The 576,716-nt window shown below is 44.6% G+C and overlaps 2 protein-coding genes and 2 long non-coding RNA genes across 8 annotated transcripts; 3 read left to right on the top strand and 1 right to left on the bottom strand.

Annotated features, from left to right (window-relative positions):
• Positions 1–80,738: 80,738 nt before the first annotated feature.
• On the top strand, positions 80,739–146,704 carry FAM120A (family with sequence similarity 120 member A). The gene is made up of 17 exons (XM_077278030.1): positions 80,739–81,377; positions 100,437–100,683; positions 116,774–116,856; positions 119,027–119,155; positions 119,435–119,528; positions 120,456–120,487; positions 122,499–122,782; positions 123,600–123,684; positions 124,510–124,731; positions 129,655–129,829; positions 131,302–131,551; positions 133,289–133,403; positions 134,508–134,717; positions 135,209–135,395; positions 137,165–137,303; positions 137,492–137,591; positions 144,590–146,704. Exons 1-17 carry the CDS (start codon positions 80,904–80,906, stop codon positions 144,899–144,901), a joined length of 3,138 nt encoding a protein of 1,045 aa, XP_077134145.1. The 5' UTR covers positions 80,739–80,903; the 3' UTR covers positions 144,902–146,704.
• Positions 146,705–242,128: 95,424 nt separating this feature from the next.
• On the top strand, positions 242,129–462,117 carry PHF2 (PHD finger protein 2). Of its 4 annotated transcripts, XM_077277996.1 has the most exons (23): positions 242,191–242,500; positions 369,597–369,682; positions 378,100–378,214; positions 390,944–391,104; positions 392,729–392,870; positions 394,763–394,949; positions 396,020–396,182; positions 397,320–397,407; positions 399,054–399,160; positions 399,740–399,831; positions 401,375–401,464; positions 402,976–403,383; positions 404,732–404,854; positions 408,292–408,410; positions 409,894–410,072; positions 411,576–411,649; positions 413,171–413,328; positions 426,170–426,438; positions 432,269–432,364; positions 441,652–441,761; positions 445,279–445,347; positions 449,051–449,315; positions 456,240–462,117. In XM_077277996.1, the coding sequence occupies exons 1-23, from the start codon at positions 242,403–242,405 to the stop codon at positions 456,326–456,328; spliced, it is 3,288 nt and encodes a 1,095-aa protein (XP_077134111.1). In that variant the 5' UTR covers positions 242,191–242,402; the 3' UTR covers positions 456,329–462,117. The 4 variants fall into 4 exon arrangements, with proteins under 4 accessions (XP_077134108.1, XP_077134110.1, XP_077134112.1 ...); XM_077277993.1 differs by lacking the exon at positions 445,279–445,347 and having other exon boundaries at positions 242,129–242,500; XM_077277995.1 differs by lacking the exons at positions 445,279–445,347; positions 449,051–449,315 and having other exon boundaries at positions 242,129–242,500.
• LOC143788362 (uncharacterized) lies at positions 407,784–483,019 on the bottom strand. Of its 2 annotated transcripts, none has more exons than XR_013218611.1 (4): positions 482,939–483,019; positions 435,204–435,329; positions 411,559–411,631; positions 407,784–407,884 (listed from the first exon to the last, which is right to left on the bottom strand). It is a non-coding gene; the product is annotated as an uncharacterized LOC143788362 (long non-coding RNA). The 2 variants fall into 2 exon arrangements; XR_013218612.1 differs by lacking the exon at positions 482,939–483,019 and adding an exon at positions 443,131–443,184.
• A 39,966-nt stretch (positions 483,020–522,985) lies between these two features.
• Positions 522,986–526,770, top strand: LOC143787713 (uncharacterized). Its single transcript, XR_013218443.1, has 3 exons — positions 522,986–523,137; positions 523,463–523,571; positions 526,631–526,770. It is a non-coding gene; the product is annotated as an uncharacterized LOC143787713 (long non-coding RNA).
• The last annotated feature ends 49,946 nt before the right edge of the window (positions 526,771–576,716 follow it).

Raw genomic sequence — 576,716 nt, 5'->3', positions numbered from 1 at the left:
CTCTTGAAGTGGGTAGGTTTATTGTATATGAAGCCCAGGGCCCACATAATTGTTAATGGCTCAATTTCTAAACCCTTCTCATTATACAGAGGGACCCGCCAGGGGTGCCCCCTCTCTCCGGCCCTCTTCGCCCTCGCAATAGAGACTCTGGCGATACGTGTAAGGTCCTCTACTGACATTAAAGGTATAAATATAGCTGGTTGTGTGGACACCATTGGTCTTTACGCTGATGACATGGTGATATTTATGGATAAGGCAGAGGAAACATTGCCGCAGATAATTGCTACCATAGATAAATTTAGTAGATACTCAGGCCTGTACATAAATTGGGATAAATCCGCGTTGATGCCTCTCTCTCATATTCCAATGCCCGGCCTTGGGCCCCTTTCCTCCCTCCCTATTGTACCCAGCTTCAAATATCTAGGCATACACATTTCTCAATATAGTGGATCTGACCTACAACTTAATATATTCCCATTGTTAATTAGCTAAATCTAAATTTGCAGCTTGGAATAAACTCCCACTATCTGTAGCCGGTCGTATCAACTTAATCAAAATTATATTGCTCCCCAAGCTCAGCTACTGTCTTTAACACAGTGCTGTGCTAATCCCTAAATCCTTCTTTGCAAATCTGAAATCTCAAATCAGAACTTTCATATGGGGCAAATTTAGGCCCAAACTTAAGCTATCTACACTACAGAGACCAAAGCAGGGGGTGGAGCGGCGTTGCCGGATTTTTATCTATATTATTTGGCTGGTCAGGCTAGAGCTCTCAGTAAATGGATGCCTAAATGGATGCCCAATAATTACCTTCCCAACTCTGAAAGCCACTTACTTCACTAGGCCCAAATTGATTGTCCACTAAACTTCCTGGAGTTGGAGAAAATTTGTATCCCCGTCTGCTAGCCCTGCTTCGTTTGGCGCGGACAGTTTGGAGGCAAATCAAGAAAACGGTCGGATTCATAGACATTATAGCAGAGATGCCCCTGTGGAAAATGGCTATTTTCCAACTTTATTGAGCCACTCATCCACTGACTTTTGGATCGGGCATGGTGTCTCCTCAATAGGTGATCTGTATGATGGGGGGTTCTTTGTGTCTTTTGAGCAATTGCAAACCAAATATGGTATACCGAGATCCCAATTTTTTCGATATCTACAACTTAGGTCAGCCGTTCAATCATATATGAGACAGACAGGTGCAGGTCGAGCTATATCCTCTCTACCCTTGATAGGAATTCTTAAATCGCAAGGCCCCCAAGGTCTTATCTCCTCTTTATATACCTATATGCTATCTTTGGGAGCTACGTCTACTGTCAATTCTGTTAAGGAGAAGTGGGGGGGATTTCTTTCTAATATGCAGGAGGAGGAGTGGGACGACATTCTTGAATCTCCAATTAAAGTATCCCCATCAGTTAACAACAGGATGACCCAGCTATATATAATACACCAATCATACTTAACCCCATTACGGCTTTTTTAAAATGGGTCGGTTCCAAACATCAGAATGTGTGCGATGCCACTCATCGGACGCAGACTTCATCCACATGATATGGAGATGTCCTATTATTCTTCATTACTGGAAAGAGGAGACGTCACTACTAGCATCATTGCTATAAATTCCTGTTCCCCTTGATCCACTGGTTTGTATATTTGGAGTATAGGAGGAGGAGACGTGGGATCATTACATTGACATTTTCTTGCGTGAGACGCTCTTTATGGCACGGAAGGTATTGGCATTGCGGTGGATGGGGAGCTCATGTCCATCTACAAGAACTTGGATTGATCTGGTTAACTCTGATATGAATGCACGCTATATCAGAACAGAGGGTGTCCGGGAAAATTTGAAAAAATTTGGGGTAGATGGAATTCCTCCCATCTTACTCTATAGATTTGTCATGGGTTGGGGATATCGCATGGAGGGACAGGCACGAGGTAATGCGGCGAATTAGTAGCTAGAGTAGATACAGTTCTAATTCAAGAGTTCCGGTTTTATAAGTTTTCTTATTTACATAATGAATATGTTACAATTGATTCAACATTTATAACAAGCACAAGATAACGCTGGTTATAGGCGAAAATTGTATTTTATTATATGCTTAACAATGCACAGTTTATATATACTGCATATTATGTTCAATAACCTTGGATGCAAAAGTGTATAACACAGTTAATTTTGTTGTTAATAAACGAATTAAAAAAATATATATATACATAGTAACATAGTTAGCAAGGCCGAAAAATGACATTTGTCCATCTAGTTCAGCTTATATTCCATCAGAATAAATCCCCAGATCTACGTCCTTCTAAAGAACCTAATAACTGTAAGATACAATATTATTGTGCTCCAGGAAGACATCCAGGCCTCTCTTGAACCCCTCGACTGAGTTCGCCATCACCACCTCCTCAGGCAAGGAATTCCAGATTCTCACTGCCCTAACAGTAAAGAATCTTCTTCTATGTTGGTGGAAAAAACCTTCTCTCCTCCACAGAGAATGCCCCTTTGTGACCATCACTTTCCTTGGTATAAACAGATCCTCGGAGAGATATTTGTATTGTCCCCTTATATACTTATACATGGTTATTAGATTGCCCCTCAGTCGTCTTTTTTCTAGAATAAATAATCCTAATTTTGCTTATCTCTCTGGGTATTGTAGTTCCCCCATCCCCTTTATTAATTTTGTTGCCCTCCTTTTACTCGCTCTAGTTCCATTAGATCCTTCCTGAGCACCGATGCCCTTTGTCATTTTTTACATTTAAAAAATTACAAAAAGGAAAATTAGCAGAAACAAAAGTTATTATTGCCTTAAAGGCAATGTTAAATTATTGTTCAGAAATTGCACTAAGTAGAATACCCGGTTGGGTAAGAGAAGTTAATTATAGTATGTTATTTAAAATATTTAACCATGTTTGTAACGTTCCAGTGTCCTCACCTCCCATAAAGGGAAGCTCTGTTCAAATTTACTTGTTCCTGCATTTCAAAAATTGTATGTCTTTTTGCTGACATGTATTGTTGTTTTCTTCCCAGTCCAGGAGTACTGGATTTAACTGGGGGGGGAGTGCTGCGCCCCAGAGTCCTGGTCATTGCAGTACTGTTGCTCCGCCACTAAGGGGGGCTATGGTGCGTCTGATGGCACTGAAGGAGTTCACCTGACCAGGTATCACAGACACCAATACACTTCACAGTCTGGCCTCCAGGGGGAGCTAAGGGTGCTATGTATTAGGCCACTCCTCACAATCTGGTAAAACTGGGGGTTAGATAGGAAGTTGGAGAGAAAGCTGACTGGGTTGGAACCAGGCAACAACCTGTGGCAGAGGGTGTTGCAGGGGAAGATTCAGGGGGGTTCCTGTCAGGGGTGGGATCCTGACAGAGGCCTAGCGAACAGAAAGAACGTTACGGGACCGCGTCTGCACTTCATTGCAGCGGTACCCCAAGAAAGGACAAGAAGCGAGGTTTATTGTGCTGAGTGAGAAACGAGATCAATGCAACAAGGAGAAACACCAGTAGGAGTCGTGCTGTAAGACGAGGCAACATCCTACTGAGGCGCGCAGCCGGTGGCCGGAAACGCCGAGGCCTTACTTCAAACCTACGGCAGGACAGTCAGTTCTAGGCGGGCTGTCTCACCCAAAATCACCTAAGCAGACACAGGGGGCAATAGTTGGAGAGGGGCGACTCTAGGGTCCCAGAAGACCTCCGAGCCTACCCGTCATACGGGTGCGTCCTAGCCATATCATCTGGGGGACGAAGAATAACATCAGAATCAGTTGTGAGGGAACTTCAGAAGCAGACACATCAGTTGTGAGGACTATCCCGTAAGCTCAGCAGGGAAGGACTACAACACACAAGCGCTAGAAGGTAGGCACAAATTTCCGCCTGCAAAGGGAACTCTGGAGGTGCCATCGGACCGGCCGGACTCAAGCAGCCCGGTTAACGGTATTCCGGACTGAGGATCCTGAAGCCTTCAGTAAAGAGGTAAAGAGACTGCAACTTGGTGTCCTCGTTATTCACCGCGACCTGCACCACACCACAACATCATCACATTCTCAACTTTCACTGGACGCCCCTCAGCAGGGTCACGGACCGGGTCTAGCCACCGTGACACTCCCAGAACCGAGACAGAGAGGCCCGGTACCGGGTACCCCTCGGCCCTGCGGCAGTGGGGGCGCTACATATGCGTAAGCCCTGAATGCATACCCCGATCTCAGGCACAACTTACTTATCTGGCATTGCTGTGGGGTCCCTTTTGGCCAGAGGCCAGGACATGAATCCTCCGTCGGAAATGGCGCATGTGTATAGCGCACTTCAGGGGCCATTTTGTAAGTTACGCTTCCGGGGATGAGGATTGTGGCCCAGGAGGGTTGTGGCGCAGGAATCGGCTCATGCGCTGTCAGTGCTTTCCAGCGCCATTTATATAATAAATCTATACATCAAATAAGTCAGCGGAGCAATCCAGCCACTTTCTACTGAATATACAGTACAGACCAGAAGTTTGGACACACCTTCTCATTTAAAGATTTTTCTGTATTTTCATGACTATGAAAATTGTAAATTCACACTGAAGGCATCAAAACTTATGAATTAACACATGTGCAATTATATACTTAACAAAAACGTGTGAAACAACTGAAAATATGTCTTATATTCTAGATTCTTCAAAGTAGCCGCCTTTTGCTTTGATGACTACTTTGCACACTCTTGGCATTCTCTTGATGAGCTTCAAGAGGTAGTGCCAAGACTGTGCAAAGCAGTCATCAAAGCAAAAGGTGGCTTGTCATGGTTCCCAATGGCAAGGGAACGTAAAAAACACATAAGTAACGAACGAGCTCTCGGGTGATGGAAACTCGAGTTGACCGTGAGCTAAATCTACCACACAACTAACAGTAGCCAGGGAGCATACCTACGGCTTCCTATATGCCACGCGCCAGCCGGAGGACTAACTACGCCTGGTAGAGGAAGAAACAGACCTGGCTTACCTCTAGGGAAATACCCCAAAAGATGATAGCAGCCCCCCACATGTAATAACGGTGAATTAAGAGGAAAAGACATACACAGTATGAAAGTAGATTTAGCAAAGAGAGGTCCACTTACTAGATAGCAGAAGGATACAAAAGAGGACTTCACGGTCAACTGAAAACCCTTTCCAAAACCATCCTGAAATTACTTTAAGACTCCTGTGTCAACTCATGACACAGGAGTGGCAATTTCAGCCCGCAAGAGCTTCCAGCTACAGAGAATTACAAAAACTGCAAACTGGACAAAAGGTACAAAACAAAAGGACAAAGTCCACTTAGCTGATCAGCAGACTAGTAGCAGGAACATGCAACCGAAGGCTCTGGTTACAATGATGACCGGCAAGGAAATGACTGGAGAGCAAGGCTAAATAGGAAACTCCCAAACACTGATGGAAGCAGGTGAACAGAAGAAGCAAAGTGCAAACAAGTCACCAGTACCACCAGCAACCACCAGGGGAGCCCAAAAAGCGGATACACAACAGTACCCTCCCCTTAAGGAGGGGGCACCGAACCCTCACAAGAACCGCCAGGGCGATCTGGATGAGCCCTATGAAAGGCACGAACCAAATCCGAGGCATGAACATCAGAGGCAGTTACCCAAGAATTATCTTCCTGACCATAGCCTTTCCATTTAACCAGATATTGAAGTCTCCATCTGGAAATACGGGAGTCCAAGATCTTCTCCACGACGTACTCCAATTCACCCTCCACCAGCACAGGAGCAGGAGGTTCAGTAGAAGGAACCACCGGTACCTGATATCTCCGCAACAACGACCGATGGAACACATTATGGATAGCGAAAGATGCCGGGAGGTCCAAACGAAAGGAAACAGGGTTAAGAATCTCCAAAATCCTATAAGGACCGATGAACCGAGGCTTAAATTTGGGAGAAGAAACCCTCATAGGGACAAAACGGGAAGACAACCACACCAAGTCCCCAACGCGAAGGTGGGGACCAACACGACGACGACGGTTAGCAAACTGCTGAGTCCTCTCCTGGGACAATTCCAAATTATCCACCACTTGTCCCCAAATCCGATTCAACCGATCCACCACCGCATCCACTCCAGGACAATCCGAAGATTCAACCTGACCAGATGAAAAACGCGGATGAAACCCTGAATTGCAAAAGAAAGGAGAAACCAAAGTGGCAGAACTAGCCCGATTATTAAGAGCAAACTCCGCCAACGGCAGAAAGGCAACCCAATCATCCTGATCCGCAGACACAAAACACCTCAAATAAGTCTCCAAAGTTTGATTAGTTCGCTCCGTCTGGCCATTGGTCTGAGGATGGAATGCAGACGAAAAGGACAAATCAATGCCCAACCTGGCACAGACTGCCCGCCAAAATCTAGACACGAACTGGGTACCCCTGTCAGAAACGATGTTTTCCGGAATACCATGCAAGCGAACCACATTTTGAAAAAACAGAGGGACCAACTCAGATGAGGAAGGCAACTTAGGCAATGGCACCAAATGAACCATTTTAGAAAAACAGTCACACACCACCCAGATGACAGACATCTTCTGAGAAACAGGGAGATCCGAGATAAAGTCCATAGAGATGTGCGTCCAAGGCCTCTTCGGAATAGGCAAGGGCAACAACAACCCACTAGCCCTAGAACAACAAGGCTTGGCCCGAGCACACACATCGCAAGACTGCACAAAAACACGCACATCTCGAGACAGGGAAGGCCACCAGAAGGATCTAGCCACCAAATCTCTGGTGCCAAAAATTCCCGGATGACCTGCCAGAGTAGAAGAATGAACTTCCAAGATGACTCTAGTGGTCCACTCGTCAGGAACAAACAGTCTACCAGACGGACAACGATCAGGTCTATCCGCCTGAAATTCTTGCAAAGCACGTCGCAAATCTGGAGAGACAGCAGACAAAACCACTCCATCCTTAAGGACACCAGCAGGTTCAGAATTCCCAGGAGAGTCAGGCTCAAAACTCCTAGAAAGAGCATCTGCTTTCACATTCCTAGAACCCGGTAAGTACGAGACCACAAAATTAAACCGGGAAAAGAACAACGACCAACGTGCCTGTCTAGGATTCAGGCGCCTGGCAGACTCCAAATAAATTAAATTCTTGTGATCAGTCAAAACTACCACCTGATGTCTGGCACCCTCAAGCCAATGACGCCACTCCTCAAATGCCCACTTAATGGCCAAAAGCTCCCGATTACCAACATCATAGTTTCGCTCGGCGGCCGAAAATTTTCGCGAAAAGAACGCACAAGGTCTCATCACTGAGCAGTCGGAACTTTTCTGCGACAAAACCGCCCCCGCTCCGATCTCGGAAGCATCGACCTCAACCTGAAAGGGAAGAGAAACATCAGGCTGGCGCAACACAGGGGCAGACAAAAAGCGGCGCTTAAGCTCCCGAAAGGCCTCCACGGCAGCAGGGGACCAATTGGCAACATCAGCACCCTTTTTAGTCAAATCCGTCAGAGGTTTAGCAACGCCAGAAAAACCAGCTATAAATCGACGATAAAAATTAGCAAAGCCCAAGAATTTCTGGAGACTCTTCAAAGAAGTAGGCTGCGTCCAGTCGTAAATAGCCCGAACCTTGACAGGGTCCATCTCAATAGAAGAAGGGGAAAAAATATACCCCAAAAATGAAATTTTTTGAACCCCAAAAACACACTTTGAACCCTTTACACACAAAGAATTCTCCCGCAAAACCTGAAAAACCCTCCTGACCTGCTGAACATGAGACTCCCAGTCATCAGAAAAAATCAAAATATCATCCAAGTACACAATCATAAATTTATCCAAATATTCCCGGAAAATATCATGCATTAAGGACTGAAAGACAGAAGGTGCATTAGCAAGGCCGAAAGGCATTACCAAATACTCAAAATGGCCCTCAGGCGTATTAAATGCGGTCTTCCACTCATCCCCCTGCTTAATTCGCACCAAATTATACGCCCCACGAAGATCAATCTTAGAGAACCACTTAGCCCCCCTTATGCGAGCAAACAAATCAGTCAGCAAAGGCAACGGATACTGATATTTGACTGTAATTTTATTCAGGAGACGATAATCAATACAAGGCCTCAGAGAGCCATCCTTTTTAGAGACAAAGAAAAAACCGGCTCCTAAAGGTGATGAAGAAGGACGAATATGTCCCTTTTCCAGGGACTCCTTAATATACTCGCGCATAGCAGCATGTTCAGGTACAGACAGGTTAAACAAACGACCCTTTGGAAATTTACTGCCAGGAATCAGATCTATGGCGCAATCACAATCCCTGTGAGGAGGGAGTGAACCAATCTTAGGCTCTTCAAAAATATCACGATAATCAGACAAAAATGCCGGAATCTCAGATGGAATAGATGATGAAATGGACACCATAGGAGTGTCCCCATGAGCCCCCCGACATCCCCAGCTTAACACAGACATAGCCTTCCAGTCAAGGACTGGGTTATGAGACTGTAACCATGGTAATCCAAGCACCAAAACATCATGTAAATTGTACAACACAAGGAAGCGAATCACCTCCTGATGGTCTGGAGTCATACGCATAGTCACTTGCGTCCAGAACTGTGGTTTATTACAAGCCAAAGGTGTAGAATCAATACCCTTCAGAGGTATAGGGACTTCCAGAGGCTCTAAATCAAACCCACAGCGCCTGGCAAAGGACCAGTCCATAAGACTCAGAGCGGCGCCCGAGTCCACATAGGCATCCACGGTAATAACTGATAATGAACAAATCAAGGTTACAGACAAAATAAATTTGGACTGTAAAGTGCCAATTGAAATGGACTTGTCAACCTTCCTAGTACGCTTAGAGCATGCCGATATAACATGAGCAGAATCACCACAATAGAAGCATAACCCATTTTTACGCCTATAATTCTGCCGCTCGCTTCTGGACATAACTCTGTCACATTGCATTTTCTCTGGCGTCTCTTCAGAAGATACCGCCAAATGGTGCACGGGTTTGCGCTCCCGCAAACGCCGATCAATCTGAATTGCCATTGTCATGGACTCATTCAGACCTGTAGGCGCAGGGAACCCGACCATAACATCTTTAACGGCATCAGAAAGGCCCTCTCTGAAATTTGCCGCTAAGGCGCACTCATTCCACTGAGTAAGCACAGACCACCTACGAAATTTTTGGCAGTATATCTCCGCTTCATCTTGCCCTTGAGATAGGGCTATCAAAGCTTTTTCAGCTTGAATCTCCAAATTAGGTTCCTCATAAAGCAACCCTAAAGCCAGGAAAAACGCATCCACATTGAGCAACGCAGGATCCCCTGGTGCCAATGAAAATGCCCAATTTTGAGGGTCACCTCGCAGCAAAGAGATTACAATCTTAACCTGCTGGACAGGATCTCCTGAGGAGTGAGGTCTGAGAGAAAGGAATAATTTACAATTATATTTGAAATTCAAAAACCGAGATCTATCTCCGGAAAACACCTCTGGTGTAGGGATTTTAGGTTCAGAAATAGGAGCATGTATAACAAAATCTTGTAAATTTTGAACCTTCGTAGCAAGATTATTTAAACCTGCAGCCAAACTCTGGACATCCATGTTAAACAGCTAAGGTCAGAGCCATTCAAGGGTTAAGAGGAGGTAAGAAGTAGCTAGACAGCAATTAAGGGCTAGGCAGCAAAACTCTGAGGGAAAGAAAAAAAAAAAAATTTCCTTTCAACACTTCTTTTTCTCCTGCTTCAGCCCAAACAATTAACACTTTGTAGGCCGGTCATACTGTCATGGTTCCCAATGGCAAGGGAACGTAAAAAACACATAAGTAACGAACGAGCTCTCGGGTGATGGAAACTCGAGTTGACCGTGAGCTAAATCTACCACACAACTAACAGTAGCCAGGGAGCATACCTACGGCTTCCTATATGCCACGCGCCAGCCGGAGGACTAACTACGCCTGGTAGAGGAAGAAACAGACCTGGCTTACCTCTAGGGAAATACCCCAAAAGATGATAGCAGCCCCCCACATGTAATAACGGTGAATTAAGAGGAAAAGACATACACAGTATGAAAGTAGATTTAGCAAAGAGAGGTCCACTTACTAGATAGCAGAAGGATACAAAAGAGGACTTCACGGTCAACTGAAAACCCTTTCCAAAACCATCCTGAAATTACTTTAAGACTCCTGTGTCAACTCATGACACAGGAGTGGCAATTTCAGCCCGCAAGAGCTTCCAGCTACAGAGAATTACAAAAACTGCAAACTGGACAAAAGGTACAAAACAAAAGGACAAAGTCCACTTAGCTGATCAGCAGACTAGTAGCAGGAACATGCAACCGAAGGCTCTGGTTACAATGATGACCGGCAAGGAAATGACTGGAGAGCAAGGCTAAATAGGAAACTCCCAAACACTGATGGAAGCAGGTGAACAGAAGAAGCAAAGTGCAAACAAGTCACCAGTACCACCAGCAACCACCAGGGGAGCCCAAAAAGCAGATACACAACAGTGGCTACTTTGAAGAACCTAGAATATAAGACATATTTTCAGTTGTTTCACACGTTTTTGTTAAGTATATAATTCCACATGTGTTAATTCATAGTTTTGATGCCTTCAGTGTGAATTTACAATTTTCATAGTCATGAAAATACAGAAAAATCTTTAAATAAGAAGGTGTGTCCAAACTTTTGGTCTGTACTGTATATAGAAAATATGTCAGCGCAGCAAGCCAGTGACTTTTTACTGCACAAGACAGAATGGGGGCGCAGGATGGGAGCAGCAAATGACAGAATGAAGGCTCAGAATGGGTGCAGCACATGACAGAATGGGGGCGCAGGATGAAGGGTGAGAGCAGCACATGACAGAATGGGGGCGCAGAATGGGTGCAGCACATGACAGAATAGGGGCACAGGATGGGGGAAACACATTACAGAATGGGGGTGCAGGATGGGAGCAGCACATGACAAGATTAGGGCGCAGGATGGAAGCAGCAAATACCAGGATGGAGACCATATACCAATATAAATGCTAGCCACCCGGGCGTAGAACAGGTTCAATAGGTAGTATAAATATAAAGCCCAGACAGAAGCCTGTCACGCGAAACGTGCATCAGGGTTAAGGTGCACGCGGTCTCTCATATCCCCTCTTTCCCATATGGGTAAGCATAATCCCTGTATTGCAGTATCAATGGCACTTTATTAAGGAAAGGCAGATGCACACTGGCTACTTTTTACAAATCATTTCTCCATATGGAATTGCTTTTTCCTTTGTGTAATACTTACAGTATGTCACTGTGATACAGATACACTGATGTATCTTGGATTTTGTGCCTCTACATGTTTACTATGAGAGGTTTTGAGTACTTGTGTTGCCTGGATCTTCCCCCTATTTCTAACTTTTCCTGTATTGTTTTGTGGGTTATGTATACCCGCACTATGTATGTGAGTGAGCTAATAAAGATTTGTACAGTTTTTTTTATATTTTTACGTCTCATCTCACCTTATTTATTAAGGGCATTTCTGCTCCATTTTTCTTTTTTGTAGGATCATATTATGTGAGAGAGCTGCTCTAATTGTTTAGTATTAGGTTCTGGCCTTGGAATCATATACATTGGCGTGTATCCGAAATGTCAGTTTTTGTTAACTATCCATACAGAGATAAAGTAATGCAACTACGTCATCCTATGGCTTCTGCAGGGTATAATATCACTGCGGACAAAACACCACTGAGTATAAAAACCACTGGAGAATGTGGAGATTTTATATACTGTTGTATGTAGAAGAAATGTCACTGTGGCCTCTACACAACACAGGGCTGTGGGACGGAGGCGGCGGGGGCACAATGTGAAATATAAGGATTTGTTCTTATTTTCATTCATGTGCATCACTGCAGATTTGAACCCATCAGCCATAACATAAAAAACACCTGTCTAATATTTTTGGTACTCTGGAGACCTGAGTCTCCGATTGTTATTTTAACATGTTTTTCTTCATATATTATTTTAATGAGATCATGTCAAGCAATTTTGTATATTGAATAAAAAAACGTATTTATTTATTTATTTATTTGGTTATTAATTTATTTGTTGCTGCATCAGTTATTGGGAATTTTCTAGGTGTTTACAGATTTTTGAATAGTTAGATGCAAAACATTTAGGGTCCTTGAGTAGGATCTTAAAAAATGCTAACTATGTTACTATGAAAAACAAAACTTTTCTTAAACAAGGTCATCTGATTATGTCAAACTTAGTCCTGCAGCAGCTGATGACATCATCGCTTACACTCTGGCTGATGATGTCACAATGGCGATGATGTCACAATACTAGGTGACTGTTAGGTTAAGGATTCCGAAGTCACTTTTCTTACTTTACCTTCAACTGTTGGAGAGTGAAGACGACTTTTGCGCACTTAACAAATTCGTTATTATTGATATTAACTTATCATGGGACGAAAAAGGAAGTGTAGTGAAAAGAATAAGAGGAGTGCTAAAAAGAGATGCATGGACGAGAGTTTTTCTCAGCGAGGAGAAACTTCTCAGGACATTGTACAGGACGTACCTGTTGAGAAAACAGAAGATCCCTGTACAACATCTTCTGGATATCCACCAGAGATAAGGACCCTTAAAAAGGGTACAAAAAGAGGGAACTCATCTCCTGCGAAGGAAGATGAAACCCCAAATAAGAGAGGAAAAATTGTGGAAACTTCTCAGGACATTGTACAGGATGTACCTGTTAAGAAAACAGATGATCCCTGTACAACATCTTCTGGATATCCACCAGAGATAAAGACCCTTAAAAAGGGGAAAAAAAGAGGGAACTCATCTCCTGAGAAGGAAGATGCACCCCCAAATAAGAGAGGAAGAATGGTGGAATCTGAGAGTGGAAAGGATGTTACCTCTGAAATAAGGTTTAGCGGATCAGCTAAAACCAGGAGCTCTCACCTACATCATGAGAGAGCTGAAAATCAAAGTTGTAGAGAACAACTTAAGAGAAAGAGGACATCTGACACTGAGACCACCACAAAGAGAAGACGTCAGACTGACAAATCCATCGATCAAGCTCCAGAAGGTAAAGTCTATAGTCATTTAGTCACAGGCCACTTCCATGTTTTATATACAGTGTTCATTTATTTTACAAAATGTAACCTAATGACATAATCTAATCCTATACATCTTACCACTTACATCAGAGCTCTCCACCTTCTATACTTGGGGCTCTCCAGCCAGAACATGGTGGTAATCAGGTTCATCAGGGTTCAAAGTTCATGATAGATTGAAAATTGCCAATTTATTGTAGCATTATATGTGAGTGTGACTGTAAGATTAATTGTTGGTTCTTATATCTGTTTACCCTTCTAGGTGTAATCGGTGCTCAGACCACCAGCCCTTCAGAGCAAGTGACTGCCTGTCTTTCCCTGGAGAGTTTCATCTTTACCAGGAAGCTTGGAGAAGGCAGTTTTGGCAGGGTGATGCTGGCAACACATCAACCCAGCGGACTTCAGCTGGCTGTCAAGATGGTCAAGAAGAGGGAATTGTTGGAGTACGCTAAACGCACCATCCGCTTAGAGAGAGAGGTCCTGGAAATCACTGAAGACAGCAGATTCTTCACACATGCCTATGGGACCTTCCAGACAGCGGTAAGACACTCCTCACTTTCTAAAAATTCCTTTCTCCCCATCATGTCCAGTTGCTTCCATTAAATTGCAAATTCAATCTTTGCCAGTGCAAATGAGTAGCCCTGCTGCATGCTCTGTGTGCCTGTATGCCCTGGGCGCCATTACTGGTGGCTATCATTAGAGGATTTTGACTTAGTTTTCACCCTGGACACCTCTCTATTGTGTGCAGACAAGGAGACATGTCTTCTGGACACACAGTAGAGGTCCCAGAACCATAGTAAATGTTATCAGGATGGATAAAATCTGCATTATTTACAATCATCTTCCCTCCTCTCGCACAGGACTACGCATTTTATGCCATGGAATATCTGACTGGTGGCGAGTTGACTGCATTTATCGATTCCAGAGGCCCCCTGGATGTCTGCACGACCAGGTAAGAGAACAGCCGCTCTGTGATTTCTGTGGCCGCTGTCTCCCCTCATAGTTATTAGTGGTTCAGTAGAACAATTAATGCTGATAGGATATTTTTTCTTCCTTATTAGGTTCCTTGCAGCAGAAATCTTGAGTGGAATAGAGTTTCTCCACAGTCGGGGGATTATTCACCGGTAATAAGCCATTTCTTCTTTTATACGTAGGGAAAGATTTACTATGGGAAATAGTTAAATGTGCCCGAATTGTGGTGTTATTTGTGCCAAAAATAAGGTGAACATGACGTGTACCACATTTATGAAGTGTTTTAGACATTTTTGGGGCTCACTCGAAGAGGGGACAAGGCTTTTATGGAAATGGGAATAGTTTGATAGGAATCCATGTGGTTTACAATGTCACAACGAGCAACTAAACTGTAACCAGATTTTTATGAAAATTATTGGCTGTAAGTAATGAAAACAATAGTGGTGTAACATCAGACAAAAGTCTCTGAAGATGCTCCTAATTTGTCAAACAGCCACTGTGATGAATTTGGCGCATTTTCAGACAGCCTGGTATTATATTTCTACACAAGATAGGATTAGTGAATCTGCCCCCAGTGTTTAGTGAGTGGTCCTGTGAAGCCCCCACAGTAACCCAAGCACTACAGCTCATCTATGTCTGATTCACAGAACTATTTTTCTTTCTTTTTAAGGGATTTAAAACCAGACAACATTCTTCTGGATGGCGATGGACACGCTAAGATTGCTGATTTCGGCCTTGCTGCTATGAATGTATTTGGCTCTCAGAAGATCAGTAAATTTTGCGGCACTCCTGGCTATATGGCTCCTGAGGTGACTATGTGACTACTAATATCTCATACTTTATTATCCACCTGCAATTCTCACTTAATGTGGAGCTTGTGGAATCACAGATCTATCACCACAGCGGCCCACATTTACTAACGCTAACTAATAGATGGACTGTGTAAGAGCCCCCATACATATTAGACTAAAGTCAGCCGAACCGGCCAATATCAGAGGGGTCAGCCAACAGTCTAATGTGTACTGGGGCCTCTAGACTCTATATCCAGGAGGAGAAGGATCTAGCACATTGGATTTCCAATGATCAATCCTTTATTTTTTGGAGTCTGGCAGAGTTTCTCTAATAGAGAACATAGAAGTTCTTGGCCGAACTGTGAGTTCCTGTTCATGGGAGAGGTAGCTATCAACCAAATGATCTTTTGGCTGACATGTATTATGTATGGGGGCTTAGGTGTGGAAAAACACTACCAGTAAACATGGACCACAATTGTTTTCTCTCTCCCAGGATGGACAATAAACTAACTTACTCTTCTAATCTTATGTTTCCACAGGTGGCTCGTCGACAGCCCTATAATTACACTGTTGACCTGTTCGCTTTTGGGGTCACAATCTACCAAATGGCCACAGGATATTCCCCGTTTTACTCTGGTTCGTGTTTACGAAGGGTTGCCTATTCAGTAACATGTGATAAACCTTGCTATCCGAACACCATGGATTCTCAGCTCAGGGATGTCATAGAGAGAGTGAGTAAATAGACAAATATACCTGGAGACATAGGAAGGATAGACCAGTCATGAGTTTTGATAATACACCGTACAGTTCATCACCACTGTGTTGAGTATTTCAGCTTCATCCAATAGAAGAATTGGGACAATGCTGGAGCCCCGGGACAGCCTCTCCTATATGTACAGCGTTCTCATCTACAGGCCAATTTATACAATAAAGAGGCTGGGCGCTCACCAAAACCTCTCCACACAGCTAATCATCAGGATTACTGGGTATCGGCCCCTGACTGATCGACTACTGATGGTCTATCCTGTCCTATCCTGTCCTCCTATCCTGTCCTATCCTGTCCTGTACCATCCTATCCTGTACCATCCTGTTCTGTACTATCCAGTCTTATCCTGTCCTATCCTATCCTGTACTATCCTGTTCTGTACTATCCAGTCTTATCCTGTCCTATCCTATCCTTTACTTTCCTATCGTATCCTGTATTATCCTATCTTATCCTGTCCTATCGCATTTGTTCCTAGCAATGGCTGTTTTAATAAATTCATCTTTCTATAAGAAAATTAGAAATCAATTCTGTAACTGCTTTTTTTCTGAGATTATTTCTATTATTACTTGTGATATAATAATGGTTCTTATTTATTTGCAGCTCTTGTGTAAAACACCAAAGAAGAGGCAGGATGTTTGCAGCAATTTAAAAGGACATCCATTCTTCTCGCCCATAAACTGGGAGGAATTAGAGATGGGAAGGTCACGTCCACCATTTACAATGACACCTGTAAGTGCACAGCGTTATTTTATTATAATGTCACCTCCTCGTCTGTGTAATGTGATAATATGTGTAAGAAATACTCAAATAATGAGTAACAATCTACATAGTGTAGGCCAGAATGTGTATATCCTCCCCTGCTGGTAAATGGGTGGAATTACAGTATGGGGCAGGATGGACAGGCTTTTACATATTTCTCAAAAGTGTAATTATTGTCCCCAATACTTCAGAAGGCCACTTAGTGAATAACTTGGATTCGTTATGCTGTGTTCACACTCTGCATTTTTTTTGCGAAAGAGCAATATTGCTCTTGCCATTTTTGGAAGAAAAACCACAACAAAAGTATTCATTTTTGTTGATACTGCGGCAAAAAAAACCAATGTGGTTGCAACGTGTGAACACGGCTTTATGGTGCAGTTGTAGCAGATGTGGATACCGCAGATTGCCAGGCAGCACCAGTAGTTGACTTGTTCTCAAGCTGCAGGTAACGATGCATCATGGCGATTAGCGGTAATCTGCGCACGGTTACGACGGCTCATCCACAATCTGTACAGGTGCCCTCAGGAGGGGACGGATATAATTAAATACCTAATGAAGTAACCAGACTGATTTGCCTTTCTTCTATAGATCCCAGTTTTGGAAACCAGCAAACAAATGGAATTGGACCAAGTGATGTCTGGCATTGAAGCTCAGGAACCACCTATAACCCCGGAGGGCCAGCGGCTGTTCTGTGGCTTCTCGTATATCAGTAACAGGTGGAAGAGCATTGAAAGCCGCAGAAGTAACAGCAATGGAAATATAACGTATTCCCCTCCCCCCAATACCTGACTACTGGGTCAGGGAGGTGCGGACCTGGGTGTGGTCTGAAGAAACAGGCGGGGTCTGTTGTTATCCCACCCTTCCATCTACTCTGTTACATATCAGAGACCATAGTGTCCTGCATTCTCTATTGCTGCCCCATAACTCACCTGGCTGGCATGCTGCTTGGAGATGTAGGACCATCAGACTACAGGACGGCACGGTGGCGCAGTGATTAGCACTGTTGGCGAGCAGCGCGGTGCTCCTGGGTGGAAATCTGGGACACCATCTGCACAGAGTTTGTTTGTTCTCCCCGTGTCTGTGTGGGTTTTCCCCGGGTACTCCGGTTTCCTCCCACAACTCAAAACATACTGCTAGGAGAAAAAAATAAAATAATTAATTATTGAACATCATCATCCTGTATCTCGTGTATTTCTGTATTTATCACCAGTATGTGACATATAGAAAGGTGGTAACACTGCACAGTGTCAGGACGTTCATATACTATTACTTATCCTCTACATTACACACCTGTAAGAAGTCACTGATGTCCACAGTGACATAAAACATGAATTTCTGAATAAGTAGATTTTGAGCCTCTAGTAGTCTGCACAGTTACGATGTAACACGTAAACTCACCGGCTCCTTCCTACAGCCCTCCCTATACGTTGTTATTGCTTCCTCCTGAGAATGAGGTTGTGTTGTTACTAGAACTCCGGGTTTTCTGTTACTACGTGCGCTATGAGGATTTTATTTAGCGGTATATGTACAGCGGATGTTGGTTGTGAGTGCATGGAGCGGGCTCAGGAGCGGAGAGCGCGTCCTACAAAGCGGCAGTGGGTTGGATACACAGCTGACTCGCATCTACAACTGACTGAGGTGGCATTGTTACTAGAACTATGGGTTTATGCATCTTCCTGCAGCCTCTAACTCTGACATTATCACTCACTTCCATCTCCCCATGAGGCCTAATGTCCATCAGTCGCTAATCTATTGTATATCTGTCCCATCAAAAGCACATATCTCAGCGTCTACAATAGGAATGTTCAGGTCCTGCCCCCGAGAATACAAGAAACTGCACAGGACGCCTACTTTTAAGTGGGTATGTAATCCACATCAGTTTTCGGGTGTGATTTGGTACATTGAAGGGAAAGTGCTAAAAATTAAAACATTTAAAAAAAACAACAAATTCTCAGTTTTATAACCTTCCCGACCTTGGATGTACGGCGTATGTCATGGCAATTATGCACGATCGCCTCCAGACGTTCAGCTAACATGAAAGCTGTAACCCAGCTCTCACTGCCAGGAGAGGCGCCCGCACTGGTCTCCGCAGTTTAACCCCCTAAATGCTGTGAATTATATCAATCGCAACATATGGAGGGCAGGGAAAGGGAGGGGGCTCTCTCTCCGCTCCGATCGGTGCCTCCGCAAGGGCCTCATCGTTGCCATGGTGACACTGGTCACGAGGCTAGCAAACTTGTTACACCATGCTCAGAGCATGTTCTAAACAAGCTAAACAAGACCTGACAGCTGTAAATCATTGCAATGCTTTATAACAGCGATTAGAGTGATAAACGTGAAAGTTACATAGAGGGACAAAGTAAAAAAGTAAAAATAAAGTAAAAAAAAAAATTGAAAAAATATCTTTAACCCCTTAACCACTAAGGGTGGTTTCCACGTTAATGACCGGGCCAATTTTTACAATTCTGACCACTGTCCCTTTATGAGGTTATAACTCTGGAACGCTTCAACAGATCCCGGTGAATCTGACATTGTTTTCTTGTGACATATTGTATTTCATGATAGTTGTAAAATTTCTTTGATATTACCTGCATTTATTTGTGAAAAAAACTGAAATTTGGTGAAAATTTCCTGACGAAGGAATCAGTGATTCCGAAACGCGATGGATTGTGGTCCGTAGGGCGCTCCATAGCCATAGCCAGTCCCGTGAGGTATCACGTGACCGTGACATTATGCAAGGTCCTGCAGCTTCCTGCACCTTGCTGGCTATTTGCCGGCTTCTGACCTGAACACCCACAGGCGGTAACTTGTTACCAACAAACAGGGGCGTCTGTCACTGGCCGGGACGGCGCCCCACCAGCAAGGAAGCCTTCTCTGTTTGGTGGAATCTGGCACGCATAAACTCGTGCATACCGCAAGGACCTTTGTTGTGGATTCTGTTTGCGGGCTCCCTCTGGTGGTTACTGCTGGTACTGGGTGACTTTGGTGGGTTGCGGCCTTTGGTTTCCATCTGTCCATCAGAGGCTGGGTGTTTCCTATTTTACCTGGCCTTTCTGTCATTTCCCTTGCCGGCTATCAATGTGTTCAGATGTGCTCTGTTTGGTTCCTGCCTACCTGCTCCCAGATCTTTCAGGATAAGCTAAGTGCTGATTTTCAGTTGTTTGGTTTTTTGTCCAGCTTGCTTAGAATGTCTCTTTGTTAGCTGGTTGCTCTAGTGGACTGAGGTTCTCCCCATGTGCCATGAGTTGGCACATGGGTTCTTGTAATCTCAGGATGGTTTTTTTGATTAGGGTTTTTTGCTGACCGCTCAGTCCCCTTTTGTGTCATTCTGCTTTCTAGTTTTCAGCGGGCCTCTATTTGCTAAAGCTATATACATCATCTCTATGTGTGTGCCTTCCTCTCATTTCACCGTCAATACTTGTGGGGGGCAACTATATCTTTGGGGTTAATTCCTCTGGAGGCAAGTGAGGTCTTTGTTTCCTCTGCAGTACTAGTTAGCTCTTAGGCTGGTGCGTGGCGTCTAGAACCAACGTAGGCACGCTCCCTGGCTATCTCTAGTTGCGTTTGTCAGGCGTAGGGCAGCGGTCAGCCCAGGTTCCATCACCCTAGAGCTCATCCGATATTTATTATACTTTGCTAATCCTGTGCTATCCCTAGCCATTGGGGATTCATGACAGTATAGCCGGCCCACAAAGTGTTAATTGTTTGGGCTGAAGCAGGAGATATAGAAGTGTTCAAGGGAAATTTTTATTTTTTTTTTTCCTTCAGAGTTTTGCTGCCTAGCCCTTAATTGCTGTCTAGCTGCTTCTTACCTCCTCTTAACCCTTGAATGGCTCTGATCTTAGCTGTTTATCATGGATGTCCAGAGTTTGGCTTCCAGCCTGAGTAATCTCGCGGCAAAGGTTCAAAACATACAGGATTTCGTTGTTCACACTCCCATGTCTGAACCTAGAATTCCTATTCCAGAGTGTTTTTCTGGAGATAGATCTACCTTCCTGAATTTCAGGAACAATTGTAAATTGTTTCTCTCTTTGAAATCTCGCTCCTCTGGAGACCCTGCTCAACAGGTCAAGATTGTTATATCGTTCCTACGGGGCGACCCTCAGAATTGGGCATTTGCATTGGCACCAGGGGATCCTGCATTGCTCAGTGTGGATGCGTTTTTTCTGGCATTGGGATTGCTCTATGAGGAACCTAACCTAGAGATTCAGGCTGAAAAGGCTTTATTAGCCCTCTCTCAGGGGCATGATGAAGCGGAAATATATTGTCAGAAATTTCGGAAATGGTCGGTGCTTACTCAGTGGAATGAGTGCGCCCTGGCTGCAAACTTCAGAAATGGTCTTTCTGAGGCCATTAAGGATATTATGGTGGGGTTCCCTGCGCCTACAGGTCTGAATGAGTCTATGGCTATGGCCATTCAGATTGATCGGCGTTTACGGGAGCGCAAACCCGTGCACCAGTTGGCGGTGTCTTCTGAACAGGCACCTGAGACTATGCAATGTGATAGAATTCAGTCCAGAAGTGAACGGCAAAATTATAGGCGAAAAAATGGTTTGTGTTTTTATTGTGGTGATTCAGCTCATGTTATATCAGCATGCTCTAAACGCACAAAAAGGGTTGATAAATCTTTTGCCATTGATACTCTGCAGTCTAAGTTCATTTTGTCTGTGACTCTGATTTTTTCACTGTCTTCCATTTCCGTCGATGCCTATGTGGATTCAGGCGCTGCCCTGAGTCTTATGGATTGGTCATTTGCTAAACGCTGCGGTTTTAGTCTAGAGCCTCTGGAAGTTCCTATTCCTCTGAAAGGAATTGATTCTACACCATTGGCTATGAATAAACCGCAGTATTGGACACAAGTGACCATGCGCATGACTCCCGTTCATCAGGAGGTGATTCGCTTCCTTGTACTGTATAATTTACATGATGTACTAGTGCTTGGTCTGCCATGGTTACAAACTCATAATCCTGTCCTGGACTGGAAAACAATGTCTGTGCTAAGCTGGGGATGTCAGGGGGTTCATGATGATGCACCTCCGATTTCTATCGCTTCATCTACTCCTTCGGAGATCCCTGCGTTTTTGTCGGATTATAGGGATGTTTTTGAGGAACCTAAGCTCAATTCGCTCCCTCCCCATAGAGAGTGTGACTGTGCTATAGAATTGATTCCTGGCAGTAAGTTCCCTAAGGGTCGTTTATTTAATCTGTCACTGCCAGAGCATACTGCTATGCGGAATTATATTAAGGAGTCCTTGGAAAAGGGACATATTCGTCCATCTTCGTCCCCTCTGGGAGCAGGTTTTTTTTTCGTGGCAAAAAAAGATGGTTCCCTGAGGCCTTGTATAGATTGTCGCCTTCTGAATAAGATTACAGTCAAATACCAGTATCCATTGCCATTATTTACTGATTTGTTTGCTCGCATTAAGGGGGCTAGGTGGTTCACTAAAATAGATCTTCGTGGTGCGTATAATCTGGTGCGGATAAAACAGGGTGATGAGTGGAAAACCGCATTTAATACGCCTGAGGGCCATTTTGAGTATTTGGTAATGCCTTTTGGACTCTCCAATGCTCCGTCAGTCTTTCAGTCCTTTATGCACAATATTTTCCGTGAATATCTGGATAAGTTTATGATTGTGTATTTGGATGATATTTTGGTGTTTTCTGATGACTGGGAGTCTCATGTTCTACAGGTCAGGAAGGTGTTTCAGGTTTTGCGGGCCAATTCTCTGTTTGTGAAGGGCTCAAAGTGTCTCTTCGGAGTCCAGAAGATTTCTTTTTTGGGGTACATTTTTTCTCCTTCTACTATTGAGATGGATCCCGTTAAGGTTCAGGCTATTTGTGACTGGACACAACCTACATCTGTTAAGAGCCTTCAAAAGTTCTTGGGGTTTGCTAATTTTTATCGTCGGTTCATTGCTAATTTTTCCAGTATTGTTAAACCTTTGACTGATTTGACTAAAAAGGGTGCTGATGTTGCTGATTGGTCTCCTACGGCCGTGGAGGCCTTTCGGGAACTTAAGCGCCGGTTTTCTTCTGCTCCTGTGTTGTGTCAACCAGATGTTTCACTTCCTTTCCAGGTGGAGGTTGATGCTTCCGAGATTGGAGCGGGGGCGGTTTTGTCACAGAGAAGTTCTAATGGCTCGGTGATGAAGCCATGTGCTTTCTTCTCTAGAAAATTCTCGCCTGCCGAGCGCAATTATGATGTGGGTAATCGGGAGCTTTTGGCCATGAAGTGGGCATTTGAGGAGTGGCGTCATTGGCTTGAGGGTGCTAAACATCGCGTGGTGGTCTTGACTGATCACAAGAATCTCATTTACCTTGAGTCTGCCAGGCGTTTGAATCCTAGACAGGCTCGTTCGTCGTTATTTTTTTTCTCGTTTCAATTTCGTGGTTTCATACCTGCCAGGTTCAAAGAATGTGAAGGCAGATGCTCTTTCCAGGAGTTTTGTGCCTGACTCTCCTGGAGACACTGGGCCTGCTGGTATCCTTAGGGATGGGGTAATATTGTCCGCCGTATCCCCAGACTTGCGACGCGCATTGCAGGAGTTTCAGGTGGATAAACCGGATCGATGTCCACCAGAAAGACTGTTTGTTCCGGATGATTGGACCAGTAGAGTCATCTCCGAGGTCCATTTTTCTGTGTTGGCTGGTCATCCTGGAATATTTGGTACAAGTGACTTGGTGGCCAGGTCTTTTTGGTGGCCTTCCTTGTCTAGGGATGTGCGTACCTTTGTGCAGTCTTGTGAAGTGTGTGCTCGAGCTAAGCCTTGCTGTTCACGGGCTAGTGGGTTGTTGTTATCCTTGCCCATCCCGAAGAGGCCTTGGACGCACATTTCCATGGATTTTATTTCTGATCTCCCGGTTTCACAGAAAATGTCCGTTATCTGGGTTGTGTGTGACCGCTTTTCTAAGATGGTTCATTTGGTGCCCTTGCCTAAGTTGCCCTCCTCCTCTGAGTTGGTTCCTTTGTTTTTTCAGAACGTGGTTCGTTTGCATGGGATTCCGGAGAATATCGTTTCTGACAGGGGATCCCAGTTTGTGTCTAGATTTTGGCGGACGTTTTGTGCCAAGATGGGCATTGATTTGTCTTTCTCGTCTGCATTCCATCCTCAGACGAATGGCCAGACGGAGCGAACTTATCAGACCTTGGAAACTTATTTGAGGTGTTTTGTTTCTGCTGATCAGGATGACTGGGTTGCTTTTTTGCCACTGGCCGAATTTGCTCTTAATAATCGGGCTAGTTCGGCCACGTTGGTCTCTCCTTTTTTTTGTAATTCGGGGTTTCATCCTCGTTTTTCCTCTGGTCAGGTGGAGTCTTCGGATTGTCCTGGAGTGGACGTGGTGGTGGACAGGCTACATCACATTTGGAATCAGGTGGTGGACAATTTGAAGTTATCTCAGGAGAAGACTCAGCAGTTTGCTAATCGCCGTCGCCGCGTGGGCCCCCGACTTTTTGTTGGGGACTTGGTGTGGTTGTCTTCTCGTTTTGTCCCTATGAAGGTCTCTTCTCCTAAGTTCAAGCCTCGGTTCATCGGTCCTTATAGGATCTCGGAGATTCTTAACCCTGTATCTTTCCGTTTGGATCTCCCAGCATCGTTCGCTATTCATAATGTGTTCCATCGGTCGTTGTTGCGGAGGTATGAGGTGCCTGTTGTTCCTTCGGTCGAGCCTCCTGCTCCGGTGCTGGTGGAGGGAGAATTGGAGTATGTTGTTGAAAAGATCTTGGATTCTCGTGTTTCCAGACGCAAACTCCAGTATTTGGTTAAGTGGAAGGGTTATGGTCAGGAGGACAATTCCTGGGTGGTCGCCTCCGATGTTCATGCGACTGATTTGGTCCGCGCCTTCCATAGAGCTCACCCTGATCGCCCTGGGGGTTCTCGTGAGGGTTCGGTGACCCCTCCTCAAGGGGGGGTACTGTTGTGGATTCTGTTTTCGGGCTCCCTCTGGTGGTTACTGCTGGTACTGGGTGACTTTGGTGGGTTGCGGCCTTTGGTTTCCATCTGTCCATCAGAGGCTGGGTGTTTCCTATTTTACCTGGCCTTTCTGTCATTTCCCTTGCCGGCTATCAATGTGTTCAGATGTGCTCTGTTTGGTTCCTGCCTACCTGCTCCCAGATCTTTCAGGATAAGCTAAGTGCTGATTTTCAGTTGTTTGTTTTTTTGTCCAGCTTGCTTAGAATGTCTCTTTGTTAGCTGGTTGCTCTAGTGGACTGAGGTTCTCCCCATGTGCCATGAGTTGGCACATGGGTTCTTGTAATCTCAGGATGGTTTTTTTGATTAGGGTTTTTTGCTGACCGCTCAGTCCCCTTTTGTGTCATTCTGCTTTCTAGTTTTCAGCGGGCCTCTATTTGCTAAAGCTATATACATCATCTCTATGTGTGTGCCTTCCTCTCATTTCACCGTCAATACTTGTGGGGGGCAACTATATCTTTGGGGTTAATTCCTCTGGAGGCAAGTGAGGTCTTTGTTTCCTCTGCAGTACTAGTTAGCTCTTAGGCTGGTGCGTGGCGTCTAGAACCAACGTAGGCACGCTCCCTGGCTATCTCTAGTTGCGTTTGTCAGGCGTAGGGCAGCGGTCAGCCCAGGTTCCATCACCCTAGAGCTCGTCCGATATTTATTATACTTTGCTAATCCTGTGCTATCCCTAGCCATTGGGGATTCATGACAGACTTTCCACATTTGGAACCACCATCCCTGCAGCATCATCCTGACAAACAGGTAAATGAATAACAGGCGGCATTGAATATATTGCGTCAACTTGTACACTCCATCCAGGTGCATATATATATATATATATATATATATATATATATATATATATATATATATATCTGGTAGGGAATTTTTCCCACTATCTGGTCTTTTTGCGCAAATATGAACTTTGCATGTATTTAATAAAAACATCAACCTTGTCCCACAAAAAAAGAAGCAATCACATGACTCTGTTTGGCAGCTTTATAGGAAAATTATAGCTCTCAAAATATGGCGAAGCAGTAATAAGTGTCTTTTAGTGTGTGACTTTTCATGGCTGTACTTTATAAACTTCTATGAAGCACCTGGGGGTTCAAGGTGCTCACCACACATTTAGGTACATTCCTTGAGGGTTCTAGTTTACAAAATGTGGTCACTTGTGGGGGTTTTCACTGTTTAGGCACATCAGGGGCTCTCCAAACGTGACATGGCGTCTGCTCTCGATTCCAGCTATTTTTGCGTTCAAAAAGTCAAACGCCGCTGCTTCTCTTCCGAGCCCTGCCATGCGCCTAAACACATATGGGGTATCGGTGTACTCAGGAGAAACTACATAACAAATTGTAATTTCCATTTTCTCCTGTTACCATTGTGAAAATACAAAATTCGGGGATAAAGTAAAAATTTTACGAAAATAAAGTAAATGGTCATTTTTCCTTTCACATTGCACTATTTTCTGTGAAGCACCAGAAAGGTTAATAAACTTCTTGAATGTGGTTGTGAGGACTTTGAGGGGTGCAGTTTTTTGAAAGGTGTCACTTTTGAGTATTTTCCCCCCAAAGTCACTTCAACTGATGTGGTCCCTAAAAAAATGGTTATTTAAATTTTGTTGGAAAAATGGAAATTGCTGATCAACTTTTAGAGGGTCATGTCAAAGTTTGGCACCTCTAGCCAAAATTACTGTTATTGTTAATAGTTAAGCAAGATGAAGATTAAATGACCTCTACAAGGACTAAAGATGACACTTTTACTTTGTATTTTAGGCAAAAAATATACATAGTGAGGGGCGTGGCTATGTAGGTGAAGAGAGAAGACGTACCCCGGGAGAGCTCCCAATATCCTAATGGTATCCTGCCACTTAGACCCCTTTAAAGTGTGGGCTGCATGTTGATTTGTAATCCCCTTGGACCCTGGAAGGTGCGTGGCTACCGCGGGAGATGCTGTGAGGTCCGGAGGAGAGCTGAGAGCCGGCGGAGCTTGCAGGAGCAACGAGACCAGTGTGAGACGGCGGCCATTTTACAAGCGCGTGCTCTAACAAGGTACAGAGCGGCGCCAGCTTCTACCAGTGCCGGGACTCCCCCCTGAGCCTTGGAAAGTCATTGGAACTTACAGTGTGTGCGGCTGGGCTGTGGTGCACCTGGAATTAGGGGAACTTGGTCGGCGGTGCCTGCGTGGGCGGCGGTCACCACATAAGCGCGCGCTCTGACAGGAGATGCAGCGCTGCCTGCAATACATTGAGGGGACAAGCGGTGAGCGCTCTGGGAAATTGGGCCCCCGTTCCCCTATCTGGAGGACACCTGCCCTACCGGTGCTTGTGATTTGAAGTATCTGCCCCCCCTCCTCCCTGCTGCCTCTGCCGCTGCTGCGGACCCCTCCCCCAAGAGCATAGAGCTTTACTATAACCTGGGTGCTATTACATCTGCTACTATAAGCACTTTACCCATTTAAGGCTGTCCCATAACATCACATAAACAATTTCTGCCGGCTCTGCTATTTCTGTGATTGGAACTTGGAACTATTTCAGATTATAACTTTGGCTACTTTGCTGCCTCTCATTCTTGTCAGCTATGCAGCACTCCAAATGATCAGGAACGGCTGATAGACTAAAAAAATATGCCAGAGAGCACCCTTCAGATGGTGTGCGGACCCTTAGGAATAACCCCTCGCAGGCTCAATATAAAAGTCGTCCTTCTGATAGTAATGAGGAGGGGGAACAAGATGAGATAACCCTCAAACAGGCCTCTGAACAATTAATGCAGGCTGTCTCCTTAACCAGATCTTCTCTTACTGAAAAAATAGATGTGCACACTGAGGTGGGCCATCTGAGACTAGATATGCAGACCTTGGGAGGACGCATCACTGAGGTGGAAACAAGAGTGTCACAAATAGAAGATACCATCACGCCCATGGAGGCTAAATTGACAAGGTTGGCTGGCTCCATAAATGCCTGGAAACAAAAGGTGGATGACCTGGAGAACAGACTGCGTCGGAATAACATTCGAATTATTGGTCTGCCAGAATGCTCGGAGGGCCAACGGCCTGAGGAATTCCTATAGGATTGGCTTAAGACTTCTCTGGGAGGCGAATTCTCCTCAACCTTCTCTGTGGAGAGGGCCCATAGGGTTCCCATGAAAACCCTTCCTCCTGGAGCTCCGCCTAGACTTTTTTTGGCAAGTCTTCTCAACTGCAAGGATAGAGACGCTATTCTATGTCTGGCACGGCAGAAGAGCCCCATCAAATTCCACAATGCCACTATTTCGATCTTTCAGAACTTCTCCATGGAGCTTCAGAAGCAGTGGGCACGGTTCATGGAAATTAAGAAACAACTTAGAGACTGGAATGTTGTATACTCCATGATTTATCCCGCCCGACTACGGGTCGTTCATGAGGGTTCCTCTATATTCTTCACTGATCCGGAGGAGGCGGCTGAGTGGCTACGGGTCCACAAGGTGTCCAATGTAAAGAAATCCTAATGTACTTGTGCGGATAATTATAAAATGGAGCTTTCTGTGTGGGTGTCTAACCTAACAACAATACTGGACGCTGAATCTAGCGAGGGTATCCCAGTTTTCACTTGATAATAGGAGCATGGGACTACGCTCCTACATTGTTTGGTTTTTGCTCTGTTTCTTTTTCTGTTTGTTTTATCTGTTCTTTAGGTAGAGATCGCCGCCAATGGATCTCTCGGCCTCTATGTGTTATCCCTAGGCTTTGCCAGGACAATACTATTTATCATGTCTTGATGAGTGAGTATGGGGTCTGAAATAATATGCATGACCTGGAATGTGCGTAACATTAAATCTCCCCGGAAAAAGATTAAGGTATTTTCGCAGATCAAGCGCTATCATCCACATATTGTAGCGTTGGTAGAGACACATTTGACTAGAGACACGGCCCGATGTGTACAGAAACCGTGGGTACATTGGTCCATACATGCGTTTCACACCAGCTACTCAAGAGGGGTCTCTGTTAATTCATAGAGATGTTAGATGGGAGATGAGGGAAGCTTAGAGGGACTCTGAAGGTCGGTTCGTCTTTGTACAGGCATTAACTAACTCTCGTGAATATGTCATATTATGTGTTTACAACCGTCCTCCAGCTAATATATCAATACTTCGGATGGCAATGAGCTTTGCCCTAAGTTTCCCGGACGCAAACGTCATATGTATGGGAGATTTTAATCTAGTCATAAATAGCCGCCTTGATAGGCTGAGACTGGGTGATGAGATAGCTGAGGAGTCATCCTCTCAGGCTCCATCCCAATTGGCTTTATTTATGGAAGGCAGTGGTTGGTTGGATCTGTGGAGAACGCGCCATCCGGGGGTAAAAGGCTATACCTGTCACTCATCTACCAGACGTTCTCTCTCTCGCCTAGACTATATATTTGGATCCGAAGGGTTGGCAGTATAGGTAGATAGTAGCAAACGAAAAAAAGAAAAGAAAATCAGCACCGCTTTAGTGCACTTACCCCTCGTGTGGGAAGTTTATCGAAATAGCTGAAACTCCATTGTCTCATATAGTCGGCCTTTTGAGGGTGCTGCGTCCGTAAAGTTCAAATGTTGTGTAGCCAAAAGAAGAAAATGTAGCGCACTCCTCGGTCCAGACAAAAAACTTTTTCTTTATTGGAACATCTTACATGAAGACAGGCGGGCGGGAGAAAACATGCGTGGGGATAGAGGACAACAGCTGTTTCGCGCAGAAAGCGCTTCTACAGGTCCCAATGCATAGGTAGATAGTGTTGAACATGGTAATAGGAGAATATCTGACCACAGTCCGGTCATTCTTAAACTTAAATATGGGCAATCAAATAGCGGCATAGTTTGGAAATTGAATCCGTTTTGGCTTAAATTAATAGACTCCAGTGATAGAACTGTCAACCAGTTGAATTGCTTTATTTCGTCCCACCAGGGGCCCCAAAACACCAATCTATTTTGTGATGCCCTTAAGGCATATCTAAGGGGGTGTCTATCTTCTACAATATCTTACATAAAAAGGGTGATGTAATAATTATAGGGGATAACTCAGGAGACTCTTTGCGTGGAACAAGACAACTACAGGACACAGTTATATAAGTGGTAAAGTCTATATTATCACACGGTGATTCAAACAGGTGCAGAGAGAAACTCAAGTCCACAACACTTGGTGCAAATATCAAATGCAGCTCAGCAGTCTATAGGAAACTTCAGAGGAAAATGCAATCACGCAAAAAGTCTATGAAGCATAATTATTCTTGAGGATCCTTGACACGAATAAGTCCTTGCTTAGTCCAAAATGCAGCACCCCAGAGTCCTGGTCGTTGCAGTAGTGTCGCTCTTCCACCAGGGGGAGTGATATTACATTTGATGGTACTAAAGGAGTTCACCTTGCCAGGTATCACAAGTCACACACCACACTTCACACTCCAGTCCACCAGGGGTAGCCTTGCTTCAATTTATTAGGGCACTCCTCACACACGGGTAAAACTGGTGGGTTGGATAGGAAGATAGGCAGAAGCTACCTGGGTTTGACCCAGAGAGGACCTGTCAGGCAGACAGGGGGAGAAGGAGGAACATCTGAGCTGCAGACAGAGGGTCCCTGTCAGAGGTGGGATCCTGACAGAGCCCTAGCATGAGATAGATAGCTACGGAGCTGCGCCTGCCCCTATGTGCGGCAGCATCCTAAGAAAGGACACGAAGCAAAGTGTATTGTGGAGAGTGAGAGGCGAGATCACGGCACAAGGAGATAATACCGGGAGGAGTTCTGCCCCAAGATCGTCAGCCTCCTTTTGAGGCGCGTAGCCGGTGGCCGGAACACTGAGGGAGTAATTGACTCTACGCATTACTTCAGAGACCAGCAGGACAGTCAATTCCAAGTTGGCTGCCCGACCTTAATACCTAAGAAGACGGTGGCAAATTGTGGGGGTCGGGGCATCTCTAGGGTCCCTATAAACAAGCCCCAGGCTATCCCAGTCATACGGGTTGTCCTATCCATACCATCTGGGGACAGAGAGAGAGAGAATATCAGAAACATCCACGAAAGTTGTGAGGACTATCCCGTGGTGCTCAGCAGGGAGGTTGAACTAGATGGACTTAAAGTCTTCCTTCAACCTTAATAACTATGTAACTATGTAACAACACACAGGCGCTAGTAGGAAGGCTACTGATTTCCACCTGGTTGAGAGAACTCTGGATTTGCCTTCGGACCGGCCAGATTTTGCCTGCCCTGTGAACGGTACTCTGGACTGTGGACCCTGAAGTCTTCAGTAAAATGTAAAGAAACTGCAACCTTTGTGTCTTTGTTATTCATTGTGCCTTACAACGTCCACCATCACCACCTACACATCCGGGAAGCCCTGGGGACATACTTCACCTGTGGAAAGGTATACCATCTAGCTGCCATTCCATCTCCCCAGTGGACCTCTAAGCAGCGTCGGTCACCCTGACCGAATACCACAGGTGGCGTCACGAACACCGTACAAACTATCCCTTTAATTGGACGCTCCTCAGAAGGGCCACGGACCGGGTCAGGCCACCGTGACATCCCCAGAACCGAGAGAGATAGACCTGGTGCCGAGTACCCCATTGCCCTTAATGTGGGGGCGCTCCAAATCACACAGATAGATATGCTATAAGGCAGTTCAAATAATATCTTAGCTCAACCAGGGAGGTCTTGGTAATAGTCTCAGGTTCTTGCAGAACAGCAATAGCTTACATGTCCAGCAAATGCAGATGGAAGCAAACACGAGCAGCAGATGAGGGAGGATTACTGGAACTGGTGTATGCAGCAGGACCTCAGAGCAGAGTAGCAGGATAACGCCACAGGTTCACAGGAGCAGGTATATAGCCAGGGAGTCACCAGAGGTCAGGAGCTGGATGCAAGGCAGAATACTCTAGCACAGACTGAAGGCTGGGGTGGAGTTTTATAGCAGGAAGACACAGTGCACATGAGACCAAAGACGCCATCTTGGAAAAGGGCAGTAATGCACAAAAAGGTAATAAAAAATGTTCAGAGTCCTGACAGGTGACCTCAAGGGAGGATGACGAGGTGGAACAACGGCTAAAAGATTCGGAGTCTGCATATATATCTGATCCAACTAATGGTAATAGGCTTGAGTGGCTGACTTCCCAGAGGCTATATGTTCAGCATACAGACACTAAATCTAAACGTAAACTATTTTTTACTCGTCAATCCTATTTTGAATTGGGAAACCAAGCTAAAAAATTCTTGGCTTTCTTGGTACGCCAACATAACGTATCCAATACTAGATTACAGATTTGAACACCAGACGGATCATTGGTGTCCTCAACTGAGGAGATACTTCACTGTTTTCACAATTATTACAAGTCGCTATATACATCTAAGTGTGACTTTGATGTTCTGGAAAACCTGGATTATTTATCGGATGTAACGTTTCCCGTACTGACCTCAGCTTAGCGAGCCTTTATGGATGCGGAGTTTACCCTAGAAGAGGTTGAACATGCTTTGACGGATATGGCCTCTGGGAAGGCCCCTGGTACAGACGGGTTTCCCATTGAATTATACAGGAAGTATCATGATACATTGGCACCACTCTTGTTAAAAGTGTTTCGGGGGATGTGGGAAGAGGGTTCTATGTTATGATCCGGTGACTTTGGAGCCGCATGAGACTTTCTCAGAAGAAGTGGAATCTGTACTGACCGCAAACCCTGAACTTAACACCGCAAAGAAGTAGCCGTGGGGTGTGCCTAACAAACCCTAGACACCTTGACACAGCCGGAGGACTAAATACCCCTATAGATAGAAATAGGAATACTAACTTGCCTCAGAGCAGAACCCCAAAGGATAGGCAGCCCCCCACAAATATTGGCTGTGAATAGGAGAGGAAAGACACACACAGGCAGAAAACAGATTCCAGCAAAAGAGGCCACTCTAGCTAAACAGGGAAAGATAGAACAGAATAGTAAGCGGTCAGTATTAAAACTCTAAAAATATCCACAGCAGAAAATACAAAAAGTTCCACAATCTAACTAAAGACATGGAATGTATATCTGCAACTCCTGAGAATCCAACAAGACTGAGAAATTACTGATACAATCTAAGCTGGACAAAAAAAAACACTGAATAGCACTAAATCATAAGCACACGGCATGTGTGCCACGAAAACCAGACACTTATCTTTGCAGATTTGGCAGCAAGGCAGAAGGAACCAGGCAAGGACAAAACCTCCAAAAACAATGGAAAACTGGCAAGGACTAATGAATCCTGCTCGCCTAAACACCCCAGTCAGAACTGCAATCAGCAGAAACACCTGACCAGGGCTGTAACCCAGAGACAACTGCATTACCACCTACAACCACCGGAGGGAGCCCAAAAGCAGAATTCACAACAGTACCCCCCCTTGAGGTGGGGTCACCGAACCCTCACCAGAGCCCCCAGGCCGATCATGACGAGCCAGATGAACAGCATGAACCAAATCAGCACCATGGACATCAGAGGCAAAAACCCAAGAATTATCCTCCTGGCCATAACCCTTCCATTTGACAAGATACTGAAGCCTCCGCCTTGAAAAACGAGAATCAAAAATCTTCTCAACCACATACTCCAACTCCCCATCAACCAACACAGTGGCCGGAGGATCAACAGAGGGAACAACAGGTACCATATATTTCCGCAATAAAGATCTATGGAAGACATTATGGATAGCAAAAGAGGCCGGAAGCGCCAATCGAAAAGACACCGGATTAATAATCTCAGAAATCCTATAAGGACCAATAAACCAAGGCTTAAAGTTAGGAGAAGAAACCTTCATAGGAACATGACGGGAAGACAACCAGACCAGATCCCCAACATGAAGCCGGGAACCAACACCCTGACGACGGTTAGCAAAACGTTGAGCCTTCTCCTGAGACAACACCAAATTGTCTACCACATGAGTCCAAATCTGCTGCAACCTGTCAACCACAGAATCCACACCAGGACAGTCAGAAGGCTCAACCTGCCCAGAAGAAAAACGAGGATGAAAACCAAAATTGCAAAAAAAAGGCGAAACCAAAGTAGCCGAACTAGCCCGATTATTAAGGGCAAACTCGGCCAACGGCAAAAAGGCCACCCAATCATCCTGATCAGCTGACACAAAGCATCACAAATAAGTCTCCAAGGTCTGATTAGTTCGCTCGGTTTGGCCATTTGTCTGAGGATGAAATGCAGAGGAAAAAGACAAATCAATGCCCAGCCTAGCACAAAAGGTTCGCCAAAACCTAGAAACAAACTGGGAACCTCTGTCAGACACAATAGTCTCCGGAATACCATGCAAACGAACCACATGCTGAAAAAACAACGAAACCAAATCTGAGGAGGAAGGCAATTTAGGCAAAGGCACCAAATGAACCATCTTAGAGAACCGGTCACAAACAACCCAGATAACCGACATCTTCTGGGAAACCGGAAGATCAGAAATAAAATCCATAGAAATATGCGTCCAAGGCCTCTCAGGGACCGGCAATGGCAAAAGCAACCCACTAGCACGGGAACAACAAGGCTTGGCCCGCGCACAAGTCCCACAGGACTGCACAAAAGAACGCACATCACGTGATAAAGAAGGCCACCAAAAGGACCTACCAACCAGGTCTCTGGTACCAAAAATACCAGGATGACCAGCCAACACAGAACAATGAACCTCAGAAATCACTCTACTAGTCCATCTGTCAGGAACAAACAATTTCCCCACTGGACAGCGGTCAGGTCTGTCAGCCTGAAATTCCTGAAGAACCCGTTGCAAATCAGGGGAAATGGCAGAAAGAACCACCCCTTCTTTCAGAATGCCGACCGGTTCCAGGACCTCAGGAGAATCAGGCAAAAAACTCCTAGAAAAGGCATCAGCCTTAATATTCTTAGAACCCGGAAGATACGAGACCACAAAATCAAAACGGGAAAAAAACAAAGACCATCGAGCCTGTCTAGGATTCAGCCGTTTGGCAGACTCGAGGTAAATCAGATTCTTATGATCGGTCAAGACTACAATACGGTGCTTAGCTCCCTCAAGCCAAAAAAAAAAAAAAAAGTGTTTAAAAATATATAAAAAAATAAGTTTAAATCACCCCCCTTTCACCCCAATCAAAATAAAATAAAAAAAATCAAACCTACACATATTTGGTATCACCGCGTTCAGAATCACCTGATCTATCAATAAAAAAGGATTAACCTGATCGCTAAACGGCGTAGTGAGAAAAAAAAATCAAAACTCCAAAATTACGTTTTTTTGTTCGCCGCGACATTGCATTAAAATGCAATAACGGGCGATCAAAACAACGTTATCTGCACTAAAATAGTATCATTAAAAATGTCAGCTCGGCAAGCAAAAAATAAGCCCTCACCCGACCCCAGATCTTGAAAAATGGAGACGTTACCGTTATCGGAAAATTGCGCAATTTCTTTTCTTTTTTTAGCAAACTTTGGAATTTTTTTTACCACCTAGACAAAAGAGAACCTAGGCATGTTTTGTGTCCATGAACTCGTAATGACCTGGAGAATCATAATATCAGGTCAGTTTTAGCATTTAGCGAACCTAGCAAAAAAGCCAAACAAAAAAAAGTGTGGGACTGCACTTTTTTTGCAATTTCATCTCACTTGGAATTTTTTTCCCGTTTTCTGTTACACAACATGGTAAAACCAATGGTATTGTTCAAAAGTACAACTCGTCCCGCAAAAAAAAGCCCTCACATGGCCATATTGACGGAAAAATAAAAAAAGTTATGGCTCTGGAAAGAAGGGGAGCGAAAAACGAAAACAAAAAAGCTCCGGGGTGAAGGGGGTGCTATCAGTTTTTCAAACAGGGCCCTGTAGGTTTGGATTTCTTTTTCCCTCAATAATAAAGACCTTTGTGTAAAAACTGCATTTTTTGTTTACTTGCGTTATCTTTGTCTAATATTTAAATTTGTCTGGTGATCTGAAACATTTAAGTGTGATGGGCATGCAAAAGAATAGGAAATCAGGAAGGGGGCAAACACTTTTTCACACAAGTCGTGCATACATTACTCCAGGCCAGCAGTCGTACATACATTACTCAAGGCCAGCAGTCGCGCATCCATTACTCTAGGCCGACAATCGTGGATACATTTTTAGTGGCAGCCGGAGTCTGCATCAAAGCGGGGGTTCTACCATCAGACATACTATTCTGTCCGATGGCATAAAAGGGATTAAACCTCCTCTTTGGGACAGGCAAAACAACAAGTTCTTCCAATTTTAGGGGTTCAGGCAGCAATAGCCAATTTCCGCACTTTGCTAATCAGAGTTACAGCATGTCCCTCTTGCAGACTATCTCTTATGGCCAGCTGCAGCGTGTGCACAACACAGCACATGTGATGAATAGGAAAGAGGTGTGAAGCAGCTTCAACAAGATCATCTAATTGTAAAGGATTGTAACAACTCTGCTGGCATCACGGCATGGCCTCGCATTTCTCACACTATCTTACCCACTGCTCCAGGTCATGATGTGGTTTCTGTTTCTTGACAGCTCCATGTTCTGTGTCTCTGCTCTCTGCATGCTTCATGGTTCTGTGTATAGGGGGCCGGCGCCTGAACTCTCTGGTTCTTATAGGAATCAGGTGCATCTGTCCAATCTGTTCCTGACCAATTGTCAAGAGGCCTCCAGTATGTAGTGCAGCTCCACCCAGTGTTCTGGGCCTGTGCAATGTGTTTGCTCAGTTAGTGTCTAGCTGCTGAGTTTGCCAGGCCTTGCTCTATGTTATTCCCTCGCTGGAGGCTCTACTCTGTATCCTTGCCTTTATCTTGTTGTCCGCCCTCCAGGAGGCAGAATATCCTGGGCCCTGTGTCTTTGTCCTTGTGTCTTGTTCCATTGCCTTGTCTGTACTTAGTCTTATCTCCGTCTCCCTGTATGTGGCTTCCTTCCCTGCTGTGTCTTTCCTTGTGTTCTCAGTATGCTTATGTTCTGCAGCTCCCCTCCGCATTCCTTGCGGTTCTGCTCCATTCATCTCTGCTCCGCTCCCGTTGCTGTAAGAATCTTTCTGCAGCTCCTCTCCGCATTCCTTGCGGTTCCGCTCCATTCGTCTCTGCTCCGCTCCCGTTGCTGTAAGAATCTTTCTGCAGCTCCTCTCCGCATTCCTTGCGGTTCCGCTCCATTCATCTCTGCTCCGCTCCCGTTGCTGTAAGAATCTTTCTGCAGCTCCTCTCCGCATTCCTTGCGGTTCTGCTCTGTTCTTCTCTGCTCTGCTTTGCTTTTATTGCTGCGCTATCTCTTGCTGCTCTACCGCTCCTATCCGCAGCCTTGCGGTTCTCTTCCAGTGTGACCAGGTCCCTACCTGTTCCTTCCATATTTCATATCTGTTCCTGCACCTTCTGTGTGAACAGCTCCCTACCAGTTCCTCCATACTACATTTCCGTACCTGCACCTCTAGTGTGAACAGGTCCCTACCTGTTTCTTCCCTGTGTTCTCTGCCGTGCCTGCCAATCCAGTGTTCCTGCCAGTCCTACCGTTCCTGCCGTGTTCCTGCCAGTCCTACCGTTCCTGCCGTGTTCCTGCCAGTCCTACCGTTCCTGCCGTGCCTGCCAGTCCTGTTTCCTGCCGTGCCTGCCAGTCCTGTTTCCTGCCGTGCCTGCCAGTCCTGTTTCCTGCCGTGCCTGCCAGTCCTGTTTCCTGCCGTGCCTGCCAGTCCTGTTTCCTGCCGTGCCTGCCAGTCCTGTTTCCTGCCGTGCCTGCCAGTCCTGTTTCCTGCCGTGCCTGCCAGTCCTGTTTCCTGCCGTGCCTGCCAGTCCTGTTTCCTGCCGTGCCTGCCAGTCCTGTTTCCTGCCGTGCCTGCCAGTCCTGTTTCCTGCCGTGCCTGCCAGTCCTGTTTCCTGCCGTGCCTGCCAGTCCTGTTTCCTGCCGTGCCTGCCAGTCCTGTTTCCTGCCGTGCCTGCCAGTCCTGTTTCCTGCCGTGCCTGCCAGTCCTGTTTCCTGCCGTGCCTGCCAGTCCTGTTTCCTGCCGTGCCTGCCAGTCCTGTTTCCTGCCGTGCCTGCCAGTCCTGTTTCCTGCCGTGCCTGCCAGTCCTGTTTCCTGCCGTGCCTGCCAGTCCTGTTTCCTGCCGTGCCTGCCAGTCCTGTTTCCTGCCGTGCCTGCCAGTCCTGTTTCCTGCCGTGCCTGCCAGTCCTGTTTCCTGCCGTGCCTGCCAGTCCTGTTTCCTGCCGTGCCTGCCAGTCCTGTTTCCTGCCGTGCCTGCCAGTCCTGTTTCCTGCCGTGCCTGCCAGTCCTGTTTCCTGCCGTGCCTGCCAGTCCTGTTTCCTGCCGTGCCTGCCAGTCCTGTTTCCTGCCGTGCCTGCCAGTCCTGTTTCCTGCCGTGCCTGCCAGTCCTGTTTCCTGCCGTGCCTGCCAGTCCTGTTTCCTGCCGTGCCTGCCAGTCCTGTTTCCTGCCGTGCCTGCCAGTCCTGTTTCCTGCCGTGCCTGCCAGTCCTGTTTCCTGCCGTGCCTGCCAGTCCTGTTTCCTGCCGTGCCTGCCAGTCCTGTTTCCTGCCGTGCCTGCCAGTCCTGTTTCCTGCCGTGCCTGCCAGTCCTGTTTCCTGCCGTGCCTGCCAGTCCTGTTTCCTGCCGTGCCTGCCAGTCCTGTTTCCTGCCGTGCCTGCCAGTCCTGTTTCCTGCCGTGCCTGCCAGTCCTGTTTCCTGCCGTGCCTGCCAGTCCTGTTTCCTGCCGTGCCTGCCAGTCCTGTTTCCTGCCGTGCCTGCCAGTCCTGTTTCCTGCCGTGCCTGCCAGTCCTGTTTCCTGCCGTGCCTGCCAGTCCTGTTTCCTGCCGTGCCTGCCAGTCCTGTTTCCTGCCGTGCCTGCCAGTCCTGTTTCCTGCCGTGCCTGCCAGTCCTGTTTCCTGCCGTGCCTGCCAGTCCTGTTTCCTGCCGTGCCTGCCAGTCCTGTTTCCTGCCGTGCCTGCCAGTCCTGTTTCCTGCCGTGCCTGCCAGTCCTGTTTCCTGCCGTGCCTGCCAGTCCTGTTTCCTGCCGTGCCTGCCAGTCCTGTTTCCTGCCGTGCCTGCCAGTCCTGTTTCCTGCCGTGCCTGCCAGTCCTGTTTCCTGCCGTGCCTGCCAGTCCTGTTTCCTGCCGTGCCTGCCAGTCCTGTTTCCTGCCGTGCCTGCCAGTCCTGTTTCCTGCCGTGCCTGCCAGTCCTGTTTCCTGCCGTGCCTGCCAGTCCTGTTTCCTGCCGTGCCTGCCAGTCCTGTTTCCTGCCGTGCCTGCCAGTCCTGTTTCCTGCCGTGCCTGCCAGTCCTGTTTCCTGCCGTGCCTGCCAGTCCTGTTTCCTGCCGTGCCTGCCAGTCCTGTTTCCTGCCGTGCCTGCCAGTCCTGTTTCCTGCCGTGCCTGCCAGTCCTGTTTCCTGCCGTGCCTGCCAGTCCTGTTTCCTGCCGTGCCTGCCAGTCCTGTTTCCTGCCGTGCCTGCCAGTCCTGTTTCCTGCCGTGCCTGCCAGTCCTGTTTCCTGCCGTGCCTGCCAGTCCTGTTTCCTGCCGTGCCTGCCAGTCCTGTTTCCTGCCGTGCCTGCCAGTCCTGTTTCCTGCCGTGCCTGCCAGTCCTGTTTCCTGCCGTGCCTGCCAGTCCTGTTTCCTGCCGTGCCTGCCAGTCCTGTTTCCTGCCGTGCCTGCCAGTCCTGTTTCCTGCCGTGCCTGCCAGTCCTGTTTCCTGCCGTGCCTGCCAGTCCTGTTTCCTGCCGTGCCTGCCAGTCCTGTTTCCTGCCGTGCCTGCCAGTCCTGTTTCCTGCCGTGCCTGCCAGTCCTGTTTCCTGCCGTGCCTGCCAGTCCTGTTTCCTGCCGTGCCTGCCAGTCCTGTTTCCTGCCGTGCCTGCCAGTCCTGTTTCCTGCCGTGCCTGCCAGTCCTGTTTCCTGCCGTGCCTGCCAGTCCTGTTTCCTGCCGTGCCTGCCAGTCCTGTTTCCTGCCGTGCCTGCCAGTCCTGTTTCCTGCCGTGCCTGCCAGTCCTGTTTCCTGCCGTGCCTGCCAGTCCTGTTTCCTGCCGTGCCTGCCAGTCCTGTTTCCTGCCGTGCCTGCCAGTCCTGTTTCCTGCCGTGCCTGCCAGTCCTGTTTCCTGCCGTGCCTGCCAGTCCTGTTTCCTGCCGTGCCTGCCAGTCCTGTTTCCTGCCGTGCCTGCCAGTCCTGTTTCCTGCCGTGCCTGCCAGTCCTGTTTCCTGCCGTGCCTGCCAGTCCTGTTTCCTGCCGTGCCTGCCAGTCCTGTTTCCTGCCGTGCCTGCCAGTCCTGTTTCCTGCCGTGCCTGCCAGTCCTGTTTCCTGCCGTGCCTGCCAGTCCTGTTTCCTGCCGTGCCTGCCAGTCCTGTTTCCTGCCGTGCCTGCCAGTCCTGTTTCCTGCCGTGCCTGCCAGTCCTGTTTCCTGCCGTGCCTGCCAGTCCTGTTTCCTGCCGTGCCTGCCAGTCCTGTTTCCTGCCGTGCCTGCCAGTCCTGTTTCCTGCCGTGCCTGCCAGTCCTGTTTCCTGCCGTGCCTGCCAGTCCTGTTTCCTGCCGTGCTAGCCAGTCCTGTTTCCTGCCGTCCTAGCCAGTCCTGTTTCCTGCCGTCCTAGCCAGTCCTGTTTCCTGCCGTCCTAGCCAGTCCTGTTTCCTGCCGTCCTAGCCAGTCCTGTTTCCTGCCGTCCCTGCCAGTCCTGTGTTCTCTGCCAGCCCTGTGTTCTCTGCTGTGTCTCTGCCAGCCCTGTCTCAGCCGTGCCAGCCTACTCGTCTGAGTTTCAGCCGTGCTCTTCTGCCAGTCCTGCCTGATGCCCGCACCAATCCTGGTGTCCCTGTCTCTCAAGTGGGATCAGCAGCCACAGCCAGACACCACCCTGGAGTAGCACCTGGCAGCTGCCTGCTGCACAAGCCTGACCTCACCATCAGAGGCTCCAGTGAAAACCCAGGCAGCTGTCATAGTCACGCCCCTTCCAGGGTAGTCTGGTTTGTGGCACAGTGGGGCCACAAACCCCCCGAGCTCACGCCCACCAGTCAGGGCGTGAGCGTGACAAGGATCTTTTTTGCAGCTCTTCTGTAGTAATGTTTGTTCCTCCGTTATGGGAACAGGACTGTGGCCTTCCATCACCAACATACTGAATGTGAAATGTTCTTCTAGCTGCTGTTCACCTTCATTATTCTCATTCATCAGTTTAATTGTACTTACCATGTTTGAAGCATTATCAGTTACAATAGCAAGAACCTGTTCTTTTTTGAGTTCATAATCTTGCAGAACATTTTTCACTAAGGTCTGGAGAAACTGGCTGCTGTGATAAGCTTTAGTAGCTTTTACTGCCAGCGTCTTAGTAACAATTTTTGTTGTTGTCACAAACATAAGCGTCTCTTGAGAGTCTTTTTAAGCTCTTCCTTTTGGTTAAGTGCTTCTTCAATTACTAATTTTCTAATATTTTTTTCTTTCCAGAGAAACACCAAGCTTGTGGGCCATTTCTCCATTAAGAGCTGTAAAAGCTGGTTGTGCAAATAATGATAATGGTACACTGTCCTTCACAACAAGCTCGATGAGCTGTCTTTTAAACACATCTGCTGTCATTGCTACAGTAACTTTATCACTTACAAAATATCTTGTAACTGATGTTTGAAACGCTCTTTCCTCCTTTGCCTGGCGGGAAGTGCTGGTCTCTGGTTTCTTGGTGCTGCTGTGATCTTTTTCAATCACAGCTTTGTAAACTTCTGGGTGGCAGTGTTGTAAATGTCTTTTTAGATTGGAAGCTCTTGAAGGAGCATTTCTATCACTGCCCGAGTATGCACTCATTTTGGCATCACAGCATTTGTTTTCATCTGGGTAACTTATATACTGACACACAAAATGTTTTTTTATCTTGAGTCACTGTGAAATACTCAATACAGCTGACTTCATAAGATGCCTCTTAGACATTTTGTATTTATGTAAATTAGCTCTCAAAATAATTTTGCCCTGTAAAAAAAATAAGGTATATTGTAATTTTTCCAAGAATAGGGAATCATGCACTGTATAATTTAGGATAGAAATAAAACAATTTTTGCATAAATCAATAGGACAAATGATAAGTATAAAGTTTGTAAAATATGTTAGCTTTATGCTGAACTTTCAATGTCAGGCTTTTCTCAGGGTTCAGCTCACTAAATGCTTCACATCATATTTCTTCACAGTCTATGAAGAGGGGAGACGGGAGGGAGCATGGTTGTGCTGAATCATATTCCAGAACACACACAAAAAAAAATATATGTCCTCATCGATCCTGTTACTGTATTTCCAAATTTGAGATGTTAGAAAACTGTTTTTCCACTTATATTCTATGTATAGTGTACATAAGTCATCAGAGCAGCTAATTTCTCCAAACATGAGCTAAGAGGAAAAACAAAGTAAAACATCAAGCATACAGAGACAGCATATACTGGACTATTGATTTATGCACAATTTATTGAAAGTTTAGATATGCTTTAAGAAGTACTTACCTTAATACTGCTTTCCTGTTCACTCCAGAAGTTCTGAGATGAATGCAAGCATTCCTTCCCTGTGTTTTTTTTTTTTTTTTTTAACCCTTATCTGTAGATGAGGAGCTTCACTACTTATCATGGACATAAACTGCCGCACAGATTCATCTCAGCTAAAAGTCTAGACCTTAGATCAGGAATAGGACAGACATTTATAGGACATTTCATAACTTTCCCAAATTCTTATGAAAAAAATATTCCCCACAAACTGCATTGAACTACTGTACCCAATTTATTATATATTTTAGGAGTCGGAGTCGATCCATTTTATACCGTCTTCGACTCCACCAAAATGGGCACCGACTCCACAACTCCGACTCCACAGCCCTGTCTGAAAGCCAGCTATGTAAGCCCCAGACCACACCCTGGGGTGGAGATAAGGTGAACAACCTCCCACCCACTCTACTGTTGTCCCTAAAAAAACAATCCATTACATAAATTAGCTGTTAACACTTAATGTGATGAAGATCTCTGGATTTTACATCACTGATGCCATTATGCGCAGTGAAATATATCTCCCCTCCAGCACTTTACCACTGACTATGTCACATATCCCCCCATCCTCTGCCCAAAGCCGGGGGTTTGGGCACCTTCACTCGCTAAACAGGAGTCAGGTGTAATCACTTGGGGTCGGTTGTATATTCTCCAGCACAGCAGTACATTACGTGAGGCCACCAAAGTATTCTCAAGGCCAGGTGTACTTTACTCAAGGCCACAGAGTGTAACTTGGTGCCGGCAGTGTATTACTCAGGCAGGGTATTGTCAAGGTCGGGTGTACGTTACTCCAGGCCAGCAGTGTATTCTTGGGGTCAGGTGTACATTCTTGGCGCAGGCAGAGTATTCTTCAGGTGGCAATGTATTTTTGGGACAGGATGAAACTCGGGGCCGGCAGCACAATACTCAAGGCCGGCAGGGTATTCTTGGGGTTGGGTGTATATTCTTGGATCAGGCAGTGTAGTCTTTGGGCCTCTAGTGTATTTTCGGGGACTAGTCTGGCAGGGTATTCTCAGGGTCAGGTATATTTTCGGGTACTTCGTCTGGCAGGGTATTCTCAGGGTCGAGTGTATTTTCAGGTACTCCATCTGGCAGGTAATTTTCAGGGCCGAGTTTATATTAATTGAGACAGGTTTATATTATCTGGCCCGTCAGTATGTCACTCAGACCTGGCAGTGTATCCTCAGGGCAAAGGGGTACAGAGCTTTGGGTGTGTATTACCCTGGATCAGATATTTATTCTCAGGACCAAGTATACAATACTGCAGCCCGCACAGTGTTCTCAGCGCCGGGTGTGTATTACTCAGGTAAGGTGTTTAGTGCTCCTGCTGGCAGGGTATTCTTAGGGCTGGGAGTATAGCACTCTGGGTGCGGGTAAGCAGCACTCTAGCTAGCCAGTGTATTCTCGAGACCTGGGGTACAGTACTCGGAGTTGGGTTTTTGATATTCAGGCTGTGTACAGTACTTCTGCTGGAAGAGTATTTTCAGGGCTGGGTGTATATTACTCAGGGTCGGGTGTTTATTTTCTGCCTTGAGTGTACATAACTCCAGTCTGGCAGAGCATTTTCCGAGCCGGGTGTGCAGTACTCTGGTGTTTATTTGCCACACTGGGGGTGTATTACACGGGTCGACTGTGTATTCTCTGGTCTGGGTGTACAGTACTCTTGTCAGGATATACATTACTCCAGGCAAGATGTACAGTAATTTGGGCCAGGTGGACTACAGTGCTCAGGTGTACATTATTCTGGGCCGGTTGTACATTATTCCGAACTGGGTGTACAGTGCTCGGGTGTACATTATTCCGAGCCAGGTGTACAGTGCTCGGGTGTACATTATTCCGAGCCAGGTGTACAGTGCTCGTGTGTACATTATTCCGGGGCGGGTATTTGCAGCACCCCCACTGCCGCAGGGCCGAGGTGTACCCGGTACCGGGCCTCTGAGTCTCTGCTCTGGGGTTGTCACGGTGGCTAGACCCGGTCCGTGACCCTGCCGAGGGGCGCCCAAGGAAAGGTGTGGATGGTTGTGGTAGTGGTGCGGTGCAGTAAATAACGAGGACACCAGGTTGCAGTCTCTTTACCTCTTTACTGAAGGCTTCTGGGTCCTCAGTCCGGAATACGGTTAACCGGGCTGCGCAAGTCCGGCCGGTCCGATGGCACCTCCAGAGTTCCCGTTGCAGGTGGAAATCTGTGCCTTCCTTCTAGCGTTTGTGTGTTGTGGTCCTCCCCTGCTGTGCTTACGGGATAGTCCCCACAACTGTTGTGTCTGTTCCTCGTGTTCCCTCACAACAACTCGATTCTGATGTTCTTCTTCTTCTCGCCCCCCAGATCTTATGGTAGGACGCACCCGTATGACGGGAAGGCTCGGAGCTCTTCCGGGACCCTAGAGTCGCCCCTCTCCAAAGGTTGCCCCCTATGTCTGCGTAGGTGATGTAGGTGAGACAGCCAGCCTATAGCTCTCTGCCCTGCCGTTGGTTTGAAGTAATGCTTAGAGCTCTGTACTTCCTCGGCGTTCCGGCCACCGGTTATTTACGCCTCAGTAGGATGTTGCCTCGGTCTCACAGCACGACTCCTACTGGTATTTCTCCCTGATGCGTTGATCTCGTTTCTCACTCAGCACAATAAATCTCGCTTCTTGTCCTTTCTTAGGGCACCGCCGCTATGAAGTGCAGGCGCGGTCCCGTAGCTTTCTCTCTGATTGCCAGGCCTCTGTCAGGATCCCACCCCTGACAGGGACCCTACCGAATCTTCCCCTACAACACCCTCTGCCACAAGGTGTTGCCTGGTTCCAACCCAGTCAGCGTTCTTTCTAACTTCCTGCCTAACCCCCAGTTTTACCAGACTGTGAGGAGTGGCCTAATAAATAGCACCCTTAGCTCCCCCCGGAGGCCCGGCTGTGAAATGTATTGGTGTATGTGATACCTGGTCAGATGAACTCCTTCAGTGCCATCAGACGTACCATAGCTCCCCTTAGTGGCGGAGCCACAGTACTGCAACGACCAGGACTCTGGGGCGCTGCATATACAGTGCTCGGGTATACATTATTCCAGGGCGGGTGTACAGTGCTCGGGTGTACATTATTTGGGGCTGGGTGTACATTATTCCGAACAAGATGTATAGTGCTCGGGTGTACATTATTCTGGGCCAGGTGTACAGTGCTCGGGTGTACATTATACCGGGCCAGGTGTACAGTCCTCGGGTGTACATTATTCCGTGCCGGGTGTACAGTCCTCAGGTGTACATTATTCCGGGCCGGCAGTGCACTAGGCTGGGTGTATAGTACTCGGGTGTACATTATTCTGGGCCGGGTGTACAGTACTCGGGTGTACATTATTCCGGGCCGGGTGTACAGTGCTCGGGTGGATTATTCCGGGCCGGGTGTAGTGCTCGAGTGTACAATATTCCGGGCCGGGTGTACACTATTCCAGGCCGGGTGTACAGTCCTCAGGTGTACATTAGTCCGGGCCGGCAGTGCACTCTCGGCTGTACATTATTCTAGGCTGGGTGTATAGTACTCGGGTGTACATTATTCCGGGCCAGTTGTACAGTGCTCGGGTGGATTATTCCTGGCATGGTGTACAGTGCTCGGGTCTACATTATTCTGGGCAGTGTGTACAGTACCCGGGTGTACATTATTCCAGGCCGGGTGTACAATGCTCGGGTGTACATTATTCCATGCAGGGTGTACAGTGCTCGGGTGTACATTATTCCTATACTATGAGAGGTTTTGAGTACTTGTGTTGCCTGGATCTTCCCCCTATTTCTAACTTTTCCTGTATTGTTTTGTGGGTTATGTATACCCGCACTATGTATGTGAGTGAGCTAATAAAGATTTGTACAGTTTTTTTTATATTTTTACGTCTCATCTCACCTTATTTATTAAGGGCATTTCTGCTCCATTTTTCTTTTTTGTAGGATCATATTATGTGAGAGAGCTGCTCTAATTGTTTAGTATTAGGTTCTGGCCTTGGAATCATATACATTGGCGTGTATCCGAAATGTCAGTTTTTGTTAACTATCCATACAGAGATAAAGTAATGCAACTACGTCATCCTATGGCTTCTGCAGGGTATAATATCACTGCGGACAAAACACCACTGAGTATAAAAACCACTGGAGAATGTGGAGATTTTATATACTGTTGTATGTAGAAGAAATGTCACTGTGGCCTCTACACAACACAGGGCTGTGGGACGGAGGCGGCGGGGGCACAATGTGAAATATAAGGATTTGTTCTTATTTTCATTCATGTGCATCACTGCAGATTTGAACCCATCAGCCATAACATAAAAAACACCTGTCTAATATTTTTGGTACTCTGGAGACCTGAGTCTCCGATTGTTATTTTAACATGTTTTTCTTCATATATTATTTTAATGAGATCATGTCAAGCAATTTTGTATATTGAATAAAAAAACGTATTTATTTATTTATTTATTTGGTTATTAATTTATTTGTTGCTGCATCAGTTATTGGGAATTTTCTAGGTGTTTACAGATTTTTGAATAGTTAGATGCAAAACATTTAGGGTCCTTGAGTAGGATCTTAAAAAATGCTAACTATGTTACTATGAAAAACAAAACTTTTCTTAAACAAGGTCATCTGATTATGTCAAACTTAGTCCTGCAGCAGCTGATGACATCATCGCTTACACTCTGGCTGATGATGTCACAATGGCGATGATGTCACAATACTAGGTGACTGTTAGGTTAAGGATTCCGAAGTCACTTTTCTTACTTTACCTTCAACTGTTGGAGAGTGAAGACGACTTTTGCGCACTTAACAAATTCGTTATTATTGATATTAACTTATCATGGGACGAAAAAGGAAGTGTAGTGAAAAGAATAAGAGGAGTGCTAAAAAGAGATGCATGGACGAGAGTTTTTCTCAGCGAGGAGAAACTTCTCAGGACATTGTACAGGACGTACCTGTTGAGAAAACAGAAGATCCCTGTACAACATCTTCTGGATATCCACCAGAGATAAGGACCCTTAAAAAGGGTACAAAAAGAGGGAACTCATCTCCTGCGAAGGAAGATGAAACCCCAAATAAGAGAGGAAAAATTGTGGAAACTTCTCAGGACATTGTACAGGATGTACCTGTTAAGAAAACAGATGATCCCTGTACAACATCTTCTGGATATCCACCAGAGATAAAGACCCTTAAAAAGGGGAAAAAAAGAGGGAACTCATCTCCTGAGAAGGAAGATGCACCCCCAAATAAGAGAGGAAGAATGGTGGAATCTGAGAGTGGAAAGGATGTTACCTCTGAAATAAGGTTTAGCGGATCAGCTAAAACCAGGAGCTCTCACCTACATCATGAGAGAGCTGAAAATCAAAGTTGTAGAGAACAACTTAAGAGAAAGAGGACATCTGACACTGAGACCACCACAAAGAGAAGACGTGAGACTGACAAATCCATCGATCAAGCTCCAGAAGGTAAAGTCTATAGTCATTTAGTCACAGGCCACTTCCATGTTTTATATACAGTGTTCATTTATTTTACAAAATGTAACCTAATGACATAATCGTATCCTGTACATCTTACCATTTACATCAGAGCTCTCCACCTTCTATACTTGGGGCTCTACAGCCAGAACATGGTGGTAATCAGGTTCATCAGGGTTCAAAGTTCATGATAGATTGAAAATTGCCAATTTATTGTAGCATTATATGTGAGTGTGACTGTAAGATTAATTGTTGGTTCTTATATCTGTTTACCCTTCTAGGTGTAATCGGTGCTCAGACCACCAGCCCTTCAGAGCAAGTGACTGCCTGTCTTTCCCTGGAGAGTTTCATCTTTACCAGGAAGCTTGGAGAAGGCAGTTTTGGCAGGGTGATGCTGGCAACACATCAACCCAGCGGACTTCAGCTGGCTGTCAAGATGGTCAAGAAGAGGGAATTGTTGGAGTACGCTAAACGCACCATCCGCTTAGAGAGAGAGGTCCTGGAAATCACTGAAGACAGCAGATTCTTCACACATGCCTATGGGACCTTCCAGACAGCGGTAAGACACTCCTCACTTTCTAAAAATTCCTTTCTCCCCATCATGTCCAGTTGCTTCCATTAAATTGCAAATTCAATCTTTGCCAGTGCAAATGAGTAGCCCTGCTGCATGCTCTGTGTGCCTGTATGCCCTGGGCGCCATTACTGGTGGCTATCATTAGAGGATTTTGACTTAGTTTTCACCCTGGACACCTCTCCAGTGTGTGCAGACAAGGAGACATGTCTTCTGGACACACAGTAGAGGTCCCAGAACCATAGTAAATGTTATCAGGACGGATAAAATCTGCATTATTTACAATCATCTTCCCTCCTCTCGCACAGGACTATGCATTTTATGCCATGGAATATCTGACTGGTGGCGAGTTGACTGCATTTATCGATTCCAGAGGCCCCCTGGATGTCTGCACGACCAGGTAAGAGAACAGCCGCTCTGTGATTTCTGTGGCCGCTGTCTCCCCTCATAGTTATTAGTGGTTCAGTAGAACAATTAATGCTGATAGGATATTTTTTCTTCCTTATTAGGTTCCTTGCAGCAGAAATCTTGAGTGGAATAGAGTTTCTCCACAGTCGGGGGATTATTCACCGGTAATAAGCCATTTCTTCTTTTATACGTAGGGAAAGATTTACTATGGGAAATAGTTAAATGTGCCCGAATTGTGGTGTTATTTGTGCCAAAAATAAGGTGAACATGACGTGTACCACATTTATGAAGTGTTTTAGACATTTTTGGGGCTCACTCGAAGAGGGGACAAGGCTTTTATGGAAATGGGAATAGTTTGATAGGAATCCATGTGGTTTACAATGTCACAACGAGCAACTAAACTGTAACCAGATTTTTATGAAAATTATTGGCTGTAAGTAATGAAAACAATAGTGGTGTAACATCAGACAAAAGTCTCTGAAGATGCTCCTAATTTGTCAAACAGTCACTGTGATGAATTTGGCGCATTTTCAGACAGCCTGGTATTATATTTCTACACAAGATAGGATTAGTGAGTCTGCCCCCAGTGTTTAGTGAGTGGTCCTGTGAAGCCCCCACAGTAACCCAAGCACTACAGCTCATCTATGTCTGATTCACAGAACTATTTTTCTTTCTTTTTAAGGGATTTAAAACCAGACAACATTCTTCTGGATGGCGATGGACACGCTAAGATTGCTGATTTCGGCCTTGCTGCTATGAATGTATTTGGCTCTCAGAAGATCAGTAAATTTTGCGGCACTCCTGGCTATATGGCTCCTGAGGTGACTATGTGACTACTAATATCTCATACTTTATTATCCACCTGCAATTCTCACTTAATGTGGAGCTTGTGGAATCACAGATCTATCACCACAGCGGCCCACATTTACTAACGCTAACTAATAGATGGACTGTGTAAGAGCCCCCATACATATTAGACTAAAGTCAGCCGAACCGGCCAATATCAGAGGGGTCAGCCAACAGTCTAATGTGTACTGGGGCCTCTAGACTCTATATCCAGGAGGAGAAGGATCTAGCACATTGGATTTCCAATGATCAATCCTTTATTTTTTGGAGTCTGGCAGAGTTTCTCTAATAGAGAACATAGAAGTTCTTGGCCGAACTGTGAGTTCCTGTTCATGGGAGAGGTAGCTATCAACCAAATGATCTTTTGGCTGACATGTATTATGTATGGGGGCTTAGGTGTGGAAAAACACTACCAGTAAACATGGACCACAATTGTTTTCTCTCTCCCAGGATGGACAATAAACTAACTTACTCTTCTAATCTTATGTTTCCACAGGTGGCTCGTCGACAGCCCTATAATTACACTGTTGACCTGTTCGCTTTTGGGGTCACAATCTACCAAATGGCCACAGGATATTCCCCGTTTTACTCTGGTTCGTGTTTACGAAGGGTTGCCTATTCAGTAACATGTGATAAACCTTGCTATCCGAACACCATGGATTCTCAGCTCAGGGATGTCATAGAGAGAGTGAGTAAATAGACAAATATACCTGGAGACATAGGAAGGATAGACCAGTCATGAGTTTTGATAATACACCGTACAGTTCATCACCACTGTGTTGAGTATTTCAGCTTCATCCAATAGAAGAATTGGGACAATGCTGGAGCCCCGGGACAGCCTCTCCTATATGTACAGCGTTCTCATCTACAGGCCAATTTATACAATAAAGAGGCTGGGCGCTCACCAAAACCTCTCCACACAGCTAATCATCAGGATTATTGGGTATCGGCCCCTGACTGATCGACTACTGATGGTCTATCCTGTCCTATCCTGTCCTCCTATCCTGTCCTATCCTGTCCTGTACCATCCTATCCTGTACCATCCTGTTCTGTACTATCCAGTCTTATCCTGTCCTATCCTATCCTGTACTATCCTGTTCTGTACTATCCAGTCTTATCCTGTCCTATCCTATCCTTTACTTTCCTATCGTATCCTGTATTATCCTATCTTATCCTGTCCTATCGCATTTGTTCCTAGCAATGGCTGTTTTAATAAATTCATCTTTCTATAAGAAAATTAGAAATCAATTCTGTAACTGCTTTTTTTCTGAGATTATTTCTATTATTACTTGTTATATAATAATGGTTCTTATTTATTTGCAGCTCTTGTGTAAAACACCAAAGAAGAGGCAGGATGTTTGCAGCAATTTAAAAGGACATCCATTCTTCTCGCCCATAAACTGGGAGGAATTAGAGATGGGAAGGTCACGTCCACCATTTACAATGACACCTGTAAGTGCACAGCGTTATTTTATTATAATGTCACCTCCTCGTCTGTGTAATGTGATAATATGTGTAAGAAATACTCAAATAATGAGTAACAATCTACATAGTGTAGGCCAGAATGTGTATATCCTCCCCTGCTGGTAAATGGGTGGAATTACAGTATGGGGCAGGATGGACAGGCTTTTACATATTTCTCAAAAGTGTAATTATTGTCCCCAATACTTCAGAAGGCCACTTAGTGAATAACTTGGATTCGTTATGCTGTGTTCACACTCTGCATTTTTTTTGCGAAAGAGCAATATTGCTCTTGCCATTTTTGGAAGAAAAACCACAACAAAAGTATTCATTTTTGTTGATACTGCGGCAAAAAAAACCAATGTGGTTGCAACGTGTGAACACGGCTTTATGGTGCAGTTGTAGCAGATGTGGATACCGCAGATTGCCAGGCAGCACCAGTAGTTGACTTGTTCTCAAGCTGCAGGTAACGATGCATCATGGCGATTAGCGGTAATCTGCGCACGGTTACGACGGCTCATCCACAATCTGTACAGGTGCCCTCAGGAGGGGACGGATATAATTAAATACCTAATGAAGTAACCAGACTGATTTGCCTTTCTTCTATAGATCCCAGTTTTGGAAACCAGCAAACAAATGGAATTGGACCAAGTGATGTCTGGCATTGAAGCTCAGGAACCACCTATAACCCCGGAGGGCCAGCGGCTGTTCTGTGGCTTCTCGTATATCAGTAACAGGTGGAAGAGCATTGAAAGCCGCAGAAGTAACAGCAATGGAAATATAACGTATTCCCCTCCCCCCAATACCTGACTACTGGGTCAGGGAGGTGCGGACCTGGGTGTGGTCTGAAGAAACAGGCGGGGTCTGTTGTTATCCCACCCTTCCATCTACTCTGTTACATATCAGAGACCATAGTGTCCTGCATTCTCTATTGCTGCCCCATAACTCACCTGGCTGGCATGCTGCTTGGAGATGTAGGACCATCAGACTACAGGACGGCACGGTGGCGCAGTGATTAGCACTGTTGGCGAGCAGCGCGGTGCTCCTGGGTGTAAATCTGGGACACCATCTGCACAGAGTTTGTTTGTTCTCCCCGTGTCTGTGTGGGTTTTCCCCGGGTACTCCGGTTTCCTCCCACAACTCAAAACATACTGCTAGGAGAAAAAAATAAAATAATTAATTATTGAACATCATCATCCTGTATCTTGTGTATTTCTGTATTTATCACCAGTATGTGACATATAGAAAGGTGGTAACACTGCACAGTGTCAGGACGTTCATATACTATTACTTATCCTCTACATTACACACCTGTAAGAATTCACTGATGTCCACAGTGGCATAAAACATGAATTTCTGAATAAGTAGGTTTTGAGCCTCTAGTAGTCTGCACAGTTACGATGTAACACGTAAACTCACCGGCTCCTTCCTACAGCCCTCCCTATACGTTGTTATTGCTTCCTCCTGAGAATGAGGTTGTGTTGTTACTAGAACTCCGGGTTTTCTGTTACTACGTGCGCTATGAGGATTTTATTTAGCGGTATATGTACAGCGGATGTTGGTTGTGAGTGCATGGAGCGGGCTCAGGAGCGGAGAGCGCGTCCTACAAAGCGGCAGTGGGTTGGATACACAGCTGACTCGCATCTATAACTGACTGAGGTGGCATTGTTACTAGAACTATGGGTTTATGCATCTTCCTGCAGCCTCTAACTCTGACATTATCACTCACTTCCATCTCCCCATGAGGCCTAATGTCCATCAGTCGCTAATCTATTGTATATCTGTCCCATCAAAAGCACATATCTCAGCGTCTACAATAGGAATGTTCAGGTCCTGCCCCCGAGAATACAAGAAACTGCACAGGACGCCTACTTTTAAGTGGGTATGTAATCCACATCAGTTTTCGGGTGTGATTTGGTACATTGAAGGGAAAGTGCTAAAAATTAAAACATTTAAAAAAAACAACAAATTCTCAGTTTTATAACCTTCCCGACCTTGGATGTACGGCGTATGTCATGGCAATTATGCACGATCGCCTCCAGACGTTCAGCTAACATGAAAGCTGTAACCCAGCTCTCACTGCCAGGAGAGGCGCCCGCACTGGTCTCCGCAGTTTAACCCCCTAAATGCTGTGAATTATATCAATCGCAACATATGGAGGGCAGGGAAAGGGAGGGGGCTCTCTCTCCGCTCCGATCGGTGCCTCCGCAAGGGCCTCATCGTTGCCATGGTGACACTGGTCACGAGGCTAGCAAACTTGTTACACCATGCTCAGAGCATGTTCTAAACAAGCTAAACAAGACCTGACAGCTGTAAATCATTGCAATGCTTTATAACAGCGATTAGAGTGATAAACGTGAAAGTTACATAGAGGGACAAAGTAAAAAAGTAAAAATAAAGTAAAAAAAAAAATTGAAAAAATATCTTTAACCCCTTAACCACTAAGGGTGGTTTCCACGTTAATGACCGGGCCAATTTTTACAATTCTGACCACTGTCCCTTTATGAGGTTATAACTCTGGAACGCTTCAACAGATCCCGGTGAATCTGACATTGTTTTCTTGTGACATATTGTATTTCATGATAGTTGTAAAATTTCTTTGATATTACCTGCATTTATTTGTGAAAAAAACTGAAATTTGGTGAAAATTTCCTGACGAAGGAATCAGTGATTCCGAAACGCGATGGATTGTGGTCCGTAGGGCGCTCCATAGCCATAGCCAGTCCCGTGAGGTATCACGTGACCGTGACATTATGCAAGGTCCTGCAGCTTCCTGCACCTTGCTGGCTATTTGCCGGCTTCTGACCTGAACACCCACAGGCGGTAACTTGTTACCAACAAACAGGGGCGTCTGTCACTGGCCGGGACGGCGCCCCACCAGCAAGGAAGCCTTCTCTGTTTGGTGGAATCTGGCACGCATAAACTCGTGCATACCGCAAGGACCTTTGTTGTGGATTCTGTTTGCGGGCTCCCTCTGGTGGTTACTGCTGGTACTGGGTGACTTTGGTGGGTTGCGGCCTTTGGTTTCCATCTGTCCATCAGAGGCTGGGTGTTTCCTATTTTACCTGGCCTTTCTGTCATTTCCCTTGCCGGCTATCAATGTGTTCAGATGTGCTCTGTTTGGTTCCTGCCTACCTGCTCCCAGATCTTTCAGGATAAGCTAAGTGCTGATTTTCAGTTGTTTGGTTTTTTGTCCAGCTTGCTTAGAATGTCTCTTTGTTAGCTGGTTGCTCTAGTGGACTGAGGTTCTCCCCATGTGCCATGAGTTGGCACATGGGTTCTTGTAATCTCAGGATGGTTTTTTTGATTAGGGTTTTTTGCTGACCGCTCAGTCCCCTTTTGTGTCATTCTGCTTTCTAGTTTTCAGCGGGCCTCTATTTGCTAAAGCTATATACATCATCTCTATGTGTGTGCCTTCCTCTCATTTCACCGTCAATACTTGTGGGGGGCAACTATATCTTTGGGGTTAATTCCTCTGGAGGCAAGTGAGGTCTTTGTTTCCTCTGCAGTACTAGTTAGCTCTTAGGCTGGTGCGTGGCGTCTAGAACCAACGTAGGCACGCTCCCTGGCTATCTCTAGTTGCGTTTGTCAGGCGTAGGGCAGCGGTCAGCCCAGGTTCCATCACCCTAGAGCTCGTCCGATATTTATTATACTTTGCTAATCCTGTGCTATCCCTAGCCATTGGGGATTCATGACAGTATAGCCGGCCCACAAAGTGTTAATTGTTTGGGCTGAAGCAGGAGATATAGAAGTGTTCAAGGGAAATTTTTATTTTTTTTTTTCCTTCAGAGTTTTGCTGCCTAGCCCTTAATTGCTGTCTAGCTGCTTCTTACCTCCTCTTAACCCTTGAATGGCTCTGATCTTAGCTGTTTATCATGGATGTCCAGAGTTTGGCTTCCAGCCTGAGTAATCTCGCGGCAAAGGTTCAAAACATACAGGATTTCGTTGTTCACACTCCCATGTCTGAACCTAGAATTCCTATTCCAGAGTGTTTTTCTGGAGATAGATCTACCTTCCTGAATTTCAGGAACAATTGTAAATTGTTTCTCTCTTTGAAATCTCGCTCCTCTGGAGACCCTGCTCAACAGGTCAAGATTGTTATATCGTTCCTACGGGGCGACCCTCAGAATTGGGCATTTGCATTGGCACCAGGGGATCCTGCATTGCTCAGTGTGGATGCGTTTTGTCTGGCATTGGGATTGCTCTATGAGGAACCTAACCTAGAGATTCAGGCTGAAAAGGCTTTATTAGCCCTCTCTCAGGGGCATGATGAAGCGGAAATATATTGTCAGAAATTTCGGAAATGGTCGGTGCTTACTCAGTGGAATGAGTGCGCCCTGGCTGCAAACTTCAGAAATGGTCTTTCTGAGGCCATTAAGGATATTATGGTGGGGTTCCCTGCGCCTACAGGTCTGAATGAGTCTATGGCTATGGCCATTCAGATTGATCGGCGTTTACGGGAGCGCAAACCCGTGCACCAGTTGGCGGTGTCTTCTGAACAGGCACCTGAGACTATGCAATGTGATAGAATTCAGTCCAGAAGTGAACGGCAAAATTATAGGCGAAAAAATGGTTTGTGTTTTTATTGTGGTGATTCAGCTCATGTTATATCAGCATGCTCTAAACGCACAAAAAGGGTTGATAAATCTTTTGCCATTGATACTCTGCAGTCTAAGTTCATTTTGTCTGTGACTCTGATTTTTTCACTGTCTTCCATTTCCGTCGATGCCTATGTGGATTCAGGCGCTGCCCTGAGTCTTATGGATTGGTCATTTGCTAAACGCTGCGGTTTTAGTCTAGAGCCTCTGGAAGTTCCTATTCCTCTGAAAGGAATTGATTCTACACCATTGGCTATGAATAAACCGCAGTATTGGACACAAGTGACCATGCGCATGACTCCCGTTCATCAGGAGGTGATTCGCTTCCTTGTACTGTATAATTTACATGATGTACTAGTGCTTGGTCTGCCATGGTTACAAACTCATAATCCTGTCCTGGACTGGAAAACAATGTCTGTGCTAAGCTGGGGATGTCAGGGGGTTCATGATGATGCACCTCCGATTTCTATCGCTTCATCTACTCCTTCGGAGATCCCTGCGTTTTTGTCGGATTATAGGGATGTTTTTGAGGAACCTAAGCTCAATTCGCTCCCTCCCCATAGAGAGTGTGACTGTGCTATAGAATTGATTCCTGGCAGTAAGTTCCCTAAGGGTCGTTTATTTAATCTGTCACTGCCAGAGCATACTGCTATGCGGAATTATATTAAGGAGTCCTTGGAAAAGGGACATATTCGTCCATCTTCGTCCCCTCTGGGAGCAGGTTTTTTTTTCGTGGCAAAAAAAGATGGTTCCCTGAGGCCTTGTATAGATTGTCGCCTTCTGAATAAGATTACAGTCAAATACCAGTATCCATTGCCATTATTTACTGATTTGTTTGCTCGCATTAAGGGGGCTAGGTGGTTCACTAAAATAGATCTTCGTGGTGCGTATAATCTGGTGCGGATAAAACAGGGTGATGAGTGGAAAACCGCATTTAATACGCCTGAGGGCCATTTTGAGTATTTGGTAATGCCTTTTGGACTCTCCAATGCTCCGTCAGTCTTTCAGTCCTTTATGCACAATATTTTCCGTGAATATCTGGATAAGTTTATGATTGTGTATTTGGATGATATTTTGGTGTTTTCTGATGACTGGGAGTCTCATGTTCTACAGGTCAGGAAGGTGTTTCAGGTTTTGCGGGCCAATTCTCTGTTTGTGAAGGGCTCAAAGTGTCTCTTCGGAGTCCAGAAGATTTCTTTTTTGGGGTACATTTTTTCTCCTTCTACTATTGAGATGGATCCCGTTAAGGTTCAGGCTATTTGTGACTGGACACAACCTACATCTGTTAAGAGCCTTCAAAAGTTCTTGGGGTTTGCTAATTTTTATCGTCGGTTCATTGCTAATTTTTCCAGTATTGTTAAACCTTTGACTGATTTGACTAAAAAGGGTGCTGATGTTGCTGATTGGTCTCCTACGGCCGTGGAGGCCTTTCGGGAACTTAAGCGCCGGTTTTCTTCTGCTCCTGTGTTGTGTCAACCAGATGTTTCACTTCCTTTCCAGGTGGAGGTTGATGCTTCCGAGATTGGAGCGGGGGCGGTTTTGTCACAGAGAAGTTCTAATGGCTCGGTGATGAAGCCATGTGCTTTCTTCTCTAGAAAATTCTCGCCTGCCGAGCGCAATTATGATGTGGGTAATCGGGAGCTTTTGGCCATGAAGTGGGCATTTGAGGAGTGGCGTCATTGGCTTGAGGGTGCTAAACATCGCGTGGTGGTCTTGACTGATCACAAGAATCTCATTTACCTTGAGTCTGCCAGGCGTTTGAATCCTAGACAGGCTCGTTCGTCGTTATTTTTTTTCTCGTTTCAATTTCGTGGTTTCATACCTGCCAGGTTCAAAGAATGTGAAGGCAGATGCTCTTTCCAGGAGTTTTGTGCCTGACTCTCCTGGAGACACTGGGCCTGCTGGTATCCTTAGGGATGGGGTAATATTGTCCGCCGTATCCCCAGACTTGCGACGCGCATTGCAGGAGTTTCAGGTGGATAAACCGGATCGATGTCCACCAGAAAGACTGTTTGTTCCGGATGATTGGACCAGTAGAGTCATCTCCGAGGTCCATTTTTCTGTGTTGGCTGGTCATCCTGGAATATTTGGTACAAGTGACTTGGTGGCCAGGTCTTTTTGGTGGCCTTCCTTGTCTAGGGATGTGCGTACCTTTGTGCAGTCTTGTGAAGTGTGTGCTCGAGCTAAGCCTTGCTGTTCACGGGCTAGTGGGTTGTTGTTATCCTTGCCCATCCCGAAGAGGCCTTGGACGCACATTTCCATGGATTTTATTTCTGATCTCCCGGTTTCACAGAAAATGTCCGTTATCTGGGTTGTGTGTGACCGCTTTTCTAAGATGGTTCATTTGGTGCCCTTGCCTAAGTTGCCCTCCTCCTCTGAGTTGGTTCCTTTGTTTTTTCAGAACGTGGTTCGTTTGCATGGGATTCCGGAGAATATCGTTTCTGACAGGGGATCCCAGTTTGTGTCTAGATTTTGGCGGACGTTTTGTGCCAAGATGGGCATTGATTTGTCTTTCTCGTCTGCATTCCATCCTCAGACGAATGGCCAGACGGAGCGAACTTATCAGACCTTGGAAACTTATTTGAGGTGTTTTGTTTCTGCTGATCAGGATGACTGGGTTGCTTTTTTGCCACTGGCCGAATTTGCTCTTAATAATCGGGCTAGTTCGGCCACGTTGGTCTCTCCTTTTTTTTGTAATTCGGGGTTTCATCCTCGTTTTTCCTCTGGTCAGGTGGAGTCTTCGGATTGTCCTGGAGTGGACGTGGTGGTGGACAGGCTACATCACATTTGGAATCAGGTGGTGGACAATTTGAAGTTATCTCAGGAGAAGACTCAGCAGTTTGCTAATCGCCGTCGCCGCGTGGGCCCCCGACTTTTTGTTGGGGACTTGGTGTGGTTGTCTTCTCGTTTTGTCCCTATGAAGGTCTCTTCTCCTAAGTTCAAGCCTCGGTTCATCGGTCCTTATAGGATCTCGGAGATTCTTAACCCTGTATCTTTCCGTTTGGATCTCCCAGCATCGTTCGCTATTCATAATGTGTTCCATCGGTCGTTGTTGCGGAGGTATGAGGTGCCTGTTGTTCCTTCGGTCGAGCCTCCTGCTCCGGTGCTGGTGGAGGGAGAATTGGAGTATGTTGTTGAAAAGATCTTGGATTCTCGTGTTTCCAGACGCAAACTCCAGTATTTGGTTAAGTGGAAGGGTTATGGTCAGGAGGACAATTCCTGGGTGGTCGCCTCCGATGTTCATGCGACTGATTTGGTCCGCGCCTTCCATAGAGCTCACCCTGATCGCCCTGGGGGTTCTCGTGAGGGTTCGGTGACCCCTCCTCAAGGGGGGGTACTGTTGTGGATTCTGTTTTCGGGCTCCCTCTGGTGGTTACTGCTGGTACTGGGTGACTTTGGTGGGTTGCGGCCTTTGGTTTCCATCTGTCCATCAGAGGCTGGGTGTTTCCTATTTTACCTGGCCTTTCTGTCATTTCCCTTGCCGGCTATCAATGTGTTCAGATGTGCTCTGTTTGGTTCCTGCCTACCTGCTCCCAGATCTTTCAGGATAAGCTAAGTGCTGATTTTCAGTTGTTTGGTTTTTTGTCCAGCTTGCTTAGAATGTCTCTTTGTTAGCTGGTTGCTCTAGTGGACTGAGGTTCTCCCCATGTGCCATGAGTTGGCACATGGGTTCTTGTAATCTCAGGATGGTTTTTTTGATTAGGGTTTTTTGCTGACCGCTCAGTCCCCTTTTGTGTCATTCTGCTTTCTAGTTTTCAGCGGGCCTCTATTTGCTAAAGCTATATACATCATCTCTATGTGTGTGCCTTCCTCTCATTTCACCGTCAATACTTGTGGGGGGCAACTATATCTTTGGGGTTAATTCCTCTGGAGGCAAGTGAGGTCTTTGTTTCCTCTGCAGTACTAGTTAGCTCTTAGGCTGGTGCGTGGCGTCTAGAACCAACGTAGGCACGCTCCCTGGCTATCTCTAGTTGCGTTTGTCAGGCGTAGGGCAGCGGTCAGCCCAGGTTCCATCACCCTAGAGCTCGTCCGATATTTATTATACTTTGCTAATCCTGTGCTATCCCTAGCCATTGGGGATTCATGACAGACTTTCCACATTTGGAACCACCATCCCTGCAGCATCATCCTGACAAACAGGTAAATGAATAACAGGCGGCATTGAATATATTGCGTCAACTTGTACACTCCATCCAGGTGCATATATATATATATATATATATATATATATATATATATATATATATATATATCTGGTAGGGAATTTTTCCCACTATCTGGTCTTTTTGCGCAAATATGAACTTTGCATGTATTTAATAAAAACATCAACCTTGTCCCACAAAAAAAGAAGCAATCACATGACTCTGTTTGGCAGCTTTATAGGAAAATTATAGCTCTCAAAATATGGCGAAGCAGTAATAAGTGTCTTTTAGTGTGTGACTTTTCATGGCTGTACTTTATAAACTTCTATGAAGCACCTGGGGGTTCAAGGTGCTCACCACACATTTAGGTACATTCCTTGAGGGTTCTAGTTTACAAAATGTGGTCACTTGTGGGGGTTTTCACTGTTTAGGCACATCAGGGGCTCTCCAAACGTGACATGGCGTCTGCTCTCGATTCCAGCTATTTTTGCGTTCAAAAAGTCAAACGCCGCTGCTTCTCTTCCGAGCCCTGCCATGCGCCTAAACACATATGGGGTATCGGTGTACTCAGGAGAAACTACATAACAAATTGTAATTTCCATTTTCTCCTGTTACCATTGTGAAAATACAAAATTCGGGGATAAAGTAAAAATTTTACGAAAATAAAGTAAATGGTCATTTTTCCTTTCACATTGCACTATTTTCTGTGAAGCACCAGAAAGGTTAATAAACTTCTTGAATGTGGTTGTGAGGACTTTGAGGGGTGCAGTTTTTTGAAAGGTGTCACTTTTGAGTATTTTCCCCCCAAAGTCACTTCAACTGATGTGGTCCCTAAAAAAATGGTTATTTAAATTTTGTTGGAAAAATGGAAATTGCTGATCAACTTTTAGAGGGTCATGTCAAAGTTTGGCACCTCTAGCCAAAATTACTGTTATTGTTAATAGTTAAGCAAGATGAAGATTAAATGACCTCTACAAGGACTAAAGATGACACTTTTACTTTGTATTTTAGGCAAAAAATATACATAGTGAGGGGCGTGGCTATGTAGGTGAAGAGAGAAGACGTACCCCGGGAGAGCTCCCAATATCCTAATGGTATCCTGCCACTTAGACCCCTTTAAAGTGTGGGCTGCATGTTGATTTGTAATCCCCTTGGACCCTGGAAGGTGCGTGGCTACCGCGGGAGATGCTGTGAGGTCCGGAGGAGAGCTGAGAGCCGGCGGAGCTTGCAGGAGCAACGAGACCAGTGTGAGACGGCGGCCATTTTACAAGCGCGTGCTCTAACAAGGTACAGAGCGGCGCCAGCTTCTACCAGTGCCGGGACTCCCCCCTGAGCCTTGGAAAGTCATTGGAACTTACAGTGTGTGCGGCTGGGCTGTGGTGCACCTGGAATTAGGGGAACTTGGTCGGCGGTGCCTGCGTGGGCGGCGGTCACCACATAAGCGCGCGCTCTGACAGGAGATGCAGCGCTGCCTGCAATACATTGAGGGGACAAGCGGTGAGCGCTCTGGGAAATTGGGCCCCCGTTCCCCTATCTGGAGGACACCTGCCCTACCGGTGCTTGTGATTTGAAGTATCTGCCCCCCCTCCTCCCTGCTGCCTCTGCCGCTGCTGCGGACCCCTCCCCCAAGAGCATAGAGCTTTACTATAACCTGGGTGCTATTACATCTGCTACTATAAGCACTTTACCCATTTAAGGCTGTCCCATAACATCACATAAACAATTTCTGCCGGCTCTGCTATTTCTGTGATTGGAACTTGGAACTATTTCAGATTATAACTTTGGCTACTTTGCTGCCTCTCATTCTTGTCAGCTATGCAGCACTCCAAATGATCAGGAACGGCTGATAGACTAAAAAAATATGCCAGAGAGCACCCTTCAGATGGTGTGCGGACCCTTAGGAATAACCCCTCGCAGGCTCAATATAAAAGTCGTCCTTCTGATAGTAATGAGGAGGGGGAACAAGATGAGATAACCCTCAAACAGGCCTCTGAACAATTAATGCAGGCTGTCTCCTTAACCAGATCTTCTCTTACTGAAAAAATAGATGTGCACACTGAGGTGGGCCATCTGAGACTAGATATGCAGACCTTGGGAGGACGCATCACTGAGGTGGAAACAAGAGTGTCACAAATAGAAGATACCATCACGCCCATGGAGGCTAAATTGACAAGGTTGGCTGGCTCCATAAATGCCTGGAAACAAAAGGTGGATGACCTGGAGAACAGACTGCGTCGGAATAACATTCGAATTATTGGTCTGCCAGAATGCTCGGAGGGCCAACGGCCTGAGGAATTCCTATAGGATTGGCTTAAGACTTCTCTGGGAGGCGAATTCTCCTCAACCTTCTCTGTGGAGAGGGCCCATAGGGTTCCCATGAAAACCCTTCCTCCTGGAGCTCCGCCTAGACTTTTTTTGGCAAGTCTTCTCAACTGCAAGGATAGAGACGCTATTCTATGTCTGGCACGGCAGAAGAGCCCCATCAAATTCCACAATGCCACTATTTCGATCTTTCAGAACTTCTCCATGGAGCTTCAGAAGCAGTGGGCACGGTTCATGGAAATTAAGAAACAACTTAGAGACTGGAATGTTGTATACTCCATGATTTATCCCGCCCGACTACGGGTCATTCATGAGGGTTCCTCTATATTCTTCACTGATCCGGAGGAGGCGGCTGAGTGGCTACGGGTCCACAAGGTGTCCAATGTAAAGAAATCCTAATGTACTTGTGCGGATAATTATAAAATGGAGCTTTCTGTGTGGGTGTCTAACCTAACAACAATACTGGACGCTGAATCTAGCGAGGGTATCCCAGTTTTCACTTGATAATAGGAGCATGGGACTACGCTCCTACATTGTTTGGTTTTTGCTCTGTTTCTTTTTCTGTTTGTTTTATCTGTTCTTTAGGTAGAGATCGCCGCCAATGGATCTCTCGGCCTCTATGTGTTATCCCTAGGCTTTGCCAGGACAATACTATTTATCATGTCTTGATGAGTGAGTATGGGGTCTGAAATAATATGCATGACCTGGAATGTGCGTAACATTAAATCTCCCCGGAAAAAGATTAAGGTATTTTCGCAGATCAAGCGCTATCATCCACATATTGTAGCGTTGGTACAGACACATTTGACTAGAGACACGGCCCGATGTGTACAGAAACCGTGGGTACATTGGTCCATACATGCGTTTCACACCAGCTACTCAAGAGGGGTCTCTGTTAATTCATAGAGATGTTAGATGGGAGATGAGGGAAGCTTAGAGGGACTCTGAAGGTCGGTTCGTCTTTGTACAGGCATTAACTAACTCTCGTGAATATGTCATATTATGTGTTTACAACCGTCCTCCAGCTAATATATCAATACTTCGGATGGCAATGAGCTTTGCCCTAAGTTTCCCGGACGCAAACGTCATATGTATGGGAGATTTTAATCTAGTCATAAATAGCCGCCTTGATAGGCTGAGACTGGGTGATGAGATAGCTGAGGAGTCATCCTCTCAGGCTCCATCCCAATTGGCTTTATTTATGGAAGGCAGTGGTTGGTTGGATCTGTGGAGAACGCGCCATCCGGGGGTAAAAGGCTATACCTGTCACTCATCTACCAGACGTTCTCTCTCTCGCCTAGACTATATATTTGGATCCGAAGGGTTGGCAGTATAGGTAGATAGTAGCAAACGAAAAAAAGAAAAGAAAATCAGCACCGCTTTAGTGCACTTACCCCTCGTGTGGGAAGTTTATCGAAATAGCTGAAACTCCATTGTCTCATATAGTCGGCCTTTTGAGGGTGCTGCGTCCGTAAAGTTCAAATGTTGTGTAGCCAAAAGAAGAAAATGTAGCGCACTCCTCGGTCCAGACAAAAAACTTTTTCTTTATTGGAACATCTTACATGAAGACAGGCGGGCGGGAGAAAACATGCGTGGGGATAGAGGACAACAGCTGTTTCGCGCAGAAAGCGCTTCTACAGGTCCCAATGCATAGGTAGATAGTGTTGAACATGGTAATAGGAGAATATCTGACCACAGTCCGGTCATTCTTAAACTTAAATATGGGCAATCAAATAGCGGCATAGTTTGGAAATTGAATCCGTTTTGGCTTAAATTAATAGACTCCAGTGATAGAACTGTCAACCAGTTGAATTGCTTTATTTCGTCCCACCAGGGGCCCCAAAACACCAATCTATTTTGTGATGCCCTTAAGGCATATCTAAGGGGGTGTCTATCTTCTACAATATCTTACATAAAAAGGGTGATGTAATAATTATAGGGGATAACTCAGGAGACTCTTTGCGTGGAACAAGACAACTACAGGACACAGTTATATAAGTGGTAAAGTCTATATTATCACACGGTGATTCAAACAGGTGCAGAGAGAAACTCAAGTCCACAACACTTGGTGCAAATATCAAATGCAGCTCAGCAGTCTATAGGAAACTTCAGAGGAAAATGCAATCACGCAAAAAGTCTATGAAGCATAATTATTCTTGAGGATCCTTGACACGAATAAGTCCTTGCTTAGTCCAAAATGCAGCACCCCAGAGTCCTGGTCGTTGCAGTAGTGTCGCTCTTCCACCAGGGGGAGTGATATTACATTTGATGGTACTAAAGGAGTTCACCTTGCCAGGTATCACAAGTCACACACCACACTTCACACTCCAGTCCACCAGGGGTAGCCTTGCTTCAATTTATTAGGGCACTCCTCACACACGGGTAAAACTGGTGGGTTGGATAGGAAGATAGGCAGAAGCTACCTGGGTTTGACCCAGAGAGGACCTGTCAGGCAGACAGGGGGAGAAGGAGGAACATCTGAGCTGCAGACAGAGGGTCCCTGTCAGAGGTGAGATCCTGACAGAGCCCTAGCATGAGATAGATAGCTACGGAGCTGCGCCTGCCCCTATGTGCGGCAGCATCCTAAGAAAGGACACGAAGCAAAGTGTATTGTGGAGAGTGAGAGGCGAGATCACGGCACAAGGAGATAATACCGGGAGGAGTTCTGCCCCAAGATCGTCAGCCTCCTTTTGAGGCGCGTAGCCGGTGGCCGGAACACTGAGGGAGTAATTGACTCTACGCATTACTTCAGAGACCAGCAGGACAGTCAATTCCAAGTTGGCTGCCCGACCTTAATACCTAAGAAGACGGTGGCAAATTGTGGGGGTCGGGGCATCTCTAGGGTCCCTATAAACAAGCCCCAGGCTATCCCAGTCATACGGGTTGTCCTATCCATACCATCTGGGGACAGAGAGAGAGAGAATATCAGAAACATCCACGAAAGTTGTGAGGACTATCCCGTGGTGCTCAGCAGGGAGGTTGAACTAGATGGACTTAAAGTCTTCCTTCAACCTTAATAACTATGTAACTATGTAACAACACACAGGCGCTAGTAGGAAGGCTACTGATTTCCACCTGGTTGAGAGAACTCTGGATTTGCCTTCGGACCGGCCAGATTTTGCCTGCCCTGTGAACGGTACTCTGGACTGTGGACCCTGAAGTCTTCAGTAAAATGTAAAGAAACTGCAACCTTTGTGTCTTTGTTATTCATTGTGCCTTACAACGTCCACCATCACCACCTACACATCCGGGAAGCCCTGGGGACATACTTCACCTGTGGAAAGGTATACCATCTAGCTGCCATTCCATCTCCCCAGTGGACCTCTAAGCAGCGTCGGTCACCCTGACCGAATACCACAGGTGGCGTCACGAACACCGTACAAACTATCCCTTTAATTGGACGCTCCTCAGAAGGGCCACGGACCGGGTCAGGCCACCGTGACATCCCCAGAACCGAGAGAGATAGACCTGGTGCCGAGTACCCCATTGCCCTTAATGTGGGGGCGCTCCAAATCACACAGATAGATATGCTATAAGGCAGTTCAAATAATATCTTAGCTCAACCAGGGAGGTCTTGGTAATAGTCTCAGGTTCTTGCAGAACAGCAATAGCTTACATGTCCAGCAAATGCAGATGGAAGCAAACACGAGCAGCAGATGAGGGAGGATTACTGGAACTGGTGTATGCAGCAGGACCTCAGAGCAGAGTAGCAGGATAACGCCACAGGTTCACAGGAGCAGGTATATAGCCAGGGAGTCACCAGAGGTCAGGAGCTGGATGCAAGGCAGAATACTCTAGCACAGACTGAAGGCTGGGGTGGAGTTTTATAGCAGGAAGACACAGTGCACATGAGACCAAAGACGCCATCTTGGAAAAGGGCAGTAATGCACAAAAAGGTAATAAAAAATGTTCAGAGTCCTGACAGGTGACCTCAAGGGAGGATGACGAGGTGGAACAACGGCTAAAAGATTCGGAGTCTGCATATATATCTGATCCAACTAATGGTAATAGGCTTGAGTGGCTGACTTCCCAGAGGCTATATGTTCAGCATACAGACACTAAATCTAAACGTAAACTATTTTTTACTCGTCAATCCTATTTTGAATTGGGAAACCAAGCTAAAAAATTCTTGGCTTTCTTGGTACGCCAACATAACGTATCCAATACTAGATTACAGATTTGAACACCAGACGGATCATTGGTGTCCTCAACTGAGGAGATACTTCACTGTTTTCACAATTATTACAAGTCGCTATATACATCTAAGTGTGACTTTGATGTTCTGGAAAACCTGGATTATTTATCGGATGTAACGTTTCCCGTACTGACCTCAGCTTAGCGAGCCTTTATGGATGCGGAGTTTACCCTAGAAGAGGTTGAACATGCTTTGACGGATATGGCCTCTGGGAAGGCCCCTGGTACAGACGGGTTTCCCATTGAATTATACAGGAAGTATCATGATACATTGGCACCACTCTTGTTAAAAGTGTTTCGGGGGATGTGGGAAGAGGGTTCTATGTTATGATCCGGTGACTTTGGAGCCGCATGAGACTTTCTCAGAAGAAGTGGAATCTGTACTGACCGCAAACCCTGAACTTAACACCGCAAAGAAGTAGCCGTGGGGTGAGCCTAACAAACCCTAGACACCTTGACACAGCCGGAGGACTAAATACCCCTATAGATAGAAATAGGAATACTAACTTGCCTCAGAGCAGAACCCCAAAGGATAGGCAGCCCCCCACAAATATTGGCTGTGAATAGGAGAGGAAAGACACACACAGGCAGAAAACAGATTCCAGCAAAAGAGGCCACTCTAGCTAAACAGGGAAAGATAGAACAGAATAGTAAGCGGTCAGTATTAAAACTCTAAAAATATCCACAGCAGAAAATACAAAAAGTTCCACAATCTAACTAAAGACATGGAATGTATATCTGCAACTCCTGAGAATCCAACAAGACTGAGAAATTACTGATACAATCTAAGCTGGACAAAAAAAAACACTGAATAGCACTAAATCATAAGCACACGGCATGTGTGCCACGAAAACCAGACACTTATCTTTGCAGATTTGGCAGCAAGGCAGAAGGAACCAGGCAAGGACAAAACCTCCAAAAACAATGGAAAACTGGCAAGGACTAATGAATCCTGCTCGCCTAAACACCCCAGTCAGAACTGCAATCAGCAGAAACACCTGACCAGGGCTGTAACCCAGAGACAACTGCATTACCACCTACAACCACCGGAGGGAGCCCAAAAGCAGAATTCACAACAGTACCCCCCCTTGAGGTGGGGTCACCGAACCCTCACCAGAGCCCCCAGGCCGATCATGACGAGCCAGATGAACAGCATGAACCAAATCAGCACCATGGACATCAGAGGCAAAAACCCAAGAATTATCCTCCTGGCCATAACCCTTCCATTTGACAAGATACTGAAGCCTCCGCCTTGAAAAACGAGAATCAAAAATCTTCTCAACCACATACTCCAACTCCCCATCAACCAACACAGTGGCCGGAGGATCAACAGAGGGAACAACAGGTACCATATATTTCCGCAATAAAGATCTATGGAAGACATTATGGATAGCAAAAGAGGCCGGAAGCGCCAATCGAAAAGACACCGGATTAATAATCTCAGAAATCCTATAAGGACCAATAAACCAAGGCTTAAAGTTAGGAGAAGAAACCTTCATAGGAACATGACGGGAAGACAACCAGACCAGATCCCCAACATGAAGCCGGGAACCAACACCCTGACGACGGTTAGCAAAACGTTGAGCCTTCTCCTGAGACAACACCAAATTGTCTACCACATGAGTCCAAATCTGCTGCAACCTGTCAACCACAGAATCCACACCAGGACAGTCAGAAGGCTCAACCTGCCCAGAAGAAAAACGAGGATGAAAACCAAAATTGCAAAAAAAAGGCGAAACCAAAGTAGCCGAACTAGCCCGATTATTAAGGGCAAACTCGGCCAACGGCAAAAAGGCCACCCAATCATCCTGATCAGCTGACACAAAGCATCACAAATAAGTCTCCAAGGTCTGATTAGTTCGCTCGGTTTGGCCATTTGTCTGAGGATGAAATGCAGAGGAAAAAGACAAATCAATGCCCAGCCTAGCACAAAAGGTTCGCCAAAACCTAGAAACAAACTGGGAACCTCTGTCAGACACAATAGTCTCCGGAATACCATGCAAACGAACCACATGCTGAAAAAACAACGAAACCAAATCTGAGGAGGAAGGCAATTTAGGCAAAGGCACCAAATGAACCATCTTAGAGAACCGGTCACAAACAACCCAGATAACCGACATCTTCTGGGAAACCGGAAGATCAGAAATAAAATCCATAGAAATATGCGTCCAAGGCCTCTCAGGGACCGGCAATGGCAAAAGCAACCCACTAGCACGGGAACAACAAGGCTTGGCCCGCGCACAAGTCCCACAGGACTGCACAAAAGAACGCACATCACGTGATAAAGAAGGCCACCAAAAGGACCTACCAACCAGGTCTCTGGTACCAAAAATACCAGGATGACCAGCCAACACAGAACAATGAACCTCAGAAATCACTCTACTAGTCCATCTGTCAGGAACAAACAATTTCCCCACTGGACAGCGGTCAGGTCTGTCAGCCTGAAATTCCTGAAGAACCCGTTGCAAATCAGGGGAAATGGCAGAAAGAACCACCCCTTCTTTCAGAATGCCGACCGGTTCCAGGACCTCAGGAGAATCAGGCAAAAAACTCCTAGAAAAGGCATCAGCCTTAATATTCTTAGAACCCGGAAGATACGAGACCACAAAATCAAAACGGGAAAAAAACAAAGACCATCGAGCCTGTCTAGGATTCAGCCGTTTGGCAGACTCGAGGTAAATCAGATTCTTATGATCGGTCAAGACTACAATACGGTGCTTAGCTCCCTCAAGCCAAAAAAAAAAAAAAAAAGTGTTTAAAAATATATAAAAAAATAAGTTTAAATCACCCCCCTTTCACCCCAATCAAAATAAAATAAAAAAAATCAAACCTACACATATTTGGTATCACCGCGTTCAGAATCACCTGATCTATCAATAAAAAAGGATTAACCTGATCGCTAAACGGCGTAGTGAGAAAAAAAAATCAAAACTCCAAAATTACGTTTTTTTGTTCGCCGCGACATTGCATTAAAATGCAATAACGGGCGATCAAAACAACGTTATCTGCACTAAAATAGTATCATTAAAAACGTCAGCTCGGCAAGCAAAAAATAAGCCCTCACCCGACCCCAGATCTTGAAAAATGGAGACGTTACCGTTATCGGAAAATTGCGCAATTTCTTTTCTTTTTTTAGCAAACTTTGGAATTTTTTTTACCACCTAGACAAAAGAGAACCTAGGCATGTTTTGTGTCCATGAACTCGTAATGACCTGGAGAATCATAATATCAGGTCAGTTTTAGCATTTAGCGAACCTAGCAAAAAAGCCAAACAAAAAAAAGTGTGGGACTGCACTTTTTTTGCAATTTCATCTCACTTGGAATTTTTTTCCCGTTTTCTGTTACACAACATGGTAAAACCAATGGTATTGTTCAAAAGTACAACTCGTCCCGCAAAAAAAAGCCCTCACATGGCCATATTGACGGAAAAATAAAAAAAGTTATGGCTCTGGAAAGAAGGGGAGCGAAAAACGAAAACAAAAAAGCTCCGGGGTGAAGGGGGTGCTATCAGTTTTTCAAACAGGGCCCTGTAGGTTTGGATTTCTTTTTCCCTCAATAATAAAGACCTTTGTGTAAAAACTGCATTTTTTGTTTACTTGCGTTATCTTTGTCTAATATTTAAATTTGTCTGGTGATCTGAAACATTTAAGTGTGATGGGCATGCAAAAGAATAGGAAATCAGGAAGGGGGCAAACACTTTTTCACACAAGTCGTGCATACATTACTCCAGGCCAGCAGTCGTACATACATTACTCAAGGCCAGCAGTCGCGCATCCATTACTCTAGGCCGACAATCGTGGATACATTTTTAGTGGCAGCCGGAGTCTGCATCAAAGCGGGGGTTCTACCATCAGACATACTATTCTGTCCGATGGCATAAAAGGGATTAAACCTCCTCTTTGGGACAGGCAAAACAACAAGTTCTTCCAATTTTAGGGGTTCAGGCAGCAATAGCCAATTTCCGCACTTTGCTAATCAGAGTTACAGCATGTCCCTCTTGCAGACTATCTCTTATGGCCAGCTGCAGCGTGTGCACAACACAGCACATGTGATGAATAGGAAAGAGGTGTGAAGCAGCTTCAACAAGATCATCTAATTGTAAAGGATTGTAACAACTCTGCTGGCATCACGGCATGGCCTCGCATTTCTCACACTATCTTACCCACTGCTCCAGGTCATGATGTGGTTTCTGTTTCTTGACAGCTCCATGTTCTGTGTCTCTGCTCTCTGCATGCTTCATGGTTCTGTGTATAGGGGGCCGGCGCCTGAACTCTCTGGTTCTTATAGGAATCAGGTGCATCTGTCCAATCTGTTCCTGACCAATTGTCAAGAGGCCTCCAGTATGTAGTGCAGCTCCACCCAGTGTTCTGGGCCTGTGCAATGTGTTTGCTCAGTTAGTGTCTAGCTGCTGAGTTTGCCAGGCCTTGCTCTATGTTATTCCCTCGCTGGAGGCTCTACTCTGTATCCTTGCCTTTATCTTGTTGTCCGCCCTCCAGGAGGCAGAATATCCTGGGCCCTGTGTCTTTGTCCTTGTGTCTTGTTCCATTGCCTTGTCTGTACTTAGTCTTATCTCCGTCTCCCTGTATGTGGCTTCCTTCCCTGCTGTGTCTTTCCTTGTGTTCTCAGTATGCTTATGTTCTGCAGCTCCCCTCCGCATTCCTTGCGGTTCTGCTCCATTCATCTCTGCTCCGCTCCCGTTGCTGTAAGAATCTTTCTGCAGCTCCTCTCCGCATTCCTTGCGGTTCCGCTCCATTCGTCTCTGCTCCGCTCCCGTTGCTGTAAGAATCTTTCTGCAGCTCCTCTCCGCATTCCTTGCGGTTCCGCTCCATTCATCTCTGCTCCGCTCCCGTTGCTGTAAGAATCTTTCTGCAGCTCCTCTCCGCATTCCTTGCGGTTCTGCTCTGTTCTTCTCTGCTCTGCTTTGCTTTTATTGCTGCGCTATCTCTTGCTGCTCTACCGCTCCTATCCGCAGCCTTGCGGTTCTCTTCCAGTGTGACCAGGTCCCTACCTGTTCCTTCCATATTTCATATCTGTTCCTGCACCTTCTGTGTGAACAGCTCCCTACCAGTTCCTCCATACTACATTTCCGTACCTGCACCTCTAGTGTGAACAGGTCCCTACCTGTTTCTTCCCTGTGTTCTCTGCCGTGCCTGCCAATCCAGTGTTCCTGCCAGTCCTACCGTTCCTGCCGTGTTCCTGCCAGTCCTACCGTTCCTGCCGTGCCTTCCAGTCCTGTTTCCTGCCGTGCCTTCCAGTCCTGTTTCCTGCCGTGCCTTCCAGTCCTGTTTCCTGCCGTGCCTTCCAGTCCTGTTTCCTGCCGTGCCTTCCAGTCCTGTTTCCTGCCGTGCCTGCCAGTCCTGTTTCCTGCCGTGCCTGCCAGTCCTGTTTCCTGCCGTGCCTGCCAGTCCTGTTTCCTGCCGTGCCTGCCAGTCCTGTTTCCTGCCGTGCCTGCCAGTCCTGTTTCCTGCCGTGCCTGCCAGTCCTGTTTCCTGCCGTGCCTGCCAGTCCTGTTTCCTGCCGTGCCTGCCAGTCCTGTTTCCTGCCGTGCCTGCCAGTCCTGTTTCCTGCCGTGCCTGCCAGTCCTGTTTCCTGCCGTGCCTGCCAGTCCTGTTTCCTGCCGTGCCTGCCAGTCCTGTTTCCTGCCGTGCCTGCCAGTCCTGTTTCCTGCCGTGCCTGCCAGTCCTGTTTCCTGCCGTGCCTGCCAGTCCTGTTTCCTGCCGTGCCTGCCAGTCCTGTTTCCTGCCGTGCCTGCCAGTCCTGTTTCCTGCCGTGCCTGCCAGTCCTGTTTCCTGCCGTGCCTGCCAGTCCTGTTTCCTGCCGTGCCTGCCAGTCCTGTTTCCTGCCGTGCCTGCCAGTCCTGTTTCCTGCCGTGCCTGCCAGTCCTGTTTCCTGCCGTGCCTGCCAGTCCTGTTTCCTGCCGTGCCTGCCAGTCCTGTTTCCTGCCGTGCCTGCCAGTCCTGTTTCCTGCCGTGCCTGCCAGTCCTGTTTCCTGCCGTGCCTGCCAGTCCTGTTTCCTGCCGTGCCTGCCAGTCCTGTTTCCTGCCGTGCCTGCCAGTCCTGTTTCCTGCCGTGCCTGCCAGTCCTGTTTCCTGCCGTGCCTGCCAGTCCTGTTTCCTGCCGTGCCTGCCAGTCCTGTTTCCTGCCGTGCCTGCCAGTCCTGTTTCCTGCCGTGCCTGCCAGTCCTGTTTCCTGCCGTGCCTGCCAGTCCTGTTTCCTGCCGTGCCTGCCAGTCCTGTTTCCTGCCGTGCCTGCCAGTCCTGTTTCCTGCCGTGCCTGCCAGTCCTGTTTCCTGCCGTGCCTGCCAGTCCTGTTTCCTGCCGTGCCTGCCAGTCCTGTTTCCTGCCGTGCCTGCCAGTCCTGTTTCCTGCCGTGCCTGCCAGTCCTGTTTCCTGCCGTGCCTGCCAGTCCTGTTTCCTGCCGTGCCTGCCAGTCCTGTTTCCTGCCGTGCCTGCCAGTCCTGTTTCCTGCCGTGCCTGCCAGTCCTGTTTCCTGCCGTGCCTGCCAGTCCTGTTTCCTGCCGTGCCTGCCAGTCCTGTTTCCTGCCGTGCCTGCCAGTCCTGTTTCCTGCCGTGCCTGCCAGTCCTGTTTCCTGCCGTGCCTGCCAGTCCTGTGTTCTCTGCCAGCCCTGTGTTCTCTGCTGTGTCTCTGCCAGCCCTGTCTCAGCCGTGCCAGCCTACTCGTCTGAGTTTCAGCCGTGCTCTTCTGCCAGTCCTGCCTGATGCCCGCACCAATCCTGGTGTCCCTGTCTCTCAAGTGGGATCAGCAGCCACAGCCAGACACCACCCTGGAGTAGCACCTGGCAGCTGCCTGCTGCACAAGCCTGACCTCACCATCAGAGGCTCCAGTGAAAACCCAGGCAGCTGTCATAGTCACGCCCCTTCCAGGGTAGTCTGGTTTGTGGCACAGTGGGGCCACAAACCCCCCGAGCTCACGCCCACCAGTCAGGGCGTGAGCGTGACAAGGATCTTTTTTGCAGCTCTTCTGTAGTAATGTTTGTTCCTCCGTTATGGGAACAGGACTGTGGCCTTCCATCACAGCCTTCTTCTAGCTGCTGTTCACCTTCATTATTCTCATTCATCAGTTTAATTGTACTTACCATGTTTGAAGCATTATCAGTTACAATAGCAAGAACCTGTTCTTTTTTGAGTTCATAATCTTGCAGAACTTTTTTCACTAAGGTCTGGAGAAACTGGCTGCTGTGATAAGCTTTAGTAGCTTTTACTGCCAGCGTCTTAGTAACAATTTTTGTTGTTGTCACAAACATAAGCGTCTCTTGAGAGTCTTTTTAAGCTCTTCCTTTTGGTTAAGTGCTTCTTCAATTACTAATTTTCTAATATTTTTTTCTTTCCAGAGAAACACCAAGCTTGTGGGCCATTTCTCCATTAAGAGCTGTAAAAGCTGGTTGTGCAAATAATGATAATGGTACACTGTCCTTCACAACAAGCTCGATGAGCTGTCTTTTAAACACATCTGCTGTCATTGCTACAGTAACTTTATCACTTACAAAATATCTTGTAACTGATGTTTGAAACGCTCTTTCCTCCTTTGCCTGGCGGGAAGTGCTGGTCTCTGGTTTCTTGGTGCTGCTGTGATCTTTTTCAATCACAGCTTTGTAAACTTCTGGGTGGCAGTGTTGTAAATGTCTTTTTAGATTGGAAGCTCTTGAAGGAGCATTTCTATCACTGCCCGAGTATGCACTCATTTTGGCATCACAGCATTTGTTTTCATCTGGGTAACTTATATACTGACACACAAAATGTTTTTTTATCTTGAGTCACTGTGAAATACTCAATACAGCTGACTTCATAAGATGCCTCTTAGACATTTTGTATTTATGTAAATTAGCTCTCAAAATAATTTTGCCCTGTAAAAAAAATAAGGTATATTGTAATTTTTCCAAGAATAGGGAATCATGCACTGTATAATTTAGGATAGAAATAAAACAATTTTTGCATAAATCAATAGGACAAATGATAAGTATAAAGTTTGTAAAATATGTTAGCTTTATGCTGAACTTTCAATGTCAGGCTTTTCTCAGGGTTCAGCTCACTAAATGCTTCACATCATATTTCTTCACAGTCTATGAAGAGGGGAGACGGGAGGGAGCATGGTTGTGCTGAATCATATTCCAGAACACACAAAAAAAAATATATGTCCTCATCGATCCTGTTACTGTATTTCCAAATTTGAGATGTTAGAAAACTGTTTTTCCACTTATATTCTATGTATAGTGTACATAAGTCATCAGAGCAGCTAATTTCTCCAAACATGAGCTAAGAGGAAAAACAAAGTAAAACATCAAGCATACAGAGACAGCATATACTGGACTATTGATTTATGCACAATTTATTGAAAGTTTAGATATGCTTTAAGAAGTACTTACCTTAATACTGCTTTCCTGTTCACTCCAGAAGTTCTGAGATGAATGCAAGCATTCCTTCCCTGTGTTTTTTTTTTTTTTTTTTAACCCTTATCTGTAGATGAGGAGCTTCACTACTTATCATGGACATAAACTGCCGCACAGATTCATCTCAGCTAAAAGTCTAGACCTTAGATCAGGAATAGGACAGACATTTATAGGACATTTCATAACTTTCCCAAATTCTTATGAAAAAAATATTCCCCACAAACTGCATTGAACTACTGTACCCAATTTATTATATATTTTAGGAGTCGGAGTCGATCCATTTTATACCGTCTTCGACTCCACCAAAATGGGCACCGACTCCACAACTCCGACTCCACAGCCCTGTCTGAAAGCCAGCTATGTAAGCCCCAGACCACACCCTGGGGTGGAGATAAGGTGAACAACCTCCCACCCACTCTACTGTTGTCCCTAAAAAAACAATCCATTACATAAATTAGCTGTTAACACTTAATGTGATGAAGATCTCTGGATTTTACATCACTGATGCCATTATGCGCAGTGAAATATATCTCCCCTCCAGCACTTTACCACTGACTATGTCACATATCCCCCCATCCTCTGCCCAAAGCCGGGGGTTTGGGCACCTTCACTCGCTAAACAGGAGTCAGGTGTAATCACTTGGGGTCGGTTGTATATTCTCCAGCACAGCAGTACATTACGTGAGGCCACCAAAGTATTCTCAAGGCCAGGTGTACTTTACTCAAGGCCACAGAGTGTAACTTGGTGCCGGCAGTGTATTACTCAGGCAGGGTATTGTCAAGGTCGGGTGTACGTTACTCCAGGCCAGCAGTGTATTCTTGGGGTCAGGTGTACATTCTTGGCGCAGGCAGAGTATTCTTCAGGTGGCAATGTATTTTTGGGACAGGATGAAACTCGGGGCCGGCAGCACAATACTCAAGGCCAGCAGGGTATTCTTGGGGTTGGGTGTATATTCTTGGATCAGGCAGTGTAGTCTTTGGGCCTCTAGTGTATTTTCGGGGACTAGTCTGGCAGGGTATTCTCAGGGTCAGGTATATTTTCGGGTACTTCGTCTGGCAGGGTATTCTCAGGGTCGAGTGTATTTTCAGGTACTCCATCTGGCAGGTAATTTTCAGGGCCGAGTTTATATTAATTGAGACAGGTTTATATTATCTGGCCCGTCAGTATGTCACTCAGACCTGGCAGTGTATCCTCAGGGCAAAGGGGTACAGAGCTTTGGGTGTGTATTACCCTGGATCAGATATTTATTCTCAGGACCAAGTATACAATACTGCAGCCCGCACAGTGTTCTCAGCGCCGGGTGTGTATTACTCAGGTAAGGTGTTTAGTGCTCCTGCTGGCAGGGTATTCTTAGGGCTGGGAGTATAGCACTCTGGGTGCGGGTAAGCAGCACTCTAGCTAGCCAGTGTATTCTCGAGACCTGGGGTACAGTACTCGGAGTTGGGTTTTTGATATTCAGGCTGTGTACAGTACTTCTGCTGGAAGAGTATTTTCAGGGCTGGGTGTATATTACTCAGGGTCGGGTGTTTATTTTCTGCCTTGAGTGTACATAACTCCAGTCTGGCAGAGCATTTTCCGAGCCGGGTGTGCAGTACTCTGGTGTTTATTTGCCACACTGGGTGTGTATTACACGGGTCAACTGTGTATTCTCTGGTCTGGGTGTACAGTACTCTTGTCAGGATATACATTACTCCAGGCAAGATGTACAGTAATTTGGGCCAGGTGGACTACAGTGCTCAGGTGTACATTATTCTGGGCCGGTTGTACATTATTCCGAACTGGGTGTACAGTGCTCGGGTGTACATTATTCCGAGCCAGGTGTACAGTGCTCGGGTGTACATTATTCCGAGCCAGGTGTACAGTGCTCGGGTGTACATTATTCCGGGGCGGGTATTTGCAGCACCCCCACTGCCGCAGGGCCGAGGTGTACCCGGTACCGGGCCTCTGAGTCTCTGCTCTGGGGTTGTCACGGTGGCTAGACCCGGTCCGTGACCCTGCCGAGGGGCGCCCAAGGAAAGGTGTGGATGGTGGTAGTGGTGCGGTGCAGTAAATAACGAGGACACCAGGTTGCAGTCTCTTTACCTCTTTACTGAAGGCTTCTGGGTCCTCAGTCCGGAACACGGTTAACCGGGCTGCGCAAGTCCGGCCGGTCCGATGGCACCTCCAGAGTTCCCGTTGCAGGTGGAAATCTGTGCCTACCTTCTAGCGTTTGTGTGTTGTGGTCCTCCCCTGCTGTGCTTACGGGATAGTCCCCACAACTGTTGTGTCTGTTCCTCGTGTTCCCTCACAACTCGATTCTGATGTTCTTCTTCTTCTCGCCCCCCAGATCTTATGGTAGGACGCACCCGTATGACGGGAAGGCTCGGAGCTCTTCCGGGACCCTAGAGTCGCCCCTCTCCAAAGGTTGCCCCCTATGTCTGCGTAGGTGAGACAGCCAGCCTATAGCTCTCTGCCCTGCCGTTGGTTTGAAGTAATGCTTAGAGCTCTGTACTTCCTCGGCGTTCCGGCCACCGGTTATTTACGCCTCAGTAGGATGTTGCCTCGGTCAAACAGCACGACTCCTACTGGTATTCTCCCTGATGCGTTGATCTCGTTTCTCACTCAGCACAATAAATCTCACTTCTTGTCCTTTCTTAGGGCACCGCCGCTATGAAGTGCAGGCGCGGTCCCGTAGCTTTCTCTCTGATTGCCAGGCCTCTGTCAGGATCCCACCCCTGACAGGGACCCTACCGAATCTTCCCCTACAACACCCTCTGCCACAAGGTGTTGCCTGGTTCCAACCCAGTCAGCGTTCTTTCTAACTTCCTGCCTGACCCCCAGTTTTACCAGACTGTGAGGAGTGGCCTAATGAATAGAACCCTTAGCTCCCCCTGGAGGCCAGACTGTGAAATGTATTGGTGTATGTGATACCTGGTCAGATGAACTCCTTCAGTGCCATCAGACGTGCCATAGCTCCCCTTAGCGGCCGAGCCACAGTACTGCAACGACCAGGACTCTGGGGCGCTGCATATACAGTGCTCGGGTATACATTATTCCAGGGCGGGTGTACAGTGCTCGGGTGTACATTATTTGGGGTCGGGTGTACATTATTCCGAACAAGATGTATAGTGCTCGGGTGTACATTATTCTGGGCCAGGTGTACAGTGCTCGGGTGTACATTATACCGGGCCGGGTGTACAGTCCTCGGGTGTACATTATTCCGTGCCGGGTGTACAGTCCTCAGGTGTACATTATTCCGTGCCGGGTGTACAGTCCTCAGGTGTACATTATTCCGGGCCGGCAGTGCACTAGGCTGGGTGTATAGTACTCGGGTGTACATTATTCCGGGCCGGGTGTTCAGTGCTCGGGTGGATTATTCCGGGCCGGGTGTAGTGCTCGAGTGTACAATATTCCGGGCCGGGTGTACACTATTCCAGGCCGGGTGTACAGTCCTCAGGTGTACATTATTCCGGGCCGGCAGTGCACTCTCGGCTGTACATTATTCTAGGCTGGGTGTATAGTACTCGGGTGTACATTATTCCGGGCCAGTTGTACAGAGCTCGGGTGGATTATTCCTGGCCTGGTGTACAGTGCTCGGGTCTACATTATTCTGGGCAGTGTGTACAGTACTCGGGTGTACATTATTCCATGCAGGGTGTACAGTGCTCGGGTCTACATTATTCTGGGCAGTGTGTACAGTACTCGGGTGTATATTATTCCGGGCAGGGTGTACAGTGCTCTGGTGTACATTATTCCGGGCAGGGTGTACAGTGCTCGGGTGTACATTATTCCGGGCCGGGTGTACAGTGCTCTGGTGTACATTATTCCGGGCAGGGTGTACAGTGCTCGGGTGTACATTATTCCATGCAGGGTGTACAGTGCTCTGGTGTACATTATTCCGGGCAGGGTGTACAGTGCTCGGGTGTACATTATTCCGGGCAGGGTGTACAGTACTCGGGTGCACATTAAATCCAGGTCGGGTGTACATTATTCTGGGCCAGGTGTAAAGTACTCGGGTGTACATTATTCCGGGCCGGCAGTGCACTCTCAGGTGTACATTATTCCGGGCCGGGCGTACAGTGCTCGGGTGTACATTATTATAGGCTGGGTGTATAGTACTCGGGTGTACATTATTCCGGGCCGGGTGTACAGAGCTCGGGTGTACATTATTCTGGGCCGGGTGTACAGTGCTCGGGTGTACATTATTCTGGGCCGGGTGTACAGTGCTCGGGTGTACATTATTCCGAGCCGGGGGTACAGTGCTCGGGTGCACATTATTCCGGGCCGGGTGTACAGTGCTCGGGTGTACATTATTCCGGGCCGGGTGTACAGTGCTCGGGTGCACATTATTCCGGGCCGGGTGTACAGTGCTCGGGTGTACATTATTCCGGGCCGGGTGTACAGTGCTCGGGTGCACATTATTCCGGGCCGGGTGTACAGTGCTCGGGTGTACATTATTCCGGGCCGGGTGTACAGTGCTCGGGTGTACATTATTCCGAGCCGGGTGTACATTATTCCGGGCCGGGTGTACAGAGCTCGGGTGTACATTATTCCGGGCCGGTGTACAGTGCTCGGGTGTACATTATTCCGGGCCGGGTGTACAGAGCTCGGGTGTACATTATTCCGGGCCGGGTGTACAGTGCTCGGGTGTACATTATTCCGGGCCAGGTGTACTGTACTCAGGTGTACATTATTCCGGGCCAGGTGTACTGTACTCAGGTGTACATTATTCCGGGCCAGGTGTACTGTACTCGGGTGTACATTATTCCGGGCCGGGTGTACAGTGCTCGGGTGCACATTATTCTGGGCCGGGTGTACAGTGCTCGGGTGTACATTATTCCGAGCCGGGGGTACAGTGCTCGGGTGTACATTATTCCGGGCCGGGTGTACAGTGCTCGGGTGCACATTATTCCGGGCCGGGTGTACAGTGCTCGGGTGTACATTATTCCGGGCCGGGTGTACAGTGCTCGGGTGTACATTATTCCGAGCCGGGTGTACATTATTCCGGGCCGGGTGTACAGAGCTCGGGTGTACATTATTCCGGGCCGGGTGTACAGAGCTCGGGTGTACATTATTCCGGGCCAGGTGTACTGTACTCAGGTGTACATTATTCCGGGCCAGGTGTACTGTACTCAGGTGTACATTATTCCGGGCCAGGTGTACTGTACTCAGGTGTACATTATTCCGGGCCAGGTGTACTGTACTCGGGTGTACATTATTCCGGGCCGGGTGTACAGTGCTCGGGTGCACATTATTCTGGGCCGGGTGTACAGTGCTCGGGTGTACATTATTCCGAGCCGGGGGTACAGTGCTCGGGTGTACATTATTCCGGGCCGGGTGTACAGTGCTCGGGTGCACATTATTCCGGGCCGGGTGTACAGTGCTCGGGTGTACATTATTCCGGGCCGGGTGTACAGTGCTCGGGTGTACATTATTCCGAGCCGGGTGTACATTATTCCGGGCCGGGTGTACAGAGCTCGGGTGTACATTATTCCGGGCCGGGTGTACAGAGCTCGGGTGTACATTATTCCGGGCCGGGTGTACAGTGCTCGGGTGTACATTATTCCGGGCCAGGTGTACTGTACTCAGGTGTACATTATTCCGGGCCAGGTGTACTGTACTCAGGTGTACATTATTCCGGGCCGGGTGTACTGTACTCGGGTGTACATTATTCCGGGCCGGGTGTACAGAGCTCGGGTGTACATTATTCCGGGCCGGGGGTACAGTGCTCGGGTGCACATTATTCCGGGCCGGGTGTACAGTGCTCGGGTGTACATTATTCTCGGCCGGGTGTACAGTGCTCGGGTGTACATTATTCCGGGCCGGGTGTACAGTGCTCGGGTGTACATTATTCCGGGCCGGGTGTACAGTGCTCGGGTGTACATTATTCCGAGCCGGGTGTACATTATTCCGGGCCGGGTGTACAGAGCTCGGGTGTACATTATTCCGGGCCGGGTGTACAGAGCTCGGGTGTACATTATTCCGGGCCGGGTGTACAGTGCTCGGGTGTACATTATTCCGGGCCAGGTGTACTGTACTCAGGTGTACATTATTCCGGGCCGGGTGTACAGTGCTCGGGTGTACATTATTCCGGGCCAGGTGTACTGTACTCAGGTGTACATTATTCCGGGCCAGGTGTACTGTACTCGGGTGTACATTATTCCGGGCCGGGTGTACTGTACTCGGGTGTACATTATTCCGGGCCGGGTGTACTGTACTCGGGTGTACATTATTCTCGGCCGGGTGTACAGTGCTCGGGTGTACATTATTCCGGGCCGGGTGTACAGTGCTCGGGTGTACATTATTCCGGGCCGGGTGTACAGTGCTCGGGTGTACATTATTCCGGGCAGGGTGTACAGTACTCGGGTGTACATTATTCCGGGCCGGGTGTACAGTGCTCGGGTGTACATTATTCCGGGCCGGGTGTACAGTGCTCGGGTGCACATTATTCCGGGCCGGGTGTACAGAGCTCGGGTGTACATTATTCCGGGCCGGGTGTACAGTGCTCGGGTGTACATTATTCCGAGCCGGGGGTACATTGCTCGGGTGCACATTCTCCTCTCGGGTGCACATTCCCCGGTTCCGGGTGTACATCCCCGGGCCGGCAGAGAGCACTCGGGGCCGGCTCCTCCCGTTCCGGTTTCCTGTCCCCCTCCTCTCTCTCCAGCACACATCCCCGGACATGGCTCTGTAGACAGCACATGGCGGCCGCGGCCATGCAGAGCCCCCCCAAACCATCCAGCACCCCCCCGCTCGTCCTCCGCCACTAGACACCCGACACTACTCCCGACACACCCGCCCATCCCACCACCACAATAAGCAGCGGCGACATCATGGGGGTGCACGGCTTCCAGGACTACATCGAGAAGCGCTGCCCGGGCGCGGTAGTCCCGGTGGAGCTGCAGAAGCTGGCCCGCGGCAGCTTAGTTGGGGGCGGCCGGCAGAGACCCCCGCAGACCCCGCTCCGCCTACTCATCGACGCCGAGAACTGCCTGCACCGGCTGTACGGCGGCTTCTACACGGACTGGGTGAGCGGGGGCCAATGGAACCACATGCTGGGCTACCTGGCGGCCCTGGCCAAGGCCTGCTACGCCGGCAACATCGAGCTCTTCGTCTTCTTCAACGGCGCCCTGGACAAGGCCCGGCTCCACGAGTGGGTGAAGCGGCAGAGCAACGAGCGGCAGACCGGCCAGCAGATCATCCACCACGTCCAGAACAAGGGCACCCCGCCCCCCAAAGTCTGGTTCCTGCCCCCCGTGTGCATGGCCCACTGCATCCGCCTGGCGCTAGTCCGCTTCCACATCAAGGTGAGACAGGTGCAAGAGGACGTGCCCCCCCCCCCCCCGTAAGATGCCGTGCCCCCCCCCGTAAGATGCCGTGCCCCCCCCGTAAGATGCCGTGCCCCCCCCCGTAAGATGCCGTGCCCCCCTCCCGTAAGATGCCGTGCCCCCCTCCCGTAAGATGCCGTGCCCCCCTCCCGTAAGATGCCGTGCCCCCCTCCCGTAAGATGCCGTGCCCCCCTCCCGTAAGATGCCGTGCCCCCCTCCCGTAAGATGCCGTGCCCCCCTCCCGTAAGATGCCGTGCCCCCCTCCCGTAAGATGCCGTGCCCCCCTCCCGTAAGATGCCGTGCCCCCCTCCCGTAAGATGCCGTGCCCCCCTCCCGTAAGATGCCGTGCCCCCCTCCCGTAAGATGCCGTGCCCCCCTCCCGTAAGATGCCGTGCCCCCCTCCCGTAAGATGCCGTGCCCCCCTCCCGTAAGATGCCGTGCCCCCCTCCCGTAAGAGGCCGTGCCCCCCTCCCGTAAGAGGCCGTGCCCCCCCCCCCCGTAAGAGGCCGTGCCCCCCCCCTGTAAGAGGCCGTGCCCCCCTCCCTGCAAGAGGATGTGCCCCCCTTTGCCATCCTGTCACTGTCAGGGGGTCTGCACCCGTATAGATGCCCACAGATGTCACTGTCGGGGGGCTGCACCCGTATAGATGCCCGTAGATGTCACTGTCAGGGGGGCTGCACCCGTATAGATGCCCGTAGATGTCACTGTCAGGGGGGCTGCACCCGTATAGATGCCTGTAGATGTCACTGTCAGGGGGGCTGCACCCGTATAGATGCCCGCAGATGTCACTGTCAGGGGGGCTGCACTCGTATAGATGCCCGCAGATGTCACTGTCAGGGGGGCTGCACTCGTATAGATGCCCGCAGATGTCACTGTCAGGGGGGGCTGCACCCGTATAGATGCCCGTAGATGTCACTGTCAGGGGGGGCTGCACCCGTATAGATTCCCGTAGATGTCACTGTCAGGGGGGCTGCACTCGTATAGATGCCCGCAGATGTCACTGTCAGGGGGGGCTGCACCCGTATAGATGCCCGTAGATGTCACTGTCAGGCGGGGGGCTGCACCCGTATAGATGCACATAGATGTCACTGTTGGGGGGGCTGCACCCGTATAGATGCCCGTAGATGTCACTGTCAGGGGGGGCTGCACCCGTATAGATGCCCGTAGATGTCACTGTCAGGCGGGGGGCTGCACCCGTATAGATGCCCGTAGATGTCACTGTCAGGGGGGCTGCACCCGTATAGATGCCCGCAGATGTCACTTTCAGGGGGGGCTGCACCCGTATAGATGCCCGCAGATGTCACTGTCAGGGGGGCTGCACTCGTATAGATGCCCGTAGATGTCACTGTCAGGGGGGGCTGCACCCGTATAGATGCCCGTAGATGTCACTGTCAGGCGGGGGGCTGCACCCGTATAGATGCCCGTAGATGTCACTGTCAGGTGGGGGGCTGCACCCGTATAGATGCCCGTAGATGTCACTGTCAGGCAGGGGGCTGCACCCGTATAGATGCACATAGATGTCACTGTTGGGGGGGCTGCACCCGTATAGATGCCCGTAGATGTCACTGTCAGGGGGGGCTGCACCCGTATAGATGCCCGTAGATGTCACTGTCAGGCGGGGGGCTGCACCCATATAGATGCCCGTAGATGTCACTGTCAGGCGGGGGGCTGCACCCGTATAGATGCCCGTAGATGTCACTGTCAGGCGGGGGGCTGCACCCGTATAGATGCCCGCAGATGTCACTGTCAGGGGGGGGGGGGGGCTGCACCCGTATAGATGCCCGTAGATGTCACTGTCAGGGGGGGCTGCACCCGTATAGATGCCCGTAGATGTCACTGTCAGGCGGGGGGCTGCACCCGTATAGATGCCCGTAGATGTCACTGTCAGGCGGGGGGCTGCACCCGTATAGATGCCCGTAGATGTCACTGTCAGGCGGGGGGCTGCACCCGTATAGATGCGCATAGATGTCACTGTTGGGGGGCTGCACCCGTATAGATGCCCGTAGATGTCACTGTCAGGCGGGGGGCTGCACCCGTATAGATGCGCATAGATGTCACTGTTGGGGGGCTGCACCCGTATAGATGCCCGTAGATGTCACTGTCAGGCGGGGGGCTGCACCCGTATAGATGCCCGTAGATGTCACTGTCAGGCGGGGGGCTGCACCCGTATAGATGCCCGTAGATGTCACTGTCAGGCGGGGGGCTGCACCCGTATAGATGCCCGTAGAAGTTATTGCATGGTTGGCACTGCCAAAAATAACTGGATGCCCCTCATTGCTTTCTGGCCTTCTCATGCCCACTGCAGTGTGTCCTCTGGTGTATGCGCCCACCGCCATGTCTGCCCTCAGCTGTGAATCGGACTAATGCCAGCAATATATGTCGGTGTTCTAAGCAGAGTAATCGTGGTGACGTTGTACCTCCCTACCTGTGCCATGGCTGCTGACTGTGCCAGTCAAAAATACGTGTGAATTATGGCAGCTTTTGCCCCACGCACTGAGCAGATGATATGCCAGCCAATATGTGGGTATGGCAGGGCATTCTGTCATTTCCATGATGTCTGTAGAGCGAGGGCGGCAGGGAGCCTGCGCCTGGGAGATGCCAACAAGGCCGACGGTAGATGGAAAGATAAAAATCCCTGGAATGCCGAGCTGTGGAGGGGGGAGTCCTAATGGAGGATGTGGCCGAGGATGGATCGGACTTGTTGGATTTCGATATGCCCCATTCTTTATTTCCATAGAACACATGATAAGGGGTCAGGGGGTCTGTCCGCCCCTTATTCCTCTCTGCCCATGACATCGCTGTGCTTGAGCTGAGAGTCTATGGGGAGAGGGTAAAGCATAGGATTTTAGATACGTTCTAAAGGGACAGAAAAGCTGCATCGGATTATCCAGCCCCCGACGCGCGGCTGAGATAGGGGCAAATGGCGTCCACGTGCCGGGAAATTCTCCTCTGTGGATGTTCCTGGATTTGTCCCCTTTGATTGTAAAGAAGTGAATCCGTCCCTAAATATTCTAGATCGTATACGTCAGGTCTGATCGCGGTACGATGTATTTGGTGGCCATCGCTGTGCCACCCCAGGAGAAATCAATGTGTCCCGTAATGTGGGGGCTAGCTGTCACAATAGAGGGGGGATTGTTGTAGCAGTCGATGACTGCTTTGGGGGGGGGGCTTCTTTTTAATAGTTTGGACTAGTGGCACTAATGCTTTACATTGTCGCATTGCTAGCCCAAACCGTGCCCTCCCAATGCTTCAGAGTAATGCTCATATTCGGCCACCACTTGTAGATAGCAGCAGTGGCCGATCACCTTGGCAACGAGCAGTAAACAAAGATTGGGAGAGGACGAAGCCTACTTTTAATAAGCTGCTGACTGACACGTCGGCTGATGGCTTATCTCGGGGAGGACGGTCCAAAATCAGCACCTCTCCTGACCATCAATCGGCCAGCGCCCCCCCTGTACATACCGTCAGTCAAACCTGTCGACATCTGCTGGTTCAGGAGACATTTGAGATGTCTTGGGGCCTTAAGGCTGCGCTCACACATCTGCGTGTGCTACCATACAAGACAACGGATTGATTTGCCTTTTTTTTTTTCTGTCCTCACCGACAAATGTTTTTTTTTCTTTTCTTCTAAAACTCTGCAGCAAGTGGATTCTTAGCAACGCATTAGTTAAAAATGGATGAAACTAGGATGCAGCACTAAAGTACAATGTCTGTCCGCATTTTATTCAGATCCCTATAGACTTTAATGACTTGAGTCTGATCCCCAAAATCGGATGTGAATGGGACGTGTTTTGAGTCGCCTACTACGCACTGTTGTATTGTGTCTGACCATGGCAACCTGCAGATTCTGGTATTGTCTCCTAAGTGGAAGAAAGAAATGGAAGCGCTTCTCCAGGCTGCCATGGCAACCACTCCAAAAAAAAAAAATCAGGTCACCGGTGTCACCTCCAGATGTCAGACTCTCTTAGCATCTCTATAAAGTGGAGTTCCTTTCATAATAAACGGAGAGACTGGAAAAGCCCAGGACTGTCCGAAAATCTCCTGTTTTCTGCAACAACGATCTAACGCTACTGTGCATGCTGGGAGATGTGCCATTGTTACACCGCCTGCTGGAGCCCGATCTCCCGTCAACCTGTAAATCGCTTACATGGGAGGAAAATTACTAGAGAGCAGCAGAACTTTGGTTCTTAAAATGGCTCTCCACCTAAAATTATTTTTAGAAAAATCTGCTTACTAAGGCAGGCTGTGCCTATGGCCAAGCTTCACTTTCAATTTTACTGCTGTCAGCACTTTGACAGGAGTACGGAGTCACTGGTTGCCATGGAGACACGGCTAAAGCCTTTTTTATATATATATGGCGTTGTTAGGCAGTGCTTCCATAGCAACTAGTCAATCTCAATTATTTGGGGATGAGCCATATCTCTTGCGGCTGCATTAATCAGATTCTTACACACTCGGATGGATAATTATTGTGTGTACGTTACACCGTTATGGTCTGTAGTTTTGCCTAGACGTTTTCGCAATGAGGCAGTAATTTGAGTTGAGCAAAAAGATTCTAACGTCCTGTCCTCCATTGTTGCCAGTCCGGGCGTTCTTCAGTTTTGTGCCCAGTATCGTGGGCGCCTCTTGTGTTTACTAGGCCTCAAACCACATCATAACGTGAGACATGGAACTGCAGGTCCTAGAAAGCGCCCAGGATGGTGGACGGAGAAGTTGAGACTGCCCTGGCGTCCAGTCCGGTCTTCTGCGGTACAGTCCAGATCTCACCTTCTCTGCCCGGCATCCTGGGCGCTTACTAGGTCCTGCAATGCCATGATGTCGCACGTCATGATGTGGTTTGAGGCCTTGTAAACGCAAGAGGCGCCCAGGATACCGGCGTTGTGGAGTCGGTAAGCCAACTCCGACTCCTCAGTTTCCATGACACCGACTCAGATTCCACCAAAATGGACTCCGACTCCACATCCCTGCAGCATGCCGGGCACATAAGTGAAGAATGTCATGGAGGACCGGACCAACATTAATACCAAGGATTCAGCTGCAGGGCTTCCTATCCTGCCCACTCTTGTATTGTGCCATTATAATCTCTGTGACCTTTGAGTCTCGCTATCCCTGTGAGTTACCGGAAACTGCAGCTCTTAGACATCAAGGTTTTCCTTTAGTAGGTTAATTACAGGCAGCGCAATGTACAGGTGTAGAGTAGAGCGGCCATGTCTCGGGGCTGGGCGGGATCTCAATTCCTGGATCCATGGCACTGAGCACCCCTCAGTAATGAGGCCTCCTCTTCCCTACTGTGGTATTGCCGCCATCTTCTCCTCTTGGCACCGGTTAGAGACTGGTTACAGGAAGCCTGGCAGAATACAATCTCCTAAGTGCACGGCCATCGGTGGCTCTTAGCCGAGTCTGGTTTCAGCAGCAGAAATTTCTGAGCCTTGCCAAAGTACTTTGTCTATAAAGTCATTTCATGATGAATATTGGTGATCGACTGAGATCACTGATCACTCAGATTCTGTTTCTCCTTTATAGAAGTATTAACAAGTCATCATGAGGGTGTTTGACCACTGAGATTCCACCCGATTTCCAGAGCCAGAGGACTTATGTCTCTAATTTGAACTTGTTCCCATCACAGACCCTTCTTAGTTTTGCGCTTTGGTTCTTTCCTCCCTTTTTTATTTTTTGTTTGGTGCATATAAGGGCTTGTTTCTGCAGAACAAGTTGTAGTTTTGAATGACACCATTATTTTTTTTTTCCCATATAATGTATTGAAAAATGGGGGAGGAAAATAATTCCAAGTGGGGAGAAATGGTAAAAAAAACCCCAAAAAACACATTTCTGCCATTGTTATTTGGGTCTCATTTTCACAACGTTCAGTGACTGGTAATGATCTGGCAGCATAAGTCTTCAGATCAGTATGATTACGGAATTACAGAAATACCAAACATGTGTAATTTATTTGAATTTTTTTTAATATAATTTAGCGGTTTAAAATACCAAATTTTATATATATATATATATATTGTTTCCATTTTCTTAGCCCTCATCCTTATTGACGGCTTTTTTTTTTGTGTGTGGAACGTTTTTTATTAATATATTGGGGTACGTGCAATGTTCTTTTGTTGCATTTTTGAAGGGGAGTAGCGGCGACCAACAAAGCAGTTTCAGACATTTCTTTTCCCCCCCTTTTTTATGGCGTTTTTGTATGGGTCAAGTAAATTTTATATTTTGGACTTTTATGGACACAAAACCAAATATGCTCAAGGGGCGCCTGAATAAATGCCTCACTTGGATTGCGCCAGGGGAACTCGTCACTAGGTCTTCTCTATATTAATATAAACTGTATCACCACCCTTTTGCGGCTAATTTTGTGCCAAGCAGTCTGATGATCATCTCCTGACTGTGCTCAGTGCCACCACGGTCCTCACAAACTCCAGCCTCTATGGCCGTGGCTGATGTCATCCATGACGTAGAAGACGTCGGTCATGGCAGGAGAGATGTCGATAGCGGGGACTGAAGAGGCCGATCTCCATATGGAGAGGGACAACCCTAATGGGCATTTTCTTAGGTATGCGGGTGTGCTGTGATCTATGAAGGGGTTGTAGTAGTGTTATTCAAGAAGACAGAAAGGTGGCGAATACAGTTTATATATGGATAATCTGGCGACGGGTTCCCCTTTTAAATGCCGCTGCCTGGTGTTCATAGGGGGAATTTGACTGGTTAAACGGCAGCGAACGGAGCTAGATCTGGTCACTGCTGTTATGACATATAGCACCCGCTACATATTGTCAGGATATTGCTCTGTTCACCCGCGGCCGGTGGATGTTGGGAAGATAAATGAGCAAACAATCACTTGCCGGCTGTTTCCATCTTTTATGGGCAGGCATCTGATCCCTGTGGGACTTTCCACTCCCCTCATCGCTCGGCTCTAGTGATTTCTCATATTTGTTGGCTAAGCTGTGATTTCTTCCACCCCCTCCGCCATGTCCGCCACAACAGGTGTCTCGGGCTTGGTACAGGTCTGCGCTTTCATTACACACATTTCTAACTCTATAGGAAATGACCTTCCAAGCGGAGAGATTAGTAACCAGAGCTTACGGCATTATCTCCCGCCCTATCTACAAGATTATACCATGGTGGTGGCTGGGAGAGATGCAGGGCGTAGAATAATCCATTAACCCTTCTCTGGCGCTTTTCTTCTGGGAGTGAGCACCAGATCTGTCAGCGTCTCCAGGACCGGTTTATATAAAACTTGTCATTAATTTGAGCTTTAATATGTGGTAATAAAGATGGTTGTATAAAAAGTACAGGTCCGAGGCCTGACAGACATCGTTTCTGCTTTCATGAGTGATGCCATGAGGACCCTAGTAAACAGCCCCTCATCTACATTTTGTAGGCTATTGCATGCTGCATCCATCATTATACTGAGGTAAATGGCTGAACGGGGCAACGAAGAGAAGAAGCGTGTCTGGCAGTGCGGCTTGGCACCCTGGGCATCACAGATCTGTGGTGTTATACAATACTATACCAAAAAAGTGGTGTATGTATAATATATATTTTGGTCAGGGTCTCGTCCAGTCCTGGCTTTGGTTGACCACTACTGCCTCCACGTTTGCTTCTTTTATGTCTTCTGTATAAGATGGCATCGGTTGGGTCAGTAGGTCCCGTGGTCACAGGTTCGTCCGCCCATGGTTGGGCGCTGGCGCTGTGTAATTATTTGCATCCTGATAAGTAACGCGTTGGTGATCTGTCAGTAGAGATTACCGCACTTCCCTCTCGAGCTGGCCGCTTGCCCCGGTGATGCAGGAAGTGTGGGTGTTGCACTGTGCGCCTCCTTTACTATAGATGGTAGAATTTTAACCCTTTTTTTTGTGACTAACGCCATGTAATGTGTTCACCTACATCTACCCGAGCCCACAAGCCTTGCTCTTCTCGGGGGAAGACGACGTGGGGCCAACGGGTCTTCACAAATGAGGAAGAACGTTGAAGAGATAAACATGTGTACTACTATAAGGGTGCACAGGTAGGTTCCCACACCGTGTGTAATAGATATAAAAAGAACCTGGCACTAAAGTGCCAGGTTCTTTTCACAGATGAGGAGGCCTTGACCTTTTTTTGACCGTTCCTTATGTAGGCATTGTCTCCTAAGACATCCGAGCCCCTATACACTTGATAGCTGTTGGACTAACGAAGGTTCCACCGACTCTGCCATACACGGGAGCGCTAGTGGAGGCTTACCTTGCCGAGAACAAAAGGATCGACAGTTGAAAATCTTACAGGCCGGGTCCTTATCTAACCTGACATGTTCCAGGGAAAGGTCTGGTGTCCCTAATGGACTATTCGCCGTACTCGTTGATATCAGCAGGTACGACCAACATCCGAAAAAAAAAAAAAATGTTTTTGAGGACCATATGTCCTTGCAAAAATCATGAAGACTTGTCAGTTTTTTTTGTTTTTTTTTCTGTCATCACGGATAAAAAAAAATAACATCACAATTCTATGGTTCCATGAAAATGACGGATGGCATCAGTTTAGTCCAGGTGATTAACATTGCAATGGATTGAATAAGCTTTGTCATCTACTTATGCCTCTGCGACAGTCACTGATGGTAAAAAGTGACACACAGACCAAATACTGATGAAATCGGGGTGCGAAACACTCATGACCTGTTTTGTTTTGTTTTTTTTAATCGTATGTGTGAATGAGGCCTAAAGGGGTTCTCCTTTGGACAATCTCTCCTTGTTTGAAGACCCCCCCCCCCCCCCCTTGACTATAAACCGATCACATTGTCCCTCTGCTTGGACCCCCTGCGATTAGCAGTAATCTATGGAACCTGACATCATCAGCAGTTTTATTACCAATTTTTCATAAAACTAATTTTGTCCACATTTTTTCAGATTCTGCCCCTCTAGGGATGAGACAGAATAGCTTCTTATGACTTAAAGGGGTCTTCCCGTCTCCAATATTCTATCTAAAAATGTAGTGGGTGTAATAATAATATTAACAAACACCTCCAAGTAGACATGTATAGTTTTTCTGATTCGCTATGTCTCTTTCCTCATGTGCAGGCATTGCAAGACCTTAGGTATCCATGGTTACGACCACTGATATACTGACAGGTATCTTGTTGCTAGTGGTAACCATGGATACCTTAGGTCCTGCAATGCCTGCACATGAGGAAAGAGACATAGCGAATCAGAAAAACTATACTACATATCAATTTGTTAATAATAATAATAATAATAATAATAATATTATTATTATTATTATTATTATTATTATTATTATTATTATTATTATTATTATTACACCTACTACATATTGAGATGGGAATACCACTTTAATTTTAAAGGCTCTTTCGCATCAGCTCATAATTGGCCAATACAAGGGCTAACTGATCAAAGGTGTCATTGATCACTTGACTGGATTGATGAATTATTTGGACCTGTGTAATACCGCTGACAGAAGCACCTCACCCTGTGTAAACTACTTGTGTGCTGCCGACAACATGTGTTCTGTGTGGGGACCTAGCAATCGTTCTATCCACTGTTCTGACTTCGTAGTGTTTGGTTTTCGGCCTAGATGTTCAACCCCTTAGTGAAATATCAGGTACATGTACATGGTTGAGGGGATAATTGTGTGTGGAGGGGGCTCAGGAACTATGTTAAATAGCCGGCATCAGTGTGTAATGGCCTCAGCCAGAGCCAAACTCCGTTTGTGGCTGTTAACCATTTAATTGCTGCTATCAATCTCTTGACAGTGGCTTTTAAATGGATCGCGCTCATAGACTCCCATCCGCCCCGTGATGTGATGAATGGGTTGCCATGAAAGCCAGGGGTTGGCGTTAGGCTTCAAAGGAGACCTCAATTTTTCACTATATACTGCAATACTATGGGATTGCAGTATATAGTGTGAGCGATCAGGTGATCTGTGGTTCAAGTCACCTAAAGAAAGTAAAAAAAAAAAAAAATTCTAAAAAAATCAAAGTATTAAAGAAAAGAAATAAGAATAAATATTTGCGATCACCGCGTTTGTACAACTCTTAATTTATCAAAATATAGAAATTAACCAGATCGGTAAATGCTATGAGGGAAACAATCCAAACACTAAAATTGCAGGTTTTTTTTTCTTGGTCACTACTCCCTAAAAACAAAAAAAAATTGCAATAAAAGCTGCTCAAACAGTTGTATCAATCATACTATGTCTCGTTATGCAATAAATAATCCCGCACACGGCTTAATGAACGGAAAAATATAACCGGTATGGGTATCGGAAAATGTCGAAGCAAACTGTGTGTGTATATATATATATATATATGTATGTGTGTATATATATATATATATATATATATATATATATATATATATATATATATATATATATATATATACTAGCTATTGAACCCGTTCTACGCCCGGGTGGCGAGCATTTATATTGGTATATGGTCTCCATCCTGTCATGTGCTGCTCCATCCTGCGCCCCCATCCTGTCATGTGCTGCTCCACCGTGTCATGTGCTGCTCCATCCTGCATCCCCATCCTGTCATGTGCTGCCCCACCGTGCCATGTGCTGCTCCATCCTGCGCCCCACCGTGCCATGTGCTGCTCCATCCTGCGCCCCATCGTGTCATGTGCTGCTCCACCGTGTCATGTGCTGCTCCACCGTGTCATGTGCTGCTCCACCGTGTCATGTGCTGCTCCACCGTGTCATGTGCTGCTCCACCGTGTCATATGCTGCTCCACCGTGTCATGTGCTGCTCCATCCTGTCATGTGCTCCCATCCTGCGCCCCCATCCTATCACGTGCTGCTCCATCCTGCGCCCCCATCATTGCGGGCGGCTGTGCTGAGTGCGGGCGGCTGTGCTGAGTGCGGGCGGCTGTGCTGAGTGCGGGCGGCTGTGCTGAGTGCGGGCGGCTGTGCTGAGTGCGGGCGGCTGTGCTGAGTGCGGGCGGCTGTGCTGAGTGCGGGCGGCTGTGCTGAGTGCGGGCGGCTGTGCTGAGTGCGGGCGGCTGTGCTGAGTGCGGGCGGCTGTGCTGAGTGCGGGCGGCTGTGCTGAGTGCGGGCGGCTGTGCTGAGTGCGGGCGGCTGTGCTGAGTGCGGGCGGCTGTGCTGAGTGCGGGCGGCTGTGCTGAGTGCGGGCGGCTGTGCTGAGTGCGGGCGGCTGTGCTGAGTGCGGGCGGCTGTGCTGAGTGCGGGCGGCTGTGCTGAGTGCGGGCGGCTGTGCTGAGTGCGGGCGGCTGTGCTGAGTGCGGGCGGCTGTGCTGAGTGCGGGCGGCTGTGCTGAGTGCGGGCGGCTGTGCTGAGTGCGGGCGGCTGTGCTGAGTGCGGGCGGCTGTGCTGAGTGCGGGCGGCTGTGCTGAGTGCGGGCGGCTGTGCTGAGTGCGGGCGGCTGTGCTGAGTGCGGGCGGCTGTGCTGAGTGCGGGCGGCTGTGCTGAGTGCGGGCGGCTGTGCTGAGTGCGGGCGGCTGTGCTGAGTGCGGGCGGCTGTGCTGAGTGCGGGCGGCTGTGCTGAGTGCGGGCGGCTGTGCTGAGTGCGGGCGGCTGTGTGTGGCTGTGGGCGGCGGCTGTGCTGGGTGCGGCGGCTGCGCTGGGTGCGGCGGCTGTGCGCGGCTGTGCTGGGTGCGGCGGCTGCGCTGGGTGCGGCGGCTGTGGGTGGCTGTGCGTGGCTGTGCTGGGTGCAGCGGCTGTGCGTGGCTCTAGGCAGCTGTTCGTGGCTGTGGGCGGCTGTGCTGGGTGCGGTGGCTGTGCGTGGCTGTGCTGGGTGCGGCGGCTGTGCTGGGTGCGGCGGCTGTGCTGGGTGCGGCGGCTGTGCGTGGCTGTAGGCGGCTGTGCGTGGCTGTAGGCGGCTGTGCTGGGTGCGGGCGGCTGTATGTGGCGCGGCTGTGCGTGGCTGTGCTGGGTGCGGGTGGCTGTGCTGGGTGCGGCGGCTGTGGACGGCTGTGCTGGGTGCGGTGGCTGTGCTAGGTGCGGCGGCTGTGCGTGGCTGTGGGTGGCTGTGGGCGGCTGCGCTGGGTGCGGCGGCTGTGCTAGGTGCGGCGGCTGTGCGTCGCTGTGCTGGGTGCGGTGGCTGTGGTGGGTGCGGCGGCTGTGCGTGGCTGTGCTGGGTGCGGCGGCTGTGCTGGGTGCGGTGGCTGTGCTGGGTGCGGCGGCTGTGCGTGGCTCTAGGCAGCTGTTCGTGGCTGTGGGCGGCTGTGCGTGGCTGTGCTGGGTGCGGCGGCTGTGCTGGGTGCGGCGGCTGTGCGTGGCTGTAGGCGGCTGTGCGTGGCTGTAGGCGGCTGTGCGTGGCTGTAGGCGGCTGTGCGTGGCTGTAGGCGGCTGTGCTGGGTGCGGTGGCTGTGCTGAGTGCGGGCGGCTGTATGTGGCGCGGCTGTGCGTGGCTGTGCTGGGTGCGGGTGGCTGTGCTGGGTGCGGCGGCTGTGGACGGCTGTGCTGGGTGCGGTGGCTGTGCTAGGTGCAGCGGCTGTGCGTGGCTGTGGGTGGCTGTGCGTGGCTGTGGGCGGCTGTGCTGGGTGCGGCGGCTGTGCTAGGTGCGGCGGCTGTGCGTCGCTGTGCTGGGTGCGGTGGCTGTGGTGGGTGCGGCGGCTGTGCGTGGCTGTGCTGGGTGCGGCGGCTGTGCGTGGCTGTGCTGGGTGCGGCGGCTGTGCTGGGTGCGGTGGCTGTGCTGGGTGCGGTGGCTGTGCTGGGTGCAGCGGCTGTGCGTGGCTCTAGGCAGCTGTTCGTGGCTGTGGGCGGCTGTGCATGGCTGTGCTGGGTGCGGCGGCTGTGCGTGGCTGTGCTGGGTGCGGCGGCTGTGCTGGGTGCGGCGGCTGTGCGTGGCTGTAGGCGGCTGTGCGTGGCTGTAGGCGGCTGTGCTGGGTGCGGTGGCTGTGCTGAGTGCGGGCGGCTGTGCGTGGCTGTGCTGGGTGCGGGTGGCTGTGCTGGGTGCGGCGGCTGTGGACGGCTGTGCTGGGTGCGGTGGCTGTGCTAGGTGCAGCGGCTGTGCGTGGCTGTGGGTGGCTGTGGGCGGCTGTGCTGGGTGCGGCGGCTGTGCTAGGTGCGGCGGCTGTGCGTCGCTGTGCTGCGTGCGGTGGCTGTGGTGGGTGCGGCGGCTGTGCGTGGCTGTGCTGGGTGCGGTGGCTGTGCTGGGTGCAGCGGCTGTAGGCGGCTGTGCGTGGCTGTGGGCGGCTGTGCGCGGCTGTGCTGGGTGCGGCGGCTGTGCTGGGTGCGGCGGCTGTGCGTGGCTGTAGGCGGCTGTGTGTGGCTGTAGGCGGCTGTGCGTGGCTGTGCTGGGTGCGGCGGCTGTGCTGGGTGCGGTGGCTGTGCTGGGTGCGGCGGCTGTGGGCGGCTGTGCGTGGCTGTGCTGGGTGCGGCGGCTGTGCTGGGTGCGGCGGCTGTGCGTGGCTCTAGGCGGCTGTGCGTGGCTGTGCTGGGTGCGGCGGCTGTGCGTGGCTGTGCTGGGTGCGGCGGCTGTGCTGGGTGCGGCGGCTGTGCTGGGTGCGGCGGCTGTGCTGGGTGCGGTGGCTGTGGGCGGCTGTGCTGGGTGCGGCGGCTGTGCTGGGTGCGGCGGCTGTGCGTGGCTGTGCTGGGTGCAGTGGCTGTGCGTGGCTGTAGGCGGCTGTGCTGGGTGCGGCGGCTGTGCGTGACTGTGCTGGGTGCGGTGGCTGTGGTGGGTGCGGCGGCTGTGGGTGGCTGTGCTGGGTGCGGCGGCTGTACTGGGTGCGGCGGCTGTGTGTGGCTGTGGACGGCTGTGCGTGGCTGTGCTGGGTGCGGCGGCTGTGCATGGCTGTGCTGGGTGCGGTGGCTATGCTGGGTGCGGTGGCTGTGGTGGGTGCGGTGGCTGTGGACGTAAGTGGCGTAAGTAACAAATAGCTGTGGCATGAAGTGCCACAGCCTCATGGCACAGCAATTTGTTACTTGCGGAGGGTGAGTATACTTACCTGTCCCGTTCCACCGACGCCATTCCGGGCCATGAATATCCCCCTGCTCCCGGAATCGGCGCCTGCGCAGTCCGCGCTTTACGGCGCCATTTTCTTGAAGGCACATTGCAGTGTGTCTTCAAGAAAATGGCGCCGGAAAGCGCGGACTGCGCAGGCGCCGATTCCGGGAGCAGGGGGATATTCATGGCCCGGAATGGCGTCGGTGGAACGGGACAGGTAAGTATACTCCCCCTCCGCCTCCTGGCTCGTCCCTGTTTCTCTGTTGGAGATCGCGGTGTGCGTTCAGCGCTTACGCATACCGCGATCTCCTGGGAGCGTCGCTCTGTGGGGTCCAGACTGCGCTTGCGCTTGCGCAGTCTATAAAGGCTTCGGACAGAGTGACGCTCCCAGCGTTATATTATAGAGATATATATATATATATATATATTTTTTTTTTTATTTAAGTAAGTGCAAAACCACAGCAAAAAAAATGTAGGTATCGGGTTGTGCTTCTTTTTTGGTGCAAAGACTTTACAGAAGATGCATCATGATTTTTTGGGGCGCACGAAGACACAATAATAACTCGGCAAAACCTGCCATTTGTAAGCAGCTTCTTTACTGCCAAGAGAGCAGGTTTTGCCTGCAGAAAAAAAAACACAATGTGTGAACATAGCCTTATCACAGTGATCTGGAGAATCATGATTGAGTAATTTTTTCCACAAAATGTACAGTGTCAAAACAAAATCCAAAAAACCCTGACAGAAATGTGTTTTTCCACAATCCACCGTACTGGAATTTTTTTTTATTTTTTACCCTTTTGAGAGTGCATTACAGGGTCGCTTTGAATGATACCAATCATTTTACACCTCGTCCCACAAACCGGAGACGGGAGAATAAAAAAGTTACGGCTCTGGAAAGAAAAAGAGGAAAAGAAAGAAAACACAAAAATTCACAGGGAGGGAAGGGGTTAGAGGAGCGCCGATCATAGAACCTGTGAAGTGGGGCTGATGGGGCAGATACCCGTCTGGAAATGTACCTTTGGTCCTCGCTTGTCATGTCCGTGGTCCATCCATGTTTTCCACAGATAGATTGCCCACCCATTGTAGTCTTTGGGGCTGCTCACACATCAATCTGATCCAGTCACTAATGAAAATTGCTGTTTTTCCTCATGTGAGTAGGTTTGTGATCCTAGAATTAAATTCTAGGCATCTTAAAGGGAAGGTTTTTGCTATTTAATCAGAGAGCAGCACAATGCAGGGGCAGAGACCCTAATTTCAATGATTCCACTCACTGGGCTGTTTGTAGTTTCAACAAAATCAATGTTTTATCAGCAGGAGATTATCACTGGAGGTGTCTTCTACCATGTAGTCCTCCTGCTATGTATAACGGCACCCCAACCACTGATTGGCAGCTTTCTGCCTATGCACATTGTACATAGAAGCTGCCAATCAGTGGTGTGGGTGGGGTTATATAGGGCTCTGCATTCAGAGCACTGCTAGATCTTTAGCAGAGAAAACTGATTTTATCAAAACTAAAGCAAGCAGCCCAGTAAGTGACATCACTGGAATCAGGGTTTCTGCCCCTACTGCACCAAACAGCCAAGTAAGGGCGCAGACAGACGGCCATATTTCTTGTGCACAGACTGGCCCTGCACCTCTCCTGATCTGAGCGTGATATATTACTATGCAGCTGTCACTCTCAGGTCAGGAGAATAACGGCCGTCTGTCTGCTCCCTAAGTGATACGTTGCTGGAATCAGGCTCTCTGTCCTTTCATCAAGCTGCTGTCAGATTGCATTCTTCTGCATAAGCCAGTGCCGAAGAGATGCAATGGTGTCCAACACTGCTTGAGACACAATTCCATAGCAGATCTGGACCAAACTGGGTGAATTTTCAAAAATGAAGGGAGTTTTACAGTATTACTTGTAGTTATTTTATTATTTTTTTTTTTTACACACCATGAAGACGCATAGGTCTGCATGATAGCTGCAGAACTAGAATGTTAGGAATTGCTAGATTTTCCATTTCAGTGTGTTTTTTCCTGCAGACAGAGCCCTTTTATCCACATTTTCACAACATTGTTTTACATGTTTTAGGGTGTGGATTATACGTGTGCTTTTGTCTACATTACATTGTTAATAAAGTTGGTTTTATTCATCAAAAATGCTGCATGTGTGCGTGAGATTTCCCTAATCTCATAGCTTTTGCATAAAAAACACTACATGTGAACATAGCCTTAGAAGTATTGGGACAATTAAAAGTGTTTGTTGTGGTGGAATGTAAAAATGTGGTTTGCCCCTCACTGACCCTGGATTCACGGTAGAAGTAATTGACATTTGATCCACACATGGTTTTTGCTGCTATGATCTTGGTGGTATTCAGCAACACCTGTTGTCCTAAATCTCTGCTCAGATTCTCCAGGATCTCTGTCTGGCTGTGAATGACTCCACCAGTGACCCCATCACTGGAGTAGGGGAGTAGGCTCCTGCTTCACTTCTTTGGCGGTAGCTTATCTCCTGAGGATCAAGCACGGATAAGTGCTTTCCTCGCCCCAAAATATTTTTTGGGGGAGATTTGAGACTGGTGCGCGTGGGCTGGTCTTGGTGCGCGTGGGCTGGTCTTGGTGCGCGTGGGCTGGTCTTGGTGCGCGTGGGCTGGTCTTGGTGCGCGTGGGCTGGTCTTGGTGCGCGTGGGCTGGTCTTGGTGCGCGTGGGCTGGTCTTGGTGCGCGTGGGCTGGTCTTGGTGCGCGTGGGCTGGTCTTGGTGCGCGTGGGCTGGTCTTGGTGCGCGTGGGCTGGTCTTGGTGCGCGTGGGCTGGTCTTGGTGCGCGTGGGCTGGTCTTGGTGCGCTGGTCTTGGTGGGCGTGGGCTAGTTCATAGATTATGCTGTCTGTCACCCATCATTTGGGGCTTCATTAACGTGTACCTGACATTTTAGGTAATGTTTCAAAATAATTTATTGTGTGAACATGAGGAGTAACACTATCTTTTGGCCATTATGTGACTGATATCTTGCATTTTTCACCACTTTCCCCTTCATGGGATTTCTCTGTAATTTTAAGTTCTCTTTGAGATACTGAGTGGAGACTAGTTGCTATGTCTCCTAATCACAGTATACAACCCCTGGCAAAAATATGGAATCGCCGGCCTTGGAGGATGTTCATTCAGTTGTTTAATTTTGTAGAAAAAAGCAGATCACAGACATGGCACAAAACTAAAGTCATTTCAAATGGCAACTTTCTGGCTTTAAGAAACACTAAAAGAAATCAAGAACAAAGAATGTGGTAGTCTGTAATAGTTACTTTTTTTTTTAACCAAGCAGATGGGAAAAATTATGGAATCACTCAATTCTGAGAAAAAAATTAAGGAATCACCCTGTAAATTTTCATACCCAAAAATAACACCTACGGTACATCAAATTAGATCTGCTCATTAGTCTGCATCTAAAAAGGAGTGATCACACCTTGGAGAGCTGTTGCACCAAGTGGACTGACATGAATCATGGCTCCAACTTGAGAGATGTCAATTGAAACAAAGAGGATTATTAAAATCTTAAGAGGTTAAATCATCATGCAATGTTGCAAAAGATGTTGGTTGTTCACAGTCTGCTGTGTCTAAAATCTGGACCAAATACAAACAACATGGGAAGGTTGTTAAAGGCAAACATACTGGTAGACCAAGGAAGACATCAAAGCAACAAGACCGGAAACTTAAAGCAATATGTCTCCAAAACAGGAAATGCACAACAAAACAAATGAGGAACGAATGGGAGGAAACTGGAGTCAACGTCTGTGACCGAACTGTAATAAAACGCCTAAAGGAAATGGGATTTACATACAGAAAAGCTAAACGAAAGCCATCATTAACACCTAAACAGAAAGAAACAAGGTTACAATGGGCTAAGGAAAAGCGATCGTGGACTGTGGATGACTGGATGAAAGTCATATTCAGTGATGAATCACAAATCTGCATTGGGCAAGGTGATGATGCAGGAACTTTTGTTTGGTGCCGTTCCAATGAGATTTATAAAGATGACTGCCTGAAGAGAACATGCAAATTTCCACAGTCATTGATGATATGGGGCTGCATGTCAGGTAAAGGCACTGGGGAGATGGCTGTCATTACATCTTCAATAAATGCACAGGTTTATGTTGATATTTTGGACACTTTTCTTATCCCATCAATTGAAAGGATGTTTGGGGATGATGAAATCATTTTACAAGATGATAATGCATCCTGCCATAGAGCAAAAACTGTGAACATTCCTTGTAAAAAGACACATAAGGTCAATGTCATGGCCTGCAAAGAGTCCGGATCTCAATCCAATTGAAAATCTTTGGTGGAAGTTGAAGAAAATGGTCCATGACAAGGCTCCAACCTACAAAGCTGATCTGGCAACAGCAATCAGAGAAAGTTGGAGCCAGATTGATGAAGAGCACTGTGTGACACTCATTAAGTCCAGGCCTCAGAGACTGCAAGCTGCTATAAAAGCCAGAGGTGGTGCAGCAAAATACTAGTGATGTGTTGGAGTGTTTTTTTGTTTGTTTTTCATGATTCCATAATTTTTCCCCTATGCTTGATTAAAAAAAAAAGTAACCATTAATGACTACTACATTTTTTGTTCTTGATGTATTTTAGTGTTTCTTAAAGCCAGAAAGTTGCCATTTGAAATTACTTTAGTATTGTGCCATGTCTGTGGTCTGATTAATTTTGTAGAAAAAAAAACAAAAAAAAAAACGACTGAATGAACGTCCTCCAAGGCCGGTGATTCCATAATTTTTGCCAAGGGTTGTATAGCGAGAATCAGCGTGGAGGACATAATACAGCGGTATTGAGCAGTGTGACTGTGGATCCAGCCCTAGGAGCTGCAGCATGATCTGCCTGTGTCTGTCTGATCTCACAGGGCGGTTTGCTCCTCATTCCTCTCCCCTATCCATAGAGTATAATAGGTGTAACCTAGTGCCTCACTGTTGCGACTAGCTGTCTTGTTTTTCGGCATGGTAGAGTTGAGCTGTTTTTTTTTTGTTTGTTTTTTTTTTCAGCCTAAAGAATTTAGGAGGGAGGAGAAAGCTGATTTCTCTGATATTTTACAAAGTTTCTTAGAACGTTCTCTTTATTTTAAGTCTTCCTGTAACCATCTTCCTTTTTCTTACAGGTCGCACAGAGCATTGAAGACCATCACCAAGAAGTTATAAGTTTCTGCCGAGAAAATGGTTTCCATGGCCTTGTTGCCTACGACTCAGACTATGCTCTGTGCAACATCCCATACTACTTCAGTGCCCATGCGCTAAAGCTGAGCCGCAATGGGAAAAGTATCACAACCAGCCAGTATCTGATGCACGAGGTGGCCAAACAACTGGACCTCAACCCCAACCGCTTTCCCATATTTGCTGCTCTTCTAGGTAACATTTTTGTTTCATGTAATATTGAAATTTTTATGCCTATTTTATGCACAGGTGAGAAGCGATTGAAATAAATTTTTGTGGAATTTCTGCTAATAGTAACTTATGTTGTAACATCCTTTATTTAGTGCTCATTTTTTATGGTCTTGACAAAGGAGACGTTACCTACAAGATCCTCTGGGGCGTGTCTTTAGACTCTTTGTATTATTCTGGGTGCCACGCCCCCTCGGAAAGAAACCATAACAATCATCACTAAATATAAAGTTCCGATTGCTCTGGAACTGTATGGTAGAGTTTGAAAAAAAAAAAAACAAACAAAAAAAACGGAGGATACAGGAGAGCAGTGGGAATAAAATAAAAGCAAAAAGAGGTCAACTTTTAAGGGGGAGGATGGTAAAAAAAGTGTAAAATTCCACCATTGTTTTTTGGTTTTATCATATTTATTCTGTGATAAAAATAACTTGGTACCATGATTTATAAATCCGGCAATATGAAACTTTCATACTTTTTATTTTATTATTATTATTAGTGTTTCTAGTTTGCAAGTCATAAGTTTATTTTATTATTATTTTTTAGATTGTTGCAACTGTGTGAGGACTTGTTTGTTTGTTTTTTTTTGCATTGTAAGCTGAAGTTTTCAATGATGCTATGACTTTTGGATATGGGACGGACCCCCACACCACCTTTTATGAAAAATCATAGCTGCAGTAAACCTATGCACTGGAATAGATAGACAAAACACAATATTTTGGTTGTCAAAATGGCCACAGCTTTATTTAAACCACAAGATTAAAACAATCACAGTAGGAGTCAGGTGAAGTGCTCGTACATTGGGATTCACAAGTCCTGTGGTCTCCCCCGCTGTCTTGACATATAGCACCAGGACAGAAGGCCAAAAAGTGGCGGCACACACTGGGGGCAATTCCAGGAGAGCCAGTAAACTTTATAGGCACCGATGACCCTATTATCCTCACTCCTGAGCTTACCCATCGTGCCGGGCCTGAGTGACGTTACATCCATCAAGCTGCCGCCAGAGCCGAGCCTGTTCACTACCATGAGGTTTACAACCTTTATCAGTTAGAGTCCACCTCTTGTCAGCGACTTCCACCGGACTCCTAAACCGCAAAGCTGTGATGGGTTATAAACTCCAAGTCACATAGGACACTTTATAGCCTTTTTTAAATTAAATATTTATTTCACTTTAGTAAACTTATAAAGTTGATGATTCTGCAAAAGTATTAAGGGGACTAAACTTGGCAAATCTGCGACTCAGTCCTCCTACAGTGCTCAGGAGAGGAAAACCTCCTGTGGAGGAAACCTCTAGGGAACCATGGCTGGAGGATTGCCTTTCCCTTGGGTTTAGGAGGTTAATGCTAATGTTAACTCTTTATATCCATGATAAAATTGGACCTGGTACAAGATATATAGTGCTTTGCGAAAGTGTTCTGCCCCCTGGAACTTTTCAACCCTTTCCCATATATCATGCTTCAAACATAAAGATACCAAATGTAAATTTTTGGGGAAGAATCAACAACAAGTGGAACACAATTGTGAAGTTGAACGAAATTTATTGGTTATTTTAAATTTTTGTGGAAATTCAAAAACTGAAAAGTGGGGGGTGCAATATTATTCAGCCCCTTTACTTTCAGTGCAGCACACTCACTCCAGAAGTTCACTGTGGATCTCTGAATGATCCAATGTTATCCTAAATGCCTAGTGATGATAAATATAATCCACCTGTGTGTAATCAAGTCTCCGTATAAATGCACCTGCTCTGTGATAGTCTCAGGGTTCTGTTTGAAGCACAGAGAGCATCATGAAGACCAAGGAACACAACAGGCAGGTCCGTGATACTGTTGTGGAGAAGTTTAAGGGTATGCGCACATGTACTTTTGAGGGCTGTGGATTTTTCCGCAGCGGATTTCATAAATCCGCAGGTAAAAGGCATTGCATTTTACCTGCGGATTTACCACGGTTTTTATGCAGAATTTGTGCGGATTCCACCTGCGGTTTTACACCTGCGGATTCCTATTATGGAGCAGGTGTAAACCGCTGCAAAATCCGCACAAAGGACTGACATGCTGCGGAATGTAAACCGCAGCGTTTCCGCGCGTTTTTTCTGCAGCATGGGCACTGCGGATTGCGTTTTCCATAGGTTTACATTGTACTGTAAACGCATGGAAAGCTGCTGCGGATCCGCAGCAAAATCCGCAGCCTGTGCACATAGCCTTAAGCCGGATTTGGATACAAATGATTTCCAAAACTTTAAACATCCCAAGGAGCACTGTGCAAGCAATCATATTGAAATGGAAGGAGTATCATACCACTGCAAATCTACCAAGACCCGGCCGTCCCACTAAACTTTCATCTCAAACAAGGAGAAGACTGATCAGAGATGCAGCCAAGAGGCCCATGATCACTCTGGATGAACTGCAGAGATCTACAGCTGAGGTGGGACAGTCTGTCCATAGGACAACAATCAGTCGTACACTGCACAAATCTGGCCTTTATGGAAGAGAGGCAAGAAGAAAGCCATTTCTCAAAGATATCCATAAAAAGTGTTGGTTAAAGTTTGCAACAAGCCACCTGGGAGACACACCAAACATGTGGAAGAAGGTGCTCTGGTCAGATGAAACCAAAATCAAACTTTTTGGCAACAATGCCAAACGATATGTTTGGTGTAAAGGCAACACAGCTCATCACCCTGAACACACCATCCCCACTGTCAAACATGGTGGTGGCAGCATCATGATTTGGACCTGCTTTTTTTCAGCAGGAATAGGGAAGGTGGTTAAAATTGATGGGAAGATGGATGGAGCCAAATACAGGACCATTCTTGAAAACCTATTGGAGTTTGCAAAAGACCTGAGATTGGGACGGAGATTTGTCTTCCAACAAGACAATGATCCCAAACATAAAGCAAAATCTACAATGGAATGGTTCACAAATAAACGTATCCAGGTGTTAGAATGGCCAAGTCAGAGTCCAGACCTCAATCCAATCGAGAATCTGTGGAAAGAGCTGAAAATTGCTGTTCACAAACGATCTCCATCAAACCTCACTAAGCTCGAGATGTTTGCCAAGGAAGAATGGGCAAGAATTTCAGTCTCTCGATGTACAAAACTGATAGAGACATGCCCCAAGCGACTTGCAGCTGTAATCACAGCAAAAGGTGGCGCAGCAAAGTATTAAGTTAAAGGGGACAAATAATATTGCACACCCCACTTTTCAGCTTTTGATTTTCCACAAAAATGTAAAATAACCAATAAATTTTGTTCTACTTCACAATTGTGTTCCACTTGTTGTTGATTCTTCACCAAAAACTTACATTTGGTATCTTTATGTTTGAAGCATGGTATGTGGGAAAAGGTTGAAAACTTCCAGGAAGCCGAATACTTTCGCAAGGCAATGTATAAAGACTTAATTCACAATAAAGCATATATAAGTAAGGATTAAATAAAGAGTGATAGGATATTGTAACAGGGCAGGAGGATGGGTGTTGTTTCCTCCAGTTCTTCTGGTCAGACGCAGAGAGTTACGTCCTCTATAGAAGCCCCACCATCCTCACAGTAAGACCCCAGGCAGAGCCATACAGTGCTCCTTCCTCTTAAAGTAGTCATTCTTGCTTAGTCTATACAGATATACAAAGCTGCAGGAGTTATAGGTCCCACCCCTCTTTTGCTTCCCCTTTTGCTTAGTGCTTCTGTGGGTTTTTTTTTGTGATACGTACAATATTTTGATTGATTTTTATTGTGCTCTTTTAGGTTGGTGTGATGACAGGAAAAAAAGCAGTTCTATTCGATTTTTTTTATTTTTATTTTTTGCGGTGTTTATCGTACGGGGTACTTCATTTTATATTTTGACAAACCAGGCTTTTCCAGATATGCGATGCTATGTTAAAAAAAAATAAATAAATAAATTGTTTTTATTGGAGGAAAAATAGGATGTTCAAAATGTTAAATTTGTATGTGTGTATATCTGGGCACCCTACATTCCCCTAGGTGAGCAATACCTTGTTTTTCATTTTACCTTTCTCCTTAAATAGGGTCAACCCTATTATGTACGCTTTCCCCCCTCATATATAAAATCCATCCATCCATCTGTGCGTGCATGCATGCATCCATCCGTCCGTCTGTGTATGTGTCTGTCCATGTATGCATCCATCCATGTATGCATCCATCCATCCGTCCGTGTATGCGTCCGTTCGTCCGTGTATGCATCCATCTGTGTATGCATATATATTTTTTTAACCAACGTAATTGCAGTGTATATTGTCAATCATTGTCTCCTATGAAGCTCAGCCTGTGATTAGGCTTCTCAGAAGTGCCAAGATGGCAGTCATGGGGGTCTTCAGCCGAAACCTGGCTGCAGTGGCAACCCATTGGTACCTCCTGATTACATCTTTTATTGCTCCTCTCGAATTGCACTGTCAAAGATAAACAGCAGCAATTGGAGCTTTGAGACAGATGTCGGCTACGTAAGAGCTGCTCATCGAACGCTTGTTGGAAGAACTCTGCTCCTGCGCTCCTTCCAAATCTGTAGAACCCATCGCGGATGTACTGGTGCAAGGGATGAGCGGAAATAAAATGTTTTTTTCATTGTCTTGAATGGGTGAACTTGACCTGTGAATCAAAATTAAACATGTCTCCGTTTTTTTTTTTTTTGTTTTTTTTTCTGCGGACACTCAGTCCATGAAACACAGACATGTGACCAACCGCATACACTGGATATTCAATTTATTTGCATTTATATAGTAATAAGAACTTTGAATACTTCTAAATACAGCGTCTAGTCAAGAAGATCCCCGGATCATCAAGCTACGGCAAGGTTCTGAGACCATGCTTCAAGCATTGTAGTGCTGGTGCATTGCAATGCATTATACCTGCCATCTGAGTACAAAAATAAAAAAAATTGGAGATAGATATAAATATACTGTATATATACACTCACCGGCCACTTTATTAGGTACACCTGTCCAACTTCTTGTTAACACTTAATTTCTAATCAGCCAATCACATGGCGGCAACTCAGTGCATTTAGGCATGTAGACACGGTCAAGACAATCTCCTGCAGTTCAAACCGAGCATCAGTATGGGGAAGAAAGGTGATTTGAGTGCCTTTGAACGTGGCATGGTTGTTGGTGCCAGAAGGGCTGGTCTGAGTATTTCAGAAACTGCTGATCTACTGGGATTTTCACGCACAACCATCTCTAGGGTTTACAGAGAATGGTCCGAAAAAGAAAAAAAATCCAGTGAGCGGCAGTTCTGTGGGCGGAAATGCCTTGTTGATGCCAGAGGTCAGAGGAGAATGGGCAGACTGGTTCGAGCTGATAGAAAGGCAACAGTGACTCAAATCGCCACCCGTTACAACCAAGGTAGGCCTAAGAGCATCTCTGAACGCACAGTGCGTCGAACTTTGAGGCAGATGGGCTACAGCAGCAGAAGACCACACCGGGTACCACTCCTTTCAGCTAAGAACAGGAAACTGAGGCTACAATTTGTACAAGCTCATCGAAATTGGACAGTAGAAGATTGGAAAAACGTTGCTTGGTCTGATGAGTCTCGATTTCTGCTGCGACATTCGGATGGTAGGGTCAGAATTTGGTGTAAACAACATGAAAGCATGGATCCATCCTGCCTTGTATGGAGCATCTTTGGGATGTGCAGCCGACAAATCTGCGGCAACTGTGTGATGCCATCATGTCAATATGGACCAAAATCTCTGAGGAATGCTTCCAGCACCTTGTTGAATCTATGTCACGAAGAATTGAGGCAGTTCTGAAGGCAAAAGGGGGTCCAACCCGTTACTAGCATGGTGTACCTAATAAAGTGGCCGGGGAGTGTAGATATGTATGTATGTTTTTGTGTGTGTATGTATATATAATTTTTTTTTTATATATATATTTATTTTTTTTTCGTATATACTCGAGTATAAGCCGAGATTTTCAGCCAGCCCACCTTTTTGGGCTGAAGGTAACCCTCGGCTTATACTCGAGTCATACCCAGGGGTCGGCAGGGGAGGTGGAGCGGAGCTGTGTAATAATACTCACCTGCTTCCTGTAGTGAGCGGTCACATGGTACCGCTCATTACAGTAATGAATATGGACCCGACTCCCATAGGGGTGGAGCCGCATATTCATTACTGTAATAAGCGGTACCATGTGACAGCTCACTACAGGAAGAAGCTGCCGGCGCCGGGGAATGGATGTGCAGGGATCGCGTCGGGAGCAGGTGAGTATGGCGGGGGCAGTGCGCTATATTCATCTGTCCCCCGTTCCACCGTCGGCGCCGCTCCATCTTCCGCTTCCTCTGCAGTGACGCTCAGGTCAGAGGGCGCGATGACGCAATTAGTGCGCGCCGCCCTCTGCTTGAACGTCAGTGCACAGGACGGGGAAGACACAGCGGCGCTCAGCGGTGGAACGGGGAGCAGGTGAATATAGCAAGTGCCGGGGGCCTGAGAGGTGATTTTTTTTTTTTAAATATTTTTAATCGCAGCAACAGCATATGGGGCAAATATCTGTATGGGGCATCTTATGGGGCCATGTGCAGAATTATATGGGGCAAATATCTGTATGGAGCATCTTATGGGGCCATGTGCGGAATTATATGGGGCAAATATCTGTATGGAGCATCTTAAGGGGCCATGTGCAGCATTATATGGGGCAAATATCTGTATGGGGCATCTTATGGGGCCATGTGCAGAATTATATGGGGCAAATATCTGTATGGAGCATATTATGGGGCCATGTGCAGCATTATATGGGGCAAATATCTGTATGGAGCATCTTAAGGGGCCATGTGCAGCGTTATATGGGGCAAATATCTGTATGGGGCATCTTATGGGGCCATGTGCCGAATTATATGGGGCAAATATCTGTATGGAGCATCTTATGGGGCCTAATCCACATTTGTGGAGCATTATACGGGGCAAATGTGTCTATGGAGCATCTTATGGGGCCATAATCAACATTTGTGCAGCATTATTTGGGGCATATTTTAATATGGAGCATCTTATGGGGCCATCATGAACAGTATGGAGCATTATATGGGGCTCCTGATTCAATATGGATATTCAAAAACACTTAAACTACTGATGTCTCAATTAATTTTACTTTAATTGGTATCTATTTTTACTGCTGCGGTTTCCATCCTAGGCTTATACTCGAGTCATTAAGTTTTCCCATTTTTTTGTGGCAATATTAGGGGGGGTCGGCTTATACTCGAGTATATACGTATGTATGTGTATTATATATGTGTGGGTGTGTGTATGTATGTGTATATATATATATATCTCTTACACTAATAAATCTACATTTTTATGTAAAAAAAATAACAAAAAAAATGCACATTTGCTATGGCTGCGTCCGGAACGGCCCAATCTGTAACTGTGTCACTTAGTTAACCCCTGCAGTAAAGATTTAGATGGAAACCTCGAAGCTCAAAGTAAGTGCTCAGCGTAGAGTGCAGGATAAATGTGATCCCAAACATTATGTAAAATGTTCCCAACAAAATCTTCAACTCAAATCAACAAAAAAAGCAAGTCCCCACTCAGGTCTGTCATCTGTTAACAAATATATAAGGGGCTTCCCTGTTAGGCTGGTTTCACACTTGCGTTTTGATCTGCAGCGTTTGTACAGAAAAAAACGCATGCGTTTTTTCCCTATGTGTAACATTAAAAACGCATGCGTTTTTTTTGTACGCGTTTGGCCGCGTTTAACGACGCATGCGTTTTTTTGCTGCATGCGTTCTGTCGCAGAAATGCAACATGTAGTAATTTCTAGAGGCTTTTTTTGCCGCAAAAAAACACATGCGTTTTTTTGCGGCAAAAAAACGTATTGTTGTCTATGTAAACGCATGCGTTTGCTTGCGTTAAAAACGCATGCGTTTTTATAGAAAAAAAACAAGAACACACCCTGATAAGCCACCCCCCACCATCAAGGTGATAAAGGGATCCTAACCCTAACCCTAGGGATCCTAACCAGGGCCGGACTGGCCATAGGGCACTTCTGGCAAATGCCAGAAGGGCCGGTGCCAGTGGTGGGCCGCTCAATCCGCCGCCCCCGCCGTCGCATTCAACTATACCGGCGTATAGACGCCGGTACAGTTGAATGCAATGATGGAGGAGAGAGCGTCCACAGACGCTCCTCTCCCATCATTCCCCGCTCTGCCTCTGACACTGCGGGTGCGCGATGACGTCATATCATCGCGCACCTGCTGTGTCCCGGGCAGACTGCAGCTGCTGAGACAGGAGCAGGAACCAGGAAGCAACGCTGGGCACGAGGAGAGGTGAGGAGAGTTTTTTTTTTTTCTGGACTGTGGGGCCATTCTCGGAGGAGGTGAGGGGAGGAAGAGAAGAGATGTGGGCTGTATATAGCTCTCTGTGGGCTGTGCTCTGTGCTGTATACTGCTGTGGGCTGTATATAGTTCTCTGTGGGCTGTGCTCTGTGCTGTATACTGCTGTGGGCTGTATATAGTTCTCTGTGGGCTGTGCTGTATACTGCTGTGGGCTGTATATAGTACTCTGTGGGCTGTGCTCTGTGCTGTATACTGCTGTGGGCTGTATATAGTTCTCTGTGGGCTGTGCTCTGTGCTGTATACTGCTGTGGGCTGTATATAGTACTCTGTGGGCTGTGCTCTGTGCTGTATACTGCTGTGGGCTGTATATAGTTCTCTGTGGGCTGTGCTCTGTGCTGTATACTGCTGTGGGCTGTATATAGCTCTCTGTGGGCTGTGCTCTGTGCTGTATACTGCTGTGGGCTGTATATAGTACTCTGTGGGCTGTGCTCTGTGCTGTATACTGCTGTGGGCTGTATATAGCTCTCTGTGGGCTGTGCTCTGTGCTGTATACTACTGTGGGCTGTATATAGTTCTCTGTGGGCTGTGCTCTGTGCTGTATACTGCTGTGGGCTGTATATAGCTCTCTGTGGGCTGTGCTCTGTGCTGTATACTACTGTGTGCTCTGTGCTATATATAGTTCTCTGTGGGCTGTGCTCTGTGCTGTATACTGCTGTGGGCTGTATATAGTTCTCTGTGGGCTGTGCTCTGTGCTGTATACTGCTGTGGGCTGTATATAGTTCTCTGTGGGCTGTGCTCTGTGCTGTATACTACTGTGGGCTATATATAGTTCTCTGTGGGCTGTGCTCTGTGCTGTATACTGCTGTGGGCTGTATATAGTTCTCTGTGGGCGGTGCTCTGTGCTATATACTGCTGTGGGCTGTATATAGCTCTCTGTGGGCTGTGCTCTGTGCTGTATACTACTGTGTGCTCTGTGCTATATATAGTTCTCTGTGGGCTGTGCTCTGTGCTGTATACTGCTGTGGGCTGTATATAGTTCTCTGTGGGCTGTGCTCTGTGCTGTATACTACTGTGGGCTGTATATAGTTCTCTGTGGGCTGTGCTCTGTGCTGTATACTGCTGTGGGCTGTATATAGTACTCTGTGGGCTGTGCTCTGTGCTGTATACTGCTGTGGGCTGTATATTGTTCTCTTGGGCTGTGCTCTGTGCTGTATACTGCTGTGGGCTGTATATAGTTCTCTGTGGGCTGTGCTCTGTGCTGTATACTACTGTGGGCTGTATATAGTTCTCTGTGGGCTGTGCTCTGTGCTGTATACTGCTGTGGGCTGTATATAGTTCTCTGTGGGCTGTGCTCTGTGCTGTATACTACTGTGGGCTGTATATAGTTCTCTGTGGGCTGTGCTCTGTGCTGTATACTACTGTGGGCTGTATATAGTTCTCTGTGGGCTGTGCTGTATACTGCTGTGGGCTGTATATAGCTCTCTGTGGGCTGTGCTCTGTGCTGTATACTGCTGTGTGCTCTGTGCTATATATAGTTCTCTGTGGGCTGTGCTCTGTGCTGTATACTGCTGTGGGCTGTATATAGTTCTCTGTGGGCTGTGCTCTGTGCTGTATACTGCTGTGGGCTGTATATAGCTCTCTGTGGGCTGTGCTCTGTGCTGTATACTACTGTGTGCTCTGTGCTATATATAGTTCTCTGTGGGCTGTGCTCTGTGCTGTATACTGCTGTGGGCTGTATATAGTTCTCTGTGGGCTGTGCTCTGTGCTGTTATACTGCTGTGGGCTGTATATAGTTCTCTGTGGGCTGTGCTCTGTGCTGTATACTACTGTGGGCTGTATATAGCTCTCTGTGGGCTGTGCTCTGTGCTGTATACTACTGTGGGCTGTATATAGTTATCTGTGGGCTGTGCTCTGTGCTGTATGCTACTGTGGGCTGTATATAGTTCTCTGTGGGCTGTGCTCTGTGCTGTATATAGTTCTCTGTGGGCTGTGCTCTGTGCTGTATACTACTGTGGGCTGTATATAGCTCTCTGTGGCTGTGCTCTGTGCTGTATACTACTGTGGGCTGTATATAGTTCTCTGTGGGCTGTGCTCTGTGCTGTATACTGCTGTGGGCTGTATATAGTTCTCTGTGGGCTGTGCTCTGTGCTGTATACTGCTGTGGGCTGTATATAGTTCTCTGTGGGCTGTGCTCTGTGCTGTATACTACTGTGGGCTGTATATAGTTCTCTGTGGGCTGTGCTCTGTGCTGTATACTACTGTGGGCTGTATATAGTTCTCTGTGGGCTGTGCTCTGTGCTGTATACTGCTGTGGGCTGTATATAGCTCTCTGTGGGCTGTGCTCTGTGCTGTATACTACTGTGTGCTCTGTGCTATATATAGTTCTCTGTGGGCTGTGCTCTGTGCTGTATACTGCTGTGGGCTGTATATAGTTCTCTGTGGGCTGTGCTCTGTGCTGTATACTGCTGTGGGCTGTATATAGCTCTCTGTGGGCTGTGCTCTGTGCTGTATACTACTGTGTGCTCTGTGCTATATATAGTTCTCTGTGGGCTGTGCTCTGTGCTGTATACTGCTGTGGGCTGTATATAGTTCTCTGTGGGCTGTGCTCTGTGCTGTTATACTGCTGTGGGCTGTATATAGTTCTCTGTGGGCTGTGCTCTGTGCTGTATACTACTGTGGGCTGTATATAGCTCTCTGTGGGCTGTGCTCTGTGCTGTATACTACTGTGGGCTGTATATAGTTATCTGTGGGCTGTGCTCTGTGCTGTATGCTACTGTGGGCTGTATATAGTTCTCTGTGGGCTGTGCTCTGTGCTGTATATAGTTCTCTGTGGGCTGTGCTCTGTGCTGTATACTACTGTGGGCTGTATATAGCTCTCTGTGGCTGTGCTCTGTGCTGTATACTACTGTGGGCTGTATATAGTTCTCTGTGGGCTGTGCTCTGTGCTGTATACTGCTGTGGGCTGTATATAGTTCTCTGTGGGCTGTGCTCTGTGCTGTATACTGCTGTGGGCTGTATATAGTTCTCTGTGGGCTGTGCTCTGTGCTGTATACTACTGTGGGCTGTATATAGTTCTCTGTGGGCTGTGCTCTGTGCTGTATATAGTTCTCTGTGGGCTGTGCTCTGCTGTATACTACTGTGGGCTGTATATAGTTCTCTGTGGGCTGTGCTCTGTGCTGTATACTACTGTGTGCTGTATATAGTTCTCTGTGGGCTGTGCTGTATATAGTACTCTGTGGGCTGTGCTGTATATAGTACTCTGTGGGCTGTGCTGTATATAGTATTCTGTGGGCTGTGCTGTATATAGTACTCTGTGGGCTGTGCTGTATATAGTACTCTGTGGGCTGTGCTGTATATAGTACTCTGTGGACTGTGCTGTGTATAGTACTCTGTGGGCTGTGCTGTATATAGTACTCTGTGGGCTGTGCTGTATATAGTACTCTGTGGGCTGTGCTGTATATAGTACTCTCTGGGCTGTGCTGTATATAGTACTCTCTGGGCTGTGCTTTATATAGTACTCTGGGCTGTGCTGTATATAGTACTCTGGGCTGTGCTTTATATAGTTCTCTGTGGGCTGTGCTGTATATAGTTCTCTGTGGGCTGTGCTGTATATAGTTCTCTGTGGGCTGTGCTGTATATATTACTTTGTGGGCTGTGCTGTATATATTACTTTGTGGGCTGTGCTGTATATATTACTCTGTGGGCTGTGCTGTATACTACTGTGTGGACTGTGCTGTATACTTCTACGTGGGCTGTGCTGTATACTACTGTGTGGTATGTGCTGTATACTACTGTGTGGTCTGTGCTGAATACTGCTGTGTGGGCTGTGTTATCTACTACGCGAGCTGTGCTATAGTATGCAGGCTGTGCTGTATACTATGCGGTTTGTGCTATATAATATGCGGGCTTTGCTATATACTATGGGGAGTATATTATATTCTATGGGGGAGGCCATGTTATGTACTATGTGGCTGTGTTATATACTATTGTGGGGGTATATTATATTCTATGGGGGAGGCTGCGTTATATACTATGGGGGGCTGCATTATATTCTATGGGGGGCTACATTATATATTATGGGGAGGTGGGCTGTATTATATTCTATGGGGGTTACATACTCTGGGGTGGCTGCATTATACTCTGTGGGGTGGCTGCATTATACTCTGGGGTGGCTGCATTATACTCTGGGGTGGCTGCATTATACTCTGGGGTGGCTGCATTATACTCTGGGGTGGCTGCATTATACTCTGGGGTGGCTGCATTATACTATATGTGGGCTGCATTATACTGTATCGAGGACTATGGGGAATACGTTATACTATATGAAGAACTATGGGGTGCATTATACTATGGGAAGTGAATTGTACTACATGGATGACTGTGGCGGTGCATTATACTATATGGAGCACTATGAGGATTGTATTATGCTATATGGAGGACTATGAGGATTGTATTATGCTATATGGAGGACTATGAGGAGTGTATTATACTATGTGGAGGACTGAGCAGTGTATTTTAATATATGGAGGACTATAGGGAGTGTATTATACTATATGGAGGACTGTGGAGCACATTATAATATATGGAGGACTATGGGGTGTATTTTACTAAACAAGTAAAATGCTGCATATTCGGATTGTTTTTGCTGGAACAAAAAGCCTTGTTGTCAGCAGCACATTGCCAGTGTAAACTGTAGATGTGCTGCTGAAAACATGGTACTGTATGGTGATCTATTAGTGATCGTTCTGTCTCATCATTATTCCTCAGCTGGTGGAAAGAGGCCGGGAAACAAGCGTTGAACAACTTCAGTATTGTCGATCAAACTCGTTTAGCGGCCTGAACTCTGCGCACGTAAATACAACAGAAAGGCTTCTGTGTGATGTGCAATATGTTAGCATTTGGGGACCCATTTTAAACTTTGCCTAGGGCTCCACTTTGCCTAAAACCGGCCCTGCCTACAAGTGTACAAAGATATTATACAGTCACCATGTGACAAGTGGGCCTGTGTAACTTCAAATGCCAGGGCTGAATTTTAGTCCCAGTCCGGCCCTGATCCTAACCCTACCCCTAACCCTAGGGATCCAAACCCTACCCCTAACCCTAACCCTAGGGATCCTAACCCTAACCCTAGGGATCCAAACCCTACCCCTAACCCTAGCTATTTCTATTTATAGTGGGTTTTCTAGTTGATTTTGATGATTGGCAGCTGTCACACACTTCTCAGCATGCGTTTCAAAAACGCAAACGCATGAAAAAACGCATGTAAACGCGTCAAAATGCCGCGTTTTTTTTTACCGCATGCAAAAACGCACGCATCTAAAAAACGCAGTGTTTGCACGCGTTTACATGCGTTTTTTCACCACCTGCGTTTTTTTCTTTAAACGCTGCGTTTTTAAACTCAAATGTGAAACCAGCCTTACTGGTAGTACAAATGCTCTGGAAAAGCACTATGGCTCTTCGCGCCCCAAAAGAAATTCAGCAAATTCCGTGCTATTAAAATGCCCCCCTTCTTCTGAGCCCCAGTGTTCCTAAGCGACATTTAGAGTCCACATGTTTGACAAAAGGTTCAATTTTTATAATGGGGTCACTTGAGCGGTAATTCTGGTTCTTTAACAATTGGGGGCTCTGTATATGGAGTCTGCAAGCTATTCTAGGGAAATCTTCGCTCCAGGAGGCAAAGAGCGTTCCATCACTCCAGAGTTTCGCCGTATGGCTAAGCACTACTGTGTAGAGCCTCATATGGGGTATTTCTACATTCGGCAGAAATTGTGGGTCAAATTTTGTTGCCATTTTTACCCATTTCCTCATGTGAAAATGTAAAATCTGGGGCTTAAAGATTTTTTTTGTGGTAAAATTGTACGGTAATAACTTTTTCTTCACTGTCCAATAGTATATATTGGGCAGTGAATATTTTTTTTTTTTTAAGTCCCCTTAGGGGACTTTTACTTGCAACCACTTCTACTATACTATACATCACAGTATTGCAGTATATAGGGAAATTGCGTTTCTTTTACAAATACTATTATTACATGCGAGTATTTTGGGGGCTACAGCCACTGTAAGCTTTACTTTTCCTATGGATTTTTTAATTTATTTTTGTTATGTGAACAGGACCGTGAAGACTTTGCTCTCCGCTAATCTTTGTGTTCTCGTAGATGTGGCCACTGTACAAATAATCCAGTCTCACGCTTCTTTTACCGCTCATATTGTCACCATGGAGAAGCTTTTGAAATGGCGCCACCACCCTCAGCCTCCGTTAATTTGACAGTAAAAAATGGTGCGAACAATGTGCTAATCCCGGCGATGGGGATTGACGGTGTCAGCGGTGAAAGTAATGGCTGAATAAATTGCCCGTTAGCATCTTCTTGTTTTTTTTTTTTCTCCAGTCAGGAGTCTGAGGTAGAAGAGCAACGTCTGTGTGTGAAATGATCATTACCGCTTTACATGGAGAGGCCTGTTCCGTCGTCAAGGTTACCAAGCCCTTCAGTGGGGTGTCAGGTGCTAATCTCCGATGGAGGCGGCCGAGCGCGTTCTCGGGGCTTCGCCAGAAGAGTCTCATTGTTTCCCGGTGCTCACTAATTTGCCCGTGATGGCGCAGTCGTGTATGAGGCATGGCTAGGAGGAAAATGCACGGCGTTTCTATATGGGAAGACCTACTGTGTATTAAATGCAAATTGTAAAATAATCTGTCCTAGAGGGGCAATCTCCATGGTCTGCTCGCAGCATACATAATACATTGTGCCTTTGTCACATTTCCACTGCTTTTTAGACATGCAGTCGCTGGTACAAGGTTTAATCAAAACTGAGCTAAAATTAAAAATTTATTTTGGCTCCTAAAGTAAAAAATTTAGGCGCCAAATCGCATTTTTGGACTCCAAATTGACATGTATAATTAAAGTGGATAATATAGGTGACTGGTCCTTCAGGATAGGTCATCGTTATTGTATCGGTGGCGGTCTGACTTCTAGGTCACTCGCGATCAGCAACGGCCATGGCACCCACAAAATGGCACCGAGCTCAGAACGGTAATGCGGTAGTGATGAGTGAACGTGCTGGAATAAGGTGTTATCTGAGCATGCTCGGGTGCGAACAGTGTCGTCGGCGTGCTGGAAAAATATGTTCGAGTCCCTGCGGCTGCATGTCTTGGTAGATGTTCTTCAGCCGCACCATATGCAAGAGTTGTCTGTTTTGTTAGGTCACGAGAATGGTCAGGTAACTATCAGAGCTCGCTCATAGCTATAATGCAGCTCTCTCGCGTTCATTTTGATCCGGTTGTCCTATCAAAATCGGCAATGAAAATCTATGCGCCTATGAAACAAATCAGACTGCACTCAGATGACATCCGAGTGAAGTCCGATTTTCACGGACTGACAGAATGGAGAAGGTGGAGAAACTTTCTTATCGGTCATTGGACCATTTTTCTCAGATGTGGAGAAAATAGTCTTATGAAACTTACCCTTAAGCTGCTTTTAATTAGTGCTGGATCCTACCTGCCCTTTACATTTTTAGTATATACTTTTAGCCAGAGAGGCATGTTTGATAGATTAAGTACCTTAATTTCACCAGCATGTTCTGTATAGCAGTAAAGCATCCCAAATGTCATGTATTCCATGTCTGCAGACATCTCAGTACACGGAGTGCTGCTGTATGCTTCTGTCTGTATATTAGCATTAAGGCTGGTAATAGGAGAGCTGCAGCTCAGCTCTACACCTAGGGGCATTGCCCCCAACTCAGCCAAGTGACTACAACTGTGAATATACTCATCACCATTGTTCTTTTTCTTTTTTGTTCCGCAGGTAACCACATCTTACCAGATGAAGATCTAGCCGCTTTCCATTGGAGCTTGCTTGGGCCAGATCATCCATTGGCTTCATTGAAAGTAGGTGAATAACCCACTTGTACTGTATACACCGGTCAGCCATAATGAAAACCACTGACGGGTGGCTAACTACTTGATATCACATACCTTAGACACATTCATGGACTACGGCAGGGCTGCGGATAGCAGCCTTCTTCCTCCATTAAGCCCTGCCCACTGTTGCGCCTCTTCCTTCAGCTCCGCATGTGTCCTGCGTACCCTATCTTTAACATTGGGTATGCAGGCCATGCGGATGTAAGCGGATGCCTCCGCATGCGTCATTTTGACGCTGCGCTGACCTGCGTCGAACGCAACATGTCATTTTGTTGCGGCCGGCGCAGCGTCAAAACGACGCATGCGGAGGCATCTGCATACATCCGCATGGCCTACGTACCCAATGTTAAAGATAGGGTACGCAGGACACATGCAGATGTAGGCGGAGCTGAAGGAAGAGGTGCGGCAGTGGGCGGGGCATAACGGAGGAAGAAGGCTGCCATCCGCAGCTCTGCCGAACGCTAGTGTGAAGCTAGCCTAAGGTTGTGTGCACACTGTCTTTTGGGGAATTTTTTTTGAGCAGAAACTCTCCAAAAAATATCTTTTCTGTTATGGCCGATTGGTGTATGTGCGTCCTTCAAGTTTTATAATTCACATGTCCGTTTTTGTAACTAGTTACAAAAAAAAACAACCCAAAACTTGTCTTTTTAAAAAAATAAATAAATAAATAAAAAAAAAAAAATTTAGTTTAATTTGTGGATGAAAAATGCCCACTCGAGTAAAAAAACAAAATATATAACACATGGATGAAGCCAGCCTTGTCATCAGTGTTTTTCAGCATCCTACTGCATAAAAAAAAATTCATGTTTTGCCGTTTGTTTTTTTTTTTTTCATGCGGTTTTCCCCATTCACCAGAATAGGTGAAAAATGCTGGAAAAAAAAAAAAAAATTTTGACATGCTGCAGATTTGAAAAAAAATAAGGAACAAGTGTGTAGAATTTCAGAAATCTAATACACTTTGCTGGGACCGTAATCTGCTGCGTGTTTTTTTTGTTTTTTTTTTGGAAGGTGGGCGTGGGTAGAACTGGACTTATGAATATACCCTAATAAGTGGAAGCTTAGAAATGTATTTGTTTTGCATGCGGATGCCATACTGAGGGTAAAAGCTGACACATGGACCAGGGATAGATGAAAATCGGATCCAGCAAAATTAAAAAAAAAAAACGTTAATTTTTTTTCCTTTTATGCATAAATCCTCCCAATCGTCCATGATCTACTTCAGAGCACACATCCGCATTAAAACACTGAGCAACCTGCACTATATATCTGTGTTCACAGAGATGGCCTACATCATAAAATTAAATTAAAAAAAACCCACATTTTGGAGCCATATGACGTCCCGTTTTCAGGGTTTTTTTTGCCCCTTATTGGCACAATAGTGTGCTCTTCTGCGCTCTACTACCCAATAGTAAAATAATAAACCTGATCAATCCTTTTAGAATGGAAAACATTATAATTCACCACGTATCCGCCGTTGATTCTTCATCATTATCACAATTTATTGCTGTCCTCGGATCTCATTAACAATGGACCATCTGAGAATTAAGCCGCTTGGACAGTCTGCAGTGAAACCGCTCACCTGCCGGCAGAACATCTTGTTGAAGGTTTCCTGTAGCCTCCATTGAGGTTGTTCTCCTGACGGCACGCATACATCCATGGCCTGGGCAGATCGTTTTTTTTTTTTTTTTTGTTTCTGCAATTGTCATTCTGTCCTAAATGATGGTGACAGATGCAATACTTGTTTCCAGGCGCAAACATCATGTACCGGATGCAATTGACTTGGAATACAAAAGGCCATGGGTCAATAAACAGTAATGGCTGCTCTTCTTCAGGACATCTTTGTGGAAATGCAGCTCGAAAACTGGGGGAGGGGTTGGTGGGTAAAGGCCGTTTTGTGGTGCTTGTGGATTACCGAGGTGTACAGAAGAGTTTACCAGCATCACTTCTTGTACCCTTTGGCTTATTCTTTTCGTTTTAATACATATATAGTGCTAATTCTATTCCATAATCTCTGTAAAGTCATAGAACAAAATCTGAAAATGTCCCATCAATGAGTTCCAAAATTCCATGTCGGTGAGAGACTGTATTAATATTCTGATGTACAAACCTCATTCTAAATGTGATTTTCCACGTTTAGGTCCGTGCCCACCAGCTGGTGTTACCCCCATGTGATGTCGTTATCAAAGCGGTTGCCGACTATGTCCGTAATATTAAGGATACAAATGATTTGGACTCGATCTCCTCTGATGTTTTCCAGCATTCACAGGTGAACATATTGGGTTCAGACGGCCATTGTAAAACTCGGGCCAATCTTTGCCGCAGATTACAGATGTGACTGACGTGGCGTTCCGCTCTGTGTTCTTTCACCCTAAGTCTATCAATGAAGAATGGTGAATTTGTATCCGTTCTTGCGTTAATGAGGTCTCTCTGCTTGGCGCCAGGACATGGCAGTGGGGTGTAATGGTTGGCAGTGGACTTATGTTGGCGTATGTTCAGATGTTTGGTGACTTTATCTCAGATATTAATGGTTAATTCTGTTTTTCAGTCAAGAACAGATGACAAAGTTTCCCGTTTCAAGAGAGCAGTCGCATATTACAGAGCCACCAACAAGCCCCTGCCGTACCCAGCTCCTTACCTTGGTCAGTCTGAGAAAATGCTTTCCTGCTTTGTAGCTAGGTCCTCACGGCCATAAATCCTGTAGGGCAGGGGTGGGACAGACTCATGGTGTGGCCCATGGGACACTGTTTTCAGCCCTATGCCTATCTTGGTCCGCAGGACGGACAGGAACAGCTAGAGGACCAGATGTGGTCCCAGGTCTACTGTAGGGTCACCACTCGGGTTATAGTAATAACTTTTTCCTGTCTTTTAGAAGTTAATGACATGCAAAAGAAAGATGTACTCCAACTTGGGAGCCGCTATTTGCTATGTCTTTTTAAGCTGACCAGTGGAGGCTAATCCCAAGCGAGTGACCTCCCCTATGGCATACTTATGCCCCGCTAAGACATTGGGTCAGCGGTTATCCTTCCGAGACATCCTCTTATGGAGTAATCCGGTCCACCTGGATCTTTTGCTTGTCAGACAATTTTATTGGACAAGTGTAGTAATAGTGACCTTCATGTATCTGTGCTCCTCAATTGCCAATTAAAATAATTATTCTCTGATTAAAGATGGGACAATCAATTTGCAAGTCCTGGTCCATTGGTCATGTCAGTAGTCTGGCTGAGAAGCTCCTCTTGCCTCCCGTCCTCAACGGCTTTTCTTTTGATTAGCCGGCCTGGCGTGATGTCACACATGCGTTAACGATGACGTCACACGAGGCTGGCTAATCAAAAGAAGAGCCAAGGATGATCCTCAGGTAAGAGACAGTTCTCTCTGGACTTGTCCAGTCACAGATTATGGACGCGTCCCCTGGACCTGGTCCTGCAAATCGATTTAGACCAGCAAATAATAATGAATGTGGCAACGTTATTGTAGACATTAAAAAAGTGAAATCTCAGCTGTAGTAGTATATATCTGAATAGTCGCTACCTTACGGGTTACTAATGGGGTGTTTTTTCTCTTTACAGGCAGACCGAATAGAGGTCCCGGTATGATGCAGGTATGTCTGTACGATGAAATGTAAATCTGTCCCGAGAACACGTGGTCATTTTTAGTTCTGGTTAGGGTTTAAAAAAAAAAATCATTATTTATACATGTATTTATGGTTTAATTCAGGTTTCAGAGTCTGTATTTAGATACCAGGAACGAATAGCCTTGTAGGCATCAGGAGGCCCCACGGTTGGTCAAGGCATTGCATTTTATACCCAGAAGTCTTAGTTCAGTCTTACTTGTGTACACTTGGTCAAATGCACCATAATCACCAGTATTTCCTGATTACACCTAGAGTCTAAGGGATAACATTTCTCCTTGTGGAGAGTGACCTGGCAGTGTAAGGAGACTTATAGGCCGTGCAGTGCTCTGCTGTGGGAAATTAAATATGCACTCTAGTGCCATCTGTTGGAAGTAGCAATCCTAAAAGTCAATATTGATCCTGCAATGTGCCTCGTCACATGACAGGATAAAAGCCAAGGCAAAATCTCCATTTGCAGACACATGTTTTAGGGTGTTACCCTTCCTCAGTGCAAAGCGTGAGATCTGAATTGGCTGTATTAGTGGCTTCTGACTGTGGTTCAAGGAGTAACGTCTCTCCTTGTGGATAGCGGCATGCCAGTGTAAGAAGACTTATAGGCCATGCAGTGAAATTGTGGATTAAAGTGGTTGTTCTATAGGAAACATATACCACCTATCCACAGGATAAGTGTGCGATCGCTGAATGGGGACCCACAGAATGTAGGGGACAGCCATTGAGTGGAGCAGCAGTGAGCATGTGTGAAAGGGGCAGTGGTTGCACATGCTCACTATAGCCCCGTTCACACAGGGGACTTTAGAGGCCCCCCTTATTATGATTTGTAAGGTTCCAATAGTTATCATGCATGTCAGGGCAGGTGATATGTCGATTTTCATACATCCCCTTATCCCCTGCCCAAATAGGCGATTTTTCTTTTTTAATGTTTTTGCACTTCCAAGAACCATTACCTTTTATTCATTTTTTTTTTTTTATACGAACAGTCGTGTGAGGGCTTTTTTTTTTTTTTTTTTTGCAGGGTGAGTTGTATATTTGAATGACACCATTTATTTTATCATGTGATGTACATGAAAACGAGAAAATAAATTCCAAGTGCGGTGAAATTGCGACAATACCAAATATGCAGATTTTTTTTTTTTTTATTACGTGGTAATAAAAATCTGAAATTAATTTAAAAAAAAAATGGTTTTGCTTATGTCGCTTTTTTTATTGAGATCTGTAACATTTTCAGTTTTCGACCATTGCAACTGTGAGAGAGCTTATTTATTGCACCCTGAGACAATGCTTTCATTGATACCATATTTGGGTAGATAAGATATTTTTATCGCCTCTTATTGCATCTTTTTTGCAGTGTTGCTGTGTGTGAATAACTACAATTCTGGCTTTTTTTTTTTTTCCCAATTATGTTTACTGATCGTAATAATTTTATATCTTGATGCAGTGGACATTTACGGACTTGTATTTTTTTTTCTTTTATTTTTAGTAAGGGGAAAAGGAGGGGGGATTCAAATTTTTTTTTTTTTTTTTTAACATATTTTTAAAAACTTTTTTTTTTCTTTAAACTTTTTAATGTACTTTGTAGTCCCCTTTAGGAACCTGAACCTGTGTTTGTCTGAAACTATACCCCTCAATACTGCAAAATCATAGTCTTTTATGAACACCTGCCACAGGCTGGCTTTCATGGGAGTACTGGGGGTTTTCAGCAGACCCTGCCAGTCATAGCAATTCATTGGTTCCCCGCCATCGTGTTGTGGGGAAGCTGATGGGTGATTAGAGCCTAACACCCCCAAGGTCGAACTCTGTAAAGGCCGCTATCACAGACTGACAGCAGCATCTCACAGGTTAGCAGCCGCAGGTGGAGCCTTGCTGTTAACGGGCAGATGATGGCTGAATCACACAGCCATCATCTGCCTGCAGAGATGCATCATTGGAGTATTTTTCTATTGCTCTTTTCCCATATATGTACCTTTTGCCATGTTTTCAGGCACCACACATGTCCATCCCTTGTGGAACTCCCCATAAAGGTCCATATCTGTACAACCTCTCCGAATCTACTGCCGCCATCAGTCCAACAAACAAAAGCGTATGTGAGCAGAACAATTACAGTAACATTCCCCATGAAGGCAAACATACCCCCCTGTATGAGCGGTCATCTCCCATCAACCCGGCCCAGAGCGGGAGCCCGAACCACGTGGACTCTGCCTACTTCCCACCATCATCTGCTTCATCCTCATCCGACAACGACGATGGCAACGGAGGAGCCACCAAGTGAGTGTCTTCACCGATACTGCCCAGCTCGCCACCATTTACCTCTTGACAGTTTCTATTGGATTATAGCAAAAATTAATGCTTTAATATCACACGAGCATAGTAAAATAATCAATCACCCGCTGCGCCATTGCTCTGGTGGTCCCCGCAAGCCCTCCAGGTAGATGCCGCATCTATCGTTCACGTGACTACTGCAGCCAATCACTGACCTCCATGGCGACTCTTGCACATGACCGCCGAGGCCAGTGATTGGCTGCACAGGCAGGACCAGCAGGTGATTAAATGATTGTTTTTTTTTGTGTGTGTTAACAGAAGTCCATGCTCTTTAGTTTTGTCTTTTTTTTATTTTTTTTTATTTTATATATATTTTCTTATTTTATTTATTTTTTTCTGCAATACCAGATCCAACCTGTGGACAGGTGTGGCGCCATTTCTGGAGAAAGCATGTTTTTATTTTTTAAAGTCATGACAACCCCTTTAAGAGAGATACTTATCCACCAGTTCGCTCTGCAGCAGTATAAGCAAAGTATGGTATGGGGCGAGGAAATGAGCAATTTGTAAAGTCAGAGCGAAGGCAAACCAATGAGATTCCGGATCTTATTTTTCAGCAGACCTTTTTAAAAAATAGAATTATTCCCCATAGATTTTTTTTTTATTTACGGTAATTTTTTTTAATTTTAAGCCATATTCAGTTTGGTTTTGTTTATTAATTGGGTGAAGCAATTTGGCGTACATATTGGTAAATAGATGAAATAAAGAATTTCATCAATGCATTTTTTTTATTATATTTTTTTATTTCCCCATTTTTGTTTTTTAGCCACATCAGCGGGACCAAATGTGACTGGGATAAAAAGGGCAAGTCACTGGGCAAAACAAAGAAGCATGCCACAGACCAAGCCAAGGTACGTTTTACCATAGTCCCAGGCCCACGTTATATGGCCGAGATATCAAAAAGCTTTATAATTCTCGGCCAATTCTACTGGAACTGGTTCATATTAAATAGCATAGATGTGTACAGAAGAACGCGGCTTTTTAGTTAGTTTTTTTTTTTTTTATCCCGATGTAGCAAAGGTTATCATGATTCAATGTGTTACACGAAAATGAACTGAGCTTTACTCACCGTCCCCGGGTCCAGGGCTGAAACTCCGCCGCTGCTACCAGCGTCTGTTATTGTTTACAGTGTTGAGGTCACATCGAGAGAACTGCAGCCGGTCAGTAAGTTTAGTTATTGGCCGCAGCGCTGTCAACATAATATTCAAAACCAGGAGCAGTGGTGGAGATTCAGTGCTGGACCTGGGGAGGGTGATTAAAACATTTTTATTTTTTAAACTGATCCTGAGGAACCGTTTTCTGAAAGCGGAAAACCATTTACCATTAGACGAACCATTGATCTATGTCAAATTACCCTTTTTTTTGTGCTTCGGTGTCCAAATGCTGTGCTAGGAGTCAAGGTAACCTTTGCTAGATCTGTAGCTTTCATTATATATGTTATAATGCTAAACACTATGCTATAAAATCAAATAATTCAATTAAACCTCCTTGAGACTAACTATATTGCATTGAAGGTGGTCTTTTAGGCATGGTCTTCTGCCAGACCACAATATATGAATATCTGGTCTGGATATAGGGGTGTACTGATTTATTACAGCAGTTACACCTACTGTGCCGAACCTCAGTAAAGGTTGAGCCGGGCGAGTACTCTTCTACGTTTCTTGTTATTTACCCAGACTGAAAATCCCTCTCCTGCCCAATCCGGATCCAAGGCTACAGACAAGAAAGGCAACCAAGGGTCTCTACAGATACCTTGTCTCCTTTCCATGCCCACCAGGAACCACATGGACATCACAACTCCTCCGCTGCCTCTGGTGGCACCTGAAGTATTGAGAGTAGCGGAACATCGTCACAAGAAAGGGTTAATGTACCCCTACATCTTTCACATCCTGACAAAGGTACGCAATGGCTTCACTGCATGCCTCAAGAATTTGGTGCTGGTAATAAGGTATCTACAATTATGGGAGAATCGATTTGCAGGACTGCGGTCCATCAGCCGGGTCAACGAGAGCCCTGCGAATCTCCTTCTCTCCCGGCATTCCCATCTCTTCTGTTGATTAGCCGGATTGGCGTCATCATCGCAGTGTGACACATGACACGCTAGACCGACCATTCAAATGAGGAGCCTTGAATGCTGGGAGGTTAGAGGAGATTTGTAGGCCTCCGACTCAGGACTGCCACCGAGAATTTCAGGGCCCCATATTGTCAACGTTTTTGGACTCCTTTGAGACTCTGCCCAGGCTCCATCTGAGCTCCGCCTCCACCCCGCGAACCTTCCACTGTCCCACCGCCCACTCTTGTGAAAAAAACGCCACTTCTGCACCACGTCCTCATCAATCACACATTAACAGTTCCCATATAACACCAGATCACATACAGGTGCTTCTTACAAAATTAGAATATCATCAAAAAGTTACTTTATTTCAGTTCTTCAATACAAAAAGTGAAACTCATATTCTATAGAGTCATTACGCACAGAGTGATCTATTTCACCTGTTTTTCTGTTAATGTTGATGATTATGGCTTACAGCCAATGAAAACACAAAAGTCATTATCTCAGTAAGTTAGAATAATTAAAAAAACACCTGCAAAGGCTCCTAAGTGTTTATAAAGGTCCCTTAGGCTGCTTTCACGCATCCGTTTTTTCGTTTCAGGCACAATCCTGCAGTTTTAGAAAAAAACGGATCCGTTTTTTTTTTTTTTACGCCGGATCCGTTTTTTCCCCATAGAGTTGTATTGGCGCCGGATTGTGCCTGAAGGACATGCGTTTCATCCGTTTTTGTGCCGGATCCGTCCCTTCAGGCTTTTTTGCCAGACACAAAAAACGTCTACTGCAACATTTTTTCTGTCCGGCGAAAAAGCCTGAAAGGACGTTTGCGGCAATAAACGCATGAAACGGATGTGTGAACGAACGGTTCCGGCTGCCGAATCCGTTTTTTGTACACTGAGCATGCCCAGAAGCTTTGTTATGCATGCTGGCCTCTCGCTCTCTCGCTCTCTCACGCGCTCTCTCACGCTCTCTCTCACGCTCTCTCTCACGCTCTCTCACGCTCTCTCGCGCTCTCTCGCGCTCTCTCACGCTCTCTCTCGCGCTCTCTCTCGCGCTCTCTCGCGCTCTCTCGCGCTCTCTCTCGCGCTCTCTCGCTCTCTCTCGCTCTCTCTCTCTCGTCCCGGTATCAACGTGAACAACGTGTCTAAAATACATGCGCAGTAAAGAAAACCGGATGCGCCGGATCCAGCTAAAAAACGGATCCGGTGCATCAGTTTTTCAAAATTCAAACCGGATCCGTTTTTTTTGTAAAGCTGCCGGATTGTGTCTGAAACAAAAAAACGGATGTGTGAAAGCAGCCTAAGTCTTTTTCAGTAGCTCCACAATCATGGGGAAGACTGCTGACTTGACAAATGTCCAGAAGGCGTCACTGACACACTCCACAAGGAGGGGAAGTCACAAAAGGTCATTGCTAAAGAAGCCGGCTGTTCACAGAGTGCTGTATCCAAGCATATTAATGGAAAGTTGAGGGGAAGGAAAAAGTGTGGTAGAAAAAGGTGCACAAGCAACCGGGATAACCGCAGCCTTGAAAGGATTAAGAAAAGGCCATTCAAGAATTTGTGGAGATTCACAAGGAGTGGACTGCTGCTGGAGTCATTGCTTCAAGAGCCACCACACATAGACATATCCAAGACATGGGCTACAAGTGTCACATTCCTTGTGTCAGCCACTCATGACCAATAGACAACGCCAGAAGCGTCTTACCTGGGCCAAGGAGGAAAATAACTGGATTGTTGCTCAGTGGTCCAAGGTGTTGTTTTCAGATGAAAGTAAATTTTGCATTTAATTTGGAAATCAAGGTCCCAGAGTCTGGAATAAGAGTGGAGAGGACACAATCCAAGCTGCTGGAGGTCTAGAGTGAAGTTTCCACAATCAGTGATGGTTTGGGGAGCCATGTCATCTGCTGGTGTAGGTCTACTGTGTTTTATCAAGACCAAAGTCAGCGCAGACAGCTACCAGGAGATTTTAGAGCACTTCATGCTTCCCTCTGCCGACAAGCTTTTTGGAGATGGAAATGTCATTCTCCAGCAGGACTTGGCACCTGTCTACACGGCCAAAAGTACCAATACCTGGTGTACAAACAACAGTATCACTGTGCTTCATTGGCAGCAAACTCGCCTGACCTTACCCCCATAGAGAATCTATGGGGTATTGGAGGAAGATGAGACACCAGACCCAACAATGCAGACGAGCTGAAGGCTGCTATCAAAGCAACCTGGGCTTCCATAACACCTCAGCAGTGCCGCAGGCTGATCGCCTCCATGCCACGCTGCATTGATGCAGTAATTGATGCAAAAGGAGCCCCGACCAAGTATTGGTGCATTTACTGAACATACATTTCAGTAGGCCAACATTTCGGATTTTAAGCTGGTGTTATAAAGTATTCTAATTTACTGGGATAATGACTTTGGGTTTTCATTTGCTGTAAGCCATAATCGTCAACATTTACAGAAATAAACACTTGAAATAGATCACTCTGTTTATAATGACTCTATATAATATGAGTTTCACTTTTTGTATTGAAGAATTGAAATAAATTAACTTTTTGATGATCGTCTAATTTTGTGAGAAGCACCAGTACATAGCCTTCAGCTTTTGTTTTGGCCAAAAGATATATATATTTTTTTTAAGTCACTACTACAACAAGGTGGACTCTTTTGGCCAGGCCCTACTCTACTCTAACCTATTAAACATTTCAATACTCTTTTTGGGTATATATTTTTCCTTAAGGGAATGTGTCACCTGGGTTATTTTAAGAAATGTATACTACCACATATAAGGGACAAATCCATAACACCATGATCAGATCACATTTTACCACCACATAGTGACTGACTACTACAATACTGATCATTAATTTAAAAAACCCACAATACTAATATTGACATAAGGCTATGTTCACACGTTGCGTTTTTTGTGTTTTTTTCCCATAGGCAAAACCTGCTCTCTTGGCAGTAAGAAACTTACTGCAAAAAAAAGCAGGTTTTGCTTTGTTTTTTTTCTGCGTTTTTGTCATGCTACAATTATCTTTTGTCCATGCTGATAGTTTAGTGCAAAAAAAAAAATCTTATTCTACTTCATTAGGTTTTGTCAGTAAAACCACAGCAAAAACTGATACCTGTGTTTTTTTTCACTACCCATTTGCTTTCAATGGGTGAAAAAAGGCTGAAAAATGCTGAAGGTGGCTTGCTCCATTCTGCAAAACCCAAGGTTTTGCACAAAATACTGAGGACAAAAAAAGCTGTGTGCATGAGATTTCTGATATCTCCTAAACTTTGCAGGTACTGTAAAATGCAGGTGAAAGTTTGCATAAAAAAAGCTGAAAAAAACAACGTGTGAACATAGCCTTAGTGCAATAATACACAGGAGTGCTGTACATAGTATACAGTGTATAGTGTCAGTGTACACGTAATAGTGACTCACCAGTGACATTATACACAGGAGCTCTGTATATAGTGTACAGGTAATACAGGGATCGCAGTGACATTATACACAGCTCTGAATATACTATATAGTGTATAGTGTACAGGTAATACAGGCATCGCCAGTGACATTATACACAGGAACTCTGTATATAGTGTACAGGTAATACAGTGATCATCGGTGACATTATACAAAGGAGCTCTGTATATAGTGTCAGTGTACAGGTAATACAGTGATCACCGGTGACATTACACACATGAGCTCTGTATATACTGTCATTATGCAGGTAATACAGTAATCACGATGACATTATACACTGGAGCTCTGTACATTGTGTATAGTGTACAGGTAATACAGTGATCAACCGTGACATTATACACAGGAGCTCTGTATATAGTGTCAGTGTACAGGTAATAAAGTGATCACAGTGACATTATATACAGGAGCTCTGTATATTGTGGACAGGTAATATGGGGATCACCTGTGACATTATACACAGGAGCTCTGTATATTGTGTCAGTGTTCAGGTAATACAAGGATCACCAGTAACATTATACACGAGCTCTGTATATAGTGGACAGGTAATATGGGGATCACCTGTGACATTATACACAGGAGCTCTGTATATAGTGGACAGGTAATATGGGGATCACCTGTGACATTATACCCAGGAGCTCTGTATATTGTGTCAATGTGAATACAGGGATTACCGGTGACATTATACACAGGAACTCTGTACACAGTATATAGTGTCAGTGTACAGGTAACACACTGACTCACCGGTGATGTCTCTAGTTGAAGTCCTTCATCTGCATCCAGCACAGACCACCATCACTTCTTCCAGCCAGGATTTGTCTCTGTAGAAAATAAGTTATCTAGAGCACATTCCCCAATTTTTCCTCAACTTCTACACTACGCCAGATGAAGGAGAAAAGTGAGTGTTGTCCTGCACAGTAACAGGACCTCTCCCCCATTGAAAAAGGTGTCCTCAAAAATAAAATGCATGAGCGCAGTAATAATGTCCTACATCCTTGCACCTTCCTGTAGTAACGTCCCCCATTTGTTCTTCCATCCTGCTCCCATATATTCTTCCATCCTGCCCCCACCCATATGTCTACATCCTCCATCCATAGGAGGCGGAGTAATGCACTTTTTTGTAAAGAAACAGCAGCCGGGGAACAGGTTTTTTTTTTTTTTTTTTTTTCAAAACCAGCAAAGTCCTTTACCCTTTCCATAAACAAATTTGTTGCTTTTGGGGAAACAGTCAGAAAGAAAATTATGGGCAATGATCTGATATAAGCCTCACTATAAGGTTTGTTAATATATATATATTTTATATATCTAAAAGGGCGAAATAAAAATTCCAGTTACAATAGAAGATGAAGCCAACAAGGACCTCCCTCCTGCCGCAATCCTTTACCGAGCAGTGCGCCAGTATGTCTACGGAGTCCTGTTCAGTCTGGCGGAAAGCAGGAAGAAAACGGAGCGCCTGGCATTCAGAAAGAACAGAATGCCCCCCGACCGTAAGTGACCCTGCGTCATATAACGGGAGGGGACTATTATGGGGTAATGATGACGGACCTTTCACATGTTCCATTGGCCAAAGCTGACGCCCAGCTGCATGCCGGTGATCTACTCTACGCAGTACAGCTACGTGCAGAAAAGATCAGCTCTCTATATGTATAAAGGAATTATGAGACTAGACACAAAAATGTCTGCTTAATCTAGTTTTACAAAGCAGAAAAGGAAATTTGGTTGGTTTGTGTACTGGGAATCTTAGTTCACGTTTGACTTAAAGGGGTATTCCCATCTCCAAGACGCTATCCCAATATGTGGTAGGTGTAATAACAGTATTAACAAATACCTTTAATTAGAAATGTAGTGTAGTTCTTCTGATTCGCTGTGTCATTTACACCATGTGCAGGGCATGGAAGTATCTTGGGTATCCATGGTCACAACCGCTCATATAGTGACAGTTAGCTGGTTACGACCACTAAGCTACTGCTTTGCCCTGTACAAAGGGTAAGTGACATAACTAGTCAGAAGAACTATACTACATTTCTAATTGGAGTTATTTTCTAATAATATTATTACACCTAGTACATATTGGAATAGGATCTTGGAGATGGGAATACCCCTTTAAGCCAACCAAACCTGGATCGGCTGATAAGTGTTTGGGGCCTCCTGACTAACAGCATCATCTTTCTGGCAAATATAAGGATCAGTTTCAATTTTAACACTCGGCCCTTTTGTCATTAAAGGGTTGTCATAATAGCATTTATTTTCAGAAAGCACAGTGAATACATACTTATTCTTAATATACAGACTAAGCCCAAGAAAAGCTTTCTTTCTTGTACTTTTATGTCTTTTTCATGTCTGTCTGCCCCTCTGTGCTTCATATAGCTGAACGGGCTGTCCTGCTCTGCTAAAACTACGTTTTCCAGCAGCTCTTGCTTCTCCTCAGTGCTGCAGACCCCTACCCATCTCCTGTGTGCTCCATCCTAGCCCCACCACTGAGTTATCATCGTGGTAATGTAAGTGTAGAATTCTCCTTATTGCTCTGTGCACCCTGCTCTTGTATAGTACCCTGCCTGATCGATGTTCTCTTCTGCCATCGCAGTGCAGGAGAGTTGAGCTCTGCTAGAAACCAGCTAGCAATATTGTAAAACAACCCAGTCAGCTGATATAGATGGCTGAAGATGAAATCGGTCAGGCAGGGTACTGTACAGGAGCAGACAGCGCACCGGGGGGGAGTAAAGTGAATTCTAAAGGTAAAACACACTTTGTCAGTGCTTGAGGCAGAGCGGCGCCGGCAGGATGACAGCTGAGACAGACTGCACTGCGCATAAACCAGGAGGACTGGAACTACATCAGGATAGAGATTGCAGCTGGAACTATCAGCGGCTTTTACAGTGCATGGCTTCGGGGGTTGCCCCTGACAGGGTGGTCCGGTTGCAGCTTTCTCCGCCCACCTGACTCACTGTGTACCTTACAGATTACCCAGTCATTATTAAGGAGTGGGCCACCTACAAGGGCAAGTCCCCACAGACACCAGAGCTTGTGGAAGCCCTTGCTTTCCGGGAATGGACTTGCCCTAATCTTAAGAAACTTTGGTTGGGAAAAGCGGTGGAAGACAAGAACCGGAGGATGAGAGCTTTCCTGGCATGCATGAGATCTGACACCCCGGCTATGCTCAATCCCGCCAACGTGCCCACTCACCTCATGGTGCTGTGCTGTGTTTTACGGTAAGTGGCTTACAACTATTTTTTTTTTTACAATTCCCAGCATGTTACAGAACAATTCCTTGTTTCCAAGGAGCAGTTTGCAACCTGTGATCCTCCTGCCGGCATGAAACTACAACTCCCAGCATGTTGTGTGAGTTGTGGTTTTGCAGCAGCTGGTTAAAGACTACTTTTTATGGTACAGATGATCCTGTCTGACTGTTCAATGGTCTTTTGGAGCAGCAGCGAATGGAGCTGGGCTCTGATCACTGCTGTTATCTATTTATATGGCACAGCCAGTATCTGACAGCGGTACCAGTGCTCGCATGCTCAGATTACCTTCAACCGCCCACAAACCGATGAGTCGGCACCAATGGGTTACCCGTCAGACGCGGCCTGCTGAAGGCTACCATCGCTGCTCCTCGCTACTCCTCTGAGGCTCTGCCATAGGCTACAGGGAGATTGCACTTGCCCCATATACTAATGTATTGCGGTATACCGTCAGAGGATCTCAGGGTCAAGTTTGTTACCAAGGAGGCTTAAAAAAAATAAAATGTAATCACACCCTTTTAATGCCATTAAAAAGAGATGTAAAAAAAAATCTAAATATTTATTATTATTGTGTTCTAAAAAGTGCATCTATGAAAAGTTTAAATTAATCAACCTACATGATTAATGCTGTAAATAAAAAAAACAAACTAGCAAAAAACGGTATTGTGGTTTTACAGTCACCAGACCTTTCTATAAGAAAAAAAATGCAATGAAAAAATGATCAAAACATTGTATGTGTACTCCAAACTGGTATCAATAAAAACATCGTGCAAAAGACAAGGCCTCACGCAGTATTAATGATGGAAAAATGCAAACATAACGGATCTCTGACAATGGTGACCCAAAACTACATTTAAAAAAAAAATTCTCTTAACTTCTGATATTTTTTTTTCACCCCTTCTATAAAAAAAAAAAAAAAAAAAATCTATGCCAGTGTGGAAGTGTGGTATCGCAATTGTACTGACCTGGAGAATGTTTGTTCATTTTTATCATACAATGAACGCTGTACAAACAAAACCCATAAAACAATGGCGTCATTGCATTTTTTTTCTCCCCCACAATTTCCTTATAGTAAAATAAATAAGTCTCGATCAAAACCAAAGCTCGTCCTGCAAAAAAGTAAAAAAAAAAAAAGTCCTTATAGGGCTATTTCCACAGAAGGTAAAAGTATGCCTCTTGGAAAAGGAGGAAAAAATGCGACATAAAAAATATTGGCTGCGAAGTAAAGGGGTAAATACCAACAACGCAAACTTGATTTTTCAAATGACCCTTTTTAAATATCCTGAAAAATGTATTTATTAGATATCTGATAAAAGTGGTTACTAAATGTATTTCTAAAACGGGACGACTAATGAAGTCAGATGTAAAGAACATAACTTATAAGAATAAAGTGATTTTTGTTGGCGGAAAATAATGTTCAAAGTAAGCACAGGCGCTCGGCGCACCTTTCAACCTGCTTGATTGTTTTTTATCTACTGTTGTCTTTATTTGGCTCCCGTAAAGCCAGAATTGTCATTTAAGGGAAGAGTGGACAAAGATAAATGCAAAACAAGTAGGTGGATGGTGATCTGAACGGTTCAACCATATCAGGTGTGCACTGAGCTTGGTTTGCATAGTCATTTTGTCCTGACAGGCTCAGTCATACAGTAAAAATTGTTCCCAATTTATACAAATCCAGTTTCGCCATACCTTTTTTTTATTCTTCCGTAGGTATATGGTACAGTGGCCCGGCATCCGAATACTTCGTCGCCAGGAACTCGATGCCTTCCTCACCCAAGCACTGTCACCAAAACTCTATGAGCCTGATCAGCTTCAAGAGCTCAAGGTAAGTGCCCTAAATTTCTTGGTCATTCTTTTCTGTCTTGATTTTAGACTTAAAGGGAATCTGTCACTAGGTTTTTGCTACCCCATGTGGTAGAAGAATAAAGTAGATGCAGAGACCCTGATTCTAGCGATGTATCACTTACCGAGCTGCTTGCTGGAATTTCGGAAAAAAAAATCACTATTTTATCTGCTCAAGGTCTATCAGTTCTATGAATGTTGAGCTCAGTATAACCCCGCCCACACCACTGATTGGCAGCTTTCTGTGTACACTGTACATGGGCAGCCAATCAGTGCTGGGGGTGGGGTTATACAGAACTCATATGCTTGACTTCCTGGCAGCAGGTTTACTAGTCCTCTAATGATCTCCTACTGATAAAAGAGTAAGTACAGTAAGCAGCCCGGTAAGTGATACATCGCTGAAATTAGGATCTCTGTCTCTACATTATGCTGCCCTCAGACTAGGTGAAAAAAAACTGACAGATTCCCTTTAACTGTGCTCCCTAGTAGTTTTTCCTTTTCTGCAGCAGTTTGGGCCGTTGTTGTGATGTTGGAGCAAATATTCCATATTGTGAAATTTTTTTTATTTTTTAAGAGCTGAGTAAAATGTTATGCAGCCACGTCAGTAGTCGATGCGGTAGTGTGTGGTTGCTGGACCAGAGCACTGCGAACCTCCCAAGTACCTGTGACCTCTTCGGTGTCTCTTCTGTTTAGTAGACCCTCGTGACATCATGCGTGTGTCGATCTGCAACGTTAAACATCTCAGGGCCTACATATGAAGAAATGCCGTGGATGACATGGGTCGTTGGAGGCTCTCGGTGCTCTGTTCCGGTGGCTATGAACTTACCCTCGTGGCTTCTGCAAATAATTCTAGTTATTGTAAAGTTGGGTCAGATCACGAGAGTAAAAACAATATGGTACTAAAAATATGACCTTTTTATGTAAAACTTGACCCATTTCTGCTATGATGCCTTCACATTAGGTCACAGTCCCAAAACTTCTAGTTTGTGTGTTGCCTTCAGAAATTTTTACAGCTGGGTTGTTTCCCCAAGTTTAACTTTTCTGCATTTAGTTGTTTGTCTATTCACCTTGGTTATTCTTGTTGCAGATTGATAATCTAGACCCCAGAGGGATCCAGCTGTCTGCCCTATTCATGAGTGGCGTGGACATGGCTCTTCTGGCCAACGACGCCTGCGGACAACCCATTCCCTGGGAGCACTGCTGTCCCTGGATGTATTTTGATGGAAAATTGTTTCAAAGCAAGCTCATAAAAGCCACCAGGGAAAAGGCCTCACTAATTGACCTCTGTGATGGTCAGGTATGTCCCCAGAGCTCTAGGTAAGTGCTTGAGCAATCGGACATCTTGGGCATGTAGTGAAATCGCGTTAGGAGCAGGTACACGAAGATGGCGTTGGGTGCGGGCAGTTGCCAATGCTTCTTCATTCAAATGGGGGACATGGGACCCCACTGGGAAGATCAGTCCAGTAGTCAAATCCCTACTATAGTAGTAGTTCTCGTCTAACCCAGGGCTATGGAGTCGAAGCACATTTTGGTGGAGTCAGTCGGTGTCATGGATGTTGAGGAGTCGGACTTTTGGCTACCGACTCCACAGCCCTGGACCTGTAGATGGCTGATGGAGATATCCCAGTAACACCAAGGCTTAAAAATGTCTTTGCCCGTGTCCGGGAATCATCCCAAGAGATCAGGTTAAAGAGCAGCAACTTTAGTCAAGACGAGACCCCAAATTCCAGATAATTCCCAATAAATGGACATGCAAAATGTAGTAAGCCGCGTTGTATTCTTTTGCAGGCTGAACAAGCTGCCAAGGTGGATAAGATGAGGCAAAGTATCCTGGAAGGGCTACACTTTTCCAGGCCGAACCACCCACTGCCATTCCCACCGCCACCTGCCATGCCTTTCTACCCTGCTGCTATGTATCCACGACCTTTTGGACCAATGCCTCCACCTCCAGGCAGAGGAAGAGGAGGATTCTCTGGTACGTGTGTGTGGCGAAATCAAATGCTAATTTGGACCTACTGATTGGTTGGGTTTTCATGAGAAGGAAATATTATAACGGGTGCGTCCTACACTTTAAGGAAGATGGAGGTTTCCAGAGCAGATTGGAGGTCACCGGGTTTGCATCAGGCTCATGTAACCCTGTTACCAAAGGAAGATTTAATTCCGATCATAGCGGCACATTTTTAATTGGGGTAAGAATGCCTGTGTCAGATTAACCCCTTCCTAATCTAAGACGCACGAATACATCCTATATTGGGAGTGGGCTCAGAAGCTGAGCCTGCACCATATAAAGCTGGTGCTGGCTGTATTATACAGCTGGCAGTGGCCTCCGATAGCAGCTATCAGAGCTGGCTTTGATCGCTGCTGTTTTGCCACTAAAATGTCAATGTCTGACAGCAGCGTATAAGCAGCACAATCACAATGGGCATCCGGCTGGGAACATATTGATCTCTGCAGTGCAATTGTGGGTTTCGATAGATGGCCAGGGCCTGCTTGAGCCCTCCACCCACCCACCTCGCTGCCATCATGGTTTTATTTTGATCCCAGGCACAGGCTTATCTTCATTGGAGACTGATTTTCGCTATATACTGTAATACTTTATTGTATTCTATAATACTCACAATCAAGTTCCCTATGAGTACTAAAAAATACAGGAAAAGTAAAAAAAAAAAAAAAAAAAACTATTAAAAAAAAAATAGCATAATAAAAAGTTGAATCATCAGTCTTCCCTTTTTAAAAAATGAAGAAGTTAAATATAATCTTTAAAAAAAAAACATAAAGATCTGTAAGCATACTCACAAAGGGAAATAAGTCAAAACGCCAAAATTGCCATTTTGGTTTCTTTCTTGCAAAGTTCCAAACTCTCTTTAACCACTTAGAAAAAGAAAACAAAACATCTTTTCTATCTCTGTAATTGTCTTGTCCTGGGGAATTTTTACCACACAATGAACGCCATAAAAACATAACACAAAGAACAATGTCGGAAAAGCATTTCTCCACACTTGAACATTTCTGACCCTAAAACTACTTCTGTAAAAAAAAAAAAAAAAAAATCCCTTATACTTCTATATTGAATGAAAAAGTTATCACTCTTGGCAGATTCCGAGCGATCCGTTAGTTATCACAAGACAAGTCCCTTTTAAAAAAAAAAAAAAAAAATCATCCTTCTCGGCAGCACATTGCCCTATGGAGAACAGTAGCAACCTATGTGCACAGACGGATCCATTACTGATGGTTCTGCGTGAGTAGGAAAATACTGCCAACTTGTCTAAGCTGCCTATTAAATGTCTGCTGATCTGCACACAAGTAGCTCATGGGCGGTCGTGTACACCCCGCCCCCAAGGAGCCCTTTTCACAGAGGAGACTGTAATTCCTGATCATTGTCCATGTAAACCCGTCAGTCGATCGAATGGTGAACAATAATTGGCTTCTTTACCGTGGATTGCATTTGTTATGGCAGAATAATCATTGTTGGTTGGCAGCATATTCACCTGTGTATACAGGGGGAGTGCTGCTGACAATATGGAGTGACTGAGGGGGGGAAAGAAAACTATACTCTGAAAATGTCAAATATTTAGATGGTGGCATCATTTCCATGTAGACGAAAGCCAGTCGGCTCGTTGGATCAGCGATCATTACGATCGAGCACGCCATCCGGGTGCAGCAATTTCACATCTGGCATGTCGGAGATATCTCACAGCCAGTCTTAAGCTACATCAAACACTTGTGATTTGTTCATGTCTTCAGGAGTCCAGCCCATTCCTTCTCAGGGAGGAAAGCTTGAAATAGCCGGGACGGTGGTCGGCCAGTGGGCAGGAACAAGACGTGGACGTGGCAGAGGACCATTTCCACTGCAGGTGGTTTCTGTTGGTGGACCAAATAGAGGGTATGTATGGCATGTCCCAATACTCTCATGGTAATAATTTTTGATAGTAACACCAACATTAACTCTCAGGTATTTGTCCAAACAGTATGTCCATATCCTAGCTCAATGATTTCTTACAGATTAATTCCTAACAAAAATATTTTTACGGAACATCAGAAATGTAATTTTTATTTTTATATTGTTTTCAGACGTCCCAGAGGAGTTATATCAACCCCAGTTATAAGAACTTTTGGAAGAGGGGGTAAATACTATGGAAGAGGAGGATACAAAAATCAAGGGCCCTTTCAGGTACATTACTGACCTGAGCTGGAAATTATCGAGGGCTTGATATTGGAGTGTAGGTGCAATCAGCTGACAGGTTCCCTTTAAAATCTAAAAACAATTAAAAGCATCAAAACACCTAACTTTTTGGTATGACTCGAGACTTAAAAATGGAAAGCCTGACTATGTATCTGTAAAGCCTACAAAGTGCCAAGTACCCACCTTAAAAATATGTGGGGGCATGACCGCAAGTATGCAATTTGCATAAGTGCAGTCACATTCCAACTAGACTTGAGCGGCTCCTCTGAATACAAGTTAATTGACAAGTCTAGTCGGAATGTGATCGAAAGTCTGCAAATTGCATTCTTGCTGTCACATGAATGCATTCTCTTTGCACTGGAGAATTCTGACCGCACGCAGTGCGCGTGATGCGAGGATGCACCTGTCTGCAGTCACAGAGTGACTGGACAATCCCTTTAAGGCTGGTTTTACACTTGCTGTGTTTTTTCATCCCATTTTTGCATTCTATGGGGCCACAAAAATTCGTAGGAGCGCCGTATGCTGTAAGGGCCGTATTAACGGCCCTGAAAAAATATCGAGCTTGCTCGATCTTCTTCACGGCTTACGGACACGGCCCCCATTGTAAATCAATGGGGCCGCAAAAACAACGGAAGGTTGCGCCGTCGCTTCCGGTTTTGCGGACTGCCGTTTTTTTTCCCCCAACACTTTTGCCATAGTATTGGAAACCTGGAAAACTTCGATCCCCAAGTTTTTTTGCGGTCCATTATTGCGGCAGACCTTGAAAATTGTGGCGATACGGCCTGCAAAAAAGACCCACAATAACGGGCCACAAAAAAACCCGGTAAGTGTAAAAGAAGCCTAATAATTAACGTATGCTACGCAAAATAGAAAAAAGTAAACTGCATACTCTCCACACCTCTGACTTCCCCACTGCATTTCCCAGCAGGCAGGTGACTGGTGCCACCAATCGGTGACCGTTGAGATGATACAGCCTTCTCTACGTTCTCACAATGTCGATTGGCACTCGTTTACATACCTCCCAACAAAGACTGACGAATACAGATGAGCGCATTCTGTCCCTATTCCGCATTGTGTGCTGCCGATAGCAATTATTTCTCCTACGCCTCATCGGGGGTCACAGGACCATGGGTATTATGCTGCTTGCCACTAGGAGGACACTAAGTAAACACAAAGAATTCACTCCTCCTCTGCAGTATACACCCCTTTACTGGCCAGTAACAACCCAGTTCTTGCTTAGTGTCTGTAGGAGGCACTTGGGTCTGTTCTCAGACCCCAACGGTTTTTATTTTATTTTTATTTTTTCTGTACATTTTTATTTTTTAATTAACGGAGTGAAGGGGGTGACGGATTCCTTTTCAGGGTCTGCTCTCCCCCGAACCATCAACAGGCGAGCACAGCGAGTATACCTCCCCATACCTCTCCTGCGACGACTGGGGCACACCTAATCTACGCTAGGGCGGCGGTTCCTATACGGTCCCGATCTCCCCCCTGTAGGATGGCGAGTTCATAGAGTATACCTCTTATGTGCATCTCCCGGGCTCCTCCACAATTAAGCCCTCACCTGTTGGCGTCATGTAGTCCCCACTGTAGCTGTAAGCCCCCTGCGGCAGGCACACATCAGGACGCTCTCCATCCCCTGGCATAGGGAGGATCGATTGGCTGGAGGCGGCTCCTCCTCGGTGAGTACTACTCTTCCTCACGCTGCCGGCGTGGGAAGGTGCAGTCCGAGTCCCTGGGGAGTGGTATCGCTGGCTAGATGCCAGCGGCGATCGTTAGGCGCGGCATCGCAGCCACCCGCCGGCTCCCCTAATTTAGTCCCCGGCTTCTTCAGCCGGACTGGGCCACAATTCAAAAATCCCGCCCACTACTCAGGCTCTTCTCGCTCTGAACGAGAAGAGCCCTGCAAATCTCGGGTGCCATCTTGGGACTCCACTGCTGCAGGGAAATACAGCCGAAAACGCTACTTCCCTCTCTTCCTCCCTGGGACACCATCACAGGACCATGGGTAAGCTGCTCCACTCCATAGGGAAAAGCTTAACCCCTTCTCTGCACCCATAGCCCTGCTATTAGCAGTTTACTGGAGAATAGACATACACTATATCTCAATCTAAGGAGGCTAAAAGGGGCAATAAAAAGCACACTGTTTTTTACTTCATGTGCCACTTGCAATTCTGCGTTGCCACGTGCCCACAATACCCCTTTGTGCCATCCTTGGTCAAGGCATTGGACTCTTTCTGGGGGTCCTCCTTAAGCCAGAACTCACCTCCATCAGCTGCGACGGAATCTGGCGACGGTGCGGGGCCGTCCGACCACAGGGGGCGTACCATACTACAGGAATATCGGGGTGCCAGAAAAAGTACCCTTCCCTCCTCTCCCGTCCATGCTCGAGCTTCAGCATCTGTTGTGAGCTCTTCTTCTTGCTCCCCCTCCCCCAACAGTCGCAGCGTACATGACTCAGAATACGATTCGGAGGAATATTTAACCCAAGATTCCTCTATCGGTCAGGAGACTCTTGACTCCCTTATTGAGGCAGTCAACAAAACACTAATGGTGGACGAGGAATCGGTATCCACTCAGGAACACGTTGTGTCTTTTAAAAAGACTAAACGCGTTCATAAGATATTTGCTAATCACCCTGAGTTTCAGGACATTGTCCAAAAACACAGGGAACACCCGGAGAAGCGATTTACGGCTCAAAAAGCCACGGAAGTTAAATATCCTTTCTCCAAGGATCTGGTGAAGGAGTTGCTTCTCTCTCCTTTGGTGGATCCTGCCGTGTCGCGACTCGCATCCAAAACAGTCTTATCTCTGTCCGACGGTTCATCAGTCAAAAATCCTTCTGACCGTCAAATTGACTACCTGGCTCGCTCAGTCTTTGAGGCCTCAGGAGCAGCTCTCCTTCCATCTTTTGCCGCTACCTGGGTGGCTAAGGCAGTGGTGGCCTGGGCAGAGGTGTTAACCTCTACCGTCCACAACAGTAGTCTTCCCCCAGAGGCGGCCAGACTAGCTAACCAGATAGCCCAGGCCGGAGATTTCATAGTTAACGCTTCCATAGATGCGGCTAATTGCGCAGCGCAAGCGGCTGCAAACGCAATCTCCATCAGGAGGGCCTTATGGCTCCGCGATTGGCAGCAGATTCTGCTTCTAAAAAGTCGCTGACTTCTTTACCTTTACCAAGCTGGCCGTTTATTTGAGGAGAAACGAGACCAAATCATTTCTGACGCTACCGGAGGGAAGAGTCAATTTTTTCCCTAACCAATACCTGCCCGGCCTTTTCGAAATAAGCAGCAGTTTTGATTCCGGTCCTTTCGTAACAACTCCAGTTGGTCCTGCTCTTCCCCTGGTTCGGGACGACGGGAAAACAGAAATCCCCACGTCTCATACAGACCAAACCGTTCCTGGAAACCCAGACCGAGACCTTCTGGCCCTAAGGCATCCGCATCCCTTAAACCTCCTATACAATGACTCGTCGATGTGTCCGGCGAACACCGGTAAAGTAGGCAGACGCCTTCTTTCGTTCCGTCAAAATTGGCTCTTGGTCGTTCACGACGAGTGGGTCAGAGAGCTCTCGTCTTCTGGATACAAAATCAAGTTTTTTCTTTCTGTCTTCTCCCCCCAAATCAAGGGCGTCACATCTTCTTCAGGCCATACAAGCGCTTCAAAGTGACGGTGTCATCGTTCCGGTCCCTCGAGACCAAAGGTTCAAAGGGTTTTACTCCAACCTATTCGTGGTCCCAAAGAAGGACGGGACTCTATGGCCTATACTGGACCTCAAACTGCTAAACAAGTTTGTTACGGGTCCGACACTTCAGGATGGACTCGCTCCATTCCGTTGTCGCGTCCCTGGAAAAATTCCTTGCATCCATAGACATCAAGGATGCTTATCTACTATTCCAATTTTTCCCTCTCATCAGCAGTTCCTGCGCTTCGCAGTCCAAGAACACTTCTAGTTTGTGGCCTTGCCCTTCGGACTCTCCACCGCCCCCAGAGTCTTCACGAATGTCATGGCAGCTGTCATGGCCATTCTTCACACTCGGGTAGTTCTTCCGTATCTGGACGACCTATTAATCAAGGGTCCGTCCCATTCTGCTTGCGAGGAGTCTGTAAGTATCACCGTGGATTCTCTTTCTCGCCTGGATTGGACAATCAACTTTGAGAAATCCTCTCCAGTGCCGGCTCAGCAAATCTGCTTCCTGGGCATGATTTTGGACTCTTTCCGCGGGTTAGTCATTCTCCCTCCAGAGAAGGTCTTGTCCTTACAACAGGGAGCGCGCAATCTCTCCCGCCCAATCCCTCACTCCATTCGCTTCGCGATGCGCATCCTCGGGAAAATGGTTGCGGCGGTGGAAGCCGTTCCATTTGCGCAGTTCCATCTCCGTCCCCTGCAACAGGCGCTGCTGTTAGCCTGAGACAGGAGTCCGTTTTCCCTCGACCGTCGTTTTCGCCCGTCCCCACAGGTCAGGCAGACCCTCAAGTGGTGGACGCTACAGTCCTCCCTGAACCAAGGGAAGTCCTTTCTCCCAGTGCGCTGGTTAGTGGTGACCACTGATGCCAGCCTTTTGGGCTGGGGCGCAGTTTTAAATCACCATACGGCACAGGGTCGTTGGTCCACAAGAGAGTCGCATCTTCCAATCAATATCTTGGAGATTCGAGCGATCACACTTGCCTTACGCAACTTTCACCACCTTCTCGCAGGCCATCCCATCAGAATCCAATCCGACAACGCCACAGCCATGGCGTATATCAACCGGCAAGGGGGAACCCGCAGCAGGGCAGCCATGCTCGAAGTCCCCCACATCCTGCGCTGGGCCGAGACCAATCACTCGTTCATCTCGGCGATCCACATACCGGGTGTGGAGAATTGGGAAGCGGACTTCCTCAGTCGCCAAGGTCTTGCCTCGGGCAAGTGGTCCCTCCATCCGGAAGTCTTCCAGCAGATTTGTCTTTGCTGGGGGACGCCGGATGTGGATCTCATGGCCTCAAGGCTCAACAACCAGGTTCCCCAGTTCATTGCTCGATCCCGCGATCCTTGCGCTATCGGGGCAGATGCTCTGGTCCTGTCGTGGCATCGGTTCCAGCTGCCATACATATTTCCGCCTCTTCCTCTGCTCCCGAGAGTCATCAAGAAGATCAGGGCAGAGGGGAGACCGGTTATCCTCGTCGCACCCGACTGGCCGCGCCGATCATGGTACGCGGAACTCGTCCAAATGGTCGCCGACGTCCCCTGGCGACTTCCAGATCGCATGGATCTTCTCTCACAGGGCCCAATTTGCCACCAGAACTCCCGGGCCCTGTCTTTGACGGTGTGGCCGTTGAATCCTGGATTTTAGCCCAAGCCGGATTCTCTCCAGGGGTTTCTTCTACCATGAGTCGCGCTAGGAAACCTGTATCCATACGCATTTATCATCGCACCTGGCGCATCTTCTTTTTATGGTGCAATGCCCATGGACGTTCTCCTCTGGTTTTTTCCATTCCGTCCATTCTGGAGTTTCTCCAATCAGGTTTAGAGTCAGGCCTTGCCCTAGGCTCGCTCAAGGGACAAGTGTCCGCATTGTCTGTTCTATTCCAACGAAAGATCGCTTCCAGACTGCCGGTTAAGACATTCATCCAAGGAGTCTCCTGGGTTTTCCCTCCCTATAGAATGCCTTTGGCTTCATGGGATCTTAACTTGGTTCTCGGAGTTCTTCAGGAGGCTCTTTTCGAACCATTGCAGGACATCTCTCAACCTCCTTTCATAGAAGGTGGTTTTTCTCGTGGCGATTACGTCAATCAGGAGAGTTGGCGGCCCTCTCTTGCTGACCCCCTCTTCTGATTTTTCACCCAGACAAGGTAGTTTTGAGAACCTCTCCCTCTTTCCTACCTAAAGTTGTCTCCTCCTTTCATCTAAATGAGGACATTGTTTTGCCGTCATTCTGTCCGGCACCAACCCATCGTATCGAGAAAGCTCTCCATACTCTGGATGTTGTTAGAGCTCTTCGGCGGTACATATCTCGCACGGCTCCCTTCCGTAAGTCGGATGTCCTGTTCGTGCTTCCGGAGGGACACAGGAAAGATCTACCCGCCTCAAAGGCCACTCTAGCCAAGTGGATTTGCTCCACTATTCAGGAATCCTACCGCGTCAGGAACACCCGTGTCCCAGCAGGGATTAAGGCGCATTCGATTTGGTCGGTCGGTGCTTCTTGGGCCATTCGGCACCAGGCTTCAACACAACAGCTTTGTGAAGCTGCGACTTGGTCCAGTCTGCATACCTTCTTGAAGCACTATCCCGTTCATACCCAGGCTTCGTCAGACGCTGCCCTTGGCAGGCGCATGCTGCAGACAGCAGTACCTCAGTAAGCCAGTGATACATGGGGTTTAGCAGTGCAATTGCTCCCCACCCAGGGACTGCTTTAGGATGTCCCATGGTCCTGTGTCCCCCAATGAGGCGTAGGAGAAAAGGAGATTTTTGTGTACTCACCGTAAAATCTTTTTCTCCAAGCCAATCATTGGGGGACACAGCACCCACCCTGTTAGCCTATTGGCTGGTTTGTTGTTGTGGTTTGTTCCTCAGTTTTTGACATGGTTTACTTGTCTTGGTTTTTCTTATACTCCTACTGCTTTACTACCGAACTGGGTCATTACTGGCCAGTCAAGGGGTGTATATTGCAGAGGAGGAGTTAATTCTTTGTGTTTACTTAGTGTCCTCCTAGTGGCAAGCAGCATAACATCCATGGTCCTGTGTCCCCCAATGATTGGCTCGGAGAAAAAGATTTTACGGTGAGTACACAAAAATCTCCTTATTTCAGCCCACAAACTATTCCGCCACCCGGCAAACCAGCGTTTTGCTCCTTCATCCGGTGATCGCTGGGATATTTGCAGCAGCCCATGATAAGGGGGTGAGCGTTCTTACGACAGCCCATTCCGATGATTGTCATCCCCTTTGAAATGCGTCTTTGCTGTAATTTCCACTAATAACTATGACTTGTGTCCATTTTTCCCGGTAGATGAAGCCGCCATATGCCACTTCTGCCGCCGAAGTGGCCAAAGAGCTTAAGACACAATCCGAAGACTCCAAATCATCCGCCGTGTCTTCAGATGGATCTCTGGCCGAGAACGGAGTGGTGAACGAGGAAAAACAAGCTTCCCAGATCAATGGGGGCTCAGGAGACGTCCGACCTTCCAATCACTCTGAAAGTGCCTTAAGCAGTGACTCTAAACAGTGCAATACAAATCCTCACTTAAATGCACTAGCTCCAGACAGCGCGCGCCATGACGAGGAGACTCTGGCGGCGGCTGTCTTAAAAAAAGAAGAGTAAACTTATTTTTCTAGAGGGTGAAGAATGTTAGACAGTTCTGGGTGAGGAATATCTGGAAAGATTGAGAGCCTACAGTTAAGTACATTTTTTCCTTTCCGTAAGTGAAAAATGAGGATTTTGGATAAATTCGGATCCCTCTTCTGATGTCAGGCTAAATAAATAAATAAAAAAATAAATAAATAAAAAAAGAAAGAAAATAATAAAAAAGGAAAAGATTTTATTTTACTTTTTAACCAGTTGTAGTCAAAATGCCGCGAGGATAAATCACAGGTTGAGAATAAGAGCATTTGACTCCCATCTTTAAAGAAACATACGCAGAGTTAAAAACTGGTTCTAACAACAAGAAAGACAAAAATAAAACCGCTTGTTCTGTTTCTTGCGATACTAGAACACAAATTTTTGGCAGTTTTTTTTTTTTCAGTATATATTTATATAAATAGCTTAAATATAATTTGTAGTATCTGGCACCATATGTATGCCATTATATTTGATTTTACATTACTGTGTCACGAGATTAAAAGAAAAAAAAAAAAATCAGAAACTTTGGTTTCCAGATTATCATAATATGGCACAAGCATTTTTTTTTTTTCATTTCTATTTCATCGCTGTTGACGTGGTTTTTTTTTTTTTCCTTTTTTTTTTTCCTACTAAGATGTGCAACTTATTGGAACACAAAAAATATAGCGTAACCTTTGCAGATTTTTGCTGATATTTTAAATGCTCATTACTCATATTATTCAAGCAAGTTAGAAATCATAGGAAGAAAAAAAAAGATCCTTTTTTTTTCCACCCCGAAATTGAGAAAAACGGGCGTTCTCAAAAAGTTTCTGTAACACTGTTCTACCATGCATCCGTGATCGATGACGTCGTGTGGTTTCTTGAATCAGACGTAGACCATTAGTGCTACTATTGACCTGCATGGTTCATCATTTTTAAGGTGTGTAGTTAATATTATGCATGTTCTCGTCCTATTTCTACCATTCTTACAAGTTCTGTGCCCATCTGCAAAACAAGAAAAAAAACAACAAAAAATAAAAAACTAATAATCAGTAATAGTTCTTTGAAAGATGTTACTTATGTTTAGTCATTGACTGATCTCTCTCTAACCTTTTTAAAAAAAACAAAAAAACTTTTGTGATTATTGACCTCTGTTGCATTTATCCTAAAAAACAAAATAATATGAATTATCTAGCCGTTTAAATATCAACGTTTCCCTGGTGTATCCATTGCTGTATTGCATTATTGTTCTTTGTTGCTGTTTTCACATTAGAAAATGAATTCTGTGATAAAAAAAAAAATCATGAAGTGCTTTGATCTTTAATCCTTTCCAAACTCTTTCTCCCACCCCAACTACTTTCGCAGGACAGCTTTGCTACTTCCTGGCATCTTCTTTTTCAGGAATGTAGTCTTTTTATTTTTTCCTTCCGCAAAGTACACCTGTATCATTTTTGATGTTTCTGTTAGTGTTTCCCAAAAAAAAAAACCTTTTAAATGTACTTTTTTGACGGAAGAAAAAAAATATCCCAAATCACTTCTCTCTTCGTTTTCATATAATTCTCCTGATGCTCTTCATCACTCATTAGTGATCAGAAATGAGGTGTAACTCCCCCATTCCTTGCCCGCAAGAGCTGAGTAGGTATTTTTTAATGTAAGTTGAAAGGAGTTTTGCCCCAACTCATGGATTGTGCAAGAATGAACTACTGTTGGCTTTGACTGGAAGTCGGTGGATTGTGGTGTGTTATGTTTGAAGGCTATTGAATGCAACTTACAATGCTTAATAAAAATCTTTATTCTTTTAGTATACATCTGGATGTCGTGTCTTTTTTTTTTTTTTTATTGCTTTTTGGTGTATTTGTCATTTTTTTTTTTTATGGTTTCATTTAAAATGTTCCGGTCGTTTCATAGAAAACCATGCAATGTTCCTCATTCCTCAAAGTTTTGGTGCACATACTATTTCCAGAAACTATCCTGAGTTTCATGCTCTGTAACTTTCCATCCACTTTTTTTTTTTTTTTAGTGGGTGGTTCCTCTTCATCATAAGTGTAGGAACCTTCTTTTCACGCTCCTGTCATCATCCAATACTTAATCTGCTCCAAGCTAAAAGCTTGCCTCTCTCTCAAGCCTCCCCCACACAGTTTAGGAAACCTTCGTCCTTTTGACCGACAGCCATCTCCTGACACTTTCTCAGATGGTTTTGCTTCTGTGTTCTTTTTGAGAGAGCCACTGCCAGATTCCTCTGGCAGTGGCTTATTTTAACACCGAACTAAAAGAATGGCTGTTGAAATTCAACAGGCCAGGTCCTTCTCTTCCTGACATTGTCTGTCAGGAAAAGTCTGGGGCCCCCCCCCCCCCCAAACACATTAGACGGTCAGCCGATCCTAGCGGGTTTGAGTTCTCTCTACTGGCAGATGCAGCAAGTTTGGAATGTTCCAGGTCAGCACGGTGGCTCAGTGGTTAGCAGCGCTGGGGTCCTGGGTTCAAATCTCACCAAGGACGACATCTCCAAGTAGCTTGTATGTTCTCCGGTGGTTTCCTCCCACACTCCAAAGACATATTGATAGGGAATTTAGATTGAGCCCCAATGGGGACAGCGATAATAATGTATGTAAAGTGCTGTGGAATTAACGGCACTATGAGTGAGTAAAATAAATAAAATGTTCTCATTTTAAGGCAACCGGTCACCCAAGTTTTCCCTATATAAAGTATATCCACCACGTTTGTCTTTACAAGCAATCCTGAAACTTTTTCACAAGAGCCCATCTCCCCTGCATAACTAAGAAAATGTATTTTATAATTATCCCACTCCCCATGCTAATTGGCATCAATGGGCGTATTTCGACTTTACTCCGCTCGTCTTCTGTTCCCACAATGCAATGGCCGTCTCTCCTGCCTTGATTGACGTAGCCAACGTCCTCCACACAGTCCATGTAGAAACAAAGGATTTTTCCGGCACAGGAGTCCTTTTCTTAAAAAAATAATTTTCTTAATTCCGACAACTTCATCAGTAAAAAAAAGTACATACGGTGGGAGCCCCAATGCCTAACTCCACACAGTCCGTTGCACCGCTCAGCTCCCGTTACCCACTGTGCAGGCGCGAGAGTTGAACAGACTTTGTGAATGGTGTCAGAGACATCAATTGCGGGAGCAGAGGAGGCACTGAGCCCCGTACAGACACACATATCGGGACTGACATTAAAGGCATTTTCTTAGGCGAGACATCTGGGTTATAGGAGTGCCTTTGAAGAGGGCTAAAAAGCATTGAGAGGTTCCCTTTAAAGGGATTCCTCCGTTCTGAAATGTTTCTTGTAAAACACCCAGAATTCTGGAAAATAATACTCATCTTACCAAATTTGTATAATTCTGGGAACTTTCCAAAAAGAGAAAAAAAGGCTGGGCAACCTCTACCATTTATTTGGATATAGAGCTCTTTAGCTGAACAAAATGGATTAGAAATATGTAAAAAAAATAAAATAAAATAAAAAATGGTTATTTACGGCGGTGGCTCCTCTTTACACCCATCTCAAAAATATGACAGTAAGTTGGCGATCAGTAGCTAAAACATGAAAGTCCAGCTACTATAAGAATGAGTGACTCCTTGCATTCTGATGACCTAAATAAAACTTGGTATCAGTGATATTACACATAAGAAAAATCTTATCATGAGGATGAACGTTTAGAGGGGAGAATATCTTTTTATCCTTGTTCTTCAACGGACTTAATAATCAAGTCTAATATATATCCTGTCTAAATATACTGGACAGTCTCAAGTGTCCCAAAATTATTTGGTGCACATTTTGCGAACATTTTCGTTCACCTTCCCACCTATTTCTTTTGCATCCATCTCTGCCCTATTTCCGATGGAAAACAAGAAGGTGCACTGAACTATGCGAATTCTAATACCGTACAGTAACCGTTTACCGGTAGATGCCAGTAGTACATAGGTGATATATCTGTTGTGACAAAGTCACTGGCAAAGTACTGTAGGGAAGATACGTTTCACTGAGGCAATTAGCTTCAGTGATGTGAAACCTAGAAGTTTGCTCCAGCACACGGTGTTAAGAGGAGTTAAACTGCCATTTTAAGGGCTGGGTTTTTGTGGACAGCCATAGAGCGGGTGGGAGGCTGTCCACCTTATCTCCACCCCAGTGTGTGGTTTGGAGGTTAAAATATTCGGCCTCATGAGACATTAGGTGTTCAGTGGGTCTGGAGCCGGCATCGCCAGAGAAGTGGTTTTGTGTTAAATTGTCCTGAACCTGGTTATGTCCTGAGGATGGTGGATCCCCCATTTTCAGAGACCGTATATATATATTTTTCCTGTTTTGCCCTAAGGGCAGTGTTTATTTTTTCTTCACATTGGTTTATCCCACATGTAAAAAAAAACGGCAGAAGATTTAAGGTGACAGTGTACAGTGTCTACCTTCGTGAGCAGCCAAGTGAACCGATCTACCACAATGTGTAAATCTGGGAACTCATAAAAGCACCATTCAGCTGTTTTTTTCCCATTTCACCACTGGAATGGTGCAACTAATCTAAGTTCTCTGACCCAATTATTATACTTACCAGCCATGGTCTTCAGCTCTTCCCCCACACCGCCATTTTTTGATCACAGCTTCTGACTGACCGGAAGTCAGAGGTAATGGTCACAAGCTCTCAATGTAAGTCTGAGGGTCTCATAGACTTACATTGAAAAGTGACTTTCTGGTCCGCCCAGAAAAAACTGAAGTGATCTGGTAAGTCACAACCTGCAAAAGACCGACCGGAGTGGCACTGATAAACGATGAAGACCGCACCTCACCCGCACGGGTCCATTCACAACCACAATCTTTATGTTCCTGAGATTGAATTTCAGCGGAAACTTCAACTGGATGTGCGTTCTTTGACACACATTCAGCTGAATTGTATTTTGGCGCAGAGACCCGCCTGGTTAAAACCTGTGGACATCTTTAATAAGGAAAAAAATATGTATATATTATAGCGGTAACTAGAGATGAGTGGAGGTTTGGGCTAGCCAGGTTCAATGAACATACAGTAAAAAGTTTGGTTCAAACTTGACCCCGAACCCAATAGAAGTCAATGAGGACTTGAACTTCAGTGCTTTAAAATGGTCATAGTGTGGGCTGCAAATGGAAGCTAAAGAGGGGTAAGAGCAGGACAATTGCCCTGCAAAAAAATATGAGCAGAGAAATTACTTAAAAGGGTTCTGTCATCGGAACAATAGGAAGTAAATGAATAACATAAATTTTAACAGCCCTCACAGAGACTGAGGGCAGCTACTCCCAATAAGGTTAAAAATTTCACCCACAGACCATGGGGCAGAGTACCCTCTAAGAAGTAGCTTACAGATTTCACCCACAGACCATGGGGCAGAGTACCCCCCAATAAGGAGCTTACAAATTCCACCCACAGACCATTGGGCAGAGTACCCCCTAAGAAGCAGCTTACAAATTCACCCACAGACCATGGGGCAGAGTACCCCTTAAGAAGCAGCTTACAGATTTCACCCACAGACCATGGGACAGACTCCCCCACAGCTCCAAAAAAGACTGCTCCGGTAGCGCATGTTCCAAATGTCACCGATGAAAAGCTTGTATGATCTGGGGGTCCGCAGCAAAGCTGGCTACCGGCAGTCCAGTTAAAAAATGCACCCACAGAGCATCTTTTCAAATTTTCGCCACAGAAGCTGATAAATTTCACACACAGACACTGACCCAGAGTACAGTGGATACGGAAAGTATTCAGACCCCTTTACATTTTTCACTCTTTGTTTCATTGCAGCCATTTGGTAAATTCAAAAAAGTTCATTTTTTTTCTCATTAATGGACACTCTGCACCCCATCTTGAAAAAAAAATAGCAATGTAGAAATTTTTGTAAATTCATGAAAGAAAAATGGAAATATCACATGGTCATAAGTATTCAGGCCCTTTGCTCAGTATTGAGTAGAAGCACCCTTTTGAGCTAGTACAGCCATGAGTTTTCTTGGGAATGATGCAACAAGTTTTTACACCTGGATTTGGGGATCCTCTGCCATTCTTCCTTGCAGATCCTCTCCAGTTCTGTCAGGTTGGATGGTGAACGTTGGCGGACAGCCATTTTCAGGTATCTCCAGAGATGCTCAGTTGGGTTTAGGTCAGGTCTCTGGCTGGGCCAGTCAAGAATGGTCACAGAGTTATTCTGAAGCCACTCCTTTGTTATTTTAGCAGTGTTCTTAGGGTAATTGTCTTTTTGGAAGGTGAACCTTCGGCCAAGTCTGAGGTCCAGAGCTCTCTGGAAGAGGTTTTCATCTAGGATATCTCTGTACTTGGCCGCATTCATGTTTCCTTCAATGACAACCAGTCGTCCTGTGTCTGCAGCTGAAAAACACCCCCATAGCATGATGCTGCCACCACCATGCTTCACTGCTGGGATTGTATTGGGCAGGCGATGAGCTGTGCCTGGTTTTCTCCACACATACTGCTTAGAATTATCACTAAAAAGGTCTATCTGCGTCTCATCAGACCAGAGAATCTTATTTCTCATACTCTGGGAGTCCTTCATGTGTTTTTGAGCAAACTCTATGCAGGCTTTCATATGTCTTGCACGGAGGAGAGGCTTCCGTCGGCCACTCTGCCATAAAGGCCCGACTGGTGGAGGGCTGCAGTGATAGTTGACTTTGTGGAACTTCTCCCATCTCCCTACTGCATCTCTGGAGCTCAGCCACAGTGATCTTGGGGTTCTTCTTTACTTCTCTCACCAAGGCTCTTCTCCCATGATTGCTAAGTTTGGCTGGACGGCCAGGTCTAGGAAGACTTCTGGTGGTCCCACACTTCTTACATTTAATGATTATGGAGGTGACTGTGCTGTTGGGAACCTTGAGTACTGCAGAAATTCTGTTGTACCCTTGGCCAAATCTGTGCATTGCCACAATTCTGTCTCTGAGCTCCTTGACCAGTTCCTTTGACCTCATGATTCTCATTTGGTCTGACATGCACTGTGAGGCCTTATATAGACAGGTGTGTGCCTTTCCAAATCAAGTCCTATCAGTATAATTAAACAGCTGGACTCCAGTGAAGGAGTAGAACCACCTCATGGAAGATCACAAGCAAATGGATAGCATGTGACAAATATGTGTCTGAGCAAAGGATCTGAATGCTTAGGACCATGTGATATTTCAGTTGTTTTGTTTTTTATTAAATTTGCAAAAATTTCTACATTTGTTTTTCCAGTCTAGATGGGGTGCAGTGTGTACCTTAATGTGAAAAAATGAACTTTTTTGAATTTACCAAATGGCTGCAATGAAACTGAGTGAAAAATGTAAAGGAGTCTGAATACTTTCCGTACCCACTGTATGTGACTGACAGCTTTATATCTATCTATTCTATGTGTATATATCTATTCTATTGTTGGGTCACGCTGTGATTTTACTGTATGCGGCAAATTAATTGCATCTTTTCAAAGGACATCGGTTTGTAAAAATTGAACGGCACCAGCATGGTCCGAGTGGCGTGTGATTTATTTCTCAAACCCATTGACTTGCATTGATGAGTTGCAGATGAGCTGTGACTCATAGCTTAACATTGGTCTGAGTGCAATCCTATTTTTTTATTTGATTGCACTCGTCTGTTTTCCTCGCAGATGAGTTTGAGCCCTTAGTGATGCTAGCAGCAGTACGAATATTGATTGTAATTAGCCCTAACAAGGGCTGTTGTTGCAGTTGAAAGAAATATTACTCTTGCTGTGTAATCCCTGCCTATACGCAGCTAAAATTCTCTCCCTAAATTACCAGCACCTCTCCTTCCTCTGCCTGTTACAGTGTGACGAGCAGGGCGGCACAGATTTATATAGACTCGATGACGCTATGCAGCCAGCCAATCACAGTCATGCCACCTTCAATTCTCTCCTCCGTCCCCCAGCACCCCCTCCCTCCCCACTTATCTCAGCTGAAGACTTTGCCTCATTTTTCAAGCAGAAGATTGATAACATCAGTGACCGTTTTAGTCGACAACCCCCAGAGCCCTTCCTCCCAACTGCCCAGCCCTCCACAACCAACTTCTCCACCATTACAGAAGATCGACTCTCCACTCTACTCTCAAGATCACATCTCACCACCTGTGCACTTGACCAGATCCCATCTCACTTTCCACAGTCTTTATCCCAACCCTAACCCATCTCTTCAACCTGTCACTAACAACTGGTGTTTTCCCCTCAAGCTTTAAACATGCCTCAATCACACCTATCCTCAAAAAGCCCTCTCTTGACCCATCCTCTGTATCTGGCTATTGCCCTATATCTTCTCCCCTATGCCTCCAAACTACTGGAACAACACGTTCATCTTGAACTGTCCTCTCATCTCTTCCCGCTCCCTCTTCGACCGCTTGCAATCTGGCTTCTGGTCATACCACTCCATTGAAACTGCCATAACTGAGGTCACCAATGACCTATTAACCGCCAAGAGCAAGCGACACTACTCTGTCCTCCTCCTGGACCTGTCCTCTGCCTTTGACACAGTGGACCATTCCCTATTACTAGAGACCCTCTCATCCCTTGGCATCACATACTTGGCCCTTTCCTGGATCTCATCATACCTAACAGGCCAGACATTCAGCGTCTTCCACTCACACGCCACCTCCTCACCTCCCCTCTATCTGTCGGAATCTCACAGTTTTCAGTATCATCTCTATGCTGACGACACGCAGATCTACATCTCTGGACCAGATATCACCACCCTACTAACCAGAATCCCTCAATGTCTGTCCTCTATTTCATCCTTCTTCTCCGCTAGTTTTTTAAAACTTAACACGGACAAAACAGAATTCATCGTCTTTCCCCATCTCACGCGACCCCCCCAACAAACCTATCAATTACAGTAAACGGCTGCCCACTCTCCCCAGTCCCACAAGCTCGCTGTCTTGGGGTAATCCTTGACACTGATCTCTCCTTCACACCACATATCCAAGCCCTTTCCACTACCTGCCGCTTCTAACTCAAAAATATTTCACGGATCCGTACATTCCCAAACCAAGAATCTGCAAAAACCCTAGTCCATGCCCTCATCATCTCCCGCCTCGACTACTGTAACCTCCTGCTCTGTGACCTCCCCTCGAACACTCTCGCACCCCTCCAATCTATTCTAAACTCTGCTGCCCGACTAATCCACCTATCCCCCCCGCTATTCCCCGGCCTCTCCCCTCTGTCAATCCCTTCACTGGCTCCCCATTACTCAGAGACTCCAGTACAAAACCCTAACCATGACATACAAAGCCATCCACAACCCGTCTCCTCCATAGATCTGTGACCTTGTCTCCCGGTACTTAACTTCACGCAACCTCTGATCCTCACAAAATCTCCTTCTCTACTCCCCTCTTATCTCCTCTTCCCACAATCGTATATAAGATTTCTCTCGCGCATCACCCCTACTCTGGAACTCTCTACCACAACACATCAGACTCTCGCCTACCATCGAAACCTTCAAAAAGAGCCTGAAGACCCACCTCTTCCGACAAGCCTACAACCTGCAGTAACCACCGATCGACCAAATCACTGCACGACCAGCTCTGCCCTCACCTACTGTATCCTCACCCATCCCTTGTAGATTGTGAGCCCTCGCAAGCAGGGTTCTCTCTCCTCCTGTACCAGTTGTGACCTGTATTGTTTAAGATTTACTTGCTTTTATTATGTATACCCCTCCTCACATGTAAAGCGCCATGGAATAAATGGCGCTATAATTACAAATAATAATGCCACAACCAAGATGGCCACGGCATTACAGTGATTGGCAGGCAATCCCTGCATGTTTATTGTATGCCTAAAAAGTGCCAAACATGTGGGGCAGGGACTTGAGGTTTTGCACAAGCATTAAAAAAAAATGTTCTCCGAGTATCGAGCATCCTGATGCTCGAGCGTGTAACAAGTAGTGACGAGCACGATCACTCATCGCTAGAAGCAACATTTACTTAGATAAAAACTCTAATCCTCAGGATGGTCTGGATTAAAGCCAGTAATGTAATACACAATATATGACTGAGATACATTGGCCGACGTGATCAAACTTCACTAAAGTCAACACATGTTTTATTCCAGGGACTTAAAATGTTGGCTCAAGCGAAACCCCTCCCTTTCCTGGAATGTGTGCCTGGCGGTCCCATTATTTCCCCTTGTTTCTTCCTTGTCTTGTGGGTCCCTCCTCTTACTTATTATGCTTCATCTTCATATCAACATACAAACTATACTTGCATTTTTGCTGCATTCTTTTTTTTCAGTGTAGATTTGCAACAAAACCTGGAGGGTTTCCTGATGCCAGAAAAATGATTGAGGTTCCCAAAATCTCATGCACACATTGCTTATTTGTGACTTGCAGATTTAACTCTGTAGGATCTTGGCTCTTTCAGCGGTTTTCCTACAGATTTTCCCCATACTAATGAGTGGTGAAAATCCCCCCCATTCCCATAACGCAGTAAAAACGTTTGCTTATGCAGTTGCGCTTTTCCTGCCAAAAGATGTAGAAATGGTGCACATACCCAAAATGTCTCCAGCAATTGAAGTGGTCCATTTTAGTAACTTTTATTATGTGGCAATTATCTTATATCCAATAGCACCAGGTGACATAAAAGTGTCATTAAAGAGTCTGTCTCCTGCGAATAACCCAAATTAAACTACCTATACCTATTAATACAGAGGATGTACAGTTGTGGCCAAAAGTATTGACACCCCTGCAATTCTGTCAGATAATACTCAGTTTCTTCCTGAAAATGATTGCAAACACAAATTCTTTGGTATTATTATCTTCATTTAATTTGTCTTAAATGAAAAAACACAAAAGAGAATGAAGCAAAAAGGAAAACATTGATAATTTCACACAAAACTCCAAAAATGGGCCAGACAAAAAAATTGGCACCCTCAGCCTAATACTTGGTTGCACAACCTTTAGCCAAAGTAACTGCGACCAACCGCTTCAAGTAACCATCAATGAGTTTCTTACAATGCTCTGCGGGAATTTTAGACCATTCTTCTTTGGCAAACTGCTCCAGGACCCTGATATTTGAAGGGCGCCCTCTCCAAACTGCCATTTTTAGATCTCTCCCCAGGTGGTCTATGGGATTCAGGTCTGGACTCATTGCTGGCCACCTTAGAAGTCTCCAGTGCTTTATCTCAAACCATTTTCTAGTGCTTTTTGAAGTGTGTTTTGGGTCATTGTCCTGCTGGAAGACCCATGACCTCTGAGGGAGACCCAGCTTTCTCACACTGGGCCCTACAGTACATTATGCTGCAAAATTTGTTGGTAGTCTTCAGACTTCATAACGCCATGCACACGGTCAAGCAGTCCAGTGCCAGAGGCAGCAAAGCAACCCCAAAACATCAGGGAACCTCCGCCATGTTTGACTGTAGGGGCCCTGTTCTTTTCTTTGAATGCCTCTTTTTCTCCTGTAAACTCTATGTTGATGCCTTTGCCCAAAAAGCTCTACTTTTGTGTCATCTAACCAGAGAACATTCTTCCAAAACGTTTTAGGCTTTTTCAGGTAAGTTTTGGCAAACTCCAGCCTGGCTTTTTTATGTCTCAGGGTAAGAAGTGGGGTCTTCCTGGGTCTCCTACCATACAGTCCCTTTTCATTCAGACGCCGACTGATAGTACGGGTTGACACTGTTGTACCCTCGGACTGCAGGGCAGCTTGAACTTATTTGGATGTTAGTCGAGGTTCTTTATCCAACATCCGCACAATCTTGCGTTGAAATCTCTTGTCAATTTTTCTTTTCCGTCCACATCTAGGGAGGTTAGCCACAGTGCCATGGGCTTTACACTTTTTGATGACACTGCGCACGGTAGACACAGGAACATTCAGGTCTTTGGAGATGGACTTGTAGCCTTGAGATTGCTCATGCTTCCTCACAATTTGGTTTCTCGTCCTCAGACAGTTCTTTGGTCTTCTTTCTTTTCTCCATGCTCAATGTGGTACACACAAGGACACAGGACAGAGGTTGGGTCGACTTTAATCCATGTCAACTGGCTGCAAGTGTGATTTAGTTATTACCAACACCTGTTAGGTGCCACAGGTAAGTTACAGATGCTGTTAATTACACAAATTAGAGAAGCATCACATGATTTTTCGAACAGTGCCAATACTTTTGTCCACCCCCTTTTTTATGTTTGGTGTGGAATTATATCCAATTTGGCTTTAGGACAATTCTTTTTGTGTTTTTTTCATTTAAGACAAATTATATGAAGATAATAATAGCAAAGAATTTATGTTTGCAATAGTTTTCAGGAAGAAACTGAGTATTATCTGACAGAATTGCAGGGGTGTCAATACTTTTGGCCACAACTGTAGCCCCTACAAACATCATCCTTGTATTAAAGATTTCATGTATATACACCAGTCGCAGTGTCTCCTATGTGGTGCACAGTGCCTTGAAAATATATTCATACCCCATGAACTTTCTCACATTTTTTCACCTTACACCCACAAACGTAAATGTATTTTATTGGGATTTTATGTAATATACCAACACAAAGTAGCAAGTATTTGTGAAGTGCAAATTAAACGACACATGATTTTCTAAATATTTCATAAATCTGAATACTTTGTAAGACCACGTACAAGTCTATCTACCATCTTTCGACATCTAGAGGCTGAAATGTTATCACATTCTTCATTGCAATCCTCCACTATCAGATGTTTGCAGCTCCGGCATAGGTCCGGATGTCAACAGTGTTGAGGAGCCAAACATCACCGCTCCGTTCACTGTTCAGTGGCTGCTTCCTGGTGCTGCGGATCAGCTCCTATTACATGATTATTAGCTGATCTGCACAACCCGGCAGCAGCCACTGAACCAAGCAATGATATTCAGCTCCGCCACTGTTTACACCCCCCACTGATGTGATATTGATTACCCATCTCCAAGAGAGATCATCATTATACTACTGGAAAACCTAATTAAAAGGTTTTCTGAGAATAATAAAATATACTCCTTCTTTTAAAAAAAAAAAAAAAAAAGAAAAGAAAACAGCCCGTGTCTGGCCAGAGGCTAAACATGGTATTGCAGGTCATTCATTTACTTTAACCCGATATCGGGCGTTCATTGACGCTGATGTCGGACTCCCTCCCTTTGATGTGGGCTCCGGCGGTGAGCCCACATCTTTCCGGGGACATGTCAGCTGTTTTGCACCCTGACATGCATTCCTGTTATATTTATGTGTATATTTGTTTATTTGGTATTTTTCATTACCCCTGTTTGTATTACCTTGTTAGTCTGGTTGGTGTACTACTGTATACTACTACTCCCCTCTTCCCTGGGTGGGGGAAGGGTACAGACAGAGGGCAGATTCAGGAGCTAAGGTAAGGTACGTGACCCCGGCATCTTCACCATCAGAAGTAATCCTGGGAACAGGGCGAGCTAGGGTACCCCTAGCGTTAGGGACAGGTAAGGAGCCCCTAGTTCTGGGACACCCAGAAACAGTCATGTCACAGAGCTGTAGGAGAGATCAGCGCAACATAGAATTTTATCCGAGGAGTATGGCAGGTAATAAAATCAAAATTACAATCATGTTTTATGAGTATTTATAAAGCATGCAATAAAGCACAACAGCTGCAGCAGATCCATGGGTCAGTAAATGTCCAAACTATATTCAGGAAAGAAAGGAGAGGTTTGTGGATGATTTCCGTGCTTGCTGATCGATGATGAGACAATCCCAGATTGTCAACGTCCCAGATTGTCAAATGGATAGTGGTTTATTCTACGCTTTTCAAATTATGAAAGACTTCTTCACCAGGAAAGACCACAAGTATACTTGAAGAAGTCTTTTGTACTTTGAAATGCGTAGAACAAACAACTATCCATTTGACATTCTGAGTTATACATCTCATCATTGATCAGCAAGCACGGAAATCATCCACAAACCTCTCCTTTCTTTCCTAGAAACAGAGTCCTGACAAAATATTTGAATTGGCTTTATGTTCCACTGCTGTCATCCAGTTGGATTGAGAAGTCTGGGCCAATCCAGGCCTTGTTCATTTTGATAAGAGTTAGCCTGTCAGAATTTTCAGTTGACAGGCGGATGCGCCTATGAGTTATTATGCCCCTGGCATTAAAAATCCACATTATTAACAAAACGCTAGCGGCAGTACATGCCAGCACCTCCAAGGTGTAGAGGGACAGTTTATTACCCGTGTCCATCTTGAATACCCAATAGTTGAATGGCACAGAGGAATCACGGAGGATGCTGGTACGATCAGCTAAGTACGCCATCCTCTTCCAAAACTTTTCCTTCTTTCTCAGACTTCCCCGCGCATCAGGGCCTTGGCCTTGGAAGGGTCTAATGAAACTGTCCCAGACCTTTGATAGTGTTCCCCTGCCTCTGTTGGACCTAGTGTGTGTCTCCCTTGTCTCTTCTATTGGACCATTTGAAGTGTTAGTACAGCGCGAAATAGCCATCGTCCTGAAGAAATACCCATCGTCCTGAAGAAATACCATCCCCGGTTCCATGTTGTATAATGTGTTGTAAGAATAAAGGTTTATACAAGATACTTACATGAGTCAGAGTGCCACCATTTCCTCTTTCTGAAGCTTCTCCTGAAGGCAAGACTTCCCTGTTCCCACCAGCAGGACTCCTCTCCATCTCCTCCTCTTCAGCCATCCACGCTGAACAGACGGGATGAAGATGGTGTGGGTAGTACCCTCTGTAGCGCAGGCAACATCTCCTGTTCCTTCTCCTCGTTATCACCCAATCCGTGCTGAGATGAGGCTAGGTAGTATCATCCTGTGTACTTTCTTCCTTCTCCACCTGGTCGACATGAAAAGCTTCCTCTTTAACTGGGCGCAGTGAGCGTTTGAGTAGACACAGAAGCAGGATGTTTATGATAACTATGGTGTCATTGCCGCTCACCTTCTTGGTTGAATCCTCAAAGTTTTCTAGATCCTGTTGTAGTTGGTAGTCAACTATTGCCCTCTATGGCTCACAAAGCATTGACAACGTGTAATATGGAGTTTCAGAGCATGGTCACATCGCACCAAATGGTGAGCTGGCACTTGCAAGCACTGCTGCATCCCTGACAGACTGGCGGCAGCTGTAGCTGACTTGTTGAAATAGGTGCACACACGGCGTACCTTCACAAGTAACTCAGGCAAATCTGGGTAGGCTTTCAGAAACCGTTGAACCATTAAGTTGAGCTAGGCATGGTACATGTACTACCTTGACAAGCTTCAGAGCCACCATCAGGTTACAGCTATTATCAGACACGACCATGCCTGGTTGTAGGTTCAGCGGCGAGAGCCACAGATCTGTAGTGCAGGAACTGGTGCAAGAGGTGGAGGAAACCCTCATGGAACTAGGGCCCACAATCATCAGCATTGGTAGCACATGTGCCGTCCTAGCTTCCAACTCGATCCCGACCTCCACAAGGTTCACCCAGTGTGCCATTGGGGAAATGCCTTCCCAGTAACTGGGATGGTCAGGGCATGGGTGATGTTATGGGACACATGCTAGTGTAAAGCGGGGACAACACACAGAAAAAAATAACGGCAGCTAGGGACCGAGCAATGGCTGCCACCATGAGGTTGTGGAAAGCCACAGTGTCAACAAGCCTAAATGGCAACATTTCCATGCCAGTCTGGAAATGTGCCTGCTTCATGTTTGGGCCTGTGGGTTCGTGGGTGACTGTGTACTTTCATTTGCGATGAAGGCCTGCTGTAGGGACAGCTGAATGGTGAGCTGGGACAAAGAACTGGACGTGGTTGCTTATGGTGCAATGACAGGTGCAGGGCAGGAGGCATCGGCGCCTGAATCCTGGACAGGGGTTTGACAAGCATTTAACACAGGGGAAGAGGCAGTGGTGTCACCAGCAGGTGGTTCTCGCTCAGAATATTGAGAAGGTAAACAGGCGGCCCTCAACCCTCGCTCAAAGTCTTTAGAGTGTAAACAACCAACCACACCAACCAGAAACATGGATAGCCAAAAAATGTACCACTAGTAGAAAATCAGTAATATAAAAAAGGCCTTTATTGGGTAGAAATGGCAATTTAATAAAATAAATAAAAGTTGTACGCGTATCAGGACAGGATTACAATATATATATATAATGTGTGTGTGTGTGTATATATATATAAATATATCAGATATAAAGTGGCAGACCCTAATGCCTAAGGCTACTTTCACACTTCCGTCTTTATAAAGATGTCGCAATGCGTCATTCTGTGCAAAAAAACGCATCCTGCAAAGTTGCCTGCAGGATGTGTTTTTTGCACATAGACTTGTATTACCGATGCATCACGATGGACACACGTTCCATACGTCATGGCACTGGATGCGTCGGTAATTGGCAGACCGTCGTCACAAAAAAAAGTTCAATGTAACGTTTTTTTGTGCGACGCCCTCCTCCCCGCTCTTCACAATAGGCAGCGGATGCGCTGTAAAACTGCATCCGCTGCCCACATTATGCTAAATTTAGCACAACATCCGTCGGTACATCGGGCCAACGGTTTTCGACGGCCCCGTACCGACGGAAGTGTGAATGTAGCCTTATTTGGCAGTTATATTCCTTGCTAGCGCATACCATTAAAAAAAATGTATGAGTGATAAAATACACAGATAACTGTGAATAATAAAATGTGAAATTAAATGTCCATAGACCAATCAATGTGGTAAAAATATAAACTGATGATTGCAAAAGTGTTCCACACAAGGTGCACGGTGCAAAACAAGGAAAACAGTGCGATGCAAGGAAATCCACAGACCACTACGGTCACAGCAAACTAATGCAAATCCTAAATGTATAAAGTGCTAAGGTGCAAAAAGGAATATCTCAGAAAACATATGTAATATACCTTTAAGGGTCGCCACGTCCCGTCAACGCGCACCTCGATGTGCGTTTTGGAATAGCTTTGTTCGTTAGGGAGTGTAAACAAGCAGACTTTGCTCAGAATATTGAGAGGGTAAAACGGCGGCCCTCGTAGAAAAATCTTGAGAGGTTAAACTGGCAGCCTTTGGCCCACAAGATCTTTAGAGGGTAAACAAGTGGCCCTTTCTGTTAATATTTTCCAGGGTGTGTATGATGCCCTGCTTCATAATATTTACAGGATATGTATGAAGCCTACCTCTATAATTCTCTTACATACAGTTGTGTGATACAGTGTTTTCCTATTTTTTTGCACGTTTTGTCACACTTAAATATTTCAGAGAAACAAATTTATATAGTAGACAAAGATAATAAAAGTAAACACAAAATGTAGTTTTGAATTATGTTCATTATAATTAAGGGAAAAAGAAATCCATACCTACAGGGCCCTGTGTGAAAAAGTGATTGCCCCCACCCCTTAAAACATTAACTAACTGTGGTTTAACACATCTTTGTGAAGCTGAGTTCAAATTCCCTAGCCACACCCAGGTCTGAATACTGCCACACCTGTTCTAAATCAAGAAATCACTTAAATAGGACCTGCCTGACAAAGTAAAGTAGACCAAAAGCTCCTCAAAAGATAGATATCATGCCGCGATTCAAAGAAATTCAGGAACAAATGAGAAACAAAGTAATTGAAAAAAAAAATAAGACTTTGGAGTGGCCTAGTCCAAATCCTCAATTTAGTCCGATTGAGATGCTGTGGCATAGCCTTAAAAAGGTGGATCATGCTCGGAAACCCTCCAATGTGTCTGAATTACAACAATTCTGCAAAGATCAGTGGGCCAAAATTCCTACAGATTATTGTAAAAAACTCATTGCCAGTTATCACAAACACCTGATTGCAGTTGTTGCTGCTAAGGGTGGCTCAACCAGTTATTAGGTTTAGGGGGTAATCACTTTTTTCACACAGGGCCCTGTAGGTTTGGATTTATTTTTCCCTTAATAATAAATACCTTCATTTAAAAACTGCATTTTGTGTCTACTTGTGTTATCTTTGACTAATATTTCAATTTGTTTGGTGATCTGAAACATTTAAGTGTGACAAACATGCCAAAGAATTGGATTCAGGAAGGGTGCAAACACTTTGTTAGGATTGGCGGAATGCACCGAGTAAATATATATTGAATAGTAGGTGCGTTCGCAACCCGAGGTCCACCGTGCAGGAGAGAAACCTGCTGCTAGCAGATGGCGGTACTATATGGCAGTATAAGGCTAGGGTCACATTGCGTTATGTGACCGCGTTTAACGGACTACGTTACACCGCGGCATAAAGCGGTGTTAACGTAGTCCGTTAACGCCGCCATAGCCTGTAATGGTGAGCGCGTCGCTAGCGCCCGCCCACATTGGGCGTGCGCTAGCGATGTCGCGTCATTTGAGTGACGGACCTCGGACGCTGCTTGCAGCGTCCGCGGCGCGCCCGAGGTCCGTTCCTCGCTAGTGCAGATCGGGGATCTGCGCTAGCGGGGACACCGAACGCGGACCCTAGGGAAGCATTGCGTTAGCGCAACCCGCTAGCGCTATGCGCTAAACGGATTGCCCTAACGCAATGTGAACCTAGCCTAAGCGAACTCTGTTTCTTCACAGAGACGCTTGAGAAAAGAGAGCGCTGTGCCCTGTTAACCTCACAGGGGAACAGCTAGCAAATAGTCAACAGTGGTCATGCCGTCAGCAAAGCTTACACACCACTCCTCACCGGAGGTGCCCGTATTCTAAGGGCTTATTTCAGCCGGGCCCTGAATCCACTCACACAAAACTCCTCACCGGAGGTGCCGGCATTCTAAGGGCTTATTACAGCCGAACCCTGAATCCACATGCATAAGACTACTGTTGTGAATTCTGTTTTTGGCTCCCTCTGGTGGCTACTGGTGGTACTGGTTGACTTTGGTCTTGTGCTTCCAGTGCACCTGTTTTCTTCAGGAAATTGGGAGTTTCCTATTTAGTCTGGCTTCTCAGTCACTCTAGTGCCGGCAATCAATGTTACCAGAGCATCTCTGTTGCTTGCTACCTGCTCCAAGTCTGCAATTCAGCTAAGTTGAAATCTTTGGCTTTTTGTGTTTGTTTTGTCCAGCATGCATTTATATTTCTTGTGCTGCTGGAAGCTCTAGTGATCTGAAATTACTACTCCGGTGTCATGAGTTGATAACGGAGTTAAGGTGGTTTCAGGATGGCTGCTTAGGGTTTGAGGTAACCGCGAAGTCCTCTTTTGTATTTTCATCTATCTAGTCAGAGGGCCTCACTTTGCTGAATCTATATTCATACTGCGTTTGTGTTTTCCTCTTACCTAACCGTTATTACATGTGGGGGGCTACTATAACTTTTGGGGTTTCCCTGGAGGCAAGCCAGGTCTGTGTATTCCTCTTATAGGGGTAGTTAGCTCTCCGGCTGGCGCGAGGTGTCTAGGGATACAACGTAGGCACACCCCCTGGCTACTTTTATTTGCGTGTTAGGTTCAGCATCGTGGTTACCTGAGATACCATCTTCCTAGAACTAGTCCGTTTTTGCCCATGTCCCTGCCATTGGGAATCATGACAGTATTGCCGGCCATAATGTATTAAAGGTATTGGCTAAAGAAGGAGAGAAAAAAGAAGTTTCTGACCCTTTTTTTATTTTTTTACTCAGAGGTTCTGTCTAGCCATAATTGCAATCTGCTGTTTTTTTTTTTTCTCTCCTCTTAACCCCTGAATGGCTCAGATCTCTGCTGTTGAGAAATGGATATCCAGAGTTTAGCTTCTAATCTTAATACTCTTGCCTCTAAGGTTCAAAATATCCAAGACTATGTGATACATGCTCCTATGTCTGAACCCAAGATCCCTATACCTGAGTTCTTTTCTGGAGATAGATCTCGCTTTTTGAATTTTAAGCACAATTGTAAATTGTATCTTTCTCTGAGATCTCGTTCCGCTGGAGACCCCGCTCAGCAGGTTAAAATTGTTATTGCCTTGTTGCGGGGTGACCCCCAGAATTGGGCATTTGCATTGGCACCAGGGGATCCTGCGCTGCTCAATGTGGATGCGTTTTTTCTGGCACTGGGGTTGCTCTATGAGGAACCTAATTTGGAGATTCAGGCTGAAAAGGCCTTGCTAGCCCTCTCTCAAGGGCATGATGAAGCTGAAGTATATTGTCAAAAATTTCGAAAATGGTCTGTGCTTACTCAGTGGAATGAGTGCGCCCTGGTGGCGAATTTCAGAGAAGGTCTCTCTGACGCCGTTAAAGATGTCATGGTGGGGTTTCCTACACCCACAGGTCTGAATGAATCCATGACTATGGCTATTCAGATTGATCGGCGTTTGCGGGAGCGCAAACCTGTGCACCATTTGGCGGTGTCTTCTGAGCAGGCACCAGAGATTATGCAATGTGATAGAATTCTGTCCAGAAGTGAACGGCAGAATTATAGGCGTAAAAATGGGTTGTGCTTCTACTGTGGTGATTCTGCTCATGTTATATCAGCATGCTCATGTTATATCAGCATGCTCTAAACGCACAAAAAAGGTTGATAAGTCTTTTGCAATTGGCACCTTACAGTCTAAGTTTATTTTGTCTGTAACTTTGATCTGTTCATTATCAACTATTACCGTGGATGCCTATGTGGATTCTGGCGCTTCCTTGAGTCTTATGGATTGGTCCTTTGCCAGACGTTGTGGGTTTAGCCTAGAGCCTTTGGAAGTTCCTATCCCTCTGAAGGGTATCGACTCCACACCTTTGGCTAGGAATAAACCACAGTTCTGGACACAAGTGACTGTGTATGACTCCTGACCATCGGGAGGTGATTCGCTTCCTTGTGTTGCATAACTTGCATGATGTCTTAGTGCTTGGATTGCCATGGTTGCAAACTCATAATCCAGTCCTTGACTGGAAAACAATGTCTGTGTTAAGCTGGGGATGTCAGGGGGCTCATGGGGAAGTACCTTTGGTTTCCATTGCTTCATCTACTCCCTCTGAAATTCCGGCATTTTTGTCTGATTATGGTGATGTTTTTGAGGAGCCTAAACTTAGTTCTCTCCCCCCTCACCGGGATTGCGATTGTGCTATAGACTTGATTCCGGGCAGCAAGTTTCCCAAGGGTCGTTTGTTCAATCTATCTGTGCCTGAGCATGCTGCTATGCGAGAGTATATTAAGGAGTCCTTGGAAAAGGGACATATCCGTCCATCCTCATCCCCTTTAGGAGCAGGTTTTTTTTTCGTGGGTAAAAAAGATGGCTCCCTGAGGCCCTGTATTGATTATCGCCTGTTGAATAAGATTACAGTCAAATACCAGTATCCTTTGCCACTACTGACTGATTTATTTGCTCGTATTAAAGGGGCAAAGTGGTTCTCTAAGGTTGATCTTCGGGGTGCGTATAATTTGGTGCGGATCAAGCAGGGAGATGAGTGGAAAACTGCATTTAATACGCCCGAGGGCCATTTTGAGTATTTGGTAATGCCTTTTGGTCTTTCTAATGCTCCTTCAGTCTTTCAGTCCTTTATGCACGATATTTTCCGTAAATACCTTGATAAATTTATGATTGTGTATTTGGATGATATTTTGATTTTTTTCGGATGACTGGGAGTCGCATGTTCAACAGGTTAGGAAGGTTTTTCAGGTTTTGCGGTCCAATTCTCTGTTTGTAAAGGGTTCAAAGTGTATCTTTGGGGTTCAGAAGATCTCCTTTTTGGGGTATATTTTTTCCCCTTCTTCTGTTGAGATGGATCCTGTCAAGGTTCGGGCTATTTGTGATTGGACGCAGCCTACTTCCCTGAAGAGTCTTCAGAAGTTCTTGGGCTTTGCTAATTTTTATCGTCGATTTATAACTGGGTTTTCAAGTGTTGCTAAACCTCTGACTGATTTGACTAAGAAGGGTGCTGATGTTGCCAATTGGTCCTCTGCGGCTGTGGAGGCCTTTCGGGAGCTTAAGCGCCGCTTTTCTTCTGCCCCTGTGTTGCGCCAGCCTGATGTTTCGCTCCCTTTTCAGGTTGAGGTTGATGCTTCCGAGATTGGAGCGGGGGCGGTTTTGTCGCAGAAAAGTCCCGATTGCTCAGTGATGAGACCATGTGCATTTTTCTCTCGAAAGTTTTCGCCCGCCGAGCGAAATTATGATGTCGGTAATCGGGAGCTCTTGGCTATGAAGTGGGCATTTGAGGAGTGGCGTCATTGGCTTGAGGGTGCTAGACATCAGGTGGTGGTCTTGACTGATCACAAGAATCTGATTTACCTTGAGTCCGCCAGGCGTCTGAATCCTAGACAGGCGCGCTGGTCATTGTTTTTCTCTCGGTTTAATTTTGTGGTTTCATACTTGCCGGGCTCGAAAAATGTGAAGGCAGATGCTCTTTCTAGGAGTTTTGAGCCTGACTCCTCTGGTGATTCTGAGCCTACGGGTATCCTTAAGGATGGAGTGATTTTGTCTGCTGTCTCCCCAGACTTGCGACGTGCTTTGCAGGAGTTTCAGACTGATAGGCCTGATCGTTGTCCGTCTGGGAGATTGTTTGTTCCAGATGAGTTGACCAGTAGAGTCATCAGAGGTTCATTCTTCTGTGTTGGCGGGCCACCCTGGAATTTTTGGTACCAGAGATTTGGTGGCCAGGTCCTTCTGGTGGCCTTCCCTGTCTCGGGATGTGCGTACCTTTGTACAGTCTTGTGATGTTTGTGCTCGGGCCAAGCCTTGCTGTTCTCGGGCTAGTGGATTGTTGTTGTCCTTGCCTATTCCGAAGAGGCCGTGGACGCACATCTCTATGGACTTTATCTCGGATCTCCCGGTTTCTCAGAAAATGTCCGTCATTTGGGTGGTGTGTGACCGTTTTTCTAAGATGGTTCATTTGGTACCCTTGCCCAAATTGCCTTCTTCATCGGAGTTGGTTCCTTTATTTTTTCAGAATGTGGTTCGCTTACATGGTATCCCGGAAAACATCGTGTCTGACAGAGGATCTCAATTTGTGTCTAGGTTCTGGCGAGCGTTCTGTGCCAGGATGGGCATTGATTTGTCTTTTTCATCTGCGTTCCATCCTCAGACTAATGGCCAGACGGAGCGAACTAATCAGACCTTGGAGACGTATTTGAGGTGTTTTGTGTCTGCTGATCAGGATGATTGGGTCGCCTTTTTGCCGTTGGCAGAGTTTGCCCTCAATAATCGGGCCAGTTCTGCTACTCTGGTTTCTCCTTTCTTTTGCAATTCAGGGTTTCACCCTCGTTTTTCGTCTGGTCAGGTGGAGTCTTCGGATTGTCCTGGAGTGGATTCTGTGGTGGATAGACTGCACCGGATTTGGAGTCATGTGGTGGACAATTTGAAGTTGTCTCAGGAGAAGACTCAGCAGTTTGCTAATCGTCATCGTCGTGTGGGTCATCATCTCCGTGTTGGAGACTTGGTGTGGTTGTCTTCTCGTTTTGTCCCTATGAAGGTCTCGTCTCCTAAGTTCAAACCTCGGTTCATAGGTCCTTATAGGATTTTGGAGATTCTTAATCCTGTATCTTTTCGTTTGGACCTTCCAGCATCTTTCGCCATTCATAATGTTTTCCATAGGTCGTTGTTGCGGAGGTACGAGGTACCGGTTGTTCCTTCTGTTGAGCCTCCTGCTCCTGTGCTGGTGGAGGGTGAATTGGAGTATGTTGTGGAGAAGATTTTGGACTCTCGTATTTCCAGACGGAGACTTCAATATCTGGTTAAATGGAAGGGATACGGTCAGGAGGATAATTCTTGGGTGACTGCCTCTGATGTTCATGCCTCTGATTTGGTTCGCGCCTTTCATAGGGCGCATCCAGATCGCCCTGGTGGTTCTCATGAGGGTTCGGTGCCCTCTCCTTAAGGGGGGGGTACTGTTGTGAATTCTGTTTTTGGCTCCCTCTGGTGGCTACTGGTGGTACTGGTTGACTTTGGTCTTGTGCTTCCAGTGCACCTGTTTTCTTCAGGAAATTGGGAGTTTCCTATTTAGTCTGGCATCTCAGTCACTCTAGTGCCGGCAATCAATGTTACCAGAGCATCTCTGTTGCTTGCTACCTGCTCCAAGTCTGCAATTCAGCTAAGTTGAAATCTTTGGCTTTTTGTGTTTGTTTTGTCCAGCATGCATTTATATTTCTCGTGCTGCTGGAAGCTCTAGTGATCTGAAATTACTACTCCGGTGTCATGAGTTGATAACGGAGTTAAGGTGGTTTCAGGATGGCTGCTTAGGGTTTGAGGTAACCGCGAAGTCCTCTTTTGTATTTTCATCTATCTAGTCAGAGGGCCTCACTTTGCTGAATCTATATTCATACTGCGTTTGTGTTTTCCTCTTACCTAACCGTTATTACATGTGGGGGGCTACTATAACTTTTGGGGTTTCCCTGGAGGCAAGCCAGGTCTGTGTATTCCTCTTATAGGGGTAGTTAGCTCTCCGGCTGGCGCGAGGTGTCTAGGGATACAACGTAGGCACACCCCCTGGCTACTTTTATTTGCGTGTTAGGTTCAGCATCGCGGTTACCTGAGATACCATCTTCCTAGAGCTAGTCTGTTTTTGCCCATGTCCCTGCCATTGGGAATCATGACAGACTACACTGGCACAGAACACATAACTTTAGTTGATACTAGCGCTTGGCCGTGCGGCCATGCAAACCTTTTATAGCTGCAGCAACTTCAGGACCTTCCTAGAGGACCAATGGGAGTTGCTACAGTACCTGAGCAACTTCATGACCTTCCTAGAGGATCAATGGTAGCTGCTGCAGTACCTGAGCATGTGACCCCTGACCTCCAATGAGAGGTCTTACCTTGGGCATGCTCAGAAGGGGAAAAGCAGGACTTAGTCCCAGAGATGTCTGCTCCCCACTGACCAGTACTTGCTACAATGGCTGAGCCTGGAAAGGCAGCATTAACCATCCGCACAGTATCAGGCTGAGCCAGACGCTGGGACTGACGTCTCCACTGAACATGCTCCACTGTGGCTGGAGAAGAATGGGAGACCGCAGCGGAGATGGTTCGAGATTCCCCCTGTGCAGAGGCGGGAACTCGACCCCTAACATTATCCCCCCTACTAGGGCCCCCCTCCTTGGGCCTTGCTATGCTCGAAGGCAGCAATGAGCAGCGGAGCTTGAATATTCTCAACAGGCTCCCAGGACCTGTCCTCTGGGCCATAACCCTTCCAGTCCACCAAATAAAATTTCTTGCCACATACCATCTTGCACCCCAAAATAGCATTCACCTCGTAATCATCCGTAGACGTACCCGATGTCCCGGCAGATGACTCAGAAAACTGGGACATGTATACGGGCTTCAAGAGGGACACATGAAAGTTGTCGGTGACACCTAGGCGTGGAGGAAAGGCCAGACGGTAGACCACAGGGTTAACCTGTTCGAGGACCTGGAAGGGACCCAAGTAGTGAGGTACAAACTTAGTGGACTCAACACACAGCCTGATGTTACGGGCGGAGAGCCACACTAAGTCGCCAGGAGCAAAGGTCAGAGCAGGGCGACTATGAGTATCGGCGGAGGACCTCATTCTCTCCTTGGAGGCCCGAATGGCATCCTGAGTGTGGTCCCAAATATCCTGTTCCGCCACAGCCCAGTCTGTGCCACCCTGGAGTTGGTGGAAGACACGGACATGGGCACAGGGACACGCGGATGCTGGCCGTAATTAAGGAGGAATGGAGTCTGACCGGTGGAATCGGCTACGGCGTTGTTAAGTGCAAACTCCATCCACAGTAGCAAGGATGCCCAGTCATCCTGCCTGGCAGAAACAAAATGATGTAGATATGTGACCAGAGTCTGGTTGGCCCTCTCTACCAACCCATTCATCTCGAGATGATATGCCGAGGAGAGATTCAACTCAATACTGAGTAGACGACAAAGCTCTCTCCAGAATCGAGATGCAAACTGGGGACCCCGATCACTAACAATTTTGTCCGGCATACCGTGTAGGCGAAAGATATGTTTGATGAACAACGCTGCCAGAGCACGTGCAGAAGTTAGCCGTCGAAGAAGCACCAAGTGCACCATCGTGGAAAAATGGCCGGTGATCACCCAGATAATGGTGCAGCTACGAGACTTGGGTAAGCCCATCACAAAATCCATCCCGACCATCTCCCAGGGCCTGTCCGCCACCGGCAGGGGGTAATGCAACCCAGCTGGCCGTTGCCGAGGAGACTTGTTCTTGGCGCAGGAGACACACGCCCAAACATAGTCTGTGACATCACGAGCCATATACGGCCACCAGTATGTCCTCGCCAGTAGCTCAGATGTCCTTTTGGACCCAAAATGTCCACCCACCCTGGACAAGTTAGCCCAAGAGAGAACCTCCGGACGCAGACTGGATGGTACAAAAGTCTTGCCCGGAGGCACAGACTCTAGCGAAATCGGGGCCACAGTTCTCAGGCTCTCGGTGGGGACAATAATAATCAGAGTGTGCGGTGTATTAACCCCTTCAAGTCACGGCCCTTTTTTGTTTTTGTGTTTTCGTTTTTCGCTCCCCTCCTTCCCAGAGCCATAACTTTTTAATTTTTTCGTCAATATGGCCATGTGAGGGCTTATTTTTTGCGGTACGAGTTGTACTTTTGAACGACATCATTGGTTTTACCATGTCGTGTACTAGAAAACGGGATGTGCAATCCCACACTTGTTTTTTGTTTGGCTTTTTTGCTAGGTTCACTAAATGCTAAAACTAACCTGCCATTATGATTCTCTAGGTCATTACGAGTTCATAGACACCTAACATGACTAGGTTATTTTTTATCCAAGTGGTGAAAAAAAATTCCAAACTTTGCTTAAAAAAAAAAAAAAAAAAAAAAGTGCCATTTTCCGATACCTGTAGCGTCTCCAATTTTCGTGATCTGGGGTCAGTTGAAGGCTTATTTTTTGCGTGCCGTGCTGATGTTTTTAATGATACCATTTCAGCGCAGATGCGTTCTTTTGATCGCCGTTATTGCATTTTAACGCAATGTCGCGGCGACCAAAAAAACGTAATTCTGGCGTTTCAGATTTTTTTTCTCGCTACGCTGTTTAGCGATCAGGCTAATGCTTTTTTTTAATTGATAGATTGGGCAATTCTGAACGCGGTGATACCAAATATGTGTAGGTTTTTTTTTTATTATTGTTTTATTTAGGATGGGGCGAAAGGGGGGTGATTTAAACTTTTATATTTTTAATATTTTTTTCACATTTTTAAAAACTTTTTTTTTTCACTTTTGCCATGCTTCAATAGCCTCCATGGGAGGCTAGAAGCAGGCACAGCCCGATCGGCTCTGCTACATAACAGCGATCATCAGATCGCTGTTATGTAGCAGAAATGCAGGTGTGCTGTGAGCGCTGACCACAGGGGGGCGCTCACAGCAGGCCGGCATCAGTAACCATAGAGGTCTCAAGGACCTCTATGGTTACCATCCTGACACATCGACGACCCCCGATCATGTGACGGGGGTCGGCGATGACGTCATTTCCGGCCACCCGGCCGCATGCGGTAGTTAAATGCCGCTGTCTGCGTTTGACAGCGGCGGGTGAATAACGATTTCACCCGCCGCTATTGCGCGCACATGTCAGCTGTACAAAACAGCTGACATGTCGCGACTTTGATGTGCGCTCACCGCCGGAGCGCACATCAAAGCAGGGGACCCGACATGCGCAGTACATGTACGGCGCATGTCGCGAAAGGGTTAAACTTATCTCTAGTATACAAGGACGACTCAGTCCTCTACACCAGCACCTCGCCATTCTAGAATTCCTAGTGCACACCATTTTTCTCCTTATTTATAAGCATATCTATCTGTGTTTGGACTAAGACAAGGATTTATTCGGGTTAAGAATCCTCAAGAATAACTGTGCTTCATAGACTTTCTGCTTGATTGCATTTTTCTCTGAAGTTTCCTATAGACTGCTAAGCTGCGTTTAATATTTACACCAAGTGTTGTGGACTTGAGTTTCTCTCTTCACCTGTTTGAATCATCGTGTGATAATATAGACTTTACCACTTATAAAACTGTGTCCTGTAGTTGTCTTGTTCCACGCAAAGAGTCTCCTGAGTTATCTCCTATAATTATTACACCATGGAGGCAGAAAATATGTAAAATGAACTTTTCTGCAAGCACCGAAACAGATGGGAGACCGGACAGTGGAGTGAAGTGAGCCATCTTGGAGGAACGATCCACAACCACCGAGATCATGGTACATCCGGTTGATACCGGAAGGTCCGTGATGAAATCCATCCCGATATGCTGCCAGGGAGCAGATGGTACAGGCAAAGGAAGTAACTGACCGGTTTGAAGCTGTTTCAGAGTCTTGTTTTGGGCATAAAAGGGACAGGCAGAGACAAAGTCTGCAATATCCTTGTGTAGGGTCGACCAGCAGTAATGTCGGAAAATGAGCAGAGCCATTTTCTTCTGTCCGGCATGGTCAGCTTAGATGAATGACCCCACAGAAGAACCCGCTAGCTGTCTGGTTTGGCAACGCAAGTTTTTCCAGATAGGAGCTGCGACAGATCCTACAGAGTGACTGTTATTATTTTGGAGGGCTCGATGATGTGTTCAGGGTCCTCCTACTGATCGGAAGACATTAAAAACCTAGATAGTGTGTCCACCTTGATGTTCTTACCAGTCGGCTGACAATGGAGAATAAAGTTCAAGTGGGTGAAGAACAGAGACCAACTGGCTTGTTGTAGATTCAGCTGCTGTGCGGATTGCAGATAGGCTAGATTCTTGTGGTCAGTGTAAATGACCACTGGGTGCATCACTCCTTCAAACAAAAACAGCCACTTCTCCAAAGCCAGTTTAATAGCCAACAGTTTTCGATCGCCTATTATATAAGATGTTAGCAAAGAAGCCACAGGTCACCATAGGGCCAGAAGGAGACTTCTGAGTAAGGAGGTCTCCAGCTCCTGAGGAAGAAGCATCGATTTCCAAGAAGAACTGCTTATTATTGTTTGGTCGATGCCGAACCAGAGCTGAGAAGGCTTGTTTCAACGACACAAAGGCGTTCTCTGCCTCAGGAGTCTATATCTTAGGCTAGGTTCACATTGCGTTAAACAGGCTGCGTTAACGCAAGTGCCGACATGTCATATAGCTAGCGCAGAGCTAGCAGATGCTTTATCTGCACTAGCGGTGATGGACCTGGAAACGCTGCAGCTTGTATCCCAGGGTCTGTCACTCAATAACGGCACATCACTAGCGTATGCCCATTTTGGGCATGCGCTAGCGATGCGCCCAAAATATAGCTTAATGGCAGCGTTAACGGACTGCGTTACACCGTGTTATGCCGCGGTGTAATGCAGTCCATCTAACGGACTGCTTAAATGTAATGTAAACCCAGCCTTAGGGTTGGCCCCCTTGCGGGTCAAGGCAGATATAGGAGCAGTCTAAAAGGAAAAATGCGCAATCAACTGGCGGTAGTAGTTTGAAAGTCTGGAAGCGCTTGAGATAGCTTTAAGACCGTCAGAACGGGGTCACTTCAAGATGGCAGACACCTTCTCGAGATCATTTTCAAGTCAATCTCAGAGATGATGTACCCAAGAAATGGAGAAGTCTGCTCGAAGGCGCACTTTTCATTCTTTGCGTACAGACAGTTCTTCCTTAATCTCTGCAGAACCTGAGGAACAGCCCTCTGGTGTGCGGGCAGATCAGGAGAAAACACCAAGATGTTATCTAGGTAAACTGAGAAATAAAGAAAACATTTTTCAGCTCCCCCTTAGAAGGATTAGGTTCCATCAGCAAAGCATTGGATTTCATCACTGCCAAACGTGGAGATATCTGGTATGAAAAAGTGGGAATCCAGCTTCAAGCACGTGTTCTTAGACTCGGTCTAACCTTTCCTGTCCTCTTTTGTAAGTGCAAGTCTAAGAACATGTGCAGTGTTTGAAACACATTCGGTTTCTCATATCTTTTTCTCCGCACCTGCCATCTCCAACTGCATCTAATTTGATGTTTTACAAAACCGCAGTCTATCATTTGAAAATGACTAAATAAATAAAGACTTCATTACTTTCATGCTGAAGCTGGATTCCCACTTTTTCATAAACTAACACACGTGTAGAGAAGGTCCTGGAAGATGTCATTAACCAGTTCTTGTAATACCGATGAGGCATTACAGAGTCCAAACGGCATAACACAGTACTCATAATGACCATCACGGGTGTTAACGGCCATATTCCATTCGTCTCCCTGGCGTATACGGATTAAGTTATATGCCCCCCGAAGGTAGAGTTCTGTAAAGATTCTGAGAGGCAGAGAATATTTGTTCTTGATCGAAATCTGGTTAAGTCCCCTATAATCAATGCAGGGTCGAAGTGAGCGGTCCTTCTTAACAAAGAAGAATCCTGCTCTGGTGGGGGAAGAAGAATTCTGGATAAATCCCCTAGCTAGATACTTTTTAATGTACGCAAACATGGCTTAGGTCTCTGCCTGAGACAGGGTTAGATTCTGCCTCGTGGAGATGAGCCAGGAAGGTGGATAGGACAGTCATACAGCTTAGGAGGTAGTAATGTCTCAGCTTCCTTCTTGCCAAAGACATCAGCATACATCCAATGTGCAGCACTCAAGTCAGGAAAACTAGATGGACAAGCCAGGAATCGTGCAAGACGGATGGGAGCTAGGCAATTCTCGTGGCACTCCTGTCCCCAACGGAGCACTTCTCTGGATCTCCAGTCCAGGACAGGCTCTTGTCTCCGCAGACACAATGCTAAAAAAAGAAACACCTAATATATACAAAACTATTAGATACAAACTAAAAAGGGGGGCTTAAAGCAGAGGTAGGTCAGAAAGTATAGGTGTGTAGAGATATTGACCCTAATTATGTGTGGCGAATCTGGTCAGTGGGTGCTCTCATCCACTGCCTGATTGTCTTTAGCAAGACTGCATGGACAAGGGCTCATACCACTGAACGGCCGCTCTATCTCCCATTGGGCAATACACTACACAGACAACACAGGGTGAAGGTAAAACAGTGTGGCAATACTTTATTGAACCACAGCACACAATAGCAAAACAGAACAATCTCAACAATTACACCAAGATGGTGCACATTACAGGACCTCAACCTTCTGCTGAGTCGCCAAGGTAATGGTAGATGTTACGACAGAGCTCCCAGGGTTGCTACTCCATCTGTGGTATGCACTCAGAGAGGAGGTAACGACAAGTGTAGTAAGATATCAGGGAGCAGTCCTCTGTTCTTTCCACCGGGTGTGATGTACCCTCAGCTGAGATCCTGAAGAGCGTTATTTAACCAGAAGAAAAGAAGTCTCTTTTATACCCAAGGCCTGAAAGCTATTTTTAGATTTACCCAGTGTTCTTCAGTCCAACATCAAGATAAGGTAAACAATGGTGATGAGATCAAGTAGCACTACTTGACCATTCAATCTATTTGCACAGTCTTTCCCTCTCTGCTTTCAAAGTCAACAAGATGGTTCCAGAATATAATGCACTATTAGCATATCAGCACACATCAGTTAACAAAGCAAAACACACACTATGTACAAGTCACTATTACAGACTTACACAGTATGTTAAATAGTATATTAGTTTTCAAGTCTGTCTTCTTGAACCTCCAGACATAAACACTTAAATCCACAAGCCAATATACAGATAAAAAGTCAGTTCTTTTTGGTTTGCAAAAACATGGTTGTCTGGGAAATTAAGATAAAATCTGGTTTGTCTAAGACATCAACATACATCCAATATGCAGCAGGCAAGTCAGGAAAATTAGATGGACAAGCCGGGAGTCGTGCAAGATGGATGGGAACTAGGCAATTCTCGTGGCACTCCTGTCCCCAACGGTGCACTTCTCTGTATCTCCAGTCCAACGCAGACTCGTGTCTCCGCAGACACAATGCTAAAAAAAGACACACCTACTATATACAAAACTTTATTAGATACAAACTACCCGTTTAGCACCCTGAAGAGTATATTATGCCATCCCTATAACCCTTAGGTTTCTATATATACAGACTGTGGCCAAAAATGTCATACTATACAGTCCCTTATGATATAAACACCCCTACTGCACATGCACAAATGGCCTTAATGAGGTAGAAATGATTTAGGCATCCAAGAGAGGTTGCTTAATAGCTCAGGTAGCCCTAATACCAGTGTCCTAGCTATGGATTGAAAATATGATAAGTGGTATTTGTAATAGTCCAAGATATGGTCAAATCGCTGTTAATTACATCAGGGAATAATCCCCACATGGGTTATACAAAAGAATGGGAACATAAGCAAAATAGCGATAGCCCAGAAAAACCCCATATCAATATATATTGTCTAAAAGGTACTCATCCTCATAGTTGCTCCACTTTTCAACTCTATGCGTTTCCCCACTCTAATAGTAGGCATTCATTAGGGGATCCATATGAGTGGAGGAAGCTATTCATACAGACTCTTCCCAATGGAAACAATGGTGTCTCCGCACCTGTGGAAGACCTAGAAGTAGAGGGTGAGACAAATCTGACAGCACGTAGAGAGGAATCTTCTCCGAATGTAAAATTCCTACCCAAAGTTCCACAGGCTTGGTAATGAGAAGGATGGTCTCAGAAAGAGGTTTTCCATCCACCTATGAAACCACCAACGGATCCTGTAGACATTGGATCGGGATTTTATACCGCTCCACAATGGCCTATTGTATGAGATTACCTGCAGAACCGGAGTCCAGGTAGGCAAACTCAAGAAAATGGATGTTGTCACCAATGGAGAGAAGTGATTCTCGCCCAGGGTGACCTCTCCCTAGGCACTGAATGTTTTTCCAGTCTCTGTCACACCAGGGTGTGGCATTTCTATAAGAAATGTACCAGGATTGGGCATTACTACAAGAAGGGGAACAGGATGTGGGACATTACTACAATATGGGGACCAGGATGGGGAGATTACTACAAGAAAGAGACAAGCATGGGGCATTACTACAAGAAGGGGACCAGGATGGGGCATTACTACGAGAAGGGGATGAGGATGGGGCAATACAACATGGAGACAGAATGAGGCACATTTCCACAAGATGGGGATCATGATGAGGAGTTACTACAAGACAGCACGGTAGCGCAGTGGTTAGCACCGCAGCCTTGCAGCGCTGGAGTCCTGGGTTCAAACCCCACCAAGGACAACATCTGCAAAGATAATATGCGGCATGTGTTTGCGTGGGTTTCTTCCGGTTTCCTCCCACATTCCAAAGACATACTGATAGGGAATTTAGATTGTAAGCCCCAACGGAGACAGCGATGACAATGTATGCAAACTGTAAAGTGCTGCGGAATATGTTAGCGCTATATAAATATTATTATTATTAAGTTCGGCACCAGTGAAAACAATATTACTAAAGCAGAAAACATAATAACACTGACCTTATTGGTCACGGGCCAAATATATTGTGAACACTTTATATATTGCAATGAAAACACCAGGAAAAAAAAGAGAACAATGGTCCATTTAAAAATTACACAACAATTTATTCAAAAATACATATATCAAAACAAATCAATGGACTAAAACATTCAATGTATATGAGGACAATTTGACAATGGGGGCTGTCATGATCTCAATGGCAAGAGATCATAGCATAAGCATATATAGGAACTAGCTCTTGGAAGATGGGAACTGAGCTGACCATGAACTAAACCTAACGCACAACTAGCAGTGGCCGGGTAGCATGCCTACGTTGGTTCTAGATGCCCAGCCCAGCCGGAGGACTAAATAAAGCTAGCAGAGGAAAATATTAGTCCTAGCTCACCTCTAGAGAAATACCCCGAAAGGAGACAGAGGCCCCCCACATGTATTGGCGGTGAGTTGAGATGAAATAACAAACATAGTATGAAAATAGGTTTAGCAAATTTGAGGTCCACTTACTACATAGCAGAAGACAGAAAGGACACTTTCATGGTCAGCTGAAAACCCTATCAAAAAACACCATCCAGAAATTACTTTAAAACTCTGGCATTAACTCATAACACCAGAGTGGCAATTCCCGTTCACAAGAGCTTTCCAGACACAGTAACGAAACTACAGCTGTGAACTGGAACAAAATGCAAAAACAAACATGGACAAGAGTCCAACTTATCTAGTAGTTGTCTAGGAGCAGGAACAAGCACAGAGAGGCTTCTGATAACATTGTTGACCGGCAAGCAACTAACAGAGCAGCAAGGTTATATAGCGACTCCCACATCTTGATGGGAACAGGTGAACAGAGAAGATGAAGACACCAGTTCAATTCCACCAGTAGCCACCGGGGGAGCCCAGAATCCAAATTCACAACAGTACCCCCCCCTCAAGGAGGGGGCACCGAACCCTCACCAGAACCACCAGGGCGATCAGGATGGGCCCTATGAAAGGCACGAACCAGATCGGAGGCATGAACATCAGATGCATTCACCCAAGAATTATCCTCCTGGCCGTATCCCTTCCACTTGACCAGATACTGGAGTCTCCGTCTGGAAACACGAGAGTCCAAAATTTTCTCCACAACGTACTCCAACTCACCCTCAACCAACACCGGAGCAGGAGGCTCAACGGAAGGCACAACCGGTACCTCATACCTGCGCAATAATGACCGATGAAAAACGTTATGAATAGAAAAGGATGCAGGGAGGTCCAAACGGAAGGAAACAGGGTTAAGAATCTCCAATATCTTATACGGGCCGATAAACCGAGGCTTAAACTTAGGAGAAGAGACCCTCATAGGGACAAAACGAGAAGACAACCACACCAAATCCCCAACAGAAAGCCGAGGACCAACACGACGGTGGCGGTTGGCAAAAAGCTGAGTCTTCTCCTGGGACAACCTCAAATTGTCCACCACCTGCCCCCAGATCTGATGCAATCTCTCCACCACAGCATCCACTCCAGGACAATCCGAAGATTCCACCTGACCAGAGGAAAATCGAGGATGAAACCCCGAATTACAGAAAAACGGGGACACCAAAGTGGCAGAGCTGGCCCGATTATTGAGAGCGAACTCCGCCAATGGCAAAAAAGCAACCCAATCATCCTGGTCAGCAGACACAAAACACCTCAGATATGTCTCCAGGGTCTGATTAATCCGCTCGGTCTGGCCATTCGTCTGAGGATGGAAAGCGGACGAAAAAGATAAATCTATGCCCATCCTAGCACAGAATGCCCGCCAAAATCTAGACACGAATTGGGTCCCTCTGTCAGAAACGATATTCTCAGGAATACCATGCAAACGAACAACATTTTGAAAAAACAGAGGAACCAACTCGGAAGAAGAAGGTAACTTGGGCAGAGGAACCAAATGGACCATCTTAGAAAAACGGTCACACACCACCCAGATGACAGACATCTTCTGAGAAACAGGCAGATCTGAAATAAAATCCATCGAGATGTGCGTCCAAGGCCTCTTAGGAATAGGCAAGGGCAACAATAATCCACTAGCCCGAGAACAACAAGGCTTGGCCCGAGCACAAACGTCACAAGACTGCACAAAGCCTCGCACATCTCGTGACAGGGAAGGCCACCAGAAGGACCTTGCCACCAAATCCCTGGTACCAAAAATGCCAGGATGACCTGCCAACGCAGAAGAATGAACCTCAGAGATGACTCTACTGGTCCAATCATCAGGAACAAACAGTTTATCAGGTGGGCAACGATCAGGTCTCTCCGCCTGAAACTCCTGCAAGGCCCGCCGCAGGTCTGGAGAAACGGCTGACAATACCACTCCATCCTTAAGGATACCTGTGGGCTCAGAGTTACCAGGCGAGTCAGGCTCAAAACTCCTAGAAAGGGCATCCGCCTTAACATTCTTAGAACCCGGTAGGTATGACACCACAAAATTAAACCGAGAGAAAAATAATGACCAGCGCGCCTGTCTAGGATTCAGGCGCCTGGCGGTCTCAAGATAAATCAAATTTTTGTGGTCAGTCAATACCACCACCTGATGTCTGGCCCCCTCAAGCCAATGGCGCCACTCCTCAAAAGCCCACTTCATGGCCAAAAGCTCCCGATTCCCAACATCATAATTCCGCTCAGCGGGCGAAAATTTACGGGAAAAGAAGGCACAAGGCCTCATCACGGAGCAGTCAGAACTTTTCTGCGACAACACTGCCCCAGCTCCGATCTCAGAAGCGTCGACCTCAACCTGAAAAGGTAGAGCAACATCAGGCTGACGCAACACAGGGGCAGAGGAAAAACGGCGCTTAAGCTCCCGAAAGGCCTCCACAGCATCAGGGGACCAATCAGCAACATCAGCACCCTTCTTAGTCAAATCGGTCAATGGCTTAGCAATATCCGAAAAACCAGCAATAAATCGACGATAAAAGTTAGCAAAGCCCAAAAATTTCTGAAGACTCTTAAGAGAAGAGGGCTGCGTCCAATCACAAATAGCTTGAACCTTGACAGGATCCATTTCAATGGAAGAGGGGGAAAAAATATATCCCAAAAAGGAAATCCTCTGTACCCCAAAAGCACACTTAGAACCCTTCACACACAAAGAATTAGACCGCAAAACCTGAAAAACCCTCCTGACTTGCTGGACATGAGAGTCCCAGTCATCCGAAAAAAATCAGAATATCATCCAGATACACAATCATAAATTTATCCAAATAATCGCGAAAAATATCATGCATAAAGGACTGGAAAACTGACGGAGCATTAGAAAGACCAAAAGGCATCACTAAATACTCAAAGTGGCCCTCGGGCGTATTAAATGCGGTTTTCCACTCATCCCCCTGCCTGATTCGCACCAAATTATACGCCCCACGAAGGTCAATCTTAGAGAACCACTTGGCCCCCTTTATGCGAGCAAACAAATCAGTCAGCAACGGCAATGGGTATTGATATTTAACAGTGATTTTATTCAAAAGCCGATAATCAATACATGGTCTCAAAGAGCCGTCTTTTTTTGACACAAAGAAAAAACCGGCTCCTAAGGGAGATGACGATGGACGAATATGTCCCTTTTCCAAGGACTCCTTTATATATTCTCGCATAGCAGCATGTTCAGGCACAGACAGATTAAATAAACGACCCTTTGGGTATTTACTACCCGGGATTAAATCTATGGCACAATCGCACTCTCGGTGCGGAGGTAACGAACCAAGCTTGGATTCTTCAAAGACGTCACGATAGTCAGACAGGAACTCAGGAATTTCAGAGGGAATGGATGATGAAATGGAAACCACAGGTACATCCCCATGAGCCCCCTTACATCCCCAGCTCAACACAGACATAGCTCTCCAGTCGAGGACTGGGTTGTGAGATTGCAGCCAAGGCAATCCTAGCACCAAATCATCATGTAGATTATACAGCACCAGAAAGCGAATAATCTCCTGGTGATCCGGATTAATACGCATAGTTACTTGTGTCCAGTATTGTGGTTTATTATTAGCCAATGGGGTGGAGTCAATCCCCTTCAGAGGAATAGGAGTCTCCAAAGGCTCTAAATCATACCCACAGCGTTTGGCAAAGGACCAATCCATAAGACTCAAAGCGGCGCCAGAGTCGACATAGGCGTCCGTGGTAATAGATGACAAAGAGCAAATCAGGGTCACAGATAGAATAAATTTAGATGGTAAGGTACAAATGGAAACAGATTTACCAAGCTTTTTAGTGCGCTTAGAGCATGCTGATATAACATGAGTAGAATCACCACAATAGAAACACAACCCATTTTTCCGTCTAAAATTCTGCCGCTCGCTTCGGGACAGAATTCTATCACACTGCATACTCTCTGGCGACTTCTCAGTGGACACCGCCAGATGGTGCACTGGTTTGCGCTCCCGCAAACGCCTATCGATCTGAATAGCCATTGTCATGGACTCATTCAGACCCGCAGGCACAGGGAACCCCACCATAACATCCTTAATGGCATCAGAGAGACCCTCTCTGAAAGTCGCCGCCAGGGCGCACTCATTCCACTGAGTAAGCACAGACCATTTACGGAATCTTTGGCAGTAAATTTCCGCTTCATCTTGCCCCTGAGATAGGGACATCAAAGTTTTTTCTGCCTGAAGCTCCAAATGAGGTTCGTCATAAAGCAACCCCAAGGCCAGAAAAAACGCATCCACATTGAGCAACGCAGGATCCCCTGGTGTCAATGAAAAAGCCCAGTCTTGAGGGTCGCCCCGGAGCAAGGAAATCACAATCCTGACCTGCTGTGCAGGGTCTCCGGCAGAGCGAAATTTCAGAGACAAAAATAATTTGCAATTATTTCGAAAATTCTGAAACCCGGATCTATTCCCCGAGAAAAATTCCGGCAAAGGAATTCTCGGCTCAGATACAGGTGCATGACAAACAAAATCTTGCAAATTTTGTACCTTCGTGGCGAGATTATTCAAACCTGCAGTTACACTCTGAAGATCCATTACAAACAGGTGGACACAGAGCCATTCAAGGGTTAAGAGGAGGTAAGAAGCAGCTAGACAGCAATTAAGGGCTAGGCAGCAAAACTCTGAGGGGAAAAAAAAAAAAAATTTCCCTTCAACACTTCTTTTTCTCCTGCTTCAGCCCAAACGATTAACACTTTGATGGCCGGTCAAACTGTCATGATCTCAATGGCAAGAGATCATAGCATAAGCATATATAGGAACTAGCTCTTGGAAGATGGGAACTGAGCTGACCATGAACTAAACCTAACGCACAACTAGCAGTGGCCGGGTAGCATGCCTACGTTGGTTCTAGATGCCCAGCCCAGCCGGAGGACTAAATAAAGCTAGCAGAGGAAAATATTAGTCCTAGCTCACCTCTAGAGAAATACCCCGAAAGGAGACAGAGGCCCCCCACATGTATTGGCGGTGAGTTGAGATGAAATAACAAACATAGTATGAAAATAGGTTTAGCAAATTTGAGGTCCACTTACTACATAGCAGAAGACAGAAAGGACACTTTCATGGTCAGCTGAAAACCCTATCAAAAAACACCATCCAGAAATTACTTTAAAACTCTGGCATTAACTCATAACACCAGAGTGGCAATTCCCGTTCACAAGAGCTTTCCAGACACAGTAACGAAACTACAGCTGTGAACTGGAACAAAATGCAAAAACAAACATGGACAAGAGTCCAACTTATCTAGTAGTTGTCTAGGAGCAGGAACAAGCACAGAGAGGCTTCTGATAACATTGTTGACCGGCAAGCAACTAACAGAGCAGCAAGGTTATATAGCGACTCCCACATCTTGATGGGAACAGGTGAACAGAGAAGATGAAGACACCAGTTCAATTCCACCAGTAGCCACCGGGGGAGCCCAGAATCCAAATTCACAACAGGGGGCATAGTGAGAACAGAAACCATCAACTCATTGTCACGATATGTATTGCGACCCAATTGGTGGTCGGTCAGCGGCGCAACACACAAACAACGGTATGGTATTGGGGAGAGGAAGGCCCTACAGATAGGGAAATGGGGGATGGTCACTCACCACCTGAGCTCAAACCTGAGCCTGTCCCTGCACTCCCCTAATGCCCTAAGCGGGTCCCTCCCGCCGCTGTCACAAACCTCAGTCCCTCACTGTCACCTAATACTGCCCTGGCTAGTGCACTGGCCGGCAAGGAGCACTTGCCTCACCACTGCAGATAATACAACGCAGGGGACAGTGACAAACACCAAAAGGACAAGGTGAAACCACAGCACTTAGCTTCCAGACACCGCTGCCAAGCTCCACATCACAGATAGCACAGCAACAGAACTCCAAACACCAGAAGTGGCCGATACCAGAGAGCTGCTCCTACTAGGCTGGTCTCCAAAGACAAACTCTATCACCAGCAGCCAGCTGATGCATCAGGAGCTCATTTAAAAGATGGTGGGAGTGGTCACCACCACATCAGCTGACCCAGCAACACTGCAGTTACACCAGATTGCCAGCAGGGGGAAAAAAAACTGACAATACCCCCGATGGACAGAAAGGAAAAAACAGGGATTTTTGTGTACTAACCGTAAAATCCTTTTCTCCGAGCCACTCATTGGGGGACACAGGACCATGGGTGTATGCTGCTGCTGCTAGGAGGGTAACACTAAGTGAATATAAAATTAGCTCCTCCTCCTCTGCAGTATACACGTACCACTGGCTCCAGCCCGAACCAGTTCAGTGACAAAGCAGTAGGAGATCAAAATCATCATATACGGATACATGTCTGTTGTGAATTCTGCTTTTGGGCTCCCTCCGGTGGTTGTAGGTGGTAATGCAGTTGTCCCTGGGTTGCAGTCCTGGTCAGGTGTATCTGCTGATTGCAGTTCTGACTGGGCTATTTAGGCGTGCAGGATTCATTAGTCCTTGCCAGTTGTCCATGGTTGTTGGGAGGTTTTGGTCCTTGTTTGGTTCCTTCTGCCTTCTGCCAAATCAGCAAAGATAAGTGTCTGGTTTTGTTTCTGTGGCACACATGCTGTGTGCTTAATAATTCTGTGCTATTCATTGTTTTTTTGTCCAGCTTAGATTGTGTCAGTATTTTCTCAGTCTTGTTGGATTCTCTGGAGTGGCAGATATACATTCCATGTCTTTAGTTAGATTGTGGAACTTTTGGTATTATCTGCTGTGGATATTTTTGGAAGGGTTTTAATACTGACCGCTTAGTATTCTGTCCTATCTTTCCCTATTTAGCTAGAGTGGCCTCTTTGCTGAATCCTGTTTTCTGCCTGCGTGTGTCTTTCCTCTCCTACTCACAGTCAATATTCGTGGGGGGCTGCCTATCCTTTGGGGTTCTGCTCTGAGGCAAGGTAGTATTCCTATTATAATCTATAGGGGTATTTAGTCCTCCGGCTGTGTCGAGGTGTCTAGGGTTTGTTAGGCACACCCCACGGCTACTTCTAGTTGCGGTGTTAGTTCAGGTTTTGCGGTCAGTACAGTTTCCACCTACTCCAGAGAAAGTTCATGCGGCTCCAAAGTCACTGGATCATAACAGTATAACTGGCCAACTATGAGTTAAATGCATCTCAGAAGAAGGGAAGAAAGGTGTTGAGTCATTTTTTTTTTCTGCAGTTTGCTTTGCCTTTTCTTCCCTCTTTTTCTCTGGGTGGCTAAGGAGTCTTGTGTTAGCATGGATGGTCAGGAATTAGCTTCTCGTGTAGACCAGCTTGCTGCTAGGGTACAGGGAATTTCTGATTATATTGTTCAGACTCCTGTTTTAGAGCCGAAGATTCCTACTCCTGATTTGTTTTTTGGTGACAGGTCCAAATGTTTGAGTTTTAAAAACAACTGTAAACTGTTTTTTGCTTTGAGACCTCGATCCTCTGGGGATTCCATTCAGCAGGTTAAAATCGTCATTTCCCTGCTGCGTGGTGATCCACAGGATTGTGCATTTTCCCTGGAATCTAGGAATCCGGCTTTGCTTAATGTAGATTCCTTTTTTCAGGCTTTAGGACTATTATATGATGAACCTAATTCTGTGGATCAAGCGGAGAAGACCTTGTTGGCCTTATCTCAGGGACAAGAGGCGGCAGAATTGTATTGTGAGAAATTTAGAAAATGGTCTGTGTTGACTAAATGGAATGATGATGCTTTGGCCGCAATTTTCAGAAAGGGTCTTTCTGAATCCGTTAAAGATGTTATGGTGGGGTTTCCCACGCCTGTCGGTCTGAGTGATTCTATGTCTTTGGCCATTCAGATTGATCGGTGCTTGCGGGAGCGCAGAACTGTACACGCTGTGGCATTGTCCTCAGAGCAGAGTCCTGAGCCAATGCAGTGTGATAGGATTCTGTCTAGGACAGAACGACAAGGACTCAGATGTCAGAATAGGTTGTGTTATTATTGTGGCGACGCTTCTCATGTCATTTCAGTCTGCCCTAAGCGGACAAAGAGGATCGCTAGTTCATTTACCATCAGTACTGTACAACCTAAATTTCTGTTATCGGTGTCCTTGATCTGCTCATTGTCATCATTTTCGGTCTTGGCATTTGTGGATTCAGGCGCCGCTTTGAACTTAATGGACCTTGAGTTTGCCAGGCGTTGTGGTTTCCCCTTGCAGCCTTTGCAGAACCTTATTCCTTTAAGGGGCATTGATGCTACACCATTGGCTAAAAATAAGCCCCAGTTTTGGACACAGGTGACCATGCGCATGGCGCCAGCCCATCAGGAAGATTGTCGATTTCTGGTATTGCATAATTTACATGATGCTATCGTGCTGGGTTTTCCGTGGTTGCAGGTACATAATCCTGTGTTGGATTGGAAGTCTATGTCTGTGACTAGTTGGGGTTGTCAGGGGGTTCATAATGATGTTCCTTTAATGTCCATCTCCTCTTCTTCCTCTTCCGAAATTCCAGAGTTTTTGTCTGATTTTCAGGATGTATTTGATGAGCCCAAGTCCAGTTCTCTTCCACCGCACAGGGACTGTGATTGTGCGATTGATTTGATTCCAGGCTGTAAGTTTCCTAAGGGCCGACACTTCAACCTGTCTGTGCCTGAACATACCGCTATGCGGAGTTATGTTAAGGAGTCTTTGGAGAAAGGGCATATTCGGCCATCTTCTTCACCGATGGGAGCGGGATTTTTTTTTGTTGCTAAGAAGGATGGCTCCTTGAGACCCTGTATTGATTATCGCCTCTTGAATTAAATCACGGTCAAGTTTCAATACCCTTTACCTTTGCTTTCCGATTTGTTTGCCAGGATTAAGGGGGCTAGTTGGTTTACGAAGATTGACCTTCGGGGGCGTATAATCTTGTTCATATTAAGCAGGGTGATGAATGGAAAACTGCGTTCAATACGCCCAAAGGCCATTTTGAATACCTTGTGATGCCGTTCGGGCTCACTAATGCTCCATCTGTTTTTCAATTTTTCATGCATGATATCTTCTGGACTTATATTGATAAATTCTTGATTGTATATTTGGACGATATTTTGATTTTTTCTGATGATTGGGAGTCTCATGTGGAACAGGTCAGGATAGTATTTCAGATCCTTCGTGACAATGCTTTGTTTGTGAAGGGGTCTAAGTGTCTCTTTGGGGTGCAGAAGGTTTCTTTTTTGGGTTTTATTTTTTCTCCTTCATCTATTGAGATGGATCCGGTTAAGGTTCAGGCCATTCATGATTGGATTCAACCCACGTCCGTAAAGAGCCTTCAGAAATTTTTGGGTTTTGCAAATTTTTATCGCCGTTTCATTGCTAACTTTTCCAGCGTGGTTAAACCCTTGACCGATTTGACGAAGAAAGGCGCTGATGTGGCGAATTGGTCCTCTGCGGCTGTTTCTGCCTTTCAGGAGCTTAAACGTCGATTTACTTCTGCTCCAGTGTTGCGCCAACCGGATGTTTCTCTTCCGTTTCAGGTTGAGTTTGACGCTTCTGAGACTGGCGCAGGGGCCGTTTTGTCCCAGAGGGATCCTGTTGGTTCCTTGATGAAACCGTGTGCATTCTTTTCCCGTAAATTTTCGCCTGCTGAACACAATTATGATGTCGGCAATCGGGAGTTGTTGGCTATGAAGTGGGCTTTTGAGGAGTGGCGACATTGGCTTGAGGGAGCTAAGCACCGTATTGTGGTCTTGACCGATCATAAGAATTTGATTTACCTCGAGTCTGCCAAACGGCTGAATCCTAGACAGGCTCGATGGTCCTTGTTTTTTTCCCGTTTTGATTTTGTGGTCTCGTATCTTCCGGGTTCTAAGAATATTAAGGCTGATGCCCTTTCTAGGAGTTTTTTGCCAGATTCTCCTGAGGTCCTTGAACCGGTCGGCATTCTGAAAGAAGGGGTGGTTCTTTCTGCTATTTCCCCTGATTTATGACGGGTTCTTCAGGAATTTCAGGCTGACAGACCTGATCGCTGTCCAGTGGGGAAACTGTTTGTTCCTGACAGATGGACTAGTAGAGTGATTTCTGAGGTTCACTGTTCTGTGTTAGCTGGTCATCCTGGTATTTTTGGTACCAGAGCCTTGGTTGGTAGGTCCTTTTGGTGGCCTTCTTTATCACGTGATGTGCTTTCTTTTGTGCAGTCCTGTGGGACTTGTGCGCGGGCCAAGCCTTGTTGTTCCCGTGCTAGTGGGTTGCTTTTGCCATTGCCGGTCCCTGAGAGGCCCGGGACGCATATTTCTATTTATTTTATTTCTGATCTTCCGGTTTCCCAGAGGATGTCGGTTATCTGGGTTGTTTGTGACCGGTTTTCTAAGATGGTTCATTTGGTGCCTTTGCCTAAATTGCCTTCCTCTTCAGATTTGTTTTCATTGTTTTTTCAGCATGTGGTTCGTTTGCATAGTATTCTGGAGAATATTGTGTCTGACAGAGGTTCCCAGTTTGTTTCTAGGTTTTGGCGGGCCTTTTGTGCTAGGCTGGGCATTGATTTATCTTTTTCCTCTGCATTTCATCCTCAGACAAACCGAGCGAACTAATCAGACCTTGGAGACTTATTTGAGATGCTTTGTGTCTGCTGATCAGGATGATTGGGTGGCCTTTTTGCCATTGGCCGAGTTTGCCCTTAATAATCGGGCTAGTTCGGCTACTTTGGTTTCGCCTTTTTTTTGTAATTTTGGTTTTCATCCTCGTTTTTCTTCAGGGCAGGTTGAGCCTTCTGACTGTCCTGGTGTGGATTCTTGTTATGACCTGGTGGTTAAGGAGCAACATGGGACGTGCTCTGGAGGAGGTGGTACCTGTACTGACCGCAGTCCCTGAGCTTAACACAACACTAGAAGTAGCCGTGGGATGTTCCTGTCACTCCCTAGACACCTCGTCACAGCCGGAGGACTAACTACCCCTAAAGATAGAAACAGGAAAGCTATCTTGCCTCAGAGAAAATCCCCAAAGGATAGGACAGCCCCCCACAAATATTGACTGTGAGTGGAGAGGGAAATGATATACACAGAATGAAACCAGGATGTAGCAAAGGAGGCCAGTCTAACTAGATAGATAGAACAGGACAGAATACTGTGCGGTCAGTATTAAAAACTAGAAAAATCCACCACAGAGTTTACAAAAATCTCCACACCTGACTAAACGTGTGGAGGGTAAATCTGCTTCCCAGAGCTTCCAGCTTAACTGAATAAATCCATACTGACAAGCTGGACTAGTAAAAACATAGAAAGTGCAGAAAGATTAAGTCCTCAACAAGTGGACTGCAAAAGAACAAAGCAAGGACTTATCTTTGCTGAACTGGTCAGAATATCAGGGAAATCCAAGCAGAGATGTGAATCCAACCAGGAACCATTGACAACTGGACCAGGCTGAAGGATAGAACCAGGCTAAATAGCCGAGCCAGAAAGACAATCAGTGGAAGCAGCTGCTGACTACTAAATCCAAGGAGCAGCAGTACCACTTAAAACCACCGGAGGGAGCCCAAGAGCAGAACTCACAAAAGTGCCACTTACAACAACCGGAGGGAGCCCAAGAGCCAAATTCACAACAGTACCCCCACTTGAGGAGGGGTCACCGAACCCTCACTAGAGCCCCCAGGCCGATAAGGATGAGCCAAGTGAAAAGCACGAACCAAATCGGCGGCATGGACATCGGAGGCAACAACCCAAGAATTATCCTCCTGGCCATAACCCTTCCACTTGACAAGATACTGAAGCCTCCGCCTCGAAAAACGAGAATCCAAAATTTTCTCCACCACATATTCCAACTCCCCATCAACCAACACCGGGGCAGGAGGATCAACAGAGGGAACAACGGGCATCACATATCTCCGCAACAAAGATCTATGGAAAACATTATGGATGGCAAAAGAGGCTGGAAGGGCCAAACGAAAAGATACCGGATTAATAATCTCAGAAATCTTATAAGGACCAATAAACCGAGGCTTGAACTTAGGGGAAGAAACCTTCATAGGAACATGACGAGAAGATAACCAGACTAAATCCCCCACCCGAAGCCGGGGACCAACACACCGACGGCGGTTAGCAAAACGTTGAGCCTTTTCCTGAGACAACGTCAAATTGTCTACCACATGAGTCCAAATCTGCTGTAACCTGTTCATTACAGAATCCACACCTGGACAATCAGAAGGCTCAACCTGCCCCGAAGAAAAACGAGGATGAAAACTAAAAGGGCAAACTCGGCCAACGGCAAGAAAGCCACCCAATCATCCTGGTCAGCAGACACAAAGCATCTCAAATAGGTTTCCAAGGTCTGATTAGTTCGCTCAGTTTGGCCATTTGTCTGAGGATGAAACGCCGAAGAAAATGACAAATCAATGCCCATCCTAGCACAAAAGGACCGCCAAAACCTAGAAACAAACTGGGAACCTCTGTCAGACACAATATTCTCCGGAATGCCATGCAAACTAACCACATGCTGAAAAAACAATGGAACCAAATCAGAGGAGGAAGGCAATTTAGGCAAAGGTACCAAATGGACCATTTTAGAGAACCGGTCACAAACCACCCAGATAACAGACATCTTCTGGGAAACAGGAAGATCCGAAATAAAATCCATGGAAATATGCGTCCAGGGCCTCTCAGGGACCGGCAAAGGCAAAAGCAACCCACTAGCGCTGGAACAGCAAGGCTTGGCCGGGGCACAAGTCCCACAGGACTGCACAAAAGAACGCACATCCCGCGACAAGGAAGGCCACCAAAAGGACCTAGCAACCAAATCTCTGGTACCAAAAATCCCAGGATGACCAGCCAACACCGAACAATGAACCTCAGAAATTACCTTACTTGTCCATCTATCAGGAACAAACAGCTTCCCCACAGGACAGCGGTCAGGTTTATCAGCCTGAAATTCCTGAAGCACCCGCCGTAAATCAGGAGAGATGGCAGAAAGAATCACCCCTTCCTTAAGAATGCCAACTGGCTCAAGGACTCCAGGAGAATCAGGCAAAAAACTCCTAGAGAGGGTATCAGCCTTAATATTCTTAGATCCCGGAAGATACGAGACCACAAAATCAAAACGGGAGAAAAACAGGGACCATCGAGCCTGTCTAGGGTTCAGCCGCTTGGCCGACTCGAGGTAAATCAGATTCTTATGATCGGTCAAGACCACAACGCGGTGCTTGGCTCCCTCAAGCCAATGTCGCCACTCCTCAAATGCCCACTTCATGGCCAACAACTCCCGATTGCCGACATCATAATTGCGCTCCGCAGGCAAAAACTTTCTGGAAAAAAAAGCACACGGTTTTTGAGATGCATTTAATTCATTTTTGGCCAGTTGTACTGTTATGACCTGGTGGTTAAGGAGCAACATGGGACGTGCTCTGGAGGAGGTGGTACCTGTACTGACCGCAGTCCCTGAGCTTAACACAACACTAGAAGTAGCCGTGGGATGTTCCTGTCACTCCCTAGACACCTCGTCATAGCCGGAGGACTAACTACCCCTAAAGATAGAAACAGGAAAGCTATCTTGCCTCAGAGAAAATCCCCAAAGGATAGGACAGCCCCCCACAAATATTGACTGTGAGTGGAGAGGGAAATGATATACGCAGAATGAAACCAGGATGTAGCAAAGGAGGCCAGTCTAACTAGATAGATAGAACAGGACAGAATACTGTGCGGTCAGTATTAAAAACTAGAAAAATCCACCACAGAGTTTACAAAAATCTCCACACCTGACTAAACGTGTGGAGGGTAAATCTGCTTCCCAGAGCTTCCAGCTTAACTGAATAAATCCATACTGACAAGCTGGACTAGTAAAAACATAGAAAGTGCAGAAAGATTAAGTCCTCAACAAGTGGACTGCAAAAGAACAAAGCAAGGACTTATCTTTGCTGAACTGGTCAGAATATCATGGAAATCCAAGCAGAGATGTGAATCCAACCAGGAACCATTGACAACTGGCACAGGCTGAAGGATAGAACCAGGCTAAATAGCCGAGCCAGAAAGACAATCAGTGGAAGCAGCTGCTGACTACTAAATCCAAGGAGCAGCAGTACCACTTAAAACCACCGGAGGGAGCCCAAGAGCAGAACTCACAAAAGTGCCACTTACAACCACCAGAGGGAGCCCAAGAGCTGAATTCACAACAGATTCTGTGGTTGACAGGTTGCAGCAGATTTGGGCTCATGTGGTGGACAATTTGGTGTTGTCTCAGGAGGAGGCTCAACGTTTTGCTAACCGTCGTCGGTGTGTTGGTTCCCGGCTTCAGGTTGGTGATCTGGTCTGGTTGTCTTCCCGTCATGTTCCTATGAAGGTTTCTTCTCCTAAGTTTAAGCCTCGGTTTATTGGTCCTTATAGGATTTCTGGGATTATTAATCCGGTGTCTTTTCGATTGGCGCTTCCGGCCTCTTTTGCTATCCATAATGTCTTCCATAGATCTTTATTGCGGAAATATGTGGTACCCGTTGTTCCCTCTGTTGATCCTCCGGCCCCTGTGTTGGTTGATGGGGAGTTGGAGTATGTGGTTAAGAAGATTTTGGATTCTCGTTTTTCGAGGCGGAGGCTTCAGTATCTTGTCAAATGGAAGGGTTATGGCCAGGAGGATAATTCTTGGGTTTTTGCCTCTGATGTCCATGCTGCTGATTTGGTTCATGCTTTTCATCTGGCTCGTCCTGATCGGCCTGGGGGCTCTGGTGAGGGTTCGGTGACCCCTCCTCAAGGGGTGGGTACTGTTGTGAATTCTGCTTTTGGGTTCCCTCCGGTGGTTATGGGTGGTAATGCAGTTGTCCCTGGGTTGCAGTCCTGGTCAGGTGTATCTGCTGATTGCAGTTCTGACTGGGGTATTTAGGCGTGCAGGATTCATTAGTCCTTGCCAGTTGTCCATGGTTGTTGGGAGGTTTTGGTCCTTGTTTGGTTCCTACTGCCTTCTGCCAAATCAGCAAAGATAAGTGTCTGGTTTTGTTTCTGTGGCACACATGCTGTGTGCTTAATAATTCTGTGCTAGTCATTGTTTTTTTGTCCAGCTTAGATTGTGTCAGTATTTTCTCAGTCTTGTTGGATTCTCTGGAGTGGCAGATATACATTCCATGTCTTTAGTTAGATTGTGGAACTTTTTGTATTATCTGCTGTGGATATTTTTGGAAGGGTTTTAACCCCTTTCTGTCATTGGACGTACTATTCCGTCCATGTGGGGTGGGCCCTACTTCCCAAGGACGGAATAGTACGTCCAGCACGATCAGCCGCGCTCACGGGGGGAGCACGGCCGATCGCGGCCGGGTGTCAGCTGACTATCGCAGCTGACATCCGGCACTATGTGCCAGGAGCGGTCACGGAGCGCCCCCGGCACATTAACCCCCGGCACACCGCGATCAAACATGATCGCGGTGTGCCGGCGGTATAGGGAAGCATCGCGCAGGGAGGTGGCTCCCTGCGTGCTTCCCTGAGACCCCCGGAGCAACGCGATGTGATCGCATTGCTTCGAGGGTCTCCTACCTCCTTCCTCGCTGCAGGTCCCGGATCCAAGATGGCCGCGGCATCCGGGTCCTGCAGGGAGGGAGGTGGCTTACCGAGTGCCTGCTCAGAGCACGTGCTGGTAAGCCTGCTGCACCCTAAGTGAGATCGGTGATCTGACAGAGTGCTGTGCACACTGTCAAATCACCGATCTGTAATGTCCCCCCCTGGGACAAAGTTAAAAAGTTTAAAAAAAAATGTCCACATGTGTAAAAAAAAAATTAAAAAAAAATTCCTAAATAAAAAAAAAAAAAAAAAAAATCATTCCCATAAATACATTTCTTTATCTAAATAAAAAAAAATCAAACAATAAAAGAACACATATTTAGTATCGCCGCGTCCGTAACGACCCCACCTATACAACTATATCACTAGTTAACCCCTTCAGTGAACACCGTAAAAAAAAAAAAAAAAACGAGGCAAAAAACAACGCTTTATTTTCATACCGCCAAACAAAAAGTGGAATAACACGCGATCAAAAAGACGGATTTAAATATCCATGGTACCGCTGAAAACGTCATCTTGTCCCGCAAAAAACGAGCTGGCATACACCATCATTAGCGAAAAAATAAAAAAGTTATAGTCCTCAGAATAAAGCGATGCCAAAATAATTATTTTTTCTATAAAATAGCTTTTATCGTATAAAAGCGCCAAAACATAAAAAAAAGATATAAATGAGATATCGCTGTAATCGTACTGACCCGACGAATAAAACTGCTTTATCAATTTTACCAAACGCGGAACGGTATAAACGCCTCCCCCAAAAGAAATTAATGAATAGCTGGTTTTTGTTCATTCTGCCTCACAAAAATCGGAATAAAAAGCGGTCAAAAAATCTCCCGTGCCCGAACATGTTACCAATAAAAACGTCAACTCGTCCCGCAAAAAACAAGACCTCACATGACTCTGTGGACTCAAATATGGAAAAATTATAGCTCTCAAAATGTGGTAACGCAAAAAATATTTTTTGCAAAAAAAAGCGTCTTTCAGTGTGTGACGGCTGCCAATCATAAAAATCTGCTAAATAACCCGCTATAAAAGTAAATGAAACCCCCCTTCATCACCCGCTTAGTTAGGGAAAAATTAAAAAAATTTAAAAAATGTATTTATTTCCATTTTCCCATTAGGGTTAGGGCTAGGGTTAAGGTTAGGGTTAGGGCTAGGGTTAGGGTTGGGGCTAGGGTTTGGGCTAGGGTTAAGGCTACATTTAGGGTTGGGGCTAAAGTTAGGGTTGGGGTTAAAGTTAGGGTTAGGATTACATTTATGGTTGGGAATAGGGTTGGGATTATGGTTAAGGGTGTGTCTGGGTTAGAGGTGTGGTTAGGATTACCGTTGGGATTAGGGTTAGGGGTGTGTTTGGATTAGGGTTTGTTATAATTGGGGGGTTTCCACTGTTTAGGCACATCATGGGCTCTCCAAACGTGACATGGCGTCCGATTTCAATTCCAGCCAATTCTGCGTTGAAAAAGTAAAACAGTGCTCCTTCCCTTCCAAGCTCTCCCGTGCGCCCAAACAGGGGTTTACCCCAACATATGGGGTATCAGCGTACTTAAGATAAATTGGACAACAACTTTTGGGGTCCAATTTCTCCTGTTACCATTGGGAAAATACAAAACTGGGGGCTAAAAAATAATTTTTATTGGGAAATATTTTTTTTTTTAATTTTCACGGCTCTGCGTTATAAACTGTAGTGAAACACTTGGGGGTTCAAAGTTCTCACAACACAACTAGATAAGTTCCTTGGGGGGTCTAGTTTCCAATATTGGGTCACTTGTGGGGGGTTTCTACTGTTTAGGTACATTAGGGGCTCTGAAAACACAATGTGACACCTGCAGACCAATCCATCTAAGTCTGCATTGCAAATGATGCTCCTTCCCTTCCGAGCTCTGCCATGCGCTCAAACGGTGGTTCCCCCCCAGATATCAGGTATCAGCGTACTCAGGACAAATTGGACAACAATATGTAGGGTCCAATTTCTCCTGTTACCCTTGGAAAAATACAAAACTGGGGGCTAAAAAATAATTTTTGTGGAAAAAAAATATTTTATATTTGCACGGCTCTGCGTTATAAACTGTAGTGAAACACTTGGGGGTTCAAAGCTCTCACAACACATCTAGATGAGTTTCTTGGGGGGTCTACTTTCCAAAATGGTGTCACTTGTGGTTTTTTTTTACTGTTTAGGTACATTAGGGGCTCTGCAATAGCAATGTGACGCCTGAAGCCATTCCATCTAAGTCTGCATTCCAAATGGCGCTCCATCCTTCCGAGCCCTCCCATGCACCCAAACGGTGGTTCCCCCCCACATATGGGGTATCAGCGTACTCAGGACAAATTGGACAACAACTTTTGGGGTCCAATTTCTCCTGTTACCCTCGAGAAAATACAAAACTGGGGGCTAAAAAATAATTTTTGTGGGAAAAAATTTTTGTTTTATTTTTACAGCTTTGCATTATAAACTTCTGTGAAGCACTTGGTGGGTCAAAGTGCTCACCACACCTCTAGATAAGTTCCTTAGGGGGTCTACTTTCCAAAATGGTGTCACTTGTGGGGGGGTTTCAATGTTTAGGCACATCAGTGGCTCTCCAAACGCAACATGGCGTCCCATCTCAATTCCTGTCAATTTTGCAGTGAAAAGTCAAACGGTGCTCCTTCCCTTCCGAGCTCTCCCATGCGCCCAAACAGTGGTTTACCCCCACATATGGGGTATTAGCGTACTCAGGACAAATTGTACAACAACTTTTGGGGTCCAATTTCTTCTCTTACCCTTTGGAAAATAAAAAATTGAGGGTGAAAAGATCATTTTTGTGAAAAAATATGATTTTTTATTTTTACGGTTCTGCATTATAAACTTCTGTGAAGCACTTGGTGGGTCAAAGTGCTCACCACACATCTAGATGAGTTCCTTAGGGGGTCTAGTTTCCAAAATGGTGTCACTTGTGGGGGGTTTCAATGTTTAGGCCCATCAGTGGCTCTCCAAACGCAACATGGCGTCCCATCTCAATTCCAGTCAATTTTGCATTGAAAAGTCAAATGGCGCTCCTTCACTTCCGAGCTCTGTCATGCGCCCAAACAGTGGTTTACCCCCATATACGGGTTATCGGCGTACTCAGGACAAATTGTATAACATCTTTTGGGGTCCATTTTCTCAAGTTACCCTTGGTAAAATAAAACAAGTTGGAGCTGAAGTAAATTTTGTGTGAAAAAAAGTTAAATGTTCATTTTTATTTAAACATTCCAAAAATTCCTGTGAAACACCTGAAGGGTTAATAAACTTTTTGAATGTAGTTTTGAGCACCTTGAGGGGTGCAGTTTTTAGAATGGTGTCACACTTGGGTATTTTCTATCATATAGACCCCTCAAAATGACTTCAAACGAGATGTGGTCCCTAAAAAAAAATGGTGTTGTAAAAATGAGAAATTGCTGGTCAACTTTTAACCCTTATAACTCCCTAACAAAAAAAAATTTTGGTTCCAAAATGGTGCTGATGTAAAGTAGACATGTGGGAAATGTTACTTATTAAGTATTTTGTGTGACATATCACTGTGATTTAATTGCATAAAAATTCAAATTTGGAAAATTGCGAAATTTTCAAAATTTTCGCCAAATTTCCATTTTTTTCACAAATAAACGCAGGTAATATCAAAGAAATTTTACCACTATCATGAAGTACAATATGTCACGAGAAAACAATGTCAGAATCACCAGGATCCGTTGAAGCGTTCCAGAGTTATAACCTCATAAAGGGACAGTGGTCAGAATTGTAAAAATTGGCCCGGTCCATAATGTGCAAACCACCCTTGGGGGTGAAGGGGTTAATACTGACCGCTTAGTATTCTGTCCTATCTTTCCCTATTTAGCTAGAGTGGCCTCTTTGCTGAATCCTGCTTTCTGCCTGCGGGTGTCTTTCCTCTCCTACTCACAGTCAATATTCGTGGGGGGCTGCCTATCCTTTGGGGTTCTGCTCTGAGGCAAGGTAGTATTCCTATTTCCATCTATAGGGGTATTTAGTCCTCCGGCTGTGTCGAGGTGTCTAGGGTTTGTTAGGCACACCCCATGGCTACTTCTAGTTGTGGTGTTAGTTCAGGTTTTGCGGTCAGTAGTTTCCACCTACTCCAGAGAAAGTTCATGCGGCTCCAAAGTCACCGGATCATAACAGCCCATTTAAGACCGCCACTGGGATCTTATTGGCACCGAACCAGCAGAGGAGAGACATCCGGGTGGATAAAGATGGCCCCCGGGAGTTGTGGCATGCAGAAATCTCACAGTGAGAGAGAAGCGCCTGTTCAGGGGCGGGGGTACGAGCGCAGCATCATCCGGTGTGCGGAATCTCGGCTTGCTGCATGTATAGGCCAAGCCGGGGCCTAAATTTCTGCGGCCGGCAGGAGCATTACCCTAGGGAGGGAAACGCCACGGGGTAGCGCGGTGTAGTCAGACACAGTCAGAAGAACTCTGAGAAAGAATCCCGCAGGCATTTGTAAGTCATGTTTGTGCTGGGGGCTGCTCTTGGGATGCGCACCACGTGTAGGGCCCAGGCACCTTGTGCACATAAATTTGCCCAGACATCGATGCTGCCCCATCCAAGGCCCATTCTTCACTCCCACGTATGACAGGTGCTCATACTGAGAATCTGCTGCAGGGGCCCACCGCCGACCTGGATTCTCTTATCAGCGGTACGCGTCCCGGCACGGTGCCGCCGCGGATGACTGGGTTTCAGCGTTGTTGCAATGTGGACGGTGTCGGGAACCCTCCATCCACCATTCCGTTGTCCGTGAGGTGGAGAGGGACCAACTGCATCCTTCCATCGCCGCTGTTCTTCAGCGGTGATGCAGTGGGGGCCGCATGGACACGATAAGTGCCTCTGGACATCCAAGGGATTGACTCCCTTAGGATGGAGCAAGGCTGTTGGTCCGGCAGAAACAAGCCTAGTTCAGAAGAGGGTACATGGAGGCGACACTCCATGTTCTTGTTCGTTGATGGTGTGGGGATAACGGAACCCTGAAGGGAGCCGTCGCCCTTAAAGAAGCTCAGGCATACCTTTTCACGGTGGAGGGGGTACGAAGAGGCGACACTCCACGTTCCCGCCTGTTGTTGGTTTGGTGAGATTGGAACCCTGAAGGGAATCGGTCGCCCCTAAAGAAGCTCGGGAATACCTTTTAACGGTGCTGGATGTAACGCTCGCGCCCAAACTGGTTGGTGCGGGCCTCCGTGGGTGTGGCCCCACTGGACCACAGACCAGACTACCCTGGAAGGGGCGTAACTAAGTAGCTTCCTAGGTGTTCGCTGGAGCCTCTGATGGTGAGGTCAGACTTGTGCGGCAGGTAGCTACCAGGTACCACTCCAGGGTGGTGTCTGGCTGTGGATGCTGATCCCAACGAGGAGACAGGACACAGACAGGCAGGCACGGCTGTGACACTGGCTGGCGGACGGGTATGGCAGAGGTCCAGACGGGCTTGACGGAGACACAGGCAGGCAGGCGCGGCTGTGACACTGGCTAGCAGATGGGTACGGCAGAGGCCTTAAAGGGCATATGGGCTTGACGGAGACACAGGCAGGCAGGCAGGCACAGCTGGCACTCTGGCAGACAGGCCTGATACTCTGGTAGGAACAGTGTTGTGAATTTGTTCTTGGGCTCTGTTGTTAATTTGTTCTTGGGCTCCCTCTGGTGGCCTTTAGCTTTATGGCTGGTCTTGGCTGGGTTCAGCTGTTTCATTTTTGCTGCTAAGCTAAGCCTATTTAAGCCAGCTGGACCTCTACTTGTTGCCTGCTGTCGGTGTATTCAGTCCTGATTCATTGCTCTCCTGAATATTCCTTGTGACCAGTCTTCTGCTAGGAGAAGCTAAGTTTGCTTGTTTATTTGCTCATGATTTCCTTGAAAACGTTTCTCAGTATATTATGAGTTCAGTCCAGCTTGCTTTTATGTGATTTTTTGCTCGCTGTTAGTTCTGGGGTGCTGAGGTGCTCCCCCCACATCGTTAGTTGGTGTGGGGGTTCTTGCATCCTCAGCGTAGATATTTTTGGATAGGGTTTTTTACTGACCGCATAGACTCTTTGCTGTCCTCTGTCTATCTAGTGATTAGCGGGCCTCCTTTGCTGAATCTGTATTCATTACTGCGTTTGTGCCTTCTCCTTTACTCACCGTTATTATTTGTGGGGGGGCTGTTCTATACTTTCGGATTATTTCTCTGAGGCAAGTGAGGCTTTGTTTCCCTTTAGGGGTAGTTAGTTTCTCAGGCTGTGAAGAGACGTCTAGGATTTCTAGGTACGTTCCACGGCTGCTTATAGTGTGTGCGGTTAGGATCAGCATTGCGGTCAGTCTAGTTACCACATCCCCAGAGCTCGTTCTATGTTCCTACTTAGCTGGTCAGATTTGTGATCCTAAGCCACAAGGATCATAACAGTACAGCAGGCCAAAAAGTGTTAAATGCAGCAGAAGAGGGAGAAGATAAATCCTAAGGTCATTTTTTTTTCCTCTGCACTGTGTTCAGCTTCTCTCCTCCCCTTAATCTCTGGGTGGTTCTGAATGCAGCTACTGATATGGACATCCAGAGTCTGTCTTCTAATGTGGATCATCTCACTGCAAGGGTACAGGGCATTCAGGATTATGTAATCCGCATTCCTATGTCAGAGCCTAAAATACCTATTCCTGAGCTGTTCTCTGGAGATAGATCTAGGTTTTTGAACTTTAAGAATAATTGTAATTTATTCCTTTCTTTGAGACCTCGCTCATCTGGTGACTCTGTTCAGCAAGTTAAAATTGTTATTTCTTTGTTACGTGGCGACCCTCAAGATTGGGCATTCTCGCTGGCGCCAGGAGATCCTGCACTGCTAAATGTTGATGCCTTTTTTCTGGCGCTTGGATTGCTTTATGAGGAACCTAATCTAGTAGACCAGGCAGAAAAGGTTTTGTTGACTCTCTCTCAAGGTCAGGATGAAGCAGAGGTTTATTGCCAGAAGTTCAGGAAGTGGTCAGTGCTCACTCAGTGGAATGAGTGCGCCCTGGCGGCGATTTTCAGAAGGGGTCTTTCTGAAGCCCTTAAAGATGTTATGGTGGGGTTCCCCACGCCTACGGGTCTGAATGGGTCAATGTCTTTGGCCATTCAGATTGATCGGCGTTTGCTGGAGCGCAAACCTGTGCCCAATCTGGCGGTATTTTCTGAGCAGAAACCTGAGCCTATGCAATGCGACAGGATTCTGACCAGAGTTGAACGGCAAAACTACAGACGTCAGAACGGGTTGTGCTTTTACTGTGGTGATTCTGCTCATGTTATCTCAGCATGCTCTAAGCGCACAAAAAACTTCGCTAAGTCTGTCACCATTGGTACTGTACAACCTAAATTCATTTTGTCTGTTACTTTGATTTGCTCTCTGTCATCCTACTCAGTTATGGCTTTTGTGGATTCAGGTGCTGCCCTGAATTTGATGGATTTGTCATTTGCCAGGCGCTGTGGTTTTATCTTGGAGCCTTTACAATTCCCTATTCCACTAAAGGGAATTGACGCTACACCATTGGCCAAGAATAAACCTCAGTACTGGACTCAATTGACCATGTGCATGGCTCCTGCACATCAGGAGGTGATTCGCTTTCTGGTACTATATAATTTGCATGATGTTGTCGTATTGGGCCTGCCATGGCTGCAGGCTCATAACCCAGTTCTGGATTGGAAAGCAATGTCTGTGTCAAGTTGGGGTTGCCAGGGAATTCATGGCGATGCTCCTTTTGTATCAATTGCTTCTTCTACTCCTTCTGAAGTCCCTGAATTTTTGTCGGACTACCAGGATGTATTTGATGAGCCCAAATCCAGTGCCCTACCTCCTCATAGGGATTGTGATTGTGCCATAAACCTGATTCCTGGTAGTAAGTTCCCTAAGGGACGACTTTTTAATTTATCTGTACCAGAACATGCCGCTATGCGGAGTTATATTAAGGAATCCTTGGAGAAGGGACATATTCGCCCGTCCTCGTCTCCTTTGGGTGCGGGGTTCTTTTTTGTGGCCAAGAAGGATGGTTCTCTGAGACCCTGTATAGATTATCGCCTTCTAAATAACATCACGGTCAAATTTCAGTACCCCTTGCCACTGTTGTCCGATCTGTTTGCCCGGATTAGGGGGGCCAGTTGGTTCACCAAGATAGATCTTCGAGGTGCGTATAATCTTGTGCGCATAAAGCAGGGCGATGAATGGAAAACAGCATTTAATACGCCCGAAGGCCATTTTGAGTACTTGGTGATGCCTTTTGGGCTTTCTAATGCCCCCTCTGTGTTTCAGTCCTTCATGTACGACATCTTCCGAGAGTATCTGGATAGATTTATGATTGTGTACCTGGATGATATTTTGGTCTTTTCTGATGATTGGGAGTCTCATGTGAAGCAGGTCAGGATGGTATTTCAGGTCCTGCGTGCCAATGCCTTGTTTGTGAAGGGCTCTAAATGTCTCTTCGGAGTCCAGAAGGTTTCCTTTTTAGGCTTTATTTTTTCTCCTTCTGCTATTGAGATGGATCCAATCAAGGTCCAGGCTATTCATGACTGGACTCAACCTACATCTGTGAAGAGTCTTCAGAAGTTCTTGGGTTTTGCTAATTTCTACCGTCACTTCATCACTAATTTTTCTATTGTGGTTAAGCCTTTGACGGATTTGACCAAGAAGGGTTCTGATGTGACGAATTGGTCCCCTGCGGCCGTGGAGGCCTTTCAGGAGCTGAAACGTCGGTTTTCTTCGGCTCCTGTCTTGTGCCAGCCCGATGTCTCTCTTCCCTTTCAGGTCGAGGTTGATGCTTCTGAGATTGGAGCTGGGGCTGTCTTGTCGCAGAAAAGCTCTGATAGCTCTGTGATGAGACCATGTGCTTTCTTTTCAAGAAAGTTTTCGCCTGCCGAGCGGAATTATGATGTTGGTAATCGAGAGTTGTTGGCAATGAAGTGGGCATTTGAGGAGTGGCGACATTGGCTTGAGGGAGCCAAGCATCGTGTGGTGGTCTTGACAGATCACAAGAATTTGACTTATCTCGAGTCTGCCAAACGGTTAAATCTGAGACAGGCTCGATGGTCGCTGTTTTTCTCTCGTTTCAATTTCGTGGTTTCATATCTTCCGGGTTCGAAAAACGTGAAGGCTGATGCCCTTTCTAGGAGTTTTGTACCTAACTCCCCGGAAGTTTCTGAACCAACTGGTGTCCTCAAAGAGGGGGTGATTTTGTCTGCCATCTCTTCTGATCTGCGACGGGTGTTGCAGGAGTTTCAGGCCAATAGACCTGACCGTTGTCCACCGGAGAGACTGTTTGTTCCGGACAGATGGACCAGTAGAGTTATTTCCAAGGTACATTCTTCGGTGTTGGTGGGTCATTCTGGAATTTTCGGTACCAGGGTTTTGGTGGCGAGGTCCTTTTGGTGGCCTTCCTTGTCGCGGGATGTGCGTTCCTTTGTGCAGTCCTGTGGTATTTGTGCTCGGGCCAAGCCTTCCTGTTCTCGTGCCAGTGGATTGCTTTTGCCTTTGCCTGTCCCAAAGAGGCCTTGGATGCATATTTCCATGGATTTTATTTCGGATCTTCCTGTCTCTCAGAAGATGTCTGTCATCTGGGTAGTTTGTGATCGTTTTTCTAAAATGGTCCATTTGGTACCCTTGCCTAAACTGCCTTCCTCTTCCGATTTGGTGCCATTGTTTTTTCAGAATGTGGTTCGTTTACATGGTATTCCGGAGAACATTGTGTCTGACAGAGGATCCCAGTTTGTGTCTAGATTTTGGCGGTCCTTTTGTGCTAAAATGGGCATTGAGTTGTCTTTTTCGTCGGCCTTCCATCCTCAGACGAATGGTCAAACCGAACGAACTAATCAGACCTTGGAGGCTTATTTGAGATGTTTTGTTTCTGCTGATCAGGATGATTGGGTGACCTTTTTGCCATTGGCTGAGTTCGCCCTCAATAATCGGGCTAGTTCTGCTACTTTGGTTTCACCTTTCTTTTGCAATTCTGGTTTTCATCCTCGTTTTTCCTCGGGTCAGGTTGAGCCTTCTGACTGCCCTGGGGTGGATTCTGTGGTGGATAGGTTGCAGCAGATTTGGAACCATGTGGTGGACAATTTGACCTTGTCCCAAGAGAAGGCTCAGCGCTTTGCTAACCGCCGTCGCTGTGTGGGTCCCCGACTTCGTGTGGGGGATTTGGTATGGTTGTCTTCTCGTTATGTCCCGATGAAGGTTTCCTCTCCTAAGTTCAAGCCTCGTTTCATCGGTCCTTATAAGATTTTGGAAATCCTCAACCCTGTGTCATTTCGTTTGGACCTTCCTACATCGTTTGCCATTCATGTGTTCCATCGGTCATTGTTGCGGAGATATGTGGTGCCTGTGGTCCCTTCTGTTGATCCTCCTGCTCCAGTCTTGGTCGAGGGGTAGTTGGAGTATGTGGTGGAGAAGATCTTGGATTCTCGCATTTCAAGACGGAAGCTTCAGTACTTGGTTAAGTGGAAGGGCTATGGTCAGGAGGATAATTCCTGGGTTGTCGCCTCCGATGTCCATGCGGCCAATTTGGTTCCTGCCTTTCATTTGGCTCGTCCTGATCGGCCTGGGAGCCCTGGTGAGGGTTCGGTGACCCCTCCTTAAGGGGGGGGGGGTACTGTTGTGAATTTGTTCTTGGGCTCTGTTGTTAATTTGTTCTTGGGCTCCCTCTGGTGGCCTTTAGCTTTATGGCTGGTCTTGGCTGGGTTCAGCTGTTTCATTTTTGCTGCTAAACTAAGCCTATTTAAGCCAGCTGGACCTTTACTTGTTGCCTGCTGTCGGTGTATTCAGTCCTGATTCATTGCTCTCCTGAATATTCCTTGTGACCAGTCTTCTGCTAGGAGAAGCTAAGTTTGCTTGTTTATTTGCTCATGATTTCCTTGAAAACGTTTCTCAGTATATTATGAGTTCAGTCCAGCTTGCTTTTATGTGATTTTTTGCTCGCTGTTAGTTCTGGGGTGCTGAGGTGCTCCCCCCACATCGTTAGTTGGTGTGGGGGTTCTTGCATCTTCAGCGTGGATATTTTTGGATAGGGTTTTTTACTGACCGCATAGACTCTTTGCTGTCCTCTGTCTATCTAGTGATTAGCGGGCCTCTGTTGTGAATTTGGATTCTGGGCTCCCCCGGTGGCTACTGGTGGAATTGAACTGGTGTCTTCATCTTCTCTGTTCACCTGTTCCCATCAAGATGTGGGAGTCGCTATATAACCTTGCTGCTCTGTTAGTTGCTTGCCGGTCAACAATGTTATCAGAAGCCTCTCTGTGCTTGTTCCTGCTCCTAGACAACTACTAGATAAGTTGGACTCTTGTCCATGTTTGTTTTTGCATTTTGTTCCAGTTCACAGCTGTAGTTTCGTTACTGTGTCTGGAAAGCTCTTGTGAACGGGAATTGCCACTCTGGTGTTATGAGTTAATGCCAGAGTTTTAAAGTAATTTCTGGATGGTGTTTTTTGATAGGGTTTTCAGCTGACCATGAAAGTGTCCTTTCTGTCTTCTGCTATGTAGTAAGTGGACCTCAAATTTGCTTAACCTATTTTCATACTACGTTTGTTATTTCATCTCAACTCACCGCCAATACATGTGGGGGGCCTCTGTCTCCTTTCGGGGTATTTCTCTAGAGGTGAGCTAGGACTAATATTTTCCTCTGCTAGCTTTATTTAGTCCTCCGGCTGGGCTGGGCATCTAGAATCAACGTAGGCATGCTACCCGGCCACTGCTAGTTGTGCGTTAGGTTTAGTTCATGGTCAGCTCAGTTCCCATCTTCCAAGAGCTAGTTCCTATATATGCTTATGCTATGTTCTCTTGCCATTGAGATCATGACAGTTTGACCGGCCCGCAAAGTGTTAATTGTTTGGGCTGAAGCAGGAGAAAAAGAAGTGTTGAAGGGAAATTTTTTTTTTTTTTTTTTTTTTTCCCCTCAGAGTTTTGCTGCCTAGCCCTTAATTGCTGTCTAGCTGCTTCTTACCTCCTCTTAACCCTTGAATGGCTCTGTGTCCACCTGTTTGTAATGGATCTTCAGAGTGTAACTGCAGGTTTGAATAATCTCGCCACGAAGGTACAAAATTTGCAAGATTTTGTTTGTCATGCACCTGTATCTGAGCCGAGAATTCCTTTGCCGGAATTTTTCTCGGGGAATAGATCCGGGTTTCAGAATTTTCGAAATAATTGCAAATTATTTTTGTCTCTGAAATCTCGCTCTGCCGGAGACCCTGCACAGCAGGTCAGGATTGTGATTTCCTTGCTCCGGGGCGACCCTCAAGACTGGGCTTTTTCATTGACACCAGGGGATCCTGCGTTGCTCAATGTGGATGCGTTTTTTCTGGCCTTGGGGTTGCTTTATGACGAACCTCATTTGGAGCTTCAGGCAGAAAAAACTTTGATGTCCCTATCTCAGGGGCAAGATGAAGCGGAAATTTACTGCCAAAGATTCCGTAAATGGTCTGTGCTTACTCAGTGGAATGAGTGCGCCCTGGCGGCGACTTTCAGAGAGGGTCTCTCTGATGCCATTAAGGATGTTATGGTGGGGTTCCCTGTGCCTGCGGGTCTGAATGAGTCCATGACAATGGCTATTCAGATCGATAGGCGTTTGCGGGAGCGCAAACCAGTGCACCATCTGGCGGTGTCCACTGAGAAGTCGCCAGAGAGTATGCAGTGTGATAGAATTCTGTCCCGAAGCGAGCGGCAGAATTTTAGACGGAAAAATGGGTTGTGTTTCTATTGTGGTGATTCTACTCATGTTATATCAGCATGCTCTAAGCGCACTAAAAAGCTTGGTAAATCTGTTTCCATTTGCACCTTACCGTCTAAATTTATTCTATCTGTGACCCTGATTTGCTCTTTGTCATCTATTACCACGGACGCCTATGTCGACTCTGGCGCCGCTTTGAGTCTTATGGATTGGTCCTTTGCCAAACGCTGTGGGTATGATTTAGAGCCTTTGGAGACTTCTATTCCTCTGAAGGGGATTGACTCCACCCCATTGGCTAATAATAAACCACAATACTGGACACAAGTAACTATGCGTATTAATCCGGATCACCAGGAGATTATTCGCTTTCTGGTGCTGTATAATCTACATGATGATTTGGTGCTAGGATTGCCTTGGCTGCAATCTCACAACCCAGTCCTCGACTGGAGAGCTATGTCTGTGTTGAGCTGGGGATGTAAGGGGGCTCATGGGGATGTACCTGTGGTTTCCATTTCATCATCCATTCCCTCTGAAATTCCTGAGTTCCTGTCTGACTATCGTGACGTCTTTGAAGAATCCAAGCTTGGTTCGTTACCTCCGCACCGAGAGTGCGATTGTGCCATAGATTTAATCCCGGGTAGTAAATACCCAAAGGGTCGTTTATTTAATCTGTCTGTGCCTGAACATGCTGCTATGCGAGAATATATAAAGGAGTCCTTGGAAAAGGGACATATTCGTCCATCGTCATCTCCCTTAGGAGCCGGTTTTTTCTTTGTGTCAAAAAAAGACGGCTCTTTGAGACCATGTATTGATTATCGGCTTTTGAATAAAATCACTGTTAAATATCAATACCCATTGCCGTTGCTGACTGATTTGTTTGCTCGCATAAAGGGGGCCAAGTGGTTCTCTAAGATTGACCTTCGTGGGGCGTATAATTTGGTGCGAATCAGGCAGGGGGATGAGTGGAAAACCGCATTTAATACGCCCGAGGGCCACTTTGAGTATTTGGTGATGCCTTTTGGTCTTTCTAATGCTCCGTCAGTTTTCCAGTCCTTTATGCATGATATTTTTCGCGATTATTTGGATAAATTTATGATTGTGTATCTGGATGATATTCTGATTTTTTCGGATGACTGGGACTCTCATGTCCAGCAAGTCAGGAGGGTTTTTCAGGTTTTGCGGTCTAATTCTTTGTGTGTGAAGGGTTCTAAGTGTGTTTTTGGGGTACAGAGGATTTCCTTTTTGGGATATATTTTTTCCCCCTCTTCCATTGAAATGGATCCTGTCAAGGTTCAAGCTATTTGTGATTGGACGCAGCCCTCTTCTCTTAAGAGTCTTCAGAAATTTTTGGGCTTTGCTAACTTTTATCGTCGATTTATTGCTGGTTTTTCGGATATTGCTAAGCCATTGACCGATTTGACTAAGAAGGGTGCTGATGTTGCTGATTGGTCCCCTGATGCTGTGGAGGCCTTTCGGGAGCTTAAGCGCCGTTTTTCCTCTGCCCCTGTGTTGCGTCAGCCTGATGTTGCTCTACCTTTTCAGGTTGAGGTCGACGCTTCTGAGATCGGAGCTGGGGCAGTCTTGTCGCAGAAAAGTTCTGACTGCTCCGTGATGAGGCCTTGTGCCTTCTTTTCCCGTAAATTTTCGCCCGCTGAGCGGAATTATGATGTTGGGAATCGGGAGCTTTTGGCCATGAAGTGGGCTTTTGAGGAGTGGCGCCATTGGCTTGAGGGGGCCAGACATCAGGTGGTGGTATTGACTGACCACAAAAATTTGATTTATCTTGAGACCGCCAGGCGCCTGAATCCTAGACAGGCGCGCTGGTCATTATTTTTCTCTCGGTTTAATTTTGTGGTGTCATACCTACCGGGTTCTAAGAATGTTAAGGCGGATGCCCTTTCTAGGAGTTTTGAGCCTGACTCGCCTGGTAACTCTGAGCCCACAGGTATCCTTAAGGATGGAGTGGTATTGTCAGCCGTTTCTCCAGACCTGCGGCGGGCCTTGCAGGAGTTTCAGGCGGAGAGACCTGATCGTTGCCCACCTGATAAACTGTTTGTTCCTGATGATTGGACCAGTAGAGTCATCTCTGAGGTTCATTCTTCTGCGTTGGCAGGTCATCCTGGCATTTTTGGTACCAGGGATTTGGTGGCAAGGTCCTTCTGGTGGCCTTCCCTGTCACGAGATGTGCGAGGCTTTGTGCAGTCTTGTGACGTTTGTGCTCGGGCCAAGCCTTGTTGTTCTCGGGCTAGTGGATTATTGTTGCCCTTGCCTATTCCTAAGAGGCCTTGGACGCACATCTCGATGGATTTTATTTCAGATCTGCCTGTTTCTCAGAAGATGTCTGTCATCTGGGTGGTGTGTGACCGTTTTTCTAAGATGGTCCATTTGGTTCCTCTGCCCAAGTTACCTTCTTCTTCCGAGTTGGTTCCTCTGTTTTTTCAAAATGTTGTTCGTTTGCATGGTATTCCTGAGAATATCGTTTCTGACAGAGGGACCCAATTCGTGTCTAGATTTTGGCGGGCATTCTGTGCTAGGATGGGCATAGATTTATCTTTTTCGTCCGCTTTCCATCCTCAGACGAATGGCCAGACCGAGCGGATTAATCAGACCCTGGAGACATATCTGAGGTGTTTTGTGTCTGCTGACCAGGATGATTGGGTTGCTTTTTTGCCATTGGCGGAGTTCGCTCTCAATAATCGGGCCAGCTCTGCCACTTTGGTATCCCCGTTTTTCTGTAATTCGGGGTTTCATCCTCGATTTTCCTCTGGTCAGGTGGAATCTTCGGATTGTCCTGGAGTGGATGCTGTGGTGGAGAGATTGCATCAGATCTGGGGGCAGGTGGTGGACAATTTGAGGTTGTCCCAGGAGAAGACTCAGCTTTTTGCCAACCGCCACCGTCGTGTTGGTCCTCGGCTTTCTGTTGGGGATTTGGTGTGGTTGTCTTCTCGTTTTGTCCCTATGAGGGTCTCTTCTCCTAAGTTTAAGCCTCGGTTTATCGGCCCGTATAAGATATTGGAGATTCTTAACCCTGTTTCCTTCCGTTTGGACCTCCCTGCATCCTTTTCTATTCATAACGTTTTTCATCGGTCATTATTGCGCAGGTATGAGGTACCGGTTGTGCCTTCCGTTGAGCCTCCTGCTCCGGTGTTGGTTGAGGGTGAGTTGGAGTACGTTGTGGAGAAAATTTTGGACTCTCGTGTTTCCAGACGGAGACTCCAGTATCTGGTCAAGTGGAAGGGATACGGCCAGGAGGATAATTCTTGGGTGAATGCATCTGATGTTCATGCCTCCGATCTGGTTCGTGCCTTTCATAGGGCCCATCCTGATCGCCCTGGTGGTTCTGGTGAGGGTTCGGTGCCCCCTCCTTGAGGGGGGGGTACTGTTGTGAATTTGGATTCTGGGCTCCCCCGGTGGCTACTGGTGGAATTGAACTGGTGTCTTCATCTTCTCTGTTCACCTGTTCCCATCAAGATGTGGGAGTCGCTATATAACCTTGCTGCTCTGTTAGTTGCTTGCCGGTCAACAATGTTATCAGAAGCCTCTCTGTGCTTGTTCCTGCTCCTAGACAACTACTAGATAAGTTGGACTCTTGTCCATGTTTGTTTTTGCATTTTGTTCCAGTTCACAGCTGTAGTTTCGTTACTGTGTCTGGAAAGCTCTTGTGAACGGGAATTGCCACTCTGGTGTTATGAGTTAATGCCAGAGTTTTAAAGTAATTTCTGGATGGTGTTTTTTGATAGGGTTTTCAGCTGACCATGAAAGTGTCCTTTCTGTCTTCTGCTATGTAGTAAGTGGACCTCAAATTTGCTTAACCTATTTTCATACTACGTTTGTTATTTCATCTCAACTCACCGCCAATACATGTGGGGGGCCTCTGTCTCCTTTCGGGGTATTTCTCTAGAGGTGAGCTAGGACTAATATTTTCCTCTGCTAGCTTTATTTAGTCCTCCGGCTGGGCTGGGCATCTAGAATCAACGTAGGCATGCTACCCGGCCACTGCTAGTTGTGCGTTAGGTTTAGTTCATGGTCAGCTCAGTTCCCATCTTCCAAGAGCTAGTTCCTATATATGCTTATGCTATGTTCTCTTGCCATTGAGATCATGACAGGCCTCCTTTGCTGAATCTGTTTTCATTACTGCGTTTGTGCCTTCTCCTTTACTCACCGTTATTATTTGTGGGGGGGCTGTTCTATACTTTCGGATTATTTCTCTGAGGCAAGTGAGGCTTTGTTTCCCTTTAGGGGTAGTTAGTTTCTCAGGCTGTGAAGAGACGTCTAGGATTTCTAGGTACGTTCCACGGCTGCTTATAGTGTGTGCGGTTAGGATCAGCATTGCGGTCAGTCTAGTTACCACATCCCCAGAGCTCGTTCTATGTTCCTACTTAGCTGGTCAGATTTGTGATCCTAAGCCACAAGGATCATAACAGAACAGGTATACAGGCGGGTGTATGGAAACAGGTAAGAACCTGTTCAGACTGGTGGATATATGGGAACAGGTAGGGACCTGTACGGACTGGTGAATATAAAGAAACAGGTAGAGACCTGTGCGGCAAGTTGCAAAACGGAGATAGAGCAAGACCGCAAGAGTGGATGCAAAGCAGAACCACGTTTGGCAGAGTTAATAGCAGGAGGTGGAGCCAAGAACAGAAATGCAGGAGGCGGAGCCAAGAGCAGGAGGCAGAGCCAAGAACAGAAACGCAGCTAAGAGCAGAGAAGGAGAAGATAGAGCTAAGAGCAGAGAAGAGGAAGGCGGAACTAAGAGCAGTGAAGGCAGAGCTAAGGACGGAGCTGCTGCAGGCGGAGCCAAGAGCAGAACCGCAGGAGGCAAAGCCAAGAGCCAGAAGGCAGAGAGCCACGGGTTGTGGCAAGCAAAGCAGAGAAGCACAGAACCACAGGTTGGGGCGAGCAAAGTAGAGAAGCACAGAACCACAGGTTGGGGCGAGCAAAGCAGAGAAGCACAGAACCACAGGTTGGGGCGAGCAAAGCAGAGAAGCACAGAACCACGGGTAGTGGCGAACAGAGCAGAGCGATAAGGTGGAGGTACACACAGCAGAGTGGGAATGGCAAACAAACAAAGAAGGAACAGGAACGGACATAGACCAGAGTTCAGACAGAAACGGACATGGATACACAAACAGAACAGGGATAAAGGTCTGCGTATTGCAGCTCTCAGAGACAGAGCCAGAACACGACCTGGCAGTTCAGTAGCAAATACTAACTGAAGGAAATAGTATGCTCAGGCGTTCTCCAATGGGTGAGGACGGTTTAAGTATCAGAGGCCTCTAGGCAATTGGCCAGGGACACCTTAGGGAGGTGCACACAGACTCAATAATAATCTGGATTTGCCAGCGCCGCCCTCCTATGCACACAGACAGGAAGTGTACACAGAGTAAGCGGCCATGAAGCACACGGCATGGAGCCGGCAACAGACAGATCTCACAGCATGGCACAGGGTGAGTGAGTTGATGTATCAGGCAGGTGGGGGATGGAAGGCCATGCAGTGATGCCGGCAGGGTTGTTACACTGGAGGGGGTACGTGAAGGCAACAGTCCACGTTCCCGTTGTTAGGACTGGCGGAACGCACCAAATAATAATTAGCGATGAAATAAGGCTGGTTTCACACTTGCGTTTTTTGCCGCTGCGTTTTAGCGCTAAAAAACGCATGCTTTTTTTAATCTATACTTAACATTAAAAACGCATGCGTTTTTTGCATGCGTTTTGACGCGTTTTTTCCAACGCATGTGTTTTTTTATGCGTGCGTTTAGTTGCAGAAATGCAACCTGTAGTAACTTTTAGCGGCTTTTTTTGCCGCAAAAAAACGCATGCGTTTATTCACGGCAAAAAAATGTATTGCTGTCTATGTAAACGCATGCGTTTTTAAGCACATGCGTTTGCATGCGTTTATAAACGCATGCGTTTCTATAGAAAAACACAAGAAAACACAAAAAAAACAAGAAAACCCTAACCCTAACCCTTGGGTTACTAGGGATCCTAACCCTAACCCTAAGGTTAGGATCCCTAGTAACCCTAGGGATCCTAACCCTAACCCTAGGGATCCTAACCCTTAGGGTTAGGATCCCTAGGGTTAGGGTTAGTTTTAGGGGTAGGGTTAGGATCCCTAGGGTTAGGGTTTGGATCCCTATGGTTAGGGGTAGGGTTAGGATCCCTAGGATTAGGGGTAGTTTTAGGGGTAGGGTTAGGATCCCTAGGGTTAGGATCCCTAGGGTTAGGGGTAGTTTTAGGGGTAGGGTTAGGGTTTGGATCCCTTTATCATCTTGATGGTGGGGGGTGGCTTATCAGTGACCTGGTGACCAGGACATTCTTCTAATAAAAAGCTACCCCTAACCCTGGGGATCCTAACCCTAACCCTAGCTAATTCTATTGATAGTGGGTTTTCTAGTTGATTTTGATGATTGGCAGCTGTCACACACTTCTCAGCATGCGTTTCAAAAACGCAAACGCAGGAAAAAACGCATGTAAAGGCGTCAAAACGCCGCGTTTTTTTCTGCATGCAAAACGCATGCGTCTAAAAAACGCAGCGTTTGAACGCATTTACTCACCACCTGCGTTTTTTTTTAAAACGCTGCAGATCAAAACGCAAGTGTGAAACCAGCCTTAGGTGCGTTCGCAGTCCGGGGTCCACCGTGCAGCTTAGACATCTGCTGCTTGGTAATGATGGACTATATGGCGGTATAATGTGAGTACACACACGGGTTAGCTTCACCCGGTATGAAGGAAGCGAACCCTGTTGCGTCACAGGGCCGCGGTACCGCACAAAGAGCGCAAGCAGAGAGTCATAGAACTCTGACACAAGACTCTGGGAAAGAGTTCCTCTAGACCACTTGCGCTCGACACCGCTACTGGGGTGTCAGAGACTAATCTGAACTTTAGAATTAACTGCACAGGAGGTGCGTGCAGTGCCACTCTGGCGGACGCCACTAACCACCCAAACTTGGGCCAGGAAAGTGCACTATATGCGCACGGCGCCGCACTGGCGGTCCCTGCTAATTAGATACAGTAACTTATGCTAAATGTGCAGGATAGCACTGTCAGGTGCTAGGTAGTTCCACTATTCGCAAACAGTCAACAACACTAGGGATGGGAATGATTCGGAGCTTTCATCCATCGACAGGCATACATCCACACACACAAGTTTATACTAGCGCATGGCTGTGCGGCCATGCGAACCTGTAGCGCTGTAGCTGTAGCTCTCCATGACCTTCCTAGTGATCCAATAGGAGCCCCTACAGGACCTGAGCATGTGACCCCCGACCTCCAATACGGTCGACCTGTGGGCATGCCCAGTAGGGGTTAAAGCAGGACATAGTCCCTGGAACGTCTGCTCGCCACTGATCAGTGCTGGCTACAAGGGCAGAGCCTGGAAAGGCAGCAGTACCCAAGCGCACAGTATCAGCTTGAGCCAGACGCTGGGATCGACATCTCTGCTGAGCAGGTTCTGCTGTGGCTGGAGGAGAATGGGTGACCGCAGCGGACATGGTTCGAGATTCCCCCTGTGCAGCTGCGGGAACTCGACACCTAACACCCGTCTGTTGTTGGTTTGGGGAGATTGGAACACTGAAGGGATCCGTTGCCCCTGTAATCCATTAAAAGGAATAAAAATTGAAAAGTAACAATTAAAAATGGTCTGAGTAGCAGACCCATGTGCCTTCTACAGACACTAAGCAAGAACTGGTTGGTCTGGAGCCAGTGGTAGGTGTATACTGCAGAGGAGGAGCTAATTTTGTTATATTCACTTAGTGTCAGCCTCCTAGCAGCAGCAGCAGCATACACCCGTGGTCCTGTGTCCCCCAATGAGGCAAAGGAGAAAGCTACATTTAAACAAAGTGCAACCAGAGCTGCCACAAATCCAAAATTGGATCGTGACACTCACCCATAAAGGAGGTAGAATGGATATGGGGAATGCACTCTGGACACGCTGTAAGTATGTTAATACAAGAAATGCGTGAAATAAGGTGGCAATTCTTGTTAAAGTAGTATAGCATGGTATTGCTGGAGGACATAAAGCATGTCAGAACAAGTGCAAATAAGCAACAAGAAATTTCTTAATCAAGTAAGTACAAAAACCACTAAGGTAAGTTCATGCAACTACTAAAAATAAACTTAAGTCAAAGAATCCAGGTTCTTACGTACTGTATATTGTCCCACTTGGATGAGCTCGTGTGCAGCCCCTACGCACGTTTCACGTGGGCTTCCTCTGGAGGCTGTTAAGATCGGGACCAGGAAGGGGAACATTATTACAAGATGGGGACCTGGATGCTGGATTACTACAAGAAGGGTACCACGATGCTGGATTACAAGAAGGGGACCAGGATGGGGCATTACTACGAGAAGGGGACCAGGATGGGAGATTACTGCAAGAAGGGGAACAGGATGCTGCATTACTACAAGAAGGGGACCAGGAAGAGGCAAATTACTAACACATGGGGACCAGGATGGAGCATTACTACGAGAAGGGTAAAAGGATGGGGCATAACTACAAGAAGGGGACCAGGATGGTGCATTACTGGCATTACTATGAGAAGGGGACCAGGATGGGGCATTACTTCAAGATGAGGACAGAATGGGGCACATTCCTACGAGATGGGGACCAAGACGAGGCGCTACAACAAGATGGGGACCAGGAAGGGGCACAATACTACAAGATGGCGACCAGGATGGGGCATTACTACAAAAAGAGGACCAGGATGCTGCATTACTACAAGAAAGGGACCAGTTTAGGGCATTACTATGAAAAGGGGACCAGTATGGAGCATTACTACAAGATGAGGACCAGCATGGGAATTAGTACAAAAAGGGGACTAGGATGGGAAACATTAGTATAAGATGGGGACCAGGATGGGGCACATTACTACAAGATGTTTGCCAGAATTACTATATGGTGTTAATTGTAAGATAATATTACTCTATGTGGCCAATTGGGGGGAAACAAAATAGTAAAAAAAAATCAAAATAAAGAACGAAAAAATATTTTGACACTAAAAATGCTGTTTTACATATAAACTAAAGTACAGAAAAAAAGTGCCTCGTTTGTTATTGCCACATCCATAGTGACCCAAGGTATAAAACTGTACCATAACCGATACGATAAATGCCATTTAAAAAAATAAACACGGAAAAATGTTAAAAAAATTGATCAAAAGGTGTATGGTAAAAAAAATGGTATCACTAAAAATGTCACTTTGTCCCCCACAAAATTAAATGTTTTTCCATGTGCGGCCCAAATACCCAGCCGCGTTTGCGACCCTTGATATACAGTGCAGTGTTATTCACAGTTTGCAACACTATACAGGGCAGTGTGTTATACACAGTATTATATAGAGTGCATTATATACAGGGTGTTATACCCAGTTTGTAGCCTTATACAGGGTATTACAGTGTCTTGCGAAAGTATTCGGCTCCCTGGAACTCTTCAACCTTTTCCCACATATCATGTTTCAAATATAAAGATACCAAATGTAAATTTGTGGTGAAGATTCAACAAGTGGTACACAATTGTGAAGTTGAACAAAATGTATTGGTTATTTAAAGTTTTTGTGGGAAATCAAAAACTGAAAAGTGGGGCGTGCAATATTATTCGGCCCCTTTAGCTTAATACTTTGTTGCCCCACCTTTTGCTGCGATTACAGCTACAGTCGCTTGGGGGATGTCTCTATCAGTTTTGTACATCAGGAGACTGAAATTCTTGCCCATTCTTTCTTGTCAAACAGCTCGAGCTCAGTGAGGTTTGATGGAGATCGTTTGTGAACAGCAGTTTTCAGCTCTTTCCACAGATTCTCGATCGGATTGAGGTCTGGACTTTGACTTGGCCATTCTAACACCTGGATATGTTTATTTGTGAACCATTCCATTGTAGATTTTGCTTTATGTTTGGGATCATTGTCTTGTTGGAAGACAAATCTCCGTCCCAGTCTCAGGTCTTTTGCAGACTCCAACAGGTTTTCTTCAAGAATGGTCCTGTATTTGGCTCCATCCATCTTCCCATCAATTTTAACCATCTTCACTGTCCCTGCTGAAGAAAAGCAGGCCCAAACCATGATGCTACCACCACCATGTTTGAGAGTGGGGATGTTGTGTTCAGGGTGATGAGCTGTGTTGCCTTTACACCAAACATATCGTTTGGCATTGTTTCCAAAAAGTTTGATTTTGGTTTCATCTGACCAGAGCACCTTCTTCCACATGTTTGGTGTCTCCCAGGTGGCTTGTTGCAAACTTTAAACAACACTTTTTATGGATATCTTTGAGAAATGGCTTTCTTCTTGCCACTCTTCCATAAAGGCCAGATTTGTGCAGTGTACGACTGATTGTTGTCCTATGGGCAGACTGTCCCACCTCAGCTGTAGATCTCTGCAGTTCATCCAGAGTGATCATGGGCCTCTTGGCTGCATCTCTGATCAGTCTTCTTCTTGTTTGAGATGAAAGTTTAGAGGGACGGCTGGGTCTTGGTAGATTTGCAGTGGTATGATACTCCTTCCATTTCAGTATGATTGCTTGCACAGTGCTCCTTGGGATGTTTAAAGTTTTTGAAATCATTTTGTATCCAAATCCGGCTTTAAACTTCTCCACAACAGTATCACGGACCTGCCTGTTGTGTTCCTTGGTCTTCATGATGCTCTCTGTACTTCAAACAAAACCCTGAGACTATCACAGAGCAGGTGCATTTATATGGAGACGTGATTACACACAGGTGAATTATATTCGTCATCATTAGGCATTTAGGACAACATTGGATCAGTCAGAGATCCACAATGAACTTCTGGAGTGAGTTTGCTGCACTGAAAGGGGCCGAAAAATATTGCACCCCCAGTTTTCAGTTTTTGATTTTCCACAAAAATTTAACCCCTTCCCGACATTTGACGTACTATCCCGTCGAGGTGGGGTGGGCCCGTATGACCGCCGACGGGATAGTACGTCATCACCGATCAGCGGCGCTCACGGGGGGAGCGCGGCCGATCGCGGCCGGGTGTCAGCTGCATATCGCAGCTGACATCCGGCACTATGTGCCAGGAGCGGTCATGGACCGCCCCCGGCACATTAACCCCCGGCACACCGCGATCAAACATGATCGCAGTGTACCGGCGGTATAGGGAAGCATCGCGCAGGGAGGGGGCTCCCTGCGGGCTTCCCTGAGACCCCCGGAGCAACGCGATGTGATCGCGTTGCTGCGAGGGTCTCCTACCTCCTTTCTGGCTGCAGGTCCCGGATCCAAGATGGCCGTGGCATCCGGGTCCTGCAGGGAAGGAGGTGGCTTACCGAGTGTCTGCTCAGAGCAGACACTTGGTAAGCCTGCAGCCCTGCACAGCAGATCGTCGATCTGGCAGAGTGCTGTGCACACTGCCAGATCAATGATCTGTGATGTCCCCCCCTGGGACAAAGTAAAAAAGTAAAAAAAAAATTTTTCCACATGTGTAAAAAAAAAATAAAAAAAAAAATTCCTAAATAAATAATAAAAATAAAATATATATTATTCCCATAAATACATTTCTTTATCTAAATAAAAAAAACAAAACAATAAAAGTACACATATTTAGTATCGCCGCGTCCGTAACGACCCAACCTATAAAACTGCCCCACTGGTTAACCCCTTCAGTAAACACCGTAAGAAAAAAAAAAAAAAACGAGGCAAAAAACAACGCTTTATTACCATACCGCCGAACAAAAAGTGGAATAACACGCGATCAAAAAGACTGATATAAATATCCATAGTACTGCTGAAAACGTCATCTTGTCCCGCAAAAAACAAGCCGCCATACAGCATCATCAGCAAAAAAATAAAAAAGTTATAGTCCTGAGAATAAAGCGATACCAAAATAATTATTTTTTCTATATTTTAGTTTTTATCGTATAAAAGCGCCAAAACATAAAAAAATGATATAAATGAGATATCGCTGTAATCGTACTGACCCGAAGAATAAAACTGCTTTATCAATTTTACCAAACGCGGAACGGTATAAACGCCTCCCCCAAAAGAAATTCATGAATAGCTGGTTTTTGGTCATTCTGCCTCACAAAAATCGGAATAAAAAGCGATCAAAAACGGTCACGTGTCCGAAAATGTTACCAATAAAAACGTCAACTCGTCCCGCAAAAAACAAGACCTCACATGACTCTGTGGAGCAAAATGTGGAAAAATTATAGGTCTCAAAATGTGGAGACGCAAAAACTTTTTTGCTATAAAAAGCGTCGCTGGTTTCACACTTGCGTTTTTGTCTGCAGCGTTTTTTGCACAAAAAACGCATGCGTTTTTTCCCTATATTTAACATTGAAAACGCATGCGGTTTTTTTGTACGCGTTTGGTCGCGTTTTCAAACGCATGCGTTTTTTTTCTGCATGTGTTCATTTTCAGAAATACAGCCTGCAGTATTTTCTTGCGTTTTTAAGCACATGCGTTTGCGTTAAAAACGCATGCATTTTTTTGAAAAAAAACAGAAAACACACTGAAAAGCCACCCACCACCATCAAGGTGATAAAGGGATCCAAACCCTAACCCTAACTCTACCCCTAACCTCACCCCTAACCGTTTAATGAACATTTTCTGACAGTCATAGTGCCACGTATTTCAGTGCCACGTATTTCAGTGCCACGTATTTCAGTGCCACGTATCACGTATTTCAGTGCCACGTGTTTCAGTGCCATGTATTTAAGTGCCACGTATCACATATTTCAGTGCCACGTATTTCAGTGCCACGTATTTCAGTGCCACGTATTTCAGTGCCATGTATTTAAGTGCCACGTATCACATATTTCAGTGCCACGTATTTAAGTGCCACGTATTTCAGTGCCACGTATTTCAGTGCCACATATTTCAGTGCCACATATTTCAGTGCCACGTATTTCAGTGCCACGTATCACGTATTTCAGTGCCACGTGTTTCAGTGCCACGTATTTAAGTGCCACGTATCACGTATTTCAGTGCCACGTATTTCAGTGCCACGTATTTCAGTGCCACGTATTTCAATCACGTTTAGGGTTAGGGGTAGGGTTAGGGTTAGGGTTGGAGGTAAAGTTAGGGTTGGGGCTAAAGTTAGGGTTGGGGCTAAAGCTAGGGTTAGGGTTTGGATTACATTTACATTTGGATTAGGGTTGGGATTAGAATTATGGGTGTGTCAGGGCTAGGGGTGTGGTTAGGGTTACCGTTGGGATTAGGGTTAGGGGTGTGTTTGGGTTAGGGTTTCAGGTAGAATTGGGGAGTTTCCACTGTCCAGGCACATCAGGGGCTCTCCAAGCGCGACATGGCGTCCAATCTCAATTCCAGCCAATTCTGCGTTGAAAAAGTAAAACAGTGCTCCTTCCCTTCCGAGCTCTCCCGTGCGCCCAAAAAGGGGTTTACCCCAACATATGTGTTATCAGCGTACTCGGGACAAATTGAACAACAACTTCTGGGGTCCAAGTTCTCTTGTTATCCTTAGGAAAATAAAAATTTGGGGGGCTAAAAATCATTTTTGTGGGAAAAAAAAGATGTTTTATTTTCACGGCTCTGCGTTATAAACTGTAGTGAAACACTTGGGGGTTCAAAGTTCTCACAACACATCTAGATAAGTTCCTTGGGAGGTCTAGTTTCCAATATGGGGTCACTTGTGGGGGGTTTGTACTGTTTGGGTACATCAGGGGCTCTGCAAATGCAACGTGACACCTGCAGACCAATCCATTTAAGGCTGCATTCCAAATGGCGCTCCTTCCCTTCCGAGCTCTGTCATGCACCCAAACAGTGGTTCCCCCCCACATATGGGGTATCAGCGTACTCAGGACAAATTGGACAACAATTTTTGGGGTCTAATTTATCCTGTTACCCTTGTGAAAATACAAAACTGGGGGCTAAAAAATCATTTTTGTGAAAAAAAAAAAGAATTTTTATTTTCACGGCTTTGCGCTATAAACTTTAGTGAAACACTTGGGGGTTCAAAGTTCTCAAAACACATCTAGATAAGTTCCTTGGGAGGTCTAGTTTCCAATATGGGGTCACTTGTGGGGGGTTTGTACTGTTTGGGTACATCAGGGGCTCTGCAAATGCAACGTGACGGCTGCTGACCAATCCATTTAAGTCTGCATTCCAAATGGCGCTCCTTCCCTTCCGAGCTCTGTCATGTGCCCAAACAGTGGTTCCCCCCCACATATGGGGTATCAGCGTACTCAGGACAAATTGGAAAACAAATTTTGGGGTCCAATTTATTCTGTTACCCTTGTAAAAATACAAAGCTGGGTGCTAAAAAATCATTTTTGAGAAAAAAAATAAAAATTATTTTCACGGCTCTGCGTTATAATCTGTAGTGAAACACTTGGGGGTTCAAAGGTCTCAAAACACATCTAGATAAGTTCCTTAGGGGGTCTACTTTCCAAAATGGTGTCACTTGTAGGGAGTTTCAATGTTTAGGCACATCAGGGGCTCTCCAAACGCAACATGGCGTCCCATCTCAATTCCAGTCAATTTTGCATTGAAAAGTCAAATGGCGCTCCTTCCCTTCCAAGCTCTGCCATGCGCCCAAACAATGGTTTACACCCACATATGGGGTATCAGCGTACTCAGGACAAATTGCACAACATTTTTTGGGGTCCAATTTCTTCTCTTACCCTTGGGAAAATAAAAAATTGGGGGCGAAAAGATCATTTTTGTGAAAAAATATGATTTTTTATTTTTACGGCTCTGCATTATAAACTTCTGTGAAGCACTTGGTGGGTCAAAGTGCTCACCACACATCAAGATAAGTTCCTTAGGGGGTCTACTTTCCAAAATGGTGTCACTTGTAGGGGGTTTCAGTGTTTAGGCACATCAGGGGCTCTCCAAACGCAACATGGCGTCCCATCTCAATTCCAGTCAATTTTGCATTGAAAAGTCAAATGGCGCTCCTTTCCTTCCGAGCTCTGCCATACGCCCAAACAGTGGTTTACCCTCACATATGGGGTATCAGCGTACTCAGGACAAATTGTACAACAACTTTGGGGGTCCATTTTCTCCTGTTACCCTTGGTAAAATAAAACAAATTGGAGCTGAAATAAATTGTGTGTGAAAAAAAGTTAAATGCTCATTTTTATTTAAACATTCCAAAAATTCCTGTGAAACACCTGAAGGGTTAATAAACTTCTTGAATGTGGTTTTGAGCACCTTGAGGGGTGCAGTTTTTAGAATGGTGTCACACTTGAGTATTTTCTATCATATAGACCCCTCAAAATGACTTCAAATGAGATGTGGTCCCTAAAAATATGGTGTTGTAAAAATGAGAAATTGCTGGTCAACTTTTAACCCTTATAACTCCGTCACAAAAAAAATTTTGGTTCCAAAATTGTACTGATGTAAAGTAGACATGTGGGAAATGTTACTTATTAAGTATTTTGCGTGACATATGTCTGTGATTTAAGGGCATAAAAATTCAAAGTTGGAAAATTGCAAAATTTTCAAAATTTTCGACAAATTTCCATTTTTTTCACAAATAAACGCAAGTTATATCGAATAAATTTTACCACTAACATGAAGTACAATATGTCACGAGAAAACAATGTCAGAATCGCCAAGATCCGTCAAAGCGTTCCAGAGTTATAGCCTCATAAAGGGACAGTGGTCAGAATTGTAAAAATTGGCCCGGTCATTAACGTGCAAACCACCCTTGGGGGTGAAGGGGTTAAAATAACCCATAAATTTCTTGCAACTTCCCGATTGTGTTCCACTTGTTGTTGATTCTTCACCCAAAAATTGCATTTGGTATCTTTAAAACATGATATGTGGGAAAAGGTTGAAAAGTTCCAGGGAGCCGAATACTTTCGCAAGGCACTGTATATGCGGTTTGCAGCCTTACATAGGGTGTTATCTGTTGTTCGCAACCTTAAACAGGGTGTTATACCCAGTTTTCAGACTTACACAGGGTGTTATACCCGCTTCACAGCCCAATATACTGTGTTGTACCCAGTTTGCAGCCTTATACAGGGTGTTATACCTGATTTGCATCCTTATACAGGGTGTTATACCCGGTTTGCAGCCTTATACATGGTGATATATGATTCACAACCTTATACAGGGTGTTATACGCGGTTTGCAGCGTTATACAGGATGTTATACACAGGGTGTTATACCTGGTTTGCAGCCTTAAGCAGGGTGTTATATACAGTGTGTTATATACAGTCTTATACAGGGTGTTTTACCCAGTGATATTGGGTGACATATACAGGGTGTTATACCCGGTTGCAGCCTCATATAGAGTGTTATACCCAGGTTTGCAACCTTCTACAGGGTGTTATACCCAGTTATATTGGGTGATATACAGTGGGGAAAAATGTATTTAGTCAGCCACCAATTGTGCAAGTTCTCCCACTTAAAAAGTTGAGAGGCCTGTAGTTGACATCATAGACTACAAATATGAGAGTCAAAATGAGAAAACAAATCCAGAAAATAACCTTGTCTGATTTGGCAAGATTTATTTTGCATATTATGGTGGAATATACAGTAAGTATTTGGTCACCTAAAAACATGCAAGATTACTGGTTCTCACAGACCTGTAACTTCTACTTTAAGAGGCTCCTCTGTCCTCCACTCATTGCCTGTAGTAATGGCACCTGCTTGACCTTGTTATCAGTATAAAAGACACCTGTCCACAGCCTCAAACAGTCACACTCCAATCTCCACTATGGTGAATACCAAAGAGCTGTCGAAGGACACCAAAAACAAAATTGTAGCCCTGCACCAGGCTGTGAAGACTGAATCTACAATAGACAAGCAGCTTGGTGTGATGAAATCAACTGTGGGAGCAATAATAAGAAAATGGACGACATAGAAGACCACTGATAATCTCCCTCAATCTGGGGCTTCATGCAAGATGTCACCCCGTGGGGTCAAAATGATCAGAAGAACAGTGAGCAAAAATCCCAGAACCACACGGGAGGACCTATGAATGACTTGCATAGAGCTGGGACTGTTGTGAATTCTGTTGTGAATTCTGCTCTTGGGCTCCCTCCGGTGGTTATAAGTGGTAGTGCTGCTGTTTGTCCTTCACAGCAGTCATCAGGTGCGTCCACTTCGGACGGGGCTATTTAGTCTGGCTTCACCCTTTAGTGAGTGCCAGTTGTTCATTGTTTCTGGAGGATTCACATCCCTTCCTGGTCGCTCCTGCTTGCTGTTCATTTCTACAAGATAAGTTCTGCTTGTTTTGCTGCCCACATGTTGTGGGCCTCATTGTTCAGTGCATTGCATGTTTTTTCTTGTCCAGCTTAATCTGTGTAAGGATTTATGCAGCCTAGCTGGAATCTCTGGAGAAGCAGAAATACCCTCCATGTCTATAGTTAGATGTGGAGTTTTTGTATTTTCTGTGGTGGACATTTTCCTAGTATTTTAATACTGACCGCATAGTTCTCTGTCCTATCTTTTCTATCTAGCTAGATTGGCCTCCTTTGCTAAATCCTGTTTTCAGCCTGTGTTTGTTTTTTCCACTCCTCTCACAGTCAATATTTGTGGGGGGCTGCCTATCCTTTGGGAATTTTCTCTGAGGCAAGATAGTTTTCCCTTTTCTATAGGGTTAATTAGTCCTCCGGCTGTGTCGAGGTGTCTAGGATTGGTAGGTACATCCCACGGCTACTTCTAGTTGCGGTGTTAAGTCCAGGGTCTGCAGTCAGTACAGTTACCACATTCTCCAGAGTACGTCTCATGCCGCTCCTAGGCCACCAGATCATAACAGTACAACTGGCCAACAATGAGTTAACCGCATCTCAAAAGAAGGGAAAGAAAGTGCTGAGCCATTTTTTTTTCTGTACTCTGTTGTGTTTTTTTTCCCCCTCTTTACCTCTGGGTGGCTCAGGAGTTAGGCGCTGACATGGATGTTCAGGGACTTGCTTCTCGTGTGGATCAACTTGCTGCTAGAGTACAGGGTATTTCTGATTATATCGTGCAGAATCCTGTTTTAGAGCCTAGAATTCCTACCCCTGATCTGTTTTTTGGGGATAGGTCCAAATTTTTGAGCTTTAAAAATAACTGTAAACTGTTTTTTCTCTGAAGCCCCGTTCCTCTGGTGATCCCACCCAGCAGGTAAAAATTGTCATATCTCTGTTGCATGGCGACCCTCAGGATTGGGCATTTTCCCTGGAATCCGGAAATCCGGCCTTGCTTAATGTAGACACCTTTTTTCAGGCGCTTGGGTTATTGTATGATGAACCTAATTCTGTGGATCATGCTGAAAAAACCTTGTTGGCCCTGTGTCAGGGTCAAGAAGCGGCAGAATCGTATTGCCAGAAATTTAGAAAATGGTCTGTGCTTACTAAATGGAATGAGGATGCTTTGGCGGCAATTTTCAGAAAGGGTCTTTCTGAATCCGTTAAAGATGTTATGGTGGGGTTCCCCACGCCTGCTGGTCTGAGTGATTCTATGTCTCTGGCCATTCAGATTGATCGGCGCTTGCATGAGCGCAGAGTTGTGCACACTATGGCGTTGTCTTTCGAGCGGAGTCCTGAGCCTATGCAGTGTGATAGGATTGTGTCTAGAGCTGAACGACAAGAATTCAGACGTCAGAATAGGTTGTGCTTTTACTGCGGCGATTCTGCTCATGTTATTTCTGATTGCCCTAAGCGTGCCAAGAGAATCGCTAATTCCGTTACCATCAGTACTGTACAACCTAAATTTCTGTTATCTGTGACCCTGATCTGCTCATTATTGTCATTTTCTGTCATGGCATTTGTGGATTCAGGCGCCGCTTTAAATTAAATGGACTTAGAATTTGCCAGACGTTGTGGTTTTCCCTTGCAGACCTTGCAGAGTCCTATCCCTTTGAGGGGCATTGATGCTACACCATTGGCTAAAAATAAACCTCAGTTTTGGACACAGTTAACCATGTGCATGGCGCCAGCCCATCAGGAAGATTGTCGTTTCCTGGTGTTGCATAATTTGCATGATGCTATTGTGCTGGGGTTTCCATGGTTACAGGTACATAATCCGGTGTTGGACTGGAAATCTATGTCTGTGACTTGTTCGGGTTGTCAGGGGGTTCATGATGACGTTTCTTTGATGTCAATTTCCTCCTCCCCCTCTTCTAAAATTCCTGAGTTTCTGTCAGATTTCCAGGATGTTTTCGATGAGCCCAAGTCCAGTTCCCTTCCACCGCATAGGGACTGTGATTGTGCTATCGACTTGATTCCAGGCTGTAAGTTCCTTAAGGGCCGACTTTTCAACCTGTCTGTGCCTGAACATGCCGCCATGTGGAGTTATATTAAGGAGTCTTTGGAGAAGGGGCATATTCAGCCATCTTCTTCTCCATTGGGAGCAGGTTTTTTTTTTGTTGCCAAGAAGGATGGCTCCTTGAGACCCTGTATTGATTATCGCCTCTTGAATAAGATCACGGTCAAATTCCAATACCCTTTGCCTTTGCTTTCTGATTTGTTTGCCAGGATTAAGGGGGCTAGTTGGTTTACTAAGATTGACCTTCGAGGGGCATATAATCTTGTTCGTATTAAGCAGGGTGACGAATGGAAAACTGCGTTTAATATGCCCGAGGGCCATTTTGAATATCTTGTGATGCCATTCGGACTCTCTAATGCCCCATCTGTGTTTCAGTCCTTCATGGATGATATATTTTGGAATTATCTTGATAAATTCATGATTGTATATTTGGATGATATTTTGATTTTTTCAGATGATTGGGAGTCTCATGTGAAACAAGTCAGGATGGTATTTCAGGTCCTTCGTGATAATGCCTTGTTTGTGAAGGGGTCTAAGTGCCTCTTTGGAGTACAGAAGGTTTCTTTTTTGGGCTTCATTTTTTCTCCATCATCTATAGAATTAGATCCGGTTAAGGTTTAGGCCATTCATGATTGGATCCAGCCCACATCCGTGAAGAGCCTTCAGAAATTTTTGGGCTTTGCTAATTTTTATCGCCGTTTCATTGCCAACTTCTCCAGTGTGGTTAAACCCCTGACCGATTTGACAAGGAAGGGCGCTGATGTAACAAATTGGTCCTCTGAGGCTGTTTCTGCCTTTCAGGAGCTTAAGCGCAGATTTACTTCTGCCCCTGTGTTGCGTCAGCCGGATGTTTCTCTTCCTTTTCAGGTTAAGGTTGACGCTTCTGAGATTGGGACAGGGGCTGTTTTGTCTCAGAGGAATTCTGATGGTTCCTTGATGAAACCGTGTGCCTTCTTTTCTCGAAAGTTTTCGCCTGCGGAACGCAATTATGATGTCGGCAATCATGAGTTGTTGGCTATGAAGTGGGCATTTGAGGAGTAGCGACATTGGCTTGAGGGGGCCAAGCACCGTATTGTGGTCTTGACCGATCATAAGAATCTGATTTACCTCGAGTCTGCCAAACGGCTGAATCCTAGACAGTCCCGATGGTCCCTGTTTTTCTCCCGTTTTGATTTTGTTGTCTCGTATCTTCCGGGTTCTAAGAATGTTAAGGCTGATGCCCTCTCTAGGAGTTTTTTGCCTGATTCCCCTGGGGTTCTTGAGCCGGTCGGCATTCTGAAGGAGGGGGTGATTCTTTCTGCCATCTCCCCTGATTTGTGACGGGTGCTTCGGGAGTTTCAGGCTGATAAACCTGACCGCTGTCCAGTGGGGAAACTGTTTGTTCCTGATAGATGGACTAGTAAGGTAATTTCTGAGGTTCATTGTTCGGTGTTGGCTGGTCATCCTGGGATTTTTGGTACCAGAGATTTGGTTGCTAGGTCCTTTTGGTGGCCTTCCTTGTCGCGGGATGTGCGTTCTTTTGTGCAGTCCTGTGGGACTTGTGCCCGGGCCAAGCCTTGCTGTTCCCGTGCTAGTGGGTTGCTTTTGCCTTTGCCGGTCCCTGAGAGGCCCTGGACGCATATTTCCATGGATTTTATTTCGGATCTTCCTGTTTCCCAGAAGATGTCTGTTATCTGGGTGGTTTGTGACCGGTTTTCTAAGATGGTCCATTTGGTACCTTTGCCTAAGTTGTCTTCCTCCTCTGATTTGGTTCCATTGTTTTTTCAGCATGTGGTTCGTTTGCATGGCATTCCAGAGAATATTGTGTCTGACAGAGGTTCCCAGTTTGTTTCTAGGTTATGGCGGTCCTTTTGTGCTAGAATAGGCATTGATTTGTCTTTTTCTTCAGCATTTCATCCTCAGACAAATGGCCAAACTGAGCAAACCAATCAGACCTTGGAAACCTATTTGAGATGTTTTGTGTCTGCTGATCAGGATGATTGGGTGACCTTCTTGCCGTTGGCCGAGTTTGCCCTTAATAATCGGGCTAGTTCGGCTACCTTGGTTTCGCCTTTTTTTTGTAATTTTGGTTTTCATCCTCGTTTTTCTTCAGGGCAGGTTGAGCCTTCTGACTGTCCTGGTGTTGATTCTGTGGTGGACAGGTTACAGCAGATTTGGACTCATGTGGTGGACAATTTGATGTTGTCTCAGGAAAAGGCTCAACGTTTTGCTAACCGTCGTCGGTGTGTTGGTCCCCGGCTTCGTGTTGGGGATTTAGTCTGGTTATCTTCTCGTCATGTTCCTATGAAGGTTTCTTCCCCTAAGTTCAAGCCTCGCTTTATTGGTCCTTATAAGATTTCTGAAATTATCAATCCAGTATCTTTTCGTTTGGCCCTTCCAGCTTCTTTTTCCATCCATAATGTTTTCCATAGATCTTTGTTGCGGAGATATGTGGTGCCCGTGGTTCCCTCTGTTGATCCTCCTGCTCCGGTGTTGGTTGAGGGGGAGTTGGAATATGTGGTGAAGATTTTGGATTCTCGTTTTTTGAGGCGGAAGCTTCAGTATCTGGTCAATTGGAAGGGTTATGGCCAGGAGGATAATTCTTGGGTTGTTGCCTCCGATGTCCATGCCGCCGATTTGGTTCGTGCTTTTCACTTGGCTCGTCCTGATCGGCCTGGGGGCTCTGGTGAGGGTTCGGTGACCCCTCCTCAAGGGGGGGTACTGTTGTGAATTCCGTTCTTGGGCTCCCTCCGGTGGTTGTAAATGGCACTTTTGTGAATTCTGCCATTGGGCTCCCTCCGGTGGTTTTGAGTGGAACTGCTGCTCCTTGGGTTTAGCATTAGCAGCTGCTTCCACTGATCGTCTCTCCTGGCTCTGCTATTTAGCCTGGCTCTGGTCTTCAGCCAGTGCCAGCTGTCAAAGTTTCTTGGTTGGATTCAGATCTCTCCTTGGATTTCTCTGATTGCCTGTCCATTTCAGTAAAGATAAGTCCTTGCTTGTTCTTTTGTTGTCCACTTGCTGTGGACTTAATCGCTGAGCTCATGTTATGTTTTTTCTTGTCCAGCTTTTCAGTATGATATATTCAGTTTAGCTGGAAGCTCTGGGGAAGCAGATTTGCCCTCCACACCGTGAGTCGGTGTGGAGATTATTTTTGTAAACTCTGTGTGGATTTTTTAGCTTTTAATACTGACCGCACAGTATCCTTTCCTGTTCTGTCTATCTAGGTAGTATTGGCCTCCTTTGCTAAATCCTGTTTTCATTCTTTGTATGTCATTTCCCTCTCCACTCACAGTCAATATTTGTGGGGGGCTATCTTTCCTTTGGGGATTTTCTCTGAGGCAAGATAGCTTTCTGTTTCCATCTTTAGGGGTAGTTAGTTCTCAGGCTGTGACGAGGTGTCTAGGGAGTGACAGGAACATCCCACTGCTACTTCTAGTGTTGGTGTTAGGATCAGGAACTGCGGTCCGTACAGATACCACCTCCTCAGAGCTTGTCCCATGTTGCTCCTTAACCACCAGGTCATAACAGTTGTTGAGAAGATCTTGGATTCTCGTTTTTCAAGACGGAGGCTTCAGTATCTTGTCAAGTGGAAGGGTTATGGCCAGGAGGATAATTCTTGGGTTGTTGCCTCCGATGTTCATGCTGACGATTTGGTTCGTGCCTTCCATTTGGCTCGTCCTGATCGGCCTGGGGGCTCTGGTGAGGGTTCGGTGACCCCTCCTCAAGGGGGGGTACTGTTGTGAATTCTGTTGTGAATTCTGCTCTTGGGCTCCCTCCGGTGGTTATAAGTGGTAGTGCTGCTGTTTGTCCTTCACAGCAGTCATCAGGTGCGTCCACTTCGGACGGGGCTATTTAGTCTGGCTTCACCCTTTAGTGAGTGCCAGTTGTTCATTGTTTCTGGAGGATTCACATCCCTTCCTGGTCGCTCCTGCTTGCTGTTCATTTCTACAAGATAAGTTCTGCTTGTTTTGCTATCCACATGTTGTGGGCCTCATTGTTCAGTGCATTGCATGTTTTTTCTTGTCCAGCTTAATCTGTGTAAGGATTTATGCAGCCTAGCTGGAATCTCTGGAGAAGCAGAAATACCCTCCATGTCTTTAGTTAGATGTGGAGTTTTTGTATTTTCTGTGGTGGACATTTTCCTAGTATTTTAATACTGACCGCATAGTTCTCTGTCCTATCTTTTCTATCTAGCTAGATTGGCCTCCTTTGCTAAATCCTGTTTTCAGCCTGTGTTTGTTTTTTCCTCTCCTCTGTCAATATTTGGGGGGGCTGCCTATCCTTTGGGAATTTTCTCTGAGGCAAGATAGTTTTCCCTTTTCTATCTATAGGGTTAATTAGTCCTCCGGCTGTGTCGAGGTGTCTAGGATTGGTAGGTACATCCCACGGCTACTTCTAGTTGCGGTGTTAAGTCCAGGGTCTGCGGTCAGTACAGTTACCACGTTCTCCAGAGTACGTCTCATGCCGCTCCTAGGCCACCAGATCATAACATGGGACCACCGTAACAAAGGCTACCATCAGTAACACACTACGCCACCAGGGACTCAGATGCTGCAGTGCCAGATGTGTCCCCCCTGCTTAAGCCAGTACATGTCCGGGCCCATCTGAAGTTTGCTAGAGCATTTGGATTATCCAGAAGACTATTGGGAGAATGTCATATAGTCTGATGAAACCAAAGTAGAACTGTTTGGTAGAAACAAAACTCGTCATGTTTGGAGGAGACAGAATGCTGAGTTGCATCCAAAGAACACCATACCTACTGTGAAGCATGGGGGTGGCAACATCATGCTTTGGGGATGTTTCTCTGCAAAGGGACCAGGACGACTGATCCATGTACATGAAAGAATGAATGGGGCCATGTATCGTGAGATTTTGAGTGCAAACATCCTTCCATCAGCAAGGGCATTGAAGATGAAACGTGGATGGGTCTATCAGCATGATAATGATCCCAAGCACACCGCTAAGGCAACGAAGGAGTGGCTTCGTAAGAAGCATATGAAGGTCCTGGAGTGGCGTAGCCAGTCTCCAGATCTCAACCCCATAGAAAACCTTTGGAGGGAGTTGAAAGTCTGTGTTGCCCAGCGACAGGCCCAAAACATTACTGCTCTAGAGGAGATCTGCATGGAGGAATGGGCCAACATACCACAAACAGTGTGGGCCAACCTTGTGAAGACTCACAGAAAACGTTTGACCTCTGTCATTGCCAACAAAGCATATATAACAAAATATTGAGATGAACTTTTGTTAGTGACAAAATACTTATTTTCCACCATAATTTGCAAAATAAATCTTGCCAAATCAGACAAGGGGATTTTATGGATTTGTTTTCTCATTTTAACTCTCATAGTTGTGTTCTACCTATAAGGTCAATTACAGGCCTCTCTCATCTTTATAAGTGGGAGAACTTGCACAATTGGTGGCTGACTAAATACTTTTTTTCCCCACTGTATACAGGGTGTTATACCCAGTTTGCAGTCTTATACAGGGTGTTAGGGCTAGCGGAACGCACCGAGTAAATATAGATGTTATTATTGGTGCGTTCGCAGCCCGGGGTCCACCGTGCAGGAGGAACCTGCTGCTAGCAAATGACGGCACTATATGGCGGTTTAAGCGAACTCTGTTACTTCACAGAGTCGCATGGAAACAAGACGCTGTGCCCTGTTAACCCCACAGGAGTACACAGCTAACTGCCGAGCTGAAGGCAGTCTGTGGTCACACACACATACAATCTCCTCACCGGAGAAGCCGGTATTCTAGGGGCTATTTCAGCCGGGGCCCTAGATCCACACACACAATCTCCTCGCCGGAGGTGCCGGCATTCTAGGGGCTTATTTCAGCTGAGTCCCTGAACACACACATAAATGTGACCACACAGGCGCATGCACAAAACTGATTCAATACTAGCGCATGGCCGTGCGGCCATGAGAGCCTTAAATAGTTGCAGCACGTACAGGACCTTCCTAGAAGGACCAATGAGAGGTTGCCACAGAGCGTGAGCACCTACAGGACCTTAGCTGCAGTGTCTGATCATGTGACCCTCGATCTCCACTGAGAGATCTCACTCTGGGCATGCTCAGAACGAGAAAAGTAGGACTTAGTCCCAGAAGCGTCTGCTCGCCGCTGCCCAGCACTGACTTCAATGGTAGAAGCAGGAAAAGCAGCAGTAACTCTCTGTACAGAGTCAGACTGAGCGAGACGTTGGGACGGACGTCTCTGCTGAGCAGGTTCCACTGCGGCAGGGGAAGAATGGGAGACCGCAGCGGAGATGGCCCGAGATTCCCCCCGTGCAAATGTGGGATCTCGACCCCTAACATTACCCCCCCTCCTTGGACCTCGCTATGTTCGAAGGCAGCAATGAGCTGCGGAGCTCGAATATGCTCAGCAGGCTCCCAGGACCTGTTCTCTCTGCCATAACCCCTCCAATCCACCAAATAATTTTTTTTGCCACGTACCACCTCGCACCCCAAGATAGCGTTCACCTCGTAATCATCCGAAGATGAACCCGATGTCCCGGCAGATGACTCGGAAAACCGGGACATGAATACGGGCTTCAAGAGGGACACATGAAAGGTGTCGTGATACCCAGGCGTGGCGGAAGGGCTAAACGGTAGACCACAGGGTTAACCTGTTCAAGGACCTTGAAAGGACCCAAGTAGCGAGGTGCAAACTTAGTGGACTCAACTCGCAGCCTGACGTTACGGGCGGAGAGCCACACTAAATCACCAGGAGCAAAGGTCGGAGCGGGGCGCCGATGTGTATCGGCGGAGGACCTCATTCTCTCCTTGGAGGCCCAAATGGCATCCTGAGTGCGGTCCCAAATGTCCCGTGCCTCCACAGCCCAGTCTGCCACCCTGGAGTCGGCGGAAGACACGGGCATGGGCACAGGTACCCGCGGATGCTGACCATAGTTAAGGAGGAATGGAGTCTGTCCAGTGGAGTCAGCTACAGCGTTGTTCAATGCAAACTCTGCCCACGATAGCAAAGATGCCCAGTCATCCTGCCTGGCAGAGACAAAATGTCGCAGATATGTGACCAAGGTCTGGTTGGCCCTCTCTACCAACCCATTCGTCTCGGGATGATACGCAGAGGAGAGATTCAACTCAATGCTGAGAAGATGACAAAGCTCTCTCCAGAACCGAGACGCAAACCGGGGACCCCGGTCACTGACAATTTTGTCCGGCATACCGTGTAGACGGAAGATGTGTTTAATAAACAACGCTGCCAAGGCCCGTGCAGAAGGTAGCCGGGGAAGCGGCACCAAGTGCACCATCTTAGAAAAATGATGGGTGATAACCCAAATGATGGTACAGCCACGAGATTTGGGCAAACCCACCACAAAGTCCATCCCGACCATCTCCCAGGGCCTGTCTGCCACCGGCAGGGGATATAATAACCCAGCTGGCCGTTGTCGAGAAGACTTATTTTTGGCGCAGGAGACACACGCCCAAATATAGTCTCCGACGTCACGGACCATATGTGGCCACCAGATCGTTCTCGCCAGCAGCTCAGATGTCCTTTTAGTCCCAAAGTGCCCACTCACTCTGGACGAATGAGCCCAAGAGAGAACCTCCGGTCGCAAATTTGCTGGCACAAAAGTCCTACCCGGGGGCACAGACTCAAGCGAAACCGGAGCCAAGGTCCTCAGACTCTCAGAAGGGACAATAAGCCGAGGTTCCTCCTCCTCCGCTGATGACACTACGGAGCGGGAGAGAGCATTGGCACGAATGTTCTTCTCCCCAGAAAGAAAATGGAGAGTGAAATGGAACCGGGAGAAGAACAGGGACCATCTGGCCTGGCGAGAATTTAGCCGCTGGGCAGTCTGAATGTAGACCAAATTCTTGTGGTCGGTGAAAACTTGGAAGGGAAAACGAGCCCCCTCCAAGAGATGTCTCCACTCCGAGAAGGCCAACTATATAGCTAGCAACTCCCTGTCCCCGATGGAATAATTCCTCTCTGCCGGTGTGAAGGTCTTAGAGAAAAAGAAGCAGGGATGCTTCCGACCTTGAGCATCCTTTTGGAATAGGACTGCACCTGCACCGACAGATGAGGCATCCACCTCCATTATGAAAGGTTTATCTACATCGGGGCGATGTAGAATGGGAGCACTAGCAAAGTGGGACTTAATAGAGAGGAAGGCCTTGGAGACCTCTTCTGACCACAATTTGGGATTTGCTCCCTTTTTGGTGAGGGCAACCAAAGGAGCTACCAAAGTTGAGAAGTGGGGAATGAACTGGCGATAGTAATTAATGAACCCCATAAAGCGCTGCACCGCTTTTAGAGAATGGGCTTCCTGCCAGTCCATCACATCCTGTAGCTTGGCAGGATCCATAGCCAATCCTTGGGCCGAGATGATATAGCCCAGGAAAGGCAAAGACTCCTGCTCAAACACACACTTCTCCAACTTGGCATAGAGGGAATTTGCCCGTAGGAGATTGAAGACTTTGCACACATCTCTCCGGTGGGAGTCTATGTCTGGAGAGTAGATGAGAATATCATCCAGGTAGACTACCACCGAGGTGGAGAGCATATCCCGGAAGATATCCTTTACAAAGTCTTGGAAAACGGCTGGGGCATTACAGAGCCCAAAGGGCAACACCAGATACTCATAGTGCCCATCCCTGGTGTTAAAAGCCGTCTTCCATTCGTCCCCCTCACGGATGCTAATCAGGTTGTAAGCACCCCGCAGATCTAGTTTGGTAAACACTCTTGCTCCCCGAAGCCTGTCAAAAAGCTCAGATATCAGGGGCAGAGGGTACTTGTTCTTAACGGTGATGGCGTTAAGACCCCTGTAATCAATGCATGGACGTAATTCTCCGTTCTTCTTCTGTACAAAGAAGCACCCAGCCCCTGCAGGTGACACAGACTTCCTAATGAATCCCCTTGCCAAATTCTCCTGGATGTACTGAGACATAGCCTCCATCTCTGGGAGAGACAATGGGTAGACTCGACCCCGGGGAGGCTCAGCACCAGGCAAGAGGTCAATAGGACAGTCATAGGGGCGGTGAGGCGGAAGAGTCTCCGCAGCCCTTTTGGAGAACACGTCCGCATAGGGCCAATATTGCTTGGGGAGAGAGGAGAGATCTGCGGGTACCTCAGTTGTAGCAACCTGAACGCATTCCCTCTGACATCTACCCCCACAAGATTTACTCCATCCCAAAATCCTGCCAGTGGACCACTCAATATGAGGAGAGTAGTACCATAGCCAAGGTATCCCTAACAGGACCTCATCAATTCCCTCTGGAATGACGAGCAGAGATATTATCTCCTGATGAGATGGCGACATGGATAGCGTAAATGGGATGGTCTGGTGTGTAATCTGTGAGGGCAGTGTCGACCCATTCACCACTCGTACGGTCACTGGTTGGGCGAGCATCACCAGAGGTATTGCGTGTCGTTGGGCGAAGGCAGAAGACATAAAATTGCCTTCCGCCCTGGAGTCTACGCAAAGCTCTACCGAATGAGTGGATGGGCCAATGGTAATTGTCCCCTTAAAGGACAATTTGGAGGCAAACGTCGTCGTGTCCAGTGAACCTCCACCCACTACCACTAGACGCTGATGTTTCCCCGACCGCTGAGGACATCTGGTGGCAAAATGTCCTGACTGCCGGCAAACATGACAGACCCTAAGTGCACGAGCAGTCCGGGACTTAGGTCCCGCTTGTGGCAACTCCATGGCCTCATGTGACTCGGTTGCCTGAACTGGAGATTCCAAAGGTTTGACGAAGGTGGGAACCAGCCGAAACCTCTGCCTACACTGGGCTCGCTCTAACCTCCGCTCGTGAAAACGGAGGTCAATACGAGTAGATACAGTTATTAACTCCTCCAGTGTGGCGGGAATCTCCCTAGTGGCCAGAGCGTCCTTAACATGATCAGCCAGCCCCCTCCAAAATATAGGGATGAGGGCTTTATCCGACCACTCCAGCTCAGATGCCAAGGTGTGGAAGTGGACGGCAAAATGGCTGACCAAGGACGAGCCCTGAGTCAATGCCAACAGTTGGAGCGCCGTATCATGGGTGACTCGAGGTCCTCAAAAGACCTGTTTCAGAGTGCTCAGAAACAGCGGAGCACTCTGCACCAAATGATTACCACGCTCCCACAGCGGCGTAGCCCACTCCAAAGCCCTGTCCGACAGGAGGGACATAATGAAGCCCACCTTTGCCCGCTCTGTAGGGAAACGTGGAGTCAGAAGCTCGAGGTGTATTGAGCACTGACTCACGAAACCCCTACAAGATTTGCCATCACCAGAGAATTTTTCTGGCAGCGGGAGGCGAGATAGGGTCGGAACAGGAGTGGCAGTGGACAAAGTTGCTGCAGCCACGCAAGCAGCCTGAACAGCTACTGCGGTAACATCCACAGCTGAGGTTGTGCGCTCGAGAGCCGCCAACCTACCCTCCAGCTGCTTGATGTACCGCAAAGATTGTTGTTTGTCCGCCATTATTAGCCAGACCCTGGCGCTAGTATTATGTTAGGGCTAGCGGAACACACCGAGTAAATATAGATGTTATTATTGGTGCGTTCGCAGCCCGGGGTCCACCGTGCAGGAGGAACCTGCTGCTAGCAAATGACGGCACTATATGGCAGTTTAAGCGAACTCTGTTACTTCACAGAGTGGCACGGAAACAAGACGCTGTGCCCTGTTAACCCCACAGGAGTTCACAGCTAACTGCCGAGCTGAAGGCAGTCTGTGGTCACACACACACACAATCTCCTCGCCGGAGGTGCCGGCATTCTAGGGGCTTATTTCAGCCGAGTCCCTGAACACACACATAAATGTGACCACACAGGCGCATGCACAAAACTGATTCAATACTAGCGCATGGCCGTGCGGTCATGAGAACCTTAAATAGTTGCAGCACGTACAGGACCTTCCTAGAAGGACCAATGAGAGGCTGCCACAGAGCGTGAGCACCTACAGGACCTTAGCTGCAGTGTCTGATCATGTGACCCTCGATCCCCACTGAGAGATCTCACTCTGGGCATGCTCAGAACGAGAAAAGCAGGACTTAGTCCCAGAAGCATCTGCTCGCCACTGCCCAGCACTGACTTCAATGGCAGAAGCAGGAAAAGCAGCAGTGAGGGTATGTGTCCACGTTCAGGATTGCATCAGGATTTGGTCAGGATTTTCCATCAGTATTTGTAAGCCAAAACCAGGAGTGGGTGATAAATGCAGAAGTGGTGCATATGTTTCTATTATACTTTTCCTCTAATTGTTCCACTCCTGGTTTTGGCTTACAAATACTGATGGAAAATCCTGACCAAATCCTGAACGTGGACACATACCCTACCTCTATGTACAGAGTCAGACTGAGCAAGACGCTGGGACCGACGTCTCCGCTGAGCAGGCTCCACTGCGGCAGGGGAAGAATGGGAGACCGCAGCGGAGATGGCTCGAGATTCCCCCCGTGCAAAGGCGGGATCTCGACCCCTAACACAGGGTGATATTTGCAGCCTTATACAGGGTGTTATCCTTGGTTTGCAGCCTTATACAGGGTGTTATACCCGATTTGCCTTATATAGGGTGTTATACCCAGTTTGCAGCCTTATACAGGGTGTTATACCTGGTTTGCAGCCTTATACAGGGTGTTATCCCCGGTTGGCAGCCTTATACAGGGTGTTATCCCCGGTTTGCAGCCCTATACAGGGTGTTATCCCCGGTTAGCAGCCTTATACAGGGTGTTATCCCCGGTTAGCAGCCTTATACAGGGTGTTATCCCCGGTTTGCAGCCTTATACAGGGTGTTCTCCCCGGTTATACAGGGTGTTATCCCCGGTTAGCAGCCTTATACAGGGTGTTATCCCCGGTTAGCAGCCTTATACAGGGTGTTATCCCCGGTTTGCAGCCTTATACAGGGTGTTCTCCCCGGTTATACAGGGTGTTATCCCCGGTTAGCAGCCTTATACAGGGTGTTATCCCCGGTTCGCAGCCTTATACAGGGTGTTATCCCCGGTTCGCAGCCTTATACAGGGTGTTCTCCCCGGTTATACAGGGTGTTATCCCCGGTTAGCAGCCTTATACAGGGTGTTATCCCCGGTTTGCAGCCTTCTACAGGGTGTTATCCCCGGTTATACAGGGTGTTATCCCCGGTTAGCAGCCTTATACAGGGTGTTATCCCCGGTTTGCAGCCTTATACAGGGTGTTATCCCCGGTTATACAGGGTGTTATCCCCGGTTAGCAGCCTTATACAGGGTGTTATCCCCGGTTAGCAGCCTTATACAGGGTGTTCTCCCCGGTTATACAGGGTGTTATCCCCGGTTCGCAGCCTTATACAGGGTGTTCTCCCTGGTTTGCAGCCTTATACAGGGTGTTCTCCCCGGTTATACAGGGTGTTATCCCCGGTTCGCAGCCTTATACAGTGTGTTATCCCCGGTTTGCAGCCTTATACAGGGTGTTATCCCCGGTTATACAAGGTGTTATCCCCGGTTAGCAGCCTTATACAGGGTGTTCTCCCCGGTTATACAGGGTGTTATCCCCGGTTAGCAGCCTTATACAGGGTGTTATCCCCGGTTAGCAGCCTTATACAGGCCAGGTGTTATACCCGGTTCGCAGCCTTATTCAGGGTGTTCTCCCCGGTTTGCAGCCTTATACAGGGTGTTCTCCCCGGTTATACAGGGTGTTATCCCCGGTTTGCAGCCTTATACAGGGTGTTATCCCCGGTTCGCAGCCTTATACAGGGTGTTCTCCCCGGTTATACAGGGTGTTATCCCCGGTTTGCAGCCTTATACAGGGTGTTATCCCCGGTTTGCAGCCTTATACAGGGTGTTCTCCCCGGTTATACAGGGTGTTATCCCCGGTTAGCAGCCTTATACAGGGTGTTATCCCCGGTTAGCAGCCTTATACAGGGTGTTATCCCCGGTTTGCAGCCTTATACAGGGTGTTCTCCCCGGTTATACAGGGTGTTATCTCCGGTTTGCAGCCTTATACAGGGTGATATCCCCGGTTTGCAGCCTTATACAGGGTGTTCTCCCCGGTTATACAGGGTGTTATCCCCGGTTTGCAGCCTTATACAGGGTGTTATCCCCGGTTCGCAGCCTTATACAGGGTGTTCTCCCCGGTTAGCAGCCTTATACAGGCCAGGTGTTATCCCCGGTTAGCAGCCTTATACAGGGTGTTATCCCCGGTTTGCAGCCTTATACAGGGTGTTATCCCCGGTTAGCAGCCTTATACAGGGTGTTATCCCCGGTTAGCAGCCTTATACAGGGTGTTATCCCCGGTTAGCAGCCTTATACAGGGTGTTATCCCCGGTTATACAGGGTGTTATCCCCGGTTAGCAGCCTTATACAGGGTGTTCTCCCCGGTTATACAGGGTGTTATCCCCGGTTTGCAGCCTTATACAGGGTGTTCTCCCCGGTTTGCAGCCTTATACAGGGTGTTCTCCCCGGTTTGCAGCCTTATACAGGGTGTTCTCCCCGGTTATACAGGGTGTTATCCCCGGTTAGCAGCCTTATACAGGGTGTTATCCCCGGTTAGCAGCCTTATACAGGGTGTTCTCCCCGGTTATACAGGGTGTTATCCCCGGTTTGCAGCCTTATACAGGGTGTTATCCCCGGTTCGCAGCCTTATACAGGGTGTTCTCCCCGGTTATACAGGGTGTTATCCCCGGTTTGCAGCCTCATACAGGGTGTTATCCCCGGTTTGCAGCCTTATACAGGGTGTTCTCCCCGGTTATACAGGGTGTTATCCCCGGTTAGCAGCCTTATACAGGGTGTTATCCCCGGTTAGCAGCCTTATACAGGGTGTTATCCCCGGTTATACAGGGTGTTATCTCCGGTTTGCAGCCTTATACAGGGTGATATCCCCGGTTAGCAGCCTTATACAGGGTGTTATCCCCGGTTAGCAGCCTATACAGGGGAGCCCTCGGTTTGCAGCCTTATACAGGGTGTTATCCCCGGTTATACAGGGTGTTATCCCCGGTTAGCAGCCTTATACAGGGTGTTATCCCCGGTTAGCAGCCTTATACAGGGTGTTCTCCCCGGTTATACAGGGTGTTATCCCCGGTTTGCAGCCTTATACAGGGTGTTATCCCCGGTTTGCAGCCTTATACAGGGTGTTATCCCCGGTTATACAGGGTGTTATCCCCGATTAGCAGCCTTATACAGGGTGTTCTCCCCGGTTTGCAGCCTTATACAGGGTGTTCTCCCCGGTTTGCAGACTTATACAGGGTGTTCTCCCCGGTTATACAGGGTGTTATCCCCGGTTAGCAGCCTTATACAGGGTGTTATCCCCGGTTATACAGGGTGTTATCCCCGGTTAGCAGCCTTATACAGGGTGTTATCCCCGGTTTGCAGCCTTATACAGGGTGTTCTCCCCGGTTATACAGGGTGTTATCCCCGGTTAGCAGCCTTATACAGGGTGTTATCCCCGGTTAGCAGCCTTATACAGGGTGTTATCCCCGGTTATACAGGGTGTTATCTCCGGTTTGCAGCCTTATACAGGGTGTTATCCCCGGTTAGCAGCCTATACAGGGGAGCCCTCGGTTTGCAGCCTTATACAGGGTGTTATCCCCGGTTATACAGGGTGTTATCCCCGGTTTGCAGCCTTATACAGGGTGTTATCCCCGGTTTGCAGCCTTATACAGGGTGTTATCCCCGGTTATACAGGGTGTTATCCCCGATTAGCAGCCTTATACAGGGTGTTCTCCCCGGTTATACAGGGTGTTATCCCCGGTTTGCAGCCTTATACAGGGTGTTATCCCCGGTTTGCAGCCTTATACAGGGTGTTATCCCCGGTTATACAGGGTGTTATCCCCGATTAGCAGCCTTATACAGGGTGTTCTCCCCGGTTTGCAGCCTTATACAGGGTGTTCTCCCCGGTTTGCAGACTTATACAGGGTGTTCTCCCCGGTTATACAGGGTGTTATCCCCGGTTAGCAGCCTTATACAGGGTGTTATCCCTGGTTAGCAGCCTTATACAGGGTGTTCTCCCCGGTTATACAGGGTGTTATCCCCGGTTTGCAGCCTTATACAGGGTGTTCTCCCCGGTTATACAGGGTGTTCTCCCCGGTTAGCAGCCGGGTGTTATCCCCGGTTATACAGGGTGTTATCCCCGGTTCGCAGCCTTATACAGGGTGTTCTCCCCGGTTATACAGGGTGTTATCCCCGGTTAGCAGCCTTATACAGGGTGTTATCCCCGGTTTGCAGCCTTATACAGGGTGTTCTCCCCGGTTATACAGGGTGTTATCCCCGGTTAGCAGCCTTATACAGGGTGTTATCCCCGGTTAGCAGCCTTATACAGGGTGTTATCCCCGGTTAGCAGCCTTATACAGCGTGTTCTCCCCGGTTATACAGGGTGTTATCCCCGGTTAGCAGCCTTATACAGGGTGTTATCCCCGGTTAGCAGCCTTATACAGGGTGTTATCCCCGGTTTGCAGCCTTATACAGGGTGTTCTCCCCGGTTATACAGGGTGTTATCCCCGGTTAGCAGCCGGGTGTTATCCCCGGTTATACAGGGTGTTATCCCCGGTTCGCAGCCTTATACAGGGTGTTCTCCCCGGTTATACAGGGTGTTATCCCCGGTTAGCAGCCTTATACAGGGTGTTATCCCCGGTTTGCAGCCTTATACAGGGTGTTCTCCCCGGTTATACAGGGTGTTATCTCCGGTTTGCAGCCTTATACAGGGTGTTCTCCCCGGTTATACAGGGTGTTATCCCCGGTTTGCAGCCTTATACAGGGTGTTCTCCCCGGTTATACAGGGTGTTATCCCCGGTTAGCAGCCTTATACAGGGTGTTATCCCCGGTTAGCAGCCTTATACAGGGTGTTATCCCCGGTTTGCAGCCTTATACAGGGTGTTCTCCCCGGTTATACAGGGTGTTATCTCCGGTTTGCAGCCTTATACAGGGTGATATCGCCGGTTAGCAGCCTTATACAGGGTGTTATCCCCGGTTATACAGGGTGTTATTCCCGGTTAGCAGCCTTATACAGGGTGTTATCCCCGGTTATACAGGGTGTTATCCCCGGTTAGCAGCCTTATACAGGGTGTTATCCCCGGTTTGCAGCCTTATACAGGGTGTTCTCCCCGGTTATACAGGGTGTTATCCCCGGTTAGCAGCCTATACAGGGTGTTATCCCCGGTTATACAGGGTGTTATCTCCGGTTAGCAGCCTATACAGGGTGTTATCCCCGGTTTGCAGCCTTATACAGGGTGTTCTCCCCGGTTATACAGGGTGTTATCCCCGGTTAGCAGCCTATACAGGGTGTTATCCCCGGTTATACAGGGTGTTATCTCCGGTTAGCAGCCTATACAGGGTGTTATCCCCGGTTTGCAGCCTTATACAGGGTGTTCTCCCCGGTTATACAGGGTGTTCTCCCCGGTTATACAGGGTGTTATCCCCGGTTTGCAGCCTTATACAGGGTGTTCTCCCCGGTTATACAGGGTGTTATCCCCGGTTTGCAGCCTTATACAGGGTGTTCTCCCCGGTTATACAGGGTGTTATCCCCGGTTATACAGGGTGTTATCCCCGGTTAGCAGCCTATACAGGGGAGCCCTCGGTGTGTGGAGCCGTCACCAGGGGGCACACAGACAAAGCCTGTCCCCGCTCCGAGCCCCGCTCAGCCGCCGCCTCCCTCGTTCTGATCCGGGAGGAGCTCGGGGAGAGACCACGGAAAGTTTCCCGCATTTTTGCCCGCATTGTGTCCGGATCCGGAGTCCCGGGGGCGGCTCGTCCTCCCGCCTCTCCGCCGTGCGCCCTCCTTCCCTCCCCGGTGTCCTGTCAGTCCCTCCCTGGGAGTGTTGTTGTGAGCGGGGATCTAACATGGCGACGGTGCCTGTGTACTGCATCTGCCGCCTGCCCTACGACGTGACCCGGTTTATGATCGAGTGCGACGCCTGCAAGGACTGGTTCCACGGCAGGTAGGAGGGCGCGGGTGTGGGGTGTGCGGCCGCCGGGTGTCTCCGGCCTGCTGCTGCTGCCGCTGCCGACTGTGGGGCTTATTGTCATGTCGTGTCTTTTGTGCGCTGCCGGACTTCTCCCGGCCGGGCGGGGGATGACAGCAGCGCCCTGGATGTCGCGATCCCCTGACATGTTCTGGCGCCCGGGCGCGATGCGCTGCTCTCTTGTCGCGACATAAGCCTTGTTTTGGCAGAGGAAGGCATTAACCGTGTCGGTGCTGGAGAATGTCGCGCTCCCGTCCTCCTCCTGACGACTATCGCCGTCTTCTGTGGTGCTGCTGCCGCCGCCTCCATCGCTCCTTCCTCCTCGCTCTGCTGCCTGTCTCTGCCCTGGCGGCTGCTCCTATTGTTACTGCTGGCTTGTTACATTGTTGCAGCTTTTTATCTGGGTTTCTCCCCTGGAGTTGTCACATAGTATCATTATTTACCATCCATGGCTGCCCCAACCCACCTCTGTGACTTTATATCTCGTCGACAGTCGCGATAGTGGCGGATTGTTGTGATATCGGATTGATCCATCAGGATATAAACCGCCGTCCTATAGATTATCCCGGGATTATAATAACGGAGGGGGTTAGAATGGATCGGATCAATATATCCTGACGGCGGTGAGAAGTTCTACGTTAGGGGGGACTAACGGGCAAGTGCCCGGGGCGCCGGCTCCCCAGCGGGAGGAGAGGAGCGCTGTGTTAGGGCAGGATGGTCGCCCGGCGCTGCGGACGGCACCATCAGGAGGAAATGTGGCCGCTGTGAATGGCTTTAGTGGCAGGGACTGGGGATCAGCTGCTCGCGCGCTGCCGCTTCATTGACAGGCGAACAATAAGGAGCCTGTGCTCCATTAACCGCTTCCTGCCTCTGCTGGTGGAGACGAGTGCCCCGACCGTACCCAGCGGCGGCCAGATGTGCCCGAAGGATGAAGGACGCCCAGGCCGAAATAGGGAGCAAATGGTGAGGTGTGAGCCGGGATGCACCATAGAGCAGCGTGGCACCTGCGGGCGCTGTTGTGGTCCCACACCGGGGAGAACAGGGGCAGCGCTGCGCTGATTTCTCCTTCACGCTTGTGTCGTCTTCGCTTTGAAAATGAAGACAGCTACTCTCATCGTCTCAGGTTTAACCCTTAGCTCGTCCACATCGCACTGTCCCATCAGCTCCTATGAATCACGACGTTTGCTGCCGGGATCGGTTTTATTGATGTTGATGTTTGGCTTGTAGATTGTGCCGGAACGTCTCCTGCCTCGGGTTACACATTTACCGCCTGGAGATGGGCCGTGGACGTTGGTGCGGGCTCACAAGACGCAGATGATGGATGGCGCTGACGTGCCGGACACCGCTAGCCCCCAACATAGTCCTATCATGTCTGCCATAGGGGCTTCGTTCATGGCGCGGCGTCCGTGTCTCAGTATACCTCTACTTTAGGGCATAGAATCGGTCCGCGTGCACCACATACAGCATACGGACCCCTTCTAGCCAGTGTGAGCCGATTTCGTGGAAAATCCCCCGCAGCATGCGCCACTTTGATCTGTTATATGGTCCGGAGTAATGCATGCAACGTAAAGGTATCTCCGGCACGTGGACGGGAACACGGTCTTTTCCGTAATTTTTGATACGACCATACGAACGTGACCACAGTCGACTACGTTAGTCCATAGAATCCGTATACTCTACTTTCTTTATACTGTAGCCGCCATATAAGGCCCCCAATGGGAGATGGCTGCGTTCACCCCTCCGTGATTCATGAAAAGTCTCCACGGCTTCCTTGGAGACCCGCCGCCGGTCCGTGCATTGCTGCCCATAACCAGGGATGTGTGAATCCGGCACAAGGCGCGTCCACATGCGCATATTACTTGTACGGAAAAAGTTATTTGCATTAGTGCAAGTCACGACTTACTTTTAGTTGTTCTTTTTTCTTGCGAGTTCTTTGTGAATTTACCATTGCCCAGTATGGGCAAACGGCGGCCTCCATATTTCTCCTCCCTGCAGCATCAATCTGTTATCCCGGCCCGGTGAGAGAGGTTTAGAAAGGATAATATTATTACAGCTCGGTTTGTACTGAAGTGAATGGGAGCAGAGCTGCAGTACCCGAGAACAGCCACTAAACAGTTTATGGCGCTGTGGTGTCTCTGCTCCATTCACTGTTCACATCTGACTTCTCCCCACCCTCTGCAGTTGATTGACAGGTCTCCCCCCATGTATGTACGTACAGCACTGGGTACACTGAAGGTCAGAGCTATATGGGAGCTAAAACAAACGATTGAGCAGTACAGCCACAGGATAGGTGAATACCCGATGCGTTAGAATCGGGCTACCATCTAGTAGGTGATAACTTCCCAATCGGTGGGGGTCCAACCACTGGGAGTCAGCATATTGGGGAACTGTTACCAAATGGAGAGACAGGTTGGACGCCACACCGGCGCTCCACGCATTCTCTATGGGGCTGCGTGAAAAAAATCAAGTGTAGCCCTATAGGGAATGAATGGAGCCAATCCAGTCTAACAGGGACGAAAGTTCCCCATTCTGCTGATCATCGGTTGGACGGACACTGATCAATAAGTTCTCGCCGGTCCTCTGTAGATCGGTGAGGACTTCATTTCCACAGACAACCCCTTTAATCGTATAATGTTAATTTACATGCTTAAAATACAATTCCAGATACATTGCCAACACTAATGGCCTATATCCGCCTATTGGCTGTATACAAGCTGGTCATATGCCCACAGTGATGAGGACGATCGCTTGTACGACCTTCGTATACAGTCACATATTAATGGCAGCACATTTGCTGATAGCGATGATTTTTAGTACGACCATTCTGCCTCCATATACAGTATCGTGTTATTAGCAGCACATCTGATAACAATGATTTTTAGTATGACCATTATACCTCCATATACAGTATCGTGTTATTGGCAACACATCTGATAACAATGAATTTAGTACGACCATTCTACCCCCATATACAGTATCTTGTTATTGGCAGCACATCTGATAACGATGATTTTTAGTACGACCATTCTACCTCCATATACAGTATTGTATTAGCAGCACATCTGATAACAATGATTTTTAGTACGACCATTCTACCCCCATATACAGTATCTTGTTATTGGCAACACATCTGATAACAATGAATTTTAGTACGACCATTCTACCCCCATATACAGTATTATGTTATTGGCAGCACATCTGATAACAATGATTTTTAGTACGACCATTCTACCCCCATATACAGTATTGTATTAGCAGCACATCTGATAACAATGATTTTTAGTACGACCATTCTACCCCCATATACAGTATTATGTTATTGGCAGTACATCTGATAACAATGATTTTTAGTACGACCATTCTACCCCCATATACAGTATCGTGTTATTGGCAGCACATCTGATAACAATGATTTTTAGTATGACCATTCTACCCCCATATACAGTATCGTGTTATTGGCAGCACATCTGATAACAATGATTTTTAGTACGACCATTCTACCCCCATATACAGTATCTTGTTATTGGCAGCACATCTGATAACGATGATTTTTAGTGCGACCATTATACCTCCATATACAGTATCGTATTAGCAGCACATCTGATAACATTGATTTTTAGTACGACCATTCTACCCCCATATACAGTATCTTGTTATTGGCAGCCCATCTGATAACGATGATTTTTAGTACGACCATTCTACCCCCATATACAGTATTGTTATTGGCAGCGCATCTGCTAATAACTGATGATTTTTCTTTTGTTCATAAAAAAAATAATTGAACTTGATCGAGTGTTTAGCTTGTACCTTGTGTGATCGCCAGCCTCCTTACACGGGCCGACAATTGCCACTTTCCCTCGTTGGCCGATTTTGTACTGGGAGATTTTCTGTCTGAATCGAGCGCCGATCGATGATCCGTCCCGTTGACCAGCACTCGCTGGGGTCCATGTACATGGTGCAGCCCTTGTGCCTCTTGTGATCGTTCCCTCGTTTAGTCATGATGGCTGTAATGTCCACATAAGGGATGCGATCAAATGTGAACAACGGCTTATGAAAAAGGGGCTTAAAAGGGCTAATTGACATTTAGGGCAGGATAGATGAGGGTCCCCTGCCCACCCCATCCTGTAGCCTCTCTCCATTTACCCACATGTGGATAAAAGTACCCCCTTTAAGCTAGTGCTTTAACCCTTGAACTCCTCACTATTCTGAAATCGGGAAGGACTTAGCAGCTCTTTGATGTCAGTGTGCTTCTCTCCCGCTCCTTTCTTCTGCTCCCATTTTCTTTGACACCGACAATTAGGCACAAAGTGACGCTGCGGCCGCTCGTTCGGCCTGCATTCATCGTGACTGCCATTGTACGGACCCATCCACGGATGACTACTATGCCTGATGATTGCTCCCTATGACATTGCAATTGCCCCCATTACGTGCAGCGCTCGACTACGGCAGTCAGATATGGTGCATTGCCCGTGCAGCGACGTGTAGGGAACAGCAGCTGCCGCGTCCTGTGGAAAAGGAGGCATCTTCCAGTGTCAAGGATTGTGTCCGTGAGCCGTGATGGGATTTTATTTACTAAGCTATGTTATTCATGGCATGGAAATCCAGAGACTAAAATCCGAGAAGCATTTTACCTTAATATATGTCGCCATTTCATATAGTTCATGGGCGTAATTAGAGATCTATTTCAGTCCTCCACAGTCCCTACTTTATATGCATCAGCGGGGTTCCCAGCGATCAGACATTAATGGAATATCTAATCGCCATGCCATCAGTGTGAATGGTCACCCCTTATTGCAACGGTGTCAGTGTGCAGGGATATTCTCCGGGGACAGTAGTAACATACATGTTGCTTATTTCCGAGCGGAATGGGACAATGCAAAGATTTGAGATAAGTGCTTAGGTAGTAAAACGGGGAAGGGGAGTCTGTAATGTAAGAAAATACCATTAGGGAAGTCAGATGGCTGTATAACTTGGATGAGGATCACAACGCAATTCAGGGACTGGCTGGCGGCTCTCCCGATCTGATAGTGACAGCATGTATAACACAGCAGGCACCTGCCGGTTATGCATGGGGCACAACTCCTTAGCCTGATTCATATACCCCCCACCCAAAGTATGTATGTTTCCACCTTTTTTCCAGCCTCAAGAAAGATTCATATGGCTTTATAACTCGGATGAGGATCACAATGCAATGCTTGGACTGGCTGGCGGCTCTCTCGACCTGAGAGTGACGGCATGTATTTCTATGTAGCTGTCATACTTGGGTCGGGAGATGTAGCTGTCATACTTGGGTCGGGAGAGCCGAAGGCCAGTCCGAGCGTTGCGTTGTGATCCTCATCTGAGTTATACGACCGTCTGATTCTTCCTTCAGGGTGGAAAAAAGGTGGAAACATACACTTTGGATGAGGCTATCAAGCTAAGGAGTTGTGACCCATGCATATCCGGCAGGTGCCTGCTATTATACAGCCATCACTTGCCGTGATCAGAGTTTGCATTAACCACTGTCAATGATTTAAATGGAGCAATCGCATCATGCAACCATTTTTTGGGCCTACTATTCCGAATTTTAGCTTCTTTGTACTTCCATAAATCCGAGCCACGGGCCACAGCTTGGGCTTCATAGATTTTTCTGTAGGGCAGTTCTGTATGACTAGACACACTGACCACACTGTAACACCACCACCAAGAGCTCATCTGGTGACAGTGGCTGATGCCTAGCGCTGTCCTTGACGTCTATGACATCGTTGGCGGCCATCATTTCTGCTCAGCGTGAATCGATTTTCATCAGTGAACAGCACCGAGGACCACTAGTCCAGAGTAGATGCTCCCTGGCCCATACAAGAAGATGACATCTGTTCCTGGGGTTGAGGTCAGATGACTCTGATACTCTAAGCTCAGTGACCACTTCCATCTGAGAACATCCTTCTTGAGGCCTCACAATGGCGAGGTCCTGCTGGTCAATTTTTAGGTGTCGTCTTGATCTCATGATGTCAAAATGTGAGCCGCGTGATGAGGAGAACTGTTTAATACCAATTTTAATTGGACCCCCGATTTATTGGGCGATTCATGGATCAAACAACTGTTGTGAATTTTGCCATTAAACGCAAGAACAGCAAGTTGTGCAAAAAGTCCTGAAACATTGAACAATTTGACATGCATTCAAAAGTCTAGGGAAGATCCCAATAAGTTCACCTGAAAAGGTCAGGGTGCATTTTAGGATCATCCCAAATTTTTCACCCGAAGGCCCTAACTTTTTTTTGAGTAGTGTATACATATAAAAACTATTTGGTATTGCCATGAACCTGTTGATCTGTAGAATTATGTTTTCAGGTCATTTTTACCAAACAATGAAAAGAAGAAAAAACAAACAAACAAAAACTGGTGGAATTGCATTTTTTTCACTATTTCAACACACTTGGAATTCTTTTTTCCTAATTTTTTGTTTTTTATGTTCAAATTTAATGTCCTTATTTAACACTACATCTTGCCCTGCAAATAATAAGTTCTTATGTCAGTGAAGAAAAAAAAAATATATCGCTTTTGGAAGAAAGGGGAGAAAAAAACAAACAAAAACGAAAACACATAAGTGAGTGGTAGGGAAGGTGTTAAAGAAAGCGGCACAATCCAGTACTAGGGGATGTGTGGTCTTGGTAAGATCGGGCAGATCTATAGTGTCGCTGCTGTAAGATATACTATAACTAACTTTAGGATCTGCACGGTCGCCAATAATCGCGCTGGATGGGCATCCTTCTCCACTATGATCAATAAAAAATTTGGAGCAGCAAAGTGAATGTCTAATAGGACGAGAGACTTAGAATCATAGAATGTTAGTGTTGGAAGGGACCACCAGGGTCATCGTGTCCAACCCCCTGCTCAATGCAGGATTCACTAAACCATCTCAGGCAGATGTCTGTCCAGCCTCTGTTTGAAGACTTCCATTGAAGGAGAACTCGCCACCTCTCATGGCAGCCTGTTCCACTCACGGATCACCCTCACTGTCAAAAAGTTTTTTCTAATATCTAATCTGTATCTTCTCCCTATCAGGTTTATTCCATTGCTTCTCATGTTTCCATGTGAAAATGAGAATAAGGATGAACCCTCTACACTGTGACAGCCCTTCAGATATTTGTAGACAGCTATTAAAGCGAATCGAAGGTGAGCTAAGCCCACCAGCATCAGGGGCTTATCTACAGCATTCTGGAATGCTGTAGATAAGTCCCCGACGTATCCTGAAAGATGAGAAAAAGAGGTTATATTATACTCACCTAGGGGCGGTCCGATCCGATTGGCGTCGCGGTCCGGTCTGGGGCATTCCATCTTCTTGCGATCACGTCCTCTTGTCTTCACGCTGCGGCTCCGGCGCAGGCGTACTTTGCCCTGTTGAGGGCAGAGCAAAGTACTGCAGTGCGCAGGTGCCAGGAAAGGTCAGAGAGGCCCAGCGCCTGCGCACTGCAGTACTTTCCTCTGCCCTCAACAGGGCAGACAAAGTACGCCTGCGCCGGAGCCGCAGCGTGAAGATAAGAGGACGTCATCTGATGAAGTTAGGAGGCGCCGAAATGCGGCACCCATCAGACCGGACCAGGACCGCCCCTGGGTGAGTATAATATAACCTGTTTTTCTTATCTTTCTGGTTACATCGGGGGCTTATCTACAGCATTACAGAATGCTGTAGATAAGCCCCTGATGCTGGTGGGCTTAGCTCACCTACGATTTTGGGGGTGACAGGTTCCCTTTAAATCTCCTCTTAGCCTTCTTTTCTGAAACATCCCCAGATCCTTTAACCATTCCTCGTAGCACATACTTTGCAGTCCGCTCACCATACTGGTAGCTCCTCTCTGAACTTGCTCCAGTTTTTCAATGTCTTTTTTTAAAATGTGCCCAGAACTGGACACAGTATTCCAGATGAGGCCTGACCAAGGAGAAGTAGAGTGGGATAGTTACTTCACGTGATCTAGACTCTATGATTCTCTTAATACATCCTAGGGCCAGTCTCACACGTCCAGATAATTCCGGTACCGGAAAATATGGTACCGGAGTTATCCGTGTCCGTGAGCTCACGTGGCACATCAGTGTGACACACGTGCGGCAGCCGTGTGCCGCCCGTGTGCCGACTGGGTACCACACGGACCGTGCAGGAGACTGCGCTAGAGATAAGCGCTGTCCCCTGCATCTGGTGCTGAAGCCGGAATTCATTCCTTCTTCCCAGCAGCGTTCGCTGGGGAGAAGAAATGAAAAATCATTTATTTTTTATTTTTTGTGTGTTTAAAATAAAGATCCTTGTCACCACCCCCCTCCCACCACCTGTGCGCCTGCCCGCTGTAAATAAAATACTCACCCGGCTCCCTCGATGCTTCCTCTCAGCGCCGCAGCTTCTTCCTGTATGAGCGGTCACGTGGTGCTGCTCATTACAGTGATGAATATGCGGCTCCACCCCTATGGGAGGTGGAGCCGCATATTCATCACTGTAATGAGCAGCACCACGTGACCGCTCATACAGGAAGAAGCTGCGGCGCTGAGAGGAAGCATCGAGGGAGCCGGGTGAGTATTTTATTTCCAGCGGGCGGGCGCACAGGTGGTGGGAGGGGGGTAGTGACAAGGATCTTTATTTTAAGCACAAAAACCCCCCAAAACAATGATTATTCATTCCTTCTCTCCAGCAAACGCTCCCGGAGAGAAGAAATGAATGGCGGCTTCAGCACCACAAGATGGGGGGACAGCGCTTACTGTAGCGCTGTCTCCTGCACGGCACACGGACTGCACACGGACAGCATCCGTGTGCGGTACGTGTTTTACACGGACCCATTGACTTTAATGGGTCCGTGTGATCCGTGCGCTCCCACGAACACTGACATGTCTCCGCGTTTTGCACACGGACACACGGTCCGCAAAAAATCAATGACATGTGCAGAGACACATTGATTTTAATGTGTCTACGTGTGTCAGTGTCTCCGGTACGTGAGAAAACTGACACCACACGTACCGGAGCCACTGATGTGTGAAACCGGCCTAGAACTGTGTTTCTCTTTTTTGCTGCTGCAGTCTGTGATCTATTAGTATACCCAAGCCTTTTTTTACACATGCTGTTGTTTAGTTCTATTCCTCCCATTCTGTAGATGTAATTTTTGTTTTTCTTGCCTGAAAATTGCTTAACCAATTAATTACTTAATTCTAACCATTTCCCTTCTTCATAAGTTATGTAATAGAAAATGCATTTGTGCTAATATTCCTTAGGCTACGTTCACATTTGCGTTGCGTCGGGCGCAGGTTCAGCGTCGCATAGCGACGCATGCGTCTTGAGCCCCTATATTTAACATGGGGGCGCATGGACATGCGTTGTCTTGCGTTTTGTGACGCATGCGTCTTTTTTGGCGCAAGCGTCAGGGCGCAGAGGACGCTGCATGATGCACTTTTTTTGCGCCAAAAATCATGCCAAAAATGGACGCATGCGTCACAAAACAATGCTTTTTGCATGCGTTTTGCCAAGCAAATATGAACGTAGCCTTACAGGGATCTCCAGGATTTTTACCACCATAGAAAACCTGTTTGTGTGTATTCTGCAGTGAGATTGTGGCTGCGGTGATTTACGATTATGGACAGCTCCGCTCTGCTATGACACCTCCCGTTATGCCCACATACACGTCTTTTATCCGTATGATTGCGATTTACTTATGATTTCTCCTACCTGTTCACTAGAACCCAGGGACATCCTTAATTGAAGATCTAATTGATTTTGCAGGTTCATCAGTTTCATTATGACTATCTTGTTACATTGATAGTTTTAGCTGTAGTGAAATCTAGTCCCATGCTATAAAATGCTTGTCGGAAATAGCAATATAAAGAAATAATAAAAAAAAAACCCTTTACTACTACTTTGATCCTCCTCATCAAACAATGAGTGCAATTATTCTTATATCTGAACTCCTCTCCTCCTCATGGGGGTCTCTGTGTCCATTCCATAAGCAATTGTTAGATACTTCGATTACCCAATAAAGGGTTATTCCCCCCAAAAATCAAGTGATTTTCCCCTCCCTGTCCATAGAATAGGACTGATCGTCTTAAGATGGGGGCTTTGGTCACCTTGAGAAAGGAGTTCTGCAGCCCAGTCCTGAATGGTCTATGGCAGGGACGGACAATATAATTGGAGCACAGGGGCTCAAGAGGTAAGGGGGTCCATTTCTGCCTCTAAAGCAGGTGCAATTTTGCATGTTTAGGAGCTTCTCAGGCTGCAAAGAGCCTATTATTCTTGCACAGGGGCCCTTTTCAGTCTGTGTTCACCTGTGGTCTATGACGAGTGTTACGCTCAGCTTTTTGTTTTGGAAGTCCCTTAGACCATGACTGGAGTGGAGGCCATGCATGCACACCACCGCTCTAAAGGACTGGGTTGCACAGAGCCCCTTTCTTAGGGTCCCTATCTTGGGATCATTGGAGGTCGGACCCCAGTGATCAGCAAGTTATTCTTTATCCTGTGGCTAGGGGAATCACTTGATTTATTTGAGGGAGGCCTTTAAATAATGTGTTATGGTGAAATCATAAAGCAGTGTCAATTAATCTCACATTTTAATTGGGTTGTCTACCCTGGTCAGCCACCTTCTGTGGGCACCTCCCATGCTTGGTCACATCACCCCTGCACAGTTGGCATGTTCATTGAAAAGTCTTGTCCCGACATCCAATTCCTGGCTTGATAACCTCACTGTTGACATAAAATGGGATCTCCAAAGAAATTAATCATTTCAACCGCCCCAAAATCCACATGGCCATGGGTCCATCCTCTTGGCGTTGAAGTCATACCGGTCGATCCTGTATGATAGGATGCTATGTGTTTCTATATCGGGTTTCCTCTCCTATCACTACGGTGAGACAGCGGTGTACGTTTGTATTGCCCCCACTGCACTGGCTGGTGGTCTTCTCAGAGGTGAAGCCAAAATACATGGATTGTACAGAGTGGGTTCTCGATGAACATTTCAGGCTTCAATATCTTGCTTCTTTGTTTGGACATGTTGTCCATCAAAATTGTGCCACTACCGCTTATTAACTTATAAAATTAGATATATATACGTCCATGTTAATGCATCTGTAGGTTGCAGATAAGACTAAGATTGGTTTTCTGCCTTACCCCGGCATGCGCTGTCGTCACACCACAACAGTTGAAGCTACTTGTCACGTCTTTAGAGCAATGTCTTAAATTGATTTGTCACACAGATCTTTAGAAGAAGAGCCGGCTAAGCCCAACTTGTATCAGCCATCCAACCCTGAATATAAATGACTGATCTATGGGAAATATGGCCTGGTTGGGACGCCTGCATTGGTGGCATTATCATCACCGCTCTACTGGGGGCTCTAATCGGTCACTTGACAGTCTGCTCCCCGACACTGGAGAATCCTCACAGTGCATGCACTATGTAACTGCAGACTTATATTCTAAGACTGGACAACCCCTTTAAGCTGGCTGAATGCTCCGATCAGGCAGGTTTGCAGAGCAGCCCTTGCAAGCTGTTTCCAATAGAGCTTGTAAGTGCTGTGATTCTTACAAAGTACACAGGGCACCTCTGATAAACTGCAGCGGCGGCCGGTAACCTAGGCAACACGCAGTAGACTGTAGAATCAAGAATCCCTCCGTTCTTGAGACGGGAGAGGATTTTTAATGTCAAGTAAATAATAAAGTTGTTTGTTTTAAATAGAATTTAGCAATTTTAAGCATTTAATCTAAAAAGACTTAACTGATAGCGTCTCATCTGATAAACTTAGTACATCGTTGGACTGTCTAATCTAAAGCCCGCCATAGACATTAGAACGGCGGGTTTGGACGGGACCAATCCCGGCTATCTCTTCCGTACGCGGGAGCGCTAACTCTGCCACCGACCGACATTTCTAGCAGCCGCTTATCTCTGGAAGAACAAAAGAAGCAGCTACCTGAAGTCTGACATGCCGGATCCTTATCTTCCCCAACAATCAATTCTCCGGGTGTCTGCTACACCTCCGTACATAGGCAGTCTTATGTACGGTATATGTCAAAAACTTCTGTCAAAAGAAGGAAAGTTATGGATTAGACTGATGGGAAGTCTCTAGTGATAAGCGCAAGCTCTTGTTACTTGAGTTTGACGAGGGTGGTCGGATTTGCACTGAGTATGCTCCAGACTCCGCTTCCGCATGTTCAGCTGTCAGCCTGCCACAAAACATGCGAGGATTGCTCGTGTTTGTCAGGCGATCCCCGCATGTTTTATGGCTGTCTAACAGCCATGACACATGCGGCCGCAGGAACTTGAACATGTCACTCGACAACCCGCGTTACTCTGTAAATCCCCGAGCACCCTCGGCAAACCCCTTTTTACAAAAGTTTTTGACATCTACATAAGATTGCTTATTTTGTATGTACGGTGGTGTAGCAGACACCCGGAGAATTGATTGTCGGGTAAGATAAGGATGTCCAAATTGTAAAAAAAAAATGTATTTTGAAAGGATTTTGCAACTTTTTGAGCAAAAAAAAAAGGCAACTGTCAATTTGCGCCAATCCAAAATACATTGTGTCCACATGTTTATAAATTTGGTGCAAAAAGAAAGACAAGACCAAGTTTAGTGTCTCCAACCCCTTCATACGACAGCAGTCAGCTGAATTGTATGGTGTAGATATCCAGAAGTGACATCACCAATGAAGCCCAGAAGGATTGTATGGTGTAGATATCCAGAAGTGACACCACCGATGAAGCATAGCAGGAGTGTATGGTGTAGATATCTAGAAATGACGTCCCTGATGAAGCCCAGCAGGATTATATGGCCTATTTATCCAGAAGTGACGTTACCAATGAAGCCTAGCAGGATTCTTTGGTCTAGTTATCCAGAAGTGATGTCACCGATGAAGCCTAGCAGAAGTGTATGGTGTAGATATCTAGAAGTGACATCACCAATGAAGCCTAGCAGGAGTGTATGGTGTAGATATCCAGAAGTGACACCACCGATGAAGCCTAGCAGGATTGTATGGTGTAGATATCCAGAAGTGACGTCACCAATGAAGCCAAGCAGGATTCTATGGTCTAGATATCCAGAAGTGACGCCACCGATGAAGCCTAGCAGGATTGTATGGTGTAGATATCCAGAAGTGACGCCACCGATGAAGCCTAGCAGGATTGTATGGTGTAGATATCCAGAAGTGACGCCACCGATGAAGCCTAGCAGGAGTGTATGGTGTAGATATCCAGAAATGACACCACCGATGAAGCCTAGCAGGAGTGTATGGTGTAGATATCCAGAAGTGACGTCACTGATGAAGCCCAGCAGGATTGTATAGTGTAGATATCCAGAAGTGACGTCACTGATGAAGCCTAGCAGGAGTGTATAGTGTAGATATCCAGAAGTCACGTCACTGATGAAGCCCAGCAGGATTGTATGGTGTAGCTATCCAGAAGTGACGTCACTGATGAAGCCTAGCAGGAGTATATGGTGTAGATATCCAGAAGTGACGTCACCAATGAAGCCCAGCAGGATTGTATGGTCTATATATCCAGAGGTGACGTCACCGATGGAGTCTACTCTTTCAGCTTTAATACTTTCATGTATTCTAGTTTTTAGTATAAGATTGCAGATCGCTGCCAATTACTCTGTAATGAAAGTGTGTTTTCAGTCGGGTGGGGTGAAAGGTCTGAAGAGCGGGGAGTGTTGCCGAAATGTTTGTAGTGAAAGCGGAGAGAAGAGGAATTTCTATGGCAACCTGCCCCAGCTTTTGCCAAGTGCTCTGCTCTCAAAGTCGACAAATGAGCTCTAATAGAGAGGAAAATAACTTTACCCGTCAGACCCAGGAGAATTGTGATAATCAGGCAGTCCCATGTCATGTTTTATTGCGTCCTCTCCATTTCTGCCATACACTTTCTTTTTATTTGCTTACTTTTTTACATCCGGACCGCCCAAAAATAAAGAACAATGCTTGCAGATTTGCGCTTAGTAAAAAGCATTCATTACATAATGTGTAAAATCCGCTGCCAGTAATTCTCTATGTAGCTTAGAATTTCACAGCATGAAGGAAGCGGAGCGCCCATTAAATCTGTCAATTTCCCCAAGACTTATGTCTGGATTGTTGTCACTTTATTGGCGCCTGCCTCCTTGTCGGGAACGTTACTCCATGAATGATCTAAAACACTAATTTTATTAACTTAAACTTTATCTGTATGTCAGGGCTCCATGCATCATTACCGGGGTTGTAATAAATGTAGGGCCGGTGTCACTTCTCTGGTTCTTCACTAGTTGTAAAAATACAACTCCCAGGATAGGTATTGATTTGGCGCGGTTGTCCACTGCTGGGCTAGTCCTTACTAATGGACCCACGGAGGTTAAAGACAAAATACCTCCAGGATCAGCACCACTCCTCCATTCTCTGCGATACATCCTTCATTGGTCTGCTGGCATCTGTATCTAGTGGGGGCATCATAGAAGCGCTGCAGCCAATTAGTGGCCGCTAATCGGCTGCAGTGTTAACATTCCATCTGAGCTACCTTCTGCTACTCAGAAGGAATGTGAAAGGACACAGCTTTGAGTATAGAGGAATGGTGCCAGTCCGGGCTGTTAGTTTCATGGTTTTTCTTTTTCCCCTTTCTGTCTCGTTTTCTCCCCCGTCTCGCTTTCTCCCCCGTCTCGCTTTCTCCCCCGTCTCGTTTTCTCCCCCGTCTCGTTTTCTCCCCCGTCTCGTTTTCTCCCCCATCTCGTTTTCTCCCCCGTCTCGTTTTCTCCCCCGTCTCGTTTTCTCCCCCGTCTCGTTTTCTCCCCCGTCTCGCTGTCTCCCCCGTCTCGTTTTCTCCCCCGTCTCGTTTTCTCCCCCGTCTCGTTTTCTCCCCCGTCTCGCTGTCTCCCCCCGTCTCGCTGTCTCCCCCCCCCCGTCTCGCTGTCTCCCCCCCCCCCCCGTCTCGCTGTCTCCCCCCCCGTCTCGCTGTCTCCCCCCCCCCCCCGTCTCGCTGTCTCCCCCCCCGTCTCGCTGTCTCCCTCCCATCTCGCTGTCTCCCCCGTCTCGCTGTCTCCCTGTCTCTTTTTTTCCTCCCTGGGCCAATTAATAAGTTTCTCCTGAAGTGGGAAAACCCATTTTTAGCAGATCTATCACTAAAATTCACAATTCATTTTTTTTTGCATTGGTAAATAGACTCAGGTGTACTTACTTTGACAGTTTGTCAGAATAGCTGTATAAGGCTAGTTTCACACTAGCGTTTTGCTGAGCTGCGGAGGGCTGCGGACTTCCTCTGTGAAGCCCCGTCCATGGACGCACCTCCGCCGCTCCGCGTACATCCGCATGCAGCCTGCGTACCTATCTTTAACATTAGGTACGCAGGTTGTGCCTCCGCATGCGTCGTTTTGACGATGCAGAAAAGAAAAATGAAATTCCAACCAGCTGCGTTCGAAGCGGGTCGCAGCATCGTCAAAACGACTCATGTGGAGGCATCCGCACGACCTGCGTACCTAATGTTAAAGATAGGTACGTAGGCCACATGCGGACGTAGGCGTGGGTGCGGCTTCACGGAGGAAACCCGCAGCTCAGCAAAACGCTAGTGTGAAACTAGCCTAATCCTTGTTGAAAGGTGTACATGTAATCTCCACCCATCCATCCTGATTGGTAGCTCCTCAATGTCCCTCCTTTCTGCTGGGATCTCGCACTGCTCCGTACGAGCTGCAGCTGTCAGCCAGGCTGAGTGCATAAAGACTGGATGAACTTGAGCTCTTGAGCTCTCGATGAGGGTGTTAATAGTAGCTATTAGTCTCCAATAGTAAATAGAAGATGTAAGATTTCATTATCATAGTGTTCACAGGGGTGATGCAATATGTCGCTATCTCCCAGGGCAGTGCAGACAGTGTCTATATACTCTGGCAGATGCTCAGTGATAGGCTTAGGAGAGATCCTAACAGATAGAGGTCTAGTAGACCACAGTTACAAACCCTAGTGCTTTATGATTTCTTTCCTCAACCTCGTAGTAATTTAGGATCCAACATTCTCCATAAGAGAATCCAGCTCACTCTCCAGCATGATGCTGTGATTAAGGATCATGATTGATCTGAAACGTGTCGGTGTTGAACAGTTGTTGGTGCTGGATGTGCCCTTGTTTCTGCAATTTTCACCATGTCCAATAAATCCCCAACAGTATCTAAGTCAGCAAATTCATTCAAGCCACCTCTGATAACAATGCACGGTTTTGACCCGTCCTTAACTGCCCACTTGACAAATACCCCTTGCTGGTCGAAGAGTTACATTTTTTTGCTGTGCCTGACATCGGAAGCATCACTATGAGAAATTTATTAAAGGGTTTATGCAGCATATTGATGTAAAAAGTCACCTCTAGGTTGCGATTCATCTTTGCATTTCCACCAGTTTTTCGGCGTGAAGAACTTCTCAATTAGTGACTTATTTGCTACAGATTCATGAAACCATTTGACCCTTTTTTTTTCCAAGCTGTTTTTGTTTTGTTTTTAAGTCAGTGTGACTTTTCGGGCCCTTAGTGTTTTCAGGCTGTTGTGTTACATTAGTTCTTTGGATGAGCCCCTAGACCGGAAATCAGCAGAATTAGGCTTAAACGTATGTAAGGCTGTTGCCATCTGTGTGTTTCTGCTTAGAGGGTGACATAATTTTCATGCATAATCTCCAGAAGCATCTGGAAGTGATATATTGTGCACTTGGGCTGCATACAACACAAATACTCAACCCTCCATTTGTGATAGACTTGACTATTCGCACAGAGCTGAACGTTCCCGAAGGTCATGATGGTCAGAAGTATCCTGCGTGGACAGATGACGTTTTCGACCTGAATGTGCATATACACAATCCGTAGTAGTAGAGTAGCAACTGAGATGATGAGATTTAAATGCTTCAATAAACTCTGCATAAAACAATAGTATAAGTGAATATATGTTGTCATAGAAATATACAGTACTTCTTTCTCCACTTATGAGCTACTTCTCCGCACTCCTGTCACGCTGTGAGGGTCTTCGTTAAGGGAGAGGGGCCTTAAACTCTCTCTGGAATTGGGACCCCAACTATTTCTGTCTCAGGGGTACTCTTAAAGGTAGAGAGGCCCGTGTCTCCGACCTTGCTATGCTCCTCTTAAGGCCCCGTCTCACATAGCGAGATTGCTAGCGAGATCGCTGCTGAGTCACAAGTTTTGTGACGCAACAGCGACCTCCATAGCGATCTCGCTATGTGTGACACGTACCAGCGATCAGGCCCCTGCTGTGAGATCGCTGGTCGTGTCGGAATGGCCTGGACCTTTTTTCGGTCGTTGAGGCCCCGCTGACATCGCTGAATCGGTGTGTGTGACACCGATCCAGCGATGTCTTCACTGGTAACCAGGGTAAACATCGGGTTACTAAGCGCAGGGCCGCGCTTAGTAACCCGATGTTTACCCTGGTTACCAGCGTAAATGTAAAAAAAAACAAACAATACATACTCGCCTTCTGATGTCCGTCAGGTCCCTTGCCGTCTGCTTCCTGCTCTCACTGACTGCCGGCCGTACAGTGAGAAGTGAGAGCACAGCAGTGACGTCACCGCTGCGCTCTGCTCTCACTGTACGGCCGGATCTCAGTCAGAGCAGGAAGCAGACGGCAAGGGACCTGACGGACATCAGATGGTGAGTATGTACTGTTTGTTTTTTTTGGTAACCAGGGTAAACATCGGGTTACTAAGCGCGGCCCTGCACTTAGTAACCCGATGTTTACCCTGGTTACCAAAAAAAACAATCGGGTTACTAAGCGCGGCCCTGCACTTAGTAACCCGATGTTTACCCTGGTTACCCGGGTGCTGCAGGGGGACTTCGGCATCGTTGAAGACAGTTTCAACGATGCCGAAGTCGTTCCCCTGATCGTTGGTCGCTGGAGAGAGCTGTCTGTGTGACAGCTCCCCAGCGACCACACAGCGACTTACCAACGATCACGGCCAGGTCGTATCGCTGGTCGTGATCGTTGGTAAATCGCTTAGTGAGACGGGGCCTTTAAACCCTGATCTGTCCCCTCTCCCACCCCAAGAGGCCTGGGTCAGAAAAGTGAGGTAAACAAGACACAAAGAGAAACAGGGATAACAGAAAATCTCTATCATACAAAAGCACAAACCAACAATCGGGAGGAGGATAGAGACAGGGAGGAATAAACTAAATGGGAATAGGGACCAGGAGATAAACATACATGTACTACAGCAAACTACGGATCTCTACTACAATAACTCCACTCCAACCACTTAGTTTTAGCAATCAACAAAGGAAAATGAATCTTTCACATCAGGGACTAAGCGCCCAGAGCCAGTATATACAGAGGGAGTAAATGAAAAGCAGTTGCAGCTAAGAACAACCAGGCTGTATGGTCTCAGCCAGCATGGAAAGAGTCCTTAGCCCTTTCAGCACTGAAGGAAACCAAATCCATTAAAAATAAGACATGAATCACACCATCTCTAAAGACCTGTGATTCTTTCCCCGACGTGACTGTCTAACTCCAGGTCTTCCAGGGGGATGTGACACCCTTTTGACTGTCTCTCCACCTTTTTGGTGCCTCATTCATTCATTCATTCATTCATTCATTCATTCAGGTAATATTTACCCTGTCGCTGTGGAATCAAATTGCAGCTGCATAGGGGAAGTGTAGTGTTGAGTGATTTAAGGAGGCAGAGAAAATATGCTGCTTTCTAGTAAGTGTTGTAGCTCACCCCAGTGATGGAGTCACAGCTACACTGCTAGGTATTGTCCTCCATGCTCTTGCTGATGCTTCTGAAGATGTGTTCCAAGGAGAAGGGAGAACAGAAATCCTTCTTGGCTGTGTGTACTTTATATGGAAGACATCATAGCCGCACATGTTAACCCACTAGCTGAGAGACAACTGACAATTGGAGGTGGTTTATAGAGGTTAAAAAAATGTAGGTGCTGGGACTTTCTTTATAATAATAATAACCTCTTTATTTATGTAGCGCCAACATAGTCTGCAGCGCTTCACAGTTTGCATATATTATCATCGCTGTCCCCATTGGGGCTCACAATCTAAAGTCCCTATCAGTGTGTCTTTGGAATGTGGGAGGAAACCGGAGTACCCAGAGGAAACCCACGCAAACATGGGGAGAACGTACAAACTCCTTGCAGATGTTGTCCTTGGTGGGATTTGAACTCAGGACTCCAGCACTGCAAGGAGCTAACCACTGCTAACCACTGAGCCACCGTCTTTCCCTCATTTCTTCAGTCTAAGGGCTTGTTTCCATTTGTGAGAAACACGTCCGTGTCTCGCATGTGGCATCCAAGCTCTGGTGCCGGCACTTGGGAGCAGAGCGTGCGGCTGCATAGGAACACATGGAGACAAGGAGCAAAGAGAGACAAAGGACCTCCCACACTTCCAGTAATCTTAATGTTTCAGCTTTTCACATGGACAGCTAGTTTCCATCTACTAGCTCAGAGAGAACTGAAAATTGGAGCTAGAGTATGTAGAGGTATAAAATGCAGGTATTATGACTTCCTTTCCATCACTTACTCATTCTGACAGACAGGAGACAAGGAGCAAGCAGAGACAAAGCTCCTTGCACGGTTCCTTTTCTCTGACTCTTGTCTCTGCGGTTAGAGATGGATTGCATTTGACAACAGGCAGCAGAAAGCTGCTAGACATACGGAGGCTATCAGGTGGAATGGTTATTTCGGGAGAAAGCAAAATGTTTAGATAATGTCATTTAATGATCAAAAATAATGTTTTCCTCTTGTGCACACATGGCGGCTTATTCTGAGAAGTCTCTTAAAAAACAGGCGCGCTTGTAACACTTGAAAACAAAAAGCTTACTGTGATCCTGTACTAACAATGTAGTTTGCTCAGTAGCTACCCTGTTGTATCTGCGGCCTGTGCTCCAGAGCAGCACTCTCTCCAGTAACCTGTAATGAGAAGATGTAACCATAGTCGGCCATTTTGAGTAGTAAGTGGTCACTGGTCACTTTTATGATCTGTCCAATGAGGTGGGAACACCAACATCAGGGTCTGGCAACGCGAGCGCCTCCTGATATAAAGATCGCACCTCCTTGAAAAAAAATATATATTTTAAGACATGTCAAGTTAAATAAAAGTGCAGCATGTTATCAGCGCCTCCCGGAGGCTCAGCCCGGCCATCAATTTTTAACCAATTCTGGAATATATGCTTTAAATATTAGGAGACTGCTCCATTTCGTCCTTCTATGATGCCGGATTCCTCTCTCATACTTATTATAGCGGTATGAAGATGTTCTTCAGGGAGAAAAAAAAAGTCCATTAGCCATAATGAGGAAACTTGAAATGATGAGATTCGTCTGCGTTTTTCTTTGTGATGAAAGAAGAAATCAAATGTTCTTCTGTACGTAAAGAACATTGAATAACATGGAGCTAATGGGAACATCAAGCTGCCCGTGTATTGTTTCATTACCTTGGACCCTTTGAGAAGACGCTGCTGGTTAATGACGTGTTCAAGGTAATAACTGAGGACACCTGTGCGCCAGGAGGAGAGGGGAAGTGGGGACAAGGGCCTTATTAGACGGCCGTGGAAACCGTTCATTGGACGTTTAAGTATAGAAATAAATTCTGATGGTTTTAGTTAACTGTCATTGGTCACAAGTGCAGCTCGCTTTTCAGCTTTGCTGTGCAGCCTGTGGTAAAGACACCTGGGTCAACCACGACAGGAGCCCAGGTCTGTTGTACTTATAGAGACTTGAATTTTCCCCTTTAAATGGCAACTTCAGATTACTTGTCTGTTTATAACATTGTCTAAAAATGTAATTTTGTCACCAAATAATCACTCTCTGCTCGGTGTCTCCTTACTTTTGAAATTTATATATAGGGACTGACAGACGGGAGAGCAAGAGCAAACGAGAGTCAAAGCTCTGCCCTCCCTTTAAATGGTAACTTCAGATTACTTGTCTGTTTATAAGTTGTCTAAAAATGTGGTTTTGTCATCAAATAATCTCTCTGCTCGATGTCTCCTTACTTTCGAAATGAGACTGACAGACAGGAGAGCAAGAGCAAAAGCGAGACAAAGTTCTGTCCAAGCGTCCTTACTAGTGATGAGCGAGTGTACTCGTTGCTCGGGTTTTCCCGAGCATGCTCGGGTGGTCTCCGAGTATTTGTTAGTGCTCGGAGATTTAGTTTTTGTCTACGCAGCTGCATGATTTACGGCTGCTAGACAGCCTGAATACATGTGGGGATTCCCTAGCAACCAGGCAACCTTCACATGTACTCAGGCTGGCTAGCACATGTAAATCATGCAGCTGCATCGACAAAACTAAATCTCCGAGCACTAACAAATACTCGGAGACCACCTGAGCGTGGTTGGGAAAACCCGAGCAACGAGTACACTCGCTCATCACTAGTCCTTACAACAGATTACAGGAAGAGTGGGCAGATCTTTGTCTCTCTTGTGCTCTTGCTCTCCTGTCTGTCAGTCTGCATATGCAGACATAGCAGAGAAGCCAGCAGACTAAATGCATGTTGAGAATTCAGGGAAAGGAAATCCCAGCACCTATGGTGCCGACAGAAGGCATTCTCTCAGCACTATAGGAACTGGGACTTCCCAATCACTGAAAATCTCGGCAATTCCTGACCATATTAGTCTTGTACTTGCACCAGTATCGGTGTAAGCGCAGCAAGACCATGTTATTTTCACAGGTTTTGTATGAAGGGACAGGTTTGTTTTTAGCCGAGATATTTTTGGGCTAAGAAAACTTTCCAGCATATTATTTCTATGACAGAAAAAAGGGAATCAAAGGGGTTTATCATTATTGCAGTTTTGTGTGTCCGGCATCACAGGAGGGACATCCTCAAAAAAATTCCAAAGTAGCAGTGATAGTGGAGGGGCACCATATTGCATTTTTAGGGTTCCGCTAAAACCATAAAAGCACACTTTTTTTTTTTTTATAGTGTTTTTTGATCTCTTTTATATCTTGATGATTACATGTTTTCGGCCACACTTACTTTTGGAATGAAAGGCATTGATTGCCGCGGATTAGGAGTTTTCCTGTGTATAATACCTCTTCTTTCAGCTTTCGGCAGATTAAGCTGACAGCGCATGTTAAAAAAGGAAAGAGAAATCAAACATTTCTTTTTTTTTCCTGATTATTTTCTAAACGAAGAGAGAATCTTAAAAGTGGAGCTAAAGGAGAGTTTTTGGCTTGTGTCACTACTGATGAGTTATTTTCCTTTACTCGAGGGGATGTTGTATTAGATTTTTTTTTTTTTTTAATTTTGGTACTTGGATAATTAAAGCTTGATGATTTTAAGAATCTTGTCATGGTAATCCCAAGGAATACATCATGGCTTGGTTATTGGTCTACTCCAAACATCAATACTAGCTATGAGCGCTGAGTATTGTACACAAGGATTATTAGTCCAGATTATAAGTATTTAGATTATGGAGATATGAGATTGGGCAAATTAATTTTTATTTTTTATTTTATATTTATTTTTTTCTGTTGCTAAAATAAATACATTTTTACACCCGTCTATGGAGTAATGGATAGACTGGCATTTCCTGTTTTCTGAAGATCATTTTTAAAGGTAATCTGTCGGTAGGATCAACCCTCCTGAGCCGTCTATATAGGCATGTAGGTCATAGAAAGTTGAATAAAATGACACCTTGATATCTGCGATCCGATGTCTTCTTCCCGATAAATCCACGTTTTTCTCAATATGTAAATGAGCTGTTAAGATCTATGGGTGGGACATGGATCTCCCCGAGAATCTGATTCCAGGGATTTTAAATGAAAATGGGCATTCCCAATATGAGACGTGGATCTGGAGAACACTGTCAGTCATTATATGTCTCACACTGGTAGCGCTCCCTTACTTGCCAATGACGATTGATTCGTCCGTCTAATGTGTTTAGGACCTTCGGCAATTAATTATCTGGGAAGTTAAAGGGAATCTGTCAGCAGGTTTTACTATGTAATCTGACAGCAACATGATATAGGTTCAGAGACCCTAATTCCAGCGATGTATCACTTAGTTTACTGGTTGCAGCAGTTTCGATAGGATCACCGTTTTCTCTATTGCAGATCTAGCCGAGCTGTAAATGCTGAGCCCTGTATAACCCCTCCCACACTACTGATTGGCTGCTTTCTGTGTACATTGTCTATTGACAGCCACTAATCCATTTTTTGAGTGGGGTTTGTTTAGACCAGGAGGCATGGAACACCTAGTCCTGTTGTGATTATCTCTTTCTGATAAGACACTGATTGTATTGAAGCAGCAACACGCAGCACCAGAAAGTGACACATGACTGGAATCAGAGTCTCTGTCCCTATATCATGCTGCTTTAAGATTATATAGCAAAAACATGCAGACATATCAGATCCAGCATGTTCCAATTTTGGACTGTCAATCCTTTTGTTCTCTCTGAGATAAATTAACACTAGAGTTGTCTGCAGCACACTCTTTACAAAAAGGGTATGTCTCCAATATGGCAGACATCAGAACAGCTGTTAGAAATAAAAAAATAAAAAAAAATAAATGGCAACTACATACAGTTGTGCTCAAAAGTTTACATACCCCGGCAGAATTTTTGCTTTCTTGGCCTTTTTTCAGAGAATATGAATGATCACACCAAAACTTTTCTCCACTCATGGTTAGTGGTTGGGTGAAGCCATTTTCTGTCAAACTACTGTGTTTCATCTTTTTAAATCATAATGACAACCCAAAACATCCAAATGACCCTGATCAAAAGTTCACATATCCCTTTTCTTAATACCGTGTATTGCCCCCTCTAATATCAATGACAGCTTGAAGTCTTTTGTGGTAGTTGTGGATGAGGTTCTTTATTTTCTCAGATGGTAAAGCTGCCCACTCTTCTTGGCAAAAAGCCTCCAGTTCCTGTAAATTCCTGGGTTGTCTAGCATGAACTGCGTGCTTGAGATCTCCCCAGAGTGGCTCAATGATATTGAGGTCAGGAGACTGAGATGGCCTCTCCAGAACCTTCACTTTGTTCTGCTGTAGCCAATGACAGGTCGACTTGGCCTTGTGTTTTGGATCGTTGTCATGTTGGAACGTCCAAGTACGTCCCATGCTCAGCTTCCAGGCTGATGAGTGCACATTTGCCTCCACTATTTGCTGATAAGGTGCTGCATTCATCTTTCCTTCAATTTGACCAAGTTTCCTGTGCCTTTGTAGCTCACACATCCCCAAAACATCAGCTATTCACCTCTGTGCTTTACAGTAGGAATGGTGTTCTTTTCATCCTAGGCCTTGTTGACCTCTCTCCAAATGTAACGTTTATGGTTGTGGCTAAAAAGTAAAATTTTGGTCTCATCACTCTAAATTACCTTGTTCCAGAAGTTTTGAGGCTTGTCTCTGTGCTGTTTTGCGTATTGTAGGCGAGATACTTTGTGGCATTTGCAAACATCAGCCTGGAAGCTGCGCATGGAACGTACTTGGACGTTCCAACATAACAATCCAAAACACAAGGCCAAGTCGACCTGTCATTGGCTGCAGCAGAACAAAGTGAAGGTTCTGGAGTGGCCATCTCGGTCTCCTGACCTCAATATTATTTAGCCCCTTTTGATCTCAAAATTGTAATTCTTCCCCGAAGTTATTGATACCAGTTTACGGTATAGACATCTGCTGATTTTCTGGAGCCCCTCCAGCAAACATTTTTTTTTCTGGAAATAGTCCTGATCAGGAAAACACTGGTGAGGAGCATGAGACCAGGGAGATCTTGGAGAACAGAAAAACACTGGTGAGGAGCATGAGACCAGGGAGATCTTGGAGAAATAATATTTGCTTGCTGGGATGCTGCTTTCCACAGTGTAATGTGGGTATGAATGATGCATTTATGCCTTTTCCTTCATATTTGTACTTGTGGTTTAGCAGGACGACTTGGCATTCTGTTGTGCCCTATTTTTAGCCTTATGTTAGGATTTAGCATTACGGAAGCGTCTTCTCCGGGTGTGTCCTGTCTACTCCACCAACCTGAAGACATAATCACAAATTAGTTGTAGACATGGGATGATCCTCAGAAGGAATTGTTTGAAAGTTTCCAAGGTCCTTTGTTGTCACCATCAGTAGAAGTAAATCATTTCCTATAATGTGATGTTTGGTGGTAATGATGGTGCCAAGGAGAAGACTCTTACATGAGATTATGAAGTCCACATCATAAAAAGCGAATGTAGATCAATAGTTATGGTTGACTTAAAGAAGCTGGTTCATAAGAGACACTGAGTAATGGACACAGACACATGATTTGAGCGTGCTCTTATTGAGTTCTTACCTTCATCTTGGGTTTTGACCTCCTTCTTTGGAGGTCTAACAGTATTCACAACCTAAAGGAGAACTTTTAAGGTGGAAAAGAAAGTTGTGTGTAGGAGCTACAAAATTGATTTCTTTACTATACTTTTCTCTGCTTTTCTTTTCAAGACCATCCCAGTCCTTAGACCAAAGGGTTCAGTACTTGCCCCATTCCAGCTCTTAGAAGTGATATCTCCTTCCTTGGGGTGGTTCACTGCTTTGTTTTTCTGCGTTGGTGTTGGATTCTGCACAGGTACAACCCCCAAGGTGAAGCATTTGAGAACCTTCTCTGGTGCCTCGTGGTAACTGACAATTCTCCATATTTTTGGCCTCTTTGGCTCCTTTGGGTGGATGTGGATTATGTGTTTTTTTGTTTGTTTTTTTGCAAAGTCCTAAGTCAATTGCAGTCTCCAGATTGAAGTCCGAGATGGTAATGGCTTCCTAGTTGTTTTCCACCATGGTCCATGATTTTACTGAGTAGCAATCATTGAACGGAATTTCTTCATCCAGGTCATAATATTTCGGCGATCTTTTGTATCTTGCGAAGCGAGCTGGAGACAGTAAATCTTACATTACTAAGAGGTGTGCTTATCCCTGGCATTATTAGCAAACAAAACATTCTTGTCTTTTCCGGATCCAGACATGTCCATCCAGAAAAACCTGTTTCTAGGATTCCATTAGTGATATTTTCTAGGCACCTTTTTTTTGTAAGCCAGGAATTCAATTCTTCAATCTGTGTCAAGTCAAAAAGTCTCATCATTTACACTAAAAATGTGACATGTAATTGTTTTTTTGCTCTTGGTCTAGTTTTGTAATTCTGATAGGTTCTTGAAAATAGCGCTTTTTCTCTGACGGGTTGTGCACTTTCTTTGGGGTGGTGCTGGGTAGTAGTTAATTTAGGCTGGACTCTCAGTATTAGCACAATTAAACCAGTGTTTTTCCACTTTTTAACACTTCTTTTTTTTTTTTTTTTGGTCAAATTTTTGTTTTTCTTTAGTGGCCAGATATGGATCCCATGCATTTTAGTCCAGTCAAAGACTAAATGTCTTGAGTTTTTTTAGCATTCTGTTTTTCTTTTCCCATTTTTCTAGAGCAAAATATAGCAAACTGATGGAAAAGCATTTGTTTGTGGGGATCACAGCCTTCTCCATAAATCTTCCAAAATACCGGGAAAAGATTCTAAGACTAAAACGTGGGTTTAAAGGGAATGGGTTAGTAGGATTTCACACTCCAAAATATTTACAGTATATGCACATTTAAAAGTCAAGTCCAACAATACCTTTACATGGCCAGTGTGATCCTCCGTTACTGAAAAATCAGCAAATGAAGCTGAACAGCGGAAGCCTCTATCACTCCAGCTCTATTCTGTGACCAGGACCGCCTCTTCCTGCTTAACTGATGGCCGTTATGCTGTGTGACTTCTGGCCTTGGTGCCGAAATCGCACCACATAGAGACTGTCAGTGAAGGAAGAGGAGGCGGTATTTGGCATGAAATAGAGCTGGAGTGACAGAGACTTCAGATCTACAAATAGCTCTACCAATTGAAACGCTGATTTTTCAGTAACGGAGGACCAGACTGGCCATGTAAAGGTATCTCTGGATTTGACTGTGGAAAAAGCTAAATGTGTATAAATAGTTTGGAGGGTGAAATCCTGCTGATAGATTCCCTTTTCTAAGATTCTGCACTTTTATATTAAATGCATAAGGATTCTGACTTAATGATTCTATGAAAAGCATTGCCTAAGGCACATTCCATGGCCCCCCGTGTGGTATGGGAGCATTTTTTTATTTTTTTTGCAAGCATGACAATTTTTTTTTCCTTGAATTTGAAGGAAAAACTGATGCACACTGCAGAGTGCGCGCCCGTGGCGCACTGTGTAGACATTTTGGGGTCCCTCGTGGATCAGGAGAATTGAGTTGTGCTAATGGTAGGCTCACCTGTTAACACCCTCTTCAATGGAGATAGCCACATACATGACCTTCTTCTTTCCGGAGGGCTGGTGGCCCCTATTTTCCTAATAGATGGGAGTCCATTGGGACTGGTTCAGTTCGAAAATGTGACCCTAACACTATAAAAGTTGGTGCTCTCCTACCGTAGAGAGCATCTCCAAACATGTCTGTGGGTGTTGAGCGTCTCTACGACCTGACTACCGTTATAAGGCTGTGTCCATGAACCCTTCGACAATCCTGTTAAATGACAGAGAGTTGGTACAAATGGATTCGGTCCAGAGGTCAGGTCAGTAATCTGAGGCCGTTAGCCCCAAGAATTGACTCTTGTCTCCCAGAATACGTGGCTCTTTTTTTGATTTGCCGGCTTGGCACAACATCATCATCGTGGCATAACACTCCTGTGACGTCACGCCAGGCTGGCTAATCAACAGAAGAGCTGCGAATGGCGGTAGGTAGGAAGTGGATCTTGTGGCTTCTGTCCCACTGCCACAGATTACCGACCTGGCGGCTTGAATCGATTTGCACCAACTCTACTATTGACTTCCACCAATATTGCACCCATTCCGATATTCTGTTTTTCAGATAGTCGGCATCTCCAATATGATAGAGTTGAAACCTGAATATAAAAGTCTGTGCAGAATCACAACCTCCTGGTTGACAAACTAATATGAAGCACATAGTTTGGATTTTGCCGTCTCAAACCTATAAAATTTCCTACCAAGTTTCCCATATTGGATATCCCTCCGTGTCGTCACATCCCGCATTTCCGCTGATTCGGCTCTTCCTATTACAAACGGAACGTCGGAACGCTTCGGTCAGATATTTTCTTTGCCTTCTTGCACTTCGGAGTCCTTGAACTTTTTAGATCTAATATATAATTGCCTAGAATACTACTTCCTGCAATTTGTGCCAACTTCCGTGGCTTTGTCCGGAGCTAATGTCCGGAGCTAATGTCCGGAGCTAATGTCCGGAGCTAATGTCCGGAGATAAGTGACGTCACCAGTGTCCTACACCCAGGCAGAGCACAGGGGCCCCAGGCAGCATATGGGGCCCCAGGCAGAGCACAGGGGCCCCAGGCAGAGCACAGTGGCCCCAGGCAGAGCACAGGGGCCCCAGGCAGCATATGGGGCCCCAGGCAGAGCACAGTGGTCCCAGGCAGAGCACAGGGGCCCCAGGCAGCATATGGGGCCCCAGGCAGAGCACAGGGGCCCCAGGCAGAGCACAGGGACCCCAGGCAGCATATGGGGCCCCAGGCAGAGCACAGGGGCCCCAGGCAGCATATGGGGCCCCAGGCAGAGCACAGTGGCCCCAGGCAGAGCACAGGGGCCCCAGGCAGAGCACAGGGGCCCCAGGCAGAGCACAGGGGCCCCAGGCAGCATATGGGGCCCCAGGCAGAGCACAGGGGCCCCAGGCAGCATATAGGGCCCCAGGCAGAGCACAGTGGCCCCAGGCAGCATATGGGGCCCCAGGCAGAGCACAGTGGCCCCAGGCAGAGCACAGGGGCCCCAGGCAGCATATGGGGCCCCAGGCAGAGCACAGTGGTCCCAGGCAGAGCACAGGGGCCCCAGGCAGCTTATGGGGCCCCAGGCAGAGCACAGTGGCCCCAGGCAGAACATGGGGCCCCAGGCAGAGCACAGTGGCCCCAGGCAGAGCACAGGGGCCCCAGGCAGAACATGGGGCCCCAGGCAGAACATGGGGCCCCAGGCAGAGCACAGGGGCCCCAGGCAGAGCACAGGGGCCCCAGGCAGCATATGGGGCCCCAGGCAGAGCACAGGGGCCCCAGGCAGCATATGGGGCCCCAGGCAGAGCACAGTGGCCCCAGGCAGCATATGGGGCCCCAGGCAGAGCACAGTGGCCCCAGGCAGAGCACAGGGGCCCCAGGCAGCATATGGGGCCCCAGGCAGAGCACAGTGGTCCCAGGCAGAGCACAGGGGCCCCAGGCAGCTTATGGGGCCCCAGGCAGAGCACAGTGGCCCCAGGCAGAACATGGGGCCCCAGGCAGAGCACAGTGGCCCCAGGCAGAGCACAGGGGCCCCAGGCAGAACATGGGGCCCCAGGCAGAGCACAGGGGCCCCAGGCAGAGCACAGGGGCCCCAGGCAGCATATGGGGCCCCAGGCAGAGCACAGGGGCCCCAGGCAGCATATGGGGCCCCAGGCAGAGCACAGTGGCCCCAGGCAGAGCACACACCAAATCGGAGGCCGAGGGGCCCCGCCAACCAAATCGGAGGCTGAGGGGCCTCGCCAACCAAATCGGAGGCCGAGGAGCCCCGCCCACCAAATCGAAGGCCGAGCGGCCCCGCCCACCAAAGCGGAGGCCAAGGGGCCCGGCCCCGCCCACCAAAGCGGAGGACGAGGGGCCCCGACCACCAAATCGGAGGCCGAGGGTCCCCGCCCACCAAATCGGAGGCCGAGGGTCCCCGCCCACCAAATCGGAGGCCGAGGGTCCCCGCCCACCAAATCGGAGGCCGAGGGTCCCCGCCCACCAAATCGGAGGCCGAGGGTCCCCGCCCACCAAATCGGAGGCCGAGGGTCCCCGCCCACCAAATCGGAGGCCGAGGGTCCCCGCCCACCAAATCGGAGGCCGAGGGGCCCCGCCAACCAAATCGGAGGCCGAGGGGCCCCGCCCACAAAATCGGAGGCCGAGGGTCCCTGCCCACCAAATCGGAGGCCGAGGGGCCCCGCCAACCAAATCGGAGGCCGAGGGGCCCCGCCCACCAAATCGGAGGCCGAGGGGCCCCGCCCACCAAATCGGAGGCCGAGGGGCCCCGCCCACCAAATCGGAGGCCGAGGGGCCCCGCCCACCAAATCGGAGGCAGAGGGACCCCGCCCACCAAATCGGAGGCCGAGGGGCCCCGCCCACCAAAGCGGAGGCCGAGGGTCCCCGCCCACCAAAGCGGAGGTCGAGGGTCCCCGCCCACCAAATCGGAGGTCGAGGGTCCCCGCCCACCAAATCGGAGGTCGAGGGTCCCCGCCCACCAAATCGGAGGTCGAGGGTCCCCGCCCACCAAATCGGAGGCCGAGGGTCCCCGCCCACCAAATCGGAGGCCGAGGGTCCCCACCCACCAAATCGGAGGACGAGGGGCCCCACCAACCAAATCGGAGGACGAGGGGCCCCGCCCACCAAAAGTAAGTGCGCCCCCGGGTGCAAAAGTAAGTGCGCCCCCGGGTGCAAAAGTAAGTGCGCCCCCGGGTGCAAAAGTAAGCGCGCCCCCGGCCCCGGGTGCAAAAGTAAGCGCGCCCCCCAGTCCCGTGTGTGAAAAGTGCTGCTGTAAAGCTGGTAGCGCTGTTCAAGCACCATGTATTTCCTTCAGGAAATGCCCATCTAATATATAATTGCCTAGAATACTACTTCCTGCAATTTGTGCCAAGAAAGAACATACCAATATACATAGTTATTGATACATATTATTTATTATTTACATTATTGTTCTTAAGCAAAGAACCGTTGTTGTGGCATTTGCCACAACACGCAAAGTTGTTGTCTGATGTCTTTCATCACTCCCCTCATAAGCATGTTCATGGATCCTGTGTAACTGTACCTTAAATAACAAGAATTGTCAAGAGCTGGTGAGTGCAGCCATTTTTTGTTCTTTCTTACTATTATTTATTAATTGTATTATTCTTACATTTGAATAAATAAAGTATATATGGATTCTAGACTCCCGATTCTTTAGAATCGGGCTGCCATCTAGTGATATATAATTTTCTGGCCGCTCGTCAGTTAATGTGTGTCCATCGATTACGCACATCGTTACACAGCCAGATCTAGCGCTGTGGTGAGGATGTAGCCACTAGATTATGCTTTCGTCAATACAACTTGTGTTTAATTTTTTTTAATTTATTTATTTTTTATTTTGCTTGAACCTACTAAAATAATGTGGTTTTATTACTAGGGAGGCCATTTATTTCTGTAAGTGATTAATTTCTCGTCATCTCAATTGGTAACACAAGATGAAATAACTGACAAAGTGTAAGTATTCTACCGGGATGGCAATGATTATTACATAGGAGGAATATAAAGCAGACAGTAAGATAGAACCAACTTTAGATGGCTAAAATGAAGGACAAAAAATCCCAATAAAACCATTGAACGCAGGAACAATTTTTTTATTTAAAGGTTTGTCCGCCCATTCAAATTTTTTTTTCTCCAAAAAATCAAGGTGGTAGTAAAAAAACAAACAAACTTATGTCCACTGTTGTTTTGCTGCTCTCGTTCTTGTGTTTACCGTGTCCTTGCTGATCTCTACTTCCTGGTCCTTTTTAGCACACAAGAAATGTTTCTTTCTGTATGTTGGGAGGGAATTTTTGGAGGTGAAGACCAGCAAGGAATGGGATAACCAAAGGATCACTGAAAAAAAATGCTTTTTTTTAATTAAGTTCCTCTTGTAGTCCTTAACTAATAATGGAAAATGATCGACTAGACCACCTCTTTTGTACTGTTTGGGGCAACCTTTTTAAAGGGAATCTGTCGTCAGTTTTTACCATTTAATTTGAGACACTCATTATGTAGAGGCAGAGATACGGAATCCTGCAATGTGTCACTGACTGGGCTACTTGCTGTAGCTTTGCTAAAATCGCTGATTTATCTGCCATGTGGTCCTCCATATTCGTGAGCTGTGTATAACCCCGCCCACATCACTGATAGCTTTCTGTTTCCACTGTGCATAGGCAGAAAGCTGCCAATCAGTGGTGTGGGAGGGGTTACACAGATTCTCTTTAGTATTGTGTGGTGCACTGTATCGCAGAGCTTCTAAGGGGGAGTTCTTGTGTAATTATTCTTCTGATGGGAATTTCCTCAATTTTATTGTGTCCGGTTCATGTGGCACCCAAAAAAGTACTTGTACTGTGCTCCAATCACCCAATAGGGTGTCCAGGAATCCTTATAATCGGGAAAATATATAGCTCCGCCAGGAACATTAGGCGTAAAATTTCACGCCCCAAACTATCGATCATAGAATAAACAATCCAACATAGAAAGTCAAATTTTGACAGATATCTACCATCAGGCGACAGTGATAAGACTTGTCCCTGTCTTGAAAATGCACTGATGTTCCGCAGAAAACACAAAAATCTTTTTTCCCCAGTTGAGGAAGATGATTAATGGGAATTCACCATAGAATTGGACATGAGATTTCAGCCTGATGAGTATAAGATTCACTTAGTCATTAGACTAGATAGGCTAGAGAGCAACGTTTCTGGTATAAAGCCCTTTATCAGGCAAATAGGAAAGAGTCAATGCTCATATTGTAGAGGAGATCCAGGGTTCCCGATGGGTTTCCCCATAAGGTAAACCAGGACACATCTCTACATCACACATGCTACGTGTCCTCTCTGAAATCTGTGCATTGACTCTTTTCTCTACTCCTGATGAAGGGTTTTATACCGGAAACGTTGCCATCTAGCCCTGTACATTCCACGGTATGATTTTTTTGGACATGAGATATTAATTAAGCTTGTTGGAAGCATTCTTCTGTGCCAGTTGTGTGCCGGATCCAGGGGTGCACATATCATTGGTGCAGCCGCATAGGGGCTCAAGCTGTAAAGGGGCCACAATCGCCTCCAATGCAGGTGGAATTTTGCATTCTGATGAATTATAGGGCAACAAAGGGCCCTTATATTGTTCTTGCACATGGTCTTCATCTGTCTGTGTCCACCAGTTGCAGGATCATATCAAGTCTGCTGGACACTCTCCCCATACCTCTAGAAAAACATTAGCAAAACTTAAAGGGGTTGTCCGTTCTTAAGCTAGAAGTCTGCAGACGTCATGCTGATTGATGGCTGGCTCCCAGCATTTAGGCAGCGGGGAGCCGGCTGTCAATCTTCATGACATCAGCCATCACACCCCATCAACAGAGCAGAGTAGATGAGAAGCTGCTGCTCTGCCAATGTCATGTTGATTGATAACTGGCTCTCCGCAGTTAGGCAGTGGGGATCCGGCTGTCAATCAGCATGACATCAGCCATCACGCCCCATCAACAGAGCAGAGTAGATGAGAAGCTGCTGCTCTGCCAATGTCATGTCGATTGATAACTGGCTTCCCGCAGTTAGGCAATGGGGAGCCGGCTGTCAATCAGCATGACATCAGCCATCACACCCCATCAACAGAGCAGAGTAGATGAGAAGCTGCTGCTCTGCCATTGTCATGTTGATTGATAACTGGCTCTCCGCAGTTAGGCAGTGGGGATCCGGCTGTCAATCAGCATGACATCAGCCATCACGCCCCATCAACAGAGCAGAGTAGATGAGAAGCTGCTGCTCTGCCAATGTCATGTCGATTGATAACTGGCTTCCCGCAGTTAGGCAATGGGGAGCCGGCTGTCAATCAGCATGACATCAGCCATCACACCCCGTCAACAGAGCAGAGTAGATGAGAAGCTGCTGCTCTGCCAATGTCATGTTGATTGATAACTGGCTTCCCGCAGTTAGGCAATGGGGAGCCGGCTGTCAATCAGCATGACATCAGCCATCACACCCCATCAACAGAGCAGAGTAGATGAGAAGCTGCTGCTCTGCCATTGTCATGTTGATTGATAACTGGCTCTCCGCAGTTAGGCAGTGGGGATCCGGCTGTCAATCAGCATGACATCAGCCATCACGCCCCATCAACAGAGCAGAGTAGATGAGAAGCTGCTGCTCTGCCAATGTCATGTCGATTGATAACTGGCTTCCCGCAGTTAGGCAATGGGGAGCCGGCTGTCAATCAGCATGACATCAGCCATCACACCCCGTCAACAGAGCAGAGTAGATGAGAAGCTGCTGCTCTGCCAATGTCATGTTGATTGATAACTGGCTTCCCGCAGTTAGGCAATGGGGAGCCGGCTGTCAATCAGCATGACATGAGCCATCACACCCCATCAACAGAGCAGAGTAGATGAGAAGCTGCTGCTCTGATGCTAGCAGAAGCCGCTGAATCGCAGGCTGGAGCAGCATTGGGCATAACTAGCAGGTAGTTAGCAATTACCTGCCTATTAGTTCTTAGGCCCAGACTAAAAAATGATATCGTCCTGGATGACCTTTTTAAGGCTGATTTGGGTTACCCAGTCCCTGATGTAGAGCTGCTGGGAGATCTCTGTGTTTGGCGCCTTCTTTTGGACGGCACATGGCGCAGACATGTTTGTGTATGTGTCACCCGACAATCCGCACTGTTGTTGGAATAGTTGCTAACATTTGTTGCGGGGGACAGACGGATAAAAGGCCCTTTTTATTCCTCCGTTCAGCAGATGACAAAGTCTGGGCGTAGCATGTCATCTCTCATCTGACGCTGCCTGTGACGCGCACCTTAACTGCTCCTTCCCAAAGTGTCGTATCCCTGACAAATCCAGATTACTAACAGACGGGCGTCGGAATGGAGATGCCGCTTATCCGGCTGCTCCTTCTGCATCCCGGGACTTGGGGAGAAGGCGGCCGGTCAATACCTCGTACTCCTTTGTGCTCCCGACAAGCACGTATCCGTCATTATTATTATTTTAGGTTTCATCTCTGTTGTTACAATTGGATAATGACAGTGATCGGGGATTGTTGTCACCGAGCTATTTATGTGCCACAACACTGTGACGATGCGTGGGCGATGAGTGACAGCCGGCAGCGGTTGTGCGTCTCGCTGACGGTTCTCCGCACACTAGCAACAGTGACATGTGTGGGGTGTGAACAGGCGCACGCCGACAGTCTGAGCGCACACTGACCGATACAGATCATCACCAAGATTCATACTGGTAAAAAATCTTTTGGAAGATGCAAATATTAGTTTTTTAATTATTATTATTAGAATATTTGTTATTTTAAAGGGGTCCCCCTTTATAGATCAAAATAAACAATGTTTGTCATTTACATAGTGTTAAGTGGAATTTGTTTTTGCTATGTAATCTGAAAGCAGCATGATGTAGGGGCTGAGACCCTGATTCCAGCAGTATATCTGTTACTGGGCTGTGTTGTTTCAATACAAGTAGGGTTTTGTCAGCAGGCGATTATCTCTACAGGACTAGGTGTCTCGTGCCTTCTAGTCAACTGCTCTGTGCAACTCTGCCCCCACCACTGATTGACAACTTTCTGCCTATGCACAGTGTACATACACAGCTGCCGATCAGTGGTGTGAGCTGGGTTATACAGAGCTCAGCATTTAGAGAACTGCTACACTTGTAGCAGAGAAAACAGTGATTGTATCAAAACTGCAGACAAGAAAGTGATACCGTATATTGCTGGAGTCAGGGTCTCTGCCCCTACATCATGCTGCTCTCAGATAAATGCAAAAAACTGCTGACACATTCCATTTAAGGAAAACTATCCAATGAGGAGTTATGACATTTACTTATATAGCACAACACCACCTTGTGTTCAGAGTGTATAGCAAAGTACATGTCCACCAGCTGACACACATGCTCAGTCACTCTTCACACAGGCACAGCATAGTAATCCTCTGACTGTAGAGCAGCCAATAAAAATAGTGTTTTGTCCCCAGAAAATGCAGAGCCTGTGCAGAAAAGATGACAAGACTAATGTAGGGAAGTAAGAAGTGGCTATACTGTTAGCTGCCAGAGGGGGAAGGAGACTCTTTCTATCCAGAGCCATCTCCTCAGCAGCACAGATTAGCAGAAGCATCAAGGTGGGAAGGAAACCATGAAAATAATAATTTTTATATACAAATTCTCATGGAATGACCCCTTTTTAAGTAATTGAACACCTTTTTAGATTGCATGAGAGAAACAAAATATGTTTCAGGAGTTTGGAAGTGGTAAAGTTTAGCTTCACCTTCACTGAGCCTCGGGGAAGATATTAGAGACTTATTGTAATTTTTTTTTTTTTAGTTTTGTTCATTTACTTCATAAATGTCAAGTTAAGCAACTTCCTGTTTAGTCTTCATTAAATATTTTCTAACATATTGCTGTTACTGAGTGTCTATAACTACTTTATATAAGTGATCGGCTACAAATTCATCAAAGCGTCAGCTCCTGGTTCCCTCGAGGATCACATCGCAGTCCTCGGACTGACCATATTTGGAACTCCTGACCTGAGCGTGGCAGCATGTATTTCTATACAGCCATCACACTTGGGTCAGGAGTGCCAACAGCCAGGCCGAGGACTGCGATGTGATCCTTGCACGAGTATTACGGCTGTCTGACTGCACCCGAAGCCATAGCAGCAGACAGGAGGTTGTACATAGATCTCCACATTGTGGACATCGTGAAAGTATGTACAGTCTCGTGGAGGGCGGAAAAAACGGTTTGTGTGAAACACATGGAGAGCAAATAAGTGCAAGATAGAAGCTGTGCCGATAGATTAGCTAATGGAAAGAGCTGCATCCTGGATAAACACAGACCTCACGTCCAGCCTATATTACTGGGAGAGACGCTCCCACTAGAGCAAAATCTGATGAAACTTGGACCAGGCTGCAAACTGCAATATCAGTGGGTCTGAAAATGAATGAAGCGACTAAGCGTGCAGACTGAAACTTGAACACAATTGTCCTTTACATATGTGAAAATATTTTTTTCCCATTTCAAAGGTGTTCTAAGAAGCTGTTAGTCTCTTGTTCGGATCTTGGAAATGTCCCTATAGTACTCGTTGTTAATGGGGCTGAACTGCAGTACCATACATGACCTGCGGACAGATGTGGCGCTTTTCTTAAAAAAAAAAAAAAAAAAAAAAAAAAAAGCCACAACTTCTGTAATCATTTTGGAGACTTGATAGCAGTTGTGAGGATGGAGATCATTGCTGAATATATCCGTAAAGATGGCAGCCCTGTCTTCCAGGGTGTGTATACCTTATTTCTGATAGGAAACCCTTATTGAGAGACGCACATGGCCCCCAGGCGGCTAACTTCATACTATGGATCAATATGCCATGATAAATGTGATATCCCTTTAATTTGTGGTATGACGTACTGCGGCACCTAGTGAATACCGTACATGAGCGCGTCTGTAGTCTTATTAGAGGAACACCGGAATGCGGCGGTATGTTCTGCCTTCCGCAGATGAAGTCCTGATGGGCATTTTCTGCGCCGCACTTGTCGGATATCATTTCTATAGAGTGCCAGCATCCCGGTGTTTATTGCCGAGGCTGATAATTGCGCTTTAATGATACCCTGTCTGCCTTCGTGAGGCTTCTGGGATGAAAGGAGCCTGGAGCCGGCGACGACTGCTCTCTGCCAGGGCCGACGTTGCATCAGATGCGTTGTACGAGGAGGGATGTAATAATAGTATATTAGATCATCGCCGCCTCCTCCGAGCGCCGCCTGCTCCTGATCGTTTTATTTTTATGTATTTGCTGGTTTCATTGAATCTGTAATATTTAGTTTTTTTTATAGTTCTTGGATTATAGAGAAAACCTAGATTCACCCTTTTGCTTTGTGACCTTCTACTTTCGGAATTCCTTTTGAGCAATTTGGATAATACAAGGGTTGGAGTCTCTGGGTTATCAAATTTCCAGGGTTTGCAGCTAAAACAATATGACTCCCTCTTGCTTCTTTCTCCCCCCTCCCCCAACTATATGCAGTTTTAGCAGATCAGTGTTTAGTCTGTGGGGGTCTGACCCCAAGGACCCCTAGAACTTAGTGACATAATTGTATGTCCCTGGTAACGTTTGTGTCGTCCGTTTGGTTGCGCTTTATATTTCTAGGATTACGTCTTCACTTTATGATCGGTGGGTGTCCGGACACATTGAGAATGAATTGGAATCAGCGCTGGGGTGTTACTATGTCCTCTCTTTCGATTTTTTTTCAGTGCCAAGTGAATGGGGCCGGCTGCGATTTCCTGCACCGTTGGGTGGAGAGAAGTGTTGCAGTATAAAGTAAAAGGGGGCATGAAGCCATACACGGTGCTCCCCTTATTCTCGGTGTCAGTAGTAGGGCTGTGGAGTCGGTAAGCCAAACCTCCGACTCCTCAATTTCCATTACACCGACTCTGACTCCACGACTCCGACTCTGACTCCACAGCCCTGGCTCAGTAGGAGGCCCCAAAAGTCACACGTCTATGGATTATAAAACAATTGGATATCCTGCCCATATTCCGTCATTTATAGGGGTTGTCCGATCTTTTGCTAAAACCCTGTGACTGCAGGCTTTTGAATCTACACACTGTCTGAACTCTCCAGCATCGGCGGCGAGAACGGACAGTCATGTAAAAGCATGTATGCGATTTGCCACATTACGACTAGACGTGCGCAGCCTCACTTAATTCACTTGCATAGGGTGAGAGCACACACGTCTAGTAGGGATGTGGCCAGAAGAATGCATGATTGTGGCCAGAAGTATGCATGATTGTGGCCAGAAGTATGTATGATTGTGGCCAGAAGTATGCATGATCGTGGCCAGAAGTATGTATGATCGTGGCCAGAAGTATGTATGATTGTGGCCAGAAGTATGCATGATTGTGGCCAGAAGTATGCATGATTGTGGCCAGAAGTATGTATGATTGTGGCCAGAAGTATGTATGATTGTGGCCAGAAGTATGCATGATCGTGGCCAGAAGTATGTATGATCGTGGCCAGAAGTATGTATGATTGTGGCCAGAAGTATGTATGATTGTGGCCAGAAGTATGCATGATTGTGGCCAGAAGTATGCATGCATGTGGCCAGAAGTATGCATGCATGTGGCCAGAAGTATGCATGATCGTGGCCAGAAGTATGTATGATCGTGGCCAGAAGTATGTATGATTGTGGCCAGAAGTATGTATGATTGTGGCCAGAAGTATGCATGATTGTGGCCAGAAGTATGCATGCATGTGGCCAGAAGTATGCATGCATGTGGCCAGAAGTATGTATGATTGTGGCCAGAAGTATGTATGATTGTGGCCAGAAGTATGCATGCATGTGGCCAGAAGTATGCATGCATGTGGCCAGAAGTATGCATGATTGTGGCCAGAAGTATGCATGATTGTGGCCAGAAGTATGCATGATCGTGACCACGAGGTCTCGCCGCCAGCATCGGAGAATCCTGACTGGCGCCATTTTAGTAAGAAAGCTGCTAAGTTTATCTAATTTTGGACAAGGCCATGTTTTTATATACACATACCAGATTTCTGAAAAGACAATCTTTAAAAATCTTCAGCAATTTCGACACAAGTAACGAGAGCGCCAAAAATCCAGTTGCTTTCGGTGCCTCCGTATTTCAATTATTTTCCATCGATGGCTAATATTTGGGTAGCTTGTGCCTTAATTTTCCTTTACAAGTGTTAGAGGTCTAATAAAGGGACAAGACCCGGACCGCTGGATGTTTCCTGCAGAAGATTAGAGGAGTTAACCCGTGGCGTGTAGCGGTGAGGAGGTCTGCAGAGCAATCGTTCCCCGCTGTAACCTCGATTATACCTTTGCTTTGTGTGAAGCTGTTTTTTTTTTCTCTTCTCCTTTTATACTTTTGCGAGGAGCCTCTTTGTTTTCTGCGCTTTGAAGTTCTCGTCTTCTTTCAGCACAAGTGTGGGATGATATTGTGGGAAGTCGTAGGAAATCACAGGACGAGCCGAGAACGACGCGCATGTATTAATTATACCAGCTCAGACAATGTGAAAGAAGAATAAAAAAAAAGACTTCTCAAGTGCGCGGCATTAGGTGTTAACACAGAGCGGATGGAAATGGAGAAACATGGCAGCTTCTCTCCAGGTCACTTTTATGTTTCCATTCCTTAGATCTGGATTTTTATTTTTGTTTTATGTTGTGCCCTTATCTCAAAATTCAGTTTACTCCATAATATAAATATATAATATAATGATAAAACAATGATTTTATTAAAGCAAAACAAGCAGCCCAATAAGTGACATACCACTGGAATCAAGGTCTCCAACCCAACACGAGACTGCTCTCAGATTAGGTGGTAAAATCCTGCTGACAGATTCCCTCTAAGGCTCCCATACACATTAGATTGGTAATGGACACATCGTTGTTCTGCCTACGGCTTTCCCAAAAATTGGAACGCTCGTTTTAGCCAAATGCTCCCGTGCTCTCTGATGTCGTAGGACAATCAGCAGCCCCCATACACATTAGATAATGGGCAAGTTCGGTGACTTATTTAACGTCTTTGGAGCCACCAGCCTGTTTTTAAATCTCGGACAACCCCCTCAAATCACAATACTTAGAAATGTATTGATTATTGATTGACGGGTGACCTGCTTGTTGACGGTTTCCAGTAACCGCTTCCTCTTTTTTACTCACGACAAACTGGAAAGTTAAAGCTTATTAAAAAAACCATAATACCGTAACCTTCCAGCTGCTCATGGGGCTTTTCTTCAAGACTTTTACTGTTGTCCTTGAGGAGGAGTATTGATCCCATTCGTTTTTTTAATGAAGTCCTCATTAACACTGATTTAGCAGATGATTTAGCAATATTGATTCAGCTATAAGTATAAAAAAATGCAGGAGTCAGGGAATTTCACAGGAAGGAAAACAGGATTTCATTCTGAATCTGCAATTCCTTATGGTGTCATTTGTGTTTTAAAGGGTTTTTGCACTTTTTGTAAATGGCCATAGAGATGGATTGTTATCTATGGCATTCGTCCTGACTTCCATGCTTACCAATTGCTTCCGATGCCGGCTTAATAGCCAAGAAGAATGGCAGGGCGGTGGAATGTTCTTATTTTTAAAAGAAACATGTCCGAACAATTTACTATTAAAAGTAGTGCTATTCCCGTATAGATCTTGGTACAAGGATAAAAATGACACCTGTCTTGTAGAAAACGGATTTACCAGCGCTGAGAAATTGAGCTTTGAAGCCCCATACAAATTAGCCTGGCAGTGCAACAGGGGCGTGTCATTGTACAGGACTCTACTGCGTGCACACGCCCCTAATGCACTTTCAGGCTTATTTGCATGTGGCAGAAAAGCTTGATTTCTCAGCGCTGGTACATTGAATCTCTACAAGACAGGTATCGTTTTTATCGTTGTGCTAAGACCTATATAGCTGTAGCACTGGTTTTAGTAGTCTGATCATCCCTATAGGTTCCCTTTAAGATGCCTCTTGAGCGATTGCTTTCCAAAGATTTTTCTCTGCTTTTCTGTGCACCTTCTTCTTCTTTAATTGACATGCTGTAATATTGTAATTACATACTGGGCACCAGTAAGGGGCACTTGTTTTTTGGGGTTGATGGTTCTGAAAATCACTGGGGATTGCCAGTCTCTGAATTCCAGTAGTGTAGGAATTATTGATGAGCGGATTGCCTAACCAAAAGGTATCCCCGCATGTGTTGCACCTAACAGCCGCGAGACATGCAGCCGCGGAGACTAGAACATAGTATTCAAGCACGCCGACGTCGGTTACGACATGAGCATGCTCAGATAACACCTTATCCCAGCACGTTCACTCATCACTAGTAGGAAAGTTTCATTGTAGTATCCAGTATATTTATGTCTTACGCCAGCTTTTCGCCTTACTCAGATACCCACATAACACGTCTTGTATCCCTTGGAGGTGATGGGGGAGGAAATGTGCCAAATGTTGTGACCCTAAAGTCTTCACATCACCCAGACTGAACCACAATAACTTAAGAAATAAAGTGTCGCATAATATATAGGATGTCATCACCACTCAAGGTCATCCGCCATGACCCGTCACTACGTCTTCAAACTGAAGAGCGCCCATTTTTCATTACATATCTCCTAAATGATATGAAAACGCTTTTAGAATTATTCCTCTTCTGGATTTATGACTTTGCTATGGGAAGTTCAGCTCCCATTCATCAAATTAATTACACAGGATTTATCCCTGAAAAAAAAGAAAAAGAAATGACTTCAGTGTTGTCGCGTTGTTCACAATTGTGTTCAGCTCTGTTGTTGTTATATCAGTACTACTACTAATTTTTATTGCCTTAATGAATAATTTGCATGAAAATTAGCAACTTTATAATATGTCTTATCTGGGAAATCTTCTTCTTTATCCGTCCTGGATGGATCTTTCACTCTCAGTTCATAGGTAAAATGTGTAATCGGTGAAGACAAATGGACATATGGCTAAGAGAGGAGATGATAGTTGGTGCTTATAATATTCTATGGAGAATGGAGGAGCTAAAGGCCGAAACAGACATATTCTGCTGCAAATTCTCCTGTAACCACAGGTACCGTTCTCCATAGAATCTTATAAGCACCAGCTGTCATCTCTGTGTCTTACTTTGGTGCCAAGGGCCAGTAACCAACTCAAGGGCCCCACTTTTCGGCTACATTCAAGTGTGACATTATCCTCAATCTCAAATTTAAATGACGATGAACTGGGTAGATTGGTGAATGAATAAGATGCCGCCTTTGTACATAGAGATTCAAGTATATAGTGCCAAGTACTGCTCATATAAGAGGGTGGTGGCTTCCTCCTGCACAGCGGCCCACCAGAGGATTCTCCGGTTCTCCAGTGGGCCAGTCCAAGCTTGGTCTCCTATCTCAGTAATGGGAAAATCTGTATTCACTGTAGACAGATTTGAGATTTTTAACATCGAAAGTTCAGTCCAGGAGAAAAAAGAAGCAGATTTATCTAACCTATATTACAAATTCTTATTTTCATACGTACTATTGATTTATTAAATACGAATTAAAACGACACTTAACGCTTTTAGGTCCCCATATACATTATACTATATTTGCGGGATCACCGAGGATCTACTGTGTATGGGGGCCTCATGTGATGGTAGGGGAGAGAAGGGTCAGACAGTTTGATTTTCAGTGCTCAATCATTTTGTTCTTTATAGGACGAGCCACTGCCAGAGCAGTTTGGCAGCGCCTTTTTCTGCTCTCACCTTTGAAAACACAGGAATGCTGAGCGTTTGTGTATGGAGGAGTTGGAGAGATGGCTTACTGCTCAGCGCTTCTCGGACCACAGCTGTCATATGTATATGGCCACATTTACTTTTTCTAATAGGGGCAAATTAATCGTCCAAATTCACTTCCATTCATAGTCATGCTTTTCTTTTTTACTTGCCACGCACAGTGTTTTGTAATAGAGGCCATATGTCGCTTGATCGTATAGCCGTTTTATAAAATATCCATATCACAATCTGCGTAAAACATTTTTTTTTTTCATTTTTGTACCGTTTACTGGGTCATCTTTTAGAAAAACAAAACACATGAATATTAGCAGCAATAGACCCCATCTTTTGTATTGACGCATCTAATGAGCGTGTGCGAAGGTCATTGTGAAGGGACGAGGAGCAGAGTCTATTGTGATAGGTGGATCCTGTTATCAATTCTGTTTAATAACAGGAAGGATTACAATGACATGTTATGATAATGAGACTTCTGAAAAGTCTTCAGTAAAAAAACTGGAAATATGAGTTGAAAAAATTGCAAGATTTTTAATGATTTTTAAAAAAAAAATATGAAAAAAAATCATAAAATTATTTAAAAATACATTTAATACAAAAACTTGATAAGGATGTTACCTTTTCTAAGGAATAGATCATCGTAAAAGTAAACGCATATAATAATTGCGGTGCTCGGCACTAGCGGTCCGTGGCCTGGCAGAGAGGTAAAGTCCTATTGTGTTACGTTTTGTAAATTCTCCCAACCTCATCATCCATTTTGGCTATGTACGGAGCGTTTCTTTCTGCTTGTGATCTGTAGACGAGCTGTTTATTCTTCTTGTTTATACAGTTGACATTATTAGTGTGTGTTCTCGTTTGGGCGCTGCGTTCCAAAATAACGTACACTGCACCAGAAGATTGTCAGTGTTTTGGATGGTACCATGCCTTTTTTTTATTTTTTTTATTTTTTTTTAATTTATTTATTTTTTTAGCAGGGCATAATTTTCAGCCCAGCTGCCCCAGTCACTTGCTCATTGAAGCAAGTATGAGATTTTACTTGAGTACAAAAGATTTGTGCCAAACTGAGCTCCAGAAAATGATCACTCTTAATTATTCCAGGAGCGGCTGGCGGGGGGATTTTTATCTTTCGGTGGAAATTACAGTTAATTTAAAAAAATTCTTACCGGCTGCTTTATAGAAGGGGAAAAAAAACTGACTGACAGAACATACAAATACTATACATGGATCTAAGCAAAAATTTTCAAAACTACGTTCAAGTTTCTTAGTTTCAGATTTTGATCAGAATGCATAAGCCCATTGCCTTGGCGAAGCTGTTTTATAGGATGGCAGGCTTCTGAGCTTTTAGTGTGCTTTACTTTTTCCTAAAGCATGGTATTAAATAAACAAAATTTTCAAAACTTTACATAAGGTTCTCGGCGAAGATTTTGATAAAAAGATACTGTATTTTTCAGACTATAAGATGCACTTTTTCCCCAAAAAAATATGGGGGGGGGGACTGGGGTGCATCTTATAGCCGAAATGTACCATATTTACAATTAGCAAGGTGGCATTAGGAGTCAGGCGATTCTTCCGGTGGTCCGAAGCTGCAGGGCGATGATCTCACTCCCATCCTGATGCGGCAGGTTCAGCTGGGGGTGCTCGGTCATGCGGGGGCTCCGGCGACATTTTGTGAAAGCCCGAAGCCCCAACACTTCCATTGCATTGATGCTGTGGCTTCCGGGAAAATGGCCGCCGGAGGCGGCGCTTGCGCACGTTGAGATCTCGGGAACAAAATCTCGTTCCGAGATCTCATTCTGTGCATGTGCTGCCTCCGGCGGCCATTTTCCCAGAGGCCACAGCATCAATGCAATGAAATTGCAGAGACTTCGGGCTTTCACAAAATGTCACCAGAGCCCCCACACCAACGAGCACCGCCGAACCTGCCGCACCAGTCTGGGTCATATCATCGCCGGACCACCAAACATGCCCTGTGACTCAACTCCACCAGCACTGCTGATCGTCCCCCAGGATAAACTGAATTTAGGACTGTAAGCCTGACCCCCATTTGATGCATTAATCCCCCCCCCCATTTTCCTTCTGAAAATTTGGGGTGCGTCTTATGGTCCGAAAAATACGGTATAAGCCCACTGTCACTTTATGGCAAATTTCTCAGTAGATCGCTAACCTTTTAAGCGCTAGGACCCCAAGCTAGCAGGTGGAGATACTCGGTACTCTAAAGCCCCCACAACAAGGACCGGAGTACCCGGTCCGACCAGCGGCTCTCTGTATCTGAGCTAGCGGTTCATAGGCACATGTGGCAGGCAGCCTAGGTCAGGAGACCTGGCGGTCAGGTAAGGTTTTCTGATCCAAGCATGTTTCACGGACATGTGAAACCAACTTTAAAGGGAACTGGTCAGCATGGAAATGCCAGACTGGCTAATCTAAAGAAGAGCCAGGAATGCCAAGAGAGACAAGGAGATTCGCAGGGTTCCCATCCAGTGGTCACAGGTTACTGACCTAGCGCATGGACGGGAATCCTGCAGATTTCCTTTTCTCCTGGCATTCTCAGCCCTTGTTTTGAGTAGCTGGGCTGTGACAACATCGTGTGTGCGTCACTCTGCAATGGTGATGTCATACAGGCCCGTCTAATCACTAGAAGAGCCGGGAGTTGAGCAGATCCGCAGGGTTCTCATCAAGCAGTCACAGATTAGTGACCTGGATGATGACCGGAGTCCTACAAATCGATTCTCCTAACTCTAGTGAAGGTGCCTAATCCACTAATGGGTATCTCTGTAACCACACTTACAACAGGGGAGGCAATCGGTCACTGATAGGACCCACCCACTGGACTCCTAATCATAGAGCAAGGATCTTAATGAATAAATCACACAATACACTAAATCTATTGCCAGAAACCTTCATATTTATCTACCACGCTGCCCCTGCTCTGTAACATGCTACACCTACGCCACGTTTCCATGCTGACAGATTCCCTTTAAAGTTGGATTCACGTGTCTGTGAAACATGCTTGATGAGAATACCTGACCTGACTGCCTCATGTGTGCCTATGAACCGTTGGCTCAGGGCAAGAGATCCGCTGGTCGGGCCTGGTTTTTTGGAGGTGGGGAGGCTGCCTAACGGGCCTAGTTTTGATAATTCATCCGTTGGCTGAAGATTCATGATCTAAGGATACAGATGGTTATAATGGGGTCGGAATGTAAAGAGATCATCTTTACTTTGTGTGTTTTTTTTCTTGTACATGCACAGCATATCGCATTGTCCATGGGACCTCATTGATTTCTGCCTTTCTAAATGATGCCATTCACAATCGTCCTTTCCAGTCGTCCCTAATGTCTTCTGTATGCCGCAAAGCAACATTCCTTCGGTAAATGAAAGCCACGCTCTGCTAGACTTAATATAAAATAGATTTTCCCTGAAGCATGAAGACATTTCTGTGACATCTATGGACGGCCTGGTCTCTGTGTGAAGCCCAGTGTTGCAGGCTGTGTGTGTGGACGACGGTGGGGTATGCGCATGTTGAGAAATTATTTACGGGGGGCTTGCTGCTCCTCCATCACTTTATTCCTACTAATGTAGAGACTGATCGCAGGTGCGGCAACATTTCCAGCCCACTGTATATGGGTCACTTTCCCCCATTCCCACCAGCATTGCAGCGCTGGTCGTTAGTGGGACATACGTTACCATACATTCGCTCTGGTTGGAATATTTTCTGTTTGCTATCTCAGAAATGACGCTGTTCCTGAAGGTCAAAATTTGCAGCGCAAATCCATACTTTTTTATGAATGATGGAGAATGATTTCTACAGGGAAAAGGTTTACGTGAAAAGGCAAATTCTTGCTGCAGTTGCCCCAAGATCTTCATGTAGGTTTAAAGAGGGGGATCACGTTATTGATAATGTAACCTAATGTTTGTTTTTGGTGATTATATTATTTGTCATGTTTATTTGAGGTTGTGTCCTAGTTTCTATATTTCTGAAGCTGTGGTGGGTTCCTTGGCCAAGACTCCCATCCATAAAATGCTAAGGTACTCTATGTGGACAAAAGACTTACCGTAGGACATTCCTCTAAATTATTGAATTCAAGTTTAATATGCAAATTGCCTCTTCAGAGAAAAAGAGGACTTGAACTCTATAGTGCCACCTATTGAAAGTAGCGATCCTACAAGTCAAAATCAACCCTTTAACGAGTCTTGCAATATGTTTGTCATTCATTTCTATTGCCTCTGGTGTATAACCTCGGGCCCCAATGCCCTCAGTGTATAACATCTGCCCCTTCCCCCTGGTGTATAACATCCGGCCCCTCGCTCTCCCAGGGAATAACATCTGGCCCCAATACCCTCAGTGTATAACATCCGGCCCCTCGCTCTCCCGGGGTTTTATTATCTGGCCCCAATGTTGTCAGTGTATAACATCCGACCCTCACCTCCTGGTGTATAACATCTGGCCCCTCGCTCTCCCGGGGTATAATATCTGTCCCCAATACCCTCAGTGTATAACATCTGGCCCCTCGCTCTCCCGGGGTATAATGTCTGGCCCCAATACCCTCAGTGTATAACATCTGGCCCCTCGCTCTCCCGGGGTATAATGTCTGGCCCCAATACCCTCAGTGTATAACATCCGGCCCCTCGCTCTCCCGGGGTATAACATCTGGCCCCAATACCATCAGTGTATAACATCCGCCCCTTCCCCCTGGTGTATAACATAAGGCACCTCCCCCTCCCGGGGTATAACATCCAGCTCCTTGCCTGCCATCTGCCATTACGAACATGGCAGAATGGCCGGTGGTGCAGAGATAACTGATACCAGCATGGTTCTGTAATAGGAGCTACTGGGGTAACAAGTCCCTTTATGACATTTCTTCCCTCCTAAATCTTAAATCTTCCCCCATCACCTGTGAGTGAGTATTATTGAGAAGTGGAAGGAGCCACAGCAACTCAGCCAAGAAGTGGAGACCCCAAAACGTTACAGAGCGGGGGACCCGAGTGCTGAGGAGCAGAGTGCAGAAATGTCACCAACGCTCTACTGACCCCATAACTGCAGGGACCAAACCTCCTCTGTTATTAATATTGGCACAAACACTGCTCCCCCACCCGGAGATTCATGGCCGAGCAGCTGCATGCAGCCTTACATCACAAAGCACAATTCCGAGCATCGGTGGGAGTGGTGCAAAGCTACCAACACTGGGCTATGGAGAAGTTGCAATGTGTTCTGTGGTGTGACGGATCATGCTTCCCTATCTGGCATCTGATGGACGAGTCTGGGTTTGGTGAATGTAAGGAGAACATTAGTCCCTGACTGTATTGTGCCCCCTGTACAGGTTGGAAGAGGAGAGATAATGCTATGCTAATTATATGTTATTCAGGGGTTGGCATAGACCTTTTTTAGATTAATTTCAGGGAAATCTTAATTCCTCTGCATTCCAAGATACTTTGGGTGTTTGCCTTCAACTTTGTTGGAGCAGTTTGGGGAAGGCCCTATTCGTTTTCCCTATGGCTGGCTGAATTTAATTTGAAAGAACAGAACCGGTGTCCGCACAGATAATGGACCTCAGCCCCATCCAACACCTCTGGGATGAAGCAGGATAAAGATTGTGAGACCGGCCTCTTCCCAACGTCAATAACTTACCTCACAAATGTTCTTCTGGATGAATGGGGAAAAATTCCCAACGACGCCTCCAAAATCTTGTAGAAAGTCTTCCCGAAAAGTGGACACTGTTACAGCTGTAATGGGACCAACTCCATATTAATATTTCTGGGTGTAGAATGTGGTGCAATAAAAGCTCCTGTTGGTGTAATGTGGACGTGTCCTAGAACGTTTGTCCATATACCGTAGTGTGTTTCCTGCGCGTTGCTGCGGACCTGCAGGACATATTCTCTTTCTGGACATGTTAGTTTTATCCAATACTTGTATTCCACTTATAATAACAACAGACTTGGAGAATCTTTTCTCAGAGCTCTATGTTGTGCCGTTCTCCTTAAATTCACAGATTACGCTGTTTCTACATGTTTTCAAAAGTTGTCAGGTTCAGTTACGAAATCAGCCATTTCTTATTGGTTGTGACCTCCTGAATGCAAATCTGGCAATGAAAATTTCTAGTTTTCTCTTGTTTCTGTGATATCAGAGTATTCCTTTTAGCGTTACATATAATTAATGCATGCCAGTTTCAGTTCTATGAAACATTATTAATTTTGCTAATTTAAAGATGCTGATTATTTTGTTATGTTTTCTGATATTTATTTAGTGGAAACTTGGCAACAATTCAAATGACTAAAATCTTTCTAAACACTTGCGGATTATAAACAGAAATTGCACTACAAAATGTGGTTCAGTGACAACTTTTTTTTTTCCTTGTCTCTTGTACTCCTGCAATCAGATCATCTCTTACAATTGTCCAACAGCAATCTGCATGCATTGATGGCTTCCATTTTCCTTGATATCTTTTCTCCATAGCCACAATAACTTGGTGAAATCTCTCGCTGCGCTGCAGTTTGGTGGAAAATAACATCTAGATGCGAATGTAAGAAATGAGTCTTTTAAGGACATGTTATATCCAAGATCCTTTGGCAGTACCAGTCAGCAAATTTAAGCACCATATTGGTTTTCAGCACCACCAAATTAGTCGAGTTCAACTGTTTTCGTCTCTGAACCAATTTGGCTGTAAAACGGTGTAACCTTTATCGATATTCACTTTGTATGCTTTTGTTCTGCTTTATCTTCTTATTCCTAGGTACTGCGATTGTGACTGGTACCTAGTAGCCCTATTGTTAATATTTTAGAAATTGTTGTTTAATGTTGTGATAGATCGGTTCACTCGGTTGCATGTGAAAGTAGACACAATTACACTGTCTCTTTAAGACTCTAACTGGTCTATTAAGGATGCTGCATAATCCAGTGAAGAGTTAGCAAAAATAAATAGGGCCTTTCTGTCGTAAGGGAAAAACAAAACATAACATACAGCACAGTCGTCCGTGCTGTTGCTGGGATCTGCTCTTTCAGGAAATTTACATAAAGTGGTTCAGATTTATTGTTAGGAGACATAGCACTAGAGTTCCTATCTCCAGGCCTACTGAACACTGAATGCATCAGAAGGCCGACTATTTAAATACCACACCCTGGGGTGGAGATAAGGTGGATAACCTCCCACCCGCTCTATGGTTGTCCACAAAATCCAAGCCCTTAAAATGGCCGATTAACCCCTCTTAACATGGCGTAGTGGAGCAAACTTCTGGTTTCAAATCACTGAAGCTAATAGTTTCAGTGAAATATATCTCCCCTCCAGCACTTTGCCAGTAACTTTGTCACAATGTATACGAATCCTTGTTTTGTTTTTTCACCCCTGTTTTTATATCTTCACTTCCACTCACAATATGCCTGGGTTCATACATTATGGCCTGAAAAAATTATTCACTATAGGCATATACTTTTTAGAAAATCGGAGCATAAAACACAAAGTGCAAGTTTTTAATTAGGCTCTAGGACTAATCCAGCACAATGACTCATGCACCTGCGTTCGAATCCTTGAGTTTGTGGTCGGGCTCTTTGTCCGCTGAGACACAGTAGATATGCCTTTTTTCTATGGGTGTTTTAATTACTTTTAACCTTGCTTTAGTCTTTTTAGGATAATGGTTGTTTTGTTTGCCCATCACCTTTTGGGTGCGGCTTTATATACCTTACCCCTGCTGGTATTTGCTGCTGGTGATAGTTTCATAGGGATATCCAGCCAAACTTCTGTAGTTTAAGTAAAGGTACCGTCACACTCAGCGACGCTGCAGCGATATAGACAACGAGCCGATCGCTGGAGCGTCGCTGTTTAGGTCGCTGTAGAGACGTCAAACACAGCAGCTCCAGAACGATGCAGGAGCGATCCTGTGACGTAACGGCGACTCACTTATCGTTCTCACAGGTCGTTAGCTCCATGTTTAACATTGCTGACATCGTTGCTTTTGCTGTCAAACACGACGATACACGCCGACCTGACGACCAAATAAAGTTCTGGACTTCTAGCTCCGACCAGCAATATCACAGCGGGATCCAGATCGCTGCTGCGTGTCAAACACAACGAGATCGCTATCCAGGACGCTGCAATGTCACGGATCGTTGTCGTTCTCATTGTAAAGTTGCTGAGTGTGAAGGTACCTTAAGGCAGCAAAAGACCAGCTTGGGTACGTGGCCACGATCCGGAACAAGTAGCGCTACTTTTCTATTGATTACATTTCTGTTGCAGAGCCTCGCGTCTCCACAAGACAAATTGTCATGCTGCGGTCTTGAAAGACGTGCCGCATGTCAGTGTCTGTGAGTAATCCGCAGGTGACTATGCACGCTAGAAATACCATCCTCTATTCTGTACATCTGGCCGCTATGGGTTTGACGCTGCATAAATGCACAGCTTCAAACCCTCAACAATTCCTGGGCATGTATTCTTGGGGTTTATCTTTTTGCTGTTTATGTTCTTTACCCTGCACCCATGTTCTGTTTATTTTTAGGAAGTAGGTGGCATATTTTCTAACAGTACATACTTAATCCTTTATTTTGTATTTCGTGGTTTGTTTTACTCACTCTGGGATCTTTCTATTTCAGCACACTTTCCCTCCTGTGTGTAGTTTACACTCTGCTCTGCCCGCCGGTTCTTTAGGAGTAACAGCCTTTCAGGCAGCATAGGTCCAAGTTGCCATCATCTACCCTGTGGTTAGGGCTACCTCGGCTCACACAGGATCCACTACAGACTGCGGGGTCAGGATATCTAGTCTGTGCAGGAACCGACAGGGTCAGTTGCAGTTTTCAGGGTGTAAACTATTTCCCCGAGTGAGTTGCTTCACTATCATAAGAGACTGATGTGCAAAACCGGGAAACATTCATGTACACTTCTAGATCTGTAGTGATTGCTACCCAGACGCTCGGAGAACTTAGTGCATTTTTGCACGTTTTTAGGGCATTTTCGTCAAGCACCAGGTGAGGAAATTTCCTGTGGTTTACCGGCCGTCACAGCTGTATGTAGCTACAATCTGTGTGCGCGTCTCATCTGCAAATTAGTAAAGAATAGGAAACAAATAATTTTAGTAAAGTTTCACGCTCCCTATAATTCATTTCTACTTTCCTGGATTGCATAACATATTTCTATGTATATGTGTTCCGTGAATTGTATGATCCCACCATCCGGATGCATTATGACACGTTGTCAATATTTAATTTATTAGGAAAAGCATTGTATGATGTATATTGGGGCTAACCTGGCCATACCTGCCCACCCTCCTGCTGGTCAATGTTTTAGCAAGAGTCTGAAATTCATGAAAATATGCCTTCTGCAAATGTACCACGTGATGCATCGCTCCAACCCTGCATCTTGTTTTGCCCATTGACACCCACCTGTCTTAGTGCAGAGTTTGCGCCACCCCTAATTACAGGTTGTTTTTGGTATTGCAGCTCAGTTCTATTAAAGTGAATGATGCAGATTCAGCCTGTGGACGGGTGGTGCTGATTTTGGTCATGTACAGCTGTTTAGGAAGGGTCCCATTTTGGGGAAAAAAAAATTCAGATAATATACGGTATATATTTTTTTTACGGTGGCCTGTCATAAGCTTAGTCAGTTGAAAAAGAAAGATGACTCTGTTTACCAGGCTAACGGAAGCCCAAAGGACACTTTTCAGTCTGTGGCACGTGAATAGAGCCCAATGGATGTGTCTGACACATATACTCTGGGAGCCTCCTATTCAGCCTGTGTGTGAATTCACCCCAACGTCCACTGTAAATTACCTGCGTTGGACCAATGGCCGGCACTGGTCTTACATCCTTGTGCTCTCGTAATATTGCCCAAGGAAGGTCACTTCTGTAACACGGCCACTTCCAGGGCTTGTAATACTCATCTTTATGGGCCTTCAGACAGCTCAGTAATGGACCAGCATTCCAAGCCGGTTTATTACCACCAGGTACATTTCACCCCTGGACACACATTCATTTTGACATATAAATTATACTTCCATCTTGACACGTTTTTCTTTGCAGAAGCAAATTCCTTTCTCCCAAATGTCTCATACGGCAATGACCTTCTGTCTACATCATGTGTCCCCAGAGCACGGCCATAATTCCTGCTCAGCCGTGTCTACAGCCTGGATGTCGAGAGCCTGGGCTGCCAGGGAATTCCCGCTGATACATCTTTTCTCATTTTCTTTTTTTTTTGGTCATTGCTTTCTTCTCTTCTTTTTTGTCATTCCTTCCTTCTTATTTTTTGTCATTCCTTCTTTTATTTTGTCATTCCTTCTTTTTTTGATTCAATTCTTTTATTTTGTCATACCTTTCTTTTTTGTCATTCCTCTCTTCTATTTTCTCATTCCCTTCTTTTATTCTGTCGTTTTTCTTCTTGTTTTGTCTTTCCCGTCTTCTTTTTTCTTTCCCTTTCTTCATTTTCTTTACATTCTTCTTTTTCTTTCCCATCTTCTTTTTTCTTTCCTTTCCTCTTTTTTTGGCATTCCTTCTTTTATTTGGTCTTTCCTTCATTTATTTTGTCTTTCCTTCTTTTATTTTGCCATTCCTTTTTTTGTCATTCCTTTTTTTTACTTTGTCATTTCTTTCTTCCTGTTTTGTCTTTCCCTTCTTTTTTCTTTCCTTCTTTTTTTGTCATTCCTGTCTTTTTTTATTTGTGTAGTTAAATGAGTACTTTCATTCCATCTGTAATCGTGTAACGCAGATGTAAAATATTAGTAGTGGAGGGTCGTAATGAGTTATAAAGGATGTAATGATGGGCACTGATTTTTTACAATGTTCAACACACACTTAAAAAAGTTAAATTAATTAAATTAAAAAATAGGAAATAAAAAAAATGAGCCAACTTTGGCATAATAGGCAATACATATATTGAAGACAGCTTCCCAGAAGTTTTTGAGACTTGTTTGGTTTCTATTATGTACTATAAATGAGATACTTAGACTATATATAAACTATAAGAGAAATATTGAAAGTCCCTAAACATCTCGTATTATCTATCCACAGTATTGGGGATCGCAGAGTCCAACTGCTGGGACTCCCACAGATCACAAGAATAGGGGTCTGCTATTAAAACCGCTCCAGAACACAAAGAGTAAATTCCATCCCCAGAAATGAATTTCCACAAAAGTCTCAAATTTTTAGTTGGGCTATGTTCACACGTTGCGTTTTTGCTGTGTTTTTTAATGGAAATTTTAAGCTGCATTTTACAGTTCCAGCAAAAGCTATGAGATGTCAGAAATCTCATGCACACACATTGTTTTTTTTTTCCTGACTGAATTGGAAAACTGCAGCATGTCGCTTCTTTCAGCGTTTTTGCAGCGGTTTTTCACCCATAGAAAGCAATGGATAATGCAAAAACGCAGCAAAAAACGTAGGTATTGGGTTTTGCGGAGTTTCTGGTGCAAAAACCTTAAGGAAGTTGCGTTGTGATTTTTGTCATGTCTATGGTACCAACATGCAACAAACATACAGTATTTATAAAATAGGCTGACCAGTAAAAAGTGGATCTGTCAGTATGTGACCTCATGATTGTAAATGATAGAGCCATTGTTCACACTGTTCTGTACTCCAAGCTCTGACCATCAGTGGAGGTCCCTTTTTTTGAAATCCATTTGTTCTTCATGAAGGGTGGGCTGTGTCAGAACATTCTTATCTTTTCTGCTACAACTACAGCAGTTTCCGTGCTGAGGCTTGGACCCCGCAGTCTCCGTGCTGAGGCTTGGACCCCGCAGTCTCCGTGCTGAGGCTTGGACCCCGCAGTCTCCGTGCTGAGGCTTGGACCCCGCAGTCTCCGTGCTGAGGCTTGGACCCCGCAGTCTCCGTGCTGAGGCTTGGACCCCGCAGTCTCCGTGCTGAGGCTTGGACCCCGCAGTCTCCGTGCTGAGGCTGATACTTGGACGCTGCAGACTTTGTGCGGATGCATCGTGTTTGTCCTGAAGAAGTTGTATACCGTACTTTGAAACAAGTTTACGATTAAACCTCTTCTACTCAGATTGGCATCCTTAATCCTTTCTACACACAGCGCAGAATTAGCCCTTTTTTTCTACACTACCTACAAGTTATGTGCAGAGACTCTGAAAGTTTCAACCTTTGACCTGTACATGTTGGCAACAATGTCAGGCACTCTACCCCCCTAAATACCAGAGACCTACCAAGCTCAGAAATTAGTAAAAGTGGAACAGCGATGAGTGGTGCACAGCGGTCAGCGCAATCGGAGACAGAACCAGATATCTAGAATTTGGTGACTTGTTTGCGGAGTCGGCCATTAGGGCACCGTGGGCGCTGGATCTAGTTAGGTGCCGTGTGTTTGATTATCCACTTTTGGCTTGTTTTCCTGTAGATTACTGATCCTGTCCTGTTAATGGAGAGACCGCTGCAAGTTTCATTTTTGTAGGTCTTTACGTTATGATTGTTTCCTCCGTTACGGCTCCAGCTGTTCTTCGAGAGCGGTGTAAAGCGCGGCCCATTCTGTGTCTTCCTCTTTGATGCACTTGCTGGATGTCCCGCTTATTATCAGCCGCTTTTCCGAGTGGTGTATTACTTGGAGAAGCTAAGTAAAGGTTCCTGGGACTGCCCATTGAAAGAACTAACTAGAGACGCGGCGTGACAAAGGCTAATGTATGGGGGGACGCACAAGGAGCGGCATGGTGGAAGTGATAATGTGCAGCTGGAATAATGGGATTTCAGGATTGCTCATAGTCATACATCTGTCCTAGGATCCCTATGATGGCTGTGTATGCCCATCACCCCATTATATAATCCTGTATAAAGGAGCTGCGTCTGCACCCACATAACAGCCCCCCGATCCTGCATCCAGATAGGAAAGAAAGGAACCCTCTGTGTATTATGTGGTGACTGTATATACAGATATACCCACAAACTACTTTCTGTAGATATTCCAGATTAATGGAGAATTTTAAATTCACCGGTGGAACTTTTGCAAGCAATTATTTTTTTTATTGTTCCAACGCATTTCGCACTTATAGATTGTGATGTCTCTCATCATTCTCTTCTTGTACGTGATGTGGTTTGGTACGGTAGCAGGGAACAGGTTTTGGATTCAAGAGGATGTGACTGCAGGATCAAACTGTAGAAAAGTTTGTAGTCTGTAACCATGGAGACACAGAGATCTGCATGGGGGCTGCCAACAGAAAACAGTAGGAGGTTTTATTTTCAATGCATTGTTACAATACAAAAAATACAAGTAGACGTACTCTATAAAGGAAGTCTCGCCATACAAATTAACTGATCAAACCAAGCACAGAGGCTCCGTGCACCCCTGTGTAGCCGAACAATGTAGTGCAATTTCCCATCTATCTCTGTCTCCTCTGGCTCTTGTAAAGCCAGAGCTATCATTTACAGTGAATCAGTCACCTGGCTAATGAACAGGAAGAGACCCTGATTCCAGTGATATGTCGCTTGCTAGGCTGCTTGCTGTAGTTTTGATAAAATCACAATTTTATCAGCAGGAGATTATTATCATTAGAGGACTATTAAACCTGCTGCCAGGTAGTCTTCTATACTCATGGGATTTGTTTAAACCCTCCCCCACCACTGATTGGCTGATTTCTGCCTATGCAAAGCTGCCAATCAATGGTGTGGGCGGAGTTATACAGAGCTCGGCATTCAGAGAACTGCTAGGAATTGTAGCAGGCAGCCTAGGAAGTGACACATCCCTGGAATTGGGGTCTTTGCCCCTACATCATGCCGCACTGAGATTGGGTTAAAAAAAACCTGGTTACACATTCAAGGAGATGTACACAAGGTGCACCGAGAGCCTGTGCTTGGTTTGAACAGTCTTTTGTACTGACATACAGAGGTTTTACAGTCCCAGAAGCCTCTGTAGTCACCCTCCCCCGGTCCAGCGCGGAGTCCGTGCTGCTGCTCCTGGTTCTTGTTTGCAGTCTCATTCATATATTTCTGCTTCAGCCAAGGTCTGCTGATAAGATTTCTTCCGCACACGGTCCGGATGATGCATGAGCGGTGTCTGTCCGTCTGTCCAGCCTCTGATGTGTCCTACGATGCGGCGGCCGCTCTTGTAAAGGTTACGGTATCACAGATGACATTGCTGTCATTATGCAGATGCAGGCCGGATAGCATCAGGACACCGTGTTAGCGCTAATGTCTGCTCAGTACAGAGGGAAAGAGCGGATTGTGCAGTCTCCAGGATACCCATCCGCTGCTTTATTCTGAAAGAAACCGCCATTGTTTTACATTTCCCTCTCGATGGCGGCTCATTGTCATTTCCATAAAAGTGCCCAGAGCTGCCAGTGTAGAGGAGATTGTGTTCACTCAACACTATTCATCTCCGGAGTATAAAATTATATCAAAACCAAATAAAAAAAAAATGTGATACAATGTAACCGTTCTGGATTTGAGGTAATTAGTTGTGTATTTTCCTCACAGCGCTCAGGATGCCGCACGAGCCGGGGCCTCTGTAGTCTTGATATGGTTTCATTATTTTTTTTTTTCAGTTACTGAACATCCTCATGTGATTACTGTACTGCAGGTTGGAAGGAGATGATCATTAATGTCCTATAATCATTACAGCACTCGGCCTAATGATGCCTGGAATTATCTTACTTTTCAGCTACAAATGACCATCTTCAATAATGTGACATTGGTATGAGGGCATGTATCTGTAGAAGGAAGATGCTGATCTTCTGGTCCATAGTGAGGCTTGGAATGAAACTGCTTTCTCCTCTGTGACAGCAGATATCAGGGTTTCTATACAGACCAGTAATTAGCTGTGTGCTGTATCCCATTCTACGTTAGAGTCAAATATCCAATGTGTAACCATACCAAGGCCCCATAGTTATCCTGGGCGAGATCACTAAGTCAGGCCGCTTGGAGATTTGACCATAGACCAGGCTCATCCTGCCCATGCTGCTCACCAAGCCTGCTATGGCCCGTGAAGATCATCACAGAGTCTGCTCCGGCCCAAGACCCCAGCAAAGGCTACTTGGTGAGCTTGCTACAACCTAGGACACTTACCAAGTTTCAACAGGCTACTTGCCGAGCTTGCATCGGTCAAGGCCCATTGCCGAGCTTGCATGGATCAAGGCCCCTTGCCGACCTTGCATGGGTCAAGGCCCCTTGCCGACCTTGCATGGGTCAAGGCCCCTTGCCGACCTTGCATGGGTCAAGGCCCCTTGCCGACCTTGCATGGGTCAAGGCCCCTTGCCGACCTTGCATGGGTCAAGGCCCCTTGATGAGCCTGCATGGGTCAAGGCCCCTTTCTGACCTTGCATGGGTCAAGGCCACTTGCCGACCTTGCATGGGTCAAGGCCCCTTGCCGAGCTTACTCCAGCTTAACTGATTTGGCATACTATAAAAAGTTTTTTCAAAACCGAGTACCCTTATGATGTTTTTCTTCTTTGCACATAATTTATAGTTTCCGGAGTCCCCTATAGATTACTGCCAGATTACCGCATCCGCTACGCTACAGAACTGCTCATGAAGAGAATACTAAAGATACAGCGAGGACTGAAACTTAGTTTGGGCAATAAGAGGGATTTGAGAAAATGCAACACTGCATTTCTTACTGATTCTCTTGGGCACTATGAAGGTTATTGGTTGTAATCCAGTATCTGTTCCACGTGTAAGGAGAAGCAAGATAACTCAACAATGGATGAGCAGAACATTAATGGGCGACAAATCGGACACTTTGGCCCTGATTCATCACTTGCCTTTTTTTTGTTAATTTTGTATTTTGTCTCCCTATTTTCCGCAGGTGAACTTCATGCCCAATTTATGGTCTTTTGCACCTTTTTATATAGAGTGAAATGTTCCAGGATCCCATCAATTCCCTTTGTCGCCCAAAAAAACAAAGATTTTGAACTCGTTTGATACTGGAGCACCATTCCACAAAAATGTTGCCTCATTCGAAAAGCCACAATTTATAAATTTAGCTCCTCACACCCTAAAAAAATTTGGCCCACAAAAAAATGACAAAAGACTGAAAACTTCTGTAATAAATTTATATATATATATATATATATATATATATATATATATATATATATATATATATATATATATATATATATATATATATATATAATGATTATGGTGCAAAAAATAAAAATGCTTAAAATCCAAATTTTCACTTAAAAATGGCACACAAATAATAAGTTGAGGTCTTTTTTTTTTAATTTTTTTTCATTGATTAGTACACACTTTTTTTTACATAATGGCCATTTATAGATGTTTCTCTGTATTGGGTTGTTGCGCTTCATAAGGATTAGTATAAGGGGTACAGGAGCTGTTTGGCTTTCATAACCTGTTCCGGTACAAGCAATTTATAAGACCCCTCGGTTTCACTGGTTTGGATACTTGTTCCTGCTGTGTTGGGTGGTCTTCCATAGGTAATATATTTATATGTAGTGTTAGTCTTTCTATAGCCGGGGGTGCTGGCTGGTACTTCTCTGACCACATTTCATTCTCCAGCCGTTATCGCTGGATTCGGCTGGCGGCACAGTCTGGGTCAGTCTTGGCGGCTCCGATGACAGCAGATGTGCCATGGGTTTAGCACTTTGATGCTTGAAGAAAAAAAAAAAAAAGTATCTCCCCAAACAGATGGAATTAAATTGGATTGTACGTAAATGAAAGGAGATAGCCTGCATAGATATCGAAATCTGGGGAAGAAAATCAATTCTCAGCATTTCATTACTTATCCTGCTTTACAGATAGACGCCGGCTTTGCTTGTGCTAAATGTGTCGGAAAAGAAGTTTCTTTGGGCGGGTAAAAAGAAAAACGATTTCTAAAAGATAAGAGCACCAGATGATATGTGTCTGCTCTTCATAGCAGGACATGTGCGTCGAGATCAAGCGAGACGGCGGCGCATTCGCTGTAATGTTCTCTAGTCGAGAGAGCCAGGATCGCGGAGGGCGCTGTTGTTATGTAGGCACCATTGCTTTATTACTGGCATCTAATGGGTATCGGAACGTGAAAATGAATTTAGGTGATCAAAAAATCTCATCATACGGTAAATATTAGAGATGCGCAAACTAATTTGAACGGAATTGAGTTCTACTTGAGTTTGTGGATTTTTTTTTTGTAATTCGCTTTCGAGCAGACAAAATGGCCATTTTTCTGAACTGTAGAAGGTAGTTATGAGCGAGCGAGCTCTGATAAGGTATTAGCCGAGCATGCTCATGTGTTAATAGTGACTTCGGCGTGCTCAAATATTATATTCGAGTCCCCGAGGCTGCAAGTCTCTCGGCTGTTAGGCAGCAGCAACTCATACAGGGATTTCCTAACAAATAGGAAATCCCAGCATGTGGCTGTCTAACAGCCAAGAGACATGCAACCGCAGGGACTTGAGCATAATATTTGAGCATGCGGAAGATATTCTATTAATCCATGCTCGCTCATCACTAGTAAAGTCATCAAAATGTAAAAATACAAAACAACCTCTATATTCATCTCTGCGGTTCCTCCGTACGACCTGTCTGATCCTCTCTGTATCTTCAGATTGCCTCCACCTCCATTTACTCCTTAAATCCATGGGCCTCTCAGCCTGGACCGGGACTTCCGGCTTTGACGAGGGCCCGGTAATGTTCTGCATAAGGTAGTGTAGTCTTTTTTTTTTTTTTTTTTTTTAAATAATTTTTCTTTTGCGACAAAATGTTCAAAAATGGGCGCACGCGGCTCATGAATTTTGCAAGTCAAAAATGGTCTTTATTTTTTCCTTTTTTTTTTTTTTTTTTGTTTACAAGTTTTTGCAAAAAGTCTCACATTTTCATAAAATGGCACAAAAATTGCTCCAAAATAACTGACTATGCATACAGTCACTCAACTTGGGGTGGGTGGAGGGAGAGATTCAAGTAGACTTATGACAAATTTTATGACTTTTTAAAAAGTCGCAGATCGTGAATTAGGCAAATGCATCTGGGCAGCCTGAAACTCGCCCACAATGGCGAGAATTTAAAAAAAAAAAAAAAAAAAAAAAAAGCGAACACGTAAAATACACTGTAAAAAAGGCGCAAACTAAAAAAAAAAAAAGCAAATAAAAGTCACGAATGCAACAATAAATCTTCATGTGTAATATCGACATACCGTACTATAAATTGTTGGTGAGAAATTTGGAAATCTCCTTTTGAATGACTCCTGTCGTGCTTTGCAGTGTCCTTTATAAAGTGAAGATGTATCATGATGACTAGTGATGAGCGAACGTTGTCGGATAAAGTGTTATCTGAGCATGCTCGAGTGCTAACAGTGTCAAAAATATGTTCGCGTCCACTCACCTGTATTGCCTAACAAACGGGCAATCCCTGCATGTGTTGTGGCTGTCGAATATTCGAGAGACATGCAGCTGCGGGGACTCTAACATATTTTTCAAGCACGCCGAAGACAATCGGTTAGCACCCGAGCATGCTCAGATAACACCTTATCCCACCACGTTCGCTCATCACTAATGACGACGTTTGCTGGGTCTCCGTTTTCCCTGCACAGCGGTTGTTGAGTTCCTGGCCACCTGCTGTACAAAACGTCCATCAACCCCCTTCCATTTATTTGGGACCCCTTTGCAGTTCCCTGAACAATATACAGCCACCGTGCAGGGTAAAGAACTGTAGGGACCGCAGCGCTGCACGAGAGCGTCAACACCTTCCTTCTCCGGATCGGTAGCAATCTCAAACGTTGGACTTCCCCTTATCGTTAAGTATGGCAATTTCCAAAAAGAATACCCCTTTATTTGGACAGACATTTTTTTGGGGGAGCCGTACTATCGTAATTTAATGCACAATGCGAGATTATTATATAACTTTTTTATTGTTTGGGGTTTTTTAGGTGGAAATTCTGGTTTCCGGGGGCTGCAGTGTTTGCAGACAGGCTTATTATCCCATGGGAAGTAATATTCATTCTTTCGTATTTATGGCGGGTTCTCATGAAAGCTGACAACCTAATAGGAGAAGCGTGTCCCTGTGTCGTGGAGCTTTGTACGTTTCCTTGCCGCTCTTTTGGAAATTTTGTTTGTAAACCTAATTTGTTTTCTAAAGTGTTCGGAAAGACTAGCACCGCCATCCATAACGTGGAATGATTTCATGGGTGAAGAGCCGAGGAAATGTAATTGAAACCGAATATAAAGCAAATGTTCTGAGCGGTGATTTACAACGAGCCCACCAGAATATACACGTCGTCATAACTCAGTGTGTGTAAAGAGGAAACTATCCCGGAGTCTTAAGCAAACCGTAAGCTCCGAGATCCATATAAATCATTCTATATGGTGTAATGTACAGCAAACCCTGCCAGGGCTGTGGGGTCGGAGACCATTTTCGTGGAGTCTGAGTCATGGAAATTGAGGAGTCGGAGGTTTGGCTTACCGACTCCACAGCCCTGCCTGTCACTCAAACCCCTCAAAAATCATGGTCTACCAGTCTTCTACCCCCCACAACAAGTAAAAGGAACTGTCCCTATTCTCATGCTGTGAAATTTGCCATCCACTTCTTTTCAGTGGATACTTCCTCTCTATCAGCATTCTGCCAGCACTATAGGTGCTGAACATACTTCTACTCCCTTCTTCCCCCGCAATACGTTAAAACCTGCTTTTGGTGCACATACCAATTTAACATAATCAGGAACTGGAGGCAGCAGAGAGACGACTGTCTGTCAGCATGATGTTGGCAGTCATGCCCCGTCAGCAGAGCAGATGAGAAGCAGCTATTCTGTTGACGTAATGTCAGCAGAAGCCGCTTGGTTGCCAGCAGGAGCGATCTGAAACCGCTTGGCACCTGACACAACAGGCAGGTAGTTAGCAACTGCACGATCAATGAAATATATAATATAATATACCGTAGATGAATTGGTCAACTATATAGATATATAGGAACTAGTTAATGAAAGAACAAGTACATAGAAAGGCAGGAATTGATTGTAACTATAATAGTCTGCAATCCTGTGTGCACCGCCTCAACACCATGTTTTTATCACAAATAGTGCATGTATAAAATACTCCATGCTGATTAATTATTTGTATAAACAGTGATTACCTGTGGTCATGGTTAGAGGAATAGGTTGCTGCACACCTCGACGCGCGTTTAACCTGTGGTTTCGTCAGGAGGTAACAGAGCGCATAATTAGCTGCATTATATATTGTGGTTCATTAATGATAATTACCAGCCGTATGTTGCGGCAGGTCACCGCCATGTTGCCACGTCATCGAGGAACCAGACTACACGTGATCACGTAACCGGGTCAGCAACATACGGCCGGTTCTTGTACTTTAATAGACTATTTCCTATATATCTATATGGCTGGCTTCTATATTGCCTATGTGAACTATTTTGCCTGAACATGTGACTCTGTTTTACGGTGTACAATTTTCTCTTGCTTCTGTGTCGTGACCTTAGGGGTTTATTGTTTTTATGTATTGATGAATTTTCATATTCAATACGTTTTTGATAATTTTTGACATGGTGGATTCCATTGCTTCTTCTTAGTCTTCTCCATAGGTTATATATTGTTTTTTTTATGAATGGATCATTGAATTAATTAAGGATTATGATATGTTTTCAAGGTAGTTATCAACCCACCTGCCTGTTAGTTCTTCGGCCCATAGTGAAGAAATGTAATAGTTCTGGATAACCTCTTCAATATGCTTCCTTATCGCTATTTTCATCGGTAACTTCTGAGTCACATGACTGCAATTCAGACTCTCCAGATCACACTCGTCTCCTTGTGTGAGCCGGAAGTCTATTTTTCAGTTTAAGTCTACGGAGCCTTGGTCTGACGCCCCACAGACTTATGGTGTAAGTAAGAGAGCAGTGTGATCCTGAGAGTTTGAAGAGTGGTGACGTCCTTCAGAAGAGGAGTAGGACAGCGCCGGAGAAGCTGGTGGTAGGTGAGTATATTAGCACACTGACACTACAATATACACACATGTATACGTAGGTCTAAAGGGTTTGGCCACTACTAGGACAACCCCTTCTTGATCAAAATGTTTGGCCCCCATAAAATAATAAAGCTTATGCTCACCTCCCGTGCCGGAGCCGTTCCCACGGTGTCGGCAGTTGCTCTCCCGAGGCTCTCATGTGGTTGGCGCTGGCGTCACTTTCCCCACCTTCGTACAAATCGACCATGAAGAGGAAGTCCGGGTTATAGCTGATCTCGGACTTCCTCTTCCTGCTCAGTTTGACAAGAGGCGGGGACAATGGCGGGAGGCGGGGACAGTGGCAGGAGGCGGGGATAGTGATGCCATCGCTGATTGGGCGCCAGCGTCACATGTGCCAACAACAGCGCGGGAGGCCCGGAAGACTGAGTGCCGACACTGCGGGAACGGCGCCAGCATGGGAGGCGAGTATAAGCTTTATTATTTTGTGGGGGCCAATCGAGGGGTATAAGAAGAAGTTGTCAAAGTAGCAGACAACTTCTTTTAAGGGAGAAAATAATTAAAAAAATTAATGGGAAGGCTTCATTAAAGTACTACTCTCCTTGGTTTTATACCATCACTCTGGTGATTCCGCGGAGATACGCGACGGTTTTCTCTCTCCGTGTTTCTCATGTTCCCGCTGGTTAAATTGGTTGAATAATTGATGTATATTAGTTAACAAACGACGAGATAAATCCCTCTCGGTGCTAAATTATACAGAATCCTTTTGTTCTGAACATGTTCATCCTAGATTGTATTATACACTCAGGATTGCACACACGTTCCTATTCCTGCATTCACAAGTACTGGATATTCAGCGTGGTCGTGATACTTGCGTTAACCTCGATTTGTCAGGCCTTTTGAAGTCTATTGTTTTATTGTAAAAGCGTTGTTTGTAGCCCGAACCTATGGCGAATACATACAGGATCTAATTAAGTGGCTTCTCTGCAATCTCACATGGAGATACTTGTTAAATTGCATCCCCTCCTGATAAAACTGATGGGCAATAAGCGTTCATTTGAGCACGCGGGTCCAATTTGATGAGGTTAGACGTGGATGTACGTTGAATTGAATTACAAAGCGCATTACCGGGTTTCATCAAAATAAGACCTAGCCCGATTTTTGGAGTATGCTTGAAATATATGCCACACTCCAAAAATAAGGAACAGCGTTTGTGTGGTGGTGGTGGGGGGCAAACTGATCAATTTCCCAGGACCCTCACTCTCTTAGGAGCCTTCAGTATTCCTATTCTGAGGATAAGACTGCTTAAGGACCTTTGGTGACCTCATGCTCAAGTGACCATGATGTCACCAAAGGTCCCTTAACTGCAGGAGTCTAGAAGAACTGAAGAGGAGACAGGCTGGTGTGTACCATATGTGCAGTGTGTGTATTTACTTGTGCGTGCACGCATGTGATGACGTGATTGTCGTTAAATAAATATTAATTTTTTTTTTGTTCAAGAATAAATGTTGATTCTTGTTCTTGGGAAAAGAAGAGACATCCCATGAAAATAAGCCCTAATCCATCTTTCGGAGCAAAACATAATATAAAACCCTCTCCTCTTTTCGGAGAAACATGGTATTCACATTGCTGTCGATAATATTATCTAATTTCTCTTTCACACACACACATTTTTTAAAAAAATGCCTTGATCATGATGGCTCAGAAGAAGCGTGATTTTCATGCGAAAGGTTTGTTGGCCATTTTTTGTTGCAACAATCGCTGTTATTTTTGTGGAACCGCAATAAATAAACTTTTATGCCAAGTGAGTGCCTCATTTATGTTATTTTCTAGCTACCGAAGCCTTTAACCTGTGTGTATGAGTCAAAGTGGGTTTCCTGTTCTTGGAGAGAAACCTAAAATTTTGTGTTGCGGAAGAGTGAAACTTGTTTGATTTTCTTTCTGAGATTGTTGGAGCCTGTGTCCTCTTGGAGCAGTCGGCTGTCTGTTAGTCATCAATTACCATGATTGTTTTTTTTTATTTTTTACTAAATATAGAATTTTTGGACTAGTGTTTCATTAAAAAATGTGAGCTGTTTGGCTTCTACAACCTCTATGCATCACTGTACATAGCTGGCTGCAGAATGAGCAAACGGTTAATTATTTATCTTTTCTTGAAAAGAAAGCTAAGATAGTTAAGGGACAAAAAAAGTTGCGCTTTACAGACCCTACAATAAAGCAAGCTCACTGACAGATTCACAATTAACTCATTATACAGTCTTTTATGATCTGTGCTACATAGAGGCTGTAGAAAACCAAATTTTCCAAAATCTTTAACGGAATCCTGTAAAGTGCTGCGGAATATGTCGGCGCTATAGAAATAAATTATTATTTTTAGCCAAAAATTACATGCAATTAGCCAAACGTAAAACCTCAAATGTGTCCATAAGCTTTAAATATAGACAGGTATAATAAAACTATGAAAATATAGCAGCACGTGACATATTTAAAGCGTGATTGCATCTTTGAGTCTGAAGAAAGTGTTCTCCCCGTAGGTTTCTCCTAGGAATCAGGATCATTGGCAGATGACTATGTTTCTGCTTTTCTAGCCTGTAATCCACCAGTGTGATAAATGTGTGATATGCTACCGAGTTATTGGCAGTCTATTAGCTGCCTGTGCTAAGTGGCTCATGTAAGATGACTGACGTTTCCTGCCTGTCACCTTCCATCAGGGGGTCAAACATCGCCCCAGGCTACAATTTTCTGCAGCTACCTAACCAGAAATCTAGAATCTAAGAGCTCAAGTTTCCCCGTCTATGTGACCTGTAATGAAGGCCGGGAAATAGCAGATACACAAGTAACACGTGACGTTAATTTATCACGACTTTATCACGGATGGTCTTAAATGGAATCTGTCATCAGGCTTTTGCTACCCCATCTGAGAGCGACATGATGTAGAAACAGAGACCCTGATTCCATCGATGTATCACTTACTGGGCTGCTTGCTGTAGATTTGATAAAATCACTTTTACTTGCAGCTGACCTAGTAGTTGTTTAAATGCTGAGCTCTTTGTAACCCCGCCCACGCCACTGATTGGCAGATTTCTGTGTATACTGTTCATAGGCAGAAAGCTACCAATCGGTGAGGGCTGAGTTATACAGAGCACATGAATTTGGAGGACTACATGGCTGCAGGTTTATTATTATTATTATTATTATTAGTGATGATCTTCTGCTGATAAAACTGTGATTTTATCAAAACTAGAGCAAGCACCCCAGTATGTGACACATCGCTGGAATCGGAGTCTCTGTCTCTACATCATGCTGATCTCAGATTTCGTAACAGACACCTGGTGATAGATTCCCTTTACACAATAGATAACTCGTCTGAACCTGTCGATTTTGGCTGGATTGGTCAACCATCTACATATGTATAGATGCCGGCTGACTTTCCCTTGACTTAGAGATAGAAGTATCCGGCTTGTTGAATTTCGATAGCTGATCCTTTTGTTTGTGCTCACAGTGTCAGTGCGATTGAGCCCCATAATGTGCTCTGATCCCTGTCTACAGCCGCCGCACACAGTACACTCAGAAGCCTAAAGATCGAGCAGCTTCGCAGAGGAGGAAGGGGGCGTTGAAGACTTGTGACTTGCAGTTCCTGGCAGGCAGTAGCCGGTCGTCAGCGCCCTCGGCCTCACTTGCGTGCGCGATCAGACTGTCACCGAGCGTTTCGCTGGGCTCCTCCATCGATTTTAGACCAAGTGATCACTGTTGATGAAGACTTTACTTTTTCTAGAGGGACAGTAACATCCAGTTGTCAATTTATTCATAAATGTCTAGTAGGGAAAGCAGAGGAACCGCGCAACGTGGAGAATGTTGACCGATGGTGTCCTGGGTCTAATATTCCAAGAATTGGGTCCTAATTTCTTTGTTGCTCCGCACGATCACACGTGGAGGTTTCTTTTATCCATTTCTTTATTCTGGTAACCAAGATTCATCTGTGCACTAATGTGAAGTGAAAGTGCTTTCATTAGACCTCCCGTTAATCGTATCTCCTGCATGTTTCCTCCAAAGATCTCATGAAGTACTAAGTGACACATTCCTGATCCGCTTCTTGCGTCACCTTAATGCACGGGGATGGAAAGCCATTACTTAGAAGTCATTTAACCAATGGGTAATTGAATCAAATCAACACAATTGGATTTAAGGACAGAAAAGAACAATGGGCTTCAGATGGTTCCTTGTGAGATGGTCACTGAAGTCTAGAAGAGCTCGTTTACACCACACTTCTGCGGCAGTCAATGTCCGCATTGGTGAACGGTAATGATTTGGGGTGAGATTTTAGTTTTCTTGCCTATTAATTTCTGAAGCATTTCCATTTATAGTCTAGAGATTTCCTTGAGTCAAGGTTGGACAATTCGCAGGATTCAGGTGGAGAAGGCTTCAAGTAGAAATTTGTCTTGGGATCCTCACAGTCTTAGTTTTTGTTGTAGGGGATGTTGCTCTGTTGGATTTTCATTGGTGACTTCTAAAAGCAGCCATATGGGTTTTACCCCCCTAAGTAACTAAGCGTGGCGTTATTAATATTTGGATCTACTTCTACTGCTCATATATTTTCTTGATTTACCGGATTGCTGCAGGTGTAAAAAAACAAAAAATGCTGAAGTACTAGTGTTCAAGAGATTTCTGAAACCCCATGGCTTTTACCGGTACTGTAAAACATAGCTTCTTATTTACATTTAAAAAAAATGCTGCGTGTGAACATCGCCTTTTATGTCTTTTTTTTATTTCTTTCAACATCTTTATCAAAAGTAATAAAAGGTCTCGGATTAGTAACAAGGGTCTGTTCCCCCTTTTCCCCATCCCGATAATACCGCTAAAATTATCCAGGGGCAGTGTCTGATATGGGCAGCTCATCCCTCTTTAGAGGTAGTCGATTAGCATTTTTCATCACTCCAAATAGCAGACAGCTCTTTATAGAGACCAGGAAAAGCAGTGCATACATTCTAGGGTGATGGTTATGATGGTTGCATGACTGAGAAATCCACATTTTAATGCCACTTGAGCCACATTTGCTGGTGTCCAAGAGGAGGCCCTTACCCAAGGGTCCGGGAGGTGGCTCTTGAACAAATGTCCAGGAGGCGGCCCTTACCTAAGGGTATGGGAGTTGGCTCTTGAACAAATGTCCAGGAGGTGGCCCTTACTTAAGGGTCCAGGAGGTTGCTCTTGAGCAAATGCCCAGGAGGCGGCCCTTACTCAAAGGTCCAGGAGGTGGCTCTTGAACAGATGCCCCGGAGGCGGCCCTTACCTAAGGGTCCAGGAGGTGGCTCTTGAACAGATGCCCAGGAGGCGGCCCTTACCCAAGGGTCCAGGAGGTGGCTTTTGAACAAAGGTCTAGGAGGCGGCTCTTACCCAAGGGTCCAGGAAATGACTCTAGAACAAATGTCCAGGAGGCGGCCCTTGCCCAAAGGTCCTGGAGGTGGCTCTTGAACAAATGTCCAGGAGGCGGCCTTTACCCAAGGGTGCAGGAGGTAGCTCTTGAACAAATGTCCAGGAGACAGTCCTAGCCCAAATGTTCAGGAGGCATCTCTTGAACAAGTGTCCAGGAGGCGGCCCTTGCCCAGCACTCTATGCACTGAACCCTCCAGTCCTTCCTTTCTGCTTTGATTGACACCTCTAATGATCATCACTCAGGACAAAAGAGAGACACTGGGGAGTGCTCAGTACAGGGAGCCGTGGGCACTGCACATATTAAAAAAAACATGAATTTCATGAAGATCACTCCAAGTATGTCTACAGTGCTCTCCTAGTTGGTCTTCGATATGATGAAAGACCACCTTCAAGTTGCAATATCAAATGGATGTAAATGCCATTTTTGTATTCCCAGACAGCCCCTTTAAATGCTTATCAGGACATTTAATGCTTTGAGAAAGACTTCTCAGGAACCGTACTGTAGGTTTTCCAACGACCGTGCTTCCAGCGCCAGATATCCTAACCTGGGATCATAAAACGTTACTCCATTGTTTTTGCTCTATATTGGGAACATGGCTGCGGGACAGGAGCATTTGCTTATGGCAGCCGCTTGGCATCTTCTATTGTAAGGAAAATGGAACGAGAACAGTGGTTCAGACTGAATCTGAATGAGAAGTTGGGACAAGATTTCTGTATGATCACACTGAAGGTGCCGAGGGGCGTTGGGCGGGTGAGCGGAGTGGGTGGTGCAGGCGCTATAGGCTCGAGAAGTAAAATGGACTTTGCCTGTGTATTTATTTGGGCTGGAAATAACTGTACTTGGATAGTAACATTCTGAGCGTCTTTCGCTGGCCTCGTTCAGAGCCAGCTCGCTGCTTACAACTCCAATAGATGTTACTTATTTCCAATCTGATGAGATTCTCATACACTTTAGTTTCCCCCCTCCCTAGATTTTATATTTCTACCAATGGCTGCCACCAAAAAAATGCCCGAGTCATAAATATTGGATGTAATGGAGCTGTCTTGTTTAGAAGATCCTTTTTCAGAATTATTAATTGAGGAGGTCTCTCATTTTGTACCCTCTTCTGTTACCAGTAAGCTACAAAGAACGCATTTTCTTTGGATTACCCCACACATCCATATATTCCATCAACAGTCCATTGATTTAAAGAAGAACAGTGTAATGCTCCATTCTACCTGCGGAGGCACTGCAGGGAAATTCATTTTTTTTTTAAATGACTCAGTTATTGCTCAGGATGGTCAGGCCGGCACTGAATCGCATATTAATGGCTTGATAGCATCTCGAAGTTTTGTAATGTGGGTTGGAATTTCGTTTCCTATATCCCCACCCCCACCCCCAGTTGTTACCCTGTTAGATATGGTGCTTGCTTGGAGTCACAATGAAGTCTACAATCTGCTCTCCACTGACAAGTACCACATCAAAATCAGAGATAAGTGAAAACCTTTTCCAATGCTTTGAGGTAGAATTTATATATAGTATTTTCCTCGCTTGGGGAGGTTTTCTAATCCTTTTAATGTAAAGTCACGGGACACAGCTGATCTGGCTGAGGTTCTGAAATCTTATATACTGTTTGCTGAGTGCAAGAATATAGATGAAGACATAAGGGAACATTTATGAAGGGTCCTGTAACACAATTTTGCATTAAAATCCATAGTCGCACATAAATGTGCAATGTTTTGTATAATCCCCTACTGCCCTTGAAGGGAATATGTCAGCAGACTTTTGCTATGTATTCTGCAAGCAGCATGATGGGAGAGAGAGAGGGGAGAAACCTTTATTCCAGCGATGTGTCACTTACTGGGCTGTGTGTTACTGTTTCAATAAACTCAGTGTTTTATCTGCAGGAGATTATCACTACAAGACTAGGTGTCTCGTGCCTCCTAGTCAACTGCTCTGTGTAACTCCACACACACCCCTCCCCCCCGCTACTGATTGGTAGCTTTCTGTGTGCATAGTCAGAAAGCTGCCAATCAGTGGTGTGGGCGGGGTTGTACAGAGCGCAGCATTCAGAGAACTGCTAGATCTACAGGTGAGAAACGCGATTGTATCAAAATGACACCAAAGTGAGACATTATTGCAATCAGGGTCACAGCCCTATATCGTGCTGCTGTAAGATTACATAACAAAACCTAGTGACAGATTCCCTTTGACTTTTTTTTTCCCAAAAAAGTGGTCAGGACAGAGCTGCCCTAGATATTCTAAATTTAACAAGAGGCATTAACTCTTACCATAATTCATTTTCCATATTTATTTATACCAAGCTTTTGATGAAGAACGGTGTAGGGTTCATTGTTTGCCCAATAAAATAATGTAAAAATGTAAAATAAGTTTGTTTCACCTGTGAAGTCCTGATAAAGTCAGCTTCAGCGCAAGTTTACACTTTTGTCTTGATTGCTTAGTTTCCACTTTATACTCTCTTTTCTTGGACATTTATATTGCAACTTTATCCGCTGACCAGGCAGTTAGTTTGATCTGTGTTGGTCTGACCTCCTGGACCCCAACGATTAGCACAGTGATGGAGCCTCTTAATAATAATCACAGTCAATTCAATAAACTTTGCATAAGTCAATAATACAGGTAAATATGAGAAGCTTTTTCTAATATTTCTTATCAGACAAATTTGCTTCTTTCTCCACTTGTGAGCCATTCCTATCCCCCACCCTCTGCCTCCTGAACTCTTCATCCAAGTAAAAAAAAAAATCTCGAATTTCTCTTGGTCAAAGCGAGATGAACTACTAGCACAAGGAAGCGTCAGGTTATATCTATTACTATACTATAGCGAGAGGAAGAGGAGTGGGGAACACTCAGCACAGTGAAAGCCCACGTAGACACAGACTGTAACTTCAAGAAACTGTTTTACTTGACTCAACAGTTGGATTCACAGCCACACAGCTCAGTACTACTGTAAAATGTCTTCCATGTTGCTGCTTTTGTCTCATGTGCAACAGAATAAAAAAGCCATAATTGTCATATTGCACGACTCGTTAAAGGGTTGATTGTGACTTGTAGGATCGCTACTTCCAATAGGTGGCGCTATAGAGTTAAGTCCTCTTTTTTTCAGCAGAGGCAATTTGCATAATAAAAAAGCAGTAATCCTTCTCTCTGTGGGCTGTGCTGGAAGTCATCCTGGCATCTAATCTCAACTCACTAGCTCAGAGACAACTGAAAATCAAACTATGGTGCCACAACTGTATATTCTCCATCCAGGGAAAATAACCCGATTATGCTAATCAGATACTGACTAGACTGTTATCAGAGTTTGACCAGAGGGTGATCAAAGCGTAATCTGATTTTCTTGGAGGTGGAGAAGTAAAAAATAAAAGTTTCTCCACCTTCTCCATTCAGTATGTCTGTGAAAATCAGACCACGCTCAGATGCCATTCCATCACTGAGTGCGATCCAATCAGAGACAAATCAGTCCGAGAAAAAATTTGAAGACGTGGACAACCTCATTGAATAACATGGGGACAAGTTCTATCAATGCTTATGCAAATACTTAGGCTGGTTTCAGACTTGCGTTTTGATCTGCAGCGTTTTAGCGCTAAAAAACGCATGCGTTTTTTCTATACTTAACATTAAAAAACGCATGCGTTTTTTAGCGTGCGTTTTGACGCGTTTTCGGCAACGCATGTGTTTTTTGACGCGTGCGTTCATTTGCAGAAATGCAACATGTAGTAATTTCTAGCGGCGTTTTTTTGCCGCAAAAAAACCGCATGCGTTTATTCGCGGCAAAAAAATGCATTGCTGTCTATGTAAACGCATGCGTTTTTTAAGTTCATGCGTTTGCTTGCGTTAAAAACGCATGCGTTTTTATAGAAAAACACAAGAAAAAACAAGAAAACCCTAAACACAAGAAAAAACAAGAAAACCCTAACCCTAGGGTTACTAGGGATCCTAACCCTAACCCTAGGGTTACTAGGGATCCTAACCCTAACCCTTAGGCTGAGTTCACACGTAGCAGAATTGCCGCGGAAATTTCCGTGGCAATTCTGCGCCTCCTGCCGCGGGTATATCGCATGCAGAATTTGCATGCAGCGTTTTGCAAGCATAATTAGCTTGCAGAGTGCTAGCGTTTTCCAAGCGATCTGTAGCATCGCTTGGAAAACTGTTTGACAGGTTGGTCACACTTGTCAAACATAGTGTTTGACAAGTGTGACCAACTTTTTACTATAGATGCAGCCTATGCAGCATCTATAGTAAAAGATAGAATGTTAAAAATAATAAAAAAAATAAAAAAAAAGGTTATACTCACCTGCAGGCGTCCGTTCCTAATGCTGTGTGTTCAGGACCTTCCATTGACGTAGCGGTCATGTGACCGCGACGTCATCGCAGGTCCTTCACACACACCTCGGAAGCCTCTGAGAAGGTCGGGCCGCCAGAAGGTGAGCATATCGCTATTTTTTATTTTAATTCTTTTTTTTTTACCACTTATATGGTGCCCAGTCCGTGGAGGAGAGTCTCCTCTCCTCCACCCTGGGTACCAACCGCACTTGATCTGCTTACTTCCCGCATGGTGTGCACAGCCCCGTGCGGGAAGTAAGCAGATCAATGCATTCCTATGTGTGCAGAATCGCCGCGATTCCGCAATTTTAATGAACATGCTGTGTTTTTTTCTGGATTGCGATTCCGCTCAGGAAAAAGATGCAGCATGTGCACAAAAAATGCGGATTGCAATCTGTTACATAGGATGCTTAATGTTAGCGTTTTTTTTTCGCGGTTTTATAGCGTTTTTATAGCGAAAAACCGCGAAAAAAACGCAAAAAATCTGCTACGTGTGCACACAGCCTTAGGGTTAGGGTTACGATCCTAACCCTTAGGATCCCTAGGGTTAGGGTTAGGATCCCTAGGGTTAGGGGTAGGGGTAGGGTTAGGGGTAGGGTTAGGGTTAGGATCCCTAGGGTTACTAGGGATCCTAACCCTAACCCTAGCTATTTCTGTTTTTAGTGGGTTTTCTAGTTGATTTTGATGATTGGCAGCTGTCACACACTTCTCAGCATGCGTTTAAAAAACGCAAACGCAGGAAAAAACGCATGTAAACGCCGCAAAACGCCGCGTTTTTTTTCTGCATGCAAAAACGCATGCGTCTAAAAAAACGCGGCGTTTTGCCGCGTTTACATGCGTTTTTTCACCACATGCGTTTTTTTAAAAAAACGCTGCAGATCAAAACGCAAGTGTGAAACCAGCCTTATTTTCCCCACTGTTCATATGCAAATTGCCTCTTCCCAGAGGAGCATGCATGGTGTATGTCTACTCACTCTGACATGCCAGGCCTCGCTTGTCACTCTCCACATGGAGAAACGTTACCCCTTAGGCTTAAATCCTCCCACATAACCTATTCTGAAAGGTACTGGATCTGATCTATACGATTTAATATTTTGGAGATCCCCTTTAAGTAAAAAAACAGGACCTTGTTGATTCAATAAAGTTTTTACACCTATGAGAAAAAGAAAAGCGGCGCTCGCCACATCCTTCCTTAAAAGGGGGTATGTGCTGGAGATAAAATAATAAAATTTTTATATACAGTAATGAATGTACATACCTAATTTATCAATTTATAGCCCATCTGGGTGCAACTTTAATTAAAGAAAAAAAAAAATAAAAAAAATAAAATAAAAAATAAAAAAATAAATCAAATATAAAATAAAAACCAACGAGCGCAGGAAGCAGAAAACTTTTAATGTTGCACCAGATTTTGTACATTTTCCCCTTTGTGTTCCATGTTGGCTCCATTTCCAGGTCAAGCAATGGGAGCAAATGACTTTAAGGGCAATTTTCCTTGTATATCTATGGTCTGCAGTAGAACAGTCAGTGCAAATTGTATCACTAACACCTCCACACATGGATAGGAAAGTCTGGTTGTCAGAATCTGACCTACATTGAGGCTGTGATATAACGCAGGTCTATGGCATAACAGTAGTCCCGCCATCACTGGGCTGCTCAGCACAATATGGAATTTTTTAATTTTTTTTTTGCACATTTGTTTCTTTATGTCAACAGCCCCTTTTAATTTCCAACATCCAATTTAATTGGAACAACACAAAATATTGAATAGCAATTTAGTGATTGGCGTGTTAGCGTAGTCATCAGTAACGAGCAGCGTGCAGGAGACCTTGGTTGTCCCAGAACGGACGCCACCAGAGGAACGACCTAAACAAGAATGCCCCCTCCAACACGCGTTTCCAGGCCCGAGAGATGCCGACAGATATAATTATGATGCATGTTCAGTTCCAGGTAGAGGAGAAAGCTGTCACCTTGTGAACCGCGTCTCCACGTAAGCGCCGGCTGCCAATATCCCATCGCTCGCTGATTGCTGGTGAGGTTGTGCAGAAGTCGGGCCATTAGCATAATGTGAAGTCGCCGTCTTATAGATTTTCTTTCCAATATTAAACATGTCAATGATGATGTGATGAATGGACGTTTCAGGAGGACCCCCACGATCATTACTGTGAATTTTGGCATCGGCCTGATATCCAAGAACGCGACGTGTCATCGTATTAATACACTAGAACTTTTCCTAGAAGATTTTCCTAAAATGACAGACGGAACTATAAGTCCTTGAAAGCATTTAAAAAAAAAAAAAATGTATCGGTCTTCACAATGGTTCACACGTAGTCATCCTTTTTCGATGATGCCTTATTGCCTGTCATCGCAATCAAGAAACAGAAATCTTCTGCGTGCAAGGAGCTCGGTTATTTCTTACTCTCCCCTGTCTGCCTGGAAGACAACTGTCTGCTTTGTCTGCAATAGGAAACAAAAAAAAAAAAGTCAAGTCCTGATCATTTATGTCCCATTAATCTGCCAGGCAAAACTGAATGATCATAAATACATTTACGGTAAATAGGATGCCACTTTTTGTAAAAATAGAAAAAAAATAGAATTAAATATATTGTAATAATGCCCAAGTTCCCCTGATTCTGTCGCTCTTTTCCATTTTGCGATACGTCACTCTATGGCGGAAATATTCACATTTGTTGCTTTTGGAGTGCAGTATGTGAAATCTCAGCTTGCAGGCCAACTAGGCGTTTTTTCAGAGTCTTCTCTGGTGGGGGGTGCGCTTTCACTTCTCCCTATCAGGTGCTGCCAATTACAGGTACTTGTAGCCTCAAATGCTGCAGAGCTATGACTGGCGGTCGAGAGTGCTGAGAGTCGGACCCCTCCCTGTGATCTTAGATTTCACCTTTTTTCAAGCTAATACAAACTGTATTCATTATAATGAAATCTCTTTGACCTGATGAGACTGGTGTACTTCAAATTAATTTCAGGGTGAGTACACCAGTCTCATCAGGTCTGAAAATTATTTCATACTGTATGCAGTTTGTACTGTAAAGCCTGGTGATTGATTCACTAATAGGTAGAAATTGCAAGAAAGCAATGAAGCCACGATATGGCACCTGCAGTGGGCTATGCTTGTGGACAGCGGCCTTACCTCGTCATGTTGAATTCTTAAAGGTGACCTCCAGAGAGGCAGCTTGGCAATTCTTAGTTATGATGTTGGTGCAGGAAGAAGCCCAGGGTGCCGTTCTTTATTTCCATCTCGCAGAGGATCGGAATGATTACCATCAGTAAGCAGTGCCACATCTGTAGCTGCAATCTCCGCGGCCCCCCGGAGTGGCGCTTTATGGCATAGATTCATTTGTCATGTATATTACAGTGGTTACAGACGCCATCTGCCTCTTCTGACCCGGTTTTGATTGAATTGACTGAATATTCACATTTCGAGGGAGTGGGAAATCTGGCTCTGGTCACTCTGATATTAGCGCTGGTTTCCCATAAGACGTATTCATATTAGTGATCCAATATACCGACAGTCCTGCATTATTAAGGTCTGAAATATCAGTGAGGCTGGCGGATAATCCAGGATTATATCCATATTTCACGAAAACCCGAAAGCGTGGGATGTGCATGTCACGTAGACTTGTGATGTCAGACGTCATGTATGTCTGTGTCTGCTTTTCTATATAAATAGAATTTAGATAATTTTTTTTTATTATTATTAATTAAATATTTTTGTAATATATATATTAAAAGGGGCTGTCTTCTTTTACCAATCTTAGGCCGTATATGAATAGCAAATATAGAAATAAATGCATGTGGCCGGGTGGGAAATCATGTAAATGACAAGAGCCCCACTGCATCAGAAAGAACTATAGGTCTAGGATTATAGGTATGAATCAGGAGGTGCAGGATGAGCACCGCTATTAGTACTAGGTGCGCAGAGATTGGCTGTATACGTGAAACGAGATGAGCAGAATTTATATTTTTATTAAAACACATATGACATGATTATTATCAGTAAGCCATTGGCATCTGTGACTGCAATATTTGGGGACCTCTTATAAATGCTCTGCACGATGACGTTAGATGTCGCGGGTCATTGTATGAATGTACAATGACTGATGGTGAAGAGCTTTGTACGTATATCTATAAAGAGCGCAGAGCCTTATCTCCAGTGACGGACTTTGCCGTGCTCAAGAATTTGCCGCAGTGCCAGACACAGCCAATAGTTCTGGAAAGAAGCAAACTTTTTTTTTTTAATAAAGTCAGGGATCCCATTTAAAATATGGTTTCCCCTACTTAGCACTTCACCATCAGCAATACATGTCAGTTATCTAACGTCCACTATGTAAAGCATCAGAAATGTTAATGACGTCCATACCTCTGTATTATAAATCCGTGCCTCCATTATCTAGAAATCCATCTGCAAATCTTTATCACATGAGCTTTCAAATGCAGAGAGAGTGGGGGGATTGGACTTACAGCTCTCTGGCCTCTCTCCCCTAGGCCCTGTACTGACAGCTCTCTGGCCTCTCTCCCTTAGGCCCTGCACTGACAGCTCTCTGGCCTCTCTCCCCTAGGCCCTGCACTAACAGCTCTCTGGCCTCTCTCCCCTAGGCCCTGTACTGACAGCTCTCTGGCCTCTCACCTACGCCCTGCACTTACAGCTCTCTGGCCTTTCTCCCCTAGGCCCTGCACTGACAGCTCTCTGGCCTCTCACCCCTAGGCCCTGTACTGACAGCTCTCTGGCCTCTCTCCCGTAGGCCCTGCACTGACAGCTCTCTGGCCTCTCTCTCCCCTAGGCCCTGCACTGACAGCTCTCTGGCCTCTCTCCCCTAGGCCCTGTACTGACATCTCTCTGGCCTCTCTCCCCTAGGCCCTGCACTGACAGCTCTCTGGCCTCTCTCCCCTAGGCCCTGTACTGACAGCTCTCTGGCCTCTTTCCCCTAGGCCCTGTACTGACAGCTCTCTGGCCTCTCTCCCCTAGGCCCTGTACTGACAGCTCTCTGGCCTCTCTCCCCTATGCCCTGAGCTTACAACTCTTACCTCTTTCCCCTAGGCTCTGCACTAGCAGCTCTCCGACCTTTCACCTAGGTCCTGCACTTACAGATCTCTGACCTCTCTCCCCTAGGTCTTCACTTGCAGCTCTCTGACCTCTCTCCTCTAGGCCCTGCACTAACATCTCTCTGACCTCTGTCCTCTAGTCCAGGCCCTTACAGCTCTCTGACCTCTCTCTCTCCTAGGCCCTGCATTACAGCACTCTGACCTCTCTCCCCTAGGCCCTGCACTTACCTCTCTCTGGCCTCTCACCCTTCTTTTCCTCCGATGCCAGCCTCCTGTCTGTGTCTGTGATCGACAGGTCACTCTTCTCTGTTCCCCCATCCAAAATCCAAGCAAGCATTGTTGTTTCTGGGGGTTGAGCATGGGCAGATTGCTTCTCTGGATCTCGCATCGTCATTAGGACCTGACTGAGCATGCGCCACTCCCAAGAATGACATCCCTTGAGCAGGATCTCAGGCAGGGGAGCTGGTCACAGAGAAGGGTGACCTGTCAGTCGCAGACAAAATGCTGACGGTGGGAGGAAAATGTGGGAGCGAGGCTGGAGCACTGTAAGGCTACTTTCACACTAGCGTCGGGCTCGGCCCGTCGCAGTGCGTCGGGCCGAGGTTACCGACACTAGCGTTCTCTGCCCCGCACAACGGGGGCAGCGGATGCACTTTTCCAGCGCATCCGCTGCCCCATTGTGAGGTGCGGGGAGGTGGGGGCGGAGTTCCGGCCGCGCATGCGCGGTCGGAAAAAGCGGACCGTCGGGAGCAAAAAACGTTACATGTAACGTTTTTTGCTCCCGACGGTCCGCCACAACATGGCGCAACCGTCGCACGACGGTTGCAACGTGTGTCAATGCGTCGCAATTGCGTCGCTAATGTTAGTCAATGCAAGAAAAACGCATCCTGCAAGCACTTTTGCAGGATGCGTTTTTTCGGCAAAACGACGCATTGCGACGTATTGCAGTTAACGCCAGTGTGAAAGTAGCCTTAGTGCATGCTCAAGCCCCCTGCACTTGTGAGAGAAGGTACATAAACAGTCGCCAATGGATTTCTAGATAATGGAGGCCTGGACTTATAATACAAAGGTATGGACGTCATCAACATTTAAGATGCTTTAATACATAACTTTAGTTTAGGGTGTAAATACCTGCTGACCGGGTCCCTTTAAGAGTGTATTCGCAAATTGCGGTTAAATCACAATTTAGTGTTGCGATAACTTCAAAATTTTGACAAAATCCCACAATTTTGCGAATATCATTGCGTTTTGTAGACCTGACAGCAGCAAAATCCCTTAATTTTAGTGTGAATATCGTTTTAGATGAAGCCTGCCTGTCCTGCTTGACTGACCACAGTGCATACGTTATCCCTGCGCTCCCCATCTCTTCTTGCCATAGAGGTAAACTTGAGAGACAAATCAAGGAGCGTGAGGAGACATCTCGGTGGAAGATGGTGACTCTCTGCTCAGGTTTTTGTGCATTCGGTGCCTCGGGATGCCAACGTCTATTTCTTAATATTACGGCCTGTCTAAAACCTGCAGTTCTTTCCCGGCAGGTGAGAAAAAGCGCTCATCGCACATTGTTCTTCATTTCATGAAGTGTAATTTCACGCTCTGCACTCCCCACAATGAGGAGAACACCGCTCAGCAATTTTAGTCTTGAATGATCCGAGAAGCTCGTTCTTCTCTGCTTAAAGCTGGCCGACTTGTTTAAACTTTTCTAGAAATTTCCTTTAACTCCACAGCTCGTATGTCTATACAGGACTGCGGATAAGAACTCTAAAATTCACCGTTTTTTTCTCTTCAGTTTTTGGTGCATATTGTACCATACATTTTCCGCAAATGAAAAGTGCGGCAAAAGCGTAGCAGAAGGTCCAGTCCTGGGTGGATGTACAGTTTTGTCTCTTCATTATTGCTTTTACTCCTTATTTTTTTTCCGTTTTTGCTGTTTTTCACCTCTTTTTAATTTGTGCTTCCTTTATTTATTTTTTTTCTTTTAGATTGTACCTTTATGTTTTTGGTTGATTGACCAATTCCGGATTTCAAAATGGTGACCAAATTTTGGCACAAATGCACTACAATCACTGTCCACTGTGATATTTGTCAACATCTGGACTTTTGCACAAATTTTGTGACATTTTAGCGACTTTTTGCTCTGAAAGGATGCAAATATGGTTAAAGACAAAAATAGAAAGAGCACTTTTGCTTTCTGCGCAAAAAATGAAGTGAATCCCTCCTCCTCCCTTTTTGTATGGGCCATGATATCTGGTATTGGGTGTAACTATCACGTTCTCTCTCTGTACATGACATATAGTCCAGCAAAGACTTGACGCCTCACAAATTATCTTCCTCTTCCTCTCAGATATGACGTAAAGCAGATAACGTGACTTTTATAAGGAATGTCGCTAGGTTTATACTATCGTTTCTGCAGGCTGTAGTCACCCACTGTCCATATTTTCCACAGCAACCAATCAGAGCTCAGCTTTGATTTAATAAATTGTTCTGGTAAAATGTAACCTGTGCTTTGATTGGTTGTTGTCATCTCTTATATAGAAAAGTACAACATGGAAATAAGAAACTAATCCGGCCTTGGAATTGGGAGGTCTCTGTCACTTTGTTCTGTCTTAAGAAAATGCCAAATTAACTTAGTTTTCCTTTTTCAAGGAACACTTTTGGCAAAACTGTGAAGAATGAAGTAAAATGCATGATTACTCTCTCGTTTAATGACATGAGCGCCATTTTTAGTCAGAAATTCACACATAAGACACTATTAATATCTCACCAGTACCGAAATGTGAGGATAGAGGGGTACTTGATGCAGGGTTTTATCCTCCTCATGAATTGGACTAAAGTGCCAAAATAAAATAAGGACAGGCAGCAAATGTCCTTTAATACCGAAAAACAGTGCTCAACTGTTCCCTTCCATGCTAATCCATGATCCAGCTTATGGCAGCGGCCTCAGCAGTCATGTATCGTCAGAGCATGGCCATTTCGGCAAAATCTAATTTGACACACAATCTCATTGATTTTCTGTTGTGGAAAAGTTTCAAGACAATAGCAACAGGCTAGGTCTCAGTCAGACACGGTTTCACGCATATGTGTCCTATAGCATGTTTGCAAATGGCCTCTTCATAGAGAAAGGAGGATCGGAACTGTAGCCCAACCTATTAGGGGTAGCAATCCTAAATGTCAATATCGACCCTTTAACGAGTCTTGCTACATGACTTAGACCAAGTTCACCTGTTCAGCATTTGGTCGGTAATTTACCTCAGTATTTGTAAGCCATAATCAGGAGTGGGTGATAAATACAGAAGTGGTGATGTGTTTCTATTACACTTTTCCTCTGATTGTTCCTCTCCTGGTTTTGGTTTACAAATACTGAGGTAAAAAACTCACCAAATACTCAACGTGTGAACGTGGCCTTAAGATAAGAAGCCAAACCAGAAGCTCCATTTGCAGAAACCTGTTTTGTGGTATTTGCCCCTCATCAGTGGAAAGCAGGAGATCTGGGTTGGCTGGGTGAGAGACTTCTGACAGGGGGTTTAAGGGGTAACCTTTCTCCTTGTGGAGATCTCCAAGTCAGCGTAAGGAGTCTTGAAGGCCTGGTATTTTAAATATACAAATATTCTAGTCAGGTGTTCTACAATGATAGATGTACGTATTTTAGCCTATGGGCATTTTCTTTTTTATCCAGTTTGTGAATTCAACTTGCCCATCCAAGTGGCCTATGAAAGCACATGGATGCCATCCGAGATTCAGCAAACCGATGAAAAATGGTTTGTTTTTACTCTTGTGGAAAAAAAAAACAACTCCTAAAATGTGGATTTCTGCCTAACGGGTGACTTTGTCTGTCAAAGATAAGCTTGAGGGTCACCTTAGTGCTAAGATTTCAGTTAAGGCCCCGTCTCACATAGCGAGATCGCTAGCGAGATCGCTGCTGAGTCACAAGTTTTGTGACGCAACAGCGACCTCCATAGCGATCTCGCTATGTGTGACACGTACCAGCGATCAGGCCCCTGCTGCGAGATCGCTGGTCGTGTCGGAATGGCCTGGACCTTTTTTTGGTCGTTGAGGCCCCGCTGACATCGCTGAATCGGTGTGTGTGACACCGATCCAGCGATGTCTTCACTGGTAACCAGGGTAAACATCGGGTTACTAAGCGCAGGGCCGCGCTTAGTAACCCGATGTTTACCCTGGTTACCAGCGTAAATGTAAAAAAAAACAAACAATACATACTCGCCTTCTGATGTCCGTCAGGTCCCTTGCCGTCCGCTTCCTGCTCTCACTGACTGCCGGCCGTACAGTGAGAAGTGAGAGCACAGCAGTGACGTCACCGCTGCGCTCTCACTGTACGGCGGCTCAGTCAGAGCAGGAAGCAGACGGCAAGGGACCTGGACACCGAAAGGCGAGTATGTACTGTTTGTTTTTTTTGGTAACCAGGGTAAACATCGGGTTACTAAGCGCGGCCCTGCGCTTAGTAACCCGATGTTTACCCTGGTTACCCGGGTGCTGCAGGGGGACTTCGGCATCGTTGAAGACAGTTTCAACGATGCCGAAGTCGTTCCCCTGATCGTTGGTCGCTGGAGAGAGCGGTCTGTGTGACAGCTCCCCAGCGACCACACAGCGACTTACCAACGATCACGGCCAGGTCGTATCGCTGGTCGTGATCGTTGGTAAATCGCTTAGTGAGACGGGGCCTTAGGGTACCGTCACACAGTGCCATTTTCATCGATACGACGGCACGATTCGTGACGTTGCAGCGTCGTATAAGTATCGCTCCAGCGTCGTATACTGCGGTCACACGTTGCAATACACAGCGCTGGAGCGATAATTTCATGACGTATTTGCGATGAAGAAGCCGTTGGTTACTGTGCGCACATCATATACAACCTGTGTCACACAATGCAATCATGCCGCCACAGCGGGACACTAGACGACGAAAGAAAGTTTCAAACGATCTGCTACGACGTACGATTCTCAGCAGGGATCCGGATCGCAGTAGCGTGTCAGACACAGCGATATCGTAAATGCATCGCTGGAACGTCACGAATCGTGCCGTTGTAGCGATCAAAATTGCACTGTGTGACGGTACCCTTACTCTCCATTAATTAACGCCAGAAGATGACTTCAGTTGTCTCTCACTTTGTACAATAGACATTGTCCACGTTGGTACTGCGAGATAAAGCAGCTTATTTTCCCACGCGAGAAATAACCTGCTTGTTAATGGCAGTAGCTGGTATGATAACTGCTGTCCGAAAGTTGTAATCTAAGACCTTATCAGCGTCCTACAATAGCCGGAGGGGTGTTCTCCGCTGAGAAATATGGTGTCCGAGACTGAGAAAATGTTTATCTCTTCATCTGCCTGTGTCAACGTGATTAACGACCTGAGCATTGCTCATGAGGTTGTGTTTGGCGATCATCTCTGTTCCACAGAAGCAAGGTAGTCCATGAGCCGGGCCAGATATCGGTACCACCCGGAGTGACTAATTTTCTTTGGTATTTTTAGGTAGATGCATGTCTGTAGTTTATTTTTTGATATGATAGCCCTTACATATACGTAGCTTATTAACCCCTTCAGCCCTAGGCCTATTTGTACCCAAGTGCCTAAGCCAATCTGACCTGTGCCACTTCATGGGCTAATAACTTTGGAACGCTTTCACCTATCCAAGCCATTCTGAGATTGTTTTCTCGTGACATATTGTACTTCACGTCAGTGCTAAATGGGAGTCAATATATTTTACCTTTCTATATAAAAAAATGCTAAATATTCGGAAATTTTGGAAAAATCGGCAATTTTTTAACTTTGAAATTCTCTGCTTTTTACAAAAATACTGATACCCCCCATAATAGTTATTAATTTACACTCCCCACATGTTTACTTCATATTGGCATCATTTTGAAAATGAAACCTTATTGTTTTACGACGTAATAGGGCTTATAGTTTTATGCGCAATTTTTCACATTTACAGCAAAACCCACTTTTCAAAGGACCAAGTCACTTCTGAAGTCACTTTAAGGGGCTTACATAACAGAAACCACCCATAAATTACCCCATTTTGCAAACTACACCCCTCAAGCTGTTCAAAACTCATTTTTAAAAACTGTTAACCCTTTAGGTGTTCCACAGGAATTTTAGCAGAATGAAGGCGAAATTTCAAAATTTCATTTTTTTTCCAGATATTACATTGTAATCCAATTTTACCTGCAACCTAGCAAGGGTTAACGGCAAACCCAAACTTGGTTACCCTAATTCTGCAGTTTATAGAAACACCCCACATGTACTCGTAAACTAAAGTATGGGCACACAGCACAGCTCAACACGGAAGGAGCGCTATGTGGTTTTTGGGTGGCGGATTCACTGGAAGAAATCTAGGGGGCCATGTCACATTTGAAGGCTGCCTGAGGTACCCCCACAGTGGAAACCCCAAAAAGTGACCCTATTTTGGAAACTACACCCCCAAGGAATCTTTTAGGGGGTATAGTGACCACTTTGACCCAACCAGTGTTTCACAGTAGTTGGAAACACTTGGTTGAGAAAATGGAAAAAGTGCATTTTTTACATGAAGGTGTCATTTTAGGCTCATTTTTTTATTTTTAAGAGGTGTACCAGCAAAAAATGCACCCCACTATTTGTTCACCAATCTCTCCCGAACACAACAACACCCGATATGTTGTCGTACACTGCAGTATTGGGGAACGGCAGGCCTCGGAAGGGAAGGAGCGCCAAATGACTTTTGGAGTGCAAATTTTACTGGAAGAAATCTAGGGGGCTATGTCACATTTGAAGACACCCTGAGGTGCCCCAACACACGCACACACACTGACACATACACGTTCTGTGCTGAACAGGACTCTCCGGTCTTCTCTGCAGAGCTCCTATCTCCCTCTGTAGAGGCTGACACCTATTTCAGGATGCAGGCCTTAGAGATCTGTGTGTTGAATCCGGTGTAATCGCTGAAGGATCAGTGTCTGGAGTGATGGACGGCCGGAGGTACAACAGAGCAGTGAGACTACACAAGCTGGTCTATGAAGCACTTATGAGGCTTGCATGGAAAAACTTCCTTCCATGGCTAGAAGAAAACCATGCAAGGGACCTTCACCATCTGGATGAAACACTGAAGAACATCACAAACTTTCGCATCAGTGTGTCGCAGGGATCCTTCGAAAAGCTCTTGGATAATGAATCTTGCACACTTACCCTGAAGCTCTTTCAAGTTTATCTTGAGACCCTCAGAAATGAACAACTCTCAGCATTCTGGATGTCATACTTGGACATGGTCGAGACCATGCTGGCCCTGGTTCGAGCTTCAAGAGAAGGCAACTGGATGCTTCACCTAGGAGCAATCCGACAGATGATACCATGGTGTTTTGCCTATGACAAGGTCAACTATGCCCGATACCTAACCTATTACTATGCCACAATGTCTCGGCTGCCCATAGAACACCCAGAGGTCCATGAATACTTCATGCAAGGTGGCTTTTCGGTCCAGATCGGTAGCAAGAATCCTTTTGGACGAATTCCTGTGGACCAGACCATTGAAGAGACAATCAACAAAGACACCCAGACACCAGGGGGCACAAAAGGCTTCAGCCTCAAAGTTGGAGCTGTTTCCAGGTTCTACCTGACATCAGAGTACCGCAGTATGTACTTGAGGCAGCTGAGGGCCCTGGTAGGCCAACAATATACTGACTTCAGCCATTCAGACCTACAGGTGTCTAGGATTAGAAGAGATGAAGCCGATGTCCAATCTTTCGTTCAACTGCTGGAGACAGGTTGGGTGAACCCCTTCAACAAAGAGCATAATGGTGAACTTATCAGTTTGTCAACAGCGACTGTAGCACCACCAGATGTAGCCAAAGACCTTCAAGGGGCATACAGTATAGGAGAGGATGCATATCAAACATTCAAGGATGAGCGTTTGGGTACCGATAAGCCAACTACATTGTTTCATGACAAGATGACGAAGAACAAACTTAAAACGTTCTCTAACATCCAAATGAAGACACGCAGACAAGGTCTTGGCAAGGAGGTAATTTTGAAGGCTGACAGAAACCTATTTGGCCAGATGATACTTGTAGCTGAGAACAGAAAGCTACAAATGAGTGATGTCTTGACTCATCCCCTGGGTCCATTGCCATGGGCACTTGCCAATGGTGATGGGTCTATCCGCAAGACCAACAAGGCTGCCCTCGCAAGGGAGTTGGAGAGGAATGCTCGTCCTGCAGAAGTGATCCCCGAGCCCTCTGCAACCATCATTGATGGGATGAGCCTGGTTCAGAAACTGAAGGGAAACAATGCAACATTTGGCCAGCTAGCAGGCACAGCAATGAGTCGCGCTATCCATGAGGGTGCTAAGAGCAAGCGCATTGATATTGTCTTTGACGTCTACAAGGAGACATCCATCAAAGATACAGAAAGAGTCAACAGATATGAAGGCACAGGGATCCATTTCAAGAACATTCAACATGGGCACAACATCCAGCAGTGGAAAAAGCTTCTAAGTAGTTCCTCCAACAAGGCAAGTCTCATAAAGTTTCTGGTAGAAGAATGGAAGGCGAAACACCACAGGGAGAAGCTTGAGGAGAAGGAGCTGTATGTCACATGTGAGCAGCTCTGCTTTAAGATCACCAAAGAACAGTGGGAAGAGGCTGCTGACCTTAAGTCAAATCAAGAAGAAGCAGACACACGCCTCCTTCTCCATGCTCTTCATGCAGCAGAATCTGGTTACAAGTCGGTCATCATCACTTCGGAGGATACTGATGTCATGGTCCTGTGTCTGGGCATGTGCCACAAAATCCCATCCCACCTGTTCCAGAAATGCGGTACACAGAACCGGACAAGATTCCTGGATATCACCACTCTGAGCCGAACATTGGGAGGCAGCGTATGTGATTCATTGATTGGTATGCATGCATTTACAGGCTGTGACACCGTCAGTGCATTCGCTGGCCGTGGGAAGATGACGACACTCAAGCAGTTGAAGATGAACAAGACATACCAGGATGCCTTTCAGGAAGTTGGTCGTTCATGGGAAGTGTCTACCGAACTTTTTGAGAAGTTACAGGAAATCACCTGCCACATGTACCTGCCAACTACCCAAACAACTGAGGTAAACAGGCTCCGTTATCAGCTGTTCTGTGCCAGACGTGGAGTGGTAGAGTCAAGTCAACTCCCTCCTTGCCAGGACTGCCTTTTCATGCATGCACTGCGTGCAAACTACCAGGCTGCGATCTGGAGGAGAAGTCTGCAGAGCCAGCCATGGGTTGCAAACCCAACAGACTGCGGTTGGATGATAGATAACGACGGAAAGCTTGTTGTCAAGTGGATGCAAGGGGCACCAGCACCAGAAGCTATTATACAGCTACTGTCCTGCAAGTGTGTGCGGTCATGTGAACTTCCTCAGTGTACTTGCCTCAGCAATGGCCTGAAGTGCACAGACATGTGCAGATTACAGACATGCCAGAACAAGGGTACTGAAGACGAGCCAGTAGAACAACAGTCAGATTCAGAGTCCGATGTTGAAGATATTATGGAGTAACATATATATATATATATATATATATATATATATATATATATATATATATATATATATATATGCACATGACATGTTCAGTGTGTATTTACATAACTTGGATTAAATTTTGTTACAAATACTACATCTAGTCACTCCGGGTGGTACCGATATCGTCATATTTGGTTCTTGGCTCATGCTAAAATTCCTGTGGAACACCTAAAGGGTTAACAGTTTTTAAAAATGAGTTTTGAACAGCTTGAGGGGTGTAGTTTGCAAAATGGGGTAATTTATGGGTGGTTTCTGTTATGTAAGCCCCTTAAAGTGACTTCAGAAGTGACTTGGTCCTTTGAAAAGTGGGTTTTGCTGTAAATGTGAAAAATTGCGCATAAAACTATAAGCCCTATTACGTCGTAAAACAATAAGGTTTCATTTTCAAAATGATGCCAATATGAAGTAAACATGTGGGGAGTGTAAATTAATAACTATTATGGGGGGTATCAGTATTTTTGTAAAAAGCAGAGAATTTCAAAGTTAAAAAATTGCCGATTTTTCCAAAATTTCCGAATATTTAGCATTTTTTTATATAGAAAGGTAAAATATATTGACTCCCATTTAGCACTGACGTGAAGTACAATATGTCACGAGAAAACAATCTCAGAATGGCTTGGATAGGTGAAAGCGTTCCAAAGTTATTAGCCCATGAAGTGGCACAGGTCAGATTGGCTTAGGCACTTGGGTACAAATAGGCCTAGGGCTGAAGGGGTTAATAAGCTACGTATATGTAAGGGCTATCATATCAAAAAATAAACTACAGACATGCATCTACCTAAAAATACCAAAGAGAATTAGTCACTCCGCTTGGTACCGATATCGTCAAATTTGGTTCTTGGCTCATGGACTAAGGTGCAAAGATTTATAGATATCCCTCGCTGGCAATAATTAGAAAATCCCATGCACCTTCATCATTTTATGGGAAAGCCTCTATTATTCGTTGTCATTAATAAGTGACGGGCGGTGCATTTACTGACGGACTGTGGAGAGCCGGATCTCATTAGAACCGCGATACCCGTTGTCTTTAATTTCATGAAGATGGTATGGGGCTTATTTCAAGCCATTAAGTAAAATTTTCGGAAGAGAGGTATTCAGGTATAACGTCTTCATCTGGATATTTTGCCATAATTCATTGGGTGTCTCTGTGTAGAATGGCGTAATCGTCTGCGCTATTCTATACAGGGAAAAAAAGTAGACTGACATATACAAGGCCACTTTTTTGGTCTCTGTCAAATGAATAAGCGCCATTGGAAACATAGGACTGGTGCATATCGAAATCAGTCATCGTTTAAGTGGATTTGCTCTGCTTTATTATGTTCAGGTGATAGCTATTCCTTCTAACTTTCCTTATACATGAGCACTCTCAGCTTAGCTGAGTGTGCATCTCTCAAAGGTTATCTGTACCTTTTGTGCTTATGCAGAAATGTTGGATATCTGTCAGAACTCCTGGCTCTGTCGGCCTTTAGTCATTCCTCGCTTCTATGTGCGGCCACAGTCTGTTTTTTGCCTTTATCCATTTGCTGCAATTTTGTTGTGATATTTGAAAACCGGTGCAGATAGTGGCAATTCTGGTCCCGTTGCAGAATAGCCGCGATCTGCACCGTTGCCGCACTGTATGAACGTTACCTTAGAAATTAGCAGCAGGAAAGGCGAAGAGGTTGCACACAGATCTGTAACAGAGAGAGAGGAGAAAGTATATTGAGTAGGGTAGAGAAAACAGGCTTGTAGATGAGGAGGAAATCACATAGAAATTAAATTAGTGCAGGATAGAAGCTGTGCTGATATATAGGAAAGCAATCGAAGACCGCCCATATCCAGCCTGTATTACTGTGAGAGCCAGTCACAGAAAGAATAAATCTTGGATCATACTGCAAACTGCATATCAAAGGGTCTGGAAATGGCTCAAGAGATGAAGACTGCAGACTGAAACTTTAAATTCTATTACAGAAGACATGTAAAAAAAATTTTTTATTACTTATCAAAGGTATAAAATCGAAGTCAATCATTGCTGTTGGCCGTTATCTCCCATGAGAATAAAAGGATGCGTTGAATTTCGATATAACAACTTTATTTTACCTGAAATATCCCACCAAGGGTAATCGGGATAGTCATTATATATGTTCTACCGATTGGTACGGTTCTCAGTGGTCGCATCCTCGCCAAACAAGAAGTTATCACCTATCCTGTGGATAGAAGATAACTTGTTTTCACCAGACAACTCCTGTAATTTATTATTGCTCGCATTATTTTCTGCCCTAATGGAGGTGATAGTCTAACCTCCTACTTCACATCGCCTCCTTGTGAGCATCTGTAAGTGTATTGGTAAACACATGTATTTTGTTATGGTTACCCCAATGACCAGGGGAATAAAAATACAAAACGGACTAGCTCTCGGGTGATGGAAACTAAGGTCGACCGTGACCTGAACCTGACCCAACACTTACAGTAGCCGGGGGATGTACCTACGATGCCCTAGACACCACGCGCCAGCCGGAGATCTAACTACCCCTATAAGAGGAATATACAGGCCTGCCTTACCTCCAGTGAGGAACCCCAAAAGATGATAGTAGGCCCCCACAGATATTGACGGTGAGTTCAGAGGAAATGACATACGTAGGATGAACAGCAGATTTAGCACAGTGAGGTCCGCTTACTAGATAGCAGAAGGACAGGAAAGTGTTACTTCACGGTCGACCTAAAAATCACTATTCAAAAACACCATCCAGAAATTACTTTAAACTCCAGTGACAACTCATGCCACTGGAGTAGTAATTTTCTGTCCACAAGAGCTTCCAGCACTGAAGAGTCACATTGCAGATAGCTGGACAAAAATAGCAAAAACAAGAAACAAAATTCAACTTAGCTGAACTGGAACTTGAGGCAGGTGAATGCAACAGAATGCTACTAGCACATTGTTGGCCGGCATGTGACTAACAGCCAAGCAGCCTTAAATAGGAAACACCCCTAGAGGGTGGCGACAGGTAATCAGAGATGGAGGAAGGCACATAAGAGGCACTACCATAACAGACCACCGGGGGAGCCCACAAACCGAATTCACAACAGTACCCCCCCCTTAAGGAGGGGGCACCGAACCCTCACCAGAACCACCAGGGCGATCTGGATGAGCACTATGAAATGCACGAACCAAATCAGGAGCATGAACATCGGATGCTGTCACCCAAGAATTATCCTCCTGGCCATAACCTTTCCACTTAACCAGATACTGAAGTTTCCGTCTGGAAACACGGGAGTCCAAGATCTTTTCCACCACATACTCCAATTCACCCTCAACCAACACAGGAGCAGGTGGATCAGCAGAAGGAACAACCGGTACCTCATACCTCCGCAATAATGACCGATGGAAAACATTATGGATATTAAAAGATGCTGGGAGGTCCAAACGAAAGGACACAGGATTAAGAACCTCCAGAATCCTATAAGGGCCGATAAACCGAGGCTTAAACTTAGGAGACGAGACCTTCATAGGAACAAATCGAGAAGACAGCCACACCAGGTCCCCAACACAAAGACGAGGACCAATACGCCGATGACGATTAGTGAACTGTTGAGTCTTCTCCTGGGACAACTTCAGATTGTCCACAACCTGTCCCCAAATCCGATGCATCCTATCAACCACAGCATCCACTCCAGGACAATCCGAAGACTCCAATTGACCGGACGAAAACCGAGGGTGAAACCCTGAATTACAAAAAAATGGAGAAACCAAAGTGGCAGAACTGGCCCGATTGTTAAGGGCAAACTCTGCCAATGGCAAAAAGTCAAGCCAATCATCCTGATCAGCGGACACAAAACACCTCAAGTAAGTCTCCAAGGTCTGATTAGTACGCTCAGTCTGGCCATTAGTCTGAGGATGGAATGCAGACGAAAAAGACAAATCGATACCCATCCTGGCACAGAACGTCCGCCAAAATCTAGACACAAACTGAGTACCCCTGTCAGACACTATATTCTCAGGAATACCATGCAAACGCACCACATTCTGAAAAAATAGAGGAACCAACTCAGAGGAGGAGGGCAATTTGGGTAAAGGTACCAAATGAACCATCTTGGAAAAACGGTCACAAATCACCCAGATGACAGACATCCTACGAGAAACCGGAAGGTCAGAAATAAAGTCCATAGAGATGTGCGTCCAAGGCCTCTTAGGAATAGGCAAGGGCAACAACAACCCACTGGCCCTAGAACAGCAGGGCTTGGCCCGAGCACAAACATCACAAGACTGCACAAACATGCGCACATCTCGAGACAAAGAAGGCCACCAGAAGGACCTAGACACCAAATCCCTGGTGCCAAAAATTCCAGGATGACCTGTCAACGTGGAAGAATGAACCTCCGAGATAACTCTACTGGTCCAATCATCAGGGACAAACAGTCTACCAGGCGGACAGCGATCAGGCCTATCCACCTGAAACTCCTGCAAAGAACGCCGCAGGTCTGGGGAGACAGCTGACAATATCACCCCATCCTTCAGGATGCCGGTAGGTTCGGAATCACCAGGCGAGTCAGGCTCAAAACTCCTAGAGAGGGCATCCGCCTTCACATTCTTGGACCCAGGCAGATATGACACCACAAAGTTAAATCGGGAGAAAAACAACGACCAGCGCGCCTGTCTAGGATTCAGACGCCTGGCCGACTCAAGATAAATTAGATTCTTGTGGTCAGTGAGGACCACCACCTGGTGTCTAGCACCCTCAAGCCAATGACGCCACTCCTCAAACGCCCACTTCATGGCCAGAAGTTCCCGATTTCCCACATCATAATTTCGCTCAGCGGGCGAAAACTTTCGGGAGAAAAACGCACATGGTCTCATTACTGAGCAGTCAGGATCTTTCTGCGACAAAACTGCACCTGCTCCGATCTCCGAAGCATCCACCTCAACCTGGAACGGAAGTAACACATCAGGTTGGCGCAACACAGGAGCGGAAGAAAAGCGGCGCTTAAGCTCTTGAAAGGCCTCCACAGCCGCAGAGGACCAATTAGCAACATCAGCACCCTTTTTGGTCAAATCAGTCAAAGGTTTAGCAATGGCAGAAAAACCCGCTATAAATCGGCGATAGAAATTAGCAAAACCCAAGAACTTTTGCAGACTCTTCAAAGAAGTAGGTTGCATCCAATCACAAATGGCCTGGACCTTGACAGGGTCCATCTCCATAGATGAAGGGGAAAAAATATATCCCAAAAAGGAAATTCTCTGAACTCCAAAACTACACTTTGAGCCCTTTACAAAAAGAGAATTAGCTCGCAAAACCTGAAAAACTCTCCTGACCTGTTGAACGTGAGATTCCCAGTCCTCCGAAAAAACAAGAATATCATCCAAATACACAATCATAAACTTATCCAGATATTCACGGAAAATATCGTGCATAAAGGACTGAAAAACGGAAGGGGCATTTGCGAGACCGAAAGGCATTACCAAATACTCAAAATGGCCTTCAGGCGTATTAAATGCGGTCTTCCACTCATCCCCCTGCTTAATCCGCACCAAATTATACGCACCACGTAGATCGATCTTAGTGAACCACTTAGCCCCCTTTATACGAGCAAACAGATCAGTCAGTAAAGGTAACGGGTACTGGTATTTAACTGTAATCTTATTCAAAAGTCGATAGTCGATACAAGGTCTCAATGAACCATCCTTTTTACCTACAAAGAAAAATCCTGCCCCTAGTGGAGACAACGAGGGGCGAATATGACCCTTTTCCAAGGACTCTCTGATATACTCCCGCATAGCAGTATGTTCAGGCACAGACAAATTAAACAAGCGACCCTTAGGAAACTTACTACCGGGGATCAATTCAATAGCGCAGTCACACTCTCTGTGAGGAGGGAGAGAATCAACTTTAGGCTCTTGAAAGACATCATAAAAATCTGACAGAAATGCTGGGATCTCAGAGGGAGTAGATGAAGAAATAGGAACCAAAGGTGCATCCCCATGAATACCCCGACATCCCCAGCTCAACACAGACATAGATTTCCAGTCCAAGACGGGATTATGAATCTGTAACCATGGTAATCCAAGCACTAAGACATCATGTAGGTTATATAATACAAGGAAACGAATAATCTCCTGATGGTCTGGGGTAAGACGCATAGTCACTTGTGTCCAATATTGTGGTTTATTGCTAGCCAAAGGTGTAGAATCAATACCCTTCAGGGGAATAGAAACTTCCAATGGCTCCAAATCAAACCCACAACGCTTGGCAAAGGACCAATCCATGAGACTCAGAGCGGCGCCAGAATCCACATAAGCATTCACAGTAACAGATGATAAGGTACAAATCAATGTCACGGACAAAAGAAATTTTGACTGCAAGGTACCTGTAGAAAAAGATTTATCAACCTTTTTATCAACCTTATTTATACGTTTAGAGCATGCTGATATAACATGAGCTGGATCTCCACAGTAGAAGCACAATCCATTTTTGCGCCTGTAATTTTGACGTTCGCCTCTAGACAAAACACGATCGCATTGCATATGCTCTAATGCCTTTTCAGAGGTCACCGCCAAATGGTGCACAGGTCTTTGCTCAGAAGACACCGCCATATGGTGCACAGGTTTTTGCTCAGAAGATACCGCCATATGGTGCACAGATTTTTCCTCAGAAGACCCCGCCATATGGTGCACAGATTTGCGCTCCCGCAAACGCCGATCAATCTGGATAGCCAATTTCATGGCATCATTCAGACCTGCAGGCACAGGGAACCCCACCATGACATCCTTCACGGCATCAGAGAGACCTTCTCTGAAATTAGCTGCTAAAGCGCACTCATTCCATCTAGTAAGCACCGACCATTTACGGAATTTCTGGCAGTATATCTCAGCTTCATCTTGCCCTTGGGAAAGAGCTATCAAGGCTTTCTCAGCCAAAATCTCCAAATTAGGCTCTTCATAAAGCAACCCCAAAGCCTGAAAAAACGCATCTACATTTAACAACGCAGGATCCCCTGGCGATAATGCAAATGCCCAACTTTGTGGGTCGCCGCGCAATAGAGAGATAACAATTTTAACTTGTTGAGTATGATCACCAGCAGAGTGAGATCTCAGAGACAAAAACAATTTGCAATTTTCTCTGAAACTCAAAAACCGGGATCTGTCTCCGGTAAAGTATTCAGGCAGAGGAATCTTAGGTTCAGACATTGGAGCACGTATAACAAAATCTTGTAGGTTCTGTACTTTTGTCGCAAGGTCATTCAAACCTGCAACTAAACTCTGTGGATCCATATTCAAATGGGTGTAACCCAAGCATTCAGAGGTTAAGAGGAGAGGAGAAAAAAAAAAAGGCTGAAGACTGCAGTTTAAGCAAGGAATACAAATGATCAAACTAAGGTGCACTTTCAAACACAAAAAAAAAAAAAAAACCTTTTCTCCTCCTTCCTGCTTTAGTGCATATTTTAACACATAGATTTTTTACTGGCCGGCCAAACTGTTATGGTTACCCCAATGACCAGGGGAATAAAAATACAAAACGGACTAGCTCTCGGGTGATGGAAACTAAGGTCGACCGTGACCTGAACCTGACCCAACACTTACAGTAGCCGGGGGATGTACCTACGATGCCCTAGACACCACGCGCCAGCCGGAGATCTAACTACCCCTATAAGAGGAATATACAGGCCTGCCTTACCTCCAGTGAGGAACCCCAAAAGATGATAGTAGGCCCCCACAGATATTGACGGTGAGTTCAGAGGAAATGACATACGTAGGATGAACAGCAGATTTAGCACAGTGAGGTCCGCTTACTAGATAGCAGAAGGACAGGAAAGAGTTACTTCACGGTCGACCTAAAAATCACTATTCAAAAACACCATCCAGAAATTACTTTAAACTCCAGTGACAACTCATGCCACTGGAGTAGTAATTTTCTGTCCACAAGAGCTTCCAGCACTGAAGAGTCACATTGCAGATAGCTGGACAAAAATAGCAAAAACAAGAAACAAAATTCAACTTAGCTGAACTGGAACTTGAGGCAGGTGAATGCAACAGAATGCTACTAGCACATTGTTGGCCGGCATGTGACTAACAGCCAAGCAGCCTTAAATAGGAAACACCCCTAGAGGGTGGCGACAGGTAATCAGAGATGGAGGAAGGCACATAAGAGACACTACCATAACAGACCACCGGGGGAGCCCACAAACCGAATTCACAACAGTATTTGCCGTCAATCGGGGACATACAGAAGTGTGTCTCAGACCACCACACACTCCCTGTAGGCACTGTAGCTAAACTGTAGTCACCAATCACAGCTTCGTTGTATAGTGAAGTTATAAAGCCATCACAAAGAAATAGCTAATCCTCGCCTAAAAATAGTGACTTGGATATCATTTTGAGCTCACAATGGATGTGAAGTTCACCTTGTTCGGGTGGGTACATGAACCCTGGACATTGGTGCAGCTGGCAGGATGGCACGTGGGGAGAGAGGACGTGGCACCCTCGGGAATCTGTGCAGGATGGATGAAATGAAGTCAGCAGGGAATGAAGCATGGTAAAACATGTACTAAGAATGGAGAACACCAAACTAAAGTCTATCCTCAATCCTAAGACACAGATGTGTGTCCCCTAAAGGTCCTTAAGTAGGATTAAGTAGATGATGTCCCTCAGTCAATCTGGACAACCTGCAAAACACAACGTGGAGCACAGTAGAGGGCAGTGGACCAAGGTGAAGGAAGCAGAGCCTGGGATTTTTTTGGGGGGTTCATGTAGTGTAAAGGTGCCAAACTTAATTGACTGAGAGAGGAGTATACGGGTTCTGGGTATAACTCTAAGCTTCGATTATATGAATAGCATATCATAGCGACAGTAACAACTGTAAATGATGTAAATATGTGCGAAAAGCTAAGTGCAGATTGCATTGCAATGGCTGCATTTAATGATCAGTGCAGTATAATGATACTTGACTTTCGCTACTGCAGCCGTGTAGCTGTGATCCGTGCAACAAGAGCGCCGTGGTTTAATTAAGAGCTATTGTTCGGTGTCTTGTTTCACTAGGAGTAATGTAGGTACTGCAAAAAGACAAATTACACACCAGAAAGGTATCGTCGCTTTACGCGAGGCGATGACTTCATTTACTGACCCGCGTCCTGAAAGCAGTTTACGTTCGTGAGTATATGCAGCGCCGGGATCCTGCTGGCTAATGGTTACCGCTCTGCAATCGTTCATAGCAATTTGAACAAGGATTGTAATTTAGCAATTTCTCCAGGAATGTGTATTAAACATTTGCTCTAGTCTCTCAATTAAAGAAAAGAATCGTAGTAAAAAAAAAAAATAATAAAAAAAATCCACAGCATCATCTGTATGTAAATCTCTTCCCGCTGACAGTTACGAGGCTTTTTAGAGATATTTCACTGTAAAGGCTGCAGCAAGCGAGTACCATCTGAATACGGCTCAGTTTAGGTTTTGCTCTGGGAGAGGAGTGCGGGGGGATATTTGTTTGCGTATACGCACCATTTATATGTCCTGTGAATGGCCCCTCGTCTTACGGGGACTGTTTGTAGGATTGCAATCTCGTAGAAATGCGTCCAGAGTCCTGGAGAGGCACTCAGGTCATGTCTCAGCTTGTGAGGTGGATCATCAAAGACCTTTGTCCAGATGATCAGTTGTACTGCAGCACGGACAAAGGGCGCTGGTGCAGCAGGGCGGTCCTGGTGGAACAGCGGAGGTTATAGAGACTGGATGGCAACTGGAGCAGATTATTAGCAGGCCATTAGAAATCTAGATGATCAACATTGGGATGCTGATGAGGCAAAGTAGAGGTAGCGGCACAACAGAGTGGTTTTAGCGACAAAGCTGAGTATGTCACAGGGTCCTGAGTTGGAATTGCGGTAAGCGGTATAGCAGGGTGCAGTGATGTAGTAGTGCTTGGTGCGCCAGGAGGTTCAAAGGATAGACCAACAGCAGAATTGAGCAATGGTATGGCAGTCATGAGTATGTCAAATGGCTCAATATGGCAATATAGCAGAACTAGGTGATGTAGTAGAGTAGGTCGAGAGTCTACCTTTGATGTAGAAGAGGTGGTTATGACAGTTGACTCACTAGCGATGTAGCAGAGATGAGTATGTTAGATGGCATAAAGTAAAGCTGGACAGCTGTAGAAGCCCACAGAAGTGGCGAGGATGCCAACTACCTGAATACTCAAGAGTCAATCTGCTGCCTATTCAGGCCTGTAATCTCAGATGGCTTCACGTCAGACGTGCTTACTGGGTTGGCATGGAACTCAGTGCACCAAAAGGGAGAAAAGGTGGCCAGATGTGTGGTGCTGGATCCAGGAGAGGCGAGTCATAACTTAAAGGGATTTTTTTCCTACTGGACAATCCTTTATTGATGTGTCAAGGAAGGTGGAGTTTATTTAAATAAATTGATATGCTTCTTCCAGACTGCTGCGGTTCCACTGTACTCAGCTCTGCGCCAGCAGATGGTCTGCTGAGATCAGCATCCTGCAAGAGCGTCACTTGAGTGCTGCCGCCAGTTAGCAGCAGCTGATCAGCCGCTGATTGGCTGCAGCGGTAGATTGGCTGTACATATGTCAGTCATGTTTAATCATAAAGATGTTAAATGAGCGCCATTTGCAAAAGTGATTTACAAAATTGCCCAGTATGACATGACTGCACTTCCTATAGACTCCATTATAGTCCATATGAACATCGTTTCTGTTCTAGGTTTGGATCTTCAGACCCCTCGGAAGAATCAAAGAAATACATAAAGGGGTATTCCCATCTCCAGGATTCTATCCAATATGTGGTAGGTGGAATAATATTAGCAAATACTGTACCTTCAATTAGAAATGTAGTATAGTTTTTCTGATTCACTGTCTCTTTCCTCATGTGCAGGTATTGCAGGACCTTAGTTATCCATGGTTACGACCACTGATAGTGACAGCTAGTTGCTAGTGGTCATAACCCTGGATACCTAAGGTCCTGCAATACCTGCACCTGAGGAAAGAGACAGTGAATCAGAAAAACAATACTACATTTCTGATTTGAGGTATTTGCTAATATTATTATTTTTACACCTACTCCATATTGGAATTAGGATCTTGGAGATGGGAATACCCCTTTAAGGGGGAACCTGTCAGGTTGATCATGATGACTGATCTGCCAGCCGCATGATATGGGATGAGAAGAACAGATTGATATTTATAGTTCTTGTAAAGGAGTTAATGCAACGTGTATTTATTCATTTATATCCATGCTCTTATTGGGCTTTGGGGTCCAGTGGGTGGTCCTAAAGTCAAAAGTCCATCTGCCATTAAGTGACACACGCCCACTGGACTACTAAGCTCCAACCAAGTTGGATTTTTACTCAGTGAGTTACAGGACAGGATAATATAGAATATTATTTTTTTAGGTCATTCATTGTGACTTTGCCCAGATTGTGTTGTTGGCGGCCAATATGAAAGGTCCATAGTGTCTTATTGGAATATGACCTACTAACGATTTCTATGACTACTCGGTTTTAATATTCTTTTCTGTCTCGATACTTGATAGTAAAACAATATTGATCGCGGTCTCATCCTCCCGCACATACGGTAAGTATCCAGAGCCCTGGGGTGATTCATCAGCCATCTCCTGGGTTCCCAATCTAACGCCCTAATTTGCCATAAATAGCCCTATCATAGCAAATCCTCCGCCGTGTTTAGCACCGCACAGTTACCGTTTAAAGCCGACCATAAAACGTGACACTTCCCCCTACAATTTACATCATTAAACTTACAACCAGCCGGAGCCGCAGAATCCCTCAGCATTCCCCTCCTCTGATTCACATTGATTCATTTTCATTAATAAAATATGGGATTAATATTTCATCGTGGGCCATAGAAAGGCTCATTATTAAGAGTTACAAAGTGGGATTAAATTGAAGCTTGAGAATCCCTTTACACCAAGGGCCATCTCCTCCATCAGTATATAGATGACATTGTCAGTGAATGTTCTGCTTTCCTGGTTCCTTTCTTGCAGTAATTAGACTTACGGCTGTATTGATTTATGATGCAAACTTCATGTGTAGGTTACGTTACATCATGATGATTTGGGGGCTTTTCACATTGCGTTTTTCAGTTGGGAGGATCGCCATGCACTGGTATCCGTGCCCGCTGGTTTCCATTATTAATAAGTATACTGTGCGGCATATGCTTTCCTTGTACTGGGTGCAGCAGATTGCATCATTTCATGCACCAGGTAAACCCATATTGATGTGGCCATAATGACATAATTTTGGCCTATTTGGGTACATTGCGGCCTATGGGTTCACTGATGAAACTGACATTTTGCATACAAGAAAAATCAATGAGCCCTTAATGGCACTGATATTTAATAATAATTGTCAGTGGCCACCTCTCCCGGGCTATCCAATAGCATTCATGCTTTAGTAGCCACATTTAAAGGGAATCTGTCAGCAGGTTTTTGCGCTTTAATCACAGAGCAGCATAATATAGTGCAAGAGAGCGTGATTCCAGGGATGTGTAACTTATTGGGCTGTGTGCTGTAGTGTCAATAAAATCGGTGTTTTACCAGCAGAGGATTATCACTGCAGGACTAGGTGTCACGTGCCCGACAGTCAGGATGATCTGTGTAACCCCGCCCCCATTACCGATTAGCAGCTTGCTGACAGTACACAGTGAACGCAGGAAGCTGCCAATCAGCGGTGTGGTCTGAAAACAATCTAAAGGCCCCATTTAGGTTTGTCGAACCCACAGATCATCTGCCGTGCTTGGTGGCCTCCTCACTTTTCACTGTGAGATGATATTTTGGGGTCAGTTGGAATTTCATCTCCCGACACTTTTATTTTTAGGGGAGATAATCCACCGTCAGATTTCTCTGATAGGAGCTTTCTCTTTTGCTCCTTTGAAAACACTTGCGCACTCGGCATACGATCACACATACTGTATAGACTTAAGGCCAGGCTGCTCCACGGTCTACGTCAGCACCAGCAGCGACCGCTGCCTGTGATCGGATCGGATGTGATGGGAGATTTGGACAGCGAGTGTTTCCCTGATGAGCTGAAACTTGCATAGAATAATAATGCGGAAGCAGCACATTTATTTTTATTTTTTTTAAGGAAGTCGACATTGATTAAAATGTTAGATAAGATTTAATGGAGCTTTGCTAATGTCATTCATAGATATTCTTGGCTGCCGAGATGAAAGGGGTTTTCTATCTTACGATGACTTTGATTTATTGGTTTGCATGTTTCCCGCACACCTGCGCCTACATTATTAGGCTTTATTTTGTGGGCCGCTGCCATATTACACATCTCGGTATCATTCCTACCAAGTTCATATTCTGAAATCCGTTAATACAGACACATTTTCTTATTGGCACGCTTTTCCGCACCTTTTATCCTAGCTTCTCGTTACTAGGGCTGAAGGACAAGTAGGACAAACTGCTAGAACCTCCTAAAAATCGGTGCAGAGTTTGGAGATGCATGTGGACAGAGGGCTTTTTTTGGAATCTAATGTCCTCCATTGTTTGACGAATCCCAGGTAGTCAATGTTACTAATACTTGACTTTTTTTTGGTTTGTTTTCCATTTATGGCTATGAAAAATCCTAATGACAAGGCATGAAAGCTCCGAGTTCTACAAAATTTGGTCAACAACGTATTTGAAGGAATTGTCCATCATTAGAATCAAATGTTTCATCTCCCCCCCCCCCCCCCAAAATAAAAAAAAAAAACTGGTACCACTCTTGTCCATGGGCCTTGACTGGAATTTCATCCTTGGTGCCTCAATGCCAGACACAAAGGTGTCTATAGGTTTAAAAAATAAAATAAAAATAGACCGTCTTGTGGGGGGCACTGCTAATCCTGGAGGGTGATGTGGCATTGTTACGTCACGTAACTGCTTCAGCCAATCGGTGTCCACAGCTCATCAATATTCCATCACAGTGGACGTCTGCTCTGATGAAATAGTAAAGGTTACAGCCAATCACTGGGTCTTGATTGTCTGCAGTGGTCGTGTGAAACAATAATAGCAGCTCTGAATGGTGGGTATCTATTATTTTTATTATCACTGAATTGATTAATCATACCTGGTCCAGTAGTGGCAATACCCCTGTTCCTGGAGGCTTACATTTTTGGGGCCTGTATTATTATTATTATTATTATTATTATTATTAATAATAATTAATACATATATTTATTTTATTTTTTTTCTGTCTTTCTTGTTGGAAAAAAATTCAGAGCTAAAAGGTGGTTTCTGTTGCTTGATATCTGGAACGCAGTACTGAAGTTCAGCAGCATATATCGGAGGCAAAGTTACGCTGCAATGTAATAACAAAGCGAAAACGCTGCATGACCCACTTGTACTAGGAAACGTTTAGCAGAAGTTACTGTGAAGGTTGGGAAAAACCAAGATTTAGCAATTGGCAACAGCGGGTAATGCAAAAAGTTGACTTGGTCAATGTAACCTGGTCTTACACCTTAGGTAGCTGTGACTCCACCATACACATAAGCACTCTTCCAAGCACTCACGTATTTGCAATGGGGAGAGAGGAGGAAGCGGCTACCAAACATTTCCATTAATAGTTTGTCTTCTCTGAAAACAAAAAAGGATCTGAAGTTGAAATTCCAACTGATCTTCCTTGAAGGCCCCCATAGACATCTCACGGTTTGCCGACTCCATTGATGTCTTCCGGTTTGGCTGACTTGGCCGCCTTTAGACCTTGGTTGAAGTCAATTGCGCTGTCCCTCTTCCCATTGTCTTCTCAAACATTTTGTGCTAGACCACCAGCACAATTCCAGAGACTGCATCACTAGTGGCTCCAGTATCTGATTTTGGAGGATTTTACACCCCACCATAGTCATTAGATGGCTATTAGCCGAACGATATTTTTGGCCGACAGCCATCTCAACCGACACTTCCGTATGTAGACACGCTCTTCGGGTTAGCACTCCTGTGTTCTGTATGACACATGGGCCGTCGGCTTTGAGGAATGCAATTGGCATCCTGAAATGAAACATCCAATCAGGATCTCTCCCAACAATCAGATGGGCATCGCCGCCATGCACATTAGACAGTTGACCAAAACCCGTCAATACAAGCAGACATTAGTGTAATGTGTATTTAGGACTTAACGTTGGCTGAATTCGGGGACATTGTCTGGTTTTAGCCCTGGACAGATGATCGTGGGGGGAGTTAAGGATCCGGAAAGCCCGATTTTGGGCTGTCAATCCCCTTTTTCTCTCTGAGATAAGCGAACGCTGTCTGGCGGTGTCTCTTTCATAGAGAATACGGGAGATCTCGGCCTACTGAGGCCTTCTGTGTACGGGAGAGCCGGCAGACATAGATAGTGACCCAACAAATTGCTGGCCCGGTTTTTGGCTGACCTCTCTCTAAGGTGTACGCTTATGGCTGTGGGTTGCTCTCATAATGTTATCGATGGGCATCAATTGAACCTGCTTTATGTTTTATTCAATTCACTATAATGAGGCCAATTTATTACAATTTCTGCAATTTCTTTGAGTGTATTCAGAAATGGTCCATAAAAAAAACTATTGTAAATTGTTCTTAAAGCGCTAATGACATTCAGCGTCTGTAGCTTTACATGGCTCCAAAGAGGCAAAATGGAAAAAATACCTCTGTAATCATTTAATGTGAACGTGATGGGTTCTCAAGGGAGCCATTTGATTTTGAGGAATCATTTTTATTATACGTTCTGCTCGTCACTTTATGCCATCATGAATCCATGAATGAACTGCGTTCTGTGGATTTTTATTTTTTTCTTGTTAAGGATAATTCTCTGGCCAAAATTAATTCTAGTGTTGGGACGTTCAATACATTTATTGCTCCTTAATGTGGACCAAATATTTATTAACCATGAATTAATTTATGAATTCTATATTAGATTATGTTCATACAATGCGTTTGAGATTATTTTATTTTTGCTATGATTTTCTAAAAATGCGATTAAAAAAAAATGCAGTTAAAGTGTTTTTGACAATTTGTGGGTGCAAAAATAATCACAGAAAACACTAATTACATCACTAAAAAAAATAAATTCCTCCAGCCGATACAGAATCTATTTACTCAAATTTTCACCAGTAGGCTCGCAATTTTATTTTCTTATGCATTCACAGGTGTCGGATTTGCTATGGAGAATATAACGGCAAATGCAAACAAATAAGTTAAAATATGCATCAAATATTGCTGATTTTGCTGCAGATTTTCCAACAACTGATCTGGGAAAAAAAAAACTCAACGACTTTCCGCCTTCTTACTGTGAGGCTTCCTCGGCTCCCTGTATTTCCAGCTTCGGCAGTGATGCGTCAACACGTCATCCAAGGGGTAAACGAAATGAGACCGGCTTGGGGATCGAGGAAACCTCACTAGAAGAACGTCAAGAGTCTTGAAAATAGTATACAGCATCTTTTTGTGTGTTTTACAAAATTTTCGGCAAATGCGGAAGTTGCAGTGGATCCGCGAGGAAATTCGAAACTCGAATTCGAAAATTCGAATTTGTAAATTTTGACTTCACTATTAAAGTGAGCTGGAAAAATCCACAAGACTTTGCTCTTTCTGCAGCACGGATTGAACGTTTCTGCTGCATGTGGATGAGATTTTGTTCAGATATCATCCTTTTTTTTTTGGCTGCTCCTGTATCCTTCCGTGGATTTTCCATCCAGATTTTCTCCATTTAAGCCCTCACACTCACTAGAGGCCTTTTTTAAAAAAAAAAAACAGCAAAAAAAAAAAACCTGAAAACTAAATTAGTATTTTTTTGGATCGTTACTAGTAAACATGGGATGAGCATAGACAATCCACGCAGATGTTGCGATGCAGAATGGCATCTTATATGTTTCTTTCATGGGAGAAAATGAATCTTGAAGATGGTGTACTGTTCATTTAAGGGTCTTAAGTAGCATAAATAAGTGATGATTGTCAGCAGGGAACCAGCATGAAGCGATCGGTTGCTAGGCAGGGATATGCCACATCAAACACCGAATGGACTGCAGTGTATCAGATTGGGGTACCATTACAACATCGGGAAAGACATCCGACTGCGCCGGGCACAATGGATTAAATCATATCCGTTACCAAAGCCCTGTACTGTAATCGCCAGCAGCCAAAGAGATCTGAGTATAATGAGCAGAGGATCAGGTGAACGCCTGGTAGAAATAAATGTCCTGTGCACCGGTGCGGAGCGGCTCTTATCACCTCTTGGCATGGGCCACGTGACGTCGTGGTCATCCGGAGCTGTGAATGTGACTCATCGGAACGTTACGTTTCTTATTCTCAGCATAGACGGCGTGATGAAATGGCTCTACAACTGTCACATTTCTAGATGTCTAGAGAGACACATGGCATCAAAGTCTGGGTTATAGAAAAAGCATTTACTGCCAAGTATTACCACCTGTTCGATCCCAAAGCACAATGTGAACCTGATCTAACGATCGGGGCATCAACTCTACTCAACATTGAGTAGGAAAAGTCATGGAATTACGGAAATCGCAGGATGGATAGATGTTAGCGATATGTAAATGATGAAAAAATGGACAACATTTTATAAAAGTTTCAATTTATTAAGAATCAGTCAATTGTGCGCCATGTGTAGAAATCCCTGCTCTTACAGCCATGTGTGCTATCAGTGAGGTTATTAAGGGTTGTCTGAGAAATGTTCTGCCGTACCAAATGAATGCACTTGGGCAAATCATCAAGATCTGCCGCTGGCAGCTTCTTTTGCAATTGCTGACCAATGACATACTGGATGTGCTCTGTGCTCGGTGGGAGACAAGTCCAGAGATGCTGCAGGCCATGGTAGCAGGTTTAGGCCACGTAGGTTGCTTATAGTATTATGAGCCACATGAGGCCTGGGGTTGTTCTGTTGAAAACTGGCTCTTGGGGCACTTTTACGTTTCCTCATCCTTGATGACTTGTGTTCTGCAGAACAATCTCTGACTGGTATTGCGTCTAAGGCTAAATTGGGACTCCTTCCCACCTACTTGTTTATCATCTATCTCCGCCTTTCTCTTGTCTCCTATGAATCCAGAAATGTCAATCAAGGAAGAGAGTTTTGACTACATGGTGTCCGATACCAAAGGACACAGTCAGAGGACTTGTTGAGTCCATGCATAAGCGGGGCAGAGCTATTTCAGTGGAAAATAGGGTGGAAATACACCAATATTAGGCAGATGGGTTCAATGGCATGCCTGATCCATACGTGTCCTCGGTTTATAAGTTTTCTTCGCATTCTCTGTGTTTTAGATTGTTTCATCTCACTTTTATATTTCATGGTGATAGTTGGGGACACCATGTAATCCGCTCTTCTTGGGGCTCAAGTCAAAGGGATTGTGAACTGCGGCCCATACCTCTAATGTAGGGGTAGTCTGATGAATCAGCATTCGTAGGACCGTTTGTTTCATGGTAATTGTGCCTGTGAAACAGGTGGACGATCACTTAATGAGCGAGCAGAACGCTTGTTCGTCGGGTGAAATATTTTGTGCTACACGTAGTTCTCGGCAGCACATTGTCCTGTGTAAACAACACTCGCGCTGCCAAGAACAATGGCTACCTACTCGCGCTGAGTGATCTGTTTTACAGATTGCCCAGTGCATGTCGGAAATGTGTTCTGCCTATATATCAGAAGTGATTTAGTGCCGCAGATCTAATCAGATCCTTCACAAAACTTGGCCAAATTTTGGCAAACCTTTCACTATTAATCATTCACATTAAACCTCATCACTGGAGTAATAAAAAAGTGTCCTCAAGAAAGAAAAGACGTCAAATCCCAACTTAACGAATAGGATAGCTTAAAAAATGATTGTCCAGCATCTCTGACCATGAGCTAAAGGCAGCGCCAAGAGTAAAATAGATAAAACTAGATACATTGATTTTTTTTTTACTTCCTGTTTCGATAGTCCCTGCTTTATTGAGCAAGAGATTTTCCGAGGAGGTGATCACATACAGAGTCAATATGGTGCATCTGCCAATTTAAGGATAGGCAAAGTGACAAAATATAGGTTTTTGGCCGTTTTCCCGACAACTACAGATCTGTGAATGTTTCCTTCAGTTTTTCTTCCCCCGACCTGGCCGACTGTTCATCGGGTGTACACATATTTATCTAAGTTTTTCAAATAACGAGCTGTGTTTTTCCAATTTGTAGATTACGGGCAGATGGAGGGGACCAGCAGGAAGTGCAGAGCTCTGCCGAGCGTGTTCATGCTTCTCTGCTCTCGGCACTAATGATTCTCAGGAACTGGGCAATTCCCTGCCAGAGGACTGTGAGCAGCGTCAGGCGTCAATATGGTTCACATATTTTAGTGGAAGAATAAAAATGTTATTTTAGAAAATGAGCCCTTTAAACTGTAAGTATTTAAAGGGGGATTCTAAATCATTTTTAAGGCATTAAAGTGCTTCCTTTGAATGCCTCGAAACTGATGCCATAGGCAGCTGGTGCCTACACTGGGTCAGCTCACTCTTGAGACAAATGTGTATTTAAAAAGGACTATTCAGCGGATTTTTTTCATTTGAGTTCTTCTTCCAATTGGTGCTGCTCCGCCAATTCCGGAACAGTTTTTCTTTTTGCTCTGTGCCCCTCCATTCCGAAGTTACACGCTTTGGAAGATACATTTTCCCTTTTACCAACTGGGCGTATACCACAGAACTTCTCTGCTTTTTCCTCCTCTAACTCTGGCCTATCAAATCACAGCTACGCCCACGCAGATGTTCTGTGGTATACGCCCAGTTGGTTAAAGGGTAAATTTATCTTTCAAAGTGCGTAACTTTGGAACAGTTTTTTCTTTTTTCTCTGCACCCCTCCGTTCCAGAGTTGTCGGAACAGCAACAAATCGAGGAGTTACTCAGTTCTGATTAATAAAAAAAATCTAGTAGAAGGTGCCCTTTTAAATGGTCACAACAACGTTGTTAACTTCTCATAAATATTAGTACTATAATAAGTGAATGAACGGTAATTTGTAATATTTCTTAATATTGAAGAAATCTGTTTTTCTCCACATATGAGACATTTCTTCCCCTCCATTCTGAATTTATCGTCCCATCAGAAAGCCCTTTTAGATCTGTCCTTGATTAAAGCAAGATGAACTTCCAGCTCACTGCAAATAAACAGGAGCTATAACCAGGTTCTTCAGAGTAGAGGAGGAGTAAGGAGCACTCAGTATAGTTAAAGTATCAGCAGACTTTATCTTGCCCCAGAGCTGGATTTACAGCTGCACTGCTCAGTGCTGCTGGATTTTCAGCCACACCGCTCAGTACTGCTGTATAATCTTTCTCGGGTTGCTGCTTCTGTGTGTTACAGACAAAGAAGTACTTGGATCCCTCTTGTTTTTGTTTATAGGAGACCTCATATCAGCTAATCCCACCCCACCAGCTCTGACCTCTAAAAAGTAGAGAGAAAGCCTACAGAGGAGAAAAATCTAGGACACAAGTCACAGGCTGGCCAGAAATGGTGTTATGTACATACTCTATGGCTCATTCTGAAAAGTAATCAGAAATGACAGGCACGCTTTAGCTCTCTGATGAGGATTTTGGTGCTGCGCATCTGCAAAATGGAGCTAATGCAGATAATGTAACTCTACAAAAGAGCACTAGCATGGGAACTGAGGCACATAATAGTGCCGCCATATAACTGACTATCCTTTTTATGTATCTGTATTTACACTTCCATTGTGTTAAGAGATAGGCCGGTGTGCACATGAAACATCCCGTCCTGCAGCGCTGCACGCTTCTCTCTAGCAAACAGTCCCAGCAGGTGTTTAAACACAACATCACTTGCAACGTTGTTTTGCTTTTGCGAGTTATTCTTAGTGTTTAACTTCCAACCGTTTGTGCGGTATTATTGTTTGATCTTTTTTTTTTTTTCTTTTTAAAGAGGATTTGTCACCTCACCTGACACCTTGAATTCAGTAAATAATTATATTTCCGATAAAAAAAGCAATTTTGTCGCCTCTGCGTCGTAGCGTTCCTCTGTTATGCCTCCTAGAAATATATGAATAAATGTACAAATGGGCGTTACCAGTTGGGAGTGTGTTTCTGACCAATTTAAACTTGTCCTATCAGTGATGACGGTGTCAAATTATGTCGAGACACAATGGCTAACACCCACTTGTCAGTGTACAGTATGTATATATTTCTAAGAGGAGTAACAGAGGAACTGCACAATGCAGTAGTCCAAAGAAAAAAAAGATAGACTATGCAATTATTTACTATAAATAAAAAAAAAAGTAAATATATATATACGGTATATTTGATTTTAAAATATATGTTTTAATTCTTCAAGAATAAGGAAATGAGAAAAAATAAACATTTGGTATTGCAACATCTTTAAAAGGCTACAGTAATCTAGGACCATATAAAATGTATTAAAAAGAATCAAAACACAAGAATGTATTTATTTATTTATTTTTACTGCTGCACCCACTCTAACAAAATTGCAAGAAAAGCGGTTTTGGATCCCTGGAAATGGCGATCCAAATTATTATTATTTTTTTATGGTACAGTTTTATTATGTATTATTATTACGGTAGTTTATTATTAATTCATTTCTTTAAATGATATATAGGCCTAATGTCTACAGGAGAGATTGAATCCCAACAATTTATACTGCTCTGGCAAAAATTAAGAGACCAACACATCAAAACCCGGTCATGGGCAGCCCAATCTCAAGACCCGTTGAAAACCTCCGGAATGTAATCAAGAGGATGATGGATAATCATAATATAATATATTGTAGGGTTTCAGTGTATGTGTGTGTGTGTGTGTATATATATATATATATATATATATATATATATATATATATATATATATATATATATATATATATATATGTGTGTATATATACAGAGTGTATATATATATATATATATATATATATATATATATACAAACAAAGAAAAAAACTCGCGGGCGGCACTGTCTTGCTGAATGCCGGCTTGTCAGTGGGGATTACAGACGCGTATCCTACTCAGCCACTCAAAGAGGAAACTTTCAGGTGCTCCGTCTTGGAAAATAGTCTCTTAAGTAGAATACCCCATAAGAAATGCAGAGAGGGCACTCACCAGTTTCCACAAAATGATTCCTTTATTCACAAGACAACATCCAGAGGGCCGTAGTAGCCGGGGGAGAGAGAGAGGGCCTCAGCCCGTGTGAGCAGAGGAGATGGACGACGGCCGTTTCGCACCTGGTTGTGCTTCTGAGGCCCTCTCTCTCTCCCCCGGCTACTACGGCCCTCTGGATGTTGTCTTGTGAATAAAGGAATCATTTTGTGGAAACTGGTGAGTGCCCTCTCTGCATTTCTTATGGGGTATTCAATATATATATATACATACACTCACCGGCCACTTTATTAGGTACACCATGCTAGTAACGGGTTGGACCCCCTTTTGCCTTCAGAACTGCCTCAATTCTTCGTGGCATAGATTCAACAAGGTGCTGGAAGCATTCCTCAGAGATTTTGGTCCATATTGACATGATGGCATCACACAGTTGCCGCAGATTTGTCGGCTGCACATCCCAAAGATGCTCCATACAAGGCAGGATGGATCCATGCTTTCATGTTGTTTACGCCAAATTCTGACCCTACCATCCGAATGTCGCAGCAGAAATCGAGACTCATCAGACCAAGCAACGTTTTTCCAATCTTCTACTGTCCAATTTCGATGAGCTTGTACAAATTGTAGCCTCAGTTTCCTGTTCTTAGCTGAAAGGAGTGGTACCCGGTGTGGTCTTCTGCTGCTGTAGCCCATCTGCCTCAAAGTTCGACGCACTGTGCGTTCAGAGATGCTCTTAGGCCTACCTTGGTTGTAACGGGTGGTGATTTGAGTCACTGTTGCCTTTCTATCAGCTCGAACCAGTCTGCCCATTCTCCTCTGACCTCTGGCATCAACAAGGCATTTCCGCCCACAGAACTGCCGCTCACTGGATTTTTTTTCTTTTTCGGACCATTCTCTGTAAACCCTAGAGATGGTTGTGCGTGAAAATCCCAGTAGATCAGCAGTTTCTGAAATACTCAGACCAGCCCTTCTGGCACCAACAACCATGCCACGTTCAAAGGCACTCAAATCACCTTTCTTCCCCATACTGATGCTCGGTTTGAACTGCAGGAGATTGTCTTGACCATGTCTACATGCCTAAATGCACTGAGTTGCCGCCATGTGATTGGCTGATTAGAAATTAAGTGTTAACAAGAAGTTGGACAGGTGTACCTAATAAAGTGGCCGGTGAGTGTATATATATATATATTATTATAGTAGGGGTTCACTCTCTCCGGTAGGCATTAGGCCACTTAAAGAAGTTGCTCCCAGCACTCCCGAGCGGCATCAGAAACTCAATGACACCGCATCAGTGTCGCATACCGGCAGATCAGCTCCTCATTGCTTCCAAACTGTGTTTGCAACGCTGTGACTGCCTTTACCTAGGACATTCAATCCTTACACTATAATCATCTGTGCTCTCTGGGATTTCATGCCCGCATTCTCCACCAAATGTAGGGATTTACTTTATTTTACTCACTTATATAGCACCATTAATTCCGCAGTACTTTACAGGCATTATCGGCACTGTCCCCTATTGGGGCTCACAATATAATTCCCCTATCAGTATGACTTTGGCGTGTGGGAGGAAACCGGAGAACCTGGAGGAAACTGAGCAAAGAAGGCGAGAACATACAAACTCTCTCTTGCACGCCTTATGCGGTTCTCACCCAGGCAATGTAGTTTTGGTCCAAACACATGCAGTTTTTATTGCTTTCCACAGGTTTCACGGCAGCAAAGCAAGCATAAATCCCGGCCTTGTCCATGCGCTGACTAAACAGAACAGACCCTGGCTACTCATACACAGCTGAGCTAGCCCCATCTCAGTCAAACAAAACAACTATTGTCCATGACAACCACTGATACTAGCGATTCACTGCATACAGCCTGTGCAGACTCTTCTCAGAGAGGGATTCTGGTCTCTCTTCACCTCCAAGACATATCGAGTCTGGTGCCCATGGTCTGTGTATTCACGAGCTAACAAATTTGTCTCTGCTACATCCAGCTGACTGACTCAGTCACTCCATTCATAGAAAGACCCCGGCACGTGTCTCTCTCAGATACGGCTCACATCTTGACCAGCAGCTCAAGTCTGCTATATTCAGGGCACTGCCACGCAATGAGTCTACTTCCTGCTTCTTAGAGAAACCATGCAGGTGCATCTAGTCAAATACTGCAGACCTGGGATTTAACACTGCTTCTGCCAGCTATGCTACAACATTATATATATATATATATATATATATATATATATATATATATATATATATATATATATATATATATATATATATATTATAGACCAAAAGTTTGGACACACCTTCTCATTTAAAGATTGACTACGAACGAAAATTGTAAATTCACACTGAAGGCATCAAATCTATGAATTAACACATGTGGAATTATATACTTAATAAAAAAGTGTGAAACAACTGAAAATATGTCTTATATTCTAGGTTCTTCAAAGTAGCCACCTTTGCTTTGATGACTGCTTTGCACACTCTTGGCATTTTCTTGACGCGCTTCAAGAGGTAGTCACCGGGAATGGTCTTCCAACAATCTTGATGGAGTTCCCAGAGATGCTTAGCACTTGTTGGCCCTTTTGCCTTCACTCTGCGGTCCAGCTCACCCCAAACCATCTCGATTGGGTTCAGGTCTGGTGACTGTGGAGGCCAGGTCATCTGCCGTAGTACCCCATCACTCTCCTTCTTAATCAAATAGCCCTTACACAGCCTGGAGGTGTGTTTGGGGTCATTGTCCTGTTGAAAAATAAATGATGGTCCAACTAAACGCAAACCGGATGGAATAGCATGCTGCTGCAAGATGCTGTGGTAGCCATGCTGGTTCAGTATGCCTTCAATTTTGAATAAATCCCCAACAGTGTCACCAGCAAAGCACCCCCACACCATCACACCTTTGGACTCATCAGACCAAAGCACAGATTTCCACTGGTCTAATGTCCATTCCTTTTGTTCTTTAGCCCAAACAAGTCTCTTCTGCTTGTTGCCTGTCCTTAGCAGGGGTTTCCTAGCAGCTATTTTACCATGAAGGCCTGCTGCACAAAGTCTCTTATCAGTTGTTGTAGAGATGTGTCTGCTGCTAGAACTCTGTGTGGCATTGACCTGGTCTCTAATCTGAGCTGCTGTTAACCTGCGATTTCTGAGGCTGGTGACTCGGATAAACTTATCCTCAGAAGCAGAGGTGACTCTTGGTCTTCCTTTCCTGGGACGGTCCTCATGTGAGCTAGTTTCTTTGTAGCTCTTGATGGTTTTTGCAACTGCACTTGGGGACACTTTAAAGTAAAGTTTTCCCAATTTTTCGGACTGACTGACCTTGATTTCTTAAAGTAATGATGGGCACTCGTTTTTCTTTACTTAGCTGCTTTTTTCTTGCCATAATCCAAATTCTAACAGTCTATTCAGTAGGACTATCAGCTGTGTATCCACCAGACTTCTACTCAACACAGCTGATGGTCCCAACCCCATTTATAAGGCAAGAAATCCCACTTATTAAACCTGACAGGGCACACCTGTGAAGTGAAAACCATTTCCGGTGACTACCTCTTGAAGCTCATCAAGAGAATGCCAAGAGTGTGCAAAGCAGTCATCAAAGCAAAAGATGGCTACTTTGAAGAACCTAGAACTTAAAACATATTTTCAGTTTTTTCACACTTTTTTGTTAAGTATATAATTCCACATGTGTTAATTCATAGTTTTGATGCCTTCAGTGTGAATGTACAATTTTCATAGTCATGAAAATACAGAAAAATCTTTAAATGAGAAGGTGTGTCCAAACTTTGGTCTGTACATATATATATATATATACATACATAAACCTAATATATATTAGAAATATTTAATATTACTTTTAATTAACATTCCTTATTTTGTATGTATTCTTTATTCGCTATTTTAGTATCACTGCAAGCGAGCTAAACTTGAGATTCCGGTTGCTGGGTCATTTTTACATGCACATTGAACAGTGTGTAAATTAAATCGAAAAAAAAGTGGCAATATATATATTTTTTTTTATTTCACCCCACTTTAAATTTTGTCTTCCCCAACTTTCCATATATAATATGGTAAAATAATGTACGGTAATTCAAAGCTTTAATAAAATAAAAAAGTTATGGTTCTTGGAAGAAGGGGAAGAAAGCGCGAAAGCGCAAAAACTCAAAATCGCCTGGTCAGTCTTCAGAAGGTAAGTGTATATTATTACTTTAATGGTAGGTTTCTCAAAGCAGCAAGGAATCCAACAGCAAATCAGTATGATTTCAGAAATTTTATAGAATTATTAAAACTCCAGGTAGTCTAGTAAAATTGAGATTTCTCGAAAGAGTCGTAGGAACGCAAATAATAAGTAATGCAAGATGGATTTCATGACGGCTCCTAGATTGAGCGAATTAAGCATTAGTTCACTGATTATTAGGTTAGACCTTCTCTATGGTTTGGACATATGATGGGATCTTAATGATTTCTCTAATTCATGAAAAAAAGTCAGGATTTCAGTGAAAACTGACACTCAAGCTAAAAAGTAGTAACAAGGGAGTTTTACATGTGTGACCGACACTGTGAACTTTGTAATGGATATTAAAAGAATAGTGATTTTTTTTTCCACCTGTGAAGATAACTGATGAAACTCAAGATCAAGCTCTGATAAAGCTCGGATGAAGCTCTGACTGAAATCACTGATGAAACGTAGTCGGATCTTCTTGTGCGTGAAAAAAGCTGACGTCAATAAGGCTTAAGGCTATCTGCACACGTTGCGGACTGAGGTGCAGAATTTTCCGCACAAAATCTGTAGCATTTCTGCACGGAAAAATCCGCTGCGGATCCGCACAAATTCCGCATCGTGTGCACACAGCCTAAGGGTTTGTGCGCACAGAGATTTTTTTTTTTTTTTTTTTGAGGAGGTTTTTTTTTTTTTTTTTTTCATCAGGCATTTTTCAATACCTCTTCAGGCAAAGATCAACTTAAAAAAAACAAACAAGCACTTCCGCGTATGAACAGTAATGTGGATTTCTCATAAAAGTGAATTGCAAGGATTTTCCAAAAGTTTTTGAATCAGTTTTTTAAGGAGAATTTTAGGGAGAATCCACTTAAAAAACAAAAAAAAAAGTCAGTGTGCACAAACCCTTAATGTCGCTTAATGTGACGGTACCTTAAGGGTATGTTCGCACTTTGCATTTATGCAGCTTTTTTTTCTGCACAAAAAAGCAAAGTGGTGGCAGGAGAAACACTGCTTACAGTAGGTGGGTTTTTCTCATGATTTTTTTTTTTTATTATTATTATTTCAGTGGGTGAAAAAATGCTGCAAAAATTGTCCTTTTTGGAGCTGGGTAAAAATGGAGTGAGAACTCTCAAGTCACATAATTTTAACTTAGCCTCCGGTTGCGCCAAAATCATGCATATTTTCAAAGTTTTTTTATGCCGGAATAATGGTGTAAAAGCTTTGATGAATCAATTTTTTTTTTTTTAATAGGTTTTGGAGGAGAAATTGTGCGGAAACTCTCCAAATCCTCCTGATACTCAAAAACTCAACCGAAAGCCTCAGTGTGAACTTACCCTAATAGTTAAACCTGGCACATACTGTCCAATCTACCAGCATTTATTCATTAAAACAATTCTTATTCTGGGCTTTTGTGTCCTATGGGCGGTGCTAATCATTGACACTTACCTCTGTATGCACATTGTTTTAACAAAGGCAGTCAATCACTGATTAGGACCGCCCAGTGGACTCCTAATCCCCAAAAAGCGATTTCAATTAGTAATTGCAAGTTACACTGAATCTTTTCCTACAAACTTACATATCAATCCGTTCAGCTCTTCTTCCTCAATAACCTGCTCTGCGTTTCCAAGCTGTCTTCTTCTTGAGACAACGCCTTTATGGACCCTACTGGAGATAACTACAATAACATTTACACACTGAAACCATTCGAAATACCTTTCTACGAAGTCCAAATGTCAGAGAAGTTTTTAGTTTAGCCACCAATGCAGACAACCATCTAAATGCAATTTTGGGTGGTCCCCCTCCAAGAACCTTTGCTCTACGTATCCCAGTACACATTTCACTTGTGACCTCCAATACTTTCTTGATCAAAAAAATTACCATTTCCATTCCAGATCCTGCTAATGGTTAATATACAAGAGCTGGATCCAACATGATGTCTCATTTCTACTGGTGGAGGCTTATTTTATTTCTTTGCTTTTTTCCTGAGGAGGTCAGTGGTTTGATCCTTGTTACGAGATTTAGAGCTGTATTGTGCAGTGGAGACTTGGCGGTGCACATTTCGGGTTTTCTGTTGAAGGCACAGCGGGGGGCTCCTCAGTAAGAGGGCCGACCAGGTGTTAGTGGCAGATCAATCCTCGATGTCTTTTGTAGGCATAGGGTATCCATCAGATCTTTCACAGTCAGATGCGTCTCTAGGAAATGATTGATTCTGAGGACGATTGTACATTTCCTTATGCAGTGCGTCTGATCCTGTTGTTTGATGTTCTTCCATCGATGACTTGTTGGTCTTGTCACCCCTACTCAATAATCACACAAGAGGAAGATCTCATCTGCATTTTCGATGTCGACCTTGGTAAAGCCTGAGAAAGAGGCGAGTTGAGTTAGAGCGTAAGTCGGCATCTCGAGCCTCGGAGCTTGATTTGACAAGTGATACTGGAAGCCTAATTGGCTCTGACAATTTGCCAGCTCTCATTTCGACTCTGATCTGTTCTCCTGCACTTGTCTTCATCTGTGTTCTCCGATTTGCAAATTTTTTTTTTTTTTACATTTTCATTTAATCACCAGGAACATAAGTGAACTTTGGGTACGCGTTGGTTAGAAATGTCGTACAACTCAATTCTTTCATTATTGACTTTATGGGTCCTGTTTGTTGAGTGCGCGTAGCCTGAGATTATTTTTTTTCTTTTGTTTGATTCTTACCTGAAATAGGAAATCCAGCTCAAGTCGTTCCTGAAGGATAATTTTTTCTTCGTATTTTGACCTAGTACTGTTTTTTTTTTTGTTATTTGAGAAATTCTAGAAAAGTGCTGGTCCTCCTTATGGAAATCCAGAGTGTCCATGTTGAGTTTCTTTGGAAAAGAGTATGTAAATCATGATACTCTTCTCCAGAAAGAAGAATAAAAAATCTGTAGCGTCACATAAACCCATTAAAGAGCGTTTAGAAATTACTTGGGATATCCGTCAAACCAGAGTCACCCATCAGTAGACAGAACTATTACGGCTTTCTTTAAACTCATAAATACAGATCAGGGTAATGGCAGCCCCATCAGCATTAGATTGTCAGATGATCCCACCCCGAAAGTCAACAGGATCATCTTTCAGTTCTCATCTTTCCATAGGCAGGGGATAACTTACTGATCAATTTAGGGTCGGACTGTTGGGACCAGCACCAACTGACCGAATGGGCATTTTTTTTTCCCCAATCGGACTCTTTTATCCCTGTTACAATGATTGACCACCGCTCCATTCCTTCTCTTTGGGTCTGCCGGAAAAAGCCAAGATCGGAGAGAGCTTGGCAGCCCCATACAGTATGAATGGCGCAGCGGTTAAGCTGGTATAATGCTGATACATTCTAGCTCAGATAAGTCCCATTCTGCCGATCGGTGCAGGTCCCAACAGTCGGATCCCCACTGATCAGACCTTAATTTTCTCATGGCTGCCTCTATATTATTGGATCATGTACTGAGCGTTATACGGCGAGTCTGATGTCCATAGCGAAGGCAGTGACAGGACCCCTTCAGTACCTGGATAAAGTAATGGTGCCACTTTGCCACTTATGCTGCTGTTCACCCACCTGTGGTAAGAGTAGTACCCCGTGACGGCAGCCGTTGATAAGTTTGCATAGTCTGCTCACAACCTGTGATATTCTGACATTGCTGAAGCGATACTTCTCTTACAGAGAAAGTAATGGAGAAAATCATTCAAGAGAAGCCGTAGCATAAAATTGAGGCTTCAATGCAATTCTACCTTTCCATTACTGCTTTATAGTGTAAGCTCTTGTCCTGGAGATCGCACCGGAATAACGTGGATTACCGACGGAGGGGGGGGGGGGGGAGCCTAAATCTGTCACATGATAGTTACACGCACATCTAAGTATAATATATCCATTAAAAAAAAAAAATAAAATTATCAATCCTTACTTATATAGCACCATTATAATACACGGCGCTTTACAGACATTATCATCACTGTCCCTATCGGGGCTCACAATATACATTCCCTATCATTACATCTTTGGGAGGAACCTGGAGAACCCAGAGGAAACCCTTGCAGATGTTGTCTTTGGTGGGAGTTGTACCTAGGACTCCAGCACTGCAAAGCAGCAGTGCTAACCACTGAGCCACCATATAGTGCTAACCACTGAGCCACCATACAGTGCTAACCACTGAGCCTCCATGCAGTAATTAATAAAATAATAAAAGGGCCAGCATGTCTCGGCTCCTTTATGTAATTGTCACCCTTGCATGTGAGTTTGGGTGGAAGGTTGCAGCATTTCTACTTGCATTGTGCAATATGTGAAAGAGAAATTAAGATGGGTATAGTACATGTTCGTGTATTTTGTGCCTGGTTTCCGTATATTTAATGATGATCCAAATCATCTATATGTGATTCTTGGAGAATCTGATTTTGTGCGCCTGTCTCCCTCCCGGCATTGCGTTGCCGTGTCTATTAGTTCTCTTCAGGAGTTCATTTACTGCGCTGATCTCTGATTAACTCACCCCTGGAAGCACCGTGGGAAAAGATGCACAAACGTGCGCAGGTTCTCTGAAAGGAGGAGAAAAGCAAATGACCTGTGCTGAGCCTGCAGGAGCAGAGGAAAACCTCTGTGAGCACGTGTGCCATCTTAGGCTACGTTCACATTTGCGTTGTGCGCCGCAGCGTCGGCGCCGCAACGCACAACGCAAACAAAAACGCGGCAAAACGCATGCACAACGCTGCGTTTTGCGCCGCATGCGTCCTTTTTTCTATTGATTTTGGACGCAGCAAAAATGCAACTTGCTGCGTCCTCTGCGCCCGGGCGCGTGCGCCGCAGTGACGCATGCGGCGCAAAACGCAAGTGCACCGCATGTCCATGCGCCCCCATGTTAAATATAGGGGCGCATTACGCATGCGGCGCCGCTGCGGCGCCCGACGCTGCGGCGCGGACCGCAAATGTGAACGTAGCCTTATACTGTACAGATCGATGGATATCTATGTAACACATAGGTGGCGAGAGCCACAGCTATGAGTTCTGCTTCCCGACCTGGAGAATGTTTAAAGGGAATCTTTCATCTGGGAAAACGGTACTTACCTGCAGGTGAATGCCATTAGGAAGGTGCCCGGCCGCTGTACTGAAAGTGCAACTACAGTGAGAAAATAAAGGTACTTCCTCCCGGGAGCCTGCGGCTTTCAGTCATAGAGGTGTGCCAGCTTTCAGTCATGGGGTCATGCATAGAGTGACTACTGTCACCGCTCACTACATTTTGAGGCTATAACCACACCTCGGCACTTTGATTGATAGCTCGCTCTGCAGTGTATCTATGTAGAGCGAACTGTCAATCAAAATATCAGGGCGTGGTTATAGCCTCCACACATAATATAGAGCGATGACTGTAGCTTCTCTATACATGACCCCATGACTAAAAGCCGGCACACATCTATGACTGAAAGCTGTCAGCCGTCAGGAGGAATTAACTTAATTTTTTTCCCTGGTAGCTGCACTTTCAGTACTGTGTCAAGGCAACATTTTAATGCTTTTAACTGCAGATTAACCCTGATATCTGCAGGTAGATGGCGTTTTCCAAGGTGACAGGTCCCCTTTAACCCCTTCCCGACCCATGACGCCTATGCGGCGTCATGGAATGATCGCATCCCTGCAGATCGGGTGAAAGGGTTAATTCCTATTTTACCCGATCTGCAGGGAGAGGGGGAGTTGTACTTCAGCCTAGGGGGGGTGGCTTTGCCCCCACGTGGCTACGATCGCTCTGATTGGCTGTTGAAAGTGCAACAGCCAATCAGAGCAATTTGCAATATTTCACCTATGAAAATGGTGAAATATTGCAATCCAGCCATGGCCGATGCTGCAATAGCATCTGCCATGGCTGGAAATCATGTACTGGCCCCCCCCACCGCCCCCGATCTCCTCCCCAGTCCACCGTTCTGTCCGGTACCCCCCTCCGTCCCCCTGTTCGCTCCCCCGTGCTCCTGTCCGCTCCCCCGTGCTCCTGTCCGCTCCCCCCGTCCTCCGATCCCCCCCCCTGTGCTCCGATCCAAACCCCCCACCACCCCCTCATACTTACCGAGCCTCCCGGTGTCCGGCCGTGTCCTCGCTGGGCGCCGCCATCTTGGAAAATGGCGGGCGCATGCTCAGTACGCCCGCCGAATCTGCAGGCTGGCAGGTTCGTTACAGGTACATTTTGATCGCTGTGGTAGGTTCTACCACAGCGATCAAAATAAAAAAATTATAAATAAACCCCCCCCTTTATCACCCCCATAGGTAGGGACAATAATAAAATAAAGAAAATATTTTTTTTTCTTTTACCACTAGGGTTAGGGTTAGAACTAGGGGTAGGGGTAGGGTTAGGGTTACGGGTAGGGTTAGGGGTAGGGTTATGGCATGTGCACACAGAGCGGATCGGCCGCGGATCCGCAGCGGATCGGCCGCGGATCCGCAGCGGATCGGCCGCGGATCGCAGCGGATCGGCAGCGGATCCGCAGCGGATCGGCCGCGGATCCGCAGCGGATCGGCCGCGGATCCGCAGCGGATCGGCCGCGGATCCGCAGCGGATCGGCCGCGGATCCGCAGCGGATCGGCCGCGGATCGGCCGCGGATCTGCAGCGGATGGGCAGCGGATCGGCCGCGGATCCGCAGCGGATCGGCCGCAGATCCGCAGCGGATCGGCCGCGGATCCGCAGCGGATCGGCCGCGGATCCGCAGTGGATCCGCAGCGGATCGGCCGCGGATCTGCAGCGGATCGGCCGCGGATCCGCAGCGGATCGGCAGCGGATCCGCAGCAGATTGGCCGCGGATCTGCAGCGGATCGGCAGCGGATCCGCAGCAGATTGGCCGCGGATCTGCAGCGGATTGGCCGCGGATCGGCAGCGGATCCGCAGCGGATTGGCCGCGGATCTGCAGCGGATTGGCCGCTGCGAATTCGAAGCAGTTTTCCATCAGGTTTACAGTACCATGTACACCTAAGGAAAACCAAATCTGCTGTGCCCATGGTGCGGAAAATTCCGTGCAGAAACGCTGCATTGTATTTTCCGCAGCATGTCAATTCTTTGTGCGGATTCCGCAGCGGTTTACACCTGTTCCTCAATAGGAATCCGCAGGTGAAATCCGCACAAAAAAACACTGGAAATCTGCTGTAAATCCGCAGGCAAAACGCAGTGCCTTTTACCTGCAGATTTTTCAAAAATCGTGCGGAAAAATCTCACACGAATCCGCAACGTGGGCACATACCCTTAGGGTTAGGGTTGGAATTAGGGCTAGGGTTGGAAATAGGGTTAAGAATAGGCTTGTGGTTAGGGTTACGGATAGGGTTAGGGGTGTGTTGGGGTTACAGTTGTGGTTAGGGTTGGGATTAGGGTTACGGTTGGGATTAGGGTTAGGATTAGGGTTGGAATTAGGGTTACGGTTGTGTTGCGGTTAGGGTTGTGGTTAGGGGTGTGTTGGGGTTAGGGTTGTGATTAGGGTTATGGCTACAGTTGGGATTAGGATTAGGGGTGTGTTGGGGTTAGTGTTGAAGTTAGAATTGAGGGGTTTCCACTGTTTTAGGCACATCAGGGGTCTCCAAACGCAACATGGCGCCACCATTGATTCCAGCCAATCTTGCGTTCAAAAAGTCAAATGGTGCTCCCGCCCTTCCAAGCCCCGACGTGCGCCCAAACAGTGGTTTACCCCCACATTTGGGGTACCAGCGTACTCAGGACAAACTGGGCAACAACTGTTGGGGTCCAATTTCTCCTGTTACCCTTGCAAAAATAAAAAATTACTTGCTAAAACATAATTTTTGAGGAAAGAACAATTATTTTTTATTTTCACGGCTCTGCGTTATAAACTTCTGTGAAGCACTTGGGGGTTGAAAGTGCTCACCACACATCTAGATAAGTTCCTTCGGGGGTCTAGTTTCCAAAATGGGGTCACTTGTGGGGTGTTTCTACTGTTCAGGCACATCAGGGGCTCTGCAAATGCAATGTGACGCCCGCAGACCATTCCATCAAAGTCTGCATTTCAAATGTCACTACTTCCCTTCCGAGCCCTGACGTGTGCCCAAACAGTGGTTTACCCCAACATATGGGGTATCAGCGTACTCACAACAAACTGGGCAACAAACATTGGGGTCCAAATTCTCCTGTTACCCTTGTGAAAATAAAAAATTGCTTGCTAAAACATCTTTTTTGAGGAAAGAAAAATGATTTTTTATTTTCACGGCTCTGCGTTGTAAACTTCTGTGAAGCACTTGGGGGTTGAACGTGCTCACCACACATCTAGATAAGTTCCTTGGGGGGTCTAGTTTCCAAAATGGGGTCACTTGTGGGGGGTTTCTACTGTTTAGGCATATCAGGGGCTCTGCAAACGTAACATGATGCCCGCAGACCATTCCATCAAAGTCTGCATTCCAAAACGTCACTACTTCCCTTCCGAGCCCCGGCATGTACCCAAACAGTGGTTTACCCCCACATATGGGGTATCAGCGTACTCAGGAGAAACTGGACAACAACTTTTGGGGTCCAATTTCTCCTGTTACTCTTGCAAAAATAAAAAATTCTGGGCTAAAAAAATATTTTTGAGGAAAGGAAACACATTTATTATTTTCACGGCTCTGCGTTATAAACTTCTGTGAAGCACTTGGGGGTTCAAAGTGCTCACCACACATCTAGATAAGTTCCCTTGGGGGTCTAGTTTCCAAAATGGAGTCACTTGTGGGGAGTTCCTACTGTTTAGGCACATCAGGGGCTCTGCAAACGCAACCTGATGCCCGCAGAGCATTCCATCAAAGTCTGCATTTCAAAATGTCACTACTTCCCTTCCGAACCCCGACGTGTGCCAAAACAGTGGTTTACCCCCACATATGGGGTATCAGCGTACTCAGGAGAAACTGGACAACAACTTTTGGGGTCCAATTTCTCCTGTTACTCTTGCAAAAATAAAAAAATTCTGGGCTAAAAAAATATTTTTGAGGAAAGGAAACACATTTTTTATTTTCACGGCTCTGCGTTATAAACTTCTGTGAAGCACTTGGGGGTTCAAAGTGCTCACCACACATCTAGATAAGTTCCCTTGGGGGTCTAGTTTCCAAAATGGAGTCACTTGTGGGGAGTTCCTACTGTTTAGGCACATCAGGGGCTCTGCAAACGCAACCTGATGCCCGCAGAGCATTCCATCAAAGTCTGCATTTCAAAACGTCACTACTTCCCTTCCGAACCCCGACGTGTGCCAAAACAGTGGTTTACCCCCACATATGGGGTATCAGCGTACTCAGGAGAAACTGGACAACAACTTTTGGGGTCCAATTTCTCCTGTTACTCTTGCAAAAATAAAAAAATTCTGGGCTAAAAAAATATTTTTGAGGAAAGGAAACACATTTTTTATTTTCACGGCTCTGCGTTATAAACTTCTGTGAAGCACTTGGGGGTTCAAAGTGCTCACCACACATCTAGATAAGTTCCCTTGGGGGTCTAGTTTCCAAAATGGAGTCACTTGTGGGGAGTTCCTACTGTTTAGGCACATCAGGGGCTCTGCAAACGCAACCTGACGCCCGCAGAGCATTCCATCAAAGTCTGCATTTCAAAACGTCACTACTTCCCTTCCGAACCCCGACGTGTGCCAAAACAGTGGTTTACCCCCACATATGGGGTATCATCGTACTCAGGAGAAACTGGAAAACAACTTTTGGGGTCCAATTTCTCCTATTACCCTTGGGAAAATAAAAAATTGTGGGCTAAAAAATCATTTTTGAGAAAAGAAAAATTATTTTTTATTTTCATGGCTCTGCGTTATAAACTTCTGTGAAGCAGTTGGGGGTTCAAAGTGCTCACCACACATCTAGATTAGTTCCTTGGGAGGTCTAGTTTCCAAAATGGGGCCACTTGTGCGGGAGCTCCAATGTTTAGGCACACAGGGGCTCTCCAAACGCGACATGGTGTCCGCTAATGATTGGAGCTAATTTTCCATTCAAAAAGCCAAATGGCGTGCCTTCCCTTCCGAGCCCTGCCGTGCGCCCAAACAGTGGTTTACCCCCACATATGGGGTATCATCGTACTCAGGACAAACTGGACAACAACATTTGGGGTCCAATTTCTCCTATTACCCTTGGGAAAATAAAAAATTCTGGGCTAAAAATCATTTTTGAGGAAAGAAAAATTATTTTTTTATTTTCACGGCTCTGCGTTATAAACTTCTGTGAAGCACCTGGGGGTTATAAGTGTTTACTATGCATCTAGATAAGTTCCTTGGGGGGTCTAGTTTCCAAAATGGGGTCACTTGTAGGGGAGCTCCAATGTTTAGGCACACAGGGGCTCTCCAAACGCGACATGGTGTCCGCTAACGATTGGAGCTAATTTTCCATTCAAAAAGTCAAATGGCACGCCTCCCCTTCCGAGCCTTGCCGTGCACCCAAACAGTGGTTTACCCCCACATATGAGGTATCGGCATACTCAGGAGAAATTGCCCAACAAATTTTAGGATCCATTTTATCCTGTTGCCCATGTGAAAATGAAAGAATTGAGGCTAAAAGAAATTTTGTGTGAAAAAAAAGTACTTTTTCATTTTTGCGGATCAATTTGTGAAGCACCTGGGGGTTTAAAGTGCTCACTATGCCTCTAGATGAGTTCCTTGGGGGGTCTACTTTCCAAAATGGGGTCACTTGTGGAGGAGCTCCAATGTTTAGGCACACAGGGGCTTTCCAAACGCGACATGGTGTCCGCTAACGATGGAGATAATTTTTCATTCAAAAAGTCAAATGGCGCTCCTTCCCTTCCGAGCCTTACCATGTGCCCAAACAGTGGTTTACCCCCACATGTGAGGTATTGGTGTACTCAGGAGAAATTGCCCAACAAAATTTAGGATCCATTTTATCCTGTTGCCCATGTGAAAATGAAAAAATTGAGGCTAAAATAATTTTTTCGTGAAAAAAAAGTACTTTTTCATTTTTACGGATCAATTTGTGAAGCACCTGGGGGTTTAAAGTGCTCACTATGCTTCTAGATAAGTTCCTTGGGGGGTCTAGTTTCCAAAATGGGGTCACTTGTGGGGGAGCTCCAATGTTTAGGCACACGGGGGCTCTCCAAACGCGACATGGTGTCCGCTAAAGATTGGAGCCAATTTTTCATTGAAAAAGTCAAATGGCGCTCCTTCCCTTCCGAGCCCTGCCGTGCGCCCAAACAGTGGTTTACCCCCACATATGAGGTATCAGCGTACTCAGGACAAATTGGACAACAACGTCCGTGGTCCAGTTTCTCCTTTTACCCTTGGGAAAATAAAAAAATTTTCGCTAAAATATCATTTTTGTGACTAAAAAGTTAAATGTTCATTTTTTACTTCCATGTTGCTTCTGCTGCTGTGAAACACCTGAAGGGTTAATAAACTTCTTGAATGTGATTTTGAGCACCTTGAGGGGTGCAGTTTTTAGAATGGTGTCACTTTTGGGTATTTTCAGCCATATAGAACCCTCAAACTGACTTCAAATGTGAGGTGATCCCTAAAAAAAATGGTTTTGTAAATTTTGTTGTAAAAATGAGAAATCACTGGTCAAATTTTAACCCTTATAACTTCCTAGCAAAAAAAAAATTTGTTTCCAAAATTGTGCTGATGTAAAGTAGACATGTGGGAAATGTTATTTATTAACTATTTTGTGTCACATAACTCTCTGGTTTAACAGAATAAAAATTCAAAATGTGAAAATTGCGAAATTTTCAAAATTTTTGCCAAATTTCCGTTTTTTTCACAAATAAACTCAGAAATTATCGACCTAAATTTACCACTAACATGAAGCCCAATATGTCACGAAAAAACAATCTCAGAATCGCTAGGATCCGTTGAAGCGTTCCTGAGTTATTACCTCATAAAGGGACACTGGTCAGAATTGCAAAAAACGGCAAGGTCATGAAGGGGTTAAGTTGACAATTCATTCACCTTAGGCTGATTTTGTATGTCCGACATCCAAGGTCCGATAATATGTCCTGATCAGCCAGGATTATAGGCATGAATTCTAGGCAAATATGTGTCTGATGAGTTCAGATTTGGAGACCCGTCGTCGGTCAGGGCATTGTGGTCCATATTCAGATCGTGAATGTCGGATGTGTGAACACAGACTTAGAAAGCTGTCAGGTGAATGCTCGTTTGGTCGACAACGATCTCTCACATACAAAGGAGGGCGGAAAAAGCAAATGCAAGTTATTTTAGGTAGCACATTTGTGAGCCCCCAAAATAGGGAATATTGAAAGCCAACATGCCCAATCCTAATCTTTTCACCAACACCTATCATTAGGGGAATGGGTCGGGACCCCTATACACGGATGGTCGGCTGGTCCTGCTAATATTGGTGGTGTGTTGGGGCATATTTACTATATTGTCCATATATCGCAATAGAGCACATGTCTGGGGGGGATGTCTTAATGACACAACCCCTTTAAAAATGGCAGCAAAAAGTGGTTTTACTGAATAAAACCCATACAAGACTCAAATCTATTGACAGTAACCTGAAAACTTAAAGGGGTAAGAAAAACATGGCTGAGCTTTATCAGTAATAGCTGAACCCCAGTGTGTGGGCTGCGTTTGGTGTTACCGCTCGGCTCCATTGAAGTTATTGAGGCTGCGCTGCAATGCCACACCCGACCTGAGGAAAGTTGTGGCGCTGTTTTGTTTTTTTTTTTATTTTTGACCGAAAGTTATTTCATGAGTCTAAGGATGAATGACCTTGTCAGATAGCTTTCACTCACATTATGGAGAGGTAGCGCTTGACATGAGCTCTGGAAGATGACGATGACACTAGTCTAGAGATTCACTCTGATTTCTTATTTTGCAGCTGTGTTGACGTAGAGGAAGATGAAGCTCCTGATATTGATATCTACCACTGTCCAAATTGTGAAAAGACCCACGGGAAGTCAACATGTGAGTACTCGTCACACCTAACGTCCGCTGAGTATTATGTAACATGTCATTTGTAGAGAGGCCGGTGACCGCTGTCACGGGAGAGGTAGCGGCACCTCTACGGTCACCTCCCATTCATGTCGGGACCCCCTCACTTTGCTTCCTTACTTCCCATCCATATAAATGAGGACTTTATCACTTACTCTATGAGTAGCACTGAAGCTTTCCAGCACTGATTCTGACCAAGGGCAACATCGGCACGGAGTGTTATATACTCCCTATATTTGCATCTATGATGAAAATAATGTATTCTTAACTCCTGGACTCCCACCAGCCGAGACTTCCCCTTTAAGTCTAGTAATAATTATGCAGTAATGATAAGTACTTGCACAAAAATATCTGCATATTTTATCCAGCATGCATGTGTTCTCAATGGGGAGAGGGTAACATGCTGGTGCCAGACGCTTCAGGTGGCGGCTTATTGCTTTTGAGGACAAATGAATTGGGCATGTTGAAATCCAAGATGCCCAACCCTTCTTTCCCTGACATCTGTCATTAAGGCCATATACAAATTGTCTGGATTATTGGAGGTCAATTTGATGTAACCCCCCCCCCCCCCCCCCCCGTCCTCGGTAAGTTAGCACCTGTATTGTGGGTAGGTGATAACCAATTTAGGATAATCCCTTTAAGTGATCTTATGGAGACCCATTGACCCAATGGAAAGACAAGAGTAGTGTAACGGTGGGTGGTTACGGAAGGGTGTGGACCACCTTATCTAGCACATAGTGTATTCTAGATGCAGCAGTAAGTAATGGTCAGATGGGAGGGCGTATGGCTGCACGATCAGACTTACCGTATTTTTCGGACTATAAGATGCCCTTTTTTTTCTCCCCAAATTTTGGGGGAAAATGGGGGTGCGTGTTATAGTTGGAATATATGTACCCAGGAGTGTTGGCAGCAGCAGGAGTGGGGCAATTCTGCCGGCCTTGGGCTGGAAGAAGGGGTGCTCGGTGGTCCGACGCTGCAGGGCGATGATCTGAATCCCAGACTGGTGCGTCAGCGCTCGAGGGCTCAACTGACATCTTGTGAAAGCCTGTAGCCTCCGGGAAAATGGCAACGGGAGTCGGTGATGTACAAATTGAGATCTCGGCAACGAGATCTTTTTCCGACATCTCAGTGTTGAGATGTTAATCTGTTCATGCACCGCCTCTGGCAGCCATTTTCCACCACTGAATTGCAGCAGTGGATGTGCGGGGACTGGCTCCGGGCTTTCACAAGATGTTGGCAGAGCCCCCGCACCACCAAGCACTGACGCACCTGTCCGAGATGGGAGTTAGATCATCACCGAACCACTGAATACCCCCTGTGACCCTACTCCACCAGTGCTGCCGATTTCCCCCTTCCCCCGGTAAGCTGAATTTGGACTGGAAGACGGACCCCCATTTGACGCATTAATTTTTTCCTATTTTCCTTCTGAAAATTTGGGGTGCGTCTTATGGTCCAGTGCGTCTTATGGCCCGAAAAATACGGTAGGACTCAGGCAGACATCCATGCACATCGATCTGAGCACAGACTGCATATGCATGGACTGGCTGCCGGTCTCCTGATTCTAGTGTGACCGTTTCATAGAAAAGAGGCCCTTGCTTGAGTCGGGAGACCTGCAGCTATTCTGGATGTCTGCCTGAGCCCCAGGTCTGATCAGGCAGCCATACTCCATCCCATGTGACCATTACTTACTGCTACAAGATACACTATGTGCTGCAGAGCGGCAGCCAGTCCATGCGCTGCGGTCCAATCTAGGACCGACTTTCACGGGCATCTGAATGAGCCATTACATGTAGGATTTATCATGGAGACACATAGGTTTGCATAGGAGCTGTAGACACAAAACAATAGGGCGTTTGTTTTTGTTTGTTTTTTTAATCAAGACCACTTAAAAAGTTTCTTTATTTTTTTTTTTATTTTAGGTCTGTTGGAGCGATAAATTATATACCAGAAACTATCCAAGGTCAATAATAAAATATTAATTAAATATAATCCAGATTAAAAAGGCAAAAAATGTCCATATATGCGGACCGCCCAATATATAATAAATAATATTGTCTCACTGGATCTTTTCGGTTGGGATAAATTATTTTGGGAACCCCTAAATCTTGCAATATCCTATGTTGTTAATCTCCGCTCCACATTTTGACCTTGAATTGTTGAATTGTCACGTCTGGCTCTATAATTGGTACGTCTCATTGAAAGTAGTAAGTGGATACCAGCACTTGAAATGTCTGCAAATGAAAAAAAATATTAATAAATTGCGCCCTCGACGCGCGCTGGATCTATTACCGCAGCCAGCCAATTCTTGTCATTTCCATTGTCTGCAAGGTCGGCGACAGCGATGGAGAAGCTCTCCCTGTATTGTCGTGTGGTTCTATGTTTCCTTCGCTGCCTTCAGATTGCTTTCTTTCCTTATTATTCCCTTTTATACTTGTAATGACAATCCAGCAAGTTCTGCCATAGTCCAAGGACGCCGTCTGCCCCCATCTCTTAGGCACAGGCGGTATTGTTACTTGCTCCTGTCCAACTGATACTCTCATCACTCATGTCCTTGTCAGACGTAAGAAAATTAGAGGGACTCTCCAGTGTGTAAAAGTATTAAAAAATCAGAACTCTGCTCGTCTTTGCCCCTGAAATCCAACCTTGTAATGATGCGTTTTTTTCCGCGAAAAAAACACATCGCGGTAAAAAACGCAGCATGTTCATTAATTTTGCGGATTTTTTGCGGATTTCCCACTATATTATTGCATTGGGAACCTCCGGAAAAATTCGCAAAAAAGCGCACCAAAAACGCTGTAAAAACGCATGTGGATTTCTTGCAGAAAATGTCCGGTTTTGCACAGGAAATTTCTGCAAGAAATCCTGAACGTGTGCACATAGCCACAAAGGATTGTTCACCAACTTGACACCTTAAAGGGAACCTATCACATTGTACTTGCAGTCAGATCTGTGAACAGCTCGGTATAGAGAAGGAAAAGCTGTGCGGAATAATCTATACAGTACAGACCAAAAGTTTGGACACACCTTCTCATTTATAGATTTTTCTGTATTTTCATGACTATGAAAATTGTACATTCACACTGAAGGCATCAAAACTATGAATTAACACATGTGGAATTATATACTTAACAAAAAAGTGTGAAACAACTGAAATTATGTCTTATATTCTAGGTTCTTCAAAGTAGCCACCTTTTGCTTTGATGACTGCTTTGCACACTCTTGGCATTCTCTTGATGAGCTTCAAGAGGTAGTCACCGGGAATGGTCTTCCAACAATCTTGAAGGAGTTCCCAGAGTTGCTTAGCCTTTGTTGGCCCTTTTGCCTTCACTCTGCGGTCCAGCTCACCCCAAACCATCTCGATTGGGTTCAGGTCTGGTGACTGTGGAGGCCAGGTCATCTGGCATAGCACCCCATCACTCTCCTTCTTGGTCAGATATCCCTTACACAGCCTGCAGGTGTGTTTGGGGTCATTGTCCTGTTGAAAAATAAATGATGGTCCAACTAAACGCAAACCGGATGGAATAGCATGCCGCTGCAAGATGCTGTGGTAGCCATGCTGGTTCAGTATGCCTTCAATTTTGAATAAATCCCCAACAGTGTCCCCAGCAAAGCACCCCCACACCATCACACCTCCTCCTCCATGCTTCACGGTGCGAACCGGGCATGTAGAGTCCATCCGTTCACCTTTTCTGCATCGCACAAAGACACGGTGGTTGGAACCAAAGATCTCAAATTTGGACTCCTCAGACCAAAGCACAGATTTCCACTGGTCTAATGTCCATTCCTTGTGTTCTTTAGCCCAAACAAGTCTCTTCTGCTTGTTGCCTGTCCTTAGCAGTGGTTTCATAGCAGCTATTTACCATGAAGGCCTGCTGCACAAAGTCTCCTCTTAAGGGCTTGTTTCCACTTGCGAGAAACACATCCGTGTCTCGCATGTGAAAACCAAGTTCTGGCGCCGGCACTCCAGAGCGGAGCGTGCGGCTGCATGTATTCCTATGCGGCCGCACGCTCCGCTCTGAAGTGCCGGCGCCAGAGCTTGGTTTTCACATGTGAGACACGGACGTGTTTCTTGCAAGTGGAAACAAGCCCTAACAGTTGTTGTAGAGATGTGTCTGCTGCTAGAACTCTGTGTGGCATTGACCTGGTCTCTAATCTGAGCCGCTGTTAACCTGCGATTTCTGAGGCTGGTGACTCGGATAAACTTATCCTCAGAAGCAGAGGTGACTCTTGGTCTTCCTTTCCTGGGGCGGTCCTCATGGGAGCCAGTTTCTTTGTAGCGCTTGATGGTTTTTGCCACTGCACTTGGGGACACTTTCAAAGTTTTCCCAATTTTTCGGACTGACTGACCTTCGTTTCTTAAAGTAATGATGGCCACTCGTTTTTCTTTACTTAGAATTTGTATTATGGCAAGAAAAAATCAGCTAACAGTCTATTCAGTAGGACTATCAGCTGTCTATCCACCAGACTTCTGCACAACACAACTGATAGTCCCAACCCCATTTATAAGGCAAGAAATCCCACTTATTAAACCTGACAGGGCACACCTGTGAAGTGAAAACCATTCCCGGTGACTACCTCTTGAAGCTCATCAAGAGAATGCCAAGAGTGTGCAAAGCGGTCATCAAAGCAAAAGGTGGCTACATTGAAGAACCTAGAATATAAGACTTAATTTCAGTTGTTTCACACTTTTTTGTTAAGTATATAATTCCACATGTGTTAATTCATAGTTTTGATGCCTTCAGTGTGAATGTACAATTTTCATAGTCATGAAAATACAGAAAAATCTTTAAATGAGAAGGTGTGTCCAAACTTCTGGTCTGTACTGTATGTTAGGTTGGATAGGATTCAGTATAACCTGCATTTTATTCATTAAAATCCATGTGTCTGTATGTATGGGAGTCCAGTGGGCGGTGCTGCTAGTGATTGACAGCTCTCTCTGCATGCAGTCATACAGGAAGTGCTATCTATGATGAAGCACGACTGCCCACCGGGCAAATACCAGGGATTTCAATGATTAAAATACAAGTTATACTGAGACTTTTCCCCAAAAAACATAGATCAACCTGTTCAGCCTCTCCAGCTCTAAAACATCCTGCTGATCAGATGCCATTTTCAATGTGACAAGTTGCCTTTAGGGCTTCTGCACATGGCTGTATTTTTGGTTTGAGTGCGATTTTGACAAAACATCGGATCACACGCGGACCAATGTTAGTCTAGGGGCGTGTCCGAATTTTATTTTTTTTTCCCTCGGACGGAGTCTGACCAAGGGAAAAAAATCGCAGCATGTCCGAGTTTGATCTGATATCTGGAACATATTGAGGCTGCACTCGGATGACATCTGAGTACAGTCCTATTTCCACGGACTGACACATCTTCACCTCATCTGAGAAAATCGGATCACATTCTGATTAGCATGATCGGACCGAATCTCTCAGATGAGAGAATATACGCTGGTGTCCACCGGCCTTCAAGATAAGTCATTGCAAAGTTCAGTGTCAGATCAGAGTGGTCTGACGGCTGAGCCATCATCTATCTTGAGACCATTGGGACCCTAGTGGCAGCTGGTACTGTATTGTAGAAATGGCCATACATGGGACACATGGGCTGTCACTTTCGTAACCCTATAACATTACTGTGAAAATTACACTGTCAAATTTTTGTTAAAGGGTTTGTGCACCCCTTTATTTAACGTCAATGATCCTGTTGATCAGCTGATTATCGTTTGTCCTGTTCCTGGATCCCTCGGGGTGATCGGTTCTTATCGCTGGGCAAAGTTTTCTTTTACCTGGCACGTAAATTAAGGGCATGTTTTAGCGCTATTTTCTTTTCTTTTTTTCAAAACCTAAAAAATCACATGAAATTTGAAAAAGACGCATTCGCTGCCAGAGGAGGTCGGATACAAATAATGATTCATAGGCTCCGGTATGTGACGTGTAGGTGGCCCGGAAATTAAGCCATGGCTTTGTCCCGTAGTTTCCTGCTTTCCTCTGGCGTCCCCCCGTATAGGTCTGCTTTGTATGACGGGATTATCCGGATCCCCCCCATCACCGCCACTTGATATTCATTGTTGATTTCCATTTTATTTCTCGGGTGTCATTCTTCCTTCTCCATTGTTTGATCTGTTTTTCTTTCTCATCTTCTTTCTTTTATTTGATGTTTTGCCCTTTTCATGTTTTCTTTTTATTATTTAGTTTTATATGATCGCTTTGTAAATAACACAAATACTAGAAAATATATCTGGTCAAGCAGTATAATAACATGATTTTTATTATTGCGTTAAGCCAACATTTCAGTGATTGTGCTCATTGTTGGTGACTTTTTATTGGAGGATAACCCATGAATGCCCCCCACCCCTGAGGACCACCAGTCTCTCTCCGTGCTACCCTATTGTCTGTGAATGTGTGTTTTATGCAATATCTTTTAGAATAATACGTAAAGGGGTAAATTTACAGGTGAATACAGCAAAAGCCCATCAAGTATAATACCTGACCTGATACAATGTCGGCACCGGAGTGTTCACTGGTGCTAATGTAACAAAGCTGGATGGTTAGGGATAAGAAAGAGCTTCGAAGAACCGACCAGTGACATTAATTGGCTGCCTATAAATAATTAGACAGGTAGACCATGCTTAAAGGTGTATTCCCATCTCCAATATCCTATCCCAATATGTACCAGGGTGAAAATTACATAGTTTTTGCTCTTATTTTATTCTGACAACTCCTCTAAATTTGCAGTTTTTTGTTTTTTTGAAATCCAACATATGGTTCCAGAGATATGGGACTTTTTATTTATTGCTATTGTTTTCCTTTCCAGAGGGGTGTGGCTACTAGTAATTATGCAAAGTAGCCTAAAGACACGCCCTAGAGGAGCCTCTCTTTGTAAAGACCATTAAAATTAGCGCTAGATAAAAAGAACTATATGTCTGGAACTGGATGATGTTTTTTTTTTTTTTAATTCTTACTAAGGCAAGCAGCGGGAATAAAATAAGAGCAAAAATTGTCCACTTTTGGTCCTCTAGAAGGGGAAGTCCTACCTTTTATTATTATGGTGTATCATCAATGTCTATTAGATGCTGGTTCCAGAGATATATCTAGAAAGATGGCTGCCTTTGGCTGTGCATGGATGCAGCTCTCTCTGGTCACTTCTATTATAGACAAACAAGTACGCTTGCTTGGTTGTTTTTGTAACTCCCATAGAAGTGAATGGAAAGAGCCACAGACACATTTATAGCCACTAGTGATGAGCGAACGTACTGGGATAAGGTGTTATCTGAGCATGCTCGGGTGCTAACCGAGTGACTTCAACGTGATCGAATAATATGTTCGAGTCCCCGCGGCTGCATGTCTCGCGGGTGTTCGACAGCTGCAACATATGCAGGGATTCCCTGTTTGTTAGGCAATCCCTGCATGTGTTGTGGCTGTCGACATGCAGCCGCGGGGACTCTGACATATTAGTCGAGCACGCTGAAGACTCTCGGTTAGCAGCCGAGCATGCTCAGATAACACTCTCCCATCCCCTCTTCTGGCATCAGCACTTGGGCTTCATTTCCAGCCAGCTGGGGTCAACTATTACGTCTGCCAGAAACTTTAGATGAACATCAGTGGAACCTGCCGATCATCTGATGTTTATGGGGCGCCTCCCGACTATGCCCCGACGGATGACGTCTGCGGAGAGGAGGATTAGGCAGCAGCTTTCTCCTTCAAGTCACAGATGAAAACGCGTTGTATTGGAGAACGGGAGAGATTGAGCCAGCAGCTATCTCATGTGTGGCATGCTTACAAAAAAATTGTGTTTTTTTTTTGTTTTGTTTTTTTTAGCAGAAACAAAAAAAATTACCTTTTTTTTTTTTTTAATTAAAAAAGAAAAAAAAAAAGTCCACCCCAAACCACCCACACTCTTGTTAGTTGCTTGCTTGTCCTTGGATGTCACAGTGAAATGACTTCCCCACATTCGCAGACACGTGTAACGCGCTCGATTAATTAGAATCTCAGCGTTTGCCCTCTTTTGACTTCGCACTTCAGATTTAATGACTCTCCGTATAATTTTAATGCTCCCTGTAAAGTTCTGTGACTCGATTTGGGAAGAGGCAATTATTCCTGCATGAAATATTCGGCACCAACAGAAAATAACACGTCATAGTCTGCATCACTTTTCCATGTCTGCCTCCCTGTTTTCCCAAGGAGGAAGGTAAGATGAGATGATTTGGTATCAGTGCTGACTTACAATCTACCACGAGTGACCGCTGCGGACAGTCGCGCGATACACCGCGAAGGACATTGAATGACGTCAGTCCTTGTGCAAACTTCACATCCTCACCAGAAATCTGTGTCCGATTTAGGCAAATCTGTGATCTTATATATAGATTTTTTTATGTTTCTGGTTTCTCCTAGTAAAAAAGAAAAGAAATTGGCACAAGCATGACACGGGACAGGCGACCGACGTCAAACCGGTTCAAAATGGCAGTCAGGTCTTCATTAAGGAGCTCCGGAGTCGAACCTTCCCAAGGTAAAGATCAGAAATCCTAATATGTGGCCATTTTACTTTTTATTCTCTTTTTATTCTCCTAGTTATCACTTTAACATAACTTTAAAGAAGTTTTCTCCTACTTAGAAAATGATTCTCAATGGACCAAGTGGGGTAATAAAAAAATTAATGAATAAATCCTGTACTGAGCAGCCCATCCCCTCTACACTTGCTACTGTGTCCCCCGCCGCTCTCTGACATCTACATCTGTAGGCAGTGTTGCATAACCGCTGCAGCCGATCAGTGGTCTGGAAACGAGCATAGGAAATTAAAGTTGGAGATTGGTGAGAATCTGACCCCTGGGGTCCTCACTGATCCTCAGAATGAAGCGGTGGGAGGGCTGACGCAGTGCACAATGAGATGACTGCCTGTGGTTCCCTGCGTTGTCGAGTGGCTGGGAGTACCGCGGAGGAGAACCAAAAATGAAAAGTGTAGCACTGCAGCCCCTTCATTCTCTGGATTAGATGTGGTCTCAGTGGTCAGACCCTTAGGCCAAATTCAGACGTCCATATATCATGGTCCTGGTACAGCTTTTGTTGCACAGACCACCCATGGCCGGTCTGTGAATCATGGTCAGTACTCAGACCCACCTTCATTGCAGATATTGGTTCGTCTGCCAAGCTATAGAGTCAGAGATCAGCCCTAGAAAGCAGAAAATATCACAGTTCTGTCGCCTTCCAGGACGTGTCACAAGACAAACTGAATACATCATTAAAAAGATCTGATAGACCTGAAGAGGCTGGTGCCTTTACTCTGAAGATCCATGTCAGAATGCCAGTGCAATCCCTTTTTGAAGATTTTTCTGCCTAATATTAAAATTAGCACCAAGCTGGACTCATAACAAGGCTCATTTTAATATAAAGATTAGAAGCCATTCTGGCATTGATTTTTCACAGTAAGTACAGCAGCCTCATCTGGTATATTTACAATCTTATGCAGCTTGTATTGTGAAATCTGGTGACCGATCCGCTTTAAATGCCTAATAGCAGTTTAATTAATGTTGAAATGTGGCACGGACGGGGAGTGATGGATCCCTAGGGCTGTTGGATGATTTACATTCCTCTGTTACGCTAAGTCTGGAGAAACACAGAATAATTCTGTAATTCATTAATGTCTGGACAAGAAGCGAAATATGTAAAATTCACAGAGGTGCGATGAGCCGGCCGGTCACGTTACATGAGATTCTGATTCTGAACATCTCGCGACATCCTTACTGATCTCATGGTGGAAAATAAGTTCCATTACTGGATGGTACTAGTAGTTCCTCCATCCCTTACATCCAGTTTCATCCCATACTGTATTATTAAGAAATATTTGATATAGAAAAATACTTTTTTTCTGTATTCTAGATGAGCAATGTCCTCCTCCTCACTGTTGTGTCTCTGGCTGGTAGGCTTGTGTTCACACTCGCGTTATGTTCTGCCATTGGTTCATTTTTTTTTCCAGTAAAATGATGGACACGCTGATCGAAAACGCAACGAACCCCATTATAGTCAAAAGGGTCTATGGGGCACCGTCCGTGCTTCTCATTGCCTCTACATAAAATCATTTTTTTTGTGTTCACATCACAGAACAGGGAGACTAAGAAGGGACGTTTCTCCCTGCAGATGTAGGGAGACTTATAGTCCATGTAATGCTCCGCTGAAAATTTTACATATGCAAATGGCCTCTTCAGAGAGGGAGCGGAAGGGACTCTAGTGCCACCCGTTGTGGTAGCAATCCTAAAATTCGATATTGACCCTTTAAAGGGATTTGCTTGATGATTCTTAGGATTAGATCATTCAGAAAATTGGAGAATTGAGCCCTAGAGCATGAAGTGAGATGAAACCGTTATAGTGGTAACATACAAAATTTTTATTAATTGCTCACCATGTAGTCCCCCGAGGAAGCCCACCATGCGAAACACGCTTCGGGGCAGCAGCGCTCTCTCTATATATATCTCACTCGATCTCTCTCTCTCTCGATCTGTCTCTCTTGATCTGTCTCTCTCTCTCGATCTGTCTCTCTCTCTCGATCTGTCTCTCTCTCTCGATCTGTCTCTCTCTCTCGATCTGTCTCTCTCTCTCGATCTGTCTCTCTCTCGATCTGTCTCTCTCTCGATCTGTCTCTCTCTCGATCTGTCTCTCGATCTGTCTCTCTTTCGATCTGTCTCTCTCTCTCGATCTGTCTCTCTCTCTCGATCTGTCTCTCTCGCTCGATCTGTCTCTCTCGCTCGATCTGTCTCTCTCGCTCGATCTGTCTCTCTCTCGATCTGTCTCTTTCGCTCTATCTGTCTCTTTCGCTCTATCTGTCTCTTTCGCTCTATCTGTCTCTTTCGCTCTATCTGTCTCTCTCGCTCGATCTGTCTCTCTCGCTCGATCTGTCTCTCTCGCTCGATCTGTCTCTCTCGCTCGATCTGTCTCTCTCGCTCGATCTGTCTCTCGCTCGATCTGTCTCTCTCGCTCGATCTCTTGATCTCTCTCACTTGTTCTCTCTTGAGCTCTCTCGATCTCTCTTGAGCTCTCTCGTTCGGTCTCTCTCGATCCCTCTCGTGCTCTCGAGATCTCTTGATCTCTCTCGTTCTCTCTCTCTCGAGATCTCTTGATCTCTCTCGTTCTCTCTCTCTCGAGATCTCTTGATCTCTCTCGTTCTCTCTCTCTCGAGATCTCTTGATCTCTCTCGTTCTCTCTCTCTCGCGAGATCTCTTGATCTCACTCTCTGTCTCTCGAGAAAGAGAGAGAGTTATAGGCCATGCCTCTGAGAATTTATATGTAGGGCATGTGGCCAAGCTCTTTAAAAGGTTGAAATTGAATTTTAAGATTACTGCTTCCAAAAGGTGGCACTAGAGATCGAGTCTCTGTCTGCCTCCTTCTTTTAAGAGGCAATTTTCATATAACAGAACAGAGATTTGGAATTCCGAGGACTTATGTGAACGTAACTGAAGACCAGCGGCTGCAGCAGGAGCCTCCCCCCACCTGTATCAGAATTCAGTGGATCCCTCATCCGTTTTACTGACACGTAAGGAAAGACCAAGCTTGATAAGAGCCGCCTAAATGCTAATCTTTCATTGAAGAAGTTGTTTCTCCCTCATCTCTCATCTGCGGAGAAGTATTTCAATACAAGGTGTGAAATGTGAAGTGGATCTGAAAATGGTGTCAATTCACATCAACAAGTGAAATGGAAAATAAATCATTTTCCACTTGTCCCTTCAATTATGTAAAAACCTTCCACATGACAAGTGTAAAAAACAGCGCGTACAGCCCGTGTCCTAAAGCAACGCATCGGAGGACAGGACCCTCATTGTTCAGTGGGCCTTTACTCATTAAAGGGCATATGTCATCAGAAAATGGCCCATTGGAAAATTATATATATATATATATATATATATATATAATTATTATTATTATTATTATTATTATGTATTGTTATAGCGCCATTTACTCCATGGCGCTTTACATGTGTGGAGGGGTATACATAATAAAAACAAGTACAACAACTTAAACAATACAAGTCATAACTGGTACAGGAGGAGAGAGGACCCTGAGAGAGATATATATATACAGTGGGGCAAAAAAGTATTTAGTCAGTCAGCAATAGTGCAAGTTCCACCACTTAAAAAGATGAGAGGCGTCTGTAATTTACATCATAGGTAGACCTCAACTATGGGAGACAAACTGAGAAAAAAAAATCCAGAATATCACATTGTCTGGTTTTTTTTATCATTTTATTTGCATATTATGGTGGAAAATAAGTATTTGGTCAGAAACAAAATTTAATCTCAATACTTTGTAATATATCCTTTGTTGGCAATGACAGAGGTCAAACGTTTTCTGTAAGTCTTCACAAGGTTGCCACACACTGTTGTTGGTATGTTGGCCCATTCCTCCATGCAGATCTCCTCTAGAGCAGTGATGTTTTTGGCTTTTCGCTTGGCAACACGGACTTTCAACTCCCTCCAAAGGTTTTCTATAGGGTTGAGATCTGGAGACTGGCTAGGCCACTCCAGGACCTTGAAATGCTTCTTACGAAGCCACTCCTTCGTTGCCCTGGCGGTGTGCTTTGGATCATTGTCATGTTGAAAGACCCAGCCACGTTTCATCTTCAATGCCCTTGCTGATGGAAGGAGGTTTGCACTCAAAATCTCACGATACATGGCCCCATTCATTCTTTCATGTACCCGGATCAGTCGTCCTGGCCCCTTTGCAAGAGAAACAGCCCCAAAGCATGATGTTTCCACCACCATGCTTTACAGTAGGTATGGTGTTTGATGGATGCAACTCAGTATTCTTTTTCCTCCAAACACGACAAGTTGTGTTTCTACCAAACAGTTCCAGTTTGGTTTCATCAGACTATAGGACATTCTCCCAAAACTCCTCTGGATCATCCAAATGCTCTCTAGCAAACTTCAGACGGGCCCGGACATGTACTGGCTTAAGCAGTGGGACACGTCTGGCACTGCAGGATCTGAGTCCATGGTGGTGTAGTGTGTTACTTATGGTAGGCCTTGTTACATTGGTCCCAGCTCTCTGCAGTTCCTTCACTAGGTCCCCCCGCGTGGTTCTGGGATTTTTGCTCACCGTTCTTGTGATCATTCTGACCCCACGGGGTGGGATTTTGCGAGGAGCCCCAGATCGAGGGAGATTATCAGTGGTCTTGTATGTCTTCCATTTTCTAATTATTGCTCCCACTGTTGATTTCTTCACTCCAAGCTGGTTGGCTATTGCAGATTCAGTCTTCCCAGCCTGGTGCAGGGCTACAATTTTGTTTCTGGTGTCCTTTGACAGCTCTTTGGTCTTCACCATAGTGGAGTTTGGAGTCAGACTGTTTGAGGGTGTGCACAGGTGTCTTTTTATACTGATAACAAGTTTAAACAGGTACCATTACTACAGGTAATGAGTGGAGGAAAGAGGAGACTCTTAAAGAAGAAGTTACAGGTCTGTGAGAGCCAGAAATCTTGATTGTTTGTTTCTGACCAAATACTTATTTTCCACCATAATATGCAAATAAAATGATAAAAAAACAGACAATGTGATTTTCTGGATTTTTTTTTCTCAGTTTGTCTCCCATAGTTGAGGTCTACCTATGATATAAATTACAGACGCCTCTCATCTTTTTAAGTGGTGGAACTTGCACTATTGCTGACTGACTAAATACTTTTTTGCCCCACTGTGTGTATATATATATATATATATATATATATATATATATATATATATATATATATATATATATATATATATATATATATAATATATAATATATATTTTTTTTAATCTTTGAAAAAAAAATAGTGATATGAAAAACTGAAGGAGGGAAAAAAAAACTATACTATAATAATAATAATTTTTTTATTTTTTGTATTTTTAGACTTTTGGTATCACCATAATCGTTCAGACTTGGGGAGTCACGTTACAAAGTCAATTCTTCACGTTCGATGAATGATGTAAAAATAAAACCCATAAAACATTGCATTTTTTTCACCGTTTTACCTCCCTTGGAATCTATATAGTAAAACGAACGGTGTCATTCAAAACTACAACTCATCCTGTAAAAGAAAAAAGAAGGCTCTTGGAAGAAGGGGAGGGAAAAAAAAAAAAAACAACAACCAAAAGCGCAAACAAGGAAAAATCGCTCTGTCCTTTAAAGGGTTAAATGGACGGTCCAGTTGGCAATTTTCATCACCTGTTTGGTCATGGGGGTTAGATTGATCAGACCGCCCCCAATTAGGAGAACGGAAAGTTCTCTGTGTGAATGGATCAGGTTGTAGGACCCTCACTGCATTATTGTTCCTGTAGACCCCCATAAGTGAATAGACAGAATAGGTCACTTGTTTGGTGGGGGGAATTCCTGTACCAAAGCTGCCGGACGATGGTGTCTGATTCATCCATCCGCCATCATGGCGGTTTGTTGCTCTCTTCTGCGTAAAAATAAATAAAAGGTGTAAGACCGCCATCTATGGAGAAGAACGGCTCGCCCCGACACCTGCCTTATTAATCTCTGTTGTCAGCGGCGAGGAGCCGTCTCCTTGATGAGACTAAACCCTCATTCCACTAGTGGCTTCTCTGCGCGGGTTTCGGAGCGCAGCCCGGGGGATTGTGAAGAGCCGCCATCTGACCGCAGATGTCTTCCTGGCAGGAGGGTCTGGCAGACCTTCTGAAAGGGAAGTTGCTCCGCTCTCATCTGCCTGCCCAACCGGAAAGGAATTGATCTGAACGTTTGGCTCAGACCGTACCCAAAACTGGAGATGAGAAAAGTAAAAAAAAAAAAAAATCCAACCAGAACACAACGTTCATCTGGAATTATCCTGGGATGTTGGGAGTTTAGGGGGTTAAAAATCTTATTATTTTCTCACGGAACAGCGCCTCCTTTGTCCTTGAGGATGTGCCTTGTATTACAGCTCACCCCTTTAAGGTGAATAGCGCTGAGGTGGAGTACCCTGTGGACAAGAGGACACTTTATCTTCAAAATAAGGGTTCTTTTTTTCTAGTTGTCCATCCAGGATTCTGAAAAGCATGGCTGCCTTACAAAAACAGCGCCACCACTGTGTACAGTTAATGTGTGGTACTGCGACTTCGGCAATATTCTCTTCAATGGGGCTGAGCTGAAATGGCAGATGCAATCTGTAGCCAGAGGTAAAAATAAAAAGGCAGAACTGGAGTGAAACTGAGAATTTCAAGCGTTTTTTGGCAGCGAATTGAAACTTTACTCTGAATACCAAACCAATATAATAAACTATTCGGACACCTCCATATTACACCCTCAGGAGCTTTTATCGCCTCCCATTCTTCATTCATACACCATAATTTGGAGTTGGCCCCTTCAAAACTTCCATTCTTCTGGGAAGACTTTCTAGAAGACATTTTTCTAGCCGAGGCCAAACCCTATAGCCCCATAGTATGATCCTTCCTCCACCAAACTGTACAGGGGGCCCAATACAGTCAGGCGGGTAACATTCTCCTGGAGTCACCAAACCCAGACTCATCCATCAGATGCCAGATGGAGAAGTGTGATCCGTCACTTCACGGAGCACGTTTCTTCCAGAGTCTAGTGGTGGCGGCTTTACACCACTCCATCCGACGCTCGCCATTGTGCTTGGTGATGTAAGGCTGCATGCAGCTGCTTGGCCAAGAAGCTCCCGGCGAGAGCGTTTCGTTTGTGCTGATGTTAGTACCAGATGAGGTCTGGCCTCTGCAGTTATGGGGTCAGTAGAGCGTTGGTGACTTTTCTGCCCTCTGCTCCTCAGCACTCAGCCCCCTGCTCTGTAATGTTACGGGGTCTCCACTTTGTGGCTGAGTTGCTGCGGTTCCTTACACTTCTCAGTAATATCACTCACAGGTGATGGGGGAGGATTTAGGAGGCAAGAAATGTCATGAACGGACTTGTTACCCCAGTGGCCCCTATTACAGGACTGCGCTGGTATCAGTGATCTCTGTACCACCAGCCGGTCTGTCACATGTTAGGGCAGATGTGGGGCGAGGAGTCTTAGGTTATACACTGGCGGGTGTGAGGAGCCATATGTTATACACTGAAGGGCTGGATGTTATACACCAGGAAGGCAATGGGCTGGATGTTATATACTGGTTGATCGAGGGGCTGGATGTTATATACCAAAGGGCGAGGGCCTGGAGATTATACTCCAGGAGGGCAAGGGGCTGGATGTGGTACACTGGAGGGCAAGGGGCTGGATGTTTTACACCAGGGGGCGAGGGGCCGGATGTTATATACTGGGAGGCCAGGGGCCGGATGTTATATACTGGGGGGCCGGATGTTATGCACTGGTGGGGCGAGGGGCCGGATGTTATATACTGGGAGGCGAGGGGCCGGATGTTATGCACTGGTGGGGCGAGGAGCTGGATGTTATATACCGGGGAAAGAGGGGCCAGATGTTATACACTAGGAGGTGAGAACCTGGATGTTATACACCGGGGGGCAAAGGGTTGGATATTATGTACTAATGGGAAAGGGGCTGTATGTTAAACACTGGGAGGAAAAGTGTCGGATGTTATACACCGGGGTAGGGTGGGGCCGAATATTATACACTAGGAGGCGAAAGGCCAGATGTTATACACTGGGCGGCAAGGCGCCGGATATTAGACATCGGGGGCGAGGGGCTGGAGGTTATACATCCGGGGAGAGAAGCTGGAGGTTATACACCAGAGGTCGAGAAGCGGATGTTATCCACTGGGAGGAGAAGGGCTGGATGTTATACACTGGGAGGAGAAGGGCTGGATGTTATACACTGGGAGGAGAAGGGCCGGATGTTATACACTGGGAGGAGAAGGGCCGGATGTTATACACTGGGGGAGGAGAAGGGCCGGATGTTATATACCAGGGGTCGAGGGGCAGATGTTATCCACTGGGAGGAGAAGGGCCGGATGTTATACACCGGGGGTCGAGGGGCGGATGTTATCCACTGGGAGGAGAAGGGCCAGAGGTTGTACACCAGGGGTGCTGCATTAAAGTAAATAGCGTTCAGTTGCGATACCGCATATAGCCTAAGTTTTTCTTTCTTTTTTTTTTTTTTTTAAGAAAGCAGCTATGATATTCTAGTCCACATTTTATTCTTTTCTTATTATCATTGTATTTATTTTTATTTATGTATTTTTATTTGTATGTACTATTTAGTATTCCTATTTATGTATTATTTTTATTTGTGTTGTGTATTTTATTCATGTATTTATTTTTTAGTTTTTCATCTTCCAGCACATACGGTAGATATCTGATCTGGTCACATGACCCTCCTTATCATCTAACGATTGTTTCTGCCCCTTCATTATTGTTTTTGATCTTTCTTTTTTCATCTTGGAGGCATTCGTCGCTGATCTTACAGTGACTGCAATGAAAGGCCGTCTGTTTTTGCCATAATCTGACTTCACAGGGGCGATCACAGCATATTTCAGGAAGCGCTCCCTCCTCTTGTTTTGTCAGAAAACCAAATCTTCCATAGTGTATGAAATGTAAACAAACAGGCGACGTGTGGAAGGGCTCCACACCGCCACCTGCTGGCCGATCGGAGGAATACGTGCGTACTATAGAAACGCTGCTCTGAGCCGTGAGGACTGCACACCGTCATACACACATTTGGAAAAACGTGGAATAAAAATCCTGACAATTTTGAGTGTTGATAAATTTGCTATTGTTTTCATTATCACTCAACATCCATACACTCTTGTCTTGTGGTGCGGATTGGGTTGCTTGCAAAATTTGTAGTAAAAGCTTAAAAAAAACGGGCAAAAATAACTGTTTATTGAGTTTCGAATGCTGAAACCATCCCGCGATCAGGGCTCTGGATCCCAGAAACCAGCCTTGAATGGAGCTGCTCATCCTTCCTTTCATTGACTATGGGACAGATAATGGCAAAGTTGCTTTCTCTGGCAGTCCCATAGACAATGGAGCAGAAATCAAGCATGTTCATGTCACCATTCTTGTGGTTCTCGCCAAGTAATCTTCTATACTATGGAAAGGGGATAACCTATTGTTCTGGGAATAACTGTTTAATTCCTTAAAGAGCGTCTCTTTTTTGCGCTATTCATGACTCCGATGGGAAAATCTATCACTGTACTGGCGACAAGAGAGCGAGACCCTAAAACAGCTGCGCCATGTCTGTAGTTTATGGGAGTCACGGACGTAGTGTAGTGGTCCTACCGACTACGGAAACACCTTTTGAATATAAATAATAGACAAACAAATTACTTTTACCCCAAAATATGGCAAAGAAAAAAAAAAAAAAAACTCGTCTTGCAAAAAATAAGCTATTGCACAGTCACGTCCAATGAAAAGATAAAAATAATATAGGTTTGTGGCGTCAAAGACATTGCAATGATGAAATTGCATAAAAGATAATAAATCATGCAAAATGGAACTAATAAACAAACTACCTGGCCAATAAAAAAGCACAATATAATAATAAATTAAATATATATATATATATACACATATATATATAAATCCAGAAAAATTGGAGGCAGCACACCGTTTGTAGTGAGAAGGAGCTATTTAATCAGCCCAGAAGGCGACATTTCGGTCCCAACAGGAACCTATATCACTTTTTCTCTCTCTCTCTCTCTCTCTCTCTCTCTCTCTCTCTCTCTCTCTCTCTCTCTCTCTCTCTCTCTCTCTCTCTCTCTCTCTCTCTCTCTCTCTCTCTCTCTCTCTCTCTCTCTCTCTCTCTCTCTCTCTCTCTCTCTCTCTCTCTCTCTCTCTCTCTATATATATATATATATATATATATATATATATATATATATATATATATATATAATTTATTTTTTTTTAAATCACATTTTTACAGAGCGGTTTCATTAGCAATTTTTAACCATTTCACTTTTATATGACTTTTATAGCGACCACGTGATGGATTCACCGGTATCTCATTCTGCAGTCTGTTATGTACAGTGACACTTAGAGGCTGTAGAAATCCAATGTTCCACAACGTTCATATCACACCATATTGCCAAAATAATTTCCGGGCATAAATAAAATATCCTTGTAGACAATTTTAACGGTGAAGACTGTCACTTTGTCATATTCGGCTCGGCTACGTCTGTAGTGGACTCCCCGTGTGTCAGCGAGCACCACGTGCTTACATTGTGTTGCTGCGTTTCTCATCGGAGAATACATGAATTGTTAATACGCCGCTGTGTGCCGAATGACTAATTCCTCGCGAGTGGCTGTTCTCCTCCGTCTCCTGTCATGTCTCATTTCTCACATCATGTAAGCAATTTGTTTAAATAAATGTTTTCATTGGAATCAATAAAAGTGCGGTAGACGAGCCCGTATTTTATTTATGTAATCCATAGACGGGATCAATAATTCAGAGTCTGGAAGTAACAAAGGAGCCGACACTCGCGCCCCCTTTACTTTCTACTTGGCTTTTTGGATTAGGGATTCCTTCGGTGTCTTGTAGATCCTTATAGCAGAAAGGGGTTGTAGTCTCCAATCAGTGATCGCCGGCAGATGCAGCAGAGCTGTGTTTGTCATTACCGCGTATCATGGAGAGGTGCGCGGCTATTGCGTCGACTCGAAGGCTCTCGTCTTCATCAGCGGAATTATAGAATTCTGCAAATTGAGTTTTCAAAAGAGCTGTTGTGATGGCTGTCTGCACATTGGCACCGCACCATGCGAAGGCGACAGTCTCATCACCTGGATGGAAGAAGCCAGGAATTTCATGTACTTTCTTCGTTTCAGAATGCCTAATATAATACTTAAAGGGAATCTGTCAGTAGGATGAACCCTCCTAAGCCTTATATATAGGCAGGTAGGTCATAGGGAGCCGAATAAAATGATACCTTGATATCTGCAATCCGATGTCTTACTCTAAAGAAATCGACTTTTTTTAAAAATATGTAAATTAGCTGTTAAGATCTATGGGCGGTAAACAGATCATTCTGAAAATCTGCTGCCAGAGCTTGTAATGAGGCATTATCAGTGTGAGACATGAAATCACTGACAGTCTGATCTCCTAATCTATATGTCTCAGACTGGTAACATCACCTTCAATATAAAATAATCTCTGGAGGCAGATCCTAGCAGGGATCTATGTCCGGCCCATAGATCTTAACAGCTCATTTACATATTAAGTAAAACATGGATTTCTCTGGAATAAGATATCGCATTGCTGATATCAAGGTATCATTTTATTCAGCTTCCTGTGACCTACGTGCCCATAGAGACGGCTTAGGAGGGTTGAGCCTACTGACAGATTCCCTTTAAAATGTTGTTTTCATGTTCTCTAAAAGTTATTTGCTCGTAAAATAACAATTTACTTGTTATTTAAAATGATTTTCATTCTCAAGACTTTTTTTTCTTTCTTTTTTTTTTACTTGTATTGTTTACTGCTTGTTGCTTAAGTTATTGGCCACTTTGCACAGTCTGTCAGTGGCCACTCTCCTAGGCAAGGAGTACAGCGCTTACAAGATCTTTCCAATGGAGCTTGTAAGTGCTGCTCTGTGGCTGGCCGAAACCGCTTCAGTGCCTTCTGATGCCGCGAAAATTAAGCTGACTCTGGTTGCTGCATTGGAGAGCGCAGACTTCGATCCAGTGGCTTGACCATGCTGCTGGTAAGAACTGTCAATCAGTCTGGAGCACTGTGCCCCCCGACAAGCAGGACGGCTGGGGAACGCTGTGCTCCTGATCTTTCATCATGAGAGCCTTTAAGGGGATTCTGTTCCAACCATGAGCAGCATGAATCAAAGACTGGCTCCTGCATTGAAACCAACATGTATCTTTTAGTCTGAAGCGCGTTGGAGAGAAAGACATAGTTGACCGCGCGACTGGGGACAGGGTGACCAGTCCCAGAGGTATGTCCCCGGAGACTTCTCTGACTAGACTGACCGGTCTCTCCGGTTACACACTAATGGAGACATGTTATGGTCTAGCATAGCAGTTGGGCAGACTCTATGGCATGATGCTCAAGACAAAGCTCTACTTGTGTGATTGGCTTCTAGTGATACCTGAAAGAGGGAGAAACCTCTGTGTGACCAGGTGACCGAAAAATCAACTCTTATTGAGCTTGTATGGCTTACGCTGGTAGACGTCAGACAGCTACTTCCTATCCCAGGAACCGGAGGCTGGAGACATTCTGCCCTCAGCTTCATACTGGCATTTGATGGGCAAGATGCTTGCCCTGGTAGACATCAGCAGCTCGATACAACTTGAATGTTACTGGCACCGTTCGTTCCGTAGTTGCTGTCTTAGACGTCCAGTGTAACCTCCGAGACCTCTGTCTTCCAGTGCCGAGGATGTGGTCACCAAGCTGAATGGCAGTCAGTTAACAGTGGAATATTTTGAAGACACTGGGTTTACAGAACCAATTCTGGTGCCAAAGAAGGATGGTCTGGGTCTCTCTGTGCCCGCGCCCACGTTCTATGTCAGCGATGTGGAAAACTATGTTGGTAAGTTGTCAGTCACAGGGATATAGTTGTATCCTGTATGTCTCGGCATCAAGAGCTTCAGAAGTTGCATCAACTGTGCTTGAGATAAAACCTCAAATACCCGGACTGGCTAGGGTCTTGTTGACACTAACTTTTTTTTGTTAAAGAGAGTGGTCCAAAAACTTGAGTAATGAACAACCCCTTTAAGCATCAGGAAGAAAAAATGTCATGCCTTCTGTGATCAAGCTGAAGCTTTGGGCATCATTGGGTGTTGTCAGGACTCTCCAGTGCCGGCATCGGGAGCTGGCAGGAACGTGACCGAAAGTGTGCGATTTGCATACATGCTGTCACATAACGACTAGACGTGCACAGCAGCGCTCAATATAAGTGGATTGAGTGAGGCTGGGCACGTCTAGTCGGAATGTGCTCGAAAGTATGCTAATCACATGACTTCCTGCTCTCAGTGCTGGAGAATCCTGATAGTGCACATTGTGCGCACTGTGAGGATTCACAAGTGTGCAGTCTTATACAGGAAAGAAATATATCTTGGTACCAGTCTTATACAGTGACTTCATACTCTGGTCCCAATCCTGGACAACCCCTTTAAATAGGACGTTTTACCACTCCTGATACATATTGTATACAGTCGTGATAAATAATAATTCTGGAGCTTATTTTCTTAAAACGCTACTTTTATTTCTCCGGTAAATTTATCAATAAATTGACAATTGGGTTGATAGTTTTTCCTTTATTAATAGGATGTGCCCTGCATTGATTGGACAGTGTCAGGGACACGCCCCCAATTAGGAACACCCACTTGTCAATTTGTTTATCAATTTCTTGGCGGATTGATAGAGGAACAATACAATACAGAGCTGTAAGAAAAGTAATTGGTATCTAATGAGGATTTTTATTAGTGACCGGTCCTATTTAAAGGGGTTTTCCACTTGTGCCCAAACACTTTTTTTTACATATGAAATAAAAAGCTTAGATAGTTCTCGCCTTCCTCTGGGTTCAGCGACGTCTCTCCGCAGCTCATCTGGTCTCTGTGTATCGAGTAACATGATGACGTCACACCTACAGCTCACAAAACCGCTGTAGGCAATCACTGAGCTCAGCGATTAATGCCGTCTACATAAGCAGAACCGCTGAGCTCAGTGATTGCCTGCAGTGATGATGTGTGACGAAACTGCTCCTGCCAATGAACTGAGATCAGAGCAGCAGCGTAGGACCCCGGGAACGATGAATTCTATCATTATTTGTTATTTTGTATGTGTAAAAGTGTTTGGGCACAAGTCTTTTTTTTTTTTTTAAAGTGGAAAACCCCTTTAAATTAAGCTGCCTTAAAGGGGTTTTGCCTAGCACTGAATTTTTTTTTTCTTAAAAAAAAAAAAAAAAAAAAAGTAACAATCCTCCTCTGCACTTTTCCAATGCTGCTGGGGTTCCCCATCCGGTCTTTGTAGTCCCTGTTCAGTTTCTCGTAGACTTGTGACCGCTGCAGCCAATCATTGGCCGTAGCTGGGACCAACACGGCGGTTACTTTACTATGACTTTTGCATGAGCCCCAGCTGTGAGTATTCCTACCTATTATCATCTGTCAGATACAATGAACGCGCCCTAGCGGCTCTCTTACCTTGGTTTGCAGGTCCCGAGCGGGTGGTTGATGTTACAGACGTCACAAAACAGAAGGACTGCAAGATGAAGCTGAAGGAGTTTGTGGATTATTACTACAGCACTAATAGGAAAAGGGTTCTTAATGTGATCAACCTCGAATTCTCTGACTCCAGGTGAGCACGACCGAGATATCTCCCCGGAGGTCCAACTACGTAATAATATTACACATGGGGACAGATATATTCAGCACACACCGTCATGTTCTGCTGCGATGTATAAGAGAAACCACAATGCAACAAGTTCAGCTCAGCTACATCTGTAGATCCGTAGATAAGACAGACTTCTAATTACGTCTAGGTGCAAGAGGAAGGACCTTATCACAGTAGGACCTTTTTTTTTCTTAAAGGGAAGCGATCATCAAAAAATGACCTATCAAGATTTTGTGTTACTCATATATTTTTTTTATTTTATTTTAATATAGCACAATCTGTATTGAAAATAAAAAATAAAAATCTTGTAATTCTCACACTGGCCACTGGGGCTTTTTTTTAGACTCTAACTTCCTGTTGTTACAGGAAACATTATATATACATTAGCAGCAACGAACGGACTCCGCCCCTATCTTTTGTATTTGTGTGTGTGCAAAGGTCATTGCCTTTTTTGGTAATTTTTTTTTCCCCATATCCCACTATGTATTAAAAATGGAAAAATATAATTTGGCACACTGGCCACCGGGTTTTTTTTTTTTTTTTTTTAGATTCTAACTTCCTGTTTCTGGAAACAACACATGTACATAGTCAAAGTCTGACCATTATGGCTATCTTCTGTAATGTAGCATCTAATGAGGGTGTGCAAAGGTGATTGTAAAGGGACGGAGAGCAGGTTCGGCTGTGACAACACCTATTGTGATTGGTGAATCCTGTGTTATCAGCTGTGTTTTGAGGTGTTACCTGTCATTGTCATCCTGCCTCTGCTGATAAAGAGCCTGCTGAAAACTCTTCCTGAAAGGACAGGGAGTATGCTTCTATAAAAGCCTCAGTGGCAAGTGTGAAAACTGCAAAAGTACTAATTTTTTCATTTAGATTTTTGTATATATCTATATATATATATATATATATATATATATATATATATATATTATATATATTTTTTTTTTTTAACTAAAGTTCATGATATTAAAAGTATTTTTTATATATATACATGTAAAATAAAAAGCTGTTGTTTTCTGAGATATTTTTTCTTTAAATGATGAGTTGTCCAGAATATTTGTAGCTACTCTCTACCCTGACTAACAGACATGCATTCTAGAATAACATGCTATAACAGCTACTGTGGACTGAGGTGCACAGGACACTAGTCAGACAGGACGGTCTCTGGTGGCTTCTCCCCAAAGGCTACTAGTCATTGACAGATCTCTCTCTACGCTCGCGTATTGAGAGAGACCTATCGGTCACTGGCAGCGGATGGAGAGAAGGCACCAGGGACCCAGCTGTCCGACTAGTGGCCATGTGCAGCTCGGTCCCCGGCTGGTTTTTAAACTAGGATTTTATATGAAATGCCGCAGGGTTTCAGAGTCAAACATATGTGGCTGAAATCATGTATAGGGCAGCACGTTTCAGCTGTCAGGTCCCTTTAAAGGGGTATTCTAGTCTGCATACATTACCCCAATGCTCTGGCTATATTCGTTAGTGCCATAGACTTATACTAGACCGCCAATGAGCCACTTTCAATTCTTTCTGGGTCCAGTTTTGTGGCCGGTGTGACATCTAATAACACGTTTCGGGGTTCATTAGTGGACGGCTGAACCATGCGACCCCTGTGATTTCTGTCCCCCCCCCCCCCCCCGACTGCTGATCGTGAGACTTTCTAATTTCCAGTTCAGCAGTTGGAAATCCCCATTACATCATATCTGCGTGAGAGTCAAGAGAGCCACGTTCCCATTTATTCCATCAGTCGGGACCACAGGGACGAATCCCACCGATGACATCATCTGACGTGTCTCGGTGACCTCATCGGTATGACATCCTGAAATGGTCACCATTTTTATTTGACCTCTTGTCTGCAGAATGTCCAGCTTCGTGGAGTCTCCGGAGATCGTTAAGAAGCTTTCGTGGGTGGAGAACCATTGGCCCGATGATGCTCTCCTCGCAAAACCAAAAGTGACCAAGTATTGTTTGATATGCGTAAAGGACAGTTACACCGACTTCCACATAGACTCGGGAGGCGCGTCAGCCTGGTACCACGTGCTGAAAGTAAGCCGCCATGTCCAAAATGTCATTGGCCTTTTCTCATAATTTTATTTTCTTGTCCTCCATAATTATTATCTTTATTTTCCGTTCCTTACATAGCGCCGGCATATTCTGCAGCGCAGTACAGAAATCGTCACCATCCACAACAGTCCCTACACCCAATGGGGCTCACAAGCTAATTTTCCTTTTTTTTTTTTTTTTTTCTTCTTAATTGACGCACACTAGTCTCAATTTAATAAAATAGTAATTAAAGGGATAGTCCGGTTCCGCTCACTTCTGCATCGAGAGATTAACGGGCTGCTGACTTCACGTCTAAAGATTTCTGCTGGCTTCTGAACTCGAGCGGCAGAAAATCCTGCTCCTGTTCAATCCTAATGAATCGATGTTTTGTCGACCGGCTTTACTCATCTGCCGATGCAGAAGTGATCGGCGCCAGATTGCCGCTTTAATCTCTTAAGTGTATTTTTGGAATATGGACTGAAACCCTTGCAAGCATGGGAAGAATACACAATCTTTATCCCTTGGTGGGATTCGCACCCACGACCCCCACTGTGCTACCCATAATGCCATACACCGCTCATAATCTTTTTACCCCCAAATTGGGGCAAGGCCCGATATGCCTTCAGATAATAAAATAATCATTAATTAATGTGCATGTCGTTAAGGTTGTATTTACATTTCACGATTATCCTAGGAACGCACGTTTCTCAATAAACAGGCTGAAGATCACCCCATCAAGGAGCACAATGCCCATTCATTGGGTGAAGTGATATTTTGTGTTGCCCAAAAGTTCATCATTCTCGGAAGCACTTGATCCTGCCAATCTGGACATGTGCTGCCGAGAACAATGGTAGCCTTTGTGCTATCTGATTGTTCAGAGCACATCCGATGCGGCGTTAGATTGTATAAACCAGCTATTAAATGGCCTCTGAGTGGACCCTTATTGATGACGTAAGGTCTCAGCAGCTGGAGAAGTGTGCGGGTGTTGCAGGAGGCAGTGACCCATCGTCTTATAAGGTTGTCAGTGATGCCAGAGCTGCAAGATGGATTTCTTTTTCTTTTTTTTTTTGCAGGGGGAAAAAATATTTTATCTGATCAGACCAGCATCAGCCAATATCTCTCTATACGAGCGCTGGAGATCAGCGGCCAATCACTACGAGATGTTCTTTGCAGATCAAGTAGACAAATGTTACAAGTGCACAGTAAAACAAGGGCAGACTCTGTTCATTCCATCAGGTGAGACAAAGAGACATTCCAGGTGATCACAGATCCTGATGCTACGGAACAAATGACATTAAAGGGAATCTGTCAGCAAGCTTTTTCTATATACATCAAGAGCAGCAAGGCTGAGACCCTGATGCCAGTGATGTCACATACTGGGCTGTGTGTTGCTGTTTCAATACAATCAATGTTTTACCAGCAGGAGATTATCACTGCAGGACTAGGTGTCACCTGCTTCCTGGTCGAACCACACCCCCACCACTGATTAGCATCTTTGTGCCTACACACAGTGCACACACAAAGCAGCCAATCAGTGGTGTGGGCGGGGTTATACTGAGCTCAGCATTCAAGAGAACTGCTAGATCTGCAGCAGAGAAAACTGTGTATCAAAATGACAGAGAATAGAGTTTTGTAATGCCTCATTAGAGCAGAGTGACTTCTGCATTCATTGCGTATGCGACTGCCGCAGATAGCCAGGAACAGACCTATGGATGATGAATGCATGTGCTGCCATCTCTTCATTTTATTCAGGCATTTCAGAGCCCCATTCTCAGGATTATGGAGGGGACCTATCGGTGGGGCCCCGGCGATCAGTAAGTTGTCAGTTATCATGATAACCTGCCGTTTAATACAACCCCATTAACTCCTTAATGACTGAACTATTAATTTTTTTGTGTGTTTTTCTCTTCCCTTATTCAAAGAGCGTTAATTATTTTCTTTTTTCTTTTTCCCTTGACATAGCCGTTTGAAGGCTTGGTTTGCTTGATATGTTGCTTAGAAACACACCGTTAATTTTACCATATAATGTACAGAACAGTTAGAAAATAATAATAATAATTATTCCATATGAAACTGTAGAAAAAAAACTGCAATTCCGACATTGTTTTTGAGTCCAGGCTTTACAGGTTGTCGTGGACGGAGATGTACGTCTGCACATGGCGCCGCTATGGCTCAGTGCTACGTGTCCCGGTCTACGGCTGACATATTGCACTGGATTATGTAGATATTCTCCAGTTTTCAGGGGTGTTCTCTGGCAATGCAGCATCCTTGCTTTGTCAGATTCTCCCTCTGTGAGAATATACAGTATCTACTGATTAATGTGCTCGCATTTCATTACAGACATACTAAAGAAATCCTCTGTTTTTCTTGCAGGGTGGGTCTACGCCACATTAACCCCCGTGGACTGTTTAGCATTTTCCGGTCACTTCCTTCACAGCATGAGCGTGGAAATGCAGATGAGGTATAATGCCATCTTACAACCACTTAATTGTAAAGTGCGGCGGAATATGTTGGCATTATACAAATAAAAATTATTATAATTTGTTACACAATTCTGGATGAATATTGATGGAATAGAAAGTTGAATTGGGGAAAAAAATCAGGGCTGTGGAGTCGGAGTCATGGAGTCGGAGTCATGGAGTCGGAGTCATGGAGTCGGAGTCATGGAGTCGGAGTCATGGAGTCGGAGTCATGGAGTCGGAGTCATGGAGTCGGAGTCATGGAGTCGGAGTCATGGAGTCGGAGTCATGGAGTCGGAGTCATGGAGTCGGAGTCATGGAAATTGAGGAGTCGGAGAGTTGGCTTACTGACTCTACAGCCCTGAAAAAAATGTCACTTTTGCAATCGCCCTGATCCTTTGTGCTGTATAATACACATTAGAGTAAAGTCATCTAAACCTGCCAATATTGGGCGGGATCAGTCGATGGTCTAATGTGTATGGGGGGCTTTCCGACTCTTTCCCCTTCAGATTATGTGGGGGACAAAAAGAGAATATGGGCACTCGACTGAGCCGAGTGCTGCTCTGTATGGGGGAGGTCGAATTGATAGGGGTCTGCTGAGTTATCATTCTGCCAATAGATAAGCGCGGTATTATTGCTAACAAATGCGCTTTTACTGTAATCGATTTTGCGGCATTAAAAGACGTGATGTATACCGATCAGCGGCCGTTTAATATCCTGTTTATACAGGCCAACTGCGCTTCAGATGCACACAGAATGATCACACAATGAGCAGAAGCTGCCATTGTTCTCGGCGGCACAGGCCTTGTTTACATAGGATCATGTGCTGCCGAAAACGATAATTTTTCGGGTATTTACACTTCACAATTATCGTTCATGGGAATGCTCATTATCGTGGAGTCAATATTGGTTGTCAATCACCCGATCAAGTAGCAAAAAGCTCGTTTGTCGGCTGATCTGTAGCCTGTATCGACCCCACGAGTATTGTGAATGCTCCTTCGCGATTATCGTGCAGTGTGAATGCACTTTTAATGTTCGGCATTCTAGTGCACGGGAAACTATGTAAATGGCCGCAATCAGGTTTATCCCTGAGTATCCATCACAAAAACCGGCACCAGCAGATGTGGTTGGCTCCCTATAGACGACGGGTTGTGATGATGCGCCATTCATTTGCAAAATTTAGATAACCCACTTTAAAGGAGTTTTCTCATCTTCTTTCTTCAGGAGCGCACTACTCCCCTGCCCTCCAGCCTCCTGCTTGCTGGTAGGCGGTGCCCTCCTGAATGATTGACAGCTCGGACCTGCGGTGTTGTCCTGCTTGTCTCCGACACTGCACTCAGAGGCAGCATCGGAGGAGCGCAGGGGCGTCCTAGGTGGCCAGATCTATAGACTTGGTTAGTTTCAGAAGGGCACTTATAGGCTCTCTTGCAAACAAGTGTGCTCCAAGCCTGGGTGATCGTCCACTGCTGATAGACTGCAGCAGTGGTCGGTAACCTAAGAAATGGGCATTAATTTGTAATTGCAAAGGTAAAATGTTTCACACTTGAGAATGACCTTTTATTAAAATACGTTAAAAAGATGCTGTTTTGGTTACATCTTTTCTAAAGCCCGTATGACCATATTGTATTGGCCGTCTCCAATCCCACAGAGCATACGAGGTAGAAAAGAGACTGAAGATTGTCAGCTTAACGCAGTTCCCAAACTATGAGACGGCCTGTTGGTACGTGGGAAGACACCTACTCGAGAAGTTCAAAGGTATGTGATCTAGTGAGATTATTCCAGAAAAACGCCAGTCACCGCCCGAGGCTATAATAAAAGGAAAAATATACCATAAATCCATCCCCTACTATTCCTTCCAACCTTTGACTGGCCTGGTGGTCAATCGTTGGCGGTCATCAACCTTGAATGTCCAAAATTTAATTGCCAAAAATCACATCATGCCCAAATGTTTCTAGACGATATATATAATATACATTTGGTTTTTCTTTTAATGAAATACTAATGTTTTCATGAGTTCGCCTACTGAGATAGATACTGTACATCAGACGTTCCTCCTATTCACTGTCTGGACAGTTTTGTCCTACAGGATTTACAGCTCCTGCTAACAGCCCCCCATACACCATAGTTTCTAACTGGGGTGGGGGGGGGGGGGGGCAAATCACTGCAGTGTTGCTGGCTCAGAAGTATCTTGTGGTACTGAAAACACAAATATAGTTGTCTCCCTTTTTCAGAATTTCTCACTTTGAGTCTGATTATGGATCATGTCCAGGCTGACACTTTGACGTCTATGTCCCAGAACTTGCACTAACCATCACTTGTGTTGTATTTCTCCAGCATTACATAAGTCGGGGAAGCAGCCAGCACCTCACCTTGTGCAAGGGGCCAAAATACTGAATGGAGCCTTTAGGTCATGGACGAAAAAACACGTACGTTTTCTCTGTAACCCCTAAGTATCACTCTAAGGGCTCGCTCACTCTGGCGTCAGCGAGAGAATCGGGACCATTATGCTAATGGCGCTCGGATCATGTCAGAGTTTAATCCGAGTGTCATCTGAGTGTGATCAGATTCCCTTACATGAGAGAATCGCAGCACAGGTGCTATGAAGATGGACATAGATGGAATTTCTCCATCTTCTCCATTGTCTCCTTCTTCTCCATTGTCTCCTTCTTCTCCATTGCTTCCCTCTTCATTGTCTCCTTCTTCTCCATTGTCTCCTTCTCCATTGCCTCTCTGCGCATACATTGCACTGCACTTGCTTGACATCAGAGTGCAGTCCAATGTTTCACACCCATAGACATGTATGAGTTTGTGTGATCCGAATATCAAAGCCACTTGCAGCATGCCAAATTGGCATAGATATAATCGCATATCTGCACTGCCCCATAGTATAACATTGGGTCAAGTGCTATCCAATAAAACATCACATAGAACTCGGTTGTGTTATACGGCAGTGAGAGTGAGCCCTAGTAATCATACATCCTTTTATTTTCTTATTTAATGAGGTATTTAGCAGTTATGTAAATTAAGTATAAAGCGATTGGCCACTACTTCATATCCCAAGGATAGGCCATCAAAATCTGATTGGTGGTGGTACAACACCTGGCACCTGACTATCAACTGTTACTGGAAGTAACATTTGAGAATTTCTGTCACCCCCCACCCTGGTAACAGATGTTTTGTGAGGATGCCAGTTATCGTTCCCCTACCAATCAGATGTTGCATAGGCTTTCAATTAAAAAAAGTAGTGGCCAACTCTGTTAAAGGGGTTATCTCATCAGAACATGATTGGAGAGCTTCTCTGGCAAACATTAGACATCTATGTATTATATCAGGGAGGCATACTTTTTTTTTTCTGGTCCAAGGGTCACCCCCTGTCAGATTGAACCAATTTCAATCCGAGGGTCAGAGTGAACCAATCCTAATGGCCACAATTAAACTTTAGAGGGTATTACCATCTAAGACATTATGTTCGATTCAAATAATATGCGTGAATGTCTGATGGGTGCCAATTTTACTCCCAAAAAGGGATCATCCGCCCCTGGTGAATTTTTTGGGCAAGTGCTGCAGAATGGGGAATCCTAATGGTGTGTAATGCACCCATCTTTAGAATTCGGCTCCGCTTGTCCATTATACAGTCATTACGTGGCCACAATTACGTGATTTGCACACTTGCGATTACGTGCCGACTAGAGTCTCTGCAGCATTTCGTGATGTTTTGTTGAAAGACGCAACTGAGACGCTAATCGGCATTCGACTGCAAGTTTCCAAATCAAAAACTTGCCAACACGTGATGACCCATGGAGCTGAATCCCGTGACCTCTGGATCTGCTTGTCACCTCCTCATCTTTCGGGTCGACAGTCCCCAATCCCAGCAAATCATAAGTGTGCCATGATCTGCGATAGATATCAAATCCAGAAGGCGTTGTGCTGTGTCTCCAGTGGGTACCATACTACCATTTTGTCTTTTAGGCCCTATTAGAACATGAAGATGAACTTCCGGAACATTTCAAACCCTCCCAGATAATCAAGGACCTCGCCAAAGAAATACGGTTAACAGAGGTGGGTCTTGACTGTAGCTGACCGCTGAGACATTGGCAGTCCATTTAGCTTTATTTATTTCAGCAGCAATTGTGATCATTTTTGATGATTTTGTAGATTTATTGCAAATACTGTAAGAAGGTTCAGCATTTTTTTTTGCTAAGACCTTTTTCTTTTTGTGGAAAGATGCATTCTATATATCTATAAGGGGCAGTTTCTGCTTCGTGCATTAATTTCTGCAAGAATGATTTGGATACAGCTGCAATTCTGTGACCGAGCTGTAGTTAGCATTTCTTTACCCTGGGTAAAGATTAAAAAAGCATAATATGTGCAACACACACATGAGCACCTCACAATTGTGTCATCCTTCATTTGGCTCAATCCTCCAACAGTTCCTCCGATGCTGCCTCTGCTCGCAGCATCACAGTTCAGGTCAGCGGCTCATCCTTAAGCCATGCCGCCGGCCCGAACTGTCAATCACCCAGGAGACCACACCTCCTTCTTTCTCCAGCAAGCACTAAACTGGGGCAGGGGAACAGCACGCTGAGAATAACCTTTTCGGTATCCCCTTTTGTCACAATTAATTTCACATTTAAACAGACTCAGGAATATGTACCCCATTGATCGAATGCAGACTAATTGTGTGTGGTAGGATGTAAAGAGTTAACTCACAGTGAGAGATTACCGGCCAAAAAGCATATTTATTGTGTGATAAAAAGTTGTACAGTTTTGTAATATTCTTTTTGCATTGTTCGACACCTTCAAGATTTTTTTATATTTCTTGCAGTCATTGAATAGGAACCAGTGAATGAAAGTAGAGCGATCTAATAACTCTACTGTAACATTTTAGGACACCCGAGTGTCCCATCACATGATCCATACAGATTTAATATCACGTGGAGGTAAATAGTGAGGACTAGTGATGAGCGAATGTGATCAGTAAGGTGTTATGTGAGCATGCTCGAGTGCTAACAAGTGTCTTCCGTGTGCTCAAAAAATATGTTTCGAGTCCCCGCGGCTGCATGTCTCATGGCTGTTAGGCAATCCCTGCATGTGTTGCGGCTGACGAACACCCACGAGACATGCAGCCGCGGGGACTCGAACATAATATTCGAGCACACCGAAGTCACTTGGTTAGCACACAAGCATGCTCAGATAACACCTTATCCCAGCACATTCACTCATCACTAGTGAGGACTTCTGTCCATTGATTACAGTCATGTTGGAAACCATGAGGAACGGATACAGAAAATATCATAACTCCACTGAGCTATTAAGTTTATTTTTTATGTCCCTTAACAAAACTATTAGGACTGCTGTCTCCCCCAACTCTCCATGCTTGCTCATTTTGGCTGTGCTTGGATATTAGAGGGGCCATGAGACCTGCCTCCTGACATCCGCGGCTCTTCCTTTGTTTAGTCAGTCATTGTTGTGGGATATACATGTGACGTCGCGCCAGGCCGGCTAATCAAACGTCGAGCCATCAAGTAGTAGGCCATACTGACGCTCCCATCCACTTTTTTTGTTTTTAGAACGCATCGAAAGTCAGTAAAACGGACATTTGTGCCAACACGATTCCTGAGGGGAACAACATTTCGGAGAAAATTGAGAAAGAAGAACCCCCCTCACCTGTGCCAGACTCCCCTCCACCTGTGGAAAAAGTTCTGAAAAAAAAGACTCCTAAGAGCGAAAAGTTACCCAAGCCTCCAAAACCGACGAAACCCCCCAAAGAGATAAAACCTCCAAAGGGTGCCAAACCGCCCAAAGCTTCGAAACCCCCAAAACCGCCCAAACCACCTAAAAATAAAGAGGGAGGAAAAAAGAAGACAAAGAAGGACAAAGATTCCCCATTTTCAGCGCCCGACTCCCCTGACCTGGATGTTCTGGAGGCTCACACTAAGGACGCTCTGATTAAAGTTGACACACCAAAGAAGGGGATAGTGAGTATACAGCTCCTGTGTATGTGCATCCAGTATAATGTGATCTTCACGCCAACACTACTTTTAGTACTTGATGTTATATTTTATATTATTATCTGCAATTCCTTATGACTAGGAGACAGGGAGGAAATATCCTCTGTTTCCCCTTATTTGCATTATACCATATCCTGCATGCATTTTTCAGTATTTGGTGAACTATAGGATTATTGGCTACAGTTTCAGGAAACAACAAATGTACATAACCATATTGGTCAGACTCGGGCCCTATCTTCTGTATCCAATGAGCGTGTGTGAAGGAAGGGGGAGCAGGGACAGCTATTGTGATTGGTAGAGTCTCTGTTATTAGCTGTGTACAGAGGTGTTACCATTAATTGCAATCCTGCCTCTGATGGCACTGAGACTACTGAAAACTCTTCCTGAATGGATAGGAAGCACGTGTCTAAAATGGCTCTAGTGGCTGGTGTGATAATTGCAAGATCATTAATTTTGTGTTTTAATAAAGATAGTGATATCAAAAAAATGCCATTAAAAAGATAATACATGTAACACAAAAACCTGATTTAAATTATAGGTCATTTTCAGATAATAGCTTCTCTTTAACTAAAGGTTGCCTTACAACCTCTATAACTGTCAACCACATGCTCATTCTGACATATAAACGGGTAGGCGATAGACAAGGCTTACAGGCAGGCAAGTAAGCCGACAGACAGGGCAGGGAGGCAGACAGGCCAGGAGGGCAGGGAGGCAGACAGGCCAGAAGGGCAGATAGACAGACAGGCCAGGAGGGCAGGGAGGCAGACAGGCCAGGAGGGCAGGGAGGCAGACAGGCCAGGAGGGCAGGGAGGCAGACAGGCCAGGAAGGCAGGTAGACAGGCCAGGAGGGCAGGTAGACAGACAGGCCAGGAGGGGCAGAGAGGCAGACAGGCCAGGAGGGGCAGGGAGGCAGACAGGTCGGGAGGGGCAGGGAGGCAGACAGGCCGGGAGGGGCAGGGAGGCAGACAGGCCGGGAGGGGCAGGGAGGCAGACAGGCCGGGAGGGGCAGGGAGGCAGACAGGCCGGGAGGGGCAGGGAGGCAGACAGGCCATGTGGGCGTGTAGATGGACAGACAGGCAGGTATTGAATTGAATTTCAGCATCCGATCATTTGTCCATCAGCTCTCTCCTTTATGGCCACCTAATGGTCTGTACTAGGTTGGGTGGACTACATAGTGTGGATTTTAAGGATAGGCACCATGAGCTGTAGGTCTGTTCTTCTGACCTTACAGGCACGGCCCACACATAATCCCTGAATGTGCATCATAGATCACTTTTTCTCCTTTTTGCTATTTAAGGCTGTTTCTCTTTTTCAGACTCCTAAAGAAGAGTTGAGCGTTCCGAACAAAGAGGAACCGGCAAAACAGAATAACGAGATCGAAAAGTTTGAGATCCGAGAGCAGAATAAAATCAAAACAGAAGCAAAGTGGAAATATAAGGTATGATATAGTATACTTATAGGAGCGCTGGGGAGATTTCTACAAAACTTAGGACATAAAATGGGAGCGGAGCTTTCAGATTGGTGGCAAGTACAAGCCGAACATTGGTTGAATTTTCCAACTTGCATTTTTTTTTCATACATGCGATATGAGGAGCTGTAAAACTTTTACTTTGTTTGAATAGTTAAGTAATTTTTCTTTTTTTTTTTTTTTTTTGTGTGATACATGATGCCTGATTTTTATATTATTTTTTTATACTTTTTTTTATTTTTTTGCCGATACAGGTGGGAAAATATAGTAAATGTGTTTTTTTTTCACATTTTTTATTTTTTTTTTATGACCACAAAAGGTGACTGAAATACATTTTAAAATGTGTTCCCCTTTCCGTAACAATTATTCTTATATATCAGACTCTGTTTTTCATATTTGTTGATGAGGAAAGAGCTAGCAACAGCTATTTGGATTGTCAACGCCTTTTTTTTAAACATTCTTTTTCCTGATTTTTATTTATTTATTCATTTATTTCACATATTGTGCCCTAATTAAGTAGTAAAAGACCATTGGGTGGCATTTCAATATTTAAATACTTTTTTTTCTGATTTTTCCCTGTTACTGTGGCATGTGTTCAAGTCCGAGTTACAGGGGAAATTCAACCTCCTGCCTGCGTTGTAGATGTAGGTCCACGCTAAGAATTAATCAAATGGTAAAATGTAAAATAAATAAAAGTTGCGTTCTCTTTGCAAGCAGTAACCGCACTGAGGCCGTCGTTTTTGCATTACTTCCGCAATAGTTTTTTTTTTTTTTTAAAGATATTTTGCGACGTATTAAAAAAAAGAAAAAATCTCTTTTAAACACGCGGATTAGTTTTGTTGCTCGGTCTCCGATGGCGTTACATTAAACCCGAACCAGTAATTTTACTTCTCTGCCACATTGTATCTGCTACGTGGTAAATTACATGTAATTATCACTTTTGCTATCATCGCTTGCAGATCTGCAGGAAGTGAAAGAAAGCGAAGAAATAAAACCTATTAGTCACTGGAAAAATCCAACTGTTTGTATAGATGCTTGGTGCCCAGGGCGTATGTGGAGGATTTTTTTTATTTATTTATTTTTTTTACTTTCTACATTTTGGTATTCAATATTAATTAAGGGAAACTATTAAAAAGCCATTATTGTATCAGGTCAACCCCTAAGGGCTCATGTAGATGTCCGTGCAGATCGGGTCGAGCACAGACTGGCAGTAGCTCTTGACATTCCGGTCGTGAGAGTCACGGCCAGGACATGCATTGCTGTGCATTCTCAGACCGATCTGCATTGACTTCCTAAATCGGGGGTCAACAACTACGACTCCTGGCAACCGATCAGGGCATGTTGGGAGTTATAGTTTCACAACAGCTGGCATGCCAAAGGCTGCTGATCCCTGACTTCCATGGTGAGCGCAGCCTCCAAGTGATGTGGAAATGTAATCAGCCGGGGAAAAAATGGGTTGATGGCGCACTAGAAAGTAAGATGACACACACATATAGCGACTTCCTCCTTAGGTCCGCCATATTTGTAGGCGCCTGAGCAGAGAGTTTATCCAAAACGACCCATAACCACTTCCTTGGTATCTGTTTTAATAATTACTTATATTACCTATGAAATAACAATCCTGTAACTTTTTTTTTATATGACTCCATGTTGCCGTTCCTCCATAGTTCCTCCTGGAAATGTGTGAATAAATTGACAACTGGGTGCCGCCATTTCCGTCATCAAAAAGGGGGTGGGGTCAGCACTGATTGGACAGCTTCTGGGCGTGTAGGGACACGCCCCCTAGTGGAAACACCCAGCTGTCAATTTATTTTTATAATTTTTTTTAGGAGGAGTAGCAAAAAGAAAAGATGTCGGAGTCGTTATATTATGGGAAGTACAAGGACAGAAGAAGTGACAAGTTGCCTTTAATGGTATTCCCATCTCCAGGATCCTATCCCAATATGTAGTGGGTGTAATAATAATAATAGCAATTATCCCTAATTAGAAATGAAGAATAGTTCTTCTGATACGCTCTGTCGCTTAACCCATGTGCAGAGCATTACAGTAGCTTAGGTATCTATGGCTACGACCAGTTAGTTAGATGTTAGTGGTCGTAACCATGGATACCTAAGCTACTGCTAGATAGCTTACACATACGGTACTACATATTGGGATAGGATCTTTGAGATGGTAATACCCCTTTAAGTGTAAGTGACTGCTGTTCTGGGGACCTTATTGCTTTATCACCCGTTCATACCATTTGGTTCGGCACCATTCGATGTCTCATTTGTATGACTGGACAATTTGTGATCACAGCAAGGGATTCCTATTCCTAATAAATTGCCCTTAACTTGCTGGATAGATGATAGCTTATTGATCCGTTGGGACCCGTACCGACCTGCAGAATGGGGCACTAGTATCCTGTTAGAATGGAGCGGCATTGCACTTGTTTGACCGCCGATACATTCATTCCCTATGGGTCTGTGCGCCATTGTATTTTGGTAGCTCCATAGAGAATGGATTGAGTGGTAGTTTGACCTGCCGATTCATTTTGTAACTGGGATAAAAGTTCCCCATTCTCCCAAGTAGTTGGACACTCACCGATCAGCAAGTTATCACCTATATAGAGGACTTATTTTTTTCACTGGATCACCCCTTTATCCTTCAGCTAAAATACTTACTTTGTCGCGCGCACCTCGTTGTGGCACGTGCAGTCGACACCGAGTCTCGCAATGCGCTGAGGAGGAAGGGTCACCGAGCTAAGAAGAAAATGTCATCTACGTACCTTCCATACCTGCGGAAATCTGATGAATCAAGCTCGCATGGGATCCAATGGACCCCAAATGACTAATTAAAGGCTGGGAACACCTCTGCTGCCACCGTACTGCTCTCCACTATTGATATGAATGAGACTTGGCAGTTTTTATCTTTATTTTTTCATTAATGCACCATGAAATCAAGAAATAGTCTCTTCCCCGGTATACACGACGCGGGATGTCTCCACACTCCAGCAATGAACTGCAAAAAAAAGGGAGAAACATTATTCTATCTGCAGGGGAGCTGTGTTCCTGACCTTATTTCTTGCATCTCGAAAAAGAAAAATGAATTTAAATTGCAATTTTTCATTTTTCCTAAACGACTCTTAAAAGCTCTTAAACGACTCTTAAAGCAATTTGGTGCTAAAGTAAAAATGAGATCATTACATTAATGCAGACGGTGACGGGTGTGCGTATTCGTTGTAATGAAGCGTGGCACTTGGCAGATGGAAATAAACTTTGTGCCGCCGTGCGCCAAATGTGTTTACAGTACAGTGTAAATGTGCAAAACGGACCCGATTGTGATAAACAAGAAAGCAATCATGGCGGGATGTTTCACGGGGGCCGTACTGGAAGTCTCATTAACCCGTTTTCTTCCTTACATTGCAGAACAGTAAGCCAGATTCCTTACTAAGAATGGAAGAAGAACATAAAATACAGAAAAGTCCCTTTTCTTCACTTAAAGATAGCAAGTTCAAGTTCTCTTTCTCGGGGAAGAAACTATTCAGGTTTGTGATGTTTTACAACAGAATGCAAATGTAGTTTAGGTATGCCAGCCGTACCCATGCTCACATTTGCCTTTTATTTTAGGCCATTTTCGCACTTGCGTTTTGACATTCCATTTATTCCCTTTTTAGGAACAGACAAATGGAAATAATGTAAAAACTGGATCTGTCGCATAACAGGTGCAAATGAAAGCGTGTGATGCAGATTTTTTCCATTTTAATAACTGACCTACAACAGGGCCCAGACAGACCCCGTAATAATCTGCTTCCATTTGTATCAGTTACACAACAGATCCTTTTTTTTTTTTTACATCAATTTCATTTATCTGTTCCTAAAGACGGACTATAAGGAAAGTGTGAATGTGCCCATAGATGTCTTCAGTTCTGAAGATCTGTGCGCTAATGTACCTGCAACTCCATTTTACAGTCGTCCCGAGTCCCTTGTCAGCAGTAGGATGTAAATCTCGAAAAACTGAAAGTGGGGGTATATACACATAGATAATATAATTTTTCACCAATTTCCCTTGGGGATGCTGCTCCCAGAAATCCTTGCACGTCCACCCATGATTATTGATGGTGGTCTGAGGAGTGTTCTGCTGCGGTGAACACAAATCATCAAGATCTGCTGCTGGCAGCTCCCTGCTTGTGCAATTTCCATCCATTTCTCCAAGTGTCTCAAGTGCATTTTTCAACATGACAACTCCAGGTCATATATTGCTCACGCTTCTGTAAGGAGCGTTCATGGCCTAAACCTGCTACCATGACCTGCACCGTCTCCAGACTTGTCTCCCACTGAGCACATCTGGGACGTCACTGGTCGATAATTGTAAAGGGAGCTGCCAGCAGTGGATCTTGATGATTTGCCCAAGTGGATTTGGCGGCAGAACTTTCCACAGACAACCATCATTAACCTTTTTCATGGAAAACAAGGTTGTAATTTTCAGTACAGGGATTTCTGGATTTCTGCGCGTGGCGCTTTTACTTTGTGTTTCCCTTTTTCACTATTTGCATATCATTAACAAGTCTATGATTTCTGTAATTCCATGAATTTTCCTTCTTGGTGGTGCAATTTCAATGTTGAAGAGTGTATAATACAAGATCTAGTAAATGCAAATAGATAAAAAAAAGAAAAAATAACCTCAATAAAAAAAAATATATATTGTAAAGGGATTTCAGTCTTGACACTTATGCACTGAGATAGTTGGGTTCATCAGGGTAATCCAATAAATGAATTAGTTTTCTGGTCTAGTGATATTTGTTGTTTGATGTGGGACCCCAAATTATCATCAGAATGGGGGACTCGTGTCCACTATTCTCTCGTCATGTTGTGTGGATCGGAAGGTTGCACTTGCGCCCTGTTGCAGTATGCCATGTTTTTGGCACTGACAGAGATACATCTTCATGTAGATTGTGCGATCTATCTAGTGAAACTGTCTTCGTTATGTGAGTTTTTCTTTTTTTTGTAACCCACGGTTATTTTTCACAGTCATAAGGGAATCAAGCCCCAGAACAGCCCCAGCATTTTCGGATCCTTGCAGAATTTCAAAGAAGACAAAAACAAGCCGATCAGGGACGAGTACGAATACGTCTCCGATGATGGAGAGCTAAAAATCGATGAGTTTCCAATCAGGAGAAAGAAAATGACGACAAAGAGGGACTTAACATGTAAGATGTCACACAAATACCTAGAGCGTGGTTCAGCAACCCCCCCAGTCCCACAACTCACAGGATGCCCTGCATGTCTGAAGCTGTCAGGACATACTGGAAAATGTAGTTTCACAAGAGCTGGAGTGGTGCAGGTTACTGGTTACGGGCATAGTGCACGATTTAAAGCGGTTTTCCAGTTTCAAAAAACTACTATCCCCAGTCTACTTTTTTTTTTTAAAATAAAAACAATCCTGTTGTTTACTCTGGGTCCTGGTGTTTGTAATTATCTGCAACGCTGCAGTCACATTGATAGCGCTGCGCCTAACATTGACAGCACTACGCCTAACATTGACAGCGCTGCGCCTAACATTGACAGCACTACGCCTAACATTGACAGCGCTGCGCCTATCATTGACAGCACTACGCCTATCATTGACAGCGCTGCGCCTATCATTGACAGCGCTGCGCCTATCATTGACAGCGCTACGCTTTTCATTGACAGCGCTGCGCCTAACCTTGACAGCGCTGCGCCTAACCTTGACAGCGCTGCGCCTAACCTTGACAGCGCTGCGCCTAACCTTGACAGCGCTGCGCCTAACCTTGACAGCGCTGCGCCTAACCTTGACAGCGCTGCGCCTAACCTTGACAGCGCTGCGCCTAACCTTGACAGCGCTGTTCCTAACCTTGACAGCGCTGCTCCTAACATTGACAGCGCTGCAGCCAATAACCGAGGTTGACAGCTCGAGCTGCTCAGAACCGCTGAGCTCACTGACTGGCTGTAGTGGGGGTGACTAAAAGGGGTTGTCCTTTACTCGGATAACCCCTTTGTCCCCCCCGTAAAATACAAACACGTATTCTCGTCTCCAGTGCCGGCGCCATTCTAGCAGTGTCTGCACTGGCTCTCCCGGGTCACGCGATCCCTGCTGCCAGTCGGCGCTGGCTTCGCGCTCCTCTCCATCCAGAAGAAGCGAGAGCTGTGACGACTTTCTCACTTCCTCCAGATGTCACCCATGATCACAACTTTTTCCTGTAAACTCTGAGGAGTTTTAAGTGACCCTTTAAATGCCAGCATACTGCTAGTTTAGCAATATGTCATAGCTGTAAATCTGGTGTAAAAGTGTCTGCCAATAATTAAGATTTTTGTGTCGGCATAATAGTAATCGCACCCGGCGATTGAGCATTTTGCTTGATCGTTGGGTCGTTACCAATTATTGGCTTGTCTAAATGGGCAAGATAAGCAGATGCACAAATGCTGGCACAGAAGCTCCGATCATCCGCCGCTTGTGGCAGCACGGGAGATTGCCGGCTGTTTTTCTGTTTGGGGCCATGCGGCATTGCTGAGAATACTCTGCAAAATGAAAATGTTGCATAAATCACCGACATACGTATTCATTTATTTTTTTTTTTTAACACAACCCGCGTAGTTAAGATGGAGTAAAAATGAATTGTATTAAAAATCAACCTATTAATTAGTCCTCGATCTGTAAATGAATCTAGAACTTACTTGTGCTTTGTGTCCAGTTTTATCAGATGTAAAGGAAACGCCTCCTCTTGTGCCGCCCAAGAAGCCCAAAGTCCTGGAAAAGAAGTATAAGGTATGGATCTTGTAGCTCCTATTAGGCAGTTTTCTATTGAATCATTGAACATTTTAACCCCAATGCTATTCCATTTGGAAAATACGTAGAAGTTCAAGAATCTCTATATTTTAGATGGATTTAACTGCGTAGTGTGCAAACATTGCCATTTATCTGCATCCGTCTACCCACTGACGTCAGGGCTCCAATTGTATCCACAAATTTCTCCAAGGGGCATTAGGGGGTCTGTCCTTATGTAAGGATCACTCCAGGCAAAACTGATTCACATGTATTGCTTAATGCAGACACTTAAGGGAGGTGAGAGCACACCTGTGCACACTGACACTGCAGGAGCCCAGCACACTCTCATCGCCCAGTACTGTGTGATCCTGTCTGCAGCGAGCGGCCGCTGCGTCCAGGAGAGGGATGAGAACATACTCGCCCGCCCTGGCACTGTGTGTGCTGTCTGCGCTCCTGCAGTGTCAGTGCGTGCAGGGCTGAGGATTCACTTCAGGCATGAGTGACGACAATCAGCATAAGAGGAGGCGTGCACAATTGTAGTGCAACATGCACTAAGCTTTTGGCCACGCCAAGGGTGCACCGAAGATGCCTCATTTGAATATGTAAAACATTTATTTTTTAATGGAAAAACAGGCTAAGTAAAATCCATACTACAAATATGATTCTTATAGGGGCTAAGTCCCCTCTGTGTTTGGTTTAATTTGAGTTTTGTGGGGTGACAGACTTGGTTCATGTATTAAAGTAGTCGTGCAGGACTTAGATTTTTGTGGGTGTTGCAGTTTAGCCGATCCACCGGTGTACAGAGCTGTTCTGTGCTCTGCAGATAGCTTCTGCGGGAGCGGTGGTGGTACCGGGTTTCCGATCCTCACCAATCCAATGATGATGAACCGTCGTAAAGTTAGGTCCTCAATATCTAACATTAGATGAATGTCGTACAAACTTGCTAAGCTAGGCTGGATCGGTCGACCATCCGGTGTGTATTAGGGGGCTCTCCTGTCTCTCCCGACAGATGATTTTGGGGGAAGAGAAGGATCGGGCGTTTAGAATTTCAGTGGCTGAGCCCTTTGGTTTCAGGGGGGATAAGCAGCTGCCGCAGATTTTTTCCTCTCTCCCCGTTGAAAGCCCATGAATGCTCAGCCGTATGTGTATATTGGAGGCCGGAAAGACTATTATCTCACATGCATGAGCAACTTTAGTCTTGGATGACCCCTTTAAGACACAAGACAGGATGCGAAGCTATATCCATTGTATATTCATAGAGGAGAGCGGCGTGCACTTATGATCTTGGTACCTAGAGAGGGTGCAGAGATGCACAGGCCTGGACGATGTATGTCTTTGATCATGGTAACGCTCTCTGACGCACATATAAAGCAATCTACCAGGCGGCACAGAGTAGACTTTGTTCTTGATACACAAAGCAGTGGAGGATGCTCTGATGGCTTTGAGACATTTCGATTCTAGACAGATTGCATCGCTTCCCAGATAGAGATCACCTGTAACACTGCCTCCTCTCCATTACAGAACGACGACTCGTCAGACGAGGGATCTCTTCACATTGACACAGAAGCAAAACCAGCCCGAAATTCCAAAGTGAAGAAGGACAGCACAAGCTCTGGAGGCATCCTGGACCTTCTGCAAGCAAGTAAAGAAGTCGGTGGCTTGGACTATAACTCAAATAGGTAAGTGACATATTCCTTCCCAGGATTTATCTGGATTCACCGGAGGTGTGGGGGTCCATGACAGTTTTATTATCAAACAAATAAGGCAGCACTCTGTAGCGCTACAGCATGCAAACATGAAATATGAAAATTGAATTGCATTACTGCACTAGAAATATGAAAAATTGAGAAAGCTTAACGCATAAATTGGCCAATTCATGTGTACCCGGCAGCCGCAATAAGGCGATTTTCGTTGCCAGGATTTAATGCTAATCCTCTCTTAGACAGTCTACATCTCTCTGGGAACCTAATGTGAATCCTCTCTTAGACTGAAGTCTATATCTCTATGGATGGGTAGGATCGTACTGCAATTAAAAACGCCTGAGGCTAAGGGGCGGAGTGCTCAGTCAGAAGGCTAATACATAAAAATATCAAAAAAATGGACCGTCATAGCCAAACATAAATTAGGTCTGAACAGGTGCTTACCTAGAGTTGCCAACTCATATACCATCAAACAAATAAAGCAGTACTCTGTAGCACTATAACATGCAAACATGAAATATGAAAATTGAATTGCATTACTGCACTAAAAATATGAAAAATTGAGAATGCTTAGCGCATAAATTGGCCAATTCATGTGTACCTGGCAGCCAAGATAAGGCGATTCTCGTTGCCAGGACCTAATGCCAACCCTCTCTTAGACAGTCTATAGCTCTCTGGGAACCTAATGTGAATCCTTTCGTAGACTGAAGTCTATATCTCTATGGAGGGGTAGGATCGTACTGTGATGTGACGGTCAGTTTTTTTGTTATTTGTATGTATTAGCCTTCTGACTGGGCACTCCGCCCCTTAGCCTCAGGCGTTTTTAATTGCAGTAGGATCCTACCCCTCCATAGAGATATAGACTTCAGTCTAAGAGAGGATTCACATTAGGGTCCCAGAGAGATGTAGACTGTCTAAGAGAGGATTGGCATTAGGTCCTGGAACAGAGAATCGCCTTATCGTGGCTGCCAGGTACACATGAATTGGCCAATTTATGCGCTAAGCTTTCTCAATTTTTCAGATTTCTAGTGCAGTAATGCAATTCAATTTTCATATTTCATGTTTGCATGCTATGGCGCTACAGAGTGCTGCCTTATCTATTTGATTGTATGTGAGTTGGTGACTCTAGGTAAGCAGCTGTTCAGACTTAATTTATGTTTGGAAGTGACTGTCAGTTTTTTTCGATATTTTCATGACAGTTTTATGTCTGCGGCAGACAGAATGCCTGCGGACCTATGCTGTATCCAGAGAGTAATAATCCAGACAGCCGTACAGAACTTTTGGAAAGAAAATAACTATTGTTTTTTCTCGCAATGGTTCTAATACACCGAGTGCAAATGCCTGCAATTTTTGGAAGTAGAAAGCTTCTGATATTGCTGACACCAGACAACCATCTGATGTGATCTAACCTGCAAATTTTCAGGGAAATTCTGTTTGCATCGAAGTTATTAACCGCAGATTGAATGTGTCCTATTATGATCTGAGCTCTCTCCAGACCCTAAAGCAAAATAAGCTTAGGATGTACCGAAAACAAAAAGAGTAAGACAATTGTATGTTCTCCTTGGCGGTCACCTGTCCTGTTGCCCCTGCCGTTGGGTCCTCCGCGACTTCTTTTTGCCTTCCTCGTCATGCGCATCTTCTTCTGCCCACTTCGCTCTGGGCCGCAGATTTTGGCACTGACTAGACTGCTGATGTGATTGTGATTTCCGAGGAGGAGGGGGCAGAGTTCCGACCGCGCATGTGCGGTCGGAACTGGCGGATTCGACGGACGAAAAAACGTTACATTGAACGTTTTTTCGTCTCGATGGACCGCAAAAACACGACGCATCCGTTGCACGACGGAAGCGACGTGTGTCCATCCGTCGCAATCCGTTGTTAGTTCAAGTCAATGGCAAAAAAACGAATCCTGCGGGCACATTTGCAGGATCCGTTTTTTAGCCATAACCACGGATTGCGACGGCCCCCAGAAGACGGAAATGTGAAAGAAGCCTTAGTCAGCCATTTGTTTTTTATATTCTAAGTTTATTATCCTCGGAGGTCTTGAGAAACCCCCAGAGCAAAATATAGAACATTCAGTAAGCAGCTGCGGGCATGGCAGGACAGGTGAGCGCTGAGGTGAGTATTCTTTTTTTTTTTTTTTTAAACTTTTGACCAGCCCTTTACGGTTCAGAAAAATGGCGGCCAGCTTGGTAATTTTCTATATTCGTGGAAATCCGTATTATGGAGAATGCAAAGTTTTATAAAATTTGAGGAGAATGCAATTCCTCTCAAATTCTCTCATCCCGAATTTCAGTCTCTTCCCTGACAGATCTCCCGATCCTCTTTTTCTCCTGGATGGCAACCTCACGGTTTGCGCAGAGGCAGCATCTTTCTCTCCTCTCCCTATGCAGAACACATGCACACTAGGCCGAGATGACTGTCCGCTATCTGATGTGTATGGACATTTGAGAAACTAGTACTGGCCATGTTGAGAATATATTAAAAGCTACTTGAAAACCTATATATCTCCATGTTAAGCATGGATAAAAAGAATAGAGATAGGTAAGAGGGGCTTAAATGGCTATTCCCATCTAATATTGCGATGACATCTTGGAACCCTCGCGATTTTATGAGTGAAGGACCTCCAACAGTATACACAATGACACCTGGCCATCCCCTGAAATTAAATTGCTAATTTATTTTTTTAATGACTTTATCGTATTCCCAAAAAATAGTTACTCTGTCGCCTCATTGGGGGACACAGGACCATGGGTGTTATGCTGCTGTCCACTTGGAGGCGACACTATGCATAATCTGAAAAAGATTAACCGTGGCTCCTCCTCTGCAGTATACACCCCTGGACGGCGTCAGCCTTCTCCAGTTTTTGCTTAGTGTTGCATAGGAGGCACACCTAAGATTTTCTACTCCGTTTTTTCTGACGGATTACAGATGAAGAAAAGTGGGTCTCCTGTGAGACTCCCGGCATGGCTCCTTCCTCGGCCCCCTATTACGGGGTGCCCGGTTGAAGTAGAGATGGCTATTCCCCATGTTGCTCCTTCCCCAGTCCCTCGGGTGCTGGTTCGAAGTCGAGATCCCCCCTCCTTCCCCAATCCCTCTTGGTTTCTGGGTTGAGGTCGAGGCGAGGATAAAGGCCCCTGAAGGTGACAACAGCACCCTCCCTAATCCCCCTCTGGGTGCATTAAGTTGAGACGCCTCAGGTAGGGCCTGTACAGGCAGCACTCTGCAGCTCCCAGCAATGGGCCAGCACACTGCACTTGCATCCAGGGACCCCAGCCCAGCTGCGGGCTCCTGTCGGGGCCGGGGGGAGTGCAGGCAGGCATGGCACAATAAAGACACAGGGCTCCCTGCGCCCCTGTTTCTGCGGCAGCACCAGCTCTACTGCCTCAGGGGGACCCCTCACCGGGCCCCCCTTCCGCTTATAGCCCCACCGCTATCCTGCTTTTAAATCCGGGAGGGTCCGGTTCAGATCCGACCCCCTCCCGGACTTCCGCGCCGGCCTGGAGCCTTTCTGGGCATCAGGCATCTAATTTAGGCCCCGGCTTCGGCCCAGCTGAAGCCGCCGCCTCCTCTCCGCCCCCGGCCTGCCCCCCGGATGACAAATATGACACTCTACAGTGTCATAGAGGGGGCGGATCGAGACAGAATGGGCGCGTTTTTACATAGCTTTGCCGCCTTTTTCTCAGCTCTCCGCCCCCTTCTTCCCCTGCCTCTTCTCCTCGGCGGCCATTTCTACTGCAGCAAGGATTAACCCTGCATCTCCCGGTCAGCAGGACCAGGCCAGCCAGTCTCCGGGGGGCACAGGACTGTGGATCTTCGGCGCTGGACCTAGGGGAAAACTGGTGGGGTAAGATCACAGCTGGGTTGTTTTACTCGGCTGTGAATCCATATTCCCTATAAGGCTCCCCTATAGGGTCCTCTGCATAGCTACCCCTGTAAGGTCCTCTGCATAGTCAGCCCTTCTGCACTCTGCACTATGCTGGGCTCAAGGTCCAAGAGAAGTAGGCAGGACTGCTATTATGCATTCTGCACAGCCTGCAGGACCACTCTCCCCAGTGGCAGCATGTACCCACACTGCCAGGACTGCACTCAGACTACTGTGTCAGAGCCCCAAGAGGCCCCTGCCAATGCTTCGGTGTCTAATGCCACGCCGGAATGGGTCACTCAGATGTCACAATGTATGACGCAATCTAACCTCCACATTGCTTCAGGCTCTGCAGAGTCATGCCTCGGCTATGACCGTTACCCAGCAAAGGGAGAGCTTGACTCAGGGACAGGACAACCCTGGCACATCCACGTCTAAGTCAGGACGCAAGCGGACCCACAGTCCATCTGCATCATCCCATAGCACTCCGTCATCCCCTTCTAGGGAGAGACACCGTAATTCCAGGTCATCTAGACCGTCCCCTTCCAGGGGCAGACAATGCAGATCTCCGCAATCCCTGACCAGAGAAGGCCTCCTCCCCAGCTCACCCAGCAGGGGACGCCTCAGTGATACACAGGATTCGGAAGGCATCTGTGACTCCGACTCAGACAAGGAAACGGAGGGGTCCCTGATCCCAATCCGCCTAGCAATACAGCGCTAGTTGAGGACTTTATCTCTTCCATCCATCGGGTGCTGAACATTTCTGATCCGCCACCAGAGGCCCCAGAACACAAGATTTCCTTTGAAGGACCTCTGAAGCCGCCTAAGGTTTTCTCTAACCACCCAGAGTTTAAGGCGATCCTTAAAAAGCAGCTCTCACAGCCTGAGAAAAAATTTGCTAATTGCAAATATCTGGAGGTGAGGTACCCCTTCCCGCAGAAGGATTCCAAGGAGTGGACAGACCGACCCGAAGTGGACCCCCCTGTCTCTAGACTAGCAGCACAGACCCTCCTTTCACTGCCAGATAGCTCAACCCTCAGGGACGCAGCAGACCGGCAGGTAGAACGCATGGCTTGTTCAATTTTCGAGGCCGCAGGGCCATCCCTGGCTCCCACGTTCGCTTCAGTTTGGGCTGCCAAGGCCATTTTGGCCTGGGCCAAAAATTTACAAGCTGGCCTCCAAGCATCCGCTCCTGAGCTGTCGGACCAAGCGGTTCAAATAGCAATCGTAGCAGATTACATACTTCATGCAGCTCTGGATTCAGCAAGGGGTGTAGTGAGGATAGCATCAAACGCCATCACAATTCGGCGTATCCTCTGGCTGCGGGAATGGAAAGCGGACGCAGCCTCAAAGAAGTCCCTCACGCACCTCCCCTACCTCAGTGGGCGACTTTTCGGGAACAGTTGGACACGATGATATCCAACGCCACCGGGGGTAAGAGTACCTCTCTTCCCCAACTGAAACCTAAACGCACTTACAAGAAGCGTAACCAAGCTTGATTCCGATCCTTTCGGAATTCTTTGGGCTGGTCCGTCTCGCGTCCAGCACAAAATCGTAACCGTTCCCCACGCAGGGACAACTCACGATCGACGCAAAGGTCGGACAAAACCTGGCAGTCAAAAGCAGCCCAGTCTAAGCCCAGAGGAGGAAAATCTCAGATTTTTTTCCTCATCATGACTCACGGACTCTGGAAGACACTACACCCGTCGGCGGCCGACTTTTGCTCTTTCATCAAGTCTGGCTGCCTATTACAGAAGACAGGTGGGTCAAGGAACTAGTGTCTTCCGGATACAAGATAGAGTTCACCTCCAACCCACCAGACCGATTCTTCCTCTCTGTCCCCCTTGAAACCACCAACCAAGGCTCGTGCCTTCCAACAAGCGGTCTCCTTGCTTGTTCAAGCAGGAGTCATAGTACCGGTCCCCACGACCGAGCGCTTCCGAGGGATCTACTCCAATCTATTCGTAGTCCCCAAGAAAGGAGGCAGCGTACGGCCCATACTGGACCTAAAACAACTCGACAAATATGTACGGGTCCGTCACTTCCGCATGGAGTCCCTTCGGTCCATCATTGCGTCCATGGAGAAGGGAGAATATCTCGCCTCCATAGACTTACAAGACGCATACCTGCATATACCGATTGCACCTGCCCATCAGAGATTTCTCAGGTTCGCAATCGACCAGGACCACTACCAGTTCGTGGCTCTCCCGTTCGGACTCGCCACGGCTCCCAGAGTGTTCACCAAAGTCATGGCAGCTACCATGGACGTCCTGCACTATAGAGGCATAGTAGTCGTTCCATACTTGGACGATCTACTCATCAAGGCTCCCACCTTCAAGGACTGTGAGCTCAGCGTCTCAATCACTATCGACACTGAGTCGCATGGGCTGGTTAGTCAACCTACAAAAGTCATCACCAACCCCGAGTCAGTCTCTGACCTTCCTGGGAATGCTATTCAACACCTCCAGGGGTCTAGTGCTCCTTCCCAAGGACAAGGCACTGGCTCTCCGCCTAGGAGTTCGCACCCTCCTCCGCAAACCCCCTCGATCTCTCCAGTTTGCCATGAGAGTCCTCGGCAGGATGGGAGCAGCAGTAGACGCGGTAACATTTGCCCAGTTTCACCTCGGGCCTCTTTAACTAGCCATCCTCAAGTCCTGGGACAAGAACCCGTTCTCTCTCGACAGGGAGTTCTGGCTAACGTCGTCAACCAGGAGGTCCCTGCACTGGTGGCTCAAGCTAACCTCGCTAGCAAAGGGGAAATCCTTTCTCACAGGTCAATGAAAGGTTCTGACCACCGATGCGAGCCTGACGGGTTGGGGTGCGGTGCACCTACACCACAGGGCAAGTGGTCCCCAGTGGAAGCGACCATGCCCATCAACATCCTGGAAATTCGTGCCATCCTCCTGGCATTGAGGGCCTTCCATCACTTACTGGCAGCCTCTCACATCAGAATACAATCGGACAATGCCACGACTGTGGCATATGTGAATCACCAAGGGGGGGACCGCAGTACCCAGGCGATGCGAGAAGTGTCACACATCCTCCACTGGGTGGAGGACACAGGCTCGGTTCTCTCGGCAGTCCACATTCCGGGTGTGGACAATTGGGAAGCAGACTTCCTCAGCCGACAAGGAATAGACTCGGGAGAGTGGTCTCTCCATCCCAAAATTTTTTGCCAGATTTGCCATCGCTGGGGGACCCCGGATGTGGACCTAATGGCATCCCACTTCAATGCCAAGGTCTCCAACTTCATGGCCAGAACACACGATCCGCGGTCGCTCGGAGCAGACGCTCTGGTTCAGGACTGGACCCACTTCCAGCTTCTGTACATTTTCCACCTCCCCCTGATATCCAGAGTGGTGAGGAAGATCAAGCAACAGGGAGTTCCAACCATCCTAATCGCACCGGACTGGCCCAGACGTACATGGTACGCCGACATCATACAACTTACAGCAGACGCCCCCTGGCGTCTCCCCGACCGCCCCGATCTTCTATCACAAGGCCCGTTCTACCACCAGAACTCAAGGGGCTCTCAATTTGACAGCGTGGCCCTTAAGACCTGGGTTCTAACCCAGGCAGGGCTCTCGCCAGACATTATTGGAACCATGATCAGGGCACGGAAGCCAGCCTCTGCCAAGATGTATTACCGTACTTGGAAAGCTTTCTTTACTTGGTGCGAATCTCGTGGCCAGACTCCACTCCCTTATTCCCTTCCCAAAGTCCTTGGTTTTTCTCCAATCGGGTCTGGAGGTCAGGCTGTCCCTGGGCTTGCTTAAGAGCCAGGTGTCAGCCCTCTCAGTGCTTTTTCAAAGGCGCATTGCTACTAAGCCGCAAGTAAGGACTTTTCTTCAGGGGGTTTCCCGATTGGTTCCCGCCTACAGACGACCTCTAGAAACGTGGGACCTCAACCTGGTCCTGACAGCATTGCAGGAACCACCCTTCGAACCCCTTAACGAGGTCCTGCTCCGCCTTCTCTCCCAGAAGGTGGTTTTCCTGGTGGCAATCTCGTCGCTACGCAGGGTGTTTGAACTGACAGCACTCTCCTGCTGACGGCCCTTCCTGGCCTTTCACCAGGACAAGGTAGTTCTCCGCACCATCCCATCTCCTTCCTCCCGAAGGCTGTGTCCACCTTCCACCTCAACGAGGAAATTTCACTGCCATCCTTTTGTCTGGTCCCGGTTCATAGAGTGGAGAAGGCTGTGCATACGCTTGACCTTGTTAGGGTATTGCGTATATATGTGTCTAGCACTGCGTCCTTCCGGAGGTCTGATTCTATTTTCCTTCTTCCGGAAGGCGGCCGCAAGGGTCTTCCAGCTTCCAAAGCTACCCTTGCCAGGTGGATCAAATCCACCATACATGAGGCCTACCGCCTTAAGAATTTTCCTCTTCCAGCCGGTATTACGGCACACTCTACACGGGCGGTAGGGGCCTCCTGGGCCATTCGACACCAGGCTTTGGCACAAGTGTGTAGGGCGGCCACTTGGACTAGCCTACACACGTTTACTAAACACTACAGGGTTCATACCCGGTCCTCAGCGGACGCGAGCCTGGGTAGATGTGTTCTGCAGGCGGCGGTGCCCCAAGTGTAGGGGCCGGTCTGCACAATATTCCTCCATTGCTTCCCACCCAAGGACTGCTTTGGGACGTCCCATGGTCCTGTGTCCCCCAATGAGGCGACAGAGTAAAGGAGATTTTTGTGTACTCACCGTAAAATCTTTCTCTTAGCCTCTAATTGGGGGACACAGCTCCCACCCTGTTGCCCTTTCCGGGCCGTTGTAACTGTTGAGTTCTCATATTGTTTTCTTGAGCTCGTACATAGTTGCCTTCTTACAGGCATAATTATGTTATTCATGTTACGTTCCTCCTACTGCTTTTGCACAAAACTGGAGAAGGCTGACGCCGTCCAGGGGTGTATACTGCAGAGGAGGAGCCACGGTTAATCTTTTTTAGATTATGTATAGTGTCGCCTCCTAGTGGACAGCAGCATAACACCCATGGTCCTGTGTCCCCCAATTAGAGGCTAAAAGAAAGAGATTTTACGGTGAGTACACAAAAATCTCCTTTTCTCTGCTCATAAATATTTCTATACTTTTGTTTGCAGCAGCAGTCTGTTATTCAGAGCTACATTTCTTAGTCTAAAATGTAAAAGCATAACCAATTAAATAATTAAGGAGAACTGGCTGTCGTCACCTTTGGACAGACTGTTTTCTGCTTTTTCATTATTTAAAGTTTTTTTTCTCACATTTGGCTTGTGGCGTATCAGAAGGCAGCGGCGGATGGGTCTCTGAGCCGGTCCTACCCGTGTCTGCTAGTACAAAGCTCTCCATAGAGCACATACGGTACTTTTTAGCTATGAGACATTCTCATAATTGGGTAACATTGCAAAGTGTTTGTACTTTTCTCTCCTCATGTCCGTTTCTCTGGTGTAGTATTCTCCCGTAGTCCAACTGAGTCACCCGCCAGGGCCGTGGAATAACCGTTACCGGATCCGGTGTTCACAGGGAGATGTCACGGTGGCGACCCGGTCCATGGCCCTGGGCGCCCATGTAAAAAGGGGAATTTTAATAAAGTTTATGTTCATGACGCCACCTGTGTTATTCGGTCAGTGGGGACCGACGCTGCTTTAAGGGGTCCTCTGGGGTGATGTTATGGCAGCTAGATGGTATAACTTCCCACAGGTGAAGTGTATCCCCAGGGCTCCCAGTGTGTAGATAGAAGATGGTGAATGGTGCCGTGAAGAACGAGGACACAGGTTTGCAGTCTCTTTACCTGGTTTACTGAAGACTTCAGGCAGCCACAGTCCAGGGCACCAGATCACAGGACAGGCTGGGTCCAGCTGGCTTGGAGGCGAATCCAGAGTCCCCTTTTCCAGGTGGAGTTAAAAGCCTCCCTCTAGTGCGGTGGTCTTGTAGTCCCTTACTGCCTATGGCTTCAGATAAGGTCCTCACATTTCTTCTCTCTGTCCCCCATATAGGATAGGACAATACCTGTATGACAGGTATCTTGAGCCTTTTTACAGGGACTCTATCACGCCCCGGGCTCTATGGGTTACTGTGTCTTCAGGTGTTCAGCTGTCCTGCCAGTCTCTGCTGTAAGTCTTAGATTCCCTTACAACCTCGGTGGTCCAGCTACAGGTTATCTGCGCTTCAGGAGGAGGCAGCCTGCTCGTAGCTGGTCTCCCCTGATGTCTCTCTCCTGTGCTTCGCTTTCCTACACGCTCACTGAACGATGTTCTTTCCTTCTGTATGTCCCTTTCTCCAGGGGCTGTAGTACTTCAGACTACACGGCCCCTTCTGACACTCTGTCGGTCTGCCTTCTTCTGTCTCTCTGACAATCTAACCTCTCTTTCCCTCCAAATCACAATATATATAGGGGAGTCACCTAGGAATAGGTTCAAAAGCTCCCCTGTGTGGCCTGGAGTGTGAACATGTTGTGTGTATGGTGATTACCTGATAAAAGATATTCTTCATCGCTTCCAAACGTAACATCACTTTCCCCGTTAGGAAAGCAATGCTACTGTGACGATCAGGACCCTGGGGCGCCACACAACCTTACACTTTTCTGAATCTACTCTAACAACCACCTAACCCACATAATATCTTTTTTTTTTAAATGGAAAGAACAGTTAAAAAGGCGACCCCCCTGTCAGAATTTTTTTTTTTATGAAGTCCACGCTAACGTCACGTTAACGGCGCTGCAGCCAACCAGCGAGCACAGTGGATCTGCCCAAGTTTACGGCACGAGTCGCTGTGCTGACTGATTAGCTGCAGCGCTCTAGATGTGACATTAACACATCAGGAGCAGAAGGGGAGACTCAGAGCTGGACCTGGGGAGGACGAGTAAGGCACGGGATTTTTTTTTTTGCCAACTAACGGAGCTTATAGGAAAAACTTTTCTGATAGGGGTCAACCCCTATACAGATGTGTAGAAAAAAAATAACATTTTTATACTGTATCTGCCTGAAATTGTAAGCTAATGGTTGGAGATAGGCTTTTAATAAACGCATTAGGGGTATTAATTACTCGGGTTACATTCACTGAGGTTTCGTCTATCAGTAATGTCCGTCATCACTGTCAGTCCTGATGGTATCCATGCATTGCCAGGTTTTCTGCACGGCGATATAACGGGCAGTTTCTCCCAATGATCTGGCCCCTTCTATGTGCTGGTTAATTGCGCAGAGTTCCCGATTCAACCAGCAGCAGTTTTCCTGCAGGTTTGATGGTCTATTTCACCTACAATTACCTCTGGGAGGAGATCAGACGCAAGAACAAGCTGCAAACTCCACCAGCGATGTGCTGATTTCCTCCCGTTCTATCAATAGGTTATGTAAGGACAATGCATCAAGAAGCTAAACGCTCAGATTTGGCTTTTGGCGTATCAGAAGGCAGCGGCGGATGGGTCTCTGAGCCGGTCTTACCCGTGTCTGCTAGTACAAAGCTCTCCATGGAGCACATAATTTATTACTATGAGACATACGTATCTCTGAGATATATTGATGGTGCTTCTATTAACACAGATCAGCGACATAGAAATATTAAAAGGGTCAAGGTCTCCAGGCCCCTACTTTATAGCGTTTGTTGGTGGTCATGGACTTCCATCAATCCTGTATACTCTCACATCTCGTTACCCTCCTAAGATGAATGAGAGAGGCAAGGCAGGAAGACATAATACTATAGCTATAGACATAATATTTTTTAGACAATTAGCCTTCCATTCATCAAAGCCCCGGTGTTCTGCATGACCGTCTTGATGAAATTCATTGAGAGGGGTGCGCCTCCAAATGGATTGGGAACATATTTCTACTCTCGTGGGGCGCCGAAAAAAATGTGATCCATTGGAGGACTGAAGAATATATCTGTCGTAATTTCCGCCACTTTTTGGGTAGTTTTTTTTTGCCCCCTAGCACCTACGGCTAAGCTCTGACCACTTTTTCAAAAAGTTAGAGGAGACCGGCGTAGACTCCAAATCTTAAATTTTTGCTCCAAAAATTGTAGGATATTTCAAGGAAAAAAATAATTATTTCCAAAAACAGATGAATTTAGTCTTAGTCTTAAAAGGCTTGACTCATCAGACACAATAACTTTTAATGCGTGGCCCCTTGGGGGCAATCAGCTAATTGCTCCAGGTCAACGTCTGGATACGCAGATGATTTTGCCAGGGAAGTATGTGGTATACCTTGGCGCCATTGAGATGAAGGTAAATTAAAGGGGTTGTCTGGTGAAAACAAATTATCACCAATCCACTGGATAGGTGATAACTTATTAAGCGATAGGGGTCCGGCTTCTGGGATCTGCACCGATCGCCACTTTTATTCCCATGATTCCCGTTATAAAACTTATGCAGTCGAAATAAAAAAAAATCCCCTTTCTGCCAAATCAATGCGAGTCCCAGAAGTCGGACCCCCACCAATCAGGAAGTTATCACGTATCTTGCAGATAGATGACTTGTTTTCAATGGACAATCCCTTTAACTTCACCAGACTAACAGCCACTCGTGCAAAGCTTAGAGAGACACTTACAAATGTACTGGGGGAGAGAAGAAGAGAGGTTTGCGTTTCCGGAAATTGGTCATTTAGGCCTTACATACTTAGGTGCCTCCTGAAATTTCAACCCTCTGTGATGGGAAGGAACTGTCCAAGATGAGAAAACTTGGCCACTTTCCTCCAAAAACATCACCACATCTGTCTACAGGTTGTGTGTGGTAATGCAGCTCCGTGCCATTCACTTTCATGAAGCTGACCTGCAACCCATGGACAATTTGGGAGTGGTTTTGGAAGAAATCACCCATGTTTAAGTAATCCTGGACAACCCCTTTAATCACATAAAGATCCCAAGATCACAAGGCAGTGAACTAATACAATAGGCCGAGCCAGATTTTCCCATTAGGCACGTGCCAGAGCGGTCGGAGAAGGAATTTGTCGGGCTGTGTAGTAACCAGGCTTTATGTTTTGCCCCACAGCCAGCCCCCCGCATCACCAAGCACACAAGAAGCAATACAGGGCATGTTGTCGATGGCTAACCTGCCTTCTGACTCCTGTCTACAGACGTCGTGGAATACAAACCAGTCTAAGAATAACTCCATATCAGCCCAAAACTCCAAGAAGTCCGGCAACAACAAGTGCCCGAGCAAGCGGGTCAGCAAGAAAGCCGCCAAGAACAACATCACAGTGGACGACTATGAGGACGAACAGGACAACTTAGGAGCGTGCTTCAAAGACTCTGACTTTGGTAAGATGCGTCTGCTGTCTAATACACTGCCTGAGTATATGGTCACCTCGACGCGCGTCAGAAGCGCTGAGCAGAGTGACGCAGGTTTGCAGCATTTCTGCTTATGCTATTGCGCGACATACATTAAAGGAGGTTTCTTCTATACACCAGCTGATCGCCACAAGTCCAAATCAGAGACCCCCGGTGGTCTCCTGTTATCATGGGAGTCACTGTAGTTAGGAAGACTGCCAATCAGCTGTTTAAAGGGGCCAACATCTCCTTCATTGTTTACCAGACACAATGCCATCCCTGTAGTGGTGACTGTGCCCGGTATGACACCTTGGTTGCATGCACTTGAATGCAAATTATACCAGGCGCAGCAGCTACTAAAGCCCCCCATACCCATTAGATGACTGACGGCCAAACAAACTTTTGGCTGACTGCTATCTCCCTCAATTATGGCCCCCTGTGTTCTCTATGAGACAAAGAGTCAACTCTTCTGACATCGACAGTCTGTTGGAAATCTTTACTGCCGGATCCTTAATTTCCCCAACATCATCTGTAAGGGGAAAGTCGGGAGACCCCCATACACATTAGATGACAATCAGGTGACATGCCCTTACAGGTGACATACAGGAATCCTCTGCTCAACGGGGCGCTCCTGTGTTCTCTACGAGAAAGACGCTGCCATGCTCCTCTGTCACCGGCTTTTTTTCTTGGAAAACAAAAGGATCGGCCATTAGAAATCCTTGGTCCTGGATCCTTCTTTCTCCCAATGACATCGGTTAGGGAAGAGTCGGGAGGCCGCAGTACACATCAGACTGTCGTCCGATATCAGCGGGTTCAGCCAACTCTAGTCTAATGTGTATGGGGGGGGATTAATTGTATTGTATTGTAATATTACACAGCCTTTCTGACATTTCACAGTAAGTAAACCAGCCTCATCAGGTCTAAAAGATCTACCCATAGAATAAAGGATGATAATAATAATCTTTCTTTTTATATAGCGCTTTACAGTTTTGCACATTATCATCGCTGTCCCCGATGGGGCTCACAATCTAAATTCCCTATCAGTATGTGTTTGGAATGTGGGAGGAAACTGGAGAACCTGGAGGAAACCCACGCAAACACGTGGAAAACATACAAACTCCTTGCAGATGTTGTCCTTGGTGGGATTTGAACCCAGGACCCCAGCGCTTCAAGGCCACCATGCTGGACTGATACTGGACTGATCATTGAAGCCTCGAATGCAGGGACCACTAGTTATCCTGAGAACGTAGCTCTGGTACCCTGAGTGAAGCAGAGGAGCGCACGCTTGGCCTCCGCGCCATTCATTGTATATGGGACTGCCGGAGAATGTAGAGTATAGCACTCCGCACTCCGCTATTTCTGAGCACGCACATCTCCGCTCTATTCGGAATGGGGCAGCAGAGCTCGATCTTGGGATTGCTGGGGGTCCCAACGGTCGGACCCCGTAGCGATCAGTTATGCCCTATCGTTTGGAGAATAACCCTTTAATAATTTATATTTGATGGATCTGGTAATAGTTCCCCTTTACAGGGACCAGACGCTTTTAGGACATATTGGTCTGTAGGTGGTGGACAGCTGTTGGCTGGGTCGGTGACAAACATAAAGGACCACCATGTATGTCCATCACTGCTCCATTGAGATGTATGGGAGCAGTAAGGACAATAGGGGGGGATACATGAGATTCTGGAGTGCAGAGGGGGGCGTTCTTTTCTCCTTGCAGCGAACTTATATCATTTAGGTTGATGAATGTGAGCTCCATTTCTTTGTCAGGGCAAGTGACGGCATAGGGGTGCACATTAAGCAATAGCTCTCCTTTAATTTAAAGCTCCATTTGCGGCTGAAATCAGAAACAGCCGGCGGTCTGATGAAAGTAGGTTTCGGCTTTGCCTCCAGTGGTGAACACAGGGCAGTAAACGAGATTTGGTTTCCAGACTTCAACACAGAATTTTATTTATTTTTAAAGAATTGTGAAGACTACGATTGCAAATAAATGAATTACATATTGCAAAAAGTCTTCCGTCAGACATCCATCGCCCGCGCTCCTGCCAGTGTGTTGTAATGGCTGTATGAGGGCAATATGCTGGGTGAAGGCAGCATTGCGAAGCATGGTAACCGGTCTATAGAAAAGAGGAGACGAGGACATATATTCAGGGGGATCTTCATTTGTATCCATCAGAAATCAGGAGCCCCTTCCCTCATCCTGATTCTAGTTTTTACCACCATTACCGGCATTACAGAGGACCAGTCTATTCTGACGTGTGTTAGTAAATCTAGACTGATAAATCTTCCTTGTGCCGTTCCTCCTGGAAAAGGCCGAAATCAAGTGATGCTTGACATCCACGTATACAACAAAGATCCTGTCCGAGTGCCATTTTGGGTTCATTTAAAAAAAAAATGTTTATGCAAATTGAATTTTTTTTTCTGCTATTGACTTGTAAATGCTTCATAAGGAATAAAATAACATTAGACTCGCGGAGCGCTCTCGCTTTCTTGTGCTGCCACCAGCCTGCTCCTATCGCTGCACAGAACAAAAAGGATTGGCCGCTGAAATTCAGCAGAACGGATCCTTTTTTGCCCCGACAGTTTATGTGGTGGGAAGGAAATTGGAGGTCTTTACTTACTACGACATATTAGTTTTGGCAGGGGACATTGTGTAAAAACACAGCCTATCGACAGGAACAATGGTCATTCCCAGTGGTCAATTTAATTCATACATTTCCAGGAGGAATAGCAGAGGAGCGTTATAAGAAAATATATGCAGCGTTATTTCATTAGGAATACAAGTGTTCAATAAAATAGGTTAATCAGGAGGACTGACGTGCTGACCAGTTATGTTCAGCATGACATGCCCCTGTATGTCTAGTGCCCTTTTACAACTTCCATTGGGGGTCTTTTCCTTAGGAAGGGTTAGACCACATTGGCTAACTGACCCAATGTCTCTTCTCAGCCACCACAGGTAGCTGCATAAACAGAAGGATGTTTTCACTGCTATAGAGTAGACTGCCTCTCCTTGTTACAGACTTATTTTTTTGTCCCTCCAATTACTGTGCAGCTGGTAAAAACACCAGGGCCTGTGTTTGTCTTCTCGAGAAGCGGTTCTGTGTACTGTCAGAGAACTAGTGCAGGGCAGTATTCACACATCGCAGCTCTGTGCACTACTTCTCCCCGACAGAACTGTGTAGCCGGTCGCCCATACACTGTGCACTTTGAATATTGGTGGTCTGTAAGCTGAAGCCAATAGAATTCCGTAGTCATTAGCAGAGATGGTCATTATCGGTCCCCACCTTTAAGACCCCCATCGATCCAGGAAATGAAGGGGCTCCTTTGCAGGGGAAACCTTGAAGGGGGTCCCATTAAATGCACACTGATCATAAAGTAATCCGAGTGACATGCCATCATTTTGTACGGTGAGGGTTAACAGCCGATGCGGTGAGTGTGCTGGTGCTGGCCACACGGTGCCCACCATACAGCGTGTTCTCCCTTATTCCTTTTCCTCTCATTCTATAGATGTCTAAACGAAAATTACATCTATAGAATGGGAGGAATAGAACTAAGCAACAGCACGTGTGAAAAAGACTTGGGTATACTAATAGATCACAGACTGCACATGAGTCAACAGTGTGATGCAGCAGCAAAAAAAGACAAATACTACAGTGTGCCTGACCACCAAAAAGTGCTAAACACTGTTTTTCCTTTAAACATTGCCCAGCAGTCAGCCCACCATTGCTTGCACCCAATATCTCTACTACCCCGGTGGCCAAAAAACACGACCTGTGGAAGGGGATTTAAGACTTTCGTCTTCCTAAATGTTGGCAGGATTCAAAGTCGTTAGTAATGATGATTAATTACTCATTTCCTGTTGATGGTTTCATCACTTTTCAATGTCCCTTTCAATGTTTGTCCTACAGTTTGTGCCATTGTCTTACCCCTCACGTTGCACATTCGGTGTTTGGAGTTGGGATCTACTTGCCCTCCGATCATGTCGGTCACTTCACCCCTCCTTTGTGGTATTCTGTAGTGTTGCTTTCATCATCCATTGTAGCGGCTGAGATCCACCAATGTTTAGATGCCAATTATTAACTAATTTAGCATTTTCAAAATTCCATAAAACTTTTCACGTCTCTTAGTGACATATCGGACATTCCGGTGAAATCCCACCATTGTGGAAAGAACCAGTTAGCCGATCGCTGATGCCCATCTGCCTGCAGCGCTTGACCTTCCTTTATGCCATATGGACCCATAGGGCTTGTTCACACGTAGCATTTTTATCTGGACATTTTTTTCAAGCCTAAAAAACACATAAAAATGTCATGTACACACTGATTTTCCTGCTAAAAAAAAAAGCAAAAAATGCTACATGTGAACACAGCGATATTCTCTCTATGGTTCCTTACCACTGCAGCGGCAGGGGCACAGCCCTTTACTCCTGTCACTTTGCTTTGATGATTAATTTGGGAGTTCGGCTCCAGGACTTTCACCGAATTGAAACTTTGGTCTTGGCAAAAGTTTTATGGAGCGACGGTTACGCTTTCACCACCCTCGAGTGAGCGGTGCGATTGGTCATGCCCATTACCATTCATCATATTTTGTTAATTTAATAGATACCAATTTATCAAAATGAAATTTTGCCTCCCTCTAAATAGTTTTCCTGTTTTTAGTAAATTCAGCCTATTGATTGTGTAGAAAGAAAACAGAAAACTTTGTTACAGAATTGATGCATTTTATTTGCTGAAAAATATTATAAAAAAATAAAAATATTACTAATTTAAAGGGGCGGTCCCACAATCCACAAGATGACTCCTGGGCTCTTCATTGATCCAGAGTCTCTTCAGTCACAGAAGTAGAGTGTGCTCACATTTCCTGCGTGCTTACATGTCCTCCATTTACACAGTGGACTTTGTCTGACCCCCACTGATCGAGGAAAAAAATTGGGGATTTTTTTAAATTTTTATTTTCACATCACGATCTTAACTTTTAAAAAAAAGAATAATCTTGCAATTTTCACACTGGCCACTGGGGCTTTTTTGGACTTACAATTTTGTTCTTTTTAGGAACAGTTTTCAACAGGCTCATTATCATTAGAGGCAGGATGACAATGACAGGTAACACCTCTATACACAGCTGATAACACAGGCTCCATCAATCACAAAGGCGATGTCACAGCTACCCCCCTCCTTTCACAATGACTTTAGCACACGCCCATTAGATGCTTCAATACAAAACATAGGGGTGGGATCAGGCTATCCTGGCTATGTACATGTGTTATTTCCTGATACAACAGGAAATTAGTCTCTAAAAAGCCCCAGTGACTGGTGTGAAAATTACAAGATTTCAGTTTTTTACTTTTTAATACAGATTGTGATAAGGGGAAAAAAATACATGTAAGACGAAAACCTGATTTAAACAATAGATAATTTTCTGATGATGGCTTCCCTTAAAGGGGATTTTCTAAGATTCTAAAAAAACTTGGCCAAAGGAAAGGAATGGCATAAAATAGCATCCGTGCCAATGATGGGAGGCCCTGTCAGTCTGTATTTACTTGGCAGCAGTCGCGCCACACACTATTCGAAGTACCTTTGGTGACCACGCCATATTAGTAAATTGCCAACAGTTCCCTGATTTTTTTTTTATTTTTATTTTTTTATTTTATAGGCGCTCCAAAATCGGAGCGTTACTTTAAATAGATAAGTTCTGTATATTTCCCAGTTGATTTCCTGTCTAAACTTTATGGTGTGTCCGCAGAACAGCGTGGATAATTGCTCACCGCTTGTATTGGAGATTGTGCCGTACGCTCCAGTAACACTGATCTCTGTTTGTGTAGTTTACCCATCTCTCGAGTCAGATGAAGATAATCCTGTGTTCAAATCTCGATCACGGAAGAGAAAATGTTCTGATGATGCTCCATATAGTCCCACAGGTGAGCATGCATCTCTGTACTCCACCTGCTGTATAGCCGCCCACTACCTTGTCTTTGTACAGAGCACAGCAGTGTTTTTTCAGTTTACCCAAGACGCCAAAAACTCACCTGAGAAGAATCCGACTCAGTGGAGATTAATTTTTATTTTAACTAAAATTATTATTATTATTAAAAAAAAAGCAAAAACTAAAAATATAAACATAATCCCTTTTTTTAGGTCCTTATTTTTATTTATTTTTTTATACGTTAATTTTTGTCATTTTGTCAAAGCACCCATACCATCAAATCATCACATAATTCATTGTTGCAGTGGATTGTGTAATACAAAACATTAACAATCTCATCACTACTACTGTATAAATAGCAGATGATGATACGAACTGAAAAAATGCTGCTGGAGGTGGGGGACGGACAGGATTGTTGGCGATTGATTTATATAAAAGGGGTATTTCAGTTTACAGAAATGATCACCTATCCACCACCGGAATACCCATTGATCAACAGGATAAGGGGCTTGTGTCAACTTTTGTGTCCCCCATTCTCCTCTGGGTCTTCACCTGGCTGCAAGACTGTGACAATGAATGGAGCAATTGATTGACCATGCGCTCCCTGTTCTCCATTGCATGTCTATGGTACTGAAGACAGCAGAGTGCACCGCTGCACTTAGCGATTTTCATCTGAGCCATAGACTTTGTATGGAGGTGAAGGGAACAAGTGCAACTAGCTGGCATTTTATGGGGAGAGATATATAGATATAGCTAATATTAATATATAAAATGTTGGAACAATAACCAGCAATTCCATGATACCAAGAATGCTCCAATTGCTGACTTGTGTAAAAAGTTGGATGTATGAAATCAATTCCATCAATAAAGAGTAAACCCGCCTTTATCTTTATAGTAGAAATGAAAACTTTTCTTTAACTAGTTTCAGACCTGACCATTCCCATCATAGAAGGCAGTGATGGCAATCCCTTTAGAGACAGAGTGCCCAAACTGCGATAAATAAGTGGGTTTTATTTTTCAAAGTGGCAACACGGCAATTTATGCTGAATAGGGAGGTTTTATATTAGAAAATAGAACTCCTAATTTCACATCTTTCGTCTTAAAAGAAAAACACAGTATGATGCTACCACAGCTCCCCTATACACAGTTTATTGTGCGAACAGTTCCCCTATACACAGTATATTGGGCCCATAGCTCTGCTATACACACTATAAGGGGCCCACAGCTCCCCTATACACTATATTTGGCCAACAGCTCCCCTATACACAGTAGAATGCCCTCACAGCTCCCCCTATACACAGTATATTGGTCCAGCAGCTCTACTATACACAATATGATGCACCCACAGCTCTAATCTACACAGTATATTGGGCAAACTGCCCCTCTATACATAGTATAATGGGCCCACAGCTCACCTATACACTATATTGGGCCAACAGTTCTTCTATACACAGTATAATGCCCTCACAGCTCCCCTATACACAATATATTGGGCCAACAGATCTCCTATGCACAGTGTAATGGCTCACAGCTTCCCTATACACAGTAAAATGGGCCCACATATTCCCTAGACATAATATAATGGGCAAACAGGGGCAATTACATTGCGCAAGCGACTCCCCTATACACAGTATGATACCCCTACGGCTCCCTTATATGCCATATAATGGGCCAACAGCTCCTCTATGCACAGTATATTGAGCCAACAGCTCCCATGTACACCACATGATGCCCCTACAGCTCCCTTATACACAGTATAATGGGCCTACAGAGCCCCTGTACACAGTATAATGGGCCCACAGAGCCCCTGTACACAGTATAATGGGCCTACAGATCCCTATACACAGTATAATAGGCCCACAGATCCCTTATACTCAATATTGGGCTCACAGAAACCATTGACAAAGTCGAATGGGCCCACAGATCCCCTATACACAGTATAATGGGCCCATAGATCCCTATACACAGTATAATGGGCCCACAGATCCCTATACACAGTATAATAGGCCCACAGATCCCTTATACCCAATATTGGGCTCACAGACACCATAGACACAGTCTAATGGGCCCACAGCCACCTAGACACAGTCTAATGGGCCCACAGATCCCCTAGACATTGTATAATAGGCCCACAGCTTACTTTTACACTGCATAATGGGCCCCAGTTCCCCTATACACTGTATAATGGGCCCACAGTTCTCCTATATATTATATAATGGGCCCACTGCTCTCTTATACCTTGTATAATGGGCCCACAGCTCCCTTAGACACTATAATGGGCCCACAACTTCCCTATAGATGGTATGAACACTTCTCCCCCAAAACGCAGTATAATGACCCTCACAGTAGTCCTCACACTGTATAATGGCTCCTGCAATAGTCCCCAAACTGTATGAAGGCCCCACAGTAGTTTCCATACAGTATAATGGCCCATACAGTAGCCCCAACACTGTATGATGGCCAACACAGAAGTCCCAAAACAGTATAATGACACTCACATTAGTTTCCACACTGTATAATGGCGCCATCAGTAGTCCCTACCCTTTATGATGGCCCCCCAGTGGTCCGCACACTTTTGAATGCCCTCACAATTTGAGGCCCCCCACAAGAGTCCCCACTCTGTATCAGGACCCCCCCCCCCCCAGTAATCCTAAAACTGTATAATGGCTCCCACGCTATATTATGGCCCCCGCACTTTTGAGGTCCCCCAATTGTAGTGCCTACAATGTATGATGGACTCCCTTCGCACTGTATGAGGGTACCCCACACTGTATGATGCCCCCACTGTCACACCAAAAGTTTTAAGTAAAATAGAAAAAAAATCATTGCCTCACCTTGTCCAGGATCCCGACGAGACCACCGGGCAGACCAACGCGTTGATGTCATCATCCCGTAAATTCTCAGCTAACTCATTTTGCAGCCAACAGTAGACAGTTCGACACACAAAGGCTACAAAAAGACTATAAAAGGCAAATAGTGCATTTTTTTTAATTGAAACTCAATTGCAAAAAATATTTTTAATTTTAAAAAATACAAGAATTTAAGTAGAAATAAAATTGTCCCTTAAGTTGGACAACCCTTTTTTTAAGTATTTGGGTTTGGGTCCCTGCCAGCTGGCTGGCCCGGGACTGTCCTTTTTAAAAGAAAGCTTACAAGTGGATGCAGCTTCATACCAGCGCTACAGCCCTTCATCTCCAGAATAGGTGGGGTTCCACAGCTCGGACCCCCAGTTAGTCACTAAGTGATGGCAATGTTATACAACAAAGTTGGGCATTGCTGTTTTTTTTAGTTCCCAATAATATTTGATTACGTATGTGATGGGTTTGTAGAGATATATTCCCCAAAATGTTACATTAAAATGAGAGCAGGGAAATCTACATGTAGTATATTTTTTACTCTGCTTGCATTGCATATTTTCATTTCACTATCGTATTTTACCTTTTTACTTTAGTATTTTGAATGAACAATGAAGTAATTTTTATAAAACCTCCTAATACAATTTTCAGTAGTATTCAACTAGTAAAAAAGAAAAAACTAATAGACTAGATACGAAAAGGAGATATGGATATAGTCACCAAGGTTTTGCTATGTAATCTGAGAGCAGCATGATGTAGGGGCAAAGACCCTGATTCCAGCGATGTGTCACTTACTGGGCTGCTTACTGCAGTTTTGATGCAATCACTGTTTTATCTGCTGTAGATCTAGCAGTTCTCTAAATGCTTTGCTCTGTATAACGCCGCCCACATCCCTGACTGGCAGCTTTCTGTGTACACTGTGCATAGATAGAAAGCTGCCAATCAGTGGTGGGGGCGGGTTTATACAGAGCAGGAGGACTATATGACACGAGACAACTAGTCTTCTCATGATTATCTCCTGCTGAAAAAACACTGATTTTGTGGAAACTACTGCAAGCAGCCAAGTAAGTGATACATTGCTGGAATCGGGGTCACTTCCCCTACATCATGCTGCTCTCAGGTTAAATCGCAAAAACTTGCCAACAGATTCCCTTTAAGTGCAATCTACTCTTGGAAGAGATTACTCCTTTTTGGATTACTTTTTCAAAAAATGTATCAATGGAGTCCAGGAGAAAGAAAATAGAACTTTTATGAGTTTCCATTCTTGTGGTCCATTTCATTTTTTAAAAGGGATGGTCGACCATCACAATTTTCATCCTTAACTCAAACAGAGGCTAATTATAATAAAATAACATCTGATTCCACAATTATATCCTTCTCTTCATCTATTTTTCTAAGGATGAATCCATTTTTTATTGCCCCTTTTAGCTGGAAGGCAGGAGATTTCCCCTCTGATTATAGTCATGGGACACCACTTAAAGGGAATCTGTTAGGAGTGTTTTGCTATGTAATCTGACAGCAGCATGATGTAGTAACAGAGACCCTGATTTCCGTGATGTATCACTTAGATTACTGGGTGCAGCAGTTGTGATATAATCACTATTTTCTCTGCTGTAGAATGCTGAGCTCTGTATAACCCCACCCACATCACTGATTGGCTGCTTTCTATGTAAACTGTATGTTGACAGAAAGCTGCTAATCAGTGCTGGGGGCGTGGTTGGACTAGCAGGCACAAGGCACTTTGTCCTGTAGTGATAATATCCTGCTGATGAAACCTTTATTGTATTGAAACCGCAAAACACAGCCTTGTCAGTGACACATCGGTGGAATCAGGGTGCCAGCCCCCACATCATGCTGCTCTGAGATTACATAGCAAAAACCTGCTAACCTATTCCCTTTAAACTAAACCCACCCCTGTAACTAAACTTTGACTTAAGGGGTTACTTTTTTGCGAAAGTGGAGAGGATTAGGGGTAGGTTTCTGTATTATCAGCAAAACTATCCTGGAGCTTGCAGACTTAAGACCCCCATACACATTAGACTAAAGTTGGTCGAACCCATTGGTATTGGTGGGATCGGACAGTTATTTATGGGGGACCTCTTGACTATCCCCCTTAAGATGATATAGGGGTGAGAAGGATCAGATGGTGGACTTTCAAATGTCTGATCCCTAAGGGAAAAAAAAGTTTAATTTAGTAAGAATAATAGTTGATGAAGAATAGTCTGGATAGGACACATGCTTGTTATCATAAGCCAATTCTCTAGGCCTTTAGATCATCGTCTCATCTGTGCTAATTTGGCACAACCCCATTAATTTAAAATCAAAATCTAAAAGTAGAAATTTCTGTTTGTTAAAGGACAAGAATCTCTAAATGTCGATTAGTACGAGAAGTAAACCTAGAATTTCGCAGGATCAATTATGACTCTTTCGGAAGTAAATTTCATGCATCCAACATTCACAGTTGTGTAATCATTGCTCAGATCAGCTATACAGTCATGGCTGAAAGTGTTGGCACCCTTGAAATGTTTCCAGAAAGCAACATATTTCTCCCCAAAAATTATTGCAATTACACACGTTTTGTTATACACATGTTTATTTCCTTTGTGTGTATTGGAGCAACACAAAAAAAATGAAAAAAGGCAAATTGGACATCATTTCAAATAAAACCCCAAAAATAGGGTGGACAAAAAAACTGATGGCGCCCTCAACTTAATATTTGGTTGCACATTTGAAATAAATAGCTGCAGTCAATCGCTTCTTATAACCATTAACAAGCTTCTTACACCTCTCAACTGGAAATTTGGTCTGCTCTTCTTTTGCAAACTGCTCCATTTCTCTGATATGTGAAGGCGCCTTCTCCCAATAGCAATTTTAAGATTTCTCCAGAGGTGTTCAATGGGATTTAGATCCGGACTCATTGCTGTTCACTTCAGAACTCTCCAGCGCTTTGTTTCCATTCATTTCTGGAGGCTTCTTGAAGTATGTTTGGGGTCATTGTCCTGCTGGCAAACCCAGCTTTCTGACATTGAGCTCTACATTGCGACCCAAAATCCTTTGGTGATCTTAAGATTTCATGATGCCTTGCACATGGTCAAGGCACCCTGTGCCAGAGGCAACAAAAGAATCCCAAAATCTATTTGAACCTCCACCATGTTTGACTGTAGGTGCTGTATTCTTTGCTTTGTAGGCCCCATTCCATTTTCAGTTTTTGGTGAATAGTAGAATAGTAAAATGATGTGCTATACCAAAAAGCTCTATCTCAATCTCATCTGTCCATAAGACTTTCCCAGAAGAATTTTGGCTTACTCATGTACATTTTGGCAAACTTCCATGTAGCTTTTATTTCGCTGTGTCAGCAGTGGGGTCCTCCTAGATCTCCTGTCCTAGCATTTCATTTCATTCAAATATCGATGGATAGTTTGCGCTGGCACTGATGCACCCTGAGTCTGCAGGACAGCTTGAATATCTTTGGAACTTCATTGGGGTTGCTTATCCACCATCAGGACTATCCTATGTTGCAACCTTTCATCAATTTGTATCTGCTGTCCATGTCCAGGGAGATTAGCTACAGTGCCATGGGTTGTAAACTTCTTTATTATGTTGCACACCTTGGACAAAGGAACATCAAGATCTATGGAGATGGACTTGTAACGTTGAGTTTGTTGATATTTTTCAGCAATTTTGGTTCTCAAGTCCACAGACAGCTCTCTTCTCCTCTTTCTGTTCTCCATGCTTAGTGTGGCACACACAGACAAACAATGCAAAGACTGAGTCAACTTCTCCCCTTTTTGTCTGGTTTCAGGTGTAATTTTCACATTGCCCTCACCTGTTACTTGCCACAAGCGAGTTTGAATGAGCATCACATGCTTGAAACAAAGATGTTTAGCCACAATTTTGGAAAGGCGTCAATAATTTTGTCCTGCCCATTTTGGGCATTTTATGTGAAATTATGTCCAATTTGCCCTTTTTTGTCTCTTTTTTTTCTTTGTGGTGTTCCAATACACAAAAAAAGATACAAATGTTTATAACAAAACATGTAATTGCAATGATTTTCTGGGAGAAATATTTCATTTTCTGGAACAATTTTCAAGGGTGCCAGCACTTTCGGATATGGCTCTATGTATTGCCAACTTCACAAGGAAGCTAAAGAGTGGTATGGAGTCTAAATTATTAATAGGGTTAAATGCCAATATTGGCTCCAGGCTAAATATATGCACTGTGTTACGCCAAGTGCAGGGCCGGAGTGGGCGACACATGGGGTATTTAAAGAGTAACAAAGAGACAAGTCTTGCTCGGTTACCCCTCAGGTCCTGTGTTAGCCATAAGACTGCATCAATTTTGCCTGACGTGTTAGGCCAATTAGGATAGGTGGAAGGGTAAGAAGCATTTGATTTTTCGGTTATCCAATGTGTTGTAAAATCTCTTTCTGATTAATTACCGATAGGACAGTCTCAAACTTAGTAATCTGATACCTATTAGGGCTCATGCAGATGTCTGTGAAAATCAGGCTGAGTACAGAACGCAAAGCACGGACTGTCCTTGAGTCTCCCAACCAAGCTCTTTAGCCTCATTGGGTACTGTCCTTGGGTCTCTCAGCCGAGCTCATTAGCCTCATGGGCATACATGACGCTACTGATTTTGGGCTGGTTGACCTGTGGACGGTCTGTGCATTGCAGTTCGTGCTTAGACCGAGTTGCACAGACCTCTGCATGAGCCCTTAGATTAATGTTGGACAATTTTGGCAAAATCGGGCAACAAGACTTGTACGGTGGCCTAATGAATGTAGAAAGGGTCAAGATATTTTATCAGGAGGTCACACTGAATATTTGTAACGCAAGCTGTATAAAAGATCCCGTCACCACGTTTTATGTTGTTGTTTTTTTTTTCTATTTAAGGGAGTCTGTACACAGAATGACTGTTCAAACCAAGCATAGGTGATCAGTGCACCACTGACTTGTCAAAACTGTTCAGTGCACCTCCCCAACTACTTGTTCTTCATCTCTGACTCCTGTAAAGGTAGATTTGTCAATCGAAGAAAAGGAGGTCAGAGATAGATACAAAACGAGTAGATTGGGAGGTGCCCCAAACTGTTTGGCGCCTGTGCTTGGTCTGAACAGTCATTTTGTGCTGACAAACTCCCAATTAAGAGGACTGGTCAACTGTCCTGACATGTTCATTTTTAGTAAATAATTGTATATGAAAATTCTGTAGCATTTTTCTTTGGTCAGTTTCACACAACCGACTTTCGCGGTCCGAGTACAGACCAAAATGTCCAGACGGGCCGCGAGTCTCCTGACCCAAACTTAATAGCCTCAGATATGCTTATAAGGCTGTAAACGTCAGATCATTATACCAGCTGCCATCCTGGACATCACGGTCAGTACTTATGGAAACTGGCCTTGGAAGTCTTCTATACAGTGTGGGTCCTCCCAAAAATACATAGCTAAATTGACAGCTGGGTTTTACTAGTTGAGGGTGTCCCCCACACAGTCAGACACTGTCCAATCAGTGCAGATTGTGCCCAACTTTGTATGGACACACCCCTTTGGTAAGAATTAATAATTATTATTATTACACCCAGTTGTCCATTTTGTTCATAAATTTTCAGGAGGACCAGCACAATATAGAGTTCTAAAAAAAAAATTGCGCAGACTTGTTAATTATTGGGGAATGCTGGTTTTACGGCCACAGACATGTCAGGATCAGTGACGGATCTTCATTAGAGAGTGACTGTCGTTTTCATTTTTATTTCTGAAATTAATAGTACACATGAAAATAAGAAATTTGAAATATATCTTATCTGAGAAATCTTCTTTTTCCTCCAGGATGGATCTTTCACGCTCAATTCTGGGGTAAAACCTGTATTCAGTGAAGACAGATTTCCCTGTTACTGAGATAAGACCTGATAGTTGGTGCTGATAAGATCCTATGTAGAGGGAGGAGCTAGCGTTCTCCATAGAACTTTATGAGCACCAACTGTCATCAGTAATGGGAAATTCTGTAGATATATTTTACTCGTGAATTTAGAATGAAAGATCAGTCAGGGAGCAGAAAGAAGCAGATTTATCTGATAAGATATATTACAAAGTTGCCTATTTTCATGGCTACTATTGATTTATTGGACCATAAAATAAAACGATGGTTACTTTTTAAACAGCCCTTCAGTGCCCATCATATGTCTTTTCCAGTCTATGAGCCTTCTATTAGAGCCAGAGGGGAGCTCCCTACTTTTGGCCCTATGATTGGCACTTGTAAGGGTTGTTCATTTGATCCTATTGCACGAACTTGTCAGCTTCCCTCCAACCCAACACACGTAAACCCCCCCTATTTATATCCTCAGGGATGGTCTTATGAATTGATTGACTATGTAAGGTCCTCGCATGTTATCATATTCATGCCGGTTCCTTATTAAATGTTTATTATTTAGCAAGAGTTGGCCCCTCCATACCGCGGCAAGACAGACCTATCCGTGAAGGTACGAGAGTTGCGTCTATTGAAACTGGACTTGCGGCTGCTGCAGCCAAGTTATCCCAGCAGGTGAGACAATGCGACGGTCTCTCTTTACACAGCCTGGACTTTTATGTGATGTCACTTAAAAAAAAAAAAAAAAATCCCCCAAAAATGGTTGCCGTAGTACAGAGACCCCAAAGATCACACACAGTGTAGTTCTACACTTTTCACTAGCAAATGTCTTTTTTTAAAGAAATGTATAATAATAAGGACATGTGGAATAAAAACAAAACCATATATTTCACCAAGAATTGGATCTCACCATTGCCCAAATGTTAGTACATTTCATGAAAAATTTAAATAATAATGTGCATTTTATATAATAAAAAATATATACATATTTTGTATTTTTATTTGTAATTTCCTCTAAAAAATAAAAAAATAATAATAATCTAAAAATGTATTTTTTTGTTTAGAATAGTTATAAAAGGGGATTTTTTTCACAAATTTGCCTTTTAAGACATGGTCAGTAGTGATGAGTGAGTGTACTCGTTGCTAGGGTTTTCCCGAGCACGCTCGGGTGGTCTCCGAGTATTTGTTAGTGTTCGGAGATTAAGGTTTCATCGCGGCAGCTGAATGATTTACAGCTACTAGCCAGCCTGAGTACATGTGGGGATTCTCTAGCAACCAGGCAACCCCCACATGTACTCAGGCTGGCTAGTAGCTGTAAATCATTCAGCAGAGGCGATGAAAACTAAATCTCCGAACACTAACAAATACTCGGACACCACCCGAGCAACGAGTACACTCGCTAATCACTAATGGTCAGTCTTAGCTCTCCGATTTGGAAGACACATTGACCGTTGAAACTTTCCATTGACTTTTAAGATTGAAAGGTCACTCCTATCAAAATGGAAAGCAAGGACCCTGTTGTCCTCAGAGTCAGCGCAGTTCCCATTTATGATAAATCTCAGATCTTCTCAACCCTCTTTCTACTGGGTTTCACTAGCCAGAAAATTAAATAATTTTCTAATGAGAAATTGGTGAAGCCAAGGTAAGTCGAATGCAGCATATGATAGTCGCTCTTTTTGCACCAACTACCAGGGAATGCCCGGACCTTAGAAATTATGGGTTTTTCCCTCTCTGGGGTAGGGTTGGGAATTGACTCAAGGGTCATGAAAATTGAAAGAAGTGAATAAATAAGAGTAACACCAGGTCAGGAGCTGCCAAACCCACCACCATAATTGAGGACTTTCTCTCCTCTATATACATTACAGTCAACCACACAGTTCGAGAGGCGCTGATCTATCTGATTGGAATGTGATCTGTCTCAAAATTGTTGAAAAGTTTCAAAATTTAGGAACAGGAATCAAATCACACTGCGCATATAAAAAAATAAAAAGTTTTGGGGTTTTTAGAAGTGGCGGTGAAGGTCATGGCTGCTCAGGAAACCTACCGTCATCTGCTTTATTATGTTCTAACTTTGCTTCGCTGCATATTTCTACATCTTTTTTGCTTTCCTTCTGCTCTCTTTACTTTCCTTTTATGCTTTTTTGTTTAAAAAAAAATAATTTAAATATTACAACTATATATATAATTTAGTGTAATATGAAATTATATATACTGTATTTATATATACATATATATATATTTATATTTATTTATATATATTTTTTTTATTATTATTATTATTATTTATTTATTTTTTACACAAAATTCGGATCCTGGACTTATATTATTTTTAAGCAGCACCTAAAATATTTATTAGTGAAACAAATTTTATTCCTTAATGTTTCCGATAGTACAGTTGAAAAAACAAAAAAGACACTTGTCCATAATGTTCAATCGAGGGAAGAGAAAGGGGGTATAGACACAACCATAATGCATCTACTCTAAAAGAACAATTTTTCCCCCTTCTGATTCTGAGTGTCGATCAACTAGATATATTTTAATTATGATCATTTAAAAAAAAAAAAAAAAAGTTCATTTCTGATTGAGGACAAGAATTTTTGGGGGTCATTTTTGGTGACTTGTACATGTCGATATGACTAGCGTTCTCAGCGATACCCTGAAAATATCTTCCTGTAGAGACTTATAGTGTTGTGGAATGGATATCCAGCATGTCCCGTGCAGTTGGTGCTTGTAAACTGTCTGCAAATAAGTCAATTTTGATTGGTAATGATACACGTGGATATTTTTTTTTTTACATACATACTTCAGGTAAAGTTCACTTTTGGCATCACTTTTTCCTATTATTAAGGGTATAAAAAGGAAGACCTTTTTCAAAATATATGTTATCAAAAATGAAAATAGGGGAATGATTGGCACATGTCTTCCTCCGTGTCCGGAGCACACTGCACCCCAGCGCAGAATTGTGGCGCTCTAAATACAAGCATTCAGCTGCAAACTGACCCCAAGAAAGCGTTTCCACTTTCTGTAGTCATTTACGGTATTTTATTTGCCTAGATGGAATTGGCACAGTATTGTAAAGCTATAGGAAATTCTGGAACAACAGAGAAAAATGACTTCTCTGACTTTATGTTTCCATAGTTTGAGCAGTCATAGTCAATGATTTCTTTAGCCAGAACACGTAAAGTTATAAGTGATGGGGACTAAATATATATATTTGTCAAAAGTATTTTATTCTCTAGTAGCAGATATAAATTTTGCATAAGTATTTTCAATTTTTATCATAAGCGGGAACTAAATGACAAGTTAGTGAAGAATCAAAGCAGTAGCTTCCAACTCTCAAGGACAGATATGAGGATTACTCGCGACGAGAGCAGAGCGCCTTGGCAAATTATTTAACAACTAACCCCGCCCAGTAATTTTTGTTACTGTTCCCCCAAACCTTAATAGTACTTATATGGCCTCCATGCACTGATTCGCCTATGATGCCCCTACGTACAGTATGGTTCGGCTGCCACTTTCATATTATCTATTGGGCCTCACACAGTATAGAGCCCCCACAGTGCCCACACACACAGTGATGCCCGTACCATGCCCCCAGACAGATTAAGATTTCCCCAGTGCCCTCTCAAATAATCCCCCCCACAGTATAATGTCCCCACAGACGGTTATAATGACCTTCCCAGTGTCTTCCCAAGAGAATTTGATGTCCAAACATAATGTCCCCCTTCTACAAGACAATTCTAATGCACCATAGTGACCACTTCTTCTCCTCTATGGTCTTTCTTCACCTCAGTGGCAAATAAAAATAGGTTATCACCTAGCCCCATGCCCAAAAGGAGCAGAACAGCTCTCCGCTATGTGCTGTGTGTCCCAGTGCAGGAGGCGTGATGTAGTTATAGGTTGAACTTGGTGGGCTTGTGTCTGCTTTCAACACTAAAAACTAGTTATGTCATCTTGCCTCCTGCGCCGAGCCTCAGATGGCACAGGTAAACAGTGGAGCAGGGAGCCGAAGCTCCCCACTCCACCATTATATTCAGCTGTATATGCACACTAGAGAGGATGTCATAGAGTCAGGTTGTACCTTATAGTGGCCATTTACTAGAAAAATAATATTTGGTCCACATTAAATGGTTGGACAATACAGATCAGGTACAACATAAACTTTTTTTTTTGTTTGTTTGTTTGTTTTTAGGATTTATTAGATGGTCCCATCAGTAGGAATCCAAGTCTACAAGCTGAGGCCCCTACTGATGTTCTGAGAGTAAGTGGTGCTGTGTGCCTTCATTTGTGATAGGCAGCACAAAGAGAATTGTAAAAGATGTTAATCCCCCCTAACAGTATACATCGTGGTCAGCCAAATGATGTTACTTCTGATCCTTTGGTTCGGCCGGCAGATGTTGTGCCCGACTCCACAGGAGTGTTAGAGAAAGCCGCTGCCAGACACAGGTGCTTCTCACAAAATTAGAATATCAATAAAAACTTAATTTATTTCAGTTCTTCAATGCAAAAAGTGAAACTCATATGTTAGATCACTCTGTAATGACTCTATATATTTCAAAGTGTTTATTTCTGTTAATGTTGATGTGGCGCCCCAGAGTCCTGGTCGTCACAGTAGCATTTCTTTCCTCACGGGGAGAGTGATGTTACGTTTGGAAGCGATGAAGGATATCTTTTATCAGGTAACCACCATACACACAGCATGTTCACACTCCAGGCCACAAGGGGGGAGCTTTTGATTCTATTTATTAGGTGACTCCCCTATATATATTGTGGTTTGGCGGGAAAGGGAGTTCAGTTTAGAAAGTGACAGACAGAGAAGAGAGCAGACCGACATAGAGTGTCAGAAGGTCTGAAGGGGCCGTGTAGTCTGAAGTACTACAGCTCCTGGAAAGAGACATACAGAAAGCTGAACATTGTTCAGTGAGCGTGCAGGAGAGCGAAGCACAGGAGAGTAACATCAGGTGAAACCAGCTAAGAGAAGGCTGCCTCCCTCTGAGGTGCAGATAACCGGTAGCCGGACCACCGAGGTTGTAAGGGACTCTACGACTTACAGCAGAGACCGGCAGGACAGCTGAACTGCAATTCACCTGTCCGCCACACACAGCTGAGGCACAGTAACACATAGAGCCCGGGGCATGCTAGAGTCCCTGTAAAAAGGCACGAGTTACCTGTCATGCAGGTATTGTCCTATCCTATATGGGGGACAGAGAGAAGAACTGTGAGGACCTTATCTGAAGCCATAGGCAGTAAGGGACTACAACACCACCGCGCTAGAGCAAGGCTTTTAACTCCACCTGGTAAAGGGAACTCTGGATTCACTTCCAAGCCGGCCGGACCCTGCCTGTACCTGTGATCTGGTACCCTGGACTGTAGCTGCCTGAAGTCTTCAGTAAACCAGGTAAAGAGACTGCAAACCTGTGTCCTCGTTCTTTACTGCGCCATTCACCAGCTTCCATCTACACATCGGGAGCCCTGGGGATACACTTCACCTGTGGGAAGTTATACCATCTAGCTGCCATAACATCACCCCAGAGGACCCCTTAAAGCAGCGTCAGTCCACACTGACCGAATACCACAAGTGGCGTCACGAACATAAACTGTATTCACCAAATCCCTTTCAAAGACTTTCCCCTTTTACATGGGCGCCCAGAGCCACAGACCGGGTCGCCACCGTTACATCCCCTTGTGAACACTGGACCCGGTACCGGGTACCCCACGGCCCTGGCGGGCAACTCATTGATGATCATGGCTTACAGCCAATGAAAACCTAAAAGTCATTTTCTCAGTAAATTAGACTAATTAACAAAAAAACACCTGCATAGGCTTCATAAGCATTTAAAAAGGTCCCTTGGTCTGTTTCAATAGCTCCACAATCATGGGGAAGACTGCTGACTTGACAGATGCCCAGAAGGCAGTCATTGACATACTCCACAAGGAGGGTAAGCCACAGAAGGTCATTGCTAAAGAAGCTGTCTGTTCACAGAGTGCTGTATCCAAGCATATTAATGGAAAGTGGAGTGGAAGCAAAAAGTGTGGTAGAAAAAGGTGCACAAGCAACCTGGATAACCGCAGCCTTGAAAGGATTGTTAAGAAAAGGCCATTCAAAAATTAGAGGGAGATTCACAAGTAGTGATGAGCGAATATACTCGTTGCTCGGGTTTTCCCGAGCACGTTCGAGTGGTCTCCTGAGTATTTGTGACTGCTCGGAGATTTCATTTTCTTCGCCTCAGCTGCATGATTTACGGCTGCTAGCCAGCTTGATTACATGTGGGGATTCCCTAGCAACCAGGCAACCCCCACATGTACTCAGGCTGGCTAGCAGCCGTAAATCATGCAGCTGCGTCAACAAAAACGAAATCTCCGAGCAGTCACGAATACTCGGAGACCACCCGAGCGTGCTCGGGAAAATCCGAGCAACGAGTATATTCACTCATCACTATTCACAAGGAGTGAACTGCTGCTGGAGTCATTGCTTCAAGAGCCAGGACATACAGAGGTATCCAGGACATGGGCTACAAGTGTCACATTCCTTGTGTCAAGCCACTCATGACCAATACACAACGCCAGAAGCGTCTTTCCTGGGCCAAGGAGAAAAAGAACTGGACTGTTGTCAGTGGTCCAAGGTGTTGTTTTCAAATGACAGTAAATTTTGCATTTCATTTGAAAATCAATGTCCCAGAGTCTGGAGGAAGAGTGGAGAGGCCACAATCCAAGCTGCTGGAGGTCTAGTGTGAAGTTTCCACAATCCGTGATGGTTTGGGGAGCCATGTCATCTGCTGCTGCAGGTCGACTGTATTTTATCAATACCAAAGTCAGCGCAGCCGTCTACCTGGAATTTTTAGAGCATTTCATGCTTCCCTCTGCCGACAAGCTTTTTGGAGATGGCAATTTTATACTCCAGCAGGACTTGGCACCTGTCCACACTGCCAAAAGTACCAATATCTTGTTTATAAACAACAGTATCACTGTGCTTGATTGTCAGCAAACTTGCCTGAACTTAACCCCATAAAGAATCTATGGGGTATTGTAATCAGGAAGATGAGACATCAGACCCAACAATGCAGACGAGCTGAAGGCTCCTATCAAAGCAACCTGGGCTTCCATAACACCTCAGCAGTGCCGCAGGTTGATCGCCACCATGCCGCATTGACGCAGTAATTGATGCAAAACAAGCCCCGACCAAGTATTGAGTGCATTTACTGAACATACATTTCAATAGGCCAATGTTTCGGATTTTAAAATAAATCATTTTTCAAGCTGGTGTTATAAAGTATTCTAATTTACTGAGATAATGACTTTGGGGTTTTCATTGGCTGTAAGCCATAATCATCAACATTAACAGAAATAAACACTTGAAATGCACCAACTCTGTTTGTAATGACTGTATAATATATGAGTGTAATGACTGTATAATATATGAGTTTCACTTTTTGTATGGAAGAACTGAAATAAATTAGCTTTTTGATGAAATTCTAATTTTGTGAGAAACACTTGTATCTCTAGCGGTAGCTTTCATTTTAGAAAGCAAAAGAATCGTCAGTCCAAAATCATACATTCAATATACTTACCTACTTTGACATAATCTATCCATGCTCGGGGACCTCGTACACATTACTGTTGGCTGAAACTATCAATATTGGTGGGTTCGGCCGACATTTGACTAATGTGAATGGGGGCCTTTAACTTGGGTAAGCAAATATGGCCTTAAATTCTCAATTAAAACATTCCCTTTCACTAAGAAAAAATAATAAATCCCCAATTCCCCCTCGAAAAGAAAAGTCTAAACTCAAATTTAGACACAGCTATTAACGTAACAGACTGAAGTCCGCCATTCCGATAAATAGGGAGCCACACGCTTTCTGGCATCGCCTTCTGTGGATGTTTCTTTTCTACGTCTCTGCTCAGCTGTTCGCTTCGATCCTTATGTGAAAGCCGCCTCATGATAATGATTTGCTTCCTTAAAGGAGGAAAAAAAAGTCAAGAAGAAAAAGAATACAAAAAAGAAGCTTTCACCTAACAACACAAATAATCTTTGTCAGGAAAGCAGTTCTCCCGAAGCCACAAAGCTGGAATCTCTGGACACTAGTCTAACAGACCACGAGTACACGGCCGGCATCAGCACGTTTGGTGTAGCCCAAGTAAACAAAGGGTCTCAGCCTATGGCCCCCGGGGTGTTCCTCACACAAAGGAGACCGTCTGTGTCTTCACAAAATAACTCAGCTGCCAAAGGTAAACCTACGTGTGGAGTGTATGCTGGACTTACCTGAGCGATGTGTCCGTAGTATCGCCGTCATGAGCTTGGCATGAGACGCAGCATATGTATCCCTGGTCCCATCGGTTGGTGTTACTCCAGGATGCGCTATGGAAATGGTCATAGTGTTGTTACAGAATTGGGTTTATAATCAATTTTGGAAACTAGAATTGTGCTGATCAGAGTTAAGATACATATATATTTTCCTATGTTAAATTGTGAGTCCCATATATGCACATAGATATTCTGCGTGGCCCTATATATCCCCATACCTGCATTAGGACCAATTTAGAAAGACTAATTTAAGGAAAGAGGGAAAAATTTGTACAATTGAAACAAAGCCGTACAAGTAGCCAACAAGAATGATCAATGGGTAAGCATATCGGTTACTTTCAGCCCCAGTCATATACGTACAGTATATACTTGTGTCCGCTGTTAAGATACATTTGTGCTGCACGATTGTCCTAGAAACAATTGTTTCCGGATAAGCGTAAATGCATTCCGGGTGCCGAGCACCCAACGAACTAGAAAAAGGATCAAAATGATCTTTTGGCTTGGTTAAAAGATTATCGTTCTCGGCAGCGCATCATCCCATGTAAACAGGACACGTGCTGCAGAGAAAAACGACAGCCTATGTTCGCAGAACGTATTACTGATATTACTGTATGCGGTATATTACTGATTATTCTGTGTGCATTGGAAGCGAAACATGTTGCCTATTGGTGGTTGCTTAACACCCACTGGTCAACTGATGTTAACCCAGCTTTACCCTCCTGCAAAATTTGTAAGGGGCTCCCGCATTTAAAGATTACATGGAAAACCTCTTTAACTAAATTCTGTAAGTATTCATTATGAGATTTTTCTCATTGGTCTCTATGACTAGGTCCTTAGCACCGCTTCTCTTGTCTTATATGATTGATCTTATATTTAGGTTTTTGTGTGTGGATGAATAAAAGTATATGAGACCTAATGTGGACTTAAATTATTGGAGGTCCCCAGACAGGCAGGCAAAATTTGTTTTATTTTGGGCCACTAGGTACAAGAAAAATGTCACTTTTGGGCTTTTTTCAATGGGTATATTTGCAAACAGTAAAGAAATGTTTCGGCCTGAATTACGTATTTGGCATTGTGTTCCCTCACTGGCTAAGTCGTGTCCATAATTCTCATTCATTCCTATAGGAAATAGCAGAGTCCTAGAAACAAGTTTTCCCAACTTGACCATGAAAGGCAGAAATGGGAGTAAGCCTTTACGGCCAAGTAAATGGCCACTACCTCCTCAGCTTAGGACACAATGGTGTATATATATACATATATATATATATATATTACTTTCATACCAGGCCTGCTCCACCTAAGTGAGTGCATCTTACTCCTGAGCACCTCTCATTAAGACCCATTCACATGTCAGTTTATCTCCACTCCTACCTATAACAATGAATGAGGCTATTCACCTGTCCAAAAACTAGTATAGTTTTGAAGTGGCCGATCAAAATATGTAATGCATCAAGTCTATGGGTCTGTGAAAAAGGAATCGTACGTCACTCAGATGCCATCCGTTTTTCACTGACTGATAGGAAAATGTGAGAAAAACTGATGAAGCTTTGACCAAACTCTGCTAAAAAAAACTGATGAAACTCTGACTGATTTTCTCATGCAAGAAAAATCACAGACCTGTGAATTAGGCCTAACTCTGGCGTACAAGTCTTAGTGACTCGGAGCCAAGGTTGTCTACTGGGAACCAAGTTTTACTCGGAAATTTTCAATTGCTTTAGGCCATGTTCAGTATTTGCTCAATTTTTTTACCTCAGAATTTGTGAGCCAAAACCAGGAATGGGTGGTAAATACAGAAGTGGTGCATATGTTTCTATTATACTTTTCCTCTGATTGGTCCGCTCCTGGTTTTGGCTTATAAATACTGAGGTAAATAATTGACCAAATACTGAATGTGAGACCATGGCCTTAGGTGCTCTGTTGCGTCCTAGCGGATTCTTCTTCAGAGGTTTTATGATGCAGCAATAAAATTTCCCCATAAAGAAGCTGTTGTAACTCCTACACATTTCTCACACTTGACGTCACATCAGTTCTCTAAAATATATGGGTTTTCTGGTAGGTAAATGAGGCAAGAACTAGAGAAAATCCCCCGACAAATAATAATATTAGAAATGTAAGGTCCAGGTATGAAGCCCACCGCTGCTTCCAGGAATCCCAGAGAAAGTCCTTGAACTGGACTCTGATCCCACCATGGATCGGCCGCTGATTACAGGCAGTTCCCAGAAGACCTGTCATTTCAAATGTCAACATTGAATCCTTTGATTGGAAGATCTTAAAGCACTGACACTTCTAATGAAGTCAGACAGGGAGGTAGAAAATGACAACGATTCCACTTGACATAACCCAGTAATGTAGTATCCCAGTGGAGGCTTTTAACATTCCTCCATGGATCCCTGCCTGACTAAATAAGCAGCTAATCGTTAGTTACACTTCAGTGACTAGAAGAGATCGGAGCCAAGGCACGAGCAAGTTACGCTCCGGAGTATGGGGCGGACAGGGAAAATAAACACCAGCGCGTTGTTGACTCAAAAATATATATATATATATATATATATATATATATATATATATATATATATATATATACATACTGTACATATATATACTGAACAGTAGAAATAAAATACATCGCCGACCAAGCTAGAAAATAGAGCCGCTGATTCAGTATACGTAAGCATAGTGGAATAATGGCAGTCCGTCCGTAAGGTCGGGGATCCTTGTCTGATGGTACCCTGGAAACTATGAAAAAAAATTTTTTTAGGGAAAGAAAAATATTTTTTTGCACGTCTCCTGGGTTTCTAAGCTCTGGTGACACAGAGTTTCCGTAACTGCTGCAAGATGTCATTTTAAAAGTCATTAAATCTGCAGGACATATTTGTAATAGTGCCATGGATGGTATGATCCCTCTCCTGCAAAACTTCCATATAAAAGGTTTTGTTGGTCCTTGTACGATCAGTCGCCTCACCAACACTGCCATTCTGTCCGACAGCTGATTTACGTTTATATTACAGTACAGCATTGTGCATGAAATTTCCCAAAATCTCATCCAGGCAGTGAAAATTCACAGCTTAAAATGATCTGTGCTGCTGATCTGCAGCTCACTGCGTGTCCGTTCATGCAAAGGGGTGAAATATGCAGAATCATTGGTGCATATCTATTACAATATCTACTGCTGTCAATTTTCCGCTGCAAAATTTCTAGACGGAGAAGACAATGGCAGCATTAGAGAAACCCTTTAAAGGATTGTTATCATCTTTGTTCCTCAGGAGCTTACTGCACCACAGACCCCCGCCAGACGGGACCCGCAGCTCTCACCAGGACCAATGTCCCTTTCCGTGCCTTTCCGGATTTATTCAAATCCTGTTATTTAGTGAGGTTTGATAAAGACCCATTACGGGGTCGAAACGTTACCTACCTTGACACTTTTTTCTACTTCTGTGGTGACTCTTGTTGCGCATTTTGAAAACCTATACTCTGAGTGTGGCTGTTTTTTCTATTCTATGCTCCTGATGATTGTCAGTTCGGACCAGTGGAACAGTTGAACTGCAGTCTCAAACTGTGCTGTCTTAGATGTTGCAATGAGATGCAGCTCTACCTCTATAGCACGAGTGAAGTGCAGAGGCACTAAAGCTGGCAGGGTCCATTGATCCAGCCAACTTCAGAGGAGCGCTTGCATGTAAGGATGAGCGGACTCATGGAAGTTCGGATTCTGGTACACGAACAGAACTTTAGTCCACAGTTCTGTTCGGGTATCAAAACTGTGCCTGATTTGAACCAGAACCCCATTGAAAACAATGGAGATCTGAACTTTGGATCTAAAAAAAAAAAAAATCTCTCTCTCTCTTACCCCAGAACTCTGAACACATGGAATTAAGGACTTCCCCCGGGACTCTGAACACATTGCAATGGATTTCCCCCGGAACTCCAAACATATTGCAACGGACTTCCCCGGGAACTCAGAAAACAATGCAATAGCCTTCCCCCGGGACTCCAAACACATTGCAACTGACTTCCCCCGAACTCCGAAAACAATGCAACGGACTTCCCCCGGAGCTCCAAAAACAATGCAACGGACTTCCCCCGGAGCTCCAAAAACAGTGCAACAGACTTCCCCCGGAACTCCAAACACATTGCCACGGACTTCCCCCGGAATTCCAAACACATTGCAACGGACTTCCCCCGGAGCTCCGAAAACATTGCCACGGACTTCCCCTGGAACTCCAAACACATTGCAACGGACTTCCCCCGGAACTCCGAAAACATTGCCACGGACTTCCCCCGGAACTCCAAACACATTGCCACGGGCTTCCCCCGGAACTCCAAACACATTGCCACGGACTTCTCCCGGAACTCCAAACACATTGCCACGGACTTCCCCCGGAACTCCAAACACATTGCCACGGACTTCCCCCGGAACTCCAAACACATTGCCACGGACTTCCGGGTTCACTCATTTCTAATTGCAAGCTTTTGCTTTTTGACTAGGAAACCGCCCACTGTTGATAAACTGCAGAGGTGACTGGTAATTTAGCCATTTGTAAACTATAGGATTATAAAATCCCCTTTTTCTTTTCGCCTAGAAAAACTGGGCGGCTACGCCAGCAGGAGAAGGTCTCAGTGTGGGCATACCCTAAAGTAGTATGGTCATGGGTCTTCCTACTGTATCCATTCACAAGTGTCCCTCACTCTTCCAGTCAAAGGGTGGAGGGGATAACAGAATCTCTTCTGATTTATTTCTTGTTACAACATAGTATATTTTCTAATTAGGTACATTATCTAATTAGGTTACTTTTATTTCATTTTTTATTTTAAAGAAACCATGAAATGGCAATATAATATCTTTCTTATGAGACCACCTGCTTCTTTAATTTTCTACCCCTTACACCATCAAATACAACCCATCATGGCTTCAATCAGCAATACATAGCTTTCTCCAATTATTATCAGACTGAATTAATTGTTAATACCGATGTGTAGCCCAAATAATGTAGAATTATGTGAGTATGTGGCTGCTAACATTGATATTTATTGACCAGCTGTACATATCTCTTTTTGGCATTCCAGAAAAAATGGCCTAATATATAATTGGAAATATGCTTTACTTCTCCTTAAAAGGCAACCTGTCATCAACTTTCCCTGTCTACACTGCTGCCATTGCGTTAATCGCCGATCAAAGAATTTTCTAACCATGTCCTCGTTTCATCCCATCATACCTGATAGACATGTCCTGCACCATTTGCAAATCAGCACCTAGCAGTCTGAGGGGACTCGTTCCGTCATTGGCACCTCTTGTGAGCCTGAGAATCCAGCCCCTTTGATGTGGATGATGTTCCCTTTGTCATCCATTATCAGCATTGAGCCGAAGCCTGGCACATGCGCATGGGATAGATGAGGTGCCAAGGACGGTCCAAACTGCCCATCGGGACTGCTCAGACCTGATTTGCTAGTGGCATAAGAAAAGTGAAGTCACTTTTCAGGTTAACTAACGGAAGACTTTTTAGATGGTGGCAAAAGATTAGCATCTGAGGATAGATACTTGTCCTCAGGGGCTGTAACAGTCTACTTTAATTCTGTATTCAGATTGCTTCTAGGGAACATGATGCTCCCAGGCTGTCCGGCGTGAAGATGTCCTCCTGGACCCAAGCCGGTTAACGGGGCACAAGTCATGTTGTAGCTTACTAATGTGCTCCACATTACGTTGCCATATGGATAGGATCTGTACACCGTTCCCTTCGGATGCATCTCAGAAGTAAACACTCAGTTCTCTAATGCGTCTCCGGCCCTCACGATCCACATGGGTGGGAGCAATTGTACGAGTTTATCAGAAAGTAAAGCACATCTTGTGTTCTGTTTCTCCTCCGTTGTGTACCCCCACGAGAGCCCCTGAAGACCACATCATGTCTAGCATCAAAATGTTCTTGCATACAATGAATGCATAAAGTAATTTTTGAACGAAGACTGAATACAATTTTTTGAGCAGGGGTCTTTATTTTACAGATATTCGGTCTGACAGTAGTACCCAATCTGTAGATCACCATGCACGCTCTAACACCCGTATGCCCATTAGACTAAAGTTAGCACCAAAGTCGTTGATTTCTTTTGGGACTATCTGATGTGTATTGGGGGGCCTCCTGACTCTTTCCTGACAGTTGAGGTTCTGTGAGATATGTATTGGGTAGTTTTAAAGGTAAAAGCCCAATGCCTTTGCTTTCAAGGAAGATAAGCCACTGTCTGAGGAGTCTAGCAGCACTATCTCTAATCTGCCCATTGGAAACATGACCGCTCAACCGAGTTCATGTGCATGGAACAGTCAGAACAGTTGGTGGTATATCAAACTGTGGTTGCTCATACAGATGAGATAGCTGATCAGTCAAGACACAACCATCCTGACTCCCCCATACACATGAGGTGCTCGACTTGGCCAAGCGTTCTTGTGCTTTTAATGGAGAGAAAGGAGAAAGCAGCTGCCAGTGGTGACATTTCTGAAAACAAAATAATTAGGCTTGGAAATTCGAACTGTGTACAATCCTTTTCCTCAACATCATCTGAGGGAGAAAAGTTGGAAGTCCTCCATATACATCAGATTGTCAATGGTTCAGCCGGCTTTTCGTCTAATGTGTGCAGGGCCTTATCTTACCAGTTGATATACAGAGTGGCTTGTGTTGGTATTTTGTAGATTTTCTTACATTTGTTGGATTGAGGCTTTGATGCTGCAACTCTGATGGTACTGCAGAAAGCCATGAAAGCCTGTAAATCTTGTAGATGCTGCAACTCTGATGGTACCATGAAAGCCTGTACATCATGTAGATCGCTTCCTTGCTCTTGATTTTTCTTTTGTGTTATCGTTGCAGGTAAACGTACAAAAAAAGGCATGGCAACAGCTAAACAGAGGCTTGGGAAGATCCTGAAAATCCACCGGAATGGAAAACTCCTCCTTTAGTGTTTGTGCGCAAGAAAGACGGACATTTGACTTTTCTCTTCGCGGCTCATGGACTCGCGAGCTGACACTAAACGTTTGAACTCTCGAAGGACTGCAGTGGCGCTCAGCAAAATGTGCTAGGAGGAAACTCACCCCCCGCTCCACCTTCCTGCCACCACTTTAGTAATTCTTTTTACCTTCCAGCAGTTGACATGTACAGAATACTGCTAATATTTTTTAATAATGATGATAATATTGTCCTTTCTCAAATTGCTGAGAGTGACTAGTTTGCAGGAAAGAAGAAAACGAAAAAAAAAATGAAAAAAAAAAAAAAAAGGATCATTCCAGTCTTAGGAAAGAACCCGGTCAGTGCATCGCTTGGGTTATTTATCTTGCCACCATGTTACCGACGTACAGCACACAAGACGGCGGCTGCATCCGGTCAGGAACCCTTCACTCAGACGCCAGTCATCCCAGTGTCACGTGCTTTGTGTCATCAGTGTCATCCTTCTTCTGATGAGCTGGGTCATTATCGTCCAGTTCTTCTGTCCACCAAGGCCCCAACTATCAAAGCATTAACCCAACATCTGCCATGAAATTTCATTTTTTTCCAATTCGGCTTGTATCTTTGCCACGTTGCTATATCCAAGGAAAACTATAAAGTCAAAGTGTTATACACTCTGATGAGTACCCCAAGCCGACACCTGCTGGACCCCAGTCCATAGTTATGTCACCAAGTAGTCAGATGAGGACCAAATTTCAATTAAGTCCAATATTTTGGGGCAATAGCCCCACTCTGGCTGTGTCTGGTATTGCAGTATTATTCATGTGCATAGGGAGGAGCTGCAATAGCAGACACAGCCATAAGGACAATAATGGCGCTGTTTCTGAACTATATTTGTCTTGGTATGAAATCCACTTTTACTATTTATTAATCATAGAACATCCATTTAGCGTTATACATTTGGGTTTAGGTTGATATTTATGAAGGACAAAAAATCTCAAAGAAAGAAACAAATTGACTAAATTATCTTTTCCAAGAGCGTGACAATTTTCATGGTTCAAAGGCTGGTGCTGGGCATCAGCATCTAAGTAGATTTCTGGACATATTAATATCTGGAATTAAGGTCAAAGGACAAGACCTCAAAAACACCTTAGAGTCTTTAAGAGTCCTTGTCACTCTATCCGGTATAAATGCCGCTGTTCTACTGAATTCGGTGATATTTTAATTTTTTTCCTGCGTCTCTCTGTTCCTGAGATATGACTTCCTCTTCCCTGTATATAAATCTAGTCTTTTTATCCAACTGGGTGTGGTCTTCAAGAAGACTATGCCCGCTTGGCTAACAAGACTAGATTTACATAAGGGAAAGAAGAGGCTATATCTCAGGACCAGAGAGGCGCAGGAACAAACGAAAAATAGCTTCGGATTCAGGAGAACAGCGGCATTTATATCTGATAAAAAATATTGCATTTATGACAAGCGATGCGTCCTCTTTAAAGTTGGAATTTACAGGGTTTCTATATTTTTTAATACATTTATTCAAAGAGGTATTACATTTATAACCAACCACCAAACTTTGGGGCACTGTTATGTCACTTGTGTCTTGTCCATATACAGAAGTGAATAGCACCAATGCAGTCACTTATAGCATAAACGACACCCGACAGAATACCACAATTTTCCCCTATCCCCTACCGCCCCCAACGCCACCGATTTCTAGTAAAGTAAGGCCACGTCTGTAAATGGGATTCTTACACAAACTATCATGAAGAATTCTGCCCATGTTGGGTCATTTCAGAGGATGTCCATTATTGCGGTAGTTCCTTGTTAGGAAAATTCATTGAAATCTGTAGAACCCTTGCAACACCTATTTCAGAAAGGAACATTCATACCCATAAGGTATAGAGAAAAAAATTCCCTTCAGTTTCACTTCCTGCCTACTTTGATTTTGAAGCCATAGTATGTCTTCTTTGTTCTTAAAGTTTGAGCTTCTGCTTACCTGCGGAGCTGAAATCTGAGGAACTGAATGCAGTCCATTACTGGAGCGCTATGGGCGATATTGTGCTCTGCTCAGTGCAGGGTCTGCGGGGGTGGAGCATGACGCGGGAATTCTCTCTTCATTGTGTCATGCTCCGCCCCCTCGGGTCTTGTACTAGAGCACGAGGGTTTTTAAAGGATTCCAATTGGGGAAATGACAGGGTTAATGATTGCACTTAGTATACTATAAAATAGGCATAATGGTATGTATTTGGATGAATTATCAGATACTTATCTGATTATAAAATGAAATGATGAGAGATTGCAAGGAGTTGTATGTCCTGATCTCAATATTACAATATATCGTCATCATCTATTGGAAGTTTTACTTGGCAGAATTAAAGTGTCATCGAAGTTTTTAACTTTTATTTCATAAATCAATAGTACACATGAAGACAAGCAACTTTATAATATATCTTATCAGAGAAATCTGTTTTTTTTTCTCATTCTGAATTGATATTTTAATCTCATTTCATATTCAAAATGTGTATTCAGTAGAGACAGACTTTCCCAGTACTGAGATAGGAGACCGCAGTTGGTGCTTTTAAAAGTCTATGGAGGGAGGAGGAGCTAGAAGCAGACACAGACATTCTGCTGCAAGTTCTCCCAAAATTACAGTTCATAGAACATTACAAGTACCAACTGTCATCTCCTATTTCAGTAATGGGAAATCTGTACTGACTGAAGACCATTTTTACCAAAGAATTGAGATTTTTGATAATGAGAGTCCAGGAAGAGAAAGAATCAGATTTCTATGATAAAATATGTTAAAATGTTTCTTTTCACTTATGCTATTGATATATTAAAAAAAGACCTTTGTCTGTCCCAGTATTGGCTTTTTATCCTTCGACACAGCAAGCAGGGACCACAAGGTAACATTTCCTAAATATTCGACATTTCTTTCTTTCTATATCAGGATATCACTTGTTAGTGTTTTTACCAATGAAATGCGACCAACTTTGATTTTGTTGGTTTCTGTAGATCTAGTCATAAAAAAGCAAAGACAGAAACATAATGATTAAATACCGTGCAGTCAATAAATAAACAGTATAGTGCATGAAAATACTGTACAGTACTTGGTTAACATGTTTTTGATAAAAAAAAAAAAAAAATGCGAAAGCCATCCTGCCTTGTCACGGTGATCGTAATTGGGACAGTCCTAACTCTAATATTAAAAACCTTCCTATTTGTCAAGTGATGCCCAGCTCAAAGCAAAGGCAGGCCACACCTTTATATGCACATGATGCAAACAGACAGGAAAAAACCCTAAATGTATGAACTGGGATATAAACCCTATATCAGCCCTTATCTACATGCACTTCACTTGACAAACGGTAAGGTTTTTAATATTAGAGTTAGGACTGTCTCAATTACGGTCACCTTGACTTGGTGGGATGGCTTTTGCATTTTTTTAAATCAAAAAAAGATGTTTAAGTACCATATATTATTTTCATACACTATGCTATTTATTTACTGCAGGGTATTTAATCATAATGTTTGTCTTTGTTTTTTTCTGTTTACTGGCCAGTGTGAGCATGCTCTTACACGCTGCATGCGCACCAGTTTATATCCCACTTCATATTGTTTTTTGTTTTTTTTTTTATCTAGTCATATCATATAGCACTTTGTTATTAAGTGGTATCGGTATAGCGTATATTTATGTCACTTTGGTCAAAAATGGCACCAGCTCTAGGCCGAGCTTCCGACTCCAAAAACTGTCCAACAGTGGCCATCTCGTTAGTTATTTTCAATCCTTCAGCGATCAACACCATCGGCACACTCGCACAATGTTGTCGTGATCTTCTCCTATCTTCTTCATAAATACCCTCCTCCAGATATTACAGTTTTTATTACGGCCTCCAAAAACTGCCCAAAAGTGAGGATCCTCAGCGTGGGCAGCTGTTTAGACACAGAACAGGGTGAATCCTTGCATCATTCAGTGCCGATGAGGAAGCGAAAGACGTCTTCTCTAATTTGGAAGTTACCCCCGATATCTCATGGGATAGGAGATAACTGCCTAATCGGTGGGGGTCCGACCAATCCCAAGAACCCATGTGCAGGGGGCTGTGGTTGATCACTCTATTAATTTTTACGGGAGTGCCAAAGACCATAAAAGGTGTAGGAGATGGTTTCCAAACTTGAGAATACCCCTTTAAAGTAACACTCCAAGGCTGTTCTGCATAATACAAAACCTAAGGGTGGGAGAAAAAAAAACACTGAAGAGAGATCTATGTCATGCTCCAGTCCCGTAATGTCTAAACTAGGGTAATACAGTATTGGGGGCTCCTTTATAAACTTTTTTCGTATTGCAACAGTACATCAAAGATGACATGAAACTCGAAAAATAAAAAAGTCTTAATTGAAATTAATCAGCTGTTTTGAGTTTACCACTCCTATTCAAACATATGTCTCCCTGGTAACAGACTACAAGCGATCTCCATGTAGTCTGATTCCGTAGACTAGTAATCCTTTTTTCCATCTGTCCTCAAGGTTCTTGTAACATATATTTGCTAGGCAAACAAGAAGTAGAGGAACTGATGGAAAAGGATGCAGTCTTGTTGGTGCCAGATGTTTGTAATCTATTGCCTTGGTAACGCATAGATCTGCATAGACGCTGTATACACAAAACGGAAAGCAATTTTTTTTCATTATTTATTTATATTTTTATGCTAAATATTACATTTATGGATATAAAGGGGATAAAAGTCAACTCTATCCTTAAACTAAACCTTCTGGTTACATTTTACAGATTTTAGTTGAAATATCAGAACTGCTGGAAACATTAGTAAGGCAAGCACTTAACGTAAGCCATTCCCTTTATATATTTTATTTTATGATGCTACTTACAAAACTGCCTTTTTTTCCCTAGCTTTCACTTCCATGGCCATTGTTACGCCCCATCAGATACTCAACCGGTGCTCTATCAATCACACATACAGATGTTTTTATTAAAGGTTGCGGCTGCACAAAAACCCAAATTATTTCTGGTAAAACCATAGGAAGGTGTCGCGTACTGACAATGTAACTGGATCCCTATGCGTCCAGCAGGTAGTGTGTAGTGTAGGAATGACTCCTCTGCACTTTGGCACTTATAAGGAGACACCATTGTTTCTCAGGCAATCCCACCCTTTTAGTTTTTCCTTTTTTGGTTTTTTAATTTTTTTTTTTTAAATTTTTTTTTTTTTTGGGCTACAGCATATTTTTTTTTTACATAGAATGTAGCTTGTAAATAGCTTTTTAAATACTTCTTTTTTTCTACAAGATCAAATACAGTATCTTTTAGGTTTTCCATTTCAGTTGCATTTATGCCGAATTTTACCAAGTATAATAAACTATTTTATTTTCTATTTTATATATATATATTTTTTTTTTTAGTTGGGGAGCAAGAAAGGAAAAAAAAAAAACACAAATTAATTTGTGCAGCCATAAAAGATGTCTTATAATAAATAAATAAAAAAAACCACAGCAATTAAATGTAAAAAAAAAAAAAAGTAAAATTGAAAAACAGGACAAAAAATACAAAATAAAAATAAATAAAAAAATTAAATAAATTCCTATTTTGAAGACTGGCCTTCAAGTGATATACCAGCTCCTTGTCTGAATTCTTGTATTATGAGAAGATGATGCAGTTATTTTAATAGCACCTTGTGAAGTGTTCTGTGTTTTGTGATGATGTAATAATTTATTAATGTTTGTAATCTTTTATACTTGTACATTTTCGTATGACCTTCGTTTATATACACATCATCCGGATGTTCTGTCTATATAAAAATATAATAATAATAATCCAGCTACGGGAAACAATGGCGGCCTTATTAACTAAAAGGAGTATCGACTTGCTATGAGCGCCCCTCCCCCCATAGGGAAAGTGGTCCAGGCACGTGCATCTAATAGGGTCCCAGAGTTCTGCAGAAAGCTTCCTTTAAGATTGTGTATTGTCCTTGCTCAGCATCTATATTCTAGCATATAACCCCCATCCCCTTCATGCTGTTTTTTTTTTTAATGTTTATTTTTATTTTTGCATCATGTACATTTTTAATGAAGTTTATTGTGGCTATTACAGTGTTTTATTTACAAAATTAAATCAAATGATCTTGTATTAAGTCACTGAAATCTAAGTAAACTTAGATCAAAGTTTAAGAGAAGTAAAATATTTCAGGTTTTGTATACAAATGTGTCTGTGTATTATTTTTTTTTTAATTTAATTTATTTATTTTTTTTACTACCAAATTATAAAAGCACGTGCTGATGTAGCAGAGCCAAATTTGTCATTTCGGAATTACAGTATTTGTGCATTACATGACCTTTTTCGAGTATTAGACACTTCTTTTAGCACAGGAGAAAATAAAAGCTAAACATATTAATAACATTTCTCATTGTAGTCTATTGTTGGGGGTCTGCTCTGTGGGACCCCACTGATCCCCAAAGATTTAATCTATTAAATGGGTTGTCCGAACATGACACTAGATCTAAGATGCTGCCACTAGCTTCTGTGTCACTTAAAGGGGATCTGTCACCAGGTTTTTGTCACCTAATCAGAGAGCAGCATGATGTAGAGACAGAGACCCTGATTCCAGCGATGTGTCACTTACTGGGCTGCTTGCTGTAGTTATGATAAAATCACGGTTTTATCAGCGGATTATCACTAGAGGACTAGTAAACCTGCTGCCAGGTAGTCCTCCATATTCATGAGTTCTATATAACCTTGCCTCCACCACTGTACTATGCACAGTGTAAACAGAATGCGGCCAATCAGTGATGTGGGCGGGGTTATGCAGAGCTCAGCATTCAGAGATTTGCAGCAGAGAAAACTGATTTTTATCAAAGCTGTAGCAAGCAGCACAGTAAGTGATACATCTCTGGAATCGGGGTCTCTATCTCTACATCATGCTGCTCTCAGATCAGGTGGTAAAAACCCGGTAACAGGTTCCCTTTAAGTGACACAGAAGGTGGTGGCAGGAGGAATCACTGAAATCAGGGTCTCTGCCCCTACATATTCTGATTTTTATATATAGCAAAAACCTGGTAACGGATTCCCTGTAAGTGACACAGAAGGTAGTGGCAGCAGGAATCACTGAAATCAGGGTCTCTGCCCCTACATATTCTGATTTTTATATATAGCAAAAACCTGGTAACGGATTCCCTGTAAGTGACACAGAAGGTAGTGGCAGCAGGAATCACTGAAATCAGGGTCTCTGCCCCTACATATTCTGATTTTTATATATAGCAAAAACCTGGTAACGGATTCCCTGTAAGTGAAACAGAAAGTAGTGGCAGCAGGAATCACTGAAATCAGGGTCTCTGCCCCTACATCGTCTGATTTTTATATATAGCAAAAACCTGGTGATGGATCCCTTTAATTAAGATCCTATAGACATCACTTCCCCTAAATGATAATCGAGCAGGTCAGATGGACGGGTATGGACCATCGTTAGCGTCTTCCCTACTCCTGCTATCCCAGTTCCTCTGCCTTTGATGGGCTGGGTTAGCAGGCCCAGAGGTTGGTCCATATCCGCCCATCAGACCTGCTCTGCTCTTACTACCATACAGGGAGAGCGGTCTATCATTTTCATTTCTCCAGGTCCACCATTGCCCCATTGAAGCTTTGTCTAACTGTGCCAGGAGGAATAATTGAGTAGAGCCGACCATTTGATTTTTCTCCAGGTATGTCGGAGCTGTAAGCAACGGATGGTGTGGATCCTGGTGACAAGTTCAGGATAAATCCCTATAAATCTGTCTTTTTACCTGCAGCAGTGGCATGCCGAACATCCATGTGACCGCTGCAACCATCACGCGGATTACCAGCATGCACAAAATGAGACTGATGGAAATCGAGAACTTTGGCGCAGGAGCTTGTGGGGATTTTACAGATGAGTAATCTTTGATTTTTTTTATTTTTTATTTTTTTACAATTTCCAGATTAATTTATTAAACTGAAAACTAAGCTGGCTTATCCAGCCAGCCCCCTTCATATACATCCCTGAGACACAGGTAGAGGAAGCTCTCAGCCTGTGATGGAGCTCCCCGACGTTGTGCTGCAACTTTCATCATTAAAGGGGCTACCCCATTAACATGTATGACTACCATGAAACATGCAGCCGCGGGGACTCGAACATATTATTCGAGCACGCCGAAGACACTCTGTCAGCACCGGAGCATGCTCAGATAACACCTTATCCCAGCACGTTCGCTCCTCTCTAGTGCTGATCTTCCTCACATTGCACTGGTTACACTTTATGATCATTGCAAAAGCAGCAGAACATTAGGAACCTTAGTGCCACTTATTAATATTATGTTATGTCTCCCAAAGAATAATAAAAAAAAAATCCTATCATTCTCTGTGCACTAGATGGCGACTCCGACCTTCTTTTTGTTTTCTAGCCTATGAATTGGTTACCCCCCTCCTCCCCTGTGTGATTTAGGAGCGATCCATCACAAAAAGGAGTGAAATCTGGGACTTCAGCTCTCATATAAGAAAATGGTATCCTACAACTTTAGCTACTTCCAAAGGTTTCTCGTATGATCTCTTCTGCATTGGGCAATAAGCGCCATAGGGGGCAATGCACATGATGCGTTTTTTTAAGCATTTATTTCCACATTTTAAAAAAAAAATGCATCAAAGGGTGAAAATCTACAAGTATTCTGCATATACTCTCTTGGATTTTCGTCTTTTTTTTTTCTGCAGCATTTATTCCTGCATTCTTTGGGGTGACATCACCTCCCCTTTCAGTATACAGCACCTCCCTGCATTTTTCTGGTGCAGAAAACCTAAAATGCAGCAGCACTTGTACAGGAGCTCAGTTCCCCTTCTCATCACTGTGCTGTGTTTGGCTGTCAGACAACTTGCTGCAGCAGAAGCCTCTCCCTCTGCCCTGTTTGTATTAGGACATATGATGGCTAAGACACACCCCTTTGTCCAAAGATGGATCTGAGCAGCTCGAGATTCAGTCATCTTCTCGGCAGGATTCTGTTTCATGATCATACAGAAAATGCTGCAGACAAACAATGGGGATAAGTACGATATTTCTACTTTTATTACTACATTTAGGGCCCATTCATTATTACATTTGCACCTTTTTTTGTTCACTTTTTGGTGTTCTTCATTGTTTTTGATCTGCGATTTATTCTTTTAATTTGAGCCTTTTTTATGCCTATTTGATATATTGGTATTTGCCTGTTGTTTTTTTTATGTTCCCTATAGTGGAGGGGGATGGGTTCCAGATGTCTTCAGACGATTCTTCAATTAGAAATTTTATAAAAAGTTTCAAAATTTGATGCAAATTTACTCCAGTCCCACTTTTGGAGTTATTTTATGTACACCCAGTAATTTTGGTGAAAAATTTGCACCATTTAGCCAAACATGCAATGTTTTGCCCATAGAGATGGTGAAATGGATCAAACGCGGAAATAAGAATTCATATTCATCACTTACACTTTGTCATTTCTTTTTTTTTTACTTGTGTTACTCGTTGGCGTCATTCCCGTCAAATTCTTCAAAATGACGCACATGGTTCATGAATTTTACGCAACATCGAAACTGTTTTTCACTTTTTGTCCTTGTTCTGTACTCTTTAGTGCAAAAAGTCGAATGTTTTGTAGAAAAAAAAAAAAGCCCAAAATTTGAGGCAAACTGGCGTAGATTAATATCACTCCAGGTGACAAATTTAATGATTTGTTAAAAAGTCGAAAACATCAGGAATCCTCAAATCCAGGCCAAAATGCTGAACATAGAAGAAAAAAAAACACAAAGACATAAAATAGATTCTAAAAAAGACAAATATTAAAAGAATTTAAAAAAAAAAGGGAAAAAAAGGGCACAAATGCAACGATCTATTGGGAGCAAAAAGCATTTTTGTTCTTGCAGTACATTGTTGAATTTGGCAGGAAAAAAATCATCAAATACCTCAAGGCAAGAAAAGGAGAAGTGAGTTAAATCACCCCCAAACAAAGAAATGGAAATTATAAATGGGTCCCTTAGTGTTCGTTTAACTAGAAAGAAGGGAATCGGGGAATTTGGAGAATTCGAGGACCCATCAAAACCGTAGTTGCAGGCCCCATGGAAGTTTTACCTTTTCAGATTCTGTATTAATCTCTTAGCAGGTTTGTGTAATCTGAGGGCAGCATGAGGTAGGTAGGGGCTGAGATACTGATTTCAGTGACAAGTCACTTATTAGGCTGTTTTAATACAATGAGTGGTTTATCAGCAGGAGATAATCATTGCCGGAACGGTGCCCACATGCATCTTGGTCCAACCCCGCCCACAGCACTGATTAGCTGCTTACAGTCTATATACAGTGTAGAAAGAAAGCTGTCAATTAGGAGTGTGGGTGGAGTTAGCTTTGTGAGCTCTTCTACATCTAAAAACTCTGATTGTATAACAATTGCTGCACCCAGTAAACTAACATTAGATATAAATGTAACAGAAAAATGCAGTAAAAATCAACAAAACATATTAAGCAAATATAGATTCCACAGCGTGGAACACCCGACACACATTTCGCCGGTGGCTTTGACAAGGAAAAGGTTAGTATCATGAGATTTTAAACCTGAACGGACCAATCAGATGCTTGCCTTTTCCTCTTTCCCTTGTCAAAGCCACCGGCAAAACGCGCGTCGGGTCTTCCAGATGCTGTAGAGTTTGTATTTACTTAATATGCTTTGTTGATTTATACTACATTTTTCTACCGGTATCTCCTGATGTTTTATTGCTCTATATGTTTGTCTCGGTTTGATCATTTCAGTAGGGGTCATTTTGATTATACTGATATACACTCCTTTGACTTTTTCCCCATTACTTACCTCCAGTATTTATTGATGAGCACATGTCCCTTTATTTTATACTACTTCATTGTTCCTATATTCACATATCAGGATGATTACTTTACTGAACTGTTATGTAAAGTCTGCATGCTCTCTGACACTGGTCACTTTTGACCAAAATGTCACCGAGCAACCCAGTTAGTGACACATCACTGGAATCAGGCTCTCTGTCCCTACCTCATGCTGCTCTCAGCTGAGGTACCAGAAACCCACTGACGCTTTATATAAGAGCAGCATGATATAGGGGCAGTGACACTGATTCCAGTGATGTGCCACGTACTGCGCTGCTTGATGTAATTTTGATAAAAGCACAGTTTTAGCAGCAGGAGATTATCACTAGAAGACTAGTAAACCTGCTGTTGTGTAGTCCTCCATATTCATGAGCTCTGTATAAGCTCCGCCCCCACCACTGATCGGCCGCTTTCTGCCTCTGCGCAGTGCACACAGAAAGCGGCCAATCAGTGGTGTGGGCGGGGTTATACAGAGCTCAGCATTTACAGAACTGCTAGATCTGCAGCAGATAAAACTGTGATGGTAAGAAAATGACAGCAAGCAACCTAGTAAGTGACACATCATTGGAATCAGGGTCTCTGCCCCTACACCATGTTGCTCTCAGATTACATAGAAAAATGCCAGTGACAGAATCCCTTTAAACAGGTGGCAATAAGTCGTGGCATGCTCCATTGGGCGCTGTGTTACAGTTCTGCGCCCTGTACAAGAGACATTCGTATTCCCATTAGCGCCCTTGTTAGCCGCATACCTTCCACTCGCAAACAACTGTCCGTGCTATAGGAATCCTAAAATATCTAGAGAGCACGATATCAACTGCTGAACCCTCGCTGGCATTACAGGCAGCGTGATTTTTTTTCTGTAATTGGATATGTCATTTTCTTGAATATAATCCACCTTAATTAGTCCTCCTTGTATAATGAAAGCAACTGGGCAATTTCTCTTGACAGCCCTAATCTGTTAATGCACGTATAATAAGTTCTTAATCAGATCTCTCACCACTTTGCGCGGGGTCATTTAATACGTTGATAGGACAAACAAAAGATTGCACCATCCGTAGTAGTGAAATATCTGCCAATGACCCGAATTCTTCTCCCAGTGATCACCCCGGATCCTGGCTGCCCATCGTACAGAAGGCATCTGAAATCTGACCTCTCCTTAATAAAGTCATTCTGTTAATTGTGGCTCATTACCTGATTACACAGATACAGAACCCGGCGTAGAGAGGTGCCTCATGGACGTGCGAGCTGAGAGCACTTTTGTAGATTTGCCGGAGGTCTTACTTGGCACAAATTTGAGTAGATTGAACTTAACAATCATTAAGGGTTCGCTCCATTTATCTGCTGCCAGAAATCTTGGCCAAGGATCTTAGAGTTTCTCCAAACCCCTTTATTTACTTACTTATTTTAACCTCCATCAGCGATCGCCTTCTCCTCTTGGGATTACGATTGTAATGTCTTCTAGTCAAAAAGAATTACCATTACAATGGGGAAAAGTTCTTCTATATCCCGCCATCACAGTACAGTAAATCTGCTCTGGCTGATTCATACTATGGGACTTTTGGTCCCAGATGAACTACATATGTTACAGATGCTGTGATTGCGTCTGCCATTGTTGGAGTGATTCTACGTTACTGACACGTAAGGGAAATAATCACGTACATGATTTTATTGTATCACTCCAGAAAGGACCCTGATACTAATTGCTGAGAACAGTGGGAAGGCGCTCACTTTTGAAGAATGTGCACCTGCTAGACCGCTAGGTTCCTATGAAGATCTTTATCATTATGAGTTTTCCATACTGTCCCTATTTAAGCGCTAAAAGGTTTTATCCGATCTTAGGGTACAAGTCTACAGTTGGGTACGGAAAGTATTCAGACCCCTTTAAACTTGTCACTCTTTGCTTCATTGCAGCAATTTGGTAAATTCAAAAAAGTTCTTTTTTTTCTCATTAATGTATACTCTGCACCCCACCTTGACTGAAAAAAACAGAAACGTAAAAATTATTGCAAATTTAATAAAAAAGAAAAACTGAAATATCAAATGGTCATAAGTATTCAGACCCTTTGCTCAGACACTCATATTTAAGTCACATGCTGTCCATTTCCTTGTGATCCTCCTTGAGATGGTTCTACTCCTTCATTGGAGTCCAGCTGTGTTTAATTATACTGATAGAACTTGATTTGGAAAGACGCACACCTGTCTATATAAGACCTCACAGCTCACAGTGCATGTCAGACCAAATGAGAATCATGAGGTCAAACGAACTGGTCAAGGAGCTCAGAGACAGAATTGTGGCAAGGCACAGATCTGGCCAAGGTTACAAAAGAATTTCTGCAGTATTCAAGGGTCCTAAGAGCACAGCGGCCTCCTTAATCCTTAAATGGAAGAAGTTTGGGACCACCAAAAGTCTTCCTAGACCTGTCAAAACTGATCAATCGTGGGAGAAGAGCCTTGGTGAGAGAGGTAAAGAAGAACCCCAAGATCACTGTGGCTGAGCTCCAGTGATGCAGTAGGGAGATGGGAGAAAGTTCTACAAAGTCAACTATCACTGCAGCCCTCCACCAGTCGGGCCTTTATGGCAGAGTGGCCCGACGGATGCCTCTCCTCAGTGCAAGACATATGAAAGCCCACATAGAGTTTGCTAAAGAGCACATGAATGACTCCCAGACTATGAGAAATAAGATTCTCTGGTCTGAGGAGAGGAAGATAGACCTTTTTGGTGATAATTCTAAGCGGTATGTGTGGAGAAAACCAGGCACTGCTCATCACATGCCCAATACAATCCCAACAGTGAAACGTGGTGGCAGCATCATGCTATGGGGGTGTTTTTCAGCTGCAGGGAGAGAACAACCGGTTGTCATTGAAGGAAACATGAATGCGGCCAAGTACAGAGATAAGAGATATCCTGGATGAAAACCTCTTCCAGAGTGCTCTGGACCTCAGACTTGGCCAAAGGTTCACCTTCCAACAAGACAATGACCCTAAGGACAAAGCTAAAATAAGGAGTGGCTTCAGTACAACTCTGTGACCATTTTTGACTGGCCCAGCCAGAGCCCTGACCTAAACCCAATTGAGCATCTCTGGAGAGACCTGAAAATGGCGGTCCACCAACGTTCACCATCCAACCTGACGGAACTGGAGAGGATCTGCAAGGAAGAATGGCCGAGGATCCCCAAATCCAGGGGTGACAAACTTGTTGCATCATTCCCAAGAAGACTCATGGCTGTACTAGCTCAAAAGTTGCTTCTACTCAATACTGAGCAAAGGGTCTGAATACTTATGACCATGTGATATTTCAGTTTTTCTTTTTTAATAAATTTCCAAAATTGTCTACATTTCTGTTTCTCTAGTCAAGCTGGGGTGCAGAGTGTACATTAATGAGAAAAAAGAACTTTTTTGAATTTCCCAAATGGCTGCAATGAAACAAAGTGAAAAATTTTAAGGGGTCTAAATACTTTCCATACCCACTGTATGTGACTGCAGACTTGTGAATCCTCACATCATGTGCAATACGCACTCTAAGGATTCTCTGGTGCCAGCGATGGTAATGGGGGGGTTGCATGACCGCAAGTATACAATTTGTATACATGCAGTCACATGCTGACTAGACGTTCACGGCCTTGTTCAATCTAAGTGTATGGAGTGATGCCAGACACGTCTAGTCGGAATGTGTCCAGAAGTATTTAAATTCCATACTTGCGGTCACATAACTACCCACTCCCGACATTGGAGAATCCTTGCAATGTGCATGATGCGAGGATCAACAAGTCTGCAGTCACATAGAGTAACTGTGGACTTGTAGCATAAGGCTGGACAACCCCTTTAAGCCTAGATGAATGCCTGTTCTTAACGTGTTCTTGTTCTTTTATATAAAATTGAAAGCATGGTCTGGCCCCTCTTATGCACCACAAAAAGATAAAACTGTTATTGGTGCAAATCCCAGTCTAATATGTTCAGGAACTATCCCTATTCAGCATTCTGGCAGCACTAAATGTGCAGGAACTTCCTTTCTCCTAACGTACCTGTATGTCATTGTGTCTGCCATTATACAATTGTTTGGATAATACTGAAAGCTCGCCTCTCTGTAATGCCTCCATGACTTTTGACCAACATGACGGTAGAAGCAGAGAGATAAATCCCAGCCCCACTTCAATAACCCATCTCCTCTGCTGATAGATACAAATTACAGATAAACCGGAGGGAGACAGCTATTGGCCAGCACTTGGCCACCATTGGGTATCCCAACCTATTACAACATCCTCAATAGGCTCCAGATGGGTCAAAACAACCAGTGCCAAGGACCTTCATCCCGGTACTGATGTGCGTACGCAAAGTATGACCACAGTTAGGCCATATACGTTTGTTTAAGGCCAAGACTACAAGCCTTAAATGTTTTGTTGCACCAAATGGTAGCACAGGGGAAGTGCATACATATTGATTAATAATAAAAGCTTGCAGGCAGTGCGGGAGACCATGAGACCAGGACTGTAGCCTAAGGTTTGACTCTTCTTGATCTTGACCACATGGATATGTCATTGTTGGCTGGGGGATCCCTGCTCCTTAAAAGTCTTTTTTAGTAAACGATTGTATCCCCCATGAAATATCAATTCAGGATAAAAACGAGCAAACAATTTGCAGGAACCTGGTCCAATGGTCATGTTGGTAGTCCATGGCCTCCAGACCAGAGGTGCCTCCTCTGATTAGTAGTCCCAATGTCATTTTTCCAGTATGATGTTGCACTGGGCCGACTAATTAGAAGCTTTGTAAGGCTGCAGCCATGGACTACTTGCCCGGCCACTGGACCAGGGTCTTCAGAATTTTGCTTCCCAACTCTAATTCTAGAGCATTTGTGGTTCCTCTGTTATTCCTCCCAGAACTGTATGACTAAATTGACAACAGGGTGTTACCCATTGGTTTTTTTTCCTTACATTGACTGACACTGACGGTAACAGACTGTATTCGCTAGTTTTGGTTACAGGAATTGTACCAGTCTTATAAAGGAGCGGCACATAATTTATTCATTGATGCCCAGTGACGATCTGTGTAAGGACTTACCCTTTTCATACCCGGACTTACCCTTTTCATACTCGGTTATTAAATTATTCATCAATTTATAGGAGGAATAACAATATAGCTGAACAACCCAGATTTCTAAGAAAGAAATTAATTAAGAATACTTTATAGTTACTAAAATAACCTGTCACCGATCCTGACTTGTTTATGTCTAAGAAACTTTTACCTAGGTACCAGCTGTTCAATAATTCTGGAGTTAATGACCTGAGCCTCTTTGTCGGACACTTTAATTCTAGATTTACAGTGGAAACACCAGGAAGGGATAATCAGTGCTGTCATCTGAGCACAATCTCATGTTTCCGCAAATGTCCCGAGTCATCATATCGCACACTTGTCAAAGCTCCGAACATTGACTTACAGTAAGTATCTCCTATAATTGGTGCTTTTGAGACTTACTTTTCTTCCAGAAGAGCACTAATTAGAAATAGGATAACTTATATAAAAACTAAACTTTCATACATATTTTTATAATTTTTTTCCCCCAGTATTTTAAAGTTATGAACCTTTCGAAATCACTTTCTTAGGGGATTTATCTTCATTTTTGTAAAAAAAAAAAAATTTCCACGTAAGTGGCTTCCAAACCCCGGCTTTTCCACAGTCTATTTTCCTTTTTCAGCTGCCCTGATATCAGAAAGTAATTATGCGGAGTACAGATGATGACAGTGATGGGTCAACGCCTGTCTCCTCCTCCGAGTGTCCCGCTTATCAGAACTACCTCCTGCAGCAGCTTATCCCCAGAATTAGCGACACAGGTGCTGAATCGACCCATCACTGCCATCATCTGTGCTCCAAATGAGTATGTTCTGGTATGTTAGCGCTATATATATATATATATATATATATATATATATATATATATATATATATATATAAAGATTATTATTATATCATACTGCTATTATTAATGGACTGAAAAAAAATAGCAGGGGGTTGGAAGTCATTTACATGCATTTATTACAGGAATAGAGACAAACCCCTAAAAAAAGTGATTTCTAAAGTTTCTTAACTTTCCAAAGTTATATATATATATAAAAAAAACTCTTCAGTTATTCTTTAAAGAAACCCACCCACCAGAAAGGCACGAGCTCCCGGTCAGTAAGCTGGTGACGGACAGCTCTCGGTCACTGGATCCCAGAAATACTGGTTGGAACAGATACGTGAATCAGTCTCCAGCAGTAGTTGTAGTAATGTTTCTCCCCATTGACCGCACCATGTAATATCAGTTTTTAGGCACTTTGCTGTGTATATTCCTGGCATGAGACCACTCCCCGGCACATGTAACAATTGAATAAAATATTTGTTTTAGTTTTTATAGGGTGACTTCACTAAACTTCAGACTATGGGAAAATTGGACGGAGACAGGCTCTGAAAGTGCCAGCATTTAAATGAAAGACAGCTTTAATATCTGCCGAGTTCATAACCTCACGTCATGTTATTTTAACATTCTGTTCTGGCTCGGCTCTGACATTAGAAGGTAATCAGGAGACAAAGTACAATGAAGTCGGTCGCCATTTCCATTTGGCAGCCGCAGTAATTTGACGGTTTGTTTCTAATACACGCTTTTTAATACCGTCCATTTCTGCAGTCCAATATATTCAGACAAGAGAACTGATTTCTTATTGTTAGCTGGAGACGTCCGTCTTTCTACAGCATGAGTGTTCCTAAACTCTGTACCAGGTGCAAGAACTGAGAATAATCTGCCATTATACAGGGTGATATCTAAAGGACCCCTCCATCCAAAATGTGACTTTTATATCTGAAAACAATTTATTGAAATTCAGTGCCCAGGTAAATAGTATACACTAGTATGTGCCCTACAAGGCACATCTTCTGCATGTTTTTCACAGTACATGCAGAATCCAGGTATAACTATACTTTGCCAAAATTAATATAATACAGTGCCAACATCAATATAAAGGGTACCCACGGTCTCACACTTAGCTCACAAGTTGCCATAGAAAATTGTGGTCACTGCTGCAGTCTCTGTCCCCACACTGAAACAAAGCTTCATCAGTGATTTCCTTTTCAGGACCTGGGCTAGTCCCTGCTCTACTTAGCATGCGTCAGTTATTAATACCGATGTATGCTCAGTAGGAACTTGTCACTATGCAAATTTATTTTTAATGCACAGTGACAGTGCGCTCCCTCGTCGGCTCTTATGAGAAGTGACAAGCCGGCAAGAGAGCGCACTGTCAGTGCACATTGTAAATACATAACCCAGTGAACCAAGACAAGCCCTACAACTGAAAATGATGCCTGTTTCTAGGGCTTGTATCTGCTTTTCCTGCTTGCCGTGCGCTCTCCTTACAATGCACATTGATAATATGCTCTCTAGCCAGCTGTCACTTCTCAGAACTGGCGAGGAAGCACATTGGCATTGCACATTAAAAAAGATATTGCCTAGTGGCAAGATTGTCCTGAGCATACATCGGACTTAACAACAGGTGCATGCTCAGTATTACAGGGACTAGCCCAGGCCCTGAAATGAACGTCACTGATGACGCTACAGTTCAAAGTGGGGACAGAGGCGACTTGGTTGAGTATTCCAGCATGTACTAGGGATTCAAGTGTAATCAAACAGGAAGTTGGGAAAAAAAATAAAATAGTTAAAATAATGTTGAGAGGGAATGGAAGGGAATTTTTAGTTAAAGTACATTTGAAACACAATTAGATTTTTACATGAAATAGATGTTTTGGATTAAATTAGTGTTATTTTCGATCAACCCCTTAAAGAGGTTGTCTCAATAATGGTTAAAATTGCAAAGTGTTTGTCACAACAAGAAACGTAGCTATTTTAATCATATTAAAAGCCCTCTCCTTTCTCAAGGATGGAGGGAATTTTAGGGCTCAGTCAAACGGTCGTATAAATCTGATCGAGATTGGAATACAATGCACAGACTGGCCAGCGGCTCTCCTATCCCCAGCGTGACAGCTGCATAGAAATACATAAAGCTGTCACGTGCGGGTTGCAAGAGCTGGCACCCAGTCAGTGCACTGTGTTCCTAACAGAACCAAGCACAGTACTTAGATACACTAACAGAACAAAGCTCAATACATGGATACACTAATAAAACCAAGCTGAGTACATGGATACACTAGCAGAACCAAGCTCAACACATGGATGAACTAACAGAACCATGGTAAGTATGGATGAACTAACAGAACCATGCTGAGTACATGGATACACTAACAGAACCAAGCTCAACACATGGATGAACTAACAGAACCATGGTAAGTATGGATGAACTAACAGAACCATGCTGAGTACATGGATACACTAACAGAACCAAGCTCAACACATGGATGAACTAGTAGAACCATGCTCAGTACATGGAGACACTAACAGAACCAAGCTCAACACGTGGATGAACTAATAGAACCATTCTGAGTACATGGATACATTACCAGAACCAAGATCAAACCAAGGAAGCCTGGAGGAAGAAGAACCATACGCTCCCAAAGATGACAAGTGAAAACTACTCTTTAAACCCTCGTTTCAGTGTGTCTTTAGCTGGTACATCATTGTTTAGTGGCCGGTCTTTCGTGGTCAAAAGCCACAAGGGAGTTTATTGGTAGTATGTGCAAGGAGAATTTAGAAGTAGGAGGTTCACCTATGGGATTGATAGCACAGGACCACTGAACAAGTTTGGATTGGCACACCGGGGAGTCAGGGAATCTCCTGATAGGCCATTCTGATGTTTCTCAGTGGTTTTGTGCCTTCTTCTTCAATATTTTTGTTGAGCCTCGTGAATGGTTGCAGCAGTTATTTGCTGTAGATGTGACATCACTGCTACAGCCATGTCATCACAGACCGATAAGCAGCTTTTCACAGGTGGTGCTAGAGTAGGAGCTGAAGTAAGTCTGTTTTAGCTATTTTTGAGAAGATCAAGCCATTGTGAGCAATTATATAAGTCAACAACCTCTTACATAATTTTTGTTGTCACACAGTGAACCCTATATAACCTCCAAAAAGAAACACCTCACTTAGAAAATAAATTAAAAAAACTATTCAATATATCAGTTTAGAGTCATATAAATATTAAAAGGTTATAATGTCATTATAGTTAAAGAATAGTTACCCAAGTTAGTCACAAAATACCCACGCCCCGACGCGCGTTTTGCACATTTGCATCCTCAGGAGAGACATGAGGACTCCTGATATGACTCTAACCTGATACATCTATTTGATATATGGCGGCTCACATTATTATTCCTCAGTGTGTGCTATTTTGTATGAGAGTATTGGTACCTCTATGCACTTGCACTTTTATTATATCAATTCTCCTTATTTACTTAGTTATTTAATGTTTATCTGCATGTTTCATGATTTATTAGTATTTTATTACTTTTGTATCCATCAACCTTCATATAATATTTATGAGCATCACTAATTCTCCCTTCACCAGATTCCTTATGCTTACTATTTCCCTGGAATTTTTGTATGTATATTATATGAAATAAATATGGAAAATGAAAATAAGTGTGGTGTTTCTTCTTGTAAGTTCTACAATTCTCTCTTTACACACACTTAACTTTTTGTCTTTGTAAATCGGTAACACCGTGAATCCTGTGAGATTGAACTCTGCACAATAATAGTGTGTTTTGTTTCATCTCATCCTACAATTTTTTTCCATTATTTTTTAGTACATTATATGGTAAATTCAAATGTGGTCTTCAAAACTACAACTTGTTCTGCACAAAAAAAACAAGACGTCGGTTATGTCAACAGGAGAATGAAACAAGTTATAACTCTTGGAAGATAAAGATGAAAAAACTAAAACAAAAAAAAAGATAAATAACCGCAGTAGGACGGTATTAAAAGGCACTAAACTAAGCTTTCATTAGTTTGGCGTTTAGTAAGGTACAGGTCCTTCTCAAAAAATTAGCATATAGTGTTAAATTTCATTATTTACCATAATGTAATGATTACAATTAAACTTTCATATATTATAGATTCATTATCCACCAACTGAAATTTGTCAGGTCTTTTATTGTTTTAATACTGATGATTTTGGCCTACAACTCCTGATAACCCAAAAAACCTGTCTCAATAAATTAGCATATTTCAACCGTCCAATCAAATAAAAGTGTTTTTTAATAACAAACAAAAAAAACATCAAATAATAATGTTCAGTTATGCACTCAATACTTGGTCGGGAATCCTTTGGCAGAAATGACTGCTTCAATGCGGCGTGGCATGGAGGCAATCAGCCTGTGACACTGCTGAGATGTTATGGAGGCCCAGGATGCTTCAATAGCGGCCTTAAGCTCATCCAGAGTGTTGGGTCTTGCGTCTCTCAACTTTCTCTTCACAATATCCCACAGATTCTCTATGGGGTTCAGGTCAGGAGAGTTGGCAGGCCAATTGAGCACAGTAATACCATGGTCAGTAAACCATTTACCAGTGGTTTTGGCACTGTGAGCAGGTGCCAGAAAGCATGAAGTGCTCCAAAATCTCCTGATAGCTAGCTGCATTGACCCTGCCCTTGATGAAACACAGTGGACCAACACCAGCAGCTGACATGGCACCCCACACCATCACTGACTGGGTACTTGACACTGGACTTCAGGCATTTTGGCATTTCCTTCTCCCCAGTCTTCCTCCAGACTCTGGCACCTTGATTTCCGAATGACATGCAAAATTTGCTTTCATCAGAAAAAAGTACTTGGGACCACTTAGCAACAGTCCAGTGCTGCTTCTCTGTAGCCCAGGTCAGGCGCTTCTGCCGCTGTTTATGGTTCAAAAGTGGCTTTACCTGGGGAATGCGGCACCTGTAGCCCATTTCCTGCAAACGCCTGTGCACGGTGGCTCTGGATGTTTCCACACCAGACTCAGTCCACTGCTTCCTCAGGTTCCCCAAGGTCTGGAATCGGTCCTTCTCCACAATCTTCCTCAGGGTCCGGTCACCTCTTCTCGTTGTACAGCGTTTTCTGCCACATTGTTTCCTTCCAACAGACTTACCATTGAGGTGCCTTGATACAGCACTCTGGGAACAGCCTATTTGTTGAGAAATTTCTTTCTGGGTCTTACCCTCTTGCTTGAGGGTGTCAATGATGGCCTTCTTGACATCTGTCAGGTCGCTAGTCTTACCCATGATGGGGGTTTTGAGTAATGAACCAGGCAGGGAGTTTTTAAAAGCCTCAGGTATCTTTTGCATGTGTTTAGAGTTAATTAGTTGATTCAGAAGATGAGGGTAATAGGTCGTTTCGAGAACCTTTTCTTGATATGCTAATTTATTGAGACAGGTTTTTGGGGTTATCAGGAGTTGTAGGCCAAAATCATCAGTATTAAAACAATAAAAGACCTGACAAATTTCAGTTGGTGGATAATGAATCTATAATATATGAAAGTTTAATTGTAATCATTACATTATGGTAAATAATGAAATTTAACACTATATGCTAATTTTTTGAGAAGGACCTGTATAACCCTATAAAGATACATTAAGAAATTATACAAAAAATAACTTTAAAAAAAAAACCTCTATGTGGGCAGATGGGACGAGGCTGCCATATATGAGGGTGGCGGACTGCATGAAAACCTTGTCCTCTGGCACAGGTTTATTGATGATATTATTTTTATATGGTCAGGAGGCCCAGAATCCCTGGCTGATGTTTTAGTTGATATCAATAAAAATATGTATTTTTTAAACTTTACTGCGGTTACTAGCACTGAGACGATTAACTTTCTGGACTTGAAGATTTTCATACAAGAAGGCATGATTCACACGTGTACTCATTCTAAACCTACCGATTGTAATAATTACATATCCAAGAATAGCTGCCATCTTCCCAATTGGCTTTTAAATGTGCCAAAAAGTCAATATACTTGGGCGTATAGAAACTGCTCACGCCCTCAGAATTTTAATACAGAGGCAGATTTATTGACTACTAAATTCATCAACAAAGGATATGATGGTGATCATCTTTTAAATGCTAGAAGGATGGTATTAAGCAAGCCACGTGAAGACCTTTTGAAAGATAATTGAAAAGATAAAGAAAATTGTGACATCATGAGTGACATCCCTATTATTATTCAATATAATGCTAATATGCATATTTTTAAAAAAAATTGTTGGGAGACACTGGGATTTGTTAAAGGAGGATAAAATAATTGGTGATTCAATACCTCCGAACCCCAGGTTTATTTTTAGAAAAACCCACAATTTGGGTAACATGATAGCTCCCTCAATACCCGTTTATAACCAAGAATGGAGATCCACCTGTTATGTTGGGAGACAAACACCAGGTTTTTATCCTTGTCGCCATTGTCGAATATGCAAATCATTAAAGACATCAAAACAACAATTTATTTCAAATGGGACAAAGGAGTTTAAGATCTGGGATGTCATCACATGCACTATTACTGGGGTGATTTATTCTTTGAAATGCCCATGTAGTAAAATTTATGTGAGACGTACTAAACGCCCTCTTAATGTAAGGCTAAACGAACATTTGAGGAATATAAGGAATAAGTTCGTTGGTCATCCACTGTCTAAGCATTATAGAGAGTATCATAACGGGTTAATTAATGGCACAACAGTCACAGGCTTGGAGATAATTAAAAGAGACTTTCGAAAAGGTGACTTTATTAAGAAAATGTCTAGAGTTGAGAGTAGCTGGATTTTTGCTCTTGATTCACTGAAGCCATGTGGTTTAAACAGTGAGGTTGAGTTATTTGCGTTTACTTAATGTATCTACCTCCATCCCCATCCCATTGCGGCAAAGGAACATATTGTATATAAAGCAGCTCTGTTCTCTCACAGACCGTCCCTGACGAAGGAGACCATGATCTCCAAAATGAGTAGGAATTGGTCCCGATAGCGCCTCGTACCCCTGCCGGTCACGTGACAACTGACGTCACACAAGGTCCTGTCAGCTGAAGGCGGCATCGTACTCCTTGATCACGAGCTCTCCAAGCTCGTGTACCGCTGGGAAGGAGGCTAAGGGAGCGTTTGTCACCGGCGGGAACAGCGCTCCTGAAGATACTTGGTTCCTGAGCTGCTGTTTTGACTTTTACTTCTACCACCATCTGTAGAAAGGGGGATTCCAGGAGGAAAAAAAAAACCCTATTGTGGACTTCAACATCGCCTATTAAAAGGTAAATACAGCATTGCCTGCCATCTGCATTTTACCTGGGAATAGATGTGCACCAACAGTTGGATCAAGAAACATATATGAACTAATTGGACTTTATATTTTAGGTATATTTTAGGTATATACATACGAATGACTTTTTAGGCTATTTGATCATCTAATTTTATTTTAATATATATCTAATAAATATGTTCCCTCTTTTTTATTGGTACAGTTGGTATGTATAGGCGCAAACTATATGAGTTTTTACAAAAAAATAACTTTAAATTATTAGTTTTTAGGCCCATAGTAAAAAAATATATAACAGGCAGGTAGTTGCTAGCAGAAGCAGCTACCTGCCTGTTCTACCCGACTGCTCTTCTTCTTCCAGGCTGCTCTGTCGACAGAGCGTCATGCTGATTGACAACGGAAGCTTCTAAATCGCCGACATGAACAGTCTGTGTCGGCAGAAATCGGTTCCGGGCACAACAGGCAGGTAGTTAGCAAGTACCTGCTTGTTAGTTCTGAGATAAATAATCAAAAAAATAGTCCTGGAAAACCCATTAAAGGTTCTATCTGATACCAACGGGTTCCCGATCTCCATGGATCATAGACATTTCACTTTCCAATCCTGCTCCCCTTAATCTGAAGGCAAGATATTCCATTAAACCAACATATGTGTCATGTTCCTATATTAGCAGAAATCAAATCATAGGGGTAACCTCTGTTACCAAAGGGCTGTACATATCAATCCGGGGGAGCAGCTGAGAGAGGCTCGGTATGGCCCTCACCGTGTAGGGAAAAAAATCTTTGATGTTTTGCAAAAACCTTGGACATAAAGAAATCCTTGTAATTGCATTCAGGCCCCCAGCACTTTGCCCAAATTTGTTTTGGATCTGCAATAAACACACAAGCGTGAGATCAATCTGAACAATTACCATTGCGCACGTCTTTGATCTCACGGCCGCGTATGAAAATGCAGATTGCAAAGAAAAGAAAAACAAACCACAGTATAATTGTGGTCAAATAAGATAAAACCCGCTACATGAAGAACAAATCAAGAACATGAGGACGTAGAGTTTGCTGAAAGGAAAATGTCAGCTCAATAGTATAATAGGATGTAACTATAAAGGGAGGCGATTACTGATTTGCAGCCTTGTCTTAATTAGATTTTAGGACGCTGAGATTTCTGCAGCGATTATTTCTCCTGACGTCAATGCAAAAATTATAAGCGAATGATCTAATACACACTTCAGTAACCATTGGTGAACATAGACAGAAAAAGCACCCCAATGAGGGATCATCATGATACGGCTGTCTAAAATCAATCACTAATTAGTGGCCATGAAATTAGTTTGTCACAAATTTACATGCAGTTTGCTGCTTTTATGTGGCAGTGGGCCCACTTACCCACTGGGCCCTAGAGCAACTGCTCTGTATTTCTTCCCCTGCGAATAGTCTACATCATTGTTAGGAGATGGTCATACTGCCCACTATCCCCCTTGAAGACACATATATTGTTGAAGTGTATTCTAGAGTTTAATGTGTATTGTGACATGCATTATTGGTGATAGCATTGTCTTCTGCCCGACGATAGGGATAGTTATGGTTAATATTTGGGACTAGCCCAGAGTGGGAGGGAATATGGTAAAGGGACAAAGACAGTTTCCTGTCAGGAAGACAAATAGGGCCCAGCGTGCAGTAAAAGCAGATCTATGGTCTGATTAGTGAGCAGAGCCGTGTGATGTGGGTGTCTCTGACATGGATAGATACCAAGGCAGTCGATAGTGTGATTGTGAGTAGAGAGATGGAGAAGTGACTGAAGGACTGAGTGATCAATTGGAGACTGGTCTTGGGACCGGATGTTTAGCAGTGCGGCCCTGTGTTTATAACTCAGGTAACAGGCCAGCACGGGACCTGAAAACATGAGATGAAGAGAGTGCCACGGGAGTGAGGACCAAGCTATTAGAAGCAGAGAAGCTAAGAACCGGCCATATTGGCAAACTGTTCCCTTAACAGGGAAGAGGAAGCGGAATCGCTGGTTGAGAATAGGACACTCACTTACTGGACTATAGCGCCCCCATATCATAAGCCCACATACTCAGCCCTGACCCCCATCTTCATGTAACGTGCTGGGGCATAAGAGACGACTATCTTGCCCACAGCTACTGCCCCGCGCCACGTTACACTATAAAGGGACATCTCCAGAACTCAGAGAATGGATTTTCCATACTGGTGTATGGCCTGCGAAACCTTCATGTGAGTTATCGACTGGGCAACATAGAGCAGGATCACCACCACGAGAGAGAAATGTACACCAGGAGGTTACCTGCTGGTCAGAAAAAGGCACAATGAAACAATGGGTGCAACATTTTTGAAGTATGTATTTGATTAATAATGTGTTGGCTCTCGGATAGTAATTGCAGATAGTCCCTGAATTGTAGACTTTCGGATTAGTTCCTCTGACTGACTACAGATTGCTTTACATCGAAGACTGCTTCAGATGACAACCGGTGGGAAGCCTAAATATCATACCTGTTCACTATTTGGTCTTGACTAGGGCTGATCGAATAGCTTCAGATAAGAGCTTATCCGAAGAGCTATATCGCTTACCGAATAGCTGCCTCGGTAACCCGGATGCCTGGAGCGCTCCCGATAATCAGCTTTTTGGTGCCGCAGCTGCATGTGTCGTGGCTGTTTGACAGTCATGACACATCCATTGTGACTGTCACAAAGTCACAACACATGCAGCTGCGGCGCCGAACAGCTGATTGTCGGGAGTGCTCCAGGTTACCGAGGCAGCTATTTGGTAAGCGCTATAGCTATTTGGATAAGGTCTTCTCCGAAGCTATGCGATCAACCCTAGTCATGACCACTAACCTCGTATCCTCTCTACTCTTGTAAGGACACCATCCTTTTTGTCTTATGGTACTCGTAGCCATTTTTTTCACCAAATTCTTTAACCCCTTTCTGACGTAATGAGCCGTCCATGTGACCTTGGCCTATTTGACTAGGGACGGATCATTATGTCATCTCGACCGCCCACGCACTAGGTGCCAGAAGCAGTCACACACCACTCCCGGCACTTTAACCCCCGAAATGTTTGATCGCAGCATTCAGAAAGCTAGCAGAGGGCTGAAAGCTCCTTTTCCCTTGGCTCAGAGACCCCGTGACATAACGCGGGGTCCAAACCATTGCCATGGTGTCCCGTTGTGGTCATGATGACATCTGGGTCACCAGACCTAGAAAACTTGCTGATCATGTGCAGTGCATGATCAGCAAGTCTCTGTCAGTTCAGAGCTGACAGTTTCTATAGCATGGAGATGCTGCCTCATCTCTATGGTATAGAAGCAATCAGCCTGTAAAAAATGATTGTCCTATAGTGGGACAAAGTAAAACATTTTTTTTTTAAATAATTGTAAAAATATATATATTTTTTTAAATAATAATACAAAAATCTAAATATATTCTATCTCTAAATAAATATTTGAATGACTTTTTTTTTATAAACAATAAAAGTACACATATGTGATATTGCCGCTTCTGCAACGACCCAACGTATAAAACTGTCCCACTAGTTAAAACCCTTTAGTGAGCACCATAAAAAAAATAAAAAACGAGGCAAAAAACAATGCTTTATCATCATGCCGCCGAACAAAAAGTGAAATAATACGCAATCAAAAAGATGGATATAAATAAACACGGTACCGCTGAAAACGTCATCTAGTCCCGCAAAAAACAAGCCGCCATACAGCTCCATCAGAAGAAAAATAAAAAAGTTATAGCTCTCAGAATAAAGCGATGCAAAAATAATATTTTTTTTACTATAAAATACCGTAGTTTTTATTGTATAAAGGTGCCAAAACATAAAAAACAATATAAATGAGGTATCACTGTAATTGTACTGACCCGAAGAATAAAACTGCTTTATCGATCTTACCACACATGGAATGGCATAAACACCCCCCCCCCCCCCCCCTCAAAAGAAATTCCTGAATTGCTGGTTTTTGTTCATTCTGCCTCCGAAAAATCGTAATAGAAAGCAATCAAAAAATATCATGTGCCCGAAAATGGTACCAATAAAAACCTCAACTCGTCCTGCAAAAAACAAGACATCACATGACTCTGTGGGCCAAAATATGTTCCCTTCCAAGCACTGTCATACGCTCAAACAGCGGTTTACCCCCAGATATGGAGTATCAGACAAATTGCACAACTTTTGGGGTCCAATTTCTCCTCTTGGGAAAATAAAAAATTGGGGGCGAAAAGATCATTTCTGTGGAAAAAAAAATGATTTTTTTATTTTCTCTGCTCTACGTTATAAACTTCTGTGAGGCTCTTGCAAGTTCAATATGCTCTCAATACATCTAGATAAGTTCCCTAGGGTCTAGTTTCCAAAATGGGGGTCTGTTGTGAATTAGAATTAGACTTTTTTGGCTCCCTCTTGTGGTCACTAGTGATATGACTCTGGGATTGTCTTTCCTCAGTTTGGCACCATCTGGGTCGTTAGTCCAGGGGTGTTGCTATATGAACTTCCTGAATTCTTAGTCTGGTGCCTGGCATTGTTGTAATCAGTTCTTTCTGTTTGCTCCTGTCTGCTGGTCTTGGTTCTTGCAAAATTAAGCTAAGTCCTGCTTCCTTGTTTTTTGGTTATTTGTATTGCTCTTATTTTTTGTCCAGCTTGTATTAAATGTGATTTCTGATTTTGCTGGAAGCTCTAGGGGGCTGGTATTCTCCCCCCGGGCCGTTAGACGGTTCGGGGGTTCTTGAATATCCAGCGTGGATATTTTTGATAGGGTTTTTGCTGACCGTATAAGTCATCTTACTATATTCTGCTATTAGTCAGTGGGCCTCTCTTTGCTAAATATCTAGTTCATTCTTACGTTTGTCTTTTCTTCTTACCTCACCGTTATCATTTGTTGGGGGCTTGTATCCAACTTTTGGGGTCTTTTCTCTGGAGGCAAGAAAGGTCTATCTTTTCCCTTCTAGGGTTAGTTAGTTCTCCGGCTGGCGCGAGACGTCTAGAACCAACGTAGGCACGTTCCCCGGCTGCTGCTATTTGTGGTGCTAGGATTAGATATACGGTCAGCCCAGTTACCACTGCCCTATGAGCTGGTTTTTTGTGTTTGCAGACTGGGTATTTATTTCTGAGACCCTCTGCCATTGGGGTCATAACAGGGGTCACTTGTGGTCGGTTTCCACTGTTTAGGCACATCAGGGGCTCTCCAAACACGACATGGTGTCCCATCTCAATTTCAGCCAATTTTGCGCTGAAAAAGTCAAACGATGCTCCTGCCCTTTCGAGCTCTGCCATGCGCCCAAACAGTGGTTTACCCCCACATATGGGGTATCAGCGTACTCAGGTCAAATTGGACTCCAAAGGTTGTTGTGCAATTTGTCCTGTTACCCTTGCAAAAATAAAAAAAATTCCTGTGAAGCACCTGGAGGGTTAATAAACTTCTTGAATGTGGTTTTGAGCACCTTGAGGGGTGCAGTTTTTAGAATGGTGTCACTTTTGGGTATCTTCTATCATATAGACCCTTTAGTGAGTTCAAATGTGATGTGGTCCCTAAAAGAAAAAAAATTGTTGTTGTAAAAATGAGAAATTGCTGGTCAACTTTTAACCCTTATATACTCCCTAACTAAAAAAAAAATTAGTTCCAAAATTGTGCTGATGTAAAGTAGACATGTGGGAAAATATGTATTTTGTGTGACATATCTCTGTGATTTAAGGACATGAAAATTCAAAGTTGGAAAATTGTGAAATTTTCAAAATTTTCGCCAAGTTTCTGTTTTTTTCACAAATAAACGCAATTCATATCAAATAAATTTACCACTATCATGAAGTACAATATGTCACAAAAAAACAATGTCAGAATAACCAGGATCAATTGAAGCGTTCCAGAGTTATAACCTCATAAAGGAACAGTTGTCAGAATTGTAAAAATTGGCCCGGTCATTAATGTACAAACCACCCTAGGGGGTAAAGTGGTTTAAATGGCCCACAGTTCATGATTTTGCACAAAATAAAAAAAAAGCTTTTTTTTTCCTTTGACCTCTTTTACGACGCAAAAAGTCAAACATTTCCCAATAGGGCGCCAAAAAATATGCAAAATATCTGTTGTACATAAAATCACTCCAGGAGGGGCTGGAATTAATTTATGCAAAAATTGATACATGTGTTTTTTCCTGAAGAATAAGTTATATACTTCGAAAAGCGTAGAAATAAACCAACACCTTACTTTACCAAATAGGGATATGTGTCTCCATTCTGTCGGCAACGCGGAATATCGTCCACTAACTCCATTTCCAGTCTGAAGACACTCGGTTAGCACACGCTCGAGCATGCGGATAACACCTTATATCTGCACGTTCGCTCATCACTAGTCACAACGTCACAATGTGCACCATGAACTTGCTGATGCATGCGCAGAACTAACCTTATGAGAAGCTCGGGGATGTCAGGGATCAGAAGATACAACGAGGACAATGAGGTGAGTATTTTCATTTTGTTTTATTTTTTACATATTACATTTGTACCCCAGAGCATAATAATGGATATTAAATTTACACAGAATAATTTCCTGGGAAGAATGGCGTGAACAGATGAATTAGATGAATTCGAATTTTGCCTGCTCCGCTCATCATAACCCAGAAGGAAAAGGAGAAGAGTAATGACAACTATCAGGAAGCCACAAAGTGGTTGTCACTGGCCTAATCAAATCCGCACCAACAATTATAAAACTGACCGAACACAAAATAGACTTGATATGATCCGAAACACAAAAGTTTTTAAGAAACTTTTTAAACTTCTCTTGTACATAGTTCCCCTTTTGTGATATTCCCACATTGCTTCTTTTTTGCGTATTTTGTATGAATGTTCTCATCTGCTTACTCTCTTTCATTGTCCTGCAGTATTTCTACGCCATCTACATGTCTGCCTCAGCTTTCACCGTTGATTCCTTTATTAATAGCCTGCTGACAATGATACTGACCGCAGAATTGTGCTGCGCCGTTCACAGCCGCCAGGTCTTTGAATGTAATGTGAAATACATTTACTGGTCTATATTACATTGTTTTGTTTGGCTTTACATGCAGAACAGTTAATTAGGACGTTCACCTCCATCCGTAAGCTTCAGTGATTTATTATGTGAAAAAAGCTGTGATTTACATATCATTTAGATGTTTTACAGTTTTCACTTGAAGAAAAACACGGTACAGCGCCTTCTAAAAATCTCCTTCACAAGTCCGGATATTGCCCTAGTAGCGTGTGATTGAGTTCAATAATTACGGTACTTTACATTTCCAGGTTAAAATATAAGGCACTTAGCATCAAATCATTATTTTATTGCTGGAAATTATTTAATCAGTGGGACAGAACAATGGGATTGAAAGACAAAAAAAGTGATCTCTATGGGATCTGGTAAACGGAATGGCTACTACCAAGTCTGTACGTGATAGCCACTTTTAGGTGGCTATGAACCGTGCCTTCATTACACTTTGCAGTTTTACCCTTTTAAGCTCATGAGACTTGCTTAAAGGCCGGGGTCACACTTGCGTGTGCAATGCGAGAAACTCACATCAATACCCGGTAGTGCTGCCGGCACTCGGGACCGGGGCATGTGGCTTCATAGAAATACATGCAGCTGAATGCTCCGGTCCCGAGTGCCGGCGGCCGTGCCGGGTATTGATGCCAGTTTCTCGCATTGCACACGCAAGTGTGACCCCGGCCTTTAAGTAGGTCTCATGAGCTTAAGTTTTGATACTCACCTTATTGGGTTCCAATATTACATCCTGATTCCCCAGTCCAATTTCTCATCTGTATCTCCTACTTTCTGGGCCCAGGGGTCATTAACTGATAGCCAATAATAAATCCTAAAAATCCTCTTATACTATTGTATAAGAGTGTTGGTAGACTTTATCGAAGCTGGGGCACAATAAGGCACTGGCAGAAGGGTAGGACCGTGACAAAACGTATAGGAAACCTGTCTTGTTGAAAATTATTTTTGATCTGCAGGCAGGATGTTATAGGGCAGGAGGAGCTGATCAGATATTAATAGACATTTTCATGGGAAAAGTTTCAGTAATACTTGCATTGTATTAATTGAAATCCTTGGAGTTTATATTCATATCAGTCCAGTGGGCGATCCTATGCATGACTATACATGCACATAGCTGTCAATCACTAGTAGCATCGCCCACTGGACACATGTACATGTAAATACCAATGAATAAAATACAAGTTATACCGAATACTTTCCAACAAACCAATATATCATTCTGCTCAGCTTCTCCTTCTCCACACTGTCCACAGATCAGACTGCACATACAATGTGACAGGTTCCCTTTAATGTTCTAATTGCTGGCACTATGAGACCCAGGGACAGGATTGGACACAGACAAAAGAGACACCTTTGCAGTTGAGTAGCTCATCATATGCCCAATTCCACCTGCTTTGGAGGTCGAAGTGGTCCTCCTTACCTCTTTGGCCCCTGTGGTGCTGCACAGATTGGCAAGAAAATCATGGCATGTCCCCTTGGAGCCAGTTACACCACTGCTATTATCATTCATGCAATATACATAAAGGGACAAATCTAGATTATCCCTAAAATAAACTGCTGCAGAATATCCTTTTATTAAGTTCCGGGAGTGGGTTTTTTTCAGTGACATATTTGGAGAAGGTATAATTAATAGATAGCAAACAATTAATCTAGATTTGAGAATGTGTTTAGTGGGTCCTTCTGACATCTATCGAATCTATATATACATAAATTAACTCAAAGACCTCCTCCACTTTCCTATTCAAGTCCCTACATAACAGTTTTCCTCTAAACATGGCCTCTAGCTCAACCTTGATGTTCCTCACCATAGACAGTTCCGTGTATACAGCCAACTGGGCGTTCTTTGATCTTACTTACAAGTTGTGTTGTCCTTAGATAAATATGTATTCATTTTCCACCAGGCTTCAATACGCTGCGGCCGCCCCTGATCTACTGTGCATTTGGCGATGGCACAGTTAGTCTTTTAAAGGCTTACAATGCTTAGGCGGCTGGCCAAATATTTAAAAAGCAATTATTAAGTACCACCATATCGTACAATGACGTTACCAGCTGGTGCGTTTCAACTAGAGCAGAAAAACTTCCTTCTGTGTAAGCTAATTTCCACAGTCTACACAATTATACATTTCCACGGCACAGACAAAGATTAATGATTTGTAGTACGTACGTTCCAATTAGCAAAATTGAGAATTTAAAGGTTCGGTGCCATTGAAGGAATGTTCCACTTGGTGGAAAGCAGAGGAAGAAGTCAATTTCCAGGCTGGATTTTTCAGTATTATATTTCAGCGATGGAGGTGATCCATAAGACATCTATATTTTGTCTGTAACCTGGTAAAAATGTGAGTTATTACATCTAACGGATGGAGAAATAAGGAGTAAAGTGAATGGCACAAAGTGAAATGGGGACTGTTGTGGCTACAATTGGGTAACGTTGACTTAACTGAGGTGCAGAGGCCACTGCAAGGAGATCCGAGTCCCGAATCATCATTTGCATTTTGTTTAAGTCACTTTTCTTTTTTTTGCCTTGATTTTTTTTGTGCCAAATTCTTTAGGTTCATAAATTTTGAGCAAAAAGTAAAAATGGCTAGTTATTGCTTTCCTTTACCATGTTAGATCAAAACACTGCATGTTAAGTTAAAATGTGGCAACATTTTGGCCTACATAAAATCAATCTGGGGAGGACTTGAGTATGTTTGTGCCAAAATTTAGAGACTTTTTAAAAAGTCACACTTGATGAATTGGCCAAAAGCAAATAGATACCCTAAACCTCGGACTCAAAGGGATACAGGAAACAAAACAGGCAAATAAATATAAGAGACTTCAAAAAAGGTATAAATTAAAATAATTAGCAATTGAAAACAAGCTACAAACACAACAAAACTAGATGAAAAAGGCTCATATGCAATAGCGAAATGGGCAGCATTGACAGGTTCTTTGGTGTGTTATTGGTATAGCAGCACAGGGGGCCCAAAAAGTGATGTGGCCCATTACTACTTACATACCAGCAAGCAGCTTCTCTCATAGAAAGAAGTAATGCACTGCAGAGGGCCCATATGCTGTGCTTGCCCAGTGGCCATTTTTTGTCTTTGTCCACCCCTGGCCAGGTTGTAGTCCCCACTGTAGCTATCAGTTGGCACCAAGACACTGCAGTGATGACAGGAGTGTGACCAGAACTGAATGCAAGTAGGAGCCATGAGTGCCCGACAAGTGTTGGTCTGGAGTGTGGTCACAGTATTGCATGTGGACATGGGGGGGAGCAGTCAAAGAAGAAATGGAAACGAGAGAAACAGAGTGGAACACAAGACCAAAGCCAAGGTTGAAATCAGTCATAGAACTACATATAACAGATGGGACTCCAGTGGGACAAGGCAGAATATAAGTCGGAAGCAAATTTCTCGTGCAAAACTGCATAATCCACATACGGATATAACCAATCAGCAGAAATATTACTGCCTCACATTATTAGCAACTGACCCAAACTAATGTCACACACTGACACTATCGGACATAAAGGGAGTCCGTCACCCTCAAAATACATTTTAAATGGGCTATACAGTTTTGTAGGGGACTTAGCCCCTATAGTAACCATACTAGCGCTGTATCTGTTACTGGTACAATGCTTGAGAAAGTAACTTTTAATTAGTATGCAAATGAAGAGGCTTTGGTGCCAAGAGTTTGGCACACTGCAACGCCTCCTCATTTGTATATTGAGGCCTTCCTCCGCTTCTGATTGACAGTGCTCATTTACCAAAGCAACCACTGTGTGAATACTACCGCCATGTATGCGGCCGAGCATGATCTCCTCCCTGTTTTCTTCCTTCTCCTCGGTGCACTAACACACTAGGAATCACCGTCACAAAAAAAGAAGACAAGGAGAACGCGCGTGGCCACTACGTGCACATGTGGTTGCATATACTCCAGCATCATTTAGACAGTGCTTGCTTTGGGAAGTGAGCACTATAAATCAGAAGCAGAGGAGGCGTAATGGTGCACCAAACAGTTGGCCATGCCGAGGGTCCAACGATGCCTCCTCATATGCTTATGAATTAAAAGTAATTTTCTCAGGCACTGTACCAGTAACCGCCACAGTGCTAGTATGGTTGTTATAGGGCTAAGTTTTAAGTCCTCTGTCTGTATAGCCCATTTAAAATGCATTTTGAGGGTGACGGACTAACTTTAGCCAGCTGTCTAAGGACTGTAGATTCTGTCATCCGAGAAAATCGGGCCGATTACGCAAATCACACTCAGGTCAGAGTTGGATGAGTGTTTGATCACAGTGTGCTCTGAGTCACTTGGATGAGGAGAAGATGGAGAAAAAATGTCTCTATCTTCTCCATTCTGTCAGTTTGTTATCGAAGTGCAGCCAAAGAATAACATTGGACCGAGTGAGATCCGAGGCTTTGTCGCATGACACTTAGACCAAAAATACGGCCATGTGCACTCACCCTAAGGGCTCGTTCAGACAAGCAAATTATATGGGTGCGAGCTGGTGTTGATGACTTGGGGACTTAGCTGTGCTTTCTGAATAAATTATTCTGCTGGCAAGATGAGCATCATGCGCTGGTTCCCAGCGTTACAGACCAGGAACGTGGATGGATGGTGCCAGACCGGGAAGGAGCGAGCAAAAGCAGGATTGGAGCAATGCATTGACATCTCTACTATTATTTGGAGGACAATTCATGTTGTGATCCCTCAGATACAATTTTATAATAATAATTACAGCTGCTGCCACTGATTACTGTTGAATCCTATGGTCGGACACCAAACTGATCTCTTCTTATTTGGGGATACCTCCAGTAATTAGGTATTGCCAATAGTAAAAATCCCTTTAAACCTATCACAATGGACCTTTTTTGCAATTATTTGGGAAGCTGGATTTATTTTTCAATATCTGTATAATAGACACTACAGTCACATAAGCAGTTCATTCAGTGTAAAACACATAATAGAATAGAATTGAATAATCACTCTGATCGTTCCGATAATCCCTATACAAAAATATAAAAGCTGTGTATACTATCGACTGTTAAAATAGACAAGAATAATAGATGTGCCATCCTTTCCTTTCTGTCAATGGAGGATTAACGTTCCATTTCAGTAAGTGAATATTCTGATAAACGACGTTATCTCTGTATACAGATGTCATCTAATGACTGATCCCCTTACTATATGATCAATCAGCAATGAATGAGGAAAAATTCTTGCCCTAATTCCCAGGATTAAACTAAAGAGCCTGGAACTCAATGTAAAATGAATATAATCTCACTTTCTCGTAAGAAAAAAAAAAGACATTTAAGAAAAATATTTAAGAACATTTCCACCTTGATGCATTACCAGTTGACATGAAATTATTGGAAAATATTATGTTCATACGGTTCATATTGAAAACCTTTTATTCTAGCCAGACGGTTAAAAAAAAATAGCTCAAAGCAGAATGACCTCATGTAGAGCACGAGCAAATGTCCCCACAAATGTTTTAACCAAAGAATAGTTTGTATATATAGTGGCAGCCAGAGTGCCCCCATTAATAGTTCACCCACAGTGCCCCCCATTACTAGAGCCAGCTAGAGAGATTTATTAAAATTTACTGTCTGGAGCATACCCATAAATAATTTGATCCTATTGATCCTTTACATAGAGCTAGCCAGAGTACCCCATAAATGGTTCTAGCTGGCGTTCCAACATATATAGTGCCCCCATAAATAGTTTAATCCTATACATAGAGCTAGCCAGAGTGCCCAATAAATAATTCAGCCCCGACTACTTCATTAATGTCTTCTGGAGTGTACCCATAGATAGTTTAAGCCAATATATACCCAGGAAAAATTCAACCCAAAGTACTTCACGAATATTTTCCAACTGGAGAGTCCCCATAAATGTCCCCACGTAGTGCCCAATATACATAGTGCCAGCCAGAGAGCCCTATAGTAGGTCAAAGAGGTTGTCCACTACTTTTATACTGATGACCTATCCTTTGGATAGGTCATCAATGTCTAATCGGCCTGGGTCCAACATCCGGCACCCCCGCCGATCAGCTGCTTTCAGTGTCGGCGGCGACTGCCAGCTGGAAATATTCACTTGCTCAGCTGCTCCATCTACTTGTCATGACTGCTGCAGGGTACTACACATTGCTTTGGATAGGAGGCGGGTATGCAGTACCAAGCCCTGCCCAATACAAGTAGACAGAGCAGCTCGGCAAGTGAGTACTTCTTACCGGCTGCTGCCGACACTGATAACCGCCGATCGGCGGGGGTGCCAGTTGTCAGACACCAGCCGATCAGACATTGATAGCCTATCCTAAGGATAGGTCATCAATGTAAAAGTAGTGGACAACCTCTTTAAGCCAGAATGCCTCCAAAGAGACTGCAGTTCTGGCAAGAGTGGCCGATGGATGGTTGAAGTCAGAGTGACATCATGAATAGGGCAAGTAGGAAAGTAGGAATGCGCTATGAAGAGATTTAGCCACAATACTCCCATCAATAAAGACAAAATGCCCTTTAAATAGATTTAGTCAGATGACACCTATGAATAATTAAAGCCTGATTGCTTCTTGACTATTGCCATATACCACTAAGAAAAGTGCCAGCCATAGCTCTGCCTGAATATTATTAGTCATTACAATGATGTGTCCTATCTGTGGACAGCACGGGATAGGGAAGGAGACGCTGAACAGAATGATATAAAGGTTTGCTGGAAAAGATTCAGCATAATTTATTATTTATTCATTGAAATCCCTGAGTCCAGTGGGTGGTGCTACTCAGTGATCGCTATCTCTGCTTGTACAATACTGTCAGTCACTGTTATGACCACCAACTGGACTCTTGCATACAAACACAGGCATTCCAATGAATACAATTCAAGGATTTTCTGGCATATTTATATATCAATCTGATCAGACCTCCTGTTCTATAACAGCCCTGCTGTGGATCAGATACCATTTTCAACATTTTCCCTTTAAAAAACACAGAATCCCCAATGAATCAAGACTAGAGATGAACAATTTGATGAATTCTGGCCTGTTGCAACTTCAATTCATGTCCTCTGTGATGAGCGATCTTCACTTCTGTATTTGGGATCCTTGGCCTGGTATTTTGGTGGCCTCTGGTCCTTGTTAGACCCAGATATATTGTAAGGAATGGATGTTCTGAGATGTCTTGCTGCAACCCTAATCAAGACCGAAGATTCTCTTGCCGGTCTTGATGAGGATGTGCATAGGAGTCAGATGCTCCTTGATTAAGGGTCACACTCCTCTTAATGAATTACGAGTGTCTTACCAGTGGCATGCACCTCCGTGTGCCACTCCAGAAATCTTTCTCCAGTCCCTGGTGAAAATTCTGGCAAAATTGCTTTGATGAATCGGCCCCTGAATTTCCCCTTGCTCCCACCTCTCTATCAGAAGAGATAAATACTGGAGTATAGTATGCTACCAATGGCAGTGAGCACTTTCTGTGCAGGGGAGACTTACTACTCTTCCAGGCATCAAACCCAGGAGGTCTTTCCTTTCTCAGAAGGCTTCTTGGTTGACTGCTTTGATAGATATATGCGTGTAGTACAGCAGACACAGCTCAGCACATTTGTAGGTTAGCACATCACTGGTCCGGGGATTTTAATCAATTTATCTTGCCATGTTATTAACATCCGGATCATGTCTTGTTCTGTATGGTCTTCGGACTCTGTTTAGTGTTAAATACAATGAATGTTTCATTAATGGGTTACGTCATTGTTAATATTCTGACACATGCAGCACAGCCCTGACTCCTCGCCTTCAAATATATAGGATTCTGCTCCATGTGGCTTCCACATGTACCCTGCTCTACTGTGAGACTGCTGAAAAATGCTTTTGGCACCGAACATAATGTGCTCTGTTGGTCAGAATGGTGTAATTTACAGAAAAGAAAGGAAGGAAAACTGTATAAAAAGTAATACCACGAACACTCCAAAACTATGATTGCTAAAATCTGTCCGTCTGCTGAAGGACATCATGGCGAATAAAGCAGGCTAAAATAGGGATCGTCAAGACTTCGCTAGTGCGAGCCTTCTTGTTCCTTTCTTGTAATCATGATAGTGTTGTCTTAACCAAATGAGTTATTTTAAGATGTTAACTGATGACAAAAACCATATCCATAGATCTTATGATGAAAGATCAAGGTGATACAGAGTTCCCCCATTTGCACTCCCACTCAAGGGTCAGATAGATGGTATAGTTTGTATGTGTAAAGGAGGTGCCTAAAATTTCTTAAACCCAATGAAATGATCATATTTAAAAGGAACATGTTAACTGTTCATGCTGCCTTAACCCAATGTACTTTTGCAGTCGTGTATGTCGTGTTTTACTCTAGAGTCCATTGTTGAATTTTAGAGAAAACATACACAGAAAAGGCAGCTGAGGACTACACCATGTTTCCGAGGAGTAGTCTAAGGTTGTCCCTGGTGACTTTGTAAGATGCCCAAGTGGCAATTGTGAGCGAGCTTCTTTTCCAACTCGCTTTGGCATCCTACAGACAACACTTGTCCCAGTCCCAATGTACTGCTGCATGTGGGGTTCATCACACTTACTTCAGGGCTGTAGGCCTCTTCTGACTCCAGAAATCCTTCTTCTGGAACCAGGGCAGCAATCAATCCAGGGGACACGTGATTCATAAAAACAACCAAACTTTTATTTGGTGAATGGCAGTATTTACAATATTTGCAGGCAGGTGTAGATGATAAGGCCCATCGGGTTGTCATCTTTCCCACAGGTATCGGACATATCTTCAGCCCTGGTTCTCGGTATAGGTACAGCACACCTTTTGATAACTTCTGTAGCCCTAGGAAATGTTCTCCACCACTAGCTGTATATTCAGATTCCATCTCACTCCGCCTCTGAAATTTTGAGTCCAATTTCTCCTGCAGCTTCGCAGAAGGAGTGTGCCCCGGGCTCCGACGTCTATCTTGAGGTTCCCAGGCCAGCAAAAGGGGATTCGTGTGGAGGGGTTCTCTGGCAATCCACTGCCCCAAGGTTGTAGGCTCGCATTGTCCCAGCAACCCCTGACCTCAGCATGCTGCTTGTCATGGCTTACAACTCACTGACTGTCACTTCCTGGACTTACCACTAACACTCATCCCTCCCTCCTCTCTCTACTGGCCGGCCATTACAGTTAATCCTACCTAGACTAAACTTATGCCCCCGAGGGTTCTACTTTTGTAAACACACATTCAACCTCTTTTGAGTGTCAGGCAGCAGGCCATCGCCTCCACCACTCCTACACTTTCTCCCGCTCCAATTCCTTTGACTCATCTCTTCTTCTGCACTCATATGGGAAGAGACCTGTCAGTCTACAGGATTGGGTGACGGAGAAGCCACCAGGGACCTGCATTGGACTAAACATCTGAAACGTGTAGTCCCTAGCTGGCTTGTTACAGTGTATTTTTTTTTCTGAAAATCCAGCGTGAAATGTACATGGAACTGGCCCAATTCCGAAACCAGCACAATACATACTTCTTCTTTTTCTACAGATTCCAAATGCCAAAGAGTAAAGCATACAAGTCTGCAATAGCGCCACAAAACCCTAATTCATGTTGTCTGTGGTTCCAGCAGCATGAAACAGATAACAGGTTCATTTAAAAAAATACCATTATACCCAACTTTCCAATTAGCTGTTCCTGTCTGATCAGGGGCATAACGATAATGGTTGCAGAGGGTGCAACCGCAACCAAGCCCATGCAGGAGGGGGTCCCACCTACCCCAGTGCCTACTTCCGCTGGATATGAATCCGAGGATGCACATTCAGCTGAAGTGTATTACAGTGCAGGGACTTTCCGGCTCACTGCAGTGCAAAACACACTACTGGCCAATCAGATGTTGGCAGGTGACCTTGGCAGGCCATGCATTGGCATCTTATGGCAGTGATGTGATGCCTCACATAGCAGGCACACCAATGTCAGCTGCCAGCCTCTGCGTGTATTGCAATGCAGGGAGCCAGAGAGTCCCTGCACTGCAATACACTTCATCTGAATGTGCAGCCAAACCAAATCTCACACTTTGCACTGACGAGGGGCAGTACCCCGAAAAACAGTGTCTGCGAATTGAAATTCTGGTTTTGGCTTTTATCCTAAGTCATGTGACAAGGCTCGTTAAAGAGTCGACATTGACTTTTAGGATTGCTACTTCCTATAGGTGACACTAGAGTTCTAGTTCTATTCCTCTTTGAAGAGATAATTTGCATATTTCCCAGAGTAGCATTGCAGCTCTAAGTGTCCTCATCTCGGCATGCTTAACATGTCACTCTCCGCAAGGAGAAATGTTACCTTTGAATACCGGTCAGACGCCTCTCACATAGCCAAACCAGATTTCACACTTTGCACTGATGAGGGGCAATACCCAGAAACACAGTGTCTGCAAATTGAGATTCTGGGTTTGGCTTTTATCCTAAGTCATGTGACAAGGCTTGTTAAAGGGTCAACATTGACTTTTAGAATTTCTACTTCCTATTGGAGGTTCTAGAAGTTCAAGTTATCTTCCTTTCTGAACAGACAATTTGCATATTGTCCTTGAATGCACATTCAGCTGAAGTAGTCACAAGGGTCAGCAGGCCCACCTCTCACACAGGCCCGAAGAGGAGAGTGAAGATGGTGCTGCACACCAAGGGAGCAGAGGAAGGTGGGAATGGTTTTTTTTAATGCAGAACAGGGAACATATATACCAGAAAGGGGTCCAGGAAGGGGATCATATATACTGTGATGGGAGACATATATATCAGGATGGGGGGACACATATACTAGGATGGGGACATATATACATAGGAAGGACAAAGGGTGGGGGATATGTAGACCAGGATAGGAGACATACAGTGGAGAAAATAAGAATTTGATACACAGCCAATTTTGAATGTTTTATACCTATATAGAATGCAGAGGTCTGTAATTTTTATTGTAGGTATGTTTCAACTGTGAAACACACAATCTAAAAATAAAAATCATAAAATCACATTGTATGATATTTACATAATTAAATTGCATTTTATAGCATGAAATAAATATTTGATCACCTATCAAGCAGCACGAACTTTGTCTCTAACAGACCCGTTATTTTTCTTTAAGAAGCCCTCCTACTCTGCACTCATTACCTGTATTAATTGCACCTGTCCAATCTTGTTACCTGTATAAAAGACACCTGTCCACACACAATCACACTCCAACCTCTGCACCATGGCCAAGACCAAAAAGCTGTCTAAGGACACCAGGGCCAAAATTGTAGACCTGCAAAAGGCTGGAACGGGCTACAAGACAATAGACAAGCAGCTTGTCAACTCTTGGCACAATTATTAGAAAATGGAAAAAACACAAGATGACTGTCAATCTTCCCCGGTCTGGGGCTCCATGCAAGATCTTGCCTCGTGGGGTACGGATGATTCTGAGAAAGGTCAGGAATCAGCTCAGAACTACATAGGAGGACCTGGTCAATGACCTGAAGAGAGCTGGGACCACAGTCTTAAACATTACTGTTAGTAGCACACTACTTGTTCTATACCAGGAAAGATATTTGAACAAATTATTAAACAGCATGTATGTAAGTACTTGGATCAGAATGCAGTAAATAACCAGAGCCATCATGGGTTTGTAACAAACAAGTCATGCCAGACTAATCTTATTTCCTTCCATGATGGAATCACTGACTGGATGGATCAGGAAAATGCGGTAGGTATAGTATATCTCAACTTCAGCAAAGCATTTGATAAAGTATCTCATACTGTCCTTATTGAAAAAATGATGAAGTCTGGGATTGATAAGGCTACAGTTAGATGGATTCATAACTGGCTCAGTGATCGTACTCAAAGAGTGGTAATAAATGGTTGCACATTCATTTGGAAAATTGTTTCAAGTGGGGTACCACAGGACTCTGTCCTGCCCCAGTGTTGTTCAACATTTTTTAGAAATGATCTAGATGAAGATAAACTAATCAAATTTGCAGACGATGCATAGCTAGGAGGGATAGCTAACACTAGAGAAGACAAAGAAAGGATTCAGAAGGATCTAGATAAGCTTGAACTATGTGCAGCGACTAATAGAATTACATTTAACAGGGAGAAATGAAAGATTCTACATCTGGGCAAAAAAACGAAAATTACATCTATAGAATGGGAGGAATGGAACTAAGTAACAGCATATGTGAAAAAGACTTGAGTATACTAACAAATCACAGACTGCACATGAATCAACAGTGTAATGCAGCAGCAAAAATGGCAAACAGTTCTAGGATGTATTAAGAGAAGCATAGAGTCTAGATCACGTGAAGTAATTATCCCCCTCTACTCCTCCTTGGTCAGACCTTATTTGAAATACTGTATTCCATTCTGGGCACCATAATTTAAAAAAGACATTGAAAAACTGGAGCAAGTTCAGAGAAGAGCTACCAGGATGGTAAGCGGACTGCAAAGTATACCCTACAAGGAACTTTTAAAGTATCTGGGAATGTTTACCTTGCAAAAGAGAAGGCTAAGAGGAGACTTAATAGCTGTCTACAAATATCTGAAGGGTTGACACAGTGTAGAGCAGTGTTTCTCAACTCCAGGCCTCAAGACCCACCAACAGGTCATGTTTTCAGGATTTCCTTAGTATTGTCCAGGTGATAATTGCATCACCCGGACAGGCAAGAATTCAATCACCTGTGCAATACTAAGGAAATCCTGAAAACATGATGGTGGGTCTTGAGTCCTGGAGTTGAGAAACACTGGTGTAGAGGGATCATCATTATTCTCATTTGCACATGGAAACACGAGAAGCAATGGAATGAAACTGAATGGGAGACGATACAGATTAGATGTTAGAAAAAAAACTTTTTGACACTGAAGGTTATCCATGAGTGGATCAGGCTGCCTTGAGAGGTGGTGGTGAGTTCTCCTTTAATGGAAGTCTTCAAACAGAGGCTGGACATACATCTGTCTGAGATGGTTTAGAGAATCCTGCATTGAGCAGGGGGTTGGATAAGATGACCCTGTGGGTCCCTTCCAACTCTTGTGATAGAAATATATATATCATGTAGATCTCACTTGCATGTATACTCCTCTATAATCAAATATATACTTATATGCTCACAGCTAATATATACATTATACTAAATGGTTTAAAATGGCTGACACAAACTGAACTAATATAACCCAGACAGATCATATGGGGTTTTCCACCCCTAAAAGCAGAAGAGTGTCAGATGTTTGGTGACTGCTGATCAAATGTCATCTTCGTCCTAGACAGAGAACTCGAGTTTAGTTGCTTGATCGGCAGTCATATGAGCATTAATCACAATATTCCATATATGTTTAGATAACCAATGACAGAGGAGCTAGACAATATGATAATTAACTGACCACCCCTGACAACCCCTAACCACTCCTTTCTATGTGAAAATATAAAACTATGTATGTACAATAAAATTCAGTATTGATGGAATGTTGTTCTGTCACAGTTGTGTACAGTCCATTCTTGATGAGCGCTCAAAATACTCAGTCTAATTGGGAGCGGCCACAGCACACACAGGGATATATTTATCCAACCCTAATATTTCCATAACATTAATGGCGCCCAACAGCGAGGCACGGATGAAACATGAAACGCACGGGATCCTTCTCACCGGAGATACGGAGGTTGTGGGCGTGGCTTTGGCACAGGGGCAGGAGACTGCGCAGCTCCATAAGTAAGGTAAGAAAATGTTATCATCTTACCTGAAAGTCCCCTGTGCCCAGTCCTTGTCTATGCCTCTTGCCGGTAAGATGTGGTCACAAATTCCCAGGTAGTGTAAAAAATCCGTAGCCACGAATCCACCCTGGGAGGTGTCTGCTGTGTACCGTGTATATGTATTTGTGTAAAATCCGAGAGAAGAAGGAAAAGTGACTTTTGTTTGTGGTTGCTGAGAAACAGACCGCAGGAGGCCAAATCGCTCGATAAGTTATTGCAGGATTCCCATGCATAGGAGAGACAGGAGGTCTCGGGACAGGTAGTCCCATGTTCCAGGCACGGGTAGTGATAACTTAGAGGGGCTACTGCAGATTCCCGTAGCCGGCGGCCAGTCAGGACGACCGGAGCGGAGGGTGGTAGAACCCGGCATATGCGTGCCAGTGCGATTGGCAGTAGTCTGTTCCCAGCACAGCCTGCATGTGTCACAGAATTTAAAAGGGCATCTCTCGGATTGTCTATCTGTCTGTTTGTGTCATGTACTATTGCCGCTTTAAGAAGCAGAAATAGTTCTCTTGTCCGAACTTCCTCTTTCTCCGTGCTGTTTAGCAGAGAGATATGCATTGTAAATCACACTGTCATATCTGTTTTTTTTTTCTTTTTCTTTTGCAATGCTGGCTATGTGTAGCTTTTTGTGAAGAAGTTAAATTGTATCCATCATTTTTGATGTGACATACGTTATTTTAGTGACATTTGATATTATTGCAATAGCATACGGAATATAAAAAGAGGAAGTATGTCTCTGACTGCATTTGAGCGCAGAGATTTTTACTCTCTTAAAGGGTCTTTTTCTTTTTGCGGCATTTTAAAGTTTTTTTTAATTAAGTTTTCCTCAATCTTCAATCTCTTTACCTTTTTATTTTTTTTTTATTTATTTTATTTTTGAAAAAAAAAATTTTTTCCTCTTGTATCAAAGTTTTGAGTTTTTGGTTGTGAACTAAGTTTTTGACGGTTTTTCTTATTGTTTTGGGTTTTTCTTAGAGTTTTATATACTCATTTTTAGAAGTTTTTTTAGTACTGTTTTCTTTTTTTCATTTTTATGTGTTTTTCATTTTCATTTTTTGCTTTTGCCATGGGGAATAGAGTGGCCGAGCAACAGGAAAGTCTTTTTACTTCCTGATGAGAAAACAGCCCCTAGATAGTGACAGAATACGAAGGTGTTAAGTATGTGTAGATTTTGGAAGGTATAAAGTACGTGAAATTCATTAGAATGGCAGATTTCAAGCTGCAGAGTTGCATGACGTAGAAAGGAAAATAAGGGAAGTTAGCTGATGTTAGATTGCTGAATACTAATACATGGTATGAAGTGGCAGCAGAGCTTACATCGTTTAGATGGTACAGAAAGTTATGTGAGCAAACCAGGAAGTGATTTTTGTGGGTATGAGACGGGAGAATCTGCGCAGTCTGCTTTTAGCAGAATCCATGGTATAGGTCATACCTCCCAACTTTTGAAGATGGGAAAGAGGGACAAAGTTTGCGGCACGCAAAGCGCGCCGCGGCAAATTTTAGGCCACGCCTCTGACCACACCCATTCATAATTAGTCACACCCATATCCACGTCCCAAGCACACCCATTTAGCACTGCTGATCACACTGTTTCATATACAATAGTTATAAACAAAAAAATATGGCCACACAGTGCTCCATACTGTATAATGGCCGCACATGATGCTCCATACTGTATAATGACCGCACATGATGCTCCATACTGTATAATGACCGCACATGATGCTCCATACTGTATAATGGCCGCACATGATGCTCCATACTGTATAATGACCGCATGCATACTGTATAATGGCCGCACATGATGCTCCATACTGTATAATGACTGCACATGATGCTCCATACTGTATAATGACCCCACATGATGCTCCATACTGTATTATGGCCACAGTTCTCCATACTGTATAATGACATACAGGCACGCAGCTCACACACATGCAGCATCACACACACACAGTATCACACATACACACGCAGCATCACAAACGCAGCTCACAAACACATGCAGCTTTGACACAAATGCATCACACATGCAGCCATCACACACACACACAGCCATCACACACACACGCAGTCATCACACACACACGCAGCCATCACACACACACACGCAGCCATCACACACACGCAGTCATCACACACACGCAGCCATCACACACACGCAGCCATCACACACACACACGCAGCCATCACACACACACGCAGCCATCACACACACACACACACACACGCAGCCATCACACACACACACACGCAGCCATCACACACATGCAGCCATCACACACACCCAGCCATCACACACACCCAGCCATCACACACACACACACACCCAGCCATCACACACACACACACACCCAGCCATCACACACACACACTCAGCCATCACACACACACACCCAGCCATCACACACACACACCCAGCCATCACACACACACACCCAGCCATCACACACACCCAGCCATCACACACACCAGATACCTCATACACACATGACACACACACAAATGCAGCATCACACATCTCACACACACACACACATCACACACACACACAATCTCCTCTGTGGTGCAGGGGCGGCTGATCTGTCCATGTGCAGCTCTTCAGTTTCTCCGGCTGCTCACAGCTCTGCACTGTCCCGGCACCTCCCCCGTCTCTCCTTCTCTGCCGGGATAGCAGCTAAGAGCAGGAGACGCCGGAGCTCTGTGCACACACCTCAGGTAGTGAGTCGCTGACCTCTCATCTTGATCGCTGCTGGCTCTCTTCCTCAGCGTGGCAGCGCCGCACACACAGGGGGCGGGGGCGGGGGAGGGATCGGTCGGGAGGAGACCCAGCATGTATAAGAAAAAAAAAACAGCCACAAACCTAATCGGGCTCTCTCTACGTCCCGGGAGTGGGCGGGGCTTCACCGGCGGCCGCAAATTCGGGATTTTAAATGCCCGAAGCGGGACAGCGGGACCCCGGTGCCAAAGCGGGACTGTCACGCTGAAATCGGGACGGTTGGGAGGTATGGTATAGGTAGTTATTTTTGCACAGTATGTGGTGCGCCCCGTCTCTCCCTACAGGGAGAAGGCATAATTGCTCCTCTCTATTATTCTTGTTGTTCTAATCTATCCTTTTTTTTTCCTCTGTCAGTCTTTTCTCTCCGCACTCTCTCTCTCTCTCTCTCTCTCTCTCTCTCTCTCTCCTTTCCTCTTCCTCCACATTTTTTCTCTTCTCTCTCTTCCCCTCTTTCTCCACTCCTCTCTTCTCCTCCCTCTCTCCTCCCTCCACCCTCCATCTTCTCCTCCCTCCTTATCCACTCCCCCACCACACCTTTCTTCTCTCTCTCTCCACATTCTCTCTCCCCTCCTACTATTCCTTTGTCTCACTCCTCAACCCCTCCTTCTTCTTCTTCCTCTTTTTTCCTCCTTGTTGCCGGCTGGGCCAACGCCCAATTCAAACAATATGGTGCTTACAGCACAATGTTTCCCTCTATGGCCCTGGCACAGTCCAGCCATTGCCATTTGTGATATCGGGGAAAGAAGGTGAAAGCCCCCCCTACAGTGGGCAGCCCCAGACACATCAGGCAGCAGGCAGCTCAGCCCTGGGTGCAGAGGGGGGAGGAGTGATATCAGAAGGAGCTCACTGACAGATCCTCCGTTACCTCATTTCACAGTCAACAATATTGTAACCCTTAAGGTTTTACATGAACTTTGATATCACCATGTATTGATAATGTACAGCTTCAGCACCGGTCAGAGCTGCCTACATCCACATTCACACCAACATGAAACTATAAGCCTAATCCATCACAGCTTCAGCAAGGGGGGAGACATCCTCACACAAAAAAAAAGCAACTTCTAAGTTCAAAATCAGTCAGTGTACGACCCCAGTACAAGCTGTCACAACTATTCCTCTGATGAAGATGAAGAGGGAACATCATACATGCTGTCTAGTACTAGAAAAGAAACCCACAGGCACCAAGAATGCAGGGGCAGACAGAAGCACCACCATTACACTATGTGCACTGCACTTCAAGTCAGGTGACAATAGTCCAGACCCAGGGATGCATCCTATGCCATTTTACCGAAGAATGTAGCAGAAGCAGCAAACATATGCAGCCAGCTGGAATGATCTCTGGGCCATGAATGAAAATAGAAGCAGGTGATGTACTCTGGCCAATCATAAAGGAACAATTCAAATTTCCAGCAGAATTAGATGTACACGCTTGGAAGTCAGGGCCACAGCTAATTGAACAGCTCAGAGAGTGGGCCAAAGGCAGGCTGGCCGGACAGGCCCTCAGCTTACATGACATGAGCCAAGATAAGACAGAGTCTGTAAAGAAGTTTCATTGCAGAGTAATGCAAGTATTCCAAGACTTGGGCTTCACCATTCATGACCAGATACACAGGCCTTTGGGCATGGACTGAGACAGCCAATCAGGAAACCACTGATAGTGGCTAGGCCTAGGAACAGGTCAATAGCAGTGGACTGACCCAGAAAAAAAATGTTTTATGTGCGCCTAGGAGACTGTTTATTGCCGATTGTCACCAAAACTGCCGCCATTATAGCACCACAAAGAGCGCGAAGAAGGAAACGGGTGCCGTGCTGCTGAGAACGCTGGAAGGGGAGCCAGAGGTGAAGACGCTGCAAAGTGCCGATCGACACACCGGAAGAACCGCTGCAGACTCCAGAGAGGAGACACCGACCTCAATAAGGTTAGCAAAGGGGAGAAGCTATGTCGGAGCAGGGGGAAGAAGTGATGGCAGATGCAGCCGCAGCCCCTGTAATGCCCCAAGACCTTGGGTTGGATGCAGCCGTCGGTCTCATGGCACCCCCGGGCCTCGTCACGAATGCACCTGCAGGCCCCATCTTACCACCGCAGCATCAATCAGCAGGCCGGACCCCGCAGCCGCTGCAGTACCCATCAAGGGATTGAGTCACAACCAGGAGTGCAGAAGACAGCCCCTCTCATGGTGACCACTGACCTGGAAGCCCAACCACCCTACAAAGACAGAAAAAGTGTCAAGTGTTACATCTGTGGCAAGTTTGGCTATTTCCAGAACCAGTGCAAAGCACTCACGCCCCCGAAGAGACTGGACCCATGCAACCCAAGAGTTGGTCCAGAGAAACAGGTCAAGGAGGAAGTGCAGAAAGCAGTGAAGTACCCCGTCCATAGGACAGAGGCAAGCAAGCCAGGTCCGCAAGACACTACGCTCCTGACATGTAAAACTTCATCTGCAAGACCAGTACCTCAAATTACCTTTAAAAGTGGATGGCGTTGTCAGATCCAAAGTGGTGCAGCCAGAAGTGTGATGACACCTGTGGAACTCGCTCATCCCACCTGCCTATCAGAATCCTCTGTGTCTCGCATGGGCATTGATGGTCAAGTCAGACATTCTCAGCTTACAAAGCCACTGAGCGTGTGCACTCAGCCAGGACACTCTATCCTGTCCCAGTTTGTGGTGTAAAGGACCTGCCACTCAACCTGCTGGGAGCGAACCTACTGCAGAAGCTGAAGGCAACCACAGTGTTCCAGGAAGATGGGACAGTGACACTTTCTTCATCCCTGACCCAAGAAGAGTCATGCTGGCGGCCCTACAAGAACATTAACCAACCAATGAGGCCTACTCAAGGAGGTACTGGACATAGTACCAGAAAGTCTATGGTCTAAGGGACCCCAGCACGTGAGAAAACCTCAAGTTGCCCCAGTACGGGTGTCACTCAAGCCATGTACCCCGTACCCTCGTAAGGCCCAGGCCAGGCCTAGAGTCAAGCTGCCTCTGACCAACTGAAGGTCTACCTGGAAATAGGAATCATTGTTCCTCGCAAATCGCCTTGCAATACCCCGCTTTTCCCCGTCAAGAAAAAGACTGTAAAAGGAGAGCCAGCCAAGTTCAGAATGGTATATAACCTGAGAGCTGTGAATGACACCACAGTGTTTGAAACTGCAATTATGCCGAATCCGCACACTCTGCTCTCGAATGTGCCTGCCACAGCAAAAGTGTTCACAGTGAACAACCTGGCTAATGTTTTCTTCAGTGTTCCCCCTCATCCGGAAGACCAGTTCCTGTTTGCCATAATGCACCAGGGGGGACACCACACATGGACAGTGATGCCACAGTGGGCCCAGAACAGCCCTTCACAGTTCACCAAAGCAATGTCCACAGTTCTCACCAACTGAGTCACAGAACAAGCAGAAGTAACCCTGCTACAATACATGGACAATCTACTCCTTTGTGCAGTTGACTTTGACACGTGTAAAGCCCATTCCTTGTATCTCCTACTCTACCTGGCGGAGCAGCATTGCAAGATCTCAAAGAACAAAGTCCAGTGGTGTCTGAAGCAAGTTACGTTCCAGAGACACTGTATTGCTCACCAGGCGAAACACCTGACAGATGACTGGAAGACCACAGTGGAGAAGATGGTCCCTCCGACAACTCCAAAGGTGCTACAGGCCCTCCTTGGTCTAGTTTCATATTGCAGAGCCTGGACCCCTGATGCTTCCGTCCTAATGCAGCCTCTGTGTGAATACGTCAGTGTGACCCCGTTCCTCCAGACAGATGTGGCCTTCAGTTCGTTCAAGAAGTTAAAAGGCTCTGTAGTCTCAGCGCCAGCACTAGGCCTATCTGACTACAAGAAGCCATTCCGTCTCTACTTGATGAGAAGAGAAGGCCTTGCTACTGGAGTCCTGACACAGCCTCAGGGGGGAAAGCAGAGACTTTCGGACTACTTTTCAGCTTGCCTGGATCCAGTTGCAAGGGAAGCCTCTTCCTCCCGCATGAGAGCAGCAGTTGCAGCACACGCCCTCCTGGACAGGACTACTGACATCAGTGGAAAAACCATTGGAAATCCTGGCTCTGCATGACATCTCAGCAATCCTCAACCAAACCCAGCTAAAACATCTCTCCACCGCCAGGCATCTTCGCCTCCAGTGCTCTCTACTCCTGCCCAACAATGTCACCATCTCCAAATGCACAGTCCTCAATCCGCCCACTCTACTCCCACTCCCAAGGGGGGATACAGATACGGATCCTCAGATAAAAAGTCTGATCAAAATCTGCATGATACCTTCTGCAGGGATCTGAATTTGCTCCGGACGGATGTCCATGATTGCTTCAGCATCATGCAACAGGAAACAGCAGGACTACCCAAGGTGGCAGAAGAGCCACTGACCAACCCAGAGTTGATCTTCTATGTGGATGGCACCAGATTTGCAGATGATGAAGGAAGATTCCACACGGGAGGTGCAGCGACCAGCAATCAAGAGGTCCTGTGGTCCAGAAGTCTGCCGCCCAGTCTGTCAGCCCAGGAAGCAGAACTGATAGCGCTGATGAAGGCCTACCAGATGGCAGAAGACAAGACTGAGAAAATGTTTACCGATTCAAGGTACTTGCATGGCATAGCACACGACTTCGGACCCATCTGGGCTGCAAGGGACTTCCTCACAGCAAGCGGAACAACCGTGAAGCATCAATGGAGCCATTAAGGACCTGCTGAACACACTTCAACTTCCAAAAGTGGTGACAATGCTAAAAGTCAAAGCGCATGGAAAACTGAACACAGTAGGGGCACGAGGCAACAACATGGCAGATATGGCAGCCAAAGAAACAGTCAAGGAAAGACAATATGGACAAGTGGAAGAGGTCGTAGAGCCGGACGGCTACTACAGGACGGCTGAAGACAGGAAACCTGACAAGATGACATCCTGGGATCTGCTCAAAAAAGTTGCAAGAGCAAGCCCCAAAGGACAAGAAGGAATGCTGGATGCAGAAGTGAGCAACACATGAAGAAGGAAGGGTATACTAAATGGACTACAAACCCTGTTTACCCCGAAGCATGTACCCTATGGTGGTCCAGTGGGCACATGGGCCCACGCACAGATTAAAGACACAGATGAATGATCCGATTGGTGCTTACTGGTTCGCTCCAGAAATCTCCACCCTAACAGCCAAGTTCATAAACAGCTGTCTGACCTGTGGCAAATGCAACCCTGGAAGAATGAAGAAAGTTCCCACACATCAACTTGCCAGACCACTGTACCCCCTTCCAAAGGATCCAGATAGACCACATCCAGATGCCGCCAAGTGGAGAATTCGAATATGCCCTTGTGGCCGTGGACATGTTCTCAAGATGACAGCCAGAAGCTTTCCCAGTGAAGAACCAGTCAGCAAAGAAGCTACTCTCAGAGACGAGATATGCAGCTATGGGGTCCCAGAAGTGATAGAGAGTGACCAGGGACCCGCATTCACAGCAAACCTCACATGAGAGATCTAGTCAGCAGTAGGGTCAGACTTGGGCCTACACACTCCCAATCACACTACTCAGTGTTAGGCACACTCCCAGAGGCCCAGAAAAGCTGTCACCATATGAAATTTTGTTTGTGTCTAGTCCCAGGTTAGGGGTATCTTTTCCCTCAGCAGCTGACTATGTAATGTGATACTTTGTCTGCTTATGTAATTGAAATCTCCAAGAAACTTGCTAACATCCATTCTCGAGTTTTTTTCTTCATTGCCAGATCCAGATTCAGTGTCCGGTATGCACTCCTAGAAGCCAGGAGACTGGGTGTTGGTGAAAAAGCTTGTAAGGAGAACACCACTCGATCCCAGATTTGATGATCCTGCTCAAGTGCTGCTGATGACACCAAACTCTGTGAAACTGGATGGAAGACCCACTTGGATCCACTCATCGCATGGCAAGAAAGCTCCCCTACCAGAAGATGACACCCAAGCCAGAATGATGTCGTGGATGCCCTGCCTGACTGAACAGATGACCTACCTGATAAAGACTACACATCGCTCACTACACATGCTATTGACTAAGAGACTGATTGCAACGAACCCCCGTTAGGGACAGATCTCCTGACCGCCCATTTGCGAAAAGTCTGTATGGAGTGGGGCACAGGCGTTAGGCTTGTGTCAGTTCGCCAACAGCACAAAAGAGTTGCAGCGCTTTGGGACAGGAGGCTAGGATTAGGGCAAGTGATATCTAAGGGGGGCTTGTGATAGAAATATATATATCATGTAGATCTCACTTGCATGTATACTCCTCTATAATCAAATATATACTTATATGCTCACAGCTAATATATACATTATACTAAATGGTTTAAAATGGCTGACACAAACTGAACTAATATAACCCAGACAGATCATATGGGGTTTTCCACCCCTAAAAGCAGAAGAGTGTCAGATGTTTGGTGACTGCTGATCAAATGTCATCTTCGTCCTAGACAGAGAACTCGAGTTTAGTTGCTTGATCGGCAGTCATATGAGCATTAATCACAATATTCCATATATGTTTAGATAACCAATGACAGAGGAGCTAGACAATGTGATAATTAACTGACCACCCCTGACAACCCCTAACCACTCCTTTCTATGTGAAAATATAAAACTATGTATGTACAATAAAATTCAGTATTGATGGAATGTTGTTCTGTCACAGTTGTGTACAGTCCATTCTTGATGAGCGCTCAAAATACTCAGTCTAATTGGGAGCGGCCACAGCACACACAGGGATATATTTATCCAACCCTAATATTTCCATAACACTCTAACATTCTATGATTCTATGATATGCTGTGATGGACTAAAATCCTTCAGGGCACACAAGGTCCCCCTGCTCATGCCAGCACATGTCCAGGCCCATTTGAAATTTGCAAATTACCATCTGGATGATTCAGAGGTGGCATGCAGGAAGCTTATGTGGTCAGATGAGACCAATATAGAACTTTTTAGTATCAACTCCACTCGCTGTGTTTGGAGGAAGAAGAAGGATGAGTACAATTCCAAGAACACCGTCATATCCATGAAGCATTGTGGGTGAAACTCATACTTTGGGGGGTGCTTTTCTGCAAAGGGGATACGACTGCACCATTTTAAGGTAGGATGGGGTCATGTATAACGAGATTTTGGCCGACAACCTCCTTCGCTCAGTAAGAGCATTGAAGATGAGTCATGGTTGGTTCTTCCAGCATGACAATGACACGAAACACACAGCCAGGGCAACTAAGGAGTGGCTCCATAAGAAGCATTTCAAGGTCCTGGAGTGGCCTAGCCAGTGTCCAGACCTGGAGCCAATAGTTTAAATCTTAGGTGGAAGCTGAAATTCAATGTTGCCCAGCAACAGCCCCAAAACCTGAAAGATCAGAGGAAGATCTGTATGGAGCAGTAGACCAAAATCCCTGCTGTTGTGTGTGCAAACTTGGTCAAGAATTACAGGAAACATCTGACCTCTGTAATTGACAACAAAGGTTTCTGTACCAAATATTAAGTTCTGTTTTTCTTTTGTATCAAACACTAATTTTATGCAATAAAATGCCAATTATTTATGTAAAGATCATACAATGTGATTTTCTGGATTTTTTTGTAAGGTTCTGTCTCTCACAGTTGAAGTGCACCTACGATAAAAATTACAGACCTCTCCATCCTTTGTAGGCGGGAAAACGTGCAAAATCGGCAATGTATCAAATACTTATTGTATATACCAAGAATGGGGTCATATATACCAGGATTAGGGACAAATATACCAGGATGGGGGACATATACCAGGAAGAGGCACAGGATGGGGGACATATATACCAGGAAGAGGCACATTACCACATAATGAAAGGGGGGCAAATACTTATGTCTTTATAGGCTTTAGAATGCCTCATAGTTGCTTGTCTAGATGTGGAGAAGTAGACTTTAATTTAATTATGTTAATGATTTCTTCCAGGCTGCAGGGCGTGGGTGCCTGGAAGAAATACCTGCCTCCTCTCTTGATTATACGTCAGTGTGACGTTCATGGGAGAAGGGTGATAGTATAATGAAGAGCGGAGGCAGGGATTTGTTCCAGGTACCCAGGCCCTGAAGCCTGGAAGAAATTATTAACATAATGAAAGTCTACATTTCTCCACATCTAGACAGCAACTATAGAGGTAAGACTACATTAATATTTCTATTACCTGCATGCCCATAGTAATAGCTGAAAAGTGTCACAGAGGGTGACAGATTTTTTTAATGGGGTTGTCATGTCTCGGTTTATTTTGTAGCTCATTGACACACAGACTGAAAAAATAATGTACAACTCTTGCTCACCCTCTCTGGGTTCAGCAATTAATTTCTGCTTCTGTTTCAGTCTTCGTTGATTGTCTGCAGTGGTGATGTCACATGTTTAGTGCTTGTGACCGATGCAGCCAATCACTTGGCTCAGCAGAGCAACCCAACCTAAGGCCTAAGACTGAGCGCAATGGAAGTGACGTCACTGCTGCAGCTAATCAACAAAGACTTGAGCAACAGAAGAGCGGCATCGCTGGACCCTGGCAGGGTGAGTAAAAGATACGTTTATTATTTTATCTCTGCAATAACAGGGTAACCCCTTTAAATTAAAAAAAAGTTATTTTTTCCATTTCGATTTGGGAAGGTTGAAAATGATTAGAGAAAGTTATATTTTTAGCATTTGTTTCCTCTAATTCATTTCTATTAAATAATTCCAATTTTAACTTCATGGCTGATTTGTCCAGTTTCATATGGGAAATGATTGGACAGGATGTACAGTCTGAGGTCATTTTTATGCTAAATTTAATGCACCATTTGTGGGGGCTGATTTTTCAGATCTGTCTCATAAATGGCTGTTCAATAGCTACTAAATTCTGATTAAAGTCTCTGTTTAGATTAGAACATCTGGAATCTTTGTGGCTTCATCCCAAACTCTCACTAGAATTAATTATTCTTTATACAGATTATTGTTATTTCCCTCGTTACATTTCCTGACAACAATATCAGGATAATAATTTGCAGCAATAATTTGAATGACTAATAAAAACATTTGTTCCAAAAAAATTGCAGCGGATTTATCATGTGTTTAGATAATTTATTGTATATTTTGTGCCCTAATAAACAGACGCTAAAAAGGAGGGCATTAAAGGGTTTGTCCAGGATTTTTTTTGCTATGGGCATGAAACTAAAAGATGTAGTTGCTACAGTACCTACCTGCCTGTTGTGTCCAGCGCCGATCTCTGCTGACACAGACTGCTCCTGCCAGCGATTCAGCAGCTTCTGCTGACATCACATCGACAGAGCAGTGGCTCCTCTTCTGCTCTACTTTGTTGACTAGGCGTGACTGCCGATGTCATGCTGATTGACCGCTGACTCCCTGCTGCTTAACTGTGGGGAGCTGATTGTCAATCAGAATGATCTCGGCATTCACGCCCTGTTGATAGAGCAGCCTAGAAGAGGAAGAGCTGCTCTGTCGACACTGAATTGCTAGCAGGAGTGGTCAGTAACTGTGTGCTTTGTGCTGGTGCCTAGAAGAATTGGCAGGTAGTTAACAACTACCTGCCTGATAGTATTATTATCATAGTAAAAAGAATAGCCCTTTAAATAGAAAAGAGGGAAAGACTTCAAGACAAAGAGGCATGGTTTAAAATCTACCAATATGGGCCAAAATATTGTTGCCAAATAAGCAAACAAGAGGCGACACAAGAAGTAGAAATTTGTCTAATATGCCAAGCGAGATGCACCAGATTTATTTTGCAAAATGTGCAACTGTAATAAATTTGGTGCACCTTTGGGCTGGTCGAGTCCTTGAGAAAGTACTGGTGTTTCTTGCATTACTAAGCAAAGGGTATTTACATACTGACTCTCATGCAGCTGTAATGCAGGTCTGTGCAAGCTCCACCAGATGGCAATAGAGTGGAGGAAAGACTGCACACTCATAGGGCAGACCTGCAATGCAGCAGCAGGGCTACCACCAGGTGGCAGCAGAATCATCAAACTAGCCAAGCCAGCAACAAGCGGTCAAACGTAGCACCAGAGGTCTAAGCAAACACGTGGTCTGAAGCAAGCCAACAGGTAAGAACCAGATGGGAGCACGGTACCAAGGGGGGGAAGCCAAAGGGGTAGTCAGAAACAAGCCAGGAGGTCAGAAAACTGAAGCAAGCTAAACGATACCAAAACAAAGGATGGAAACACAGGTCAGGGAGCAAGTCGGGACATACACACAATAGTGGGCATGCACACAGAGAAACACGATTAGTAACAGAGTAACCTAGGTCAGCTGCTCAGGCCGAGGGACCGGAAACTATCACCAACACCAGACCTCAGTCATATGGCAACTAAATAGCCGCCCTCACCTCAGAGAGAGGCAGATAGAATTAACCCCTGTCTGACCAGGATGGGATAAAGACAAAACCCCATCCTGAATCATGACACTGACTTTTTTGGTACGTTTTAGATCAGACAGAAACAGAGTGAAATCTCCAAGTTTTTAAGAAGCTTTGAGATTTTCTGTTCAAAACTTTTTAAAAACCTCAATGTGAACATACCCTAATATGCCTTAAAACAAGGTGTATTCTATGCACCACTCTGTGTCTCATGCAGACTTGGTACATCCCCTTCACTAGGTTGTAAAAATTGCACGTACTCCAAAAATCCAAGCACTGTGTATCTTTCTTCCACAAAAATTAATTTTATGACATCAGTCTACACACATGAAAATTAGCAATTTTTTTCTTGGATTGACAAAGGCCCTGCATGGCCGAAACTTTGCTAATTTTCCTGTGTATACACTGGTGCCAATAAAAATAATTTTTGTGGAAGGAAGATACCCAGTGGAGTATATACCTTAATATGCCATCATGCAGCATGTTATACAGGGTGGGCCATGTATATGGATACACCTAAATCAAATGGGAATGGTTGGTGATATCAACTTCCTGTTTGTGGCACATTAGTATATGGGAGGGGGAAAACTTTTCAAGATGGGTGGTGACCATGGCGGCCATTTTGAAGTAAGCCATTTTGCATCCAACTTTATTTTTTCCAATGGGAAGAGGATCATCTGACACATCAAACTTATTGAGAATTTCACAAGAAAAACAATGGTGTGCTTGGTTTTACTGTAACTTTATTCTTTCATTAGTTATTTACAAGTTTCTCTTTGTTTAGCGCCATTGACATGTCACAGAGGTTAACAATTGAGGAGCGGATAGAAATTGTGCTGATGTCTGGTGAGCGCAGTACCTGGGTCATTGCCCCAGATTTCAATGTAAGACACCCTGCGCAAGAAAATTGTCACTATTCCCATGTTATTTAGGTGTATCCAAATAAATGGCCCACCCAAAAAAGTTTGCCTCATCACTGAACATAATGTTCTGTATAAGCTGAGGGTCCTGTTCCAATTTTTGTTTTGCCCATTCTGCAAATTCATCGTGCCAATCAGGGTCATCCTCGTCGAGAAGCTGCAGCAGCTGGATTTTGTAAGGGTGCCATTTGTGAGTAGCTAATATCCACCGAAAGGATGTTTGACTGATGCCAGATCGGTGTTCTGAATTTTCAAAATGGGCAAAACAAAAATTGGAACAGGACCCTCAGTTTACGCAGAACATTATGTTCAGTGATGAGGCAAACTTTTTGGGTGGGCTATTTATATGGATACACCTAAATAACATGGGAATGGTGACAGTTTTCTTGCGTAGGGTGACTTGCATTGAAACCTGCCGCAATGACCTGGGTACTGCGTTCACCAGACATCAAAACAGTTTCTATCCGCTCCTCACGTGTTAACCTCTGCGACATGTCAATGGCCCTAAACAAAGAGAAATATGTAAATAACTCATGAAAGAATTAAGTTACGTTAAAACCAAGCACACCATTGTTTTTCATGTGAAATTATCAATAAGTTTGATGTGTCACATGACCCTCTTCCCACTGGAAAAAATAAAGTTGGATCCAAAATGTCCGACTTCAAAATGACCGCCATGATCAGCACCCATCTTGAAAAGTTTTCCCCCTCCCATATACTATTTTGCCACAAACAGGAAGTTGATATCACCAACCATTCCCATTTTATTTAGGTGTATCCATATACACGAGTAGCACAAGGATACAGACACATGGATGGCACACAGACACAGACCATGGATCACACCGGTACTGGTTTTCCCTGTACATGAATCACTGAGACGTGTGAATGGAGCCTTAGGCAGTGCTTAAAGCACTACCCCAGCATTTTTTTTCTATTTCACTGCTGGAGTGGTGCTTAAAATTCAAATCCCCTGCCCAATCCTCCCCTTCTGGCGTTTTCATCTGTTTTCCCGCCGCTCCAGTCCATCTCCTGCAGTTTGTTACCTGCCGGCTGCTCCAGTATTTCATGAAGCGAGCCAGAGGTAAATAATCAATGTAAGTCTATGAGAGCCTTGTTCTGGCTCTCATAAACTTGCATTAAGAACTTGTGACGAAGCTTCTGACTGCCGGCCAATCAGAAACTACACTCACAAGATGGCACCGCTCCGCTTGTATTATTTTACAAGGGGGAAACAAAGAAAATGAGAAGTTGTCTGAGTAGTGGAGAACCCCTTTAATCAATCAATATGGACAGCACTATGTCATAGTGGCTAGAATTATTGACATACTGTGCTGGGGTCCTGGGTTTGAATCCCACCAAGGTTAACATCTTAATGGAGTTTGTGTGTTCTCCCTGTGTCTAGTTGAAGTTCCACTGGATTTTTTTGGTTTCTCCTCACACTTGAAAAACCAACTTTATTCTGGATTATTTATTTCCATATCGTCTTAAAATAAACAAAAATAATAACTGGAGTATAAGTATGCATGCAAAATAGGAGCATGTTCACACTGGCCAACAAACAGACAAAACCCAAGACAGAAACAAAACGAACAAATAGCCTGTTGTAAGTAAATAAGCAAAAGTAATGGTGCATATAAATAAATTGGGTACTTAGTAAACGCCAAAAAGGTTTTTTTTTCCTCTCCACTCACCAAGATAACAACGCCACTGCCGCAGCTCCAAACAATTGCCGAAGTCCATCAGAAACTCGTTGATCAAGGCAAGCGAAAATCTTCAAAATTTGCCAGAAGCTGATGACATCAAATATCAGAGTTTATTTTAAATCCATAAAAAATTCATGATAGTTGAGGAAAAGAATGTTGATGCGTTTCGACACACAAGTCTTAATTGTATTTCTTCATTTTGTTCCTGTCTTGAGTTTTGCCTGTTTGATGGCCAGCGTGAACATGCGCCTATTTTCCATGCATACCAACTCATTTTTTTTGTTTAATTTTAGGCTGTGGCTTCCCTTCCTGTGAGCTGTACATTACATTTAAATTGCTTCCCACTTTCTGTCTGTCCATGTTCGGGACCCGTTCCTGCTCAGCGAGGTTAGGACCATCCTGAATTTGGGTCACCTTGACGCTGGTGGGATGACTTTAGGGTATTATGCTTTTTTTTATTATCAAAAACTGTGCTTACTTAGTACCCAATTTATTTATATGCACTATTGCCTTTACTTATTTACTTACAACAGGGTATATGTAAATTTTATTTTTGTCTTGGGTTTTATCGTCATAAAATAAAATACAGGAACTTGATCTTATATGGAACATGATCAAGAACATAAACCAACCATCTAATTCAGAAGAAGCAAATAGAGAACCAGAGCTATGCTATTCAAATAGTAAGTCTTCATTAAAATAATTGATGTCCTTAGAGTTGTGTAGAAAATAATCTGTCATGTCCTTGTATTACACACCATGTTAGCAATGGCAAAGTTCTTAAAACGACAAATGAGTTTAGGAAAAGGAGTAATTCTCTATCCATAGAAGTGGCCATAATGGCCGGTAACTCAGTGTTGTTTACACGCCAGCAGTCAGGATAATATATTTGTAGGCAGGGAGGTTGGAGGTGATGGATTGGGAGGGATAACGTAGAGCGGTCTCTTATCTTTCCAGATAAGTGTTGTGATTCCGGCTGTCGGCAATTGACTACTCCATGAGCGGAGCTTCCTGCCTTGTAAACCTACGGACGATATGTTAGATGGGTGGAGATGACGACAAAGATACACATAAAACATAACTGAATGGGTAATATCTATATTAATAGTATATGATGGTAGTAAAAATGACTTTTCTTTTTAACTTAAGAAAAAAAATATCAATAATCTAGTTGAAATCTGTTGTTTTGACTGTCAGTTTAGGATCCCAAGTTACCCACGCATGGCTTTTATATGCAGAATCCAAATTAAAAATGCATAATAAAAATAAAAAGTTTTAAAAGTAAATAAAATAATAAAAATAATAATTCAAATATTTTCCCTTTTTTAAGCCCGTAAGTCAATAAGGATTGATGAAAGGTATGCAACACTTTGAGCAAATGCTTTAACATTGATCTAATGATCTCCAATGATCATGAGAAAGGGAATCCACATCCCTCACTTGCTCCATTTACTGCTTATGGTCCTGAGTGTTCTACTTGGCTATATCCATTAGACCCATAGACAATGAAGGGATGCAGCTAATTTCCATTTTTTGTGGTTTCATGTGGTTTTTTTTTGCTGATTTGATTGTTTTTTCTTTGCCGTTCACTCTATGGGTTAAATAATATCAGAATTTGATAGATCGGACTTTTACGAATACGGCGATACCAAATAAGCTTATTGTTTACTTTTTTACATTTATTTACTTTTAATGGAGAAAAGTGCGGTGATTCAAATTTTTTTTTATATTTTCAGATTTTTTTTATTTTACACTATATTTTTAGCCCTCATAAGAGACTTGAACCTGTCGTCATTTGATTGCTTGCTCAGTCTATAGCAGTACTACAGTATGGCAGTATAAAGGACAAATTATGGATTTACCAGAACAATGAAGAAATGAGAAATAATTCAGCTTCAAGGATGTAAAATCTTTATTTATTGGTAAGTATATAAAATCACTATAACATCCATAGAATACTTCGTATTAGAAACACCAACACATTTCAGGTGTGTAAGGCCCCTTTAATTATGGTTTAAAGGTGCTTTACGCACCAGAGGCGCGTCAATGCTTCTAATATGAAGTATTCTTTGGATGTTATCGTGATTTTATATACTTACCAATAAATGAAGGTTTTACATTCGTGAAGCAGGAGTATCCTTTATTTCTTAATTTCTGTTGCGCTTTGGCAGAGACGCCTTCCATGCTCCAGACTGGATTGGGGCTACACTGGGTGAACTGGATTTCTTTACCTTATTTACCGAAGTACCAGTATGTTACTGGCAAGAGTTGTCATCAGGTCCTTGGCTGCTATGGAAACCCATCGGTACTCCCAGATCTTGTTTCTGGGGGGCTGATAGTCACCTAAACGACATTCAGGCATAATACGCCTTAAATGTCATTGCCAGTGAGTAACAGCTGCATTTCGAGGGTTAACAGGCTCCAATCCGCAAGATCCGATCTTTGCTTTTAGAGGCAGATGCCAGCTGTATAACACAGCCGGCACCTGCTCCACGTGGCGTGTGGCCAGCAGGCCCTGAGCCCGATACATGCACCCAGACTCGCTGCATGATGCATATATATATATATATATATATATATATATATATATATATATATATATATATATATATCTCATGGAGCATGAAGAAGTTAAAGAAGCACTCCTCCTCCTCCCATTAAAGCTTTTATCCACTTAATATATTGCAATCATCATGTTATACTGTATAGCACTGTGCACTTACAATTGCTCATTTTGCTTTTCTACACAGTTAACAAAATTTACAAAACCATTTTTTTTAGGGACAACCTCACATTTGAAGTCAGTTTGAGGGTCTATATGGCTGAAAATACCCCAAAGTGACACCATTCTAAATACTGCACCTCTCAAGGTGCTCAAAACCACATTCAAGAAGTTTATTAACCCTTCAGGTGTTTCACAGCAGTAGAAGCAACATGGAAGGAAAAAATGAACATTTAACTTTTTAGTCACAAAAATGATTTTTAGCAACAATTTTTTTATTTTCTCAAGGGTAAAAGGAGAAAGTGGACCCCAAAAGTTGTTTTCCAATTTGTCCTGAGTACGCTGATACCCCATATGTGGGGGAGAACCACGGCGCACGGCAGGGCTCGGAAGGGAAGGAGCACCATTTGACTTTTTGAATGAAAAATTAGGTCTAACAGTTAGCGGACACCATGTCTCGTTTGGAGAGCCCCTGTGTGCCTAAACATTGGAGCTCCACCACAAGTCATTTTGGAAACTAGACCCCAAAGGAACGTATCTAAAGGCATAGTGAGCACTTAGAACACCTAAGTGCTTCACAAATTGATCCGTAAAAATGAAAAAGTACTTTTTTTCACCAAAATTTTCTTTTATCCTCAATTGTTTTCATTTTCACATGGGCAACAGGATAAAATGGATCATAAAATTTGTTGGGCAATTTCTCCTGAGTACACCGATACCTCATATGTGGGGGTAAACCACTGTTTGGGCGCACAGCAGAGCTCAGAAGGGAAGGAGCGCCATTTGACTTTTTGAATGGAAAATTAAATCCAATCGTTAGCGGACACCATGTAGCGTTTGGAGAGCCCCTGTGTGCCTAAACATTGGAGCTCCCCCACAAGTGACCCCATTTTGGGAACTAGACCCCCCAAGGAACTTATCTAGAGGTGTGGTGAGCACTTTAAACCCCCAAGAGCCGTGAAAATAAAAAAATCATTTTTTTCCTCAAAAATTATTTTTTAGCCTACAATTTTTATTTTCACAAGGATAACAGGAGAAATTGGACACCAAAAGTTGTTGTCCAGTTCGTCCTGAGTACGCTGGTTCCCCATATCTGGGGGGGAACCCCTGTTTGGGTACACATCGGGGCTCTGAAGGGAAGTAGTGACGGTTTGAAATGCAGACTTTGATGGAATGGTCTGAGGGCGTCATGTTACGTTTGCAGAGCCCCTGATGTGCCTAAACTTATCTAGATGTGTGGTTAGCACTTTTTACCCCCAAGTGCTTCACAGAGGTTTATAACGCAGAGCCGTGAAAATAAAAAATCATTTTTTTCCTCAAAAAATGACATTTTAGCCCGCAATTTTTTATTTTCACAAGGGTAACAGAAGAAATTGGACCTCAAAAGTTGTTATCCAGTTTGTCCTGAGTACGCTGATACCCATATGTGGGGGGAACCACTGTTTGGGCACACATTGGGGCTCAGTGGGACACGGGGGCAATCAGCGGGGCAGGAGAGCGATCACCAGGGGCACGGGGGCAATCAACGGGGCAGGGGAGTGATCACCAAGGCAGGGGGCTGTCAGGCATGGGGGGCTGAGGAGATGGAACCGGCAACAGGGAGGGTGATCAGGAGTGCAGACGGTGATCAGGGGGTGATCAGGGTGATCACTGGGGCAGGGGGGGTGGTCACCAGGAGCAGGAAGGGGCTGTCTGGAGTGGGGGGGCTGAGGTGATGTAGGAGCCTGCAGCAGCAGAAGCAGGGAAGGGTGATCACTGGGGCAGGGGGGTGATTACCGGGGCGGGGGAGGGATCGGATGGCGGGGGAGCGGGTGGCAGCAGAGGGGAGTACTGGATGGTGAACAGGCGGCGGCAGTGGCAGCAGGCAGGAACCTCACGCTCCAGCTTCCACAGAAGGGATGAAGCTGGAGAGTGATGGCAGCCATGTTTCACTCTGCCCCTCCACATCTGATTGTAGGGATAGCGTCAAATGGACGCTAGGTCCAATCAGAGCTGGGGGGTGAAACAGAGGTCAAGGGGGTGATTGTGGCCATGGTGGGGCAAAGCCACCCCCCCTGGGGTCAGCTAGAGGTCCTCACGTACCTGCAGGTCAGGTGACATTTCAATGACCCCAGTCACCCGACCCGCAGGAACGCAATCCAATCATGACGCATATGCTGCTTCAGAGGTTGGATTGGCACCAACTTTCATGATGCAGCATATGCGTCATAGGTCGGGAAGGGGTTAATGACTTTTAAATTGTGTTCACATTCACCGAGCCATCAGGAGTGATGGCAGCCATGTTTCACTCTGCCCCTCCACATCTTATTGGAGGGATAGCGTCACATGGATGCTAGCTCCAATCAGAGCTGGTTGGGGTGAATCAGAGGTCACTGGAGCGATCGTGGCCACGGGGGGCAAAGCCACCCCCCCGGGGTCAACTAGAGGTCCTCACGTACCTGTGGTTCAGGTGACATTTCAGTGACCCCGGTCACCCGACCCACAGGGACGCAATCCAACCATGACGCATATGCTGCGTCACAGGTCAGATTGGCACCGACTTTCATGATGCAGCGTATGCGTCATAGGTCGGGAAAGGGTTAGTGAGGTCTAAAATTGTTGGTGAATACATTTAGATCAAGTAGAACCTGATTGGCTTCAAAGTAAGTTCTACATTAGGTTGTTTTCTTCTGAACTTGAAAGGCCCATTATTCTGTTGCAGACTGGGTCCATTTGAAGCTCCTCTGGTTGTCATGACTCTGGATGGGCTGGTTCTGGCTCCGTCCTGGTCAGGTCGGGGTTAACTTAGTCTGCCTCTCTTTGGTTTTGGGGCAGCTATTCAATGCTGATGGTTTCTTGGTTCTGAGTTGGTTATACTTCCATCTACTCGGTTTGAGGTAGCTGACCCAGGTTATTCATCCTTAATCATTGTGCCTCTGTGCGTGTGTGCCTTGCTGTTTATGACCCGACTTGTCCCCTAACTACTGCCCCTGTTTTCTGCTTGGTACTTCTCTGTCTGTCCTGGTTTTCTGACCCCTTGGCTTGTCTCTGAGTAATCTGCTGTTTTGCCCCTTGGTACCTTGCTCCCGTCTGGCTCCCGACCCTTAGCTTGTGCTTTGACCATGTCTCTGTCTTTGTACTCTGTGTCCTGAGTTTCTTGTAGACCCCCGTTCTCGCGTGGTAGCTCTGCACCCATCGTCCCTACAGAGATCACGTGACCAGCCTAGTTCAGGTCCTGTGTGCACTGCGTGCCTCATTCCTCCCTCTCCCTGCACTCCCGCTAGCGCCCCCTAGGCTGTATTTCTATTACACCAGGCAGCGTCATTACACTGGTCCTCTGAAGTTCAAGGGTTATGCTGTTTATTTTATTTTTTTCAAGTCCATAGACTTGCTTACCCTTTTTGGCACCTGTGCTACCTGTTACAGATGCCCTATTCTTGGTTGATCGACTACAGCAGTGATGTGGCATCTACATTATTTGTAACCCTCGCTGGCAATCACTAGGCTCAGGGATTTTGCCGATTATGCTGCAGCCAATCAAGGATGACTGGGTCCATGGCGGAGAGGTGTCGATGTGCTTAGGGAGGGTGAGTAAAAGCTGAGTTTGTTATTTTTTAAGTCTGTGAAGTTATGGGCTAAGGATAACGCATTTAATGATCATCGTATTATGGCTTTGTATGACTCCTGGCTTGAAATGGTAGCGAGTCTGACTCCAAGGCTCCATGTTCATCCTTGCTGATGATATGGAGAACGTGTTTGTTTTCATTTCCTGGGGTGAATTTATAAACCGAACCCCACCGTCTCCTGACCGTGACGGTCGGAACACAAAACACAGATAACATTATCATGCTCGCTTCTGCCAAACATAATTATTTATTAATTATTTGCTAACACACTGTTCGCTTTATTTAGGCAAATAAGTGAATAAGTGAAGCCACAATTTACTTTTTACAGCAAACACCAAGTTGGAGCACTTAATAAATCCAGGACTTGTAAACAGGGGGATGCCATTACTGAGGAGGTAATTTCTATAAGGATTAAATGTGGTGAAACCGTCAGTCCCCGGCTGACAAATAGCGTCTAATAAAAGGTTTTTTTTTATGCGTCGGCCAATCACGCGGGTAGAAGGAATGACACTTGGCACCATCCCACATTAATCTTGCAGACATTATATTCATCTCTGGACTTTCTTGAGTCCATCTGACGCGGTAAAAGCCCCGTTTGTTAGCATTACATGGAAGGCTGCCATTTCTGACATACAAATTATGCTATTTCCATTAACATCTGACATGGATTTGTAGCTAGAAAACAGCACAATTCACAGCATTTGTGTAAACATATTGGACTCATCCAACGTTCATTATAAGATTGTCTCCCGTTTCTCCGCTCTTAAAAAGTATAATAATTATAATTAATGATATAGCCCCCGGTTTAACATGCAGCTCTCGGCCAAACTCCGAACCAATGTTATTTCAAACATGAGCAAAAGCTTTTCCACGAGCTTACTGTATTTACTCAGCTCCAAAATTCATCACAGGCTTTTATGATACCAGGGAAAAAAAAAAAAAAAAAAGATTTTTTTCTTTTTTTTTTTAATCTGAATTCATACTTCTGTGTTAGATTCATATAAACATATCCCAGGAGCTGCGTTTCTTAAATGTCTGGGAATAATGATTCACAGCAATTACTTTATCTGACAATTTTGTCATATTGCAAAAATGACTTAAGGCTGGTGACGGGTGAGAACATTCAGAGTAATTTCCTTTTATAGAGTTTTCATTTCGCATTCAAAGCGGAATAGGTCGGGCAATAACGACTAAATTAGGTTTTCCAGTTTTTGCTGCCTGCACTTTGTGTGATGTTTTATTGAAAGTTTTTTTTTCCGTTTCACAATATTTTAGTACTTTGGAATATTGTCAGCATTCTCTATGTGGGATGTGTTTTACAATATATTTGTATCATTAAATTTAGATTATTATATAATAATTATTATAAAATCTTACATTTCTGTATATTTATAATATTTTTTTACGTTATATTTCTCTTATCCTTAATAGCTATTATTTGTGAATAAAGACAAAAATTATACAATTACAATTAAGACCCTAAGAACATAGTGTTTTTAGCTGTACTGCTAATATATGGATTGTATATATATATATATGTGTGTGTGTATATATATATATATATATATTCTAATGTACATATATATCTTTTATTCTTTATAAATACATGTATGTACACACTGCTTCAGAAAGGTTTCGAATAAGGAGCTGCAACATTGCACATACAGTATCAAAAGTCCACTTTATTTCCATTGGAGTGCTGCTCACAATTTATTTTTCTATATACATATATAGATATATATAGTAAAATATTAATATTATATATATAATATATATATATATATATATATATATATATATATATATATATATATATAACACCAGCATTAAATTAATAATAGGATTCAAAGCCTCCTAGGGAAGACCAGTCCTCCAATAAATCCCCCCAAAATATGAGGACCTTTCTCAAGTGTATATATATGTGTATATATATATATATATATATATATATATATATATATATATATATATATATATATATATATAATATCTTTCAATGCACAAAGAGAGGCATCAAATCCAAATGCCGTAAGTAAAAAAGTGTAAAGATTCCTTTATTCACCCACAGCAAATACTTTTCTTCTCTGTCTATGTAGCCTTTTTCAAGTTATATATATATATATATATATATATATATATATATATATACCGTATATATATATATATAACAATGCATAATAGAATTGGACACTATTGCACTTTGATTTTATCTGTAGCATATATACATATGTATATGACTATGTACATAGAAATATATATATACAGTATATATACACTATATACACAATCTATATTTCCCTTTTCTGCTTTTTGCTTATTATTTATTATGGTGCAGTCTTATTATATTGTATTTGCTATTAATAATATATTTACATACTGTATAATATAATTTAATAATATGATCTATAATTATACATTATTGATTTATATACTTAAGTTGCCAAAATACTGTAACATTTTCAATATGTATTGAATTGATGTAAATTATTTCTCAGCACAAGTTTTGGAGCATATAACATTTATATTTTTTAAGAAAATCTTTCGGCTTCCTCATGCGTCAATGTTGTGTAAGTATTTTGGAAAGTTTTGATTCTCTGCTTGCATTTTTGTGTTTAGATTTTGTTAGTTTTTGGAATTGTAAAACTCAATAACTGTTCAGCAATAAAAAAAAAGAAAATCTTAAGCTTTAGTAAAATTGCATATATTATTTCCTTCAAAACATTTTTTTTTACTATGAATTCTATTTTCATTTTGCTGCTCTTGGGTTTTATGGACTTGTAAAATACAATATTGTGTGTATAAATTAAATTGTGCTTTCATTGTGTTATTACAGTATATATCTGTTACTGCTTTCTAAATGACCACTCAACTTCTAATACATCTGTAATTATTATGTTCTTGTATCCTGTAACATTTTGGAGTTATTTTAGACTTTCTTTGCATTTTTACTGGTCACTTCATGGGTTGTATTTAAAAAGTTTCATCATCTCCTTTTTTAATTGATAACTACATTCCAAAGTTTCACAATTTTACAAATGGAAAGATTACAATTTTCTCATTTTCACTGAACTAATTATCTTAAACTACAATGCGACAGACATGATTTAATATAGGCCACTTTTATTATTTCGAGCTGGACACAAATTTTAATTGCACTTCTACTCCTTGAAAGTAACTTGTTTCAATTTCCTATCCCATTGGACCATTTTAAATGATCAAATTAGTAATTGTTTTTTAACAGAAAATATATTATAAAATCTGCTATGGAATTCTGAACTCAGTTTTATTTCTTTTTTAACTTTTTTTCAGAATTCTTGTATTTAACTTGTCTATACAATTGTGCTTTTTTAGCACTCCGTTTTCTAAGTTTAAAGTAATGTTAAACGTGTCTAAAGCCTTGATCATTTTGCTTGCTGGACCAAGTGCTCTGATATTTCATGTCTTTTTCCTGCAGAGGTCTCTCTTTCCTTCTGTACGGAGTAACTGCAGCTTTCGACACTTTGCCGATTCTGAACATGCCCATTCCTCCGGAGACTAAAGAAAGACTAATAATAGAAATGTATTAAGTTTACATCACCACCACTAAAACTCAAATAAATACTGAAAATGGCTTCTCAACATCGGAGCAATATTCTTTTTTTTTTTTATTAAGTTGATATTTCAAGAGTTTTACAATTGAAAAACAATCTCTAAAGAATTTAGAGTGACATTTTGCAATGCAACGGAATGAAAGTGCCTATTTTTCCCTATTTCGTTTCTGTGTGTGATCAAAGATATAATTTGTATTTATATAAAGGTAGAATAATCAATCTATGCATTTAGATATATAGATACTTCAATGTGAGGCCAATCATATAAGAGCATTTACCAACAATACCACTATAACACTAAGGCCACGTTCACACGTTCAGTATTTGATCAGTATTTTACGTCACTATATGGGTATGTGTCCACGTTCAGGATTGCATCAGGATTTGGTCAGGATTTTTCATCAGTATTTGTAAGCCAAAACCAGGAGTGGGTGATAAATGCAGAAGTAGTGCATATGTTTCTATTATACTTTTCCTCTAATTGTTCCACTCCTGGTTTTGGCTTACAAATACTGATGAAAAATCCTGACCAAATCTTGATGCAATCCTGAACGTGGACACATACCCTATGAAAGCCAAAGCCAGGAGTGGAACAATCGGATGAAAAGTATAACAGAAACACATCACCACTTCTGCATTTTTCGCCCACTCCTGGTTTTGGCTTACAAATACTGATATAAAATACTGACCAAATACTGAACGTGTGAACGTGGCCTAAGCCAGATTCTACATGAAGTAAAAAGTGATATATAAAATCCAGAGAAGGTCACCTTAATTTTATATTTTCACATTTGTTCACTCTCGAATGCCTTCACCTTGCCTCTGTAAGGATTGGTAATATGCAATCTTTGGGCAGCTCATTTTTTCTCTACCTTTTTATTAAAAAAAAGGAATAAATGGCAAGTTTTCTTATTGAAAAACAGTATAATCGTGCAGTCAGATGGCCATGTTAATTGGACCAAGATCGGATCGCCATGCACAGACTGGCTGGCGGCTCTCCCGACATGAGCGCGACAGTTTCATAGAAATATATGAAGCTGTCCTACCTGGATTGGGAGAACGGCTGGCCAGTCCGAGCATTGCGATACAATTTCTGTCTGATTTATAAGGCTGTCTGTGTCCTAGTAAGTAATAATTTGTAGCAGTAAATGAACTCTGATGGCTCGAAATGAAGCAATAAAAATTAGTCTTTAGCATCAATTTGCAGGAACATACAAGAATGTTCCACGGCAACATGCTAGAAACAATTTGCAGTCATACACTATAACAATTGAAACAGACATATCACAACAAAATCATCACAGAAAATGTGAATAGAGGCCTAATAGCCACATAGACCTAAATAATTAGCCAACAAAACACTCCTATATAAGAGATTGAATACAGAGAAATATGGAGTCAAATAGTCTGTCTGTGAAAGGTACAAGAATTTTTTATTTCATCATATTATATATTTGTTAGACATAGGCAATGATAAATATCACTACAAAGATACAATAGATTGATGATAAAGGACTCCAGTAACAAGAGTCTTGGGTCAACACACAATAGTGTCAAGATCGGGGGAATAATGTGTGTAAGTAAACCATTAAGGGGTCAAGTAACTTGCAGAATAGGACAAGTGTCAAAACTATTAGCAATTGTAGTGAGATTCTCCTTTCTGCAAGTTTAAGTACTAAAACAATCCCTTAAAGGGACTCTGCCACCTGATTTTGGCGGGCTATGTAAATGCCCTGTGTCTGGTCCGATGGGCGGTGTTTCCTCTTCTTTCATTCACCCCTTCCTTTCCCGCTGGCCGCAATATTTTCTTGAATTTCAGTAGGTTTCCTCCGTAGTTTACGCGTGCGCAAAGCAATCTTGCCTTGCGCACGCGCAGTATGCTTTGCCCAACTGCAGGCAAAGCTGAAAAGCATTAGTGCGCATGTGCTGCTGCACTATGTCCCGGAACACAGCGAAATACTTCCGGAACATAGTGCGCTGGTGCATGCGCACTAATGCTTTTCGGCTTTGCCCGCAGTTGGGCAAAGCATACTGCGCGTGCGCAAGGCAAGATTGCTTTGCGCACGCGTAAACTATGGAGGAAACCTACTGAAATTCAAGAAAATATTGTGGCCAGTGGGAAAGGAAGGGGTGAACGAAAGAAGAGGAAACACAGCCCATCGGACCGGACACAGGGCATTTACATAGCCCACCGAATTCAGGTGACAGAATCTCTTTAAAGCACATGTTTAGAGACTAGTCAATCCAGGAGTTATTCTTACTCATTTAGATCCCTGTGTGATGCAGGACTCACAGCCCCAATGCGCGTTTTGCATGGACTTCCTCTGATGGACCCCTGAGGAAGATCACACGAAATGTGCGTTGGGGCTGTGAGTCCTGCGTCAAGATCTGTAGGTACAACAGGGCACCATGTATTGTATCCATGGAGTAACTGTTCCCCGGATGCGTGGGCCTGAGGCAAGGATTGTTAAAGCTAGGTGAGAACCTGGGACAACATCGGTATCTGCAGACAAAATCATTAGAGGGGTTACAGTAGTGGTCAGATACAAGGTGGTCAGTTAAAACAAAGTAAGGAGAAATTACAGAACAAATGAAGTCATAGTCACAAGCCAGGTGAGAATCAGGATAAGAGCATCAGGAGTAGCACTAGTGAACCAGGAAGGAACCAAGCAATACTGGGCGGCTCCCAGTAGTATGCGAATTGCCTCTTCAGAAGGGAAGATGACTTGAACTCTAGTGCCACTTTTTGGATGCAGCAATCCTAAAAGCCTATATTGACCCTTTAACGAGCCCTGCCATATGACTTAAAATAAGAAGCCAAACCAGAAACTCCATTTGTAGACACATGTTTCGGGATGTTTGCCCCTCATCAGTACGATGAGACGTGAGAACTGATTTGGCTAGGTGAGAGGTCTCTGACTTCCAGTCACAGGCCTCTCACCTAGCCATTAAGTAGGGTGTGCTGCTGCACCATTAGACACATCAAGGAGCTGATTACTCCTGCTGAGCTGCAGGACAGCATACACACCCATGCTGCTTGACAGGGCAATATTCCTGACTGGACAGAGTTTGCCCCACCCCGCAATATTGGCAATGACATAGTTTTCATAACCAGTGAAGCAAGCAGGGTGAATATCACAGAGGTAGATGTCACTGGAGCAGGTCTGGGTAAAGATGTAACACATGCTGGACTTTTTCTTCAACTGAAAATAATGAATTTGGGACAGAGGCCCCTAACCGAGGCTAAAACGCATGTGTGGTCATGTGTCGGAAGGGGACCAAGAGAGCACTATAAATATTGTGTATTTGCTGTTGTTTTTAACTTTTGACAAGGAGACACCCTTTAGGGAACGATGCATCAAAAACAAGAAATACACAGGAGCCTTGGTCAGACATGTGTATCTTGCTAACAGAGGCAGAGGTATTTATTGCGTAACTAAGAGGAAGTATCACATCACTACCAAAAGAAGACCAAACAGAACAAGAAAAATACTTGCTTAGCAAAAACGGGTGAATAATTTCTGCCTATGTGTCGGTTCTAAGCCTTGAAGCAGTTTACTGTAAGACAATGCCATGTCTTGCTGTTTTTGTGAGCAACATTTATGAAATCTAAGGAAAAGGTTAGTTTTCATGTGAAATATGAATGAGAATTAAATGAGAATATATAATAGCCTTGTGATAACACCTTTCACCCAAAAATCTCCTAACAGCTAGGCTATGAAACGTCTCCTAACAGCTAGACAGTGAAAACCAGATGTCATCCTATTCTATTTTTTTGTCAAGAGCCCATTGAGTTAAATGGGTGCAGGACTGGCATTAAGGGCAAGCAAACAGGGCATTTGCCTATGGCCCCCAACTCCTCCAGGACCCCTAATAGTGGCACACTACGCAGCTGCTATGGGGCCTGTGAGTTAAGGGGGCCCAGCTCTGGGTTCCCCCACATTGCGCATTCAGCATCATAGATGCCGGTAACAGTTGAAAGCAAAGATGGAGGCGAGAGCGTCAGGTGACATTCCATTTTCCATCATTCACCCTCTGCGTTTGATGCAGCGGGTTGCGGTGACATCACTTCATTGCGTGCTATGCTCTGCCGACAGTGGACCTTCTGAGGAGATGGGCTGCAGAGACTGGAGAAGTGGGGGAACAAGGTGAGGCGAGTATTGTATTAATTATTTATATCAGTGAGTACAGAGTGGCCATAATACTGCAGTACAATGGGGGCTTCATTATACTCAATAGGGTGTGCATTATAAAATATATGGCTGCATTATACGCTAAAGGGCTGTATTATACTCTATGGGGCTGCACTATACTTTATGGGGGGCTGTATTATACTAAATGAAGCTGCATTATACTACATGAGGCTGCATTGTACTATATGGGGTGCATTATACTGTATGCTATATAGCGATGCATTATACTATAATGGGGCTACATTATACTCTAGGGTGGCTACATTATACTACATGGGGCCGAATTATACTCTATAGGAGGCTTCATTATACTCTATGTGGGGCTGCATTATACTCTATGGGAGCTGCATTATACTTTATAGGACTACATTATAATCTATCAATGCTGCATTATATTCTGTCGAGGACTATGGGTTGTGCATTATACTATATATACATAGTGTACATTATACTATGTGTGCTACAGATGTGTGAAAAAGTGTTTGCCCCTTCCTGATTTCCTATTCTTTTGCATGTTTGTCACACTTAAATGTTTCAGATCGCCAAACAAATTTAAATATTACACAAAGATAACACAAGTAAGCAGAAAATGCAGTTTTTAAATGAAAGTCTTTATAATTAAGGGAAAAAGAAATCCAAATTTACAGGGCCCTGTGTGAAAAACTGATTGCCTTCCATCCTTAAAACATAAATCAACTGTGGTTTATTACATTTTTGTGAAGCTGAATTCAAACTCTGTAGCCACACCCAGGCCTATACTCTATAGGGGGCTGCATTATACTCTATGGGGGCTGCATTATACTATAGGGCCTGTTCTCAATCAGTTCTCAATCTCATCTGTTCTCACCTGTTCTCAATCAAGAAATTACTTAAATAGGACCTGCCTAACAAAGTAAAATAGACCAAAAGATCCTCAAAAGCTAGACATGATGCTACAATCCAAAGAAGTTCTGGAACAAACGAGAAACAAAGGTTATAAATCCATTTCTAAATCCTTGGGAATCCAGCGAACCACAGCAAGAGCCATTATCCGCAAATGGTTATGGGGTGCATTACATTAAAAGAGCAAAATGCTGCCTATTCATGGAGTTATTGTTTATGCCGGAATAAAAATAATTGTTCTCGGCAGCACATCACCCGGCAAAAACTGCAGATATGCTGATGATAACATGTGCCATCATTCTTCCTCAGCCGGTGTAAAGAGGCTGGGAAACAAGCGTCGAACGACTTCAATATTGTCCATTATCACTTGATTAACGGCCTGAGCTCAGTGCATGTAAATACAGCCGAAATGTTTCTGTGTGATAGTGTAATATGTGAACATTTGGGGCCCCACTTTAAACTTTTGACCAGGGCCCCACTATGTCTACAACCGGCCCTGAATTGGATCAAAATAAATCGGAAAAGGACATCTTCATTTCTTCTAAGTATATTGGTCTTCAAAAATGGCCACGTGTAAATGTTTTATTTTTTTGTTCCCCCCCTTTCAGGACAGAACACCAGATTTGGGCAGTTGCCGGGCATTCATTGCCTTGTTGAGCTGTCATTATCTTTAGCCACTGTTATACATTTTAAATAGGTCATCTTATTATTTTTAACTAGGATTTGGCTGTCAATCTCGCTTTCTTATTTTATTTTAGAAATACCTGAGAAATTGATAATTTTTGATTTCTAAAAAACAAAACAAAAAAAAACAACTTTATATATATGTCTTATTTTCAAGGAAGAAAAATATCTTCTCACTTTTATAAGAAAATTTAAACAATAAAATAATTTGCCTATTGGAAATCTTACGAACACATAATTCTGCAAAATAAAAATAAGAAAAAATAAAATGATACCAATAATATAGATTATACAGAAATGCCTAGGAATCAAAACCCTCTAAGCACTTCCAAATCCAGAAAAAAAAATTGTTATGGACTATATTCCAGGTTTTACAAATAATCTCAGTGGGAGGGCGCAGGTTTTTGCAGTTGTTTTGTCCAAACAGGACTTGAATCTCTCATCAAAAGTTCAAGTTTCCATGTAGATTTCCTGTTCACCGGTGGCTAATTAATGGATTAGTACCTGCAGAATGATGGGACACAATGCAAATTCTGCTGATTTTCCACTCAAAACAATTACTTAACTCACAACAATACAAAGTTTCACCGCTAAATATTAAATATATTGAATTTCAGCAGAAAAGTAATGCCTTAGTTATATCTTGGATTAAAAAAAATATGACATTATCACATGGAGATCTATAACATGACAGAAATCCTGTCGACAGAATATTTTCTACATCTATTGTATAGAGTTATTTCCATTTGTAGACCCATACACTCATCTCTATCCACATTCTACAAGAGTCTACTATGTCAATTTTCACTTTTTTTTTTGCGTTTTAATTTTTCCTCCCCTTCTTTCAAGGACCACAACAATTTTTTAAAAAATTTTTCCATCCACATAGCCATTTGAGGGCTTCTTCTTTGCAGAACGAGTTGTACTTTGTAGTGGCACCATTCATTTTTCCATCAATGTACTAGAAAAGGGGAAAACAAATTCCAACAATTCCAACATGTTTTTTTTGTTTTTGTTTTTACAGCATTTATTTTGCAGTAAAAATGACTTGATGTGGTGATTCTTTAGGTCAGTACGATTACAGCAAAAATTCTTCATTTTTTTAAAATATTATTTAACTGGTGCAGTGGTGAGCAAACAATTCTGAAAATTGCTTAAAATTTTTTTGTGAGTGTTGCCATTTTCCGAGACTTGTAATGTTTTCATTTTTTTTGGAGCTTGGTTTTTTTTTGCCAGGCGAGTTGATATTTTTTGCTTATACCATTTTGGGATAGATCCTGACATTTTGATCGCTTTTTATTGCTTTTTTTTTTGTTCAACGTAGTTGCAACAAAAAAACAAATTTTTGAAGTTTCAATTTCTTTTTACAGCATTTACCAGTTGGGTTAATTGATTTTATATTTTGATTGATAGAACTTTTGTGGACAATGGGCGGTCCTATATATTTGAATTTTTTAAACTTTTACATTTTTTATTTTTATTGGGGAAAAGGGGGGCGTTTTAAACTTTTAGACTAGGCTCCTAGATGAGCTTTTGGTCCATTTTTGTCCCTGTGTCAAAAATGCAGCGTTTTACAGTTCCAGCAAAGTGAATGGAATTTATAGAAATCTCGTGCTTCTTTTTAATTCAGTGTTTCTGACTTGCGGTGCGTCTTTCAAATCTGCTACATGTCACTTTCTCTTGCCGGTACGCTGAGTTTTCTGTGTGGATTTTCCCCATAAACTTTCATTAAATGCGGAAAATCGGCAGAAAAAAACACACACATGTTTTTAATGCATATCCGAGGTGGAAACACATCAAAGACGCATGTAAACTGCACCTAAGTACATCAACAAATTTTTGTTAAAGCCAAATACCAGAAAGTATAAAAACAAAGCAGCTTTATTTAAAGCAAGACATACCAAAACGAAACAAAAAAGCAGAGTAAAAAACGAGATAAAAACGCATATTAAAAAAACGCACACAAAAACGCAATGAAAAAATGCAAATAATCTAATTTAAATAATAAGTGCAGAAATGGTGCAGAAATTCTGCAGCGTCAAAAACTCAACAAAAGCTCATTGTGAGAACACAGCCTTATGTTTTTTTTATAACTTTTTTTTGTAATTGTATATGTTAGTCCCCTTAGGGGACTTGAACCTGCGCTTTTCTGATCACTTGTACTACATAAAATATTATATACTATAAATCATTGTTGTCTTTGAAGCTCAGCCATAGGCTGGGCTTTAAAGGAACTCCATAATGACAGGCATAGGGGGGTCTACAACAGACCCCACCTGTCTTAGCAAGCCATTGGCACCCCCTAATCACATTGCGGGCGAGGGTCCATGGGTGAACGACACACCTCTGGTCCGCGCACGTTAAATTCCGCTGTCACAGCTTGACAGCTTAATTTAAGAGATTAAGAGCCGTGGGCAGAGCTCATCTCTGCCCACTGTTGGTAGAGGCAGACTCTGCCTGTAACATGCAGCCATTATCTGCGGGCTCAGCCGCTGAGCCTGCTTCATACACCCACTCCTGACTTATGCCCCAAAGGACAAAACGGACTGATTATTCTGATCAGAGTTAGATCAGAGTGTGGTCCGAGTGTCATCAATTTTATCGGTTCTGGGTTTCCTATGAGTTCTGAAAAGTCAAATTAGCACGTTTGGCAGCTGAGAAAAATCAGATAATTGTCTATGGCAAAGTAGTACATAAAAATAAAGAATTTAAGTAAAAAAAAAATTAGCTCATGGGCCAGATATTCATGTTCAAACAGATAAAAATCCTAAAAAACATATGAAATAAATAAAATAAATAATCACAATATTTTAATAATTAATGACATAAGAGGCAACTATATACACAGAAAATATCATTAATAGCGGAACATTAGTTCTTTCCATAAATTAATGTCGTCATGAAAAATAGTGGCGAGTGTGAACATCCAAAAAGCCTCTTTATCTAGGAAAGGTTTTTTTTTTTTTGTCTCTTCTGGCTTTTCTCAATAGCAAAACCCCTCAAAACAGATGTGTTGAAATAAAATGGTTTTCTGCTGTGGAAATATGATGACTGCGGTTAGTGTTGGTAATATGTTCCCGGAGGGGTAAATTTAATTTTCTGCTAGTGCAGCCAATGTAATATTTCTGACTTATCAAACATACAATTGTATGAATGACATTATCGCTATTGTAGTAAATTTATTTTTTAATAAAATGTTTTTGTGCATCAGAGGAAATAGTAAAAAATAATCTGTTGCATGGCATATTTAATAAAGTGCTGCAAAATTTCTATGTGGGAGGAGCCTAAGGGTATGAGCACATGACACCTTTTTCATTCCCGACCGCTCTGTAACCGCCTCTAAAAACACTAAAAAAGGATGAACATATGCTCTGCAATTTAAAATCGACTTATTGTTCATATTTTCATTTTTTTTTAGCTTCTGTTAACCTCTTCTGGTTTACAGAGACGTAACGTGGGTAAAAGAAGTGACCTAACTAGTGATGAGCGAACGTGCTCTGATAACAAGCTATCAGAGCATTTTGGGCATGCTCGAATAATATGTTTGCGTCCCCGCTGCTACATGTTTTGGGTCTGTTAGACAGCCGCAACGCATGCGGGGATGCCCTAACAAACATATTATCCGAGTTCGTCCAAGATACTCAGATAATACCCGATCGTGCACGGATAACATCTGAGCATCTCTAGACCTCACGATTCTCCTGGCGGCTTTGGTTTGCTTATTTATTTAATACATACAAAAATAAAAAAAGTGGCATCCAAAGATGTTACAAAAAATGACCGAATAGACACACAAAAAAAATGCTTCAGGACAAAAGTCTCCAGCATAGAGCGATGGACAGCTCTTGGTCGTAGAGGGATCGCTGCACTACGAGTCTGTTCATGCACGCTGATACTGGCTAGGTGCGTCCTCCTGCCAGGATCCTTGCTAATGCCACTTTCTACACTTCTGGATGTATGATGGGCATCCACAGAGAGGAGCAGGGAGGAGAAGGTGCCCAGGAAATGTGTGCACGCCTGGCCGGTACAACCGGTATCAGTGCGCATACGCATTCACATGGGGCAGAGTTCACTCTAGGAACGAGCGGTGATAATCACAAGTTAGGGCAAAGACACAAATTGAGGGGGTCTAATGTTACACCCAACGAATGACCACACCATGGGTGTACCAATACACCCTAAATTGCATATAAGTTATTCTTACAAGCTCTGTATTGTATAGCTACAATGCTAGAAAGATTTTTTGGAGGGGTGTACTCATCTATATCACTGTATAGTTAGTCGAAAATCCATTTTAGGGGTGACAGACTCATTGGGTGCATTCAGATGGCTATATAAATCGGATCAAGATCAGAAAACAGTGCACGGACTGGCCGACCAGTGTGTGACAGCTGCATAGAAATACATGAAGCTGTCACACTCGGGTGGGGAGAGCCGCTGGCCAGTCCGTGCACTAAGTTCTGATCTCGGTGCGATTTATACGTCCATCTGACTGTGCAAATTAACCAATGAAAAGATATTTAGAGCACAAACAGTTTGGTACAAGCAGATTGTGGTTGCATCAACTCTACATAAAAAGCAAATTCAATATCGCAGCATGAACAGTTAAAATGTGAACTTTCTAACGCCGACGAGCTTAGCTTAGGAACGCTCCCACACACGCATTCACTTGCGCCCTAGGAGTTTGCATTCAGACCTAACCTTGGCATAAATGTGCACTTAGATGTATGTATAACAAGCCATAATTTAAAAAAAAAAGAAAGAAAATAAACAGTGGGGCTGTTATTATTGCAATTCTGTTGCAAAATTGAAACGGACCTAATGATAAATCTCTCTGCCGGTGCGAGAAACGTGATGAAGTCGGGAACAGGTCAGCATTGCCTAGTTCCTCCACTGCTTCCACTAAATGGAGATTTGGCTGCACAGCTGTGGGCAATGACTTCATAGTCTCTGCTGGTAAAGTTATTTAAATCACTTGCCAACAAAGAAATAATATGGTCGGCTGCTTGCACAGAAAAAATAAAGATTTCAGTGCATTCATACATTGACAAAGTAATCATTTTTTTGTGTTTTTCCCCCTCTAGAAATGTTCATATATTTCGTTCTCTTGTGGTTTACGGAACAGAGGTGCTCATTCATCATCATGGTTCAATCGTGAAGTCCTTTGTTTCGTCGCTTAATTAGACTAATATTAACTTATTGTGCAGTGCTAATAATTTATGAACCAACACATTTTAGTAGCCATGTCATCGGCAAAGAGCAAGAGTGAGATCATTTACCAGTTACCTATTACATGTTAATCCGCCAAGACATCGTTCAACGATATAATGGAGGGATGAACATCATTACATCTCATCCATCTTTCTCCAATCTAAGGGCAACCGTAAAAATTGGACTAGTGTTGTCCATTGTTTTGATGGGGCCTCGCACTTTTGTGATTTTTTTCCTAGGACCCTTTGGTTCCGAGGAAAAAATCGCAGCATGCCTGAGTGGCATCCAATTGTCGGATCACACTCCGCCATTCATGTCTATGGGTTAGTGGAAAAAATTGGACTACACTAAGATGACATCCAAGTGCGCTCTGATTTTCATGGTCTGACACTATGGAGAAGATGGAGAATTTTTTTTTTATTCCCCAACTCCAAGAAAATCTGAGCACACAATGACATCCAAATGCCTCTGATTTTCACTCTCTAACACAATGGAGAAGATGGAGAATTTTTTTTTTCATTCCCCACCTCCGAGAAAGTCTGAGCACACTCTGATCAAACTCTGATCAGAGTCCGATTAGCATAATTGACACAATTTTCTTGGATGAAAGGAAAATGGTCGTGTGACCCCGGCCTTATGTGAACAGATCAAATTGCTCCCATGAACCATTGGTCAGTGTTCATTAGGGCTCATTCAGATGTCAGTCTTTTGGGTTCAAGTTCTATCTGAGATCTTTACGGAAAGAATTAATATCTATTATTCTCCGTGGGGCTGTTCACATGTCCAGGTACTTTTGCAGACTGAGTTGTCCACGCAAAAGCTCAGAGACTTGTCTGATTCTGATCCGAGCCAATGGAAGTCTATGGGTCAGTGAAAAAATCTGACAACACTAGGATGTCATCTGTGTGCTGTCCATTTTTAAAGGACTGCTAGACAGGAAGAGCTTGAGAAACCTCCATCAGAGGAAAAAAGATGAAACGGATAAAAACTGAAGCACTGATCAAACTGATCAAAATTTGATCAAAAACACTGATGAAACATGGACTGTTTTTTTGCGTGTGAATGAGCCTTTATATGGATTTTATGTTCTTAGATGTTTTTCAGGCCATTTGTAAATTTCAGGCTACTTTGTTTGCATGGTCCCAGATAGAAAATAGCAAATATATTCGAGTGGAATTGAATTCTACTTGAATTTTACAAAAATCCACATCAGCTAAAATGCAGCCGTTTTGTACTTCGCTTCAGCGCAGATCCAGCAAAAATGCTAGTTGCCGGATGGATGACAGTAAGAAGAGGAAGATCCGGAGAGGTGAGCAGTGAGGTGAGCATAAGGATTTTTTCTATCTTACATTTATTATTATGCTCCAGAGAATAATATGAGAGTGGAGACACTAAATTTGCACAGAATAATTTCTTGAACTACCCAGGGAAACAAGCGACTTAGAATTCTGCCTGATGCGCTCATCTCTTGTCCTAGAGTTCCATGTGAAACATATGACTTCTGTTGATTGTGATTCCACTCTTTCTTTTGTGATCCCGATCTTTCGCTTTTCACAATATTTCTTTTTTTAGTAAGTGCAGGACAATGACTATACAATGAACAACACAATTATATACGTAATTTCTGAAGATTAGTGTAAAGTTCTGCGCTTGTAACATCTGCCTCTGTCTCTGGGCATCACAGCATCTTTTCTGGTGGTGGTGCTGGCGATTGATAGAGTAATGGTGGCATTGGTGGGGAGAGCATTTCTCTCTCACAAGTATTCTGCTTGTGACCCTGACTCCATTTTCCTTTGTCAATAGCACTTTGACCTCAGCTTGATTGGCCATGCTGTGAAAGACCTCTGGTAGCTGATCCCAGCTATTTCTCTGACTTTTCTTACTTCTCTTAATTTTGTCCCTGAGTTGTCACTTCAGTTATTGACCTGGCTAATTAGACAACTTCTGCCTCAAGTTCGCTCTTCATGCCAGCAGCTACTCTGTGGAATTAACCCAGGGGGCCCTCTTTTAAGTTCAGTTCCCTGTATAGGGGTTAAAGGGTTTAAGCCAGGGTTCCTTTGCAAACTTATAGATGGAGTGGCTTGTGGCAAGTCTGTTCAAGGTAGTCTGTTTGATTTGAGGGTCAGACCTAATAATAAGATATAGTTTTCTGTAAAAGTCCTAGAGTTTAATAGCAGCCTTCTCATATAGAGCATATGCCAAAAATGACTGATCTGTTAAGTCCCAGTTTTTGGACATTTGTTTTGTCCTGAGTAAAAGCTTGGTCAACGGTGCCCATGACTTGACTAATAAAAGATATGAGGCCACCTCTCTATTTATTCTCTTCAGAGATGGGTGGTGGTTGACACTCGTGGCAGATCTTGGATCAGAGTACTTGCATACTACCGATACGGAAAAATTATAGAGATGGAACCACTAGCCATCAGAATTTTATGACAAACCTTTTGGATATCCTATACTAATCTTTGGCGGGAAAACTAATCGAAAGGAAATCTGTCAATAAGATCAACTCATCCCCAACACCAAACCACATACACTCACTGGCCACTTTATTAGGTACACCTGTCCAACTTCTTGTTAACACTTAATTTCTAATCAGCCAATCACATGGCGGCAACTCAGTGCATTTAGGCATGTAGACATGGTCAAGACAATCTCCTGCAGTTCAAACCGAGCATCAGTATGGGGAAGAAAGGTGATTTGAGTGCCTTTGAACGTGGCATGGTTGTTGGTGCCAGAAGGGCTGGTCTGAGTATTTCAGAAACTGCTGATCTACTGGGATTTTCACGCACAACCATCTCTAGGGTTTACAGAGAATGGTCCGAAAAAGAAAAAAAATCCAGTGAGCGGCAGTTCTGTGGGCGGAAATGCCTTGTTGATGCCAGAGGTCAGAGGAGAATGGGCAGACTGGTTCGAGCTGATAGAAAGGCAACAGTGACTCAAATCGCCACCCGTTACAACCAAGGTAGGCCTAAGAGCATCTCTGAACGCACAGTGCGTCGAACTTTGAGGCAGATGGGCTACAGCAGCAGAAGACCACACCGGGTACCACTCCTTTCAGCTAAGAACAGGAAACTGAGGCTACAATTTGTACAAGCTCATCGAAATTGGACAGTAGAAGATTGGAAAAACGTTGCTTGGTCTGATGAGTCTCGATTTCTGCTGCGACATTCGGATGGTAGGGTCAGAATTTGGCGTAAACAACATGAAAGCATGGATCCATCCTGCCTTGTATGGAGCATCTTTGGGATGTGCAGCTGACAAATCTGCGGCAACTGTGTGATGCCATCATGTCAATATGGACCAAAATCTCTGAGGAATGCTTCCAGCACCTTGTTGAATCTATGCCACGAAGAATTGAGGCAGTTCTGAAGGCAAAAGGGGGTCCAACCCGTTACTAGCATGGTGTACCTAATAAAGTGGCCTGTGAGTGTATATGGGCATGCAGGTCTTTGAAAGATCCATCAACACCTTTATATCTTCTATCTATTGCTGCATTTTTTTAAAAAGTGTTTTAATCCATATACAAATAAATCGTGAAGTGTTCTGGGCATGAAAGAGCACTGCTAGAGCCTCTGCCTCCTAAGGTTGTTTCCTTGCCTAGACGCAGAGTCTTCAGCTTGATTCATAGCCAGACTTCATACAGAGTGACCTATCAATCAATCTAAAGAGGCTAGTCATGGAAACAAGCTGGCAAAGTGCTCTGTCATGCCCAGAGCACTTAACACCTCATTTGCTTATGAAATTAAAATACTGATTTCTGAATGCAGCAACAGATAAAAGATATAAAGGTGTCAATGGATTTTACTTTCAAATCCATATATGTATGCTATTATATGGGTTTATTTTTTGGGGAGAAGGTTCATTCTGTCGACAGAGTCCCTTTAAGTCTTGTTTTTAGTCTGTCTACTTTTAAGCTCTACCAATCTGATGTGCTATGTGTTCCAGTAAGATAAATCACTTTTTTTTTTTCTATATTTTGTACTAAATGTAACATTTAACTATATGTATTACTGAGATCATACATATTTGGGTGCAGGTGTTTGTATAAAAAAAGTGTTGTTTTATTCTTAGAGCTCTCCCCCGAGCTGCCACGCACCTTTTCAATTAATTGCAGCACCGAGAGTATAGTAAGCCGAGATTAATAGAAGCCATTACAAAGTGAGACGGCTGAATTAATAAAGAAAGTCTCCAGAAACTGCACTTTCAACGCCTTCACCTTAATGACTATTTCTGAATGGCTTTATTCAGAAATCATTATATTTACGTAGATTACATTTTTTTCCAATAGTTCCACAGTTATAATGAAAGTGTAACCGATACACTAAGTCATTTTCCTGTCAAATATCATCGGGTGCAGAACCTTGGAAATCTTGTTCTTTAGGCAATTTTTACACCGGTAAAATTCAAAGAAAATGGACAAATAATACAACGGCCTGTGATGTATCACAGTTATTAAAAAAAGCATTGAACTAATTAAATAATGGAGAAGCGATAAAAAAACTTCAGGAAAAAAATGGCCTGATGCTCATTGCCAGGTACCAGTTGATTAAGATGCCTCATTTTTATGAATTCTACTGGCTTATGGCTAATATTATATATAAATTCAGAGTAACTGCTGCCAAATATAATTTTTTATTCTTCAGTACTCATGCAGAATAATGGAAAGTCATTGATGACCTCATCGGCAGCTCTTTTACACTTTGTGTGGCCTAATCATAGACATTTATATTTCTTCTGTATAGTAAGCACAGAGCGGTCGCTAAGAAACTCTACGTCTTGTGTCATGATGACATCAACCTTTGCTTAGGTCATACATAGATGAATCATTAACATGTCATTAACAATTGTTAGAAATTAGGAAAACAATAGATATGTGCGTGCAATGTCATAAACTTTATCTTATGGTAACAGTAATCATTTTATTACCAATATTTAGAAGCCTAAAAACAGCGTCCTCCCTCACTAAAAAAAGTAGATCGATACCGATGAGGACATCTGTGGACTTGAACACATTATTGGGCCATGGCACTATAGAGCTTTCCCCAAAAACATACATAGTAACATACATAGTAACACAGATATTGAGGTTGAAGGAAGACTTTAAGTCCATCTAGTTCAACCCATAGCCTAACCTAACATGCCCCAACATGTTGATCCAGAGGAAGGCAAAAAAAACCATGTGGCAAAGAGTAAGCTCCACATTGGGAAAAAAAAATTCCTTCCCGACTCCACATACGGCAATCAGACTAGTTCCCTGGATCAACGCCCTATCAAGAAATCTAGTATATATACCCTGTAACGTTATACTTCTCAAGAGAGGCATCCAGTCCCCTCTTAAATTTAAGTAATGAATCACTCATTACAACATCATATGGCAGAGAGTTCCATAGTCTCACTGCTCTTACAGTAAAGAACCCGCGTCTGTTATTATGCTTAAACCTTCTTTCCTCCAGACGTAGAGGATGCCCCCTTGTCCCTGTCTCAGGTCTATGATTAAAAAGATCATCAGAAAGGTCTTTGTACTGTCCCCTCATATATTTATACATTAAAATAAGATCACCCCTTAGTCTTCGTTTTTCCAAACTAAATAGCCCCAAGTGTAATAACCTGTCTTGGTATTGCAGACCCCCCAGTCCTCTAATAACCTTGGTCGCTCTTCTCTGCACCCGCTCTAGTTCAGCTATGTCTTTCTTATACACCGGAGACCAGAACTGTGCACAGTATTCTAAGTGTGGTCGAACTAGTGACTTGTATAGAGGTACAATTATGTTCTCCTCATGAGCATCTATGCCTCTTTTAATGCATCCCATTATTTTATTTGACTTTGTAGCAGCTGCCTGACACTGGCCACTAAATGTGAGTTTGTCATCCACCCATACACCCAGGTCTTTTTCATTGACGGTTTTGCCCAGAGTTTTAGAATTTAGCACATAGTTATACATCTTATTACTTCCACCCAAGTGCATGACTTTACATTTATCCCCATTAAAGCTTATTTGCCATTTATCAGCCCAAGCTACTAGTTTGCATAAAGCATTCTGTAATATAAAATTGTCCTCCTCTGTATTGATTACCCTGCAGAGTTTAGTGTCATCTGCAAATATTGAAATTCCACTCTGTATGCCCCCTACAAGGTCATTAATAAGTATGTTAAAAAGAAGAGGGCCCAATACTGACCCCTGTGGTACCCCACTGCTAACCGCGACCCAGTTCAAGGGTGCTCCATTAATAACCACCCTTTGTTTCCTATCCCTGAGCCAGCTCTTAACCCACTTACACATATTTTCCCCTATCCCCATTATTCTCATTTTATGTAACAACCTTTTGTGTGGCACCGTATCAAAAGCTTTTGAAAAGTCCATATACACTACGTCCACTGCGTTCCCTTGGTCCAGTCCGGAACTTACCTCTTCATAGAAATTGATTAGATTAGTCTGACAGGAACGGTCCCTAGTAAACCCGTGCTGATACTGGGTCATGAGGTTATTCCTCTTCAGATACTCCAGTATAGCATCCCTTAGAATGCCCTCCAGGATTTTACCCACAGTAGAGGTTAACCCCTTTAAGTCGCGGCCCTTTTTCGTTTTTGTGTTTTCGTTTTTCGCTCCCCTCCTTCCCAGAGCCATAACTTTTTTATTTTTCCGTCAATATGGCCATGTGAGGGCTTATTTTTTGCGGGACGAGTTGTACCTTTGAACGACATCATTGGTTTTACCATGTCATGTACTAGAAAACGGGAAAAAAATTCCAAGTGCGGTGAAATTGCAAAAAAAGTGCAATCCCACACTTGTTTTTTGTTTGGCTTTTTTGCTAGGTTCACTAAATGCTAAAACTGACCTGCCATTATGATTCTCCAGGTCATTACGAGTTCAGAGACACCTAACATGTCTAGGTTATTTTTTTATCCAAGTGGTGAAAAAAAATTCCAAACTTTGCTTAAAAAAAAAAAAAAAAAAAAAAAAAAAGTGCAATTTTCCGATACCCGTAGCGTCTCCAATTTTCGTGATCTGGGGTCGGGTGAGGGCTTATTTTTTGCGTGCCGAGCTGATGTTTTTAATGATACCATTTCGGTGCAGATACGTTCTTTTGATCGCCCGTTATTGCATTTTAACGCAATGTCGCGGCGACAAAAAAAAACTTAATTCTGGCGTTTCAGATTTTTTTCTCGCTACGCTGTTTAGCGATCAGGTTAATGCTTTTTTTTAATTGATAGATCGGGCGATTCTGAACGCGGCGATACCAAATATGTGTAGGTTTGGGTTTTTTTTTATTGTTTTATTTAGGATGGGGCGAAAGGGGGGTGATTTAAACTTTTATATTTTTAATATTTTTTTCACATTTTTAAAAACTGTTTTTTTTCACTTTTGCCATGCTTCAATAGCCTCCAAGGGAGGCTAGAAGCAGGCACAGCCTGATCGGCTCTGCTACATAACAGCGATCATCAGATCGCTGTTATGCAGCAGAAATGTAGGTGTGCTGTGAGCGCCGACCACAGGGGGGCGCTCACAGCCACCGGCGATCAGTAACCATAGAGGTCTCAAGGACCTCTATGGTTACCTTCCTGATGCATCGCCGACCCCCGATCATGTGACGGGGGTCGGCGATGACGTCATTTCCGGCCGCCCGGCCGGATGCGGTAGTTAAATGCCGCTGTCTGCATTTGACAGCGGCATTTAACAGGTTAATAGCGGCGGGTGAATAGCGATTTCACCCGCCGCTATTGCGCGCACATGTCAGCTGTACAAAACAGCTGACATGTCGCGACTTTGATGTGCGCTCACCGCCGGAGCGCACATCAAAGCAGGGGACCCGACATGCGCAGTACATGTACGGCGCATGTCGCGAAAGGGTTAAGCTTACTGGCCTATAATTTCCAAGTTCATTTTTTGTCCCCTTTTTGAATATTGGCACCACATTTGCTATACGCCAGTCCTGTGGTACAGACCCTGTTATTATGGACTATTTAAAGATTAAAAATAATGGTCTATCAATGACTGTACTTAATTCCTGCAGTACTCGGGGGTGTATCCCATCCGGGCCCGGAGATTTGTCAATTTTAGTGATTTTTAGACGCCGCCGTACTTCCTGCTGGGTTAAGCAGGTGACACTTTATGGGGAATTTTTGTTAGCACTGATCATATTGGCTGCCATGGGATTTTCTTTTGTAAATACTGATGAAAAAAAGTAATTTAGCATATTGGCTTTTTCCTCATCCTCATCCACCATTTCCCCCAGACTATTTTTAAGGGGGCCAACACTCTCATTTTTTAGTTTCTTACTATTTATGTAGTTAAAGAATATTTTGGGATTACCTTTCCTCTCTCTGGCAATGAGTCTCTCTGTCTCAATTTTTGCTGCCTTGATTTGCTTTTTACAGAATTTATTTAATTTTTTGTATTCATTTAATGCCTCCTCACTACCTACTTCCTTTAATTCTTTAAATGCTTTCTTTTTGTCCCTTATTGCGCCCCTTACAGCTCTATTTAGCCATATTGGTTTCCTCCTATTTCTAGTATGTTTATTCCCATACGGTATATACTGTGCACAGGTCCTATCCAGGATGCTAATAAACGTCTCCCATTTTCTTTGTGTATTTTTATGTCTCAGGATACCGTCCCAGTTAATTGCACCAAGATCATCTCTCATCCGTTGGAAATTTGCCCTCCTGAAGTTTAGTGTCCTTGTCACCCCTCTAATACACATCTTATTAAAGGATACATGAAAACTTGTTATTTTGTGATCACTATTCCCCAAGTGACCCCCAACCCTTATATTTGATATGCGGTCTGGCCTGTTGGTTAATATTAGGTCTAGCAGTGCCCCCCTTCTTGTTGGGTCCTGAACCAGTTGTGAAAGGTAATTGTCTCTCATAGTTGTCAAAAACCGATTACCTTTGCGGGAACTGCAGGTTTCTGTTCCCCAATCTATTTCAGGGTAGTTGAAGTCCCCCATAATAATGACTTCTCCTTGAGTCGCAGCTTCATCTATTTGCTTTATGAGGATATTCTCTGTTGCTTCCATTATTTTTGGAGATTTATAACAAACCCCTATCAGTAATTTATTATTTTTCCCCCTCCCCTTATCTCCACCCACAGGGACTCTACATTTTCATTAGATTCACCTATATTAACCCGCAGGAATGGGTTTTAAGGATGAATGATTTTACATACAGACACACCCCTCCCCCTTGCTTATCCGTTTAGTAATTTCTGAACAGACTATAGCCCTGCAAGTTAACAGCCCAGTCATGGCTCTCATCCAGCCATGTTTCAGATATCCCCACCATGTCATAATTATGCTCCAACAACATTAATTCTAATTCGTCCATTTTGTTGGCGAGGCTTCTGGCATTAGTATACATGCACTTGATGCTCCTCTCTGTACCTCTATTCTTTCTTAAATTATTAACTGTTCTAACCCCATCCCCCATGCCACCACCACGTTACATGTTAGGGCATGTTAGGTTAGGCTATGGGTTGAACTAGATGAACTTACAGTCTTCCTTCAACCTTAATAACTATGTAACTATGTAACCACCCCCAACTTCCTTATTTGTGCCCAGGTCTCTATCTGCCCTATCTTCCCCTCCTATAAAATGAATACCCCCCCCAATCCCTAGTTTAAACACTCCTCCAACCTTCTAGCCATTTTCTCCTCCAGCACAGCTTCACCTTCCCCATTGAGATGCAGCCCGTCCCTAGCGTAGAACCTGTAGCCCACTGAGAAGTCGGCCCAGTTCTGCAGGAACCCAAACCCCTCCTTCCTACACCAATTCTTGAGTCACTCATTAACCTCCCTAATCTCCAGTTGCCTCTCTGGTGTGGCACGTGGTACAGGCAGTATTTTGGAAAATACCACGTTGGAGTTCCTTGCTTTTAGCTTGCAGCCTAATTCCCTGAAATCATCTTTAAGGACCGTCCACCTACCTCTAACTTTGTCATTTGTGCCAATGTGCACCATGACTGCTGGGTCCTCACCAGCCTCTCCCAGTAATCTGTCCACCCGATCAGCGATGTGTCGGACTCGAGTGCCAGGTAGGCAGCACATCTGTTCCCCTAATAATTGAGTCCCCCACTACCAACACCTGTCTGGCCTGCCCTGCTCTCCTATTTCCCTCCTTACTGGAGCAGTCACTCCTCCGACTTTCAGAGGACATGCCTGGCTGCAGCAGTGCTACCCCTGTACTGGCACCCCCCTCATCTGCCAACTTAGCAAACTTATTGGGGTGTGCCAAATCAGGACTAGCCTCCCTTGCACTCTTCCCTCTACCCGGCCTTCTAACTGTCACCCAGCTTGCTGCCTCACTGTCCTGCAGCTCCATCCTACCACCCCCCATTTATCCCATTGAGCGTCTGCTCAGTGAGCAGAAGACTCCTTTCCATATCGTCTATGGATCTCAGTGTTGCCAGCTGCACATTTAGATCCAGAATCTGGGCTTCCAAATGCTCAACGTGCTCACATTTCACACAGCACTATGCACCCTCGACCGGCTGATCAAGGATTGCATACATGTGGCAAGATGTGCACTGGATGGCATTAACAATAGTGAATAGTAACAGTAAAAAGCTTTATTACAAAGTTAATCTATTATTTTTAATTTTTTAATTTTATTATTTTGTATTATTTTTTTATTTTTATTTTGGCATTTTTAAATTTTTATTATTTGTATTATTATTATTTTAAAGGACCATTAAAATGGATTGTCTCACATTTTTAAATGGTTAAAATTGCAAAGTACTTGTAAAAAAAAAGTAACTTTGCAAGTTACCTCTGCCCCGTTATCAAGTACAGTGATTTTTTTTTTTACACCGTGTCCACAATTTTTAGACAATTTATATTTTGGATGATTACATTTTATTAGCAAACAAGTACAGTGCTTTTGGTCAATCCAAAAGGTTAATAAACCTGAAACTTGAATATTTAAGACAGTAAGTGTACAGTTTTGTCTTTCTTAGGGCTCTTTCACACGTCCTGATATTTCCGGTACCGGAAAAACCGGTACCGGAGATATCCGTGTCCGTATGTCCGTGTGCTCAAGTGGCACATACGTGCGGCATCCGTGTGCCGCCTGTGTGCCCCCTGAGGACCACACGGACCGTGCAGGAGAGACAGCGCTACAGTAAGCGCTGTCCCCCCAGCATGTGGTGCTGAAGGCAGAATTCATCTCTTCTCCCCCAGCGTTCGTTGGAGAGAAGAGATGAAAGATCTTTTTTTTTTTTGGGGGGGGTGAAAAATAAAGTTTGCATGTGCCCCGCCTCCCCCCTCAGTGCGCCGCCTGGCCCCTTGCCACAGAAATACTCACCTAGCTCCCGCGATGTCTCCTCTGTCCTCTCTGCGCTGGCAGCTTCTCCTGTGTGAGTGGTTATTTTTCACCCCCCCCCCCCAAAAAAAAGATCTTTCATCTCCTCTCTCCGGCGGGGGAGGAAAGATGAATTCTGCCTTCAGCACCACACGAGGGGGGACAGCGCTTACTGTAGCGCTGTCTCTCCTGCGGGCGGTACGTGCACACGGAGGAGAGTGCACACTGTTCTCCGTGTGCACGTTTGCTGCCCGTATTGTGGTCCGTGCTGCCGGTAGAAAACGGACATGTCGACGTGTTTTCAGCACGGACATACGGTCCGTGTGAAAACACGCACATGTGCATAGACCCATTCATTTTAATGTGTCTACGTGTGTCAGTGTCTCCGGTACGTGAGAAAACTGTCACTACACGTACCGGAGCCACTGACGTGTGAAAGAGGCCTTAGGAGAATATCTGTGTGTGCAGAATTTTTGAGCAACTATTAGAGTTCAGAATAATTATGGAACCTAATGAAAAATGTAAATTTTCCATATCAGTTATTTATTTTCATCTGTTAAAGGGATGATAATGTGGCGCCCCTAGGGGTATTTGCCACAAAAATAGTTATTGACACCAAATACAAATACTAAAATAGCAAGACTGCACTACCATCTCCGGACAGAAGGGGGAGCTCCAGAGACTCCCCTTGATCCATTCTGGTCTGAGAAAAGGACTGGCAGTTGGGCTGAGGAGCTGAAAGTGAGAGGTCGTATAACTGAACTCCTAACAGCCCTATGACGGATTATAGGCCCGTAATACCCATAGTAGGAAAAGAGGAATAGAGGAAAAGGACATTGTGAGAGCCGGGTAGCAATAACCTCTACTCAGAATAGGCGCAGAGACGGATACCGGATCCGTGGCTATATTCATTATATATAATACAGTAACCGGAAGGAAGTGAGGTGATATCAGCTTCACCAGGGTAAGACGCAGCAACAGACACAGAGTTCAGCGGTACTCCCAGAGGGGGTAAGCCAACAAAAAGGACTCGGGTTGTCCGTCGAACCAGAGCACAGAAGAGACAGATTGGGTCGGCAGCCAGTTCACATACGGCAGCAGGGCCATACAGAAACTGCGCATAATAAGAGGTGGAAATCCTGACAAGCTCAAAGTAATTCAGAGTTCTTAAACAGACTCCGGTGACAGTATTGGTTGCAAATCCCTTTTTGTAGAAGTAAACTGGTTAAACGTTTCAGCGCCTCAGTCTTTCATTTGGACAATAGCCATCGATCCAGGATCGGGGTCATCACAGCTGAGAGGACCTGCTGCTGATCAAGTAAGTGTCTGTTCCTTCATGATATCCCTTACATTGTGCATCGCCTGAGGCCGCAGCACCGGGTCAAGCCACTAGTGACATCTCCCTCAAGAGACGGACCTCATTGATCTGGTGCTGGGTACCTCGGTCTCCCGGGCATCACAATAATAATAACAAAATAACTCAAAATGTGCAAAAATAAATTTCTTACATCTAAAAAAACTATCAGTGATTGATATATCCGTCCTTCTCTTCACTAACAGACATAAACTCCATGCATGGAGTATATCAGTTTCTTAATCTGTTGGAGAACAACTTTTTGGACATCACCAACCACAGCCTCTGAAAAACTGATCAGAATGGTGACTCTTTTTCTACACTGTAAATTTTCAATTTAAACAGTGCCCAAAAGTTCTCAATAGGGTTTACATTGAGGAAGGGGCCATGTCATTATTCTTTAAGGTCATTACTGGCAGCTGAGAAGTGGAGATTTTGATGCATGCGATGGAGCACTGTCCTGCAGAAAAATCATGGTTTTCTTAAAAGATGCAAACATTTTCCTGTACCACTGCTTGAAGGAAGTGTCTTCTAAAAATTGGCAGTAGATTTGGGAGTTGATTTTGAGTCCATCTTCAACCTGAAAAGGTCCAACTAGCTCATCTTTTATAATGCCATCCCACTGCAGTACCCCACCTCCACCTTGCTGGCATCTGAGTGGTAGTGAAGGTCTGTGCCCATCCAACTGGTCCATCAAGAGTCGCTCTCTTTTCACCAGTCCATAAAACCTTTCAAAAATCTGTCTTCAGATATTTCCTCGCCCATTCTTGATGTTTACACTTCTGTGTCTTAAGCGGTGGTTGGGTTTCCATAAGTCGTCGGTGTCTCTGAGCATGGGACACCTTTGTACTTCGGTGCCCTCCAGAGAGGTTGCAGTTCTGGAATATGGCAACACTGGATAATAATGGCTTCCTGGTCGATTCACGTCTGATTCTTCTCAAATCTTTGGCAGTTAATGGGAGTCTTTATTTTACGACACATTTTTTGCCACCCTTTTGACTATTTTCAGCAAAACTTGATGGTTCTGTGATCGCGCCCCAATATCTTAGTAATTTCAAGAGTGCTGCATCCACCCGTAAGACTTCTCAAAAATTTTTGACTTTTCATAGTCAAGTAAATCTCTTTTTTAGGTCCATTTTGCCTGAGAAAAACAAGCTGCCCAATAACTGTAGCCGGCTATGCCCTGCAGTAAAAAGGTGCAAATTTCCCATTGAGCCTCCTGGCCTTGTACCCCAGAACTTTTCTGTGGGCATGGCCATGTTTTCATTGGCCAGTATCACAGGAGAAAAGGTAAACGCCCACAGAGAACTTTTGCAGTTGAAGTGAAAATTTGCATCTTTATTTCCGAGGGGGCATAACTATGGAACAGAGGGGGACAAAAGAAAAAGAAAAACTGCTCCTTAATCAGTGAAGCAGCAGCAATTTGTGGAAATACTTAGATAAGATATGCAAAAAATACTCTGTAAAGCACACTCTGTTTTATGGCCAATATCCCTAAATATTTTACTCAACCTTAAGAATTAAATTATTTATTTGGCTTTGGTAAAAAAAAACCAGACAACACTCACTTACTGAGATAAATGCTGCAGTTTGGATGGGTGTAGTTATGAGACATTCTGAGTAATAATGTGTCGTTTTTTACAAGTTATTACTCAAACCATGCGAGATGCGGATCCACTTCAGCAAGTGCTCCAGAAGTGTTTCACATTTGTACGCTTAAGTGCTGATCAAGGTAAAAGATGACAAGGCTGATCTGTTTCTCCACTTTTAAAGGAGTGATATATCAAGTTTTTTGTATACTCAGTCATTATGACAACTTAGTGCACAAACGACTCTTACAAGAAGCGTAATTAATTTCTGAGACGTTGAGATAAATGCAGGATGTCAGATGGTTCCATTAAATCCTCAATTATGGATCATTTGGAATGGCTCGCTAATGTGTGCTCCATACATGCTAATAGGTTGCAAAATACTGATTTCCACTAAAGAGAAATAGGACCAGCCTGCTCTCCGAGACGAATGGTTCTTATCTGTATATCTCATTAACATCTGAATAGCTTGTGGGAGTTCGTAAAAAACTTGATCAACCCTGCAGCTTCTTATAAAGATACTTAAAAGCAACGCAATGTAAAAAGACTTTATTATTACTTAATATTAAACACTTATTAGATTCACTTCAACTGGGTCATAAATTTATGATTCCTATTCTTGGCAAGTAAAATGTAGTGTAAAGTGTTATTCCCACCTCAGGCTTTTATGGCCGAGACGGGAATAACTTTGTCCAGGTTTCAACCAGACTCCGTCTACTCTCCGACCAAGCTCCGATCACTGGACTTGGGGCTTTACCGTTTCTGTAACTCCTACAGAAATGAATCTAGAAAGTCACATCTGGCTGTTTGCAATTCTTCACATCTGAATCTTGAAGGCCACGATGTTCCGTGTTATGGCAGATGCTAGAAATAAGGTTATTTCTCTTTTCATTTTTCCGGTTAAGATGCGGTAAAGAGGGTGAACCCTAATATTACACATTGGCTATGGATGTGGGGTGGAAAAGGTTGATTTTGATGGACAGGAGCAATAAAATGCATATTTGATTCCTCAGTAGTAAAGGACAAATTCGAAGAAAAACAGGTAACTATGAATAATAGAGATACAGTGATGGCGGACACTTTAGCTCAGCCCTGTTTGATATAAACTGTTTTTGGAATCTTGTCATTGGGAGGTGCTATGAAACCAAGAAATCTTTTCACAATGGACAAAGGGACCACATTAGGTGGATTGATCATTCAGGCACTAGAGAGTCAACATTGCTTGGAAAGAAAGGCTACAAGAGGCATGTGACCTAAGACTTCCACCATCTTGGGGTCCTATGGGACCTCCACCAAACATTCATCCTGATCTATCTACAAAAGAGCAAATCGGACCAGCACCTCCTAACAGAGATGTTAGAAGATACTGGTTAAATCTGTTTTTTTTTGTAGTACACATTTTGAAGTAGTGACTTGCACCTTAGTTGGCTCAGCACTCCTCCGCCTTCCATCACTCTAATGCTCTTTTTAATTAGAGCTGGATCCTACCTGCCCTTTAAATGTGCAGCCCTTGGGGCGTGACAGGCAAGTCTGATAGAGTTTGGGTCCCATCAAAGAAAGATATACAGTACCTTGTTGTGGCTGGTGGCACATACGAATTGAACAATTCTTAGGCAAAATACATCAATTTTACAATTATAGTCTATACGGCAGTAATTCACTTTGAAATTCACATATTCAATTATTGGAAATATCTTTGTCCAAACAGAAGCTACTTTATTTTTGGGTTTGTATATTATGCAGTCATAGCAGCTTGCACCTGTTCACACTTGGTTCATTCTGTTAGGAGGCTTGGGTCATATCTGTTCTTTTGGTGCACACCTTAGAAGGTAGTGAATGCCTCAATATTTGGCTGAGCCTCTCCAATCTGTGTAAGGCTGTTTTTAAGTAGAGAAGGATCCTACCTGTTTTTTTACATTTATAGGCCATATTGTCAGTTGAGGTAAATCTGCTAGCGTATGTTCCTATTAGTGATGAGTAAGTATGCTCGCTACTCGAGATTTCTGAGCATACTCGGGTGATCGAGTATTTTGGGCATGCTCGGAGTTTTAATTTGTGTCGCCACAGCCGCATGATTTGCGGCTGCTAGACAGGCCGAACACATGTGGGGATTCCCTAACAAACAGGCCCAGATGTATTCAGGCTGTCTAGCAGGCGCAAATCATGCAGCTGCGGCGACACAAACTAAATCTCAGAGCACGCCCAAAATACTCGGAGATCACCCAGGCATGCTTGGAAATCTTGAGTTTCGAGCACACTCGCTCATCACTCATTCCTATCAGCGGGATGTGCCTTGTCATGGCTGGTGGGCTCACGAACAAATTGGCCAAGTCTTATGCTAAGTCCTTTAATTTTATAAGGATATTCTCTATGGCAGTAATGCACTTTAACGTTTGTATATTCAATGTTTGAAAATATCTTGGCGCACACAGTGGCTTCTGTATTCTTTACTATCCATATATCAATCTATCTATCTATATAAAAAAAACCTAACTAGCACCTCCTAGGTGTGAACACGTGCCAGCTGCAATAGCTGCATTAAATAGAAAAAGAAAGCACAGCAACACTTTATTGGCCAATTTATGTGCTAAGACACTTCATTTTTGTAAGTTCATCTTATTGAATAATAATACAGTTTACATTCAATGTTTTTAGTGTTTGCATATATTTTGGCTCCTATAGAGTGTTGCTGTGTTTTCTTTATCTATCTATCTATCTATCTATCTATCTATCTATCTATCTATCTATCTATCTATCTATCATAAAAATCCAGAAAAATTGGAGCTATTTAATCAGCCCAGAAAGCAACGTTTCGGTCCCAACAGGAATGTTTATAATTGAGGTTTGGTATTTGCCTGGGGGGGGCTCTGCACCCGGACTCTTTCTTTGTGCTGCTCTAATTTTCTTTCTCTATCTATCTATCTATCTATCTATCTATCTATCTATCTATCTATCTATCTATCTATCTCACAGTCACAGTTTACAAGGGAGTTGTTAATTACAGGAAATAGCTACAGATGAATGAAAATATTCGAGTGGGATTGAATAATCTTTGAATTTTATCAAAATCTGTATTTTCCAGAATACTGATTTTTTTGTAATTAGCTTAGTATAAATTCAGCAAAATGGCGGTCAGCCGTCATTTTGAAGAACCATAAAATACTGGAAATAGTTAAAAAAAAAGTAATACTTACCTCTCATCCGCTCACTAGTTCCACCGCCCCACAGCCCACCTTCTATTCCTTCATTCCTCCCCATCATTTCTTTTCCCATTTTTCCATTTTGCGCAATTCTCTTCAGCATCTTCGCAATATATCTTCCGTCTTGACTTGGCCTCGGATATCACAATGTTGCGACACGTGTCACCTGAGTGGGAAGTGATATCCAATGCCAAGTCAAGGCTGAAACTCTGGTAGGGAGTGAAGAAGCGGAAGAGAATTCGCACAACAGGGAAAGGTGAACAAAAGAAGACCGGTGATTTAAGTATTATTCTTTTTATCTTTTTTTTTACATCCTATGTCTATTAGGCTCTGTGGTTTATGAAAAAACCGACAATGAACAATCAATTTAGAAAGAATAGCTTCAATATAAATTGACACTTTCATGTAAAATCAAAATAACTTGGCAAATTCAATCATCTTTACTGATGGCCATTCAGTGATCCAAAAATAAAAACTGGAGAAACACAAGTATGTGGGAGTCAATGGCTTGGCTGTCTTTATAAACCCCATGGACAATTTCACCAATTTATAATGCAGTCTTGCCTATGGCCCCTTGGGTTGGACTCTATCTAAAACACTCCTAAAAGTTATAAAACGCAACTGATGGTTGCTTCATATATGCAATTTAGTTTACCAAACCAACCATTTTTTCTTGTTCTATTCGATACTTGACCCAAGAATGGAGTCTTCTAAATAAGTCATACTCAAACTTTTCTTCTTCGAAACTTTATTCTCACACAGAGCTCTGTCACCACAAACTAAAAGGGAAGATCATAAGCATCAATATAGAAAACCACACAGCCTTTTATACGGCAGATTAAAAGCTTATATCTAAACAATATTATTTTAGGCACAACACAAACAAGCACACCATTAGAGAGGACATGTAAATATGATTTCTAAAAGAATCTCTAATCTGTGCAAATAATAAGACAAATATCTCGATAGTTCAGGCATTAAGTTGGGCTCATAACATCTCTGGCATCTTCTTCACTCCTTGTATTTTTTTGACGATCACCTTTAGAATTGGGGTTTTGTTGATTTTGAAGGTAAAGCTCCTCTTCATGAGAAGAGCACACCTCCCCAGTTCATTACCTCAGTAACTGGGAGCTTTTAGGATTAAGAGATCACTGTTGTGGTATTGAGATCTTTTCTAAACACAATGTGAACAATGTGGTGTTTAACAACATCGGTTCTCATCGCGATGACGTTGGCATTTTAAAAGTCCTGAAAATATTTTCACAAGGAAGTTTTGTTGACTTTGCCACAATCACCAGATGGGAAAAGTCTAATTAAAGATCCTTTGTAATGACAATACAGCTGCTTTACACGTGCGCAATGTCTGTGTTGGCTGCTTTTGAAACACAAAAGTCTAGTGCAAAATGAACTTTAATTTATGTAGGTCCTTGGTAGTTTTCATTCCTAATGGCAGGTTTCAATAGATGTATTATAGATGAAAGAGTTCATCCTACCAATTCAATGTCACATGGATGGCCTTCAAGGAACCTTTTGGGTGGTATTGTGCTTCCTTGGGTTTATACCATTGAACAGTCCCTAAGACAATAAATGAAATGTCAATGATTATTATCGACCATGATACTCCATTCTATCCCAACCACAGTCATGAGGAACATGGGATTGAGATAACTATTCTCTTTGCCGAAGAGCCACTCTCAGTCAGACATATATCACAACTTTCTGTTTTGAGTCCTGTATCCATATACTGTATTTAGTAAAATGACCACTTTGCCCCTTTTCTCCACCGTCTTCACATGCCGAAAGCCTATGCATGTACACCAATGCTTTGATGATTCAATATAAATGAAAAAGTTCCTCCTATCAATTCAATGTCACATGGATGCTCTTCAAGGATCCATTTGGGTGGTCTTGTGCTTCCTTGAAGGGTTTTTACCATTGCACAGAATGGGTTAAAAATATCTTATTGATTGGGACTTCACTGCTAGGATCCCCACCATTTATAAAAATAGGGATCCTAATTTATAGGCACTGATAGAAATAGCCTAAAACTCTACTTGGCCACCTCCATCAGTCCCAAAGACAATTAATGAAGTATCAATGATGATGAGTGACCATGACACTCCATTCTATCCCAACCACAATCATGAGGAATGTAGGATTGGAATAACTATTCTCTTGATCAGAGGAGCCACTCACAGTCAGACATACACTCACTGGCCACTTTATTAGGTACACCTGTCCAACTTCTTGTTAACACTTAATTTCTAATCAGCCAATCACATGGCGGCAACTCAGTGCATTTAGGCATGTAGACATGGTCAAGACAATCTCCTGCAGTTCAAACCGAGCATCAGTATGGGGAAGAAAGGTGATTTGAGTGCCTTTGAACGTGGCATGGTTGTTGGTGCCAGAAGGGCTGGTCTGAGTATTTCAGAAACTGCTGATCTACTGGGATTTTCACGCACAACCATCTCTAGGGTTTACAGAGAATGGTCCGAAAAAGAAAAAAAATCCAGTGAGCGGCAGTTCTGTGGGCGGAAATGCCTTGTTGATGCCAGAGGTCAGAGGAGAATGGGCAGACTGGTTCGAGCTGATAGAAAGGCAACAGTGACTCAAATCGCCACCCGTTACAACCAAGGTAGGCCTAAGAGCATCTCTGAACGCACAGTGCGTCGAACTTTGAGGCAGATGGGCTACAGCAGCAGAAGACCACACCGGGTACCACTCCTTTCAGCTAAGAACAGGAAACTGAGGCTACAATTTGTACAAGCTCATCGAAATTGGACAGTAGAAGATTGGAAAAACGTTGCTTGGTCTGATGAGTCTCGATTTCTGCTGCGACATTCGGATGGTAGGGTCAGAATTTGGCGTAAACAACATGAAAGCATGGATCCATCCTGCCTTGTATGGAGCATCTTTGGGATGTGCAGCCGACAAATCTGCGGCAACTGTGTGATGCCATCATGTCAATATGGACCAAAATCTCTGAGGAATGCTTCCAGCACCTTGTTGAATCTATGCCACGAAGAATTGAGGCAGTTCTGAAGGCAAAAGGGGGTCCAACCCGTTACTAGCATGGTGTACCTAATAAAGTGGCCGGTGAGTGTATATTGCTACTCTCTATGTTGAGTCCTGTATCCACAGCTTTGGTATAGTGAACACTTTGCTTCACTGTCTTAACATGCTATAAGCCTATACATGTAAACCTTTGCTATGGTGATTCAATGTTTTTTATTAAGTTTACAAATGAGTCAGTGGTTTTCTACTTATCTCTAAGCTCTAAAGTAGGGCCCATATAATGTGTCATCTAGCATACTGTTACTATCTTAAGAAAACCATACAGATTAAATGAAAATGGGTCAATGAGCGATTGCTCATCAGTTAGACAATGATCATTCATCAACTGCCAAAAATATATCTCAGACTGCTTAGGCTAATATCGGATTTCTTCAGACAACAATGCAGCCAATGCTTATCATGCTTCACCAGTGTTTCGAATGTTAAAGAATGTTCAATGGTTGATGACCGGTCAAAACAAAGGTCGTCCATTTCACCTTAACAGACAATCATAGTTCGTTATGGTTAAAAACAGTTATTTCAGCCAACTTTTATCTAATGTGTATAGATACCATAAGGCACAAAAGCCCATATTGTCTCTGTACCTAAATGATGGCTACACTCTTGTCTTAGTTTACATAGTTGCTTCTTTAAAACAACTATGGAACAACTAAGGAACAACTATGGAACAACTAAGGAACTAACCTTCCTCTCTTGCCATTAGCTGTGCAGTGACACACAAGATAGTATAGCAGAAAGAAAATGAGCATTTGTTACTTGACAATTACTCAATTCCTGATGATCATACAGTGTGTTAGGGGTCGAGTTCCAGCCGCTGCACAGTGGGAATCTCGAGCCATGTCTGCTGCGGTCTCCCATTCTACATCAGCCACAGTGGAGCCTGCTCAGCGGAGACGTCGGTCCCAGCGTCTCGCTCAGCCTGATACTGTGCAAAGGGTTACTGCTGCCTTTCCAGGCTTTGCTTTTGTAGCCAGCACTGGTCAGCGGTGAGCAGGCTTTTCTGGGACTAAGTCCTGCTTTGCACACACTGAGCATGGCCATGGGAGGACCTCTCATTGGAGGTCGGGGGTCACACGCTCAGGTCCTGTAGCAGCTCCAATTTGACCACTAGGAAGGTCGTTGTCTGCTGCAGCTATTTAAGGTTCGCACGGCTATGCGCTAGTATCAACCTATGTTTTGAGCTTTGCTACTTGGTGGTCATGTCTGCATGTGGTCAAGCTGAAATAAGCCCCTAGAATACCGGCACCTCCGGTGAGGAGTTTTATATGCTTGGATTCAGGGCCCGGCGGAAATAAGCCCCTAGAATACCGGCACCTCCAGTGCATGACCACTCTTTGCTTTGCTCAGTTAGGTAACTGTGATCCCCTGTGAGGTTAACAGGGCACAGCGTTTTCATATCTTTGTGATTCTGTGAAGTTAACAGAGTTCGCTTATACCAGCATATAGTGCCACCAATTACTTTGCAGCAGATATCTCTGCACGGTGGACCTCGGGCTGTGAACGCACCTTGTTGTTTCCTTCCTATACTCGCTGCATTCTGCTAGCCCTAACAGTATACTAGCGCCGGGGTCTAACTAAGTAATGGTGGACAAACAGCGATTGCAGGGGTACATCCAGCAGCTGCAGGGCAGGTTGGCGACTCTCGAGTGTGCAACCTCAGCTGTGGATGTAACCGCAATAGCTGTTCAGGCTGCTAGCACGGCTGCATCAACTTTGTCCACTGCCACCTCTGTTCTGACTTTATCCCATCTCCCGCTGCCAGAGAAATTCTCTGGTGACAGTAAGACCTGTAGGGGTTTCGTGAGCCAGCGCTGTATACACCTTGAGCTTCTGGCTGCACGCTTTCCTACAGAGCGGGCAAGGGTGGGATTTATAATCTCTCTTCTGTCGGACAGGGTGCTGGAGTGGGCTACGCCGCTGTGAGAGCGTGATGATCATGTGGTGCAGAGTGCTTCTCGGTTCTTGAGCACTTTGAAGCAGGTCTTTTTAGGACCTCGAGTCACCCATGATACGGTGCTGCTCCAACTGCTGGCATTGACTCAGGGGTCATCCATGGTCAGCCATTTTGCCGTCTGTTTCCGGACTCTAGCCTCTGAGCTGGAGTGGCCGGATAAAACTCTCATCCCTGTGTTTTGGAGGGGCTGGCTGACCATGTGAAGGATGCTTTGGCCACTAGGCAGATTCCCACCACACTGGAGGAGCTCATAGCTACATCAATTAGCATCGACCTTCATTTTCACAAGCGAAGGTTGGAGCGCCCAGTGTAGGCAGAGGTTTCGGCTGGCTCCCACCTTCGCCAAACCTCTGGAATCTCCGGTCCAGGCGCCCGAGTCACATGAGGCCATAGAGGGGGTGTCACGAGGGGGATCCAAGTCCTGGTCCGCTCGTGCACTTAAGGTCTGTCATATTTGCCGGCAGTCAGGACATCTTGCCTCCAGGTGTTCTCAGCGGTCGGGGGAATGTCGGCATCTAGTTGTAGTTGGAGGAGGTACACTAGACATGGAGACATTTTCCTCTAAATTGTCCTTCAAGGGGACAATTACCATAGGCCCATCCACTCTTATGGTAGAGCTTTGCTTGGACTCTGGGCCAGAAGGCAACTTTATGTCATCTGCTTTTGCCCAGTAACTCACAATACCCCTGGTGATCGTTCGAGTGGTAAATGGGTCGACACTACCCTCACAGATTACACACCAAACCATTCCATTCACTCTCTTCATGTCTCCATCTCATCAGGAGATTATTTCCCTACTTGTCATTCCCGAGGGAATTGATGAGGTCCTGTTGGGGATACCATGGTTATGCTACCATTCTCCTCATATAGAGTGGTCCTCTGGGAGAATTCTGGGATGGAGTAAATCCTGTGGGGGTAGATGTCAGAGGGAGTGCGTTCAGGTTGCTACAACTGAGATACCCGCAGATCTTTCCTCTCTTCCCAAGCACTATTGGTCCTATGCGAATGTGTTCTCCAAAAGGGCTGTGGAGACCCTTCCGCCTCACCGCTCCTATGACTGTCCTATTGACCTCTTGCCTGGTGCAGAGCCTCCCCGGGGTCGAGTCTATCCGTTATCTCTTCCGGAGACAGAGGCAATGTCCCTGTATATCCGAGAGAATCTGGCAAGATGATTCATTAGGAAGTCTGTGTCACCTGCAAGGGCTGGGTTCCTCTTCATACAGAAGAAGAGTGGGGAACTGCGTCCATGCATAGACTACAGGGGTCTTAACGCCATCACCATTAATAATAAGTACCTACTACCCCTGATATCTGAGCTTTTTGATAGGCTACGGGGAGCAAGGGTATTTACTAAATTAGATCTGCGGAGTGCTTACAACCTGATTTGCATCTGTGAGGGGGACAAATGGAAGACGGCTTTTAACACCAGGGATGGGCACTATGAATATCTGGAGATGCCCTTCGGCTCTGTAATGCCCCAGCCGTTTTCCAAGACTTTGTTATTGACATCTTACAGGATATGCTCTCCACCTTGGTCGTAGTTTATCTGGATGATATTCTTATCTACTCTCCAGATATTGACTCCCACCAGAGAGATGTTTGCAAGGTCTTCGACCTCCTACGGGCTAACTCCCTCTATGCCAAGTTGGAGAAGTGTGTGTTTGAGCAGGAGTCCTTACCTTTCCTTGGCTATATCATCTCTGCCCAGGGATTGGCTATGGATCCTGCCAAGCTACAGGCTGTGATGGACTGGCAGGAGCCCCATTCTCTCAAAGTGGTGCAGCACTATATGGGGTTCATTAATTACTATCGCCAGTCCATTCCCCACTTCTCAACTTTGGTAGCTCCCTTGGTTGCCCTCACCAAGAAGGGAGCAAATCCCAAGTTGTGGTCAGAGGAGGTCTCCAAGGCCATTCTCTCGATTAAGTCACACTTCGCTAGCACTCCCATCCTACATCGCCCCGATGTAGATAAGCCATTTATTATGGAGGTGGATGCCTCATCCATTGGTGCTGTAGCAATTCTCCTCCAAAAGGATGCTCAGGGTCGGAAGCATCCTTGCTTCTTCTTCTCCAAGACTTTTTCACCAGCGTAGAGGAATTATTCCATTGGGGACAGGGAGTTGCTAGCCATGAAGTTGGCTTTCTCGGAGTGGAGACACCTCCTGCAGGGAGCTCGTTTTCCCTTCCAAGTGTTCACAGACCACATGACCTTGGTGTATTTACAGACAGCCCAGCAGCTAAATTCTCGCCAGGCTGGATGGTCCCTGTTCTTCTCCCGGTTCAATTTCACCCTCCATTTTCTTTCCAGGGAGAAGAACATTCGTGCCGACGCTCTCTCTCACTCTGTAGTGTCATCATCATCAGAGGAGGAGCCTGGCTTATTGTCCCTTCAGAGAGCCTGAGAACTGTGGCTTCGATTTCGCTGGAGTCTGTGCCCCCAGGCAAGACTTTCGTACCATCTAACTTGCGACAGGAGGTTCTCTTTTGGCCTCACTCGTCCAGGGTGGGTGGATATTTTGGGACCAAGAGGACATCTGAGCTCTTGGAGAGGACGTATTGGTGGCCGCATATGGCCCGTGACGTCGGGGACTATATTCGGGTGTGTGTCTCCTGCACCAAGGATCGGTCTCCTTGGCAACAGCCTGCTGGGGGCTACTTTACCCCCTGCTGGTGGCAGACAGGCCCTTAGAGATGGTCGGGATGGACTTCGTGGTAGGCTTACCCAAGTCCCGTAGCTGTACAGTTATCTGGGTAGTCACTGACCATTTTTCTAAGATGGTGCACTTGGTTCCACTTCCACGGTTACCTTCTGCACGGGCTTTAGCGGCATTGTTCGTCAAACATGTTCTCCGTCTACATGGCATGCCTGACAAAATTGTCAGTGACCGGGGTCCTCAGTTTGCGTCTCGGTTCTGGAGAGAGCTCTGTCGTTTACTCAGCATTGAGATGAATCTCTCTTCTGCTTATCATCCCGAGACGAATGGGTTGGTAGAGAGGGCCAACCAGACTCTGGTCACATACTTGCGACATTTTGTCTCCGCCAGGCAGAATGACTGGGCATCTTTGCTACCTTGGGCAGAATTTGCCTTGAACAATGCCATAGCTGACTCTACCGGGCAGATTCCATTTCTCATTAATTATGGCCAGCATCCGCGTGTCCCTGTGCCCATGCCCGTGTCATCCACCGATTCTAGGGTGGCAGACTGGGCGGTGGAGGCACGTGACATTTGGGACTGCACAAAGGATGCTATCCGGGCCTCCAAGGAGAGAATGAGGGTTTCTGCTGATGCACACCGGCACCCCGCTCCGACCTTTGCTTCTGGCAACTTAGTGTGGCTCTCCGCCTGTAACATCAGGCTGCGAGTTGAGTCCACTGTTTGAGCCTCGCTACATAGGCCCTTTCAAAGTTCTGGAACAGGTCAACCCTGTGGTCTACCGTTTGGCTATTCCTCCACGCCTTGGTATCACCGACACCTTTCACGTTTCCCTCTTAAAGCCTATTTGTCCTGGGTTTCCGAGTCATCTGCCGGGACATTGGGTTCATCCATGGATGAGTTTGAGGTGAACTCTATCGTGGGATGCAAGGTGGTACGTGGCAAGAAATAGGACTCTCACATGGAAGTGACACCCAAAAGTGAGAAGTGCGAGAAGCAGAAGTGTCACAAGTGCGGAGAAAGGGTGTTTCTCCAAGTCTGACATTTCGGGCTTATCTTAAAGCCGTAGGTCTCGCCTTTCTCGAGAACAAGGTCAAGACTTGACTATTTATGGAAATTATCTGGTGGACTGGAAGGATCACGGCCCAGAGGATAGAACCTGGGAACCTGTGGAGCACATTCGGGCTCCGCTGCTCATTTCAGCCTTTGAGCGTAGCGAAGCCCAAGGAGGGGGGGTAATGTAAGGGGTAGTGTTCCCACCGCTGCACAGGGGGAATCTCGAGCCATGTCTACTGTGGTCTCCCATTCTGCATCAGCCACAGTGGAGCCTGCTCAGCGGAGACGTTGGTCCCAGTGTCTCGCTCAGCCTGATATTGTGCAAAGGGTTACTGCTGCCTTTCCAGGCTTTGCTTTTGTAGCCAGCACTGGTCAGCGGCGAGCAGGCTTTTCTGGGACTAAGTCCTGCTTTGCACACACTGAGCATGCCCATGGGAGGACCTCGCATTGGAGGTCGGGGGTCACATGCTCAGGTCCTGTAGCAGCTCCAATTGGACCACTAGGAACTTCCTTGTCTGCTGCAGCTATATAAGGTTCGCATGGCCTATGTTTTGAGCTTTGCTACTTGGTGGTCATGTCTGCATGTGGTCAGGGTTGGCTGAAATAAGCCCCTAGAATTCCGGCACCTCCGTTGAGGAGTTTTGTATGCTTGGATTCAGGGCCCGGCTGAAATAAGTCCCTAGAATACCGGCACCTCCAGTGAGGAGTTGTTTTTGTGCTATGCTGTCTGCATGACCACTCTTTGCTTTGCTCAGTTAGGTAGCTGTGATCTCCTGTGAGGTTAACAGGGCACAGCGTTTTCATATCTTTGCGATTCTGTGAAGTTAACAGAGTACGCTTATACCGCCACATAGTGCCACCAATTACTTTGCAGCAGATATCTCTGCACGGTGGACCCCGGGCTGCGAACGCACCTTTTTGTTTCCTTCCTATACTCGGTGCGTTCCTCTAGCCCTAACACATTGCTCTTAGTTTTGAGCATTCTTGCTGGATTAACTAATTTATTAAAGCAATATTAGTATATGGTGGCAGTTTGTATGTAATTTCTTGGAGTAAAACTGTCTCGAGGGTGACACATCCCTCCAGAAGACTTGGAGTTGGACGGTCACATCGGGTAATGAATCGCAGTTCTCTTTAGAGATGGTGTAATTCATGTCCTAATTTAAATGGATTTCCTTTTCCTTTAGTGCTGAGAGGGTTAAAGACTCTTTCCATGCTGGCTGAGATCATACAGATTGGTTCTCAGCTGCAACTGCTTATCCTTTACTGCCTCTATATATTCAGTGTCTGGGTGTGTAGTCCCTGCCGGTGAAAGACTAATCTTCCTGTGCTGTGTGCTACAGCTACATAGTTGTATTCTGTTGGATACACACGTAGATGGGCTGCGCTGCTTAAGTGAATGAATTCTTCAGAAAAGATGATGAGGAAAAGGCTTTTTATTCACAATGGATTTCAACGACGTACCGGCGTCTTTTTCAAGTGAAAAAACAAATTACATTTGTTTTCTTCACTTAAAAAAGACGCTGGTATGGCGTTGAAACGCATTGTGAATAAAAATCCTTTTCCTCATCATCTTGAATCTTGAATTGATTCACTTCAGCAGTGCATCCCACCTACGTGTTTATCCAACTGGATCCAATATCTCCTTGAGGACTGATTCCCCAGCCATGGGGCAGTAGCAGCTCTTTTTCTTTATGCCTGCATAGGAGTTGTGCCTGTCACAACACCACCAGGTGAGCAAAATCGGCACTCTCCTACTCTCCCTCTATAGGGTATGACCCTATTGTGCGCTCTATTTCCCACTCCTAGGTTTACACAAAGCTAAGTAGTTGAAGTTTGGAGTTGGCTGTTGTACGTGTGTGTCTACTGTTCCCTTTTCCCATTCAGTTTATTCCTCCCAGTTCCTATCCTCCTCCCTATTATTGGTTAGTACTTTTGTGTGGTAGAGGTTTTCTGCTATCCCTGTCTCGTCTTTGTGTCTGGTTTACCTTTCATTTCTGTCCCATGCCTCATGGGGTCGGGGGAGCCAGATTAGGGTTTTTACAGGAGCATTGTAAGGTCGAAGACTCAGGTCTCTCTACCTTTAAGAGTACCAAGGGACAGGGATAGTTGGAGACCAAGCTCCAGGGACAGTTTGGTTTGAGCGTGACAAAAACATGACATCAGAAGTCTATTGCCATTAGCTTATGTTTTACTGGCATTTATATGTCCACAAAATTTATATACTATTATAAAATTTTATTATATATCAGACAGATTTCTGATTTTTCTATTCCCAAATTAAAAAGAAAAACACACATGAAAATCTGATCGAGCGCTGATCAAACAGAGCCGTATATTGACCAACCCAGATCTTGTTTTATTATGACATACTTTCTAACTTTGAATTTTTTTTTTCCAGAGTAAAATCTGGAAAAATCTAATCTTCTGAAGGCTCAATAAACCACAACGAATGACCTACAATCACACTACGACGGTGTTTATCATCAATCGGTTACAAAAATAAATATGTAAGCAATTAAAAAAAGAAGACTTAATCTAGCGTGGAGCTGAAAGTACAACATTGTATCCTCAGAAATTACTTAGCCATTTGGTTTTCATTTTTTCATTATAACTGGTTAGTAAATCGTCTGATCAGTGGTTGATGGAAAACAAAAAATGGATAAGAGGGTTACATTTTCCTTTAAAAACAACCCTTGTAAACACCAGGATTATGTATAATTGTAACAGAATGCTTTGTCCCTACATCTAATGTCTGCCTTGACTTCTGCATGTAAACAGTCATTGCGTCCCAGGTTTGCTACATTGTGTAATAAATGGCCACCAGTCTCATTGAAAGGATTGAGCAAATAAAAGCTTTGAAGGATGAGCCAATGTCAGCGTTACAAAGTTTGTAACATGGAAGCATCGGAGTAAAACCATTTTCCATAATACTGTTAAGGTCATTAAACAAGAAAAATATTAATTCACTATAATTCACTACTGCATTTATTCGGCAGAAATACTGTGCACAGCCTATGGATAAGGGTGGTGTGCTATTTTTTGAAGAAAAAGCTACTGGGTTTCTACAGATTTTAACATTCTAGTTTGTAATTGTAAAGGGAAGACATTTTTTGCTACCTAATCTGAGAGAAGCTTGATGTGGGGCCAGAGACCCTGATTCCAGTGATGTCTCACTTAAGGGGCTGCTTTGTATAGTTTTCATAAAATCATTATTTTAGCAGCAGGAAATTATCACTAGAGGATTACTTGGCCTGCTGCCAGGTAGTCCAACCACGCCCCCATCGCTGATTAGCAGCTTTCTGCCTATGCACACTGGACACAGAAAGCTGCCAATCAGTGCTGTGGGTGAGGTTATACAGAGCTCAGCATTCAAATAACTGATAGATCTGCTGCACAAAAAAACAAGGATTTTATCAAAACAGCTAAGTAAGTGACATGTTTCTGGAATCCGAGTCTCTGCCCCTACATCATGCTGTGCTCAGATGGGGTGGCAAAAAATCACCAGATTCAATTTAACCTGAACCTGAAACTATGAAGCATTGGATTATCAATCCACAGGGTTTTAAGAAAACTTGTAATGTGTTGTGATGTAATCTTGCATCCCAAAATAGGTTGTTAATTTGCCACTGTCACGAATAGCAGGGAGGATATTTTTTATCATCCCTACTGCTCACACCAATATGTCATGAACCGGGGTTGTTTGGTTGCCCAGTTGTTTCTGAAGGGGATTTAACCATATCCCACTTCCCAGTTCCGGTTTGGAACTTGCAGCTCTCTGGCGCCCCCTTACCCTCAGGTCAGACAGGGTACTGCACCTAGGATAATTAGTCGCCAGTAAGGCTGCCTTACTTTATACTGGCTAATGGGCACACTGCAGTGAGGGCGATATACAGTAACTACTCTCACTCAGGCGGGAACAATAATTATCAATGCCATCCATCGCTACCAGGTTCCCCAAACGCACATGACAAATCTGCTGCCACCAGCTCTGATTCCTTAATTAATAACGGGTCCGGAGCCAACTCAAATTAGTAGCGTAATTCACTTCAGAGGACGTGACAGTACGTTATAGAGCAAGGAGAAACGAAGCCAGTCATTTTATATATTTTACTCCAAAAAGGTAGGCAGTGCTTACAAAAGGGTAAATGGATATTATAAAAGAAGACAAGTATTGTATGTACAAACAATTACAAATAAAAAGGGATTAAAGTTGAAAAAAACACTTACAGTTATCTCATATCATTTCAGATCATAGCAAACCATGTGGCTACGGGAGGGGAGAACATCAGAATGCATTACAGAGCATCTCTCAGCTAACTTCCAGGTCAATGACTCATGAAAAATGAGCTCTCACGGTCTTATAGCCCTTGGGCGTGACATAACTGAGTGGATGGAGCTATGGAGTGCACTCCTACTTTCTCAGAGGGACTCAGATGGAACATTCATATCCACCGTAGCTGAAGGATACAATCTCGTATAGCGATGACGGAATTATCATTGATCTTGTTTTGCGACTAGCATTCTATTAAGACCAAACATGACCTGGCTATGCACCGTGAGTAAGCAGTAATTCGTTTCTTGGATGCCAAGGGTTCAGGAAATTAGAAAACGCACTGGGTGATGGCCTGGCTGATGCACATACCAAATATATAACTTTCATATCTCTGTCACTAATTGGGGTCAAGTTATGCCTTACTATTAAGTTTGTACATGAACAAAAGAGCACATGGTTTCAGACAAAAGACTGGTTTTCTGCACACTCCTGCTCCGAGAGGGAGAGGGGACAGAGTCCCACACTGGAGTTTCATGTTACAGCTGTATTGTCGCAGGGAACAAGAGTTGGGAGGAAGGGGGGTCAGAAAGCCCACAGCGTGTGTCTGTGCTCAGCTTTAATGGACGTAGCAGAGCTCAGTGTGCGTGATCATAGACAATCAAATATATCATATTCCTGACAGCCACACCATGCATTACTGCATCACAGAAAATCATATACAATATTTTCTATTTGGAATGACATTTAAGAGGACACAACTGGAGTGCAATAACAGATCACATAGTATAGCATGCATGTGTTTTTACTATAGTGGGTACAGGGGTTTCAATCACATATGACACCACCGCTGCGTGAGAAAGTTCTCACGTAGCAGCGCTGACAGTGATATCACCGGGGCTCATCAGCTGATGAACTCTGGTGAACTTTCTCACTGCAGCTCAGCACTACACACTGTGATTATCTCCTGTGTCAGTGTGTAGCCGGCTGTCTTTGAGAGCAGTCCCATCAGTAACTGCTCTCAAAGTCATCAGGATCATTGTGGGATATTATGGATTATCTTCTCTTCGGGCAGGTAAGGAATATGGTTGTTTTATTATTTTAATTCATTTACAGGGGACATTTGCTTCAGTGGACTGAGCGATGATGTGAGTATGCTTTAATTTAGATTCAATAAAGGAGTCTGTCATTTGTTCAAATAAAGGACTTTATTTTGGGTGTGTGTTTTTTTTATACAATATCACTATGGGGTTAGAAATGAGGGCGTCTTATAGACACCTCTTCATTACTAACCTCTGGGCTTGATATCACCTTTGTATTGTCAAGTGAAATCAAGCCCAGAGGTTAACCCCTCCAAATATCACTCGACTTGTCTCCGCATCAGGGCAAGTGGGAAGAGCGAGGCTAAGTGCCAGATTTGGCGCATCTTATGGATGCAGCATTTCTGGGGCAGCTGAGAAGTCATGTTTTTAGTCTGGGATGGGGCCAATATCCATGGCCCCTTCCCAGGCTATTAATATCAGCCCGCAGCTGTCTGCCTAGCCTTTGCTGGTTATTAATTATAGGGAAACCCTACGTCATTTTTTGTGGAATCCCCCATTTTAATAATCAGCAAAGGCTAAGTATACAACTGTGAGCTGATATTAATAGCCTGGGAAGCTCCATGGGTATTACCCCCTTCAGAAGCTATACACATCTGACCCCAGCTGCCCACTTTGCCTCTGCTGGTTAATACAAATTCCACGCCATTTTTTCAGAAAATAATTTATTTAGCAATAAAATTCATGTACAGTGAACTACACAAGCACTGTAATAATTATAGAGGTGACATCTTTATATCTATCTATTCCATCTATTCTATTCTGTTTGGTCACACTGTTATTTACTGTATGCCGCAAATGAAACATTTTCAAGGACATGGGTGTGTAAAAATTGGATGGCACCACTAGGCAGGACTCAAATGTGGTACAGGAGATGAGGAGGAAGAACACCGGCTTTATTGAAAAACAGAGGATTATATGATGGGCAATAAGGCTAACAGTTATTGTAATGAGAACAGTAATATTAGATAAAAAGGGATATAGCTGCAGCATGTCACACAAGCTGTGCTCCAGCTATATCAATGCAAGGTTCAATACAAACAGTATAAATAACTTTCACAATCTAACCTCTTCTAACTTACTACCTGGCTTCTGATAATCGGACCACGCTACAGTGACCTAGATAAAGAACCCTGCTCTTCACCGTAACACGGTTAATACCGGTGTAACTCACAGTTCTGTAGATTTAGAAGAAAGTCTGGTAGCTGTTACTTGGTCCTGATGCATCCGAGACAAGTTGGTTGTGTTGAGCTCCTGCTTCAGTTTAACAAATCTCTTTCCTGGGTCTGGGAAAGTCTAGTTCCCTCTTTCAATGTGGAGGGATGGCTGGTACTTCAGTTACAAGTGTTTCAGGAAACCTGCCCTGGATGTACATGGTGTCTCTTTCCCTCTTTGGACGTGATCCTGGTTATGAGTCCTGCAGTGGACGAGCACTGTTTTCTACCTTGAAGTAGTTTGTTCACTTTTATCAGTCTCTCACAGCAAAATCCCATATTGTCAGTGTCTCTCGGACACGAGGCCCTCTTCACTTCCTACGTCTTGTACAAAACCAACACACAGCAATCTGCAGTGGAGAAAGGACTAGTCCAAGTGCAGACAACTCAGAGGAGTCCATGGTCTCTTAAAACCACAGTTTCATTCAGTACCTAGCAAGGGCCGACCCCCTACACTCGCATGATCCGTAGTTTTCCTGGTGTCTACCCATATTGTCAGTGTCTCTCGGGCACGAGGCCCTCTTCACTTCCTACGTCTTGTACAAAACCAACACACAGCAATCTGCAGTGGAGAAAGGACTAGTCCAAGTGCAGACAACTCAGAGGAGTTCATGGTCTCTTAAAACCACAGTTTCATTCAGTACCTAGCAAGGGCTGACCCCCTACACTCGCATGATCCATAGTTTTCCTGGTGTCTACCCCTAATTTAAGCTGTTTTGGCAGCTTTTGGGCCCAACTGAAGGTGACCCCCTACACTCGCATGATCCGTAGTTTTCCTGGTGTCTACCCCTAGTTTAAGCTGTTTTGGCAGCTTTTGGGCCCAACTGAAGGTGACCCCCTACACTCGCATGATCCGTAGTTTTCCTCGTGTCTACCCCTAATTTAAGCTGTTTTGGCAGCTTTTTGGGCCCAACTGAAGGTGACCCCCTACACTCGCATGATCCGTAGTTTTCCTGGTATCTACCCCTAATTTAAGCTGTTTTGGCAGCTTTTGGGGCCAACTGAAGGTGACCCCCTACACTCGCATGATCCCATGACGCTTTGCTGCTGTTCCCTGGCTGGACTTTGTTTACAGTATTATAGTGTCAATATTTGATCTACAACACATGACTGCTGCAGCCAATCACTGGGCTCATTGTATCTGCCTTATCATCACTACTCTGAGCCTAGTAATTGGCTGCAGGTCACATTTTGTAAATCACTGATGCAGTCCCGTTTTTATTTTGGAATTTAATTTTCATACAAATTATATAAGGGTCTGGATTTTCCTATTTTTTATCGTAAAAAAGACACTATTGGTTTAAGTGGAAGCGGTCAGGAAATATTTTATAATTTTGAGACCATTGTTCTCATGTACGGTAAGTGGCTAACTCCTTTAAACTGATCAAAAATGAATTCTATGTCATTTCTGATTTTGCACCATGTAATGTATGTTTCACATGTACATCGAAACCAGATGTCGCAGCTCGCACACGAAATTAAACAAAAAAAGTCCATTTGAAATTAAATAATTCATTATTGTTTCTTCTGCATGAAAAGTTGCATGCTATTCTGGTTTCCTTATCTAGGATATATTTTGGAATATCTTCAAGGAATTTTCAGGTTTTAACCTCATTCTTTTTTTTTCTGAGCCAGAGGGTAAGGTTCTCACTCAAGCACATAATGCATCATTTTATTTTTCGCTGTTTTGATGTTGAGTATATATTTTCCTTCATTGACTCTAATCTCGTTAACAAAGTACATAGTTTTGTATGGAAGGCTTATTTTTCCTCTGTGGATTAAATAAACCAACAAAATGTGCTGTCAAATGCTTCATAATTTATTTTTAGAGAAAATATATATACTGTCTATAATTTCTCATGTAATAAAGGTCAATATTATCTTACAACCCTCCGTGCACCTAAGCATGGCTGCCCAAACATACAAGGCAGGAACACAAATAGCAAGGAACACTCAGGGAAAGGCTGACACACTGTGTTTTGCCATGGGAAGGGTCAGAAGAGTGGTGCACCATCACCAAGGACAGATGTCATGCGCAGGTTTTGTAGGCCTTGTATCAGGTATAACCCAGGATACCAATTTTTTTAAAGGGGTTCCCTTAAAGTGGAACTAAACTTGGAAAAACTTTTGATATATTGTAGCTAGTGTTGAGCATTCCGATACCGCAAGTATCGGGTATCGGCCGATATTTGCTGTATCGGAATTCCGATACCGAGTTCCGATATTTTTGTGATATCGGAAATCGGAATCGGAAGTTCCCAGTGTATGGTTCCCAGGGTCTGGAGGAGAGGAGACTCTCCTTCAGGCCCTGGGATCCATATTCATGTAAAAAATACAGAATTAAAATAAAAAATATGGATATACTCACCCGTCCCGCGGCCCCTGTACCTTACCGATGTAACCGGCAGCCTCCGTTCCTAAGAATGCAGTGAGTTTAGGACCTGCGATGACGTCGCGGCTTGTGATTGGTCGCATGAGCGGTCACATGAGCGGTCATGCGACCAATCACAAGCCGCGACGTCATCGAAGGTCCTTCACTGCTCATTCTTAGGAACGGAGGGTGCCGGTTACATCGGTAAGGTCCAGGGGCCGCAGGAGGGGTGAGTATATCCATAATTTTTATTTTAATTCTTTATTTTTTACATGAATATGGATCCCAGGGCCTGAAGGAGAGTTTCCTCTCCTTCAGACCCTGGGAACCATCCAGGATACCTTCTGATACTTGTGTCCCATTGACTTGCATTGGTATCGGGTATCGGTATCGGCGATATCCGATATTTTTTGGATATCGGCCGATACCATCCGATACCGATACCTTTGAGTATCGGAAGGTATCGCTCAACACTAATTGTAGGCTCTCTGATGCACTGTTGATCATGGGCGTCCCGATCTTGATATCCCTACCAATTGATTAAACTATCTGGCTGAAACACTCTGCTCAAGCATAAGCATGCACACAGCAGTGTACATATCCAAAAACTTTCTATTGGGCAGAACACATTAATGCTTTTGAAAAGCATTTAATCCATACTCTGTGGATAAAAGTATTGTGCTTCCTCCACATTATGCTTATATAAGCTTCTAGGCCATCCCATTCAATATCCATAAACATTAATATGAAGTTGGTCTCGCTCTGCAGGTATAACAGCTATCACTCTTTTTAAAAGACTTTCTAATATATACAGTACAGACCAAAAGTTTGGACACACCTTCTCATTTAAAGATTTTTCTGTATTTTCATGACTATGAAAATTGTACATTCACACTGAAGGCATTAAAACTATGAATTAACACATGTGGAATTATATACTTAACAAAAAAGTGTGAAACAACTGAAATTATGTCTTATATTCTAGGTTCTTCAAAGTAGCCACCTTTTGCTTTGATGACTGCTTTTGCACACTCTTGGCATTCTCTTGATGAGCTTCAAGAGGTAGTCACCAGGAATGGTTTTCACTTCACAGGTGTGCCCTGTCAGATTTAATAAGTGGGATTTCTCGCCTTATAAATGGGGTTGGGACCATCAGTTGTGTTGAGCAGAAGTCTGGTGGATACACAGCTGATAGTCCTACTGAATAGACTGTTAGAATTTGTATTATGGCAAGAAAAAAGCAGCTAAGTAAAGAAAAATGAGTGGCCATCATTACTTTAAAGGGAACCTGTCACCCCCAAAATTGAAGGTGAGCTAAGCTAAGGTCCTCATGTGAGCCAGTTTCTTTGTAGCGCTTGATGGTTTTTGCCACTGTACTTGGGGACACTTTCAAAGTTTGCCCAATTTTTCGGACAGACTGACCTTCATTTCTTAAAGGGAACGTGTCACCCCAAAATTGAAGGTAAGCGAAGCCCACCAGCATCAGGGGCTTATCTACAGCATTCTGTAATGCTGTAGATAAGCCCCCGATGTATCATGAAAGATGAGAAAAAGAGGTTAGATTATACTCACCCAGGGGCGGTCCCAGTACGATGGGCGTCGCAGGTCCAATCAGGGCCTTCCATCTTCTTACGATGACGTAATCTTCTTGCATTTACGCTGCGGCTGCGGCGCAGGTGTACTTTGTCTGCCCTGTTGAGGGCAGAGCAAAGTACCGCAGTGCGCAGGCGCCGGGCCTCTCTGACCTTTCCTGGCGCCTGTGCACTGCAGTACTTTGCTCTGCCCTCAACAGGGAGACAAAGTACACCTGCGCCGGAGCCGCAGCGTGAATACAAGAAGAGGACGTCATCGTAAGAAGATGGGAGGCCCCGGACCGCGACGCCTATCGGACCGGACCACAGCAGGACCGCCCCTGGGTGAGTATAATCAAACCTCTTTTTCTCATCTTTCAGGATACATCGGGGCTTATCTACAGCATTCCAGAATGGTGTAGATAAGCCCCTGATGCTGGTGGGCTTAGCTCACCTTCGAGACCACTAAATCATCTGGGTAATTTCGCAATGCATCTCTGGGAACGAAAGCTGGCGGCAGCCTCGCCGCTCGCGCGCATCGGTGGACATCCGAAGGTGAGAATAGCACCATTTTTAATTTTTTTAATTATTTTTAACATTAGATCTTTTTACTATTGATGCTGCAATAGTAAAAAGTTTGTCACACAGTGTTAATAGCAGCGTTAACGGACTGCGTTACACCACGTTATACACGTTATACATAGAGAATCTATGGGGTAAGGTCAAGAGGAAGATGAGAGACACCAGACCCAACAATGCAGACGAGCTGAAGGCTGCTATCAAAGCAACCTGGGCTTCCATAACATCTCAGCAGTGCCACAGGCTGATCACCTCCATGCCACGCTGCATTGATGCAGTAATTGATGCAAAAGGAGCCCTGACCAAGTATTGAGTGCATTTACTGAACATACATTTCAGTAGGCCAACATTTCAGGCTTTAAAATAATTTTTTCAAGCAGGTGTTATAAAGTATTCTAATTTACTGAGATAATGACTTTTGAGTTTTCATTGGCTGTAAGCCATAATCATCAACATTAACAGAAATAAACACTTGAAATAGATCACTCTGTCTGTAATGACTCTATATAATATATGAGTTTCACTTTTTGTATTGAAGAACTGAAATAAATTAACTTTTTGATGATTTTCTATTTTTGTGAGAAGCACCTATACATAGTACAGAGGTAGTTAACACACAAATGCCCAGTTAAAGGTAGGGGACAAGAGAACAAATGCAATACAAAGTGCAAAGTACAATATTAATCAAGGTATCAAGGTACCACCAGAAATATTAGTACAAAATTTAAAAAACAGCGTAATAGTTGCTCTGATGGTGGATTCTGTTTTATAAGTCACTAGATTGGTGGTGTAAATGCCACGTGTGAGCATATTTGCGATGAATCACTAGCACTCTCAAAGAGAGTAAGAATATCAAATCATAATATGACTTAATCCTATCTTTTTTATATAGGAAAAGATGTGAAAATGGGCACTTACAGAATGAATGGCTAGTAACCTCGGCGCCCCCATCGCCCCAACGCGCGTTTTGTTAATCTTCCTCAGGAGGCGTGGGAGGGATTAGCCAGGTTATTTATACTAGTCTTATTCAATAGGAAAAAGAATACCGGAGGTGTGTAACATCCTGTGACCGGCGCTGTGAAGAGAGTGTTGCACACCTCCGGTATTCTTTTTTTTTTCTCAAATACGCTCACACATGGCACTTACAAGACTAATCTAGTGACTTATACAACAGGATCCACCATCAGAGCAACTATTAGGCTGTATTTAATTTTGTACTAATATTTCTGGTGGTACCTTGATACCTTGATTCATTTTCCCCTTTGCACTTTGTATTTATATTTGCATCTTGAGTACAATTTGATCAAATTATTGGTGATAGGATTTAATACTTATTTTTTCACTTTTTGGTACCATTCATATTTATTTATTATCTGTATCTGATTGTTGATCAATTATGTGGCACTACTTGTATCCTTGGTCCCTGTATTCTGGAACGTAGTAGACTTTTTATGTCACTTTTTTAATTTATAATCTAATAAAAAATACATTTTATCTGGATTATAGTCGGCTAGTGGTGGTTTTATCATCTCCTCCATATGTAGTGTGATATAGTACAGCGGTAGCAAACTATCTGCTGTACTGCACTGCAGAAGTAACTTGGCAGGACTACGACTACGTTATTTGCATACAGCACCAATGAGTGCACTTTGTGTTTAATTGGCGGCTCCATGTAAATAACAT

This window comes from Ranitomeya variabilis, chromosome 8, assembly GCF_051348905.1.
Source record: "Ranitomeya variabilis isolate aRanVar5 chromosome 8, aRanVar5.hap1, whole genome shotgun sequence".
In the NCBI taxonomy this organism is placed as follows: Eukaryota; Metazoa; Chordata; class Amphibia; order Anura; family Dendrobatidae; genus Ranitomeya; species Ranitomeya variabilis.
Note: the sequence above shows the minus strand (reverse complement) of the source record. Positions and strands in the feature narration are given on the sequence as shown.

Bases quoted from the DNA above. Each gene is read 5' to 3' on its own strand.
- FAM120A (XM_077278030.1), top strand. From the start codon at position 80,904: ATGGGGGTGCACGGCTTCCAGGACTACATCGAGAAGCGCTGCCCGGGC. The intron at 100,684-116,773 runs GTAACATTTTTG...TTTGTTCCGCAG, and splicing joins CATATTTGCTGCTCTTCTAG to GTAACCACATCTTACCAGAT. The intron at 124,732-129,654 runs GTACGCAATGGC...TATATCTAAAAG, and splicing joins TCTTTCACATCCTGACAAAG to GGCGAAATAAAAATTCCAGT.
- PHF2 (XM_077277996.1), top strand. From the start codon at position 242,403: ATGGCGACGGTGCCTGTGTACTGCATCTGCCGCCTGCCCTACGACGTG. The intron at 391,105-392,728 runs GTAAGTTGTCAG...CTTGGTTTGCAG, and splicing joins CGATGTGGAAAACTATGTTG to GTCCCGAGCGGGTGGTTGAT. The intron at 449,316-456,239 runs GTAAACCTACGT...TTATCGTTGCAG, and splicing joins AAATAACTCAGCTGCCAAAG to GTAAACGTACAAAAAAAGGC.